This window comes from Kogia breviceps, chromosome 8, assembly GCF_026419965.1.
Source record: "Kogia breviceps isolate mKogBre1 chromosome 8, mKogBre1 haplotype 1, whole genome shotgun sequence".
NCBI classification, from domain to species: Eukaryota; Metazoa; Chordata; class Mammalia; order Artiodactyla; family Physeteridae; genus Kogia; species Kogia breviceps.
Window position 1 is genome coordinate 112,668,941 of NC_081317.1, and position 576,716 is coordinate 113,245,656.

Here is a 576,716-nt window from a genome sequence, read left to right on the forward strand (position 1 = left end):
ACAGGCTCCGGACGCGCAGGCGCAGCGGCCACGGCTCACGGGCCCAGCCGCTCCGCGGCACGTGGGATCCTCCCGGACCGGGGCACGAACCCGCGTCCCCTGCATCGGCAGGCGGACTCTCAACCACCGCGCCACCAGGGAAGCCCCCTTTTTTTAATGGAAAAAAAAAAAAAAAATCGTGCTTCAGACGAGTTAATCAGTTTCACTGGTAAATAACGCATGTGTACATAGACATATGTAAGTGCTGTTTCCTAATCAAATAAGTATAAAGCAATTTGTATATGGTATTTAATAGTTTCTTCTGACTCAACCAAATGTATTTTAGTCTAGTTAAAGGCAAAATCCCACAATATGCTAAGTTCTATTTTTAAATTTTACTACATCAACATGTTATTGAATACTTTGACCATTTTCATTTATTTTTTTCTCTTGTTTTTATCATTAGGCATTTTTTGAAGAATGTAGCATTGCATGGAACTAGCAAATGATTAATAAGACTTCAATTTGGGGAAATTAAAGAAATTAGTCAACATGCAAACTCTCACGGCCTCATCTGGTCTCTGTCATGCTTGCCTAAATTATCTATGCATCATTTTATCTGGATTTATATCCCTCACTATGGAAAAAATTGAAAGGTGAAAAAATAAAAAAATATTCAGAAAGATTGTGTATGTCAAGAAATATCCTGAAAAAGAATTCTCCGTCGATTATTGATATCACAGATTGATGCATTTCTTCTTTAGGGCTGAAGAATTAGTCTTCTGTTAATGAAAAGGAAATAGGCAGCTGGCTTGTACTCAAACCTGGAAGAGCTGAAAATACACTGATTAAAGATGGCTTTGAAGGAGGAAAAGGCCAGAATCCTGTTACAACTAATCATTTTATGTATTGCTCTCTCAATCTTTGCCCATGTGCAGCACATTTTCTACATTATTCATTAATACACTCAGCAATCATTTACTGAGTCTCCTATATGCTGGCATTGTTATAAACAAAGCACATGCACCGTTTTGTATTTACTTTTTCAACTGAATATGATAATATACATTTTTTTCATATTCTTACCGGTCAACGTCAACTTCTCAAGCATCATTTTACTAAAACACAAATGTTATGGAGCTGTAGGTTTTTCAGTTTTCACCTTCATAGACAACTCCTCATTACAAGGCCATATAACATAGTGACTAAGGTTTGGGTTCTGGGGCTAGAGGGATCCAAGTCCAAATTCTGGGTCCCCACATACCATGAGACCCACTAGCCACTCTAAGCTTCCTCACTTGGGAGTAGTGATCACAGGAGCACAATTCCTGTGGTTGTTTGAGGATTAAATGACACGGTAACATATGAAATGCTTAAGACAGTGCCTAGCACAAAATCAACACTGCTTGTGTTTTTTTACATATCTCTGTTATAAACCAGTGGAAGTTCTTTTTATTCTTCATGGTTCATCTCACATATTCTCTCCTTCATTAAGCTTTTTCTCATCTTTCCAGCTGGAGATCCTCTTTCCTTCCACCATGCGTCCACCCCTTGTGTTGGTATCGTTCTTACAGCATTTGACACTTTACCCTTTGCTCTCAAAATGTGTACACCTTTCTCTTACTCACGTTGCCAGGTTACAAACTCCTTAACAGTATCTTTCTACCTTTCGCCCCTACTGGGATGCCTAACGATCTTGCACATTAAATAGATGCTCAATAAATATTTACTAAGTTGGAAAAATTGTGGATTGTGACTATATTCTACAAGTAGAAAAACAATGATACAGGCACGTGATGAGTTTTCAATTAAAATTATTTTAATGTTCAATTGATTTTAGCTTCCAGTTAAAAATGATCCATTCTTTTGCAAATCAGTAACACCTGAATTAGAGACTGTTGTCCTATAGCAAGGCCTACCTTGTTCTTGGATGATTTCAGTACTTTTAAAATTCTATTGACCACTTGCAACTTTTTATTCTGCATAAGTTTATGTTTGTCTTAGAAACTAAGTACGTCATCTGGCCCAGTTACAACTATTTTGGTTCTCCAAACCAATAAATGTTTCCCCAAATCTTTTCCTAATGTTCTGACTTACCAATTAGCACATACTTCTTTGCTATATTTTGTTATGCTATTTTTTGCATAAAGCATCAGAATTATTTTCTTCTTTTTGCAGATTATTCTCAGTTTACAAGTATTTGCAGTATCTATAATGGTGTTAATTAAACTCACGAAATAATTTTAATGTACCTTTTCTGAATCTACATGAGAGAACAAAAATGAAAAATGACTTACAGCTCTTTGAGTGTTGCTCGAATCCCAAAAGCTTTGCTTTACATCCACATGTTACCATAAGTAACATCATCATAAAATAATTTAAGAGAATGAAGCAATCTGATTGGCCTCCAGCCATTAGTTTATAAACTTATCAACATAATTCCATTCTTATCTCTTAACTGATGACCATGAATAATGAGTTTAAAATGAAGCTATAATTGCATTAGTCATGGTTATCCTTGATGAAGGAACAAATGCAAAAATTGTTGCACTACAGAGATATACATTAATATGATCAGCCATGTAATTATAGTACAGTAATTCAGTGCCCTTATGTAGTCAGTGTATAACATATAGACACATCACTAGAAAAAAATTTGATTCTGATTTTTGTAAGGATCCACAAAACTGTGTAAGTTACTACAGAAAAGCTAATTACAATGTGTGTCCTTTGGAAAGCTTGCAACTCACCTAACTTCCAAAGTAAAATAAAATCAGCTCATTTAGAGAGAAGTAATAACAAACGATTATTTCTGTTTCTAAAGCTGCTAGACATCTTTCACAATTTATCTTGTGATTACCTTGGACTTTATATACTTTGTTTTATTATCACTCATTACAGTTAAGTATGAAATTATCACGCCAACAATAACTAACACACTAATCTTGTGTATCTGCTGGGCACTTTCTAATTCTCAACCATTTCACCTGCAATATCTTATTCGAAATCAATTTTTGCCTAATGTGTCAGCCCCTGTTGGGCAATGCAAACGACCTTGTGCTACAGGGTCATTTGGGTCCTCGTAAATTCTCCCCATGCTAAGGAAACTCTTGGTCCCAATTTTCCCAGCGATATCAACTACTAAGGTATTGTCCTCCCCCCCAAAACCTCCCTCTGCTTTGTGATGCTGAGTCTGGGACCCTGCAGATTAAATTTCTGCTTTGCCACAGGCTTCTTAAGGCTCTGCCAATAGGGAGAGACACAAGGACAGAGAGGGAGAGAGAGAGAACAGAGGAGTTGTTTCTGTTTACATCCTGTCTCTCCCACACTTCCTTGGTGGCCCAGTGCTTAAGAATCCCGCTTCCAAGGAAAGGGACTTGGGTTCAATCCCTAGTCAGGGAACTAAGATCCCACATGCTGTGGGGCAACTAAGCCCGTGTGCCACAACTACTGAGCCCATGTGCTCTGGAGCCCGCACGCCACAACTAGAGAGAAGCCCACGAGCCACAGCAGAAGATCCCACATGCCACAACAAAGATCTAGCATGCCACAACTGAAGACCTGACACAGGCAAATAAATAAACACGTAAATAAATAAATAAGTATTTAAAGAAAAAAAGCAAACATCCTGTCAGCCCTCTGTGGCCTCAGGACACCCACCTCCACGCTGGCACTTGGTTCCAGCCTTTCCCCAGCGCTCCCAGAACCAGCCTCATTGCACCCTCAGAGGTACAGCCCAGCCAGGACTGCAAACTCCTCAGAACAGTCTCCACTCTACAGCACCCTTTCTTCAAGACAACAGGTTCCTTTACCTTCATGAGTTCATTTGGATTTTTCAATTATGTAAAATATTTACACGGCTCCAAAGTTGCCTCCACCCTATTCCCTTTCCTCACTCTATGGGTAACCACTTTTACTGGCTTTGAGTTTATTCTTGTATTACTTCTTTTGAAAATATGGGAAAATGGTATGTAGTCTTTTTTAAGTTTGAGTTTATTTCTGAAAATTAGAGGCACACTTATTCCATGTTGTGGCCAAATGCTCAATGACTGAATGTTGAATTTTTAGAATCTTATCAAAAATCCTCAGCCATGGCCTTCCCTGGTGGCGCAGTGGTTGAGAGTCCGCCTGCGGATGCAGGGGACACGGGTTCATGCCCCGGTCTGGGAGGATCCCATGTGCCGCGGAGCGGCTGGGCCCGTGAGCCGTGGCCGCTGAGTCTGAGCGCCCAGAGTCTGTGCTCCTCAACGGGAGAGGCCACAACAGTAAGAGGCCCGCGTACCGCAAAAAAAAAAAAAAAAAAAAAAAAAATCCTCAGCCATGAAAATTTCCAGATAGGGCATTTTCTTGATAGATTCCTGGCATAAGTAGAATTAAATAAATAATGAAATATAGCTCTTAAAGATGGTTCTATGTGATGCTAAACTAGTACATCAAATAATACTCCAGATTACAATTATAGTATTACCTAATCGCTTATTCTGTGTTGAATTAAAAACCTTTAAAAAATATTTGTTGGCTTAAAGAATGCCATGTTCAAAACACTAACTTGAAAAGATACATGTATATAGTCTTATCACCCGTTCAGCCTTTCTTAAACAAAGGATAGTCACTCTACATGCTGTTCTGCACCTTATTTATTTCCAATTTGGAATCAAATAGCAATGGAGATGGCTTAACCTCTTCATATCCAACTCTTATGCCTCCAGTTTCTCATCTCTCATGACACTGGCTGATACTCCCAAAGTTAAGTAGTAGTAGAGGTACTCAGTGTCTTTTCTTCATCTTGACTTTAGTAGGAATTCCTCCATTTATGTTCTTCATTAGGTAAGATGGTCACTTCATTAGTTAAGATGAGTATTATATACATTATCATATTAGAGCAGCTGTCAATTTCTAATTTATTACTTTTTAACCTGAATGGGTGTTGAATTTTTCAAATGTCATTTAAGCATCACTGTAGATGATCATATGATTTTGATCCTTAGTTCTAATAATATGGTGAATTCTATAGGGAGGCACCCCTAGGGCAGGTCCCTTGTGATCACTGAAGATCTCGTGTGGTTGAAACGTCTCATCATTCAACAGTAGGATAAAAAACTGGAAACTTAGTAATGGGTCCTCTTTTTTAAATGGCATCATATTATTTGTGTAAAAAATTTGGACTTCATCCTAAAAGCAATGAGAAACCATCCATTGAGTCCTGAGTTTTAGAACCATGTCTCTGCAAGCAGAGAAAATCCAGTTTGAAGCAGAAGAGTTATTGTAATGAGCCAGGTGAGAAATGATAAGGCCTGAACTAAATATGGGAGAATTCGGAGATATTGAGGAAATGTCATTGTCATGAGTAATTGAGTGAAGAGGGTGAACAGGAAGGAGGGGCCTAAGATAACTTCCGGGTTCCGGCTGGAGGACGAGACAGGTGGTCGGGCGTTAACTGGGACAGGAAGATGAGGGCGTCTGGCAAGAAGGATGATAAGTCTACAGTGAGTTTTAGATATTTGTGGAACTTCCAAATATAGACCTTTTTTTCCCTAGAGGTTGGGAGAAATGTAAGGGACATAAATAGAAATTTTGAAAGCATCCACGTAGAGATGGTAATTGAATCTATAGAGTGCATGAAATTTCGAAAAGAGTGGAGACAGCAGGAGAAGAAGAGGGCAAGGGCTCAAGGTCACCTCACTCACCCCACGGAGTTGTGGGGAAGATTAAATGGTACAGTGTGTATGAAAATATTCTCTATGTTTTCTTCCTAACATCCTTTTCATGGTTTACACGGTTTAAATCAACATGGCTTACGGCAAACATAGTTTATGACTCACATTCATATATGTATATATAAATATCAAATAAAGACTGCGTACAATTTCCAATCCTACCTCTGTCTCTTCTGGGAAGAATGCTGCAAAATTCCATAGCAGCCCATTTGATGCTTCCTGAGTTTGTTTCTACCTGTAAATGCAAATAATAATATTTGTTTTTTACAAGTGCTTTTAAACCCCTTTGGGAAAAAAAGGTCACTTATATTTGATAAATAATATATGATAGTAGTAACTTTCCAAACATACAGATACAAATTGGATCTTATTTACCAAAACTTATTCTACTATCCAGAAGTATTTTTATAAGCATATAGCCTCTCCATTCAGTTTCTTTGCACCAATTAAAATGCAAGTCTGAAGTACTACAAAATGTATTTTATGTACAGAACCGATTTATAACTTTAGAAACATCACCACAATCCTCATGCTTAACCCTTACAACCTGCAAAATGTGTAGTATATTGGATGCCAAACAGAAATGCTAGAGGAATAAACAAAGTAGATGCTTGGGAAGTTTAGTACAAGGGCTACAACATAACAATAGGTGGTGCTGCTGGGATGGATACTGAACGTGTACACTTGATTCAACGCAATGTCATGGAAATTCTTCCTGAATGAAAGGACTATGCCTATTAAACTAAAGGTTGGTTTGGGAACAGAATGAAAATCTGATCAGGAGGAGCATGTGAGAGAGACAAAAGCTTCCAGCAACTTCGTGTACTGAACAGAAATATACTTCCACCAGTGGGAGCTAGTTTATGTAAGCAGATTTTCATGTAAAGCCATCAAATTCTACGTTGATTTCTCAAACCCAGAGGCAGCCTGAGTCTTCTGTGCTTCTATCTGTCAAACAAAACCAAGTTATAACTGCCAGGTTCTAAATTTAGATAGGTGCGAAATATACTCATAAATGCTCTTTTTCTCATATTAGTAAAATGACTTTTTAAAAATTTATTTATTTTTTATTTTATTTTATTTTTTTTTTGGTTTTTGTGGTACACGGACCTCTCACTGTTGTGGTCTCTCCCGTTGCGGAGCACAGGCTCCGGACGCTCAGGCTCAGCGGCCACGGCTCACGGGCCCAGCCGCTCCGCGCATGTGGGATCCTCCCGGACCGGGGCACAAACCCACGTCCCCTGCATCGGCAGACGGACTCTCAACCACTGCGCCACCAGGGAAGCCCTATTTTTTATTGAAGTATAGTTGCTTCACAATGTCATGTTAGTTTCAGGGGTACAGCAAAGTGATTCATTTATACACAAATGTGTATCTATTCTTTTTCAAATTCTTTTCCCATATAGGTTATTACAAGATATTGAGTAGAGTTCCCTGTGCTGTACAGTAGGTCCTGGTTGGTTATCTATTTTATATATAGTCGTGTGTATATGTTATCCCCACATTCCTAATTTATCCCTCCCCCCTCATAAATGCCCTTTAGCAACTATGCTATTATGATTTCTCTCTTTCTTATACCGTAATTAAAGTGGAAGAAGGTTTAAAATCTGGATTTCCACCCCCTGCCTCAGCAGGTGTGGTAGCTCAAGAGCCTTGACCTTGAGCAATGTCATCAGTTAAGATACAGGCCTTTGGCCTTCGGGCTGTAGGATTTGGAGAGGTTCTACACACCTGCTCTCCACTGTGGCCAGATGATTTGAAGTATCGTGATAGATTGGAGTTAGATGAAGAAAACTTTCCAAGGAAGAGAACAGACCTGCATATCCCGTTTTTCTAAAGCCATTTCTAACCTTGCAATCAAAATGATGTTTTTCCTCTTCTTATATGTCTTTTTAAAGTATGGACGTTTGGGGCTTCCCTGGTGGCGCAGTGGTTGGGAGCCCGCCTGCAGATGCAGAGGACACGGGTTCGTGCCCCGGTCCGGGAAGATCCCACGTGCCGCGGAGCGGCTGGGCCCGTGAGCCATGGCCGCTGAGCCTGCGCGTCCGGAGCCTGCGCTCCGCAACGGGAGAGGCCACAGCGGTGAGAGGCCCGTGTACCGCAAAAAAAAAAAAAAAAAGTATGGACGTTTGTGGCAGCAATGTAACCTCCACACCTCTTTGTGGTAGAGTCCCAGCTGCAGGGTAGGTGTCCCCACCGTGTGTACTCCGTGACACACTTTGCTTGGCACCCCGTCTCCAGAGTGACAGATGTAAATAACTACTTAATTCTCTAGCTTCAGGCTTGTTCCCAGACCCGATCACAGCGCCTACCACATAGCAGGTCCTCAGTAAATGTTTGTTAACTGAAAGCATGCGCTCCCAGTACTTATGCGCGGGTATTCTCCAAAGAACCTACACATTAACCGTTGATCTCAACCACTATTTCTTTTTGAGAGCTGGTCGATTCAACGTAATAGCAAGTTTGCATTCCCTCTTTTTTGTTCGAAATTGAGTTAAATGTTCTCCCAGTGGATTACTAGAGACAGCAAACTCTGAACTCATGACTAGTGCTTTTGTACTCTTTGTGGGGAAAAAAAAGAGAAGCTGAAAAAAGAAATCCAGAACCTGCCAGCTTTGGGAACTACGGGCGTATTGGGAATTATCTGTCCAGCCTACTATGGAATTACACCGATCTTAATTATAGCACAGAGGTACTCCCTCAGATGGATTATTTTAAGGTAGTAAGTAATTAACCAATAAATTTTATCCCATGCTTATTTCATATGCATGTAGCATCTTGAGTTTGGAATAAGGTAAAGGCACATCTGGTTTTCTCAATTCACCCCAAAGTATAATGTTTGGACACTTTTCTCTATGAGTTTCATGAGACGGCATACGTGGCATAGATGTATTTTATGGCTATGAGATAGGTTATGAAGTCTCTGGTAAAGGCAATCTCTCTCTCTCTATGGGTCTCTTTTTTAGCAAATCCGTTTATGTGAAATAATTGGGGTAGATTAGTCAAAAATGCTTTCATCATTGTTTCTTGACTACATTGCATTTTAAAATAATTAAACTCCAGATTGTTTCTGTTTTTCACCTAAGTTTACTGGCACCCAGCAAAGAAGACTCCACTTTGATTTTAATCATGGCCAGACCATGGAAGCCCTCTGTCTCAGAAGCAGCAAGAGCAGCAAGTAGAAACCCTGCTGGGTAATTTCAAAGCAATGCACTTCCTGCTGGTAGCCCTACGGTATGATTTCTGTTCTGCCAAAAGCACCAATAGATGGCAACTGCCAATTTGCACCTCACACATAAATTCACATTATGCCAATAGGCTTCAAGGAAACCACAAGCTACCCGGCTCAGCCATCAGCGGTCTGTTAACAGACCTTTAACTATGATCTATTGTGCAGCAGGGCCTGAAAGACGCAAGCAGAGCCCACTTTATAGAGACTGCATTGGCCTGACACCGTTTTTCTTGAGATAATTATAAGTGTTTATTTTGGCTTTTAACAACTTTAACCACATTATTTAGCATGTTGCTGTTTTGCCTTCAAGTTAAATAAATACAGAGTTCTCCCAGGAATGTTCCAAAAGCTCACACATAGGGTGCTTTCATCAAGGACAGAAGCCAGCGTATGAGATGGAGGTGGATAATTATACCGGAGCTTCAAGGATTGGAAGATGTTTCCCTCCACAAACTAGTAGGCAAGCAAGTTATACCAAGAGACAGAGAATTCCTAAAAGAATGAGGTGTGATCTTCCGAATTAAAATGGCATGGATCTCCCTTTGCTTTGAGGTTCTGTTCTCAGTGGTTTTTAAATGGGGAAAGAGGTTTACAAGCAATCCTGCATAGTGGCCTGCAACGTCTTCGAAGACAACTTCTGCTGCCATTGCCATGTGGAATACGGAATTGCACTTCTGAGTTATCTAGAATTAGGTTTAAAAATAACCTTAGCTGATCACAAAGGAGTCACTGTTAACTTTGAGCAACTATTGAAACATCATATTGTGCCTAATGGCACTTGGTCACCCAGTAAGAGCAGAACTATAATGTACTTCAATGGATCCTGAAAATATCTGCCTCCATTGGCAAAAGGTTTTTACCAAACTAAAAATGATGATTCACCTTATTCCTAAGTCACCTCATTCAGTGTGTATGCGAGTCAACCGGTGTATAGCTCTAGATGACTCAACAAATAGATTTAGTGCATAACGAAACTGATCTGCCATTTTTCTGGGTTAATATTTTTATCTGATGCTGTACCCTCTGTTATTCATGACACTAAAGTTTCAAAGTCAGGTCTTTTCTTCCACATTATGTATTTCTTTTTTTTTTTTTTGCGGTATGCGGGCCTCTCACTGTTGTGGCCTCTCCCGTTGTGGAGCACAGGCTCCGGACACGCAGGCTCAGCGGCCATGGCTCACGGGCTCAGTTGCTCCGCGGCATGTGGGATCTTCCCGGACCGGGGCACGAACCCGTGTCTCCTGCATCGGCAGGCGGATTCTCAACCACTGCGCCACCAGGGAAGCCCCCACATTATGTCTTTCAATCCTTTAAAGTAGTCACTTTAACTTCCTTACAGAAATAATGATGAACACTCTCTATTTTACTTGGAATTGTTCGTTTCTTCCCAAGACTCTCACAGGGACATGCAGGATTATTTAACACGATAATAACTGAAACAGGATGGCCAATGAGAGATATGGTTTCAAAATGACCAATTTCATCAAACAGGTGTTATCTCTTTAAACTGTCATGTTTCTTTTTCATGAAAACCTGCAGGGCAACTTGTAATAAGACCATCAGATGCATGTTCTGTTTCACAAATCCAGGAGCCAATTATTCATAAATAAAAATTCTCTGGGCATAATCTCTACCTCAAGGTTCGTAGATTCATGTCCAACAGATAACTCCCAGATTGATAAAATGAATACAGGAAACCAATACGGGAAAACTGAGTTTTCTAGTGTAAATCAGGACTTTAAATATCCCCAGGAAATAATAGAGATTCCAGAGTCTTATGTATACATATCCTGTTTAAACATATGTAGACAATGATTTAAAAGGGGGTAAATATTTTTAAAGGTTGAAAGTTCCAAATCTAACCAAGCCATAGTCAGAACGAGCAAAGGTCAAAGCACCTGTGCATTTCAGGTTGGCTTTTCCTCTAGCGATTAGCGTTGCCAGGGCCCTTTTATCACTTGAGTAAAAGTTCCCATTTTTCTTTGCTCCAGCAAACCTCCTAACAGGAATCTCATACAGCTCATAATTAAGAGACCTGGATTCTGGCCTCACTTCTGCCTTGACAGAGCGGTACAATCTTTAATCTGCTTCCTATTCACTAGTAAGAACTTCTTATTCTTTCCGAGATTCGTGCTCTTTCATTAGACTATGCTAATTGAGGAAACGACGAAACATTAATTTTCTCACTTCATCCTACCTAGCAGGGATGTATTACAGTGAAAACTATATAGGGTATAAAAGTAAGGCACAACAAAATAGTTCATATAACATCTAAAAGTTTCCACACTAATCCATTTTTGCTGTGATTCACATCAGATTGTGAGTTTTTTCTAGTCTGAGAGGATTAGACTGGCCTCTAATTCCTTTTCTACAATACTGAATACCACAATATACTGGACCAATGTCTTCAAAGTTATTTTGAGCCTAGAATTCTATATCAAACTAAATTATTATTCACATCTACGGTAATTTTAATGAATTTTATGAGCTCTGCCTTAGCATTTCCAACTACTTCTAAAACCCCAGTTTTTCCCCTTTGAGTATATTACACTAATTTTCTAAGAAGGTCATGAACGTATTGCTTACTAAGAAGAAATGAAGTATTAGTTGATTAAATTAAGGCAACTAGTAAACTTAAAAGAACTTTACTGATAATAAATAAATAAATATTCACATCTATTAATCTAGGCAAATTAATCTTCAGTCCTACAATGACTTGGAAAGTTTATCCATACACACATTTTCTGAAAACTTCATGAGTAAAATATTAATAATTCAAATCTACCAGTTAATTAAAAGAAGAATGCTCAATAAACACACAGGCTTATTCTTAGAATTTAAAGATGGTTTAAATTTATAAATCTATTCATTCAATTCACCATATTAACGTATAAAAGGAGAAAACCCATAGGTTTATTTTGCAAATTTCTGGTAAACATGTCCTGTAATTACTTTTGTTGATAAAGGGAGAGAATAAGACGCCTAGAAAGTTATAACTTAAACATTATATAAAAACCTGTGATAAATACAATAATTAAGGATTGCCAAATGAAATCAGGTGCTAGACAAGGACACTCACTATCATCACTATTATTCAAGCTTATTTTGAAACATTCCAGCCAATGCAACAAAATAAGAAAAGTGAACTGTACACATTGGAAATCAAGAATCAAAACAAAGCTGCTGTTATTTGCATAGTATATGTTTGTCTGCCTTAAGACACAAGGACAACTGAAAAATTACTAAAACTAATAAAAGAGTCCAGTAAGGTAGCCAGGTAAAATATAAATATATAACAATTAATAATCAATTAGAAATATAATGGAAGAAATATCCAATTTTCTAGAGTAACAGAAAGCAATAAAATGAATAGGGACAAGACTAACAAAAAAGTTCATGTAGTCTTGAAAAAAACATGTATATCTAATGGAAGAATCTTTAAAAGGACTGAATAAATGAAAAGTAATAACACCCCACTAGATGAGAAGACAATAAATTATGACATGATTATGTGAATGAACAAAGTCCTGCAGACTGGGCAGCTAAACAACAGAAATTTATTTTCTCACCGTTATGAGGCTAGAAATCCAAAATCAAGGTGTCAGCAAGGTGAGTTTCTTCTGAGGTCTCTCTGCTTGGTCTTCATGTGTTCTTCCCTCTAAATTTGCTTGTTTCAAATTTCCTCACCAGTTATGTTAGATCAGTGCCCCCATAATGATCTCATTTAACTTAATCACCTCTTTAAAGGTTCTGTCTCCAAATACAGCCACATTGTGAGGTACTAGGGGTTGGACTTCAGGATATGATTTGGTGGGGAGTGGGAGACACAACTCAGCCCATAACAATGACATTTCTTTCTCAAGGTAATCTAAACTTTCCAAAAAATTATTATTGAAAACTCAACAGAACTTTTTATGGAAACTAACAAGGTAATTATAAAATTTACCCATTAGAGTAAACTCATAAGAAAATTGTAAAATACAACAGCATTGAGGGACAACTTGCTATACCAATTGTCAACGCATTCTATTTACCTATGAAAGTGCTCATGGTATAGTGTTTAAAAACAATGACCGGGACTTCCCTGGTGGTGCAGTGGTTAAGAATCCACCTGCCAATGCAGGGGACAGGGGTTCGAGCCCTGGTCTGGGAAGATCCCACATGCCGCGGAGCAACTAAGCCCATGCTCCACAATTACTGAGCCTGCGCTCTAGAGCCCACAAGCCACAACTGCTGAAGCCCGCATGCCCAGAGCCCGTGCTCTGCAACAAGAGAAGCCACCACAATGAGAAGCCCGTACACTGCAATGAAGAGTAACCCCTGTTCACTGCAACTAGAGAAAGCCCGCGAACACCAATGAAGACCCAACGCAGACCAAAAAAAAAAAAAAAAAATTGACTATGGATAGGCAATACTCAGCTGTTTACTAGCTCGTAACCCTGGGCAAGTTACTTAACCTACTTGGACCTCAGTTTCCTAATATGAAAAACGGTGATAATAATGTCAATTACCACATATGGTAGCTGTGAAGATTAGTACAATGATGCCAGGTGCTTATTAAAGTTTCAATAAATATTAGGGATTATTGTTATTAAGGACCGGTGCTATAGAATTAAAACAGTATGAAGAATAGATAAATAGATCAGTGGAACAAAATAGAAATTCCCAAAAGAGAGTGAAGATTCTATAAGAATTTAGTCTATGAAAATGTTGGCAATAAAATCTGTGAGTAAAAGGTTAACTATAATGCAAAGTGAAGAGAAAGCCACTTATGTAAGGAAATATTTGCAACATATTTAGCAGAAACAGAATTAAAATTCATAATATATGAAAAAGTTAAACTAAAGAAAAATAGACAAAAATCATGAACTGGCAGAAGAGGAAGTACTAAAGACTAATAACCATTAAAAATCATGTACAACTTCATAGATAATAAAGGAAATGGAATTAAAATGATGTTTTACCGGGCTTCCCTGATGGCGCAGTGGTTGAGAGTCCGCCTGCCGATGCGGGGGACGCGGGTTCGTGCCCCGGTCCGGGAAGATCCCACGTGCCGCGGAGCGGCTGGGCCCGTGAGCCATGGCCGCTGAGCCTGCGCGTCCGGAGCCTGTGCTCCGCAACCGGAGAGGCCACAACATTGAGAAAATGATGTTTTACCTGCTCAACTGGTAAAAACTCCAAGGATTGATAATATCCAGGGTCCATACAGTTTAGGAAATGGAAACTTAATATATTGTTAGTATAGACTTTTAAAGCACAATGTGGAAATGTCTGTCGAAATTATAATGCACAAGTTACTTGACTCAACAAGTTTACTTATAGGAATCTCTCTTCCAGAAGCAATAAGGCAGATGGGTGTATAGAAACTTTATTCTTTGTAGTAGTAAAAAAATTGGAAACAACCTAACTATCCAGAAAGAGGGGAACACTGAAATAAATTATGAAACATTCATTCATAGAATGTTAAAAAGAAGTACGTAAACAGAATATGACGTAAGAAAATGTTCATCCGTTATTATTATTTGTGGTTTTTAAAAACCTTTATGTCTAAGCATGAATAAATGCCTAGAAAAATGTCTGGAGATACATATATGAATAATAGTTATCCCCAGACAGGGAAAAAGGCTGGAAGATTAAGATACTTTTAAGGAGGCTTAATTTTATATATCTAAATCAGTTGTAATTTTCAAAGTAATCAGTTATTTCTTTTATATTTACAAAATTAAAAGATACCAGCAATTAATTATAGGACAGAGACTATAGTCTGGAGTATCATCGTCAATTGCTCTTTGGGGCATGTGAGCTATAGACTAGAATAGGGTCTCTACTTATATGTGAATCGCCGGGGAAGAGTAATGCCATTGACAGAGTAAGGACATGCGGAAAGACAGCCTTAGTAGCATTAGGAGAAGGTAAATAAGGGAAGCTTACTTTCCCCTGATTTCACGTTCCCATGTAGAAGGACATTCATTCAAGCAATACTTTGGGCTGCTCTGCCCCTTCTCCCTCTTTCCCAAGGGAGAGGGGTTGACTTAACCCATTGATGGCTTTGGAACAAAAAGTAGGCAGGTCTGCATCAGCTCTCCGCCTCTTCCTCTTTGAGATCTGACCATATGCATGTGTTCTGTTCTACTGTTGGTCGTGCGCTAAGGTTGGTGGTCAATACAAAGGTGGTCAGTGGTTGTCCAGAGCTGCCTTGACTGAGAAAGTATTGTGTCTAATCTTGAGTTCTACTAGGAAAACCAGTATTCCCACATACCTAAACCACGGGAACCCAGCCTTTGTCAGCAACAAAGCCATCACTTTTATCTTCAAGTGCCTGATTCTCAGCTCCATCTTTCAATCCATCTCTCAACTGATTCCAACCCTTAGAAGAGTGGAGTGGTTTGATTTATTATGAGTCCCTAACTTCAGATGCTTCCAGAGTGACACTGCATAATCCATACCAAGGTTTCATCCTTTTATTTATTTGTTCAATCGGCAACACTGAGCTAGGCTCTAGAGACACAAAGGTCTATAGAACAGGGAATCTATACTTCAGGAGCCCACAGTATGTGGGAGACAGACATACAACAAATATGGCCTTCTTTCAGGCAGTAGGGAGGTCAGGAATAAGTACAAGGAGGAAGGGATATAAGCTGAGCTTTGAAAGGTGAAAAGAAGTCCACGTGGCTGGTGATGGATGGAGGGGAGGGTACGGCAGAGGAAACGACATATGCGAAGACAGGAAAGCTTGGGAGAACTTGGTGCTTTCAGGGATCTCTATGAAGCTTGGTATAAGTGAAGCACAGGGTACATAATGGGATGATGGTAACCAAAGCTGAAAAAGGACAATCAAAACTGCATCATGTAATACTATGTTTGTCTTTAATATGATGGAGAGAGAAATCATCAAGATTTCTCCATCATATTAAGATTCAAGAATTTTTTTTTTTTTTTTTTTTTTGCGGTACGCGGGCCTCTCACTGTTGTGGCCTCTCCCGTTGTGGAGCACAGGCTCCGGACGCGCAGGCGCAGCGGCCACGGCTCACGGGCCCAGCCGCTCCGCGGCATGTGGGATCCTCCTGGACCGGGGCACGAACCCTTGTTTCCTGCATCGGCAGGCGGACTCTCAACCACTGCGCCACCAGGGAAGTCCTAAACTTTGCATTTTAGACAGAACACTGACGGCATGTGAAGGATGTTTCTTCATCCTTTTGAAGGTTATTCTTCTAACCCATTTCAATATAATTTCAATATATACCAGGATGTGACAAGTCCAGGGGTATCACTGAAAATCAGCTACTGCTTTCTGAAGAATTGGGGCTGCAGCTAGATACAATGTTGGTATCACATTGTTCTGCCAGCCTCTCAAAACAAATATTAACCAAGATTGATTTTGCTACTTTTTATTTTATTAATTTTTACAAAAGCTCCAAAAGACAAGTTGAAATGATTGCTTTTTCCGTTTTATACGTGAAGATAGTCATAAAAGAATTAAAGAGTTTGAACCAAGTACAAGAACAGAGTCTAGATTTGGGTATCTGTTAAATCAGAATAAGACTATTACGATAGCATGTGATTTTCTTCCATATCAGAAATTCTTCCCATCACAGTAATTCTCCTGTAGCCATAAAAAGTGATTATATTTCGAAGTATAAAATCTGACTATTTGCCCCCAAGTCTGAATTCAAGTTCAAAGTTAGATGAAATAATTAGTGTAAAAAACAGGGTTTTGCAGAGAAATTAATGTTTACTGCATATTTTAATCCTTTTCTAAAATTTCCCTAAGCTTCTCTCTCTTGATGTAAATAGTTCCTTTGGGGTATCCTCTAAGGAATTCATACTGTTCTGTAAATGCCCTGGAAGACTGGATACCAGGCTAAATAAAACAGTACAAACGTTTTGGTAAACTTCCTGGGTCATGTCATGACTTCTGCATATTGAAAGAGTCACACCAGGCCAAACTGTTTGAAAGTCTAGAGATTCATGGAGAACAGCTTTGAAAGAATGGTACTCTCATTATTTAACCCTATCTAGCACTTGACCCCTGTGCATTAATCGTGTGAATGTAAAAGCTGGACCAAAAGGAAACAATGCTAGGACACATTTCTGATCTTTTCCCTCTGACCTCACGTTTGTACAACTTTACTGGTCACCACTGGCTGTCATGCTTCATACTTGGAAATATGTAATAGCATTATATATACATTTTAGTGGTTAAAAAAAACTTTATTTGCTAATTCCCTTCTCATATAATGAAGGGGAGGGCGAGGATTCCCTTTTATCCCCACTTGTAAAACATTTCAAGGACATGTTCATATCTTCTTCCAGAAGTCAGACCTGTTGGTGCATTGTGGATAGTTCTGCAACCATCATCATATCTATAATAGCCTATTAATTTGAATTGTAGTATAATTTTGGAACCTGACCACATGTTTCAGTTCATAAATCCAACCAAAATTTTTATGATACATGCAATAAATATCTAACTGTGTAAGTAGTAACCTTACTGAAAATAGCTGATAAAATTAAATATAAACAGACTGTTGCAGATTTCTTCAGAGGAAATATTCATCATAGTGTTCATGTAACTATAAATGTGCACCTCACATGTCTGTGCAAGGCTATGGAATATTTAATTTCCCTAGACAGAGGTTAAGCAGTTATCTTTCAGTAAAATGTAAGCAAAATTCACACAGTATCCTGATGGTTTTGCTTTCCCTTTTATCCACTCCTGATGCCAAGGAACTGTAAAAGGACAAGGGCTTAACCACACAGGGGCTTAACCACGCACCGTCTGTGCTCCCTGCGTGTGGGAAGTGACGACTGGGTGGCAAAAGTTTTGATTCTACAAACGTCAGAGCTGCAGGAACCATCCAGGGAGGAGACGCTCTGTGAGATAAAACAAAAAACTGGTATGAGCTACTTCCCCCAGATTCCTAACAACCCTTTATGAGATTCTAACGTGTTCAGTTAACTTGACTTTTCCTTTGTGTTGTTTTCCCATCTTTAAGCCACTCCACACTTAATAACTTTGGCTAGATCACTGGTAGTGAAATACAGTCATAAAGCCAGTTCTAGAAGCCATGCCAACCCAAAGTCTAGACCTAGAAGTTCCAGATAAGGGTAATACAAGCCCTCATTCAAAAGTCTACTAGACTGTAAGCTGCTTGAAAATTAACACCATATTTTTGCTATAAAATTATACGTAAAAAGTGTTAAGTACCTCCTACAAATGCCATGGACTTCACTTCAAACAGATGGCAACTAATAATTTGACTATCGTTAAATGAGTAAAGGGAACATACCTTTTTATTAATGTTACTGTCACTTTCTTGGCAATCATCTCCTCATTTATCATCAAAGTACTACCTGGAATGGCAAATTCAAAACTTGTTACAAGCAGTTTTCTTTGCTAAATTAATTGTTGGAGTCATATATGACCATATGGCTGCCAGCCATGTTCTATTGAAGTGGTTTGCCTGTAAAATGGAAGAAAACATATTTCTATTCCCAGAAGGAAAAGCAAAAAAACCTTTAAGTCACAAAACAAAACAAAATTTTAAAAGCCCAGAGAAATCTAGCTATCCTGTTGGCATGTGGGTTGGACCAAATTAGAGGCAATGTCCCAATATGAGCCCTTGTCGATTGTGGGGAGAGGCTCTGAATCTTCAGCCCTATTGTACGTTTTTTTCTCTCCTCATTTTTTACAGCTGGGAGCAATCATAATGACAGTATTGCTTGCCATTGCATAGCAACAAATGTAATGCATCAGTGAAGCTTCTTCTAAAATAAGTAAAAGATCAGTAGAAACTTAAGTGTAATTAGAATATTTATTTGAGGAAAAATGATAACCCAGGGCCAGACATGAAATCCTCTGAATACTTTAAAGGGAAAGCATCCAAATCAGAGAAGCCAGAGTTGCCTTGGGCATTCCCCTACCATGTCCACAGGGCTCCAGAGAGAGACACCAGGTCAAAGGGACTCCTCAGATGGAGGTCAAGGAGCATCTCAGAGAGAAGGGAGCCCCGTAGACACACACAGATGCAAAAAGCACCCACACCTCAACCTATAGCTCCACCCCCTTGACTTCATACCTTGTGTGTCATTCATCTCCGGAGCCTCAACTGCACTTTCCCTGGTGTACACGAAATAAATAAAAGTTCAAGGATTAAATGAATGAGTGAATAACATCAATGACCTGATCATTGACCAAAATGAGCAAAAAAACTAACAACAACAACAAAAACCACATCAGACTAAAATGCTCAGATCTATTAAAACATAAAAGTTTTAATCTGTTGGTAATAGTCTCTCATTAGAATACTGTATGTATGGGAAATTAAATACCTGTAAAACATCATTATGCCTGGATGGATGCAATGTGTCTTCCATATGACTGATACCTCTTTTCCTCCTTAGAGCTAGAGGGTTATGGAAGAACAGAACACTTCTAAGTGTGTTATATTTGTGGTTAAGGCTGATACAATAATACAGCTCATCAATACTGACCACGTTGATTTTACTGTTGATTTCCTTCCTACCGTATTATAAAGAAAACTAAAATTATGAGCACATGACTATTGGTTATTTTAGACCATCCCATAATTCTTTGCCACTTTAATCAGTGTAACTTGGCAAACAAATCCAGCCAACCAAGACTAGTTAAATGAGCCAAATGTTTATAACGTGGTTTAATGACTAATTGTGCATAACTTTATTTTAATGATTTTGTTTTTCCACTACATAAGAGTACAGTGTACAAAAGCCACGCCAGAAGGGCACACTGACCCCTTCTAATCTCTAATGGATCTGTTATTAGCCTAATAAGGATCTGATACTGGACATTTGGTGATGGCATGGTGTAATTTTAGTACTGACCATTTGAATGTTCATGATAAAGAGGCCGGAGAGAATGGGCAATTACAATTTAATAATACAAAATAATGAAAGGCAGGCAAAATGACTTAGCACAGATGAAACCCATCAATTTTGTATTTAGTTGGGATGCTGAGGTCTTTGCATCATAGATTCTCAAGCAAATATCCATAACTCTATGCTTGAAATCCTCTCAGTGAAAGAAAAATATAATAATAAAATATACAGAAAATTGAGAGAAAACTCAATGGACATTTAATTGTTCTTCATAATCTACCCAACACAGCACCAACACTTATTAACAAAAAAGTTACATTTCACTTTTTAATAAAATAGAGGAAAAAAAATCTGTAAGAGCATAGGTTCTGATACTGGCATATGTAATCACAGATAAAGGATATTAACTATACAAGTATTCATTGAATGTCTACCAGTCTTACTTTATACTACACTATTTTTGTCATATATTTTCCCAGGTACTTAAGAATTCCAGAATCCTTCCTGCCTGACCATAGATTGTCAAAAAGAAGGCACCACAATCGTATCTACAAGGACAAACATTATATCACAGCCTAGTAGGGAAGATACACAAGTAAGAAATTACAGTTCAGACAATAAAATGTAATGAGAGTCTCAGCAGGGACACTGATCCATTGGAGGCAAAGACAGAAAGGCAGCATGAGGAAGATCAGGGAAGTCCTGACAGAGAAATAACCATGAGACTATAGGTCTAAAGAATGAATAGGGATGATCTAATAAAATGTGGAGAGCATCGGACATAAGGGTGCAAAGGGAAAAAGTTAGGAAAAATATCCTAGACAGAGGAACAGCATCCTTGAAGGCCTAGAAGAAAGAGCAAGCATGAAACTGAGGGGACAGGGAGAAGTCCATCATGGGTAGAACAGGAAGTTAACAGCAGAACAGGAGGAGACAGAAAGGTCCTTGGGATAAGTAGGGTCCCAATCATGAAGGATCTTATAATCCATGTGGAAGACACTGGAATTAAACCCAAGAACAGAGCAGAGCTAGTGAAAGTTTATAAACAGGATGTGACCTTAGCCTTTTGGAAATATCCCCCTGACTGCCTAGTGAAAGTGGATGTGTAGGACAGACTTTGTGGGAGCCAGCAGAAGTAAGTTAGGAAGAAGCTATTATATAATCTACCCAGGAAATGTTGGTGACCCGCTCTGGGACAGTAGCAGCAGAAAGGGAGAAAAATGTGTGCATTTGAGGGAGTTTTAGGTGGATTTAGTATTAAGTGATTGATAATAATAAGCAATAAGCAGGATTTCATGATTGATTAGATGTGTGAGTGAGGGAGAGGGAAGATACCCAAGATTTTGATATATGGGCAGCTGAGTGGGTAGTGGCACCATTCGTTGGTTTAGGTTTAGGAGAAGAAAAAGGAAGAGTGGGGAGGGGGGAGGAAGAAAGGGGGAGGGGGAAGGAGTTAATTTGCTACCTTTCGAAACTTTTGATTTTTAGGGGTTTGTGAAATACTGAACTGTAGATGTCCTGAAAGCACTTAAACATGAAATTCTGGGGCTCAAGAAAGAGGTCTAGGATGGGATACAAATCTAAGATATATCATTAAAGATCAGGGAATTTTAATCCGAAGTTCATGATAGGACTCAAAAAAACCACCTGAAATTGTATGCAAAATGTGTGGGTTTAATTTTCTCTTCTCTGGCTTAGTTTCTCAAAGTAAAACTTATATTATTGATTTACAGCTGTATTCTTTTCTAGCACAAGCATTTAATGCTATAAATTTCCCTCTAAACACCATTTTAGCTGCATCCCACTAATTTGATAAAGGATGTTTTCATTGTCATTCAAATCAAAAATTTTTCTGATTCCTTTTGAGATCACCTCTTTGCCCCATGAATTATTTAAAGTATGTTGTTGAATTTCCATGTAGTTTTGTATTTTCCAGATATCTTTTTGTAACTGATTTCTAGTTTAGTTCTATTATGATCATAAACTCTATAAAATTTCAGTCTTTCAAAGTTTATTGAGATTTGTTTTTTGACCCAATATATGCCTAACTTCATGAATGTTCTACACTTACCTGAAAGGAATGTATGTTCTGTCATCATTAGGTGTAATCTTTTATAAATGTGAACCAGGTCAAGTGGGTTAATTGGTTGTGTTTCTCTGGAGAATCTTGACTAATACATTGAGTGTCTGAATTCTGTTGTTTTCCTTTAAAAAGTATTGGGAATTCCCTGGCAGTCCAGTGATTAGGACTCCACGATTCCACTGCAGGGGGCACGAGTTCGATCCCTGGTTGGGGAATTAAGATCCCGCATGCCATGAGGAGTGGCCAAAATTTTTTTAATTTAAAAAATTTTAAAAATAAAAAGTAATGTATGCTTCCCTTGTGGTCCAGTGGTTAAAACTCTGTGCTTCCAATGCAGGGGGCACGGGTTCAATCCCTGGTGGGAAACTTTCACATGCCTTACAGCCAAAAAAATGTATTGTACTTTGTTTTGGCAGGTAGTTAAATTCCTTGAGGATCAATTTGATCTTGTTAAATGTTCTTTTTAAGATTTGTTAGGATGGGTCTAGAGTAGCTTTTTTACTTTAGATTTAATACAGCCTTTCTTAGGTCCCAAGTGAATGCCTTGGGGAGCAAAGCATCTCTATATTAATTCTAAATTACTTATTAAGCATGCATTTCTCTACTAATTCTTGTAGCTTCTTGCCCCTCAATTATATTCCAAATACAAAAGATAATGTGTTTTTAAAGTTAAGGGGGGAAAAAGAAAATAATCAGTATACAAGTTGTCTTTTTATTTCTTTTTTTTTTTTTGTATTATAGTCTTCACTTAAATTCAGCAGCCGTTAATACCCTCCCATATATCTCCCATACAACTACCTTTGCTCAGATACATAAGCCAGCAAGCTGGGAATAGAAGTGTCAACACAACGAGTATTTTGCCAACCAAAGCAAAAAATAAACCAGAGTTAATTGTTACTGCAGTTATGTCTTGAGTGCAAGGGTGCCACTGATTCTCTTGAAATAATGACTAATGAAAAGTTCAGACAGCGGTAAGTTTTTGACATGAATCTGCAGATGTTAATTAACCATATTACCCAGCATAACACACTTAACTCATAGGAAAGGTAACATTTGTATCAACTAGGTGAAAGGCTCTTTCAAGTATTAGCTTCATTTTTAAATGTCTGTCATAGGTCTTGGCATTAATCCAAATACTAAAAGAAGTGTTTTGATGATGGTATGCAGACACATGTATCCCCCCCAAATTGTTATAATAAAAATGATAAAGTCAGAAAGTGAGAAATGATCTGCTGGTAGGAAAAGCCAAAAGAAAATAAGCTTCCAAGTAAAACAAAGCATGCAATGGCTATGAAGCAACATAAATAAAAAACACTGGCTACAGAGCCATTTGCTGGAAAAGACAGAAACCAACCACTGTGGCCAGACAAATTAAGGCACTAAGGCATCAGCCAAAGCAACTTTCATTAAGCACTAGAATAGTTCCAGCCAAACAAAAGATGTATGGGGCTCAACTCAGTTTGATTTATTGCAAGTTTTAGTGCAGAATTATAATTTCTGATTAAAAAAAATGCCAAATGTGCAGTTTTGTGATGGAAATGATACATTAGGGAAATGAGGAGATATGGCGGAAATAAGGAATACTTGAAACTGTTGGAATTTAAGCATTTAAAGGTTGAATCAAGGCAGGTAAGCTTTCACGAACCTCACAAATTGTATTTTTCTCTAAGTTGGAGCCACCTGAAAAATTCCAATTAGCCAGTGCGATTAAGAAGTAAAGTTCTATCTGTAGTTTGCTTTGTCTGTTTGTTTCTGGAGATGGGGTGGCATCGCAAATCACTGCTCTCCAAAGTGTATCTTCAAGGAAGCCGCAAATAAATAAGGGTCACTGGTGATTACGAGAAGTTTATTTTTAGCAGCGGTTATACTTTTCTTTAGCTGAATTATCATACAGTTCATTCTTTAGTCTAGATTGTTCTATAATTTAAACAAAGTGCAATACCTACATTTGAGGGCCTCTGTATCAGTTGCACTTTAGGCTCCCTAGCCCAAGGGCTCCCAAGACTTTGAAGGGAGATTTATGTGTCTTAAGTACAATTGGAGTGTGCTGCACCCTCAAGAGAGGACTGTAAACAATCAGAGACCAGATAGGGGTAATTCAAGTATTCAATTCTGACAACAGCCAAAAAAGGCCCATGTGTTTCCTGGAAGACACAACATGAGTAACAACCTTTGTTAGGTACACGGCACCAAGCCCACCTCCAAGGTCTGAAGCTGCAGTATCCACGTTCTCTTTAAAGAGTTCATAACTCTTCCTTAGCCTCAGTCACTAAAACATTCTGAAATCACGCCAACAGTGTGGTTCAAATTCTTTTTTTACACTTGAGAAGTAATTTCTGAAATATCAAAGTGACCGGGCAATGCAACTTCTAAAAACAGGTTAAGTGTGAAAACTAATTTATAATCTTGTAAAGATATTTTGCTTTTTGTTTAATTAACAATAATGCTTCCCTTAGATGACCCTCACCAAATGGATGAAAATAGTGTGGCAGTAAATAGAGAAAAAGTAAAACCTGCCTTCAATGTAGTTAAATGTTCTTTCAGAGGCCCAACAGAAATTAAGGTCTTTGCTTTACGCTACAACTTTTGGGTGAGTTACTTCCTTTGCAATTTCATTGGGAAATTCCATAAAGGGAGGTGCATATGCTTTTTTTCCCCCTCTGTGTTCTACATAGAAGACAAAATGTAAAACTCAGGTCTCCGTGGTCCAAATGAAATGTAATATGATGGCAATTATCTGGGTCATTCAAGGGAAACCAGTACATTAGTGGTGATTTGGGAAAAGTTGCTTTCTTTTTGCTTGAATTATACATAGAGTAGCTTCTATTACTTTACCACTTTGACATTTTTTTTTCTGAGTCTCTGTACAGTTATTCTAAGGCCAGAAATATCCTGTCTTAAAAAGCATACTTAATGTCCTTTTACATACATGCCATTTATAAACCTAAAAAAAAAAATCATCTTAGCCAGTTAACTACTTTAAACAAACACGCATACACTGATACATATTTTTATCATAGAAGTTTGAGCTTTTCTATATAGATCATCACCCTCGTCACTATCCATAATGAATTTTACAATATTTTTCACATTACTTCCTCAAATGGTTTCTATTCGTTAATTCAAGGAAAGGAACTTTACTCCATCGAAATTCCTAGCTTAGGAATTAGGGTCCTCCCTACCACAACAATTTCCAGATTAAAGTTGAGAGTTTGCAGAATTGAAATTTCGGGCCTAAGACATCCTCTGGCATTATAATGCACTGTCAGATTAGAACCTACATAGAAAAAAGAAAATAATTGATTCAAGATAGTTATTCAGTCCCATACTGTTTAGCATGTATACAATGGCAAGAATCCAGAATCACCTAATTCAGCTCTGCTCACTGAACTTATTTCCATTTTGCACTTTCTTCTTATGGTCTAAAGTGTGACTACGATGTAATGTAGTAATGATAGATTACTATCATCAAGTAGCGGGCAGGGTCAATGTCACGACATCCAGTTGAAAGACGAAAAGAGAACCCCGTGTAAATGACTCACAGAAGTCTCTCACTTATGAAAATCATTTGGTTTAAACTACAAATGCCCAATAACAGTAAATAGGAGAACTAATTTTACAGTAATATGTTACTAAAAGGAAAACAAAAGTGTCTGAGCATCTTTCCCTCAGAAATATTCATAAATTTTAAAGTTCTAAATATAAGAGTAATATATGAATATTGTAGAAATTTTATAAAATGTAAAAGTTATTTGGAGAATTTAAAAATCACCTCTATTTCATCACTCAGAGAAAATCACTATAAATGTCTTGGTAGAAGTTTTTTCAGGTTTTTCCTGTGTATATGCATGTGCATACACATATAATTAATATCATAATGTGTGCAATATTCTATAACCTGCTCTTTTCTTGCAGCAGACGATTTATATTTATCCATGTCATGAAGTAGTCTTCCAAAACATATAGAGAAATCACATCATATGAACATACTATAATTTATTTAACCAATCCCTAACCACTGTAATCTTAGGCTATTTCTAATTTTTCATCGTTACAAATATTGCTGCAATAAATATTTTTAGTACCTAGCTCAAAATACTTTCTTAAGATAAATTCCTGGAAGCAGAATTACTCTCAAAAAGAATACAAGTATTTTAACGCTTTTAATAGACTGCTGAATTTCAATCTAGAAAAGTTGTTCTACGTTACATTCCCACCAATAATGTATGTGAGAGCACATATACTTACCTTTTTAAACCATTGTCACTCCAAAATATTAAAATTGGTTTCTCATTTTAATTGGTCTTTACTTGATTACTACTGAAGTTTATTACTCCTTTTGTGCTCCCTTGTGATTGGTCTGGATATATCCTTTGCTATGTTTCTACTGGGGTAAAGAATATTTTTCTAAGTAAATTTCTTTTTAATGTCTCCTAAAATATGGGAACAAAACACATTTCAAGAGGGACTTCCCTGGTGGTGCAGTAGCTAAGAATCTGCCTGCCAATGCAGGGGACATGGGTTCGATCCCTGGCCCGGGAGGATCCCACATGCCGCAGAGCAACTAAGCCCGTGTGCCACAACTACTGAGCCTGTGCTCTAGAGTCTGTGAGTCACAACTACTGAGCCCACGTGCCACAACTACTGAAGCCTGCAAGCCTACAGTCCGTGCTCCACAACAAGAGAAGCCACCTCAATGAGAAGTCCTTGCACCGCAACAAAGAGTAGCCCCCATTCGCCACAGCTAGAGAAAGCCCACGCGCAGCAAGCAAAGACCCAATGCAGCCAAAAATAAATTAATTATTTTTAAAAATATATGCTTAAAAATAAAAATAATTAAAAAAAACACAATTCAAGAGATCTTAACTCACCTGGCTAAGGAGGGAAATTGTGGATCCTAACTTTATTACTTGCATGTATACATTAATCTTTTAATATTCACATAAAAAGTGCTTTTAGTGTCATCTTGATGTTATCCTGCAACTCTGCAGACTACTGCTAAGTTCTTTCCAACTCTGAGATAGCTCTATGTCATATCATGCTAGGTCAGTGGACCACTTGGGATTTGTTTTTAATGAGGTTATCATTTGATTGATATATTTGAAAAGGAATCCCTGTAAAGGGCTTCTGAGATTGTGAATTCACTACCGCTAATGTAATTCTCACGATTAAATCCCAGCTATTTCCCCTGGATTATACAGACCTACTACCTGAAAGCAGGCCATTCACCTGTGTCTTCTCTGCACACATTTGTCTCTCTGCCTCCAGATGTGGGGTCCCCTGGGGACCCAGTCTTGGACTCTCCCCCATTTGCTTTCTGCCTTGCTCCCAACAAATCATCTAATCCTGTGGCTTGCAGTATGATCTCCACATTAGCGATGCCCTAATTTTTATCTCCAGCTTCAGCCTTTCCCCCAGATACCAGACTCAGATTTCCAGCGGCCTACTCAACACCTTCCCTTGGATGCCTAAGGGGTCTCTCAGACGTCAGATGTTAACAGCAGAACTCCTGATTCCCTGATCCTGCCCTGCCCTGCTCCTCTTCCAGCCTCTCCCAGATCAGTCAAGGGTTCCACTCCCCCAGCCCAGCAGGGTTTCTCAGGGGTTTTGTACATCTCAGTTCTCCAGCCTGGGACATCCTTCTCCTAGAACTTGATGGTCTCTCCCTCCCCTTCATCTAAGTCTCTGCTCAAATGTCACCTCCTGAGAGAGACCCCCCCACACACACACACACACACTGTATCTGAAATATCCCTCCTGCCATCACTCTCTATTCCTTTATTTCAATTTATTTATCTCTGGAGCATTTAATGTGTGTGTGTGTGATGTACACTCCATAAAAGCGAGGTTTCTGTGTTTTGTTCACCATATCTCCAACCCCTAGAACACAATAAAAAAATGGGTTCTCCCCTCCACCTGCACTGACCCTGCAACCTACATTGCTTCATACCCTTAAGTATTAAGAGGAATGTACTACTTTCTAGGACCTTTCTTGTTTAAGTTTCTTCCAAAAGAGTTAATCACAGCATTTGAAAAAAACAGATGCTGACCTTTGGTACCAAAAGGGGTCATGGGTGATGGTACAGTCCGGTCACCTGGCTTCAGTTAGATAATATGTTATTAAATCCCTTTTACAAAGTAATCGTTAGAATCCCAGAAGCTTGTGGTTAATGTTCAACCGAGGTTGAGCTCACAGGTTACCATGATTCAGTGATAAAGAGAAGCGTTGGGGAAATCTATCTGTTGTCGCTTTTAACTAGTGTGTCGTGTCACACTATTTCACTGCAAAACAATAATATCATGATGAGGAAAGATGCAGGCGATCCCAAGCTGTGGGGAGAAAACACCGATTTGTCTGCTCTATTAGCTACGGTTAATTCACAGGGATAATACGCCAGCTCCTCAGAGGTGGATTTTTTTTTTTCCTTTTACTCCTTTCTTCACTCTTTTCCCCACTTATGATTGATATCTACCTAGAACTCTTCGTGGAGCCCTGAACTCTGAGAGTTGTTTGAATTCGGCACAGTTTCGTTTAGAAAAGATTTGACCGGTAAAGGCAGCCCTCCATCCTCCACGCTCTGTAGAAGCATCTGCCAACAGCACACCCAGAGAGAGTCAGGACAGAGACGTAAACCTAAGTCCATTCACTGCTGGCAAACAAACAAAAGCCCCTGAGCACCAGTATTGCTGGAGCTGGTCCTTAACCAAAATAAAGTTTAAGAAACCCTTAGGAGAACTTCGGGCTGGCTGTGACGTGAATGTCTGTCTCAACTCAGAGAAGAAAACTTTAGCCTTTCGAAGACTCAACATTTTATTTTGAAACAGAGAGGTTTAACTCCATGCTTTGGTTCTTTCATATTCGTCTTCTTCATGGAAATGTGGCTGAGAACGTTTTGTCCCACGGAGCTGACAGTGAACCTGGGTCTTTGCCCATCACAGCCTTCTCAATGCTTGACTGGCTCCAGGCCTCCACCTTCCCTCTATAAGTACTCACCCTGGGAAGGCATTTTCCTCTTCTATCTTAGCACGAAAAGACTTACGAAATAGACCTGGTTGGTTCTTTTTCAGAAAGCCATCTACTTGCTACAGAATGATGGGACACAAGTAATCACTATTTCTCGGTAGTTCCGAGCCTTCTGAAGGCAATGGGTCTCATTGTTTTCTCTGTGCCTTTGAAACCAGAGGTTCCAGGCTTCCTAATGAGCTGCTTCTCTCTCTCATCCACACGTTAAGTGCTGGCTGGTTTCTATTTATTACATAAACCTCACTTTCTTAGGTTTACCTCTGCCTACAAGTCTCAGAAGCCATAGAACTTCCTCACTGTCTTAGGCAAACTCTCTGGAATGTGGACTCTTCACATTATTTTTAGCAGCAAGTCTGATCATCCTTTGCTAGAGAACAACCTGGTTTTAAGATAAAGGCAATCAAGTCAGAGTAAGGCCTTAATTATTTTTAAAGTGTCCCGTTCTCCTCATTTATATTTCCCTTTCACTGTGATTTTGAAGGCAAGTGAATATTATATCTGGGTGTTCTGAAATCAGGAATACTTTTAATTTCTTCATTGATATCATCTCATTTCAACTCTGTACTAAAAATCAGGAGGTATAATTTTCTTCTAAAAGCTTGCTTTTTTATATAACTGCAAGAGTAAATAAAGTAACTTTCATTATAATAGAAGATTCGCCTACAGCTTGCAGCAAAGATGTTTCATGGAGAGGAGAGAAAATAAAAGGTTACATGAAAAGAGTACCTCTCTTTTATCTTTGGAAGCTAAGAATGATCTTGGTTTTCATATCATTTCTAAAATGAGTCTCATGGTTTAGTAATTCTCTTCCTGACTAACGTGGCCATTCTTTCATGTGTTTGATGTCATATTTCACCACGTTCCTCCCAACGCTATTGCCACATGTAACCTGGACTGGACTGGGGTTTTCTTGGGATCGCTGCCATATCTCTGTCTGAAATGCGCTAGAGCACCCGGGATGCATAACGCAACACGTAGCATCTTTCTAGATGCATCCTTTTTGCTTCAAGATTGTAGGCATGTGTAATTTTTTACTGAAAGTGTCCTGAAGCATTTTTACATTGAGTATGTACGTTTTATGAATGTTTTATGACTATAGAATATTTAAGATAAAACCCTGGCCTCTAAGACCATCACAATTTTTGCAAGCTGTTCAGCTCAAGGCTTGCGATTCAATTAGTTCTTTTCTCTGGGTGGATGTTTCTTGTTCTCTATGCCCACCCACACCTCATCCGTCCTTTCCTCAGGAACCCAGGGCATTGTGTGCTCGTGACTATGGTGGGAGGCCTCGCAGGACTGAAAGCAGAAGCAGAGGAGTCTTCATGGCTTTGGCGTGTGAGCTGAAGTGCTGCTGGGACAGAAAGACAAGTACTGGGGGAGTTTCCACAGCAAACATTTCAGTTTAAAGCAACAGTGCTTCTCCCTTAAACAAGATTTTAATGATTTTTTGTTTGTTCTTTTGGTTTCTTTCTCTTTTTTTTTTTTTTTTTTTTTTTTTTTTTTTGCCATACCACGCAGCTTTGGGGATCTCAGTTCCCGGACCAGGGAGCAAACCCGCACCCCCTGCAGTGGAAGCACGAGTCTTAACCACTGGACCGCCAGGAAGTCCACCTAAAACCTGATTTTAAAAGCCTGGCCTGGGCTTCCCTGGTGGCGCAGTGGTTGAGAGTCCGCCTGCCGATGCAGGAAACACGGGTTCGTGCCCCGGTCCAGGAGGATCCCACATGCCGCGGAGCGGCTGGGCCCGTGAGGCGTGGCCGCTGAGCCTGCGCGTCCGGAGCCTGTGCTCCGCGACGGGAAAGGCCGCAACAGTGAGAGGCCCGCGTACCGCCAAAAAAAAAAAAAAAAAAAGTTACCTGTGAGGGCTTCCCTGGTGGCTGGTGGCGCAGTGGTTGAGTCCGCCTGCCGATGCAGGGAACACGGGTTCGTGCCCCGGTCCGGGAGGATCCCACATGCCGTGGAGCGGCTGGGCCCGTGAGCCATGGCCGCTGCGCCTGCGCGTCTGGAGCCTGTGCTCCGCAGCGGGAGAGGCCGCAATGATCTCTGGAGGTTGGGCGGGGGGGGAGGGGGCGGGCGGGCGGGGCGTACAGAGGTGAATACGACCAGAGAAAGAGGAGCCCATGTGACAGGATCACGTGGGTGGGAACTGGGGTTGTCTCTGCAACAACCTGAAACCTGTACAGGGGCTACAGCGCTCTCACCTCCGCACGGTCAGCACTAAGTAAACTCGAGGAACTCAGATGCGACCCTGGGTGGGGAGGAACCCCAGAAGGACTAAGGCTAAATTCCTCTCACCGTGGCTAGAAGCGGGGACTCCGAATAGAAATGTATATGCATTCGAGGAAAATAAAATTTTCTCTTGCCTACCTGGGTGTGTAGGCTAATAATAATAATACCAATCTGTTCATTGATTAAACTATAAAAATAGATCTTAATGCAGCAACGAGTATGAGTCTATTGTGTGCTTTAGGACCTTTTGGGTCGTGTAAACGGAATTCCTGCTCTCAAGGAACTAAGTGTATTTAAGACACGAGGCATGTTTACCAAACGTTCAAAATGAATAGGGATTGGCCGGTCAACCAAAGGGGAGGTGAGCATTCCTGGAGGGGATGTGGCATAAAAACAGGGCCCAGGAAGATGGGAGCACGGCAGTTCCGTGAGGAGGGAAGAGGACTTCTTGAATTGTTCTGAAAGGGTTATTGCCAATTGCGGTTTTCAAACTGTATGCAGCATAAACTTTAATTCAGATGGAAGCAGAGTTGCTCCCGATGAAGTGGCAGAGGTGATGCCGCCCTTCCCCGGCTCCTCTGAGGCAGCTGGTAGAAACCCTGCGGTTCCCCAGAGCACAGTGGGAAAATCACTGATTTTGCCCGTCCGTCCCATTCATTTTCTAGGCCTAGAGATGCGAGGCGATTTATCAAGGAGGCCACTGGCTGGCTCTTCCATGCTCTAACCCTTGACTTAGCTCTCACTGATGGCTGGTGTTTATCCTTCTCCTATAAAAGACTGACATTTTTTCCTCTCAAGGCAAAACACCAAAAATCCTGGGTGTTTTGGAAAGAGAAGAAACGCAAATCCTAGTTAGCCCCAGCTACTTCAGTGAAAGCAGGATTGGCAGGAAAATGTACAAATGAAAAATGCCAAAACCCTAACTTCCAATTAAGGCTTCGCTTCCAAGAGCCTCTCAGTCTAACTCCTAAAAGAATTGCTAGTAAAACCACATCCTACCGTCCCATCGGCCGGGCTTACAAGTGGCAGGGGCACCAGCAATAACATGGATAAGCAAAGGAGAGGAGAATTAATATGAAAATCCAGCAGCCTGCTCCTAGATAACTGGGAGTGGCTCCTAAACACCTCCGCTGTCATATGGTAACTTTGGTCCTTGGATAAAAACATTTGAACGGCAAACTGTTTCACTTTAGGAAAATTATCTCTGCTTTCAACAACCGGAGGTTTGTTTCCCAAAACGATTTTCAGGCTAGTAAAAGAATGTGAATAATGATAAGGCACAGCACAGAGAATACAGTCTCTGTTTGGTACCAGAACACATACTTGTGGCATGGAATTCATACTTTCTCAAGTCCCTTTGAGTTTTCCTGTGAGAAGCGTCCTGTCCCAAGAATGAAAGTCCGTAGTACATTTCTTTTCCTTCGTTACAATAAAGCTGCTGTAAAGGTCAGGCACAGATTTAAACTAAACTCTTTTAAATGTTGAACTGTGAGCACTTGACATTCATAAAAGCGAGGTTTCCGGGCTTCCCTGGCGGCGCAGTGGTTGAGAGCCCGCCTGCCGATGCAGGGGACGCGGGTTCGTGCCCCGGTCCGGGAGGATCCCACGTGCCGCGGAGCCTGCGCTCTGCGACGGGAGAGGCCACAACGGTGAGAGGCCCGCGTACCGCCAAAAAAAAAAAAAAAAAAAAAAAAAAGCTAGGTTTCCAAACTCTTCAGTATTGCCCAAATGGTGGGGTATTTTTGGATGGTAAAAGTAAATTTAGAGTTGGCTTACAAATGTGTTTTACTGGGCCTTCTAGAGGCTGACATGAAAAGGCAGGGAGAGATTTCATGTAAAGATCCGGATTTCAAAGCAGGTCCAACTTCCTACCTGGCATCCGTCAGCTAGGGCTCTGGAAGGTTCTGTCCTTGGATGGACACAAACCCATCAGGTCACCACATTCCCCACCCGGCTTTCTCCACTTACGTGCAACCGCTTCCCTGAATCCTTCAGGCATTTGAGTTTGCGACCCCAGCATGCAAGTATGTAATTATTCACTTAAAGGGTACAATAGCCTTGAGTAGCACACAAGGATGGTTTGAGTTTTGACACTGACCTTTGAGGAATCACTCACCAGCTCCTGACTGCCAGCTCATACACACAGTGGTTATTTAACATGAAACATAATTTTGTGTTTTGGCAAAATTAAGAATTCTTTTATTGGGGCTGCTCTCAGATTTTCAAAACCGCACATCTTAAAGTCTGTGAATGGCCAGAAACTTTTGGACACTATAAATATTCTTAAAGACAGAGGGATAGATGTCTTAAACGATGGATTCTAGAAATGTATTGAAGACAAGTGGGGAATTACATAAAATCCTGTTGGAAATCCCGTACTCTAGAGCAGTAGTTCACAAAGTATGGTTCCCCACCATCAGTGTCAACATCACCCAGACGCATCTTAGAAATGCAGATTCTTGGGACTTCCCTGGCAGTCCAGTGGTTACGACTTTGCGCTGTCACTGAGGAGGACGCAAGTTCAATCCCCGGTCAGGGAACGAAGATCCCACGGTCTGCCTGGCATGGCCAAAATAAAATAAAAGCGAAAACAATGTCCCATTAGATTTAGAATCCATGCACATTAGCCTTAGATATTTTCAATGGGGAAAAAAAAAAAAGAGCAAAATCTATTAGACACTTTAAAATATAATTTCAGCTCGTAAATTTTTGATTAGGACAAATCATTTCAAAAGTTATTTTGAAATAAGCTTCTCATCCATGAGAAATACTAAAAATTGAAGAGATCGTCATCTACAGGTCTTGATCAATTTCACATAGTCATTTCAAGCATTAAGCCTAATGAATAAAAGCAAGCTCAATTTTCTCATTAAAATTTTTTGAAAATATTTTATTTGGAAGTGTTTTAAAATTTAATATTTAATATCTGCTCTTTTAATTCTTTATATTTTGTTTCCCCTATCATAATTATGCAAAGAAAATGGAATTAATTTTTCACCAAGATCCACGTAACACACCCAAATTCCATGCAAATATTACTGTTGTGACACTTTATGCCATGACATGCAATTAATGCGTTATCTGAAATTGCAAGTCAAATCTAAAGTGAATCGGTTAACTTAAGGCATGCAGCCCTGATGGACCAGATTCTGGTGAAGGATCAATGTTCTAAACAGAGCTACATCCCTTTGGTACTTAGTCTGTGCTCCATCAACTCTAATTGATGAAATTTCCGTAAAGAAACTGTTTCTTCTACTCTCAGATCATTTGGAAAAGTATACAGAAAATACCTTCTCCCAGACTGTGGTTCTTAACACGTTGGGGTGGGGGAGGATTGAAAATCTGGATAAGCATTTGGACCCACTGCATGGAAAAAGGCAGGTCCCCACTGCAACGAAGCGACTTTCCAACACAGCCCACACTTTGTGCACTTAAACACGCTGTCTTCTGACACATGAACATTGGTGATGAGGACATGAAACCTCTGTCTCCCCACCCACCTTTTCTGAGCAAACTTGCCATGATGACATCTCAGCCGTGATAGCTTAGAAGGCCCGGCACATACAACCTCCTTTGATTCTCACAATAACCCCAACACGTGTACAAAAGGTACCATTAGCCTACATTTTTCACAAAAGAGGAAACTCAAGGTCTCAGCTATCAGTCTCGTGATTTCTCACCACCTCTTGAAAAACCCAAAAGGCCAATACAAAAATACAGACTTTTTTGCATTATTCATAAGTACTCAGGGCCTTATATTTTTATGATACATTATTTTTATCCAGGCCATGAATCTCTTATAATTATTTTCTTTGCACATCATAATCAATTATCCCAGAATATGCACTACTAACACGTTGGGTGTGATTTGTTTATACTTATTTGTGCTGTCGGATCTTAACTGTGATTTTTTTTTCTTAATTGTAACTTGACAATCAGAGTAATAGAAAATAATGAATTTGGTGATCCCTCGAATGTTGCTGAAAATTCAGCACCTATCAGACATCAACTGTCTTCACGGTGGACCTACAAACACAACCGTCACATCGAAAGGGATGTTTGATTGTTTCAAAGACAGACACTTTACTTTATGGTGTTTTACTGTATCCTCCATGGTAATCTAACGTGCTGTCTGATAAGTGTTAAAGTAAGCTCTCTTTTCACCATTATCTGGGACACAGGACAGTTTCAGAAAAGTATGAATATGCTAACGATTGTGAACAATGTTTTTATTTATTTATTTATTGTAGTACGCGGGCCTCTCACTGTTGTGGCCTCTCCCATTGTTGCGGAGCACAGGCTCCGGACGCGCAGGCTCAGCGGCCACGGCTCACGGGCCCAGCCGCTCCGCGGCACGTGGGATCTTCCCGGACCGGGGCACGAACCCGTGTCCCCTGCATCGGCAGGCGGACTCTCAACCACTGCGCCACCAGGGAAGCCCGTGAACAATGTTTTTAAATAATTAACTTTTCTTGAAATAGCCAGTCAACATCCTAAGAAATGAATCATTTGGAGTAAAAGAACCCACCCAGTAAAACTTACTCACATTACTGATCACAATTCTATGAGAATGTGTCATCAGGCTACCGCATATAAATTCGGGGACTTGGAGAAGCAATTTTTCACTGACACCCTCTTAGGGAAACACTTTGCTGTATTTCTCTTCCCTTTCCTGCTTTCCTTAACCTTCCATACTCTGGAAACATTCTTCAGGATATAGTGACATGTATTTGCCATCCCTTCAAGGGATTTAAATGTATCCTTCAAAAGGGACGTGTATACTTTAAGAGAGCGTCGTGTAAAATAAAAACTCTTCAACATTCAAAGGAATGAGTATCTAATATTGGAATTTCAGGCACTGTCAGGTAGGGGTAGAAACCTCTGGAGGCAAGAAAACCCTCACATCAGACCTTGCACATGATTCCCACTGACAAAGTCAGCCTTAAATCCAAAACTACTCGGGATGCATTCTGAGATCCACACAGCCCAAATTATATGATAAAAGGAAAATCTTGGGCTTTCACAAAGAAAGCCCCTTCTCCGTTCTTTTGTTTCCTTGAAACGATAAAATTCTTAGCCTTATGCCATAGGTGTATTCCCAATGGCCAGACAAGACGGTCCAATCAAAATGTGATCTTCAGTCATTTCTCTTACGTTCATCCCTTTAGCCAACCGTACAAAGGATGATGTCCCCAGAGTGACTTTTTGCATAAAGCCACTGGGCGCTTAGGTGTTCAAAGCCCAGCTCTGCTGTATATTTGCTTTGTGACTTTGAATGAGTTGAACATCTTTTAGCCTCAGTTTCCATATCTGGGATGTGATGATAATAACAGAACTATTATTCTGAGGCTTGGTGCAAGGATTGAGTTCATAATGCCTGTTGAAGCCGGCTTGCGAAAGCTCTCAGCAGATGCTGTTTTTGTTATCAATCCCCTCCTCTGTCCTGCCCGCAGAAGCTTCTGGCAAGCTCCTTGAGAGAAAGGCCTGGAGGTCACGATGGACGAGATAACGCAGCCTCTCCTTGCTGGGCTACAGTCACCAGCAGCTGTCCCCAGGGAGCCTGGCCATTCTTTTCTGTCACGGTGTCTCCAATGGCACTGCCCTAAGTGATATGCCCACCGTGGACGCCAGAGCACTGCCATCGCGGCTACCACCTCGGGGGCTTTTGACAAGAGTGGCGATGACCTCTCTCCTTTTCTGCTCTTAAAAGAAAGAGGAGCCAGCTCGCCCAAGTTCATGTTCCCTTCCCCAGCGGTCTGCATCGGATGCCAGGATGTGAGGGTCCAGCATCATAGGACAACCTCGGTGGGGCATTACAGCTCCAGGGCTCCCCGTGGGATCAGCTGAGGCCTTTTATTTGAACTTCACTGCAGCCTAGCTTCGTCCTCTCTCATTTCTGCTTCCTTCCCCTCCTCCTACAGGCGCTGGTCTGAAGGACACACTTTAACAAATACCCTGCAGGACTACTCTCTGCTCTATAGAGTCAGCTTCCCTGGAAATCCATCCTTCAGGTATCCCCGAGCTGCAGTGTATCAAGTTGCTGATATCGTATTCATTTTGAGTCATTTAACTTAAAAGGAAAAATAGAAGCTGTAAAATTTCATTTCTGATTCCTGCCATCATACTGTACATTTTTAAATTTTTTTTCCAGTTTCACTGAGATATAATTGACATATAACATTGTCTTAGTTTCAGGTGTACAACATAATGATTTGCTATATGTATATCTTGCAAAATGATGGCCAAAATGTCTAGTTAACATCCATCACCTGACATAGTTACAAATGTTTTTTCTTGTGATGAGAGATTTTAAGACCTACGCTTTAGCAACTTTCCAATCTACGATACAGTATTATTAACCACAGTCACAAAGCTGTATGTGAAATCCCCGGGACTAATTTATCTTATAACTGGAAGCTTGTACTTTTTGACCCATTTCCCCCGCTCCCTGGCCTCCAACCCCACCTCTGGCAACCACCAATCTACCCTCGGTCTGCCGGATACCCCACAAGGGAGGGAATAAGTCCTTCAGTTCTGAAGGGGACATCTGGGCCCATCACAGTAACCAGCACAGAACTACCTGGCCATAGAAAGGAACAAGTTCGAGGGCTTCCCTGGTGGTGCAGTGGTTGAGAGTCCGCCTGCCGATGCAGGGGACGCGGGTTCGTGCCCCAGTCTGGGAAGATCCCACATGCCGCAGAGCGGCTGGGCCCGTGAGCCATGGCCGCTGAGCCTGCGCGTCCGGAGCCTGTGCTCCGCAACAGGAGAGGCCACAACAGTGAGAGGCCCGCGTACTGCAAAAAAAAAAAAAAAAAAAAAATCAGAAAGGAACAAGTTCGAGAAGTATATACACAAAAAAATTGTTAATGGTGGTACCTATAGGAAGAAAGATGGGGAACATTTAGAAGAACATGGTTTTTTGTTTTCTGTTTATAGTTTTCTGTGCTGTTTAAACTTGGGAAGCATTTGCTTTTATCACTGTTATTTTTTATTGAGGTATAATAAACATATAACATTATATCAGTTTCAGGTGTACAACAAAATGATTCATTATTTGTACACATTGTGAAATGGTCACCACAGTAAGTCCAGTTAACCATCACAATTCAGAGTTACAAATATTTTTTCTTGTGATGAGAACCTTAAAAAGAAATTAATGTCAACAGGGGACATCTGGTAAAAATGATCACAGGTGGGCTTCCCTGGTGGCACAGTGGTTGAGAGTCCGCCTGTCGATGCAGGGGACGCGGGTTCGCGCCCCGGTCCGGGAGGATCCCACGTGCCGCGGAGCGGGTGGGCCCGTGAGCCGTGGCCGCTGAGCCTGTGCTCCACAACGGGAGAGGCCACGGCAGTGAGAGGCCCATGTACCGAAAAAAAAAAAAAAAAAAAGATCACAGGTCATTTTTTAAATTTAATTTCTATTTTATATTGGGGTAGAGTTGATTTACAATGTTGTGTTAGTTTCAGGTGTATAACAAAGTGATTCAGTTATACATATTCATATATCAATTCTTTTTCAGATTCTTTCCCATATAGGTTATTACAGGATACTGAATAGTGTTCCCTGTGCTATACAGTAGGTTCTTGTTGATTATCTATTTTATATATAGTCGTGTGTATCTATTTTTTTTTTAATTTTTTTACGGTATGCGGGCCTCTCACTGTTGTGGCCTCTCCCATTGCGGAGCACAGGCTGCGGACGCGCAGGCTCAGCGGCCACGGCTCACGGGCCCAGCCGCTCCGCGGCACGTGGGATCTTCCCGGACCAGGGCACGAACCCGTGTCTCCTGCATCGGCAGGCGGATTCTCAACCACTGCGCCACCAGGGAAGCCCGTGTGTATCTATTAATCCCTACCTCCTAATTTATCCCTCCCCTCCCTTTCCCCTTTGATAACCATAAGTTTGTTTTTGAAGTCTGTTTCTGTTTTGTAAATAAGTTCATTTATATCATCTTTTTAGATCACAGGTCATTTTTGAAAGAAAAAAGGCTTATAATAATAATAGCTAACTTTGAAAAAAATAATGAATAATTACAAGAAAGGGGAAAAAATAAAACCTGCACACAGGGACACACATGGATTCTATTCTCTGTCTCACTGCTTCCTGGGGATGAAGGAAGCCCCGAATCTCTGGGTGACCCCCTTCCCCTCCTCACTACGGAAGCCACGGGTAGGAGCCCTCTCACATGGCAGGAGGGACTGAGGCCACCAGAGAGCACAGGGCAGTGCTTGAGCTCCCGGGCTGGAGGCGAACACACATTCTGCGGCAGGCTCTCCGCGCTATTACCCTGAAGGCGCCTTTTCCGCTTCCAAATGTGTGTCCAGGCCAGCATAGCCCCAAGAAGACTCAATAGTACAACCTTTAGCAGGATAAACTCCTCTTGGCACCCAGATTATCAATTGGAAACCGTGGAAAAATCTCTTCTTGCCCTTAACAAGTCTAAATTTCAGGCCTGGCAAGGTTGCCTACGCAATCAATGTGTACGTGTGAGATGCAGTTAAATTCGAAATCTATAATTGGCTTATCAGATGTACCTTTTCACGGTGGTTTACTTTAGCTCCCCGTCGAGGTCGTTTGCTCTGCCTGAAACATGCTGAGAAGAGACAGACAACCTGGCCTCGTGTTTGCCCCTTTCCCCCTCACACCCGGCCTCAAACGGTTGGTTCCTTGAACATTCTCTCCCGCCTCTGAGCCTTTGCAAGTGCTGTTCCCTCTGTCTGAGACTCTTCCCAACCATCAACCCTCCCCGTCCCTTAGCTTGTCCCTACCATCCTTCAGGTGTCAGATTCAACACCACCCACCACACCCATGCCCCCATAAAGGAGGTCAGATGGCCCTGCTCTCTGTCCCCATAGCAACCTGTCCCTCTGCTGATGTCAACCCTCTTCAGGTTTTATTGCAAGCCCCTGTTGGCTGTCCAAATGCTCAGGCAAATGAGACCCGTGTCACTCTGCTGCCTTGGGTCTAGCGTAGCACATAGGAGGCACCCAAAACATGTTTTCAAATGAATGAGTGCTTTGGGGTTAACATCAGCTTAAAACAAACCACAAAATAATAGAGCAACAGAGGACAGGTTATCTCTGCGCAAATTTCGCTGTCTATATAAATATATACACATATACTGTAGTGTATGTATATAATGTTACTAGAAACTTCAAAGGGCTCTGAGGATGTAGAAAAACAGCTTCGTCGTCTAACGGACTCATTTGCTAAGCTGAAAAATAACAGATATTGATAAATCGTACCATAGCAACGCAAATCAGTTATCATTTTGTAAACGGAGGCTTTGCCTGTATAATGCAATATGGAAACACATGGAGGGGTAAAGTCGCCCTCCAGAAGGGAGGGCGGGGGTCACTTTTTTTTTTTTTACGAACAAGAGTTTCTGGTGATCAGATCATTTCCAAACATTCCATGAGTTGCAGAGAACAGCATATAGGCAACACATTTCCCTGGAAAGAAATGGAAGATGTGACAAGCTTTATCAGAAGCAAAGGATGTGCTCAAGGACCTCCAACCCAGGAATGTCAACTGTCTCCTGCTGCTTCCTGTTAATAGAATTAAAGGCAAACCGTGGTGCTTTCTTCCCCATTATATATTGACTGAATCTGTGAAGAGCTATGAAATGCTAACCAAAAGTACAACCCCAAATAAGTTTAACAACAAGCACAGACTCTACAGGGAAAGCCCTCTGTAATGTTTTCCAGAGGCTGGCCCTTTTTGAACATTACGTACAGGAAAATATTATATAGAGGAAACGTCATTTTACGAGGCTTTAGATGAGGCCTTTTCTATTTTCATGAACGTCATATAGAAGGAAATGTTCAATATAACACAGTTTCACCAAACTGTATTTTTGGAATAAACTGCAGTTACTCTGGATTTTCAGCTTTAATCTTGTGAGAAATACACTTCTATATATCTTTGGCAAGGCATTCAAGGTTTATTCCTTCCCAATGCGGATTCCAACTCCCACGGTCCAGCCAAGCTCACATTTGTGATATTCTTCAGGTTAATTAAAGGCAAACAAATGGACAAAATGTCAAATGAGCCATAAGGACGTTTCCATTCAATAATTCTCAAGTCCTGAAAAACGGGGGTGTGTGACTTTGCTCAGTTTTAAATTACCCTCAGCATTTAAAAACCACCTGGATGGGTTCAAGAAGTAATGTGAGGCTGAGAAAAATATGAATTAATGAAGAACACATTTTGGTGATAGGCCTATAAATAAATCGTTTCTATAGTGGCACCACAGATTGAATAATGCTAATGCAAGCAGACACAGATTGCTAAAGTCTTTTTATGTAAAATGTGGTTAGTTCCTGCTTCCTTTGCTATGCTAATGAATGCCCGGGAGAGTGTAAGCTGTATTTTAACTTTTTGTTTACGTCGTTGGACACATGCAGAGAAAGTTCCCATGGAATACTGCTTACCACATGGACTTAAAAGGTCCAAGCTCATGGAATTAATCACATTTTAAAACATGATTTGATTTGTCACATTCAAGATAATAGTCCTTTGTTATTTTTAACAACTTTGGCATATAAGATATGGAATAGCTGCTTAAATATAACAGTGTAGCCTTCTTTTCAATAAATTGTTAAATTTAATCGGTCTGGATGGTGACAGGGAGCTGATTCTCCTAGATGGTCAGGCATTTATCCTCCCTGGAGGAATGGAGGAAAAATCCACATGCAAATTTCTTTCGATTTTCTACAGAGGTGGGTTCATTCAAAACCAAAACCCTTACCTTGGGCTTCCCTGGTGGCACAGTGGTTGAGAATCCGCCTGCCAATGCAGGGGACACGGGTTCGTGCCCCGGTCCGGGAAGATCCCACGTGCCGCGGAGCGTCTGGGCCCGTGAGCCATGGCCGCTGAGCCTGCGCGTCCGGAGCCTGTGCTCCGCGACGGGAGAGGCCACAGCAGTGAGAGGCCCACGTACAACAAAAACAAACAAACAAACAAAAACCCTTACCTTACAGGGGTAAGCGAGGGAGGGATACATTGGGATATTGGGATTGACATCTACACACTACTATACGTAAAATAGGTAACTACTAAGGACCTACCGTATAGCACAGGCAACTCTACTCAGTACTCTGTAATGGCCTATATAAGAATCTAAAAAGAGTGGATAGATGTGTATGTATAACTGAATCACTTAACTGTACACCTGAAACTAACACAAGATTGTAAATCCACTACACTCCAATAAAAATCAGAAAAAAAAAAAAAAAAAACACGCTTTTTCAGTCAAGAAGGCAGACAGCATTAAAGTAGAAAGGAAATAGTGAGACGCTCCAGTGTGGAGAAGTAACCCCACTTCCTAGGGACAGCAGAAGGCACATCACTTCCTCTGTCATCCACAAGCTGCCACGTTCCCTCTCATCCAAGTTCCTCATAATAAGCCTTGAAGATGAGGCCGGCGGTGCCAACCCAACCCTGAGAGCTGAGGGGACCCTTGGGGGCCCACACATCACATGTCTAAATATTTAAGTTTGACAGCAAGCTAACAAGCTGTTAAATAAAATATTTAATATATTCTATTCCCCTACTTTAACAAGTATATCTTCAGTTTTTTAAAATGTTTATTGGAGTATAGTTGATTTACAGTGTTGTGTTAGTTTCAGGTGTACAGTATATGTGGAACCTAAAAAATGGTACAAATGAGCTTACTTACAAAACAGAAATGAGTCACAAATGTAGAAAAGTATATCTTCTTAACAACAACATTGAAAAATACATGTAAAACTGTGGTTTGTAATAAGACTGGGCAAAATCTCAAAGAAAACTGAATTTAAATTTTATTGTGCGATATGTTTACCTATAGCTGATTCACTTCCCTGTACAGCAGAAACTAACACAACATTGTAAAGCAACTAGACTCCAATAAAATATATATATATACTAATTTTTAAAGATAAATTAAAATAAATAAATAAATTTTATGGTGCATATCTGGGTGTTCGGTGGGTGGGCCAGCAATGTTTAGGTGGGTCATAAGACCCAAATATATCAGCATTTATTATTTTTTAAATTTTTTTAAAAGAGGACTCTTTTTTAAAAAATTTATTTTCTTTATTTATTTTTGGCTGCGTTGGGTCTTCGTTGCGGTGCGCAGGCTTCTTATTGCACTGGCTTCTCTTGTTGTGGAGCACAGGTTCTAGGCACGCAGGCTTCAGTAGTTGTGGCACATGGGCTCAGTAGTTGTAGCTCGCGGGCTCTAGAGCGCAAGCTAAGTAGTTGTGGTGCACGGGCTTAGTTGCTCCTCGGCATGTGGGATCTTCCCGGACCAGGGCTCAAACCCATGTCCCCTGCATTGGCTGGCGGATTCTTAACCACTGTGCCACCAGGGAAGCCCCAGCATTTATTTTTTAAATTACATATTTAAGACATAAATTTTCTACAGATTCACTCATTATGTTGTTCTACTCATGGTTTCCACGTGGTGGGCCTCTATTAACAGCCAAATCACATGAGCTTTCTTGAGTCCCTGTAGTTGTTAAATCGTTTTTTATTCATTAGCATTTGCTCTGAGACAGTAGCAAATGGAATTTTTCATCAAAATTTAAAGCAATACTTAGATTGAGAGGTGAGCATGAAAATTAATAAATCGTGTTCAAACATTAGAATGCTGGTTGATAAACTATTATCACACAAACATGACAAAAGAGTTTAGTTACAAGATATACATGTCCATCACTCTTAGTGGATTTTCAGAGTAGTTTAAAGTAGTATCAAGAGTCATAGAATATCTCTTAGACTCTTCTCTTTAAAATCATCAATGCTGGGATATGATCCAGAAGACTGAAAATAGCAGCGTGTGACTCTATTTATTCCAATCTCTCTTCAACTGAGACCGTAACTTGCTTTCTAATGGCCAGAAAATATTTTTTATAACAATTAGTTTTGCAAGTATTTGCACATGAATCTTTTTCTGCATGGTCATGAAATATTTTCATTTCTTGTTGTAATTTCCTTCTATTTTAATGAAATGTCACATTTGTTGCATCCTTAACATTAGTTGCTTGCAATTTGGAAAAATCATTTTCTCCAAGGTTTTTTTTTTTTTAAGTTTTTAAATCCTTTTTAAAGAGAAGCAGCCAAGCACATCTTGTTTGTGTTGTTGGTCATTATCTTTTACTAACATTATTAACATACAAAATTTTTAACATGAAAATTAAATTCACAATTTACTTTCCACTAAAATCACAATTTGATTTTTATTTGAGGAGCTTCTCAACATAATTTTTGAAATCCTGCTAAACTGAGTAACATTTGCTTTTTTAATGGGCTTTCTTCTTACTTTTTTATCCAATAAGTTTGTGATCTAATTTTATTCTCCATCCAAAAGAGAAATCATATTTTTCATTTTTATTCACATGACTTGCTTAGTCATTCTAGTAACAAATTTGGAAATCATTTCTGCTAAGTTCAAAAATTTTCCATGTTTTCATGTTTTGCAGAAATATTAGGGAGAAGTTGATAAAAACGGTACAAACTTTCAGCTATAAAATGAAAAAAGTCCAAGGATCCAATGTATAACCTGTGACAATAGTTGATAACACTGTATTGTATAATTAAAATTTGTTAACAGAGTAGAACTGAGATGTTTAAAAATATGTATAGGGACTTCCCTGGTGGCACAGTGGTTAAGAATCCGCCTGCCAACGCAGGGGATGTGGGTTAGAGCCCTGGTCTGGGAAGATCCCACATGCCGCAGAGCAACTAAGCCTGTGCACCACAACTACTGAGCCTGCGCTCTAGAGCCTGCGAGCCACAGCTACTGAACCCGTGGGTCACAACTACCGAAGCCCGCAAGCCTAGAGCCTGAGCTCCGCAACAAGAGAAGCCACCGCAATGAGAAGCCTGTGCACCGCAATGAAGAGTAACCCCCGCTCGCAGCAGCTAGAGAAAGCCCACGCGCAGCAACGAAGACCAAGGCAGCCAAAAATAAATAAAATTTTTAAAAATAATTAAAAAATAAAAATAAGTTAGAGCTTCAATAAGCATCATGTGCTTATGTTGGACACATGATATCATCTTTTAATATTCTTTTAAGAAGATTATAACAGTGCTGTGTATTCTGTTCTATATTTACTTCTTTGTTGAAAAATATGAACTATTTGTCATTTATTCCATCTTTTTTGCTGTTGTTCTCATATTTGCTAATTTTATGTGCACAAGACATTTCAAGTTCTTTTAATTAAGAATGCGTGTCCAGTCACAAGTGTCTTCATTGGCCAAAACCAATTATGAACATTGGTTGAGAAGCACGTAACAGTAGTAACAAGATACTTTGAATTTAGAATAACAGCTTCTTTCCCAGTTTGAAAGAATTTGGGTTCAAAGTGAAATAAATGGAGCACAGAGGATTTTTAGAGCAGTGCAGCTACTCTGTACAATACAATGATAATGGATACATGTCGTTATACATTAGTTCAAACCCACAGAATGTACAGCACCAAGAGTGAACCCTGACGTAAACTCTGGACTCGGGGCCATAATGATGTGTCAGTGTAGATTCATCTTTTATAACAAAGGTAGCGCTCAGGTGAGGTATGTGAACGATGGGGGAAGCTGTGTATGTGTGAGGGCAAGGGGCTTTATGGGAAATCTCTGTGCTTCAATTTTGCTGTGAACCTAGAGCCGCTCTAAAAAAATAAAGCCTATTAAAAAAAGAAATATAAATTTTCTGCCATGTTTATCCAATGGAAAACTTTAATCATTGATTTGAATCAGATTGTGCTTTGCTAGAAACATTCTCATTCGTGTCAGGATATGACAGCCATTTTCCAGAATCGTCATCCAATAAACAGAGTCAAGTTCCAGAGGTTTTGACTTTCTTACCCAATTTGCAGATTTTATGAATGTAGTTTTCTTCAACTTCTAACAAGCACGCCAGAGTTATATTTGCTGTCTCTGAATTATGAATTTGATAGGAATAATTTTCTCTTTCATTTTCATTGTTTGGATCAGTGGTTACAGCTTTGTTTGATGAGAATCTGACACAGCAGCCATTGTATCTGAACAGTTCCAGTTGTGGATTTGATGAGAAAAATTTCCTTGCTCATTTTCATTAAATCTTCTCTAAGTAAAGAATTTCCTGCTTGCCAGAGCATGTGGGCCATGCTCTAGAGAAGTCTGCTCACTTTCCTGTCTTCCAGTTATTCAAATTTGAAGCACTAATTGGAAAATTTTCTCTCTCTTACTGCTTTTTAGTTTTTATCCTATTTTAAGATCTACTTTTGTATTTTACATTTTTATCATGATGCAAATTGTACACACTCTAAGTAATCTAAAGCAAGTGTCAGCAAACTTGATTTTTAAAGGGCCAGATAGTAATTCTTTTTTTTTGCCTTGTGGCCATACAGTATCTGTAGCAATTACTCAGGTCTGATGTTGTGGCATGAAAATAGCCATAGACAATACATAAAAATATGGACATGGATGTAGCCCAGCAAAACTTTGTATTAAACAAAGACAGATCAGATTCGACCCATAGGTCATAGTTTGCTGACCCCTGATCTAAAGGATTCAAAAACAAAACATTGTTTTCAAAGTGTAAAAATTTTCTAAATGTAAATAATGGAAAACTATTTCTCATGTTTCTTATTTTTCCTCTAAAATACTTAATATGTTAAAACTAAATAGCAAGATGAAAATTATAATCAATAGCAAAATTTCAATCAGAAGATAGAAATAAAACTGAAATTTTAATTAAATTTTTGAAAATATAATTAGATCTCATTAAATGTTTTTATAAAAATAAAACCATTCACAATCAAAATGTTCAACGTCCATCAGTTGCCAAGGTAAAGAATCAATGTCATGAGAAAGACAAGCACTGTATGGTATCACTTCTGTGTGGAATCAGAAAACAAGAAGTCAAATTCATAGAAACAGAGAATGGAATAGGGGTTGCCAGGGGCTGGGGGTTCGGGGAAATTGGCGGACACAGGTCAAAGGGGACAAAATTTCAGTTATAAGATAAATAAGTTCTGAGGATCTAATGTACGGCATGGTGATTATAGTTAATAGTACCGTATTATATTTTTTTGAAATTTGCTAAGAGAGTAAATGTCAAGCATGCTCATCAAATAAGTAAATAAATAAGGAAACTATGTGAGGTGATGGATGTGTGAGTTACCTTGGCTGTAGTCATCATTTCTCAATGTAAACGTATATCAAATCATCACATTGTACACTATTATTTTTTAACATCTTTATTGGAGGATAATTGCTTTACAATGGTGTGTTAGTTTCTACTGTATGACAAAGTGAATCAGCTATACATATACATATATCCCCATATCTCTTCCCTCTTGCGTCTCCCTCCCTCCCACCCTCCCTACCCCACCCCTCTAGGTGGTCACAAAGCACTGAGCTGATCTCCCTGTGCTATGCGGCTGCTTCCCACTAGCTATCTATTTTACACTCGGTAGTGTACACTTTAAACATATACAATTTTATTTATCCATTACACCTCAATAAAATAGGAAGAAAAAAGAAGCGGTGTCAGGCTTCACGTTTCATCTAGACTTATGCAAATGTACATAGTTTTAAGCACTATGAATTAGTTAACGCTGCAAAATGCTACTCAGCCACTGTGTATAATTGTCCTGCACACCTCACTGATCTATGACCAGATCCAGATCCAGGGATTAGAACACACACATTATCAGTCTGCTCAGGCTGCCGTAACAAAGCACAAGCTGGGAGGCTTAAACCATAGAAATCTACTTCTCACGCTTCTGGATGCTGGAAGTTCCAGATCAACGTGCAGCAGGGTTCGATTTCTGGAAAGGACTCTTCCCTGCTGCCAACTGATGTCTTTTTTTTTTTTTTTTCACTTTTTTTTTCCTAGCTTTATCGAGGTATGACTGACAAAAATTGTACGTGTTAAAGATGTACAATGTGATTTTTTTAAAGCATACAACATTATGATTTGCTATACATATATATTGTCAAATGATTACTACCATCAAAATACAATCAAGGTAATTAATACATCTTCCACCCCACATAGTTATTTTTAAATTTTTTGTGGTGAGAACACAAGATCTACTTTTCTTAGAAACTTTCAAGTATATGATAGTGTATTATTAACTATAATTACCAGGCTCTACAGTAGATCCCCAGAATGTATTTACCTTATAACTGAAAGTCTGTAACCTTTGACCAGCATCTTGCAGTTTTCTCAACCCCTGCCAACCCCCAGCCCCTGGCAACCCATCCGGTTCTATGAGTTTGACATTTTTAGATTCCAAATTCAAGTGAGATCATACAAGTGTTTGTCTTCTTGCTGCAGTTCTCACATGGTCTTTCCCCTGAGCCCACACGAGAGGGCTTGAGGGAGAGCTAAAGAGAGGGACCACTGTGGTATCTCTTCTTATAAGGATGCTAGTTCTACTGAATCAGAGCCCACCCATAGGACCTCTTTTAACCTTAGTTACCTCCTTAAATGCCCCATCTCCAAATACAGTCACATTGCAGGGTAGGGCTCCAACACATGAACTTGGAGGGACGCAGTTGAGTCCTTAGAAACAAAGGAAAGGAAGATAGACACTCAACACTCCTGGGAAACGAATACTTTATAACTCAAGAAAATGTTGTATTAAGAAAGAAATTTGCAAATTTCTGGATTTGCAAATTCATTTATTTTGCCCCACCTAAGTATTCTTTCCCCATGCTTCCAAAGCAGTGTCTGTCTCTGACATTGGCAGTGATAAAATCCACAAGCCTTCATGGCATTACGACAATGGAGCCTTTTGTTTCATGCATACAGGGCAAGAAAAGTGGGAAAGCATTTCATTGGAACTGAGTGGTGTTTACGACGTACAGGATCCTCTAAAGGGTGAACCCAGGTCAAGGGCCCCTCTGGCCTTGTCTAAGGTAACCTTTTCTACAGGCATTTCCAAGATACAGGGAAAGAGATCAAGCAACTTGCTTTAACCTTGAAAAATGTCTGAGTCAGGACTAGGGATCGGTGGCATTTTAAAAACCGTATTTACCATTCATGACTGGAGACCAGTTCTTTTTTTAAATTTATTTTCTTTTGTGGTGCACGGGCCTCTCGGTGTTGTGGCCTCTCCCGTTGCGGAGCACAGGCTCCGGACGCGCAGGCTCAGCGGCCATGGCTCACGGGCCCAGCCACTCCGCAGCATGTGGGATCTTCCCGGACCGGGACGCGAACCCGTGTCCCCTGCATCGGCAGGCGGACTCTCAACCGCTGCGCCACCAGGGAAGCCCGAGACCAATTCTTTATATAGATCAATATTAAATACTTTGGGGCAAGAATGGAGGTTTGAATCTCATTGAGTGGTAATACCTAGCACAGATTAAGGATCAATGAATATAGGTTAAAAAACAGCTGAATGAATGCTTATATAGCCTTACAACTTTTCAATATGAAAATACTGCAGAGTTGAAAGCCATTTTAGAGTCAAAGAACAGAAAGGTCAATGACGGGCTGATAGGACTTCATAGTTATTGATTCAGTACAAATGTCACATAACTACAGTTTTAATATAGTGGTCCTTGGTTATTTTGTCATAAATGTCAAAAATGTTAATGCAAGGAATATTCATCTCTTTACATGAGGGACTGAAAACCTCCTGAGAAAGACTTCATCTTGTCAGTTATTCCCTATCAAATCTACTGAAAAACTTGGCTTTCCAGGGAAAGGGAGAATTCTGAACAAAGCGTGAGTGCTGGAACACAGCAAAGCTTTGGTCATTGAGAATTCCATGTATCCAGTGCTACCACTGCCCTGGGGCCCAATGGTGGCAGCTACAGGGACATTGGGAGGGACAGATGTGGACAGCAGTGGTGCCATGGGGAGGCATCTTAACCTGGGAACACCAGAAGCAGTTTTCAGTCCATATTGTCACTTACCTAGCTTCCTACCACTAACAAAAAAGTCATGAAATTGTCCTAAATCCCTGATGAGCTCCTCATTTCTTTTCTGGAACTACATGAAATAAAAATTCACTTGAGGATAACTTCTTCAATTCACTTAAAAATTTTAAAGTAAGGACTCTCAAGATACACCTTTAACAAAAGATACAGCTTTAACAAAATTTTAATGGTTATAAAGGGAATAGCCCGTTAAAAAATCATGATAGAAGGGAGTTGCTTTGTGGTCCTAGCGTGGACAGCAATTTTATGGGAAATTATAACCCTTTGGAGGCTGAGTCATAAAAAAACAGCGCTCCAAATCACCAGGCAGTAATCATCATTTTCATTTGTAAAAGAAAAATAAAAGAAAGAATCAAAGATGTTGGCAATAATGAGTTGCTGTGAATTTTGATTTCTCCATAGGAGCTCAGACTGAGACAGGTAACCGCAGCAAATAAAATTATCAGTGGCTTGAACTGTGATTGCAAGAACAGGGGACTTAATGATATTTGCTATATAATGGTTTGTTGTTTCAGGTTCTGAAAATTTAGGTCAAACTCAGATGGATCCCCTACTTAACATCAATTTAATTGAATTTGCCTTATAAATGAAGGGACTCATGTCACTAATTGAAAGAGTTTGTTTTGCTACATCTGCCCAGTCACAGAAAACACACATGCACACACTCAGACAAAATAGGAAAACGTATGCCTGCTTCACTGATTTGATTTTACTGGACTTTTATCTAGACAGACTTAACGTATGTGTTAATATTATTTTGACTTGTTCTGTCAATGTTTTTGAATTTTAAGAGTATAATGTATAGCACTTAGATTACCATATCCTGGTGAGAAATCTTGAGAAAGAGTTTTATCTTAAGCAAAAGTTTTATTAGATGATGTCCATTTTTAAGTTACTAGCCACATAATGTGTTAACTTTTAAAGTACCCTCAAATTCTCTATTGGGAATAGGTTTTGAATTGAGTTTGTTAAAACCTATCAATTGTAGAACCTAAATTGAAATATTGTTTCTGCTACTTGAACTATGCCCAGAAGAAAACTTTTAGAGGATATGATGACTTTTCCGTCTTATTTTGAGGTTACAGTGTAATGTAGCGCAAGACATCTAGACTGGTATAGAAATACCAAGGTTCTAGCTACTGTTCTCTCACTAAAGGGGTGTCTTTTACACGTTACCATGTACCCATTTCCTCTTCTAGAAAATGAGGCAGTTAGATTGTCAGTGAATTCTCATGCCCTGTGGTGCCTTAAGGACTCAGAGAAGAGGGGTCAGGGATTCTTACACCTACCACCCTTTAACCGGAGCAGCTTCAGTTTTATCTGTTTTACATAGTGGATGCTCATCTGCTTGTAAAATTTCACTTGAAAACGTACTTCTATGCAAAACAGATTGCAAGCCCCTTGATGGATGAACACTGAGGTCTACCCAAAGAGTATTCTAGCTTATAAACTGATAACTTGCTTTTTAAAACTGTAGGCTTCTGGATGTGTTATCCAGATTCAAACCGGCCGTGAATCAGCTAGGATTCTCAGTTGCAGACAACAGAACTCAAACTCGAGTTTAAACAGAAAAAAGGAATTTGTTTTTAAAAGTAACTGTAAGCTCACAAACTCTGTTGCAGGGGAAAGAGTAAAACCTGGAGGCTATGCAGTGAGGTATGACCTCCAAACACAAACAAATTATTCTGTAGAAAAATCCACTGCCCAAGACCCCTAAGCAGAGAAGCTGCGTCTCGCAGCACTGACATTGGATTTTGGCTGCTAGAACCTCCACCACTGTTGCTTTTGTCCGACACACACACATGCACGCACGCACACACCACACACACACACACACACACACACACACACACACACGTGTTTCTCCTGGTACGTACTCCAAAAGTTGCTGTTTTCTGATTCAGAGCATCGTGTGGGTACATCTGATCGGTGCCCCAGCTACAAGGGAGGACAAAATCCAGTACTGTATCTGACTAGCGTTTTTGAGGAGATAAGATTTCCAAGACAGGAAGTTCCCCCAAATGTAGGAAGCATGTCCAAAAGGTGACGACCAGCACAAGTATTTCTTCATTTCTCTTTTTATTCAAGAAATTTTTGTTACTGTCGACAATGCACCCGGCACTCCTCTGTGTGCTGGGATAAAACAATGAACAAAATAGACAAAGTCCTTCTTTCATAAAATTTTATGTTCTAAAGGAGCAGACAACAGGAGGCATCACTAAGGAGTTTGCACTTAAGCAAAACGTAAGATGGTGCTGAGAAGGACACAGGTCCCGCAGACAGATCTGGGAGGAGTGTTCCAGGCAGAGACACTGACACACGCAAAAGCCCCCAGGCGAGGCAAATATGTTCCACACACTAATAGTACTCTCACAGACCCTTTAGGAGGAAGTGCAAAGCCCAGAGTCAAATAATACATTCTCTAGTCTTCCTAAGAGCTTGAATGTTCTCCACACTTAAGGTTCCCAAGTGACAACTGTGGGACCACACAAGGAACTTGTATGTATCCAGGGCAACAGGAGAAGTTCAGCAAGAGCAACAACCAGAGTTGAGTTGCTGGTTCCAACTCTGTTGTAGCTGCGGCAGGAGCATCTTATAAAGAGAGAGCTGTTTTTACTGCCAGAGACCTGCTTCAGAGCATGGAAGGAACCATCTGACCATGGGCAGACCAACTCTCCCCAAACATTGACACCTGCCCATTCTGAAGAGTAACAAGATGGGTATTTGTCCAAGGCAAAGAAAGCACCTTCTAAGCAGCACGTAGTAAGTGAAAATAAATCTCACCCCTGGCTCAATGTCATTTAATTATAAATGTTCACCTGCTCACTCCACCCATAGATGCTCAGTTAGTGGTCTGAGAAACTCTTCTAGAGTTGGATGAAGTCAGAAGAAGGAAAGGGTATTTGGTAAAGATAATGTGACATGTCCCAGAAAGCAAGGACAGGAAAGAGTTGGAAAAGGGGCTCCGATCTCTAAGGGCTCACTCTCTCCCCCATTCCTCTCTTCTCCTCTCTGTGCATCTTCTTCCTTTCTCCTTTTTACTCTACACATTGGCTTCTGTTTTTCTAGTGGGAAACATGGCGGTCAACATGCTTTATGTATCACGGTACTGAAATCTAAAAAAAATGAGTTCTCTTACTCAGTTCTAGAAAAAGAATTTCCAACGATGGACTTGGTGATAGAATAAAGAATATATCTGGTCTTTGTCTCTGGTTCCAGAGATTCAAAAGCCATTGGAATTTTCTGAGTGGTAAGTGCCTTTGTTATGTTAATGACGTGACTGGGGGCTGGTACCCAGGTAGCTTCAGGATGGAAGCTGGTCATCAGAAAGACCAGGCATGTGGCTAGAGGGTTGGAACCTTCAGCCTCTGGACCTCCAGGGAGAGGGTAGGGGCTGCAGATGGAGTACAGTCACACGGCCAACCTATCGTGTCTACTCAATGATATGCCAACAAAAACTCTGCATACCAAGGCTCTTCCTGATTGGTGAACTCATCACTGGGCCAGGAGAGTGAGGTACCCTGAAGCTCCTCAGAGGTAGAGCTCTGCGTCTGAGACCATCCCAGACCTTGCCCTGTGCAACATTTCATTCGGCTCTTCCTGAGTTGTGTCCTTTATAATAGAACTGTAATCGTGAGTATAGCACTTCCTTGAGTTCTGAGAGATTTTCTGTCAAATTATGGAAACTGATGGGGTCATAGGAAGCCCCAAATTTATAGCAGGTCAGTCAGAAGTGTGGGTGACCTGGGTAGCCCACCTGCAGCTGGTGTCTGAGGTGGGAGCCCTTAACCTGGGGAGTCTGATGTTAACTCCAGGGTAGTTAATGCCAGGACTGACTTGCAATCCACCCATCTGGGGTGAAAACAGAATAGACTCTGACTAACCAAACCTAATCCATGAGACCAAATAGTAGGATAATATGATTAGCCCAGCTGGACTCTTCTTCCCACCCTAAACCAATCAATGGTCACATTTATAAACATGGTGGCACCCGTAGCAACGAGGCCACTTGGGGGAAGAGGAAGTTCCTAGAAAAGAGATGCTGGGCAGACAATATCCTGGTTTTTACTCCCACTGCTAGAGCTTCAATGAATGACCGAGAAAGTCATGCATCTCATTCATAAATCTGGTCATATCTACAGATGGCTCTGCCGATGCTATAAATTCATGTGATCATACTCCATGTGACGGGAAAGTACATGTAATGCTGACCTGCTAAATGTTGAAACACTTCTAGATGACAAAACACTTTCCAGCAGCTAAAATGTCTTATATGAAAGCTGAGGGTGTATAAATGGTAACCTGATCTTATAAACAACTGGCTATGGCAGAACTATTCAGTGCTTTTCTCAAGTATATATTTTCTTTGGCACGATGGAGACATACCCTCCTAAACACAGCCCTGAAAGTGAATGTAAGGTGGATTCTGGCAGTGCCTTTGCAGAGAGAGCAGTAGTTTCCCATGTCGTATCATGCTCTGTTACTTTCTGCCTGCAGAAGTCTCCCTGGCCCCTAGGAAAAATGTGTTCTGTATCTCACGGCACACCATTGCAGCACTGCACGCATTAGCTCTTAGCTCTCTACTCTGTAGTTGCCTGGAGTTCATCTGTTTCCCCCAGGAGACTAGACAGGAATTGAGAACACAGGCTGCCTTTTCTTCTGTTCTGTCCTCAAGACCAGTGCCTAGAACGTGGCAGGAGCACAATAAATATCAGTGATATTTGCCTTGCTTGATGGTCTTTGGCAAGTGACCTCAACTCTCTGAGGTTGGTTTGCTTGTGGGTAAAATGAAGGTAATTATAATCCTTACTTCACTGGGTTGTTATGAGGATTAAAGCCCCATAAATGCTACTGTTGTTGCTGTTGCTAACTGTGGCCTGGTCAGCAATCATTATTCACTGATTAGAGGCCATCAGACCCAAAGCAAGCTATTTATAGCTGGAGGAATCACAAGAGAGTATTTCACAAGAGTTCCAAGTCCGTGTTCTCAAAACAAGCAGCAGATGAGACCTCGCTACTCAGCCTCCCCTCTCCTGGCATCTCCGCGGTCACTACACCCTGGACATTATTAGAATTTTTGGACTACGTGTCAACATATTTATACATTCAGATTTACTCCTCACTATTCATTTGTCTGTAACAAGTCATCGACATAGTTTATTAGGAGTCAAATAGTATAGTTTTAGTTTACTCTATGCTACACATTTAGAGACTTTATTACACTTTATAATATGCAATGAGGAAAAACGATTCTGGTCCGTTTTCTATTTATTGTATTAAACCACTCTGCTCCAGAGTGTAGGCATTTTTCCTTTCTCTTTTTAATATGCCAGCTCTACCCCTTACTAATTCGTGTCCTCTATCCTGAGATGTTAGTCAACAAAGTAAACATATCATTAGAAGTAATTTATAATGTATATGTAGGTTAAATTGTATCATTAAAAATCATTCTTAGGCTTAGGCTTTTTATGGAAATCAAGAATCGTAACATCCCATTCATACCATAGTTGTAAAGACATAATTTCAAAACACACATACACACTTGGGAAAGAGCAAGTATACATAAAGTTCCAACAGGCAAATAAAACCTCTTTCTAACCAAAAAGAAAAAAAATTCTTTGGAAAGAACCCCTGAGGTGCCAGAAGAATTCCGGAAAATAATACTATTAAGAGGATAGTAGCTATAAGCTGAGAATTATAACTGTAGTTGTACATAATACCAAAGCAACCCCTGAAGAAAGAAAAAGCTTTTTTTTTTTAAGTCACACTCTTCAAAGATATATTATTTAATTAGTAAAGGAAACGCCATTCTTTTGATTTTTTATATTTTGGTAGAGAAGAGAAGAAAGCAGATCAGCTGGAATTTAAGTGTATTGCACTGAATAAAGGTATCTGACACTTGCCAACTACCAAATTAATTTGACATAAAAATTGAAGTTGTTTGAGCTATTAATTACATAATTAGAACTTACATTGGTTTGAAGCCATTTTTAGAAGCTTATTAATTCAAGGTGATTTTTTAAAAAATCTTCAATCAAAAACATTATTCCAGGGCTTCCCTGGTGGCGCAGTGGTTGGGAGTCCGCCTGCCGATGCAGGGGTCGCGGGTTCGTGCCCTGGTCCGGGAGGATCCCACGTGCCGCGGAGCGGCTGGGCCCGTGAGCCATGGCCGCTGGGCCTGCGCGTCCGGAGCCTGTGCTCCGCAACGGGAGAGGCCGCGGCGGTGAGAGGCCCGCATACCGCAAAAAAAAAAAAAAAAAAAAAAAAAAAAAAAAAAAAAAAAACATTATTCCAGAATGCCCAGGGTGGATTTAAATGTGGAGTAAATTCTCTGCTGCCAGGAAGACACTGAAATATGTTGATAATGCCTGTACCCTCTCAAATATACAAAGGTGAGCTTGTTACCTAAGTCGCACATTCCATCCTTATTTGAGATTATAATCCTAAATCTTTGTTTTCAACAAGTTCTTAGGAAATTATAAACAAGGGTCTGCTTAATTGAACACAAAGTAAAATGTCACAATGTACCGTGAGTGATCACACGTGGGCATCTCAACAGTGGTACGTTAAACGTGTCGCTTCTTGAATTGTTGCCAGCTAACATTCATTTTGTGACATATGAATATTGCCGGGGAAATTCAGAATCCTTCAGTCACTTACATCTCACGTTAATACGCCCAAGTTTTATTAAAGGCACCGGCGTTGTCCCCCATTAGGAGTTGTCATGCGATGTTTTATTTTGATATTTTACTTCACTGATTTTCATCACAGTTTCCTACCTCGGTTCCAGACACTATGACTGCATTCATAAACTTGAATATAATATGCATGTGAAATCATAGTTCCTTCTTGGACACATTAGCAAAATTCCATCTGTCTGCTCCTTTTTAAACTGTTAAGTTTTCCACATTGAAAAGAGAATTGGGTTACAATTACCTACTGAGACTTTTCATCAGAATAACATTCTAAGTTGTATATAATGTTGTTCCATATCCTCCCTTGCCTGAGGAGTTTAAAATAGTTCACACACCCAGATATGTCTGCAGTAAACCTAAAGGCATATTAAAGCGTTTCAAGGTTGAAAGGAATTCTCAGAGATGTTTCTAGCCTAATCCCTTCATTTTTCAGATAAGAAAGCTCAGCTAAAAACGATGAGAGGGGCAGGATGGGTGAGAAGTCTAGGACCAAACTGCCAGCGTTCAGGTCTGCTTCCATCATTGCAGGCACTGTGAGATGTCTGCCAATTTACTTCACCTCTCTGTGCCTTTGTTTCTGTGTAGTAAAATTATGATAATACCCACTCTGTAGGGTTTCTGTGAGAATTAAACGAGCTAATACATTCATTACCAGGAAGAAGAACAGTTCTTGTCCATTTCTGTAATTTCAGTGAAGAGAGGATTTCCTCAAATACCCCTGAGTATTCCTTTGGAAGAGGAGGTAGAACAGATCGTTTCTCTCCCTTTATCCTGGGATCGGCTGCCCACGGAACACTCAGCTTCTGCTCTGTCCTAAATACTCATCTTAGGTTACCCTTCCATGGAAAATCTGGGTGCAGAAATCCATCTAATTCCAGGGTTTGCTGCTTGAAGCCTGTTGTCAGCTCATTGTCTGGTAACAGCTTCATTTGTTGTAAAGGTGATGTTTGGCTCTCCCTGTGACCAGTTTTGCTTTCTCTCTCATTTGGTTCAGAACTCTGGCAAGAAAACACCCACACAAAGCACATAGCTCACAGAGTTCCCGGACAAAGAGAGCACTCAATAAGCATTGGCTGTTTCCTCCATTATTCCTTCTTGCTCCAAGTAGCCTATCACATCAGTGTCCAAATTAATATCACAGCCCAGATCCCTTAATGACAGTGCTAAGATCTCATCTGTGGACAGAAACAAAAATAGTTTTGATTTTGTTTCTATTTCACAGCCCCTCAGATCCACTTAACTAATCACTATGCCCTTATTCGAGGCAAACGAGTGCTGCAAATATTTATTAATATTCCTTGGGTCCCACGACTCAAATAATAGAAATTTATATTATTACATCGAGTATTTAAATCATACCTGGATATTTTGAGATGTACAAATATAGAAGTAAAAAAAAAAAATCACCACACTTTCATTTCTCCAATGAATACATTGCATTTCTTGGACTGGAGTTTTCAGTTTGTAAATGCTACATTCCTCACCTTTATAACTTTGGAGGCTATAATTTTCTACTTAAATTTACTATTTGCCACTTCCCACAATTACCCACTTATATGTACACCCTCCTTAATACCATACACATAGCTAGAATTGTTTAATTTTTAGCAAATTTCCTTTTTTTATTTCATAGTTTATGTTTGCATAGGAGAACTCTGAATAATAGATTTTCAGTTTCTTTAGAACAGTTCCGGGATCTTTCTCATTCGTCTCATTCATCATAAATCAGACTATGTCAGTGGTCTCAAAACCTCCCACCATCTTCCCTTCCCGTGTGGAATTAAATCCTTTAAAGCCCACCATAAGCTGGCCCTGCCTGCACCCTGACCTCAGCTCCAGGGAGTCCCCCACCCCCCACCCCCTGTAAAGCATGGTCTCCTAGCCACTGTGACCTTCTCACTGTGTCAAGACATGCCACGGGCACCCCCATCGCGGGCACTTGAACCTGCCCTTCCCGCTGCCAGGAACTCTCTCCAGGCAGATGCTTCCTTGTCCCGGCCCCTCACTTCACTGAGTCCGCTGCTCAAATGCCATCTGCCGAGAGACACCCTTCCTCACCATCTTCCCCCAGACACCCCAACACTCACCCTCCATCCCTCCCTATCACCCCATCGTCTTTCATTTTCTTATCACTATTCTCAGGTAGTGATACAGCCCTTCTCACTACCTGAGAATGTGTACATATCAGTTATTCTTTATGCTCTGCCCCCACTTCTAAGATGTAAGGTCCACAAAAACTAGAAATTTAATTTTCTTTAATCCTGTATCTCAATTACCTGGCAGCTGTTAGACAGTCAAAAATGTGTTGAATTAATAAATAACAGATAAAGCTTGGTGTATGCCAATACTCAGCACAGCTCCTAGCTTTTAGTGAGCTTGAATAAATGATGATTGAATAAATGAATAAATGATTTCGTTCAACAAAAAATACATTGCACCCAGAACAAAACGGCACGACCTATCTACTGTCAGACACCTTAGAAACTTACTGGAGAGAGAAGAATTACACGCACAGAAAAATTGTTAAAGCTATGTAACACTGTGCTAAGCTGCATGTAATCAGTTCCACAATAATTGTGTCCAAATCAATGATACAGCTATTAAGTGCATGGCTGCCCAGGAAGTAGACTTTGATGAGAGTGGAAGTTCTCAGGCTGGCTTCACTGAGTAGCAATGTGAGATGGATCTTAAAAGACTTGTTTTAGATAGGGAAGTTAGGGAGGAGGCCATCACAAATAGGAAGAAAAAAGCCAGTCCATAATGAAGTTGTATTTCCTTTTTTTTTCTTTTTTTAAAATTGAAGTATAATTGTTGTACAATATTATATAAGTTACAAGTGTACAATATAGTGATTCACAGTTTTTTTAAGTTATATTCCATTTATAATTATTATAAAATATGGGCTATATTCCCCATGTTACATACTATATTCATGTAGCTTATTGATTTTATACATAGTAGTTTGTACCTCTTAACCTCCTCCCCTTTTTTTGCCCCTCCCCCCTTCTCTCTCCCCACTGTAACTACCGGATTGTTCTCTGTACCTGTGAGTCTGCTTCTTTTCTGTTATATTCACTAGTTTGTTGGAGTTGTACTTTCTTAACAATGCATTTTTTCAAGTGGAGGTTTTCCAATTTAAGCACATAATGAACATTAAGTTGTATATCCCTGGCAATGCTGAGATTCTCATGATTTGAAGTTTAAAATTATAAAATAAAAATTAGTAGAAATTAATTACAATATTAATTATAATATTATCAATAACTGAAATCTCTACTCATGTGCTAAGATGCAGTTATGTTTGCTTCAACTAATTTAATCAAACATTAGTATGAGCGTTACTGAATTATACCTGTTTTGAAAACAAAAATGCTTTTAGAAAAAAGGGTTTTAAAATATATTGAAGGGGCTTCCCTGGTGGCACAGTGGTTGAGAGTCCGCCTGCCGATGCAGGGGACACGGGTTCGTGCCCCGGTCCGGGAAGATCCCACATGCCAGCGGAGCGGCTGGGCCCGTGAGCCGTGGCCGCTGAGCCTGCGCGTCCGGAGCCTGTGCTCCGCAACGGGAGAGGCCACAACAGTGAGAGGCCCGCGTACCGCAAAAAAAAAAAAAAAATTATATAAATATACATATATATATAGAAGATACAGGAAGGTCCTGGAGTGTCTTAACATGGCCATATCTATAAAGCATGCTTTTTATGATTATAAGTTATTGAAGATATTTTCAGAAATATTCACTGTCTCAGACATGCTCATTGTCTTATCCTGTACTTGAAGAGTAAGTGGCTTAAAATAGATTCACACTCGGGGCTTCTCTGGTGGTGCAGTGGTTAAGAATCCGCCTGCCGATGCAGGGTTCGAGCCCTGGTCCGGGAAGATCCCACGTGTCGTGGAGCAACGAAGCCCGTGCGCCACAACCACTGAGCCTGCGCTCTAGAGCCCGCGAGCCGCAACTACTGAAGCCTGCACGCCTTGAGCCCGTGCTCCGCAACAAGAGAAGCCACAGCAATGAGAAGCCTGCACAGCGCAACGAAGAGTAGACCCCGCTCGCCACAACTAGAGACAGCCCGCGCTCAGCAACGAAGACCCAACGCAGCCAAAAATAAATAAATTTTTAAAAAATAGTAAGAGTACTTGTTTCTGATTTCTTTTTTCCCCTCTTGCAGGTGACTATTTTGAAGCTAGAAAAGTGAAATAAACTATATTAAATAGAAACTCGATGTGTCTTGCCTTAATGTGACATTATAAAAGAACAAATGGAGCAAATGAAGAAAGAAAAAAAAGAAGGAAGGAAGAAGGGAGGGACGGAGGGACGGAGGAAGAAAACTAACGAATACAAATGCGTAACAGGCGCGTCGAGTTCCACATTTCCAGAACTGGACTCTAGACCATCCAACCACATTGGCTTCTCCTCCCACCTCCCTATCTTCACTGGTGGCCCCGCCTTCCCTTCAGACCCTCAGGCCAAAACACTTGTCTTGATTCTTGACGCCTCTCTTTTCTCACAACCCACATCTAAACCGTCAGGAAGTCCTGCTGGCTGTGCTTTCAAAATACGAAAATATATCCAAGTCCTAATACTTCTTACCAGCCCCTCTGCTACCCTTCGGTCCAAACACCATCCTCTCTCACTGAGATGAGGGCACCAGCCTTCCGGGTGACGCCTCCTGCCTTCATCTCATCCAATGTCTCTTCTCCATCTAGCAGCCAAAGGAGCCTTTTTGAAACTGTTCAAAACACTGGAATGGGTCTCCACTGCACCGAGAATAAACACTTGTGACAGCCAGAGAGAAAACGGCCTGAGACTGTCCTCAAACAGCTTCCAGGCCAGTTGCTGGTATTCTCAAGAGGGAAGCAGCCAGGAAGAAGCTATGAGGACAGCCGTTCAAACAGTGGAATTTTCCTTTCAACCACAGTTCTCTTTTCATTGGACACATTTATAAACAAAAGAAAAGCTCCTGACTATCCCAACACTCTCGAATTTTCCGAGAACAGTACGAGTCCTAGATGTTCTCTGCTTTGAAATCTTCCACAGGAAACTATTGTGATTTTTTTTTTTTTTTAAATTGGAATTCGTTTCCAGCACCTCTGCCACTTCTCAGCTGCATGACGCTGACCGGTCAGCCGGCCTCTGAGGTGCAATTTCTCATCCGAGATGGGACTTAGCAGGACCCGCCCAGCCTGACCCGCAGGACCACGGCAAGAATTAACTGAGATTCTCATGTCTGGGGAAAATTTTATAACGAAAGTGTATCCTGTACACACGTATATCCTTATTTAACACAACCGCTTAGCATCCTTCCCGGTGAAGGAGTAAACAGCATCCCGTCACTCTACCTGCCGCCAGTGGTGACCCACCCTATAAAACCACAGATTTCCAGACCCACCGGTGACCCCGTAGGCTTGGGTGCTCGCTGCTTCCCGTGTGACCATGCAATGAAGACCAAGTGATGGCTTGTCAATTTTCAGAGCTGTCTTTTTCCTGCAGGGTTTGAAACCAAAGTGGCAAAGGGAATTGGGGCTGCTTGGAAAATGCAGCCTTTCCTTCCTCTTCCAGGAATCTCCGTGTACAGAGTCAGCTGCTATTGTCAGCACGTTTCAGTTCCTGCCTCCTTGCTCTGCCACATCCCTAGCCTTGCTGAGAAACAAACAAACAAACAAACTGCAAAGCCTCCCCAAGAAAGAACAGAAAAGGTGACCTTGTAAGAATGCATTGTAGGACTTCCCTGGTCGTCCAGTGGTTAAGACTCCGAGCTTCCAATGCAGGGTTCGATTCCTGGTTGGGGAACTGAGATCCCACATGGTGCGGCCAAAACAGAAAAATAAATAATGATAATTTTTTAAAAAGAAAAGAAAGAATGTGCTATAAGTGCCTGCGTGACCCCGGTTACAAGGGGACTGGGTTATGAGACTCCCTGGGACATTGTGTCACATGCAGCGTAACTTTCCAACATGGTTCGGATAATATTATGATAGACACTATGGAGGAAACGCAGCCCCTGGGAGGGAAGTCTGAATTTCCACACAGGAGAAATTGTACAAGAAAGGTCTACTGTAATGGTATCTAGACAGCAGTGTTTTTGATTCTGATAAATCACACCACACCCTCCCACAAATGAATTCACAACAGAGCAAATCTTCATAAATCCTTTCACAGGGCTTCTGTTTCTTCTGCGTCCCCACCTCTGAGCTTTGCCCACAGGAGGTTCTTTGTGTAGACTTGCCTTGTGAGCTACCTTCTGTCTGCCTGCCCCCCCCACCACCACCACCACCGTACCAGATCCAGGCTCCACCTTCTGGACCTTGATCTCTATACTGGGAGGCCGACCTGTGTGGAAGTCATAGTCCTCTGACTTCTAGTTGAGGCCAGTGGAAGGGGACCTACCAGGAGAACAGGAGGAAAAGGATTGGGCACTGGGGGTGGGGGTGGGGGTCACCTCAGGCTGCTGTGTCCCTCAACCGAGGTCACTGCCCCTCCCCCTACCACTTTCTCCCTGAAGATCTTAGTAACCATGCCACCCACCTGCCCCTTCGGGTCTAGGGATCGTGATGGCTCGGCTATGAATGGTCCTGGGAGTACCTCATTATCCCTCCCCACAGCTTTGTACAATGTATCAAACCCTCTTAAAGTTCTCCGTGTTACACATAGCATCTGTTTCTTGCTGGGCCCCTGACTGATACACTTGCCGAATTAAATGAGCATGCCTCAAACATGTCTTCATTTCATCTATCACACACATGATTATATAAGAACAATTCAGTAGAGAATTCTATCTAATTCTAGCAAATCTCATGGAAGAAGTGTGTCTTTACATTTTACTAAATAGATCCTCCAAATCTCAGCCTAAGTGCCTCTTCTTCAGACCTTCATTCCCCAACCCACAATCTTTCTCACAGCGTCTTGCTTTTCTGAACTATTGTTCACCCCGGTTTGCCGTTAGATGCGTTTGCTTGTTTCCACATGTCTGCCACATGTGGCCGCCAGACCCTAAACTTTCTGGAGGTAACAACCGCACCCGCTGTCCTCAGCGCTCTGCTCCCTTCCAAGGCACCTGGCCCACTCTCCAGGCCCAATACACATTTTGAATGAGCAACTGAGTTAAACAAATAGATAAGAGGGAGAAGGCCTTCCAGTTCCCCGTGCCAGATACATCTCAACCTCAACACTTAGCCAGCTTGCCCCACCATCCCGTGTAGGCCTGGATTATCACCCTCCCTGTTCACTGCCATCCAAGTGCAATCACTCCATAGCACCTCAACCCTCCCTGGTCTTCTCCCTCTTTCTACTCTTACGAGTGAGAGCTGCTTTCCCAATATAGTCTGTAAGTTTCCAGAATATAGTCTATAATTTAGATTTCTTTTGTATCCCTCATAATGCATTTTACTTTTTTTTAAGATTTTTTTTTTGATGTGGACCGTTCCTTTTATTGATTATTATTTTTTAAAGTTATTTATTTATTTATTCTGGCTGTGTTGGGTGTTCGCTGCTGTGAGCAGGCTTCCTCTAGTTGCGGCAAGCGGGGTCTACTCTTCGTTGTGGTGCACGGGCTTCTCATTGCGGTGGCTCCTCTTGTTGCACAGCACGGTCTCTAGGCACACGGACTTCAGTAGTTGCGGCACGTGGGCTCAGTAGCTGTGGCTCATGGGCTCTAGAGCACAGGCTCCATAGTTATGGTGCACGGGCTTATTTGCTCCGTGGCATGTGGGATCTTTCTGGACCAGGGATTGAACCTGTGTCCACTGCGTTGGCAGGCAGATTCTTAACCACTGTACCACCAGGGAGGCCCCTGATGTGGACCACTTTTAAAGTCTTTATTGAATTCATTACTATATTGCTTCTGTTTTATGTTTTGGATTTTTGGCCTCGAGGCATGTGGGATCTTAGCTCCGACCAGGGATCAAATCCGTACCCCCTGCACTGGAAGGCAAAGTCTTAACCACTGGACCACCAGTGAAGTCCCTCATAATGAATTTTAAACAAGATAATCTAAGACTGAGTCTGCCCTCAACCAAGGGCTCTCTAAAATGGCATGAGAAGTATAGGGCTGACAAAAGGGTTCAAAATAACTTAGAAATAATTCACATAACTTTTGAATACATAGTGTCTGTGACTCATACCTCATTTCAATTATTAGCCCTCAATAGTGCATAATCCATTACCTTTCAGGCCCCAAATCGCCCTCCCAGTAATTCAGCCTCATAATTCTTTGCTGAAACAGAAATGTCCCTCACCCAAAAAAATATTCCAACACAGCAAAAAGATAAAATGCTTTAGTAGTATTCTAGACCTACTTCAGTATTCGAGAATGTTTGCTGTAGATGCAACTGCCACTTGGGACTTCTACTGCCCATGTGGCCATTTCTCCTTCTTTAATTCACATCTGATATTCTCCTTCTGTCCTCCAGTTAGGAAAATATAGATGCGCTTTTCAGGTGAACCCAGTCTTCAGTAAAACAGAGAGGAAAAACAGCACAAAAGTCTGACAGCGCTGTATTCCTAGCCAAAACTTCGGATTCAGCATAATTTAAATTATGTGTTTAATTATCGAATTCTTCCAATGTAACTATATTTTGTGTTGACTTTTTGGAAACCCTTCGTTATTTGCATATCTTCTGAACCCCACTGAGGAAAATATGAGCAATTAATAATATTTTAGCAGTCAAGCTAAGTTTGGAGTGGATGCCAATGCGTGAACTAAGATACCTACCTAAATACGAAGAAACTCTTCTAAAATAGAAATTGGGAGCTTTGCGAATTTATTGAGAACTTTATTACATTCCTTTGTGGTTTATCTCCTTTCAGTTTCTCACAAATGTATACACCTTTGGAGGTAGAGATGATACTGCTTAATCTGCCCTGACTCATGTGGCTTCTTGGAGAAGCTTTTAGAAGGGAATGAAGAGGCTTAAGCACACTTTGGGTTGATGTGGCTTGATCTGTAACATCCACAAAAAGCATTTAACTTCTTGCATCTTTATCTAAGTTAGATGCTGTTGAAATACTCAAAGACCAAAAAGTGAAATTGCTCAACCTAAGAAGAAATAAGCTCTAAAAGTCTTTTTGTTTTCCAAAAAGGTGAAAATCTCAAGTTCAACGTGTGATCATACACGGAGGAACAGAACACAAATGTGTGTAGACATGGTGACAAAGAATCTCCAAGGTTGTTCCATCGTGAGCCTGATTAAAATTTGACATGTTTGAACTCTCAACACACTCGCTGAACTTCCGGAAAGCTCTACCCTTCATAATCAACTACTAATGAAATTTTACTAGGAAAAAAAAGTACAAGCTCTAGTCAGAATCTCTTTAAGTCTGAGGGAGCAAATTCCATGAGAATGATCACCTTCCTATATGAGAGACTGCCACAGAAAGGCTCTGAAACAAATCTGTCCCCAACAGCTAATAATTCACCTATTATCAAACCCTCTAGAATCATAATACCCCAGTCCCAACTGTATGCCTGCAAATTTGTGACAAAACAATTGATGAATTGCAGTGACCAGCCCAATTGGTGATGTGCCTTGGGATTTGGGAACTCCACCCACCCTACGTGTGAGAAGAATTTATGAAGATAACATGACACGCTAATATATTTTTACAGCTTAAACAAGATATTCCATGCCATTTTTGAGCACCACACATAGTTTATCAATATAAATCCTAAGGCCTTTATCCCCTTTTGTTTCTTTGCTGCTACACATAATATAATTATCAGAAAGACTAAGACTGACTAGTGGAAGAATTTCAATCCTGGACAGAAGCTCTCTTTCCCCTTTCTTTTTCTATTTTCGTTCATTGGTTCATTTCGACTTTTGTTGTTTTTGATACAGTTGTCTTTTTTTTTTTTTTTTTTTTTTTTTTTTGTGGTACGCGGGCCTCTCACCGTTGTGGCCTCTCCCGATGCGGAGCACAGGCTCCGGACGCACAGGCCCAGCGGCCACGGCTCACGGGCCCAGCCGCTCCGCGGCACGTGGGATCTTCCCAGACCGGGGCACGAACCCGTGTCCCCTGCATTGGCAGGCGGACTCTCAACCACTGCGCCACCAGGGAAGCCCGATACAGTTGTCTTAATACAATCTTCAGCCATAGCAAAAACACGTAAAACACTTTGAATGGCTTCAATGTGACCTTTGAAAAACCTTATTCCTCTATCTGCATTTAGATGGGTCAGGTGGTATGTCAGATCCTAAAGCAGCATTTGGCCGGCATTCAGGTATCTTTCAGAGAGAAATCAGGGTCACCACCTCTGTCGGATAAAACTCTTAGTTCGTAGGTAGAAGGACATCAGCACTGTCCTCTGCCCCAGCTGTTGGTGAATGTCAGGTCTGCGTCAGACGGCTGTTCTCATTCTCTAAGATGGTTTGAGCAGTTAATTATGGAAAAGTACTCCAGGCATCTCTGCTTAATCAAATTTTGTATATAAATATATAATGTATATGAATAGTCGAGAAAATTCCTGTAAATTGAAAGAGTTAACATGTACCAGGCCTGTCACTGCTTATGATAAAGAAAAGAACAAGCAGCTAACATTTGGTGAGTCATTAGCCCATGCCTGGCACGGTGTACTTTCCCTGCATTAGCTCACTCAACCCTAATACAACCCTACGTACGAGATAGGAACTATTACAATGTCCATTTTCTAAAAGAGGAAACAGGCTTCTGGGGTTTAAATAAGGTTTAAAAAATATAAAACTTCTAAGTGGAAGAGCAGGAACTTGAACTTGAGTCCAGCCTACTTCAAAATCTGTGCCCTTGAGAGCTAGGCTTAATGGTTTCTGTAAAATTCATACACACGTCACGTTACTTTGAAATTTCTCAAATAGAAACCGTGCACTGGAATAAGATTTAACCATCTCACGAATCTTTTAAAATCAAATATGGATGAGTGTCATCACCAGTTGTGAACAAAGTGATCTTGGAAAATTTACTTAAAACCTCCAAGCTTCAGCTGACTCATTTGTATAAAGCTCCCAAGATTATGAAGGTATATATGAAATTGTGTATGAGACAACAGAGGCAAAAAACCACAGGTGGAAGCATTTTCCCCTTTAATCCATTTACAGAGTTTCAATATTTAAGATAACTCAACTTGAAAACTAACGAGTTTTCTCTCTTACACATATTTTCTCTCTTAATACCTTGCTTGTAGTGGGCAATTTCATAAATATCTATTGAAGAGAATGGAATGTTTCCAGTAACCCCTCCTAGGAAAACATAGCCTGATTGGAACTTTGGTGATCGCTTCCTCCTATTGCATTTTGTCCGTAGGAATCTGTACACCGAACTCCAAGTGTACGCTCTCACGTAAGAGCACATCGCATTCTGAAATTGAAATTGAAAAAAAAAACAACATACAGCAGGTAACCTCAGGCATCTGCAGAAGCACTGCCTTAAAAAGATGTGCGAATATAATACACCGCTTTCGGAGAAAGGTGTCTCTGAAATTCTTAGCAGTAGGTCTAGAGCTGTCCCCTCCACTAGCCACACTGACTACTGAGCATCTGAAATGTGGTCCCAAATGAGATCTGCTCTTGACACTGAGCCCAAGCTCACTTTGCTCATCAAATGCAGGCCAATAATCGGGAGAGGAGGTGTTGGGGCCAGGAAGAACGACTTTAATCGGAAAGCCCACAGACTGCTGGGAAGATGGCAGAATAGTGTGTCAAAGAACCATCTGCCCTCACTCTGAATTCGGGCTCCTTTTATACAGAGGAAGGGGAGGGGGAGGGGCCCAGTGTGATGCCAGACCAATGGCTGAGCAAGACCACTAAAGGCTGCTCGCTGACAGCCTACCCTATTACACTCTGAGAGTAAAATCTGAAGAGTTTTTTTTTTTTTTTCTTTTTTTGTCCGTGTGAGGGAATGCTGGGTGAGGGAGCTCCCTGAGTGTGAAGACTTAGGATGGAAAAAAAACGAATGTAAAATGTCTCAATAATTTTATTAATGGTGGTGGTGGTGGGATGAATTGGGAGATTGGGATTAACATATATACACTAATATGTATAAAATGGACAACTAATAATAAAATAAAATCAAATAAGCACACATTTCTAAAGTTAAAAAAAAAATTGACCTTAGATGTAACAGGCAGAAAACAGAAATATTGTGTAGAGATTTGCTGAACATATTTTTGTGATGATTTGAAAAAGTTCTGAATAAATTTGAACATTGTATTACTGTTTAAAAAATAATAATAATTTTATGCTGGCTGCATGCTGAATGGATTCTATTTGGACTATATCATATATAATATGAATATATATATGATATAACATATGACTATACAGTCATATAAAAATTAACTTCACCTGCCTCTTTTTACTTTTTAATGTGGCTACTAGAAACTTTAATACTGTGAGTGTTAATGGTTCACATTATATTTTAACTGTTCGTGCTGGCCTAGAGTGTTTACCAAATCTAATCACTATAATTAAGCAATAAATTAATTTAGTACTGGCGAAAATGTAAAAGACAAGCAATTACAGAATCTAGGAAGTAGATTGAAAGTAATTCAGGGGACTTCCCTGGTGGTGCAATGGATAAGAATCCGCCTGCCTGGTCCTGCCTTCCCTGGTCCGGGAAGATCCCACATGCCACGGAGCAACTAAGCCCGTGAGCCACAACTACTGAGCCCACATGCCGCAACTACTGAAGCCTGTGCTCTGCAACAAGAGAAGCCACTGCAACGAGAAGCCCGTGCACCGCAACAAAGAGCAGCCCCCACTAGCCACAACTAGAGAAAGCCCGTGCGCAGCAACGAAGACCCAATGCAGCCAAAAATAAATTAATTAATTAAATTAAAATCTTAAAAATAAAAGTAATCCGTATTCCTCGCTCCCATCCCTGGTATCATTGCTGTCATTCATCTCACTCGTGTATATAAGCTAGCTATACCTATGGTATACACACAAGCATAAATAATTGAATAAATTAAACTTAAAAAAAAATAGTCATTCAGTACATCGTCAGGGCTGTTGAGAGACAGTTAAACTCTAACTTTTCAATATTGTTTAGTAAAATGGAAATCATTCTACAATAAAAATTTAATCATATTAGCTGTCATAACAAAACACCACAGACTGAGTGGCTTAAACAACAGAACTTTCTTTCTCATAGGTCTGGAGGCTGCAAGTGCCAGATCAAGTTATGTGCAATTTGACTCTCTCTCCTTGGCTTACAGGTGGCCACCTTCTCCCTGTGTCCTCACATCATCTTTTCCACGTGTGTCTGTGTCCTAATCTCTTCTTCTTATAAGGAGGCCAGTCCTATTGGATTACTGCCCACCATATGACCTCATTCACCTTCATTACCTCTTTAAAGGGCCTATCTCCAAATACAGTCACATTCTGAGGTACTGGGGGATTAGGCTTCTACACAGGAATCTGGGTGGGGGGGGGTACACGAGTCAGCCCATAACAATCATTCAGCTGCAGTATTTAAAGAAAACTCCATTATGAACATTGTTTCTTTTTTCTGATTATAGAAGCTTTGTCATATATTAATGGATTTCCTGAGTGAATCCTTGCTAAAGAAAAAACTCTCTCCGAATGATGAATATTTATAATCCTATAGACATATATTTCTCTTTACAGAAGTAACTTGAACTTCCACTTTATAAATCAATGTCTTGCAAGTCTTTTTATTGGTTTCCCAGAGCTTAACTCCAAGGAGATCATACTTTTCTCTCCGGGCACAATGGAGGCGTTTGGGGCATTGATGAACAGCACTGTATGAGGTAGGAGAATTCACCCAACATTCACATAAGCCGAGCTTTGACTTTTCGCATCACACAAGTTCTTTTTATGGTCTGTCGAAAAGGTTTCTCCATGCTGGTTGGCTTGATGCACGTGGTAGTTAAGAGCACAGACAGCCCTCAAAAGGGCAACGAGCAAAGGTCAAATCCTTGATCTGCTAGTTCCTCACTGTGTGATTTGAGGAATATTGTTTAATCTTTTACACCTCAGTTTCCTCATCTACAGTGTGAGAAAAATAAGGGTACCCTTAATCACAGGGCTGTGAGGAGGATGAAATAAGTAAATTCCTCCTCCAACAGATAAACAGCTAGTTTCTTTCATTGTTCTCTATGTCACCACCTAACACCTAGGGAGACAACAGGTGATGGGTCTCTTAATACAGCAGCTCACTTTAGGAACTTTGTCTCCAGACACTGTGTTTGGTTTGTGGCTCAGCCACCTGTAGCCATTAAGAAATATTATTTTGAGCTATGATTGGGAGAACAGTAGCAAAAAAGATTATTCTTTGGAAAGACATCTTTGAAAATGGCACAAAAATACATTATAATAGAAGTCGAGGGGACAGAAAACAATGTTTGGGAATATCATCAACAGGTGTAGGAAAAAGGAAAGACTTGTTGAAGAGGTAGATTATTAGAAATTTGCAGTCAGCAAAAACAAAAGTGAAGTCAAAGCTTGGTTTTGATTCAAATAAGAATCCAGGAGCAGACATGGGAAAAATTGACCCTAAAATAACTCACTTAGGGGTGAAACCAGAGCCATGAGGTGAGTCCAGCTTTCCTGACACATTAGGAAAACGTATATGAACTAAATCTGAAAAAGCAAAAGCAAATTGTCTAACTTAATAGCAGGAAGTAACGGATTTTATGTCACCCCCCCCAATCCCTTTTTTGTTTCTTAGGATCCAAGAAGAATTCGGAAAAGTCTTGTCAACAAGACAAGCAATCAGGAATGAAAAAAATTGTTACTGACTATTCTTTCAGAGGGATTACAGTAACATCTGGTTGGGATTGCATACTTATTTAAATCTTTCTTGAAAAGTCTTTAACTTGGAAAAAGGAAACATTCAGTTGTTTCAGAAATCGAGACTATTAATTGACACATAATTATTTTACTTTGTGACATTTTATAAAAAACATATCCCACTATGTAAATGTTGATTTTTTAAATTTTTATTGGAGTACAGTTGATTTACAATGTTGTGTTATTTTCAGGTGTACGGCAAAGTGAATCTGTTATACATATGTATAGATCCACTCTTTTTTAGATTCTTTTCCCATATAGGTCATTACAGAGTATTGTGTAGAGTTCCCTGTGCTATACAGTAGGTCCTTATTAGTTATGTATTTTATACATAGCAGTGTGTATATGTCAATCCCAATCTTCCAATTTATCCCTCCCACCACCCTTTCCCTCATGGTAACCATAAGTTTGTTTTCTACATCTCTGATTTTATTTCTGTTTTGTAAATAAGTGCATTTGTACATGTAAATGTTGATTCTTAAGCCAATGGTGAAAACAGCTAATTAAATTGCTACAGGCTTATATTTCTTCTCCATGAGACTATTCCTTCTGGGTACTGTTTATAAGTGTAAAGTGATCTAAACTGCATTTGATGAAATTTTCGAAAAACCAACACTGATGTTTTGAGCCAGATTTCAAAGAAACAATGTATCGTGGTTTGTCACACAGGGTATTGTCTCATCACTAAGTCTGTGCCAGAAATCTTGAAATTGCTATAGAACAGTAATACATCAAGCCTCTTACCTTACTAGGGTTTTAAAATCTGTGGTCAAAAAAAGATTGAAGATGCTATTATTAGCATGTGGCTAATTGTGATGGCCATTGAATATAGAAATATTTTCAGCTGGGATCACAATTAAATCAGCTGATGTTCTTCCACATCCTCATGGTCCCTTTCTGTGTTAAGTGGAGTTTTATAAACATTTATGAGACATCTAGGGACTGGATACCTCAAACTTCTCTAGATGATAGATAAATAGATGATAGACAATGAGCTCTCAGCAAACAGTAAAAATAAAGAAGGTCACTTTGGTCCAAGACAAGAAGAGCAGCACCCCCTAAAATTGAGAACAGAGCAGAGAATCTTAAAGACTATGGCACAGGATCCAGCCAAACTTTCTAACAAGTTCTGACATTTGCTTGTGCCCCTGAAAGGAACTAGCCATTCCAGTTGCCAGTACACAAGTATTCCTGTAATTAAAATGACTTTTCCACCTTTTTTTAAATGGCAAAAACTTTTCCATCCTCTGTCAGTCAAACGACCCCCCAGGCACGTTCATTTACCCAAACCACACTTGAGCTCTCTGAGTAATTATTCAATGATTTTGACTGGTATGGAGCTTGTCAAGGAAAAAAAAAAAAGATAAAAATAAACTGGGGTTTCAACCTTCCACTTTTGTGAGGTAGACAAGCTTTGCATCAATGGGTATAACATTTTCAGAAGAGTTCTCAGTAAACTTCTAAATGTCTGCAAGCATCCTAGACCTCTCATAGGATCCATACAATGTACAGAGATATTCCACTCCTACTGAAATCATTCCATCAGAGTCAGAATCGTGTGATAAATACTTTCAACAAGGTGCAGAAGCCATATTTCAAAGGCATATTTTCAGGAAATAAAACATATTTTTTGGTCAGAACTAAGAAAAGTAAATGGACTCTGTGTAAATATATAATAGTTCCACAGATGCAGGTTTACAGAAATAACAACAAAGCAATGTCCAAAATTCTACCATCAAGGCAGGATGCCCTTTTATAATCAACTGATTGCAAATATTTACTAGGCACCTACTGTGTGCTATATTGATCCTTTGGGAGAAAGTCAAATATGGAAGACAATGATAAAAAAGAACAGTCAGTTGCTCAAAACCTACTTAGTTCATGAAGTCTTCCTGAGTATCTCTGTCTACGTGAGAAAATAAACATTACTGAATCCTTAGGACGTGTCAGACACTGATAAGCACTGGCAGTTCAGAAATAAATAAGAGGGCTTCCCTGGTGGCGCAGTGGTTGAGAGTCCGCCTGCCGATGCAGGGGACACAGGTTCGTGCCCCGGTCCGGGAAGATCCCACGTGCCGCGGAGCAACTAGGCCCGTGAGCCACAACTACTGAGCCTGCGCGTCTGGAGCTTGTGCTCCGCAACGAGAGGCCGTGACAGTGAGAGGCCCGCGCACCGCAACTAGAGAAAGCCCTTGCACAGAAACGAAGACCCAACACAGCCAAAAATAAATAAAATTATTTTTTTAAAAAAAGAAAGAAATAAGATGCAGTCACTGCCAGAGATGAAATTATAGTCTAATGGGACAGACACTACAGTGCTTACCGTACAATGTGCTAAACTCTGTCACAGCACGGTCATGAGTGACAAGAGGCCAAAGCAACCATTTCACATAATCATGTTAGTTTGGTGGGGTTTTTTTAATTAATTTTTTTTATTGAAGTATAGTTGGGTTACAATGTTGTGTTAGTTTCAGGTGTACAGCAAAGTGATTCAGCTATACATATATATATCTATTCTCTTCAAGATTCTTTTCCCTTATAGATTATTACAAGATACTGAGTAGAGTTCCCTGTGCTATACAATAGGTTCTCGTTGGTTATCTCTTTTATATACAGTGGTGTGTATATGTTAACCCCAACCTCCTTATTTATCCCTCTCCCACTCTTTCCCCTTTGGTACCGTAAGTTTGTTTTCTATATGTGTGAGTCTATTTCTGTTTCGTAAATAAGTTCATTGGCGTCATTTTTTCAGATTCCACGTATAAGCCATGTCTTATGATATTTGTCTTTCTTTGCCTAGTTTACTTCACTTGGTATGATAATCGGTAGAGTAGCAGGATGCAAAAAACAAATTCACTCTAGTTTGAAAGTCAAGACGAGTTGATTTTCAGATTAGCTGCAGTAGATTTGGAATGACAGGGTTTCATTCCATCTCCATCACCTCAAATGGAGCTCCAGCTCTCGAACTCCAGAAGGGCTGTTCTCTGTAGACTTGATAGCTGGGGAGAAGGCGGTTGTCTTCACTGTACAGACATGTGATTCTACCACAGCTGCTGTGTTTGCAATCTCGAGCCCACAATGGAATTCCCAGTTACCGTGTTCCCCTCATGAAAAAATACACACATTGCTTCCGGCTGTTTTAAATTTCTCATTTCCACTGGAAGTAATCCATGTCTTAACATCTAGAGCACCACATCCCAGTCACAACGTTTCTCTTTACAGATTCCCCGCTCTCCTACTTTTATCAATACCTGTCATCAATCTCAGAGAACCTGCCTTTTCTTCCTCCCCTTCTCTCCCCGTGTAGCCCGGGTCTCACAGTCCGTTCAAATATTCTTTGGTTAACGTCTACTGGCTCTTGAACTTGTCAATCTCTCTTCCGACGCATAAGGACTGGAAACCCTTGGATCAATGTAACCATTGATCTACTCCGCTTCTGCATCTAAGTTCTGTGAAGACAATCACACAGCCACGAAATCTGGCATCAGGAAGACATGGTTTCCAACTCTGATCAAGCCTTTGGGGACAGGCAGCAGTCCCTTCTATATCCCTGGTCTGCTCCCTTTCCCATTATCACATACAATTGTTTTTTACCACTTACATTTACTCCTTCTCAAACTTTTTCAAACCCCATCTTTCTCATTTACAGTAGATTATCTTATCCTTCTCTTAACACAGAAAACAGAAGCTATTTAGGAAAAACTTTCTTAAAGCACTATTTTCCTGGAAGATATGGTATATCTTCCAGCCTACACCCTTTCTGTCACAGAGAATGAGATGTCCTACCTCCTGCCCAAAGCTAGTGGAGCAATCCACATCTTCCACCATGAATCAGCTCTGCTTTCCCCTATACTTGAACCTCTTCCTCTGTGTTGGATTATACCCTCCCCATATGATTCAAGCCTCTCTCATGTGAAAAAACAAACCCTCTCTCCACCCCGTGTATCTCTTGAGCAGTCTCTCTAGCGCCCCCTGTCTTTTGCAACCAACTTTCTTAACAGTGGTCTTTGCGGCCCATTTAGTTCTTCACTCACTGTAATGTGGTTTCTTTCTCCACCACTTTACAGAGACAGTTCTCGATGAGACCAAATTGACGTCCACGATGTTCCCAAATTGCTATAGCCCTGGGTAATTATCCACCCTATCCTACTCGATTGTTCTGCGACGTTTGATGCTATGGATAACGTGTTCAAACTCTTTTCTCAACTGGCTTTTATAATGTCATATCTCTTTGATTTTCTTCTACATAAAGAATGGATGGAGATGGAGAGTCATCTCCTATATCTCCCACTCCTTCACTATTTGACTCCTTCAAAGGCTGTATCCTCAACCCTCATCAATTCTACCTGCTAACCCAGGGTTACCTCTTCAGGGTTTCAACTTCCCCCTCTGTGATAACATCCAAGCCCTGATCTCACTGTGGATCCAAGACCACAAATGCATCTGACTGAAGGACAATTCCGTATGGACATCCCCCAAACACCTCAAATTTAGCACATTAAAAACTGAACTTGAATCTTTAGGCTGCTGTTTAGATATATAGTGTGCAGTCACCAAACCAGAATCACTCTTGACATGTATCAGAATCTTTTGTCTTAACTTTAGAGGGAGATTTTAGGAATTAATATCGCTTATAGGAAAGAATCATCCATCTAATGTTGAGTAAATCCTGTAATTTATCTATCTAGTAATGAATATTTCTGAGTTCCAAGATTTGGCGTATCATCTTTCTTTTTTTTTTTTTTTTTTTGCCTTCTTGTACTGCTCTAATTTTTAGAATAAGCTTGTATGATTTTTCAATACAGTTTTTTAAACTAATCTCACCCCCTCCTCTCTTTGTATTTCTTATCCCCCCAATGGCACCAAATGACACCATCTCCTAACTGGCTTCTCAAGTTAGACCTCTGGATGTCATCCTTGCCTTATTCTTGCACCCACGCCCTCTGGAATATGCGTTGAATCCATCCACCTCTTTTCCATTCTCACTGCCATGTCTTAAGTTAGGACTTCATCCTCTCCCACTTTAACTTCTGCAATGGCTTTTTACCTCCAGTCTCATCCCCATTCTCCATCCTTGTCAGAAGTTTCTCTCTAAAGCCCAAACCCTGGCATGGCATAGGCTGTTTAAAATCAGCAGTGTTCAGTAGCCTTCAGAATAAAATATAAATTACTTGGAATGTCCTAAATGACCTACATGATCTGACCCCTGTATTTTCAACACGGTGACCTTAGACGTTGGGATCTGAACACGGTTCCAATCCAAATTCTCTATCCGCTCTCTGTGATTCAGACAAGTTAATTAACCACTTCGGGGCTGTTTCTTTGTTGACAAATTGGAGCAAATGATGCTTTGCAGAATCAGTGTTAGGGATAACTGCGTTTAAGTAGTGAGCATATTTTAGGTGTCCAATAAATGATGATTATTATTTTGACTACTTCTACTATTATTATTTCCATATAGCCCCATTCTAGAGGGGAGACTGTCTTATTTATCTTTCTATCTCCATCACCTGTGAATGATGGTGAAGGGACTCAAGAAATGCTTGCTGAACAAAGAGTAAGTATAGGTGACATTTTGGTCTTCTTGGCAGGCAGTGGGCTATTGTAGACTGGCTATGGACCTTCTAAAAGTCATCAGTGAAGTCATCTTGCCTTTTCCATACGAATCCAATCATAAAGTTTCATGTCACTGGCAGTCAGAGATTACACAAAATTCTTCTCGATGCACCCTCCATTGCTTACTTATAAATATCAGCGCCACAGAGGCTGTCTCAATTTTTACAATTCACACAGTTCTCATTCTGGGTCACAGCCGATAAATCTAAGTATGTTTCTGTGTATACTTGACTATCTAACGTCATATCCTCTTATTTTGCACTTTAACATTTGTTTTCTCAGGTTCCTGAAATTAAATTGAAAATGCCCATTTCTAACATCAGTCAAGAGTTATCAATCCATTTGTATATCGACCAGCAGCACTTAAGCTAAAAACCACTAACAAATACCAAAGTGCTTCAAAGGGCAAACCAATTACAACTTCAAGCAGTCATTAAAGTCAATGAAATGCATTGTTTTGACTAAAGAAAAAAACACTGTTTCTGTAAATTTTTATGGAGTACCCCAAAGGCAGGGTTTTCTCATCATCCTCTGAATAAACAAAGTCTTAAATTCCACATGCCACAGAGTAAAAGAAAAACAAAATTAAAAATTGACCACCCACACCTGCCTGCTTAATTGAAACATACGTGATTAATATCATGCTTTAAGCCTAGGCAATAACGAGGTACACAAGGAAGATGTGGTAAAAGTTAGTAATCCTAAATTTGCAGCAGTTTGATTTTTTTAACTGAAATATTGTTCTAAGTAATAAATAATTCTCCAAATGATCATTTAAGTGCCCCATATAGGCATGATTTTCCTGCTTTAATAGTATAAGTTCAATATTCACTAAGGCTAATTGAATAATGAGCTAGTCACACCAATGAGACATACCGTATATCTACGAATACAACTTCTAGAATTATTGAAATGAGGTGATCAGAGATCATGATCCTTTCACAGTAGATCTTGAAATTGCTGGCTGGCCTCCCCAAGGCTCTACCAAACCCCACTGAAACACACTGAATTGCAGTAACCTTGTGGGGAGGGTAAACTTCTACATGTTCAACGTTTGATTCTAGTGGACATGATGTTATAGTCTGAGGGCTTGTGTCCCCCCAATATTCATATGTTGAAATCCTAACCCCCAAAGATGATGGTATTAGGATGACTTAAGCATCACTCTGCTTAAGTCATGAGGGTGGAGCCCTCATGAATGGGATGAATGCCCTTAAGAAAAAGATTCCAGTGAACGCCCTTGACCCTTCCATCATGTGAGGACACGGCAGGAAGATGGCCAGCTATGCACAAGCAACAGTGTTCCCAATAGGACACAACCATGTTGGCACCTTGATCTTGGAATTCCCAGCCTTCAGAACTGTGAGAAATAAACTTCTGTTGTGTATAAGCCACGCAGTCTGCGGTATTTTGCAGCCTGAACAGATTAAGACACACAGAGTGATGGGAAAATCTGTTTGGGTAATTTGAGATCATTATAATAGCAAAGAGTGAGAAATTACACGTAGAATACATGAGAATCTGAATGGAAAAAGTGAAATGATTGGGAATAAAAATATTACATTTGCTATGACCAATGCCATCATATAATTGAATATTTGTTGGCAACTTTGCCTTGAAAATTTGAAGGAATAATTCACTTAGGAAAATCTACTTAAATCAACAGTAAATCATGCAACAACCGGTCTTTTAATTTTGTATAGAGGTTGTCTTTCAAATGATCCAGATCAGTTCACACTTGGCCTGGATTGGTCATCAAAATGAAGGAAATTATGTAGCTGTTTAAGGTAAAGAAGGTGACCCCCCAAAAATGACACTCACTACTCTGAAATGTACTCAGAGTAATAACCTGCTCAAGTTAACATCACCAAAAGCAATATGACCAACTCATAATGCAGACACCTCAACAAGGCAGTCAGCAAGTATCTTAACTTCTTTCTGTTTCATGAAACAAAGGCTCCATAGTAAGTTGCCTGCTCAAATTCACAGAATCAATATAGAGAGGAACAAAGCCCAGAAACTACGTAGTATCATTTAATACTTCTTGACCACATTTGGTCATAGAAAATATTCCTTTTTGATAATGTGCAATAGTCCTGGTTTGATACAGTAAAAAGAACTAATTTGGACACCAATATAGTCTGATTAAATTATAATTGGTTTGGGAATAATGAATTAGGCAACAATGGAGACAGATTCCTTAACAGAGCAGAGAGTTCCCAAAGAATGCAGGATGTGATGAAGTGTGAGATGGGGTGACCAGAGCAGGCTGAAAGGTGGTGATATATGATGAGGTGCAGCTGAGCAGACCAAGGAACAATCGAGTGAGATGGGCAGTGATCTTAAGGTGGTGGACATCCGTCCATAATGTAAGACACTTTATCTGCAAGCTTATTCAAACGACCAGTAGGAAACTTGAAAAATCACTGCTGAGTTTTGATGCATGGATTATAGATTATAGATTAGGAAGAGCAGCGGTTGGTGACTAATTCTTTGAACATAATATAGAGGATGTCCTGTCTTCAGATTACCCCCCACCTTCATGTGACTGTAGTGATATGTTGTCAGGAAGCAGTCCTCAAAGACTGTCATCTTCCATAATTTAACTTTCATGTGTGGATTATTTTGAGACTCAATAATGCCATAATTCAATTTTAATGACTCCTGGAGCTCAAGGATTACTAATGCATCCTTACAGCTCGGTGTTGGTTTGTTCTAAAGACAAGAGGGTAACTCCCATGGACATCTGAAACACTTAGCACAATATCTAGCTTATAGTATGTGATCCAAAAATATTGAGTGAGTGAATGGATGGATGGAGTCAATATGAATCTATGACCAAGCAAAGTGATGACCATACCATAGGTTTTCCACATTGCAGTGGAATCAATCAAAGAGCACGAGGCACTTCTTGGGTTTTCCTGCACCATTTTTGGTTCTGCTCATAAAGTCACCAGAGGCTGCTTAAGCCGGAGACCACATCTTAGTAACCGCAGTACTTTAACACCCAGCACTGGGCCTCTGTGTAGCACAAATGAAGACAATCCAATCAATCCACTGATCGATGCATCCAAGTTCTTATTTGTAACAATGTTAAACGAGAAGACTTCATCTAATACACAGCTCATCATAGACATGGGACTATTCTTAACTGTATTTTTCTTTCCTGAATCATCTTGATCACCTGCTGAACTAAACTGGCCATATTCAGTGTAGACTCAAAGTCAAGTTCTAAACTGTATGAGTGCATCTATTTCACTTTGAATTGTGTAAGTACGGCCTATAAAAGTATAATTCCTGGTCCATCCCTAGTCTTCCTTTTTCTCACCTTAGCCTTTCACATCATTTTCTATGCCAAAGTACCTAAGGAATTTTTGGTACAAGTAAACATTGATTTAATGTTCATAGGGATTAGAAGTTAATAAGGTGAAAATGATTCAAACATACATTCTTTAAAATCCGACATTCAACTTGAAGTATTGATAGGGCCTTCTATTAAAAATAAAAACTTTTTTTTTTTTTTTTTTTTGCGGCACGCGGGCCTCTCACTGCTGTGGCCTCTCCCGTCGCAGAGCACAGGCTCCGGACGCACAGGCGCAGCGGCCACGGCTCACGGGCCCAGCCGCTCTGCGGCATGTGGGATCTTCCCGGACCGGGGCACGAACCCGCGTCCCCTGCATCTGCAGGCGGACTCTCAACCACTGTGCCACCAGGGAAGCCCAAAGAATAAAAACTTTTGATTAAAATATAAATTTGCTTCTCTTTAAGTGTCTCTGGCTTTAGGTAAGCATAATCCTTCTATCTTATCAACTCTGTATTTAATGATTTCAGATCCTTCACCATCCACTTTTGCTGCTATAAATGTAATCATAATGTCTCTCCTTTGCACTTATTCACTTTATTTCTCTTTCCTCAAGAAAATTTTACCTTAAAAATGCTTCTGGGGCTTCCCTGGTGGCGCAGTGGTTGAGAGTCCGCCTGCCGACGGGTTCGTGCCGCGGTCCGGGAAGATCCCACATGCGCAGAGCGGCTGCGCCCGTGAGGCGTGGCCGCTGCGCCCGTGAGGCGTGGCCGCTGCGCCTGCGCGTCCGGAGCCTGTGCTCCGCAACGGGAGGGGCCACAGCAGTGAGAGGCCCGCGTACCGCAAAAAAAAAAAAAAAAAATGCTTCTGGTCACCCCTCTTCCTTTTCCACTTACACCATAAGTAGTAAAGATGTTGTACTTTTCAAAAAGAGGATCCAATAGAGGGAATGTTAGTAAAGCATATCCATGCTTCCTGCTAATGAAAGAAAGCCACAGTGAGGGCGTTATCGGGGGAAAAGTTTAACTACTTCTTAAAGAGTTTTAATAAAAATTAAAAAAAATATTTTTTGGAATAGCTTATTCTAGCTCCATAAAGCAGAGGTGCTTTGGAAGAAAAGTCAGCAGATGGGCCAGAGTTGCAGAGGGCAGTAAGAAAATCTGTAATGGACTAGACGAGGAGTAAAAGTTATCAAGGATTTGGAGTTCAAAGAGACCGTATCCTTCTCCTTCATCACAGTCCTACACTTCACAACAGAAAAGAGAAAGTGAGCTGTCATAGAGACAGTCTTTGACATGTCACAGGCTGGTATGGGGGAGGAGGTGGAGGACACACAGTGTCCCTTCTGGCTTATTTTCTTGTGTCATGTGTCACAGCACACGGGGCACAGCAAACAGTGTGACCTGGGTGGAAATGTCACACCACTTCTCAGAATGCTCTTTGGTTAGCAAGCATTCAGATGGCCAAGGAGCTCTGATTTCTGCCCTTTGGCCGAAAACAAAAGAGGAGAAAAAGTCCCCGCCATAATCAAAGGACAGGTGGCCGGCTCTGCTTATAGAAAGCAAGGATTTGAGTTTACAACAGCCTAGGCCGGTGGCCTTCATTATTGACAAAAGGCTGCTTTTGAACTTAAGAAGGTGCCATCTTTTGAGACTCTAGCAAGCAGGTTGTTTATTTGGGAGGGAGTCCTGAGAAGTACGAGGAGAAAAGTCGGGCTGAAACAGAAAAGGATGGAGGCCAATCAAGGTTATGTCTTGGAGCAGGTTGCAGCTGTTAGCAACGGGGCCTCCCATCGCCCTGAGGAACCAGAGGGGCAATGCAGACCATCCCTCGGGGACAACCCACACCGAGGATACTTACCCTCCGACTCTCTCAGTCATTGGCCAAGGGACCTGAATGCCTCAGCACTTCCAGCACAGCCTCCCCACGGGCCAAAGGCACCTCACAGAAGCCAAAGAAAACCTCACCCAGAGGCCCGGGCCTGCTGCACCAAGCAGCAGAGAGGATGGGTGTGGGGGTGGCGAGGAGGGAGCAGATACGGACCGGGCAGCACCCGCCCTTTGCTACACCCCATTCTCACAGGCTTAGATTCCAAACGCCACCATATTTACCATCTGACCCGAAAATGAGGGAAGGGAGGGAAACGATTCTTGTATGTAAGAGATGACTAGAGCAGCTCTATTTTAAAAGGGAAACCTCCCTACTCTAAATGTCTTGGGCCTTTTAGAAATTCATATTATATTAGCTCAGAGCAGGCATGGCGTGCTAGGGCCCTCAAGCCAAATCCAGCCTGCCAACTCTTTTTGTATGGCCCCCAAGCTAAGGATGGTATTGATGTTTTTAAATGGTTGGAAGAAAGTCAGAAGAAGACTGTTTCACGACACGTGCAATTTATATGATATTCAGATTTCATTGTCCGTAAATATTTATTGGAACACAGCTACACGTATCCGTTGACACAATGCTGAAGGTTGTGCTGTGGATGGCGGAGCTGAGTAGCTGTGACAGAGACCATCTGGGCTTTGAGGCTGAACATTTTCCCTCTCTGGCCCTTTACAGAAAATCTGCCAGCCCGTCATTTAGAACCAGACTCATTCTCATCGAATCTTCACCGTAGTAGTGATCCCCTGGGGTGGGGTCAGGGGGTGGTCTCTTCCTTTCTTTAAGGAGAATCGAAAGCCCTGGTTAGGCTCCATCAGGCGTAACCAATCTGAGCTGAGCTCAGATTTTTTTTTTTTTTTTTTTTTTAACCATGCAACAAAACCTTTATTAACATTTTGAACAAGTTCAGCTATTACTGAAACTACCTTAAATTGGGGCAAATAGCTAGAGTGCAGAGTGGCCATCACTGGGCATTATGAATGCAAGACTGAATAATTAACAGCCACCCCTCAGACGCGGGACCAGGTGCAGGGTCGACTCTTTCTGGATGTTGTAATCAGAAAGAGTGCGGCCATCTTCCAGCTGCTTGCCCGCAAAGGTGAGCCTCTGCTGGTCAGGGGGGATGCCTTCCTTATCCTGGATCTTGGCCTTCACGTTCTCGGTGGTATCACTGGGCTCCACCTCCAGGGTGATGGTCTTGCCGGTCAGGGTCTTCACGAAGATCTGCATTTTGACCTGTGAGCGAATCTGTCAATCTGTCTGAGCTTCTTGGATAAGGACGACTGTTAGGCTTCCCACCCCATGCGGATCTCAGCAGAGCAAATACTGACTGTCTGCCATTAGTGGCAACACAAAACGTGTGGCTTCTTGCTGGTAAAGCAGGCCACACGGAACGAGATTGTTACAAGTAGTGGTGAAAGTGGCATAAACTTTAAGATTTAGAATCCCCGTCTTCTCCAACACGAAACGTAACACTTTGCAAACACCTGCCCCATGGAGAATTTCTCCAGACGTAAATTCACACTGGAAACTCATGTTGGAACCCTTGAAAAGGAGGTAATCTTGAGAAAGGGGATGAAAAGATCCCAGACCAAGAGGTAACTCTGGAAAAAATAGGACAGGTGGGTGGTAGCAGGTGAGAGAGAGCTTCATGAATATTATGTAATCATCGGGCATCAAGCTAATAAATTTTAACGGAGGAATAAAGATTCATATAAAAACCACTGGACGCAGAGCAAAAGAACTGGTAACTTTAATCAGATCCTAAGGGAATCCAGGGTGCCAAGTTTAACCCGGCCCCTAGCCACGCGGTTGCTGGTTCAATCGTGGAAGCACGGACTAGATATGTAAACGAGGTCTTTTCCAGACAGTGCTACATTGATCTATGCTGTGCTATAAATCATCATTTTGTTCCTGAGAAGGCAGCAGTCCGTTCTGGAGGCCTTGTTTACAGGAGAACATCAGTATTCTCTGGGCAGGCACGTCACTGTGAAGAGAACTTTAAATAGCACAAGAGAAAAGTGTTCTTGGTAGTCACACGGCCTGTGATAAACTTTGAAGTACAAATGAGAAGTGGAAGTGAACGTGAAACGTATGCCTCGTCCGCAAACTTGGTGAAAAATGAAATGTACAAGAAAAGTTGGATCCCTGCCATGACACCCATTACAGTGTAGACGAAGGCTCTGACCTTTCGTGTTATACTTACTGTGTTTTTGACACATTTAGTCAATTAAAACGGGTGAAGTGTAATTTGTTTTTCTTAAGTTTAATACAGCATGTCAATAGAAGTTAACCAAAATTTATAGTTGGAACACTAAAGCTGCCACATGCACTTAAACAAATGAACACAATTCATCATGGTTGAAATAAAGAGAACATCACGGGCATTTGACTTTATACTTCATGGAAGCGCGTAGCCAAATATAGGAAAGCAAGCTCCTTCTCACACTTCCAATGGAAAAGACGTTTTAGTTCACATTAAATATTGGTGTGAAAAACCTGGCAGGTATCCAGTCCTAAGGAGTGTTAGGGTTGGCACTTCCACTGTGTACTCTTAGTATAAATTGTTGTAGCGTTTATTTGACACGGAATACCCGAAGGATTGATGAGCAAAGAGAGAAAGATTTTTTTTATTGTGCTGTATTACCTTTTTCAGACATCTATACTAAGCCTTCACGTCTTCAAAGTCCAAACAAGCAGCCACCTGTATTCAATCGGTGCAAGATATTTTTCATGAAACGATAGCTTGCCTTTTTATAAACCTATAAAAGCACACATTTTCCATTTTTATTAGTCAGCAAAGCAGTGGTGGATTTAATAATAAAACTTACAAATGCAGTTTCTTTATAGACAGTTTAACTTTTTTGCTTGTTTAAAACGTCACAGGAACAACCAACTGATTTCACAGTTTCTGTCTCGATCACATAGTAACAAGTAGCTACAATCTTGTACAGCTTTATATTTTAAAAACTGACCTAGCACTCAGACCATTTAGATTGCAACCCACAGACTCCTAAAGATTTAAGAGAAACATGATACCACGAGGGGGATATGATCTACTACAACCTAATACATGTATTAGATTTTGGCATCCATAACATGTATGTCATTTACATACAGCTACAGTAATCGTGCACTCTGAATTTCTAAGAGCGATCGCAGTGCCTATGTAAAAATATGAGTGGGACGTTTGAATAGGCTTTTTTTTAAATTTTTTTATTTTTTTGGCCACACGGCACGGCTTGAGGGATCTTAGTTCCCTGACCAGGGGTCGAACCTGGGCCCTGGCAATGAAAGTGTAGAGTCCTAACCACTGGACCGCCAGGAATTCCCTTGAATAGGTTTTAAAAGTTAGGACTGGCATAAGTCAATCAAGCTGTAATATTTGGGGACGGGCATAATGGCATAAAGAAACAGTTTTGTAAGATTTTAGATTTTAAATAGATAGAACACGTATGTAATAAATCCACAAATAATCATATTTGAAAAATACGTAGGCTGACCCCACTGTTCTCTTTAAACACCTAACCCAAGACTTTTACACCGGAGACGACTGGTTTTAATGTTTAGCAAAATCAATTATGTTAAACATAATCAATGGTTTCAATGCTTAACTTAAAGTTTATGTCTTCGTACTAAGAGACTACCATTAGTCTTAATGATGACAAAATTATTTCTCTTAGTCTTTAGGTAAGTTCACCTATGTCAAACTTACAGAACTAGAATCTTAGCCTCCTGAGATGGGCAATTACATTTACCCTGAAAAGACCTAGCCAGATAGGTCTGGAAGAGCTTGCAGTCGACCCTTTTCTAAATTGACTGCCAAAAAGTTTAAGATTAAAGTAACCCAAGTATTTTTAAACATTGTAAAAATCGACAAATGTTTACTTTTGGAGTAATAGGATGCATAGCAAATATTTACCTGGCAGTAGACGCTTACTAGTTATTTAGTTATCTGTTGGATTTAAATAATAATGAAACAACCAGTTAATTAGGCAATTTAAATTTTGAAACTGCTTCTGAAAAGAAAAAGAGCAGTGAAATGGTTATTTCATATCACAAAAAAAGTTGTACGCAGAATTTTTTATCTTTTGAACAGCTGAAATGGCCTTCCGCAGACAAATTTAGAGTGTACTGTGTGTCACTGAAGTACTAAAATTCATGGGTTTTGTTTTACAATATTTTTCAAATAGCCTAAAAAATACCACACACACATACACGCACACAGAACACAGACACACACACAATCTCAAAATGACTGTAAAATGAAAAAGTAGCAATGAGATATCACTTCACATATGATATTGGTAAGATTTAAAAGAGTGATAACACCTATTGCTGATGGAGATGTGGGAAAGGATATAGTCATACGTTGCCGAAGGAAGTATGAATTGTTACAGCCTTTTGGAAAAGCAAAATATAAAGTACACACACTCTGCATCAGCATCCCTGTTACTGGCGATCTATTCTGTAGAAATAAAGTACTGGTATATAAGAATGGTTAATGCTGTTTTTCAGGGCTGGGACAAAAAATGTGGGAAAAAAATGCATGTCCATTAATGAGTAAAAATTTGAATAAGTTGTGATAAAACCACATATATACCATGAGATCACATGCAGCAATTACAGAGAATAATTTTATTCTAAAATCAGTGATTGAAAAGATTTCTACAACATGCTGTTAAGTAAGACAGTTAAGAGGCAGAGGAATACATGTAATAATATACTGCATTATAATTCAATATGTAATAATATATAACATTGTCCCACTTTTCTAAACCAAACAATACCCAAATATTTGAATATACATACAATTATACATGTATATAAATATATGTAAACATATGTATAAATATAATTATATGACCATCAATTAAAGTAAGCCAAGAAACATACCAAAGTGGTAACATTGATTCCTAGGGCTATTTACTTAGAGGAAAGAGAAAAGACAATGAACGAAAAGAAAACTGCATTTTTTTTAAAGTTTATACAGTAAAGGCGGCATTATTGTAAGATCACCTTTTGAAAAAATCTTTAGAAAATGGAGTGTATGTTTCTAAAAAGGTGTAGGAAAGAATAGTCATCAAAATGTTAATGACATTTTTTTCTCAATGTGCAGAAATCTGGGATACATCCCTTCTCTCTCATTGGTTGATTTTTTTTTAAACCATGATCATTATTAGCTATAAAATACATGATGAAAGGGCTGTTTTCATTGGAGGGAAAAAAATGTAACAACTATAGAAAGAATAAACTAAATTTCTTTCAATGTAAATAGTACTTAGCGTAGGGGAAATTTTTAAGCATTTAAGTGCAAAGAAACATCCTTAGTTTTAATGGGGAAAAAAATAAGAAAACAATCATGAGATAAAGGACATGGCATATGCCAACAGTTGGCCTCCGTATACATTCTCCTCTTCTGCCATTATGAGATTATGGCTGTGTTTTAGCTGAACAAATGGGTACTGAGAATAAACACTACATCCAGGCCTCCCTTCCCAGTGGGAGAACAGGAATGTAGGATTTGTCTAAGTTCTGCCCAGCTGGACGTGAGCAGAGGTGACGTGTGTAAGCCTCAGGCCTGGAGCACGTAAGGAGCAGAGTAAGCCATATGCAACCACGCAGACAGAGCAAACCCGCCATAGGGTCCAAATCACATGCAGATAGAGACCGTGAGTGAGACTAACTGGGGAAAACATCAGAATATTTGTGAGACTTGGCTTTTCCTTGCCAAGTTTAGCATTCCGGCAAGAGAAATTATAAGGGTGGCGGGAGGGATAAATTGGGGGACTGAGATTGACATATACACACTACTATATATAAAATAAATAACTACTAAGGACCTTCTGTAGAGCACACGAAACTCTACTCAATATTCTGTAATGGCCTATATGGGAAAAGAATCTAAAGAAGAGTGGAATACGTATATGTATAATTGATTCACTTTGTTGTACACCTGAAAATAACACAACATTGTAAATCAACTATACTCCAATTAAAAAATTTTTATTTTTTTTAAAAAGAGAATTATAAGAGGCAGATTTAGCAGGAGGTAAGATTGGCCCTGTCTTCTCAAAACCATCACGGAGCTAATGGGGCCAGTCTAGTGGCAAAGATCAGGTAAGATACGGCCTTAGCCTTCTCATCCAAGACTGCTGATTCAGATTACCTGAAAGTAGCCGTAAACAAAAATTAGCTATATCTTCATTGATGAAAAAGAGAGTAAGTACAAATACACAAAATAATAAATGACCAAGGGGAAACAAATAGATAAAACTTTGAAAATCATAACTCCATGTTATATAATTCTATGAAAATAAATTTGAAAACCTAGCTAAAATAGTCCCTTTCCTATAAAATACATTTATCAAATTTGACCCTGTTTTCTATTGCTGCCTTTAAAAGTCACCACAAACTTAGTGTCTTAACACAATATTTTTAAAGCAATAATCTATTTATTTATTTACTCCTTTGGCAAACTTAGTGGCTTGACACAAATTTATTATTTTATATTTCTGAAGGTCAGAAATCCAATTTCGGTCTCCCTGAACAAAAATCAAGATGTCAGCAGTCTGCTTCCTTTTCTGGAGGTTCTAGAGAATTTGTTTCCTGCTCATTCGTGTGTTGCCAGGATTTGTTTCCTTGTGGCTATTTTCTTACCAGCTGTCAGTTGAGGGTCATTCCCTGCTCCTAGAAACCACCACAGGCCTTGGCTGATGGTGCCTCACTCAATCTTCAAAGCCAGCAACAGTGGGTGCAGGTCAAGTCCCTCTCACAATGTATCTCTCTGATCTAGCATTAAAAAAAAAAAAAAAAAAAGTTATGCATTTTTAATTTCTCAAAAGATTAAATAGTCTAGGGTAATCTTCCCATCTCAAGTCCTTACCTTTAATCAGACTGGCACCCTCCCTTTTCCCATGCAACATAACATAGTCACCAGTCCCGGGGAATTGGGACATGGAGACATTTAAGGGCCATTATTCTTTCATTGTAGACCCGTATAAAGATTTCTTAAAAAAAAAAAAAACAAACTTGGATCAATTTTCATAGAAGAAATGGGGAACTAGCCCTTAAAAATTACCATGTACAGATGGTTTCACAGAGGAATTCAGACAAACCTTCAAAGAGTAGATAATCCAATGTTACTTTAATTTTTCCAAGCATAGACAAGATACTTTAAAAAATTTTATTACAAAGGAAATATGGTATAGATACATAAGCCTGATAAAATAGCATAGTAAAGAAAAAACACAGACCAATCTCACTTTGAAATATTGGGGCAAAAAAAATCTTAAATGAGATATTAGAAAATAGACTCCAATAGCATATTAAAAAAATAATATATCTTGACCGAGTAAGGCTTACTACATGCAAGCAAGAGTGATTCAATATTAAGAAATCCATTAGTATGACCACCATTTAAAAAAAATCTTTAGAAAATTTGACTATTCACATAGATACTGAAAAAAATTCAACAAAATTCAAAACTCATTTCTGATAAAACACTTTATAAAATAGAAAACCATGGATTTTTCCTCACATTGATAAAAATAAATTTACCTCATTTCTAAAACCAGTCAGTGACTTACTAGCTAAACACCAGAAGCATTCCCACCAAGATCCAGAACAAGGCAAGAATTCCTGCTATTCTATTGAACTATTCAACACAGAATTGGATTTATTAGCTAATGCAATGAAACAAGAGAAAATAATTGAAGAGAGTATTTTCACATGGTATAATACTTTTCTTGGAATATTGGTATCAGTGATAAAAACTATCATAAATAAAATAATTCAGTAAGTTAGAAAGATACAAAATTATACAAAAATCTATAGCCATAATGTATATAAATAATAACCAGTCAGAAGATGTAAGGACAGGAAAAACATCAACAAAAACTAAAAAACATTTTGTGCATTAACAGTAATGTACAAAACCTACATGAGGAACATTACAAACACTCCTGAAAGACAAAAGTGAGGTCGAACAAATAGACAGCCCTTGCTTTTCATCAGGATGACTCAACAAAAAGATATCAAGTATCCTTCTAAGTAATAGAAACGTAATGTGATTTTTCCAAAAAAACACATATATAAATGAGATTTTTTTTTTCCTGGAATTAAGCAAGTTGGCTCTAAAACCCATGTATAAATATAAAATAGATGCAAAATTACTGATAAGCCCCTTAGAAAGAATAACCAAGAGAGAAGTGATTAGCAGTTCTCCGTATCAAAACATGGCAGATGAATAAACAGCCAGACTGATACAACAGAAAGGAAAGTGTCAACCTAAATCCAACTGCCTATGGAAACATCAATTCTAGTTGAGGCAGCATATCACATATGTGAGGACAAGATGGACTTTTTAATAAATAGTGTCATGACACCTGGATAATCATTTAGAAAAAGAGCTGATCCCCCAAATATAAGAAGAACTCTCACAGCAAGAAAGAGCATTTTTTAAAAATTTACTTTTCCCCAGTTTTATTAAGGTATAACTGACAAAATTGTGAGATATTTAAAGTGTACAAGTTCTACACCTGGATTTGGGATTTGGGACGCTGTTATGCACGCACATCTCCATTCAACGTAAGAGGATCCCCTCCGAGGTCTTTCCCCCTCAGTAGCAACCCCTTCAGCAGCCCAGGCAACTGCAATCCTAATTTCCTGCACGTGTTTTTCATTTTACTATTTGCCTTCTTGAAGATCCTGGAATGCAAAATAAGCCCATGAAAAGACCATAAAAATCCTTTGATATTTTAAGATAAGAAAACTATCCCTATACATCATAATATCTATCTGAAAACTTATCAAACGCAGTTACATAAGATATTTTTACGAGAATATAAGGTCCTAATTTTAAAAGTAAATTTCAGTACCGTCTTTTGTTTGCAACCATTAAAGCAGTCGATTATGTGTCTAATGTAACCCTGATTTTAACTTGAAATATCTAATACGACAGTAATTGCATTATTCTCAATTCAATATTTGGCTCTCCTTAGCTGTAACTATAGCTGTCGAAGAATTCTGAGCATGGAGTTTTCCATTATTTCTCACTCCAACATACAGAGTTCAAGTTTATTTCATATTATGTTTAATAATTTTGTTTAAACAAGACTATTTATTTGCATTGGTAGCAAAATTGTTGCATTTTTCCCCTAATACCTTATTCTTATTGTCATAAAGGGAATCCAGGAGAGAATATGTGTTGAATATGTTTCCCATCTGACCAGAGAACTATACCCACTTTTGTATTATTTACATAATAATGATCAAGGCCTGGGGCATTTCCTGGGGATGGAGGGCTGACTGGGAGATTGCCTCAAGGCCATTAACCCCCGGCAGTCATTCATTTTCTTAGAACACCTGGGTTGAAGTCATTATTTCTATTACAAGATCAATAACACACATTCCTCAGCATCACCACCACAACCAAAAACCTCTTTGGCAATGAGTTTTCTTCTGCAATTTTTCTTAAGTACATTCAATCTGTAGGTTAGATTTTAAAAGAAATGTCACTGAAATCCTGAACAACTCAGTAACATGACAGACCTCATCACCTAGACATCAATGTCATGAACGTTGGTGACTATTTCCTCTCTGCCCTGACTTAGGAGTCAAGCTAAAAATAGTCTGTCTCGGGCTTCCCTGGTGGCGCAGTGGTTGAGAATCCGCCTGCCGATGCAGGAGACACGGGTTCGTGCCCTGGTCCGGGAGGATCCCACGTGCCGCGGAGCAGCTGAGCCCGTGAGCCATGGCCGCTGGGCCTGCGCGTCCGGAGCCTGTGCTCCGCAATGGGTGAGGCCACAACAGTGAGAGGCCCGCATACCGCAAAAAAAAAAAAAAAAAAAAAAGTCTGTCTCTCTCCCTCCTTCGCTCCCCCTCCCCTGCCTCTCTCTCTCCCTCTTTCTCTCTCTCTCTCTCTCTCTCTCTCTCTCTCCCCCTCCCCTTCTCTCCTTCCCTCCCTCTTTCCTAAGGGCTTCAGCTAGCAAGTTTTCAATGGAGGTGTAAATCTACAAAAGCATCAGAGTGGGCTTCTCTGGTGGCACAGGGGTTAAGAGTCCGCCTGCCAATGCAGGGGACACAGGTTCGAGCCCTGGTCCGGGAAGACGCCACAGAGCAAGTAAGCCCGTGTGCCACAACCACTGAGCCTGCGCTATAGAGCCTGTGTTCCGCAACAAGAAAAGCCACTGCAATGAGAAGCTTGCACACCGTAATGAAGAGTAGCCCTGGCTCACCGCAACTAGAGAAAGCCCACACACAGCAATGAAGACCTAATGCAGCCAAAAATAAATAAATAAAAATAAATTAATTTTTTTTAAAAAGCACCAGAGGGTGGGTCACACGAATTATTAGAGAGTCAGTGGAAGTATGACTCTATAGTGTTTTCATTAGTGGCATTTTCGCAGAAATAAATGTGTGAGAGAACTGTTCCTTCTTAGCAACGTAACTGATATGGATCTTAGAAAACTAGAATTCACACGATTAAACAAGGCATCATTTGTCTGTCACGGTTTTTCTGCTCTAAACATTGAGAGCTGACCCAAACAGTAGCCCAGGAAGCCAGTGGCATTTGGAGCCCCTGAAAGAAGCAAGAGGACATCTTACATGAGAAGTGTTAAGGAATCTTAGGAAACGCATGTTAGCGTCTAATAGTGTGTGGTTAATGCAGCACCACACCAAACAAGGTGGTTCCCTCTGCTGATTCTCCAGTTCAGACATAGTATTTAAAACTATGGGCTTCCCTGGTGGTGCAGTGGGGAAGAATCCGCCTGCCAATGCAGGGGACACGGGTTTGAGCCCCGGTCCGGGAGGATCCCACGTGCCGTGGAGCAACTGGGCCCGTGCACCACAGCTACTGAGCCTGCGCTCTAGAGCCCGCGAGCCACACCTACTGAGCCCACGTGCCACAACTACTGACGCCCACATGCCTAGAGCCTGTGCTCCACAACAAGAGAAGCCACGGCGGCGAGAAGCCCATGCACCGCGACAAACAGTAGCCCCCGCTCGCCACAGCTAGAGGAAAGCCCGCGCTCAGCAACAAAGACCCAACGCAGCCAAAAATAAATAAATAGATAGAAATTTTAAAAGATAAATAAATAAATAAAAATTTAAAACAATAAAGATATCGACACTGTTCTCTCTCCCAGAAGTTCCTACATTGTTTTAGGCTAAGAGTGATGTACTATGAACTTCCTAAACAGTAAATAAAGGAATTAAAGAAATTTCATCAATCTATTTTCCTAATCTTCAAAATAGGGGTACCGTGAATTATAATATGCTCTTCATGGGCAAGGTGTGATTTTGCAACGTAGTAAGGCTGATTAATCACCTAGGACGCACCAGAAGGAGAGGAGGAAGCCGGGAGTGAAAATGAAGCCCCCATCCACCTCCTTTTCCTTGATCTAACGTCCATTCCAGTCACTCCTTACCCTTGAAACAAGCAGCAGTGATACTGTCATAGTCTCTCCTGTCGATGTGTTGACATCACTTCCCTGGAGACAAGTGACATAGCCCCAGTCACTGGGTACTGCCTTTCCTCCCTCCCTCGTCTCCTCTGCTCCTACCCCACTAAACTGTCCCCACCACCCATGTAGTCGATGCACAGATAGGAGAAAACCATGAGTCATGGAAAACAAGGGAAGAACAACTTTGAGAAGGAAGGGCGCAAGGAACACCTGAGGTTAATGGACACCCATCCTTTCCTCACACAAGGGCAAAGAAAAGGAAACGACTACGCTGGTGAGATATACAGAAATTAAACGTAAAATATTCTTATCTCTAAGAAGCTTACAATCTATTAAGGGAAATAAAACAAGAAGATAAAGTACTGTAACATGAGTTGGTAGGTGATAAGAGCCATGGGATATACACTAATATATGAGTGATTTGTGGAGTGCAGAGTTTCTTCTGTTGGGAGAATCAAGGAAAACCTCATGAAAGAGGTGACCGAATGGTCAGAGATTGGAGGAGAACACTTACAAGCAAAGAGAATGGCTTGCAGTGCTAAGGACCGTCTGAGAAGCATGAACACTTAGGTTGATCTAGACTGTGAGATATAACTAGAGTGGGGGATGAGGTAACATCCTAGAGGTCTCCAAAGGCCAGCGTAGAATTACAGGGGGGGGAGAGGGAGAGATTCTGAACAAGATAATGATGGGAAGAGAGTTGTATTTTAATAAGATCAATCTGGAGACTTCCCTGGTGGTCCAGTGGTTAAGACTCCACATTCGCAGTGCAGGGGGTCCCGGGTTCAATCCCTGATCAGGCAACTAGATCCCACATGCCACAACTAAGAGCCCGCATGCCACAACTAAAAGATCCCACCTGCCAAAACCAAGACCGGGCCTGCATGCCACAACTAAAAGATCCCATGTGCCAAAACTAAGACCTGGTGCAGCCAAATAAATAAATAAATAAAATAATATCAGTCTGTAAGAGATATTCAGAGAGTGGACTGGAGAAAAGAACATTGGATAGAAGGCAATTATGAGGAATTTAAAGAGCCCAAAAGTGAGATATTTAGACTTTTAAGTTGCAGAGGGAATTGAAAGAAGATTGATATGACAGCTATTGAATAGGTGTAAGTTATTCTCAAGGTCCTCTCTCTCAGGTTGGGTAGGAGTTCACATTATTATTATTAATTATTATTACATCAAAACAGAAACACCAAACAAAAAGAAGATGGCCATGAATGAAGCAGCAATGAAAGTGTCTTGAACCAATGATTATGATTAATCTAAATCTGTGTCCCTGATCCTTAAACATAATCATAGCATTTAGGAGGTAAACTCCATAGACAGTACCAGTATTCCTTGAGAGAGAGAGTTTCCATCACTGGAAAAAATAGGTTTGGGCAACAAATAAACCAGGCCCTGAAATCTGGCTCTTTTGCTTATACACAGAGTCCCTCATTTAACTCGCTTGAGCTTCTGTTTTCTCATTGGGAAAGTGGGAATAATAATGATTACTTGACAGGATATTGTGAGACTTAGATCATATAGGGTTTTTGGCAGATATTAGATGCTCAATAAGACGCAGCTAGATTGCGTGATTGGTTAAAAATATTAGAGGGAAAAGAATAACAGATTATTCCAAGACTTTGGGTGTAGGGAGGTGGCGACAAAAATAATCAGGTTTTTAATGGAAATGTAAAAGTCAGACAGTATGAGACAGATTTAAGGAATGAGATTTTTCTGTTTCAGCAGTTCTCATTCTGTATTGCCTGTTTGTAAATCCCACACCATCAGTAGAGCAAATCTATAAGATACTCTCTCCTCGATGTCCGTAAATAAATTTCAAGCTACATTTTGCTTTGTGATGACTTTTTTTTCTTGTCATTGCTTCTGTTGTTTATTTTTACCTGTTTTTGCTGTTTATTTCACAACAATATGCTATGGGTAAAATGAAATATAGAAACAGATTTAGCCTCAATAAGGCCCAGAATAAGGGTGTCTCAGGTGCTTATCACCATCCACAATCCTAGCCGAAAAGTATGACTGCTTGTCACCTACATGTACACTAAGGTATACAAGAATTTCTTAAAGATGGTCGTTTCTCGGGAATAAAACACAGACCTACTAGAGCATGGACTTGAGGATATGGGGAGGGGGAAGGGTAAGCTGTGACGAACTGAGAGAGCGGCATGGACATATACACACTACCAAACGTAGGGTGGATAGCTAGTGGGAAGCAGCCACATGGTACAGGGAGGTCAGCTCGGTGCTCTGTGACCACCTAGAGGGGTGGGATAGCGAGGGTGGGAGGGAGGGAGGCACAAGAGGGAAGAGACATGGGAACATATGTATATGTATAACTGATTCACTTTGTTGTAAAGCAGAAACTAACACACCATTGTAAAGCAATTATACTCCAATAAAGATGTTAAAATTTTTAAAAAAGATGGTCATCTCTGAAACTCATATATATTTCACCTGCTTTACCCAATTAGCAACCTATCGGCCAATTGAACTGGATATTTTTAGAAATCCTCTAAGAAAATGCATGATGCCTTGCTGAGTCAAACTTGTTATTAGGTTGATTTTCAGCATCAAGTTACAATTATTATTGTACCATTCTGAAATAAATTGAAGTCAAGATTCAATGAATAAAGTTTTTAAATGTATGGCCCTGCAGTCTTTTCTAAGGGTGCAAAACGTCAAGTTAGAATTTAAATATGAAATTAAATTGATACCTATTTTCTTTCCCATTTAAAATATACGAAATGTGATTTGGTGACGTGACCTTGTGTGACCCATGAAATATGTATAAGCTCGTGTAGAGAAAAATAAGATTATTCATCAACTGTATTATATCCAGTACCATGTAGAACAATGTGTATATATTAAAAATGTGTGTGTAAATTATTTCTGAAGAATATACAGGTAACAGTTTCATCCAGAGAGGAGAGGTGGCAGACTCTGAGACACAGAGAAAAAGGAGACTTCATTTATGCTGCACACACTTCTGTGCCCTTTAAATTGCATTCCTTATACACGTATTACCCAAATTTAAAATCACGTAAGAAATTTAAAATCAGACTTGCCCTCAGCATTAGACCTGAGTACAGAGCCAGACTAACAAGATGAAACAAAGTTTGTGTAAGGTTTTGCTTTTGACACGGGAAAAAGTAAGCAACAAAAAATAGGAAATATATGATTTGTCAGCAACCCTCATAAAAAAAGACATGAAGATTTGGGCCATCAGTTTAATATTTGTAAAGAGAGTCATGTGGCTGCCACAAAAAAAGACCCATGTTTGGTTTAGTTCAACATTTAATAAGACTCTACGGTGTGACGGGAACATACAAATGAAAGCTAAAGACCCCGTTCTGAAGGAGGCACAGACCAGAAGAAAGAGGCATATTAGTACATAATTAAATAGAATGTAGTAGGAGCAAAGGGAGGTGTATGCAGAGTCCAAGAGAAGCAGGGCAGACAACATCCAGGAAGGACATCGCAAGGTCTTTAGAGCTTTACTAGCAGTACAATGTGCCAAGCAAGGAGTTGGGTACCACACTTCTCCATGTGCTCCCCAGAGCATCTCTGGGTCTCAGCAATTAAATTTCTTTGCTTTTCTCAAGGGCCATCACAGAGAAGAAAAGAAGCATTTCTATGGGACTTCCCTGGCGATGCAGTGGTTAAGGCTCTGTGCTTCCACTGCAGAGGGCACGTGTTCGATCCCTGGTTGGGGAACTAAGATCCCCGCAAGCCGCAAGGCACGGCCAAAAAGAAAAAAAAAATTTCTTTCTTCAAGGAGCCAGTAGCAGTAGGAGGGCGCTTCAGGAAAAGGTCTAAGCGCGCTCGGTTAAAACCTCTACATCCTTTACCCATTGGAGACTAGAGAAGGCGTTGCATGCTCAGTGGAAAAACCAGGTGATTCCTCATTTGATTCCTGATGCTGAGCCTAACCAGAGGGTTCCAGCACCTCATTATCATCTGCTATAAATTTGCAATAAAACAACCTCACTTTCATTGTGCTTTATGGCCGCCAAAACACTTTTGCATACATTGTTCCACGTGAATTTCACAATAACCTTGAGAGAAAGGCCAGACCAGGGTTCCCGTCCCCTCTTCCCAGAGGAGCCTCAGAGAAACCTAATAGCTGACCCAGAGTTGGTATCTCACCCCAACCCAGGTCCCCTGATGCCAAGACAAAGGCATTTCCAAAACTGTCAGTGATTCTCAACACTCTCCTGCTAGATGTCAATCCATGGCAAAGTTGTGACCCAAATGAGAAAAAATAAGAAACGACTTCTGTGTAAATTAAATTTGCTCAATTTGCAGTGCTGTTCTTCCTTCATGCATTATACCTTTCTCAATTTGGGGTGTTAAAATGTACTCTCAGGGCTTCCCTGGTGGCGCAGTGGTTGGGAGTCCGCCTGCCGATGCAGGGGACGCGGGTTCGTGCCCGGGTCCGGGAGGATCCCACATGCCGCGGAGCGGCTGGGCCCGTGAGCCATGGCCGCTGCGCCTGCGCGTCCGGAGCCTGTGCTCCGCAACGGGAGAGGCCACGACAGTGGGAGGCCCGCGTACCGCAAAAAAAAAAAAAAGGTCCTCTCATTTTTTTAGATGATAAGAGTATTTTTCACGCCCATAATGGGCAAAATCAGAAGTTGACTATCAACATAGGTCTCCCCCAAAAAATTCTGGAGATTTTTCTGGTCCATGCAAACCACCAAAGAAGGATATGGATAAGGTAGAGTTTACCGGACTGGCTACAGCAATCGGGAGAAGTGCTAGTATGTGTTCAGCGAAGAAAACACAGTAGATGGCTGTTCCAACCCCAGAAAAGTGCAGACTGTTCCAGAAGCCATCAGACAAAACTCGTATTACAATCCCACATAACACATGCCCGGCCTCAGCTGATGGAGTCAGTTACCTGAAGCCATGAGGTATCTGAAATCTGCTTCAACCGAAACTTCCTGGGTGAATTTCCAAAGTGGCCTGAAATAACCTTGATTCAGGAACTATCTAGAAGTCAAAAAGCAGAGTCATTGTGGTGAACAAGCCACATGGCAGATAGTAACATCAAAAACTAATTGCTATTTATACACAAAACATTAATTTCTGACTGGCTCTCCACATACCCTAAAGACATTTAAAGCACTTAAAAAGTAATTAAGCCAAAGTGAGCCATCATGTGCTATCATAGCCACGTGTGGTTTTTCTAAAGTAGAAATCATTCATAATTCTGCTTTTACCCGGTTTTCATGAGCTCGGGGGATAATCTGGCAATGTGCAAAATCAACGGATTCCCCTGTTTTCTTTCTAATTTTAAGCCACAAATCCCTGGAGAAACGCTGCATTTACTCCCCCCCCACCCCCACCCCAAGTTATGTACAAAACAAACGACCAGAGCACAGCTTATTTTAACAACGTGGATTAGGGAATGGTTGTGTCAGTATCCACAATGAGAGGGGATCCTCGGGTTTGCTGGATGGAATCCACCCTGAGCGCCCTCACCTGTGGGTACAGGGACACTTAAACAGCAGCACAGTTAAGCCGCAAGGCAATGAACGCACTGAAACCAGAGTCCTACTACCTCTGCACTCCATTCACAAAAGCGAACTGATGGTAACTAATTCATGATTAGTTCATTTCAGCTAATATACGAGCCTAAGCTTTTGCTGAATGATGTAATATTTCAAAAGCAGGACTTTGCCGTGAAATTTATTGGACTTCCTGAAATCACCAATGTAATTGTTTTTGCTGTTCACATATTAGGCACAGTCTCCAGGGGAAAAGCTGATTCTTCTCATACAAGACTCTTTCCCCTGAGTTTGAAAGTCTGTCATCTTTCTCAATGTACTCACTTCGTTAAATAGTTTACAGCTTGCAAGAGGGTCACAAAGTCTGGGTAACAAAATGACTGTCCTGACAGATTTAGACAATAAAACCACCAGATTGTTATATAAATGTTTTTCTCAGAGGCCGTTTCTGAAACACATACTAAATGCAAATATTGAAACACCTGCATGCCAAGCACAATTCTTTTAACAGATGTTAATCCCTGTGCATTTAACCAATGGATTTAGATCACATAAATATAACTCACCCCCTTCAGACCATCTTGGAAAACTACCAATTACCTTATTTCACTTTGACAAAGAAACTATTACTCTCTACATCATAATTTTGATTTTATGGTGTATAGTGGGACTATCTAAAAAAGCAAGTAAAAAATACAAAAAGTCAACCTGAAACTCAGGCAAAGCCTCTATATGTAAGTTGTCCATTTTTAGCGTGGAAAATTTACAAAGATTGATAGGGTCACGAAATTTAATGCTTTTTCTTCGTGGCCCTGAAAATTGAGATTCTTCATTTAATCCGTCAGTAATCGGGACAATCCACTGAGAGGCAGTCATCTTTTTTCCTCCATTTCTGAGTCCTGGTGGGTAAACTGGCTCATAGTTAAAATAGTCCCATATCCCTTGGGTCACTCCCTACTTGGGGGATGCTTCTAAGGGCTGTTTTTTTAAACAGATTTTATTTTTTAGAGCACTTTTAGGTTCACAGCAAAATTGAGTGGAAGGTACAGAGATTTTCCATCCAACCCCCTCCCCCCTGCCACACACAGCCTCCCACATCATCATCCCCCACCCAAGGGCTACATTTGTTACCACTGATGAACCTACAACACACATCATAACCACCCAGAGTCCATCGTTTACATTAGGGTCCACTCTTGGCCTTGTATTATACATTCTATGGGTTCGGATAAACGTACAATGACATGTATCCACCATTACAGTACATACAGAATTGTTCCATCGCCCTAAACATCTGCTGTTCTCTGCCGATTCATCCCTCGGCCGACTCTGCTCTTTTTAATTCTTCTTCAATCACCTCCTCCCCACTTTTCCAGCCTCGAATCTCCCTTATGACTCAATTGTTGAATAATAATGAAAATTACCCTTTGGGGGCCCAACTGTATGTACCAGATGTACAGCCACTGGGTGCTTGACATCCATTACGTCATTTAATTCTCAAATATTCCAAGAAGTGGGCTTTATTTTCCACATTTACTGGTAACTCTGCAAACTCATGTAATTTAACCTGACTCATTGTTTAAGTGGTGCAGTCCAGATTCTAACCAAGCCCCAAAGCCTATGGTGCCCACTAGGCTAAAGTGCCTCTCACGCATCTATAAAATCGTGTCCTATAGGTGAGCCTTCTAATTCCATTTTAAAACATATTTTGCCCTTTTATAGATATGCAGAAAAAAGGAAAAATATTGACTTAGGTTCCTGACTTATTTCAAGTACACATGGCTGCTCTCATTCTCTGCTTCTGTACCAGAAGCCAGGTTGACAAGACTCGCCCAGTGCAGATACCTAGCTAATTTTCAGTAAACATGGACTTGTTGCTTGATTGATTAGTATCGACACTGATTGTGCTCACCCACCATTTTGCCTGCCACTATGGGGCCACCTGTCTTCTTCACACTGCTGGCCCTATTTAGGCAAAAAGCTTCTGGATAAAAGTAGAGCCACCCTTTTCTCATAAGAGTCCCTTCCATCCCTAATGTTTAATCAGAGATAAATCAACACGAGTCACCAACACACTGTGATTAAATTCCAGTCAAGCCAAGCCAAGATTTGGCTGTAGAATCTTGGCATGCTACAGCTATGAAATCATAAAAACTTTCAGATTCTTAGTTAGGAATTCTGTTTCTTTGCTCATTGTAGCATGGCAAATTGGAAAGTATATAGGCAATTATTTTTCATTTTGTTACCATGGACAATCTTTCCAACTGTGGCCCTTTCATATATATGATAGGGCCACATATTTCATATATATATATATATATATAGACCATCTACAATATTGAGTGCTATAGTAGTACAAAATAAGCTCCAAAAGTGGTTTCTGCCCTCAAATACCCTAGACCCTCCTTGAGAAAAAAATGTTGACTCATATGAAACCATTAGAAACAGGGAAGTATATATTAGAAGTCTAATAACAAAATCTTGGTAGAGGTTACAATGAAAATCCAGAGAGAGATAAGATTTCTCTAAAATGCAAGGGTACAAATGAACTTATCTACAAAACAGAAATAGAGTCACAGATGTAGAAAACAAACTTACGGTTACCAGGGGATAAGGGGCGGGGAGGGATAAATTGGGAGATTGGGATTGACATACACACACTGCTATATATAAAATAGATCACTAATATAAGGACCTACTGTAGAGCCCAGGGAACTCCAGTCAGGACTCTGTACTGGCCTATATGGGAAAAGAATCTAAAAAAGAGTGCATAGATGGATATGCATAACCGATTCACTCTGCTGTACAGCAGAAAGTAACACAATAGTGTAAATCAACTCTACTCCAATAAAAATTTTAAAAAATAAAATATAGGCACCAAGAAGGCTGAACAAAAAAAGTAGCTCTGAAAATTTTTATTTTCAGGGAAGGATAGTATTTGAGTAGATATAAAGGTGTGACAGCACTGTTCTGAGACAGTGGGTCTGTCACATTTCTGCGTTCCTTAGAAGCAGAGGCACTAATCGCCACTGTTCCAAACTGAAGGTGTTTGCATAACTAACCACGTGGGAAGACAGGGATAAATGTCCTTCTCTGGGGCGAAGGAGCAGCGTGCTTGCTGCCCACGATAAAATATTGAAATAGCCGGGCTCCTGACGCTCAGGGTTCCTCTCCTGCGACGCAGCCCGTGAACCGTGCGGGCGTCCGTAGCCCTCTTTATGTGGCCGGGTGGGGACTGGAGCCGGGATACTCTGGCTGCTGCTGTCGCTGTGAGTCATGAACTAAGTCAGGCTCACTTGTCTGCTTGCCAGTAGGGTAAAATATCAGACCCTTCACAATTCCTAACAGGGAGGTGTGAGACAGTGGCCACAGTCCTGGGAACAGGAATACTCAGGAGGAAAGAGAAAAAGATGGGAGTCTGGCTCCCTGGAGTTCGAAACAGCATCACTGGAGTTGGCCCTTATAACTGAACTAAGAGTGAACCAGCCAGATTCTAGAAGTGCATTCATTCCAGCCCAGATCTAAACTGACTACACTGTGAGAGGAATTTTTTTCCAGGTTCCATTTAATGGGATGGAATAATCCATTTAGTTATGTTTTCTGTGGCAGGAAACAATCAATTGACTTCCCTAAAATTGACTGCCAGGACAAGACGGGACTTACAAAAGCTTTGACCCTCTGTGACTTCTACTGCTCAAAATAATGGGGAAAAAGGCACCGAAATGTTTGTCTAGTTTCTTCTTGGTGAATTAAATTTAGACTTTACTAGTCATGATTCCAAGTCAGTCACAGGAAGTTCAGAGCCAAGCACAACTCGGCTTTATTCACTTTGGCCTGAGTTTTCTGCTCTGATTCTCCCCAGCCTTGAGCTCCATGTTATATTTCCTCTGTCTGGACTTCGTATTCATGCATACTTTTCACCTTACTTTACACATTCATGTGCATCACCTCAAATCTTTTCTGGAACGGGGTAGACTATGAACTAGTCAATAATCGTTTATTAATGATTGAAATAATTACGCAAGCTTTGCTGAATCTATTAACTGCTTGTGAAAAATTTCACCTCCTTTTCTCCATATTCTTCCAAAGGAAGAAGTAGAAATTCAGTCAGATGCAGTCAACATGACTGCACACTTTGACTTATAGATGCTGCAAAATAATTTTCTGCTTATTCCGCAGACAGTCCAGGAGCCAGGAGAGGGAAAAAGGAGGTCAGTGTGAAACAACCTCCGTTCTTCCCCAGTTTCCCATGATTGTGGAGGGACAGCGTGCCCTCCGGACCATGTCTAGATGCCGTAGACATCTAGACATCAACGATTGTCTGTACATAAAAGTGTACAGGCTTCCCTGGTGGTGCAGTGGTTGGGAGTACGCCTGCCGACGCGGGGGACGCGGGTTTGCGCCCCGGTCCGGGAGGATCCCACGTGCCGCGGAGCGGCTGGGCCCGTGAGCCGTGGCCGCTGCGCCTGCGCGTCCGGAGCCTGTGCTCCACAGCGGGAGAGGCCGCGGCAGTGAGAGGCCCGTGTGCCGCAAAAAAAAAAAAAAAAAAAAAAAAAGTTATCTGTGAGGGCTTCCCTGGTGGCGCAGTGGTTGAGAGTCTGCCTGCCGATGCAGGGCACACGGGTTCGTGCCCCGGTCCGGGAAGATCCCACATGCCCCGGAGCGGCTGGGCTCGTGAGCCGTGGCCGCTGCGCCTGCGCGTCCGGAGCCTGTGCTCCGCGATGGGAGAGGCCATAGCAGTGAGAGGCCCGCGTACCGCAAAAAAAAAAAAAAAAAAAGTTACCTGTGAGGGCTTCCCTGGTGGCGCAGTGGTTGAGAGTCCTTCTGCCGATGCATGGGACACGGGTTCGTGCCCCGGTCCGGGAAGATCCCACGTGCCGCGGAGCGGCTGGGCCCGTGGGCCTGTGAGCCATGGCCGCTGCGCCTGCGCGTCCGGAGCCTGTGCTCCTCAACGGGAGAGGCCACAGCGGTGAGTAGGCCCGCATACAGCAAAAAAACAAACAAATGTTTACATTTTATTCTCTTATTTAAAACCCTTAATAGGGCTTCCCTGCTGGCACAGTGGTTGAGAGTCCGCCTGCCGATGCAGGGGACACGGGTTCGTGCCCCGGTCCGGGAGGATCCCACATGCCGCGGGGCGGCTGGGCCTGTGAGCCATGGCCGCTGCGCCTGCGCGTCCGGAGCCTGTGCTCCGCAACGGGAGAGGCCACAGCAGTGAGAGGCCTGCGTAACGCAAAAAAAAAAAAAAAAAAAAGAAAAGCGTACAGAGAAGGGGCTTCTCAATTACTTGTCATTATCCGGGCTGATGGCATCACATCAGTAACGTGTCCCGCTAAATTTTCACCTTCAAGTCCCTTTACAGGCATTATCTAAAATTTGTTGACACAAAGTACCACCTGGTTTAATTAAATGGAAGTAATTCAGGGCAGGGAACGGTGCCTGGACGATTGGAAGATGCTTTCCAAATGTCGTTCTTCCAATGGAAGTATATGGAGTCCGTAAAATAACACTAATTATTTCAGCACCATAAATCAAGCTAAAATATTTGTTTCCAGAAATGTCCAGTAGGACGAACACCTTCCAGACCTAAGTCATCTCAACAAAGTCCAGCTGTCTCTGCCATAACACTGGAATTTCTGTATTTCTCTTTTTTTTTTTTTTCTTAATGAGAAAGCACCTTTGGAGGCAGGAATGATAGGTGAGATTTACAACATCATATTTAAGAACCTAGGAAATGGATAAAGCAGAGAAGGATGACTGTAATGCTTTGAAAAAAATCATTTTTAAATTTTACTTAGAATGATCTCTAAAATGTAATGGAGTATGCAAATATAAGGGATGCAGGGTTGAGGGTGAGGGATGTGATAGAAGGTAGGAAAGAACTCTGTTTTTAACCATTTTGTACAAGACATAAAAACAGATGTGAAGAGAGAATCCATTTAAGTTTTTTCCCATAATCAGTAAGCTAAGATTACACCTGTCGAGGGTAGTAGCACACTGTAGAGGGTCCAGTCCCATAGACTGGATCAGCCAAAACTGGGTGCCATACTTCCTCTCTGTGTTCCTGACATGTTACTTAAGCTCTCTAAGCCTCAGTTTCCTCATCAGCAAAATAGAGCTGGAAGGATCTTGTAAAGCACACATGACATGATACCCAGAAAGCACACAGAACCGGCCTGGCACACGTGAGACTCCACAAGTGGTAAATTTTGTTATTAATACTTTATGATTTAAGGATAAAATGTACTGCAACAATGCAGTGCCAGATACAGTCTCTATTTGTGATTTAATAGCTGTACAGTTAAGCCTATGTTATAGGCAGAAGTCTCCTCTGTCTTCCACGGTGCCTACATAAATCTGACTGTGATACGCTTACAGAGACCTAACTTTTTTAGACCGCTAAAGTTGCATTGAGTGCTAAAAATGTGACATGGCCTTGTATTTCCCAATAAATATTGGAAGGCTGGGTTTGTCACTTTGTCTCTATTATACCAACTTCACTAACTTAAACAGATGACAAATCTAAGTAGAGCCTTCCTGGAGATTCCCAAATGCAGATAACACATTCTGAAAGTTTCTCAAATGTTCAACACAGTGCTTAATTTTGATTATTTATCACATATCTCAATAGACATTTCAATATAGCCTATGTTGATAGTCTACAAATAAGACACATTAAAGCTATAGGTGCTATGTTTTAAGAAAATCCAAGAAGCAAGTTGTTTTCTTAAAACCTGACTGGATGACCAAATTAACTACAGCATTAATGCTACCTATTTTTCCACTGTGAAGTAGTTATGTTTAAAGAGATATGATTTCATCAAAGCTAATCACTGCAACAAATTTCAATCATATATTAAAAGATACATATAAAAACAGGTAAATTATAGTGTAATGTGTGTTATAAAAATGCAGTGGTGCTTATTATACAATAGCACTTGATCTAAAAAGCTGCAAAGGAACTGCAAATTAGTGGCAGAAGTCACCATTACTTGAAAACCAATCCATAATTAAAACGAAATAGCTCTGAATTTCAATATGTCAATGAGAATAACTGGTTCTGTTTAGAAAATTTCTATTTACAAATAGTGTAGCTGGAGCAAGCAATTATACAAACTGAGAAAATATGTAATTGCCTATTAATTAATTAAAGACTGTGGCCACTCTGGATTATCAAACCTTTGTTTTCTCCTCTTCCATGTGGCTAACTGCCTTTGGCTGGCCTCCCCAACATGAATTGGTTGTAGCCTGATGTCAGGGATCCACACATTTTCTATCCAGGGCCAGAAGTAAATAAGTTAAGCTTCACAAGCCATACAGCCACTGTTATAAGTACTCAGTTCTGCTATCGTAGCATGAATGCAGGTGTAGACAATATTCATAGACAACACATAACCAAAAGGATGCAGCTGTGTTCCACTAAAATGTTATAAAAACAGGTATCTGACAGATCAATTGACACCCCATCTTCCTTCTGCAGAGAAGATGCTGTTCTTACTCTCTGATTAAGTCGAGGAAGGAAAAGGAAATACATATGCAGCATAGACCTGACCCAGATGTTCTCTCAAATATCTGAAGAACAAGATGAAGAACTGGCTTGGACCAACTGAGTTCTCACTGAGGTGACCACCCACCTCAAACGTAAAAGTAGTCCTAATCTCATGGTAAGTCTTGCTATTGAAAGATTTCTTTGCTCTTTGGATGTGTAGATCCCACAAAGATATATTTAAAAGCTATTTCTGAGGCCTTTCCTCAAAGAGAATATTTCTCGAAAGCATGAAGATTTTTCACTTTCTAACTCAAGGGGCTCCTTTCTACAAGGGACAGTCAGAAATCAATAAACTTGCGCTCAATCTGTTATTCTTTTAAGCTTGGAAAAGACAAAATTCAAACAGTGGCACATAGAAAGGAAACACCACGGGCAAACGTTTTTGCTTAATGAGAACTAAGTGTCGCTCTAACTAAAATTTGGATTGGAACTACAGTATTCTCATAAAAGCAATATAAGGTAGGAGTATGCCCGTGTTTTCACACACCCGTTCATTTATTTTCTCCACAAACATGTACATCAAGTGCTTACTCTGTGCCAGCACCATTCAGGCACTGGGAACACAGTCACGTGAAAACAGACCTTACATTCCAGTGGGAGGAGACAGAAGAAAGACGACGTGAAAATGTGAAATGTATGATGTATGAGATGATGATAAGTACCTAGAAAAAAACAAAGTAGGGAAGGAGAGTAGGAATACAGTGTCTGGGAGCTACAATTTCACAGAAAACGGCCAGGGAAATCCTCACAGAGAGTGTAATATTGGAGTCCAGACCTGAAGACAGTGAGGGAATAAGCCAGAAGAAGAGTGGTGCAGGCAGAGCGAACAGCAAGTACAAACACCCTGAGGTGAGAGGGTCCCCGATCTGTTGGAGAAACAGCAAGGAGGCCAGCGCAGGGAACGTATAATGAGAAGGGAGGGTGGAGGGAGACTCAGGGAGAGAGATGATGGGGCAGGACGGGGAAGGGGAGTAGGCAGGCTGCCTTACAGGGTTTTAACAGAGGAATGACCTTTTCATGGATCATCCTGGCCACTGTGTTGAGGACAGACTGAAAGAGAGTCAAGGACACAAGTGGGAAAACCCGTTAGGAGAATACTGCAGTAACCAGGTGAACTACGTGGCGGCTTGGACCAAGATGCTAGCAGTAGAGATATTCCTATGTATGTCCCAGAATAAATACATCCTAGAGGGGACCTGGAAAGAAACAGGGAGACGGTCTAAAACACAATCGTGGTGCAATTCAGCATCCTTCATTTAGTGAGGGATCCGAGAGGGGCTTTAGGGATGGCGCAGGGTGCGGGTCTGAGAGCCACATGCAGTATCTCGTAGGGTTTTCCTCTGCACTGTCCGAAATTCTATGCTGATAACATTCAACCTGAGCATGCGAGGAAGAGGCCCCTTACGTCCACTATCCGTTTCTGGAGTGAAGTGCAGACTCCAGCATTTATAATTCAATCTGCCTGGGTCCGTCACCACTTCACTTCTTCACCACCTGCTCTGGATTAATCACAGGGCTGATGAGGTTTACGTGGATTTCGTCTTCAGCAGAGTCAAATTACAGAAAGCTTGCCTTTGGAAGTTGGCGGTAAGGAAAGGGGTGGGAAGCTCTCCATTCTCTGATTCTTCAGTAGACTTGACAGAGTCGTGCTACCCTAGAGCTGTCAAGGGCAGAGGGCGTCGCTTCGTGGAACGATCATGATCACCACCATGGTGACAGTGTCCTCCACGATGCCTAGAAGAGGGGCCCGTAATTACTCGCTAAATCAGATTTGAGTTGCACAGCATGTTCTATTCATTTCTAGATAACAGATCTATTTGCTTCTTACAGTTTCGATGCTTTCTTATTTATGGTTGATGGTTCCCAAATTTAACATTTTTTTTAAAAACTATGATACATATGTTTGCTTTGGTAAGATATGATTCTTGTACCATATTTATACTTTATCCAAACACGAAAAAGCAGCAAAGTACAATAAAGTCATACCTTGTATATGGCCCTTGAATAGGTGGCTTCTAAACACTTACGATAGAAGTATAAAATTTAAGATAAAAATAAACAAATATGTATATTATAGGTGCACTATACAAGCAAGATCAAATTATTTTCCAGTAGATTAGTAATATGACATGTTGGTCATACAGTATCCTGATCACAATAACTGTTCAAACATTTGACAAGTGATCGATTGGTGTTCTGTTCTCATAGACTTCTACATTTGGACTTTCAGGGATAGTCCATCCACATTCATAGGAACCTGGAGGTTTCTGGAACTGTGTAATTCCACTGCAATAGTAAAGAGAAATCTGTTTCGGAGATGAAATACTCATTCCCCAGTTAGCAGGTGCTGGGGGTCGCTGTCAGGCTCTCGGTAGAAAAAGGCAGAAAATTGAGTTAAGGGGGCCTGATGCAGCTCTCTATTTTTATACACGAGAAAAGTATGATGCAGAGGGTCATTTAAGGAAAATAAAGTGAAAAGCATGGTAGGGGGGAGTGGGCTTAGGCCAAGAGCAAAGATGCTACGTGCCAGTCTGGAGAGGCAGGGGCCGATTTCAAATAGGTGGCTGACATTGTCGGATTTTAGAGCCATCGCTAGGTGATGTAGGACAGATCCCACACGCAGGCCATGAGTATCAGCTGTTCCCTGGAGTCCTCGCTCTCATGTCCCGGTGCCTCGGTCAACGTCCTTCCCGCGGATGGAACGGCCTCCCTTCCTTGTCCCGCAGACCCATCCTTCTTTCAAGTCTCCGCATAGGCACGGCCTCTTCACGGAAGCCCCTCGGCGGTCAGTCCCCGTCCCTTGGCTCTCTCAGTAGCCTTCGAGAACACGGTACAAAGATTGTTAGTGTATCCGATTCCTCTGTTAGACGGAGGGTCCTCTCAAAGCAGGGGCTGAGTCTTAGTTATGTTTGGAATTGAGGATGCCTCGTTCAGACACTGGTCGTCAGAAGGTGCTTGTCACGACAATCGGCAAATGTAGAAAGGGAGCAAATTTTTACCTACCTCCTCTCTCTCTGCCTCCACACCTGGTGTTGCATCCTCACCCCGTCCTCTGTCTTCGGGAGGCCCAGAGCTCTTCATTTAAATGTCCCACTGAAGCCCGCCCCCAGACATCTCAAGGTCTAGAACTGTCCCTTTCCTCCACCTCCCAAGACCTGCTCATTGCTTTCCAAGGATCAATACTAAAGCTGATCACTGGCTAAACTAATTCACGTTGGACTGTAAATGACACAATTTTCCTTTGGGGAGCTAGTGCCTAAAATCCCAAGGAAAGAATAGCTAATGGCTGAATCTCAGACACAGCGGCTGCCCAACAAGGGGAAGAAAGGCAGGTATTTCTCTGCTCTGGTGTCCAACCAGGGATCCCCCAAATCACGTTCTGTAGGCAGCTATCAACAGCGTCAACATGTGGACATATAAGAACTGGGAAAAAAAAATGTTTTTATTTCACAAACTCATGGTTATTTCAGGACTTCCCTGGTGGTCCAGTGGTTAGGACTCCAAGCTTCCACTGCAGGGGGCACGGGTTCGATCCCTGGTCAGGAAACTAAGATCCCACATGCTGCACGGAGCAGCCAAAGAATAAAAAAGAAAGAAAAGGAAAAAAAAGTATGTATCTGATGATATCCTGGGATCAAATCTCCCAGGCAAAAAAACCCAAAAAACACAGTTACTTCCGCATTCCTCCAGCACATATATTTCTTAAAAATAAATATGAGGTTTTCCTTTTCAAAATAACTATAACTTCCTTGATGTTTTGGTGAGGAAATGATATTTTCCACTCACAAAGGAAAAATTAACTGCACACATCAACATGAATGAATCTCAAAAACGTAAAGAGCTGAAAAAGAGGAAAGTCTCAGAAGAATATACCCGGTATGATCTCATTTATTTGAAGTTCAAAACAATCAAAAATAAAACCAAGTTTTGGCTTCAGGAGGCATTCATAGGTGGCTAAACCATACAGAAAAACAAAGAAATGATCAGCGTAAGATTCAGGCAAGCAATGACCTCCATGAAAGAGGCGGGGACAGAAGGAAGGCTTGGCTTCTAAGATGAAGCAATATTCTGTTTTCTCAGCCAGGCACTGGCTATTCATTACACTATTATTCTTTACACTGGACATATGTCCTCCCTCAAATGTATGGCACGTTTCATAATAACAAAAGAAAATGGAGCACTCTAAAAACTGTACAAAGAAAACAATAATCACCCAACACCCACCACCCAGGGTTCAGTATTAACAACCTTCAAGTCATCTTTCTTTTTATACACAAGCACCCACGTGCACATGCATAAAACTTTATGTGTATGTAAAATCATATGCCATAAATACAGTTTGCAGCTGGCTCTTTATCCCACAACACCCATAGGCATTGTTGCAGAATGAACTCCATGATGCATAATTGAGTGAGAAGAAACACTGTGAGCTTACTAAGAACTCACAAAAAAGGGGACATTGTCACCCAATGTGATTAAACACATTTCCCTCAGATCTCCAGCATTCCCAGGACAAGAGAATTTTCTAAGTTCCAAACAAATTTCCAGAGATGCCACACAAAACCGATCTTCCCTAAAACAGTGAATTTAGCTCTACAACATCTCCTTAAATCCACAGACAAAGCCAGACTTTTTTAGCTTCTAAACTAAATCGGTTTTTACTATGGAACAAACGTGCGGAAAACGATATTCATCACTTACAACACAGAAAAAAATAACCGTATTACATCAGAGCCCATAAAATATGGAAAATGGAGGAGTGATTTTCTCACTTCTGACATACACATCACGTGTAAGACACAGACATTCGGCATTTCAATTCTGTTCCGTTAATGACAGAACTGTTTCTATCTAAGACCCCAAACTACGTCTCAATCATGGCAACGTTTATGAGTGTTAATTGCCTGCTACTAGCATGTTAGTAAACGATTGTTTTAAACTGACATGCCTTCTGGACCAAATTATTCCCATGATCGAACTTTTTGCTGGCCAGAGCCTCAGTAAATATTTCCTAGGAGCTTGAATTTTTCAATACGGCAATCCACAACTGGTAACCATACACTTCACACTCATGCCTTTCTATAAATGTTTTAGTTTGAAATAATAAATGCTTTTAAAAATACCTCCACTTTGATAGGAAAACCCTATTCACCTCACAGCTCATTCCCACTTTTTAGTAATTTTTCTCTCATCAAGTTGACTCAAATAGAAAACATATCACCAAGAACTGAGCCACAGAACAGCCTGACACAGGTTCCAGAATTGGGAGTGTGGGGCTGACAAGTGGGCCCTGAGAACTTTCAGAGAAAGAGATTTTTCTTATCAAAACATGATCGTGTGTTTGGAAATGTGCTCACAAAAATAATTTTGGCTGCAGCAATTCCATGCTCTCCCAACCATCCCCCAAAGCATGCTTTTACCCGTCAGAACAATTGTAAGACTCCACACCTACGATGCAAGTTTCTCATTTCCTCCTAAATAAACTAAATTGAACTTCTATAGCTGGAGCTGTTTGAAAAGATTTTCCCTTTTTAAGTGAATGCAGTGTGCACAGATAGTCCCAATGCACTAAACCTGGTAGTTCACAAAGCAGGAGACTTTCAGAGCAGCAAGAACACGCTGGGCTTTATGAGATTTGAGGCAAACGCTGTGATCAGGGTAAGAAAAATACCTCCGTGCAATTAAGAAAACCCGGTTGAGGCATTAGAAATGGAACAGATTCACGTCTGGATTCAGGTGAGGACTGTAAAGTTTAGAAGGCCTTCTCAGCTCTGTGCTGTTCACCAAGAGTCTCTGCATCTGCCCTCAATAAACCCATCAATCCAAGGACACATCACCTGGGAAAATGCAAGACAGCTCATTGAATCCATTTTTTTAAATGGTCATACCTATAGATGGCCTAGAGGCACATGAAAAGATGCTCAACATCACTAATTATTAGAAAAGTGTAAATCAAAACTACGATCACCTCACACCAGTCAGAATGGCCATGATTAAAAACTCTACAAACAGTAAATGCTGGAGAGGGTGTGGAGAAAAGGGAACCCTCTTGCACTGTTGGTGGGAATGTAAATTGGTGCAGCCACTATGGAGAACAGCATGGAGGTTCCTTAAAAAACTAAAAGTGGAGCTACCATATGATCCAGCAATCCCACTCCTGGGCATATATCCAGACAAAACTATAATTTGAAAAGATACATGCACCCGTATGTTCATAGCAGCACTATTTACAGTAGCCAAGATATGGAAACAACCTAAACACCCATCGACAGATGAATGGATAAAGAAGATGTAAGAGGGCTTCCCTGGTGGTGCAGTGGTTGAGAATCTGCCTGCCAATGCAGGGGATACGGGTTCGAGCCCTGGTCTGGGAAGATCCCACATGACGCGGAGCTACTAGGCCCATGAGCCACAACTACTGAGCCTGTGCATCTGGAGCCTGTGCTCCTCAACAAGAGAGGCTGCCATAGTGAGAGGCCCGCGCGCCACGATGAAGAGTGGCCCCTGCTTGCCGCAACTAGAGAAAGCCCTCGTGCAGAAATGAAGACCCAACACAGCCAAAAAAAATTTTTTAAAACGATGTAAGATAGATAGATACACACACACACACACACACACACACACACACACACACACACACACAATGGAATATTACTCAGCCATAAAAAAGAATGAAATAATGCCATTTTCAGCAACATGGATGCACCTAGAGATTATCATACTAAGTGAAGTAAGTCAGAAAGAGAAAGACAAATATCATATGATATCACTTATATGTGGAATCTAAAAAATAGTACAAATGAACTTATTTACAAAACAGAAACAAGCTCACAGACACAGAAAACAAACTTATGGTTACCAAGGGGGAAAGTGGTGGGGGGACAAATTAGGAGTTTGGGATTAACAGATACACACTACTATATATAACACAAGTAAACAACAAGAACCTACTTATAGCATAGGGAACTATATTCAATACCTTGTAATAACCTATAATGGAAAAGAATTTGAAAAAGAATGTATGTATATATATAAATGAAGCACTTTGCTGTACACTTGAAACTAACACAACATTGTAAATTAACTATACTTCAATTTTTAAAAAATTGTCCTGCTTAGAAATGAAAGATACTCATGGGTGGACCCAAAGCAGGTGAATTATAGCGCAAACTAAAGAGCAGGTAAACGTCATATTTCTGTTGAGTGACAGATAGCCACCCTTACGTCAACCTGCATCCCAGTTCCTGTGTGTGGTCAAAGCCCCTCATGCTGAAGTTGTATAGATTTACACATAACGATGGCAGATTACAAGAAGTCTATGAGTTTTCTGTGTCTTAGCTACTCCTCCTCTACTCCCTGACTTCGCAGGATACACACCACAGTGAGCTGAACGACAGTTATGGGTCTGCAGACAAAGGAACAGGCTGCAAGTAAGTCAGAATATATGTACAAAGAGAAGGGACAAAGAAGGACATCCACAAGTCATGGCAGGTGGCTCTGTTTCCCTGGCCAAGGAAAACATTTGTGTTATCCTTGTCATATCAATTGCTTTTACCTTTACGTTGTTTTGCTGTTCGATTTTTCTCTTTGCACTCTCGTACGTGGAGATATGAACTCCACCCTCTTCCAAAGAAATGATTGTTTTTTTCTTTGAAACATTTTTAAAGCACATGCTTGAGAACATGCTGCTTCTAACTGGTTTCTTTCCCACTTTCCACTTCATCCTGACACTGCTGTTGGACAAATATCCCTAAATTTCTCCCTTTTTTTCCTGTGCCCCTGAACTCCAAATCTTCAGGGCTTTTCCACAGCCTGTAGAAGAAGGTCAATGATCTTAATCTGCTATTCAAGGCTTCCAAAGTATGGCCCACCTCTTTTTTAAAATTTTGCTCCTACACAAATCCTTGGACTAAACCAAATGAGATTTTTTCACGGCCCCTCACACATGGAGCTTTCTTTCCCCGCATGGTTGCTCCAGTTGAATTCCTTCCCTATACTGGTCAGCTGTGCTGCAGTAACAAACAGTCCCCAAACTCCTAATGGATTACAACAACAAATATTTATTTCTCATTCACATGACCTGTAGGTTTTTAGTGAGCTTCAGCCAGGATCCTGCTCCAGGATCCAACTATGTGTCACTTCGTTCCGGAACCCACACCCAAGAAGCTACCACTCTCTGGGACACACCGTGCTCCCGGAAGAGGACAGAGGGAAATATGCAGTCCCATCTAAAGCTGTGGCTCTGATGGGGCATATGTCAGGATTCACTCCTATTTCATTGGCCAAAGCAAGTCACTAAGGCAAGCCCAGCCTAAAGGGGCCAAGAAATTATATTTCCCCTGCAAGTAGACATTACAAATCACACTGCAACTAGCAGGACTGTAAAATCCTATTTCAGGGAAGAAATGAGGTTAATAGTTGCAAAGAGAAATAAAATCTACCCCACTCCGTAAATCCTCCACCCCACCTCTCTGACACGTCCGCCATCCATTCCAGCCTTGGTTCAAGTCCCATTGTTTATCCACCTGTCTACCCTGAACCCCACCTGGTCTTCCTGGAGCACTGCTGATCAGTAACGCACATCTGGCCCTTAGCTTCTGCTACCATATCTAATGCCATCATATGATCTACCTGTCTTGTACTCCTGACTAGACCATAACCTACCTGAGGATAAGATTCAATCTTACACCTCTTGGTAACTCCACTGATTGTATAAGGTCCATTCCTGCAAAATGGTTTGTTGTTGAAGGAGATATTGGTGATGACATTTTTCTGTTATGGGAAACAAGTGACATCTTCAAAGAACAGACTTAGTCCAAAGGACTATTATTGCCAAATTTTAATGTTTTCTCTCCATTAGTTACATTACCAAAGTAAATCAATGGAGAGAGGGCCTGTTTGCACACACATCTGGGGCCTGATCATTTACCAAATAAAGTATGCGGTGTGAAATAGGGCCGTGCCGTGGGTACACAGTGGTTTCACCCTCGTCCTAGCCCCCTGTACAAAAGCAGTAACCTGGACAACTGCAATGTAAATGACCTATGTTAATGAGTTGTTAATAGTGAGCTAACAAATGATAATTTCTAAAGACATCTTGGTATTTTACAATAGTTCCCTTTCGATTCTTATTACATTTACAGACCTAGAACCAGATTCACAAGTCACGTAATTCAATGGGATTTTCCCCAAAGAAAATGCCTTGCAACAAGCCAGCAGGAGGCATAGTCCCACTTACTCAGGGCTATTCCTACAATTTTTACTTCTAATGTTTTACTGCCTTTCTCCCAGCTCGTCAGTACGCAGTCATTCACCCTGAACATTCCATGGTCACTTCACCATATTGCAAAGCAAGGTCTTTCACATTTCTTCATCAGCTATATTATTTTTTAAATCCCCACTCAAACACAACTCTCCTGTCAGGAGGTGACCTCTGTCACGTGAGATACAGTATCTCCATTCAACAGGTGATCAGAATCTCCCCACACCTCCTCAAGCACACCTTCCCTGGGATCTCAGCTCTTCTCACATTCCTGCTGGGTTCTTTTCCCTTATTTGAAGTTACACTTGAGACTCTGAGCAACGCAATCATCGCCTCTCCTACCCACAAATAGAATCCATTAAGAGAAAATTCATTCCAAACTCATCTTAGGGTAGTAAGGAAGACTCAGTAAACCCCAAAAGGTCTAGAGGTTGAATTTCATTTGGAAAACTACCCAGAAGTTCAACTGCTTATCCAGTGCTTATCCTAACTCTGAGAGTGGCCTAGAGATGTGCTGACAGGAAGGAATTAGGGTTCCACCAGGCGCCAGGGAAACCAGTTCTGCAGCCCTTCGCTGCACCCTGCTTCTGAGGAGGAGAAGGGAGAGTGGACGAAGATGCTGAGGGAGGGGTAAGTCAGGAAACCCCACCCCAGCCTTTCCAGAACCTCGGCGAAGGATTCTTCGTGCCGTGTTTCCAAGGGGGAAGACCTACTCTACCTACTGCAAAAACATTGCTCCTGACAAATAAAGAGCTCATCTATGAGCAAAGCGGTGTTGGGACCTCTTTCCTAAAGTTAATCTACTTTCCAACTTGAAGACCAAAAGGCTTTGGAAGGTAGCGAGGCACCATGATTGCCTTGGGTTTAAAGGGTGATGTTTGGAAATGAAAGAAAAGTACATTTGGAGAAAGAAATAGACAAGGGGGGCTTAATTTCAAAGCCCCGAGGATGCCTATCAGATACTTAGCCTCTGAGGGTATGGAGCTGAAAATTCATCCATTTCATTACTCGGTTGAAAACAGAAATTTATTTGATTTTTTTTAATCAATGTGCCTGGAAATCTGAGCTTTAGTGAACATAAAATTACTCAGATCACTACTTGAGTGAACAGTGAGGATAAGACAGGGAACTGAGGAATTAAGCCTTAGAATAGAGCATAGAAATAGAAAAGTCCACTAAGACGTTTGCCAAACCACCTTTTCCTCCCCAGAGCTTCATTTTAATCATTCAAGAAAAAAGATAACTGTTATATTTTTAAACACATCCATAGCTGGCGGGGGGGGGGGGCACTATATCCTATCTTATTGTTAATCACACTCATCAATGCCAGTAAATTGTTTCTTCCATGTGACCCAAAGGGACAACTTAGATGACGCCCTAGCTCACCCCTCATGATGACTGACAAGCTATCTCTAGGGCCGAATCCCATTCCCTGACCTCCCCGTGGAGTCCAGACCGGGCGCACGAGACACTACAGAAAAGCTAAGGCCTTGCACGTGTCCTTCCTCCTAGAAGGGAAAAAAAGCTCTAATTCAACAGGCACATATCTTCCCAAACCTCCCAAAATCTGGATAAGAAGATGTTTTTAAAACCAACGTTGAGCCAATGCAGGGGACAAGGGTTCGATCCCTGGTCCGGGAAGATCCCACATGCCGTGGAGCAACTAAGCCCGTGCATCACAACTACTGAGCCCACGCGCTGCAACTACTGAGCCCGCATGCCTAGAGCCCGTGCTCCACAACAAAGAGAAGCCACCACAATGAGAAGCCCGTGAACCTCAACAAGGAGTAGCCCCTGCTCGCTGCAACTAGAGGAAGCCTTTATGCAGCAACAAAGACCCAACGCAGCTAAAAATAAATTAAATAACTAAATTTATTTTTTAAAAAAAACCAACGTTGGCCATTTTGCTGATTAACAGCACTAAGAAAGAAAAAAAGAGAGGAAGTTTGATGATAAGAAAAAGACACTTATGTTTTCATATGTGGTTTTCTTGGATTTAAGTACACTAAATACATCCATGAATCCCCAGATCTCTCAGGAGAAAAGGAAAACATTCCAAAAGAGGAAAAATTCTGAACTTCCTTTGAATGTAATGTAGCAAATAATATAATGCCTACTTAGATTGTATAATTGTCCACGGGAAGTGGGCTAACTGAAAAAGAAAGCTATTACATCTCCAGCGTTTTTGTGGTGTGTTGAATAAATGGGGTCTACCTTGCTAAGATAATACTTCCAAGGCATTGGATCTAATTCTGATAAAAAAAACAGGTGTCTGGGAAGACGCAATTTCTCCCAGAGCTCCTAGGAAGCAACTTTATGTAGGTGATGCAAAGTTAGTTTTCTTCTGAAACTCACATCAAGATTCTTGTCATCCTTTCTCCCCAGAGATGTGATACTGTAATTTGTGAATTACAGAATCACAAGGACCCAGGATGTTATCTGGAAGGGGAGGAGAGAAGAACAAGTGGGAACATTACAGAATGACATTTAACACGGAGGGAAATAAGATAACAATACATGTTTCAGGAACAGGAGCAGCTTCAGTGCAAGTTGTGCCACGTAAACCACTCCAAGGAAGGACCAGGATCCTCTCCCATCAGCAGCGGCAACTAAGCAACCACTAAGCCAAGACCCCCTGGTGCATTGCCTCAATCTGACTGACGGTTCAAGAGCACGGGCTATAGAGTCGCATAGCCTGTGTTCATATACTGGCTCCATCATTTTTCTTCCATGACCCTGAGCAAATTTCTTGACTCCTATGCCTCAGTTTCCCCATCTATAAAGTGAAGATGAACATAATAGCAACCTCCTAAAATTGTTGGGAAGATTAAATTGTATAAAGCGTATAAAATGTTTCTCATAGTGCGTGGAGGATGGTGAGCACCCGATCAACGTATGCCAGTGCTGCATTTTGTTTCCTCTCTACAACGGCCCTATTAAGGTCATCGGCATCTCGTTCATTTATCGGGAAGGATACAGAGTTAAGGAGGAGATGCTACCTGGCCCGTTTCACACTGTTAGTTAGCATTCCAGACAGTACCTGTGCCCCAGAAGCATCTGGCTCCACATTAACACCCTTTTCTCCGAGCCAAACTCTTTCTCCACTCTCCCAGGACGCCCTGGGAAAATGCTGACTTCATTTAATGCAAACAGTCAATCAATGGCATTTGACTGAATAGCTAGCATTCTAGAGCTCTGGAAGAATGAATAATCTTCCCAGGCTACACAACTTTTAATACTAGAAACAAACATTCTTGAGCTATCTATAGTCAATCCCAGGCATTCAAAGACTCCTTAAAAGACACATGTCTTTACAGTGTGTGTATGATCCCACTCAACTAGTAGTTCTTAAGTTTTATTGAGTCTTGGAACTCCTTGAAGGATCAGATCAAAGAAAAGGACACTTTCCCCGGGAAAAAAAAAAAAACGCACATACACATACTCACAAAATATGCCTACAATTTCAGTGGGTTCAGAGACTTAGGGAAGCCTGTGAGATCCAGGCTAGGAATCCCAGTTCTAAAGTGCCTGGAGGTCTGGAAGGAGAATCCATTTACAAAGATTTTTTTTTTTTTTTTTTTTTCTATCTAGATATCCTCTCCCTGCTTGCTTTGCTTTGTTTCTGCTGGATTCCTTCCCCCTCTCTCCCTGCTTTCCTTCCTATCTTATTCTTCCTCTCTTACTCTTCCTTTCTCAATACGCCACCCCCTTCCTACCTTGGCGATCAGACAAAGCCACTATCACAATTCCCTCACCACCACCCGCTGCTGTCCCCCGTATCCTTCCTGACAAACTGATTCCGGAGAGGAATCCGATAACTTATCAATAGGCATAGGTTGCTCCATAGGAATATTGGCCAGCCTAGGAAACAGCCTTTCTTTGAAGGAGAGCAGATCAGTACTTCTGACTCCATCGGGGAGTGTTTTCTCTTAATTCTCCAGTAAATGTGGCCACTTTCCATTAAATATACACAGATTCACTGTATCCTGTTTTCAAGGAAACAGATTCACTAACAAGTTAACAATGCTGGCATAGGTATCTGGGTTCTCATTTGTCCTTCCACGTTTGTGACTTTTTTTATGGTGCCCATCAACTTATCAGTTAACCAATCAGAAAAAGATATATTGGAAACAGAAATAGTCCTCATTTAAGCAACCCTTGCATTAAAACGTGTCCATCTGCACTGGGTCTCTTGTTTCCCTTCAGTGTGTGAGTGAATTCCATTTATACCAGTTTTTTTTTAATTAATCTTTTAAAATTCACAATGCAATCCTTTGGAATCCTTGGTCAACTTTTATAATTTTATATTTAAGTTTTTATATACATTCTGCCCATAGAGTTGCCTAATATGAAAATCTGCTTCAGTAATTATAAGAATGGAAAACCTCAAATTGAAACAAAGTGTAAAATACTGGACTAAAATATTTAAATGAAATATTGTTCAAAGGATTTGTCTTACAGCTTGCCTTTTGGTGCATTTTATACCTCTATAATATTCCATCATCAAAAAAAGCTAAAAAGTCGGTATTTCCACTCCTAAACAAATAAAAATGCTTTGCGTACACCCAAGAATTTTCCTGAAGGATGCTTTTCAAGAGAATAGTCCTCTGTATTTTCCATGTGGAAGTTTCCACAAAAACCAACTAAGATATGATGACATTTTTTTTCATAAGTCAGATTTACCACCATAAATGTGCCTTAAATTATAAATGGGACATTTTGTGAACTGCTGGGTATGCAAAATTCAAGGGGAGAGATAAATGCTTTATACAAATATTACACATTTAGTTCAGTGTTTTCTAAATATTTCATAGTAACTTCACTGGCCTTTCTGCTTACGATGATCGTTTAAGGTACAATTACTGTGAAGTCATTCACTGGACGGAAACACTTTTTTTAATTTGGAAAGGGAAAAAAAAAAAAACATATAAAATGAATAGCATTGGCAAATGTTTCTAATCATTTCCTTAAAATACCAAACCACCAAACAATCTTTTTATTTACTACATTTTGCTTTGGTACATAAATCAAAGGACAATAACAAGCCTAATGTCAAAGAAACTTTTTGACACTTCATACATTTGAGCAAGCTTAGCCGATAAACAGTTTAGATGAAGTTATGGTTTGAAATATGTTTCCCAAGGGGACTGTGGTTCGTAAATTGCTATCAGGCTACCTCTGTCATTACTGATTTGAGACGTACTCAAGGTACCCACAGCTATTACTAAGTCTAATGTTACTTGACCTGCTTTTTCAGAAAATGATATCTAGTTATACAAGGACAACTAACCATCCATCCTAGAAGAAACAAGGAGTTTGCTTGTCATCATGTATAAAAACAAATTGCATTCTATCTGAAATTTTGATGAACAATTAAAAGAGGAGGAAATGTAATCCTTTTTCACAGATTAAATAATTTTCATAATCCTGAGCTGGTGTTAAATGAGTTGGGTTTTTTTTGGGTTTTTTTTGTTTTTTAACATCTTTATTTGAGTATAACTGTTTTACAATAGTGTGTTAGTTTCTCCTTTACAACAAAGTGAATCAGTTATACACATACATATGTTCCCATATCTCCTCCCTCTTGCGTCACCCTCCCTCCCACCCGCCCTATCCCACCCCTCTAGGTGGTCACAAAGCACCGAGCTGATCTCCCTGTGCTATGCTGCAGCTTCCCACTAGCTATCTAAATTACATTTGGTAGTGTGTATATGTCCCTGCCACTCTCTCACATCGTCACAGCTTACCCTTCCCCCTCCCCATTAAATGAGTTGTTTTATAACAACTGTACCGCAAGAGGTTAGAAAAATGATTTTTTTAAAAAATATGTCAAACAAAAGAAATTTACATCTCAGCATTTTGTGATTATATAATTTATTACATCTGTGTCTTCTGGGCCGTTAAGTGTTTCTGATAAGCTTATTAAAATTAAATCCACAGTCACATCAAATATTAGTCGCATCATATGTGCTGATTCCTTTCCCTGCCCACAGAAACCAACTTGCCTGTGAGCGTGCAGCGAGGGCCACGAGTATGGAACAGTTTATGTGCTCCAACCTATATCGTGTCCCCGGCCTTGGGGATTTGGGAAATGTCAAAAAAAGATCAGAGCAAGGATCCTGCTACTTTTTATTCAGATCCTCTGGTCTTAACCTTCAGGAAAACACTTAAAGGTTAGTTATGACTTGACCGCTCTGCATTACATTTATCATCGGTGACCCGGCTTCATGAAAGCACAGAACCAAAGAGTTTGAGAAACGGACCTGATGAGTGTCATCCACCTCAAGAGATGTGACAAATTTATGAATTTTATCAGCCTTGCTTTTAGATGTGCTGGTAAGTTAAACAGTCAGAGGTGGAAGTTCCCTGTGAGCCCTCTTAATCACCTGAGAAGCTGCCTGACTGCACGTCAGAGGAGAGGGGAACAAATAAAAAGCTGGACCACGTCACTGCCCCACGAAGAAACCTGCCAAATGTAGAGGAAAATGTTTGGCTTTCTTATTTAAAAAACAAAACAAAACAAAACATTTATATCTCCCTGGAACTGAGTGATCTGAAGCACTTTGGATAACTCAATTCAAGGAAACACCACTTGCCCTGGTCTCCTACACTTGCAGGAAACTTTCCAGAGGATTCCATAGTAACCTTTGCTAATTTTACACAATCACCTATTCGGCTATCTGAAGGAGAAAGTAGGTTTTGCCAAAGCAAACTTGAATTTACCTTGGTTTTGACCTTTGGCTGGTACCGCTTAGGAACCAGGATGCCTACGGAGAGAAAAGATCCCTCCTTCTCATCCATAATTTACCCGTGACATGGCACTGAACCTGTAGAGACGGTGAAGATGCTGCGAAGCAATTAAAAGGCTCTGGAAATCACTGTCAGCGGCTTCGCTCACCCACCCTTTTCACCCCAAATAAAAATCGAACCAGTTTGTTTTGGATCATTTTAAATAGGAAACACCAGGCCTTTCCTAGTGCATCGTTATTTCCAGTTAAAACGGAGCCTCTAGTTGCAGAATATCTTCCTTTTAGGTTTTAAACGCAGAACTCCTGCTTTCACAAAACCTTGGGAAACTTCCCCGGAACTGGTTCACTTCTCTAAAAAGTATCTAAAAACGCACAGGGCATTTCACTCTGATGAAGCACTCCTGACACATAACTATTAACCTTTGAACAAAGGGTCTCCATCTCCTTCTCTCTCGACCTCTGGTCCCACAGTCCTGTCCTGTGGTTCTGGCCTCACTTCAAAGACCCGCAGCCCGAGAGGGGCTGCACTTATTCTGTGTATTTCCTTTTTCCTCCCCCACTCCTTTCCCGGGGCTCACTCCCTCTCTCTCTCCCTCTCTCTCTCTCTCTTTCACTTTCTTCTTACAACTTTCTTGCCTTTGATAGAAAAACGTCTAATCTCTCCATCTTCCCACAACTTTACAGCTCTCCTGAGGGTGTGCCCTGCTCTTTTATTCCCTTGGTTCCAGGAAAAGTCCAAAAATCTTCCTGTTGTAATTGAAAGGCCAAGTTAGTCTCGATTTGGGAGTTATCTCTACCTTGCAGCTTGGAATGATACTATTTTAGGCAAAATAAAGAAAACTTGACCTCAAATTAGTAGACAGATCAGATCATTACTTGATACCCAAGACAATGCTTTCTTGGAATCAAAGGATATAAGAGCTGGAAAGAATGCTGAGGCCCTGTCCTAGCGCCTCTTTTGAAGATAAGAGACCCACAGAGGCTACATAATTTGTCCAAAGCCACGGGGCCCTTGGTGACAGAGGCAGAAACCGCCCCTGCACTCCAGCACTGTGGTGACACCAGCACCTTCCTGCGGTGTAAAGAGACGTGGTCTTTGCCCTGGGCGCTGGTCGTTAGTGGAACGGTGCCAGGCCCACCTCTCTTTTTTGGCTGGGGGGACACAAACTAGGGGGGCCTGCATCCCGAATCCACTCAGAGGCTCGGCATTTAGGGTTAGAACTGTCTGCTTTGACACTGCATTTCTATTTCTTTTCCCCCCTCGTTCTGAGAGAAGAGAAACGTAGTCAAACAACTAAAGAAAGAATAATAACAAGATTAAACATATGCTCTTAGGACAGTGGTATTTCAGAGCTGATAGGAAGCTTGTGGTGTCAGAGCCCATGCCCTTTACCTCACATTGGAGGTAACTTGGCCTCAGGTTAGTTAGCTGGTGAGCTGGGAGCAGAGGGCCAGGTTTACGACTTGACTACCACCTCTCTGCTCACGTGTCATCGGGAATACGCGTGTTACTGGACATTACTAGCAATGCCTTGAATTCATTGTGGGTATCACCTAATTACTTTTGTACCTCAAGGATCTATGATACGTCTCATAAATTCACTCTCAATCATTTAATTACTCAAAATCTTTTATAAATACAACTCTTTATGCCGTTCCTACAACGGTCTCACATATCAAATATCACATTTATCACTCTTCTGGACAATGGCCTAGATGGATAAGATTTCTTTAGGGCTGGACTTTTAAGGAAAATGTCCGCTTTGGCTATTTCACTTTCTTTTTTTTTTTTTTTTCCTGTGATAACCATAAGGCAATATACTGATTTTATTTTAAGAAATGTTCTGATAAATGGTTTCAACCAAAGGTTTAAGGATTTTTAAGGAAAACAACTTGTCGCCTATTCACGTTTGTTTTCACCTCTAAGAACAAAGTCCCGTGAGTCAAAGTTTATATAGTCGATCAAAAAAAGGCACATTACTCTCCCATTTTAATGGTAGAACAGGGACCTTTAACTTTCCTGGAGGCTTTGCTTTGGGGGTTATGTGGAGCAGAGCTTCCTGAATGCTGGTAATCAGACCTGCAGGATGCAGGTTAATCGTTCCCGACATGTAAAACTATCTACAGTATCTCAGCTAATAACACGGCGGCCGACCCTTGGCTTCTGGAAAGCACGGTATTGAAACCAACTATGTGTCTGTTGACTGACCCTCCCCAAAGACCTCAGTGTAGCTCATCCCAATAATGTCAAAAGTTTATCTCCAAAATAGCAGCAAAGAGGCTGAACTACAGAACCAAGTTAAAACGTATACTCTCACTGGCTGGTTAGAGATCATACATTTGGGCAAAATCTCATTGTGCAATCGGACAAAAGCGTATAACTGTTGCAGTTTCACAACGGCTCATTGCTTCGAAGGAAACATTACTGAAAGGTAAGTTCCCATCAGCTGCATTGATAATTCAGTGTAAAACGTTGACACTTATTTCTACGCAGGCTTTGAATATTGTTGAACCCACGAAAGTTCTTGTTTGCAAGAAACAGAAACCTACTCTGATTATCTTAAGGGAAGACAAAAAAAGGTGAGGAAGGGGGCGGAACGGAAGCACACAGAGGCTTGCAGAATCGGTGGAAAAGCTGGAGGGCCAGGCTGGGAAAACGGTCAGGAGCCCAGAAGCCCGACAGAGCTGGGCATCCAGAACCAGAGCAGGGGGCTGGCTAAGCAGTCCGCTCCAGTTCCACGGCCAGGATGCCCTACGTCCGCCCCCTGCCTGCACGCGGCTTGCTCAAGGACCAAAGTCCCAGAAGACAATGTGTGATTCCCGATTCTAAATCACCTGGCTACTCCAGTGTTCATCACACTATTTACAGCAGCCAAAACGGGGAAGCAACCTAAGAGTCCATCAACGGAGGAGTGGATAAAGAAGATGTGTGTGTGTGTGTGTGTGTGTGTGTGTATAATACACAATGTAATATTACTCAGCCATAAAAAAGAATGAAATATTGCCATTTGCAGCAGCATGGATGGACCTAGAGATGATCATACTAAGTGAAGTACGTCAGACAGAGAGAGACAAATATATACCACGTATATGTGAAATCTAAAAAATATTACAAATGAATATACAAAACAGAAACAGACTCACAGACATAGAAAACAAGCTTATGGTTACCAAAGTTGGGGGAGGGATAAATTAGGAGTATAGGATTAACAAACTCCTATACAGAAAATAGATAAGCAACAAGAATTTACTGTAGAGAACAGGAAACTCTGTTCAACATCTTGTAGTAACCTCTAATGGAAAATAATCTGAAATATATATATATAACTGAATCAGTTTGCTGTACACCTGAAACTAACACGATATTGTAAATCAGCTATACTTCAATACAAAGAATACAGGCTTCACTTTATGACTAGCAAAAAAATTTTTTACTAGGACAACTGGAAGAATCTGAATAAAGTCTATGGATTAGAAAAAAATTTTAAATAAAATAAAATAAATCACATGGCTACATCCGGGAGAAGAGAGAGTCTGGCCCCCTTAGCCAGCTGTGCAGCTACCTGGGACTCCACACAGAGAGACTTCATGGAAAGTGGACACGGGACTAATAAAAGGGAAGTTGGAAGACAGACTCACACATACACACACACGACAAAGCTTTACTATAAATGTGCTAGTCTCATTTGTTTTCTTTTTAAAGCCTTTGAACCGGGGGAATAATTTTCTATTTCTGGCAAATTCCACTTTGAGCTTTGGAACTTAAATGCTTCGAACGGGAAACAAAAGAGATGTGTCCTCACACCGATGTCTGTGCTGCAGGCAGTACGGTTATCAAATGGTTCCCGGTTCTGCCTGACTCCGATCAGAAAAACATGGCTCTATCAGGGAGCAAAATAATCTGCCCTAAGTTCTTTGACCCTTATGCTAGAACACAAGATTCAGTCATTTCTCAACTAAAAAGGGTATTTTCAAATTGGGTTCCCATGTTTGGTGAGTGGAAGTCTGATCTTTCTCGGTCTTTTACTTTAGATGATTCTCTCAGCTTACAGTCTAATTTCCTTGGTACAAAATATGAAATGTACAAGCCTTGTTTGCACATACATATTTCACTACATGACGGCCAAGATGCAATTCAACATGGAACTTTACTCTTCAGGATATTTTTACCATTTGAAGAAAATAAAGGTCAAAAGAACATTTTATTGCATATTTGCTTACTAAAGTCCAGATGCTGCCCTTTAAATGTTTCTTTTAAAAGTGTTCGTACTAAGAATTTTGCCAGATATGAGCACACTTTCATCAGATTTTAACTCTTCAAAACCTGACCCTCTCTGCAGGGAATGAAGCAGTGAGAATTTGAAATCAGGTTTATTCCCTTAAAGAATTGTTTCCCTGAGAGGCCGGGGAAATAGGGAGGTGTTGGTCCAAGGGTACAAACTTTCAGTTGTAAGAGGACTAAGTTCTAGGAACCTAATGTACAGCGTGGTGATTACAGTTAACGGTACTGTATTATATAGTTAGAAGTTGCTAAGAGATTAGTAGATCTTAAATTTTCTTACCACACACACACAAAAGTGTGTGAGATCCTAGATATGCTAATTAACTCAATTGTGCTCATCATTTTACAATGTATATGCATATTAAATCATCACGTTGTACATCTTTTTAGAAATCACATTGTACAACCTAAATATATATAATTTTTTTCAATCATACCTCAATCAAGCTGGGAAAAAAAATAATAAAATAAATCAGTAAAAAAAAGTTTCCCAGGACTTCCCCAGTGGTCCAGTGGGTAAGACCCCGTGCTACTTAACACACCATTGTAAAGCAATTATACTCCAATAAAGATGTTAAAAAAAAAGACTCCACGCTACCAATGTAGGGGGCGCAGGTTCAATCCCTGGTCAGGGAACTAAGATCCTGCATGTCCCGCAGGGTGGGCAAATTAAAAAAAAAAAAAAAAAAGTTTCCCATAAAAGGTAATAATAATATAGAAAGTTAATGCAGATGAATAAATGCTAAATAATAAAAGCTCTTAATGCATATTTACTAATGAACTGAATAATAAGTACATTTATATAGCACTAACTGTGCCAGGCACTATTCTATTTACTTGTCATATGTTACCTCGTTTAATCCTTACCGTGGTCCAATGAACTAAGTATTATTTTTATACCTGTTTTACAGATGAGAACCCAGAACAGTTAAGTAACTTGCTGGGGGTTCCTAGCTAATCCAATAAGCCCAGCTCTAGAGTCTGTGCTCTTAATAATTGTTATAACACCTCTTTGGATCAGTTTTTCAACAAAGGTAATGGAAGTTCTCCAATCAATGTAATTTAAAGATAAATATGCAATCGGTTGGGATCATTGAAATAATCTTCCACCTCTACTAAATTTTAGATCAAAGGTGTTACAATTTCATCCTCACATATTAAAGCCTATAAACCTGGAATAGAGGACCCCTCTTCCAAAAAGTAGATATATTTAGACAACTCTCCCCAAGGTAATCGTATATTCCCTATCCCGTAACCAAGTATGTATGCGTCCTCCAATATTACTCTTGTCAAGATACGACCTGGGAAGGTTTTGCTTGGGGTGCAAAGGTAGTGTCTGTTGATGGACACTTAGCTTGCTTCCAGGTCTTGGCAATTGTAAATAGTGCTGCTAGGAAAAATGGGGTGAATGTATCTTTTTGAATTAGTGTTCTGGGGTTTTTTGGGAAAAAAAAAAAAAAGAATGAGTGTGTTTTGAAAGGTGGACTGAACAGCCTTGAAGAATACAGTGACTACAGAAAAGATCTGCAGACACACTAGACCTAGCGGACCCTGTCACAAACTCTAACTTCCACCCTCAGTTCCTGCGTTCATTGCTTCCACTGAAGCCTCTGCTCAGAGCAACTTGGAGCAAAATAATGTTTACATTTTACCAGTGTTTTATTTTCAATTAAACATCTCAGCTGCTATTTACATAGTTAAATGGCATGGCATTTATTCCATGCAATTTGATGTTATTTCTTTGTAAATATTTCTCCAACGAGGGACCTAAGTTCAAATTAGTTGTGAAAATGTCACCAAAAGTAAAACAAACTCTAATTTAACCTTGATCACAAATTATTGTTAAACTAAAGCTGAAAACCTGTAAAAATTAAAAATGGAAGAGGCCAAAGGAATTAACTGAGATGCACATGGCTCAGAAAGCCACTTGTTTCTGCACTGCCTGGGCCTTTGAGGACTTAGGTCAAGTTCCTTCAACTAAGGGCACGTTACAGTGGAGAGTGAAGGGTTAGAGGGCTCCGGGCAGTGATGGGGTGCGGTCCGCTCCGCTCTCACCTCACCCCTCCTGCCTGCAGGTCCATCCTGGGATAAGTCACCACCGGAATGCTTCACGTTTCTCACTAACAGTTCCTGTTACCCAACCAGCGCCTCTGTCCAAGATCATTCATCATGGCTGGAAATCTCCACTCTATCTGTGTCTGAAACTCCCAGCGCCAGGCAGGTCGGCATCAAATTCAGAATGGGAACAGAAATGTAAGAGGGTCTGCCTAGCTCTCTTTGTGCTGCTACCCCAGAACCTTCTCTTCCTGTTCTCTCTTTAATGCAGAGAGAAGCCTAAGGAAACAGGCAATGTTTCAGACTTGCTTTTTAACATTTACTGGTTGATTTCTTCCAGTTTTCTAGATTCTGACATAGAAATCTGAATATAGAAATATAGGCTTCGGGGTAGGACCTGCCTTATATGCTATGCACACAGTGTAAAAGCTAATCATCACAACTATATAACGTGACTTGAGAGATTCCAAACATGCCATTAGCCACCACCACCGCCCCCCAAGAAAAAAAATTCCACTGGCAGATACCAGAGACGAGGGTGGCGTTCTCTTTTAAACTCCCAGCAGCTGTAGAGGGATAAACCATCGTACTGGGGCCAGCCATTCCCAATTCCGTGTGGATTCCTTTATTAGATTACTTTCCTCTGAGAATGCTAAATGAAATAAATGCATAAGAATTTGACAGAGAAAAGGGAGAGATCATTTTTGGGCAGGGGTGAGAAGACATCAAACAAATTCAACCATTTACCAATTCTGCCAATTTACCAAAGTTGCCTTGGTTTGGAGAAATAATCCTTCCCCCTCTATTTCGTCAGCAAACTCAAAAGCCTTCAGCAGTTAGGCAGGTAACATAAATTACACAAAATCAGCTGTGTCAAGCAGCGGAGGGTGCCTGTGATGACTGAAGAAGTACCAAGCTCGTCACAAGAATTGCAAATCCAAAAAGAAAATTATGAAACAACGTGGCCGGCCAATTAAGGTTAGCTATAGGCAGCTGCTAGTTTTTGATCTGTAATGTAGCCCAACCTGAATGAAGTTCTTACTCAAGAAGGATATCATTCAGGAATTAAATTAAAACGCCATTCAGTACCTCGTGAATGCTCGTTAAATCAAGAGGACCTAGAGAGATTCTAATCAAGGGGTAGTTCCAAATCGTGCTCTCCCTGATTTGTGTACATTTTTCCCATGACGATGATGGCCATTAGTGTGATGGCTCAAAGGAGTCTCACATTGTGTGGAATGAATTGGCAGCAACTGCCAGAGATGTCAGGGAAAGGCACCAGCTTGGATATTTGGGAGCTCAGTACCAAAACGCAAAGCGCTCAACAGCGGCATCAAATAAATACCACCCTCAATTCTTTTCTTTTGTTTCCATATCTGAGAAAAGAAGAGCACTTCCAGCGCCTACCTCAGAGTGGTATGATGAATATTAATCATGTAAATGCCTTGCAGGTACTTTGAAGATGAAAAGGACAAGTTAGTATCAAGCCTCAGAGTGGCAGACAAGACATCCATACTTATTAGAGCAAAACAGGAAGGAGGCACCCCTGAGAAACTTGGAAGCAAGACAGCAATGTATTTGTTTCTGTGCAAACCTTTTAATAACAAAAGCCTCTGAACTCCTCTTCACATGAAAAGAGGCTCCACTGTGTCTTTAATTAGATCATTCTATTGGAGCACAATATAGTGATAAAGAAGATTTAATAAAGCATTTTGTCTTTTTATTACTGTGATTTGATGCAACATATCTGCTCATCCAGGCAAGATGTTTAACTTCAAAAGAAGTTCTGTCCACCCTCCCCTCTGGCCAATAAATAACTCCAAGGGGGAAAAAAAGCACAATATATTTGGAGCATCCCGTGATGCTGAGTGATGAAAAGATTCATCATTTTTTTCTACTGTGGGTAGAAAAGACGTGGGTCTTTAGTCCTTTAATTTTCTTCCATAACTAGTAGAATGTGTAAGACTTTAAATCTTACTAGTTATTGATTAAAACACATGGTAATTTGGGGAAAAAAAAGCTAACTTGTCAACAACCATGGTCTTCCTTATTTAAGGAAGGAATATAAATAAGGAATATAAATAAGGAATAAATAAGGAAACTTCCTTATTTAAATGATCTTGGATGTGTCCATTAGACTGGATATTTTAGGAATAACCAGAATTAAGTCATAAAATGGTTGGCGTAGAATCATCTGTACTATGACAAACTTATTCTAAACATCTTTTTTATACATAGATCTATATATAATTAGGTTCAATTCTTGAATTTAAAATTATGGTCAGGCTAAGACTGAAAACATAAACAGAATGTATAAGGGGTTAAGAAATTGACTTTTGGAATTAGTTTGCTTTTTTTTTTAAGGCATCTTAATTACATTAGTATAGATGATCAGGTTAACCAGACAGCCATCCTGAGGCTATACGTAAGAAAACTTTGTTAACACAACATTGTAAATCAACTATACTTCAATAAAAAAGAAAGAAAACTTTAGACAAAACCATATAAACTGATAGACATTGATTGAGCAGCCTGGATAAAAATGAGAAGGAAAAGGACAAACAACAGAGGGGAAACTAGAAAAATATCAGCAAAGACAGGAGGGAGAGGAAGCGACCCAGTCAATCGTCTTTACTACACTACGTCTCAAAGCCACTTGGACTTTTTTGCACAAAAATTTGGCTGTATTAATGAATCAACTGAATCTCTTGGAAGTAGGCTTAAATCCTCAGGTGAACAAACAGAGAGAAAAAAAAAAGAAACGTCTCAGGTGAGTCTGCAGGTCACAATAGTTAAGCAACGTAAAAATTTCTAAGTGGCTTCTTGGAACCTAATTTTTTACATGACGCAAACAGATAAAAACAGACATTCCCAACATTTATCTTCTATAAGAAAACTACTGGGGACTTCCCTGACGGTCCAGCGGTTAAGACTCCGTGCTTCCCATGGAGGGGTCACAGGTTTGCTCCCTGGTTGGGGAGCTAGGATCCCACATGCCATGCGGAGAGGCCAAAAAAATAAATAAATGAATATAAGAAAACCACTGGTTTCCATAGCTCCCAACTAGAGTTCCTTACTACTACCCTCATACCTGAATTCAAACGACCTTCACCATTAACAGGGCCTCCGGTTTTGTTATTTGTAAAAATGGAAATAACAAGACCTACTACATGTGGTTGTGATGAGGAGTCAATGAGAAAACACACAGAAAGGTCTTGGAAAGTAGCAGGTTCACACACTTACACCCACCCACACTCACGCACACACACTTGGATTCACAACCCCACCCGTGTCCTCTGAGCTAGGCTGCCGTACCAGCAGCATCTGAATACTCGTTTATATATTCTCCTGTAGTTATATATATATATAATATATATATAATATATATGTATTCTCCTGTCAGTTTTTCTGCAGTGATATGTATTCAAGATTACATCTAATAAACTGTACATGTCCAGGTGAAAATTTGTTTCCTCCTCTGCGCTACAAAAATTTCCCAAATGCCATTATCTAGTTATTTGGGGGAGTTTTGTCTGTATCTCTAGAAGCAGGTAGACACAGTTGTAAACTGCAGATTTCTAGAGAAAAAGCACACGACACTGAAGGACAAGGCCTGAATGGTCCTGCTTCTTGCATCTCAAAGGAGACGGGTCCAACACCAAACCTACCCACTGATGCGGGACGGTTCCTAGGAGTTGATCCCAGCTGCGAGTGATCAGGAAGGGTCCTGCTGATGGGCAAAGTGTGACACCTAGCAGCAGGCTCCGTGCACGACACAGCCAGCGAGTGCACTGGTGAGAACGAGGACAGCTCTGACAAAACTAGAATTCAAAAAGATACATGCACCCCAGTGTTCACTGCAGCACTATTTACAATAGCCAGGACATGGAAGCAACCTAAACGTCCATCGACACGGATAAAGAAGGTGTGGTATATATATATACAATGGAATATTACTCAACCACAAAAAAGAATGAAAAGATGCCAGTTGCAGCAACATGGATGGACCTAGAGATGATCATACTAAGTGAAGTAAATCAAAAAGAGAAAGACAAACACCATATGATATCACTAATGTGTGGAATCTAAAATATGACACCAATGAAATTATCTACAAAGCAGAACAGACTCACAGACATAGAGAACAGACTTGTGGTTGCCAAAGGGGAGGGGGTTGGGGAAGGGGTGGACTGGAAGGCTGTGGATATTAGACGTAAGCTTTTATATAGGATGGATAAACAGCAAGGTCCTACTGTATAGCACAGCTATATTCAATATCCCATGATATACCACAATGGAAAAGAATATGTAAAAAACAGAATGTACGTATATGTATAACTGAATCACTTTTCTGGACAGCAGTAATGAACACAACATTGTCAATCAGCTATACTTCAACTTTTAAAAATATTTTTAAATAAAGAATTTGAAAAAGAAGAGCTCTGAGGCTTGAGGCAAGGTACAGAAAGAGGGGCTTGAAAGATGGGGTCTTATTGTGGTTACGTGTTACGTGTATAACAGAGACTAACTCAATCCAGCTTAAGCAATCAAAAGAATTTCTTGGAAGGAACTGAGGTATCTAATGGATCCCAGAGACAGTTGCAGGGCTGGAGAGCCATCGAGAACCCAGGTAGGTCTCTGTCTCACTCTTGCTTTCTCTCCTTCCGCCTCTCTTCCTGGTCAAAGATGGCTGTCCCCTGGCAGCTCTCGCGTTCACAGCACTGACACTGTACAGAAAGTGATTCCCTGGAAGAGACTCTGAAGGCCTTGCTTGCATCAGATGTACTAAAACCATGACTGCTAGGGGCCCAGGCCTGAGCTGAAGTGAAGCCCTTAGGCAAAGAGGTCACCGTGCGGATGGCCACCATAAATATTTCAACTACAGAAAAGATCACCAGTTCTGGAACAAAGTAGCAACCGAAACAGGCCACGGCAACCGAGCCACCGCTCACCATCTGCCTCAAGCACAGGGAAGCTCTTAGAACCAATTCTGAAGGGGGAAGCAAGGAAGCGCGGCCATGCGGAGGGAAGGGCACAGACCCTTAGAAATCAAACTGGCTGGCCCGTCCCTACCTTTCGTGGGACCCAGAGCAAGAAAGCAAACAGAGGTCCCCATGTCATATGTCTAAATATTTAAAGGTATTCATCAAGCTTACAAACTGTCGAATAAAATATATTTTATCACCTGACCTCGACAGATGCTCCTTCGTAACAACTTGCAAGGCCGTAATGGAGGATCCTCAGCCTCCTGGGAGATCCACATTGGAACGTGAGAGAGCTGGCCCGAAAGAGCCACTGCCTTCTCGTCCACCCCAGGCATCTGGGGGCGGGTGGGGGGGCCTCACAGAAGCACGTGGACACCCCATTCCACACGCCTAAGGTTTTCCCACATCTCTCTCAAATAGCCACTCGCATGTGACCAGGTGATGAGAAGAACAGACCCTGGAAATGGGCTGTTTGGGAGAGAACGTCAGGGTCCCAGGGACCCAGAGCAGAGCAGGGTTTCTCAACCTCAGGACCACTGCTCTGGATGGGTCTTTGCTGGGGGGAAGGGAGAGGATTTCCTGTGCATTATAGGGTGTCTAGCAGCATGTCTGGGCCTCCCCCAACTAGATGCAAGTAGCATTTCCCCCTAAAATCGTAACAACAAAAACAGTCTCGTGACATTTAGTGTGTCTTCTGGACGGAATTGTTCCTGGTTGAGAACCACTGGCCTGGAAGGGAAAGGCTGAGCTGTGACCAGAGGCAGAGCTAGAGCAGGAATGAAGTGGGGCAGGGACAGTGTAAATCATGGGGACCAGAACAGGGGCCACTGTGTGCCAGGTTCTATGTTGTCTATCTTCCCAGAATTATTTTCTCTGATCCCCCCAACAACTCAGCAAGGGAAGTACAATTAGCCCATTTTATGGATGAGGAAACCGAGGCCCGTGGAGTGAAGCATCTTGCTGTATTTCGCACATCTAGAAACTGGCAGGACCAGTCATCCAGATTGGGTCTCTCAGGTGCCAGCCAGGCTGGGACTAGCTTTACACAAAGCCAAACTAGAATCTCAGGCTTCCAAGTGACCCTAACAGCAAAGTGACCCTGATTTTCCATGCGATGTGGAGCAGATTTGTCACCGCTCAGGAAATGGTGTGTGATGAGAAAGAACAAAGCAGAAAGCGTTTTCTCTTGTCTAGAAAAATATCCAAGAATGAAGAGAAGGTTATTCCTGATTTTTAAGACCAACACTATCTTTTTAAAAATATCATATCTAAGTGAAAAAGATCCATATCCCCCGGTGTCTAATTCATTTGTTAACATGCTTTTAACTAAATGAGAATCTGCTTTTTGGAAACCAGTCGAGATTTTGTCAGTGCAATTAAGCAAAGGCTTAGGTAAGATGCGTACAAGTTAACGTGAAGGACTCCTTGAGCAGGGTCAGAAATCACGTAGCTACAGTTCTTTAAAGGCAAGAGGTACATCTTCTTCCTACGAGATCTAACACTGTATGTGATACATAAAAAGCACTTGGGAAATTTTGTTGAATGAAAGGATGCCTTTAGGTTCCTCTAGTTTTAGTTCCAGAAATAGACTTTCTTCCACCCACAGGAAGATTTCTGGATAATTGCCTCAACTTTTATTTAGCTTTAAACGCTATAAAAATGATCTAAGAGAGAGCCTTGGAATGTATCACATTTAAAAGTCTGAAAATAAATTTTGCATTTGGTGTAGCACAGTTCACAGAAGCAATGTAGCCAGCAAAATGAAATAAGCATGTGTCATCGGAAAGCTGAAATGCATTAATAAATACATTTGCATGCACTGGACCAAGGGTAATAGTACACAAGGGCAAAGGTTAAACAGTTGGAGGCCCTGGTTTAATAGCAGACCTGAACTGTTATTTAAATGTCACAAATGTCAGTGTTGGTCTTCAAATGGTATTACAGTAGGATTAGTGTCCTAAGCCTTGTTCCAATTTATGGAGAATCAGGAAGAATGATTCTCATCAACTTGGTCCAAAGCAGGAGAAGATTGATTTTCCTTTACCACTCGGTCAGCTTTTATGAGATTTCCAGACCCTACCTTTTCCAGCCTGCCCCGTGGATGGAAACTGCCAGGCCTGCTTGGAAGCCATATGTGAGCAGTGAATCTGAAAGAGTTATGGCTCCTTGAGAAACCATCGGAGAAAATCCTGCCCCTCTCTACCACTCCCACCGGCCAGGCTCCCTGCACTGGTTCAAACCAGGAGCGGTTTAAACCCACGGAGCAAGGGTAGGACCCCACGAGCCCAAAGCAGAGCCACCGGAACCAGGATGGAGGGGTTCAGCCTGCATCTCCACCAGCACCGAGGCACCTGTGTGCCGCCAGGAGAAGGTGAATGATTGTGAAGCTCTTCACATCTGAGTCAGGACTTATTTTTGTGACTCTCTGAAGTAAAACACATGTATTGGAGCGCCTGCTGATGTGCCAAAGGCAATAGACACAGCATCTCAGTTCCCTTAACAGTTAGGTACGATTGTTATGCCTACTTTAAATAACAAAGATAAGACTAAAGGTCACAGAACATGGCAATGGTTACCTGAGTCCAGGCACCTCCCTCTTTTTTAAAAAACTTTTTATTGGAGTCTAGTTGATTTACAATGTTGTGTTAGTTTCAGGTGTACAGCAAAGTGAATCAGTTATGCATGTACATCTATCCACTCTTTTTAGATTCTTTTCCCGTACAGGCCATTACAGAGTATTGAGTAGAGGTGCCTGTGCTCTACAGTAGGTCCTTATTAGTTATCTAGTTTGTATATAGTAGTGTGTATGTGTCAATCCCAATCTCCCAATTCCTCCCTCCCCTGACCCCTGTTTTCCCTCTGGTAACCATAGGTTTATCTTCTAACCTCTGTGACTCTGTTTCTGTTTTGTAAATAAGTCCCTCTTAGCAACTATGTAAGTGGCGTGGCTTGCGAAGAGGGCAGAGGCAAAAAGATCTCCAGGCCTCAAAGCTACATCCCTTAAAGTATCATCCGCCACGGACAGAAGGGAGACCCAGCTGCAGGGGCTGTAGGCTGTGAGGCCTCAGCCTCCACTAGGACACCCAGATTGGAGGGCGAGGGAGCCATTCAGGATTGACCAATCCCCAAGAGAGGACAGTGCCCGCCCTTGACAGCTCTCTCCTCTTCAGAGATTGGACGTACTGCAGGACCACTTTTCAAATAAAAGCTGGAGCCTCTCCTGTGACAGAGAGGACACGGGATGTCAGAGGAGGCCATGGAGCCCATGCTACGGGCCTCTTCAAGCTCTCTGCGGAGACTGGCAGAAAATGCAGGCCAGCTGAACAAAAAGGCAGGAGCCATATCTCCACCCCCCCAGCCCTTCCCCCCCCGCGGGTCTTGGAGGGTTACTGTGATTTTAGCAAAGAAATGAGCTTTCTGATTGTGCTGAGGCGTGTGGCTGTGTAGTGGGGGAGGAAGGCTGCGTGAGGCCCCAGAGGGCACACAGTAAAAATATCTGAGCACATAACCAGTGCAAGGCAAGGAATTCAACGCGCGTTAAGCTCTCCAGAAAGAAAACCGCTCAGGGCAGCCAGGCGTCTCTCCATCAAGTTTGCAAAGAGGTGCCCTGTCTCTTACTCCTTTCCTCATTTGAGGATGATCAGATATCACAAATATAGAATAACATGGATGCCTGTTGTTGGGATACATCGACTATTAATGAGGTAACCCCCAAGTACTTTGACTGATGCCACCTTGCAAAAAAAAAAATAGCTAAATGTTTAATCAGTAATAAGTAATCCTTCATGTTGTGGGAACATAAAATGTACTGAGCAGGGACTGTGGATAAGGGACATTATTAGGTACTTTCACATATCTAATTCTTTTCCTCACAACAGCCCTGTAAGGTAGGTGCTATTGTGGACCCCTTTTATAGAGGAAACAATTGTGTCTCAGGGAAGCTTCATGATTTTTTGCAAAGTCCTGCAGCTATCAGATTCGGAAGTGGGGTCTTTTGATCCTAAAACTGGTGCTATTTTCCATTCGCCGTACTGACAGCTCAGCAAAGCAAACAGTCCCACATGGCCAGTTGCAAAGGAGGAACTTATGGAAAGGTCATTATTAAATACAGATTTTTACTCTGACAAAACCTTGCCGAGGCAGGTTCAGGTTGCTAATACTGCAGTGCCCCGTGCCCAAACGCTTTAAGTTGGATCTACATGAATGAAGTGAAGACTTACCTTCATACTGTAAAAATTATTATTGAAGGAATTGGAATTTGGTACTGAGATCCACCATCATGTCATTCTTTATAGTCCAAATTCACCTGTTAATTATTGAATAACCCTCTATTTTGCTTGTATAGACAGTCTTATTCACTATGGTAATTTCTTCCTTTAATTACAGTCTTGTTTTTAATTGTTCATGCCTATACACAAACCCTACACGCGCGCACACACACACACTGACGAACTGGATTTGAGTAAGAACAAAGGGCAACAGAATTTAAAACAACTCTTTTGTGTTTTTCAGGTAGGAATTAGTCCATACTACTTTTGTTTTAAGTCCACCTTTTTGAAAAATTCATCTCCAAGTTTAAACAAACTCTGAACCTACTCTGCTAAAGAATTTTACACAGGAGAAGAAATAAATGCAACCCCAGACATGACTGGGAAAAAATTTTTTCGTAAGCTTTTGTGCTAAATTAGAAAAAAACTTACTACATGTTTTATCATCTCAAGTGATTTTTCAGAAAAAATAATATAAAAGTCTTTTCGAGCTAGAGTTCAAATTTACATTGTAAAGTAATCAGACTTTTACCCTGGTATCTATGCCAGACAAGTTTACGCTCTCGTCATTTTTCCTCCTTTCCTATCATATTAAACATCTGCATCCCCCCTAGTTTGGGAACCAGCTGGTCCTGAAAAGTGAATATATACTATCTGACAGAGGAATCACTTTACTGAGGAGAAGTAGAAATTAAGCAATGGGGGAGCCTCATTTGAGGGCAGAAGGGTGCCGAGGGAGTGGTGGTAGGGAGAATCAGAGCCCAGGAAAAAAATGTTCTTGGGTTACAAAAAGGCTTTTCAGATTGTAACAAAAATCCAATTCAACTTACAAATTAACCTTCTCGTAGTTCACTAATAATCTGAAAATAATGTCTACATTAAGCTAGGAAGGAAAACCATTCAATTAAGGAATCAAAAATATCAATATGAACTAAGAACTTTCTGATGGTAAACGTATAATAGCTCTTTTGTTAGTTTGTAAAATGAGTCCAGGAAATATTTTGATAGATTAGTACTCAAATGAGCAGCAAGTTAAATTATTCCAGCACAGCAATACAGTCTGCTTTATTGAGCACCAAACAGAAAGTTGCAAATGTACCCAGTGGATAACAATCTCCACACTGTTACATTTTAGCAGGTGGAATTCCAGCTCGCCAAAGACTCAAAATTAGGAAACTGCTCTTCCAGCCATCTCCAGACTGCCAACTCTTTATTTGGTGAACTGAAAACTGTAGGAAGATTGTCCTTAAGTGTGGGATCAGATCTTGAACCAATCTTTTGTTTTCTATTACATTCCAAAGAGGTCTTTATGCCTTGCAAATAACTCCACAGTACATTTTAAAGTGGGTAAAGAAGGACGACAGAACATCAGTAAATGCTGATCATGAGAGTTGGGAAGACGGCATCTTACTTCTGCATATTCATCTACTTTATCCGGAAGGCAATAATGAGAATGACCAGACACATCAAAGAAAGGAGGCCCCCTTATTGGACAGAATAAAATTACTAAGCTACATATGGAGATTTACCTCACTATAGCATTATCTTCTTCTAATATGTCTTAAAATGTTTCCATTTAAACATCATATGCCATTTTATAAGGAGCTGTTTTATCCCTCCTGGACACAAAGATACTCCTAAGTGTTATACTAACTCAGTGAGCCATGAAGAGATGAGCTGTAAAACATTTAATACAGGACCACGGTTGGTTATTCACAACTGAGTAATGAACTGCATGTCACACGATGCTTGATAGTTATCTGTGTTGCTGAAGTTACAGCTGAGGAATTATTGGGCTCCCTTATCTGAAAGACCAAATGTAGTGCGAGATCAAAGGAGGCAATAATTGGGCAGGAAACAACATCTTTTTAAAAAAATTCCTCTGAGGATGAGAAACTGATTTATAAAGTTCAAGGTTAGTAAAGTACCGAGTATCATTTTAGGTTCCCCAAGTTGGACCAAACGTTTTTAGCAATATTTCTAATAGATCATTTGCAGCAAGAACAGACACTAAAAAATTAACACATTGCCAAATCAGGGATCCCTTCCAAGGCCTGAAGAAAACAGCATGTGAAGTCATTTACATGGCATAGAAAAAGTCCGCATTATAAATGTAACATGATTACATAAATGTGTTTCATTGGAAAAAGAAGAGGGCTCTCAAAAGTCCGCTTTTGAAACCCCTAGACCAAATCGGATCTCTATACGCCAAGGAGACAATTGGGACTTTCTGGCCCCCCCCAACTGATGACAGTGCTTTCTGAATTGGCCGCTCTGGTGACCCAAGTACTTGGTACAGATTGATGGATGGTTCATATCAGCAGCTAGTCAGTGAATAAGGTACCAAGCCAGATTATTTTACCCCCTTACCAAGGCATGCCAACAAAGAAAACTTTTGGAAGTCATTAACTACTGATTACTAGACATAATTTATTAACATCCTTAAAGACCTGCAGAAGTGGAAAACACTGCGAGGCTTTCCCAACTGGCCTGGGCTCCCCTAACAAAAGTTCTTCGCTCAAAAAAATTCCCCAGTCAAAACTTAATTAAGGTTAAGTGAAAAATTATGATACAAAACTCTCTGAAATATTAAGTAACTAAATATTTAAAGCTAGGTTTCACAAAGAAGGGAAAAAAGAAATTAACACGGGCTCTCTCTGAGTGAGATTGAGTGAGTTTTAGTTGCTTTTTTTGGTCTTTTGTTTATTTCCCTAGCTGAATACATTAAGCACACATTACCTTTATGAAATCAGAGAAACAAAAAATGTTAAGAAACATCCACAACGTGGATTTCTACTTTAGATAATAGACGATTTTTCATTCCCCATTTTACTTACATTTGTGTCTCCTTTTCCAAAGACAATCATGTTTCTAATACTTTCCATTTCTCTCTGTTGACTCTTTGGAATGTTCTGTGAGCAGTTGGGTCTCATTTGTTTTGCCTACCAATGGAAAAAAAAAAAAAATCTCTGGAAATGGTGTCATGCAATACTAGGTTCAGACTTTAGTAAGCCAAGTGAGGATTTGATTTCCAAGCTATGCCTAAAAGAAAATAGCCAATAATTTTCTCCTGATTTTAATAGACAGCCTTCCATGACTATTTACTCCTCTGTGATCTAACAACATAGCTTTAATACTAATTAATTTGATATCATCACCATTCTACAGGAAAACAATCCTGAAGCACACCACTTTCCTTTCACATGTTAAAACTTCAGAAATAGTACAGCTGGTTGTGGTGATAAATGAGCATGTGTAATTAATACAGGATGCAAGAATGCAAAGTCAACCATGGGGCAGAAGTTTGCTTCATATCAACCCGTTATGTTTGAAGGACATTAATGTCATCTTTTACCTCCTGTGTTAGAGACTTTAATACAGGTCAAGTCCATGGAAATATACATTATACTAGAATATATTCTACTCTATCTATTTCAGAAAATGTCCTGTTTCCCCAACTTGATCGTGGGTTCTTTATGCCGTTTTGCACCTCTCTCCTCCAACAAATGCCCTCCTGATCTAAGTACCTGGCACCAAGTCCAGCACGCATCTCTTGGCTGGTTGATTTGAAGGACTAAGCTTGACTTCACGTTTTTAATCTTCCAATCAACCATCTTGAGCTGGCTGTGGCTACAGCCCTGGGGACGCCACCTGGTAGGGTCAAGAGTCCACCAAAATGGGAGTCAGGGCATCAGAAGGCCAGCTTCCAAGTCCACTCATCAATACTCACGTTCAAAACCCTTGGATGAGGCATTCCACTATCTGGGCTTCAGTTTCCCCATTTGTAAAACAAGCCCCCTCATTTGTAAAATCAAAATGCCAGACCAGGTAAACCTTTGGTACGCGGGCCTCTCACTGTTGTGGCCCCTCCCGTTGCGGAGCACAGGCTCCGGACGCGCAGGCGCAGCGGCCACGGCTCACGGGCGCAGCCGCTCTGCGGCACGTGGGATCTTCCCGGACCGGGGCACGAACCCGTGTTCCCTGCATCGGCAGGCGGACTCTCAACCACTGCGCCACCAGGGAAGCCCTAGACCAGGTAAACTTTAAGGTCTATCCTAGCTCTTAAATGCTATGGTTCTACATGCTCAGAAGTCCCAAGAATTGCTTAGAGCTGGGCTGCCCAATACCGTAGCCACTAGTTAATATGTGGCCATTTAAATTCAAATTTAAATTAGCGGAAATGAAACACAATAAAAAATTTCAGCTCCTCATCTGCAGCAGCCCCATTCAAGTGCTCAGTGGGCTACATGCTGACTAGCGGCTGCTGCATTAGCACAGATATGGAATAATTTATTGCCACCATTTGTCCTGTTTCTTCCACTCAACACGATTTCCCTTTCCTCCCATGTCCCATCCTAGGTCCAAATTCCTCAAGATCCTTTCCATAGTTATTCTGTGGCAAAGCTGGGAAAAACTGCTCCAGATGCAGCCAGGGTGGCTTAGCAACTGGGGTAAAGGATGGGTAAAGAAGTTGCATAAGGGTAATGCCTAGGAAGCCATGCTGCTTACCTCCACTTGTTTCTATCAAATACGCCACAGATACATGGTGAATCTGCTAAGGCTGGGACTTCCTGAGAAGATGGTAGCTAAGCTCACACCAAAATACATGCTAAAAATGACGGGATACAATCAACCATAAAAGAAAGAGACTTTGGGTCTTTGAGCAACTCATGTGGGTCTGAAGAAATGCCAAGATCCTCTGCCCAACAGCCCACCCAGACCCAGTAGACCCCACGGAACCAGGTTATGCAAGTGTGTGAAGCGTCAGGAAAGGTGGGCAGCTGGGAAGTAATCCATTCATCAGCTTCCAACAATTTCTCCAGTCAATGCAGACTTTGCATAAATCACTGCACTGTCAGTAAAACCTACTACATTGTGTTTTTGTTACTCCAATTGTCATGTACTCCAGGGCAAATGCCACCATCTCCCATTGAAAGTAATGTCTTCCTCTTTGGAACCACCATAGCACTTTATTTTTTATTATTTATTTATTTGTTTCTTTCTTTGTTTTTGGTTGTGTTGGGTCTTCGTTGCTGTGCGTGGGCTTCAGTAGTTGCGGCACGTGGGCTCAGTAGTTGTGGCTCACGGGCTTAGCTGCTCTGCGGCATGCGGGATCTTCCTGGGCCAGGGCTTGAACCCATGTCCCCTGCATTGGCAGGCAGGTTCTTAACCACTGTGCCACCAGGGAAGCCCCACCATAGCACTTTATATCATTGTTTTGTTTTGTTTTCTTTTCTTTTGTTTTTTTCTTTACCACACCACCACCACTCGGCACATGGGATCTTAGTTCCCCGACCAGAGATTTAACCTGCACCCCTGCACTGGAAGCGTGAAGTCCCTACCACTGGATTGCCAGGGAAGTCCCTATATCATTCTTGAGGTATTTACCATGAATCCTTTTATTGTATCCTGTGCATTCCTTAATTCCCTTACAGGACTGTAAGGTATGACCTATACTTTGTACTTCCTATATATTCCAGAGTTTTAGCACAATGCTTAGCACACCAGGAGTGAAGTAAATATGGAATCTGACAAGGAATGAATCAATCAATGCATTGAATGAATGGATTTATGAATGAATGAATGCTCTATCGTGAATCCCGTTGCTATGGTCACAAAATAACCCAGGTCTTAATGTGTCCCACCTTAAACCAGTCTTCCATCCATGACTTACTTAAATTCCCTTTCATTAAAGGGAAGAGTCATATTGATGACAGATAGCAAGAAATGTCCAAGAACAATATTAACTACAAGGGTATGTAGGTTGACAACTACTGAGGAAAGTGTTCTTTAGCCACATTCTCTAAATTCTACCTTCTTTTCTGCTTCTTGTTTCTTAATCTTAAATAATTGTTAGAATCCATCATATCACACTTAATTAGGCATCAAGTAAAATTACCTAAATGTAGAAAATTTTAAAAATTGTACATGCCAACATTAATCATTACTAGCACTAACTTTTTTTCTCATAAAATTTTGGACTCAGTGACAGAAGGGTTTTACCGCACCTTCCTCAGCTAACAGTATCTGAAAAGTATCCATAACAGAAAAATATTATTCACAATCAAATATTTCACTCATGCAGTTATCATGGGCTCACACTTCTCATGATAAGTCATTTTCTGTACCCTTAAGTAGGCTACACAGACTTCTCTAATTTCAGACACTGTATGGCTCTAACACTGCCTAAAGGACAATAAGTGAAAATATTTAATTGTATAATGCGATGATACATTTTTCATGACTTTTACTCTATTAAAATTTCCATGTTTACTAAAAATCTGACTTCTAGGCATTAATTCTACACATTTGCTTGCCCATATATAAGATAATGCACATACAAGGTTATTTATTACAATATGGTCTATAAAAATAAAAGATTAGAAACTTAATGTCCACCAAAAGAGGACTAGATAAATTATGATATATCCTTTCAATGGAATGATATGCAAATATTTTAAAAAGGAATGAGAATGATTTCTAGGTAATGCATCCCCAAGTAATTTATTATATTGCTGTTTGTAATAGAAAATATTAGAAATTCTATCAAGATCCATCAATAGGTGACTGGATAAGTAAATTAGAGTACATCCATTCAGTGGAATAGTACACACCTGTAAAAAAAAAAATGAGGCTACTCTGCACATCTAGAAAGATATCTGAAATACATTATTAAGTGACAAAAACAAGATTAAGAACAATGTTTCTAGTGTGTTAACTTTTGCACTCAAGGAGCGGAGCATTTCAGATATACCTGCATAAAGAAATTCCAGACAAGACACAAGAAACTAATAAACATGGCTCTATGAGGGAGGTAGCCTTGGGTCCACGCAGCGCAGGAGAGGGAGCAAAATTTTTCACAATCTATCATTTTATATTCTTCATTCTTAATCTTGTGCATGTATTATCTATTCAAAAAACTTTAATATGTATCTCCATTATCATTGGTCTAATGTTTGTTTAATAAATGGATTTTAAAAGAATTCCCAATATGTCACTCTCCATCCTCTATTGCCAAATTTCCCTTTTATAAACTGTGCTCTCCTCTCTTTTACATCAAATGTCTTTTCAGTGCTCACAAAGACCCAACTGAGGGAAAGAGCTAAGGCAGAACACTTTGGAATGGAGTTGATTTGGATCCAGTTTGAAATCTAACAAGACATGATGCTAAATAATGAAGTAATTTGGAGAACATATTTGCATAGAAATGAAAGATGGACTGTGTGGTCTGGGTGATGGCCAAAAAGTTGAATAACACAGAATTAATTGTGCTTCCTTCTTGCTAACATTTAATGGTCTAATTATGAGAATGTTTAATTAAAATGTTTTCATTCGTAAATGAGGGTAATGATTATCAACAACTCTCTGAAGAACTGATTTTTTATTTCACCAGCTTAAACAGATTTTAAGAAAAAAGGAAGATAACTGAACAGCCATACTGAAATCTCTCTTTTCATACTAAAGCAACTTTTCAAATATTCAAGTCATTAATCTATATTTGGAAATCTGTAATCATCTGAGGTCTTATACAGCCAGGCTTCCATTTATTAGAAAGATGAATTCACACAAAAAAGCAACCATGTTTAAACGTGGTGTTCGAAAGTCCCTCTCAGCGAGAGGTATTAAAATGTCAGCGTCATTTGAATGAGACATTATTGACCCCCATTAGTAGGACACGTGCTCGCCGTGGCTTTCTCTAATGGTGGTGATGGATTTTCTCTTGTCCATCCACACACTCCTGCCATGTCCTCTTATGACCTGGGGCAGACATATGCTAGGCAGCTGGCTGGACCAGGTCTGTGGCCCCCGAAGAAAACAAACCTTGCTGGCCCACACAAAGGTTGAACCTGTGACCTTGTTCTCATTAGCTCAATGCCCTAACCACCTGAGTTAAACAGCCACAAAAAAACGTGTAGATTGAATGCTGGGTTGATAGATGTCTGTGCAGAGGGGTGTCAAAGCCGGGTATAAAATAATACACCATACTGGACATAATGCTTGTGTTTAGGTATTGAAAGAGGGTGTCTTGTCCTCCTATAAACTGTGTGCCTTGTAACCCACACCCCAGTGGCATTTTCCAAGCTGAGAACAAAAACATGATCATCTTAAAAAGAAGTATATTTCAGTTCTATACCACGACTCAATATGGTACCAACCCTGAAATAAAGACAATGGCCATTGAAATCGTAGTTAACTAGGATGGATTAGGAGATCCCAGAAAGTAATGGATTCTACATCTCATTTGATCTGTGTTCTCCTGAGCCTTGGGCTTTAAAAACGGAAGGAGAGATAAAAATGGTAGTTGACAGAAGCAGAGGTAAGAACAAGAGCCAAGAATTCGTGAGTAGAAGACATAGAAGCTGTTCATCCAGGCAAAGCTTCATGAAGAAATGTCTGTGCTCAGTCTACAACTTTTGGTTGAGTATCGTGTGTTTGGCGTGTCATGGGGCCTCTGGTTACAGAGATCTACCAACCGGGAGGGGAGTTCTGCTCACAGAACGCAGGATCATGGAGAAAGTCACCGACGTCTGCGTTCTTACATTGTCCTTCGCCCTCAATAGACAGTGACTCGGGTGCCAACCTCTAAGGGTCATCATGACTGCAGGCCCAACGCATTATCACCGAGTGTGGAAAATCCCAGATTAGGTGAGACACTTCACCACAAGTGCGATATGAGTAGTTTCAGTGCCAAGATTATATTTCAAGGGATGAGATGAAGTTCCACCCTTTGGCCCTTCCTCCCCATTCATCTGCATGGACTCTCCATCACAGGACCCTTGGTCAACGGGATTGCAGGCTCATTAACCCCCAACCACTAGGAGACAACAATTGAACTTGTTATCTTGGGGCTTGAGAAATATATTCCAGTTAACCATCCAAAACTACCACCTTCAAGCTCCTCCCCTCTTGAAAGTTCCCCTCGAGATAAAGTTCCAATTGCTTGGTCTTCCCTGGTGGCGCAGTGGTTGAGAATCTGCCTGCCAATGCAGGGGACACGGGTTCGAGCCCTGGTCTGGGAAGATCCCACATGCCGCGGAGCGGCTGGGCCCGTGAACCACAACTACTGAGCCTGAGCGTCTGGAGCCTGTGCTCCGCAACAAGAGAGGCCGCGATAGTGAGGAGCCCGCGCACCGCGATCAAGAGTGGCCCCCGCTCGCCGCAACTAGAGAAAGCCCGCACGCAGCAATGAAGACCCAACACAGCCAAAAATAAATAAATAAATTCAGGGGTTTTTTGTTTGTTTGTTTGTTTGTTTTTTTTTTTTTTTGCGGTATGCGGGCCTCTCACTGTTGTGGCCTCTCCCGTTGCGGAGCACAGGCTCCGGACGCGCAGGCTCAGCGGCCATGGCTCACGGGCTTAGTCGCTCCGCGGCATGTGGGATCTTCCCGGACCAGGGCACGAACCCGTGTCTCCTGCATCGGCAGGCGGATTCTCAACCACTGCGCCACCAGGGAAGCCCTAAATTCAGGTTTTTTTAAAAAAGTTCCAATTGCTTGGGTTGATGCCCAGTAGAAATGCATCGCTCAGTCTTTTCTTCTTTGCATCCGCGTGTTTAACAGAAGGCTTCCCGCATAAAAGGAGTTCAATCCATGTTGAATGAGGAGACAAGTGAACATCTCTGATCCTATTTTATCTTTCCACTTTGTCTCACTTTGCTGCTCTTACTTAACCCTCCCCTCCATTTTCACCGTCCATGGGGCAGTGAGAATCCTACTCATTTCTTCTCATTGCCCCGTGGACACGGCCAGCTCTCTCCTCACTCCATGCTTGTTCAGGATGTTCCCTCCAACTAAGGATATTAGCATGTGTTGAGTGCTTACTATGTATCACTCTGTATATGTTATCTCCTTTAATTCTAAAACAAAATTAAGCAGTCGCTACTATACCCATTTTCTACAAGGTACTCAAAAAAGTAGAGTAACTTCCCAAGACTCTACAGCTGGAGAGCAATGGAACCAACACTTGTTTTGTTTTGGTTTGGTTTGTTTACTTATTTTGGCTGCACTGGGTCTTAATTGTGGCACACAGGATCCTCGTTGCCCTGTGTGGGCTCTTAGTTGCAGCATGCGGGATCTAGTTCCCTGACCAGGGATCAAACCTGGGCCCGCTGCATTGGGAGCAGAGAGTCTTAACCACTGGACCCCCAGGGAAGCCCCTGGAACCAAGATTTGTACTCAGATCTCTCTGTCTCCAAAATGAAACTCTTCTCCCTTCTAGAGTATTCTCTCAACCCCACCCCCATGTACCCAAATTCTGCTTTTCCAAACTAGGTCTGACTCTCAAGGCGGAGAGCAAGCCGTAAGCAGAGGAGCTCTTTCCACTCCACTCCATCATCCCATAATGGTCTCATTCTTTTAACTGAGTGTTATTAACAAAATGTCTCAGACAACAATCATGGACTACCTCAGCTCTCCACTTATTATTCTTTCCTATTTGTCCTTTTAACTTTTCTCTAATCCATTTCTTCTCGGCCTCACTAAATTGTAGGCTCAAAGAGCATCTTCTACATGCTATAATGTGCTGAATCCCTTCACAAGCAAGGAAGACACTTCCACGTGTGGTAAGTACCCCGAAAAATGTAACTGACTAAAACCAATGAATGTCAGCAGTGCCAATTTCTATTGTTATGCACTCCTTGCAGTATTGATATTTACCTCTTAAGGTTATTGTAATACAGAGGAAAACTTGGAAAATGAAACAATGTTTGTAAACTATTTTAAAGTCTTTAATTATTAACTTTCTGGAGCATCTCTGGGATGGCTTCCATACCAGTGTTTGTGAGATCCTCTTGTTAAGATTTTTCTTATTTCCTTCAAATACCCTCATATTGAAAGGTTAATTACTTGGTTGTAAAAGTGCACTCCAGAATGAAATTTAACCTATGAGTTCTCCATCTTGAGGTGAATATTTTTAGCAGGTTTTTTTTTTTTTTTTTCAAAAACAGAAAGCCATCTGTTTAACAAATTTGAATACATTCTTACAGAAGAATAAAAAAAATAGAAATACAGAGGTTCCTGGATTTTAAGCTCTTTTGAGTATGTGTAAAACACATTATGACTTTTGTGCTTAGAAGAAATAGGAAGTGGTGCTTTCAGCTGTAAACCAGCACCAGCAAATAAAGATGGGCTGGAAGTGGAGATATCTTGGGGACAAAAGTTTTTGTATCATCCAAAATGTTGATCATTTGTGGGCCGTAGAAGAGGAGGATTTATTATTTTTGAGTGGTTCAATTTTTAGTAAGATAAAGCACATACAATTTGAGAGAACATCAAACAGAATGTGGTTCTTATTAATATCACATAACCTTCCCTACAAAGCTTTTCCTTTCTCCAGCCTCGCTCCCATTAGAAGCAAACTAAACATGTTGACAGCTCCAGCTTAGGAAGGTGTTAGGCCAATAGTCTCTCCTTTTGAGAAGCTGGATCATTAATTCAATATCACATCACTAGTTTTCTTCATAAGCCATGCATGGGGACAGACTCTATTCTGTAGGGTTTAATCACACACAAGTGGCAAAACCCACAGAACACAGCTCTAATCAGTTGGGCCTTCAACCAAAGACTTACTCCGTGCACATACGTCACTCCCATTTTCATTAGTGTGACTAAAACTCTAACTTATTTTACACATTCAGAAGAGGCTGGGTCTCAGTGGTCGTGATTATATTATAAAATTATATTGTCTCACTACCAAATGTGTGTATAGGTGTCAGTATGTTTTATAATTGAAGATTCTCCTCCAGAGAAGATGAACCATTGTTTTCGGAACGATCTGCAACTTATTTCCTTTTCATCCTAAATACTCATGTGAATCTAAAGATAGCATTTATGTTTTTAGAATCTTTAAGAAAACCAATGAAGTCTAGGACCTCAAGCTTGATTTATTTTAGGTCTTGTATAAAATAGGCACTCAATTAAACATCGTCTGAAGAATGAAGGAATAAATTCCAGCCACCTGAACTTGGGAACCCAACCCATAATCACAAAGGCCTATATCCTGGAGCAGATTCCAGATGGAATTCAAAATAAAAGTCTCAAAAACTAGGCTCAGATCTACCTCCTGTAATTGATTCTGCTTAATTCAGAGTTTGAATCATCTCAAGGTTTCCAAAAGATCCAGACAGAATTGTGTAGGCAGAGGTCCAAGAAAATAAATGTGACTATACTTCAGAAGAAGTAGCTTGGACCTTCCTTTGTAGAAAAGAGAGCCCTTGGAGTTTCTGGAAACCCCCTCAAGGGGCGATCTCTGAGTGGGTTATCCCAGAGTCACATTCCAGAGCTGTATGGCTATACATCAAAACAAAGTTTTGAGGTAAGAGCCGTGCGTTCAGGGAATTTCCTGGCTGTCCAGTGGTTAGGACCCGGTGCTCTCACTACTGTGGCCCGGGTTAGATCCCTGGTCGGGGAACTGAGATCCCACAAGCCGCGTGGCATGGCCAAAAAAAAAGAAAAAGGCAATGCATTCAAAGATCACCCCTCCGCCACCTCCTACTCCCACTGCCACTGTTACCGGTGCAGTCATACCCAAGCGGGGGGCCGGCCCACCTAGCCTGAGACACACATTGTCGTCCAGGGAAAGGACCCACTGTGGCGGCGGGTAGGAGAAAGAAGACAGCCATGGCTGTGTGGGAAGGAGTTGGGCTCCCTGTGTTTATTAAGGAGCTTAGATCAAAATCACCATGCCATACAAACACGGACTAGTAACTTCTCACAACACAGTAAGTCATTAGCCTGTATGCCCAATAGGTGATTAGCTCAAAGAAGGCAGAGACATCCATCTGGATTCACTAGTTTGCCTGCAGAGAACCCAATACCTGTCATACATTAGCTGCTCTTTATTGAGCGCCTGAGGCCACGGCAGTGGATAAGAGTGGGTTTCCCTCCTGCCTGTAGCTCACTAGCTGTGAGGCGTGGAACACTTCAGTGCTGCGGTTTCTCAGCTGTAAAATAGGGATAATGACTGTACCTTAGTAGGTAACTATGAAAAATAAATGAGTTAATATGGGAAACGCACTTAGAACAGGACCTGGCACATAGCATTATTATATTTTCTATCATTATCATTATTATTATTAATTATTCTGACCTCTGATTCCTGGTGTAGGGTGGCCCTGCCCAACTTCTAGGATTTCATGCTGTCCTGGAGGAACAGCCACACCTACAGTAAATCATCCTCCTTTTGTGAAGAGGAAGACAAAGCTTGCCCCTCAATAATATGAACTCTGCAAAAGGCCTCCTGTCTTGCAGTGTTTAAAAAGATCCTCTGCTCGGGCTTCCCTGGTGGCGCAGTGGTTGAGAATCCGCCTGCCAATGCAGGAGACACAGGTTCGTGCCCTGGTCCGGGAAGATCCCACATGCCGCGGAGCAACTAAGCTCGTGAGCCGTGGCCGCTGCGCCTGCGCATCCGGAGCCTGTGCTCCGCAATGGGAGAGGACACAACAGTGAGAGGCCCGAATACCGCAAAAAAAAAAAAAAAAAAAAAAAAAGATCCTCTGCTCAATATTCTGTAACAACCTAATTGGGAAAAGAATTTGAGAAAGAATAGATACATGTACATGTATAACTGAATCACTTTGCTGTACACCTGAAACGAACACAACGTTGTTAATCAACTAGACTCCAATATAAAATTAAAAGTTAAATAAATAAATAAATACATTTTAAAAATAAAGAGATCCTCCAGAGTGAGACGCTGACAACCACTTCTGTCCTTAAGTACTTTTTTTTAACGTTGTATCCAAGTTACTACCCAAGGCCCATTGATATCAAACAGAAAAAATAACTTCCTCACACGGGCATAAGTTGCACAAAATACCATCAGTGCAATTTTGACAGGTACCAGGAGGTCCCCAGTACTGCTAACTGTTCACTGGGCTTGGCCTCAGATGTGATTCAGTAAACCGCTATATTGGGCTTCCTTGCTTCCTCTCACACTGCCCCTGCAGTCATCCTCCGGGGGGTTTCGGTCATCTAGGACGGCCTGGGTGCCTGGGTGTGTGCGCCCAGGTCACTGTGGAGGGCTGTGTGAGTGAGATCAGGAACCGGAGCATCTTAAAATGAAACAGCTGCAGCAGGAGTGGTCCAGGCTTGGGCGCAATACGATAGCTGCTATTAAACTCCACTTTGAGATTCTCTTGGCTTTGATGATTTCTTTCTTCCTCTCCAAAGTTTATCCTTCTTTTCCTGACCTCAAGCCAACCTCATAAAAGCCCAATTTTTGTTTTGGCTCGAATTAAAGTTTTCGTTGTGTTGTTGTTGCTTTCAGGATTTTGTTTTCGGTTGTTTTGTTTGTTTTTCCTTTGTCTATTTGGTCTGGGAAAACTATGAAGGGAGGCAGCCCAGCCATTCTAGAGTGTCTTGAATAGATGTGGAACTAGGAATTTTTGTTCCCTGGTATTCACCTGTCTCACAGCCTCTTCCCCTTCCACCGTGCCGTTTCCTCCTAGTAAGCAGCTGGAAATGCCCCTTTTTTTTTTTTCAGACTGTGCGCTACTGGTCGCCTTCCTTGGCATCTCTCATTCCACGGCGAGCTAGTTGAGGTAAAAGGCTTCATTTCAACATCCAACAGTGGCATCCTTGAGTAAAGTTTATTATTCACCATTGAAGAGAATAAATGTTTAAATGCATTGTCAGAATGAAAAACTCTTTTTCATTCTGACAGTTAAAAATTGAACGCACGTTTAAGTTCCTCGGAAAAGATGTGTCATAGTAACACAAACAGAATTGGATAGAATTGGAATTATTATAAAGAGGCAGTTCTGGGGCCTTTTACCTCTCCCGTGAGGGAAATCATTTAAATGAACTACGAATATCATTCCCTCGATTAACATACCTTAACCCCACCACTGTAGACGCATCATCTTTTCTTAAGGTGATAATTAATAAGGCATCACTTAAAGACTATTTAATGTTGCTGAGACGAAGACAAGACCTAAGTCACCCAACTCATTGGGACTTTATCCAGCTCCCCACGACCACCTGGGATTCATCTCAATTCTCTGATTCTGTGTTTCAAATCAGCCTCTCAAAGATACTATTTGCTGTCAGCAAGTCCCCTGATTTACTTAATCCTTCCCCAAAATGTGTCCTGAAATTCTCACAATTTAACCCCTATTTGTCATTGAAGGCAGCTCCTCTGCAGTGACTAAATCACTCTCCGCCATTGTCAGGTGTTAGCAGAGGCCCTGGGGCTGCTCTGGTGGCCTGGGAAAGCGAGACCAGCCCCCTGAAATATTGCTGTTACTTTATAGTCTCAACAAATCATCAATAGATTTTTTTTTTTTTTTTTTTTAGTTACACTTAAAATCTCCACTACTCTTTTCCAAAAGAAAGAACATCCAGGCATAGTGCAAATGGTAAGTTGCTCTCGGAGATTCAGTATATATTTCCCATTTTAGGAAGGACATTACTAATTCCATCTGTAATATGCACACGTTGTGTTTCAGATTACATAGTACGATATGGGGAAATATGGATTCGAATAGAAGAAGGGAAAAAGAAGAAAAATAAGTAGAAAAGGGGAAAAAGGGTAATAAAAACTCTTCTCTGATTCACTTAAAACTAGATTGAGACAATCAGATCCGATGTGGTCTCGTTTCTTCTTCTAACGTGTAAATCCTGATGGATTAAAAAAAAACACCACGGTTTATAAAGCAGAAGTCCTATGACAAGAGAGGTGGCATTTTTATGCTTCCCTAAAAGAGCAGTAAGAATGCACTACAATCAGTCATAAAAATCATCGGAGGGAATAGATTTGGAAGAGTTTGTGTGGTATCACGTCATCATCCTTAAAGTTCACGCCTCCGACTCATAATCTCAACCTTCCTCAATCCGCAGGTGATATGGAAGGCATGGGATTGAATTCACTGAAGGGCAGCCCACTTTTTTATTAAGCTTTCTATGTTGAGGTACTTGTAGATTCTCACGCAGTTGTGAGAAATGATAGAGATCCCATGCATGCTTTACCCAGTTTTTCCTAATCTTGCAAAATTATAGTGCAATGCCCCAATCATGATGCTGACATCAATACAGTCAAGACACAGGACTTTTCCATCACCGGGATCCCTCTTGTTGCCCTTTTATAGCCACACCCACTTCCCCTCCACCCTCTCGGCTCCTTAACCCCTAGTTGCCACTAATCTTTTTCCTATTTCTATAATTTTGCCATTTTAAAATGTTACATAAATGGAACCAGACGGTGTACAACAATTTGGGGTTGGCTTTCCCACCCAGAGATTCATTTGGGTTGTTGAGCTTATCAATAATTTGTTCCTTTTCATTGCTGAGTAGTATTCCAGGGTATGGCTGTACTATAATTAACAGTACATGCTTAACTGTTAACAAAATGGTGAACAGTTTGTGTGTCCTTTGAAGGACATCTGTGTTGTGTCCAGTTTGGAGCTATTGTGAATAAGGCTGCTATAAACATTCATGCACAGGTTTCTGTGTGAACTTAAGTCTTCACTGAGCTGGAATAAATTCTCTGGAGTGCAGCTGCTGAGTCATACGGTAGTTACACGTTTACTTTTTAAGAAGTTGCGGAACTGTTTTCCAGACCGGCTGTCTAATTTTTCTCCCCACCAGCAGTCTATGAGTGATCCATTTTTTCTGCAGCTTCATTAGCACATGGTGTTGTCATGGTTTATTTTTAGCCAAAGCCAGAAATCCAGTTTAGGACAAAAACTGCTAGCAAGGCTTCCAAATTTAACATATTTTGTTATTTTTAACACTACACAGCAATTAAATATTAATATAACTTATATATATAAAAACCTTAGCTTGCTTTGGTTTAAACTCTGCAACTTAAAAGCTCTGCACTTTAGACAAATTACTTAACATCTCTGAACCTCAGTTTCCTGATATGTGAAAACTACTCCTTCCAGGTAAAGAACTATATTAAAGTAATGATGTGTATATAGAGCATAGGATAAAATAAGTGTTCAATGAATGTTAATTCCTTTCCTCTACGTCACTCCGTTTGATCCTCATATATTCTAACCTACATGCTTCCTCTCAATCCGTTCCAAGAACCACTTAGAACCACTGCTTCTGTTCAGTTGTATAGTTCTGTCTCACCTCAATTCAGGCGAAAATGAATATAGTTTAAAACTCAGTTAAGGGCTTCCCTGGTGGCGCGGTGGTTGAGGGTCTGCCTGCCAATGCAGGGGACACGGGTTCGAGCCCCGGTCTGGGAGGGTCCCACATGCCGCGGAGCGGCTGGGCCCGTGAGCCACAACTACTGAGCACGCGTGCCACGAAGACCGTGCTCCGCAACGAGAGGCCGCGACAGCGAGGGGCCCGCGCACCGCGATGAAGAGCGGCCCCGCTCGCCGCAACTGGAGAGAGCCCTCGCTCAGCAACGGAGACCCAACACAGCCATAAATAAATAAATAATTAAAAAAAAAAAAAAAAAAAAAACCCTCAGTTAAGAGGATGGAACAGAAGCAGCACGATATTGCTTTCAGGAAACAAGTTCAAACCCAGATCAACCGCCTACTGACTGTGTGAACTTGGGCCATTATTTGACATCTCCAGTCAATGCCGCTGATGTTCATCTCTTCATCTTTAGAATGGACAGAATCAGACCTGCTTTACCTGCCCTCCAGAGGTGCTGAGTTCAAATGAAAGAATTACGTGAAGGCAACTTGTAAACAGTGAAGAGCTACTCGACTACCCGGCTAGCAGAATAAGGCAAGTTATAGAAAACACTGAAGTCCAGGGCACCAAAGGGTCTCATTCATTCTGCCGTAGACTGTCAAGGTAGAAACATGGCGGGAACCACAATGACTTCTGGAGAATGGGGTGCAGGAAGACCAGAGTACAAGTTCTCGTTTGTTTTTATGTAAACAATTAGAAATGAGTTCACCAACACCCTTACTTGGTCTTCATCAGCAGTTGCCCCCGGCACCCAGGGGTGGAGGAGATCTGAAGGGCAGAGAGGCTAACAGTGCCCCCAACTGTAAGAGGGAAGAACAAATCTGACTCCATACTGGATCTGTTTCTTTTACTTCAACCTTTGTATTCTGTTGCTTTTGCTACAAGTTAATCACAAAAGAATGTTACCTGTTTCCTGAAATATACAGGAGAGCCCATTCTCAAGGCCCTGACCTTTAAAGGTATAACATTTTCCTATTCATAGAGAGATAAAAAGTTGCAGAACAGAGAATAACATTTGTCTTGTTGGAGGTTTATTGGAACATAAACCTCCAGACCTAACTGGACAGCTGCAAGAACAAAGGATTCTGGCACCAAGAAGTCTGCAACAGCCAGCCACACCCGCCTTCCCTTTTAGTAAAAGAAGCCTGAATTCTAACTCGGGTAAGATGGCTCTTTGGGACACTAGTCCACCATCTTCTTGGGCTGCTGGCTTTCCAAATAAAGTCACTATTCTTTGCCCCAACACCTCGTCTCTTGATTTATGGGCCTGTTGTGCACTGAGCAGCACCAGCTTGGACTCAGTACCACCACCACAAGCTCACAGAGATGAGCTTGACTGAGATGTGTTATGGGCGGGCTCAGTTAGATGGAAGCAGTATATAATCCAGTTGCAACTAGACTAACCTTCACCAAATGGACAAAGGCCTTTAAAAGATTCCTGCAAAGAACCTTATACTGAAGATAATTGAAAGAATACAGGCAGAAACCATCAAAAAGAAAATGACAGAATTGATTCTGTTCTTGCCCCACGTTAAGCACTTTAGTCCTAAAGCCATGAAACAATGCAGAAACACAGACAACATGAATCCAACAGTAAGTCAACTAAAGTATTTTTAAGTGACCGAGGCTATTTAAAGTGTAGATTTGCATCCACAACTGATAAGGCTGAATCTCACCTTTAAATATTTAAACCTATTATTCGATTTTTCTTTATCTTGACCTTTTGTAGTTTTGCTTTTGCATAGGTATATAATGTACATAATACATCAGTAAAGTAGTGCAGATATATAATTTGCCAATAAATATACTTTAAATGTTTTACTCTTGGGGTGAACAATGAAAACAATGAGGGGACCATTGACCGAGGGTATCCTATTTCTTTCAGATGTCATTTCTCCTAGTTTAGACCTTTGTGTTAGACACCAACAGACCACCGCACATGGCCAAGATGGCATGCAGGTAGATCTCCTCTGCCAGTTTAGCAGGTTGCTCTCACTGAGACCACCTCCCCATACCTTTCTAGAGCCTCTAAAGACAGACAGAAGACTTTTCCTTCACCCTGCCAACCTTGAGATCTGGAAGTCAATCTCCTCATACAAATCTCTATGAAGTCCATGGGCTGTCAACATCCCACACTCCTCAGCTTTCAGGGATGTACCTGGCATACCAGTCTTTAACATTGTACAGCTACGCCAAAGAGAAGAACTAGTGTTTATTAAGCACTTACTGTATGCCAGACCCTCAACTAAGAGCCTCATGTAAATCATCTCACCACATGTTCATCATGACATTGTGATAGACAATTATTATCCACCCTGTACAGAAGTGTAACTGAAGCGAAGGATGGTTAAGCAATTTTCCCAAGATCCCATGCTGATAGCTGCTCCAGTCAAGATTCAAAATTGTGCCTCCGACTCCAGAGACTTGCTCTTAATCACTGTGTTATGCTACTCTCCATGCGTAATAATAGCTTTATTTGTATGCACTAAGATTTCTTTACAATGTACTCAAGATTAATTTCTCCAATTTGTCTCATTCCAAATGTGATGTTGCTTCATCTTGGGATCAAATATTTACCAGAGCACATCACTGGTCTTGTAATAAACAAAATAAATTACAATTGTGTTTACAGGAAGTAGTCTTACAAACAGATTTTGAAAAATTTATCTTACCAATCCTTGAAAAAAAAACTGCTGTAAATTATTTCTAACGTGAAGCAGGGTATAAACAATAATACAATAAAATGTATCTGGCTTACTATTTGTTCAGATGTGTCTGAGGTTATAATTTAGAACTCCTAGCATCCAAGGCAATGAGAAAAATTCAGTGTGTGATCTAGTTATTTCCTCATAGTCAGATGTTCTTGCCTGTGTACACTGAGGACACTTGAGTTCTCAGATGTTCTCGTTACAAATACCTAGGTTGTGATTTTAAAAGCACTATAATTTACAAAGCACAGCCCACACCAAGTGGACTCAAATGCCACTTTTTTGACATAGCTATTTTATCCTTGATGAACCATCATATGTATCCTTATGAACACTTCATTAAACATCACTGTATCTGAAAAAGGAAAAGTTCACCTTTCAAAGAAAAAGCACTTCAACAGTCCACATATAATTCATATTTGTAATAAAGCAAAAAAACTTGATTAGATTCTGTCATTTTATTGCTAACATCATCTTGACTTGACTGGCACAAGATTCAGAGAACTTAACAATGTTTGGAAAAGCAGAAAGAATTACTAGGAATGTAAGGACGCAGTTCCTCACTTCATTTATCCCAGATTAATAACAGTTAAAGTTGCCTGGTTTCTTCCTGAAAAAGTTTTTTCACCGTTTTCTCCACAAGTTGGAGTTTATGGAAATCCTCTCATGGATATACTTTATTACTCCAGTTTAACACCAATTTGAAAAAAAACAATGCTTTTTGACACCAGTTATGACAACATGCAATCATTTAGAAAGAACAGTGGTATAGTAGGTTAAAGGTCCTTATATTTCAACCCAGTAATGAAAAATCAAGGGAGCTAGTATTTTCTATATACAAGAGTTTGTATATGTTTCCTTGATGGGTCTTCTTCACGCAGTGAAAAATCTATTTTAAAAATCACTGAATTGAAACAAACAAACTCAATCTATTTGGTTTTGCGGATCCAACTCATGCCTCTCCTGTTATACACAAAGAGCCAGATGCTGCCTAAGGAAACTTTCTTTTGTAGATTTTATGTTTCTGCATTCCTCCTGGGTCATATTTTGCAACCCTCTTTAAGCCATCATTTCATAACTATCATGAGAAAAAGCACTCACTCATTTTCTCTGATTTTACATCTTCACAGAATTTTTTTTAGATGGATCACAGCAATCTTATAGGAAAACTCCATTTTCTGGTAGATTCTACAAAGGATAGAATCTGAATGTCCAGTGCACTGTCTGTTTGTCACCCAGCACAAGTAGGGACTCCCATTACCTACAAAGGTATTAGGAAAGTGCTCCCAGCTGAAAGTATTTATCCAATTCCAATTGTCGTTTGAAAGTCTAAAATACTAAGGGTGGTACTGTTCCAGGAGCTACTGTTTAAAACAATGCAATGCCTGTTTAGAGGGAAAAAATCAGTACTTGAAAATCTGAGTTGGTTTAAAAAATAATAACTATTCATCCAAAAAAGAATTCTTAGAGAAACATTTATATGCCAGGCACATGTTTTTAATTTTAATAACATTAGCTTACTGAAATAAATATGTAGAGTCTAATCATTGTTTTCTATATTTTGATATTTTTATATTATTCTATTATAGTGAGTTTTCAAAGAAGCTAATGAATAACAATGAAGGAAAAGTATGTATCTGTCAGGACAAAGTTGCTGTGGTTTGTAGGCATTGCAAAATGGTGTGTTGAAAAGAAATCTGTTAAAAAGTAATTGAAAACTGCTCTGATTTAAAAAGAAATGAATGTATATCCCTATAGGATAATGTCAGATAAAAAGTAATCGTGTTCCCTGTACAGTTGTGTTTGTTGGCATTTATATAAGCATAATAATGCTTTCAGGGTATTTTCATAGTTGTTCACTTAACGTGGGATTAACATCAAAACCTTTATAATTATTTGAGATCACGAATTTGAAAGTGGTGTGGTAAAACATGTTAATGTTTAAAACACTCTAGCAGTTTTAATACCAAACAGATTAACACACATGAAAGTAATATAATTTGTGCACTGAATAAAATGTCAAGCCAATTCTTTTGGTCAAGAGAGAATTCTTTCTAGCCACTGCTTTGTATTTCTTATAGACACACTAAAGCGATCAGCTAGAAAACTGCATGAGAGATACACATAGGTGTGCATGACTCGTGAACTTGAAAAATTATTGTGTCTTTGTCATCGCACAATTTCATGAAACCAGCATTTCTGAAGTTTGCATTAAATAAAATTGAGAACCAAAACATGACAATCTAGAAGAATGAAGGTGGGATTATTAAGAAAAATAAAAATAAAGCCTAAAAGAGATTGCTAATTGGCAAGAACAGCTATGGATTTCTTTTATAACCACCAGCAAAGAAATGTAGGTCCTTAATGCATTAGAAGCATATTTTAATATGCACCCCAGAGTCTCATAAAAATATTTCTTTGCCTCAACTTTCCCATCTGGACAGGAGAGGAAAATGGGTAGTCATTTAGAAAATAATATGAAACTGTGGATTAATTACCCATTTTGCCCAGCTTTCTTGAATTCGTGTGAAAATGGACCTCACATCTCAGACCTAATTATATTATAATCCTCGTTGCACTCAGCTACACGGATCAGGGTGGAGTGGGAAACCTTGGAGACTATACTGAACGTGACAAATGCAGGTGCCTCCCCCCAGACACAGAGACTGTGTATTAAAAGCCGGTGTCTGTATAACTTCAGCTCCGCCTGAAGGGGCGGTGGTCGAGGAGTTAAATCATGTAGTTTCCACGTACACAGAGAAAATGCATAAAAAGAGATTTATTATCATATTTTCTTTTTGAAATGTAGTATTTGTTTTCGACTTTAAAAATGCTCCTCGGTATAAAGCAAATAGTTCAGTTTTGTGAAACAGCAGCCGAGATATAATTGTCTGTGAAATATAAGGCTTAGGACCTGGTTCGAGTTAACTACTGTTCTGCTGAGACCAGCTAGGCTAGCCCGCAGTGGCCGGCCGAACGAGCAGGTTCCAGGAGGACTGGGCGGCCGCAGGAGCCGGGCCAGAGGCCTTGGAGCTTTATCCTCCTGCAACCGAGTTAAAGTGACTTTGCACAAAAAGTCAAACAAGAATGAGCAGCCATGGAAAACGGCACGGAGCCGGCCAGTAGGTTTAACAGCGAGAGAGAGCGGGAAATCCAGGAACCGCCTGGAAGTTCTGGAGGAAAATGGGATGGGATGGACGAGAGGGGAACGGAAGAGGGGAGAAAGGAAGCAGGGCAAGGGCACACCCTGGGCTCCACGTGCGCGCTGCACGGTGCGTTACCGCTAGGTGCGCCCCAGCCGCTCGGCCGGGAAGGAGAAGCCCTTCAACTCGGCTCCGCGAGCCTCCGCACCGGGTGCAGGAAAAGCCCCCGGCCCGGCCCCCTCCCCGCCTCCTCTCCGCCGCCCCCCCCCCGCCCCTCCCCGCGCCGGCTCCGCGGGTCCTTCCTCCGCCGCCCGGTGCAGAGAGAAAGCGGGCGGCGGCAGATTTGCCCCGGTGGCACCGAAGCCACAAGCCTGCCCGTAATTGCAAAGCAAACAAGGCTGAAATATTGGATTGGTCTCAATCGTGACAAGATCTACGCTTTTGCCGCCAATTTGTTTGTGCAGCTCTATTTAAAGGCCCTTGATTGAGGAAATGTTGAAAATAGCGGGGAGGGTTCCCTAATGAGACCTCGGGAGGGAAGTTGGGGGGGGGAGGGCCGCCGTTAACCCCTTCCTGCCCGCCTCGGGCGAAAAGCCCCCGAGCCGCGCGGGGGTAGAAGGGGGCGCGGGGGTCCGTCCCGTCCCGCCCCGCGCTGTGACCTCCCGCCGGCAGCGGCCTAAACTCCGCCCGCGCTCGCATCTCCCCCCGCGCCCCCCGCGCCCGCGGCCCGCGCGGTTGGGACCCCGAGGCCTGGTGGCGCCCTCCGGCTCGTCCCGGCCCTGGTTGTCGGGCTGGGGGTCCCGGCGGCTGGAAGGCAAGGCGAGACACGCAAGAGGAAGGAAGAGAAAACACGCACACGTTTAATTGCGCGCGGCCTGTGCGCCCGGCGTCCAGCCCCGCACGCGCCTTGATCTCATTCATTCGTCCCGCGCGTCCTCGCGGCCGGCGTGGCTACCCCATTGCTCAGATGCGGAAACCAAGGCTTAGAGAGACCAGTCCGCGGCGTCCGCCCGGCCAGCTCTGGCTCCACAGCTCAGGAGGCGGAGGGGCCAGGGGAGACCAGGCCGGACTGGGTCCCCGCTCTCCGTCCCACGCCGGCGATGCGGGGCCCTTGGACGCACGGTCCAGCCGAGGAGCCTTCCCTGCTTCTCCCGAGGGCTTGGCGACGAAGGTCTGTGCCCTTCAGGACGACGTCTGCCTCCACCGCTAGCTTTCATTGGTCGCTTTCAAAACAAAGAAAATTGCAATCCGATTGCAACTGGGATACGCGGAACTCACCAGATTTCTCTGTCATCCTTTACACAGGTTGTTTAAGCACCTACTGGGTACAGTGCCTCGATTGGGCTCTCAGGGAACCCACGGTCACAGGAGGGGAAAGATGTGTGCCCAGAGATCTACCGGAGAGAAGATGGGGGTTCGGGGGGTGGGCATCAGAACGGAGTTCAGAAGAAGGGAGACCTGATTTGCGGGAGCAGAGAGAAGGAAAGCCGTACCTGGAAAGGCTTCCTGGAGGAGGTGACATTTACGCTGGGCCTAGAAGAAACCAAGAAGTGTGGGTTCTTAAACATGGGAGAGACATGGGTTGTTCGCCAGCTCCGCTGGCAAGTCGAGGGGTGGCAGACACACAGCTGAGGACAATATAGGGGTCACACTTTCATCACCTGCTGAACCCCCAGCTGCCCCTCTGACTTGGAGAACTTGAGTTGATCGAGTCCTGAGCAATAAGTTCCAGTCTCTCTTAGGACTGAAAACCTAGGGCTTGCAGACGACACCAGCCGCTAGACTTTGACCTTTCAGGAGCCCTGGACTTGGGCCAAAAGGGACTGTTAAGGGCAGGCAGGGGCAGGAAGGTGGCACTGGGGCACTGTCCCTGGGGCTCTTATTAGAGCTACACGTTCCCGGGCTTTTCCCAGAGGGATGTGGTCAGAAATGTACCTTGGCCAATCAGAAGTTTGTCTTTCTGGAGTCACAGCCAAAGGTAGACTGGGCAAATGGAGACCCCGGGGTGGGGGGGTGGGGGGCGGAGGGGGGGCAGGGAGAACTGGCTTTGGTGGTCCTTCCCCAAGAACGACCTGTGCCTTCTGTCAGCAAAACAAAAAAAGCATAAGTCATCCGCGTCTAGCGGAGTCTCTCAATGTGTTCTGAATGGAATTCTGCTTTTTCTGTATGCAACCAATTCCTTCGTTTGAAGTTGGATGCTTTGCAAGAAGCAGAATGCAATTCCATTTTTTGTTCCTCGAGGTTTTGGCCTGTGTTAACTTAAGTGGGCACTCACACAAGTATTAAAAAGAAATCCATTCTCTCCTGGAAAATGAAACAAAGTCGCGCCTCTCCAATCACACTGCAGATATATAATCTGTAACAACAAACTCCACTCCGGGTGCTGCGCATTTCCAGCAAGCATCCTGCCTTCTCTGTTTATGTTATAACTTTTCTGCCTGCAATTATTTTTATTTTTATTTTCTGTCACTTTAACAGAATCCAGAGCCTTTTCCTTTAATGTTTTGTACACAACATGTTCATTTGGATAAGATGTCCTTTCTTATCCTCTTTTAGCTTGCCTTTCCTCGTGTAGCATTCTGTATCGGGAGTTTCTAATATTTCTCTCTCTCTCTCTTTTAAGAACTTGTCCCTGTCTTGCTTTATTTGTTTGTGTGAAATATAGTTTGAAAGGAGATCAGAGAGAGCAGGAGGGGTTTGTAATAAGAGAATGACCGAATGACCCAAAGGCTGATTATCTGTCATTAACTGGAGACTCGGTGTACCCAAATTACCAGGGAGACCTCAGTCTGCCGGATCCAGAAAGGCAAGCATGGAATGCAGGGCTGAACAGGCTCGTGGCGTTGCAAACGAAGACACTTTGCCAACACATTTTCTTAAGGAGGTTTCCTTCAAAACTCAGCTCAGCTTCAGTGGACAAATGTTTTAGATTCTGACAGGTTGTACACAGGTTAAAAAGAAAAATCTCTGCTGAGGGACTCCCTTCGGCGTTTCTGGAACGAACTTCTCTGTGTTGTTTCGTTAGGAGCAAAATTGCAGTTAATTGTCTAAGCTCCAGAGAATATTGAGAAGTCAAGCCAAGCTGCTTTTGATCTGCTGAACCCAAGCCTTGTAAACATCGAGGTTTGCCATTAATATCGACAATAAAACGGTTTCTTTTTGTTAACCTGAAACCTAGCCATCGTGGCGAGCCCTCGTCTAGAAGCAAAGGCCCCGGAAGAAACTAGCAAGGGTTTGGAAGCAACTACCAGGGCTAGAGAAATCTATCTCTGTGAATTTGCAAAGGAGGCTTCAGAACAGGAATGCGAGCCACACTGCAGTTAGAACTGGGAAGGCACGGGGGCTTCCAGACACAAACAGACCCTTCAGTCACTTGAGTGGTTTGTCCAGAGCCCTGCATTTTAAGCTGCCATTTGCTTTCATATTTTATTGTGAACCGCAGACTGTATTGCAGACTAGTTGAAGTCTATTCCTTACCATTTCCTCAGAGAGTGTATGCAAAATTACAATTACTTCCTCTTCTGCATGTTGAATGCTTTCCTCCCGGCTTCGAAGAAAATATTGCTTGTGTGTGTAGGTGATTTGATTGAAACAAGAATGTGAATGAGTAGTTGACATAAATCCTGTGAGGTGTATTTTCTTACACCACTTTTGCTCTAAACTCCATCTATATTTTACTACAAAGTAGCAAAGATCAGATTTATCATACCTCTTAGGACCACCATAATTACATTAGTAACACTTCCCATGCATATATATGTCATGCCCCCCGGAGTGAGGCCCCTTCATGTGCATTATCTTTTGTTCCCTTCCGTCTGAGTAAGGATTTTAGCTTTACAGACACATGTGGATACCTGGCAAAGGTTCCCCCTTATCAATAAAGACCCTCCAGAGCAGCAGCACATTTGCCAGTTACTATGAAGATCTAGTCATTGATTATTTGGAGAAAATGCAAATTCCCACCACTAATCATAGTGGACGTTAAGATGTTTCTTGTACAGTGTACACCTTAATTATTGTACACAATGTTATATGTCAGTCATATTTCAATTTTTAAAAATATTTTTCTAAAGGACTTTATTTAAGGATGAGCCAGTGTCTTATTCTTCACCACTTTCAGGTCCTATGACACCCAAAACCCTGTTAATCCAAACATTGCTGGAAGAGGCCAGTTAGAAGCGAGGGAAGGAGGCAAGGGAGAAGGAGGTAGAGAGGGAGAGGACGGTAGAAAGGGAGGAGAGGAGAGAGAAGGGCTAAATGCAGGGGGGGTTACAAGCACCCAGCAAGTTCCAATTTTCTCCACTGACTTAACTGTTTCCTGATCAACACGGAGCAGTCAGCCCCTCCAGAGTCATCACTGCAACTGGATCAGCCCCTCCCCACCCTGTCACCACAGGTCTGTTCGGATGGGAAAGAGGAGGCACAAGGGCTCACTCACCAAATACCCCAGGCCCACCCCAAAATCCAACAAGCAAATGCTCACGAGACATGAAACCTCCGAAGAGCCAAGGGCAGCTCTTCCTGCCCTTCGTTTCTGAAACAAACGTGAGTCTGATCAAACTTGATTCTGCTTCGTAGATGTGTACTTCAAGCACCACCACGTTTCTGGGGCCACTGTCACTCGCCAAACGGTACACAAGAAAGGCAGGGACTACAAAACCCCAGTGAGAGGGAGACTCTTGCTGCCACTCAGGCAATATGCCTGGTTCTAGATTGTCCTAGAACAATCTGGGGCTAAGTGGCCAGCAGGTACAAGGACTCAACGCCACCCTTGGACAGACAGAAACGCAGAGCAATTAGGGTGTCACAAGAAACACATCCTTGGAGCAGGTGAGGCTGGGGTGACATCTTCAAGAACACACTGCTTTTGCTGCCACTTTCTGGGTTTGATGTTCTTTCTGGGTTTCTTAGCACGTTCTGGGGTTCACCTCACAGAAGAGCATGATAGATATTTAAAGCAATGCCCAGACTCACTTCTACTACGTTGCTTAAGAAAATAAGGGAGAACGAGATTTGAAAGACACTGAAGGGAATTGAGCCATAATTCCCGTAAACATAAAATGTGTGTTTATGGCCCTCTGGCCTGGTTATTTTCAGGTCCAGTTTATTTTGAGTTCTCATGAGCAAAACACAAGATACAAACTGCCCTCGCCTTTGAAATAATAAATACCTCGAAAAGATCTGTATTTTCCCTAAAAACAGACTGAAGTTTTAAAGAAAATATTTAGTTCAAACCAGATTTATTTTAAAAGTAATATCTCACAAGACCAGAACGTTTGCAAGGGAGTATGCAACCATTCCCGTGCCCTTTGACTCACTTCCAGGGGAAGGGGTAGGAGTGAGGAAAAAGAGACAGGAGACACGGGCCCAGAATAAACGTTGGACCCCAGTTCTGTCTGCTTAGCTGAAGGAGGCAGATGTAACGTGCAGTACAGTGGGTACACCACCAGCTACAAGGATTGCAAACGTCATCCCCAGCCGCCCTCCTTGTGAAGCAGTCTCCCCGCCTAGGTAAGACTGGTTGCAGCTCAGCTCAGGGCCTCAGAAAAGGGGGAGATGTTAGCACGCCCTTACCCTTGCAGGATTCCTCCTGCAGGCACCCCAGGCGGCCCCCAGCCCGCATCTTCTCAGCTGCTCAGTGGTCCTCAGCCTGTCAGTCTCACCTCCCCTGCAGTACTCGGACTTGCGTGCCCTTCGGGGAGCAGCGCACCAGAGGCCACACTAGTACAGACCGGGATGGGGTCCCTGGGGCTGATAACTAAGCCAGGAACCTCCCCCCCTCCTCCTTTTCTTTCCCCACTTTCCCCTCCATCACCACCACTACCACCAGCTCCATCAGTAGCCCACCAGAAGGCACAGGCCACCTAAACTGGGGGCAAACCTGAGACGCGTCTTTGCCTCACAGCTTTCCAAAGCGGCAGACTAATCGAGCATCCCACTAGACCCGGAGCAAAATGTCCCAAAGAGAGCACCAACAGGAAAAAAGTGAACTCCGACGTGCATTCAGAGTGGAACTCGGCCCGTCAGGGACCCTAGAGTTCTCTCATTTGTCCCCTGCCTCCAAGCCCCCTTTCTAGGGCTGTAGCCTCTGCATTTTGGCTTTCGGAGATTCATGAAGCCCTAGACCCTCGGATCACATTCATTAACTGATAATGACACTGTCAGTGAGGACGGATGTTCAGATTAGCATCTTTTATGACTTTTTTCTGTCTCATGTGGTCCATATCTCTTCTATCACTTGCCAGGCTCTCTGGGACCATGAAGGGGTTCGTCCATTTTTTGTTTCCATGAAAAGAGCATGGGAAAGGCTGAGAGTGGCAAGTTCTGATGCCTTCACCATGGAGGCCCCTCGCCTCTGGTGGACACTGCCTCCCAGGCCCCTACTCAGCCCTCTGCCTGGCTTCTTCCTCCTCCTTTCAATCCCCCAAACTCCCCCTGGCCTGAAAGCAGCTTGCATCTACTCTCCCTGCGTTTTTATCCGGTCCCAGCCAGGGTGCAATCATCTTACTTCGTCTACCTGCTCCCAAGGCCTAGATGTGTTTTTATAAACAGACTTTTAAAAAAATGTATCAAATGTCAGAGGCTTGAGCTACCAGTATTTACGCATTCAGGGTTGGCCTGCCCCCGTGAAAATGTAAACAGAGCCCTGACCACACTACCTATGTTCTTTCCTTGAAGGACAAGGTCTTTAATAAAAGACTCTCCTTGTTCTCAGAACTGCAGACCTACCCAAGGTGAGGGTTCGAAGCCCTAGGTGGCTATTTTGTTCTGAGCCCAAAGGGCACTTACCCACCAGTCTGGTTTCAGCTACTCCCCACATCCTGTCCTCTGCCTTAACACCTCTGCTGGGGGCATCCAGGGAAACTGACCCCTTGCTGAAGGGACTGAACGGGCCGTCCTGAGGACTCCCAGACTGGATTTCTATGACCCTCTCTGGGTTCCTTTCACTCTCCTGCAGCCCGGCCACCTAAAACCTAAAACACGTTTCCCAAAGCTGTTGCCCAGGGCTCTGGGGTTAGTGGCTGGCGGCCGCCCCAATCCCTGGCAGCTCAGGAGTTGGGTGGCCCCCCGACCCCGCCCTCTATTCTTGCTGGCCTGGCCTTCCATCCCCAACCGTGTACCCCGCAAAACGCACGCAGCAGGCAAGAAAAGGACTGTGCTCGCTGAGCCCTTTGGATGGGACTCCCTTTGCGGCCTGGGGCCTGACTCTGCCTGCCTGCCAGAGACGACGCCCAAGGTAGTGTAGTTGGTCTCCCCTGGGCGACCCTCGCCAGGCCCCGCGGCAAGTCCCAGGCTCAGCGCGAGCTCCTGCACACTCCACGTGGGCTCCCTCTAATTTACGGCCCGCGGGCTCCTGTAGACACCCTTTTCCACACCGACCCTTTGGGCAGAATCCTCAGCTACACATCAGCCTCCCCTTGCGGCTCCCGGCCAAGCCCCGGGGATCATTTCAGCTCCTGCCACCGTCCACCACCTCCTCCCAACCTCCTGCGAGCTTTCTGGAGACGCTCAGGCCGCTCGGGGCACCGCGGCCCCGGTGCCCCGTGGCCGGGTGACTTACAAGTGGAGATCCATTTTCCGTTATAACGCGTTCAACGTCACCAAGGCCAGCAGTCTAAACATCCGCGAGCCGTCCTCCCGGCCCGCCTCTTAAACTGGTGTTTAATGGTTCCCCTCCGATAACTAAACCTGCTTTCCACAGATGCCCGCTTTTATGGGAGAGGCAGGAATGCAGAGATGTATTTATACGTTTGTTCATAAAAACTGGAAAAATAAGCTCAGAACACGCTGTAAAAAATATTCAGTTACTTACCAGACAGGCTAGTTAAACCAGGGCAACACCGATACCGGCCACACAACGCATTCGGGGAATCGAGGTGCCTGCGCTTTGAAATCGCTTAAGGTCTTGCTTCGCTGGGGCTGGTGTCCCTGAAGAACATGGAAGTAAGAGTATTATTTATAATCGGCTTGGCCGTCGGTCCCGGGGTCTCCACCGTGATCTTCAAAAGCAGCCACAATAACATGAGCTACCCAAGACGTCCCTGGCCTGGGTAGCGTGATGGTGGGTAAGTCCAGCGACGCTGAGGCGGGCGTTTCCAGCCCGTGCCCAGGTCAAAGCCGCAGCCGTGCCCCCCGCGCCCCGCGCCCGTCTGGGCTGGAGACGCGCGTCCGTGGGGACCGCCCGCCGCCTCTGCTCCCGGCCCCGCACGGAACTGCGCCCGCTGCCTTCTGGTTTTCTTGCCTCGGTTACCTACAAAACACTTCGAAAAGCAATATCTGCTTCCTTTTTTTTTTTTTTTTAACCAGAAAAGAAAGCGGAGTGATACCGTACCTGGTTTAAGATTCTTCGATATTTGAGACTTGGGGGGAAAATATTTTAATAGTGAAGCATCTGTTAAACACTTGCCTTAACCTCCGGCTGATAAAAAAGTTTTTTTAACCCTCCCCCCCTCGTTTTAATTATCTTCTGGTTATGAAGGGGCAGCCAATCCTGGATGAGGACCTCGGCAATTAGCAAGGAGAACATCAAAAAGTTTTATTGCAGAGAGCGCGAGGCGCCGCCCCCGCCGCCCCGGGATTGGCGTGAGGAGTCTCTGACGACATATATTAACCCGAGCGGCCCTAAAGATGTAGCTGTACATGGAGATCTTGCTGGGAAAATCCTCTCGATCCCCTCACGGTGTCCAGTTCCGGAGAACCACCGCCGCCGCCGCCGCCGCCGCCCGGGAACTCCCAAGGCCGCCGCGCAGACCCCTCCGAGCCCCAGCCGCCGCCTTCGCGCTCCAGGGCGCCTGCAGGGCCCAGATCCTTCCCCCCGAAAGAAGGAGAGGATCTGAGAAAATGGATGCACTGAGACCTCTCTGAAAACCCTCCGAGGGAGCCCGAGAGGAGCGCGGGACACGTTACTCGCAGCTCAAATCACGTTCAAGGACCAAAACAACAACAACCAAAAATTTCATTAAAACAATAAGCGCCCAAGAACCCAGATCAGGCCGGTGGGGGGAGGGGAAAGGGCGGGAAGGGGAGGGTCGCATGGAGGTAGCTTCACAGTGAGCAGTCGACCCCCGGCGGCTCCTGCAGCCGCGGCTTGGACTCGCCCCGGGACTCCGAGTAGCAGCGGCGCCGGGCGCGCGGCCGGGGCGCGGAGCCCGGCGACTCCGCCGAGCAGCCCCGCCGGAGCCCGGGCACTTTGCATGAGCGCGAGAGGACTGTGCCTGCCCGCGGACGCCCGGGAAGCAGAAGCCTGCGAGCGGGCCGTGGAGCGAGGCGGGAGCCGGCGGCGGCGGCGGCGGCGGCGGCCAGGGGCGCACGGTGCCGGGACCACCTCGCCGCGCCCTATGGGGAGCCGGCGGCCGCGGCGCTGCTGAGGCGGGCCCCGCGGGCCAGGCGTGGGGCCGGGGCCCGGGCTGCAGCGGCCCCCTCTGCGGCTGCCGGGCCGGCCGGGGCGCCCGGGGGCTGGGGGCTGGGGGGTGGGGGAGGCCGCCGAGCGCCGGAGCGGGGGCCCGGGCCGAGGGCGCGGCGGGACCGCGCGCACGCTGGGGCGCGTGGAGGGGCGCGGAGGGCGAGATGAGTCTGGTGGGGGGCTTCCCCCACCACCCGGTGGTGCACCATGAGGGCTATCCGTTCGCCGCCGCCGCCGCCGCCGCCGCCGCCGCCGCCAGCCGCTGCAGCCACGAGGAGAACCCCTACTTCCATGGCTGGCTCATCGGCCACCCCGAGATGTCGCCCCCCGACTACAGCATGGCCCTGTCCTACAGCCCCGAGTACGCCAGCGGCGCCGCCGGCCTGGACCACTCCCATTACGGGGGGGTGCCGCCGGGCGCCGGGCCCCCGGGCTTGGGGGGGCCGCGCCCGGTGAAGCGCCGGGGCACCGCCAACCGCAAGGAGCGGCGCAGGACTCAGAGCATCAACAGCGCCTTCGCTGAACTGCGCGAGTGCATTCCCAATGTGCCCGCCGACACCAAGCTCTCCAAGATCAAGACGCTGCGCCTGGCCACCAGCTACATCGCCTACCTCATGGACCTGCTGGCCAAGGACGACCAGAACGGCGAAGCGGAGGCCTTCAAGGCGGAGATCAAGAAGACAGATGTGAAAGAAGAGAAGAGGAAGAAGGAACTGGTCAGTACCATGGGGCAGCGGGCAGTGGGGTACGGGGGTACCGGGAATTCCGGTCTCTTTGCACTTGGGCCGAGCAACGGCACTCCGCGTTCTTTGGCTGCGTCTTGAGCCGAGCTTGCTTGCACCGGGTTCCGGTCGGGATGGCTTCCCGCAGAAGCGGAGGGGGTGGGGGAGGGTGTCAGCACGCGGAGGAGGTTAAGAGGGATGCTTCGCGCCGGTGATCTTACCCTCGGGTTATCGCCGCTCCCCCCCCCGGCGCTCAGGGCGGGCCTCGCGGACTGAGGGTCCGGCCGGATCTCCCGATCGCACTGGCCCGGACGCCTCGTTCCTTGTCCTGTAGAGCCTTCACATTTGGCCTCCAATCAGATCTTGCTTTCAGATAGTTCTAAAATAAGTAGTTCAGAAGCGCTTGATCCCAATTATTTCACTAGTGATTACACTTCCCCCTCCTGAGAATGAGGCAGCCACTGATCCTAAGAATTTTATGCTTGTTCTGATTTCTGTGCCGGGAAGACGTCAAGGTAAACATAAAATAAGTACTTTTAACTTCAAAATGCAGTTTCTCTTTGGCAGTGAGACTGAAATGTGACTTCCCAGATGAGTATACTTCACGGTATTTCTTGTTTTGTTTGCATGAGCCTGTACGTTTTAAGACAAGTAGTAAATACTACCTTGGTCACTGTAACTGTTGTAAACAGTAACACGAAATTATAACTGAAAATTAGTTTCCTCAAGTTCCTACCAACTGCCCAGACGGTAGTGGTGTTCAGAGCAGGGCTATTGCCACGAAGGGCCTGGAAAATTATCCCGTTTGTCGAGGTTTTCTTCTTTGGGGCCTATGGCGATTTAGTCGCTACACAGTCGAGTGATCCCGAGTAACCGGGGATTTCAGAGGCCTCGGAAGGAGAGGCACCGCCGAACCGAGCCGGAGGCCGAGCTGCATGCGGACAGGCCCAGGCCAGGGCGGGGGCACCTCACCCCATCTTCCCTAGAGCGCGGAGCTGGGGCTGCGATGACCCCCGCTCGCGCCCCTACATCTGGAGTTAGAGAGAAGGCCCCCCCGGTCCCTCCGTAAACGACATGAAAACGGGGTGGTTGTTTATAAACCTGCCGATCGGGAGTTGAGCGCAGGCCGGCGTCTGGAGGCCCGGGCAGGAGCTAGGACAGCGGCCAGCCTCCGTAGCTCTTCTGCCGGGGCTGGGACTTGAAAGCATCCCACACGTCATTTCTGGCTGGCCCTCTTACTCTCTCCTCTGGCCGGGAAAAGCGCGGGGGTGGCCTGGAACCGGGTCTCCTCTCTGAGTCTCTTTTTCTCCTTTTCTCCCCCTTGCCTCCCCTCTGCCCAGAACGAAATCTTGAAAAGTACAGTAAGCAGCAACGACAAGAAAACCAAAGGCCGGACGGGCTGGCCGCAGCACGTCTGGGCCCTGGAGCTCAAGCAGTGAGAAGGAGGAGGAGGAGGAGGAGGAGGAAGAAGAAGGAGAAGAGGAGGAGGAGGAAGAGGAAGGAGAAGAGGAGGAGGAGAGCGCGAGCCGGGCCCAGGAGCCGGATGCAGACCCAGGACTCCGGGCAAGCCCTGCGCGCTCCGCGCTCCGAGGACTTCCTGCATTTGGATCATCTGGTCTATTTATGTGCAATGTGCCTCCCTCTCCTTGCCCCCCTTCGAGGCATCCGCTCCCCACCTTCCCCTCCGAAAACAAAGTGGATATTTGAAGAAAAGCATTCCATATTTTAATATGAAGAGGACACTCCCGCGTGGTAAGGGATCCCGGCGTCTCGTAGATTCTCTGTTTGTGAATGTTTCCTCCTGGCTGTGTAGACACCAGCGGTGCCCTCTCCCCAACCCCTTCCAGATAAAGACAGCGGACAATTGTGTGTATGTGAAGTGTATCTTTAATACTTGGCCTTTGGATATAAATATTCCTGGGGATTATAAAGTTTTATTTCAAAGCAGAAAACGGGGCCGCTAACATTTCCGTTGGGGTTGGTATCTAGTGCTGCCGTTTCATCTGTGGTGGTTCCCTATGTGAAGATGTTTCCAACAGCTACTTGTTTTGTGCACTTCCGTCCTCTAAAACTAAGTGGAATTTAATTAATATTGAAGGTGTAAACGTTGTAAGTATTCAATAAACCACTGTGTGTTTTTTTTTTTTTACAAAACCCCAATCTTTTCATGGTGGATACCTCAAAAGAGTTTTGAAAACAAAACTGTTATACTTGTTTTCATTATATTTAAAATATTCAGAAGTAAACTAAATTATCGTGATTGCCTCTAACTTTGTTTGATAGAGTCAGTGGTTCGGACCAGTCATCCACGTGAGCTCCCGGCCTCGCAGGGCTGGCGAGGAGGCCCTTTAAAGAGAAGTGTCCTTGGTGAAAATCCTGCCCCAGGGCCTGGGCGCCATCGAGTCCTGCCTCCCTTTCCTCTGCCCCTGGCCCCCAGGAGAGCGCTGAGCGGGCTGTGGAAGGAGGGTCTGGCCAGAGAGAGGCCTGGGCGGTTTGCTCAGAAGGTGGAAAGGTGTCCTTCTTTTCCTGAAATCAACCAGATGCCATTGGGGGGGGGGGGGGCTTCGGGTTTTGTTTGAGGAGCCATTTTCGGTTGAAGGCGTTTTGGGGAGAAACCCACGCGTTATTGCAGGCGCAGGAACTAGTCTAGAGTTTTAAATTCAAAATATAGGGCTTCATCCAAGAAAGGGGAGAAAAGACCAGGAGAAAGGAGGTTTGGGCTGGTCGTCTCGATGGGGGCGTAGGTGGGGAGGGGGGGACTGGTCTGAGCAGGCCGGGGGAGGGGGAGGGGGAGGCCCTTGGTGGGGGGGGGGGAGTCCGTGATTAGGTAACCAGGAATTCTACGTCAAGTAAGAAATCGCGAACGCGACCGAGGATTTAAAGGGGGAGGGGGGCGTGGAGCGGGCGCTAGATTTACAAGGAGCTATAGGGAACTCAATATTAACTGTGCGGTGTCTGAAAGTCCTCCCGGCCGCAGGCCAGGCCAGCCCGGGGCTCCGTCTCCAGCTCTCAGCCGCCGGGACTCCCCCCCCCCCGACCCCCGTCGGAGGTTCGGGCTCCGGGAGCCCAGGCACATCCCGGAAGGAAGTCCCCGAGGCTTCCTTGGCCCGTGGGCTTGGCCAGGGCGGAATCTCTGCTCCAGGAGTCGGAGAAGCTGGAGCGCCGGAAAGGGCTCGGCAGGCCGGGGAGGGGGAGCGGAGGGAGGGATGGGGGGTGCGGAGGGGGCAGGGAGAAGGGCGAAACTTATTAAAAAGCGGTTTGCTTCAGGAAACGCCGCGTGTCTAGATCTGGGGCTAGGGAGGCTGGCCGGAGGGCTTCCAGCTTGGAAACCCATCCTCGGGGTGATGTTCGCACCTCGGCCTCGGGCACGGGCCCTCCCCCGCCGTCCCAGGGGTCGCACCCCGTCGGGTGCCGCCTCTGAGCCCACCGCCGGCAGTCGGCGAATTCGCCAGCGCCGGGCGGGAGGCGGGCGAGCGGCGCTGCGGGGTTCTGCTGCGGGCGGCCGCCGACTCGAGGGCGCGGGGTTAGAACAACTCGGCCAAAGCGATCTGAACTTTCTCCCCTCGGGTCAGCCGGCGCTGGGCCGACCTGGTGGGCGCGGGGCTGTGTTTACAGACACTTGCCTTTGTTTATAACGCTGGGGGGCGGAGGGAGGCGCGCCCTGATTCTCTGTGACTCCCGGGATCCCTGTCCGTTTGACCGAGGAGCTCCCTCCCTCTCCCGCCTCCAGCCGCCTTTTACTTTAATCCGTTCGAGAGAAAGATGCCAGACCCTAGGGGTGGAGGGATAGAGTTTACCGAGGTAGTGGCGCGCACGGTGGTGGAGGCGGTGAGGTTTTCAAAAGAGGAACCTCAGAGCAGTTATCTTCACGTGCCTGTGTTGGCTGGTGCGGGCCTGGCTTGGCTGTGGTCTTCCTTGCCACCTGGGCCTTAACGCATTGCCGCCGCTTTAACACTTTTTCTGGTTTGTTAAACACCAGCAGCAGAAGGGAGCCAGAAGACCCTGGCAGCACCGTCGCTACGAGGCCGCCGGCCGCCGCACATGCTTTTAAACCCGCGCTCCAGAAACGCGGGTCTGGCCTCTTTGTCTGGCCTGGGCCCGGCGCTGCCCGCCCGCTCTCCTGCCCGCCCGCCGCGCCGCTTCCTCGGGCTCCGCAGCACCCGGCCCCGACACCTCCACCACCTGGACGTTCCAACCCAGCGGCCACCTCAACGGGCCAGACATCCAGCAGACCCGACACGCCAGGGGGCCGAACCCCCTAACCGGGCGAGCGCACTACCTGGCCGAACACTTCAACGGCAAGACACCCCACACTGTCGGTCACTCGCGCCGCCGCACGTCCCTAGCCTCCCGGTGCGCAGTGCCACCCCACCTCCCGCCCCACGCCGTCAAGTCCCGGGGCACTGAGGGGTGGGCGAGGCAGGCGTTTCCTCCGCGCTTCCATGCTTTTCTCTTCTACACGTTTCTTTCTCTTTTAACTCCCTTTCTTCTTTGCTTAAAAAAAAAAAAAAAAAAAAAAGTTTCCAAGCTCCTGCCTGGTGGGACTGGCTAAAAGGCCTCTGTTTTAATTGCTCGGATAATGTGGTTGCTGCCATTTTGTTAAAAGCAATCACTCCTGCAGCGAAATCACAAGCTCTCTAGACAGGCCGGAGCCGACAAAAATGCAGGATTTGACGTTAAAAGCTAAATGGGAAGCTGGGGCGGCGGAAGGTAAATTGATGGTGGATCTGGTTGTCAGGGCCCGGCCCCAGACCGCCGCGCAGGCCGAGAGCCTGATAACCCTGGAGCACCCGGCGGGGCGAGGGCTCGCCGCCCTGTGTGTGTGTGTGTGTGTGTGTGTGTGTGTGTGTGTGTGTGTATGTTGTGTGTATGTTGTGTGTGTGTGTTGTGTGTATGTGTGTGTGTGTGTGGTGTGTGTGTGTATGTGTGTGTGTATGTTGTGTGTGTGTATGTGTATGTTGTGTGTGTGTGTTGTGTGTATGTGTGTATGTTGTGTGTGTGTATGTGTATGTTGTGTGTGTGTGTGTATGTGTATGTTGTGTGTTTGTGTGTGTGTGTGTGTTCCAACAGACCCATTCTCACCTTCTTGGGAAGTAATTTGGGAAACTCGACAGAGGGAGACCCAAACACTCCCTGCTCCCAGCCCCAATTTTTCAGGACTTTTCGCCCCCCAGGCTGGACACTTACTGCGGCTTTCAGAGTTGTTTTGGTTTTTTTTTTTCTTTTTTTTTTTTTCAGGTCGACATGCCAAGGAGATGACAGCAAGATCTCTTGGAGTTCTTCTTGCCTTCTAAATCCCGGGGCCACGCTCTGGGGGCACGGTGGGAAGCTCCATCCTCCCAATCGGTTAGCCAGTAGGTGCGGGCATCTAGGAAAGGTGGGCCTCTCACCTAGGCCGACCTCCTCAGGGGCGGCAGGACCAGGCGTCCCTGTCGTCTCCGCGGTGAGGTGAGTGCAGCAGTGGCGCCAGGGACGACAACCTACGGGGCCCTTGGAAACCAAGTGTGCAAGAGTCGGGACAGGAGGGCCGCTGCATCCCTGCCCCCTCACCTGGGCCGCTGCTGGCCGCCGTCCGGGGCTGGTATCCCACACCCCGTTGTTAAGGTGGCAAGAGGAGTGAGTTGCGTGCACGCGGATTTCGCAGGAAGGGGGCCCGCGGGTGAGAGTGATCTCGAGGCAAAGCCACAGGCAGCCGGAGGAGGCCTGCGAGCTGCTTCCGAGACTAGTTTTGCAGCGAGAGCCCGAGCCGGCTGCGAGGGCCTCAGGTGTGTGTGCGGGGGCCGTAAGCTGGGCACAGGATGCCACAACAGCCGGCACTGCATTTGTACAGCGGCTCTACGGAGCGCAGGAAACGGCTTAGCTCTTCCTGTAGCTTTAAGGAAACTGAGCGTCTCCCGCTGCGCGTGTGGCCGGCGGTTTTCTCCCCCGCGGCTGCCCTGCGTGCTCCCTGCCCGCGAGTCCCACCCACGCGCTTGGATTTGGAGACCAGACTGGTGGTAGGTGCCAAGCGGAGACGATGAGGAAAGGAGACTTGGGGCGTGTGCCCGGGGTGGGGGGGCTGCATCTGGACCCTAGGCGCCGCCTGTCTCTTTCGGATCTGTTGACCTGAGGGGACCCTTTCGTTCGACCAGGCCTGACTCCTCGGGCCTGTGGGAGCCCGCGCATCCCTCGGAGTCAGAGACTCTGGAGCGGCCCCGAGGCCCCGGTAGCCCTCTTCCCCGGAAGCCCAGTTGTGCTGTCAGGTTTACGTCCACGGTGGGGGTGGGGGACCAAGTGTTGTTTAACGGTTTGGCAAGAGAGGAGGGGAGAGGGGCAACTCCAGGAGAGGAACTCATCCCACGTTTGGGGGCGGAGGGCTGGGAGCAGGCACTGCCCGCAGCGGGTCCGCGGGTGCCGCCCGGCCAGACTCAGCTCCCCGGCGGCGGCCGGTCGTCTGGTGGCGGTCCAGGGGCGCAGGGCACCGACTCACAGGCGCACCGACGAGCCTCCTCTCCTGTCCCCGTCACCCTGCCCAAGCCAGCTCCCTGCTGGAGCGCGCCCCCCGCCTCTCCCCAGGACCGACCCCCCTACACACGCATTCCCTTCCAATTCTCCCGGCAGTTGGGCCGCTTTGATGATCAGATGGTAGAGCCCTGATTACAAATTTATTCCCGGCCGCTCCGTCCGTCTTTATCTCCGCTATTAGGGCCATCTGGGAGTGATTAGCGCCGCGCCCGCGCCCGGCCGCGCTGCCTATCTCGCCGCGGCGGGGCCGGAGCCTGGCTGACGTCAGGGCAGACGGCTCGGAGCCATCCCAGCAGAGCTGGGTGTAATCGGCGACCGCGCGGCCAAGTCCTCCCGGGCCAGGCCGGCAGCTGGAACGCGCAGCCCGCCTGAGCGCGGGGACTTTCTCAATATGTATTTTTAGTCCAGAAGACGTTTTATTTTCCTCGTTGGAGGTGAGGTGTGGCCGGGGAACGTCTCTACGGGCCCCTCCCCACTTTAAGTTTTCCAGCTCATTGCATCTGGTGCATCCGGCCTGGAAAAGGCTCCCGCGTCTGGCCCTGACCGACGGCGGTCCTCTGCTACCCTTGGGCCGGGGTGCTGCTCTCCTACACCAACAGCTGCGGCCCCTGCAGCCATGCCCATGCAGGCCGGGCTGCCAGGAGGAGGTGGCTCTTTTAGGGCAGCTCTCCCGGTACTGGCACGCGCTTGGCCCCTACAGCCCTCGAGCCAAAATAGTGGGAGTTTCTGCCTAGTGGGGCGGCCAGGCAGACGCTGGTTATGGAACAGGATGTCTCTCCACGCCTCCGTCTTTGCACCTGCTATTACAGCCCAAAGGATCTGAGAAGCAGGGGCTCTGGACCTTCTCCTGCCTCCCCCTCCCGCTCAGGAGTTGTCCTTGACACAAACCCTGACAACTTGCAAGGGCAAGGTTGCCAGGTGGCAGCTTTGTCCCCTACTATGTCTCAGTGCCCAGAGCAGAGGCTGGGTATATTTGTACAATTCCTGGGCGGGAGGACGACACCCCTGACCTCCTACCCTGGTGCCCTGGGGCGCTGGCCTGGTCTTTGGGATGAATCCAATTCCAGAACCGTTTAGGTTGGAGCTTCCCACACTTACCTAGTGATCCAAAATCCCCGAAGAACCTGATAAAGATATAAATTCAGCCCCCACCTCCACCAGAAATTCTGATTCAGCCAGTCGGGGTGAGACCTGAAGTCTGCAGTTTTCAAAACTCCCCCAGGGGATTCCGGAACCACTTCCTGAGCCCACACACACCCACTGCAGCCAGCCCCTCGACCTTGGCACTCTCTCAAAGGCCCATGTGGAACAAGGGATGGGTTCGCATGGAGATGGCTTTCTCTGGGGAGGGTGAGGCCTGCATTATTTATAGTCTCTACTGGGAGAGAATTGGCCATATCGTGGATCAGTCCCACACCTTGATAACTGGGCAACGGCAAGGATTCAAAGGAAAGCCAGAAGCTGCTATTTATTTCAGCACAGGCTGCAAAGGCCGAGCTGAATGTTTACTCAGAAGCTACAGATAATTTAGCTAGAGGGAAAAGAAGTCATAGCCCATGATTTGAGTGTAGTGATGAGAAGATCTATTTGGGCAGCCAAGAGTATCTAAAATAAATAGGGGATCCAGTCGAGAATATGTCCCAAATGTTCACCCCTCCTCGATTCTTTGAGGCCACTCAGTACGGCAACCTCCAAAGTGTCTTCTTGTAATCTAGAAGGGAAGAGAACCATCTCCTCCTAAGTCGGTGAAAGCATCACACTGAGAGAGCTTAGCGCCCCCTATCCCCTTCCACACACCCCCTATCCCCAGCAGAGGGGAGAGGAAACATGGGGGTGGGGTGGGGATAGAGAATGAGGCTTTTAGAGATTGAATCCATAATAACTGGAGGAGGAGGGGCCTATCTGAGCTCCTAGAGGGGGGAGGGGCAGGATCGCTGCAAGAAGTAGTTTCCCACAGCGCTGGTAAGTGGCTTCTCCAGGTTCTGCCTTAATGGTGGAGTCCGCTCAGGCCAATAGGCAGTTTTCTGAGTCATTCAGACCACTCACAAACAAACAAAACTAACAACAGCAACAACAAAACCACATTGCTTCTTCCCATGCACTTGCACTTAGCATAAATGAGCTTTTACTGGAATTAAATGGAATAAATCAAGGTGGTCCACAGGCCCAGAGAATCCCTGTGTGTATTTCTAAGCAAAGGAGGCAGGCTTGCAGGCAGCTAAATCATTTATACAAAGGATCACAGGGTACTCACTAGACCCCCCCCCACCCCAACTTACAACCCCGTTTTCTCAAATAGTATATTTAATGCACAACTAATCCTGAACAACCAGACTCAACCTGACATTTCCCTGTGAGCCGATGGTTTCAAAATGTCATTCCTTGTAGCACCAAATCATCTTTCAGTTCAATGGTGAGCAAGGACTAAAGAGTCAGGGAGACCTGCAGATTTTTCTGTAGGACGCGGGGTCATTTGCTGCTTGCTTGTTTGCTGGCTCCCCCCGCTGAAAGGACTTAGAACAAACAGTGCACTTACTCGGGCAGAGAGAGTTTTCAACCTTCCTTAAGTACATTGCCTAGAGAAGAGGCCAAAAAAGGTATCATTCTAAATTAAGATGGCAGTAAATACCTCCTTCTGGAAAGATGGAAGCCAGTGACCACTAGGCCAGTGCATGACTGCCTTCTACTTAAAGTGAGTTGTTGTTGCCTTGAGCTGACATTTTGTCTTTAGGATAAGGAAGAAACTCAGGAAACAAAAACCGTGTGTTTGTTGCTTTTATTTTTGAAGAAGAAAACGCAGGCAAAGGCTGTAAGTAGAACTTGGAGAGGAAGGAAAACTGGTGCGGTTTTACTGGGAGAAAGTGTCCGCCAAGCCGCCTGCCATCGCCCTCCCTTTGCAAATCTGGTTTTCATATTCTCCCTCAGTAATCACCCAAAGCCATAACTGTCTCTGAAATTATTCATTAAAGTCATCTTCAGGGATTCTCACAGGATGACTCTTTTACGTTTATGATCTTCTGAGAGCAATGACATCAGCCTCTGTCTATTTTCCGCTTTTAATTAATGTGCTGGGAAGACAGAGGGGCCGGGGCTCTGTCCGTGGGGAGGGGACGGGCGGGCGGTGGCGGGGGTGGGGGGGGGAGTGGAATTCGCCGGCCGCGCTGCTCCCGGCGCGGTCAGCTGAGCCCCGGCGCGCAGACATCCTTTGATTAAGGAGGGTATTTCGGGGAGTGCAGGCTGTGCAGAAGATCACGGCTGTGCCCTGTGGTGCTGTCAGCAGTGACAGATCCCAGATGGGGCCGCTACTGTATGGCAGATTGAGTTTCTCAGCAGAAAACTCACCCTCCCACCTAAACGTCTTCAAAAACCTTCTCCAGATACTCCAGGTCGCTTCGTGTGAAACTGAAAAAGTCCAACCCCAAAGTTGGTTTCGCGTGCGTGCTTGTAGGTTAGGCTCCCCCCCCCCCGCCCCCGGCTTCTTTTTTCTCTGTACTTCCTTCTGCTCTGAGCATCTTCGACCCGAAGGGCTACCCGGCTGCTAAGAGCGCAGACCTGGCAGGCCCGGTGGTTCCCGTTCGCCCGGCCCAGCGCCGCGCCGTCGACTCGGCACCAAGGGGCCCCGAAGGCAATCCGGTGGGTAGGGGCGCGGCGTCTGAAACTTGGGGGCAACTCGGAGCGCCCCGGGCAGCCGGGGTGGACGGCACGGGGAAAGCTGGGGGGCGGGGGCCGCGAGGATTGAACCTTAGGAGGAAGCGGAGAGCACCCGACCTGGCCCCCTGCTTCCCTTGCCCGTTTTCCCCGGCGGAGCGCCGTCCCGCCAGCCCCGGCAATCTCGGGGGCCGCGCCAAGCCCGGGAAGGGGGCGGGGGCTGCCTCCGGGACCGGGAAGGGCGTGCAGGCCGCCTTGCGAGCCTCCGGGGCTCCGCGTGGTCCGGCGTGGGGAGATGCGGCGGCAGAAGCTGGACTGGGGCATCTCCCAGGTGAGAGGGGGCGCAGCGGGTCCCAGCTTTCCGCGCAATCTACATCCGCCCACTTGAGAGCGGCCGGCTGAGGGTCCGGGCCCCAAGTTTCGCATTCCTGGACACACATCAGGTTGGAAACTCCGTTGCAGAAACATTGGGACTTACGTTAAACCTGTATTTAAAAATTAAACAGCCCCGTCGCTACCTCCTCGGAGGCGATGGAGATTCCTAGCCCGGTGCCGGCCCCTCCCGAGGGTGCCTAGGCCTGGAGAAGGGGGTGAACGGCGGAGCGGAGCGCGCGCGGCACCCCGATTCTGCTCGGATTTCTAGACCCCCCCCCCATCCCTACCCCACGATCCTCTTAACTGGGGCACTCGGCGTGTTCCCACGGGCCTGGGCCGGGGGCGAAAGAGAGAAAAGGAAGGAAGAACAGAGACCTGGAGAGAGCGAGTTTTGCTTTAATTGAAAGATAAGACACTGGTCTCTCCATCAAAATACCCATGCAGCCGCCTCCACGCACTCCCACACCACCCCTCCCAGCTTGGAGAGCCTCCGTTTGGCTTTCAAAAGAGTCTCTATGGAACCGAGAGAGGAGCTAAAAATACCTCAGACGCGAGGCCCAAGGTGCTGGGGGTGGGGGAGAGCTGGCGGCCACCCCCAGCCCCGGCCTGCCCTGGAGGGACCGCCCTCTGCACCTCGAGGGCCCGGCTCGGGCTTAGCTGGGCTCCCGCCCGGCAGCCTCTGGGCGACTTTCGCCTTGTCTTTGCGCCCTGACCCGGGCCTTCTGTAGCCAAGGCTTCGGGTCCAATCTCTGGTAAAATCAGATGGCACGCTTTTCAAGCTCTCCATTCTGCCCTCTCTGCAGACTCGATCTGAGAAAGCAAAGAGGTAGGACCACTAGATCCTATTGTATGTCAACAATAACCCGTTCTCGCAGGGTCCCGCCACACTGTGTATAATGATCCATATGGATGTATGCAGTTGTTTGCAGTCCGGGGACACAAGATGATTTGGGAGAAACCTGTGAACCCCTATTACAGCCCTCTCCCGGAAAAAACAAAAACAAAAAATCTCTCAGTTATTTCCCCTACCATTCCCCCTGGTTATCAGGTAAAATCACAAAACTCTTTATACCAGAGCAAAACACACACTGAATTTCAAAACTCCCGCTCGCCCCCTTCAGAAGGCAGCTTTTATTTCCACGGCCCACGCTAGATGAAAGTGGTTTATTTGTGTTTTTTTTTTTTTTCTTGTACCCACATGCCCTGTAAAAGTTTTCAGTGCACGGGCCCGGCCCCCCACCCCCACCCCCGATGACCGCAGGGCCTTGTTTCCAGACTGCAGCCCCAGCCACTTGGTTTTTAAGTCCTCGCCTGGAGCCGAGGTGTAATTGCGACCCCGCCCGATCCGCGAGCCTCCCGGGGGGACGTTTGGCCGGGCCTGCGCTGGGGCCGGGACCTCCCAAGTGGCGGACCTGGGAGCCGGGAGCCGCGCGGCCCTCTCCCTCCCGCCTCCTCCCTCCCTCCCTCCCCTACGGACTCTGCTCCTTTTCTCCGGGTCTCCATCCAGCTTGCCCGTGCCACGGGCGCACAGCATTTTCTCTTCCCCTCCACTTTTTGGGTTTCCTCTTGCCCTCTCTAGCATCTTTTTACCGCTCTCTCCATCGCCTTCACGTTGAAATCCCAGGCCCAGAGAAGCAGAGCAGGGCTCTGTCTGAGTCTGGAGAAACCAACTGAGAGCCTCTGGCCCGGCGGGCGCCGCGGCGGAGGCGCAACCGGGCGCGCTTCTGCGTAACGTCAGCGCGCGGGGTAATTTACCTTCCCCGGGCGTCTGTCAATATGACTAATTTCCACAGGGGTCAAAAAGCCTTTCTCCGGCAGTCCATCTTGGAACGCTCTCTTACGCAGCAGACCGGGTTAGTTGTTTTGTTTCCAGCCCTAGAAATAAATACTCTTGGGGGCGTCCCTGCCTGGGGAGACCGAGAGTAGCAGAGGAATATATACACGGTGTCAATTAAAGGCAGTTTTCCTTGAACTACGAACTGTGATTGGGCTTAAACGACAGCGACCTGCTAGCCTTTTAGTTCACATTACCTAACTCGTCCTTGATACCAATGCTTTCTTTAGAAACAGGAAATCAAAAAAGAGGGAAATAATTATTGCTCCAGTTTCCCTCTGTGGCGTGTAGATCCCTATTGAAACATTTTCTCCGCGTTTCGGGGTGTGATTTAAACATAGAGTACGCGCTCGTGGCTTGCTAATCTGGCCTAGACAGAGGATATATCATCCAGGTGGCATTTTACAATAATTTCGAAACTGGTACCAACTTCTCAGTGTGAAACCAGTGCTGCGGATTCAATTCTCCGGGACTCGATATAGGCGGTGAACTGATGCTGGTTGCGTATAACTCCGACTCACGTGGAGAAACAGGCTGAAAGAAGCCGAAGTGGCTGTAGGCGACGGGCGATTCCCGTCTGCAGAGCCCTCTCCTGTCTAGAGCAGGGCACCTAGTCGCAGTCCTTGGGTGCTGGGGGAGGTAAACCTCTCCAACCCGGTCCAGTGGGAAGTGAAAGTCGCCAGAAAACCCCTTTTCCTCCCTCCTAGGCTCTGGCGCTGAGGCCCCAACAAGTAAACTTCACCGAGTGAAAATTTTAACCAACTCTCTAGAAAAGGCACGTCATTTCCCCCACCCCTCTGTGGCCTGTGGTGAGTAAATGCTTGGACCTTGGGCAGTTAGAAGATTCGGTGGACCCACCGGAAACGTAAGAACTAAGAAATCGAAGCAGCAGAGAGGAAGCGTCTCCAACGGCTGCTTCCACTCGCGGCCCCTGACCTCCGCCCGCAGGAGTGGGTGGCACGGAGCCCCACGCGGGGACGCCGCCTCCCGCCAAGACCCTGCTGATCCCCGCGCGCGCGCACACACACCTGCTGGTGCATTTATGACCTAATGAAAGAATATCCTTTAGGGAAAAGACTGTCTATAAAACGTAAAATATAAAGAACCCGTCTGGATATTCCCACTACCGGCCAGACCTGAGATTGAAGGTTTTTTTTTTTTTTTTTTTTTTTAGCACAAATACCTTGACTCCTTTTGTGGCTTCCATAATCACTCTATTTTTTAACTAAATGTTGAGACTTTGTTCCAAGTGACCTCGGCTCATTGCCTGTGGAAGGAGGAAAAGTCTCCAGCCTGAAGATATATCTTCATTTGGGGGAAGGCCTTCCTGGGAGGGGGGAGGGGGGAGAATTGTATTTTCTATCCCTTGTCATCTTTGGAAAACCCTGGCTCCATACATTCCAACGGCCGCAAACAGCTGGGGAAACCAAGGACTCTTTCAACTCCCTGCCCTTCCTTCCTGCCCTGCCGTTTCTCCCAAATACCACCTTTGGGAGTCTCAAAAACATTGCCCTGCACTTTCTCCTCGTCCCTCTTCAGAAATCTCTCCCATTTTTCGATATAACCGACTTCCTCCTTAGGAATCACATAGTTAACCACCTGTTTCCGTGGGGAGAAGAGGGTCCGATTTTGTGTTTGGGGGAGGATTTTTTATTAACACGAGTGGGTAGAACGAAGATAGTCCCCCTTGTGATTTTCTGTATACCATACCTTTGCATAAAAGTTTTCTAAAGTCCCTTTCATTTTGCAATTGACCTTTGCCACAGGAATGGTTCAAGGTGTTTACTAGCGGGAGCTAATGCCACCAGAAAAACTGCAGCTGGCGTAAACTCTAGTGTGAGCCGATGGTGTGGGTCCCCAGTGGCTGTGGAGTTATTTGCATATTTAAAATGTTTTATTGAAGCATAGTTGACTTACAATGTGTTAATTTCTGCTGTGTAGCAAAGTGAGTAAGTTATACATATATATTCTTTTTCATATTCTTTTCCATTATGGTTTATCACAGGATATTGAACAGCATTCCCTGTGCTATACAGTAGGATCTTGTTGTTTCTCCGTATTTGCATATTTTTTAAAGAGCAAGGCAGTCTAACTTCAAGGTTTTTTTGGCATCCAGGGACCATTCAATGATCTGGGGGTGGAGAGGGTTGATTGTTCAACTCACGGCTTAGTTGATCCGTTAGTTTCTGAGTTAACAGCACTAAGGGAATTTTTACTCTCTTTTTGATTTAGGCTTCCTGAGTAGAATTTGACTAACAAGAACTTTTGCAGCTGGTTAAAGCCTAGGGAAATGGGCAGATGTCCTAGGGTGAAGTGTTCAGCCCACCCTGAGAGGGGTAAGGCGGGAGTAGGCTGACAGACAGCCATTTCTAGGGAAGGGTCTTGTCCTCCCTTTACAAGAAATTGTCCATTTTCGAGCATCTATTAGGAAGCATCAATCTTTCTTCTTCAGTTGTGTTCTCGCTCAGCCTTTCCACTTAGGGTTGAGGGCTTGGCCAGTCCTGCAAGTCAGTGTTTCTACTAACCTGGCTTAACTGGAGGGGCAAATGGCTTTCAATTGGCAAATATTCCCATCTGAGAACAGGAGAGGAGTAGTGTACATTCTGCCTCACCTAAAGTTTTATACTTCTGCATTAACATATTATTTTCTAGTCAGATTTCCAACTTATGACCCATTGAGCAAAACAGAAAGTTTTATTACATGTTTTCAATCCCATGTTCTCCGTAGATGGCCTCTAGATCCTCCTCCTCAAGGTGTGATATCATGGCTAAGTGTACTCAACACCTAATGTCTCTCATATATGCCCTGATCAGTTAACTTCTCATGAATTCGCAGTACATTCTTATGGTTCAAAAATATATAAAATGTCTGTGTGAATAGCCTTTCTCTATCTGTCCAGTTTCTTTCTCATTGTTATTAATTTCTTGCATATTCCTCCAGAGCTTCCTAATGCATAGAAAGCAAATAGGAATAGAATTGCTATGGATCTGGAAGGCTGCAAGTTACTCCATTTGTATCTGTTCTGCTGATCAGGAGGGATTGGGGGATGGGGGCAGATCCCTGGAAGCTTTGAAGAACTTGAAGAGGCTCAAATCTGGTTAGGGTGTGAGATGCCTCCCAATTGCAATTTTAAAATATCTGGGAAAGGGAAGACAGGGCACATGCAGAACAAATTATCCCTAAGGCTTCAAACTGGATTGTCTTTTCTCTGTTGCTGAATCCAAAGAGTAAGACAAAGGGGAAGAAGGAAAGGAAGAAAAGCAAGCAGAAAGAGTGAGGTTATCAAATTTAGAACTGTAGGAATGTGGCTTCTCCTTTTTTGGTATGTCCCCAAATTTGACACACACACACACACCCAGTCAAATTTAAAAGGACTGAATTGTTATGCACCAAGGAAATCACAAATAAACTTCCTCCTACTTTCAGAGAGGTTTTGCCATGTTCTAGTCTGTAGATATTTTGTATGGTCTATAAATGCAGTGGAGGGTGACGGGGGAGTGACTGGGAAATGCACCTGTATTTTAAAACAGCTGAGATAAATCCTGCAGTGTAATAAGTTAGTATATGTAGACTTGATAGACCTCAGGCGTTTTGTCCTATACAACTCAACTAGACAAAAATAAAGCCAGGGTTAATTGCTCCCTATACACAGCAGATGGCACCTCCAGTTACATCAGTTTTATCAGGGCAGTTCTCAGAGAGGCCAAGTGGTCTTGCTGTGCAACAGTGACTGACCCTGACCATCGTCTATCTAGGAGTCAGATGCAGATGGAGAAGAAGACATGCCTTGTAGGAAAAGAGCCATGCACAGGGGCCCCTGCCAGAGATGGGGCCAGTTCTGCTATCTGGGGTGTTCTGTGACTTCTTGGTACCTGGCCAGAATTGCAGTAGCTAAATTGGCTCAAGCCCACACTCCTCCTCGCCATGCCTTCCCTTATCCTTGTCAGTGGAATTGAAAGCATCTATAGCTATTACTGTGAGTGTGTGTGTGTGCGTGTGTGTGTGTGTTCAGGGACAGGATTGCTAAGTATCCACGCTTTCCATTAATGCCAAAAATCTCTCTTCTTTCACTTTGGGATTCTCCCTGCCCCTCTCTCATAGTAATACTAGATGCAATAATAACAATAAAAGCTCACTGCTGATTCTCTTTTCCTCCTCTGAACAGATTCCTGCCTGTCCCTCTTAGGGACCCACTGCCAGGTTTTAGCCTTAGTTACTGTGGTTAAGCCACCTTCTGAAGGGGGTAGCTTTCAGATCACCCACTGAGTTCAAATGATGTCCTGGTAGGACCAAAGGGCATTGGTAGGCGAAAAGGACCCCAAGCCCCTGCCCTCTACAGCTCTGGAGCTGTTCAGCAGACTGGAATCCTAAGGCTCACATAACTCTAATTAACGTGTGCATATGTTGGCCAGCCTCTTGACCAGTTTTATGAGGTTTCACTGGCGGTGCTTGAATTGGCAGGTCAGATGAAGATTAAGGGTCCTAATGAGTCATGTGACCATAAGTGGTCTTGGATGGTGGCTGTGATCAGGAGACCTACCCCTCGTGTTCTCCACCCTGAGGGTCTTTTCATGGCTGCAGGGAAGGCTGGTCTGGGAGGGCCAAAGAGGGCACTGGCAGAAGTTTAAAATGTCCTCCTCTTCTTGACACAGGACATTATTGGAATACGTGTGTGTATGTATTTTATATATATAATCTTCAATCGTTCAGAAATACAGAAGAAAAATTTTGTCTTAACAGTATAGCATTTAAGAGTGGAAATGGGTTTGGGCGTTCTAACCCCTTCTTTACAGATGAGAAGACTCAGACTCAAAGATGCTGCTGGTTCCTGGCCAGCATGTGCCACTAATGAGTGAAACTGGGGGTGGTGGGTTCCTCTGCTCTCCTTAGATAGTTATTTCCAGGGATCTCTCCTTTAAGAAAGATGAAGGCATAAATAAGGAGGAGGTGGTGGTAGGAAAAGTTTTGAAGAAAAAAAAATGATGTAGAGGACCAGGCAGGAAGAAAGGTTGCCAGAGAAATGATAATCTGGGGATGGGTTACTGGAGGCCTATCTTCATATTTCTTGAAAGTCTTTACTGGACTCCAAGACAGCTGTTAGAGGCTGATGTTTTCACAACACAGATACTTTGTCGTGTGTGTGTGTGTCTCTGTGTGTGTGTGTGTGTGTCTGTGTTTAAGCCAGTCCAGGAGAAGAAATTATTCTCTCTTGGGAAAAAAGAGGGAGTGATGTTTCCAAAAGCGAAGCCGCTCTCACCAAAAGCGCTGGTGGATCTGGTGACAACACGGACACGCGATTCCCTTAGAGCTTGGAAGTTGTCCGGCGGGTATCGGGCTCCGGGCGGCTGCATCCCTGGGCCGGGGACGGGCTGTGGTCGGGCCAGGGGACTAGTAACGGTTCGTAGGGAATCGCAGAGGAAGGGAAGCTGGTCGATCACTGTGACAGAGAAAGGCGAGGTGGGGGAGAGGAGACCGCGGGAGGAGAGACATGGCGCGGTCACTAAACGCGAAACCGGGCTGCTGGATTCTACGGGGAAACACAGTCCACCCGCACCGCCGCCAGATGCCGTCAGCTGTCCCGGCTGAAGATTCTGTCCGGGCTCCTCTCTGCGTGGCGGAACCAACAGGTGGCTCTTGGTTCTGACCACATTCACGCTTTTAAAAATATTCTTTCATTCTCTGGGCGTGGGTCTCGGTGGGGGTCTGAGGCTGGAGGCGGTCCGGTCGGATACTGAGGGTCCCTTGGGAGCCATGGGAGGTCCCTTCTGAAGTCTCAGAAACAGCACCGGACAAAATGAAAAATCAGCAGGGAAACTAAACAGCGCCCACAAGCCATCCTTCCAGGGCTGGGGAGCAGTGTTCAGGCCTCAGAGCTCAGGTTCGAAATCCGAATAAATGGAGCCCGGTCTTGGATTAGGCCCCGGGGACAGCATTTTAATGTCAAGGTAAAATATTCTTGTCGTAGTCACTTGTGGGCCCTGAAGCACCACTAGAATCTCCGTTTAATTAAGGGGGCAAGAGAGGAGAATTACCAGCTAATTAAATCCAAGTCTACCTGTAATTCTCCCTCCGCTGCTGCCGACTTTAACATGCAAAATTACTTTTTTAACGTGCCTGCATATGAGTTTTTAAAACACAGGTGAAAACTAAAGGAGAAACTAGGGGACCAGGGGCGGAGGAGAAAGAAGAAAAGAATAAAAAGAAAGAAGGACGGAGAGAGACGCAGGCCTCCGGGCCGAGTGAGGGGCAGCGGGCGGCCTCGGCCCGCGCTCTGAGTTGGGCCACGAATAAAGCCGTTTCCTCTCTTTCCAGAAGTTTCGACTTCTCCTCTCCTCCCGGCCGACCCCCTCGCAGCTCGCGCACTTCGGCCCGAGCAGAGATCAGGAGCTCAGAGCAGGCCCAGCGCCCCAGGCCCGCGAGCCGGCCGGGAGCGGTTCCGGGGGCCGCCGGGGAGGAAGTGAGCTCACGGGGGAGGCAGGCTCGCAGCGCGGCGCCGGGAGGCTTGGGGAGACCGGGAAGGAGGCCGGGGCCGCGGGACTCGACTCGCTCACGGCCGCACACTCGCCGCTTCACGGCCGCAGGAAGGAGCGCGCGGCGCAGGACTCGCGAGGCTCGGGCTTCCCGGACGGAACCCGGAGGCTGGCGCCCGGCGAGCTCCGGGTTTCCGGGGGCGCTGCCCCGGCCCAGCTGCCCCACCCTCCTGCCGCGTGAGCGCGCCCCCGGCCCTCCAGCGCGCGCCCGTCCGCGCCCGCGTCCACCCGCCCCCCTCCGCCTGCGTCCGCGCCCCTGCCGGCGCCGGGTCCTGGAGCTCGGGTTTACCCTCCGAACGTGGAGTTGTTTGCAGGAGCTAACCAGGGCGACCCCGGCCACCCCCTCGTGAATACGCTCAGTCCTCGTGCTTCAGAATCGTGAGCTGCGGGTCCGTCTCCAAACCTGTACCGTCTGCCACCGCCCGCGCCGTCACCGCGCGGCTCCGCTGCAGTTCTGTCTGGGAAAGATTGACAGAGCGAGGCTGGCTGTCTCGCCCGGCACGAGGCCCCGAATGCAGAAAACGGGAGCGAGCGGTACGAGCGTTTCCAAACTGACGAGGCGGCTGACGACACAGGGGCAGCTGCCCAAAGGGAGCCTTCGCACCTCGGCCTCCCGGGCCGCGATGCTGCTCCAGCCAGACCGGTCGCGTTGCGTTGGTCCGGAGCCCGGCTCGGGTCAGTGTGTGTGGGGGGGGTGTAGCTCTAGGCCCTGCGGGCAGACCCTGGCCCCGGGCTTTCTCCAGGCCTTGCTGGAGGGCCCTGCCCTCGACCGAGGAGAAGGTGCCTGGGCGCCGACGCCGCGCGGGGGCTCGGCCCGTGGCCTGGCTCCCGGTGAGGCTGGCCCGTGGTTCGGGCGCCAGACAGTTTGGGATTGGGGAGGCCTGGGAGCTGGGAGAGTCCGAAGGCCTCTGTGGGTCGGGCGTAGGGGTTATGGTCAGACCGCGAGGACGGGTCCTTGTCTGCAGGGCACCGTGTGGGAACGCTGGTCGGGTTTATGTGCTCTTGATCTGGAATCGATTGGAGAAATTTGTATCAAGTAAGACTTCGCCTTATCCACCTCCTGCAGAAAGCACCCGCGTACCTCCTGGCATCTCTACCCAGTGGATGGATAGGTTGTCTCATAAAATCAGTAAAATCTTGTTTACTAACCTAACGTACGGTTATCTATTTTAAAACTCCGGGTCTTCCTCCGTACATTTAGGGCGGAGGTAGTGAAGCTGTCCTGTGTCAGCCTGGGCAGTCAGGAGCGGGAGCTTTACCCACGTTTCGGGGGTTGCTGTCAGCTGCCCTCCCCGGGGCCCCTCCCGACGTCTCGATGCGCACCCCACCCCCGCTCCGGTCCCTACTCCCTCCCCCCAAGTCCCCTTTGCGGTCCCTGCCCGCAGCAGTGCCTCCTGGTGCCACGTGTGGGATTAGCTTAGGCTCTGGGCCTTGCAGGCCAGGCCACAGAGGGGCCTTGCTGCCTGCTTTGGAAACTCTCCGTTTTCCCACAGTATTTCACATTCATATTACTTTTCACACCCTGTTAGGCAGTGATAGCACTGGACCTGCTAAATACTTCCTTGTAGCAAGGCAGCCCTCCCAGGACCACGGCCTTCACCGGCCTTCTCCTGGTGATGGGAACGGCCTTCTCCTGGTGATGGGAACGGCCTTCTCCTGGTGATGGGAACCATGCCGGCTCTCTCAGCGTGAGGCTTCTTCTCTCCTCCCCTGGGATCTATCTGCAGACCCCAGGAAGGCAGTGCTGGTGGTGGCCCCTGGGTTGGGGCGCACAGGTGTGGAGGAGGTCTTAACCCTGGCCTTCACCCTGGGTGGAGGCAGCGGTTGTGGGAACAAAAAGCCTGCGGGGACTGTCCCGACTTTTGGTAAATTATGTGTGACTAGACGGGCGATTTTTCAATGAACAAGGCCTTGCTCCGGGACTCCAGCAAGACAAGAAGTAGGATCTGGCCTGCATTGTAAGTCCTGCCTTCCCTTCAGGAGCACCGGGCCCAAGGCGTAGCATCTGGGCACTGAGGGGCCCGGGGTAGAGGAGTTAGAGCCAAGTGCCCAGGCAGGAGAGCTTCAGAGCAGAGGAGAAAGCAAGTCAGGCTGGTGTGGAAGCCACAGCTCCCTGCACCAAGAGTCGCTAGCTCTTTGGCTGTTGAGTGGACTCTGTAGAGTGGCACTCGCTCCCAGACAAAGGGCTGCAGGGGTCTCAGAGTCCAGGTACAGAGCACTGGACTCTGATTGGCGCGGTGGAGACCGTGGTCCTGGCCCTCTCCTGAGCCTGCGTTCCTAGAGGGTGCCGCGGGGCCGGGAGGGTCCCGGGTTTGCCACCTGAGCAGGACTGAGGCCAGTGGCCCCGGGGCTTCAATCTGAAAAGTTAGGGGAAGGTAAGAGTGATTGTCTGCTGCTCCTCCAGGACCCCACCTCAGTTCTTCCATCATGGGGGGTAATGAAATCCGCCTGCCCTCTACCTGGGGAGACGGGGTGGGTGGGGTGAGGGGTGGAACTAACTTCTAAGGAGAGCCTGTTATGTGTGGAGCGTTTTGCAGGCTGCTTATTGTTTAATCTTCACAAACTGCAAGAGGAGTATTTCCAAACCCTGTGTGACTGCAAGGAAGCTGAGGTGCAGAGAGGAGGGACCTGGCCAGAGCCACAGATCTGTGCCTGCAAACAAACTCCAGGCCCCCTCACTACCATTCTGTGCTTCTAGCAATGTCCTGGGAGCTGATGACACACTGAGGGGTCCTGCAGCCTGGGCCAGGTCTCCTGGTGACCTTGAGAGGGAGTTGAGCTGCCTTCCATGAGCCTCAAACATGCACTCCTAGAGGGTGATTGAGGCCATGGGAACTTCGCAAGCAGGGACTCGAACTGTACAAGCTGTAGTGCCTGTATACCTATTCCTCCAAAATACCCATGAGGGCCAAAGTTATCAGACTCTCTTACTCAGCCAGGGGAGCCCAGAGTCCACCACACGTGTCCTTCAGTGTCTCTTTTCTTGCCCCACCACGCCGGCATTGAGAAGATTTAAACTCAAATTCACTGGACTTGTTTCTGCTCTACCGCTAATATCTCAGCTCAATCCAGAGCTCTCCCCTTCAGCCTGGGGAGGCCTGGGAAGGGATTAACACGGTTCTTAACTTCCAAGGGCCACCTCTGCCCTTTCTCCACTTGTCAGGGCCAGAGGTTAGAGTCTGTCCAGCGAGCAAAAGGGGCCACCCACCCCTAAGCCGGGGGGGGGGAGGACTGAGTGTGGGGCTCTGGAAACCCACGTGTCAACTTTTGGCAGGAAACCCCAGGAGCCCCACCTCCCAAACGTTGTTATTTGCGTCCCTCCACCTCCCAGCACTGGTTCAGTAGTTGCCTCGTGGTGTCCTGGACTCCCCTTTCATCTACAGAGAGGCGGTCTGGTCACTGCTTGAGAAAATGCCTAGATTTTGGATTTGAGGCATTTGTGCGGAAGGTAGGATGAAAGAGTGAGAGAGAACAGGCAAGGCCAGAAGGCAAGGAAGGAGAGTGTGCAGGCCTGTGGCAGGAGGCAACTGTGGATTGGGAGTTGCTTAGGGAAGCGTTTTTTTTTCTGTTTCCTCTTCTCCTACAAAGACAGTCCCAGCCCAGATCCTCTCCATCCTCTATTTACTCTCTCCTTTCCCTCTTTCTTTACTCTCCCGATGCAGAGCCTGGGCAAGAAGAATACTGGGGCAGGAGCCCACATCCTTCTCTTCAGGGCAGTCTGCCGCACAGAGTAGCGACTCCAGGTGGACACTGAGGACAGATTGTTTTAAAGAGTCTCTGCAGCCATACTCATCCCTGTTGAGCCGTCTCCTCCCTTTGGGCATGGCGGGCAAGTTCTGGGGCAGTTCCTGAATTGCTGGTTAACCTAAGAGCTCTGGGCCCTCATTTCCCCTGGAGCACTGTTCCACGCTTGGAGGCAGCTAAATGAGTGGTCCTGATTTTGTAACACTGCAGGGTATATTAATTCATTTTACAGTCATGGGGGGAGTGGGGGAGAGGGAGTGACTATGAGGATTTCCTAGACGCCAAGTAGTAAGTAGTCCCTCTATCCCACCATTTTGTTTAATAAACAATGATTGGTGATCTGACTCTGGTGACAAACAAGGCTGATAGACAAGTACAAACCAAGTTAGAAAGCCACAGCGCGCTGGTGTATTTCTCCTCTATCATCCTCTGCTATAGTTTCTGCCCCTACCTCCACACTCAACTTTAGGAACCCCAAGCCCAAGAGGCTGAGCAGAGACTGGGACTAGGTTGTCAATTTGAGTTGAACTTGGTCTTCCGCCTCCAAGCAGGATGCTGCGACCCGGAAGTGATATCTCCTCACCTGTCAGGGACTCTGGCAGTCTGGAAACTCTAAAAATCAAGAAATTCAAGAAGGAGATGAAAAGAACCAGCAACTGTAGTAAGAGAGGGAAAGCAAAAGGAAAACAATTGTGCACAAAAATCGAAGGGCTTTCGGAATTCTGCCTGCGTTTCCAACAACCCGAGTTAAAGCTTGTTTGTCTCCACTTCGCTGGGTTTCTCCACGCGGTTTCTAGCACGCAGTTCCCTGGCTCAGTATCTCTGGGGTTCTTTGCGTAGGAAGAGCGCTTTCCAGCGGGACTGGCCCCCTGGAGGGCTCTGCCCACGGGCGGTGGTAGGAAAGCTGGGGTCGCGGCCTGGTGGTGGGGGAAGCCCCGGGGGATGCGGGCAGGTCCCGGCAAGGCCCTTCCCGACCAGGTACCGGAGGGGTGCCGCGCCGGCCATCCCAGGGGAGCCTCTGGGCTGCTCACCGTTCCGGACAGCTGGGGCCAGGTTGATCTTATTACAGTTGTTCATGATCAGGATGATTTCTTAAGCCAAGACCATAAAGAAATGGCTGCAAGCGAGCACGCCAGTGCAGCTGCGCTCTGCGCGGTGGCTGTGAGTGGGGCTGGCACGTCCCCAGCTGCTGCATCGGCTGCCGTGCCGGCAGAGAGGCGCACGACGGCGGCGGTCTGTGAGCTGCTGAGTGTGCAGTGGTGCGGGGCTGGAAGGCAGTTACGTGAAACAGTTCGACCACACCGTGCTTATGGTCGACGGAAATAGAAGACATCCCTGGCATACTTAAGAAGACTTATTACCCCACCCACTTCCTCCGAGAGGCAGGTTTAAAGTAAATCTCTCCTTTGCTAAGGATGACACCGTCCCCCGCCCCCAAAAGCATTCAAGAGTTCGGACAGATCTGCGACTCTTGTAGAATCAGGAATGTAGCAACGATCCAGATTGAGCCCCTTGCCCGACGCTGAGTAGCAAGTTCCTTAATGCATTTCGGGGCCAGGTGCACCTGGGCTGGGTCCTGGCTCCTGGACTTTCTGGCTTTATGATCTTGAGGCAGCATCTTGGCCTCGCGGAGTTTGTTTTTGCGTTTGAAAAATGGGGACATACGCCCAATAAGGCTTTGAAAGTTCCTAGCCCCTAGCCCTGGTGAGCCTCATCGCTGTGTATTTATCCATCTTCGGGGAAATCACCGCACTTTCTTCCTAGAAACGCGGGAAACGTGACGAAACTGCCATCCCCTCTTCCCACCGCGAAGTGTGGCTTCTCAAGCGACGGCCTCCCTCCCCCGACCCGCGACTCTGGGGTCTCCAAGTCCTTCCCTTGGGTCTCACAAGCGCCTTACCCCGTAATTTACATTCTCCGAGCGGCGGGCGAGGTCTGATCCTTGATTTCTTAAGACTGCTCTCCAGCCTGTTCTATAACCCTCTCGGTGAACGTCTGGAAAGCGCACGTTAGACCACCCCGGAGGATGATCCCTCCAAGCCGGCCGGAACCTGCGCAAAAACCCGGACTCGCGATGCCAGTGGAGCAAGAGCTCCTATCCACCTGCCGGGCGGGCCAGGCCCCACGTGCGTGACTAGGGGGCCTGGGAGTGGGAAAGATGCGAGCGCCAGCTGGCCTCAGGGACCAAGAGGCGACACTGCACTGGCCCTGGAAGAACCCAGGGATTTGGGCTGTAGGGAGCCGCGTGGGCCTGGGCTCCTCAGCCCCTCCTCCGCCTTCGCCCATGCGGAGAAGGGTTCAGGATTGGCGGGTGCTGCGCCCCGCTAACTAAGCGCTGCTTCCCAGGGAATCCTGCATTGCGGGCCAGGATCCTTTTAAAATTTTTTCACTAAGGAAAGTTAAACACCTTGCATATATTTCCATACTGGTCAGGCCCTAATTATGGAAAATCGCGTTCCTCCTGCTGATGGGGCAGGAGGGCGCCGGGGTAGTGGAAGACACTTGGAACTATACATAGAGAAAAAAGTGTTCAGTTTGGACCGTTTGTGGAGTGTCCAGAACCGATAGGTTGGCGGCTGGAAACGGGGGCGCCTGGATCCCCCATTCAGAAATGGGGGCTTCTATGTCACCTTGCAGTTGAGAGCTGGGGAGGCAACAGGTGAGTGAGATTGCGGCTGCCCCTGTAGGAGGTCAGGACTCCTTCCTGGGCCTGTATTTGGCCAGCACCACCATTCAACTGGGACCCAGTAAAATCTCTTAAGCTTGCAGACTTGGAAAGAGAGGAAGGTAGCCAGGCAACGGAATTGCGGAAACATCCTCTGGGTCACGTGAACTTTACTGCAGACCAGGAAGTTATCTAACAGCTGCCAAAAATCTTTTGACTCCAGAGCTCCAAATGTTGACTGTTTCTCACACCTCACCACCGGAGTCTGCTGCCTTGGGGGTTATTCACATTTCCTATTCCCTTTCTGCTTCAATCTACCCCCACCTGCCTGGTTGCATTTGGCGATGATTTCCTTTTGTCCATTCCCGAGAGCATGTGGTTCCCATACTTACCTGGGCTGGCTCTTTCCCCACCCACCCTCCGTAGGGGGAATTCCAAACCTCCTGAGGAGGGAAAGCCGGGTTGAGGAAGGGTCAGAAAAAGGAAGCCGAGCCCAAGGCCAGGCGTGCAATATTATATTCTTCTCCGGGTAACTTTGAGTCATTCCAGAAAAAAAGTGCAGCAGAATAAGTAATTTTAATGTGCCCCCTCCTTTTCTTCCACTAACGCGCTAATTTCCAAGTCCTGAGCCAGGTTCACGGGCAGGAACCTGGCCTTCTGTGGCCTGGTACCCCAGAAGGGGCTGGTAAAGATCTGAGCGCACAGTAGGCCCTGAGACCATTGATCCTGGTTGACAGACGGATGCTCTAAGGAAAAAGAGCAATTGTTTGAGAGCAACTGTAAGTAAACGCACCAGGTGTGTCCAGTTAATTTCAGGCTCACAAAGGAGATCACTTCAGGAGGATCTGCTCCCACTTTCAACACAGCGCCCAAACACGAGGGAGCCCGCTTCAGCTGACCCATTGAACAGACAGGGCATCATTATGACTTCTGCCGATAGTGTTCCTCTCCGGACCCTCGAGGCTCGAGGTGAGCTGAGCCCGCCCGATCGAATTCACACTCAGGCCAGACTCACTCCAGACAACCAGGAGCAGAGAACTTCCCGGAGGCGAGAGTGCAGAAAAGCCGTGTCTTCTGCGCCCAGTGAATTTACGCTAGCTAATGGGACGCCCGGGCCGTGCCCGAGTACTCGCGACCACGGGTAGGGGCGGGGATGCTGAGGTCGCGCCCTGGTTCCCCGCTTCCCGGATCCCCCTTCTCTGGGCGGGCGGAGAGCAGACGCTCACTTGCTTGAGCACTGGAGCGTGATCGTGACTAACTGGAGGGGCCCTGGTGTCGCCCACCCGGACGTTACTGTCGGCTAAGGTTGTTACAGCTCTTTTTCGGTGCTAACCTTCCCCTACGCATTTGTTGCTATCCACAGGCGCCCGACTCCGTCCGCGTGGCGCGCACCCCGGAAGAGCTCGTGGAGACCCGGAAGCGGCGGGACCTCCGACGTCGCTGCTCTCGCGGGCGAAACCTTCCCGCCCCGCCCACTTGCGAGGCGCCCGGGTTGTCGAAGCCTCGCGTCGCGCGAGACCTGCGAACGCGTCCGCACCGCCCTCCCGCCCGGCAGCTGGGACTTTCCCGCCTCTGGGTCCCGGCCGGTGGCTGCCCGGGCCTCACCGTCCCCGGGAGGAGCCCAAGCGGATTTAGAGTCTTCGGAAGTCTGCCGTGCCGTCCGGCCACGGGTAGAGGGAGGCAAAGGAAAGGACGACTTGACAGTGGGCCCGTGGGGGGCCATTCGGTAAACTCCAAAGAGACGAGGGTCCTGAGGTGACTCCTAACTCCTAACCGCCGTGGGCAGGACGCCTCGGCGCCAGCCCGGCCGGTGTCTGCGACGGGAGAGCCTGGGGCCGCGGGCGTCGGGGCAGCGCCTCGGTCCACGTGGCCGGCCTACCGGGGGCCCGCGCCCTGGCCTCGCTGTTTTCCTGTCTGGGGCTCAGGCGCGGTTGGAGAAAGAATAATGTCTACTTCAGGAAAAACATCAAAGACCGGGGCTGCGCAATATGGAGCGCACATGGCGGTCTCCGAATGCCGGACCTGCCAAAACACGTTTCGCAGGATTTTCCTCCTTCCCTCTTTGTCCATCCCCGCTCCGCCCTCACCCCAGGCTTTTCTCGTTTTCTCCCCCAGTGGGAGGGAGCCACGGGCTCGCGAGGAGGCTGCGAGGCGATCCACGACCTTTCGGGATGTGATGCTCGCCCGGGAAGGGGCTGTGGCGACCGCAGAGCCGTGACTCGCCCGGGACCCAGAGCAGAAGCGCCAGGTGGCTTCTGGCGTTTTACCTGCAAAAGCAGGTAAGGTAAGTTTCCTGCTGGTAAGCGCGCCCTTACTGTCAAGTTACGCCAGCTGAGTCGTCAGGCCTCAGCGCCTCGCTCTCCTTAGGTCAGGGCTCTTCAATAGTTAGTGAATATTGAAGTGAGGGAAGGCAAAAGTCTGCAAACCTGGCTTCAGTTTACTTTTTACTTCAGTCTAAACAAGATTTAGGTGCAAAGCTCCTCTTCCTCATTAACAGCTATGTTAAAATTATTATTACTGCTAAACAATAGGAGACCACTATCGCAGTTCTTTAAATAACCTAGCAGAGAGAGGCAGGGGACAGTTGGCTCAAAGTTCAGGCCATTTGCTTCAGGAATTTCTCAAGGTGAAATCTTGAGAAATGTGAGGGGTCATTAAAATGATCTAGTTTCAACTTCTGAATTTCCCGGAAGATGAGCTGGGCCCTAACTAGGTAGTTAACTAGCCCAGGGCACGGACTAGGATGGAACTGGGGAAGTGCTGTTTCTCCCAGGCTGATGCCTGAGAGCTCACTGCCCCTCACCGCCCTCAGTGGAAGGACAAGCCGGATCATTTCGTCTCTTCTCGCTGCTTTTGTTAAGTGGATTGCTGTCGCCTCTGAAAAATTATCTCAGGCTATTCTCCTTCAGCACATTTACACGTAGGGTTAGTATTAAAGGTAGGGGCAAATTCTTGAGGGCTCCCATTTAACAGGAGATCCATGCCTTCGCCAGAACATGCAGCTTTTTCTAATGTGCTACTGATGATAGTGGGGGAAGGAAACACACCGCCGCACATGGAGCTGGTTAAACATGAATCTCATCAAATCTTCCAGTGTCTGGTGACTTATGTGCCTTATATACCCAGACCAGTGGGCAAATTACCTGACAAGCAGTTAGAAAATCTGGACTTCACACACACCTGGCTTTGCCATCAACCTGCTGCATGTCCTGACCAGTCAGTTTCTCTGGATTTATTTCTCTCACTATATATATACATATATATACATATATATATACATATACATATGTTTTAAATTTTTATTATATGTGTGTATTATATATTTGTGTGTATGCATATACTTATGTTATTAATTTTTACTCTTGGTAATCTGTTGGTTCACAAACCCAATTTCTGTTTTTATATTCTTTGATGCTGTTGTGTGTATCAACATACAGTGAGTCCCTTACCCCTACCAGATGAAGAAGCAACAGAGCCAACACCGACACCCTGCTTATTCTTGTATTAAGTTAATCAATGAATGTTAAACCTACATAGTTTTTTAGAGCTGCTTCTGCCCCTTCTTCTTGCAGATGAGCACACGAGCCCAGAGAGCTGATTTCCACCCCCCCAGTGCACAGCCAGAGAGTCCAGGATGGCTTCTTGCTCAGTGCCATACTCCGTGAAAATTATTGCAGAGACGGGCCAGGTGAGCATGGGTCAAGTCTCTAGGCTATTTCCTTCTACCACCCAGCCATCCACACTCCTCACGCCACTTTCTCATTCAGAACAGCAATACCCAGACCAGAATATAATAGTCTTGGGTTCAGGAGTACAAATTTAAAGCAAAACTCGAAGTCAGCACCGTGACACTTGTGCTGCGCTTCTTTAAACACTCCTGCTCTATTGTGTGGGCTGTGAGCCCACAAGGAGCTTTGGGACAAGGTTACGGGTCCTCTAATGAGGAGGATACAGCCGCCAAGTCCCACATGTCTTTAGAGTCTCTTTAGAGGTAGAAATCCATGATCAAACTTAATAAAGAGGCAAAGCAATAATTAACAAATTTATAAAGTAAAGCCAATGTTTAGACTAATATTTCACTGATCCTTTTCCCTCACACAACACACTCCTAAATTATCAACACTGGGGGCTGGTGGAAGAGCTAACAAAGGAATTATCCAGCATTAATAGTAAGATGGTAAAGCTGCTCTTGCTTGCTTTGGGGAAGCACCTTCTCAATGTGAGATAAGGATGTGGGGAACTGTCTGCCATGTTGGAAATTAAGTGTGGGTGCTTTCTCCTGCCTTGGTTGACCTTCATGAGCCTGTTGATGCTGCCTGGCTGGAATCCAGAGTGTTTCAGAGGAACAGTGGTAATGTGTTTCCCGTGGGTGTGTAGTGCAACAGGCAGTTTCTCTGCACTGAAGCAGTCTCTTCCTCTCTCACCTGCAGGCTGGGGGACCTTGACAACTTAGAGGCTAAAAGAACCCCATATAGCACCAGGGCTGAGGGGGGTCTCCCTCAGCAGGGACCTTAGGCCTCTGGCAATGGGCCACCCAGCCCAGACAGCCACTCCAGGCTGTTGTCCTAGGTAGGACCGGAGCAAGGATACCCACCTTCCACCTTTGAATCTGGGCGATTATGTAAGGTGTTCGTTGCAACTCTAGCTGTGCAGTAGAGTACAAAGAGCTCTCCACCCATTCCTCCTAAACCTCATTCTCAGGGTCCTGTTCTGGACCTTTTCTCTTCCTATATGAAAACCTCTCCCTGGGCTATAGTCAGTCTAAATACTTCCTGAGATGGTTATGAGGATTAAATGAGAAAATCTACTAAAAGTGGTTTTCACGGTGCTACGTATGTAGTAAGTACTAGATGCATGTTAGCAATGATTATTATTATTGTTATTGTTTTTATTAGCCATTCTGTGGTTTCACGTGACGTTGATGGCATATTTTTCTGCAATTCAGACCTCTTCTAGGAGTGTTAGACCCAAATATCCCACCCCCTGTTGGAGGACATTTTCACATCCTAAGTAGGTGTACCTAGATTTTTAAAACTTGTCAAGCTCAGAACGGAATGTGTTTCTAGTTCCTGTTGCACACTCATAGTCTGTTCTCCTAGGCTCTATGAATGGTACCGCCATCAGTCAGGAGCTAGGCCATGACCTGGCAACTGCCCCCAGGTCCTCCAGTTATCTTTCAAATCCACTCTCTCTGCCTCATGCCTCAGTGATGACAGGTACTGAGATTGCATCATTCCATTATTTCTCCTACTGCCAGTGTGCTCTCCACTGTGTGCTCGCAGCAGCCGGTGTCATCTTTGTATAATGCAACTTGATCATGTCATGTCCCTGCTCTAAATCTTTCATTCACTCTGCGTAGACTTCAGGAAAACCCAAATGCGAGCGTGTGATGCTCCTCACACAGCATCTCCTTTCTCGCCACTTTCCCCTCACACACGCTGAGCCCTGGCTCTGCTGAACTGTATTGAACAGCCCAGATTCTTTTGCCTTCATGTCTCTGCACTTGTTCCTCTGCCTGCTGCACACCTCCCTCCTTTTCCATAAGGTAGAAGGATGTCATTCTCCTTGTCCTTCAAGATTCCACCTGGGTGTCTGCTCTTTTTGGAAGCCTTCACTAAGCCTCAGGCTGACTACAGAGTTTATATTCTATAGAAGTGTCATTTCTTTTCCACTAAGTGTGAGTTCCTGAGGGCAGTAGAATAGATCTTTAATCTTTGTGGCCACAATGCTTTACTGGCATACGGTGGGTGTCCATCACGTGTTTGCTGAATATGAGAATGGCCCCGAATTAGAATAAATATCTTTGGTTTTATAGCTTCTCATCATCAAGATTTGGGGCAAGTAATTTTTTTCTGAGCTGCAGTTTTTTCACCTGTAAAGTGGAGATTAATGATGTCCCCTAATGTTGTGCGGGTTAAATGAAAAGTGAATGCCAAAGTCTCCAGTAAACTGTGTGGCACTGTACCTGAGTCATTATTATAATAAATGCAAACCCACATTTCCCGTGCATGTACACATTTCCATTCATGCACGTAATGTGTGCCTGTCACACGCATCCATGTGTCTGTTGGTGCACCTTCACGGTTACATGGAAAAGCAGCTTTCAAACATACCTTTCTCTAGATCCTCCCCCCTTTAAAAGGCCAGCTGAAATAGGTGGATAGGTAATTACTTTAGATAACTAGTCCAGGTTTAGTAGTAGTGTCCTCCATTGTTCTTCTGTGAGTTCGTCACATCCATGCACACAAACAGTGCAGATTTATAGAGCACTGATTGGGTATTAGAGTCCATTACCATTTTTATTACGACGATAATTGTACTTTTCTACTAACGTCGAAAGCACTTCCCGGTGGACTTTTGTTTTATTTTCACATAAGTCACTTGTAGCAGTTACTGAATGTGTGGTTTTCCCCGTTTTGCATGCGAACAAACCCAGACACAGGGGGTTCCTTTAACAAGCTGCCCCCTTTCCAGTGCTGCAGCTGCGTGGAGATCAGAGCCCCTTCTCCTGTCTCCTTTCTTTTCCCGCAGGTCGGTGTAGGAAGTTTGTGCAGAATAGCTGATCGGTAAAACCAACCAGAGCCCATCAAGGCATAAACTGACCAGTGCTGATATATAATGCTTTGAGTTGCCACAGTTATTTCTGTGCTTTGGGCCTGCCCTAAATGTGGAATCCGCTCTTCTAACATCAGTAGTGAGGGAAATTCCTGGTTTTTCTGTTCCCTGGAGGGTAATTGCCTGTTCTTCCGCTGTGGGCGGTTGCCAGCTGCCCGGCGCCCCAGGATTTTGAAAGGGGGGCGGTCTGGGGCACCTTCCCTCCGCAGTGCCCGCAGCCCCTCACCCACCTCCTCGACCTCCCGCCTCTCCTTCTGCTTGAGAAAGCCAGGTGGCACCAACCCTCAAGCCAGGCCCGAGCCCAGGGCGCAGAGCCGGGAGGAAGGGTGGGCCGGGCTGGCGCTCCCTCTCTGCACCCTCCGCCCTCCTCTGCTCACCCCTAGAGGGATACGAGGTGTCCTGTGTGCCACATGCAGCTTGGGGAATGGAAGCAATTAACGCCATGAGGTTTCCTGGCTCTTTGTGGTGTTTTCGGTGGGTTTTGATTTGGGGAATGAGGGCGCGGAGCGGGGCAAGCCCGTTCCAATCTGCCAGCATCCTGTGTCTGCTTGTCTGCACTGCAGATGACGCTCGGGCCCGCACTGCGGGGACAGGAGAGGCACTGGTGTCGTGTGCTGGGCCTACCTGAGATGAGGGACAGAGTGGGTGCAGGTCCTAAAGAGGCAGAACCGGCCCAGCTGTGAAAGGAGGGCTTCCAGCTGCCCTCATATGACAGCTGAGGGTCTGAATCTATTAGGAAAGGCACACGTTTCAGCTTTCAAACCCCATTTTTTATCCTTGAAATGTTTCCAGTCTTTGAACTGCTTTTATTTAACAGGGAGAAGAGAGAAACCCGATTATGTGATTATATCCATTTACTTGATTTAAACCAAACTACACTGAACAAAAATGTTTGTTGAAACTTAGAAAATAACTGCTTATCTGGTAATGAGAATTTAGCCATCCACACGTGCTGCTGTTTGAAATCATCACCAAATTTGAAGTTAAGATGAATCCAGTAAAAGTAATTTTTTTGTATTTATTGGAATACTAGGAGCATAGAGTTGGAATTATGGCCTGTAGCAATTTTAGGATTTTAATTGAAATGACAGTAACACACATACAAACACATAGAGCTCTCAGCAATGCTGGTCACAATGAGAGTGTGCTATTAATGCTACCTTCTCTGGGGTGCCAGTGGTGTGTTTATTACAGTGTGGACTTCAGTGTTTTTGATACCACAGGTTGCCAACCGTTAGTAACTCAGTAATGTGGAATTTGACTAACATTTTTTAAGTGGAATAGAAAAGAATAGAAAATATTAGAAGTATGTTAAGGATATTCTTTCGTAAGTCTTTTTTCTCGTGCATATATACGTGTGTACTGAGTCGCAACGCAAAATGTATTTCTTATCATGGGTTACAGTAAAAAGAAGTTTGAAAGCTATGGTTGTAGAACAATCCAACAAGGTCCCCATCCATGTAACGCTCCTGAGGTTTGGGGTGCAGGGTTGGGGCTCCTGCCGCCTCCTGGTGCTCTGCAGTGAACTAGAGGGTATATGCCCCCTTGTAGACCTGACACTGAGCACGACCCTCAGGGAAATGAGATTGGGAGGTGGGTATTCAGTTTTTAAAATCTCAGCACAGTGGGTTCTTTCTTGGTTACAAAAGTAATGCTTGATAAGAGATCACATCAGGCCTCAGACCCCGGGAAAAAGATTGGCATGGAAGAATGAGATGGAGCCCCAGGCCCCAGAGAGGAAGGTGGCAGCAGGAAGGTGGGAACAGGGAGTCTGCGGCAAAGTCCAAAGTAGAATTCTTATTCAGCCTGGGTGTGGAGCGGGGAGGAGCAGCTGGAGTCAGAAGTTGGGGGCGGGGAGTCTTTGTCTCGTCTTACCTCAGCAGGGGCAGGTAGAATGGTCTTAGACCAATGTAGGAGCTCTGGGATTGACATGGGGCTTGAGCAATGCTTCTGTCCCTCATCTTCCTCTCCACCCCAGCCTCTAAGGGGAGCAGATACTACAAGACTTTGATTAAACCGTGTTTACTAGAGGGGCAGGTCTTTTGTTTTAAGAGTTGATGGCTCCCTTTGCCTGTTTCTCCTATTTCCTGGTATAGGAGCCTGTCCTCAGGAATGTCAACCAGGCCTGTCTTTTTTCCACTCCAGATACTGGGATTGGTTACCTGAGCCAGATCCAGATTGGGTATGGCCTCCCATACCCAATACCCATACTCTCTTCCCCTGCAAACATGCTGGTCATGGCTTTGACCCTGTCCCATGTGGTCAACCAGAGGAAAAGGAGACGTAGATTTGGAGTTTGGGGCAATGGACCTAACCCAGGCTCCATCTTAGCCTAACCAGACCTCTGCTGAGATGTATGCTATCTTCACCCCTAGTAATCAGGTGGGCATTGTTTCCACGTTCTCTTGTTCCAGAAATGTCTAATTCCCAACTGCAGGGGTTCTCAAACTTTGGGGTGCAGCAGAATCAGCCGGAGGGCTTGTTAAGCTACAGATTGCTTGGCTCTACCACCCACCAGCTCTGATGCGCCCAGGCTGGGGTGCGTTTCTAACACATTCCCAAGTGACACCGATGCTGCTGGCCCAGGACCAGGCCTTGAGCAGCAGTGGTCTGCTTTGAGAAGGGTGTCGGGGGCGAAGGTGACTGGCAGGGCAAGAGGAGAGCCCTCCTGAGATCTTGGCCTTAATACCACCTGAATTCCATGAACCCTGCCCGCCCCTGCCCCCAAGCCAGTCCCCTGACACTCAAGGCTGCCAGGGGATCCCATCTGGAGGAGGGTGACTCACTCAGTAACAGCGGCTCTGACTGGTTAGTCTGGGGACTCTCCATCTTGAGGGGACTCGGGAGGAGGGGTCCAGGGCACCTTCCTCTTGGCAGCCACTGAGGCCTGTGGTTGCCTGTCCCTGGAGGAGAGCCACGCTCTTGCCGATGGAACTCCTTGTGCTGCGGGGCCTGGGGTACACAAACTAGAATTCCCAGTCACTTCTGCAGCCAGAGGCAGGATGCAGGGCAGGTTCTGATAATGAAATGCAGTCACATAGGATTTGAAAGGCAGAAAAGAGGGGGACGCTGTCTTTCCTTCACTGTGTAGGTGCCCAAGAGGGCTCTGGAAGGCATGAGTGTGGGCAGGGGCCGCATCATATGGCCCGACGCCTGGTCCCCAGCTTAGAGGGTATGGGGGCTCTCACAGCTGCTCCTCCAGCCCTTCCGTGTGATAGCTTGTATTAAATCCCTCTGAGCTTGAAAGATACAGAGTGTTTTCCGTGTCCTGTATTGAGCCCTGACTGACACAGGAAGAGGACAGTGTGGGCACAGAGTGTGGTGTAGACCCTGCAGCTGGTGAGGTGACCGTCCTGGGTGGGGGGACCTTTGGGGGTGATGAGCCAGGACCAGGAGAGCTTGCCTGCTGTCCTGAAACCCACAGCTTGTTCTGCCTCTCTCACCGCAAAGCCTCCCTTCTCCCAGCTTCCCTCTCTGGATTTTGCAGCAAAGGAGGAAAACCAGCAGTTTTTTGGAGAGTGTAGGCACACATTTCCGCTAGGGCTCCGTGACTGTCTGCTCTGCCCATTTTGTTGCTTGATTGAATATTGTCCTGCCCTGTGCTCTGATTTCTGGACGTTCACTCCCCAGTGAGCCTTTACCCTAGTTAAGGGAAGAGAGCGAGTTTTCGGTTTCCAGCCCGAGGCTGAACAGCAGGTGACTTGAGCAAGTCAGCCTGGCTCAGTGTGAACGCAGTGCTGTGAACGCAGTGCTGCGAACGCAGTGCTGGACGGGTGCTGCTGATCCTGGCCACAGCGGTGGGTTCCGGGGCCACTTCCTCCGTCTGCCTTGCTGCCTGGCCCCACCTTAATGCCCTGAGCACTGAAGCTCTTATTCCGGAGCTGATTCTCTGGCTCAGCAGTTCTTCCTGAGCAGAGACAAGACTGAATATATGTCCCTTACCGATCGTTGTCCAGAAGGACTTCGTTGCTCTGGGAACCGTCAACCGTCTCGCTGCTCTCGGGCGTGGTACCACTCCCTGCAGGAGGAGATGTCTGCTGCCCTTGGGTGTGATCATGTGAACTTGCTCTGGCCAGTGAAGTGGGAGTGGAAGTGACTGCCCTTGGTCTGCACTAGGTCTTCAGTCCCTCTTGCTACACGCCAGCAATGATGCAGATAGAGGCAGCGCCGCAGTGATGACAGCGTGGAGCCTGGCTGCAGGAACCCAGGAGGGACATGGTGCTAAAACTTTCAAAAACTATTAATTCTGTATTAGTTTATTGATTTCTGTGAAGTGGTTGGGACTTTAGAGGCCTAATACATTGCACCTCTCACCCCAGCCAGGGTTTAGTCCAAAAAGGCTGGTGGTTCTTCCAAATGCACCAAAGATCAGGAGGGGGTGCAGGGAGTTACTCCACAGGCGGTCCCGTCCCCTGAAAATTTCAGGGGAGGGAGATAGGACAGGTTTCAGAAGGGATTTCATCACTGTAGAATTGTATCACTCTCCGTATCTGACAGAATTTGCCAGAAATAGAAATATTAGGAGAGGCCATAAAAACGTTAATTCTTGTCTCATTTTCATTCTTGCATATTTGAAAGCCTAAGGAGGCCATTCAAGTGATGGATGAGGCATTAAATAAAACTTTAAGCAACGGTAATCCTTCCGATAGAGCAGCAGCTCCATAGTAGGTGAACTGTGGCCTGAACCTTAACAGGGCAGACTTTCTGCCAAGACTCCGAGGGCCTGGCTCCTCGGTAACTGATCGCCGGCGCTCCCAGCACTGTGCTCTGCTCTGGCTGCTGAGCCTGGGGAAATGGCGTTGTTTGGAAACCCAGTGCTCTTAATGAAGCAGCTCCTGGCCCTGCAATGTGCGGAAAAATACCTAAAAGTGCGATGAAAAACTGGTCTGTTGAAAAGCCAATGACCTTTCCAGGGTTGATTTTTAAATAATAGATTTGTTTTATTTGACACTTTGGTAAATGCTTTAATAAAACGTAACAAGGTTGAAGAAATTGTACAGTGTGTTTTATGTCCCACAGCCTGGAATATCTGAACTCTGCTTGCAAATGAGCATCATTAGTAGTGAAAATATTGTTGCAAAATTTTTCATGGACTGTTTTGGAGTGTCAGACTTCAAGGCGCTATCACAGAATTGGCAAGGTTCAAGGGATTTTTACTGACTTAATAACATTTTTCTTTATTGTCTCCATAATCACCTGCTTCATGAACTGTGGCTAGAGCAGATGTTGCAACTGGTAATTTTCTTAGAACCCAGTGCCATTATGTTTTTCCATCTTTTGATTTCCATCATTTCTGGGAATTGTTAGTAGATGGAATAAAAAGAGAATACATTATAAACAATTCAAAACACTGAAAACAAAATTCCTTGGACCTTTTACAGCTACCACACATGCAAATAAATGTGGCTTTGCATTCCAATGGCATTTGAGTGGGGATTACATTTTCCTCATTAACCTCTTTCTTAACCAAACAGTATTGTTTTTCAAGTCTCTTTTATCGAAATCAAGTTTGACATTTTAAGTTAATTCACACTGACTCAGTTCAAGTGAAGAAGCAGAATGTCTTCTTTTGATCCCAGTCATTTGTGCAGTCCTGTCTGAACTGTGCCAAAGGAGGAAGGCCTCCTGGTTTACCATGAAACCAGGAGGTTGGTTGTATTGCTTGCAAAATCAAAACATTAGGGTACTAAATATGTTTTTTCCAGTCCTACTAAGGAAGGAGGTGGAAAAAGTAATCACGGATGCACACCTGAGATCTGAAGTGCTTGCTTTCCAATGGCAAACTATAAAGTGAATGTACGTCCTTCCAATTGAAGGAACAGCCAATCTGTCTTCCATTGGTCATAAGCAGTAATTCCTCTGCTAATATGTGGACCTTAATTTGAAGCAGTGGGAATCTTCTCTTTTCTCCAGGAAAGTCAACAGAGTTGTTTAGGAAGACTGCACAATTTCGGTAGGAGGAGAAGTATAACTTAAGATTTTTAAAAACTTCTGTAAACACTTATGCATGTATCTGCAGTTCTTGCCCTGATACAGAACAAAAGTGTACGTCGTGGGGGTTTTTTTTGTTTTTTTTTTTGTTTGTTTTTTGTGGTACGCGGGCCTCTCACTGCCGTGGCCTCTCTCGTTGCGGAGCACAGGCTCCGGATGCGCAGGCTCAGCGGCCACGGCTCACGGGCCCAGCCGCTCCGCGACATGTGGGCTCTTCCCGGACCAGGGCACGAACCCGCGTCCCCTGCATCGGCAGGCGGACTCGCGACCACTGCGCCACCAGGGAAGCCCGATACATCGTTTTCTTTGTTGATATTTGGCAGTAGCTGGTGAAGTATTTGTGTGTATTTGGGTATGTCTAAGTATAACGAAAGAGATGTTAAAATAACTCTCGGTCTGAGTTACATGCACCAGTTTCAGGAAACCGTGCAGCAGTTGCCTTCACTCTGCTGTTAGCTCTGTCTTGTTTTGTCAAGATTTCTTTTTCATTCCACCATCTTCTCATGGATTATTTTCAACTCCTGGAATCCTAGCTCAATGTGGCATGAGTTAGAGTTGGAAAGAGAAGCAACACTAGTTTTCTTAGTGTCCACAGTTTCAAAACACACCCTTTCATGTTATTTGACACTGGTTTCGACATGTGCTTTCTTTAGAAAGTGGAAATATACATTATTGAGAGTTTGTCAGATGATACCATATTGCAAAATGTTTGCAAAACTGAATTATTGACGAAATACATGTGATTCCAGAAGGGCCTGCTTGATTGAAAGCAGTTGCAGTGTTTCATCCTTTCTGTTGCCTTTCTGTTTTTAGATTCTACAGAGCATAGCTCTGGACTTCTGTCCGCAGAAAGCAGTTTCTACACAGCTAACTTGGAACAGGTTAGAGCTAGACTCTACAGCTTCTATTCTTGGAGTAAGCATTCAGGAAAACTGCTCTCCCCTGGTCATCTCTAGTTCATAGGAGGCTGAATTCCCCTGCATGCCTCTAGTGTCTAACACCACATACCTGGCGTAATCATGCTTGTGCAATCCCAGCACGTGCTGTGGTCGCCAAGATGCAGCTGTGCCCTCAGTAGGTCCTTTGAAAAGGTGCTCCTTCAGAATTGACTTGCTGTTCACGCCTCAGCATCCCAGCTTGGCTGACACTTAGCCTACTTCTGCGAATTGACACCAAAATCAGTTCTGCCACTAACTAGAAACAAGGCCGTTTCCATTGTGAAAGAGTAATAGCCTCATGAAAAGTTGCATTTGCATACCTGGTGATAATAATTAACAATTAGAATTTTTAAAAAAATTTTAGAGCCTAAGTATGTAATGTATGCGATGTATGGTGAGAGGGAATTTTTCAAAAATATAATGTATTTGGCATCTCAATTGCCTTTTGCCTAACACAGATTTAGCATCCTGAAAATTGATCAAAGGAGAAAAAAATTTTGCTTTATTTTTTCATTTGCAATACACTTCCTTTGTCAAACTACTCTCTTAACTAATAAGGAAAACCATCCACAGCAGTGTAGCTCATCTTTATTTGGAATTTCAGAAAAGCTACTGTCCCCAGCTATTTTCTGAACTTTTCAAAGGACTTTTTGCTGTCTAGCTTCATCTTGTTTAAAGATGTTAGAGCTGTGTTGAGATTAATATCAACAATCAGAAAGTAATATCATGGTCTGGTTGTCATTGTCCTATGTAGACATGCTAGAACTAGATTGCCTGTGTTAAAAATTAATGGATTAGGGAAGAGAAGCATTCGGACTCTCAATGATGGGGACTTCAGCTACCCCGGCCTCTGCCAGATGTCTCATTTTCTAAACTCAGAACCTCTGATAAATTCATGATTTACCTCAGTTAGTGCTCTCAGCCTCGGCTGCATGTTAGAATAATCCCAGACGTTTTTTTTTTTTGTTAAAAATGGATAGGCAGGCTCCACCCATTCTAATTGGAGCAGAATCTCTCAGGGTAGGGCCCCAGACATTGGTTTGTTTGTTTGTTTTTAAGTGCCCCCGCCCCCTAGTGGTTCCAGCGTGCAGCCAGGTTGAGAATCGCTAACCCACATGATAATTTCATCTTTCAGAAGAGAGAGGACGTGATGAAGAGGATTAACACTGCTTCTAATTCTGGCCAACTCAGAGGCTCTGCACGGAAAATCAGAAGTGACAGGAATCCTGGAAGAGGGCCACCTGGCCATCAGAAGATTCCAGAGAGATGTGGTCACTGCCAGACATACATTCGGTTAGTTTAAGTTTTAAAATATCTCAGGAAATTATAAAAGCTTGACTTTGACCCCCTGGTCTGAGATTCCAAAAAGAAGCAGGGGAGAGTCCTCAAAATGAACTTCTGATGCTACAATTGTAAATGGTCCAAAGTGAGGGTGGATGGGGGTGGGAAGGAGAAGAAGAAAAGGGAAGGAGGTAGCCAAAAAGATTTACTATCTTTGTGCAGGAAGCTGTTTGTTGAGATCAGATATATTTTTAAATGGTGTATGTAAAGTGTGAAAGATGATCTGGAAAAACGAGCCTGGTTACAAAAAAACTGCCAAGAACATGTGAGAAAAGAGTCAGAAAGACTAAATCCAGAAGGAGCCTAACATTCCCAATGATGAAGAGGGCTGTTTGAAACAAAAGCAAGTGTAGAATCCATGCATGGCTGGGATGGCGTTTCATCCATGTTAGTCAGCAGTAAAGATACAAGGTGACCACTCCCTCAGACTCCGTGTTACACTTTAGACTAGAAAGGATGGGACAGAGTTTGGTAAGAGGGATTGAAGAATAAGATCACTTAGGAGCAAATGCTCACTGTCCTAAATAAGTTCAAACGTTGGTCTGGAAATAACAGACTGAAATATGAATAGAATTTTCAGATGAAATTGCTTTAATCATTAAAAATATGAAGACTGTAAGATGTGCCTGAGGACTGTTCCACATTTTTTTTTAAGAGGAAAGTAGAAAATGTCTTTGAACTGTAGACTCAACGACCTGCTGATTCTTCAGTTCAAAAATTCTAGAATTTACTTTAAAATACAGTTTGAATGCAGGACTGCCACGTTAAATTATACCTATGGCATAGTTAACAAAGAGAGCAGAGACAAGGAATCATAACCTTTGAAATAATCTAATTCAAATTCTGAAAGTCATAACCCTTGAGAATTTGATAAAAGCTAAATACACTCTTGGAATAGTTAAATAATACAGTGTAACTGACCACTCCAGAACTTAGTGGCTTAAAGCAGCTATTATTATTATTATTATTATTATTATTTTTGTGTGTGTGTGGTACGCGGGCCTCTCACTGCTGTGGCCTTTCCCGTGGCAGAGCACAGGCTCCGGACGCGCAGGCCCAGCGGCCACGGCTCACGGGCCCAGCCGCTCTGCGGCACGAACCCGCGTCCCCTGCATCGGCAGGCGGACTCTCAACCACTGCGCCACCAGGGAAGCCCAGCAGCTATTATTAATTGGCTCACAGTTCTGCTGTTTTCCTGGGCCCGGCTGACTGGTTTTGTCTGGGATCCCTCAGGCAGCTTTAGTTATCCTTAGCTTAACTGAGACTGCATGGTCCAGGGCAGCCTCAGCCACATGCCCAACGGTTGTTGCTGGCTGCCAGCTGGGCTGCAGCTCTCCAGCAGGGGTGCCAGGGCTTGTTTACATGGTGGGCAGCCTTCCAGGAGAATGGGGGCAGAAGTGGCAAGGTCAAAGCTTAGAAGTCACATAACATCACTTCTGCCTCATCCTGTTGGTCAGGGCAAGTTGCAAGGCCACCCCATACCCAGGGACAGGGAATCACATAATACCTTTATTTTTATTTATTTATTTATTTATTTATTTATTTGCGGTACGCGGGCTTCTCACTGTTGTGGCCTCTCCCGTTGCGGAGCGCAGGCTCAGCAGCCATGGCTCACGAGCCCAGCCACTCCGCAGCGTGTGGGATCTTCCTGGACTGGGGCACGAACCCATGTCCCCTGCATTGGCAGGCGGACTCTCAACCACTGCGCCACCAGGGAAGCCCGCACATAATACCTTTAGATGAGAGTTTTTGCTGCTTGTGTGTCTAATCTTCCACACCTGTCAGAGAAAGGCCTCTACACTAATACACATGAAAGTTTAATTTCAGGGGATTCATGGACCCTTCCAACCCAAGTTAAGAGTCTTTATTCTAACCATTGGCATGTTTAAGCAAGGAAATTGAGGTCCAAAGACACTAAGGACTGTTTGTTGAGTATACAAGCATACGAGAGTGGGCTGTCACATAGGTGTTATAGCTCCCAATCCTGTGCTGTTTTCATCATGCCCAATTGATAATCACCTCATTATTACCGGAAGTGGATTTTAGCAATTTCCAAAGTCAACTTTTTAAAAAAAATTAATTAATTTATTTTTGGCTGTGTTGGGTCTTCGTTGCTGTGCAAGGGCTTTCTCCAGTTGCGGCGAGCGGGGGCCACTCTTCATCGCCGTTCGTGGGCCTCTCACTATCATGGACTCTCTTGTTGCGGAGCACAGGCTCCAGACGCGCAGGCTCAGGAATTGTGGCAACACGGGCTTAGTTGCTCCGCAGCATGTGGGATCTTCCCAGACCAGGGCTCGAACTCGTGTCCCCTGCATTGGTAGGCAGATTCTTAACCACTGCGCCACCAGGGAAGCCCCAAAGTCAACTTTTGACAACCAGATCTGGACAACAATTTAACTCAGATGTATACAGTAAAATATAAGTATTTTATTTGATTTGCATATTCTACACATCCAGATAGGAAAGTAGACTGGTTAAAATAAGTAGACTAGTTGCAGCCCCAGCTTTCTGAACTCGCAAGATGCATTTTCCCTTTGTCAATTAGCAAGTCATCAGTGGAGCCATGAAAATGTCTAGTTCCCTAAAGTTAGTCTTTTTTAAAGGCATAACTCACTGTGCTTTTTATTTTAATAAAGAATTATACTCGGTTTTTCAAAGCTTTCATCAAGCTGGTATATTCAACCTAAAATTATGAAAACAAATCAGTGTCTGCAGTCAGCCATTAGGTAATTATTCATTTTCTTGCTCCTGTCTTTGTCATTTGGGGTACTATTCTAGCTTACAGTGGTCGTGCCTACCTGGGCGAGTTAATTGGCCATCATAGCCAATTTGATGGCTATGGGTTCCCAGAGCTATTTGTTGTAGTCCCCTTATCCACTCCTTTTATTTTATGGTTACTCCATGCCCATGTTCAGACCTGGAGCAACGTAGAGTGCTGTGGACATGAATGTCGTATTGTCCTGAATAATGAAATGAGATCCAGGCAGCACTACTGTAGGTGTGTGATGGCTGCTGGACTCTGGCCGTAAATGTATTGAGCCACACACCAGAACTGAAATGGGGGGGGGGGGGGGTCGCTTGAAGTGACTTCTTCATTTCTTTTTTTAAGAAGGTCAAAAGACGTGAATGAAGACATACCAGTAACCAAACATGGTGGTATCAAGCCTAATTAGGAAGAGAAAATCATTTCTAAAATCTGTGTCTGTTCATTTTCCTTACTTCATTTGTTTTTGTTTCGCCCTCATCTGTGATTCATTTGCCTTTCGTCATCTTCCACAATGGCTTCTGCAAGAATATCCGTCTCGAAACCTACAGCGTGGCTTGCACCCACTTCAAACATTGTTTAAAATCTCATTTATTATTTTGTACTGTGGTCTCACTTAAAAGCCAGGTTACTGAGACTGCAGCGCACATACCTTCAGTTCCCAGGGTGAGAGAGAGAAGGAGAGGGAGAGAGAGCAAGCCCGAGAGTGTGCGGGTGGTGGGTGAGCTAGAGCTGTGAGGCGCCCCAAGCAGACGTGCCAGGAAAACAGTTCAGAAGCCTGACAGGCAACTGAAGTCTCTAGGCACAGAAAACTGGAAACTGCCCAAACCTGGGCTCCACAGAGTATCGAAATGTGATGAAGACCAGGACTGGTTTTTTTTTTTTTTCCAACCAGGGGTTAGTTACTTAAGGACCACATTCCCAGGATTACAAGGATTTGCCTGAATAGCCAAGGGAACACTTATCTGCAGTAGAATTAGTGAAATGAAGAGATGGGATTCTATGTGAGCCGCCTGTTACAGGAGACTGTATTTAGAACTTGAAATTAACACTGGGAATAATCATATTAAATTGATATGAGCAGATGAAAGCTATATTAAGTAGGAATTATGTTTTGCTAAGTATCTTAAATTTTCAGATACTAAAATCCAGGTGTTTGGGGGAGCCACTAGGGTTTTAGCATCATTCCTTTAAAGAGAAACAAAAACAAGACCCTGTGGGGGGCATCGCAGGCCGGGAGCTTAATCATATTCATTCAGCTCACTTCCTTGCTCCATGCCCAAATAGAAAATAGGCACCTGCAGTGGAAAACTGCTTCCGGGCGGGCCGTGCTGCCTCGGATGAGGGCTGGGGGGCGCAGCGTTCCGTAGGCAGGTGGGTGCTCTGCTGAAGCACCTCCACCCAACACGGCGCAGAAACATTTTGTGAACACAGGAAAAGCACAGTGATAGCCATTGAACTCACTAACGGTGGAGGTCCTCATACGAGTGGAAAATTAGACAGGATGTTCTGCCGAAGGCCCCCAGTGGCTCCGTAACCTTTAGAGAGCTGGAGGGAGTGAGGATGGCTTTGCATGTCGGGCTGGCGGTTCAGCTGCAATAGATGTAACCTTGTGGTGCAACTAAGGTTCTGTTTCAAACCCTCGTTCAGTCACTTCAAGACCTTTCTCGGTTTCTGGTGTCACATGCAGATCCCCGGGAGGCTTACACAGAGCCGAGGCATTGGTGGACTCATCTGACCCTCCGTAGTGTCTGTGTGCTCGGGGGACCCCGAGCTGCCCATGAGCCTGGGCTGCCCCTGGTCATAAATTCAATCCTGTGAGGTCCCTTTGGCTCCTCTGCCTGCCCTCAGCTCCCGTGCCTCTTTCTGCCACTTCCCCCGCACCCTTGGGCGCTCAGCAATTGTTCTGCTCATACACTCACTGGGGCCTGGGGAGTTTGTGAGGCTAAGAAGACCTGGGGTGGCCGAGACACGGCACAGAGCCACATGTGTCCCTCTTCCAAATTCTTGCCATTCTCAGGGCCGTACTAGGAAGCGCGGTCCAAGTTTCCCCGTCTGAGATCTGTGAAGGTTTTGACCATTCCCCAAGGGCAGCGAGCAGGGCCTCTCTCAGAAACCCATCACTGCCTGCCCCTCCTGCTGGCCTCCCTTGCTGCTTCTCCCAGCCTGAGGAATCTTTTTATGGGCCTAAGGGCAGAAAAGACTTGCTTTCAAGGTCTCCTCTGCCACTGAGTGACTTTTGTTTTGTTTTAATTGTGGTAAAATACACATAACATAAAATGTATCATTTTAACCAGTTTTAAGTGGCATTAAGTACATTCTGATTGTTGCGTGACCATCACTGCTCTCCATTTCCAGAACTTTTTCATCTTCCCAAACTGAAACTGTGTCCCCGTGAAACACTTAACTCCCCATTCCCCACCCCCAGCCCCCGGGAATCGCCATTCTGCTTCCTGTCGCTGTGAATTTGACTAAGTACGTCATACAAGTGGAACCGTGCAATATGTGTCCTTTTGTGTCTGGCTTATTTCACTCAGCATAATGTCTTCAGTGTTCATCCGTGTCGTAGCCTGTGTCAGAAAGTCCTTCCTTTTTAAGGCTGAATAATATTCCATTTTATGGATGGACCGCATTTGCGCAACGATGGACATTTTGGTTGTTTCCACCTTTTGGCTATCATGAATAATTCTGCTATGAATACTGTTGTACAAGTATCTATTTGGGTCCCTGCTTTCAATTTTTGGAGGGGTCTATACCCAGAGGTAGAATTGCTGGGTCATGTGGTAATTCTAAGTTTAATTTTTGAGGAACTGCTTTATTGTTTTCCAGAGTGGCTGAATGCGCAGGGTTCCAATTTCTCCATATCCTTGCCTGTCAGCGAGTTCTAACAGAGGTTGGCACTTGGGGTCAGCCCTTCCTTGTCCTGCAGGATTTTCCCCACTCTTTAGCATCCCTGGCCTCACCCACTGTTTTCAGATGATGGAATAATGTCCCCCGTTGTTGTGAAAAACACCTATCCCCCAACTAGTATACAACGCCTTTCAAATATCCCCTAAGGGGTGAGAAGAAGCTGCATAGTTAGAACCCCTGGTGTGATGCCTGAAAGCTTTGTCTCTGGAAACTCAGAAACCTGGAAGAGGCTCTTTTTTCTCTGTCTTTTTGTCACATCCCTTTCTTGATTCAATTAGTAGAGAATGACCTAATTTAATTGAAAGGAAGGGACAGGAGGAGGAGGGAGGAAAGGGAGAGATTACTATTTCAAAATATTAACTCACTACAGAAGGATTTCTCATCTTGTTTACTTTCTTCTCTTGAATAACTACAAATGTTTGTGATCTTTATTTTCTTGTCTAACAAATTTAGATTTTCCAAAAGGCCCTAGACTTGGCATACAACATGTCCTTGAAAAAAGCATGTGAACTGTATTAATGCAATGAATGCAGTGATAAGTATCACTCCTGTGTGTCTCTCCTTACTTTAACATGCTCTGTTATACTACTTCACTTTGATACCAAGCAGGTGGGTTTTCCACCCATCAAGCAATTCTGCAACAGCAGCTGGCTTCCTACACTCTTTAACTCACTTCTGATACCGCCTAGCTGCAGAGAGCTTCAGATCCCACAGGTTGACGGCTCAGTCCTGCAAGGTTGTCAGCTGTGCTTTTGACAAACCAGCCATAAATCGGAGGTGCCCATGACCCCCTCCTTGAGTTCAGTTAATTTGCTGGAGTGGCTCACAGGACTCAGAGAAGGAGTTTACTTAACTAGATTCGGTAATCTAGCATAACAGGATATAACTCAGGAGCAGCCAGATGGAAGAGGTGTGTAGGGCAAGGCCTGGGGAGGGTGAGGAGCTTCTGTCCCTCTCAGAGGGAACCCCCTCCCAGCACGTCCAAGTGTCCCTCAACTCAACAGCTCTCACAACACCCTCCTTGGGGTTTTTTGGAGGCCCCACTACATAGGCACAATTGATTAAATCACTGACCGCTGGCGATTGATTCGACCCCCAGCCCCTCTCTTTTTATAAATCACAATATCACACCGCTCTGTCCTGGGACGTGATACTGGTCTAGTGACTCGTCTCTAGCTGTAGCTTACCCACAGACGAGTGATCTGCAGGCAGCTGTGAACTGTCAAGTCTGTTGACATCTCATGACCACGGGTAATTCCAGGGACTTTCAATTAAATGATTTTTAAGTGTCATCCCTTAAAAACTGTAATTGTAGACCGTGACCAGTAAATAATCATAAGAATTCACATATCGTCATGTGGAGGAGCTACTCGATATTCTAAAATGTAAAGAATTTCTGACTCTTGTTCCTCTTCATATAAACTTTATGTTTTTATCTTAAACTTTATGTTTTTATTTTCCTACTTTCTGATGTTCAAGTGACTTGCTTCCTTAAGTGGTTAAGGGCTTTGAAGTCAGAGACCTGGCTGCCTTCAGACCAAGGGATTTACTCTCTGAGTCTGCCTCCTCATCCACAAATCTCTGGATTTACGCAGTGGTTCAGTTCCTTAAAACTGGTAACTTTTGTTTTTTTAATTAAAAAATATTTTGGGGCTTCCCTGGTGGCACAGTGGTTGAGAATCCGCCTGCCGATGCAGGGAACACGGGTTCGTGCCCCAGTCCGGGAAGATCCCACATGCCGCGGAGTGGCTGGGCACGTGAGCCACGGCCGCTGAGCCCTGCGCTTCCGGAGCCTGTGCTCCGCAACGGGAGAGGCCACAACAGTGAGAGGCTCGCGTACCGCAAAAAAAAAAAAAAAAAAAAAAAAAAATTTGTCCTTTATTTTTTAAATTGAGGTATAATTCATATATAGCATTATATTAGTTTCATGTAGTGATTCAATATTTGTATATATTGCAAAACGATCACCACAATAAGTTTAGTTAACATTCATCACCACCATACATAGTTACACATTTTTTTATATTTAACTATAGTTTTGGGGGGTTTTTTTGTTATTTTGCGGTACACGGGCCTCTCACTGTTGTGGCCTCTCCCTTTGTGGAGCACAGGCTCCGGACACAAAGGCTCAGCGGCCGTGGCTCACGGGCCCAGCCGCTCCGCGGCATGTGGGATCTTCCCGGACCGGGGCACGAACCCGTGTCCCCTGCATCGGCAGGCAGACTCCCAACCACTGCGCCACCAGGGAAGCCCTGTATATATGTACCACGTCTTCTTTATCCATTCATCTGTTGATGGACGTTTAGGTCATTTCCATGTCTTGGCTATTGTGAATAGTACTGCTGTGAACACTAGGGTGCATGTATCTTTTTGAGTTATAGTTTTGTCCGGATATATGCCCAGGAGTGGGATTGCTGGATCATATGGTAATTCTGTTTTTAGCTTTCTGAGGAACCTGCATACTGTTCTCCATAGTGGCTGTATCAGCTTACATTCCCACCAACAGTGCAGGAGGGTTCCCTTTTCTCCACACCCTCTCCAGCATTTATTGTTTGTAGACTTTTTAATAATGGCCGTCCTGACCAGTGTGAGGTGATACCTCATTGTAGTTTTGATTTGCATTTCTGATAATTAGTGATTTTGAGCATCTTTTCATGTGTCTATTGGCCATCTGAATGTCTGTAATTAAATAATGCTTAGATTAAAATAATTTTCTTCTAAGGAAAAAAGACAAAGCAAAAGATGCATTCCAGTCGAGAGGAAAAATATTAGCTATGCCTCCCTACCTTGGGTTGTTACATGAACATGAACAGTTAGGCAACAGTCTAAGTGAAAATACGTAACAGCTGAGTTTATAAATTTTTTTAAATTTATAAAATAAAAAATTTTGAAGTCACTAACAATGCCAGGTGGAGTCACAGGTGACATTAGCCCAGCCCCATTATTCTAGCGCTTCCTTACAAGAGTCCTTGCCTGCAAAGTCCCCGCACCAAGACATTCTTTAACTTGGGGGCCTTGCTCTGTATTGTTTACGGGCAGTTACTGAGAGAGGAGCTGGGCATCCCTGTCCAATTGAACCTCCATTTGGCTCCTTTATTCTTTGGATAAACTTTCACTTCTTTATCTGTGGGATCCTGAGTTATTTATTAAACAATGTTTCTTACTCCTGGTTTCATCTAAAATTAGAGAGTAAGTAGTTCCTGAGGAAGCACAGGAATCCATAGAGCCTACTCGCAGGCTATCAGGATAACCTTGGTGTCAACAGACAGGTGGCAACTGTCAGAGAAAACCCTGACTCCTGGCAGGGCTTCGGAAGGACCAGCGAGAAAATCAAAACATTTCTGCAAACGTTATTAAATGTGCTAACCTGAAATTACTGCTTATTTATTTTCAAAGGTTGAACATTTCTTGGTGATTCCCTCACTCAGAATTTCGCGTGCATGGGAATCAGATCTAAGGCTAACTTCAGAAGGCTGTTGTGAGGATTAATTGAGGCAGTGTATGTAACCTGCCTTGCCTTATGCCCAGAACTAAATAACCATCCAATAAAAAGCTCTAAAATTGTGATGGTGAAGATAATGGTGCCAATAATTCTAACACTGATGTAATTTTTAAAAAGTTGGTTCAAATCGGTAAATACTCAGAAATTCAGGCTTTAACAGACATGTTTGTTTTTCTAAATCACAAATCTAACCTAAACTATCTGCTGTGACGTCGTCATTGCCAGCAGGATGTGTTCAGACTCCCCAGCCCAACACACAGAAGCCTTTAGGATTCAGCTACTGTGAACCCCCCTGATTGAGTCAGGAACCCCCTGACCGCCTCCTCCAACCCTCACCCCTCCCCTGCTGCCCAGACATATCAGAGTCGTCCGTGGTCCGGTGCCACTGCTGATGCCTGCCCCTTGGCCATCACGCACTGAGCGCCCTTTCCCTTTCTCTCTGCCCAGTGAACACTCTGCCTCATTCTCAGGATCAATCCCAGGATCGGTTGAGAGCTCTCCTGTCCCTGCCTGCAGGTAGCTCAGCCTCTTCCTCATGGGCATCCCTCCTGTATCTTATAGAAACTTCTCTCTCATCTCTTCTAGCTAGGTGGCTGCAAAATTTATTGCCCAAACAAGGACACTTTTGCAAACAATAGGGAGCTTTTAATTAGTTCACTGGGACTACAGGTGTAAAGGGAGCTAGCTGCTCTAGGCTAGTAGCATGTGTGGTCATCTTACCATTAACACTATTTCATGCATGCGTGCATTGAATCATTATGCTGCACACCTGAAACTAGTACAGTGCTCTTTTAAATTAAATTTTTATTTTATATTGGAGTATAGTTGATTTATAATGTTGTGTTAGTTTCAGGTGTACAGCAAAGTGACTCAGTTATGCATATACATATATCCATTCTTTTTCAGATTCTTTTCCCATATAGGTTATTACAGAATATTGAGTAGAGTTCCCTGTGTTATACAGTAGGTCCTTGTTGTTATCTATTTTATATATAGTAGTGTGATATGTTAATCCTGAAATCCTAATTTATCCCTCCCCACCCCCCAGCCTTTCCCCTTTGGTAACCATAAGTTCTGTTTGTGAAGTTTGTGAGTCAATTTCTGTTTTGTAAATAAGCTCATTTGTATTATTTTTTTTAGATTCCATATATAAGTGATACTGTATTTGTTTTTCTCCATCTGACTTCACTTAGTATGACAATCTCTAGGTCCATCCATGTTGCTGCAAATGGCATTTTTTCATTCTTTTTTTATGGCTGAGTAATATTCCACTGTATATGTGTACCACATCTTCTTTATCCATTCCTCTGTTGATGGACATTTAGGTTGCTTCCATGTCTTGGCTGTTGTAAGTAGAGCTGCTGTGAACATAGGGCTGCACGTATCCTTTCAAATTCTGGGTTTTGCCAGATGTATGCCCAGGAGTGTGATTGTTGGATCATATGGTAGTTTTCTAAGGAACCTCCATACTGTTCTCCATAGTGGCTGTACCAATTTACATTCCCACCAACAGTGCAAGAGGGTTCACTTTTCTCCACACCCTCTCCAGCATTTATTGTTTGTAGACTTTTTTTTTAACATCTTTATTGGACTATAATTGCTTTACAATGGTGTATTGGTTTCTGCTGTATAACATAGTGAATCAGCTATATATAAACTTACATTCCCATATCTCCTCTCTCTTGCGTCTCCCTCTCACCCTCCCTATCCCACCCCTCTAGGTGGTCACAAAGCACCGAGCTGATCTCCCTGTGCTATGCGGCTGCTTCCCACTAGCTATCTATTTTACATTTGGTAGTGTGTATATGTCAATGCCACTCTCTCACTTCGTCCCAGCTTACCCTTCCCCCTCCCTGTGTCCTCAAGTCCATTCTCTACGTCTGCGTCTTTATTCCTGTCTTGCCCCTAGATTCTTCAGAACCTTTTTTTTTTTTTTTAGATTCCATATATATATATGTTAGCATACAGTGTTTGTTCTTCTCTTTCTGACTGACTTCACTCTGTATGACAGACTCTAGGTCCATCCACCTCACTACAAATAACCCAATTTCATTTCTTTTTATAGCCGAGTAATATTCCATTGTATATATACGCCACATCTTCTTTATCCATTCATCTGTCGATAGACAGGTTGCTTCCATGTCTTGGCTATTGTAAATAGAGCTGCATTGAACATTGTGGTACATGACTCTTTGTAAATTACAGTTTTCTCAGGGCATATGCCCAGTAGTGAGATTGCTGGGTCGTATGGTAGTTCTACTTTTAGTTTTTTAAGGAACTTCCATACTGTTCTCCATAGTGGCTGTATCAATTTACATTCCCACCAACAGTGCAAGAGGGTTCCCTTTTCTCCACACCCTTTCCAGCATTTACTGTTTGTAGATTTATTGATGATGGCCATTCTGACTGGTGTGAGGTGAATGCTGTACATTCTCTGATGGTAAGTGATGTTGAGCCTCTTTTCATATGTTTGTTGGCAATCTGTATATCTTCTTTGGAAAAATGTCTGTTTAGGTCTTCCGCCTATTTTTGGATTGCATTGTTTGTTTTTTTTGATATTGAGCTGCTTGTATATAATGGAGATTAATCCTTTGTCAGTTGCTTCATTTACAAATATTTTCTCCCATTCTGAGGGTTGTCTTTTCATCTTGTTTATGGTTTCCTTTGCTGTGCAAAAGCTTTTAAGTTTCATTAGGTCCCATTTGTTTATTTTTGTTTTTATTTCCATTCTCTAGGAGGTGGGTCAAAAGGATCTTGCTGTGATGTATGTCATAGAGTGTTCTGCCTCTGTTTTCCTCTAAGAGTTTTATAGTGTATGGCCTTACATTTAGGTCTTTAATCCATTTTGAGTTTATTTTTGTGTATGGTGTTAGGAAGTGTTCTAATTTCATTCTTTTACATGTACCGTTCCAGTTTTCCCAGCACCACTTATTGAAGAGGCTGTCTTTTCTCCATTGTATACTGTTGCCTCCTTTATCAAAGCTAAGGTGACGATATGTGCATGGGTTTATCTCTGGGCTTTCTATCCTGTTCCTTTGATCTGTATTTCTGTTTTTGTGCCAGTACCATACTGTCTTCATTACTGTAGCTTTGTAGTATAGACTGAAGTCAGGGAGCATGATTCCTCCAGCTCCATGTTTCTTTCTCAAGATTGCTTTGGCTATTCGGGGTCTTTTGTGTTTCCATAGAAATTGTGAAATTTTTTGTTCCCGTTCTGTGAAAAATGCCAGTGGTAGTTTGATAGGGATTGCATTGAATCTGTAGATTGCTTTGGGTAATAGTGTCATTTCCACAGTGTTGATTCTTCCAGTCCAAGAACATGGTATATCTCTCCATCTGTTTGTATCATCTTTAATTTCTTTCATCAGTGTCTTAATAGTTTTCTGCATACAGGTCTTTTGTCTCCTTAGGTAGGTTTATTCCTAGGTATTTGATTATTTTTGTTGCAATGGTAAATGGGGGTGTTTCCTTAATTTCTCTTTCAGATTTTTCATCATTGGTGTATAGCAATGCAAGAGATTTCTGTACATTTATTTTGTATCCTGCTTGCTACTCTACCACATTCATTGATTAGCTCTAGTAGTTTTCTGGTAGCATCTTTAGGATTCTCTGTGTATAGTGTCATGTCATCTGCAAACAGTGACAGTTTTACTTCTTTTCCTATTTGGATTCCTTTTACTTCTTTTTCTTCTCTGATTGCTGTGGCTAAAACTTCAAAACTATGTTGAATAAGAGTGGTGAGAGTGGGCAACCTTGTCTTGTTCCTGATCTTAGTGGAAATGGTTTCGGTTTTTCGCCATTGAGAATGATGTTTGTCATATATGGCCTTACTGTGTTGAGGTAGCTTTCCTCTATGCCTACTTTCTGGAGGGTTTTTTAAAATCATAAATGGGTGTTGAATTTTGTCAAAAGCTTTTTCTGCATCTGTTGAGATGATCATATATTTTTTCTCCTTCAATTTGTTAATATGGTGCATCACTTTGTTTGATTTGCATATATTGATGAAACCTTGCATTCCTGGGATATACCCCACTTGATCATCAGGTATGATCCTTTTAATGTGCTGTTGGATTCTGTTTGCTAGTATTTTGTTGAGGATTTTTGCATCTATGGTCATCAGTGATATTGGCCTATAGTTTTCTTTCTTTGTGACGTCTTTGTCTGGTTTTGGTATCAGGGTGATGGTGGCCTCATAGAATGAGCTTGGGAGTGTTCCTTCCTCTTCAATTTTTTGGAAGAGTTTTGGAAGGGTAGGTGTTAACTCTTCTCTAAGTGTTTGATACAATTCACCTGTGAAGCCATCTGGTCCTGGACTTTCATTTGTTGGGAGTTTCTAATCACAGTTTCAATTTCAGTACTTGTGATTGGTCTGTTCATATATTCCACCTCTTCCTGGTTCAGTCTTGGAAGGTTGTACCTTTCTAAGAATTTGTCCTTTTCTTCCAGGTTGTCCATTTTATTGGAGTATAGGTACTTGTAGTAGTCTCTTATGATCCTTTGTATTGCTGTAGTGTCTGTTGTAACTTCTTTTTCATTTCTAATTTTTTTTTTGATATACTTTTTTTTTAACATCTTTATTTGAGTATAACTGTTTTACAATAGTGTGTTAGTTTCTCCTTTACAACAAAGTGAATCAGTTATACATATACATATGTTCCCATAACTCTTCCCTCTTGTGTCACCCTCCCTCCCACACTCCCTATCCCACCCCTCTAGGTGGTCACAAAGCACAGAAGTGAACTCCCTGTGCTATGCTGCAGCTTCCCACTAGCTATCTAAATTACATTTGGTAGTGTGTATATGTCCCTGCCACTCTCTCACATCGTCACAGCTTACCCTTCCCCCTCCCCATATCCTCAAGTCCATGCTCTAGTAGGTCTGTGTTTTATTCCCATCCTACCACTAATCTCTTCATGACATTTTTTTTTTTTTAGATGCCATATATATGTGTTAGCATACGGTATTTGTTTTTATCCTTCTGACTTACTTCACTCTGTATGACAGACTCCAGGTCTATCCACCTAGTTTCATTTCTTTTTATGGCTGAGTAATATTCCATTGTATATATGTGCCACATCTTCCTTATCCACTCATCTGTTGATGGACACTTAGGTTGCTTCCATGTCCTGGCTATTGTAAATAGAGCTGCAATGAACATTTTGGTACATTACTCTTTTTGAATTATGGTTTTCTCAGGGTATATGCCCAGTAGTGTGATTGCTGGGTCGTATGGTAGTTCTATTTGTAGTTTTTTAAGGAACCTCCATACTGTTCTCCATAGTGGCTGTATCAACTTACATTCCCACCAGCAGTGCAAGAGTGTTCCCTTTTCTCCACACCCTCTCCAGCATTTATTGTTTCTAGAGTTTTTGATGATGGCCAATCTGACCGGTGTGAGATGATATCTCATTGTAGTTTTGATTTGCATTTCTCTAATGATTAATGATGTTGAGCATTCTTTCATGTGTTTGTTAGCAATCTGTATATCTTCTTTGGAGAAATATCTATTTAGTTCTTCTGCCCATTTTTGGATTGGGTTGTTTGTTTTTTTGTTATTGAGCTGCCTGAGTTGCTTATAAATTTTGGATATTAATCCTTTGTCAGTTGCTTCATTTGCAAATATTTTCTCCCATTCTGAGGGTTGTCTTTTGGTCTTGTTTATGGTATCCTTTGCTGTGCAAAAGCTTTTGAGCTTCATTAGATCCCATTTGTTTATTTTTGTTTTGATTTCCATTTCTCTAGGAGATGGGTCAAAAAGGATCTTGCTGTGATTGATGTCATAGAGTGTTCTGCCTATGTTTTCCTCTAAGAGTTTGATAGTGTCTGGCCTTACATTTAGGTCTTTAACCCATTTTGAGTTTATTTTTGTGTATGGTGTTAGGGAGTGTTCTAATTTCATACTTCTACAGGTAGGTGTCCAGTTTTCCCAGCACCACTTATTGAAGAGGCTGTCTTTTCTCCACTGTGTTTCCTTCCCTCCTTTATCAAAGATAAGGTGACCATATGTGTGTGGGTTTATCTCTGGGCTTTCTATCCTGTTCCATTGATCTATATTTCTGTTTTTGTGCCAGTACCATACTGTCTTGATTACTGTGGCCTTGTAGTATAGTCTGAAGTCAGGGAGCCTAATTCCTCCAGCTCCATTTTTCGTTCTCAAGATTGCTTTGGCTATTCAGGGTCTTTTGTGTTTCCATACAAATTGTGAAATGTTTTGTTCTAGTTCTGTCAAAAATGCCAGTGGTAATTTGATAGGGATTGCATTGAATCTGTAGATTGCTTTGGGTAGTAGAGTCATTTTCACTATGTTGATTCTTCCAATCCAAGAACATGGTATATTTCTCCACCTATTTGTATCATCTTTAATTTCTTTCATCAGTGTCTTATAGTTTTCTGCATACAAGTCTTTTGTCTCCTTAGGTAGGTTTATTCCTAGATATTTTATTCTTTTTGTTGCAGTGGTAAATGGGAGTGTTTTCTTAATTTCCCTCTCAGATTTTTCATCATTAGTGTATAAGAATGCCAGAGATTTCTGTGCATTAATTTTGTATCCTGCAGCTTTACCAAATTCATTGATTAGTTCTAGTAGTTTTCTGGTAGTATCTTTAGGATTCTCTATGTATAGTATCATGTCATCTGCAAACAGTGACAGCTTTACTTCTTCTTTTCCTATTTGGATTCCTTTTATTTCTTTATTTTCTCTGATTGCTGTGGCTAGAACTTCCAAAACTATGTTGAATAAGAGTGGTGAGAGTGGGCAACCTTGTCTTGTTCCTGATCTTAGTGGAAATGGTTTCAGTTTTTCGCCATTGAGAACGATGCTAGCTGTGGGTTTGTCATATATGGCCTTTATTATGTTGAGGAAAGTTCCCTCTATGCCTACTTTCTGCAGGGTTTTTATCATAAATGGGTGTTGAATTTTGTCAAAAGCTTTCTCTGCATCTATTGAGATGATCATATGGTTTTTCTCCTTCAGTTTGTTGATATGGTGTATCACGTTGATTGATTTGCATATATTGAAGAATCCTTGCATTCCTGGAATAAACCCCACTTGATCATGGTGTATGATCCTTTTAATGTGCTGTTGGATTCTGTTTGCTAGTATTTTGTTGAGGATTTTTGCATCTATGTTCATCAGTGATATTGGCCTATAGTTTTCTTTCTTTGTGACGTCTTTGTCTGGTTTTGGTATCAGGGTGATGGTGGCCTCATAGAATGAGTTTGGGAGTGTTCCTCCCTCTGCTATCTTTTGGAAGAGTTTGAGAAGGATAGGTGTTAGCTCTTCTCTAAATGTTTGATAGAATTCGCCTGTGAAGCCATCTGGTCCTGGGCTTTTGTTTGTTGGAAGATTTTGAATCACAGTTTCAATTTCAGTGCTTGTGATTGGTCTGTTCATATTTTCTATTTCTTCCTGGTTCAGTCTCGGCAGGTTGTGCATTTCTAAGAATTTGTCCATTTCTTCCAAGTTGTCCATTTTATTGGCATACAGTTGCTTGTAGTAATCTCTAATAATCTTTTGTATTTCTGCAGAGTCAGTTGTTACATCTCCTTTTTCATTTCTAATTCTATTCATTTGAGTCTTCTCCCTTTTTTTCTTGATGAGCCTGGCTAATGGTTTATCAATTTTATTTATCTTCTCAAAGAACCAGCTTTTACTTTTATTGATCTTTGCTATTGTTTCCTTCATTTCTTTTTCATTTATTTCTGATCTGATCTTTATGATTTCTTTCCTTCTGCTAAATTTGGGGTTTTTTTGTTCTTCCTTCTCTAATTGCTTTAGGTGCAAAGTTAAGTTGTTTATTCGAGATGCTTCCTGTTTCTTAAGGTATGATTGTATTGCTATAAACTTCCCTCTTAGAACTGCTTTTGCTGTATCCCATAGGTTTTGGGTCGTCGTGTCTCCATTGTCATTTGTTTCTAAGTACTTTTTGATTTCCTCTTTGATTTCTTCAGTGATCACTTCGTTATTAAGTAGTGTATTGTTTAGCCTCCATGTGTTTGTATTTTTTACAGATCTTTTCCTGTAGTTGATATCTAGTCTCATAGCATTGTGGTCAGAAAAGATACTTGATACAATTTCAATTTTCTTAAATTTGCCAAGGCTAGATTTGTGACCCAAGATATGATCTATCCTGGAGAATGTTCCATGGGCACTTGAGAAAAATGTGTATTCTGTTGTTTTTGGATGGAAGGTCCTACAAATATCAAGTAAATCCATCTTGTATAATGTATCATTTAAAGCTTGTGTTTCCTTATTTATTTTCATTTTGGATGATCTGTCCATTGGTGACAGTGGGGTGTTAAAGTCCCCTACTATGATTGTGTTACTGTCGATTTCCCCTTTTATGGCTGTTAGTATTTGCCTTATGTATTGAGGAGCTCCTATGTTGGGTGCATAAATATTTACAATTGTTATATCTTCTTCATGGATCGATCCCTTGATCATTATGTAGTGTCCTTCTTTGTCCCTTGTAATAGTTTTTATTTTAAAGTGTATTTTGTCTGATATGAGAATTGCTACTCCAGCTTTCTTCTGATTTCCATTTGCATGGAATATCTTTTTCCATCCCCTCACTTTCAGCCTGTAAGTGTCCCTAGGTCTGAAGTGGGTCTCTTGTAGACAGCATATATATGGGTCCTGTTTTTGTATCCATTCAGCCAGTCTGTGTCTTTTGGTGGGAGCATTTAATCCATTTACATTTAAGGTAATTATTGATATGTGCGCTCCTATTACCATTTACTTAATTGTTTTGGGTTGTTCTTGTAGGTCTTTTCCTTCTCTTATGTTTCTTGCTTAGAGAAGTTCCTTTAGCATTTGTTGTAGAGCTGGTTTGGTGGTGCTGAACTCTCTCAGCTTTTGCTTGTCTGTAAAAGTTTTAATTTCTCCATCAAATCTGAATGAGATCCTTGCTGGGTAGAGTAATCTTGGTTGTAGGTTTTTCCCTTTCATCACTCTAAATATGTCCTGCCACTCCCTTCTGGCTTGTAGAGTTTCTGCTGAAAGATCAGATGTTAGCCATATGGGGATTCCGTTGTGTGTTATTTGTTGTTTTTCCCTTGCTGCTTTAAATATGTTTTCTTTGTATTTAATTTTTGACAGTTTGACTATTATGTGTCTCGGCGTGTTTATCCTTGGGTTTATCCTGTATGGGACTCTCTGTGCTTCCTGGACTTGATTGACTATTTCCTTTCCTATATTAGGGAAGTTTTCAACTATAATCTCTTCAAATATTTTCTCAGTCCCTTTCTTTTTCTCTTCTTCTTCTGGGCCCCCTATGATTTGAATATTGGTGTGTTTAATGTTGTCCCAGAGATCTCTGAGAGTGTCCTCAGTTCTTTTCATTCTTTTTTCTTTCTTCTGCTCTGCAGTAGTTATTTCCACTATTTTATCTTCCAGGTCACTTATCCGTCCTTCTGCTTCAGTTATTCTGCTACTGATCCCATCTAGAGTATTTTTCATTTCATTTATTGTGTTGCTCATCGTTGCTTGCTTCCTCTTTATTTCTTCTAGGTCCTTGTTAACTGTTTCTTGCAATTTGTCTATTCTATTTCCAAGATTTTGAATCATCTTCACCATCATTATTCTGAATTCTCTTTCAGGTAGACTGGCTATTACCTCTTCATTTGTTAGGTCTGATTTGTTTTTATCTTGCTCCTTCATCTGCTGTGTGTTTTTCTGTCTTCTCATTTTGCTTATCTTACTGTGTTTGGGGTCTCCCTTTTGCAGGCTGCAGGTTCGTATTTCTATCTATTTTTGGTGGCTGTCCCCAGTGGCTGAGGTTGGTTCAGTGGGTTGAGCAGGTTTCCTGGTTGGGAGGACCAGTGCCCCTGTTCTGGTGGATGAGGGTGGATCCTGTCTCCCTGGCGGGAGACATGTCTGGTGGCGTGTATGGGGATGTCGTTAGCCTTACTATGATTCTAGGCAGCCTCTCTGCTAATGGATGGGGCTGTAGACCTGTCTCGCTCTTTGTCGGGTATAGGGTGTCCAGCACTGTTTGTTGCTGGTCCTTGAGTGAAGCTGGGTCTTGGTGTTGAGATGGAGATCTCTGGGAGATTTTCGCCGTTTGATATTACGTGGAGCTGAGAGGTCTCTTGTGGACCAGTGTCCTGAGGTTAGTTCTCCCACCTCAGAGACACAGCCTTGACACCTGGCTGGAGTGCCAAGAGCCTTTAATCCACACGGCTCAAAACAAAAGGGAGAAAAATATAGAAAGGCAAGAAAGGAAGGAAGGAAGGAGGAAGGGAGGGAAGGAAGGAAGAAAGGAAGGGAGGAAGGAAGGAGGGAATAAAGGAAGGAAGGAGGGAAATAGGAAAGAAAGGGAAGAAAGAAAGGGGAGAAGACAAATTAAAGTAGGGTAAAATACAGTTATTAAAATAAAAAAATAATTATTAAGAAGAAAAATTGCTATTAAAGTAAAAAAAAGGGGCTCCTTCTAACCCCAGGACAAATGGTGAAAACAAAGCTACACAGACAAAATCTCACACAGAAGCACCCACATACACACTCACAAAAAGAAAAAAGGGGAAAATAATAGTATATCTTGCTCCCAAAGTCCACCTCCTCAACCTGGGATATTTCGCTGTCTATTCAGGTTTTCCACAGATGCAGGGCGCTTCAAGCTGACTGTGGAGCTTTAACCCGCTGCTTCTGAGGCTGCTGGGAGGGACCTCCCCCTCTCTTTGTTCGCACAGCTCCTGTGGTTCAGCTTTGGACTTGGCCCCGCCTCTGCGAGTAGGTCGTCCGAGGACGTCTGCCCTTCCCTCAGACAGGACGGGGTTAAAGGAGCAGCTGATTCGGGGCCTCTGGCTCACTCAGGCCAGGGGGAGGGAGTGGCACGGATGCGGGGCGAGCCTGCGACGTCAGAGGCCGGCGTGACGCTGCACCGGCCCGAGGCGCACCGTGCGTTTTCCCGGGAAACTGTCCCTGGATCCCGGGACCCCGGCAGTGGCGGGCTGCACGGGCTCCCGGGAGGGGCGGTGTGGAGAGTGACGTGTGCTCGCACACAGGCCTCTTGGTGGCGGCAGCAGCAACCCTAGCGTCCCACACCCGTCTCTGTTTTCCGTGCCGACAGCCGCAGCTCACGCTGGTTTCTGGAGCTCCTTTATGTGGTGCTCTTAATTCCCTTTCCTCGCGCCCCAGGAAGCAAAGAGGCAAGAAAAAGTCTCTTGTCTCTTCGGCAGCTCTGCGCCCGTGTCTGGAGCTCCTTTAAGCGACACACTTAAACCCCTCTCCTCGCGCAGCAGGAGGTAAAGAGGGAAGAAAAGGTCTCTTGCCTCTTCGGCAGCTCCAGACTTCTCCCGAACTCCCTCCCGGCCAGCTGTGGTGCACTAACCCCTTCAAGCTGTTTGCACTCTGCCAACTCCAGACCTTTCCCTGGGATCCGCCCGAGGCTCAGTTCCCAGCCCCGCCCACCCCGGCGGGTGAGCAGACAAGCCTCTTGGGCTGGTGAGTGCTGATCGGCACCAATCCTCTGTGCGGGAATCTCTCCGCTTTGCCCTCCGCACCCTGTGGCTGCGCTCTCCTCCGTGGCTCTGAAGCTTCCCCCTCCGGCACCCGCAGTCTCCGCCCGCGAAGGGGCCTCTAGTGTGTGGGAACCTTTCCTCCTTCACGGCTCCCTCCCACTGGTGCAGGTCTCATCCCTATTCTTTTGTCTCTGTTTATTCTTTTTTCTTTTGCCCTACCCAGGTACGTGGGGAGTTTCTTGCCTTTTGGGAGGTCTGAGGTCTTCTGCCAGTGCTCGGTGGGTGTTCTATAGGAGAAGTTCCATGTGTAGATGTATTTCTGATGTATCTGTGAGGAGGAAGGTGATCCCGCGTCTTTCTCTTCCGCCATCTTTTCCCAGGATCTCCATTTCTAATTTTATTGATTTGAGCCCTCTCCCTCTTTTTCTTGATGGGTCTGGCTCAAGGTTTATCAATTTTGTTTATCTTTTCAAAGAACGAGCTTTTAGTTTCATTGATCTTTTGTATTTCATCTCGATTTCATTTATTTCTGCTCGGATCTTTATGATTTCTTTCCTTCTAACTTTGGGCTTTGTTTGTTCTTTTTTCTCTAGTGGCTTTAGGTGTAAGTTTAGGTTGTTTATTTGAGATTTTTTCTTGTTTCCTAAGGTAAGATTGTATTGCTATAAACTTCCCTCTTAGAACAGCTTTTGCTGCATACCGTAGGTTTCAGATCATCTTTTTTACATTTTCATTTGTCTCTGGATATTGTTTGATTTCCTCTTTGATTTCTTCAGTGATCCGTGTGTTGTTTAGTAACATATTGTTTAGCCTCCACGGGTTTGTGTTTTTTTAGTTTTATTCTTGCAGTTGATTTCGAATCTCATAGTGTTGTGGTCGGAAAAGATGCTTGATATGATTTCAGTTTTCTTAAATTTACTGAGGCTTGCTCTGTGGCCCAGCATGTGATCTATTCTGGAGAACGTTCCATGTGCACTTGAGAAGAATGTGTATTCTGTTGCTTTCGAATGGAATGCTCCATAATTAAGTCCATCTGGTCTAATGTGTCATTTAAGGTCCGTGTTTCCTTATTGATTTTCTGTCTGGATGATCTGTCCATTGATGTAAGTGGGCTGTTAAAGTCCCCCAGTATTACTGTGTTACTGTCAATTTCTTTTTCTTTTCTTTTTTTTTTTTTTTTTTTTGCGGTACACGGGCCTCTCGCTGCTGTGGCCTCTCCCGTTGCGGAACACAGGCTCCAGACGCACAGGCTCGGCGGCCATGGCTCACCGGCCCAGCCACTCTGCGGCATGCGGGATTCTACCGGACCGGGGCATGAACCCGCGTCCCCTGCATCGGCAGGCGGACTCTCAACCACTGTGCCACCAGGGAAGCCCCAATTTCTCCTTTTATGGATGTTAGTATTTGCTTTATATTATTGAGGTGCTCCTATGTCGGATGCATATATATTGACAATTGTTATGTCTTTTTGGATTGATCCCTTGATCATTATGCAGTGTCCTTCTTTGTCTCTTGTAACAGTCTTTATTTTAAAGTATATATTGTCTTATATGAATATTGCTCTCCCAGATTTCTTTTGATTTCCATTTGCAGGGAATACCTTTCCATACTTTCACTTTCACTGTGTATGTGTCCCTAGATATGAAGTGGGTCTCTTGTAGACAGCATATATATACGGGTCTTGTTTTTGTATCCATTCAGCCAGTCTGTGTTTTTTAGTTGGAGCATTTAATATGTTTACATTTAAGATAATTACTGATATATATGTTCTTATCGCTATTCTGTTGTTTTGGATTTGTTTTGTAGGTCTCTTTTCTTTCCTTCCTCTTTTCTTCTCTTCACTTGTGGTTTGATGACTATCTTTAGTGTTTGGATTGCTTTTTCTTTTTCGTGTGGGTATCGTAGATTTTTGGTTTGTAGTTACTATGAGGTTTGATATAGCAGTCTTTATATATACAAGATTGTTTTAAGTTACTGGTCTCTTAATTTCAAATGCATTTCCAATATCCTGCATTTGTACGGCCCTCACAATTGCTGCTTTTGAGATCATTTTTGTGTGTGGATGATTTCCTATCTTTACGGTGTGTTTGCCTTTACTGGTGAGCTTTCCCATTCGTAATTTTCTTGTTTCTTTCTTTCTTTTTTTTTTTTTTAAACATCTTTATTGGAGTATAACTGTTTTACAATAGTGTGTTAGTTTCTCCTTTACAACAAAGTGAATCAGTTATACATATACATATGTTCCCATATCTCTTCCCTCTTGCATCACCCTCTTTCCCACCCTCCCTATCCCACCCCTCTAGGTGGTCACAAAGCACAGAGGTGATCTCCCTGTGCTATGTGGCAGCTTCCCACTAGCTATCTAATTTACATTTGGTAGTGTATATATGTCCCTGCCATTCTCCCACTTCATCACAGCCCACCCTTCCCCCTCCCCATATCCTCAAGTCCATGCTCTAGTAAGTCTGTGTTTTATTCCTGTCCTACCACTAATCTCTTCATGACATTTTTTTCCCTTAGAGTCCATATATATGTGTTAGCATACGGTATTTGTTTTTATCCTTCTGACTTACTTCACTCTGTATGACAGATTCCAGGTCTATCCACCTCATTATAAATAACTCAGTTTCATTTCTTTTTATGGCTGAGTAATATTCCATTGTATATATGTGCCACATCTTCTTTATCCATTCATCTGTTGATGGACACTTAGGTTGCTTCCATGTCCTGGCTATCGTAAATAGAGCTGCAATGAACATTTTGGTACATGACTCTTTTTGAATTATGGTTTTCTCAGGGTATATGCCCAGTAGTGTGATTGCTGGGTCGTATGGTAGTTCTATTTGTAGTTTTTTAAGGAACCTCCATACTGTTCTCCATAGTGGCTGTATCAACTTACATTCCCACCAGCAGTGCAAGAGTGTTCCCTTTTCTCCACACCCTCTCCAGCATTTATTGTTTCTAGAGTTTTTGATGATGGCCAATCTGACCGGTGTGAGATGATATCTCATTGTAGTTTTGATTTGCATTTCTCTAATGATTAATGATGTTGAGCATTCTTTCATGTGTTTGTTAGCAATCTGTATATCTTCTTTGGAGAAATATCTATTTAGTTCTTCTGCCCATTTTTGGATTGGGTTGTTTGTTTTTTTGTTATTGAGCTGCCTGAGTTGCTTATAAATTTTGGATATTAATCCTTTGACAGTTGCTTCATTTGCAAATATTTTCTCCCATTCTGAGGGTTGTCTTTTGGTCTTGTTTATAGTATCTTTTGCTGTGCAAAAGCTTTTAAGTTTTATTAGGTCCCATTTGTTTATTTTTGTTTTGATTTCCATTTCTCTAGGAGATGGGTCAAAAAGGATCTTGCTGTGTGATTTATGTCGTATAGTGTTCTGCCTATGTTTTCCTCTAAGAGTTTGATAGTGTCTGGCCTTACATTTAGGTCTTTAACCCATTTTGAGTTTATTTTTGTGTGTGGTGTTAGGGAGTGTTCTAAGTTCATACTTTTACAGGTAGCTGTCCAGTTTTCCCAGCACCACTTATTGAAGAGGCTGTCTTTTCTCCACTGTATATCCTGCCCTCTTTTATCAAAGATAAGGTGACCATATGTGTGTGGGTTTATCTCTGGGCTTTCTATCCTGTTCCATTGATCTATATTTCTGTTTTTGTGCCAGTACCATACTGTCTTGATTACTGTAGCCTTGTAGTAGAGTCTGAAGTCAGGGAGCCTAATTCCTCCAGCTCCATTTCTCGTTCTCAAGATTGCTTTGGCTATTCAGGGTCTTTTGTGTTTCCATACAAATTGTGAAATTCTTTGTTCTAGTTCTGTCAAAAATGCCAGTGGTAATTTGATAGGGATTGCATTGAATCTGTAGATTGCTTTGGGTAGTAGAGTCATTTTCACTATGTTGATTCTTCCAATCCAAGAACATGGTATATTTCTCCACCTATTTGTATCATCTTTAATTTCTTTCATCAGTGTCTTATAGTTTTCTGCATACAAGTCTTTTGTCTCCTTAGGTAGGTTTATTCCTAGATATTTTATTCTTTTTGTTGCAGTGGTAAATGGGAGTGTTTTCTTAATTTCCCTCTCAGATTTTTCATCATTAGTGTATAAGAATGCCAGAGATTTCTGTGCATTAATTTTGTATCCTGCAGCTTTACCAAATTCATTGATTAGCTCTAGTAGTTTTCTAGTAGCATCTTTAGGATTCTCTATGTATAGTATCATGTCATCTGCAAACAGTGACAGCTTTACTTCTTCTTTTCCTATTTGGATTCCTTTTATTTCTTTATTTTCTCTGATTGCTGTGGCTAGAACTTCCAAAACTATGTTGAATAAGAGTGGTGAGAGTGGGCAACCTTGTCTTGTTCCTGATCTTAGTGGAAATGGTTTCAGTTTTTCGCCATTGAGAACGATGCTAGCTGTGGGTTTGTCATATATGGCCTTTATTATGTTGAGGAAAGTTCCCTCTATGCCTACTTTCTGCAGGGTTTTTATCATAAATGGGTGTTGAATTTTGTCAAAAGCTTTCTCTGCATCTATTGAGATGATCATATGGTTTTTCTCCTTCAGTTTGTTGATATGGTGTATCACGTTGATTGATTTGCATATATTGAAGAATCCTTGCATTCCTGGAATAAACCCCACTTGATCATGGTGTATGATCCTTTTAATGTGCTGTTGGATTCTGTTTGCTAGTATTTTGTTGAGGATTTTTGCATCTATGTTCATCAGTGATATTGGCCTATAGTTTTCTTTCTTTGTGACGTCTTTGTCTGGTTTTGGTATCAGGGTGATGGTGGCCTCATAGAATGAGTTTGGGAGTGTTCCTCCCTCTGCTATCTTTTGGAAGAGTTTGAGAAGGATAGGTGTTAGCTCTTCTCTAAATGTTTGATAGAATTCGCCTGTGAAGCCATCTGGTCCTGGGCTTTTGTTTGTTGGAAGATTTTGAATCACAGTTTCAATTTCAGTGCTTGTGATTGGTCTGTTCATATTTTCTATTTCTTCCTGGTTCAGTCTCGGCAGGTTGTGCATTTCTAAGAATTTGTCCATTTCTTCCAAGTTGTCCATTTTATTGGCATACAGTTGCTTGTAGTAATCTCTAATAATCTTTTGTATTTCTGCAGAGTCAGTTGTTACATCTCCTTTTTCATTTCTAATTCTATTCATTTGAGTCTTCTCCCTTTTTTTCTTGATGAGCCTGGCTAATGGTTTATCAATTTTATTTATCTTCTCAAAGAACCAGCTTTTACTTTTATTGATCTTTGCTATTGTTTCCTTCATTTCTTTTTCATTTATTTCTGATCTGATCTTTATGATTTCTTTCCTTCTGCTAAATTTGGGGTTTTTTTGTTCTTCCTTCTCTAATTGCTTTAGGTGCAAAGTTAAGTTGTTTATTCGAGATGCTTCCTGTTTCTTAAGGTATGATTGTATTGCTATAAACTTCCCTCTTAGAACTGCTTTTGCTGTATCCCATAGGTTTTGGGTCGTCGTGTCTCCATTGTCATTTGTTTCTAAGTACTTTTTGATTTCCTCTTTGATTTCTTCAGTGATCACTTCGTTATTAAGTAGTGTATTGTTTAGCCTCCATGTGTTTGTATTTTTTACAGATCTTTTCCTGTAGTTGATATCTAGTCTCATAGCATTGTGGTCAGAAAAGATACTTGATACAATTTCAATTTTCTTAAATTTGCCAAGGCTAGATTTGTGACCCAAGATATGATCTATCCTGGAGAATGTTCCATGGGCACTTGAGAAAAATGTGTATTCTGTTGTTTTTGGATGGAAGGTCCTACAAATATCAAGTAAATCCATCTTGTATAATGTATCATTTAAAGCTTGTGTTTCCTTATTTATTTTCATTTTGGATGATCTGTCTATTGGTGACAGTGGGGTGTTAAAGTCCCCTACTATGATTGTGTTACTGTCGATTTCCCCTTTTATGGCTGTTAGTATTTGCCTTATGTATTGAGGAGCTCCTATGTTGGGTGCATAAATATTTACAATTGTTATATGTTCTTCATGGATCGATCCCTTGATGATTATGTAGTGTCCTTCTTTGTCTCTTGTAATAGACTTTATTTTAAAGTGTATTTTGTCTGATATGAGAATTGCTACTCCAGCTTTCTTCTGATTTCCATTTGCATGGAATATCTTCTTCCATCCCCTTACTTTCAGTCTGTATGTGTCCCTAGGTCTGAAGTGGGTCTCTTGTAGACAGCATATATATGGGTCTTGTTTTTGTATCCATTCAGCCAGTCTGTGTCTTTTGGTGGGAGCATTTAGTCCATTTACATTCAAGGTAATTATCGATATGTATGTTCCTATTACCATTTACTTAATTGTTTCAGGTTGTTCTTGTAGGTCTTTTCCTTCTCTTGTGTTTCTTGTCTAGAGAAGTTCCTTTAGGATTTGTTGTAGAGCTGGTTTGGTGGTGCTGAACTCTCTCAGCTTTTGCTTGTCTGTAAAGGTTTTAATTTCTCCATCAAATCTGAATGAGATCCTTGCTGGGTAGAGTAATCTTGGTTGTAGGTTTTTTTCCTTCATCACTTTAAATATGTCCTGCCACTCCCTTCTGGCTTGTAGAGTTTCTGCTGAAAGATCAGATGTTAACCTTATGGGGATTCCCTTGTGTGTTATTTGTTGTTTTTCCCTTGCTGCTTTTAATATGTTTTCTTTGTATTTAATTTTTGACAGTTTGATTATTATGTGTCTTGGCGTGTTTCTCTTTGGGTTTATCCTGTATGGGACTCTCTGTGCTTCCTGGACTTGATTGACTATTTTCTTTCCTATATTAGGGAAGTTTTCAACTATAATCTCTTCAAATATTTTCTCAGTCCCTTTCTTTTTCTCTTCTTCTTCTGGGACCCCTATAATTAGAATGTTGGTGCATTTAATGTTGTCCCAGAGGTCTCTGAGACTGTCCTCAGTTCTTTTCATTCTTTTTTCTTTCTTCTGCTCTGCAGTAGTTATTTCCACTATTTTATCTTCCAGGTCACTTATCTGTCCTTCTGCCTCAGTTATTCTGCTATTGATCCCATCTAGAGTATTTTTCATTTCATTTATTGTGTTGCTCATCGTTGCTTGCTTCCTCTTTATTTCTTCTAGGTCCTTGTTAACTGTTTCTTGCAATTTGTCTATTCTATTTCCAAGATTTTGAATCATCTCTACTATTATTATTCTGAATTCTTTTTCAGGTAGACTGCCTATTTCCTCTTCATTTGTTAGGTCTGGTGTCTTTTCATCTTGCTCCTTCATCTGCTGTGTGTTTTTCTGTCTTCTCATTTCGCTTATCTTACTGTGTTTGGGGTCTCCTTTTTGCACGCTGCAGGTTCGTAGTTCCCGTTGTTTTTGGTGGCTGTCCCCAGTGGCTAAGGTTGGTTCAGTGGGTTGAGTAGGTTCCCTGGTTGGGGGTCTAGTGCCTCTGTTCTGGTGGATGAGGCTGGATCTTGTCTTTCTGGTGGGCAGGTCCACGTCTGGTGGTGTGTTTGGGGATGTTGGTAGCCTTATTATGATTTTAGGCAGCCTCTCTGCTAATGGACGGGGCTGTAGACCTGTCTTGCTCTTTGTTGGGAATAGGGTGTCCAGCACTGTTCGTTGCTGGTCCTTGAGTGAAGCTGGGTCTTGGTGTTGAGATGGAGATCTCTGGGAGATTTTCGCCGTCTGATATTACGTGGAGCTGGGAGGTCTCTTGTGGACTAGTGTCTTGAGGTTGGTTCTCCCACATCAGAGACACAGGCCTGGTGCCTGGCTGGGGCGCCAAGAGCCTTTAATCCACACGGCTCAAAGTAAAAGGGAGAAAAAATTGAAAGGAAAGAAAAGGGAGGAAGGAAGGAAGGATGGAGGGAGGGAAGGAAGGAAGAAATGAAGGAAGGATGAAAGCAAGAAAGGAAGGAAGGAAGGTGGAGAGGAGGAAAGGGAGGAAGGAAGAGAGGAAGGGAGGAAAGAAGGGGGGAAGGAAGGAAGAAGGGAGGGAAGGAGGGAAGAAAGGAAGGAAGAAAGGAAGAAAGAAAGGGAGAAGACAAAATAGAATAAAGTATAGTTATTAAAATAAAAAATAATTATTAAGGAGAAAAATTTATATTAAAAAAAACAGAAAAACGGGTCGGTCTAACCCTAGGACAAATGGTGAAAGCAAAGCTATACAGACAAAATCTCACACAGCAGCACACACATACACACTCACAAAAAGAAAAAAAAGGGGAAAATAATAGTATATCTTGCTCCCAAAGTCCACCTCCTCAACTTGGGATGATTAGTTGTCTATTCAGGTTTTCCACAGATGCAGGGCACTTCAAGTTGATTGTGGAGCTTTAATCTGCCGCTTTTGAGGCTGCTGGGAGAGACCTCCCCCTCTCCTCTCTGTTCGCACAGCTCCTGGGGTTCAGCTTTGGACTTGGTCCCGCCTCTGTGTGTAGGTCGTCTGAGGGCCTCTGCCCTTTGCTCAGACAGGACGGGGTTAAAGGAGCAGCTGATTGGAGGGCTCCGGTTCACTCAGGCCAGGGAGAGGGAGTGGCACGGATGTGGGGCGAGTCTGCTGTGGCAGAGGCCGGCGTGACGCTGCACCGGCCCGAGGCACACCGCGCGTTCTCCCGGGGAAGCTGTCCCTGGATCCTGGGACCCCGGCAGTGGCGGACTGCACGGGCTCTCGGGAGGGCCGGTGTGGAGAGTGACATGTGCTCACACACAGGCTTCTTGGTGGTGGCAGCAGCAACCTTAGCGTCCCACACCCGTCTCTACTGTCTGTGCCGACAGCCCGCGGCTCTCGCGCCCGTTTCTGGAGCTCCTTTAAGGGGCACGCTTAATCCCCTCTCCTCGCGCCCGAGGAAGCAAAGAGGCAAGAAAAAGTCTCATCTCTTCGGCAGCTCCGCGCCCATTTCTGGGGCTCCTTTAAGCGGCGCGCTTAATCCCCTCTCCTCCTGCCCAGGAATCAAAGAGGGAAGAAAAGGTCTCTTGCCTCTTCGGCAGCTCCAGACTTCTCCCAAACTCCCTCCCGGCCAGCCGTGGCGCACTAACACCTTCAGGCTGTTTTCACTCTGCCAACTCCAGACCTTTCCCTGGGATCCGCCCGAGGCTCAGTTCCCAGCCCCGCCCGCCGCAGCAGGTGAGCAGACAAGCCTCTCGGGCTGGTGAGTGCTGATCAGCACCGATCCTCTGCGGGAATCTCTCCACTTTGCCCTCCGCACCCTGTGGCCGAGCTGTCCTCCGCAGCTCCGAAGCTTCCCCCCTCCGCCACCCGCAGTCTCCGCCCACGAAGGGGCTTCTAGTGTGTGGGAACCTTTCCTCCTTCACAGCTCCCTCCCACTGGTGCGGGTCCCGTCCCTTTTCTTTGTCTCTGTTTATTCTTTTTTCTTTTGCCCTACCCAGGTACGTGGGGGAGTTTCTTGCCTTTTGGGAGGTCTGAGGTCTTCTGCCAGTGTTCGGTGGGTGTTCTATAGGAGAAGTTCCACGTGTAGATGTATTTCTGATGTCTCTGTGAGGAGGAAGGTGATCTCCGTGTCTTACTCTTCCGCCATCTTTAAGCCGTCTCTAATTTTCTTGTTTCTACTTGTAACCTTTTCTTTTTCACCTAGAGAAGTTCCTGTAGCATTTGTTGTAAAGCTGCTTTGGTGGTGCTGAATTCTCTTAGCTTTTGCTTTTTGTAAAACTTTTGATTTCTCCATGGAATCTGAATGAGAGCCTTGCTGAGTATACTTGGTTGTAGGTTTTTCTCTTTCATCACTTTAAATACATCCTGCCACTCCCTTCTTGCCTGCAGAGTTTCTGGTGAAAAATCAGCTGATCACCTTATGGGGATTCCCTTGTATATTATTTGTTGCTTTTCCCTTGTTGATTTTAATATTTTCTCTTTGTAGTTCACTTTGTTATTTTTGATTAATATGTGTGTTGGCATGTTCCTCCTTGGGTTTATCCTGTATGGGACTCTCTGTGCTTCCTGGACTTGAGTGTTTCCTTTCTCATGTTAGGGAAGTGTTTGGCTATAATCTCTTCAAATATTTTCTCATGCCCTTTCTCTCTCTTTCCTCCTTCTGGGACCCCTATAATGCGAATGTTGGTGCATTTAATGTTGTCCCAGAGGTCTCTTAGACTGTCCTCATTTCTTTTCATTCTTTTTTCTTTATTCTGTTCCACAGTAGTGATTTCCACCAATCTGTCTTACAGCTCAGTTATTCATTCTTCTGCCTCATTAATTCTGCTATTGATTCCTTCTAGTATATTTTTCATTTCAATTATCGTATTGTTCATCTCTGTTCTTTAAATCTTCTTGCTCTTTGTTAAACATTTCTTGTATCTTCTTGGTCTGTTCCTTCATTCTTTTTCTGAGATCTTGGATCACGTTTACCATCATTATTCTGAACTCTTTTTCAGACAGATTGCCTATCTCCACTTCACTTTGTTGTTCTTCTGGCATTTTATCTTTTTCCTTCATGTGGAACATATTTCTCTGCAGTCTCATTTTGTCTTACTTTCTGTGTTTGTGGTCTCCAGTCTGCAGGTTTCAGGATTGTAGTTCCTCTTGCTTCTGGTGTATGTCCCCTGGTGGGTGAGGTTGGTCCAGGGGCTTTTGTAGGCTTCCTGGTATGAGGGACAGATGCCTGCCCACTAGTGGGTAGAACTAGGTCTTATCCCTCTGGTGGGCAGGGCCTTGTCAAGGGTATGCTTAGAGGTGGCTCTGGGCTCAGGACATGACTTTAGGCATCATGTCTGTTGATGGGTGGCGCTGTGTCCCCCCACGCCCCGTTGGTTGTCTGGCCTGAGGCGTTCCTGCATGGGAGCCTGCGGGCTGTTGGGTGGGGCCAGGTCTCGGTGCAAAAATGGCGACCTCCAGGAGAGTTCACGCCTATGAATATTCCCTGGGGCCTCCACCAGTGTCTTCCCCACCCCCACCCCCGCCACAGTGAGCCACAGCCAATCCCTGCCTCCAGGACCCACAGGTAGGTCTGGCCTAGGCTCTTATGGAGTCACTGCTTTGCCCTGGATCCCAGTGCATGTGAAACCTTGTGTGCACCCTCCAAGAGTGGAGTCTCTGTTTCCCCCAGTCCTGTGGAGCTGCTGCACTCAAGCCCTGTTGGCCTTCAAAGCCAAATGCTCTAGGGGCTCTTCGCAGGCTGGGGAGCCTGACATGGGGCTCAGAACTCTCACTCCTGTGGGAGAACCTCTGCAATATAATTATTTTCCAGTTTGTGAGTTGCCCACCCAGTGGGTATGGGATTTTTGATTATACCGGGAAAGTGCCCCTCCTACCATCTTGTGGCTTCTTCTTTGTCTTTAGGTGTAGAATATCTTTTGGGGTAGGTTGCAGTCTTTGTTTTCACTGGTTGTGAGCAGTTAGTTGTGATTTTGGTGTTTTCATGAAAGGAGGTGAGCTCAAGTCCTTCCACTCCACTATCTTGTCTCTGCCTCCAATCTGAAACTAATATAATGTTATATGTCACTTTACTTCCTAATTTATTTGTCTGTCTCACCTACTAGACAGTAAGTTCCTGGCTGACAGGAATGGGTTTCTCTCCTTTGGCATCTGAACACCCTGTGTCTGGCACAGTGCCTGGCACAAAATACATACTCAGCTGAGGTCTGCTGAACACATGCATGATTGATAGATGAATTAATGAACTAATTAAATAATGGCTAATATTTGTAGAATTGTCTTTGGTTAAACAATAGTTTTTCAGGTAACACTGCAAAGGCTAACTAATTTCCCCTTAAAATGGTTCATTAAATCTTCAAATGTTCTGTAACCAAAAGCTTGAACTTATGATATAAGCATAATTTTTTGCATGTAAATTTATCAGCACTCCTTTAATCGTACAATTGAGTCTCACTGGGTGTGATGGTTAATTTTTATATGTTAACTTTATTGGACCAAGGGGTGCCCAGACATTTGGTGCAACATAATTCTGGGTGTGTGTGTCTGTGAGGGGGGTTGTGAGTGAGATTCCTGTTTGAATCAGTAGACGAGTAAAGGGGGGGTGGCCCTGCCTAATGTGCGTGTGCCTCATCCAGCCGACTGAAGGCCTGAGTGCAACGAAAAAGGCTGACTCTCCTGTCTGAGAGGACAGGAGTTCCTGCCCAACTGCCCCTGAGCTGGGACATCAGGTTTTTCTTGCCTTTGGACTAAAACCGAAACATCAGCTCTTCTTGGGTGTCAGACCTGCTGGTTTTCAGACTAAAATCCTACCTTCGGTGCTTCTGGTTCTCAGGCCTTCAGATTTAGTCTGGACCTACATCAGTTCCCCTGCATCTCCAGCTTGCTGACTACAGATCTTGTAGTCTCAGCCTCCATAATCACCTGAACCAGTTCTTTACAATAAACTCGTGTACACACACACATACACACACACACACACACCCTCTACTGGTTCTGTTTCTCTAGAGAACCTAACTAGTATACCTGGCAAAAGGAAATCTAATTTTGTCAGGTTCAGCCATGAAGTATCACAAAGCTTCACATAAAAGTAACACTTCTAAAGCTGACATACTGGAGCTGTAACTTGTAGAGGAAGTCATACATGATAAAGATAAAATATCTGTGAACATGTCTTTTATTAGCTAGCCAAGTGTTAGACATTGAATTTTATTTTCCTCCTTAAAAGAAAGATTCTTTCATGGTAAATTCACCATATAACAAATGAAACCTCTTGCTGAAATTAAGGGAGAAAGAGGTAAGCAAAGGAAGAAGCAGAGGTAGTAAGAAGTCAGTATGATTCTCACTTTCAAAGTCATTCCCCTCCCCGACTCCCCCAGAAGTTAGTACCTCTCATGTGTCGGGGCTGCACAGGCTACTAGGGTGACCATTGTACTATATGGACCAGGCAATCCATTCCAAAAACTGTTTTGCCTGATTTTTTAAATTCTGAAATGGCCATTAAAATTTTAAAATTGAATTAAATACTCATTTGAGTATAAAACAGTGTGCGTGGGGGGTGAGGATTGGTAGAAGCTTAAGAGGAGACTGTTTCAGTTTTCCTGCTGAGCTGCCCCATGGATAGGGTGATTCTCATCCAGAATCCAGGTCGGTATGCTTAACCACAGTCAAGAAGCCAGGAAGGGTCTAAAAGACTTTTCTAAACCTCCAAGCCAAAATGCACTGTATTCCCCCCGTGCACCCAGTATTTATTAAGAACTGACTATGTGTTGGACATTGTAGAGGGTGATTTTAATTCTTTGCCTTCATATAAACCTGGAATTTATTCCCATAAGTCAATCAGATGATTTTATCCTAACTCGGTCTATACTGCATTTCTAATCTCAGTATCCAGGACTAGTGGACTTTAAAAACTTGGTGCATAGTCAATATTATTTCATTACATGAACTGAGCTGCTGTTTTTCTTTTAATTTTCAAAATATATATAATATTTTCAGCTTTTCTTTCTTTGTAAATACCTAACCTTCAAAGGTTAAAAATCATCACACTTTTGAAATTTTAATCTTACCCTTTGATCTTTGGGGGAAAATATGTTCAAAGTCTGTTGCTCACAGAGGTTTCTTTTAATGCTTTGTTTCCTAGAGACCACTGATAGTTTCATGAGATTTGTTCATTTTAGTCACTTTTTGGTACTAAACTATGAACACATCTCACTTTTTAAAACTATTAAATAAAACTTGTATTACATGGCTATTAGGATGATTGTTTCTAAAAGTTCACATAATGCTAAAAAGTAACAAATCAAGGTACCAAATCCAGATAATTTCAATGAACTGTATTAAAAGGAAGTAAAGACAAAAGTCATAGGGCTTCTCTAAGGTTGTATAAAACAAAAACTTGTCTTAGTAAGCAAATGTTCTTAAGTACATTTAAAACAAAATGTTAAGTGATCCAATTTGGATCTCTGTTATTTAGTTTGCTTTGGAGGAAAGGCGATTTGGTTTTTTGTTGGTTTTGTTTGTTTCTTTTTTCGTACAGTCTTTATGACCACTTGCTCAGCAACCAGGGTCTACCTGACAAATCAATACACCTGTGAGCTGATCGCAGTCATTTACACAGTGAATGCCAAGAGGGAGGGAGGGGCTGGGTCCCACTCCTCTCTCATCTCCCTGTGCCTGGCTTGGTGGAATGCTTATAAGAGATGCCCAGTGCAGGCTTCTGCACCAATTAAAAGCCTTGTTACCTTCTGCTGTAACAGCTTATACCACCTGGTAAACACATTATGGTGCGTACCAACGATAAACGGGTGAGAGAGAGAGAGAGAGAGAGAGAGAGAGAGGGAAGGAAAAAAGAGATAGGAAAGGGCCAGAACTGTAGCCCTTGTTCCTAACTCTGTCTGGGTTCTCTGCCTGGGGTGGGCCAGATGTTGGGCCTCCCAGCAAAGGTAAGACCCCTGGAAAGGCTGTCGTTGGTGTACTAGAGAGTCGGGCACACAGGCAGAGAGCCTGGGCAGCTACAAAGCAGGATAAGCCACAGCGTAGGCCTCTAACAGAGTCAGTGGCCTCGTGTAGACAATGAGGCGGCAGGAACAAGCCTCCCTCGATGCAGCAGGAACTCCGAAGGAGCTGAAGGTCAACTGTTCCCTGTCTAAACCTGGAAGGGGGGATCCACGAGCCCAGGCCAGTTCCTTCCTCCTTCCTGCAGGCTGCTTTGTTGGTGTCTGACTCTGAGAGAGGACTCCACAGGCAAGTATTTATTATTCACATTTATACAGCATTCTCCTTCCAGTTTGAAGAAAACTGCTGCTCACATCCAGAAATACCTAATTCCAATAGGGAGTGTATAGCATTTGCTTCCCATCAAAGCAAAATCCTCAATACATGAAATCTGAGATCTTGGCAATTTAACAGATTTCTTATAATTTTTAAACAGCATATATTAGTGCTTTACCCAGTTGGAAGGTTGCTGAGGGATAAATTGGCAGCGTCTCTGTTTTCTTTTGAAAAAACAAATTAGTAAAAATGAAGTGTTCTACATTATTTTATGTTGTTATTTTGGCAGCTTTCTTTTTATGACCAAATTCTGAGTCTGTTATATTATCTGAATTCTAAAAAGATTTGATTGATTACAGAAAAGTTTATTTTAAAATGGGCTTTGCCATCTTTTTCTCTGGCTAACTCCTGGGTTGTTTTATATACAGTACTTACTATTTAAAGGACCCAATTTATTTTTCATGGCCCATCACCAATATCCAAGGTAGCATCCAGTTTCTTAATTCTGAACTCCACCTTGAGTGACTTCCAAACTAAATGAAATGACAATACCTTGGGCAGTCCTTGTTTACACACGGTGGCAAAATTAACTTGAAGTTACATGGATCCCACAATGGGGATACTTCTGAGCTTCTGCTCTGTATACCCACCAGAAGCCTTCTCCTCCCTTCACTTTAGGTAAAACAAGATTTTTTGAGCACCTACTCTGAGCAAAACAGTGCTGAAAATACAAAGGTGGATCAGGCTCAGTTTCCAGTTTGATGGACATGGTTGGAATGGGGTCTTGAACTGTGCTGTCACTGCACACTCTGTCTCTGGGGGCAGAAAATTCTTGCTCTGGCTGTTTGTTAGGAGACAGAGTTTTATTCTTGTCCAATACATCTATTAAACATTTGTCTTCATATTAACATGTCTCCTAATCTTTTAAAGTCAAGACAAATGGGAGTATACAGTTTAAATTATATTGAGGAGTTTTAACCTGGAAAGTGCTGTATATTTCCAATGGGTTATTTTATGGTCTCTGTTTCCACACTCGACTAAAGATAGTGTTATGTATATAATTTTTGAGTTCACTTTAAAAAAAAACTTTTTATTGAAGTATAGTTGACTTACAATGTTTTATTAGTTTCTGTTGTACAGCATAGTGATTCAGATATGTGCGTGTTTATATTCTTTTTCACATTCTTTTCCATTAGGGTTTACTACAAGATATTAAATATAGTTTCCTGTTCTATACAGTAGGACCTTGTTGTTATCTATTTTATATACAGTAGTGTGTACCTGCTAATCCCAAACCCGTAATTTATCCCTCCCCACACCCTTTTCCCATCGATAACTTGTTTTCTATGTCTGTGAGTCTATTTCTGTTTTGTAAATAAGTTCATTTGTGTCATATTTTAGATTATACATATAAGTGATATGGTATTTGTCTTTCTCTGTCTGGCTTATTTCACTTAGTATGATCATCTCTAGGTTCATGTTGCTGCACATGGCATTATTTCATTCCTTTTGATGGCTGAGTAATATTCCATTGTGTATATATACCACATCTTCTTTATCCATTTCTCTGTTGATGGACATTAGGTTGCTTCCATGTCTTGGCTTGTGTAAATAGTGCTGCCGTGAACATTGGGGTGCATGTCTCTTTTCGAATTATGGTTTTCTCCAGGTATATGTTCAGGAGTGGGGTTGTTGGATCATGTGGTGATTGTATTTTGAGTTTTCTGAGGCACCTCCATACTGTTCTCCATAGTGGCTGCACCAATTTACATTCCCACCAACAGTGCATGAGGGTCCCCTTTTCTTCAAGTCTACTGTGACTGGGCATACAGTACAGTTCACTTTTTGTGTATGTACCTTTCTGTAAACTTTGAAAAATGCACAGGCATAGATGTACCGCAATCAGGGCACAGAACCGACCCCTCCCTCCCACAGAAAGCTCCCTCTGCTGCCCTCGGGAGTCAGCTCCCTCCTCCCCCACCGACCCCTGGCAGCCACCTTCTGTTCTCTGCCTCTGTTGTTTTATCTGCAAAAAGTCTGTGTTTATCAGTGGGTTTCAGAACAGGGATGAATTCACTTAAACAAGCCATGCTTTGTGTCATTAGTGTGCTCGGCTATCCCTTGTCAGGATCTTCTTCTGACGCCTGTCAGTTGAAAAGGGTGGAGCCATGAAATACTTCTAAGGACCTTTTGAGTCACAGACTCCTCCTTTTGGGTGATGTGAGGAAATGTCAGTGGTAGAGAGACTAAGGGCATCAGGCAGCTCTCCTTGTCCGTCTGGAGCTCTGAGGATGGCTCTCCCATCAGGGCCATCTCCCTTACACACGAGTGTTGTCTAGCACCCACCCATGTGCTTGGCAGTGTTTCTCAGAGGAAACACTGAGCAAAGGTCTTCATCAGGGAATGGATAAATTGGTGGATTTTGTAGGGAGCCACTGTTTGACTTACCATCTAAACATATCATTGTTACTGATATTTTTCAATAATTCCATTTTTGCAAAGCCTTATTTCCATTTGGGTCCAATTATCTGGGGAGAAGTCTCCTCACTCCCCACCCTCTTGGAATTAAAAAGCATGTTTTTTGTTTTTTGGTTTTTTTTGCGGTACGCGGGCCTCTCACTGCCGTGGCCTCTCCCGTTGCGGAGCACAGGCTCCGGACGCGCAGGCTCAGCGGCCACGGCTCACGGGCCCAGCCGCTCCGCGGCATGTGGGATCCTCCCGGACGGGGGCATGAACCCGTGTCCCCTGCATCGGCAGGCGGACTCTCAGCCACTGCGCCACCAGGGAAGCCCCTAAAGCATGTTCTTTTTAGATGATTTCAAAATGTTCTCTCCTCCACCAACTCCCAAAGCGTGCTGGCTCGGCCAGCTTGATGCAACTCAGCATCACTGGGATAGAAGAACACATGGAGCTTTTAGAATTGAGGTGAAATGGAACGGGGAGCAGATTAAGGCAGCTTAGAGATGCTGAACCTTGGAGGCCCATTTTAACATGAGTGTTTTAATGCTAATACTTAGCCCCAGCTGGGAGGGGTTACAAGAATTATAGGCAAACGTCCAAGTTATCATCTTTCCTAAATGTTGGCAGGGTTCTCCTAAAACAATCCAGGGCAAAAAATCTGGTCTTGGGTGACAAGCAAATTTTGTCAACAAATTCGCTCTTTTCCACCCACCCCACATTCACATGAACCCAAAAGGCAACAGCTGGCATTCCAGGGGTCAACTGCTGTGCACCTGTGCTGGCTTGTCTCCTGGGTGGATTCACTGACTTTCAATCTAGTGCCTTGAGTAGTCAATTAGGTTAAATTCTAGTGATTTTTTTTTTTTGCAAAATATTGATATAAAAATGTCTAGACTCTAGACCAGTGCCAAAAACTGGATAATGTGATTCTTTAGTACAATAGGAAAATAGCTTTTGTCAGTAGACTATTTACTCACATCCAAATAAGGAAGAATAGAAGAGATTAACTTGATAAATTATAATTAAGTAAATTTTCTTTAAAAAATATTGCTTCAATTCATTGTGTATTCCATGAGAAATTTTTTGTTAGCCCACGTGATCCAGAAAATTCCCAGCTTCCTCCTTTTCATGTATAGATACATATGTCCTTTGTAGTATTAATATCAGGCCCAAACTTGGAAGAGGGAGAGAACTCATGGCTGACAGTAATTCATAAACTAGAGAAACTAGTTTATAGCCCAATTCATTTTTTTTTTCTGTGGACATTCATGGTTAAGATGGCTACATCAGGTCTGTGAGTCAAATAGAATATTGGCATTTTTTATTTCAAATGAAGTAAATGAACATAATAATACTTCAGAATTATAAAAATTTACATTTTAAATCTGTTGTATCCCTCAAATTGATAATTCATTTTTACACTTCACATTGTACAATTCACTACATTTTTATAGTTTTGCTTATTCCGTTATTCTGTCAAACATTACATAGCTGAATGCTAAAATATCATTAGGCCAACCACTTATTTCAGGTACTTGTGAAAGGAACTGAGTTAAGCATTTGTACTAAGTTTGTGCCAAGTATGTACCAGGCCCACCTTATTATTTTTTCCACCCTCCATAAATGAGTATCTTGTACCAAACCTCACCTTGCCTTCTGATTGGAATCTTGGTCTCTCTTAACACCAACACCATGTTGGTTCCAAAACTGTATAATGTATGTTCCAATCCTTATTTTCCCATTTGACTATATCTCCCCAATTGGATGATGATGGAAAAATATTGTGAACAGTAATGAAAGGACTTGGAGGTTTTCACTCTGCAGACTGAACAGCTGCATGCTGGGAATTGTTCCCTTGGATTCCCTTCCTGGGATGGAATGTAACATATTCCAGCTGAGGCTATTCAGGGCAAGAAAATAGATCATGATTAACTTGATAAATGACTCTGAACCTAGCACTGCAGCTTGGGAATTTTCCCTTCGAGCACATTACTTAGGACAAGTTTATGTACCGAGTAAAAAGAAATTTGTTCTGTTTGACCGCAAGTGTAGCATACTGAAGTTCACAAGTTTTTCTCCTTCTCCTCCTGCTTCCTTCTTTTTAACCTGTCTCCCTCCCCACAACCTCTTTTTTTTTTACTTCAGATTGGCCATTTCATCCATAAATGTTCTTTGAACTAACCGGAAGTGGGCCTGGCTCTAAGCTACTGCCAAGTCTCCCCTGTCGTTGGTTTTCCTGTGTGTGTAAAGGAAGGTGTGAGGAAAAGGACACCCCTGTCACACCTGGGAAGACGGTACACTCATCCCATACACAGAGGACAATATCAGGACATTACGTGTACTGTGTACAAACACCACTGACACCACACACACCACATACACTACACACATGGCACAAACCACACACAGATATCACACACACCAAAAACACACCACACACCATGCAAAGCAGACACGCACACAAAACACACCACACAGACCACACACACACACATTACACATACAACACAAACCACAGACACACAACATACCAGAGACCACAAACACACGATACACCACAGAAACACATACCACACACACAAATACAAGACATACACAAATACCCACACAGCACATTCACAGCTCACACACATACACCACACATATACCACATGCCTCACCCTCACACCACACATACACATAAACATACACCACACAAACTACACACACACAGACCACACACCCCACACATTCCCAACACAGATCACACACCACACACATATATCACACATACACCAGACACACACACCAGAGACACCACACAAACCAGATATACACACCACAGACACACAGACCATGTATACTTATACACACAGACCACACGCATACACTATGTACTCCACACACATACCACACACAAAACACACCCCTAAACACAGCACAGATGGTAGAAACACCACATACACATATACCATACACACACATACACCAAACACATGACACACACACCCCCACACACCACACAAATTACAGACACATATACCACACACAGATCACACACATACACGCACCCCACAGACACAGACCACACACAGACACACCACAGACAGCACACACTGGACATACACACAGACCACACATGTACATATACATGCACAACTATCACACACACCCCTCACATACCACACACCACACAAAACACAGAGACACACCATATACACCACACACACCACAAATACCCATACCACACAAACACATCATGCATACCACACACACATTCTACACATAACAACATACAGCACACACACACTGTGTGCTCAATGCACAGTGAGGCCAAACAATACTGGAACATTGGAGTTTGGAGCAGAGAAATGTTTATTGCAGGGCCAGGCAAGGAGATGGGTGGCTTATGCCTTAAAAAGCCGGAACTCCCCAAAGACTTTTAGCAAAGCCCTTTGAAGGCAAGATGAGGGAGGGGCATGGTTAGTTGTTGCAAACTTCTTTGTGTTGGATGTAGCTGTCTACGTAGGCCAGGTCACAGTCATGTCCTGATGTTCCTGTTATTCTCTGTTCAGGTCAGGTCAAGGTTGGGTTATCCTGTAGGCTCTCCTGTATATTTCAGGCTGTAGGCAGCATTCTCTTACAAAAGATGCAGAGCCAGCCTGACTAAGCACAGGTAACAGAACACAAAGGTTAAATAAGGTTAAAGTAAAAGGAGCAGATCTAACATGGAGTCAGGTTTGTTCCTCCGTATTACAATTCTTCCCTTTTCTTTGATACTCCTCAATCTTGAGGAGAAGGTGTTGGACAACGAGAGGGGAACAGTGTTTGGGATAGAGAGGTTAATCATAAACTCAGCAGAGGAACTCCGTTTCACAGTGATTTGGTTTCAAACTCCAATCCTGTTTCATCCTTCCCCAATTCTTTCAGGGAATGGGGTGATTACCACTCTGGCTACTTCCTGCTGAAATGGGATGTAGTCCTACCTTGATTTGGGGAATGGACACAGAGCTGGAAATATTCTCGAGTTCCAAGTCCTGGATCTGAGTCTTGTATAATAAAAATCTCATTCCCTGAGGAATTCAGGAGGATAAGCCTGAAAACCAGTCTGGACTGGCACTTTGGGGGAGACTTGTAGCCAGGTAGCCAGTTGTGTACTTTTATCTAAGTAGGTTTTAACTTATTTTTTTTTTTAACATCTTTATTTGAGTATAACTGTTTTACAATAGTGTTAGTTTCTCCTTTACAACAAAGTAAATCAGTTATACATATACATATGTTCCCATAACTCTTCCCTCTTGTGTCACCCTCCCTCCCACCCTCCCTATCCCACCCCTCTAGGTGAACTCCCTGTGCTATGCTGCAGCTTCCCACTAGCTATCTAATTTACATTTGGTAGTGTGTATATGTCCCTGCTACTCTCTCACATCGTCACAGCTTACCCTTCCCCCTCCCCATATCCTCAAGTCCATGCTCTAGTAGGTCTGTGTTTTATTCCCATCCTACCACTAATCTCTTCATGACATTTTTTTTTAGCATACGGTATTTGTTTTTATCCTTCTGACTTACTTCACTCTGTATGACAGACTCCAGGTCCATCCACCTCATTATAAATAACTCAGTTTCATTTCTTTTTATGGCTGAGTAATATTCCATTGTATATATGTGCCACATCTTCTTTATCCATTCATCTGTTGATGGACACTTAGGTTGCTTCCATGTTCTGGCTATTGTAAATAGAGCTGCAATGAACATTTTGGTACATGAGTCTTTTTGAATTATGGTTTTCTCAGGGTATATGCCCAGTAGTGGGATTGCTGGGTCGTATGATAGTTCTATTTGTAGTATTTTAAGGAACCTCCATACTGTTCTCCATAGTGGCTGTATCAGTTTACATTCCCACCAGCAGTGCAAGAGTGTTCCCTTTTCTCCACACCCTCTCCAGCATTTATTGTTTCTAGAGTTTTTGATGATGGCCAATCTGACCGGTGTGAGATGATATCTCATTGTAGTTTTGATTTGCATTTCTCTAATGATTAATGATGTTGAGCATTCTTTCATGTGCTTGTTGGCAATCTGTATATCTTCTTTGGAGAAATGTCTATTTAGTTCCTCTGCCCATTTTTGGATTGGGTTGTTTGTTTTTTTGTTATTGAGCTGCCTGAGTTGCTTATAAATTTTGGATATTAATCCTTTGACAGTTGCTTCATTTGCAAATATTTTCTCCCATTCTGAGGGTTGTCTTTTCCTCTTGTTTATGGTTTTCTTTGCTGTGCAAAAGCTTTTAAGTTTTATTAGATCCCATTTGTTTATTTTTGTTTTTATTTCCATTTCTCTAGGAGATGGGTCAAAAAGGATCTTGCTGTGATTGATGTCATAGAGTGTTCTGCCTATGTTTTCCTCTAAGAGTTTGATAGTGTCTGGCCTTACATTTAGGTCTTTAACCCATTTTGAGTTTATTTTTGTGTATGGTGTTAGGGAGTGTTCTAATTTCATACTTCTACAGGTAGGTGTCCAGTTTTCCCAGCACCACTTATTGAAGAGGCTGTCTTTTCTCCACTGTGTTTCCTTCCCTCCTTTATCAAAGATAAGGTGACCATATGTGTGTGGGTTTATCTCTGGGCTTTCTATCCTGTTCCATTGATCTATATTTCTGTTTTTGTGCCAGTACCATACTGTCTTGATTACTGTGGCCTTGTAGTAGAGTCTGAAGTCAGGGAGCCTGATTCCTCCAGCTCCATTTTTCGTTCTCAAGATTGCTTTGGCTATTCAGGGTCTTTTGTGTTTCCATACAAATTGTGAAATTCTTTGTTCTAGTTCTGTCAAAAATGCCAGTGGTAATTTGATAGGGATTGCATTGAATCTGTAGATTGCTTTGGGTAGTACAGTCATTTTCACTATGTTGATTCTTCCAATCCAAGAACATGGTATATTTCTCCATCTATTTGTATCATCTTTAATTTCTTTCATCAGTGTCTTATAGTTTTCTGCATACAAGTCTTTTGTCTCCTTAGGTAGGTTTATTCCTAGATATTTTATTCTTTTTGTTGCAATGGTAAATGGGAGTGTTTTCTTAATTTCATTCTCAGATTTTTCATCATTAGTGTATAAGAATGCCAGAGATTTCTGTGCATTAATTTTGTATCCTGCTACTTTACCAAATTCATTGATTAGTTCTAGTAGTTTTCTGGTAGCATCCTTAGGATTCTCTATGTATAGTATCATGTCATCTGCAAACAGTGACAGCTTTACTTCTTCTTTTCCTATTTGGATTCCTTTTATTTCTTTATTTTCTCTGATTGCTGTGGCTAGAACTTCCAAAACTAGGTTGAATTAAGAGTGGTGAGAGTGGGCAACCTTGTCTTGTTCCTGATCTTAGTGGAAATGGTTTCAGTTTTTCACCATTGAGAACAATGCTGGCTGTGGGTTTGTCATATATGGCCTTTATTATATTGAGGAAAGTTCCCTCTATGCCTACTTTCTGCAGGGTTTTTATCATAAATGGGTGTTGAATTTTGTCAAAAGCTTTCTCTGCATCTATTGAGATGATCATATGGATTTTCTCCTTCAGTTTGTTGATATGGTGTATCACGTTGATTGATTTGCATATATTGAAGAATCCTTGCATTCCTGGAATAAACCCCACTTGATCATGGTGTATGATCCTTTTAATGTGCTGTTGGATTCTCTTTGCTAGTATTTTGTTGAGGATTTTTGCATCTATGTTCATCAGTGATATTGGCCTATAGTTTTCTTTCTTTGTGACGTCTTTGTCTGGTTTTGGTATCAGGGTGATGGTGGCCTCATAGAATGAGTTTGGGAGTGTTCCTCCCTCTGCTATCTTTTGGAAGAGTTTGAGAAGGATAGGTGTTAGCTCTTCTCTAAATGTTTGATAGAATTCGCCTGTGAAGCCTGGTCCTGGGCTTTTGTTTGTTGGAAGATTTTGAATCACAGTTTCAATTTCAGTGCTTGTGATTGGTCTGTTCATATTTTCTATTTCTTCCTGGTTCAGTCTCGGCAGGTTGTGCATTTCTAAGAATTTGTCCATTTCTTCCAGGTTGTCCATTTTATTGGCATACAGTTGCTTGTAGTAATCTCTAATAATCTTTTGTATTTCTGCAGAGTCAGTTGTTACATTTCCTTTTTCATTTCTAATTCTATTGATTTGAGTCTTCTCCCTTTTTTTCTTGATGAGCCTGGCTAATGGTTTATCAATTTTATTTATCTTCTCGAAGAACCAGCTTTTTATTGATCTTTGCTATTGTTTCCTTCATTTCTTTTTCATTTATTTCTGATCTGATCTTTATGATTTCTTTCCTTCTGCTAAATTTGGGGTTTTTTTGTTCTTCCTTCTCTAATTGCTTTAGGTGCAAAGTTAAGTTGTTTATTCGAGATGCTTCCTGTTTCTCAAGGTATGATTGTATTGCTATAAACTTCCCTCTTAGAACTGCTTTTGCTGTATCCCATAGGTTTTGGGTCGTCGTGTCTCCATTGTCATTTGTTTCTAAGTACTTTTTGATTTCCTCTTTGATTTCTTCAGTGATCACTTCGTTATTAAGTAGTGTATTGTTTAGCCTCCATGTGTTTGTATTTTTTACAGATCTTTTCCTGTAGTTGATATCTAGTCTCATAGCATTGTGGTCAGAAAAGATACTTGATACAATTTCAATTTTCTTAAATTTGCCAAGGCTAGATTTGTGACCCAAGATATGATCTATCCTGGAGAATGTTCCATGGGCACTTGAGAAAAATGTGTATTCTGTTGTTTTTGGATGGAAGGTCCTACAAATATCAAGTAAATCCATCTTGTATAATGTATCATTTAAAGCTTGTGTTTCCTTATTTATTTTCATTTTGGATGATCTGTCCATTGGTGACAGTGGGGTGTTAAAGTCCCCTACTATGATTGTGTTACTGTCGATTTCCCCTTTTATGGCTGTTAGTATTTGCCTTATGTATTGAGGAGCTCCTATGTTGGGTGCATAAATATTTACAATTGTTATATCTTCTTCATGGATCGATCCCTTGATCATTATGTAGTGTCCTTCTTTGTCTCTTGTAATAGTTTTTATTTTAAAGTGTATTTTGTCTGATATGAGAATTGCTACTCCAGCTTTCTTCTGATTTCCATTTGCATGGAATATCTTTTTCCATCCCCTCACTTTCAGCCTGTAAGTGTCCCTAGGTCTGAAGTGGGTCTCTTGTAGACAGCATATATATGGGTCTTGTTTTTGTATCCATTCAGCCAGTCTGTGTCTTTTGGTGGGAGCATTTAATCCATTTACATTTAAGGTAATTATTGATATGTGCGCTCCTATTACCATTTACTTAATTGTTTTGGGTTGTTCTTGTAGGTCTTTTCCTTCTCTTATGTTTCTTGCTTAGAGAAGTTCCTTTAGCATTTGCTGTAAAGCTGGTTTGGTGGTGCTGAACTCTCTCAGCTTTTGCTTGTCTGTAAAGGTTTTAATTTCTCCATCAAATCTGAATGAGATCCTTGCTGGGTAGAGTAATCTTGGTTGTAGGTTTTTCCCTTCATCACTCTAAATATGTCCTGCCACTCCCTTCTGGCTTGTAGAGTTTCTGCTGGAAGATCAGATGTTAGCCTTATGGGGATTCCCTTGTGTGTTATTTGCTGTTTTTCCCTTGCTGCTTTTAATATGTTTTCTTTGTATTTAATTTTTGACAGTTTGATTATTATGTGTCTCGGGGTGTTTATCCTTGGGTTTATCCTGTATGGGACTCTCTGTGCTTCCTGGACTTGATTGACTATTTCCTTTCCTATATTAGGGAAGTTTTCAACTATAATCTCTTCAAATATTTTCTCAGTCCCTTTCTTTTTCTCTTCTTCTTCTGGGACCCCTATGATTCGAATGTTGGTGCGTTTAATATTGTCCCAGAGATCTCTGAAACTGTCCTCAGTTCTTTTCATTCTTTTTTCTTTCTTCTGCTCTGCAGTAGTTATTTCCACTATTTTATCTTCCAGGTCACTTACCCGTCCTTCTGCCTCAGTTATTCTGCTACTGATCCCATCTAGAGTATTTTTCATTTCATTTATTGTGTTGCTCATCGTTGCTTGCTTCCTCTTTATTTATTCTAGGTCCTTGTTAACTGTTTCTTGCAATTTGTCTATTCTATTTCCAAGACTTTGAATCATCTTCACCATCATTATTCTGAATTCTCTTTCAGGTAGACTGGCTATTACCTCTTCATCTGTTAGGTCTGGTGTGTTTTTATCTTGTTCCTTCATCTGCTGTGTGTTTTTCTGTCTTCTCATTTTGCTTATCTTACTGTGTTTGGGGTCTCCCTTTTGCAGGCTGCAGGTTCGTATTTCTATCTATTTTTGGTGGCTGTCCCGAGTGGCTGAGGTTGGTTCAGTGGGTTGAGCAGGTTTCCTGGTTGGGGGGACCAGTGCCCCTGTTCTGGTGGATGAGGCTGGATCCCGTCTCCCTGGTGGGCAGGTCCACGTCTGGTGGCGTGTATTGGGACGTCGGTAGCCTTGCTGTGATTCTAGGCAGCCTCTCTGCTAATGGATGGGACTGTAGACCTGTCTTGCTCTTTGTTGGGGATAGGGTGTCCAGCACTGTTTGTTGCTGGTCCTTGAGTGAATCTGGGTCTTGGTGTTGAGATGGAGATCTCTGGGAGATTTTCGCCGTTTGATATTACGTGGAGCTGAGAGGTCTCTTGTGGACCCGTGTCCTGAGGTTAGTTCTCCCACCTCAGAGACACAGCCTTGACACCTGGCTAGAGTGCCAAGAGCCTTTAATCCACACGGCTCAAAGCAAAAGGGAGAAAAATATAGAAAGGCAAGAAAGGAAGGAAGAAAGGAGGAAGGGAGGGAAGGAAGAAAGGAAGGAAGGGAGGAAGGAGGGAATAAAGGAAGGGAGGAAGGAAGGAGGGAATAAAGGAGGGAAGGGAGAAGGGAGGAAGGAGGGAAATAGGAAAGAAAGGAGGGAAGAAAGGAAGAAAGAAAGGGGAGAAGACAAAATAAACTAGGGTAAAATACAGTTATTAAAATAACAAGATAATTATTAAGAAGAAAAATTTCTATTAAAGAAAAAAAAAGGGGCTCGGTCTAACCCCAGGACAAATGGTGAAAACAAAGCTACACAGACAAAATCTCACACAGAAGCACCCACATACACACTCACAAAAGAAAAAAGGGGAAAATAATAGTATATCTTGCTCCCAAAGTCCACCTCCTCAACCTGCGATATTTCGCTGTCTATTCAGGCTTTCTACAGATGCAGGGCACTTCAAGCTGACTGTGGAGCTTTAACCCGCTGTTTCTGAGGCTGCTGGGAGGGACCTCCCGCTCTCTTTGTTTGCACAGCTCCTGGGGCTCAGCCCTGGACCTGGCCCCGCCTCTGCGCGTAGGTCGTCTGAGGGCTTCTGCCCTTCGCTCAGAGAGGGCGGGGTCAAAGGAGCAGTGTTAACGGAGCAGCTGATTCGTGGTCTCTGGCTCACTCAGGAGGGGGGCGGGGACGGGGGGGGCACAGATGTGGGGCGAGTCCGCGGCGGCAGAGGCCGGCATGATGCTGCACCGGCCCGAGGCGCACCGCGCATTCTCCCGTAAAGCAGTCCCAGGATTCCGGGACCCCGGCTGTGGCGGGCTGCACAGGCTCCCGGGAGGGGCGGTGTGGAGAGTGACCTGCGCTCGCACACAGGCCTCTTGGTGGCGGCAGCAGCAACCCTAGCGTCCCACACCCGTCTCTGTTGTCCGTGCTGACAGCCGACAGCCGCAGCTCGCGCCCGTCCCTGGAGCTCCTCCAAGAGGCGCGCTTAAACCCCTCTCCTCTCGCACCCAGAGGCAAAGAGGAAAGAAAAGGTCTCTTGCCTCTTCGGCTGCTCCAGACTTCTCCCGGGACTCCCTCCCGGCCAGCCGCGGTGCGCTAACCCCTTCAGGCTGTTTTCGCTCTGCCAACTCCAGACCTTTCCCTGGGATCCGCCCGAGGCTCAGTTCCCAGCCCCGCCCGCCGCAGCGGGTGAGCAGACAAGCCTCTCGGGCTGGTGAGTGCCGATTGGCACCGATCCTCTGCGGGAATCTCTCCGCTTTGCCCTCCGCCCCCCTGTGGCTACGCTCTCCTCCGCGGCTTCGAAGCTTCCCCCTCCGGCACCCGCAGTCTCCGCCCGCGAAGGGGCTTCTAGTGTGTGGGAACCTTTCCTCCTCCACGGCTCCCTCCCACTGGTGCAGGTCCCGTCCCTATTCTTTTGTCTCTGTTTGTTCTTTTTTCTTTTGCCCTACCCAGGTACGTGGGGAGTTTCTTGCCTTTTGGGAGGTCTGAGGTCTTCTGCCAGCGTTCGGTGGGTGTTCTATAGGAGAAGTTCCACGTGTAGATGTATTTCTGATGTCTCTGTGAGGAGGAAGGTGATCCCCGCGTCTTACTCTTCCGCCATCTTCTCGGTTTTAACTTCTGATGTGGTATTAACATATATATAATGGGCAATTGACCACTGCACGTCTCCTTTTTCTGCTGACATCTGACTAAAACAATTTTATTGTCTAAAAATTTAATAGTTGCAAGAGGAGATCTTGAGGTCATATGGTTGCAGCTGCTATCTGCCAGCAGACACTGCTTTGAGAATGGCTGGTGGCATCCCAAGTATGACATAGCTCAGAAAATTCAAGTTTTTAGCAATATAGGAATGTGCCTGAAATCACATGCACCTAGTTTTGCCTTGAACGTCTGAACCACATCTACTCCAGTTTTGACTTTTCAAATGTATTCTACTCCTCAGTGGCCAAGGCAGATGTACAATGCATGTCCGAAAGGCCACAAAACAGGCTGCTCTGGTCAGTAAAGTTTAAGCTAAATCATGTATCAGCTAGAATGACTTCCCCAGACCTCAAAATATGTATAGATTTCCCATCATCTCCCTTGTTAATTGCAAATTCTTCAACAGACCAAAACATGTCCCTTGATGCCAGGGTGATTTAGCTTCTTGCCCCAGGTCTAGATCATGTCCCTTGGTGCTACGCCTCCTTTATATTTGCCTAGATACTCATGATGGGGGAAAACTGATCAAATATTGTAAACAGGCTCAGAGGTATATTAATGGGTATACACATTATAGGCCATACATTTTATCACTTATACCCAGTTGCCACACAAGCATTGTACGTGTGCTTTTAGCAGTAGACTTATAAAGCAGGCAGTGTTGTCCACAAACATGTAAATTAAGTCTGGTAAATTGACTACATAGGCTTTCCCAAACTGGCTGTGGTGGAACTCCTCAGGAGTCTTAGACTGAATTCCCAAAGGCCTCTCAAGGCCAGGAAATCCATGCCAAAGGCCTGCCCTCAGATTCTGCCTGTGGCATTCTCAGTCCCCAAAATATCAAGATTCCTGTACGTGCCAGGAGACAGTCTTTCCCATTCACCTGATAAGGCTGCTCAGAACCCAAGGATCTCCAGTGTCTGGAGGGACCAGCCAGAGAGAAAAGAAAACTATTTCAGTTTTACTCAGCAAGGTATAATTTACCAAATTGCTGTCAGTCATGAGTAACTTGAGGGGAAGTGCTTCCCTATATCTGGAAAACACAAATCAAAATCAGTAATATTCCAGACAAAACCCATAAACATTATAACCGTATTCACCAGTTCACTTAGTAACCAATCCTTTTGTTAACTTTTTATGAAGCCATCAGGATTTCCATTAGGGTTTTTAATTTCTTACCCAGTTCAGCAGTATAATCTGAGGGACTTCCCAGGCGATCCAGTGGTTAAGACTCTGCACTTCCAGTGCAAGGGGCGCGGGTTCAATCCCTGGTCGGGGAATTAAGATCGTGACTTAATATTGCCATGTTGTGCAGCAAAAAAAAAAAAGGTAGTATATAATCTGAAATTTATTAGTCCTTCCTATGAATCTTCTTAAAGATGAAGCAGTCCTGCAAAGCATCAGCTTAACTGTCTATTAAAGACTTTAAAAGGCAAGGTTAAAGATCTGATTACAGTGTGTTAACAAAAAAGCTTAGTCAAGTTGCTGCGATATACAACATTTTAAGATAAACAGAATTATGACTGATAGCATTATGCCAGGACATACCTACATTTCAGAAACTTTACATAATTTCTAGAATATCTATATTAATAATATTTATCTGTACTGTATAATCTGAGGAGGCTTATCACCCACTTGACAATGCTTCCCGTGTAATTCAACATACCAAATAATACAAGTTAAATACTTCTCTCTAAGATGCGTCAAGGGCCCTCTAAAGCATCCCAAAGTTAGCTGGAGGGCAAAAGAATTTTAATTAAAATTTGATATTTGGGAAGTTCGTCAAAAACTTTCAAAACACTTGGTCAAGTAAGATTATAGGTCACTGTAAGACAATACTTGTTTCTTAACCAAAGTGAGAAAAGATCTCAGAAGCAAATATAGATCACTTAAAAGGCAAGGAAGTTCACATAATCTGTTACCAAAAGCAGCATTCTAAGTAAACTTGTTCCCTTAGTGGAGAGGGACCAAATCTAGTCTTGCACCAGCCTATTTTTAATAATAAAATCCATTTACTTAATTAAGTTTAACCTAATCTCAGCCCAACCATGTGTAAAAAAACTCCCTTTAAAAAAAACATATCCTACTTTCCTGCTGTATACTGAAATGTTTCCTTTATTATTTTAGTAGCTTTAATTACATATTTAAATTTGAATCCAAAGCTCTTAAAAAAAACCCTTAATTTCTAGTGAAAACCAAGAAGCACTCAATTATTAACTGTCCTTTAGCATTCTGTAGGTTGGCAAACAACAATAATAATTTTTAAAAACATCTGCTTTTTATAGAAAATATCTCAGTGTGGCACCAAATATAGTCCCAAACACCTTTACCTTTAGCTTCTATGTTCAGTACTTAATGTTTCAGTACCCTGCCTGGGAATGACCTAGCTATTCAGTAATCCCCCATCATCCAACCCAAACTAGCACTACTCTAAAATTTAAGTAAATTTAAGTTACCAAATATCTGGAGGGACCACCCTTAAGTAGACATTCCCAAATCATAGCCATTTCTAAAGAGGTCACCCCAAAGCTCTCACCCTATTTGCATCTAATTTACTTATAAGAATTTCATCATACCAGTTTTTTTCTGTTGACAAACTGTGCAATAGAAACAACATAAACCCAGTCACCCTCAGTAAACCCAGGCACAATAAAAGACATGTCTGTATTGACCACACCAACAATTCCCTTCATACCTCCTTGCCAAGAGAGCCCCAATACTGTGTAGTTATTAGGCCCGTGATTTTCATTGGTCCCTCCTTAGCCCCAGTCGGTGAATGAGGATTAGGTTAAGGCAATCCTGGTGTAATTCCTTTTCTTCTTGGCAGTATTTGATTTAATACAGGTGCAACCTTGCTTAGGAGCTGTGAAGGCAAATAAGGGAACTTTTGGGTTTCCTTTGCTCTTGAAAGGGACAAAAGGTTCATACTTTCCTGAATCTGGTCATTGTTGGATGAGAACTGGTGCCGTGGAAGCTGTCTTAAGATCATGAGGGAACAAATCTGAGGACAAAACTGACATGTAAGAATGGCCGAGGAAAATATGGCAAGAACCTGGATCCTTGATGTCACTGATTCACTGACTGAATCTGTGCTGGAACCATTAGGAATTAGTCCTAATTGTTTAAGATACTGTTAGTTGTGTTTTCTATTACAAGCATTTAAAAGCATCCTAAGTAAGTAATGTTAAAGGCATCTCTCACAATTTATACTTACTTTTTGGAAACGCTTACTAGAAATTTCTATTGCTGGTTATAAGATTTATCCTAAATAGTCTGAATTTTCTAAAAGACATGTCTGCATTAGGCAAACCAACAAGCTTAAGCTAGCTTCAATACCAGATATCAATTCCATACTGAATATTTCCCAGATCATGAGGACCTGAAGTTCATTTTAGCCTGTTTTCTAAACAGTAGTATTTAATTTGTAAGCGTTTACTTTTAAGTCTATTAAATAGAGCTCATTTACAAGTTAACCTCAGCAATACTATCCAAAGACAAAGACACCTAATCATAATGAAACATACATACATCCAGACAGAGATCTCACAGCCGGCATACTTATATGCAAGACAAATGTAAACATACACACAAAGAACAAAATAATTCCTGCAGAACAAAAACAAAAGGGTGAAGTCCAACAATTTCCTCACCTTTTTCAAACAAGGATCCTACTTTTTTAACAACAAACAATATGCAAATGTAAAGATAAGGAATCATTACTGCACGTGTCATGGCAATTCACCTGGCAAATGCAAACCAAAAATAACAGTTGGAATAGGTTGAATTTACTTAGTTACCTTCAAGCTTGCTCCTCAGAATATTTTCATTCTCTTGGGGTCAGAATTCTGAAAAAAAGGAATTTTATCAAGCCAGCTTTCTCTTAACTGCATACGCAAAAAGAACCAGTTTTGGAATTTTAAGACAGTTTCATCTTAATTAATTTAGTCCAGAGTCTAAAGAATGTAGTGGTGGTGACGTGTTAAAAAAATATCTTCTTTCTCTCTCTTTCTAGGAGCATACTGAAGATCTCCCAGTTTTGCAAAATACACACAAGGGGGATTATAAGATGGAACAGAGCTCTGATTATCCATACTTAATTATTTATGGCCGGTGTTATCTAATATTAATAAAGCAAACAAATGCAATGCAGAGTGGTCTTTCAGGATCACAGTTCCCTAGCGCCAAAAAGGGAGCTACCCATTCATTGCAAAAGGAAAATCCCAACCAATGCTCAACCACAGGCAAAACCCAACACAATAGGGAAGGATACCCTGGTGCCGTCACATGTGAGCCCTGTTACCAAAGACATCTCAACTGACCAGTGCATACCGATACACATACAAACAACAAAGGCATGGTCCCACTAACAAAGGCACAAGCTGGAGTGGCTCACCGCAAAACAATACACACACAAAACCACAAATAACAAGCTACGGTCACACAGAAAATCAGTGGAGGTGTAGTCTAAAATTCCATTTCTACTCCCAGACGGAGGTCTCCAAACGGACTGGCTTAGCTCTCAAAAGAGAACAGACCCAGAGTGTCTCACTTCCCACAAGGGAAGTAACCCAAATGGAGTGGAGAGAATTTCCAGCCTGTGCAAGATGGAGTGACTTACCCCCAAGAGATGCCAAATGTGGACCATAGCTCTGGACCAAATGGCCTCATGCACTGGGGCAGCTGACGCCTCTCAGGGAGAGTCCCTCGCAATTCCCTGGAGCAAAATGAGCTCCAGAAGCTGCTGGGAACTTGGGAAGGGGCTGTCCCTGGCCGGGGTCCACCTGCCACAGGCACAGGTTCCTGGCTAGCTCGCCATAACTGTTACCAAACGCAAGTCTGAGTGCCTAATACACAGTGAGGCCAAACGATACTAAAACATCAGAGTTTGGAGCAGAAAGGCTTATTGTGGGGCCAGGAAAGAATACATGTGGCTCATACCTTAAAAAGGCCAAAACTCCAGAAAAGCTTTCAGCAAAGCCCTTTTAAAGGCAAGGTGAGGGAGGGGTGGGTGAGGTTAGTTGTTGCAAACTTTTTAGTGTCAGATCCTTTGCTCTTGTAGCTGTCCACAGCAGGCCAGGTCACGTTCCTGTTATTCTCTGTTCAGGTCAAGGTCAGGCTATCCTGTATATTTCAAGCCATTGGCAACATTCTTTTACAGAAGGTGCAGAGCCAGCATGACTAAGCAGAGGCAACAGGGCACAAAGGTTGGAGCTAAAGAAATAGATCCAATATGGAGTCAGATTTATTCTTCCCTATTACGAGACCACACACGCATACCACACCACACACACACCCCAACTTCAGATTCTAGTCCCCCATGCATGGCATCACAGGGTCCTGCAGGGGAAACAACTTAGTCCCTTCCTTCAGTGATCCGACGCTGGAGTTTTTCTGCAGTGTTCTTCCAGCACAGCCTTGCAGCCAAGGCTTGGGCATCTCCAGTGACAGAGAGCTCAGCCCTTTCTCAAGAGCTCTGTTAGGAAGTACTCCCCCCACACCCCCAGGATTTTTAGGGTAAATCTGTTCTCATGGTAACCACCCTTTACCATTGGTTTCCTCCCCCACCCTGGGAAAACCTTCCTCTCCACGACCTCCAGAGCATTCGGACAGCAAGCGTGCCCCCGTCTTCTATCCATGTGAATCCTGTTCCTTTGTCCGAGCGTCGCATGGTTTGTGTCCCCTTCTGGTCTGGACGCATCTGCCCTGCATGTGTCACGTTTGGGGCTAATGTTGCCCCTGAGGCGTGGTGCCCACAGTCAGACACAGCACACCAGGTGTGGTGATTGTCCATCAGTAGTTTGGCACTTTGATGGCTTTTCTCACTTGAGACAGATTGCCTTTCTCAACATGAGCCCTTGAAGGCTGACATGGGTCACTTCTGGGGACAGTGTAATGATGGGTCTGAGTAAGGCCAGAGGGTCTTGCTCCTTTGCCACGTGCAGTGGTTCCCAGACACTGGCCCACAGGACACAGGTCACCAACGGTCAGGGGACTTCCCGTGCAAAGGCTGCCGACGGTGACACTGCGTCCATGCTGGAAGCTGGGTGCCCTGGATGCCCTTGAAGTGTTCTTCATCCGTCTCTGGAGGGCCTGCTACACGTGTACGTTCCGTGACCAGTGCAATGTGTTTATGAGCGGGTGCATAATTAATTACTGGAAACAGCTGAGGTTTTAATCCTCTCTTAATACAGAAAGTTTGACTCCTGTCAGCCATGGTCTCTGTTGAAAATATGTAGGAGTTTGTTTCCACAGCGGTCTGCCAAAGCCTTCCACGATGGATGGCGGGAGCCAAGCCGAGCTGGGGGCACTTCGCTCACTGTGGAGGTGCGGGGGCTGGGGGACGAGCTCCTGCTTCTCACACCAGGTCAAGGAGCCAAGACTGTTCTGTGAGAAGAGTAGGAAGCCACTCGAGGACATGTAGAATTTCCGTCTCCAGTCTGAGGGTTAAGGACAGGGATGTCCAGCATCTTCTTTGTCAGGGGCTCCTCTGTTGAAGCCATCTGCCTGTTAGTATCCGGGTTTCCCTGGGGATGCGTCCTTTACACTGGTTTTCTCGCTTTAGAGCTGCTATTGTGACTGGTCACCCAGGTACGACACAGGTATTTAGAACCTGACACTGATACCTGCAGGGCAGGGAAGGGCCTGACCCTAAAATACCTGAGAGGATCCAGCACCGAACACCAGGATGACGCCCTTGTGAGAGATTCGGGAAATGCCACTTGAGGTAACGCGTCTATCGGTGGTGCCACCCCTTCATCCTTACAGACACGAAGTTCCCTGCAAGCTTGCCTGCCTGCTTCACAGTAAAGGAAGCTAAACTATCAATACGGGTGTGCTGCCCTGCCATGTGGGAAGCGCTCGCGTACCCAGCACCCGATGCCCAGACCGGTCCCTGCCTCGCCTCCCCTCTCCTCCGCTCCGGCCATCCCGAGCTGTGTCGCCGCCGGCCGCACCATCACCGACCCTCCTCCTCACTGTGGGAAGTTCCTCAGGCATCCCAGGCCCTCCCGGGACGTCCAGACCCCACAGCTTTCCTATAACACTCTCGCTTCCACCAAACTGCTCTTCGGTAGGTCTGCGCACGCCTCGTACCGCGTCTGCGCACCTGCACGGGGGGTGGAGCCCTCTCCCCGCTCTTGGTCCAGCCTCGCCCTCCCTTCCAGGCCCCCGAGTGCGCGGCCCCCAGCGTGCTCTGCTCACTCACAGGGGACCGGGGTGCTTCTGTCCTGGTGCCGTGCTTGGCGTGCGGTGTGTCACGTCGGGCGGGAGACGGTTCTCCAAGGGCCTCTCCTGTATCTGGCATCTTGCAGGCGGAGACGCTGACACCTCTGTTCTGGTTGGACCGTCTTTACAAGGATGCTTACACGGTGGACAGCCTGGAACCTCGGAGACAGAGGTTCCCTCTGGAGAAGGGGCAGCAGCCTTACTTTCCACCGCACAAGCCTTGCCTGCCTTGGGCTCCAGGTTCCTCTCCTGTAATGCCACCCGCTGCCGTGCAGTCGCCATGTGGCCACCTGAGTCACCCTGTGGGAACTGGGAACTAGCACAAGAAAAGACTGGCACCCAGACCACTGCTATAATTAAGTCCTTTATCTCTGACCCAGGGTCCTGTGTCTCCTGCCAGCACCCAGGACACTGGTGGGCTAGCTCCTCACTTACAAGTGGGGGAAAATCTCAGCCCTTTCACAGCTCTTGACAGGACCTTACTCTGGGAGTCTCATCTTCCCCCAAATGAGAAAGTCAAGGGTAGAGACAGGAATCCTGTATTATATTTCCTAACACCTCTGATATTTTCCCCTACACATTCTAGTACACAGTAAGGTTTTTTGATGATGAAATAAATGATATTGATAATAAAGACAAATAATCATAGCAAGAAGCTCTCTAGTTTGACTCAGTTTCCACCCATAATGATCTTTTCTGTTCTGCATGGCTCTGGGTCTCTCAAGCAATAGGGTCCTTTTAAAATTGCACATGTGCAAGAGGGGATGGGCAAGGAGCAAGTGTGGGGAGCCTAGGGAACAAGACGAAGGGAATAGGTTCCATAACCAAGCTGTGGCAGAGATTCCTAACTGCCACTCAATATTCATTCTCCCTTTTTTTTCCTTGTAAAAATAATCCTAATTATCGTTTCAGCTGAGAACATCATGGCTAGCTAAAATCATACATTTCTCAGTCTGCTTTGTAGCCAGATCTGGCGTATCACAGAGTTCTAGCTGAGGAGACATAGTGGAAGTGGAAGAGAGCGTTCCCTCATTTTCACTCCTTTTTTCTTCCTACTGCCTGGATTACAGATATAATTGTTGGCACTCCAGCAGCCATGTTGGCCCATGAGGTGAATTTGGAAATAGAATTCATGCATAGAGAGTAATAAGACAGGAGGAGCATGAGCCCCTGATACCACGAAGCCACCAAACCATCTGTGAACTGACTCCTGACTTCGTTTCATGAGAGAGAAAGAAACTTCTATTTTCTTTAACCACTGTTATTTTGGATCTTCTAGCAACCTAATCCTAACTACTACACAAACTCAATTTTCACTGAGTGTGGAGTATATTATAAATCACACTTCCTAAGAAAGATGCCATCCTATGTCCTTTTGACACTCAAAACATTGAAAAATGTGGGCTATGATCAAACCACATACATGTCTCCATGCAACCCAACAGCAAACCCATTTTAAACAACTGAATTCAATTCTATTTTATGAACAACTTAGTCTGACTCACACATGTGTGTAGTGTGTCTTAGGAATACTTACATAAACATATTTAGGAATGGCTTGTTTCAAATATTTTCTAACAGTTTGAATGTAAAGATTTTATTACCTAAAAAAAAAAAATGTCATAGGTACTTTGAAAATGCTTCGTAACTTCGCATGCCGCCAGCACAGCCCAATTCAGGCTGGGCCTGGCTTCCAACCTTGGCATCCTTCCTCTTGTACCCCAGTGATTTTAATCCCTTGGGCCAACCCCAAGCCAAGGCAAGAGACACCCCAGCCCTACCAGCTCCACAGCCTGGCACCTTGGCTTCAGGTGACCATTGCTACCATCAGCTGCCTTATGCAAAATGTGATCCTTAATAAACGCTTCTGTGGAATGTGGAGAGGGAGCACGGCAGGGCAATGCTAAAAGCACTCGTGTTCTAGATTCTAGCCCCAGCTCCATGGTGTACTAGTTGTGCTGCCATCAGGAATGCACGGGCGTTCTGTCTCCGTGTCCTCACCTGACAGAAAAGGAATGGAGCACAGTCTTTGAGATTTCACAGAGCAATTCCTGAGGAAGAGCTCTGTAACTAGAAGGGCCCCATCACGTCACAGACCATGAAGATGGGGACTTCTGGCATTTGGAAATCCAATGGAAAAGGAAGGAAACCACGGACTTAGCCTACTGGGCATATATTAATTTTAGAAGGGTGTCAACCCCTATCATCTGTAACTTCTTGGATGTCTATCAACCCAAACCTATTAGGATCTTCCGTGGAGAGTTATCTCAGAGGAACTGTTTCCTTCTGACCTCTTGTCCAACATACACAGTGGAGGCTAAGGGTATTGCTTTAACTCATCAAACCAAATAAGGTTTATTAATACTGACCAGAGACTTATTAATACGTCTTTTGTTACCCAAATGTTATTGACCAGAGACGTTTCAATACTGATTTACATAACAAATCACCAGCCACAGGCGTTCGATTCTGAAAAAAATCCCCTGGTCAATAAACGAGTTAATGAAAAGAATTTAGATATCGGTCTCAGAACAGCAAGATTTGCCTGGTACCTTCCGAAAGACCTAGGGCAGATGGTGGCATTTCAATGTTCACCATTATAGCAGTGCTACTATTTACTATTTTAAAAGATCATCCGGGATACCGGCGAGGCTCATTCTTTAGTCAGTGGTTTCTCAAACACCATGAGGAGAACCTGCTATCTTCCTGGTGAAGTTCTCCGTCAGGACTGTAGAGAGAAACCCACAGTTCTGAGATGGAGCACAGAAGTCAGATGCAGGGGCCTCTCTGAGTTGAGCTAACTTGTCAACCTGCTCACCCCGGTAGGTGGCCTACGTTTAGATCCCAGCTTTGCTTTCACGTAATCCTGGTCCCATAACTGAACTTCAGTTTCCTCATCTATAAAATGGGAATGACAGAACATACTAGATGCTTGTTACTTTCAATCCCATTCCTCCTAGTTTCTCAAAAAACAAACAAACAAACAAAAAACCAATATCTACAGGATCAGAGACCGTTGTTGCTACATGGGCCGGAGCCTTGGGGACTCTAGGCCTCCCTCCCAGCATCCTTAGAGGGTCAAGAAGAAATGAAAGCTGATTCAGAGATGTTCCTTGGAGAAACAACTTCAAGACTTGTGTGGGATGGAACTCCACTGCATGACCTCAAACCAAAGGGGCAGAATTGTGAAGCGGACAAAGTCTGTGCTCAGTTCCCCTGCCTCCCAACTCCAGACCCCCTCTCCCTCCCGAGAAGATGTCCGTTCTTGGACACCAGTGTCCCTTAGCTGCTCATGGAGGCTCAGGTCGTCTTCCCCTCCCCGGGAAGTCCATTGCCCAGGGTGGGTCTCGGGCACCACACTCTCATCTCTCAGTCATCCTCATCACACCTTCCTTATGCACCACTCTTCTAGAAGAAGGTCTGATAAGGCGATTCACTCAGTGGTTAAAGAGCTCGTAAGATTCTTGGTGTTTCCCTGTTCAAGACAGTTAGCAGTTCCTCCCATAGGAGATTTTACGGCTAAGGCATCACCAAGAAGCCCTTTTATTCTCTTTCCTAAGCCCCATCTGGAACCCACGGGTAAAAATATTTTTATTTGCCAAAGAGGCAAAGTAATGAGCAGTCACGCAGCGCTGGCCATGGGCTGAGGCCACCAGCGCCGCCCAGGCCTGACCTTAACTGCTGCCCCCAGCAAGACACCCAAGCAGGAAGGCTTTCTGAGCCCTGTCGCTGGCTTGTGAACCCATTATTAGACTTCCAAGATGAGCCTTTAGGAATTTCTAGCCTTAAAAAAGGATTTTGAGAATAGTCTGGTGAGGTACCATTTTTTAAGGCAGCAAACTGTGTACGTGTCCACCTAGTCCACCGACGGAGAGGCACACCTGAGCCCGAAGCACTGCCTCTGCCTTTCCCTATCCTAAGACAGGTGACACTGAGAAAGGGGGGAAAGTCCTTTCAGCCTCAAAGGTCTTTCCAATTGAAAACACTCAGTGCTGAAGTGGCAAAATAAAATCACCCACAGACAAAAGTGTCAAGGGACCCAGCCCACCTCAAAGGCCTTCTCTCCCGAGCCGGGGTGTCGGAAGGAGTCTGGCACCAGCCTACCTGCCCTGTGCGGACAGGGGAGACAGCAAGAAGACCCAGGGAAAGTCGCTCAAGAATGGAGACACTTGCAGGCCGCTGGAGCCGAGGAGCCGAGGCCAGAGCGGCCAGGTCGCTGTAGATGGAGACAAGATGCTCTGTGACACGCCAAGCTGTGCGCTGGGAGGCCCGCACACAAACCCCAGCCAGGCTCTCATGTCCGCCCTGTCCCCCTCCACAGAAAGGCCTTATCATCTGTCACACACGGGTATTTTCAGCCACACTCGGCTGCAGGGATAAACACGGTGTCCGCAGTAGCACCCTTGACTACAAAGGACAACTGTGACAAATGTCAGGGCCCTTTGAATTTGAAGATAGCCTTGTTAACTACTGCGGAGGCCGGACTTTCTGCTGTCAACAGAGCTTCTCAAGTTATTTACGCCCGCGGCAACTTGCATTAAATCACCCCGCCCCCCACTTTTAGCTGCCCCCCTGCGACACGTCAGAATGAAAGCCAGCCTGCTGTCAGCAGTCACATGTCCCACATCGCCTGGACGGGACGACCACTGAAACGGGAGTTCCCTCCGTGGGCTTGAGGCCTCTCCACATTAGCCCAACTCTAATTCCCCGGGGAACTTAATCGATGGCACAAAATGCTATCTCATCCTTCATTCTGGAAACTCTGAAAGACTTCCAACAGAATAAATCACTCTGTGAGACTCCTTAAACGCCCAGTCTCAACCATGCCTGCAAGGATTCTTGAAGAACCTGCACAAGGAGGCTATTGTACGCGTGTACAAATAGATGACACAATTCCAGGGTTTAATACTATCCGCCAAGTTAAACTACTGTGGAGCAGCTGTGCACATGTGAAATGATGCCTGGCACCACTGGAGACCCATAAATCAGCCCTGGCATACTTTCCTCCTATTAAGAGAGTCAAATAAGAAAAAAATCCACAAATTAAGATGTGTCTAGGACATGGAAGACATCGCCATTCCTCTCTGAATGCAAAAATAAATAAAAATTAGGCTTCATTTTGCTGGGGTTTCTTTCCGAGGGACACACGTTTTCCAGCATGTGAAAACCTGGCAGAAAACCTTGTTCTGAGCAGGGTCACGCTGGGCTGGTTGGTTTGCCTTTCTGTATGTCGCAGCCAAAACAGAAGTGACGAGCCAAGCTGAGAGGCAGTTGTTCTTTACAAAGAGTGGACAGGGGCTTCCATGGTGGCGCAGTGGTTGAGAATCCGCCTGCCAATGCCGGGGACACGAATTCCAGCCCCGGTTGGGGAAGATCCCACATGCTGTGGAGCAACTAAGCCCGTGTGCCACAACTACTGAGCGTGGGCTCTAGAGCCCACAAGCCACAACTACTGAGCCCGTGTGCCACAGCTACTGAAGCCTGCATGCCTAGAGCCCATGCTCCACAACAAGAGAAGCCACCGCAATGAGAAGCCCACGCACTGCAATGATGAGTAGCCCCCGCTCACCACAGCTAGAGAAAGCCCACGCGCAGCAACGAAGTCCCAAGGCAGCCAAAAATAAATAAATACATAAACAAACAAATAAATGAATAAATAAGCAGTGGACAGATAAGCCAGGAACCCAACGCAGCCATTAATATATACATACATACACAACTAAGGAACGGATGGATAAACCAGGAACCCAAACTCTCCCAGGAAAATTATAACCAGGTTATACATGTAGGGCCCTGTCTCTGCACAGTTCATCCCTTTGTTCTGGCTTGTTTGTCTGCAAGACAATGACACACAGCAGAGGTCAGATGGCTGGGCCACTGGATGCCCCCATCCAGCCTTGGGTGAATGGCTTGGCTGGAGAAGCCAGGTCAGACTAAAAGGAAGGGAAGTTGCATCATTATAAAGTTGGGTCACCAGTGGAAAGAGTGACCAACCACCTCAGTCAGCCTGCATCCGAGGGGCTTCCTGAGATGCATGAGTTTTGGTGCTAAAATGAGAAATATCCTTGGCAAACTGGGCAGTTTGTCACCCCAGTAAGAGACCGAGTTTTAGGCTATTTGGGAAAACTGACTCATCTATGAGTCTAAACAAGCTGATAACTCCCAGCTTCTCTTTAGCTGAGTGATGTCAACACAGACAATCCAGTCCCCAGCTAGAGTGACTCCGTAGAGTGTCACCGATGTCCCAGTTAACATCAATTAATTGAGCCTTTGCTTTGTGCTCAGCATGGCGCTGTGTACTGAGTAGGGATAAAAAGGCAAGTGCAAAGAATGAAATTAGAACACTCCCTAACGCCATACACAAAAATAAACTCAAAATGGATGAAAGACCTAAATGTAAGGCCAGACACTATGAAACTCTTAGAGGAAAACATAGGCAGAACACTCTATGATATAAATCACAGCAAGATCCTTTTTGACCGACCTCCTAGAGAAATGGAAATAAAAACAAAAACAGACAAATGGGACCTAATGAAACTTAAAAGCTTTTGCACAGCAAAGAAAACCATAAACAAGAGGAAAAGACAACCCTCAGAATGGGAGAAAATATTTGCAAATGAAGAAACTGACAAAGGACTAATCTCCAAAATTTATAAGCAGCTGATGCAGCTCAATATCAAAAAAACAAACAACCCAATCCAAAAATGGGCAGAAGACCTAAATAGATATTTCTCCAAAGAAGATATACAGATTGCCAACAAACACATGAAAGGATGCTCAGAATCACTAATCATTAGAGAAATGCAAATCAAAACTACAATGAGGTATCACCTCACACCAGTCAGAATGGCCATCATCAAAAAATCTACAAACAATAAATGCTGGAGAGGGTGTGGAGAAAAGGGAACCCTCTTGCACTGTTGGTGGGAATGTAAACTGATACAGCCACTATGGAGAACAGTATGGAGGTTCCTTAAAAAACTACAAATAGAACTATCATACGACCCAGTAATCCCACTACTGGGCATATACCATGAGGAAACCATAATTCAAAAAGACACATGTACCACAATGTTCATTGCAGCTCTATTTACAATAGCCAGGACATGGAAGCAACCTAAGTATCCATCGACAGATGAATGGATAAAGAAGATGTGGCACATATATACAATGGAATATTACTCAGCCATAAAAAGAAACGAAATTGAGTTATTTGTAGTGAGGTGGATAGTCCTAGAGTCATACAGAGTGAAGTAAGTCAGAAACAGAAAAACAAATACCATATGCTAACACATATATATGGAATCTAAAGAAAAAAAATGGTTCTGAAGAACCTAGGGGCAGGACAGGAATAAAGACGCAGATGTAGAGAATGGACTTGAGGACACGGGGAGGGGGAAGGGTAAGCTGGGACGAAGTGAGAGAGTGGCATGGACTTATATACACTACCAAAATACATAGCTAGTGGGAAGCAGCCGCATAGCACAGGAAGATCAGCTCGGTGCTTTGCGACCACCTAGAGGGGTGGGATAGGGAGGGTGGGAGGGAGACGCAAGAGGGAAGAGATATGGGGATATATGTATATGTATAGCTGATTCACTTTGTTATAAAGCAGAAACTAACACACCATTGTAAGGCAATTATACTCCATTAAAGATGTTAAAAAATTGAAATTAAAAATTAAAAATTAATAAAAATAAAAAGGAAAGTGCAACTAATTCCTCACTTTCTTTTAATTCACCTTTATAGGGTACAGCCAAGTAAACCTATGCTAACTCCTAAAGGATCTCAGAATCCACAGAGACCTGCTTTTACATGGAGACTGAGGGCGCTTCTGGGCTCCACCCCTGCACATGACCCCACAGCCCTTCACAATGGCACTGAAGGTCAGTGTCAACAAGCACACAAACCATTAGCTGAAGCTGGCTGAGGAGGGAGGAGAGAGGATGCTATGCCTCGATAGAGATAGGAGATCCATTTCTTCCGTGGCTGACTCTTCACAGACAGTTCTTCCATAGGAGCTCCAAAAAATGTCATTTGAATAAGCATATCGTCTCCTAAAGGAACTACCAGGAAGAAATACATTCATTTGATTCTGGAGTTTCTTTATTTAAAAATCTCACTGTCTTGTAGTCAGGCATATTAAATCTTTATACACAACTTATAAAAGGAATGATGTTCTTTTGGTGGCAGCCACTGTCATAAGGCAAACATGTGCTCTGTGGTTGGTACTGAAATTTTATTCTTCCCGATTATAGAAGCAAAACATTTTTTATTGTAGAAAACTTGGAAATTTTATGAAAATAAAACTTGAATTACCTAAATTATTATTATTTAAGTTTCATCCTATTCCTTTTCTGTGCACATATATTTTATACATAGTTGGAGTCCCTGCGTGTCCACTTCATTCTGCTTTTTACCCCCTGACATCGTATTTCCCATATTTTCATGTTTCATGAAGTATACTTCCAAGTCAGTGGTTCTGGACCCCTTTACACTCTTTAAATTTATCATGTGGACCCAAATATCCTTACAATTCTCCTCAAAGAGTCTTGTGAAATGTTCCCTAAAAATCCCAGTCGATTCTGTGACCTGAGTGAGTGTTTACTGTATTTCCTGCACTAAGACGTAGGAATTATGAAGATGTAAGACGAGAACTTCATCTCATGCGAATTTGAAGCGACTCACTGTATCCTGTCCTAGTCGTCAGTTATATGCACTGTAAAAACAACTTTCTAGAAACACGCCATGTATGTTTGACTCAACATGGCATTTTTTATCATTTTTGTAAAAAGTTGGACACTGGGCTCTTTATCAGAAATGTAGTATGAAGTATATAATTTTTCCCCAAAGAGAAGCCAGATTCGATTTACATCAATTTAACATAATTTTAAACATTTCAGGGGTAGAGCTGTATCAATTAATATGCTTTCTTGCAAACAAAAAGGCTAACTGGCTTATCCAAGAAGGACATCTATTAATCTGCATAGTTTGGAGACCAGAGCAGAGTGGGCTTGGGTGAGAATGTCAGGGTCTCTCTCCTCTTTGTGCTCCTCTCAGCCTTGTCCTCCTTCCAGTGTTGAGCCATCCTCAGCCAGGGAGTATGATGGCTGCTCCCAACACAGCAAGGTCCAGAGGGAAATAAGGGACAAGGTCTTAGAATCAAGGAAGCCTTTTCCAGAGGCCCGCACCAGATGTCCCCTCCTGTTTCCTGACCAGGATAAGGTCACACATACACATGCCTGCCTGGTCTGATCACTAATAAGGGAAATGGGATGACTGGCATTGACTTAGACCAGCAATCATCAAACTATTACCAAGGACTGCTTCTGGCCCTCAGCCTGTTTTGTCAATAAAGTTTTATTGTAACACAGCCTTGCTCATTTACATATGATTGTGTCTGGCTGCTTTCTCGCAGAGCAGAGCTGTTACAACACAGACCATGTGGTTCACAAAGCCTAAATGTGTCCTGTCTGGCTGTCTTAGTTTGTTTGGGCTGCTTTTTTTTTTTTAATTTATTTTAGCCTGCATTGGGTCTTTGTTGCTGCACGCAGGCTTTCTCTAGCTGTGGCGAGCGGGGGCTACACTTTGTTGCGGTGCGTGGGCTTCTCATTGTGGTGGCTTCTCTTGTTGTAGAGCACAGGCTCTAGGTGTGTGGGCTTCAGTAGTTGTGGCACGCAGGCTCAGTAGTTGCTGCACGCAGGCTCTAGAGCGCAGGCTCAGTAGTTGTGGCGCATGGGCTTAGTTGCTCCGTGGCATGTGGGATCTTCCCAGACCCGGGATCGAGCCCGTGTGCCCTGCATTGGCAGGTGGATTCTTAACCACTGCGCCACCAGGGAAGTCCCTGGGCTGCTTTAATACGATACCATAAACTGGGAGGCTTGTAAACAACAGACATCTCTTTCTCACAGTTCTAGAGGCTGCGGAGTCTGAGGTCAAGGCGCTGGCAGATTCAGTGTCTAGAGACAGCCCATATCCTGGTTCAGAGATGGCCACCTTTTGGCTGTGTGTCCCATGGAGAAGGGGCAAGGGAGCCCTCTGAGGGGGCCCCAATGCCCCTTCTGAGGGCTCTGCCCTCATGACCCAGTCACCTCCCAGAGTTTTCATCTCCAAATACCATCACTTGGACATCAAGTTTCAACATCTGAATTTTGGGGAGACACAAACATTCAAACCAAACACACTGGCCTTTTACAGAAAATATTTGCTGACCTCTCATGTAGAGAACGCTTAGGGTGGGATAGATGGGAGACAGATCACCCACAATGACTGCTGCAAGTCAGTGTGGCCCTAAAAACAAACTCTGTCCTCGAAATGCAGAGAGAAAGCTAACGGCGTATCATCACACTGCATGGATCATATAAACTATGCATGAAGATTAAAGCAGAAACAGAGACACAGACGTAGAGAACAAATGTATGGACACCAAGGGGGGAGGGGAGGGGGGAGGAATTGGGAGATTGGGACTGACACATACACACTACTGTGTATAAAATAGATAACTAATGAGAACCTGCTGTATAGCACAGGGAACTCTACTCAGTGCTCCGTGGTGACCTACATGGTAAGGAAATCTAAAATGGAGGGGGTATATGTATACATATAGTTCATTCACTTTGCTGTACAGCAGAAACTAACATAACATTGTAAAGCAACTATACACCAATAAAAATTAATTTTTAAAAAAAGTAATGTGAGAATTCAGAGGAGAAAGTCATCAATAAAGGCAAGGCTTTTGGCGGCACCCCAGGACACGAATTCTCCCCTAGATGTCTGGAGACGAGACACAGATGCTGCTCTCTCCAGCCTCCCTGCATCTGGGGGCTCACTCTCCAAAGACAGGTGACCAGCACATGCAGGTTGTTCTGGACGCTGGCACCACAGGCTGTAACGGGATGGTCCCCTGGCCTTCCTCATGTCTTCTCAGCCTTAATCATTCCAGGATGATTCTAGATAAAAATGTGGAATTTTGTCCAACCCTGTTGATACAAGACCTGTATCATTTCCCTCCTGTTCTGTGGTAATTCTCTCTTGTTCTCGACTATAGGATGCCTTCTAAGAGGTCTGAAAAGCACTCATCGTAAGAGGTAATATTAGAAGCCTCACTCCAGTCAAGAGGATTTACACTGAAAGAGATCAGAAAATCCTCGAGCTGAATGAGAAAGGAATCTGCAGGTACCTCTCGTTAGCTTCAAAACTACCACTCTTGGTACTTTTCTAACCTGACACTTCAAATGTGCACCGCGATGCACCAAGCACTGGACTATAAGAGATGCATACTGAAAGGATCCAAGGAGATGGAGAGACAGCCTTCAAATTCCTGTCCCATCTGCCCTCTAGGACTCCTCAGAACAGTCTGAAGCTGAGGTGATGGCTTCAGATTTCTCATGAGTTTCACAAGGTGAAACCTAGATGGGAAGCAGCCGTTGATTAAAAACAAGGAGAGGATGCCAAACTGTTTGGTTTTGACACACACTGTGTGTTTGTTGCTCCAGGTATCTTACATAGTAAACCACTGGAAGGTTATTCAAGAACAGGACTGCATGGTCTGGGGAGCTTGGGTAACAAGTAAGTGGGCAGAGGGCCTACAAGTAGAAAGAAGACGGGGAGGAGAGCTGGAGTTGATGTTAACACAAAAGACAGCTGCCTTTCCTATCTTTCTGGACTCGCGGAAGGAATCCCTTATGGTTTACTGAGCGATCAACGCTCCCGGCGAATCTGGGTGTGGGAGCACACGAGGGGGAGGAGAGAGCCAGCAGCAGCTGGGACACCAACTCATCACAGTCTGTGGAGATGCCAAGATGAGTGAGGCAGTTAAAACCAACACATGGGATGTGCCCGCTACTATATACAGAACAGATAACCAACAAGGACCTCCTGTATAGCACAGGGAAGTACAGTCAGTATCTTGCAATAAGCAATAATGGAAAAGAACCTGAAAAATTATATATATGTAATATATTCATATTATACATATATATCACCGAACCACTTTGCTGTACACCTGAAACTAACACAACATTGTGAATTAACTACACTTCAGTTTTTAAAAAATGGTTATTAAAAGGAGAAAGACAGACAAAGAAAAAACCAACACATGGCACGCTGGGGAGGAAAGTGCCAAAGATTGATTCCTGAGGATCCAAGCCTAGGAGCAGCTCGGCCTCCATGTGCAGCCTGTGAAGGAGGCGGTCCCACCCGGCACCAGGTGTCCTGTGCGCCCTGGCACGCGGCCGGGTGCGCACATGCACCACTGCACAGATGCGCGCAGGGCCTCAAGTGCTCCCAGCACACACCCACGAATATTTCATGCGCGTCTGTGGGCTGCATAGAGGTTGAGGAAAAAAAGAATGCATAGTGGAAGATTGTTTTGCTTCGGTGTGTACGTGAACTTTGATGGAACTTAGTAAAATACAGAGCGTTTACGAGCGTGATGGACGGCTGTCGGGGGACTGTTTCCCGCCCTCCCGGCTGGGCTGCAGCGCCGGGCTGCGGTGACAGCACCGGGTAGGGAAGGGACGAACAATAGGTCCTGTGAGTTGGCGGGGCTGGGACTGCCCCGCCTGAGTGGGAGGTCCGAGCATCTGTCTCCAGCGGCACATAATTCAGAGGCGAGTGAGGGATTCCTGTGGCGTGTGGAAACAGCAAGGGGGTAAAATGAGAGGGAATCATGAAAGTGCACTCGAATCACCCAACGTGCTGAGGATTGTTCATGCCGACAGACTCCACTACTGCGAAGCCACACGCCTGGTGAGTTTCCGGATCACGTCCAGGACCCGCTCTTCCGCACTAAGTCCCCACCAACATCGGCCACGCTGGGCGGCACAGGTGACCGGCCGGCTCAGCTGGAACACAAGCAGCCTCTTCATCCCTTTAAAAATTAGTTTGTGTGAATTTTTGAAATTCTAACATACTTAAATCAGAGGGACTGGTGGCTTCAGCTGCAACCCCAGGTCAGGGCTGCCTCTTTTCTCTGCCTTCCCTTGGTCCGTGACACCCACTGTGTAAAGGGCACCGCTGCACCCAACTCCCATCTCCTCCTGATCCTGATTTTTCTTGATCTTAACAGACCTGTGTCCTTTCCTCTGGCTGTGAGCAGAAAGTTCCTGACTTCCTCAATGCTGCAACAGGTGGCCAGGAGGCAGCAGGAAGAGGGGACACCCTCCTGCACTCTTTTCATAAACGGTGGTTTGTTCGTTTGCTTGTTGGTTTGTTTTTCATACTGCGGCTCTCCTCTGCTCTGTATTTCATTTCAAAGTCACCAAGCAAGAAAACTGACCCGGCTACAGGTAAATGAGACTCCTTCTTGCTGCTGACCCTGGCTATGTTCTTTCCTTTATTTCCTTTTCCAGGGACTTGATAAGCTCCTGGCAGGATCTATGGACACTTGGGGCTGTTTCTTGAAGGAGCCAGAGGCCTGGTCATTCTTAGGATCCCACAATGGGGACAAGCTCAGCGCTGATGCGAGAAAGGCCCAGGGATCAGGGAATCCCAGCTTCCTGACAGAGGCAGTGTTGCCATGGAAACTGAGCTGCCTGGGCTCTGACATCCGTGATTGGCTCTGGCAGGGGGTGGAGACGATCAAAAGCCCTTCAAAAGCCAGTCTCAGAGGGGAGCTCCACTGCTTTCTGTCTCCTCCAACTGCCCCCGCCAGGATAGAGAATGTCAGCTCTGCTCCTCGCTCAGACCTTTAATGGAAAAAAACCCAAAAGACTGAATTCTGAATCTAAGTGTTAAAAAAAAAAAGAAAATTTAAAATTCTATATAATAATGGATCCTAAACCTGTTGATTATCATCAGAACCCCTTGTTCACATGAGGTTTCAAAAAATACCAGTGCCGGGGCACCAAACTGGGAGAGTCTGAATCCTGGTCATAGGGTCAGTTTCTGCACTCTGAATCCTCCCCCAGATGATTCTAATGATCATCCATATTTGAGAACTAGAACTTAGTTTAGCGTTTTTTGTTTTGTTTTTTATTTATTTACTTTTGGTTGCATTGGGTCTTCGTTGCTGCACGCGGGCTTTCTCTAGTTGCGGCGAGCGGGGGCTACTCTTCGTTGCGGTGCGCGGGCTTCTCATTGTGGTGGCTTCTCTTGTTGCGGAACACGGGCTCTAGAGCGCAAGCTCAGTAGTTGTGGAGCACGGGCTTAGGTGCTCCATGGCATGTGGGATCTTCCTGGACCAGGGCTCGAACCTGTGTCCCTGGCATTGGGAGGTGGATTCTTAACCACTGTGCCACCAGGGAAGCCGTAGTTTAGTTATTTTTTAAAACCAAATATTTAAAAATGTATCTTTGGAGGTTCCATTTGGAAGGTACTGCTTGTGTTTTACTCCCAGTTCCAACCCTCTACTAAGTGTCTTCTTCCACTGTCTCGGAATGACTAATCCGTGGTTTATAGGTGGGGCAGATACAGTCGTGCAGAGACATTTCATTCAACTTTTACTAAAATTGCTGAGTAACTTAAGAGATGAGAAAGCAATTCATAATTCTATTTTAATAGCACCACAGAATGTCTCCTACTATCTCAAGGCATGCTGTGAAATTTCCTAGATTAAATTCATTTGAGTTCACTTAAACTTGTAAGGTTTGGAAAACACTGCTTTAGATCCAAGGAAAGAATTCCAGGAGTTTCCTCCCTGCCCCCTCTACCCACTCTCTCACCCTCCTTCTGTCTCCAAAGACACTCCTCTGCAGAGGAAGCTCTCATGTGCATTCTTTTTCCATCAAGGTCCAGTCAGGAAGACAGACACCACACTAGGTATTGCAACAGAGGGGATTTGATACAGGAAGTCTGTTACAGACCTTAGAAGACGAAAAAAGCAAAACAGGACACTAGGATACAGAGATAGGTAGGAAGCAGCTTCCACTCCTGGGGAAGAGTTGGAGTCACCAGACCTGGAAGTTGATTGAGGGCCACATAGGGATGGGACCCAGGTCCCAGGGTAGGGCCCGGCTGAGCCACTGCTGGTGGAATGCAGCGAAGCCCGCAGCCCTGTCCCCACAAGTACAAACGCCCCCTGTGTCCACTGCCTCTTGTTTGTGGAAAAGCTTGTCTCCCAGGCCTCCCTGAGTCACAAAAGTGTAGTCTCAAGTAGTTAATGATTAGGACAACAGAGTCACAGACTCACTGTCTGATGGGCATTCCTGAGCTGTTTTAGATACTGTAACAGCCACCGGAGGGCACGACACAAGCTGCTCCATCCTGAGCAGCACTGAATCTGTGGCTAGCACAATGCCAAGAACTGGCCTCAAGAGAATGGGATTAATATTATTGCTCATAATAATCTGTACCTTTGTGGCATCAAAATAATTATAGCTTGCTCTGCCCGTACACGTAAACAGGCAACTAGAATTGTCAGCAAAGAGATGCTACAGACCCACGTTGACATCTTCCACTCTGAGAAGGCGCCCAATGTCAGCATGAATCAGTTACAGAAGATGGACATTTGCCCCTAATCCCACAGAAATGGGATGATGTTTAACAGTGGGGAATTGAAAGCAGCTCTTTTGCCCCTTTCCTGTTTACTCATTTCTGTCCCTCTTTAACCTTAAAAACCGAATTATAGGAATGAGATCACTAACCAATAGAAACTACATCCTGACTTATGCTCTCCTGAATGCACACCATGATTTGCCTGACCTGTTGATTCTTTTCCTAGATAAAAAGAAGACTGAAGAATGAAGTAGTTAAAGAATGACTAGCTCTCTACCCCCAGTAGCCCCCTTAGCAATCCTGCTGGCAGATCACTCGGACAAGATGACATGTGATGAGAGAGTCAGCCAGTGCACGCAATGGAGATGCAGAACCCAACCTCCTGCCTTGACGATTCCCTGAGATTCTCCTCCTCCCCACATTTTTCCCTTTAAAGACTGTCATGGCTGAGTAGAATCTTCAGAGCTGGTCCCTGGACACAAGTCCACCTTCTCCCCAGATTGCCAGCTTTTCTGATTAAAGCACCTTTCCCCTCTGCTGACACTTGCCTCTCCAATGATTGGCTTTTGAGCAGCAAGCAGCTGAACCTGAGTTCAGTAACAGTGGTACCTCAGGAGGTGGGAGGAGAGGCCTCTTGGATCTGGGGCTCTGACTCCCTGGGACCACTGCTACCTCAGATGGATTGCAGTGAGGTTCTGGGACCATGGAGAGAGGCTGAAGACAGCAACCAGCCACTGCTGCCTGGTGAAGAGCCATTGACAGGCTGACACCCAGAAGCAGCAAACTAAAGAGAAGAAGGAAAACCCCTCTCCCTTCCGCTGCCCAGTCTCCCTCTTGGGTGCATCAGTAGGAAGCCAGCTGACCAGCACAGGGGACGGTCTCCAGAGTCTTGGCCCCTGTGTCACAAAACAGAACAGAGAAGGGAAGGTCTGGAGCGGGGTGTGGGGGGGGGCAGTGTCTTGGTCAAGCACAGCATGAGATGAACCTTTGGGTCAAGAGAGTAGGGAAAATTGCATTGGCAGAAACAAAGTTAAAAGCTTTTGTTCCTGCAGCTGCTTTTTTTTTTTTTTTTTTTTTTTTTTACTTTTTTTTGGCCACACCCTACAGCATGTGGGCTCTTAGTGCCCTGACCAGGGATTGAACCTGCACCCCCTGCATTGGAAGCGTGGAGTCTTAACCACTAGACCGCCAGGGAAGTCCCTGTGGCTGCTTTTCTGATGGTCAGAAAATTTGGGAAAACCAATGCCATTAGCATATTGAAGGATCTGAGAAGCCCTACAGTAAAGGATCCTGCTTTACTTTGTTAATTATTTCTCAAATTTATTTAGTATGAATTCCTTATTTTTTTGGATATAATATTCCTCAGAGCACGCAAACTGTGTTGTAAACGCCATTCTAAAAAAAGGCACTACCTAAAGCCCAAACTGCTTTTTTATCTGTTAGCTTCTGGAGCTGGAAAAAGATAACATATAAAGTGAAATAGGAAGAAAAACAGAATTCTATCTGCAAAGTATTGAGTCTAACTTTCACTTTCATGGTTCCTCTTATCGGTAAAGGGGACATCCCCCCTGCCCTTCACCATACTGTGAGGAAAAGAATTCCTCACTCAACCTCCAGAAGAATCACTAACCATGAGCCATAACAAAGACCACCAGCCTCGACATAATCTGAGAGAAACAGGGAAGTGTTCCATGGAACTGCACAGAGCATCACAGAGAGACCTGGGTGCCCAATGCCCTTAAACACACAGAGTAACTTGACAATTACCCCATGCGGCAAAGGGCAGCTCCACTTTTATTCAAGGAGGTAAAAGGCAACTCCACTCTCTACCTTTCCATCACTTTTAGGACTGATTATTTCGACCTCCTTCATCCCTGCCTCAGGCTGGAAGAAGCATCTGATTTAACACCCAACACAGGCTGACCCGGAAACAGAGGGTGCAGGGCAGCAAAACTCTCTGTGACAGATGCAGACGTGGGGATTGAGAGGTTGTCTGCAAAGGCAGATGCTGAGAGAAAAGGAGCAACCAGGACGGAAAGAGGGGGAGGACACGGGGAAGACGGAGAGGGGAGAAAGGGGAGGAGGGGGAGGGTCGAGGAGGGTGGAAGGAAGCGAGAAAAAACAGCTGCTTGATGATTTTCTAGACCCCCTGGAAACTGGCTCTAAATTATCCCTGTTCAACTAGAATGTTTCCAACTCATAGACATATCCCACACACACATCAAGTTATACTAATCTGGCTTTTACCTTTGAGCTGGATTTCATTCATGAAGACAGCTCTTTCGTCTCTGGAAATCTGGAAATTTCTTACTCAAAAGCAGTTTGAACTGATTTTATTTATTTAACTGTATCCTATTTATTCCATTCTGTACCCTAAAAACAGGTACCAAAAATTCCAGGCACTTAAATGTGGATGCAAGTAGCTATCACATGACCTCAGCCTATTTCTTTTCATTATGACTTGCTACCTACAGACCTGACATGGCACTAGATTCATATTAAAACATTCCGGCCCGATTCTATTTCTGAGAAACATTTCTGTCCCATTCATCTGGAAGCTGATCAGCTGAGACAGAGTCTCTGGTAGCATTGTGTCCAACACCCACATAACAAAGGACAGAAGTTCCTGGGGCAGAGGCAGGAGAAACCAAGCCCAGTTAAATATATATAGCTCCAGGGATTAGAATCTCCTATTAACACCCTAGCAGACACAGTCTCTTTCTGAAATTAGATTTCTTTCAGCGGATCTGGCCTTACTTCACAGTCAAAACAACACTTCTGAATATCCCCCAAGCTAGTTCCCAACCACAGCCTCCTGTGCAGGTGACCTATGAAGGTTGCTTCCACTTGTATGCTTTGTCGGAAGGAACAGCACCTTGTCCACCTCCTAAATTCACTGGCTTTCGTCTTGCTTCTCGTTCACTTGATTCTCACTCTTTCTACCCTTTTGGAATTAATCCGTTTGCTTTCCAAACTTGACTTCAGCTGGAATACAGATTTAAATTTCCCTTTGCTCAGTGGCCCATGACTGAAGGCCAGCAGTGGCTCCCGTTCCCAAGTTTAGTTCTGTTCACTGAACCCTAGCATGTGCAGAGGGTGGCCTGAAAATAACAGAGTGCCCTCCTGCCCATAAGTGGAACTCTGGCCCTGAGTTACTTCATAAGTAAAATGACCTATGGGAGAGCCTACAAGTTAACCCCTTTTGTAGGCTTGAAAAACTACTCCTTGTAAATATTTCAGCAATGTTTGCTTTTTCTCTTTAACAATTTTAAATGTACTTAAAATATTTTTCCTGAAGTTCTTAAGGTCTAATTATACAGGTTGTTATTGCTGATGATTCTGGATGTTTCTTTCATGTATTTTGTAATTTAGAATAGCAAGTTCATTTTAGTGAGACTATCTATAGGAATTCTGTGTAGGGCTGAAAATACACCTTTCTAGAGAAGGCTTTTAATAATTTTTATTGAAGACTCCAGGATTGTTATCGGCCTGAGACTGCACTTCAAACTATTTTGTTAGGGAATCTAGGCCCTCCAGACAGTCCGAATTCAAACCTTAAACCCAAGCGAGGGCAACCTGAAGCTGACTTGCACAAATCTTTTCACTTTGCCTAAGAAGGTATTTTCAGTGTAAGTCTATACAGGATCAGAAGTGGTTATCAAGCAAGTTCATATTCAGAAGTGACTACATACACAAAGGAATCTTGACCAAAAATAACGAAATGTTCAAAGTATAAATACGTGAAAAACAACACAGGACTTTCACTGCTAGTAATAGTGCTGATTAGATAATCTGAAAACCCTCTTACTACAAATCACTTAGACGTACTGGACAAAAATATACAAGTATGCTTTTAAGTGCTAATAGGAAAGTAAGGGAAATACTCCAGAAACTGATATTTTGACTATTCTGGGTTTAACAATGGGTTTGAGTTTTAATGTCTATGAAAGTACAGGAGGTGAATTTTGGGGTCCATGAGGGGCAGAAATTTGGACCTAACACCCTCAAATAAAGAACCCTTGAACTACTATACATCTGTGAAAGGGGAGAAATGAAAACATTTATCCCCTCCCAAAGCAAGACTTAAAGGAAACTCTTCTGTTTAGCCTGACCTATGGTAGAAAGGAGATGGGAAGTAAAACCCTGAGAATCTGCAAACACATGAGAGCCTCAGGCTGCATTACACTATGCAAATCTCATATGCTGGATAGAAGATTCACAAGGCCTTACGATTTTCAAATACTATTAACAATACAATTTCTATCATAATTTTATAGATCTCCTTAGGAGTGGTATTACTTAGCCTCTCTTGGGCATCTATTTTACTGATTACCAGTATAGAGAGTATTTGGATCCAGCCTAAACCCTTTCTTCTGCAAATCAAACATATTTCCTCTTGTTCTTCTTCTTTTTTAAAAAATTTATTTATTTAATTTATTTATTTTTGGCTGCATTGGGTCTTCATTGCTACATGTGGGCTTTCTCTAGTTGTGGCGAGCAGGGGCTACTCTTCGTTGCGGTGCGCGGGTTTCTCATTGCGATGGCTTCTCTTGTTGTGGAGCACGGGCTCTCAGGCACATGGGCTTCAGTAGTTGTGGCACGTGGGCTCAGTAGTTGTGGCTTGCAGGGTCTAGAGCACAGGCTCAGTAGTTGTGGTGCACGGGCTTAGCTGTTCCGTGGCATGTGGGATCTTCCTGGCCCAGGGATCGAACCCATGTCCCCTGAATAGGCAGGCGGATTCTTAACCACTGTGCCACCAGGGAAGTCCCCTCTTGTTCTATTCTTAATGGAGGCCAGACTCCTTAAATAATCACCCTTCTTCATGGTACTGAAGACCCAACCTCCCTGCCACACATTCCACTGCGTTGTCTCAGTAACCCAGCCGCACAGAGGGTATCCTGGAGGGAAATGTGCAAGATCAAACGGGGTGTTTCTCTTCACGAACTAACAAATGCAATTTTCTCCTTTCTAGCTTTATTAGCAGTGAGAATCTCTCTTCAAATAATACATTGAAATAAAAGGTGCCACAGAAAATGCACCACTTTTAAATTCCACAGAGGCTTGAAACTGTTGCTTTAGTAAACATTTTCCAAGTAATGCTATTTGTAGAATAATTACAGTCTGACTTTTTCTGTCATCAGAATCGAGTGACTGGTTCTCTGATGACCTTTTTTTTGCCCTAAAAAACACAATGATTCTGTTTCTGGCAGATTGTATTGTTCAAGGGTAAACTTTGATTCTGTCTCTCTGACTCTGTTTTCAAAGTGAAGTAAAATGGAGTGTTAATTCAACATGTGTCAGTCTGGATAGTTAAATCCTATCACCTCTATTCACCATCTATCTTATGTCCCTGCTCTTTCTCCCCCCTCTACTGCAAACATGTACAGAAACATAAAGTCCTTTATTCTCAATATTTGATTCTTTTTTTAAAATAAATTTATTTATTTATTTTTGGCCGCGTTGGGTCTTTGTTGCTGCGTGCAGGCTTTCTCTAGTTGTGGTGAGCAGGAGCTACTCTTCGTGCGGCGTGCTGGCTTCTCACTGCAGAGGCTTCTCTTGTTGTGGAGCATGGGCTCTATGTGCGTGGGCTCAGTAGTTGTGGTTCGCAGGCTCTAGAGCACAGGCTCAGTAGTTGTGGCTCACAAGCTTAGCTGCTCCATGGTATGTGGGATCTTCCCGGACCAAGGCTCGAACCTGGGTCTTCTGCATTGGCAGGTGCATTCTTAACCACTGCACTACCAGGGAAGTCCTCAATATTTGATTCTTATGTCTAACATTTTCCAGATACTTACACATTTTCCCCACGTAGACCTTCTATATATGTGTCCATTAGTGTCCATTAATCCCAGAGAGTAACTGTGTATTCATAAGATCATTACAAAACAACAGAACACAGAACTGTTAATAATAATTATAAAAGCTGCTATTTATTAAGTATTTCTTATAATCCAGAGTTTCTGTTAGGTGCCTCATGTAAGTTACCATATTCCATTCTTTTGGCAACCTGTTATGAGTCGAATTTTGCTCCCCCCAAAAGATACACTGGAGCCCAGACTCACAGTACCTCAAAGTGGGACCTTATTTGGAGATAAAGTCCTTAGAAAGGTAATTAGGTCAAGATGATGTATCAGGGAAGACCCTCATCCAAAATGACTGGTATCCTTACTAAAAAAAGGGAAAATTTGGACACAGAGTCACAAACAGGAAGAATGCCATGTGAATATAAAGACAGCTGTCTACTATATGAGGACAGAGACCTGGAGCAAACCCTTCCCGCACAGCCTCAGGAGGAACCAGCCCTGCCAACACCTTGATCCCAAACTTCCAGCCTCCAGACTCTGAGACAACTCATTTCTGTTGTTTAAGGCACCCAGTTTGTGGTACTTTGTTACAGCAGCCCTAGAAAACTAATGCACAACCTTACAGTTTAAGTCTTATTCTCTTTTTACTATAAAGGAGGACACTGCATCATAGGAGGATTAAAGCCCTTACCCAGAGTCCTACAGGCAGTAGTGGTAGGGCTGTCAGGCAACACAGACCTGTTTTGTTCCAAAGACCGCGTGCTTGCTGCTATAACGTGCTGCCTCCAAACCTACGTTTGCACATGGGCTTCCTGGACACACCTAGAATTGTACAATCAAGGAATTTTTATAATGTTTTTTCCGAGGAGAAGCTTTTTGAAGACTCATTTCCCCATGTTTTGGGAGTGAGTTATCACAGAAAGCTCGAAAGTGAGGTAGAGCCAGTGACCTGGTTTGGGAGAAGCAAGGATATATAAACAATACATCATTTTCAAATATAAGTACCTCTCATGCAATATTTGGGACATGCTTACACTAAACTTTTTCCCATTGTTTATCTGAAATTCAAGTTTCACTGGGATTTCTGTAATTCTATTTGCTAAGTCTGGCAATTAAAAGTTCTTCCCCAGGAGAACTTTTGGTTTGGGGTCTCAGCCCCTGACGGCATGGGAGCGATAGCATAGAAGTGGCAGCAGAGGTGTCAATACCTAGGCCTGCTCTACATGTAAAGTCCTTGAATTGTCTGGGAAATGCTTAAGAATGCTCAATAAATACTGTCTATTATTATTATAGCCACTGGGAAACACCCTCTTAGGTCCCAGGAGAAGATGCAGGGGTGGGGAGGGGAAGGCAGAAGGCAACAAGAGAAGAGATATTCTTATCATTCCAGGGGTGGATTGGCACTGGAGGGCTTACATAGTAAGATAAAAGATTGGTGAGACATGTTGGTTTAAGGAATGAATGCTGCAGATCCAGCCTTTTTGTGCATCTCATTGGTCTTGGCCAATGGAATTAAAGAGCACAGAGAGCTAAGGGTACAAAGGACTAAGGCCTGGAGACACAGTGGCCACCTTACTTACTCCTTAGGGGAAGTAGGAGAGATTCAGTAGATGTGTGAGAGACACAGAAATGGATGTCTTTTAAATTAAGTGAAGTAGTATGACTGCATTGGAAAACTACTGGGAAGCCAGCTACCAATTAAAACAACCAGAAAATTCCTTGCTGCTGAATGAAACTCAAGAAAAACATACTGTGACCTTTTTGAACAGCTTATGCCTTCTGAGTTTCTGGCTAAACACTCCTAATAAGTAATGAGAAAGCTTTTGGAAAATGGAAGGAATGCCCCAGGACCAAAAAAGTTAAGTCAAAGTGGTGGTCATGAAATTGGCAACTCACTGATAACTCCTTTTTTTTTTTTTTTCTTTAAAATATACTTCTACTTCTGGGTTTACTCATTGTTACAGAACCATGCAAGTATTTCCACAGCAGCAAATTTTTGTCAGTTCAGGAGTCATAAAGTGTATATGTAATTTTATTTCTGATGATTGGCACAGGAATGTGGAAAATGGGCAGAAACAGATGATGACTGACAATTTCTACAGCAGCTTGTCTGCTTTGTGAAATCGAAGTGAGGAGCTGCACACATTTCTTAGGCTCAGTGTGTACAGAAAATGACCTTCGGTATGATGGTCCAGAAGCCTGGCTCTGTATCAGCTGCTCTTTAGGGCGCTCTGTGCCCGTCGTGTACATCCTGATCTCCTGACATATCCCAAGTTTATGTTACTTAAGGAGGCGACTGTGGGTTAGTAGAAGCAGCAGCTAAGAATATTTGTCATTTTTAAGAGACATGTTGACACAAAATGGAGATATCTATTTGTAGTAGAGTGAACTGTTACCCTGTCAACTCTTTATATCACTGTTTTGCCTTCCTGAGAAAAAGATACAATTTTTATCTTGTTAAGAAATGAGACATACAACCAAATAGCTAAATGATTACAGTATGAAACACCACCAAGCACAGCTAAATAAGCCATTCATGGTGTCCTCCAATTCCTAAAGTTTTGGTGATCTGCTCAATTTACCCTAAAGCCTCCCCTAATTTGAACTAATTGTGTGTGAAGTTCCCATCAGCGTGATTATAGCCACAGCAAAATATTATATGGAAAATATTACCAAAAGAAAAATAAAGAGAATTACACTATGTGAAAGCATTTATTCACATTAAAGGGGAATACAAATATAAGGTTTTCTTGTTAATAATTTGAATTAAATTTCAAATTTATATAATTTCCCCAGATTGCCTAAAATTTAACTTTTTCAGCAAAATTTTTTTCATCAACTATACAAGTTAATGTGCTAAATTGATCAGGGAACTGAAACGGTTAAGCAACTCTTCTTGGGAACTTTATTTCAATTTAAAAAGTATGCATAGGGCTTCCCTGGTGGCGCAGTGATTGAGAATCTGCCTGCCAATGCAGGGGACACGGGTTCGAGCCCTGGTCTGGGAAGATCCCACATGCCACGGAGCAACTGGGCCCGTGACACACAACTACTGAGCCTGCGCGTCTGGAGCCCGTGAGCCACAACAAGAGAGGCCGCGACAGTGAGAGGCCTGCGCACTGCGATGAAGAGTAGCCCCTGCTCGCCGCAACTAGAGAGAGCCCTCGCACAGAAACGAAGACCCAACACACCCAAAAATAAATACATAAATAAATAAATTTATAAAAAAAAAAAAAAAAAAAAAAAAAAAAAAAAAAGTATGCATAGGTCCAACTGGATTACTGATCTCCAAGAAAATAGTGATTTGGACATCTAGACCATATAGGAACTTAGATTTGCAAGTTCTGGATCAAGTCTTATCTTTGTATACATCTTCAAAGGACTGTTACCAGGCAACAGTGTTGAGTAAATCAAGTTTGTGACTATCAAGTATATTATTAAAAATATTTAAAATTAATGAAATCAATTTTGAAGTGCACAATTAGTACTTTAATAACTCAGATTATTTTTTCTTTCCAACCAACCTAATGTCATGAGGTTCATGGTAGTTTCCCCTTACTTTTTTGTGAAGTAAACCATGATCACTCAGGGCTTCTTGAAGGTAGCTAAAACCAACACCGGCACAAAGGTGAAATGTGACCCTTTGAGCCTGCTCTTTATAAAAGAGGGTAAATTCTGACCCTACACAGAAAATCTGGACTTCAGATAATCTCTGACAGGTAATTTTTAATTGATTGTACAGAGTTGCAATTGTGATAAGTGGATTTAACTTTCAAAATAGAAAATGAAAAGCCAAGATATTGATAAATAATGATCTGTGTTATATACGGTGATATTTATGATGAAACCTTATCAATTCGAGTCATTAGGTAAAGCAAAATGTCAATTTTCTTGTCACTTTTCAAATGGTTTTCAACATCAGATACTTTGAACCATAATACAGAACCCTCCTATATAGAAGTCAACTGTTTAACAATTTAGAATTGCTGTTTTCCTTCATTATCCCTACGACAACTTCTCCTTCCTTTTGACCTTTTTATTTCTAAAGATGTGTCCTTTGATGGTGATAAATGGAATGGGATGAAATTCAAATGAACACTTATACTCATGGCAATTCTGGCAAAAGTATGGATGGGGAGGAGTGGGAAGTGATTCGCTACAATTAGCACCAAGTATATGTCCATGAACAGAGATTTCTCTCAATGAATCCTTAATTAATTAATTAATGAGAGACTCAATCAATTTCTGCCTTCTGGCTATTATAACATGTAATCAGAACTTGATTGTGACTATAAAACCACGTGAAACTACCAGTAACCGCAAACTATATTTTAAAAAATTAATGGGAACGTAAATGCCCACTCTAACGCACATGTGCTTTATTTTTCCAGTCTCACAAAGTATTTGAAAACCACAGCTGTTGATAATGCTTTAGATTTGCCAGATCCTGTAACAGTGCACTTGTTTTGCCTTGAACATGGCATTTGTACCGCATTAAAGTTTGGCAAGCTTAATCTTTGCTAACCACGGGCAAATGGGAACACGCTACAAAATATAAAAATACATTTCAGCCAAAGCCATTATCAAGTATATGTTTGTTTGGATTTGACTAAGGACCTCTAATTTGTTCACACACACTTGGCATTTCTACATTCTGTGTACCGATTATGCTTGCGATGAATATATCGCATGCCTAATACTCAAAGAAAGCTCTAAGCAAGGGAGAGGAGGAAAAGAGAGGGGAGAGGAAAGAAGTCCTCTTTCACTTCTGTTGGAGTGAGGATGCACCTCCATACACTCTTGGGGGGAACTCTTCCTGTGGCTCCTTGTCCCCCTCCCCCGCCTGATGCCCCACACTAAAACTATTCTTGAGTAGTCGGAGAAATCTCTTTCATATCATCACATAAGAGAATCTACCCTTGCGTTTATCTGCCTACAAGCCTCATAATAGAATAAAACTATGTTATCTGGCTGTTTACCAACACAGAGCTCAAGAAAACCATCATCTCTGATATTCAAACATAATGAAGTTCTTCAGTCTGGCAATCCACCCCAACCATAGAGGCAGAAGAGGTATAAGTGGTACACGATATTGGTATTACTGTCCTGTTTTGTTCATCCACTGATGGAGACAAAGCCAGAGCAACATGTGCTGCAGGACGGAGTTTGTGACTTAGTCCCAAGCCCTCCCCAAGGGCCATCACAAAATACTTTCATTAAACTCCCACTATTGGCTACCTTTCCCTTTGATTCACCACAAAACCTTTCAAATAGGGCATCTCACATTTGTCTCATGACATGTGTCAAGTAGAATCAGTAGAAGTTATGTGATTACAATTTTCATCACACAGACACTAAAGGAAAGGTCAGCTTCACAGCAGGACCAAAATTAACGCCCATTCCCCTAAGCTTGCCATCCACACCTACCTTTCAGTGTCTCGTGACAGGAACCACCTTCTAGGCATCCTTTTTCAGTGCCCAGTAAGTGGACACGTGATATGAATAAACACCAAACACAAATGTACCCACATTCTGCGTTTCAATTGGATTTAGCTCTACAGAGGCAATAAAACAGATCAACCCCCTGGAACAACCCCCCAAAACAAAGCAAAGATACAGATCCTTTTCCTAACTGTCATCGACTCCCTCACTCATTCATTCAGTAATTTTTGAGCTTTCACTAAGTGCTAGGTGCTATCTTTGACACTGTTCACTTCAGGCACAGTGAATGAGATGACCTGTAAAAGTATTTAGCTCAGTGCCTGGTGTGTGAGAGGCAAGCAACAAATTAGACCTCCTTCCTTCTCAAATTTTTATCCTTGAACTCATCAATCATACGCAACCTGAAGAAAATGATTTGCTTCCAATCCAGTCTCATCATCCCTTTAAATCTACCCCCTGTGCAAGTTACACACTGTGAAGTTTAGCATGAGCTATTGAACCAGGGAGAATAAACCACCTGCAGGCAGAATCACAGCTTGTGATACCATTTTTTGTTGTAATAGAGGAGAGGAAAAGGTCAGTGAAGTGTTCCAGTATTACTGGCTGTATCTGTAAACACACATACAGAGACACTTTTGGAAGGTTCCATTGTTAATCTAGGCAAATAGCTTTGCAGTTGCCAATAAGCATTTACTATCCTCTCTGATTGTTTGACTGAATTTAACTTTTATTTACAAGCAACTTATATAAACAGACACAACCTTAAAGCCAACACTTTCTGCGCCATCTTGCATGCTATTTGCCATTTTTTTTTCCCTTGGCTCCCAAGACTAGGTCATAGATGGAGGAGAAACCAATCTGAGACACCATCAACTTTTCACTTTCAGCAGTTTTTATGATATATGCCAAATGCCACCATCAGACTGATCATTGCCACGTGGCAACCCACACTAATCCCCGAGGCATCCACAGTGAACAGACCCTGACATAAAACACACATAAAAGTAGTTGCAGGTCCGAGATATTTAAAGAACTCATCTATGACCTCTACTGGTCAAGCTACTAAAACACAACAGCTACCGTGATTTCAGAAGTGTCCTCCTATTTTCATTCATTCATTTAACAGATACATTTTAGCACCTACTACGTGCCAGGCACTGTTTAAGGAAGGACAACGACAATAAACAAAACAGACAAAAGAAAAAAACCCTTCCCTCCTAACATTCAGCTGGGCAGCATTTAAACTGTATGCATTATAAATAAGTTAACTGTATTTTGGAAGGTAATAACTGCTTTTAAAAAGAAGAAAAAGTAAATCAAAGTAAAGGGAATCAAAAGCACTGAGGAGGTGGAGCTGGAGAAGCAGGTTGCAGAATTAAATTGGATCCTCAAGATAAGTGTCAGTGAAAGGGTAGAATTAAGCAAAGACTCCAAGGAGGCAAGAACCTTAGCAACTTAAGACCTAACACACAGGTTCTTAAATTCGTTAAATTAGACATCACCCTGGGAGCAGGGTTCTTTTTCACAGTTTCCAGAGAGATTTTGGAGTCAGTCAGACTTGTGTTCAATCCTGTATGGGTCAGCTTTGCTGCAGCAACAAACAACCCCAAATTCTCATTGGCTTAAAGCAGGGGTCCCCAACCCCGGGGCCACCGACAGGTACTGGTCCGCGGCCTGTTAGGAACCGGGTGCACAGCAGGAGGTGAGCGGCAGGAGAGCGAGTGAAGCTTCATCTGTATTTACAGCCGCTCCCCATCACTCGCATTACCACCTGAGCTCCACCTCCCGAGAGATCAGCGGCATTAGATTCTCATAGGAGCGTGAACCCTACCGTGAACCGCGCAGGCGAGGGATCTAGGCTGCGCGCTCCTTATGAGAATCTAATGCCTGATGATCTGAGGTGGAGCCGAGGTGTTGACGCTAGCGCTGGGGAGCGGCTGCAAATACAGATGATCATCAGCAGAGAGATCTGACCACACAGCGACCATCATAAGTCAACTGCTTGCACACTCACATCAAAACCCTATCAGTGAGCGGCAAGTGAAAGGAGGCTCGGGGCTCCCACTGATTCTGCGTTATGGTGAGACGTATAATTATTTCATTATATAGTACAATGTAATAATAACAGAAATAAACTGCACAGTAAATGTAACAGGCTGGAATCATCCTGAAACCAACCCCCGCCCCAGGTCTGTGGAAAAATTGTCTTCCACGAAACTGGTCCCTGGTGCCAATAAAGTTGGGGAATGCTGGCTTAAAGGACAAATATTTTTTTTTGCTCACGTTTCACAAGGGCTGCAGGCTAACTGTGGGTCAGTTGTGACTGACAGGCTTGGCCCTGCTCCACATGTGTCCTATTCCAAGGGCAGGGCTGGAGGGACTGCTACCCTCTCAGTTATGTTGTCCCCACAGAGGAGGTCAGGGCTGAAGTGCATCTAATAGCATCACGGAACTTAAAACTTCTGTTCTCATGGGGTACCGATCAATTTCATTCACGTTCCATTGACCAAAGAAAGTCGAAGTGGCCGAGCCCGAAATCAGTGAGGGCAGGGGAGTGGGCGTATATGTGGCCCAGACACAGAAGTATGGCAAAGGCAAGGAGGGAGTGAATAACTGTGAACAAATAATACAACGTAACTGTAATGAGTCACTCAATCTCTCTGAACCTTACCTTGTCCGTCGGTGAAACAGGAATAAGAACAGGCTACCTGTGAAGAATAAATGAGACGTTATAAATGGACCCAGTACAGTAACTGACTTATAATAAGGGATCAATAAAAGTTAATATCCTTTTGTTGTCTTCTTCCAAAGGTGGCATCGTCACTCTGGCCCAATTCCTTTCGAGGCTTAAGAAGGTATGGGGGCTGAGGTAGGAGGGGGTCTGGGGGATGTGTTGGAAAATTGAGGAGCCTGGGACTGAAATGTGGATTCAGTTCTTGCTCTAAATCCTGGATAAATTACTGATCTATAAAACACAGCATCTGTCTAAATGATCTCTAAGGTTCCTTTCTGGTGCTAAAGATCCTCAGTTTGGGATAAAACATTTACAGTGGGTTCTTTCTTTTTCTCTAGAGCCACTGCTGCTTAGTTCTAACACCAGGTGGCGCTAGAAAACAACAATGGAAAAGGACAGAGGCTTTTCTGGGGTGAAGGTGTGAGAGTCTAGAAAGCTACTATTTTTTTCTTATAGACTGTTATAAAGCAGAACTTCTGCATCTGATAGTTGCTCAGAAAGCACCACGTTGAGGGAACAGCACCCAGAAACAAAATGCTCACTCTAGTCCTATGACCTCAGGCTTTGGGAAAGGACCCCAGGAAACTGGGGACTGCCCAGACAGTTTCTCGGCTTTGATGTTGGAATAGGGGAGTTTCTCTGTTTTCGAGCAGAAGCATGAGGTAATTGGAGCTGTGCTCTAGGGTGATGCATCTAGTTGCCATGTGAGAGGAGTGTCTGGCACGGGGGAGAACTGTTTAGGAGACTCAGGACAGAAAAGAATCCACGTACACGGGTCTGAAATAGAAGAGTGGGAACTTCCCTGGTGGTCCAGTGGTTAGGACTCCGTGCTCCCAATGCTGAGGGCACGGGTTCAATCCCTGGTCAGGGAACTAAGATCCCACATGCCGCATGGCGTGGCCAAAGGAAAGAAAAAGAAATAGAAGAGTGGGAGTGAGCATAGCAATGGGTGAGATGTTACAGCAACAGAACCTCTAGAACTTGGCAACTATTTAAATAAAGAGGCTTCAAGTAGGATAAGTCATTATGAAAGATGACTCCTGGATAAGTAGGAAAATGTTGGGACCACTGACAGAAAACACATGACTTTGGGTGGCAGTATTACTGTTACTCCTGCACTTCACGTGTACACCCAGAAAAAGGAACCATGAGGGCTTCTCCCTCATAGGTACTGAGGAATACCTGGTGCACAAGCTTTCGTCCTAAAAGGGACAGAACTTGGCCTTTTCTCAAGAAATGTTTTCTTACACATGATTTTATTTTACTTACAAAATCCAGAGGCATTTCTCTGTTGATAATGGGGATGGGGGAATGTATGGGAAATCTCTGTACCTTTCACTCAGTTTTGCTGTGAGCCTAAAACTGCTCTTAAAAAAAAAAAGAAAATCTTTTAAACTCTTGGCAGATTCTGGGAAGATGGTACAGTAGGAAGCACTAAGAATCTGTCTCCCCCACTCCCAGACAAAAATTGTGCTGGCAGAAATCTGTCTGATGTAACTATTGTGGAACTCTGGACAGCTTACTTAAGGCTTGCAATGTCCAGGGAAGACTTGGACTGTTCATTTTGGACAGTTTCAGCTCTCAGCACAGCAGCAGCTACCCATCCCCAACCCCATGGCAGGCAGCTGTGCATGGTTCCCGGAGCAGCTTTGCACAGCTTGCAGGAGTCTGGGTGGGCAAAAAGGACATCAGTGATCTGTGCTCTGGTCACTGGTCACTGCTTCTGATCACAGAGGGGCAGACAAAGAGGCAGTGCCCATTGTTGTAGCCCCTCCCCCACTAATACAAGTCCCTCCTCATCTGGCTGAAGTGACAGCTAGGAGATTTAAAGGGACAGTGTCCTTTTTTTACCCCATTTATTTTTCTTTTCCCCGTTTTGGTAGTCAGATATTAAAGATTAGACTATTTTAAAATGACTGCATATATGGGGAAAATTAGAAAGTGACTGGGCATGCCCAGGGAAAGTCTCAGAAGAGACTTAAGAATACCTTAAGTTTACACCTGAGACACCCTCAGCTGAGAGACAGTCTATGGAATCAAAAAACAAAAATAATAAACAAACACAGTAACAAAAAACAGCAAACCCTGGGAGAAGGCAGAGAATATAATTTCCAGAGTTACCACATTACTAGGTTCAAATGTCCAGTTTTCAACCCCCAAAAATCACAAGGCATACAAAGAAGCAGCGAAGTATGGTGCATTCAAAGAAATAAAATAGATTGATAGAAACTGTCCCTGAAAAAGATCCAATAGAAGAGGGCTTCCCTGGTGGCGCAGTGGTTGGGAGTCTGCCTGCCGATGCAGGGGACATGGGTTCGTGACCCGGTCCGGGAGGATCCCACATACCGCGGAGTGGCTGGGCCCGTGAGCCATGGCCTCTGAGCCTGCGCGTCTGGAGCCTGTGCTCCGCGGCGGGAGAGGCCACAACAGTGAGAGGCCCGCATACCGCAAAAAAAAAAAAAAAAGATCCAACAGAAGAAATATTAGACAAAGACTTTAAAACAGCTGCATAAAAATGTTCAAAGAACTGAAGGAACATGTGGAGAAAGTCAAGAAAACAATGTATGATCAAAATGAAAATATCAGTAAAGAGACAGAAAATCTTAAAAGAGGTCAAAAGGAAATTCTGGAGCTGAAAAGTAAAATAACTGAAATTAAAAATTCACTAGAGGAATTCAAATGCAGATTTGAGCAGGCAGAGAAAGAATGAGCAACCTTAAAGAAAGGACAAAGGGAATGATCAAGTATGAGGAACAGAAAGTAAAGAGACTGAAGAAAAGTGAATAGAACCTAAGGGACCTGAGGTACCAAAAAGCAGACCAACACCACACAGTGGGAGTCCCAGAAAGAGAAGAGAGAGAAAAACGGCAGAGAGGATATCTTTAGAAATAATGGCTGAAAACTTCCCAAACTCGGTGAAAAACATGAATATAAATATCCAACAGGGGACTTCCCTGGCAGTCCAGTGGTTAAAAGACTCCACACTTCCACTGCAGGGGGCATGGGTTCAATCCCTGGTCAGGGAACTAAGATCCCACATGATGTGTGGGGTGGCCAAAAAAAAAAAATTAAGAAAAAAATATCCAACAGCCTCAATAAGCTCCAAGTAAGATGAACTGAAAGCCGAAGAAAAAGAAAATCTAGAAACCAGCAAGAGAGAAGCAAATAATCACATACAAGAGATCCTCAATAGGATTATCAGCAGATTTCTCATCAGAATTGTTGGAGACCATAAGGCTGTGGGATGATATAGTCAAAATGCTAAAAGAAAAGAAATCGTCAACCAAAAATTCTATGTCTAGCAAAACTGCCCTTCGAAAGTAAGGGAGAAATTAAGACATCAAGATAAAAGTGAGAGAGTTTGTTACCAGTGGACCTGTCCTGCAAGAAATGCTCAAGAGTCCTGCAAGAAATAAAAAGACACTAGAAGCCATAACAGTAACTCAAATCTATATGGAGAAATCAAGATCTCAATAAAGGTAAATACATGGATAATTATCAAAGCTAGTTATTATTTTAACAATGGTGTGTAACTCCACTTTTTGTTTTCTACATGATTTAGGACACTACTGGATTTTAAAAATATATTAGTTTATGTTTTGGGGCACACAATGTAGAAAGATGTAATTTTATGACATCAACAGCTGAAAGGGTTGGGGATGGAGCTGTAAAGGAGCAGAGTTTGGGTATGTTATTAAAGTTAGGCTGGTATAAATTCAAACTATACTGTTATAACTTTAGGATGTTAAACGTAATCCTTGTGGTAACCACAAAGAAAACAGCTATAGAATATGCACAAAAGGAAATGAGAAAGGAATTTAAACATCTCATTATAAAAAATCAACTGAACACAAAAGAAGACTAACACAGGAAAGGAGCAATAAAAAAGCTACAAGGCATTTAGGAAACAAACAGCAAAATCACAGAAGTAAATCTCTCCTTATCAGTAATTACTTTAAGTATAAACAGTTTAAACTCTTCAATCAAAAGACAAAGATTGGCAGAATTGATAAAAACACATGATACCACTATATCTAGGAGACCCACTTTAGATCCAAAGACACAAATAGAGTGAAAACAAAGGATGGAAAAAGTTACTCCATGCAAATAGCAACCAAAAGAGAGCATGGGTGGATATAAAAATATCAGACAAAATACGTAAAATTGAAAAAGTTTACAACAAAGAAAGACACTGTATATTAATAAAAGTTTCAATAAAGCAAGAAGATAAAACAATTATAAACATTTGTGCATCAAAATATGTGAAATTAAAACTGACAGAATTGAAGGGAGAAATAAAACAATTTTACAATAGTTGGATGCTTCATGATCCATTATCATAATAATGGATAAAACAACCAGACAGCACCTTACTGTACAGCAGAAGCTAACACAACATTTTAAGTCAACTATACTCCAATAAAAATTTTTTTAAAAAACCAAAAGACCAGACAGAAGAAAAGAAAGGAAATAGACACTTAACAATACAATAGATCAAATAGATCTAACAAACACAACAATAGCATGCATATTCTTCTCAGGTGTTCATGGGCTATCCCCCAGGATAGAATATAGGTTAGGCCACAAATGAAGTCTCAAATTTTTAAAGATTTATATCATACAAAGTATCTTCTCCAACCACAATGCATAGAAGTTAGAAATCAACAACAGAAGGAAAATTAAAAAGTTCACAAAATTGTGGAAATTAAACAATATACTTCAACAAGCAATGGATCAAAGAAGAAAATACAAAAGATATTATTGTTGGATTTTTTTTTGCGCTCCGCAGGCCTCTCACTGTTGTGGCCTCTCGGGTTGCGGGTCGTGCAGGCTCAGCGGCCACGGCTCACGGGCCTAGCCGACAAAAGATATTAGAAAATACTTACAGACTAAGGAAAACAGAAACACAACATGCCAAAACTTATGGGATGAAGTGTAAGTGTTGCTAATTGGGAAACTTATAGCCATAAACACTTACTTTAAAAATAAGAAAGAACAACTCAACAAAAAAAAAACAAAAAAAAACCCCAACCCAATAGAAAAATGGTCAGCAGACTTAAACAGACATTTCTCCAAAGAAGCTCAACATCACTAATTATTAGAGAAATGCAAATCAAAACTACAGTGAGATATCACACCAGTCAGAAAGGCCATCATTAAAAGTCTACAAATAACAAATGCTGGAGAGGGTATGGAGAAAAGGGAACCCCCCTACACTGTCGGTGGGAATGTAAATTGGTGCAGCCACTATGGAGCACAGTAGGCAGGTTCCTTAAAAAACTAGAAGTAGAGCTACCATATGATCCAGCAATCCCACTACTGGGCATATACCCAGACAAAACTCTAATTTGAAAAGATACATGCACCCCTATGTTCACAGCAGCACTATTTATGATAGCCAAGACATGGAAACAACCTAAATGTCCACTGACAGCTGAATGGATAAAAAAGATGTGGTATATATATATATACAATGGAATACTACTCAGCCTTAAAAAAGAAAGAAATAATGCTATTTTCAGCAACATGGATGAACCCAGAGATTATCATACTAAGTGAAGTAACTCAGAAAGAGAAAGACAAATACCATGTGATACCATTTATATGTGGAATCTAAAATATAACACAAATTAACTTATCTACAAAACAGAAACAGACTCACAGACATAGAGAACAGACTTGTAGTTGCCAAGGGGGAGGTGTTGGGGGAGGGATGGACTGGGAGTTTGGGGTTAGCAGATGCAAACTATTACATATAGAATGGATAAATGACAAGGTCCTACTGTATAGCACAGGGAACCATATTCAATATCCTGAGATAAACCATAGTGGAAAAGAAAAGAAAAAAGAATGTATATATATATAACTGAATCACTTTGCTGTACAGCAGAAATTAACACAACATTGTAAATCAACTATATTCAATAAAAAAAACAAGAAAGATGGGACTTCCCTGGTGGTCCATTGGTTAAGACTCCGTGCTTGCAATGCAGGGGGCATGGGTTCAAACTGTGGTCGGGGAAATAAGATCCCACATGACACATGGTACAGCAAAAAAAAAAAAAAAAAAGATATCAAATCAAAAACCTAACTTTATAACTTAAGGAACTAGAAAAAGAAGAACAAACTGAACCCAAAGCTAGCAGGAGGAAGGAAATAATAAAGATTAGAATAGAGATAAACAAAACAGAGAAGAGAAAAACAATAAAGAAAATCAATGAAACCAAAAGTTGGCTCTTCAAAATAATCAACAAAATTGACAAGCCTTTAGCTACTGGACTAAGAATAAAGGACAAAAGGATCAAATTACAAAAATCAGAAATAAAAGGGGGGACATAACTATTGATTCTAAAGAAAGAAAAAGGATGTAAGAGAATACTATGAACAATTATATACCAATATGTTGCACAACATAGATAAAATGGATAAATTCCTACAAACACAAAACCAACCAAGACTAAATCATGAAGAAATAGAAAACGTGTATAGACCTACAATTAGTAAGGAGACTGAATTTAAAAAATCTCCAGACAGAGAAAAGCCCTGGACCCAGTTGCTTCACCGGCAAATACTACCAAACATCTGAAGAACTAATATCAATCCTTCTTTTAAACTTTTCCAAAAAATCCAAGAGGATGGAACACCTCTTAATTCATTCAATGAGGCCAGAATTACCCTTACACCAAAGGCCAGATAAAGACACAACAATAAAACTACAAACAAATGTCCCTCATACACACTGATGCAAAAATTCTCAACAAAATGCCAGCAAATCAAATTCAACAACATATTGAAAGGATTATGCCCCATGCCCAAGTGGGATTAATTCCCAGAATGCAAGGATGGTTCAACATACAAACATCACTGTAATACACTACATTAACAGAAAGAAAGAAAAAACATCACACATGATCATCTCAATTGATGTAGAAAACGCTTCTGACAAAATTCAACATCCTTTCATGGTAAAAACATCGAAAAAACTAGGAATAGAAGAAGAAAACTACCTCAACACAGTAAAAGCCTTATACAAAAAACCCAGAGCAAACATCATACTCAATGGTGACAGACTGAAAACTTTTTCTTTAATATCAGGAACAAGACAAGGATGCCTGCTTTCACCACTTCCACTGTACATAGTACTGGTGTTCTACCCAGAGCAATTAGGTAAGAAAAAGAAATAAGAGGCATCCAAACTGAAAAAGAAGAAGTAACATTATCTCTGTAGATGACATTATCTCACATATAGAAAACCCTAAAAGATTCCACACAAAGAAAACTATTAGAACTAATAAATGAATTCCGCAAAGTATCAGGATACAAAGTCAATACATAAAAATTAGTTGCATTTGTATATACTAATAATGACCAATCTAAAAAGGAAATTACAAAAAAAATTCCATTTATAATATGGAAAAGAGTAAAATACTTAGGAATTAACTTTACCAAGGATGTGAAACACCTGCTCAGTGAAAAATATAAAACATTGCTGAAAGAAATTAAAGAGATAAATAAATGAAAATAGATCCCACATTCACTGATTGCAAGACCTGATATTGTTAAAATGTTAATATTACCCAAAACAATCTACAAATTAAATGGAATCCCTATCAAAATCCCAGTGACATTTTTTTTTGCAGAAATAGAAAAATCCCATCCTAAAATTCATAGAGAATCTCATGGGACCTTGAATAATTAAAACAGTCTTGAAAAAAAAGAGCAAAACTTGAGTACTCACACTTCCTGATTTCAAAACTTACCACAAAGCTCCAGAAATCAAAACAGTGCTATACTGGCATAAGGACAGACAAAACAATAATGGAATAGAAAACCCGGAAAAAGACCCTTGCATATATAGTCAGCTGATTTTTGACAAGGATGCCAAGACGATTCAATGGGGAAAGAAGTCTTTTCAACAAATGGTGCTGGGAAAACTGGATATCCACATGCAAAAGAATGAAGCTGCCTCCTTAACTAACACCATATATAAAAATTAACTCTACATGGATAAAAGACCTAAATGTAAGGCCTAAGAGGGGAAAAAAAAACTCTGAAGAAAACTTGAGTCAAAGCTTCACAACACTGGATCTGGCAATGATTTGTTGGATGTGACACCATATGGCACTTCATGAAAATTTTAAAATTCTGTTCATCAAAGACACTATCAACAGAGTAAAAAGGCAACCCACAGAAGGGGAGAAAATATTTGTAAATCATATATCTGATTAATATCGGAATTAATATCCAGAACATATAGAACATATAGGGAACTCTTAAAACTCAACAACACAAAAAACAAACAACCCAATCAAAAATGGGCAAAGGATTTGATATACAAATTTCAAAGATATCCAAATGGCCAATAAGCACATGAAAAGATGCTCAACATCACTAATTATTAGAGAAATTCAAATCAAAACTACAGTAAGATACTACCTCACACCCATTAAGATGGCTACTATCAAAAAAACAAAACGTGTTGGCGAGGATGCAGAGAAATTGGAACCCTTGTGCACTGTTAGTGTGAATACGAAATGGTACACCTGCTGTGGAAAATAGTATGGAGGCACCTCAAAAAATTAAGAATAGAATTACCATATGATCCAGCGATTCTACTTCTGGGGTATATATCCCAAAGGAAGCAAGGTCTCAAATTTGTACACCTATGTGCACAGCAGCATTATTGACAATAAATAAAATGTGGAAATAAGACAAGGGTCCATTGACAGATGAATGGAGAAGCAAAATGTAATACATACATACATACATGAACTATTACTCAGCCTTAAAAGCAAAGGAAATTCTACAATATACTACAATGTGCATGAAACTTGAGGACAATATGCTAAAATAAGGCAATCACAAAAAGACAAATACTGTGATTCCACTTACATGAGGTACTAAAAATAGGCAAATTTGTAGAGACAGAAAGTACAATGGTGGTTCCCAGGGGCTAGAGGAAGAGGGATGAGGGAGTTATTGTTCAGTAGGAACAGAGTTTCAGGTGGTTTTTTTTTAAGATTTTTTTCTTATTTTATTTATTTTTGGCTGCATTTTGGGTCTTTGTTGCTGCGCGTGGGCTTTCTCTAGTTGTGGCGAGCGGGGGCTACTCCTCCTTTTGGTGCGCAGGCTTCTCATTGAGGTGGCTTCTCTTGGTGCAGAGCACGGGCTCTAGGTGCACAGGCTTCAGTAGTTGTGGAGCACAGGCTCTAGGTGCACGGGTTTCAGTAGTTGTGGCGCATGGGCTCTAGAGTGTAGGCTCAGTAGTTGTGGCGCATGGGCTCAGTTGCTCCATGGCATGTAGGATCTTCCCAAACCAGGGATCGAACCTATGCCCCCTGCATTGGCAGGTGGATTCTTAACCACTGTGCCACCAGGGAAGTCCCAGAGCTTCAGTTTTATGAAAAAAGTTACGGAGATGTGATGGTTGCACAGTATTATGAATGTATTTATACCACTGAACTGTGCTCTTAAAAATGGGTAAGGCGGTAAATTATATATTATGTGCATTTTGCCAGATACACACACAATTGAAAAACACAATTCAGAGTAGCAAAACTAAAAGAAAAGGAGAAAACCCTTAGGCATTTATCGAGCCTCTTGTATGTCAATATGGCAACACAGCACAGCAGAAGGAGCAGTGGCTTCGGGGTCAGATAGGCCTGGTTTTAAATCCAGAAATCCAGCTCGACTGTATTATCACCTCACTTCTCCTGTATAAAACTGAGCAGAAGAGAGCGTGTTTGTCTTCAGCTTCGAAGGTTTTCTATTACCTGGAGCAAGTTACTTAATCTCTCTGGTCTCAATCCCACCTATAACATAGGGAAAATAATACCAATCTCATAGATTAGCCATGAGAAATAAAGATAGTATGCCTACAGAGTAAGTAATCGGTAAATGTCAGTTCTCTTTCCCTTTAAAGAAAAGGCTGTTAGGATGCCCTTAGGTGAATCTGTCAGACAAGTTCAACATCAGCACAGAGACAGATACAAGGCCTTGGTTATCTGTGGGCACTTCTTGCAAGAACTGCTGAGCTCTCATGATGCGAGACCCTCAAAAATCAAATCTATTAAGCTGGCCTGCAGCTTGAGACTGAGGGTATTCACTGGTTCACAATAAATAAAGAGGAAGAAGGAGTTACACAATGCATCTCTGTTCTACTTACTTAACCTCTACCCAACTGAAAACTTACTTCATGAGAGATTAGCCACAGCCTCTGGAAGCAGTAAACATCCTGCGTTGCAAACCCCATCTTGCCATCTCACAGAACCTTCATAAATCTCAGTTGCAGTAAATGCATCTCTTATCTTTGAAACGACTATTTTAAGAACATTTTTACAACAGTCATCATTATTAGTCCTTTGGCCAACTCTCCCAATTAGGGGAAGAAGAAATTAATATGCAATACTGATATTCCTATTTTGCATTTAAAGGGAAGATAGCTTGCTGTTTTCAAGGGATACAGGGCAATTTCTGGGATGTAAGGCTAATAGGTAATTTCCAGAGTTGGGTCATTCCTGCTTCCATCTCATTCTGGAAATGAGCAAAAACTATTGGTCACCAAAGTGGACAAATGGCCTCCAGCAAACAACCAGTGTGGAGTGTCCACCAAGGGGTGCATGGTGCCACCAACTTACTCCGTAGGAAGGTGAAGACTCAGCAAAAGTGCTTAAAGTGATGGTGCCTTTGTGAGAGTTGGGGATGAGGATGCCAGGGCAGGTCACTGAAGGACCGTCTCTCTGATGGGGGAAGGGCCAAACTCACAGCTATTGAGGGCACAGCTGACAGACAGAAGTGCCATTCTAGTTCTGCTCCTGTGGATGAGAACATGCACTCCTTTCAAGTTACTTGCTCAAGGGGTACAGGGGGAGACTCAGTACATCTTCATGTGGCCTCACCATGGCCCAGCTCTCCAAGTGAAGAGGGCAGGAAGGACCACAGGAAGCTGAAAGTTTGCAGCTGGGTAAAACTACATGGTCACAGTGTGATCACAGGTAATGCAACTTGTTTCCTAAGGTTCAAGGCTACAAGACACGAGAAGTCACTGCAGAGAAGAATTACCCTGTTAATTTTAAAGAAGCAGGTAGGGAGGTGACTATGGGGGATGGTTTATGCTGAATTTAAAGAGGCACAGGGCTTCCCTGGTGGCACAGTGGTTGAGAGTCCACCTGCCGATGCAGGGGACACGGGTTCGTGCCCCAGTCCGGGAAGATCCCACGTGCCGCGGAGCGGCTGGGCCCATGAGCCATGGCCGCTGAGCCTGCGCGTCCGGAGCCTGTGCTCCACAACAGGAGAGGCTGCAACAGTGAGAGGCCCACGTACTACAAAAAAAAAAAAAAAAAAAAAAAAAAGAGAGGCACAGACCCTGGGCTGTGTGGGTGGAGCCTCACAAGACTGCATATGGAGCAATGGCCAGAGATTCCAGGTTCTGACACTCAGCTGTGCAGGTCCAAAGAGTGGATTTTGCCTGTACTGGAGGGCATGTAGGTTGCAGGACTAACCTGTGCTAACCACACCTTCAAAAGATTGACATAGCAAACAAAACACAAATTCACTTATTTGTAACAAGGATATAATAAGCCTTTCCAGTGACCTCCAAACTTGTTTCCTCCATCCCGCCCGTTATCAAGGTAACTGGGAGACCAAATTCATAATCAGAATGTTACTTGTTGAACGCAGACTCAGAACAAAAGAGAGGAAACACTTAAGGGGTGTTTCATCAGGTATTGGAAAAGCCTTCTGAGTGGGATGTACTTTCCAGGTGATCTGAACACAAGTAACCACCAGGAAAAGTATTAGATAATCAGCAACAAATTCTGAGGCTGTATGGCCCTTTTTCTAAACAAATGCGGATTACCTGTCTACCTCATTAACCCCAGACAGGGTTTCTTCAGATGGAGCACAATACAATTCTCACTGCTTTGTGTATAGCCAGTCATTCTTCTGAGCCTATAACCTGTACCTGATCTTCTCAGTGTGTCATTATGGGCTCTCAGAGAGGGTTACGATGGGTCTCTTCACTTATGTCCTGGTTCTTATTACCTCCCCGATGGAGTTATTTTCCAGTTCTGGGGGCACTTTCATGCGTGTGTGACAAGTTCCCTGAGCCTGCCCGGACGCAGGAGGATACCTCCCACTGCCTGGTTCAGCACCAATTATTCTGTTCATCTGTGGAATGTGCTTGTAACATGTTGTATTTATTTTGCCTGCACACATTCCTGCCTTCCTAGAGGAAGAGGTGAATAAATCACCCTGGCTTGCCTGCCAAGAAAGTAATTTTTTTCACCTTAGGTGGGCCGTCTGTTACTCCGGACATAGCTCTGCTTTGACTAGAAGTGAATACATCTAGTCCCAGGCGTTTTGCCAGCTGTACCAAAAAAAAAAAAAAAAAGCTGTAGGCTCCAGAAAATGAAGCAACTAAAAGTGGTTTTCTTGTGATGTCAAGTCTATTTTTCTTTTTGAAATGCAACTTATGGAATTAACCTAAAGGAAATTGTGCATCACTGTCCATAGGGGTGGTTTGCAGAGTGGCAGGAGGCCCAGATAACAACCAACCACGAATTTCCAAAGCATCAATCCGATTGAGGCATGTCGGTACATCCAGCACTGGGCGTACAAATGGAGGGGAAAACTGAGTATGTGCTTTGGACCCAAACAGACGGCCCCTAAGCTAAGGGTTCTTCTCCACCCTGGATGAACATCCAGGTCACCCATGGAGTTTTCAGTATTCGTGCCTTGGTCCCACTCAAATGGCTGCTTCTGATGCCCACGTGTGTTGAGTAAAATGTCCTTAACCCATTGGGGATTAAGGATGTCTTCTTAAGCTACCAAGCTATTGGGGGAAGAGATAACCCAGAGTAGAAAGAGTGTCAAAATATTTAGGCTGCACAGCAAAATTAATAATCAAGAAAATGAAATGACAACCCACAGAATGGGAAAAAACATTTGCAAGTCATGTATCTGATAGGGGGTTAATATCTAAAATATATAAAGAACTCATACAACTCAATAGCAAAAAACCCCCAAATAATCCAATTTTAAAATGGGCAAATTCTACTCATAGTGCCTTAAAAATGGAACTACCATACGATCCAGCAATTCCACTTCTGGGTATATATCCGAACGGAACGAAAACACTGTTGAAGAAATATCTGTACCCTTATGTTCACAGCATCATTATTTACAACAGCCAAAATGTGCAAACAACTGAGGTGACCACTGAAAGATGACGGAATAAAGAAGTTTTGGTATGTACGTACAATGGAATAATCAGCCATAAGAAAGAAGAAAATCCTGCTGTTTGCAAGATGTGGATAGAACTTGAAGGCATTGTGCTAAGTGAAATAAGTCAGACAGGGAAGGACAAGTACTGTATAATCTCACTTACATGTGGAATCTTGAAAAGAAAAACAGCATAGAAAAAGAGATCAGATTTGTGGTTACCAAAGTACCAAAGGCAGCAGGAGCGGGGGGTGGAATAAGATTGGTCAAAGGTGCAAACTTCCAGTTATAAGATAAATAAGCCCTGGGGATGTGATGTACATCAGGGTGATGACAATTAACACTGCTGTGTGGTGTATTTGAAAGTTAAGAAGGTAGATCCTAAGAGTTCTCATCACAAGAAGAAAAACTTCTCTTCTTTATCTATATGAGGTGCAATGTTTACTAAACTTATTGTGGTAAGCTTTTCACAATATATGTATGTCAAACCATTAAGCTGAACACCTTAACTTTATACAGTGCTGTAAGTCAATTATTTCTCATTAAAACTGGGGGGAAATGTACAGGCTTAATCCAGAAGATGGTGAGCTGTGTGGGCAACAGTCAGCCGCTGGGGGTAGTTGCTGGGGTTGCTGTCTGGTATGGTTACACAGACTCGGGGTGTAGTGAGGAGCAAGTCACGAAGAGAATAAGGCAGCTTAGCCTGGCGACTGTGGGCCCATCAGGCCAGTGGAGGGGTCCTTCTCCTGCTTCAGCTCAGAGACAGAGCATCCGAAGGGCAACACTACCTGAGGGATGGTTCCAGGAACCAACACACCAACGAGGGAGCCACTGTGCGGAGGTGAGAGACAGAGGAGGAAATGGCAGGTACCATGAGATAGAAGGGGAGGATTCGCGGCCTAGCCCTAACACATGCATAAAACTTCGGGATTCTGTGAACCACTCAGAAGGGATGGGGCCAGGGTTGATATTCCGCCTGCATGCACTGGCATGGTGTTCCTGCAGGTTATCACACAGAACTACAGTCCTGAAGGCTGGTAAACAGCTGAGGTTAGACCACGCATCACCAAATGACATCATCCAGTGGCCACCGAGCAGGTGGCAATGGGACTCGGGAAGGGTGCACCTGGACGCTAGTGCATGAGCCGAGCAGGCCAAGGTGGGAGCCGAGCGGATGCAGTCCCTGCCTGCCCTCAGGAGGGGCCCAGGGCGGCAGAACTGGAGGGATATGCTGGCTGGGGCAGTGCTGCAGGTGAGGGTGGAAGCAAAGGCCCTCCAGGTACGGGCTCCGTGAGATGCGCCAGCATCCAGAACACGAGGGACAGCCCGCCTGGTCACTCTCCCACTGCAGCCCGTGCCTGGCCCCAGGTCTAATGACCATTAAGTTCACAGGGAAGGCATCAGAAGAGCCCATTTCCTCTGCAGAATCATAGCTTAGAGACGGGCAGCGTCCAGCTTCATGAAAGCTTATCAAACATAAGACCACCCAGTAATTTCTAAACATCAATAATGATTTAGAAATAATTAGAATGATTGGATGACCATTTTAATTTATACCACAGAGTTAGTAGCTTCAAGATGAGTTTAGTTTAGTTGAGAGAATCCTTTTTTAAGAATTTTTGATGTGGACCATTTTAAAAATCTTTATTGAACTTGTTACAATACTGCTTGTTTTAGGTTTTGGTTTTCGGGCCCCGAGGCATGTGGGATCTTAGCTCCCCAACCAAGGATCGAACCGCACCCCCCTGCATTGAAAGGTGAAGTCTTAACCACTGGACCGCCAGGAAAGTCCCAAAAAGGGAATATTCTAGGTTTTTACTTACAGAATAATTTATTTATATACATTCGTTTATAAAACTTACATTGCCATACAGCTTGTTAAACACACTGCCCGTCATCCTTAGACGGGGCAGCGCAGGGTTGGGGGGATAGTGATTCAGCTGGTGGAAACTGAAATGGCTTCACTGCACCCCTGCCCCCGCCACGCCAAGTTGGTCTGACTTGGGCAGATATGGGTTTCATCTGACTGACAAATCAAACGTTATTTTCCATGTGTTGCTGAGGACTGGGCCCACCAAACCCAGTCAGGATTTCCCAGTCACTGCTGCTCTCACACTTCCTGAACCCTCACAAGGATCTGACCTGCAGTGCAAGGCACAAACTATGCAAAGGAAACAATGTGTTAGGTTTCTAGTAACTTTGCCAGGACAGAGAAGGCCAGAAGTTCAATGTTTAACACACAGTTATTGAACATTTCAACTGGGCCAGGCAGAGTCTAGGTAGGCACTGAGGATACACAGTAAAATGGATGAAAATCCCTACACCCGGTGCCAACGAGTGATTGCAGGGGGTTATTATTCAAAGACCAAGGATGGATGGACAGAGCCAAGCAGAAGGCTGTGATCTCTGCCCTCCTTGGGTTGGACTTATTAGAACATTGTGATTAGTGCCGCAGACCTGTGGGGCTAGTCTACCCTGAGACAGTCAAGCAATCATAAGGGCAGGTACCAGGAAAGAGCCCCTGCCCCAAATTGACTGCTCCTTTGTCATGATTTAGTATCTAAAATTCTGCCATTCGAGAAGCATTTTCCAACCAGTGTTCCTTGGAATCTAGTCCTTCAGGATTCTTAGTTTAAAAGAAATTTTTTTCAGTAGTTAAACAAGTTTGGCAAACACCTGAGCTCTTGGTGAGTCCCAATGAATGGCGTATTAATCTGTATGACCTTCATTGGTTTTGGATTCAAAACTTGGGCATCTCTCTTTATTTTTCTAAGTATTTGCTTAAGCCTCTATCCCTCTAAATCGTAGGTAATTCAGTATCTCTCTCTTAAGGACTCTTCATTCCCCAAATTGTCCAGGAACCTGGGAACTTAGTCTAAAGAGAGTAGTCTTGTTTCAAAGTTGCAGGGGGAAGGAACTGATCAGTCTATTAAAAGTCCTGATTTTACAAAACACCATGGTATTGGCACAAAAACATACATATGGATCAATGGAACAGAGTAGAGAGCCCAGAATTAAACCCACACACCTATGGTCAGTTAATCTTAACAAAGGAGGCAAGAATATACACTGGAGAAAAGACAGTCTCTTCAGCAAGTGCCATTGGGAAAGCTGGACAGCCTCATGTAAATCAATGAAGTTACCCCCCCAAACCAGGCATAAAAATAAACTGACAATGGCTTAAAGACTTAAATATAAGACAGGATACCATAAAACTCCTAGAAAAGAACATAGGCAAAATATTCTCTGACATAAATCATACCAATGTTTTCTAAGCTCAATCTCCTAAGGCAATAGAAATAAGCAAAAAAAACAAATGGGACCTAATGAAGCTTATAAGCTTTTTCACAGTAAAGAAAACCATAAACAAAATGAAAAGACAACCTACGGACTGGGAGAAAATATTTGCAAACAGTGCAACCGACAAAGGATTAATTTCCAAAATATACGAAGAGCTCAAATAACTTAATAAAAAAACAAACAGCCCAATCAAAAAATGGGCAGAAGACCTAAACAGATGTTTCTCCAAAGAAGACATACAGATGGCCAACAGGCAAATGAAAAGATGCTCAATATCTCGCAAATCAAAACTACAATGAGGTATCATCTCACACCAATCAGAATGGCTATCATAAAAAGTCTACAAATAATAAATGCTGGAGAGGGTGTAGTGAAAAGGGAACGCTCCCACACTGTTGGTGGGAATGTAAATTGGTGCAGCCACTATGGAGAACAGTAGGGAGGTTCCTCAAAATACTAAAAATAGAGTTACCATATGTTCCAGCAATCCCACTCCTGGGCATATATCCAAACAAAACTATAATTCAAAAAGATATATGCATCCCAATGTTCACTGCAGCACTATTTACAATAGCCAAGACATGGAAACAACCTAAATGTCCATTGACAGATGAATGGATAAAGATGTAGTGTATGTACAATGGAATACCACTCAGCCATAAAAAAGAATGAAATAATGCCATTTGTAGCAACATGGATGGATCTGGAGATTATCACACTAAATGAAGTAAGTCAGACAGAGGAAAACAAATATCATATGATATCACTTACATGTGGAATCTAAAATATGATACAAGTGAACTTATTTACGAAACAGAAACAGACTCACAAACATAGAAAAGAAACTTATGGTTACCAAAGTGTGGGGAGGGATCAATTAGGACTTTGGGATTAGCAGATGCAAACTGGTACATATAGGATGGATAAACAACAAGGTCCTACTGTACAGCACAGGGAACTCTATTCAATATCCTGTGATAAACCATAATGGAAAAGAATATGAAAAAGAATGCATAAATATGTATAACTGAATCACTTTGCTGCACAGCAGAAATGAACACAACATTGTAAATCAACCATACTTCAATAAAATAGATTAAAAAAAAAGAAAACAAACTTATGGTTACCAAGGTGGGGTATAAATTAGGGGTTTGGGACTAGCATATACAAACTACTCTATATAAAATAAACAACAAGGTCCTACTGTATAGCACAGGGAACTATATTCAGTATCTTGTAATAAACCATAATGGAAAAGGATACGAAAAAGAATATATATATGTGTATATATATATATATATATATATATATATATATATATGTATCTGAATCACTTTGCTATACACCAGAAACTAACACAGCATTGTAAATCAACTGTACTTCAATTTTTAAAAAAGTTCTGATTTTAATCACTTCTACAAAGTGTCCCTGTTGAAAACTGATTCTGACAGTCTCCAGTGAGTCCCTGTCCTGCCGTGAGGATGTCCTTTCTGCTTCAGAACCCTGTGCAGGCAGCAGGGTGGCCCTGAGGACACAGACTCCTAAGGCTTATTGGATTTATACTCACACAGTCAGCCACTGTTCCACAAACACGACCACTTTGCCAAGGTGCCCGGGTATAATTGGGTTTCTAAACACAGCTGCACACTGTATCTAGAACACGCTGTTCCCCTACAAACCTCTAGGCTCTGGTGTTGAGCCTAAGCTCCTGACTCAGACTCCCTCTTTTCCTGGGGGAAGTTTAATGTTTCTTCGCTACCAGGTACCCTCCATCAGGGGTATCTCAGCCCTTAGAAAGCTGAATCTCAGAAGGGAAGGGGACAGGGTGTCTGTCGATCCCTCTCCTCCTGAAGGATCCTTGATAAGTTTAGTTTGGCACATTAGGGGGATATGGGGAAGAACAATCTCTGTAAATGTCCTTTCTCCAGAGACCTGTATATCAACTCACCTGTACTGGCATAATTGAGAGTATTCGGGGAACAAGGCAAGAAGATTTAGGGGGTCAATGTCTTGTTCCGTCTTGCTGCTTCTCCAGCTAAAAAACAAAATAAAAGAAACAAATATATTTTTTTTGTGAAAGAGAGGTAGAAGAAGACTTTTCCCTGTTACAATTTTGTATATTAAAGGGGCATAGTCTGTAAAAGCCCCCGTCAAATGGATCATAAGGTATGTTCTGCTTTGGAGAGAATCAAACTCCCAAGAATCCTCTTGTGAATTTCTTCCACTGAATTAAAGCCCTAACCACCACACCTCTGAGCTTCCTGGGAAGCCAGTCCTCACCTCTGAGCGAGTCACGCTCCTAGTGGAGAAATCTCTGAAACTTTTAGGTCAGGGAAGAAAATCCCAGCATTTGCCAACATAGTTTGGACTCATTAATTTTCTGACACTAAAAAGGCTCTAATTTCTATGGAGAAGAGAAACACACTGAACAAGTGTGATAGTCTTAAGCCCCTCATTCTGATACTCGGCCTTCCCCATTTTCTGAAATATTTTACATCGAGTAACTTAAGACACAAAATAAAACATAGCACATACACTGTTTCTTTTTAAAATTAATTAATCTATTTTTGGCCATGTTGGGTCTTTGTTGCTGCATGTGGGCTTTTCTCTAGTTGCGGCGAGTGGGGGTTACTCTTCATTGCGGTGCACGGGCTTCTCATTGCGGTGGCTCCTCTTGTTGTGGAGCACGGGCTCTAGGCACACAGGCTTCAGTAGCTGTGGCACGTGGGCTCAGTAGTTGTGGCTCACGGGCTCGAGAGTGCAGGCTCAGTAGTTGTGGCGCACGGCCTTAGATGCTCCGCGGCATGTGGGATCTTCCTGGACCAGAGCTTGAACCTGTGTCCCCTGCATTGGCAGGCGGGTTCTTAACCACTGAGCCACCAGGGAAGCCCAGCATACACTGCTGAAGCTTTCCTGATGCAGGATATTTTACACTTCAGCCTTGCTGGTCCAATCAGCACAAGTCACTCAGATTCTGTGGGAAAACGCAGTGAAAGTTCTGTAAGGTGGTAACAATGTGGGGACAATTTTTGCTACTTCATCCTCAAAGGAGCCCTGTTTGGAATATCAGTGATAAAAGCAAAGACTAACTTGCCAAGGACAGAAGACAGTGTTATAGAAAGGCTTTCTTTTGGTAGAATTGTTATTATATTTTAGGCTAATTTTAGTGGACATATTTGCCTCCCACTCTAATGCATGCCCACATCCTATGAAACAGTAAGTGATGTTTTAATAGGATTATAATATATGTAAAAACATATCATGTATTTAGAGATGAAATATCCAGGGAAAATATTTCCATAGCTTACTATTTCTTGGCATTTCCTGTGTCCTATCTGATATGTATATACACAAAGGGAGCTGGTTTTAGTTATCTAATACTGTGCTGTATTTATTACTTCAACTTGCAAATGCTTCTATTTGGATTTCCAAATATGCAATTTTTAACATGTTTTATTAGTGACAGAGCAATAAAGGAACAACTTTGCAGCTAATTTAACACCTATAAATTTCCCTGCAGTGTAAAAGAAATGGCCTCGGCAGACCACATGTCTGCTCATATTTCAAAGAATATTAAATGTAAATACTTCTAAAATGCCCTATAGTTAGAGTTCTCTTATTCCATAAAACACTTACAGGTTCATTGCTTATACTTTTATAAAAAATGGTACCTGATTCTGAACAGACTTATTATGTGAAAATTATTTTTAAAATAGCTATATTTGAGAAGTCATATAAAAGCTAGATAATTACAAATCAGCAATTACAATCAACCTGAAAAATGTTAAAAAGACTTGATCATAAAAGTTGAAAACGTATGTCAACATAAAACCTGCACATAAACCTTTATAGCACCTTTATTTATAACTGTAAAAACTGTAAGTAACAAAGATGTCCTTCAACAGGTGAAAGGATGAACAAACTGTGGTATATCAGTATCATGGAAAATTATTCAGTGATAAAAAGAAATAAACTACTGAACTCTAAAAACACGTGAATGACTCAAACACATATTGCTAAGTGAAAGAAGCCAGTCTATACAGGCTACATACTATATGCTTCCAATTATATTATAGTCTGAAAAAGGTAAAACTATAGAAATGGTGAAAAGATCAATAACTGCCAGTTCCAGGACAGATTAGGTGAAGTCCAGGAGATATTTTAGGGCAGTGAGACTGTTCTGTATCATAATGTAATAGTGGATAGTTAACAGTACGTATTTGTCAAAACCCATAGACCTTTACAGCACGAAGGCTGATCCTTAATGCATGCATGTTAAAAGAGTATATTTAAGAGGTTGGGGTATCGCAGGATGGAATGCAGAATGTGATAGAACAATCTAACTGTATTACAAACGTACAAAACCACCTCACTGGAGCCTGGGGTAGAGGGAAAGGTGCTGACCTGAGCAACTTTGTAAATGGAGCCTATAAAACTGAGGGCAAAAGACACTGCACATAAGCACTGTGTCCTAGTTGATAAAATTATTTATTGCAGGATACGGGTTAACAATTCTGACACTGCTGTACACAAATGCTGGAACAGAACAACTAAATGAGCGGCAGGTGGTGGGGACAGGACAGGGAGGTTACCCATCAGCAAGGGGAGAAGGTCAGAACAGTTCATGTAGAAACAGATTAGAGTTAGAGACGTCAGCATAAACTCATGTGTAGCTTGATATAAATACAATGGTTACATAGAGAAATACCTACAGATGTGTGCACACTGATTAGTATATGTACCTATATTTCCCAGCTCCATCAGCAGAGAGGGCCCAGAAGTTAGGACACTCCAGTGGCAATGAGTCCATCTAGTGCCTGGGTCTGTGTTTCCAATCCATTCTCCAATAAAAGGAACCAGCATTCCTTGAGGACATGGCTGATTCTAGGACTGGGACAAGAAATACACAAGATGAGCTTGGAGCTTCTTGTAGTGTCAGAAAGTAAGAAAATGTTGGGGGAAAAAACTTAACACCTGATGACGGTTTATATCAAAAGGACACAGGAGAAAACTAAAAGGACTCCCAAGGGCCAAGGCTGGAACAATCTGAGCAACAAAATAACATTTTTAAAGTACTATTGGAGGGAATTTCCTGACAGTCCAGTGGTTACAACTCCGCTCTTTCACTGCCGAGGGCATGGGTTCAATCCCTGGTCGGGGAACTAAGATCCTGCAAGCCAAACAGCCAGCCAAAAAAAAAATTTAAAAAATAAAAGAAGGTACTATTGGATTATAATCCAAAGTATAAAATAAAATATCCATGAGTTAATACTGATATGAATAAATGAGGGAGAATAGACACATCTCAAGTGCAGAAGAATTCTAAAAACTGTATGCAGGTACTCGGCCCTCAAGGAGGTGAAACATAACCTGACTCCTTGGGTGTGGGCTGTACAGACTGACTTCCTTGCAAAGGATGTGGCATGTGGTGGGGAGAAGACAACCAGCTTTGCAGTGGAGAAACCTGACACACACTGCCACAGCCAGGATCAAGGTCAACATCCACTGTGATGAGTCTGTTCCCAGTAAATGCCCGTGATATAATGTGATGAAGATGCAACTTCACCTCTGTGGCCTTCTTCCCCAAAACACACAGCCCAAGTCTAATCACAAGATAAATACTAGACAAATCTCAATTGAGGGACGTTCTACAAAACACCTAACCAGTACTCCTCAAAACTTGTCAAGGTCATCTAAAACAAGGAAAGTCTAAGAAATGGTCACAGCCCAGAGGACCCTATGGAGACTTGACAGTAAATGTAATATGGTGTCCAGAGCAAGGACATTAGAAAAAAAAACAAGAAAAAATGAATAAAGTATGGGTTTTAGTTAATAACAATTTATCAATATCAATTCATTAATTGTAACAAATATATCACATGAATGTAAGATGTTAAATAATAGAGATATAGGTATATCAAAGTTTCTGTATTGTTAGCAACTATAAATCTAAAAGTATTCTGAAATTTTAAAGTTTATTTTTAAAAATATATTGAGAATCATATGCTCACAGAAAGTGGGAAATGGAAGGTACCATAAACACCATCAGTTAAACCTTTTATTTTACAAGGGAGGAAACTGAGGATTTATAGTACGGTTTTGCAGCCTGCACTCTGAGAAAACAGTGGTGGCTTGCTGCTGAGCTGGTCCTCACTGACACTAATCATCAATCACAGTACACAGTAGACACTCAATAAATTATTACTGAATGCTGAATAACTCCCAACAACCTACCGTCTACCCAAGTACCTTATCCTCTCACTCATTCACTAACTCATTCATTCATTCAACAAATATTTACTGAGTGTCTGGCACTATCATTTTACTCCAAGAATTATAACCACTTAGAAACTCTATCCAAAGGATGGACATTTTGGCAATTTTCCATACCTGACTTTGTAGGAAACTGTTTAGCTGATTCAAGTTTATAAGCGTCCAAGGAAGGATGGTCTCAAGCCAGGTCAAGAGAACATAGGCTGAGGGGGTACAAGAAGGAAGGCTGTGAGTTCCAGAGGGGAACTCTGTGAGTTCCAGCGGTTCGTTTATGCTCAGGTAGTGGGCCGCAGCCTTTCTGAGTACTACTGTTACTCTAGACTCTCCCATCTCCCATTCCACTCCTACTACTCACTGAGGCAACGGGCTAACAGCCTAGTGTTGTCTTCTTTCCAGTTTCAGCTCCACTACTTACCAGCTGGGTGATCTTGGCCAAGCTGCCTCATCTTTTGCGGCCTCAGTTCCCCCATCTGAAAAATTACCTCATGAAACAATGTTGCTTAGGTCAAATAAGCCCACATTTCTAAAATGTTTGGCACACTTGGCAATGACATTATTATTACTACTGTCAATATTGTTATTGTTATCATTACCAACCAAGCAGAGGCTTGTACCTGGGAAGCTTCGACAGTCACTCGGGATCTACAAAGAACACATGTTGGCACATTTAATCAATCTTTCCACCTTTCTTGGTTTGATAAGTAGATTGTTTCCAACAAATCACAAAATTATCGTTGTGATCTGGGCTATGATTCCATTTACTGTCATTCCAATGCCTCTTTTAGACTGCCAGGAAACCAAAGGCCTTATTTTCAAGTTCCCTTCCTTCTTGGCCTCTTTTCCTGCCAAAATTTATTTTCATGTTAACATTTATTCTAAATAGTCCATGGGCTCCTAAAACTGGACAGTTCTCCTAGATTCAGTTCTCTCTGGAGGTCCATTTTTTCTGACTTTATGATATTTAAAGATGAGGTTCATCACAAGATAAAGATTGTAGTGTCTAGAAATGTAATTAACTATTTACCAGTAGGTTTAGCTCCAAGCCTCAGGATTTACTGACCTCTTTAAATTTGCTAAAAGTCACCAAACAATTCAAAGAAATTTCTCCGTTCTGCTTTCTTCTCACTCTCCAGGAGGAGTCAGGTTGTTGGGCACTGACTGCATTTGGTATTTAAAATGCCAAGTCTTGGGACTTCCTGGTGGTCCAGTGGTTAAGAATCCACTTTCCAATGCAGAGGACGCAGGTTTGATCCCTGGTCGGGGAACTAAGATCCCACATGCCCGGGGGCAACTAAGCCCGTGTGCTGCAACTACTGAGCCCGTGCACCACAACTAGGGAACCCAAGTGCCACAACTACAGAGTCCACGTGCTCTGGAGCCGTGTGCCACAACAAAAGATCCCACGTGCCACAGCTAAGACCCGACATAGACAATTAATAAATAAATATTTTTAAAAATAAAAATAATAAAAGGCCAAGCCTTATACTAGAAGATCAATACATCTAAAATAAAAACATAGGTTTGGGGATAACTTTTATTGTTAGGGGGTGGAGGAGGTCAAGCTAACAAAAGTTTGTTTCTGGCATTCCATGTCTTAGCTAGGGATTATGTAGAGGTTAATATCAGTAGCAGATTCCTGTTGAAATGAGTTATCTGTTCTTTTAAAGTCTCTCAACAGCCACCAAAGAAAAGGAAGGTTAAACCTTTATCTATCTATTAGACTTTTGTTCATAGGTGTCAATGATGCCAACAGAAAAATACTGTCTTGTCATGTCTAAGTGCATTTAAGCAATGGGTGTTCCTTGAGCCATACTTTAAAACATAAAATACTTTAAATGTTGATTGCTATTGTATCAAACTATTTCACTGTTAGATTACTATCATTATTGTGAAACAAATTGAATAAAAAGTTAGTATGTTCAAAACAAAAAACAAAAAACAAAACAAAAAAGATCAGGCTCGTCAGGGTGCTCACGACCTCTACATGCCAATGCTGTGAACAAGTCCCAGGCCCCCAGTGTGACTTACTGTCCGTGCCCAGGTAAAGGAGGTCATGTGTTTGCTCTTCTGATGAAAAGTTTCTAAGCAACAAGATCCTCGCCATGAGCCCCGTTACAGCCACAGCTGCCTCTCTGGCATCCTGCCAGTTCCCAAGTGCATCCTAATTCCAGTACGAGAGCCTCTGGAAAGCAGGTCCCTTCCTACAGCTGCAGCAGCATCAGCTTGACATCGTAGGTGACAGCCCCTTGGTGATTAATAATGCTGTCTCCTCAAGGGCTTCACTGGAGGCTCCTTGGTGGAGTAAGTTTTCCTAAGTGTCACTGCAATGGCAGAAAGCTAACTAAGTTTGGGGTAATAGAGGTTACTTTCTTCAGCCCAGTTGCAAAAACCATTCTCAGCACAAATGTTCCAGGTTCAGAGGAAGTCTTAAGGGAAACTTTAAATAGTTTTAATCAAAAAGAATATCCTTGTACTGAGTTCAAAAATAATTAAGTTAATAAAACAGGTTAACTGTTTCTTTTTAACGGATGGAAGATTTTAAAGACATTCTAAAAGGCAATTTTGTCTGTAGCTCATTATTATTGCAACAAACATACTGTGAATTAGTTTTCCATTAGCATCATTATTTTGAAACTCTTTTTGTTAAGAATACTCACATAAAACAGGTCCTCCTTCTCTCCTAGGAGGAGCCTGCAAAGGTTGAAACTGGCTGCTGCTTCTCTCCACACCCTACCCTCAGCAACTCCAGAAGGATTTAAGCCTGAAAGAAACAGGAGAAAGGGGTCAGTTAGGGAACAGAGAAGCAGCAAATTCTAAATCAGGGCACATGCATGAGCTCTCAGGTGGAAATCGGGGGAAGAGTTTATGTGTGTTCTCATTTTTTTCACAAGTTTAAGATGTCCAATGTGTACAATTATTTATACCTAAGACATCTCCTGAGACTTCTGATTGGAAGGATTTTGTTGTTATCATTTGTTTGCTTGTTTTTTGGGAAATACTAATCAGCTTGCTTTTCAAATTTAATGCCCATACTTTTAACATAGTTGCTTAAGTTCTATATCATGAATTGGCTCTGTCGTTATATTTGTAACAAACATGACTGGACGTAAGGGTGATAACATATACCTATATAAATAAGACACACACATATATAGTAAGTATCATATAAAAACACAGCAGGAAGTATTTCCTGGAAATCTGGACAGTATATTTGACCAGCCTTACCCACCTCACATGAGAAGTTTACTTTGGGAAAGCTCCAGAGCTTGTCTCAAAGAGACAGATGGTCTCCAGAGCAACATAAAGCAGGGCTCAACAAGAGGTCTCAGTAACAGGCCATCAGGAAAAAACAAAATAAACAAAATGCCTTAAGTTTCCATATACAAGGAAACAAATACTGGTTTTTGATTTTTAAAAATTTGAGCCCCAAATTAAAAGTCTCAAGGGTGGGACTTCCCTGGTGGTCCAGTGGTTAAGACTCTGCGTTCCCAACGCAGGGGGCCTGGGCTCGATCCCTGGTCAGGGAACCAGTTCCACGCATGCCCCAACTAAAGATCCCACATGCTGCAACTAAAAGATCCCACATGCCGCAAATGAAAGATCCTACATGCCGCAACAAAGATCCCGCACGCGGCAACTAAGACCCAGTGCAGTCAAATAAATAAATATTGCAATATTAGGAAAAAAAAGTCTCACGGGCAACCTCTCTAATTGCAGGCCTTGGTTTGCAACTCAACTGCTTCCCAAATGGGCAACTCTGTGCCATGGACATCAGGTTGAATAGTTACAGACGTTTCTAGTTTAACAGCGTTCAATAATTCTCCCTAGAAATGATGGGAGTCCAGCCAGTGATAAGTAAATGTTTGAAACATAACAAAGGACTAGAAAGCCCAGATGCAAATGTGCTTTTGAGGGGAAATCTTTCCTGAGTGACTAGGAACATGATCCGGAGGCAATGGACAGTTACACCCTGAAGCAGGCCTGCAAGAAACACAAAGCCAGGCCTACTGTATGGATTTGGATATTGCTGACTATAAAAGGGAACCAACTATTTTGAACAACTATGGATTAAATACAAGGAAACAAAATGAGCAATGTAACCAGGGAAATAAAGAAGCGTTAGATGAACAGGGAAATAAGAGGAAGAGGAAAGTCAGTATGTGTTGGCACTGCACTTCTGGGCTAGGTCAGCACTGGGTAATCGAGATGGACAGCTCTTCAGATGGACTGAGGCCTGAACAGTTTCCACTTTCTTCCTCATACTTATTTCTACACATTTAAGTCGTACAAATAAATTAACCATCTCTGTGGCATAAGCTTTCTGTAGTAAGCATCACAGGGGATGTATTTATAAATATGCCAAGGGAATGTGCAGTCAACTGCACACACGTCTCGCATGTTTCTTGGATCCCATGCCACTTGCCCCAGCCTCAGTGAAGTGGAGCTTGGAGATTCAAGCTCTCTCAGGCTGCTGACCGTGTCTGGTTTTGCAGGTCTTCACTTGGCTGTGTGTTCCTCCATCCCGGGGTGTGTACACATGGCTTCCCTAGAACAGCTGTCAGCAGGTCCTTCCACTCACCTCCCTTCTGGAAACACCTTCCTTTGACTTCCACGCCAATCCTCCGAATTCTTCCACCACTCCCATTCTCTGCTCATCCCTTAACACCAGCGGCCCCTGTGATTCTGACCTCAGCCCAGTTCTCTTCTCTCGCGGAGTCCATTCCCGGCACGTGGGGAAGCGCATGGGCACTAGACCCAGAACCTGCAGGCTGCGTGTGTGTGATGCTGGGCAGGTTCCCTGACATCTCTGACATGTCTTCTCCTATAAAGTGGGGCCAATACGTGGACCGACTTCATGGGGTCATAAGGAAGAGCGAATGAGTTCAGACGTGTGAATTGTCTGGCACCCAGAGTACAGGCTCAGCTTCTTGAACTGGGACAGCCATGGCTTCAACTATCATTTAGTTGAATAACTCGATCACTTACTTAGTTGACGGTTAGTTGACTAGCGGATAAACTCTGATTTTCTAGCTCATATTTCTTTTCTGAGCTCCAAGTCCATTTAGCCAACCGCCTACTAAACATCCCCAGTTACACCCAGGACTCCTTCAATTAATTCCACATTTACAGACTAACCATTCTCCTCTCCCCACTCCTGCTCCACCCCAAACTGCTCTTTTTTATTATTTTTCCGAGATGAGTAATGGCATCATCCATCCAAAGGTCCAAACCTTCAAAAGTTAATAGAATCTCCCCTTTTCTCAACTACCTGTACCCTAAACATAAAAATCCAACGGCGGAGACTTCCCTGGTGGTCCAGTGGTTAAGACTCTGTGCTTCCAATACAGGGGGCACAGGTTTAATCCCTGGTCGGGGAACAAAGATCCCACATGCTGTGTGGCACACACAAAAAAAAAAAAAAGAAAAGAAAAGAAAAGAAAATCCAACTGGTCACCACATCTTCTCAGTTTTGCTTCCGGACCACATCTTCTCTTCTGGGTTGCCCTCCTTCCTGCCTCTAGACTCTTCTCTCCCACACCGTCCTCCTTCGACACTGCAGTCAGCGGGTTCATCCTTTCTAATGGTTTTCGTCATCTTTCTGCTGACCTTTAGGATAAATCCACAGTTTTTAGCACAGCATGTGAGGTACTTCATCAACTTGCCTCTTTCTCTTCCTCTGTTTTATCTCCTCCCACCCCCAGTTCCAGCCGCAGGAAACCACTGTAATCCCCAAAGTTATCACCTCTCCTTCACCGCCGCGCCCTTGTTAATACAACCAGGATTACCCCCTGTTCTCCATCTAGATAATCTTGCACTGTTATAATCTTTCTAACTCCTGGGACTCTGCTCCAGATGGAATTAAAACAACAACTAAAGGATAGTTAACAGATGCTACAACTCCAGTTCAGTTTGCTCAAAACAGAGTGAAATTCCTTTTGTGCCTCTATTTCTGAGGCATGGAATAGATTTCTTTCTTAGTCGTTTTATTTTTTGCTTTCCAGTGACAGATAATGACTCTTTGCGTGAGGAGCTGGTGAGATGGGATAGACCTTCTACCAAAATGTCAAAATAAGAGATCTAGATGGTGAGGAAAACTTGGTGAAAACTCACAAAGAAACTGTGAAAGGGCTTCAGAGGTGCAAAGCCAGCTGCTTTCCTGAATCACAGTAGCCGTTCTTCCTGCTCCTCCTCCCCCTCCCTCCCTCTCCTCTGCTTTCTCTGTCCTTATCTCTCTGCTTTCTTTGTCCTAATCTGTCTATCTGTCTGTCTGTCTCTGTCTCTCTCTCTCTCACACACACACACAAACACTCTCTCTCTCTCTCTCTCTCTCTCTCTCTCTCTTATGGGAAGAAGAGCTCTGTGTTCTCTTTAAATCCCTCAGGTCCTACATTTTATTGCTCTAACAGTCCGCCTCCCTGAGGTTCCTGTCCAGACCAGCTATTTCCTTCGGTAGAGAAGCTGTTGGTTCACTCTCTCCTGGTTTGGAAGCGTCTGGGGGGCAGGTCTCGCAGCCCTGTCTCCCGCCCCCACCCCCTCCCCGGTCCTGGCGGGCGGGTGACAAGGCAGACAAAGGTCCGTTTGTAACCTCCTTCCAGCACCTCCTCTTCTCCTTTTGCCCAAACTCACCCAGTGAGTTGGAGCATTGCAGAAGATTCCTCTGTCAAGAAGCCCAAAGGAAAGGAGAAGAAAAAGGGTATGGACTTTTTTTCCTTAAGAATCATTTTATGTCATTGAGTTTACTGCAAACTACTGCTATAGATTAGAGCAGAAGTGTATTTGTGTCTTGAGTCAGAAGAGAAGGACAGAGAGGCAGAGAGAGTCTCTGAGGAGGTGATGTGCGCACTTTGAGAAAGATGATGCTTTCCCAGGTTAGAGGAAAAGAATCAGATTAAAAGAGAATAGAAAATGTACATTCCTTAACGGGAAAGGCATTTAATTGGGGACTTAAAAGGAAGCAGCTCCTTCACTGCTGCTCCTTGTTAAAGCCCCCGTCTGCGCTGAATCTGGCTCCACCATTCCACCTCTCAGGGCTACGCGAGGGTGATGAAGTATACAAGTTCCTTTTCAATGCAGTAGCTGTTATCTCTGTATTCCTACTTTACGTAAAGTTTAATGGCAATGTCTAAGAAAGTGAATGTTTTCTGCTTTTAAAAATCCTGATTCCTTCTAGAAAAATGGTATTGATGACCTTAACTGCCAGGAAGAAATAGACACAGATGTAGAGGACAAAGATATGGATACCAAGGGGGAAAGGGGTGGGGTGGGAGGCGTTGGGAGATTGGGAGTGACACATATACAACTATTGATACTATGTATAAAATAGACAACTGATAAGAATATACCGCATAGCACAGGGAACTCTACTTAATGCACTGTAATGTCCTAGATAGGAGGGAAACCCAAAAGGGAGGGGATATATGTATGTGTATGGCTGATTCATTTTGCTGTGTAGTAGAAGCTAATACAAGATTGTAAAGCAACTATACTCCAATAAAATTTTTTTTAAATCCTGATTCCTAAAAAGAAACTGGTATAAATGTGTGAGACAAAGAGGGAATTCACGGAATTCATCCTTGGTGTCCCCACTGTGGACCACAACACAGTGTCTGTACTGCTGCGATACAGGGAACTCTTTTTCCCTTTGGGGCTTATAAAAATTCCTCTTTAAAACTCCTTGACTTAGTTACATAGACTGTGTAAAGCTCTCCCAAACGCTCGTCCTTTTATCGTGATGATGATTTCTCATGGCCAGGGAAATAGTTAAAATGATGCAAGCCTGCATATTCGTATCATTCTCTGAGGTGCTTGAAGGCAGACCCCCTTCAGGGAGGACGTGGACTTTGTTTTTCCACTGATGAAGGTCTCTTGGGTACTGGGGCTGATAGTGTCTATTTTAAAGATGTTTGGAAGGCTTATCCACCTTCTACTACCACTTCTTTGCCCTTAACCTACACTTTGAGAAGTTTCACTCCAGCCCTCAGTCATTCTAATACAAAACTCTTCTGGTACAGAGAGTGGGAATTTTAAAAATAATAGTGATTTTCATCCACCAGGAAAGATGAATGGAAAAACACCACGACCGGACGGCAGTTTTAATCTCTTCCAACTATAATTTTGATATTTTAAATGTCAAGTTCTGAGCTGGAATTTTCATTTGTTTGTGCAGCCTTTGCTTCTTCTGGCTGTTATGAAAGGAGTCTGAAAATGGGCTGCCCTTTCTAACTCATCAACTCTGTTTCATCCCACTGCTCTTAACACCAGTTTCCAGAACTGGCATCAGCTGTCGGCATGAGCATTGCTGCATAAAAGCCTCAACGCTTTCACGACATAGCTCTGTTTTGGCCATTAAATGAGATACTTTTTCTTTTTAAGTCTTCACTTAGCTCCAACCATTCAAAAGCCTGCTGGTGCCAAATACCCTCACACAACCAAAATTTGCAATGCCCTACCCATATGATGGTGACAATGATTTGTTGCTTAATTGGAAACATCTTGTTCATAGTTCTGTATCCTCTACAGTGATCTTTTAAAACTAATGCCACTATTGGGATATGAATGGTATCTTACAATATTAATTATATAAAATTGAATCCAAAAAAACCAATTGGAAACTATCTAAAGATCTCTAGTTATTCCTTCAGATATTCAGTTTTTAGCCTTGTTTTCTGTTGTAATTTGGATGTACCTCAGGAGGAATTTTAAATGCATGTACTTCAACAGAAAGAGGGGAAAAAAATAGAGCAATTTGCTTCGAATTGGTCAAAGTCATTTCACTCTTGTTGGCGCTTGAAAAATATATGGTCTTGATGGATTGCCAAGGATGAAGGTCGGTGTCTTTTAATGAAAAAACAAACCAATGTATCATGGTAACATACTGGTTCAGGCATTTCCCCACTTGCCAAATAATAGTTAAAGCTATTTATCTGCACTGAAGTAAAGGAAGAAGAGAAGACTTCAGTTCAGTTCAAACATGTAATTTATAAAGTATTAAAAAAATAATAATAATAACTACTAGGGAGTGCTTGCCAGGTGTGGAACTTTCCATCCCAGTACGTGACTAAGGTGGACAAGAGACATCATTCTGTGCTCTGGCCTGGACACAACCAGGAAAGGCGCATGGTGTGGCAACATACCCAGTTACTTCTCCAGCAATTTACTTGTTCCTTCCTTCAGCAAATGTTTTCTGAATGCTTCCTGTGGGCCCAGCCTGGAAACAGGCCCCTGAGAGATGCAGGAGGAGAGGAAGGTAACCTGCTTGCCTTCTCAGTGCTGGCATCTTCCTCTAGTCCCCGTACATGGGCTGGCCCTGGTCTCCATCCCTCCCCTCTTCTCTTCCCACTCTGCACTCACTACCCTGCAGTCCCACAGCTATAAATAATATTGATAAATATCCTGATGACTCTCAAATTCGTACTTCTGGCCCTGATTTCCAGACTCACATTCAACTGCCTACTCAGAATCTTCATTTCATGTCTGATAGGCATCTCAGATTAACTTGTCCAAATTCCTTCTTGTTTGTTTAAATTTTTATTGGAGTATAGTTGCTTTACAATGTTGTGTTAGTTTCTACTGTACAGCAAAGTGAATCAGCTATACATATACATACGTCCACTCTTTTTTGGATTTCCTTCCCATTTAGGTCACCACAGAGCACTGAGTAGAGTTCCCTGTGCTATACAGTAGGTTCTCATTAGTTATCTGATTTATACATATTATCAACACACATCAGCCAAGAATGTTAAGGCCAAAAGGAAAAAAGTAAAATATATACGTAGTGATATATATATTTATTTTATTTTATACTTGTATGAGATGATATATGTACACTAAACTTATTGTGACAATAACTTCATGATGTATGTAAATCAAATCATTATGCTATATACCTTAAACTTATACCGTGCTATTTGTCAATTATATCTCAATAAAACTGAAAGGTAAAAAAAATTAACTTGCCCAAAAGTTTACCCTTAGATCCCCCCCAGCTAGATGGACTCCTTGCAACTCATCCTCAGCTCATGTCAGTAAATGTCAGTACCATTCAGGTCAGAAACCTAAGAGTCATCCTGGATTCTTTCCCTCTCCTCAATCTTCAGTCAACTTCAACTTCTTTCTCCGACGTACCTCTCCCCTGCCAGCGGCCCCAAACATAAATGTTAGAGTTTCCCACTGTCCCTGGCCATCTCAATTTCTCCTTCTTAACACCCTCGCCAATGCACATCAAAAAGAAGCACATAAAATGTTAACAACAGCCCTCTCCATGTTGACACTCCAGTTGAATTTTATTCTATCTGTGCTTTTCTGTATTTTCCATGTTTAAACTATTACTTTTTTAAGAAAAATTATTGGTATTTTTCTAAAAAAAAAAATATCCAACTAGGATTACAGCTCTCATTAGAACTACCCGATAGAAAGAAAGCATAAGACATTAATAGTCATGAAGTGAGCTTAAGAACAAACAACACTTAAATGCAGGAAATATATGGTAATATGAGGCCAAACTGTCTAAATGCATGACTTTGTCCAAAGGCCACAAGGAATAGACAAAATTATGATAGATTACCAAAAATAAGAACATGATTACATAATAAAAAACCCTCTGAAGATCAAAGCTCTAAAAGATAAGAAATATGCCAAAGACCTAAAATAACAGAAAAATTCTACTGCATTCGGGCAAAAAGATTAAAAGGAGCTTACAGCTCCCTTCCCAACTCCTCCCCATACACCCCACCTTCTGATAGAGAGGAATCTGGTGAGAGGGGTTAGAGAAAAGCCAGGTGATGTGTGTTGTTGAATCTTCTGATACAGGTACACAAACATAGAAACATATATTTTTAAGTCAGGTATGAGCTAGTAGGCCAGAATAAATGCTAGTTTTGACAAAAAGCAAGCAAACAAACAAAAGAAATCGGGAAGTACATTTTAAAGTCAAACTATTTAGAAAAAATTAAATACAATTAAATTAAAACAGTAGTACCTGATGACATGCAAATTTAAGGATTTGCTAGCTCACTAACCTCTTCTAGGCATAAATAGTTCTCTGCAACTAGATATTGAGTTTAGTAATCTGAGAAACTCCTTCCCTGGCTGTAAGCATCTAAAGATTAGGATATATTATTTATTCTTTCACTAACATGCCAGACACTGTTTAGGGTACTTGGATACATATCAGACAAAATCCTGCCTTCCTGGAGCTTACATTCAAGTTTGGGGAGACACAATAAGAATATTTTATAATAATTTAGAGGTTTATAAATGCCATGGAAGACTAGAGCAAGTAAGGCAGATTGAGAATCTGAAAGAGGAGACAGAATTTTATTTTTTTAATTAAAAAAATTTTTAAATTGATGTATAGTTGATTTACAATGTTGTGTTAGTTTCTGGTGTACAGCACATATATATTCTTTTTCAGAGTCTTTTCCAATATAGGTTATTATAAGATATTGAATATAATTTCCTGTGCTATATGGTAAGTCTTTGTTGTTTATCTATTTTATATATTGTAGTATATATCTGTTAATTCCAAACTCCTAATTTGCCCCTCTCCCCGACCTTTCCCTTTTGAAAATCATTAGTTTGCTTTCTGTGTCTGTAAGTCTGTTTCTGTATTGTAAATAAGTTCATTTGTATCATTTTTTCAGATTCCACATATAAGTGATATCCTATGATATTTGGCTTTCTCTGTCTAACTTACCTCACTTAGCATGATAATCCCTAGGTCTATCCATGTTGCTGCAAATGGCTTTATTTCATTCTTTTTTATGGCTGAGTAATATTCCATTGTATATCTGTGCCACACCTTCTTTATCCATTCCTCTGTGGATGGACACTTAGGTTGCTCCCATGTCTTGGCTGTCGTGAACAGTGCTGCAGTGAACATAGGGGTGCAGGTAAGGGGAGACAGAATTTTATAGGACAGTGGGGTAGGTGTTATTGAGGAGCAAAGGCTTGAAGAAGGTGAGGTAGTTAGATACGCAGATATTTGGAGGAAGAGCTTTCCAAGCAGAGGAAATAACCAGTGCAAAGGCCCTGAGGCAAGAATGCATCTGGCATTTTTGAGGAACAGCTGGAACAGAACAAACAAGGGGAAGAGTAGATGATTTCAGAAAGGTGATGGGGAGCCAGATTGCATATGGAGGTCACTGCATTGACTTTAGCTTTGACTCAAAGAAAGTGGAGTTGTCGGAAGAGGATGGGTTTAGTTACTGATATTTTCCTTAATTCCTTTGGTATGCCTGGCACTCTGGACAGTGCCTGGCATAAATGAAACACTAAGAAACATTTGTTAAGTGAAACTAAGTAAAAGCAGCTTGCTCCTGTTCTCCTCTCTCTCATGTGATTGCTGAATAGCTTGATCAGTGACCCGCACATTAGCACTATTCTCTCACTTCCCCACCTTCCCAGCAATGGCTGCTCTTCTCCTGAAAATCCTTGCTGGGTTGATGTGGTCTGTGCAGAGGAAGTACAAGAAGATTTGGGCCTGAAGAGTAGAAAGCGACTCCAGGCTACATTTCAGCAGCCTATTTCATCGAGGACAAAGTTTACAAGCACCACTGTAGAAGTAGAAGGGCAGCCTAAATGAATGGCTCTTGTGCAACCATACTGGGTCTTATTGGTTGAATTCTGGGACAAATAGCTACTTACCCTATCTAAGAGATGCACATCAGAGGAATCATATTTCAATTTGGGGAAGGGAGAGTAGAAGAAGGGAGAAACATAATTCTGAGCATTCGGCTTGTGTTAAAATCAACAGAGTACCACACAGCTCATTTTCAGAATCTGTAAGATTTGGCTATCTGTCCTTCATATTCCTCCCAAAATAGCTAAAAATAGTGAGTGATATAGAAAGCTTTACTTCTGCCCAAGATGCAGTAACAAGAACCAGATCTGCCCACTCCCTTGAAACAACAACAAAAAACAGCCAAAATATATGCAACAACCTGTGTCAAATCACTGGATTTCAAGCAAGGAAGAACACTGATTCTTGGGAGATGGGAAGTAAGTGAGGTGAGCCCTACAATTTCCCCCAGTCTACTGCCTTGAGGGAACCCAGATAGAGTCCAGCCAACTCCCTGAGTTGTAGAAATGGGGCTGAGAGTCAGGGAGACCAAGGCAGCTGGAGACCACAGAACAGAGTGCCTGAGAGAAGAGAGATACACAGAGACAGAACCCTGGAGTCTTCAGAGGGCCCCACTCAAATATTTGGCAGACAATTGATTAGTGTACGCAAATGAGGGAACTATGGAAGTGGGGAGGGGAGGAGGAATATCTGAAAGGATTAGAGAACAGAGTGCCTGGTACTCAAAAGGCCAGGAATACACACAGAGAAGGAATGGCCTCAGTAGTGAGGAATAATTAGCCCTAGACTGAGAACAGATCTGGAACCACCTAACAAATCATAAAAGCAAGACTTGCAAGGATCAAACTGCTTCTGACTAACTTAGCTGCATCCCAAAACAAAGCACAAGAATACTTATAAGAATATAAAAACACCCAGCATCCAATAAGGCAAAATTATAAATTTCTGACATCCAATCAAAGATTACCAGGCATACAAAGAAGCAGGAAAACATAACTCATAATTAGAATAATCAATCAATCGAGACCAACCCAGAACTGATACATGTTAGAATTAAAAAGCAACATTAAAGGGCTTCCCTGGTGGCGCAGTGGTTGAGAGTCCGCCTGCCGATGCAGGGGACACGGGTTCGTGTCCCGGTCCGGGAAGATCCCACATGCCTTAGAGCAGCTGGGCCCGTGAGCCATGGCCGCTGAGCCTGCGCGTCCGGAGCCTGTGCTCCGCAAAGGGAGAGACTACGACAGTGAGAGGCCCTCATACCAAAAAAAAAAAAGCAACATTAAAACAGATATATCCTTAAGGTGCTGAAAGAAAAAAACTGCCAACCTATCATACTATAACCTGTTATACTATAATCTTTGTTCAAAAACAAACGTGAAATAAAGACATTTTCAGACATACAAAAGCTGAAAGAATTCATCACCAGCCAACCTACATGATAAGAATATTAAAGGATATTCTTCAGGTATAGGGAAAATGATATCAAATGGAAATATGGATTTACACAAAGGAACAAAAAGCACTGGAAATAGAAACTGCATGGATAAACGTGTAATATTTTTTCTTGTTATTTAAATCCCTAAAGTTTAATTGACTATTTAAACAAAATAATATAATTGGGGTTTATAGCATATACATAAGAAATGTATAACAATAATTGCATAAAGGATGGGAGGAGAGAAATGTTAATATATTATTGTAAAGTTCTTATACTAATGTAAAGCATCATAATATTGTTTGAAGAAAGACAATGATAAGTAAAAATAGATAATATAAACCCTAAATCAATCATCAAAATAGCACAATGAAGAATTACAGCTTAGTTAATCCAAAAGAGCACACAAAAAGAGGGAAAAAGAAACAAAAAATAGATGGACCAAATTGAGAACAAATTATGACAGATTTAAATCTAACCATATCAATAATCACATTAAATGTGAATGGTCTAAACACTCCCCTTAAAACGCAGTTTAGATTAAAAAAAGCAATACCAACTTATAGACTGCCTGTCTATAAGAAACACATTTGAAATATAAAGCCACAAAAAGTAAAAATAAAAGCATGGAAAAATATGTTCAGAGGTCAGAAGATCCAATATTATTAAGATGCTAATCCTCTCCAAATTTATCTATAGATTTAATGCAATCTCAACCAAAGTTCCAGCAGGCTTTTTCTGTAGAAATTGACAAGCTGATAACAAAATTCATAATAAACTGCAAAAAACCTAGAATTGCCAAAACAACTTTGTAAAAGAAGAACAAAGGTTCAAGGATAATTCTACCCAATTCCAAGAATTACTATAAAGCATCAGTAATCAAAACTGTAGTACTGGCATAAAAATAAACAAATATATCAATGGAAAAGAACAGAGTCCAGAAACAGCCCCACACCTATATTAAAAAGTAATATTTGACAAAGATGCAAAGGCAATTCAGTGGAGAAACAACAGTCTTCTCAACTTATAGTGCTAAAACTATTGGACAACCATAGGTGAAAAAACAACCTAAAAAAGAATTTCAATACATATGTACTATATACAAAAAAAAAAAAAAAAAAAAAAAAACCTAATATGGACCAAGGCACTAAATGTGAAACATAAAACTACAAAACTTTAGAAGAAAACATAGAAGAAACACTTTGTGACCTTGGGTAAGGCAATAATTTCTTAGCTATGACACCAAAAGCACATTCCATTAAAAAAAATTGAGGAATTAGACTTCATTAAAGAACTTTTGCTTCTTTTAAAATCACTGTTAAAGTGAAAAGAAAAGCCATGCATGAAGAGTAAATGTTTGCAAAACCTATTTATTAGGGCTGGTCTTACTAAAAGACCAAGCCCTAATAAATAATATCTCTATTAGATATTATCATATCTAATAAAGAACTTGTGTCTGGAATATATAAAGAGCCCTCACAACTCAAGAACACAAGCCCAGTTTTTTAAAATGGGAAAAGATTCGAACAGACAGTTCACCAAAGAAGATACACAGATGAACATAAGCATATGAAAGGGGCTCAATACCATTAATCATTAAGGAAATACAACATAAAACAGCCATGAGACAGCTATTAGAATGGTAAAAAATAAAAAAGACTGACCATACCAAGTGTTGGAGAGGATGTGGACAAACTGGACTGCTGGTGGAAATTTTAAATAGTACAACCACTTTGGGAAAACAATTTAGCAATTCCTTAAAATGTAAAACATACACCTACCAGCTATTCTACTCCTACGTGAGTACTGAGAAAAATCTCCACAAGGTTCTGGTAGGTGATGGGAAAGGAACCCTCTTGAAATATGTCAGAGCATTCTGTTCTTCTTAACAAGGCCTGCTCTTGGGAGAAACTAGTGAACCAGAGCCTAATCACCTGGAGTATTATCAGACCCCGATTGATCTGGGGGAAGGGAAATACCCAACTCCAGCCCACCTAGCCATCCTGTCCCACCTAAGGGGAGAGGAAAGAACTGAGACACATTTGTGAAGTTCGCAGCCTGGAAGCACAGTCTCACTAAAAGACCAAGCCCTAATTACAGGACCACGAAATGCTTCCTCTCCCTTCATATCTCACCAGCACATTACCAAAGGCCTAGTTACAGCAGTTCCTTTTACCTGGTACATAGTATCTGGCTGATGTACCATAAGCCATTTTTCTTGATACATAATATCAAGAAAAATTTACAAGTCATACCAAAAACAAATAGATAAAGCAAGCATGAGAACCAGACATGGAAGTGATGTTGGAATTATGAGACCAGGAACTTAAAACAACTGCAATTAAAGATGATGGATTGGAGTGGGGGGGATGCCCAATGCCACTTAAAATGCATACCATTACCAACAAGGTAGAACAAACTTACAAGCATTTTCCTGATACTAGATGGGGATTAGAAAGGGATATCCTATTTAAATGTATGTAGCATACAAAATATTACATGTAAATTAATGATACTATACCTATTACAGTAAAATTTTAAAATGTATTAAAAAACCCTGTGATTAATATGTTAAGAGGTCTAATGGATAAAGTGGACAGCATGAAAGAACAGATGGGCAATGCCAGCAGAGAGATGGAAATCCTAAGAAAGAACCAAAAATAAATAGTAGAGATAAAAAGAACATTGTAACAGAAATGAAGAATGCCTTTGGTGGGCTTATTAGTAGACTGGACACAGCTGAGGGAAGAATCTCTGAGCTTGAGGATTGGTCAACAGAATCCTTAAAAACTGAAAGTCTAAGAGAACAAACATTGAAAAAAAGAAACAGAAACAGAACCTCCAAGGGCTGTGGGACAACTACAGAGGTGTAACACACACATAACAAGAACACCAGAAGGAGAAGAAAGAGAGGAAGGAACAGAAAAAATACTTGAAAAAATAATGACTGATAATTTACTTAAATTAATGTCAGAAACCAAACCACAGACGCAGGAAATTCAGAGAACATCAAGTAGACCGTATGTCAAAAATCTACACATGGGCATATAATTTTCAAACTACAGAAAAACAAAGATAAAGAAAAGGTCCTTAGAAGATGCCAGAGGGGGAAAAATCACCTTACCTACAGAGGAACAAAGAAAAGAATTACATCCAACTTCCCAGAAACCGTGCAAACAAGAAGAGAGTGGAGTGAAATAAACTGTTGAAAAAAAAAAATTACCAACCTGGAATTCTGTACTCTGCAAAATTATCCTTCAAAAGTAAAGGAGAAATAAAGACTTTCTCAGACAAACAAAAATTGAGAGAATTCATAGCCAGTAAACCAGCCTTGTGTAAAATGTTAAGAGTTCTTTCAAGAGAAGGAAAATAATATAGGTTAGGAACTTGGATCTACATAAAGTGTAAAAACACTGAATTAGAATAAGAGAAGGTAAAATAAACTTTTATTCTTCTTATTCTTAATTGATCTAAGAGGTAGCGGTTTGTTCAAAATAATAGCAACAATGTATTCAACTATCTATGTTATGTATGTATATAGATATATATGCTTATGAATGGCAGCAATGATACAAGGAATGAGAGGAAGGAATTAAAATTATTTTATTATAAGGTACTCACATTACTGTGAAGTGTTATAATATTATTTGAAAGCAGAGTTGGGTTAGTTATAAATGAATACTGCAAACACTACGGCAACCATTGAAAAAGTAAAAAAGAAAAAGTATAACTAATACGTTAAGAAAGGGGAGAAAATGGAATCATAGGAAATGCTCAATTGAAACCATAAAAGGAGGCAGAAAAAGAGTGGAAGAGAAAAATAGGAACAAAAGCAATAAACAGAAAACAATAATAAGCATAGTAGATCCTAATCTAACTATATCAATGTCAATGTTGAATGTCAATGATCTAAATGCACCAATTACAAGACAGAGGTTGTCAGAATGGATCAAAAAGCATGACCCAACGATATGTTGCCTCACTTTAAATATAAATACACATATAGATCAACTGTAAATGGATGGAGAAAAATACATCATGCTAACAATAACCGAAAGAAAGCAGGAGGAGCTGTATTAACTTCAGACAGTGCAAACATCAAAGTAAGAAAAGGTATCAGGGATAAAGAAGGGTATTACATAATGATAAAGGGGTCAATTCTCCAAGAATACATAACAATTCTTAATGGATACTTGCCTAACAACAGTGTATCAGACTACATGAGCTAAAAACAAATACAACTGCAAGGAAAAGTAGATGAATCCACTATCATAGTTGGAGGTTTCAACACCCCTCCCTCAGAAATGGAGAGATCCAGCAGGCAGAAAATCAGAAAGGACACAGTTGGACTCAACAACACCACCAATCAACTTGATATAATAGATATCTGTACATCACTTCACCCAACAACAGTAGAATACACATCTTTCTGAAGCTCACATGAAACATTCACCTAGATAGACAACATTCTGGGCCATAAAATACATCTTACCTAATTTAAAAGAAGTCACACAAGGTCTGCTCTCAGACCACAGTGGAATTAAACTAGAAATCAATAACAGAAAGATAACTGGAAAATAGAAAAACATGTGGAGATTAAACACATTTCTAAATAACACATGGGTCAAATAAGAAATCTTGAGAAATTTTAAAATATTTTGAATTTAATGAAAATGAAAACATAACTTACCAAATTTGCAGGATGCAGCAAAAGCAGTGCACAGAGGGAAATTTATGAAGGCAATGAACGCATATATTAGAAAAGAAGAGAGATCTAAAATCAATCATCTAAGTTTCTACCTTAGGAAACTAGAAAAAGAGCAAATTAAATTTGCTCCAAAGTAAGCAGAAGAAATAGTAAGAATTAGAGCAGAAATCAATAAAATTGAAAACAGGAAATCAACACAGAAAATCAATGAAACCATAAGATGGTTCTTTGAAAAGATCTATAAAACTAATAAGCCTCTAGGCAGGATAACTAAGAAAAAAAAAGGAGAGGACACAAAATTACTAATATCTGAAATGAAAGAGGGGGTATCACTACAGATCACATGGAAAGTTAAAGCATAAAAAGGAAAAGCCCACAAATTTGATAACCTAGATGAAATGAACCAATTCCTTGAAAGACACAATCTACCAAAATTCACACAAGAAGAAACAGATGATGTGAGTAGACCTGTATCTACTAAAGAAATTGAATCAGTAATTAATAACCTCCCAAAACAGAAATCAGCAGGCCCAGATGGGTTCCCTAGTGAACTCTATCAAACATTTAGGGAACAAAGTATATCAAATCTCTACAATCTCTTTCAAAGGATAGAAGCATAAGGAATACTTCCTAACTCATTCTATGAGGCCAGCATTACCCTAATACCCAAACCAGCCAAAGACATCACAAGAAAAGAAAACTACAGACCAATATCTGTCATGAACATAGATGCAAAAATCCTCAACAAATTATTAGCAAATTGAATCCAAACAAGTATAAAAAGAATGATACATCAAAATCAAGTGGGATTTATCCCAGGTATGGAAGGCTGGTTCAACATTTGAAAGCCAATTAATGTAATCCATCACACTGACAGACTAAAAAAGAAAAAAATCACATGATCATATCAATAGATACAGGAGAAGCATTTGATAAAATTTAAACTCAAGTATGATAAAAACTCTCAGTAAACTAAAAATAGAGGAGAATGTTCTCAACTTGATAAAGACTGTCTAAAGAAACCTTCAGGTAACATTATACTTAATGGTGAGAAACTTGAAGCTTTCCTGCTAACATCAGGTACAAGGTAAGGATGTTGACTCTCACAACTCCTTTTCAACATCAAACTGGAAGTCCTTGCTAATGGGAAGAAAAGGAAAAAAAAGTATACAGAGTGGGAAGGAAGACATAATATTGTCTTTGTTTGCAGATGACAGGTTGTCTATGTAGAAAATACAAAAGAATCAACAAAAAACTACTGGAACTAAATCATAGCAAAGTTGTAGGGTAGAAGGTTAATATAGAAAAGTCAACTGCTTTCCTATCTACTAAAAATGAATAAATGGAGTTTGAAATTAAAAACACAAACACAATATCATTTACATTAGCACCCTCCCAAAATGAAATACTTAGGTATAAATCTAACAAAATATATACAATGAGATCTATATGAGGAAAAACTACAAAACTGTTGAACATAACCAAAAAACTAAATAAGTGGAAAGATATTCCATATTCCATGTTCATGGAGAAAGGAAGACTCAATATTGTCAAGATGTCAGTTCTTCTCAACTTGATGTACAGATTCAATACAATCCCAATAAAAATCCCAGAAAGTTATTTTGTGGACATCGATAAACTGATTCTAAAATTTATATGGAAAGGTAAAAGACCCAGAATAGCCAACACAATATTGAAAGAAAAGAACAAAGTTGGCAGGGCTTCCCTGGTGGCGCAGTGGTTGAGAGTCCGCCTGCCGATGCAGGGGACACGGGTTCATGCCCCGGTCCGGGAAGATCCCACATGCCGCCGAGTGGCTAGGCCCGTGAGCCATGGCCGCTGAGCCTGTGCGTCCGGAGCCTGTGCTCTGCAACGGGAGAGGCCACAACAGTGAGAGGCCCGCATACCACAAAAAAAAACAAAAAAAACAAAGAACAAAGTTGGAGGACTGACGCTACCTGATTTTAAGACTAACAATAAAGCTACAGTAATCAACACAGTGTGGTATTGGTGAAAGAACAGACAAATAGGTCAATGGAACACAATAGAGAGCTCAGAAATAGAATTCTATAAATATAGTTAACTGATCTTTGACAAAAGAGCAAAAGCAATACAATGTGAAAGACAGTCTCTTCAACACATGGTGCTGGAACGACCAGATATCCACATGCCCCAATATGAATATAAACACAGGCTTTACACCCTTCACAAGAAATTAACTCAAAATGGATCACAGACCTAAAAGTAAAGTACAAAACTCTAAAATTCCTAGAAGATAACACAGGATAAAATCTAGATGACCTTGGGTTTGGTGATGCCTTTTCCGACACAATACCAAAGACATGATATATGAAAAAATAATTAATAAGCTGGACTTCATTAAAATTAAAAACACCTGCTCTTCGAAAGAAAATATTAAGAGAATTAGAAGATAAGCCACAGACTTGGAGAAAATATGTGCAAAAGGCACATCTGCTGAAGGACTGTTATCCAAACTGTACAAAGAACACTTAAAATTCAACAATAAGAAAACAAACAACCTGACTTTTAAAATGGGCCAAAGACTGTAACAGACACTTCACCAAAGAAGATATACAGATAGCAAATAAGCATATGAAAAGATGTTCCACATCATATGTCATCAGGAAATGCAAATTAAAATAATGAGAGACCACTACACACCTAGCAGAATGGCCAAAATCCACAACACTGACAACACCAAAAGCTGGTGAGAATATGGCATAACAAGAACTCTCATTCATTGCCGGTGGGAATGCAAAATAATCCAGCTACTCTGGAAGACAGTGTGATAGTTTCTTACAAGAGTAAACATAATCTTAGCATATAATCCAGCAATCATGCTCCTTTGTATTTATCCACAGAAGTTAAAAACATGTCCGCATAAAAACCTGCATGAGGATGTTTATAGCAGCTTTATCCATAATTGCCAAAACCTGGAAGCCACCAAGATGTCCTTCAGTAGGTGAGTGGATAAATAAACCGTGGTACATCCAGACAATGGAATATTATCCAGTGCTAAAAAAGATAGCTGCCAAGCCATGAAAAGACATGGAGGAACTTTAAAAGCATATTACTAAATGAAAGAAGCCAATATGAAAAGCTGACATACTGTGTGATTCCATCTATAGGACATTATGGAAAAGGTGAAACTATGAAAACAATAAAAAGGACCAGTGGTTGCTGTGGGGCTGGGGGTTGGTGGGGAGAGATGAATAGGCAGAGCACAGAGGATTTTTAGGGCAGTGAAAATACCATGTGTGATATTTAAATGATGAGTATAAGTCATTACACATTTGTCCAACCCATAGAATGTACAACACAAGGCATGAAACTGAATGCCAACTATGGACTTAGGGTGATTCAGATGTGTCAATGTAGGGTCATCCTTGGTAGAATGTACCATGTGGTGACAGATGTTGATAACATGGGAGACTGTGCATGTGTGGGGCAGGGGGTACATGGGAATCTGCAGCTTCCTTTTTCCATTTTATTGTAAGCCAAACTGCTCTAAAGTAACTAAGTTTTTTTTTTAAACCCATTATCTTACCTAAAATAACTGACCTTTGAGGTGCATCTAATCACTGAAAACTTCATAGTAAAATTTCCTTTCAACAATATTGTTTTCTTTCATCGTACAATATACATATCTGTCTTCCTCCCTTTTTAATACTCCAGAGGTAGGAAAGACACTTCAGCACCTGCCAACAAGATGAAATCTGAATGGCTGTGGAGTCTGATTCTGGTTCCTCCAACTACTTTGCTACTCTTCCTTTACTACAAGAGCCTCCATTTTCTTCATGTTTAATATGGAAGCCGGAAAAACGTAATTCAATAGATAATGCATATTCCATAGTTGTATGCAGATACGATGCTTAAAGTGTTACCTCCTGAAAGAGGAATTAGACTTGCGGTATGACCCCAAGAGTTCAAACTAGAACTGGTGGGTGGAAGCCACAGAAAAATATTTTCCAGTAAGGGAAACGTTAGCACTGTATCAGTGGAATATGGATTTAGTCAACAATGAGTTTCCCATCATGGTAGGTGTTTGAGAACAGGGTAAATGCCTCTTATGGGGAATTCAAGCCTCCGTTTTCAACTGAGGCTAAGATGTAACCCATGTGGGAGAAGAGTTCACAATTACTAAAAATATGCAACAAAAATGGGTCCCCAAAATAATTCTGAAAGTTTTAAAAACTTAACTATATTTATAGAATATAATCTGTCAATGTCAGGATAACTGGGCTTTTTGTTTCTGTCAGGGTTGGACCCACATTCTTGGACAATGTTGTTAGATATGCAAGGTCAAGAATCATTGTACACAATGATGCTATTTGTTCCAGAAATTTACTTGAGTTTTATCACCTTAAAAAGCAGTTTTTCTCTACTGAATATACTGGAAAAAAATGACTGGGTCCTTAAAAACACAGATTCTGGCTCTTCCCACTATTTCCCTTCCCCCTCCCTCACATAACTCTCATTCAACATTTCTTTGTGGAGCCCAGGCATGTCATTTTAAACAAAACTCTAAGTGATTTTTATTGTAGGTGGTCATAAAACTAAACTTTGAGAGACATTCAAAGAGAGTAGAAAAAAATCAACGCCCACTTTTTCTATTCAAGAGTTTATGAGAATGCTGCAGAACTTTATGTTCAGATGAATTCCATCTTTAAACCAAACAAAAAAACATACAAACACTGACACATTTTGGTTTTTCTTCTATCTCAGGGCCAAAAGCCAAAATGAAATTTATAGTACTTGCTGTCACCATTGGACTAACTTTGCTGCTAGGAGTCCAAGCCATGCCTGCAAATCGCCTCTCTTGCTACAGAAAGATACTGAAAGATCGCAACTGTCACAATCTTCCAGAAGGAGTAGCTGACCTGACAAAGATTGATGTAAACGTCCAGGATCACTTCTGGGATGGGAAGGGATGTGAGATGATCTGTTACTGCAACTTCAGTGAATTGCTCTGCTGCCCAAAGTAAGGAAATGCAATCACAAAACATATCACTGTGAAGTGTATGTACAACAACTCTTTCTTAAGACAACTTCATAATGAGTGTGCTAAAATTAATCACCCTTTTCAGTAAAAACCCTGTTCAAATCTCAGCTATTTTTTAGGATCATCACCATTATGTACCAAAATGAAAATTTTCATTTAAGAGACAGAGTTTGGCAGATTTTAGTAAAACTAAATGAGATACAGGAAATTAGTAACACTCCAATCTATTAAATTCTGAATTTCCTATCTGATTTTTAACCACACACACAAAAAAAATCTTCTGGTAGCTGAAGTCACCTTCAAGGCTGACTGACATCTTAAACTAATTTGAAAACTAATAAAAGGCTTTAGATAAAAGATCCCAGTGAACAGATCAAGTAACTGGATGGAAAAGTTTGGTAATGGTGGAAGAAAAACTTTCTAGCTCTGTGTATGAGTTAACCAGAAATTAGCTGAATAGAGATTGTCCACTGACTTGGAAAGTAGATGTATTTTAAGTATAATAGAAAGGTAGAAAATTAAATAAATATTTATAGCTCTTGATTTTAAAATAATCTTCTCCTGATTATTGAGGAAGCTCAAATACTATGATCTTGGCTACTTCATATTGAAATCAGCTTTTTCAAATTACTTTCAACATATCATCATATTTTTCATTTTTCTAAGAAATCTGTGAGCTAGAAAGGGCAGATATAACCATCTTATCAAAGAAAGTTATAGAGAGGTAAAATGACCACCATCCCACAAACTAGCTAATATCAACACTGAGACTAGAACACAGGTCTTCTGATTTGGTCTGGGTATTTCTTCTACCAAGCCAGTTGGTTCTTAAGTATGGTTCCCAGAACAGCAGCTTCAACATTACCTGAGAGTTCTTGTTAAAACCGTAGTTCATCCCTGGGCCCCAGATCAAACCAACTGAATCAGAAACAATGGAGAGGAAGCACAGCAATTATGGCTTAAACCCTCCAAGTGATTCTGATGCATAATAAAATCTGAGAATCACTTGATTAAACAATGATATCAAAAACTCAAGTTAACTGATTCCATAAAATGATTTAACTTTTCCTACATAAATGAAACGCCATCTAATATTAAAATATCATGTTTACTTTTTTGTAAGACTTGAAACTAATTTATTGAAATGTACTTACTTTATGATATAATTTTTGATTATCCATTGTTAATGGATGAGCTAGAAGTATGGATATATGAAAATAATTTCTATCTGATTTTGGGTTACAGTTTTCCCAGTAGCAACAAATATCTAAGTATATTTCTTTTTTTTTTTTACCTATAAACACAAATTTTATTTTGCCATTCTATTTTTTCAGTTGCACTGAATATAATTAAATACAACATTGTGTAAGTTTAAGGTGTACAGCACAATGAGTTGACATACACATACAGCTGACCTGTGAACAACACACGTTTGAATTGCATGGGTCCACTTATCCGCAAATTTCTTTCACTAAACATAATACATACCACAGTACTATCCCATCTATGGTTGGTTGAGTCCTCGGATGTTGAACCACAAATATAGAAGACTGACTGTAAAGTTATGCACGGATTTTCCATTGCACAGAGACTCAGCACCCCTTACCGCTGCATTGTTCAAGGGTCAACTGTATTGTGAAATGATTACCATAATAAGTTTAGTTAATACGAATCACCTCATATAATTACAATTTTTTTTCCTTGTGATAACCTGTAGGATCTATTCTCTTAGCAACTTTCAAATATATCATACAACAGTGTTAGCCACAGTCATCATGTTGTACATTGCATGCTAATTATATTTCTAATGAGCCATAATCATAACACTACCTTGCACATATACACATATTATACTGTTCATTTTTATTATACATCACCTTATGTGATCTTTCCAACAAGAGTGGATAGAGTTGAGTAGCTCAAAATTTCACCTTTCCCTATAAAACCTAGAGATTTACTTATTGACTTCCCAACAAATTTTTAATCTTCTGTTTCTTAGTTGTAGATTTAAACTTCATGGCCTATCCCCACCCATATCAGAGAAATGAATATTTTGGTATGCTTGTAAGGTTTTGAAATCACCCAATCTTTCCTATTCTTTATAGACAAATGACAGCATAATGTCCATGGCAGATGGGGGAAAGTAGAAGAATTGATTACCTTCTTGGTCTTTGCTGCTCTTGTGGCAAAAGTCCTCCCACTCTTTGTACTTTATTCACCTAAAAAGAATAGTCATATCTGAAATCCTGGAAATCAGCGTCCATTTCTTGCTCAGAAAAGTCTAACATATATCTTAACTTTCAGCTGGATTTAATTCATGTTCTGCTCTCTTTCAGAGATGTCTTCTTTGGACCAAAGATCTCTTTCGTGATTCCTTGCAACAATCACTGAGAATCATCCTGTATTCCAGACAACACCATTCTTAATTCCCCACAAACCACACTATAACAGTGTAGCTGTATTTCTGGTTTCTATGAAGTGCAATAAAGCACAGATTCTATAAATTCTTACTTGCCTAAGTAAACTTGTATTAAATTAGCAGTAATAAAAATTCCATTTAATTTTTCTCTGTGGAAATTGTTTAAAATTTTTGACTAGAAAATTTTCATCTACGAGTTGTTCACTGTGCTCAGTAAAAGAATTCTGTCCCTCAGAGGAAGAGCCATAACCCTGGCTCAAAGATGGAGAATACTTTCAGTTCTTGACAGTTCTGTTCTTGACAGATCATGTATACTTAATGAAAAGAACCAGAGATAAACTGAGGTTCTTGGAAGGGAAATTAGAAGTTTTCTAGTAAGAGGGGGAAAAGGGAGCCAATATTTGAGTATATATTATGTATGCCAAGTACTTTAAGCACATTTGCATTTTGCTCTCTTAAAAAAACCATAAAACCATCAAGATAAATATTCTTAAACCCACTTTTCAGATGCTAACTCAAGTTAAGGTATTTGCTAAAAATCAAGACAGACTTTGAAGAGAGTTCCAGTTCCAAAACACTCACATAGTTGTATCCTTAAACTATGCTACATACCCCTGACATGTCCACTTTTCTTGGGAATAACAAAACACATTAAAAGAAACATGTAATGGATGAGAATTTAAAGTCACGTGAATTTTAAAGGTAAATAAAACGGATGCCTTCAAAGATATTTTCTGAGTGTTAGAGACAGTTTTGGACTATGTTCCACACCTTTGGAGGTGTGCACTGATGAGTAGCCAGCAGAATTAATTTCAGAAAGTCCTTCATGCTATAAAAATTTATTAGATACTTGCTAAGTGCCAGCTGTTAAGATTTGGGGATGTAGTAATGAATAAGATGGACTTCTCTTGGAACTTGTATTCTAACAAAACTGTAATCATTACAAATATTTATAAATGCGAAGCCTGCTGCTACAAAGGAGAAGTGTAGGGTGCTATACAAAGTACTGCTGTGGGGAAACGTTTGAGAAGCACCACAGGTGTAGTAAATCTAGGAGATAACCATTTTGAGTTAAAGTGACATTGTTTCACTGAAATACATCCTTGGAGGTCCCTGATCTGTTTCTCAAGACCACACCCAGAACAGTTTCAGTGTTCAATAGGTGTTACTGGGCTGAATAAAAGAATTTTGAGGTAATCAGAATTCAGTTCCTCTTAAAAGCTGCAAAAACATTAAGTCAGAACATGTTTTCAAATAGTATGACTTCTACAAAAATGCATGAAGTGGAATTGTTTTAAAAAACCTCAAATATATTGTTTTATCAACATAGTATATGATTTGATTGAGCTTTTTTTTCCTTCACTGAATTGACAGGTATTAAAGTCAAATTAACACAATAACAAAAGTCTTATATCCTTTCTGGAACAGTGCATAGAATAGGTAAATAAAGAAAATCATCAGTACATTTTCTACTTGGTATACTCTCTCTGAGGGAGGAAAAAAACAAGGCAATTCAACAATGGCTTTTTACTAAATATGCCCTTATTACTGCACTTAAAACCTGATGAGAAAAATAGTATTTGGAAAAAAGCTAAATATTTAATAAATGGAATTTTATAGATTATTATGACTATCCTTCATATTCTCTCCTTTCTGGAAATAACTTGTAATATCAAATTGCATTACATTATTTTAGAAATGAATGCATTATAGAAGCACACTCTTTTTTATGTAAATTACCAAATAAATGTAAAACGTGAATGTTCACACAACATACCTTATACAACTTTTTCTGACTTGGTCAATGTGTTTTACCAAATAAATGTAAAAACATGAATGTTCACACAACTTACCTATGCAACCTTTTCTGACTTGGTCAATATGTTTTTAAAAGCAAATATTTCATTCAGTCATTTAATGAATATATCCTTTATTTTTTCAATAGCTTTTACCTACAACAAAAGACAACTAAACTTTTATTAAAAATGTACTACTGTGGTAAACACTGTCTTTCAACTGAATGAGGTAGGTACTATCACAATCCCTGCTCTATGGACAAAAATGCCAAGGCTTAGAAATTAAGTAGCTCATATTAAGTTACACTATCAGAGCAGTAAAGCCAGGTTTTGAATCTGACCAGTTTTCCTCTAGCATCTAGAACCTTAACCACTGCTTTATTTAATAGCATCAGATAATCTATTTCCCTTTTAGGAAAGCAAACTTTTACTTGTATGTGACAAGTACATTTCAGATAGCTCATATATGTTAAATGCTTAAATGAATAACAATTTCTGTATTTTTATCTTTGACTTTCTATATTATTGTTCTTACTACGAATTCCATGGTGTTGAGCACAAAGTTGACAGTAATACTTACTAATAGTTCATCTCTTCTTGATAAAATTTTTCTTTTCCTCATCATAATCCATACGGACTCCTTGAATATTTTTGTTTGCTGGGATTAGGTACTAATCCTAAAGGATTATTAGAGAATTGGAAGCAACATGGAGAAACAAAACAATGAGCAACAACTCTTAGAGGGACAGGACAGGTAAGAACATTCACAGCTCATTCTACAACCTTAACTTCCTTATAACCGCCCAGAGATACACATGAATTCTTTCAATAATAAATTGTCTTAGCAAAGTATTATGACAGGTACTTTTAAAATGTAAATAATCTTACCAGTAAAATACTATGGGCTTTAAAATAATTTTCCCAAAAGGAAAAAATTATCAAATTCATGTATTTCTAAATCATACTGCATTAACCACCTAAACCTAAACTTTTCTGTCAAAGAATTAAAGAGAAACTGATATTAGAAAAGTATAGTAAATTGACATTGAATTAGCTTCCTCAATTTACTTCTATAGAACGGTATCACCAAAATGTGCTCAACTTTGTATAGTGGTATACCTGGAGAGAAATGCATGGCATACATGTAGCCAATATACTCTCAGAATTTCACAAATAAAAACCTATAGTAAATTTTCAACAAAAGAAGTATACGTGATCTCCATTTCCAGAGTTTTAGAAGTCAAAACGTAAGTCTGTTGGGTATTATGGGTATAAGACTGACTTGATGTCTACTTTAAATACACATTAAAGGGAATACACACACATACAATACACACGCACAAACACGTATATGATAATCTAGTAGCAATTAATATGATTATTATTTAAGAACTATAGTTGACTATGTAGACTATAAATGCAACTGGGACATGATGCATATAGTAAACTAAAGTTTGTAGTATCAGCTTTTAGCTACAAAGAAATATAAGAAATATCCTAATCCCCAAAGAATAAATTCTATAGTAAACAGTTCACACTCTTAAATATATATATATGCATACATAAGACATTTCTTGACACTTTTAAACTAACTCCAGTTAAATAAATAAGCAATAACATGACAAAAATTTATTTTTGAACCACCTTCACTTGCCTAGATCATAATCTGAATTTTGTTACCAAGACTAAGTAAATCCATACAAATAGCAGCTAAAAGAGAGCTGGCTGGCATGGCTATACAAATATCAGACAATATAGATTTTAAATTAAAAAAAATTGTACAAGAGACAAGGAAAGACATTTTATAGTTAAAAGGGTCAATCCACACAAGATATAAAAATTATAGATATATATGCACCAAACAACAGAGCCAGAAAATATATGAAGGAAACATTGACAGAACTGAAAGGAGAAACAGTTCTACAATAATAGTTGGAGGTCTCAATACTTTACTTTAAATAATGGATAGACATCTAGACAGAAGATTAAAAAGGAAACAGAGGACTTGAACAATACTCTAAACCATCTAGACCTAACAGACATATACAGAACACTTCACCCAACGACAGCAGAATATACATTCTTCTCAAGTGCACATGGAACATTCTTCAGGATAGTCTGTTAGCCCATAAAACAATTTTCCATAAATTATAAAAATTGAAATCATACAATCTTCTCTAACCATAATGGAATGAAGCTAGAAATCAGTAACAGAAGAAAAACAGGAAAATCCACAAATATGTGGAAATTAAACAATGCATCCTTAACGACCAATGAGTCAAAGAAGAACTAGGAAAGTCAGAAAACACTCTGAGATGAATGAAAACAAAAAACATACCAAATTTATGGGATGCAGCAAAAGAAGTACTCAGAGAGAAACTTATAGCTGCAAACATATACATTAATAAATAGGAAAGATCTCAAATCAACTGAACTTTGCACCTTAAGAAACTAGAAAAAGAAGAGCAAACTTAATCCAAAGCCAGTGTTAGAAAGAAAATAATAAAGATTAGAGCAGAAATAAATGAAACGGAGAATAGAAAAATAATAATCAATGAAACCAAATAAAATATCAACAAAATTGACAAACCCTCAGCTAGACTACTAAAAAAAAAGAGAGAGAGAGAAAGCACATATAACTAAAATTACAAATAAACACAGGGACATTACAACCAACCTTATAGAAATTAAAAGTATTATAAGAGAATGCTACAAACAACTGTATGACAACAAACTGAATAAACTAGATGAAATGGACAAATTCCTAGAAACACAAAATTACCAAAGGTGACTCAAGAATAAATAGAAAACCTCAAATGCCCTATAATAAGAGATTGAATCAATAATCAAATATTTTCCATCAAAGAAATGTCCCGGACCAGATGGTTTCGCTAGTGAATTCAATCAAACTTTTAAAAGATAAATTAACGTCACCCCTATTCAAATGTTTCCAAAAAACAGCAAAGGAAAGAACACATTCAATGAGGCCAGCATTATCCTGATAGCAAAGTCAGATAAAAGACAGCAGAAGAAACTACAGAACAATATCCCTTATGAATATAGATGTAAAAATCTTCAACAAAATACTAACAAACCAAACCTAACAGCACACTAAAAGGATTATACAACATGACCAAGTGATATTTATCCCAGGAATGCAAGGGAGGTTCAACCAAAGAAAACAATTCAATGTAATACACTAAATTAACAGAACAAAGGGGGGGAAAACATGATTACTTCAATAGTTATAGAAAAAGTATTTGACGAAATTCAACACCCTTTCATGATTAAAAAACTCAGCAAACTAAGAATAGAAAAAACTTCCTTAATAAAATAAAGAGCATTTACGATATATCCACAATTAACATACTCAATGGTGAAAATAAAGAACAAAACAAGGATGCCTGTTTTCATCGCTACTACTCAACATTGTACTATAAGTCCTAGTCAGCAATTCAGCAACAAAAATAAATAAAAGGCATCCAAATTCAAAAGGAAGAAGTAAAATTATCTATATTTAAAGATAACATGATTCCATATACAGAAAATATCATAAAATCCACAAAAATACTACTAGAGCTAATAAATGAATTCAGCACAGGTGCAGAGTCAACACACACTAATCAGTGTTTTATACACCAGTAAGGAACAATCAAAAAAAAGATATTAACAAAACAGTTCCATTTATAATAACATCAAAAAGGATAAAATATCATGAATAAATTTAACCAAGGAGGTGAAAGACCTATACACTGGAAACTACAAAACATTACAGAAAGAAATTAAGGAAGACCTAAAAGTAATGGAAAGATAATCCATGTTCACAGATTGAAATATTTAATATTTTTAAGATGGCAACTGTCAAGGCGATCTACAAATTCAGTACAATCCCCATCAAAATTCTAATGGTCTTTTTTTTTTTTTCCAGAAATAGAAAAGCCAATCCTCAAATTCATATGGAACTGCAAAGGGCCCCAAATATTCTAAACATTACTGAAAAAGAAAAACAAAGTGGGAGGGCTCACACCTTCTGATTTTAAAACCTACTACAAGGCTACAGTAGTCAAATATGTATGGTACTGGCTTAATAGAAATATAGGTCAAAGGAACAGAATTGAGAATATAGAAATAAACCAAAACATCTATGGCAAATTGATTTTTGACAAAGGTGCCAAGACCATTCAGTGGGGAAAGAAGTCTCTTCAACAAATACTGCTGGAACAACTGGATAACCTCATTCAAAAGAATGAAGCTGGAACTCTACCCCACTCCATATACAAAAATTGACTCAAAATGGGTCAATGCCCTAAATTTAAGAGCTAAAACTATAAAATTCCTAGAAAAAACATACGGGCTAATCTTTATAACCTTAGATTTGGCAATGGATTCTTAGGCTTGACACCAAAAGTATAAGCAACAAAAGAAAAAAATTAATTGTACTAAATAAAAATTTTAAACTTTTATGCATCAAAGAACATTAATAAGAATGTGAAAAGGCAATCTACAGAATGGGAGAAAATATTTGTAAATCATATATTGAATGTAGAGTCAATACCTAGAATAAATAACTCCTACAACTCAGCAACAACAAAAACAACCCAATTTAAAAATGAACAAAGGAACTGAAAAGAAATGGAAATCAAAACCACAGTGAGATACCACTTTGCACCTAGTAAGATGGCTTTAATTAAAAAAAAAAAAAAAAAAAAAAAGGAAATACAAGTATTAGCAATTTTGGAGAAATAGCTGTTAAGAATGTATAATGATACAGCCACTATGGAAAAGTTTGGAGGTTCCTCAAAATGTTATAGAATTACCATGTGACTCAGCAACTCCACTCCTAGATATATATCCAAGAAAAATGAAGACATGTCCACACAGAAACTTGTACACGAATGTTTATAGCAGCATTATTCATAATAGCCAAAGGTGGAAATCCAAATATCTAAATGTCCATCAATGGATGATTGGAAAAACAAACTGTGATTTTCCAATTGTGATTGGAAAAACACATTTTCCAATCAATGGATGATTGGAAAAATAAATTCACACAATGGAATGTTATTCAGCCATGAAAAGCAAAAAGTACTAATATATGCTGCAATTTAGATAAACCTTGAAAATATTAAAGCAAAAATATCCAGAAACAAAGGGACATGTATTGTATGATTCCCTTTACATGATATATCCATGATAGGCAAGTCCATAGAGACAGAAAGATTAGAGGTTATCAGGGGATGGGAAGAGGTGGAATTGGGAGTAGTTACTTATCAGTGTTTCTATGGGGTAAGGAAAAGTTTTTAAAATAGAGCTGGTGGTTGCACAACATTGTGAATACACTAAATACTACCAAATTGTACACTTTAAGGTGGCTAACTTCAATTTAAAAAAACCTTTATGTAGAAATAATAGAGCTTACTTTCTTAAAGAAATTTATTTCAGACATTAATTTTTAGCCTTTCGCTAAATCATTCAGTAAAAGGTAGTTACCGAATAACTTATTTCTTGAGCTGCTGCTATACATTCTACCCCAATGGTAGTCAAATTTGGATTCTTCTCCTGGTGCTCTAATATTAAAAGTAAACTATATACTTACAGAGATTTACTTTTTCTTGTTCAGATATAAATAAGTAAAAATATTTCCACTAAACTCATAATTTTTAAAACCCAACGGCAAAGAATTAAAATTTTTATGTAAAACTTTTACACTGCAGCTTCTTGAGTCTCTCATCTTTGGGGAGGCTCTTAAGTTCTCAATTTTTCATGTTTTAAACTGCTCTAACGAGATTTAATTTCTGGATAATCAACACTCAACTCTTTTTCACTTTTTCATACAACTACATTTTATGCACATAATTGTATGAAACTAACATTGATTCACTGTATTCATAAACATACATTTTAATGTCAGCAAATAATTTCAAGCTTTTTTCATAAGAATGGAGTGTGATTTTATAGGAAAAAATAAGCCTACAGACAAGTTTCTATACTAAGTCTTTATAGATTTAGGTAAAAATATAAAATATAGAGGTAATACTTTCTTCAAATAAACCACTACATCTTGTAGCTATGTGGTTCATCTTCATACAGCTAAGAAAAAAACTTCTCATGGTGATTTCTAGAGTACTGGAAACCAGAGGTTTCTGTAATACCAATTATTACAAGCTCTGGCTCATCAATAAAGTAGCAAGTAAATCTTTAAATGGTCACAGCAAGAACAAAGACCAGTAGCGTTAGAGTTCACCATTATTTTCTAGCTTCAATACACTCAGAACACTTAAAAATACACAGACTCACCTTCTATTGAACCAGTATGTCCCCCCCCCCTTTTTTTTGAACCAGTATGTTCTTTAAATTTGGCTACATAGCAGTTCCCAGTCAGGGGTGATTCTGTCCCCACCAGGGACATTTGACAATGTCTAGAGATATTTTTGGTTATCACTTTTGGAGCTCTACTGGCTCTAGTGTGTGGACTCTGGTGAGTCTGCCAAACCTACAACACACAGGACAGCCTCCCACAATAAAGAATTATCAGGCCCAAATGTCAACCTTGAGATATCCTGAGCTACATTAATGGTTACAGCCATTTCAATCCTGAAATTTGTACCACAATCTCAGAACACTTCACTGAAACTGTTGTTCTGTTCACAAGCTATAAATTTGATTTGTAACTCTAAGACCCTGGTTAAATAATACAATCTCAGGAAAAGCAGAGGTTAAAATATTTAAGAGAAAACCGATAGATAATGAAATATAAATATAAAAAGGAAATAAAATAGAACTCAAGTCAGAGCTATGTATGACCAAAATTTTAAGATCTTGTTAGATTTCTCGATCTCTCCAATTTATTAGCTTTAATTTGCAGTGTAAACAGTACAGAACATGACTGAAGACTAAGGGGCAGTGCAGAGGTTCTTTCTATGTGTGCCATATAAATACCTTTTCACTAAAACAAAATTTAAAGAAACAACAAACTATTTAATTCTATGTTCAAGTTTCAATTTTCAGCACTGTGTTTACCTTTGCTGACACATTACGTCTTCTTTGGAAGGAGGCAGGCATTAAACTATTTGTTCTTCCTGATATTTCAAACCTGTTAAGTACTGAAAAGCACTTTAAAAAATAATACTATTTAGGATATCCTTAATTCCAAATCAGACTGCCCCAGAGAAAGCAAATGTGCTACATCTGTTACTTCTGTTAGTTCCTCAGAATTTAAAAAAAGAAAAGAGAAAAAAGGTAACAAAATGATCTTCACATTAAAATCTCAATTAATACTGGTCCCTAAAAGTCAGTTTAAAATAAAAATCAAGTTTCACAAAATAAATACACTGAAGCAACTATAATAGTAATAACCTTTATTTAAAATATTTTTTAATCTAGGAAAGCTCATTTTACATGAGTTTCCAACTAATTATTAGACTCAGAAACAAAGAAAATAAAACCAGAGAAAATCTTCTGTAGAAAAAATACACAAGGAACATTTCTACATGTGAAAAAGCAGTAAGCAGTCTTAACATGAACATCCAAGTCTTACTCTCAATTCCATCTCTCCTAGTGAACACCACTATCAACCTTGAGATCTGACTTGTTCTTGTCATTCTTCACTGAGTAGATGAAATATGTTAAGGTGTCTTTTTCATTCACTGGAATTGACCTAAAGTGGCAACCAACTATCTATAAAGAAAAAAAAAATTGAGGAAATTAAATTATAGATATTAACAGATTTTATAAACTAGGTAAAAAATACTGTCATCAAAAGAAAAAGTGTGATAAGAGCTATTTCCTTTTAAAAATAAATTTAACGAAGAACCAACAGGATGAAAAGCATATAAGAATACGATATTATGAACAAGAGGTAGTGTGATTTCAAAGGATCCCTTGACCCACCCAATTAACTATATATTAATTAGAATGTGTATTTCCTTTTACTTATTTTGAATTTTATAACTGAGATCTATATTAGGAATTAAGTAGTTTTACTTTTAAACTTCAAATATCAATGAAATAGAACAGAATGTAGGAGTCCACATGCATCATATAATGGTTTAGTCTCTACTTATGGAAAAAGGATAAACATTAAGTTGAAAAAGTTTTGGTACTATAGAAACAAATCGTGAATTATCTTACAAATATGTCTGCTACAACTTACATTCATTCATTCATTCATTGGCAATATTTTTTGTTAAGGTTCCCTGAAAATTATTCTGAATAAAAATTATTGATGGAAAATGAGAAGGGAAAAAGGGATGTCCACTGAAGAATGTTTACCTGCTTTCTTGACTTTTCATTCTGTGCTCTGCAACTACCAATAGAAGTATAATAGACTAAACTGGGGCGCTGATATGCATATTTAGATTCTAGAAGATAAAACTTCTTAAAGAGAAAGATAATTAAGAGACTTAAGGAGGATAGTCATTCAACTCTGGAATCATTTGTAAATATCTGCATTTCTGAGTAAGTTATAACACTCATGACTACTTGGATTTCTCATTTCTAAAAAAGAAAATAGCTCTAGAAATAATTTAACTTTTTAAAAAGAAGACCAGATTATCAAAAACTTCAAGTTTGATTTCGGCATTTAAAAAATATATAAATTTAAATGTAACATTTAAAATAATCATTTCTTCGGTTCTCATTTGTCCCAAAACAAAAGTACCTTCACTTGATTAGTAACTGTATATATATCAACATAGTTTCATCATGGCAGGCAATATCTATATTTATGTTATATTAATGTACTATACAATCCAAAAAGGATGTGATCTTTTAAATCAAATTTAAAGAAAAATTAGATTTTTGTTGCCTAGACAAGAAGGAAAGATGCAGCTCTGGCTAAAGCATTAATATACTGGATCTTAATGTTAAAAATCATTCTACTCATCTTCTATCTTACTCAATATGCACATTTTAGAAAATGTTGGATTACTAAATTCAAGCTGAAGAATATGAGAAAACTGATTTATATATTTACTTATATCCTGTCGAATAGGTTAAGCATTTTTATTTTAAATATGATTGAAGTACAAACATATAAATCTATAAATATCTTAATATGATGTACAGATTTCTTGGCTCTATTATTTCCTGAGAACACAAACACACTCAATTTTTCAAAATTCACTGAAGGACTGCAAGTCCTATATCAAGAAACTATAAGTAAAAGCTTGGATACAAGTCTTTGCATCTTTTAGAAGTAAAAACATGGGTGCTTCAAATAAAACTAACATCAACCAGGACAAATTCTGAAATAGTTAAATCAGCCAGGTATGGGAATACTGTTTAGGGGCTTATCTGTAAAACCTACTCCATCAAAAACTTCAAAAAATAAATTCTAACAAAAACATCAAAGCTTATTAATTTATTTTATTATGCCTCAATTAGGTGTTCAATAAATGTTTACTCAACAAATAGAATTTTAAAATAAACAGGTTTCTAGAATGTGAATTAAAAAAACTTTCACTCACTATTCCTGAAAGTCATTATTGGAAGATGCTTAGAAAACTGCACACAATCCATCGAGTAGTCATTACACAAAGGAATTTCCTAAGTGGTAGACAAACACTTCTAGGCAACTAGATTCTTCCACAATAGATTTTTTACTAACTTTGATTTTTCTAACTACTGATAAAAGGTACTGTTATATATGCTACACTAACAATGTCATTAGCATTTAATGACCCTTTTTTGTATGAACAGGCTCATTTAAACGTTAAATAGCTTAAAACTCATATATACCTCCACAAGCTGGGCTTTATTAAGTCCTGGTCTGGTTGGGAGTTTGAAGTGTCTTTTGTATCTCCTAAGTGTATTCACCTGTAATTGGTATAAATCAACCTGAAAATAATTAACATATCATTTGTTAGACTTAGCTTTGTTATATATAACAATGCAATTTCAACACAATGAAAACTTAACTCCATTATTTAAAATGCCTTTTATATAATCAAAACTACAAATGTATTAAACACTTCAATATTTTGAGCATAATTATTAAAGACCAGGAACCAAAAAAAAAGAACTTATAAGACAACAGAGCTCTAAGAGTTGTCAACTGAAACCGTAACAAGTCCAATTGTGTAACTTCATGTTAACTGGCCATATTTAATTTTGCTTTCATTTTCAGATTTTTCAAATGCTTTAAGTATTTTTAAAATTTGTTCATATTTTTTAAATAAAACTTTCAGAATGGAGGATTTAAGATTTACATTTAACATACGAAAACTTTCACCTACCTCTGGAGTATCAATATCTTGAACAGGTGAATCTCCTCCATCATCATCACTCCCTTTTCTCTTTCTTCTGTTTCGAACGCTCTGAATTAAGTTTTTATGATAATCACAAATATAAAGATGCCTTGCCTGAAACAGAAAAGTTTCACAGACTACTTATGATTGCCGTAAAATGTGTCTAAGTATTAAAAATACATAATTCACAGTGAATTATTAAAAATAAAAACAACAGTCCAAACAGACCATTGTTAAGACAACGAATGTTTCTTTCTACTTTAACTGAACCCAGTTAAAACCTACCATGTCTGGCAATATTGTTAAGAGGATTGGGGGTGGGGCGGGGAGAGGTGCCAGTAAGGGAAGCGAGACGCAGAGAAGAACGAGAAATTTCTACCGTCTGGATTCTGTCATCAAATTGCAGCGATGGTGAACTAGATTAGTTCAGTCATGCTGTTTTTTTTTAACAAGGGAAAAATGATGCTGTTCACAATTTTACTATTTGATAGCATTTTCTCTACTTAAAGAGCATTTTAAAATACCGTGATGTATGCTTCCTAACCTTGCTAACTTAATACTCAAATGAAATCGAGCACAACACTACCCATTTTTACAAATAAGTTGCTGATTTCACATCCTAAATTTAAATTTGAATTATGAACTCTGCGTATTAAATAAATGCATTTATCAGTAATACGTTTTTCCAACCACAGCAATGTGAAATTATTCACTATACCTGAAAAGTTTCTCATGAACACGACGGAGTAACTAACTGAATGGGCAGAAAGTATCCCAAATAAACTTTTCAAAAACTTTAATTACATAGTTCTGAGAGCTGTACGGTAACATCTGAAATACCAGGTTTCGTACGTTAGCAGTTACTCCTTAAAAAAAAAAAAAAAACAGTTGAAGACTAAGCCAATAGGCTTTTAAATTAACCTCTAAGCTAAAAGCAAGCTAAAAAGATGCACGATGTGTGCCGGTTCTGGCATCTTGTTATTTATTACCGCCGTCTAGAGCTTCGAAAAGTGGAAATGGCCGTTTCTAAAAACCTCAGCGACGGTCAAAAGAACAGACGTGCGAAAGGACGAAGAAAGAAACCCTGATGGCTGCCAACCGGAGGGCAAAACCGCAGAGGCTGCGCGCTCCCCACGTTGGGAGCGGCTGCCCAGGATGCTGACACGGCCGCTCGGCTCGCAGCCAGGCGTCCCCTGCACCCGCGCCCGCGGGACGGGGAACAGGATCCTCGTCGCCCCCGGCGTCAGGCCCTACCAGGACTCCACTGTCCCCAGACCGGGGGAGCTACTCCCCGGGGCCGAGCGCTGGCTCGGGCAGCAAAACAAAGAAGGCGCCTCCGTTCCACAAGGAGCCGCCGGGCTGCAGGACAGCTACTCCGGGCCCTCTGCTCCGCCGCCCCCTTTGTTTCGCGCCCCGGCCCCCGCGGAGGAGGAGGGGGAGGCAGGGCGCGGGTGGGGTCGCGCGCGGGCGCGGGTCCGCGGCGCGCGAGCCTGTCGGCTGCGGGCGGAGGGCCGAGTTGCAGCACTTTGTTGTTTGCTTCCTACTAGAGACGCCGGAACGGGCTCGCGCTGCGCCCAGGTCTGGGGGCCCCGCACCCCACCGACGTCGCGTCTGCTCCGCTCCCCGAGCGCCCACAGGGCGCGCAGGGCAGGCCCGTCCCGCCGTCACTTACGCTTTTATCCAGCTCGATCTTCACCTTCTTCTGGGAGATGCTCTTCTGGATCCTCTTGCTAAAGCTGGCGTTGCCCGCCGCCCGGCCGCACCGCTCGCCGTCCTCGCGCAGACAGCACAGCTGCCCCGGGCCCGGCCCGGCCGCTCCCGGGGGCCCCGCCGCCGAGACCCCACCGGCGCCCGGCACCTCGGCCCCGGCGCCCGCTCCGGCCCCGTTCCCGGCTGAGGCGGCGGCGGCGGCAGCGGCGACCACGGCGGCCACGGCGGCGGCCGCGTCCCCGCCGCGGCTCATGTCCTCGGGCGTGAAGCCGTTCATGTCCCCGCGCTCGCGGCGCCGCGCTGACAGAAGCCCCGCTCGCCGCGCCGCTCGCCTCTCGGGAGACGTCGGGGTCTAGACGGTCCCTCAGGCACCTGACTGGCGGTGGCTACTCACTCTGCGCCTGAGGCCTCCGGACAACACCGCGGGCCCCCGACCTGCCGGTGTCTGCTGGCGCCGGGACAGTGGACGGGGCTTGGAGTCGGGAACCAGAATGTGGCGTCGCCAGGAGCCGGGACGCCGCTCTCTGTCACATGGAGACTCCTCAGCAGTTGGACCACGGCGCCGGCGCCTCCGCCTCCCTCCGGCCCTCGACCTGCGCAAGCGCGTTGCGCCCTTGCCGTCCCGCCCCTTCCACTCCGTCGCATGGCACAACGGGAATTGTAGTTTTCTTCCGGGGAGCCAACCTGAGCTCCAATCTGACCCAGCGCTTCGCGGTTTAGGGGAACTACTTATCCCAGCATTCATGGCGCGGAAGCTCGTGGGGCCTTTTTTTTTTTTTTTTTTTTTTTGGTGAAACTGGAAAAACAGGGGCGTGTGGTTGGGGTTGCGAGGTTTTCTGGCTTCTGGTCTCTCCCGGGAAGTTGGGCTGTGTTTAGCTCCTGAATTTTGCAGAGCTGGCATTCCACACGAAGAGGTCACTCAACTCCTGAGGCGAAGCACAAAACGCCGGGGGCGGGAGTAGGAGGGAAGGGGAGGGAGCTTGTGGGAAAAAAGTTTCGGGCTGTTTTCATATCTGTGGAAAAAGTTTTTGGTGTGACTACGTTTTTGTGGGACATCCAGACCGAGGAGAACGGGCGCCCTGGCGTTTTTCTGGACCCGGAGGTCCCGCAGCTAACACCATGGGAATCTGATAGCAGTTCCGCCGACTGACGCCCCAGACTGTGAGGGCGCCTGCCAGGGGGAAACGCGCGTCCCGACCTCCGCGCCGGGATGGGGCCGATGTCGGGTTGAAGGCCGCCTCCAGATCCTCGCATTGTCCCTGCGAGGAACGCGCTGGCTTGCGGGGCGCCCACTGCCGCTTCTTGAGGTGGAGCTGCTGACAAGTGGACTTAACGGGGCTGCTTTTCGCTTCCACCCCCTGCCTCTCCTCTTTCTCCTCGAGGGAACTGGGAGCCGGTCTAATAGCATTTAAAAGGGACGTGTAGCCCCTCCGAGTCTCCGTCAGCCTGGGGCTCCCGGAGCCCGAAGGCGCGCGCCCGGCCGAGAGCGCAGGGAAAGCGCAGCCCCGGCGTTGTCGTTGGCGCGCGCGTGTCTGTGTACGTGTCTGTGTGCGCGCGCGTGTGTATGTGTCCGTGTGGGTGCGTGCGTGTGGAGGGCGGGGTGGAAGGTTGGGAGTGGCTAGTACGAAAGCTGCGCCTTTGCTAATTGCAGCGCGTCATTATTTATCAGTACGTATACCTTGTTTAACAATCTCATTGTTTAAACAAAGATAGAAAGCAGTAGGGTTTTTTGAAAGTTCTTTTATACTTACTGAGTAAACTTCTTGATAAGATGATTTTTTTAAAAATGAAAACTGTCATCTGCCCTGAAATTCAAAGCCATTCAGTCCATATGTGCACTTATGTTTTAGGATATAGCAAAGGAAGAAAATAAATGTAGTGGGGAAAAGAAAGATGCTGAATGGTGAGTATTTGTGTTATCTTTTCAAGCTGCACTGCCCAACAGTGTGTCTGCTAGCCTTGTGTGGATATTGAGCACTCGAAATATGGTTATTGTGCCTGAAAAACTGAATTGTTAATTTTAATTCATTTAAATTTTTAAAACTGATTTAAGTTATTGGAAAACCTAAATATGTTTGGAACAACTTGGATAGGAATCTATTTTTTTCAACTTAAATTCTATGAAATCTAAATTTAGCATCTGAACTGTGATGTGCTGGTATGTATAAACTACCAGCAGGATTTCAGAGACTTAGTACCAGACTTTTTTTAAAAGAATATTGATTAGCTTAGTAACAATTTTTATATTGATTACATGTTCACATGATTATATTTTGGCTATATTGGGTTAAATAAAACATTAAAATTTACCTGTTTCCATTTTTCAAAATGTGCCTACTATAACATTTAAAACTACACATGTGGCTCACATTATATGTGTATTTAGATATTGTTGGCTTAAAGTATTAAAACGCAGAATAATACTGTCTATTGTTTATAGATATATTTTCTTAAATAGTAAAAATGAGACTATATGGATAGAATGGACACACACCAGCTTCAAGGTGGTGGTCATCTCTTAGAGAGGCCAATGGATGGTATCTGGGAATGGCTAAAAGGTGGTTTCCATTTGTAAGTTTTTATTTGTTAGAAACAGTCTAAAGCAAACATGATATTGAGATGTTGGATTTTCATATTTTTTGTAATTTTATATAATTTAAAATAATTTATAATATTGTTTGGTTCTTGCCCTTAAAAGTTTATAGTCTACTTTCTGCAAATGTGATCAAATCAGTTCATGTATGGTATAGTTATATATCAATTTCATATGAATTTTACTAAAGTGACGAATTGTAGCTATGCTTCCTTTACAGATAATACAGTGTTTTTAGAAGTTTCAGTCATTCGTTTATTGCATGCTAGGATCTTTTCTAGGCTCTGGGGATACAAAAATAATTGGGAGAGGGTCCTAGCCATTTTGGAGCTCACAGTCTAATAAGGGAGACAGGTAGCTTAACAAGCACATGATACATGCTATAGACTGAATGTTTGTGTCTCCACAAAATTCATATGTTGAAACCTAATCCTCATGTGATAATATTTGAAAGTAGGGTCTTTGGGAGGTGATTAGGCCATGAGGGTGGAGCCCTCAGGAATGGGATTAGTGCCCTCAGAAAAGAGGCTGTAGAGAGCAACCTCACTCCTCCTGTCATCCATGGGAGAAGATGCCCATCTATCAACCAGAAAGTGGACACTCACCAGCCATGAACCTGTCAGCACCTTGATCTTGAACTTCCCACCCTCCAGAACTGTTAAGAAATAAATTCCTTTTGTTTATAAGCCACCTACTCTATGGTATTTATTTTTTATAGTAGCCTAGACAGACTAAGACACATACCTCAATAAAATTAGAGGAAAAGTACAGACTTAGCACACAGAAGGAAATGATTCACTTCTGACAAGTAGAAAACATTCCTGGAGTAGGTGACATGTAAATTTGAGCTTTAAAGTATCTCTTCAGTGAATCTGTCCTCCCTACAAAGAAATTTTCTTAACAACCATGGATCATTGTTTATGTCCAAAACTCCTCATATTCAGGGAAGATAATAATTTCTTGCTCTAAGTATAATTCACAGTCAAGGTTGGAACCAGGTTTTGGGGATCGTCAAGTTTATATAATCTGAGAGGTCTTTAAGAAAAATATACAGCATTATGAATGTAAAATTAGATACAAGACTTTTAAGGGACTCTGAACCTTACACCCATTAGCTTCATGGTAAATTTACCTCACAATAGGCAATATGGAAAATGATTTATGAAACCTAAATTATAAGAGTGCCTTTTTTTTTTTTTTTTTTGCGGTACGCGGGCCTCTCACTGCTGTGGCCTCTCCCGTTGCGGAGCACAGGCTCCGGACGCGCAGGCCCAGCGGCCACAGCTCACGGGCCAAGTCGCTCCGCAGCATGTGGGATCTTCCCGGACCGGGGCACGAACCCGTGTCCCCTGCATCGGCAGGCGGACTCTCAACCACTGCGCCACCAGGGAAGCCCTATAAGAGTGTTTTTGACATCAAAATATTCTTTACTTTCTGAAAGGGTTCAAAATATTCTTTAAAAAGCATTTTCCCCCGCCTTTCTTCCCTCTAAGGCTTTTAATATGATTGAACTTTTCTGGTTTTATTGCAAAATAAGCAGTTAAATAAATTAATTTCAAAATATGCAAATTTGCACATAATCTTCACATGAACATGATGGTAAATTCAAATAATACAAAAAGTTTCAATATGAAAAATAAAAGCCTATTTCCTCTCATCTCCCCAAATCCATGTCCCTAAAAGCAACCAGTGTTAACAAGTTCTGTGTTTCCTTCTAGAAAAACAATTATATGCATATACCAATATATACATGTCTATACATGAATAATTCTATTTTACTGCAGCTAAGGATCACGCTGTTTTATACCATGCTTTCTTTAACCTAGTTTAAAATACAGCAAGCACACCAAAAAAGTGCACAAAACATAAATGTCCAATTTAAGCAGTTTTGGTAAAACAAGCATCTATATAACTACTACCCAGGTCAAGAAATAGAACATTGTCAACAGGGCCAGCTTTCTGGGCATGCAAACAGCGCAGAGGCACAGGGCAGAGGCTCAGAAGCCCACCCCTTCCGACCCCTTACTCTCTCCACTCTGCTTGTGGTTCAGTGATCATCATCATCATGAAATTCTTAACCTTTCATCTTTGAAATTTGAATTTCTGTGTTCTGGCGGATCTCTCCTTGCCCATCTCTGCACTGTCCTGATCACTCCGCGCTGACGCAGGGAGTGACCGCTGTGGTGCGCAGCCCCTCCCTCTCCCCGCCCCACGCTGAGTTGGGGGTCAGACCGCGGGTGCCTGTGAGGATCTGCCTTTGACCAATAAGAATCGCTATACCCAAGGGAGAGCGACGTTAAATAGCAAATTAGAAAACACCATGACAGGTCGAGAGAGAGAGAGAGAGAGAGAGAGAGAGAGACGACGGAAGAAAGAAAAAAGATTTTTGCATTGGGTCCCACCAGTTGTGCCGCTGGCCTTGATTGACAGCCCTGAGTGACCGCATGTGCTCCTCCTCCATCTAACCCCTCAACCGGCCAGCAGCAGCTATCCTGATTTCTGGTATTCGCTACCTGCCTTTTCTTTCTTTCTTTTTTTGCGGTACGCGGGCCTCTCACTGCTGCGGCCTCTCCCGTTGCGGAGCACAGGCTCCGGACGCGCAGGCTCAGCGGCCACGGCTCACGGGCCCAGCCGCTCCGCGGCACGTGGGATCCTCCCGGACCGGGGCACGAACCCGCGTCCCCCGCATCGGCAGGCGGACTCTCAACCACTGCGCCACCAGGGAAGCCAATTCTCAGAAATTTTCAGCCATTATCTCTTCACATATCGTCTGGGTCCTTATTCTCTCATTCATTTCTGTGACTCCAGTTTGATATATATATTAGGCCATCCCAGTGTATCCTCCCTGTCTCTTGCTCTATCTTCAATATTTTTTATTTTTTATTTTGTCTCTCCTTCCCTCATTTGGGATGTTTCTTTTAACCTATCTTCCAGTCAGTCATTCTCTCTTAGGTTGCCTAATCTGCTCTAAAATTTACCCATAGTTTTTATACCTTTAACTATTCTATTTTCTAGTTTTATAATTCCCATTTGGTTATTTTTCAAATCTTAAATGTCATTTTATGGTTTCCAGTTCCTTGACAAAATTTATAAGCTTGACTTATTTCCATGAACATAACAAGCATAGTGGTATAAAGACTAGGTTTGTTATCAAGTCTTTTTTCTGTTGTTTCTGTTGGTGCTGGCGAATTCTTGACTCTTCTTTCATCCCATTATCTTTGATTGTTTGCTATTCGTTTTATTTGAAAACTTAATTATGGAAATAATTTGAGGCATTGGATCATGTTCTGTTCTTCCAAAGAGGAGTTTCATTGCCTTCTTCAGGTCATTAAGGGTTCCAATAGTCCTGAACCCATGCTTGAGGATTTCTGAGTCAAACAAATGATTATAGTCCATATCCCCACTTTTGGCCTATGCTTCTTGGGGGTCCTGTCACAGAGTGGGGGATGTTTCACTAGGGTTACCCTCCTTAATGTGTATTGGACTCATGCCTAGATCCAAGTGACTGCTCAGCTTTTTTCCCACCTTTCTTAAGTTGCTTGTTTATGATTAGTACTGTTTATGTTAAAACAACATCTGCAACCTAATAGTGTTCGGAGTCTAACATCTTGGTCAGCCCCTCTCTGCTGCTTCCACCATGATTTTCTTCTCACCAGAATGTGAGGCATACAAAATGCAGAGGTAGTTCCCAGGTAATGCTGGAGCTTGCTCTACACATACAAAACTATCTGTGGCTGACTACCAATTTGGAATGGTATTAATCTTCAAAAATAAGTTGAACATAGCTTTAAATCCCCAGGATCAAAACAAGAATTCTTGGGACATCTCATCCATAATCCAACTGGATTATGATAAGATCCAGTAAGACCTTCTTAAACATTCCCGTACAATGCTCTAGTTTCCTGGGTTCAGGAGAAACATTTTACTAACGGTTTTCTTTTTAGCATATCAAAACAAAATGCTGCTTCTCTCTGAGCCTCTTGCATTAAAGTTTTTTTTTAATCTACACTGTAGGCCTTATATGATTTTCCATTAAACTACTTTGTCACATTATCTTCTAGACATAGCCTTAATGTCATACATAGTAGGTGTGAACATCTATATAATTGGCTCTAATTAGGCTGGTGATAACCAGAACATTCTTGTTCATTATCTAAAGCCAATAATCATAGTACTTTCAGAGATTTCTTCATTTCTTTTAAGAACATGGGAGAAAAATTAATTATATCATCATTCTGTAAGAACATGGGGTCTGCTTAGTTCTTAAACTTCTTATTCCTTTTCTTGAAATCTATCCACAGCAACAAGGAGAATGAAAATAAGTTCATGGAAACTGAATTTTCAGCAAACAGCTGACTAACAAAACCCCAAGCCTCCAAAATTACATGTGAACACTGTAGTAAGCAACTGAGACCAGAAGCACAGTGCAGCAAGTGTACGTAGGAATTCAAGAAAACATTTTGGGAAAGATATGAGATTGAATAGGGTCCAAATACCCAAGAGGGAAAGAGAGAGAAGGATAGAAAGTGCCTAATCAGAGATAGCAGATCTTAGAAAGCACCAGTAAAATAACTTTCTAAAAGTGATAATATTATTTTGGAAGGCAAAGCCTCGATCCCTGCAGCCTGTGAATGAATCAGGAAATTGAGAACTGTGTGCAGAAGCTTTTCAGAGCCAGGTTAGGTACTGAGAGGCAGAGGAAATGTGATTTCACAGAGTGGCCATATTTTAAGGAAGTAAGTCTTTTGTTATAGCAATGGAGGAGAGAGCCCAGGAGAGATTAGTTCTGTAAAGCTATCCTAGCCCTTCTTTCCACCTCCTGATAATAGTCTAGGAAAATTCAACTCATCCAAATATGAGGATTATGAAAATCATATGCACAATAGCTACTCAAAAATACAGTAAGAAAACTGTGAAACAGAATAAAACAATTTTCTTACAGAAGATGAACATTTACTGGGAAATTGTTACCATAAAACAAATGAAATTTATAACTCAACATTTCAACATGAATTTGAAAAACTGAATGAAATAATCCTAGCTATGAAGTAAAATCACAAAGAAGTAATAAACATAAGACTCAGGTAGCTGGGAGCCAGACAATAGGTTATTAATGCCTACTTTTTATAAGAATATAATCAGAAAAAAAAAAAAAAGAATATAATCAGAGAATTGAGCATTTTGACCTTTTGGGGATGCGTAGTAAAGAATTAACCTGAAAAAAAAAAAAAAAAGAAGCTCAACATGGGCTTCCCTGGTGGCGCAGTGGTTGAGAATCCGCCTGCCGATGCAGGGGATACGGGTTCATGCCCCGGTCCGGGAAGATCCCACATGCCGCGGAGCGGCTGGGCCCGTGAGCCATGGCCGCTGAGCCTGCGCGTCCGGAGCCTGTGCCCCGCAACGGGAAAGGCCACAACAGTGAGAGGCCCACGTACCACAAAAAAAAAAAAAAAAAAAAAAAAAAAAAAAGAATTAACCTGGACTTCCCTGGTAGTGCAGTGGTTAAGAATCTGCCTGCCAATGCAGGGGACACGGGTTCGATCCCTGGTCCGGGAAGATCCCACATTTCGCGGAGCAACTATGAGCCAGCGCTCTAGAGCCTGCGAGCCACAACTACTGAGCCCACGTGCTGCAACTACTGAAGCCTGCGTGCCTAGAGCCCATGCTCTGCAACAAGAGAAGCCACTGCAATGAGAAGCCCGCACACCGCAACAAAGAGTAGCCTACCTGCTCACTGCAACTAGAGAAGGCCTGCGCACAGCAACGAAGACCCAATGCCACCAAAAAGAAATAAGTAAGTAAATAAATTTATTTTTTTTAAAAAAGAATTAACCTTACTGGCCTGGTCTTTGCCCTCATGTGCTGGGAGGTAATCTCTAGGAAGAGTAGGTTTGTTTACCTGGGGGCCTTGGGCCACATGGTATCCTCTCTACATCCAGAGGGGATGGAGACTAAAAATCATCCATGAGGCCTGTCAACCATGTCTACATAACTGAGTCCCAATAAAAGCTCTGGAAACCAAGACTCAGATAAGCTTCCCTAGTTGGCAATATTCTGTGTGTGTCATTGCACATTGTTTCTGGGAAAGTAATGCTGTCCGTGACTCCACTGGGACAGGACAACTGGAAGCTGCACATTTGGACTTTTTCTGGACTCTGCCCTGTGTGCCAATTCCTTTGGTTGATTTTAATTCGTATCCCTTTGCTGTAATAAACCATAAGTGTGAATATAACCACTTACAGTGAGTTCACTGCATCCTTCAAATACATTATCAAACCTAACAGGGGTCTTGGAAACTGTGAACTCTGAAGCTGGTGTCAGATGTGAGGGTGGTCTATTATGGACCACTTCCCTAACTGTGCAGGAAATTTTTGAAGTTTTGCCACAAAGTATATAATCAGATTTTTAAGTCAGGCCTACTGATAGGATATATTTTATGTTTGTTCACAACAGACTCCTATGAGAGGTTGTGTGGACTATTTGTGTGTTTCTGTGAATTTTTGATTATAATACCAATAGTTCTTGCTACATTTGTTTTAATGCTGTGTTACCTTTAATGTGGGTGCTATATCTGATTCATAAAAGGCCTCTTTCTGTTTTTTTTTTTAAAAAGAATGAGGGTGAATTAGATACTGTTCTGATAAGCAAACATAAATAAATAAATAGTCTTTTTTTTTTTTTTTTTTTGGCCATTGGCACCTTCTCAGTCCCACTAGAGAAAGTGTCACTCCTATATCCAGCAACAGTGCCTTCAGGGTGTGGCTCCAATGAGGAATTAACATTCTTCAGTTACTCTTCTATTCATATCCTATGTTCTGTCACTTTAGCCACTTTCAATATTTTCAATTCTCTTGAAAACCTTCCCTCTCATCTGCTTGGCAAAACTCAGCTCTTGTTCAGTCCAGGCCTAGTGACAACTCTTCCTCCACAGTGTTTCACTGCAGGTCCTTCTGGCCGTCTCTAGCGAGTACTGAATTGTTAGTACTCAAGAGTATTGAAATGTCTCTGGCCTCCCATTCCACCATCTATCTCCTCATTCTCACCCAAAGACCAACCTGCTATTTAACAAGAAAAGTGATACGAATAGTCAGAAATTTGTTACCTGTGCTGACCGACAAATCTGTATTCTAACGAAACTTGCCTGCTTTGGTGGAAGAGAGAAGAATCCTTTTATTTGTATCCTAGATGTTATTACCTCTCACCTCCCTAAGTGTTTTGTCCCATTAGTTATCTTCCCCTCCACTCTACATCTTCAGTCTTTTCTTACAACCTGCAAGTTGCTCAAGTTTCTTACATGTTAAAACAACACCCCAGTCTAGACATTTATCTAAGCTCTCTCACTGCCTTAACAGTCAAGCTCCTTAGAAGGGTAGTGAGCATTTATCTCCGGTTCTACACCTCCCAGTATGTCCTATGCTTGAAACACTTCTCCCATTCTCTCCCCACCCCACCGTTTCCCATCACCGACAGGATAAAGTCTGAGCCCTTCCAAAGTTGGCCCCTGCCTAGCTCTATAGCCTCCTTCTACCACTTCTCACCTTGCACTCCACGCTTCGGCATTACTGAGCCACCCAGAACACGCCACGCTGTCAAAAGCATCTGTGCTTTTGCGTGTGCGCTATTTCCTTCTTTGGCAAGTTGCTTTTATGCCGTCCGTCTGTTCATCCTTCAAGCACTACACTGGAGTCATCTAATCTCTGAAACCAGCCTCTTAGGAATTCGATGGACCCAAGCAGATAGTACCGGTACTCCTCATCTGAATCTTGAATCTATTTATAAAGAAGACAAAAAAATAGGGCTGGTAGAGAACCATAGGATCTCCTTTATTACTGATAAAGCTAATATTGGGGAATGCAGTCTCCCTCTGTAGGCAATGACAATGGACTGTGTCAAGTCACAGGTGAGCTGGAAAAGCACAGACTGCCTTTCCTTTGCCGCGTGGCAGAGAACAGAGCAGCATGTGTGCAGTCGACGGACGGAGGAGGGGCTGGAAGAGGACTCCCCAGTTTCTTTCCGACCCCCCAGATATGTCACCCTACCTCCTCGGGGCAGGAGTGAGTGAGGGAACTGAGTGAGGTAAGCAATCATTTCCCCTCCCCTACTGGCCATCCTGTGGGTTTCCTTCTGTTGGTCCTCGGTGCTTAGACCTTAAGCCCCGAGTCCTCTGGGCATGGGGTTGTCCTCTTCGGGAGGAGCTCAGCATTCAACCAAGGTAGTTTTGCTCCCACTTGCAGAAGTCTGTCCCCCTCTCCTAGACCACAAAGTGTGTGATGTAGGTCTGTTCCCACAGAAGGCTCTGAAATGGATCAAAACATGACATTAATCCAATCCCTTCCAAGGTCTATTCTGTGGCCAAGGCTGAAAATTCACTCTCTTCTATTTCCTACCTAGAATTCTATCTAGGCACGTTGTGACCATAGTAAGAAGAGACTCTTTACTGACTTCAAATTAAAACATAAAGATACTTCAATAATAAAACCACATTTGAATATAAACAACCTCCCATTTTCAAGTTCCCAGAGAAAAATTAAATTCCCTGCAAGTCAAGCCCCAGTCTTTAAGAAGTGCTTCCCTAATTGCCCTTACAAAGTCAATCTACGCCCTTAGAAACTGCATCTCAGTTCTTTAGATCCTGATTCCTTTTGGGGAGTCATTCCAGTCTGCCCTTTGAGATCTTGCCTTTCTTCCTGTCAGATTTCTTTGGGCCACAGTCATTTTCTGATCTAATAACAGTGAAGGTGTTTCCCCATTTTATAAAGTTTTAAGAACACTTAGATCCAACTGCATCTCCATTTCTCTCTTATACTTGTCTATCCTGGAATTCAAGATCTCATTTTTCCACTTTGCATCTTCCTAGTCTCTTCCCCCAGAAGCTGTCTCTCCAAGAGGTCAGATAGTCTCCTAAGGAAACCTCTCTCTTCCTCCACTGCAATCAGCCCATCTTCCTTATTTTAAAAACAAATTTATTTATTTTTGGCTGCGTTGGGTCTACGTCATGCACAGGCTTCTTCCAGTTGCGGCGAGCGGGGGCTACTCTTCGTTGTGGTGCGCAGGCTTCTCATTGAGGTGGCTTCTCCTGTTGTGGAGCACAGGCTCTAGGTGCACGTGCTTCAGTAGTGGCACGTGGGCTTCAGTAGTTGTGGCTTGTGGGCTCTAGAGAACAGGCTCGGTAGTTGTGGTGCACGGGCTTAGTTGCTCCGCGGCATGTGGGATCTTCACGGACCAGGGCTCGAACCCGTGTCCTCTGCATTGGCAGGCGGATTCTTAACCACTGCACCACCAGGGAAGTCCCTCATCTTCCTTATTTTGTCTCTATACTATTATTACTGTTCAGAAGACAAGATTGAAGCATACTTTTCAAGCCGCCCTAGCTTCTCCTTGACTTTCTAAGCACATCTGATTCCTAGAGACAATATTCTAAGCACAGTGTTTTAAATTGCCTTTTTAACCTTTGGATTTGTAATCATTTCATTGAGTTATTTCTTTAACTCCAACTCAAAAAGATGGTAGAATCTTTATAATAAGAACTCCCATTATTTATTAATATAAGTCCTCTCCCTTCCTATAAATGAAGCTACAATTTGACTGTAGCATGGCAGATAAAGCCATGGTCAGAACAAATGGAATCAAAGAATTAAAGTCAACCTAATAGGTAATGAGTGACTCTCAAGAGCCTGTGGACAAGCCACATGAATCCAGGAGGTTAGTTCTGAATAGTTTCCTCCTTTGGCCCTGTAGGTAGATAAAAATAAAATACAAACGGGTAGGATTTAGATATGCCTATCCACACTGTCTAACTAGGCCTGGCAGTGACAATTTGAAGCTAGAAGTTCAAACATAAGTCGTTTATAACACACATGAAACTTGGGTGCAGGATATGTCCTTGACTGTAGACCCAGCTGAAAAAATACAGTATAAGCAGCAAATAATTGACTGCCTCTCATGTCTGATGGGTCGGTATGGGGGAAGACTCTTTCGCCTACAATCATGTCCTTGTTTATTAGGGTTTCCACAGGCTGTAGAAATCAGCTGATTTGTTGGGGGCTGCACATCCACAAGTGGGCAAAGGTGCTGCTGTCTGCTAAGACTCCTGTCTGCTAAGGTCCTCTTGGCCTTCCCTTTACTGAGGCCTCTGAAGGTCTTGTAAGTTTGCTGAGCCTAGCTTGACCTGTGAAGCTGAGGTTTCACTTGCTTAGGCCAGCCAGCAAGGCCCACCTGTCTTTGCTGGAGGTTACTTGTTAGAGGCATTTTCTTTGCTGGGACTCATGCATGCTTGCTATGGCTAGCAGGGCTCTTATAAAAACAGCTATTTTTCTATTACCATAAATTTCAGTAGCCCACCAAAGTGAAAGACCCACATGACCTAAGAGTTAAAGACACGCTCAGAGAGCACGGCAGTTAAAAGCAAACTGTGTGACTGTAAACATCTACCACATTACAGAGAATGAGCCTCAAAGGCCAAGGTCAAGAATTCATATGGTTTGGGCTCAAAAACTTCAAGCTACATTCCAAGCTCACTCCAAAAGTCTCAGTCTCCGCGTGTTTGGTCTCCAACCACCGCACTTCTTGTCTTATTTCTTGATGATTTTGGCCAATGCACCAGATTTGGGGACCTTGAAGGGGCCCATTAAATAATATGAAGCAATAGGGAAACAAAAGACATCACACATATGGAGACTGAATAGTCCCTTATTTCTGATATATAGAGAATTGACTTGTACAGCAGGCAATTGAACTTAATTCGAAAACCCCAGAATCAGAGAGCTAACCTTTCAACCAAAGGCCACACCCACACTGGACTTTGAAAAAGAAGGCATGGATGCAGAGAACAGAATGCATGTTTCCTGAAAGCAGCTTGCTCCTAGGAGAAAAGGGAAAAGAAGTGGCTGGGCTGCCCACACCCAAGTTCCTTTTCTAAACTCTCCACTTAGACAATTCACTCCAACTCTCTATGAGTGATTTCTTAGCTATTACCAAAAAATGCCATTATAAACATTCCAATGTATGTTTATGGGACTATGTTTACATATACATAAGCATTTCTGAGGGCATAGACCTAGGAGTAGAATTTCTGGGACATAATTATGTCTACATTGTGCGTTCGGTGTTAAGTCTAAGAAGTCTTTCCTTAGCTCTAGATCCCAAAGATTTTCTCCTGTGTTGTTGTTATTTTTCTAAAAAATTTATAGTTTTCCATTTTACGTTGAAGTCCATTATACATTTTAAGTTAATTTTTGTGTAAGGTGTGAGGCTTAGGTTGAGGGGTTTTTGTTTTTATTTATTTTTATTTATTTATTGGTAAGGCACAACTGCTTTTATTTTATTTATTCATTATTTATTTATTTGGCTGTGCCCCATGGCATGCGGGACTTTAGTTACCTGACCAGGGATCCAACCCTCAAAACCATGCCCCCCCCAGTGGAAGCGCAGAGCCCTAGCCACTGGACCGCCAGGGAATTCCCTGTGTGTTTTTAAATCTATGGGTATCTTTTATCAGTTGTGCAAAATTCTTGGCTATTATGTCTTCAATTATCTTTCCTCCATTTTCTCTCTTCATCTTCTGGAACTCAAGGTACGTGAAGCTAGACTTTTTCATTTTGTCACATTTACCTCTGATGCTCTTTTCTATATTTTTCATGTTTCTCTCTGTGTTCTAACTGGTTATTTTCTATTTCCTGTCTTTCTTTTCTCATACTGGCAACTCTTTTTTTTTTTTTCTTTAATGCTAACTAGTCCTTCTTGTATTCATACTGTACTTCTAGGGTTATTTTCCTTCTTCAGTAGTACTTACTTTAGAAGTCCTGTTAGGGCTAGTCTGTTGAGTCTCACAACTTTCTTTAATCTTAAAATATTTTTATTTGCACTTATATTGCAAGATCATTTTGCTGGGTGCACACAGTTCTAGGATGACAGTCATTTTCCTTCAACACTTGACAGGTATTATTTCACTGTCTTTGGGCTCCCATTGTTGCTATTGAGAAGTCTGTCTTCCTTCATAGGGAAACTGTCTTTTCTCTCTAGCTTCTTTTTAAATCATTTATCTTTGATATTCTGCAAATTCAACTTGCAGTATTTGTTGTTGGTTTATTTTTATTAAACTACTTGAGTTATTTTGCGCTTAACTTTGAATTCATATTTTTCATTATAAAAAAATTCACCTACAATATTAAAATAGTACCATTCCTTATTTTTCTCTGTCCCTTTTTTCTAGAACTCATTAAACATATTGGAATAGTGATAAATATTCTTCTATTTCCAACATTTCTCGACTTCATTTTTCAATATTTTTCATGTCCTTCTGTGCTTCATTCTAGGTAATTTCTTAATAACATCTTCCAGTTTAATTTTGTTTTCAGCTCTATCTAATCTGTTTAGCCCATTCATTAATATGTCAACAATTATGTTTTTTATGTCTGGAAGATCCAGTTGGTTAATTTTCAAATCTGTCTTGCCGTTCCTAATAGACACCTGTTACTTCCTCATCTTTATAATTTTGTCCTTTTTCCTATTAAGGATTTTTATATTCCAAATCTAATGACTACAATATCTGAATTCCTTGGGTTTGTTCAACAGTGGCTTGCTTCTTCATTTATTTGGTCATCTTTGATTTTGTACTTAATTTGATCTGTAATTTTTCTGCAACATTAAACTGGGATGTTTTCCCAACTGAGGATTCTCATACGTTTCTGTGAAGAAACAAAATGTGCTACCAATATGCTTTTTAGTTTCTTCAAAAGGCCTGAGCTAATGTTGGCTCCAGTTAGTTTCCCTTCCTTGTTGTGGGCCTACAGGTTAGGGTCACACATTAAACTGCTGCCCTGGGCATTTGTTCTCAGGGCTGTCCTGGGCCTCAGGTTTACTTAGCCCTCAAAGCTACCACTCCTGAGTTTTAGCTCACGGTTGGGGTCTCCCCCTACCTTGGCCCTTATTTTGGAAGAGGGGAATTCCTTAGATATTTCCCCCATTTTCTGCCATCCTAGTAATGCATTAAAAAGAATAATTTACTCAGGAAATAATTCTTAGAAGAACACAAAAATACCCAAGTACTTAGTTTATCATAATGCTGAAAGCTGCAATCACACATCCCTCTTTTACATGGAAGGACAAAAAAAATCCAGTTTGGATTCTGGGGATTGCTTTCAAGTCAAATCAGTATGATTACTTCATTGATTAATTCATTTAATTGAAATTTACAAGCACTCATGTACCAAGTGCTGTGTTAAAGGAGAAGAAAAGAAACCATCTCTGCCCAATTGGGGTCTAGCTGAGGATAGACCCCCTAAACTAATAAGCAAATAGATACACATATTATTAGTTAGTGATGAGTGTGATAACTGTTATGAGAGAAATTTGGGCAGCAACTTTATATTTAAGCTTAAACCTGAAGTGAAGGAGCCAGCTATGATGAGAAAGAAGGTAAAAGTCTTCTGGCAGAAGGAATAGCTTGTGCAAAGGCCTTGAGGCACAAGATTTGGTGTTTAAGGAGCTGAAAGATAGTCTATATAACTATGGCATGAGGGACAGGGAGCCATGGGGGCTGATGTTAGAGACAGGTAGAGGGCAGACGACGCAGGGCATTGTGTGCAATGGTAAGGTGTTGGATTTTTTTCTTTTAAAGATTATTTATTTATTTATTTCTGGCTGTGTTGTGTCTTTGTTGTGGCACATGGGCTTTCTCTAGATGCGGTGAGCGGGGGCTAGTCTTCGTTGCAGTGCGTGGGCTTCTCATTGCAGTGGCTTCTCTTATTGCAGAGCATAGGCTCTAGGCACGTGGGCTTCAGTAGTTGTGGCACACGGGCTCAGTAGTTGTGGCTTGCGGGCTCTAGAGCACAGGCTCAGTAGTTGTGGCTCACGGGCTTAGTTGCTCTGTGGTATGGGGGATCTTCCTGGACCAGGGCTCGAACCCATGTCCCCTGCACTGGCAGGTGGATTCTTAACCACAGCGCCACCAGGGAAGTCCAAGGTGTTGGATTTTATTTTGTGTGAAACGGTAGGCCACTGAAAAGTTTTATGCTGAGAAGCAATTGATCTGACTTATGTTTTGAGAAGATCATTCTCGCTATTCCATGGAGGAAGGATTGTTAAGGCCAAGAGTTCCTGGAATTAGGGAGACCAGAGTCTACTGCTGTATTCTGGGTAAGAAATTATTGCAGCTTGAACTTGTGTGATTATTGCAGAGACGGAGATAAGTAGAGATTCAAAATATATCCTGGCGGGAGAACAGAGAATGTATGTTTTGAATGTGGCTGAGCCAAGGCAAGAAGCTGGGCGGAGGAGACCATGGTGACTAATTATGCTACATTAACTGGTAACTGAAAGGTCATCATCTCGCTACCACTTTCTGTGACAAAGCCCTGCTGAGCTTCTTGAGATGTAAGTTTTAAAATATCAAAGTGAATACTGCAGTGAGAGCACAGGAAGAGAGTTGCGGGGAATCCCGTGAGCTTGCCTTAGAGGGGAACGCAGAAGGATTACGACTAGTGTGGCTACGCTTACTGCTTGCTCATCTGTGTGTCCTGATAAGTTACTATCTTAAATAATTTACTCCAGAAATAAAATGACTTGGGCTTCCCTGGTGGCGCAGTGGTTGAGAGTCCGCCTGCCGATGCAGGGGACGTGGGTTCGTGCCCCGGTCCGGGAAGATCCCACGTGACGCGGAGCGGCTGGGCCCGTGAGCCATGGCCGCTGCGCCTGCGCGTCCGGAGCCTGTGCTCTGCAACGGGAGAGGCCACAACGGTGAGAGGCCCGCGTACCGCAAAAAAAAAAAAAAAAAAAAAAAAAAAAAAAAAAAAGACTTGTCCTGGGATTGCTATGCAAAAAGAGGGGAAATAAGTTATTTAAAAAGTTATGAATCACTGCCTGCATAAAACAGAATACCTGCTTAACAGTATTGTTGGGCGTTTATTTTTCTGAAGTAATAGAAGACTGGTGATGCCTCAGGAGTTCATCAGTGTCAGGGTTGGTACCTGTGATTTTCCTGACTTTCCCCCATGCTGTTCAGAGTAGCATTCTCATGATTGACTTGAACCAGCAACAATCTATGAATACCCTATTTATTATAATCAAGGTATTTTTTAAAAGAAGGAACGGGAGAATGATTATTGGGTAGGTGATTAATAGAGTTATCTACCACTGTCTAGATTTAAGAAGAATAATAGAAGGACTAGAACAAGACCACGTTACTTAAAACTCTTGAAACATGAAAAATTCTTTCAGAAGTTATTGATCTTAATGACAGTTTAAAATTAAGTCCACCTTTTGTAAACCTAAAAGGAATATGTTCAGTTATTAATTGACAAATTCACTCGGTGAATATTTGAGCCTATGACATATATACAGCACTGTGCAAGGTCCTAGGAGAGATATAAAACATGATACACATTCCTTACCTTCAAGAAACTTCCAAACAATAATTGTTTGTATTAGACTTTCTACTTCATAAAACTCTTTCTAGGCATTATTTCCTTTGAAATCCTAACAACTCTGTGTAGAGGAAATTTTTATCTGATGAAGAAATTAAGTGCAGTAGACCCTTCAGATCCTCGAGGGTAACTCTCTGGCCTTCACCACTTCAATTCCTCAGGCTGCTTTCCTGCTACCAGTATCAGTATCTTTGCCCGAGGGCTTTCTCCCAAGACTGGAAGGCAGACCTGTCCCTGGGGTCAGGGCAATTCGGAAGTGCAGGGAATTATCAGGCTCTTGTCTCAGCAGCTCTCACCTAATGACTGACAGGGTCTGACAGGTTGTACAGATACCCCAGCTCTCTTGCCCCTCAGGTAGGTAACTTTGAGGCATGTGTTTCATACCATTTCCCAGTTTTCCCGTGGGATTATGCTCCAGGCATTACCAATGGCAGCTGGCTTAATAAGGCGCCCTTTATTTACTGCCTTCCCTTCTTTGTCTCACTTCCCCACATCCTACTGGTGTTTCCTGAATCCTCCAGATTAACTACCTGCACTCAAATCCTTGTCTCAGGATTATAAAGGGCATTTCCACTAGGTTATTTCCCCAATACCCACCCAGCAGCTAAAGTGCTTGGTCCAGTGGGTGGGCCCATGATTCAAGCCAAGCCAGCTGGAATCTTTCCCAGAGAATTTTGTTCAATCTGAAATAGGGAGAAAGGAGCTCTCTTCCCTCTTTTCTGTTCTTTTTTTCCCCCTCCCTTTCAATGTATTTCTAGTAGAACAGTGCCTGGCACATTCTAGTAGAACAGTGCCTGGCACAAAGTAGGAACTTGCTAAATAGTTGTGGAATATTTAATGTATACAAGTCCTACAATTTCTTTGCTGCTGATTGACATTTATGATCAGATGTTAATTTAAAATGTATGAAATACTCTTGTTACAGTACATCCTAGTGCCATAGCACAGCATAGTAGCTGAGAGCAGGGACTCGGGAACCAGACTGCTTGAGATTCAAGCTTGGCCACTTGCCAGTTGTTTGACTGTGCAGGTTGTCTGTTGTCTCTCAGTTCCTTTCTCTCTACTCTCTCCTCTAGATTCTAGAACCCTAAAGGACATGTCCCAGACTCACCTGCCAGGAGGTCACCAGTTCGGTTCTGCTGACAGGAGATCAGTGGGCAGGAAGAGGGTGGAAGGCACTCCTCCTTTCTTCGGGCTCCAGCAGCCTCGGCAGCACTGTGCTCCTCTATGATGGCTCCAGGAACGGGGGTCCCCCAAGGCTGCTGGCTTCCTGCAAAGCAGCTAGCAGAGATAGTTCTAGTAACGCCAAAACCTCAGAAGCACATATTTGTGGGTTTTGGATGACACGGCTTTCTGTTTTGTGTCCCAAGGGCAGGGATGCTGGCTTTTATCCTGGCTTTTATCGCAGTACCCTCTGGATAGTGACTCTCTCTCTCTCCCTTTTGCTCCTCCAGTCCTGTAGGGATTCCGTCAAAAATAGAGGTAATAACATTCCTTCTGAAATACCCAAAGTGGCTTTTCTTTTCCTGACTGGATACTGGCTGATACTGTGACCTCAGGCAAGTAACTAATTCTCTTTGCCTCAGTGACTTCCTCTGTAAAAGTGAAGATAACACTAGTATTTCTATCTCATTGGCTTTAAGAGGATTAGATATTTTTAGAGCACTTAGAACAGTGGCTGGCACACAGCAGACACTATGTTTGTTAAATAAATGGTATCGTGTATCACATTCTATCGTTGAATACATATGGCATTAGCCATAAATTTTATAAAACCTAATGTCCCTCTGTATATACAGCTACCACTTTGAGCAACCTGGCCCAGGATCCGCCCTTATCATTACTGCTTGTCACAATCACCCCCTGCGTCTTCTATCTTCTCCTTGGCTCATCTCTTGTGTCATAAATCAGCACGTGTGTTTTTACAGTGTCTTTTTCTCTCACTTGCTTTAGACGTAATACAGACATTTTGGAGGCACGCAGGTTTAAGGTTTTTATGAAGCGACTGTATTTTAGGAAGCTGCAGTGGTGAGAGGGGTGTGCAGGTTGGGAAGAAGCACTGGCACTGGAAGATTGGCGTTAGAACCTGAAAATGAATCCAGACTCATGAAAGTAGGATGCCAGGGATCTTGTGCAGGAGAAAAGATTGAGAAATACAGATTTTTGGTTAAATCTTATCCACATTAAGAGTATTTCACATTTGTGTGGAGTTACCTCACTGACTTCTGTTTTTGATTTTTGAGAATAGACTTTCTTTTGATTTCCTACTCAGCAGGGAAAGCAGACTCAGGTTCTATGTTACATTCACTCCATTCCTAAGATCCTTCAGACCAACCCTCATCCTGCCAGCCCCCACTCAAAAAAAAAAACCCCAAAAAACTGTGGGAATGAGACAGGCTTAGAGGTTATTGAATAGACAGAGTACTGCTGTGTCTGTACAAAGGTGGGATCATTGTCCAGAGAACTGGTTACAGAAACTCCTAGAATGACAGTTTTCCACAAAGTAAGATCAGTTCAATTTTTATTGTCCTTTTAACTTTCAGCTTGTCCTACTAGGCACAGAGTAAATACTCTTTCTTCTTTGCTAATCAGTCCAATCTTCAACTCTGCATGAGTGCATTGTTTTAGTCTAATTAGAATTCTAGACTTTGAATTTAGATGGATATTTTTTAAAGTACGTCTGAAAAATCTCATATTGTTTGCAAACATATTTTTAAATACCATCAAACTACTAAGCATAGAATCAAAATTATTTAGGGGGCAAAGTTGTAAATATTTCACCCTTATGAGTATTTACACCAGAATTTACAATTTTTAGTCATTACCAAACTTAAAACTGTCATTGGCTAGATATAAGATCAGCACAGCATTAATGTATCACAAATTTACTTTAACTGGAAACACCTACAAAAAAGTAGACAAAAAATTATTTTCAAAAAAAATTACAGGAGAATTATTTTCCTCCTGTATGAAATAGATATTCAGCTAAATATGGGCCAAATTAACAATGCTATTCTACAATTCAATAGCTGCTGACTCTCTTAACTACTGTTTCCTAAAATAGAAGAGTAGTATTCACTGCCTCTCAAATGATGCCTCTATTTTCATACTGTATTCTGCGGCTCTTATTGTTAAAGTTTAAATTGTTCTTGACTATCTTGGATTAAGCACTCTGCAAGCGGAAAAATAAGTCATTGGCCTTAAAAAAAAAAAAGCTTTACTGAGGCATATTTTACATATCACAAACTTACCCATTATAAGTGTACAGTTCCGTGATTTTCAGTTAATCTATACAGTTGTGCAACATCATCACAAGCCAGTTCCAGAATATTTCCATCACCTGAAAAAAGTTCTGCTGTGCCTCTGTGCTGTCAGCCAGGCTCCCACCTCCAGCCCTAGGGCATCACTCTTTAGTTTTCTGTCTATACATATGTTTGCCTTTTCTAGAAATTTCATATAGATGGAATCATACAATATGTTGTCTTTTGTGTCTTGCTTGACTTAGCACAATGATTTTAAGGGTTCATCTATGTTATAGCTTTTATCAGTGTTTGTCCCTTTTCCCCCTTGATTCTTTTTTACTGATGAATAGTATTCCACTGTATGGATACACCACTTTTGTTTGTTTATTCATCAGTTAAAGGACATCGGGATTGTTTATAGCTTTGGGCTATTACAAGTAAGGCTGCTATAAACATTCATATGCAAGTTATTTTTGTGGACATAGGTTTTCCTTCCTCTTGGGAAGATCCTAGGAGTGGAATTGCTGGGTAAATATGTTTAAATCTTGAGAAACTGCCAAACTGTTTTCCATAGTGACTGTACTATTTTATATTCCCATCAGTGATGCATGAGTGTTCCCCAATTTTTCCACATCTTCACCAACACTTGCTATTTTCTTTTTGATTATAGCCATCCCAGTGGGGGCGAGATGCTATCTTGCTGTGGGTTTAATTTGCATTTTCCTAATGATTAATGATGTTAAACATATTTTCATATGCTTAGTAGCCAATAGTCATTGGCTTTTTAAGCATAGACTTATTCAAGACCTGGTATCCTACATACAGGAGGATGAATTTTTGCACATGCACATACCTACATGTGTATGTATATAAGTGTATATATACACATACCTGGGTAACTAGGACCCCAATCAAAGTACATACATCATGCTAGGCATATTACGGCTTAATACCATTGATTACTTTTATCATTTTCTGAACAACAAAAGATGCTTACAATTTAACTCCATTTATTTGTCCTATCTCTTCTTAGAATCTACTTCTACATGTTATAAAAATGCACAAGACATTATTATACTGTTTTAAACAAATAATTTACATAATTACCCTTGCCTGTGTTCTTTTTCTCCTCCTGAGGATTTAGGATCATTTTCCTTAAGCAGGACTGAGGGAATGAATGCTCGGCTTTACTTGTCTGAAAACATCTTTATTTTGCCTTAACTCTTTTTTTTTTTTTTTCCCGGTACGTGAGCCTCTCACTGTTGTGGCCTCTCCCGTTGCGGAGCACAGGCTCCGGACGCGCAGGCTCAGCGGCCATGGCTCACGGGCCCAGCCGCTCTGCGGCATGTGGGATCTTCCCGGACCGGGGCACGAACCCTTGTTTCCTGCATCGGCAGGCGGACTCTCAACCACTGCGCCACCAGGGAAGCCCTTGCCTGAATTCTTGAAAGCTTTTTCCCTGGGTATAGAATTTGAGGTTAGCAGTTTGGTTTTTTTCTTTAGGAATTTAAGGATGTCCTTCTATGGTCTTCTGGATTTCACAGTTCTGTTGAAGAGTCAGCATTCAGGCTTATTGTTGCTTTTTATTTATTTATTTATTTATTTATTTATTTTTTCCGGTATGCGGGCCTCTCACTGTTGTGACCTCTCCCATTGCAGAGCACAGGCTCCGGACGCGTAGGCTCAGCGGCCACGGCTCACGGGCCCAGCCGCTCTGCGGCATGTGGGATCTTCCCGGACCGGGGCACGAACCCGTGTCCCCTGCATCGGCAGGCGGATTCTCAACCACTGCGCCACCAGGGAAGCCCTATTGTTGCTTTTAAAAATTTACTGTCTTTTTCCTCTGGTTCCTAAGATGTTTTCTGTCTTTAGTTTTCACATTTTTTATTATGATTTGCTCCAGATGACATCTTCTACTAGAGAGGATTTGACCTTTCCTCTGTAGGGCAGAACCAACCCCTCTAATAGGTAGAAGGATAAGGGACTGATTATCTCAATCCAATGAGGGACTGAGCTGTATGTATCCAGGCTGTGTTGTGAAGTCTTAGTAAGACCCAGTTCACATCTGGCTCATTCCTGATCCTTAGACATTGTCACATGCGCTTTTGCTTTAGGTCTTGGTGGTCTCTGATTCATTTCTACTCTTTCGGTGGACATTTAGTTCACACTGATTCACAAAAATAATAGTTGTGGGTTTTTTTTGAAGAAAAACAAAATACCTTCGTTTTCTTATCATTTTTTGTTGAAAATGCCAGCAGAAGAACAAGAGGCTTTTGTTTTTTCTTTACCTTCATTTTCATTTCTTCAAAAATTTACTGTTGAGCTGCATCACTAATGTGACTCTTAACAGTTAGGCCTCATAACCAGTGGTCTACTCACAAATGGCTGTGCCCATGTGATAACGGCTTGAGTATGCTTTTCCTTCTCCTCTGCCTTTCAAACAACTTGAAAATATTAAACTCCAATGTAAGATTCATCTTTCAGAAACTAATATGTGTGCAGAGCAATTAACAGCTTTCCATTTTTTACACTAACTATGCAGCTCGAGAGAATAATAATAATTTTATATGCAACTTACCTTACAGAAAGTATACTTAATTTTGACTAACTATATGAGTTAATCAATCAATAGTAATAATTATTGAGAACTTATCATTTACTGCTTTGTGTGTATGAGGGGAGGTTACAAAAAAATGTATATATTTTCTTCCCCTCATGGTTTTCCAGTATGATTTGATGATCATGAAAAGTACAAATATTTAGGATAACTGACTGAATAAATGATATGAATTTCAATAGGTAGCACAACCCAGATTATTTCTACACAATCCTGCCAGGTTGACATTTCTGTAGATAAATTCCAGTTTATCTACAGAACAGCTATTTATACTTATAGGATAGGGGAACTACTTTGGAAACAGCTTTGATCTTAGCTCATAATTAATTTATTGCTAAATATCTATGCTGTTACAGTTTGTGAGATGCTGAACTCAGGCAAAGTTTGGCAAATAAAGCGATATATTGGTATCACCTAGGGGGGAAAAAACCCTGCCTGGTAAGATCATTTTACTAGAAGACGAAGATGACTGAGCAATAGTGTGTAATCTAAAGTTTGTTCTATATAGTTTATTACATTTGAGTAGCTATAAAACTCTTACTGCATTAAATACTGTTTTGAAGTAACTGGGCTCACACTTATTGGTACTTATAACCAAAGGATTTCTTTGAAACAAATTATTTATCTTTTAAATTTTAATTATAATCTCTTGACCTCCTAACAACTGCTAAAATTAAAATATTTCCTCACATTATGATCACATATTTGCAGAATTATAGAATCATAAAACTTAGAGATTATCCCCCCAATGTCATTTTACAGTTTGTCAATCAAAAATCTAGAAATGTTAAGTGTACTGTTCAAAATCACAGCCCTTGTTGGATTTTAATTTATACATTTTTTATGAGAAACATAAACACTTTCCCCTTTATCATCTTTTAGGAAAATGTAGTATTCTAATAAAAATAAATTTGGAAAATTAGTTTTAGAATATATGAAATTGATATGTTTCTGAAAAGAAATGGCTTTAAAGTTGAGTACAACCTTTTTTTTTTTTTCTTTAGAAATACAGTCTTATTTTCCCATTTAGAACCGTTAACAGGATTAGTGGCACAATGAGAAACACCTTTAGTACTACCTCTTCATAGGACATTTCAGTTTTCTGATAAAGTCATATTAGTCATGACATAATGAATATACCAAGTAATTCATAATAGAGAACTAGGCCTCTTGTATATTTAATCCATTTTTTCTGAACAACCTTTGGGATTAGATTTCTGTAATATAGTTTCCATTTAAAAAAAAAGTTCTGTAACCAACCACTGTCTAGATCTCACTTAAGCCTTATTTCATTTATGATTTCACTGTGCATCTCAATGTTACTTTTAGATCAGGAAGTACAGCAGAGTGAAGTCTTGGCATGGAGGGTAAATGCAGATTAAATATAGAAATGTTTCCCTGTTCTCTGCTGTGATGGAATAAAGAATGGAAATTGGTGTCAGTGGGGTTGGCTCCTACTGATGGTTGTACGGGAAAAATCTACTCCAGGCCCTTCTCCTTAGCCTGTAGATGGCCTGCTCTCCCCGTGTCTTTTCACATCATCTTACCTCCATGCTTGTCTCTATGGCCAAACAAACCCTTTTAACAAGGACACCGATCGTATGAGATTAGGGGCCTACCCAGCTCCAGTATGACCTCATCTTAACTAATTACATCTGCAATGACCCTATTCTCAAATAAGATCACAGTTACAATCGTGCTATAAAAGTACACAAAAATTCAAATGGAAAAAACAAATCATACATTATTCAAATAGCAATGAACAGATCACTGATGCCTTACTTTTCAAGTTTATTTTAAAATTCAGTGGTAGTGAGGACATGCACAATATTGTGCAACTAACATCCATTTCCGTTTGCAAAAACCTAGTTTTTGATTAGTATATCTAGAAAAAGTGCTGCTGGAACTGAGATTCTAGCGAGTATGATCACCGTATCCAAACCAAATAGGAGCACACAGTCTAACAAATGCCAGCGAACTTACTGAGAAAAGAAAGAATATTTAAAATCTGTTGAAACCAACTGTCACTGTTAACATATGGGCCAAGAGGAAAAAATAACCCTCAAAACTAAACACAACACAGAAATAGCAATGTCAGTCAACGTCCTCCTACCCCGGGAAAGGCGGCTGGTGACGCCTGGAAGCAGTAAGCTAAGGTCGCTCGGCTGCGCTGTCACCAGACACTAAAGCGAAGATTCTGAACCTGGGCTCGGAGGAACCTGGAAACGCCGCGGCGCGCAGTTTGGCGCATAAATGCAACGGGGGGTGCGGAGCTTTCACGCCAGTCTCGAAGGGAATCTTTGATAGGGGAAAAGGTTTAAAAAAAAAAAAGCATTCATACACCAAAAGAAATTCTGTTGCACTCTTACTTGCTTACAGCTAAATAAAAGAATTTAGAGTCTTCTCTGATTCACCCCCCCAAAAAAAAACCCCAAAAAACAAAATACAAAAACGATCTCGTTGCGGGGACCAGACAGTGACCACTGGGTGACAGCGGGCTGGCCTCGGGCGGGGGAGGGGCGTCGCAGCGCTCAGGTGGAGGGGCTGAGGGGGGAGGGGTGGAGGGAGAGGTGGAGGATGGGGTGTGGGCCGTGGCCCGGGATCGGAGCCCGGATGCAGGGGCGGGACCGGGAAGACGCCGCCCGCCCCGCCCCGCCGACAGCGGGCGGCCCTGTTTACCCCCGGAATTGACGCCGGGACAAAGGGGGAGGGAGGGGTGGCCCCTCGGGGACTCCGTGGGCGGAAGGCGCCCTGCTTCGCGGGCGTGCGATACCCCGCTGGGGACGGGAATGACTCCCTCCGCCCCTCCCCGGTCCCCGCCACCTGTCTTCCTCGGGTCCTACCCCAGCCTCAGCGACACCCGGCGGCGCCGGCCGGCGGCCGCAGCGCAGGCTCCTCAGCCTCCGTATTTGTTATTCTCCGGACGGGGCGGCGATCACCGCTCCGGGAGCCGTGGCTGTGGGCCGCGCTGGGGCAGGGGACAAACAGGACCTGGGCCGCCGTCGGAATCGGCGGGGCGAGCCGCTTCTGCCCCCTCAGCGCCCGCACACCGAGCGCCGTCGATCCCGGAGAGCAGCCCGCGGACTCGCGACACGGTATTTTTAAATCTGGCGGGGCTTCGCCACGGGCCAGCCACGCCCCCCGCCGCCCTCCCCAGCCAGTCAGCGCCAGGCCCGCCATTTTTCAAACCCTCTTCCGGCCGCCAATCAGGATCGAGCAGCACATTCCTCTCCTGACCGGTTCTAACGGGTCTAGGAGTTAACTACCCGGGCGACCCACCGAACCTGCTAGGCTGCGGCTGGGGGGACGAGCCTGGAGACACACCGGCCATTCGGAAGCCGCCGTGGCGAGGGGGCGGGGCCTCTCCGAGTTTGAATAATCCCCAGGGCCAATCGGAGCGGCGGAGGGTGTGGCCTGTGGCCCGGCTCGTCAAGTTGCCGTGGCGCGGAGAAGTCTGCAAAACAAGAGACGGAGGATTGCGTTAGCGACAGACCAGTTAACGCCGGAGCCGCGGCTAACAGCGTCGCTGTCGGACTCGGCCGCTGCGCGGTACTCTGAGGAAAAGCTACCGCCAGGCAAGAGCCGGCTCCGGGCCTGTGGTGCGTGGCCGGCCGGCCCCCTTCCCTCACGGCCGGCCCGGGCGCCTGCGGCTCTCGGGCCTCGCCCCGCGGGCGGGATCCGGGTGCGGGCCGGCGGGGCCGGACTGCGGAGGCGGGAAGCTCGGCCGGGCCCGTCTCGGGAGTGTTTTGAACGCGGGGTGCGAGGCGGCAGCTCGGAGCAGGGCTCGCGGCGTGGAAGCCGGGGGCTTTCCTGTCAGGAAGGGCCGGGCGGGGGCGGCGGGCCCGGGGGGTGGGGGGCGGCGGCGTTTGGGCGGGAAGCCGCCCCGCCCGCCAGCGCCCGCCGCGCTCTCCCGCCAGGTGGACGTGCCGCCGCCGCCGCCGCAGCAGCATCATGGGGAAGGGCGACCCCAACAAGCCGCGGGGCAAGATGTCCTCGTACGCCTTCTTCGTGCAGACCTGCCGGGAGGAGCACAAGAAGAAACACCCCGACTCCTCGGTCAACTTCGCCGAGTTCTCCAAGAAATGTTCCGAGAGATGGAAGGTGAGCGCGAGGGTCCTCACGCGGGCAGCTGGCCGTGACGTTGAACTTGCCTCCGCCGCCGACTGGCCCCAGTGTCTTAGTCAGAGTCTGAGGCACAGGACTTCGGGGTGCTGGTGTAGTTTAAGACGACGGAGGCAAATGTGGCCCTGAAGAGAACGCTGCCCTTTCGGGGACGGATGTCAGTTTACGGTATTGCATTTTCACTGCTGCTTTCATGCCCACAGACCATGTCTGCCAAGGAAAAATCCAAGTTTGAAGATATGGCCAAAAGTGACAAGGCTCGCTATGACAGGGAGATGAAGAATTATGTTCCTCCCAAAGGTGACAAGAAGGGAAAGAAAAAAGATCCCAATGCGCCTAAAAGGCCTCCGTACGTTTTTTTTTGGTTTGTTTTGTTTTTCCAGTCAGCTGAATTGCCCGCATGATGTTTCATTCAGGTCATTACGGCTCTGCTCCTTCCTTTCAGATCTGCCTTCTTCCTGTTTTGCTCCGAACATCGCCCAAAGATCAAGAGCGAACACCCTGGCTTATCCATTGGCGATACTGCCAAAAAACTGGGTGAAATGTGGTCTGAGCAGTCAGCCAAAGACAAACAACCCTATGAACAGAAGGCAGCGAAGCTAAAGGAGAAATACGAAAAGGTGTGTTGTCTGATTTTTTTTGAGGCAAGGTTGAAATCTGGTAGCCGCTTTCTCAATGAGCGCGTTAGAAGTCGGTAGAAGCTGTATGTTAACAGGTATAAGCTGTGGTCAGTTTCCCCTCACTAGCAAGTGGGGAAACTTCCTAGTGCTGTGTTAACGCTTGCCAGCTTTGCTTTGCAAAGGTCTAACGAGAGGTGTACACTTAAGGAGTATAAGCTAATTGCAACCTGCTTTCTTTGGACCGCAACCGGTGTTTGTAGCCCTCTGGCAGGTTTGCTGCATTCAGATGTACTTGTGGTAAAATGCATCTGTTAGAGGAGAAGAATGGAGGGCTGAATGTTTTACGTAGGTGTAGCTAAAATGTGAAGTCAGGGCACAGGCTACGTGCCGCTAACAGATAACTGCAGTAAAAGGACCGACAGACGTCAATGTGATACACCCCTATTATTTTACATCATTCGCTTTCTAAGGCCTGGAGAGAACAAATGGTCTCAAAACCAAGTTTTAGACGGTCATCGGGGTTGTTGGCCAATTTACAGCTTGGTGGTTTTCATGGTTGAGTAATGACACCGGATGACGAGTTTATTTTTTTGACCATATTTCAGGATATTGCCGCATACCGTGCCAAGGGCAAGAGTGAAGCGGGAAAGAAGGGCCCTGGCAGGCCAACAGGCTCCAAGAAGAAGAATGAACCAGAAGATGAGGAGGAGGAGGAAGAGGAAGAAGAAGATGAGGATGAGGAGGAAGAGGAGGAAGACGAGGAATAAATGGCCGGCCATCCTGTAATGATGCGTGTGGGGTGTGCGTGTGTGCTCAGGCAGTGGTTTTGCTAAGAATGTGAATTCAAGTGCAGCTCAATATTAGCTTCAGTATAAAAACTGTACAGATTTTTGTATAGCTGATAAAATTCTTTGTAGAGAAAATACTTTTTTAAAAATGCAGGTTGTAGCTTTTTGAGGGGCTACTACATACAGTTAGATATTAAAGCTTCTGATGTTGAATGTTTCTGAATATTTAATGGTTTGTTTAACGTCTTGACTTGTGTATGGTAGCACAGCAAACTCATAGAAATTAGTATCCATAGTGAATTTTGGGTTTTCTAGAATGAGAATGTTGCATTCTGTTTTTTTAAAAAAAATTTTGTAATAAAATTATGTATATTATTTTTATTGTCTTTGTCGTATATGCTCAATTAGCTTTTGCTTTAAAAGTCGTGGTCTGGAACCATGTCAACTTTTTTTTGTTTTTCTGCCTAATAGTTCTCAGACATGGTTGATTTAGTATAATGTTTGTTTAAAAGTCAAACATGCCCATATTATTCATATTTACAAAGTGTTCTTTAAAAACCAGCGGTGGAATTTAATGAACTTAAAAAACTTATGCAGTTTTATAAAATGAGCAAGGTTTGTTCTTGACATTTATGTTCATTTGTTAGCTAACTTGTCCCATGTTTTTTAGCTGACATTTTATTTTGAGAGAAACTTTCTTTTTAGAATGAGGTAGAGGAGCTCATACAGTGAATCCATACCTAAAAACACATAAACTTTTAAAAACAATAGGAACAGGGTTACATTTTCTGTTGATAATGATCTAGTTTGGGGTAGAATACCAGAGTGAATTTTGAGTTAAATCTTAAAAATCAGTGTGGTCTTAAGCCTAGAATTCTCGGTAACTAACCCAAGAAAGCTTTTTTGAGATTGTTGTGATTTTCCATGACTGTAGTTAGGCGAGATTTTACCAGGATATTTATTTACAGGTGAAAGCAGTTACTAGGAAATGCTCATTTGAGGAAGCAGTTGCTTGCATTGGAATTTAGATAACTATTGTAAATAGTTATCGAGTTATTAGTGAAAGTTAGCCATCTGTTGTCTAAGATTATAGAAGAAACCTATTTGTTGATAGTTTCATCGTGAAACCTGACAATCCTGGTTACCTGTCAAGTATTAAAAATCGCCAAAATTCTTATTACCCAACCATGGGAGCCTTGGTTGTCTATCTTATGCCATACTTGGAATTATTTCTGACACAGGAAAACCTAACCAAACTTGTTAAATGGAAGGTAAGGTATTAGCATAATTCCCAGAGCAGATGGGCTCGAGCAGAATCTTCAGGCCTCTTAGAGATTTTGCCCTCCATTAATATCACAATTGTTTTGGGGCTTTTGCTGATCATAAAGTGAAAACTAGTTTTATGTATTTAAAACATATTTCCTGGTGTTAGGTGACTTAATGCTAAAAAATTGGGGGTAAGGTGTTTTAGAGACACACCTAGGTCTGGATCCCAGTTCCACAGCTCTACCAAATGCTAACTGTATGGACTTTACCTCTGGGCTTATTTCTCTTTATCTGTGTAGGGTGTCAGTACCTACTTCGCAGTGTTTTGATGATTAAATGAGAATGTTAAGTATTTACAACAGTACTTAATGCATAGAAAAGATATTAAATAGGAGGTTTAAAAATTGAAATAGAGTCTGTTTCTTAAGGATTTCTATATCTATAAATTAGACCCATGAAGGAGACCTATCTGGTTCCTTGTCACCTTGCTTTTTGGGAGTTTTCGTGTTTGCTTTCATTCTGTTCTTTAAATGAAATATAGTTTAAATGTCTTAAGAGTGACTCATTTTTAAAAATCAAGAGTTGTTCCATAATCTCAGCATTTGAGAGGAGTCCTCATATTTGATATTTTCTCTAAGTGTGGATCAAAATTTAAAATACCCTTGTTTTCAGGACTAAATGACCTCAAGGAGTGGTTATGTTGGAAAGCTGAAATAGGGGTAAGAATCAGGTTCTATCCCAGGCCAGCCAGTACTTGGGGGTGTGTTTATGAAAACCACCTGCCCCACCCTCTTCTTTTTAAAAATAAGTCATATCTTGATGGTATAAAATGTAAAAGGGCTATATAGTGGGTAGTTTACAACCTTGATTTCCAACTACCAGGTTCTCACAGGAGGCAACTCCAGTAATGTAATAATTTACCCTTCAAGAGAGACTGAAGCACAACAGTCACATGTGCATATATATCAATGTTGCACAAAAGGAGGCTTATATATGTTGTTCTGCCCCTTAATTCTCATCATTTTAGATTCTTAGCACAACAGAGCTGCCACATTTCTCTTAAATAGCCATCGCATAGTAGCCCATTGAATAGATCACAATTTAACCAGTTCCTTAAAGATAGTTAAGGTTGTGGGTTTTTTTGCTTTAAGAGCATTGCCATGAATATCCTTGTATGATTTCAAAAAATTCTATAAGTTTGTGCATTTAAAGTTGTGCTAATTATAATAGCTAAAACCTGTACTTGGTATATGCCAGAACCTGCTCTCGTGCTGTTAACTTGCTGAAACCTGCCAAAATTGCTCTCAGAAGTTTTACTAATGTATACTGCACAGCAATGAATGTCTATTTCCTCATCTCAGCAACATTATCATTCTCAAACTTTGCTATTCTGAGATATAAAAAATGGTCCCTCCTATTATGAATTCAGGATATTTTTATGTTAAAGAGCCATTAGTGTTTCCCGTGGTTTTCTGTCTCATTGGTCTTATTAGTAATTTGTGGGAAATAAGGAAAATAACCCTTTGTGACCTGCATTGTAAATATTTTTTTCTATGTTGTCTTTTGACTTTATGATGCTTGTTTTCATGCAAAGATTTGTTTTTATATAAGCAAATTTATCCTCTAGTGGCCTTGGGAGGCCTTTCCCACTCAAAGATTATAAAAATTCTCTTTGCTTTCTTACTTTTTATTATTATTTAATTAAATCTTTGATCCTTCTGGAATTTATTCTGGTGCAAGAACTGAAGTAGGGTCTCAAATTTCTTTCCAGATGGTAGCCACTACTTTTGGTCTTTTAATCTGTAAAAGCTGTGTTAGAAGATCCTGAGGTCCCTGATGTAACTTGCAGACTTGCTCAGTATGGGACAGTATGCCTTTTTATGTTTTGCTCTTTACTAAACAGCATCATTTACTGTTAAGTACTAAACCATAAGTTTGTCTTAGCCAAACAGCATTATCTTAAAGCTGACTTTCTATTACTACATATGCCACTAAAAATGTTTACAAAGCAGTAATGATTTTATTTCTTGGGGAATAGCAAGAAGAAAGCTAAAGGGCCTGTTTTGCCGATGCACAAGATCCAGTCCTTTTAAAAATAAAACCTCTCTCTCTAGAAATAAGTAAGCCATTTTTTTTTTTTTTTTTTTTTTTGCGGTAGGTGGGCCTCTCACTGCTGCGGCCTCTCCCGCTGCGGAGCACAGGCTCCGGACGCGCAGACTCAGCAGCCATGGCTCACGGGCCCAGCCGCTCCGCGGCATGTGGGATCTTCCCGGACCGGGGCACGAACCCGTGTCCCCTGCATCGGCAGGCGGATTCTCAACCACTGCGCCACCAGGGAAGCCCCAAGTAAGCCATTTTTGTACACCTTGTGCCAGAAAGAGTAGCTGTTCTATAAACATTTGTAAACATAAATGCCCAGGATAAAGGGGACAGCATTGTTTAGCTCAGTCCTGTTGCTGGATGGAAATGTGGGACTAGGATTCCCAAATCTCCCAAATTTTCAAGTGGAACCAGAATTCTAGATACTTTAAAAATGTGAAATCTGAATTGTAAATATTGGCAGTGAATTCAAACGTCAGGCTCAAAGAAAACATGTCTGTAGGTAAGATTCTGTCAAGGGTCACCAGTTTGCCACTTCTATAAATTAGTGTAGGTAAATGTAGGATTATTAATAACACTTACTTGAGTTAGGGCTGTTGGTAAAAGTTTAAGTACAGGCCTCCCCGCTAAGCATTATTTTCCTAGTTGTCTAGAAACCCTTCTCGCCCTGATTGGAAACTCATCTAACTTCTTATCCTGTTGTAAAGGTAAATATAGACATTGTCTCTGAGGTCTTAGTGGAATATTGGGCTCCTGAGCCTTTGTTCTTCAGGACTTAGCGCAGACCTCTCTTAGCCTCATCCTGGGAGTTAACATGGCTATAGAATAGTGGCTCAGGAGCACGATTAGTGTCACATTAAAAGGAAATAAAAAAACTTTTAAGCAGTATGTAGCATCAAATTTCAGAACTGGTCCAGTCTCCTTTCTTCAGGAAGACAGCAGTCAACTAGGACAGTGCCCTAGGGCAGTAGGTAAGATAAAGCAAAATTGTAATTCATACATATTCATGTGTTATTCTTTGATTCTCTACATTTTTGCAATAAAGGTGAGATGGCTTATACAAAGAACAAACTATATAAAATACAGACATACAAAAGGAAGAACAAGTTATGAAAGAAGAGTGAGCTGATGAGCTTACACTGGGAATCAGATCAGTTTGAATAGGGCTGTTTCTTATCAGTTTGCTAACATCAGACCTCGTGTGTAACCTTTCAGTTTCCTCAGGTGTTAAAATCAGAATTTTTTTTTTTTGAGCATTAAATGAGAATACATCTAAGACATCCTAGTGGCAAGAAATAGTGAATAATAAATATTAGCTAAAAGTATGCATAACAATATGTATGTGTTAATAATATACTCGCTATGATAAGAGTACCAGATTCACTTCTGAGATTCTTAACAGTTTAGGTGGAGAGGAAAACTAGTTATGTGGAAAGTACAATAGACATTCCTCCCATGGGGCTCTGGGGATATTGAGTACTGGAGTTATGTCTTTGACTCCAATACTAAATTTGGGAATTTGGACAAGTTATTTAACCTTTTTTTAATTGAAGTATAGTTGATTTACAATATTGTGTCAATTTCAGGTGTATAGCATAGTGATTCAGTTTTTTTGCAGATCATACTCCATTATAGGTTATTTCAAGATATTGGGTATAATTTGTGCTGTACGGTAAATCCTTGTTGCTTATCTATTTTTACGTCTAGTAGTTTGTTAATCCCATACCCCTAATTTGTCTCTCCCCTCTTCCCTTTCTTGTGTGATAACTATAAGTTAACCTTATTCAATCACATTTTATACACGTATATTTGATCACATGTGTGACATACTGTATGTTTTAGTTGCTTTTGATTTTACAAAACGTATTTGTTGAATGAAGTCCTCTGGGAATTGTGCTTTTCACTCAACACTACCCTACTGGCTTGTTTTTAACTAGTTCATTCACGTTCACTGCCTTGTAACATTCCGTTGTGTGATTATACCACAAATGATCCACTCTCCTGTTGATGGGTCATTAGGTTGTTCCTGGAGCTTTTGCTCTTATCAATGGCAATGCTATAAAAATTGCTGTACACGTCTCCTGGTTTTCAAGTGCAGCCCCCTCCGGTGACCTGCCCTGTCAATTCCAGCTGTTTCTGCAGGCTCTTCAGCTTGGCCACATCACCAGGGTTTGAGCTCCACTTTCCTGTACCGTGGTGGGAAAAGTTCTCCAGGCAGACAGACATGCTGAACCGGGGTTCACCCTGTGTGCTTCCTTTCTCTCAAGTTATCACAGTCTGCTTTGCCTGTTACCCAATTCCTGAAAACAGCTGCTGCATATATTTTGTCCTGTTTTATAGCTGTTTGGGACAGCAGCAACAAGTACTATGCTATGGCCAGGTGAGGAAATCTATTCATCTCTATTTTGTACTGAAAGTTTTAGTTTTGTTTTGGGCATTTAATCATTAAGATAGCTGGAGTTTATTTCCTCATATCAAAAGCCCAAGAGAAATTTTGTTTAAAGATAATTTAAAGAATGTTCTATCTTAGACATTCTTCCAGATGCACTTAGTTCTATCCAAGGGTTAAATTATAAGTTTGACCACTGAAAACTACGTTCTACACATGAACGGTGTGAGGTAGAGATAACAAATGGATAACCATTTCACCCCCAGTGTTTATGCTTAACTTATGAGCTTAAATTCTTCACTTGGAAAGTGGAGGTAATGATATCTCACATATGAAACACAGGTACACACACACATAGCCTTTATAGAGGGTCTGCAGTGTAGCTGTCTTAGTTCTGCTGATTGAAGACTGATTTTAAGACTTCGAAACCAGTAACAATAGCTACCATTTATTTTACCCTGATTATATGCTGGGAACTATTCTAAACACTTCATGTATGTTAACCCATACAAGGCTAATAAAAATCCTATAAAACAGGACTATTATTTCCCCCCTTTTATGAATGGGGAAACTGAGGCATAGAGAAGCATCGATAACTTGCCAGGGTCACACAGGTAATTTGTAATGGAACAGGGATTCGAATGCAGACAAGTGCACCACACTATACTATGCAGATGAGCAGACTGTAATATTCTATTATGAAAATTAAGGCGCCCTTATGCCACCTCTGCTCAGACACGGGCCCGAGGCCTGATCCACTTACAAAACCAAAACCCACCGACCACAATTATGGGCATTTCAAACTTTTTTTTTTTTTTAATTAAAGTTTTTTTTTTTGGCCGCACTGCACAGCATGTGGGATCTTAGCTCCCCAACCAGGGATCGAACCCACGGCCCCGCATTGGAAGCACAGAGCCTTAACCACTGGACCGCTGGGAAAGTCCTCAAAATCTTAAAAAGGAGATTGGCAAAGCAATGATCGAATTTAGTTTAGAAACAGCCCTTCTGTTAATCTACACTCCCAGGGACAGTGGTCTCCCCCAAATCATTCTGACTTTAGTCCATTTTTTGGCAAGATTCTTATGAATAATATGCATTCTTATAGTGCTCGGTACTTCTAAAAGTGCTTTCACGTGGGTTAATATTCACATACCCAATTACTGGCCTATTAGCCCTCTGGCTCAGGTCACGTACTTGTCATGTTCTCCACTGAATTTTAAGTGGCTTTCCCCCCCACAATTACAGTCTGTCCAGAAATGATGAAACATATTCCCAGATCCCCGTGAAAGGCTATCTCTTAGGAGATAAATGAACCCCCATTCACTTCAGTCTGGTGCTGTCACTTTTCCACGTTTCTCAGGCACAGCAGCTGAGAAATGAAGCCATGACAACAGCCGAGCTTCCCAGACCAACACAGCCCCCTCACTGGAAAGCTGGCAAGCCGTACCTTCTCCTGAGATGTCGTGGGTGGTGCTACAAGGTCCTACGACCCAGTTCTCACTTCATGTTGGTAGGCTTCCCTTCTTTCTACTTACTTGATCTATCAGGTTGTAAAGAATTTTGACTTAAATTTTTGCTTTCAACGGGCAATGATATAGTAGAAAACAATGCCAAGGAAGATATACGTTGCTGGGTTGTGTTTTGTAATTGATAAGTGATTTTTTAAAATTTTCTATACATAGGCAACCAGGGGCAAAAATAAGCCTTTTATGTTTCCTTCTTAGATAGGTAAGCTCTGAGTATTCTAAACACATTCTAAGCAGAATTCTAATCAACACTCAAGCACATAATCAACATATAACTGTGGTCTATGATATTTAACTATTATGTTAGTGTATCTTGTAAACAAGAAAACCAAGTAATTATTTCAAACATGCGGTGTTTAGATATAGAAATGATTGCAAACACTAAAAAAACCCATGGATTAAAATACAGTATTTTATTTTTTTCTCACCTAAAAAACAAGCAACCCAGAATTAAGATATACATAAACTTCTCAAATTTATCCCTAATAAAATTTTGAATATTTATACAATTTCTACAGAAACATACAGTGTATCAAAATCTGCATAAATCAAATTTATAAAATGTGTAGAAATGCATAGTGATATTATCAACTTACAAAGCAAGGATACGGGAATTATTTCCAAAGCAGCCTACAGTAGAAAATAGTCATTATGGCAGCAGCTTCTGATGTGTTTTCGTGTTTGGTAAGGTTTCTGATTTCAATATATAGAATCATTTTTTATAGTGTATCTTAACGAATTGCACAAAATACCCATTTAAAATTTACACGCACAGTTTATGTGCCACCTTTCTTAGGCCTATGCATAGTTGACAAGATTATAATCTATTCAACAAAGAAAATGGAGCCTTTTTGCAAACACACAAGTAATTAAAGTACCAATTCTCTTAGTTTCGTATTTATAGTTGATTTATTTTGCAGTTACGTAATCATATAAATGTATTCCTTTTTAAACATCCCTAGGGATGAATGAAAGTTCAAATGGTTGATCAGAGATCAGTAGCAAAATACAAATTGGCAATTCAAAAATTATAAATAAAACTCTGTTTAGGATGTTGAACTTTGACTCTCTGAATTTAAGAGCTAAGCTTCGAAGAAACAAATCTGTAGGCTTTTCTTTTAAACAAATGTAGGGTTTTTTCCCCTTTTCTTTTTTAGGCTTTAATTAAATATATTTCCCTCTGGTAGTAGTTCGTGAATTCCTTTCATTGGTAGGATTACAGGATCAAAAATGCTTAATTTACTTGCCATTCCCTACCTCATCACTTAAAACAAAATTTGTTTTGCCTTCGACATAGCATTTTAACCTTGTAGGTAATAAAAGACTATTTAGCAATTAAAATCAATTGACCACTTGCAGTATTTGGTTTTCTTCTAGTAGGTACTATCTTAATAAATGTGTAAATTCAAACAAGTCTTCTTTTCACTGGAAAAATACTAATAGAAATATGCTTTCAAAAAAAAAAAAAACCCAAACACTAGGGAACTAACATAATCTAACAGAATTCATATGTGTTAATGAACTATATGTTTAAATAGCCTTTTTTAAAATTTAAAAACTGTGCAGAGAATTTCATGAAGATATAAATGAAACGTCTATTCACCCTTGGCTTCATAAATTGCACAGCTTAGGTTGTAACAACACACAGTAGTCTAGTAAGGCTTAATCCAACAAGGGTTTGGAAATCCTCACCTCGGTCAGAACAAACCTTTGATGTGTTTACAGTGGTGTTTTGTTGTTTTTGTTACCCCCTCTTCAAGATTTCAAAACTGAGAGTTATTTATAGTTTTCTGTGGTGACAGGGAATGGGGAAAAGTCAATCCCCCATGGCAGGGGACATTTTTCTCTAGCTAGTGGACACCCTGCTGCCTTAGGAGTTGGTACTGACAGAGGACACTGAGAATGCCAGCAAATAGGGGAGTTAATGCCATACAATCTTAAAACCCTGCGGAACAGCTCTGGATGTTCCATCTTGTCATTTCTTTTTTCAAGCAATACAACGTTCAATTGCAGAGCAAATGGTAGCACATGAATTCAGTTCTGAGTGGTACAAGTATTCCTCGGACAGGTGACAATTCCATCATGAACATCCTACAAATTGCATCAAAAGCTCTTGAAATATACCAAGAAATGAAAAGAGGCACTAAATGTGTTGAAATTCACCTTTCGAAAAAGCAGCATGACTGTGAAGGAAGGCCACCTTGGCTAATAACCTGTGGCAGTGCTTCAAAAAGATGTAAAATTAAATAAAGATACAACAGGTTGATCATCACCAAGTTACATATGACGATCTGGTTACTCCAACCTTTTTTCAAGTGTGTTAAAAAACAAAACAAGACAATCAAACTGCCTTTCAGACCCCTGAGTGTAATCCCAAAGACAACAATGCTTTTTTACTCTGTTCTAAATAAAACAGAGCTAAATGCACAGATTACCAACATCATCTTAAAACAAAACAAAACAAAAGATGTAAACATCTACAAAGTTTAAGGTAAAAGCAGTTTTGTAAACAGTAACTGCCGATGATAATGTTATCGTAAAATCACAGTTTATCAACGTCCTCAGACTCCTCAAGAGCCTCTGGGTTTGGAGCTGTACAATAGCTGCAGCAGGTTTCAGGAGGTTTTTAGTCCTGTATAAATTTACGTGTCAGTAGGTAGGTTACTGGTTTCTTTTATTCCTTCTAAACACTATGGATGTTATTGATTTCCCACTTTTGAGTCATTTTGCTGGAGTCACAGTCAGAGATGAACACTTGATGGAGGACCTCTGAGCGATCCAAGCACTTTCTGGAAGGAATGTGAGTGAGTCTGTGCAGGTTCTGGAAAACACGGGGAAACACAGTGTTACATGTGCATCGTGTGATATCACTGACATTAGACAAAGTCACAGTCTGGCTTTCGTAAGACTACTCAGGCGAATTGGGCAGGCGTGAACCAGGCACACCCCAGAGTCTGTGTTTCTCTTCATCGCCAGTCTTCTACATCCTGTTATTGTTCAGTCATGATGTACTGCTGGTACCTCCAATTCAATACATACAAACTTAAATTCATCATCTTCCCCTCCAAACCTGCTCCTCTAGCTCCTATCCTACTAATGACGACACCAGCTTTTCCGTGCTCAGGACGGCACAGCTCAGGCTGCATTTCCCTCCTTCTTCCCTCCAAGCCGCTGGCTGAGGACGGACATCTGCAGCGGCTTGGGCTTGCATCCTTTCCCCTCCCCACCGCCCTTGCCTTGGTCGAGCCCTGGTCACCTGCTGGAGGTTCCTTCAGTACAGCTCAGGGCTGTTCAGAGTGTGGTCGTCAGACTAGCTAAGATTGGGTCTGTAAGGTTGAAACGATTTCATAATAATACATAGAGCCCCATCTGCCTTCTTCATTGTATGGACCTTTATACTGATGGCTCAAAAGCCATGCTGGGTGAACGTGCTGGGGCCGTAGCATCAATCACACAGTCAGGTTCTCTATGGACGAACACTCACAATTAAGAAAGAAAAGAAAGCCAGTTTCACTTGAGAATGCCCTTGACAAAGCAGTAAAAACGTATTAGTTTTTTTTTTTTTTTTTAATGATACTAACATTTAACATTTATTGAGCACTTGCTCTATGCCGGGTAGATGCATACCGGACGCTCTACGTGTATTAATTCATTTAATGCTCATAATGAATGGCCCTGGGATGTAGACTGTCTCCTATTTTTAATTTTTTTAATTAGTTAATTTTAAAAATATTTATTATTTCTTTAGTTGGGGTAGTTGTGCTTCACAGTGTTGTACCAGCTCCTACTGCACAGCGAACTGAATCAGCCATATGTATACACATATCCCCCCTCCCTTCTGGATTTCCCTCCCATCCATCCAGGTCACCACGGAGCACTGAGCAGAGTTCCCTGCGCTATACGGCAGGCTCTCACTAGATATCTACTCCATACTCAGGGGTGTATATATGTCAATCCTAATCTCCCAGTTCACCCCCCACCCTTTCCCCCCTGGTGTCCCACATATTAGTTTTATTAAATCTTGACCCTGTGAGATAGTATGGGAAGAGTGGACAGCATATGAGCAGTTGTCGGGACCCGAGGGTTGAACGAGCTCCTTCTCTCATGGGATGTCATTCTGACTTGAAAGGACAACCTGCGGGCAGATTATAATTATGCAGACTTGGGACTGGGTAGACATTTTCCAGAAAATAAAGTGAGCCCATCACTTCGAGGAGAAAACAACAATATAAAGCTGACAGTATCTGTTGCCATTGATAAAATTGGGGTTTTCAAGCAAAAATTCGAGTTTTAGAAAACTTGTATCCGTTACCATGAACTTGACAGCTGCACAAGATTTAAAGACTTTTCTGATGAAATCAGTGGTTATATTTGTGACTTATTTGGCATTGTATGATGAAATGTGCCATCATTTGGAAGATCTACATGACTTAGTGAGCCAATGTTTTCCAGATGAGCAGCGCATGTGTGATGTTACAAAAGATCCACCCCAGTGTAAGACAGACCAGTGGGTTTAGTGCAACAAAGAACAAAATGTTCCCTGATAGGATTCCAGATTCTACATTGCAAAGCTTTTAAGAAACTACCACTTACACACTTGTGTAGCACTGAAGAAGAACAGCCTCAATTATCTGAAAAGGCTATTAAATTACCCCTCATTTTCCAACTGCACGTCTGTGTGAGGCCAGATTTTCCTCAAATACGCAACTAAAACAACATACCGCATCAAACTAAACGCAGAAGCAGAATAAGAATCTATTAATCCAGACATTAAAGGCATTTGTGAAACTATAAAACAATGACACTCTTCTCACTTTTGGGGGGATTATAAAAGTGTTATTTCTATTAACGTGTAAAATGGTGATGATTGTCACATTTACGTGAATACATACATAAATACAACGATTCTCAGGTTTAACTCCCAACTTAAGAAATACCGTTGGCTGTAACCTCTATAACAAATCTGTCTGGGGAGCGTGTCGCTGGTTTGCAAGGTTGTAAAGGGGGTCCAGAGACAGGGCAGAGTGAGAGCCACCGACCGGGCTGGCCTCCTGCTCACCAGTCCATACTTGACAATAGTTCCGGAATTATTTTCCTAAAAGTACCCACTGTTTCCTATCACTGTGATCCTTACCTAATGTCAGTCACTCCCTAAAGGCCACAGAACAAAGTTCCATGCTCTTTCCCGTGGAGAACAACTTAGGGAACCAGACCAAACGCAGTTCCTAGAATTTACTCTACACTTTGATGCCACGCCTCTGCTCACCGTTTTCTCATTTATTCTCCATGAAAAGCCTTTTTATACCTCAAGACCTGGTGCAGTGATACTTCCTACATGAAACTCATCAGAAATAACTCCTCCTATTATGCTTATTTTTACTTCTGCATTTTTTTCTTTCTCTGCCATTATAGTATGAGGGGCTTTAGATATTTTTTGAAGGGCCCCAGTGAATATTTAGTAATGTCTGATGCACTAACGGATATTCAGTGCTTTTCCCTTTAAAATATCTAAAATATGTACATTCCATTCTTATCCACTTCTTGTGTCGTTTTGCATCTGCTAACCTCCTTTTGCTAGGTTACTAATATTGTCCTTACTCACCCCTAGCTTTTATTGCTATTATTCATCTTTCTTTGTGTAAATAAATGCTCTCTTCTCTGGGGTTTATGTGAATCTTCTCCTTCCGAACTTGTTATAAGAAAAATATCAGCAACTGACACATACTTACCACTTCATAGTAATTATCTATGCACAGTGATAACTGGGAATATTCAGCTGGGTCATAACATCATCACCATGTGGCAAATAAGTGTTTGCTGACAGGGAGGACATGACAAAGAATACAAGATGCGTAAAGAAAGTTCAGGGCTGCCAGTTTCTTTCAATCTGGGGCAGCTTCCCCAACTTTTTGTTTCAAATTAAATTGATTTATTTTAGCCAAGTCTAGACTTTGAAAATTATTCAGAAAACCATTATTATGTTGGAGTCCTCAACCTGGCACAGAACTCTGAATATTCACAGCTGAAACAGAAAAACGGCTCCCACAGAGTCAAGTGAAAAACTAAACATGACCTTTAAAACAAGCAACAGGCGACACGTATCCTGTTGCGTTTAGCAAGCAGCCATGATGAGAAGCTTTGAAGGCCTAGAGGCCAACACGTTATTTGTTCGTCTCTATCCCCACCTGCTGGACAACAGGCAGCAATGTTTTAAAAGTTACTAAAATAAAATGCAAAAATAAATGCAGTATTTTCTTTTTTTTTTTTTTGCGGTACGCGGGCCTCTCACTGCCATGGCCCCTCCCGTTGCGGAGCACAGGCTCCGGACGCGCAGGCGCAGCGGCCACGGCTCACGGGCCCAGCCGCTCCGCGGCATGTGGGATCTTCCCGGACCGGGGCACGAACCTGCGTCCCCTGCATCGGCAGGCGGACTCCCAACCACTGCGCCACCAGGGAAGCCCTGCAGTATTTTCTATGTGTCATACGTAGGTATACTTACACATTATATGTGTAATTTTCATGAATGACTCTTTTGGATTAAAAAGATCGGATTTTGATATTAGAACAATGGTGATGACTGCCTGGGGAAACACTGGTTTTCCTGTGTTGATACATTAGCAGTGGGTCTGCACGGACTCCAGGTGGCCTCCTTCCATGACAATACTACACCAGAGGATACCAGCGATGCTTCAGTATATGCAACAATGAGTCACTAGTGCTCAGGAAAACAAATGAGTGAGTGAGACGGACATGCAAGTCAGTGTGAGTGCAGGTTTTAAGGTTTATCCGTCTAAATTCCACACAGTAGGTGTTACTAGAGTGAAATAGCATGTATTTCAGAACTGAAACACAGAATACCTTGAAGTACTGCCATTCCTTAAATTCATTCAGATTACAGTGTGTAATCATAACTTTGGATCCATCAGGGCCCTTCGTCAAACACTGGTCGTACTGCATGAGTTGATTGGCTTCGTTGATTCGGAAGAGCTATTAAATGAAAAGAAAGAGAAAAGAAAACTTAACTCCTATAATTAAACTCAATGACTAGCCTATTTCTCTACCATGTTTCTGTATGTTCAGAACTGTAAGTCCAAAGACAGGAATTATTCATCTCGATGGTAGTAAAGACCCCTTCTAACTCTTAAAGGATTATGTTCTTTAGCCTCTTAGATACAGAATGGGTCACTAACATGAATTTCGTACCAACAATGTAAGAAAATGAAAATGTGGAAACAGACCTGATGATGTTTCACAATGTAAACCAGAGACAAGAAAAATACTCACATGAGGAAGGAAGAGAATATACTAGTGAAATATACATGATTGACAACAGCATCCCAGGCCACTGGGGGGAAGATGTGGGTACTGAACAATATCTGCAAATAATACTGTTAGGGAGCTAGGCTTACATCGTTACACCCTAATGCAAGAATATATTCTAATCTCCTACATTAGACACAAATTCTAGATTCTGGTTGCTCACATGAAAACCAGTACTGCTCTTATCCCCTCATTGAAGTAAACGTTTTAGCACTGTCAGTTTTTCACAGAATGTTTTACTTAACCAAACAACCACAAGCACCAAATGGAGAACCGGGCTGAACCCGGGCTCAGTCAGCCCAGCTGCTTCCAGTGCACACGGAATTAATGGCAAAGCCCGGCTGTTTACCTGATTCCCGCCCATCCTGTGGCAGGGGCCCAGCTCGACAAAGCCTCCGTTTGTCTTTCCCATGCTGTCAATGCAGTACACAGTTTCAAAGCCTCTGATCTAAAAAAAATGAACAAAGAACCACAGGGAAGGCGACAGTTTAGACTCTAATAAGCTCTCACGTGGCATCAGAGCGCTTCGAGTGAACCGGGTCCCTACTGTCCTGTCGGGCCTTGAGGAGCTCGGAGCTACAGTCTGAGGGTCTTGGCCCCTAGATTTTGATAAAATACCAGAGAAGAAAAAAATAAAAAGATACCATTAGTACCATTTCAGATTCATGATCGTTCACGTGAATGAGAAGGAAACAGAGCAAAGGGAGCTGCCCGTGGCGGTCACAGACACTGGGCCCCGTGTCTAGGCCGGAGTGAACTTGGGAGGTAAGGCTCCCACTCCTGGCAGCAGCCTCCAGGGGCCTGGGCAGTGAGGCTCCTCTCGGACTATGGATGTCGCAGGTGGGCAGCAAACGTGTGTTTCCATGTTTGAGATGCACATTTTGTAAAAAAACAAAAACAAAAACACCACAACTTTTTCCTTATTGGAAATATTACAGATTTCTATCTGAATTATAAATTACTACTGTATTTGGACAAAATGCTTTATTCATTCCTTCAGTCGGCGGACACTGACTGAGCAGCCAGGACGCTAAGAGCCTCAGAGGAGAAGCAAGTCGGGGTCGGAGGCCCTGCCGTCTGTAGAAAGGATGCGGGCGCCGCTGGAGACGGCCCGCAGGAGAGGACAGGGCAGGGGTTCAGCCTGGAAGCTGCAGGGAGGGGGCGGAAGTGGCTTGTGAGGTGCAGGGGCCAGAGTGGGGAGCGTTAAACCGAACACGTGTTCAGGGTGAGACTGTAAAGGGAGGACGGGACATTCCGTCTGTTCACTGGCTCACGCGTTTGTTTATTCGTCAACTATTACGTGAGTGCTGGGTCAGGCACGCTGAAGGCTCTGATGCGCCAGTGCACGAAATGGATCGGATCCTCGCTCTAGGAGCGCAAGACCGAATAGAAGCAAAACCGTAACAGACACGTTAGAAAGTGACACGTGAGAGCCGAGGAGAAGAGGCAGATGAGCAGGCTGGGGGCGGGAGTGTCGGGGGTCAGGAGGCGCACGGAAGGCCTGGCCGTGCCTGCACACGCTCCCCTGCTTCCCCAGGGAAAGCATCCCGGGGGCGGGGAGCAAGGCCGGCGCAGGCCTGCGGGAGGAGGACGAGGGGGAGGCCGGCCGGGCTGCAGTACCGCGGGGGGTAGCAGCGGGGGGGGCCCCCAGCAAGGGCTCTGCCCCCACCTCGGGGTGCCTGGGGCCGCCTCGCGGGGCGCCGAGCGAGGAGTGACGCGGCCCGGCGGCCGTGGTGACAGCAAACCCGGGGCAGGCAGGGTTCGTCGCAGTGGGAGACATGGTGGCTTCGAGCAGAGCGAGGAAGGTCGGTTTCTGGAACTGGGTGTGCAGTGTGAGAGGAGAGGAGTCAAAGAAGGCGCCGGAGTTTGGGGCCTGAGGCATCAGCACGCGGGGCGGTGGGCGCGGGTGGCGCGGGTCCAGCCTCACACACTCTAGTTTGGGTTTGGGGACAGAGGTTTGGGTTGAAGGGGGGCCGTTTGAGAGCCCTCAGCATGTGCAGGGTGGACTCTGAAGCCTCTACTGGGCAAGCTCCCGGAGAGAATTCCTCCCTTCCTCCCTTCCACGGAGGAGGCAGCGTGCTAATTAGGTGCTGCTCTCCAGAGCAAAAGAGAACCCAACGCGGTCCCCACTCCCCTCCCAGGGGCTTCGGTCTAGTTGGGAGTTAAGACCAGAGGTGCAGAGAGAGGGAGAGCGAGCGAGTGAGAGCGAGCGAGAGAGAGCAAGAGAGAGAGCGAGAGCGAGTGCGAGTGAGACAGAGCAAGAGAGAGAGAGAGCGAGCGAGAGCGAGAGAGACAGACCGAGAGAGAGCGAGAGAGACCGAGAGGGCGAGAGAGACCGAGAGGGCGAGAGAGAGAACGAGAGACCGAGATAGACCGAGAGAGAGATAAAGCGAGACAGTGAGAGAGAGCGAGCGAGAGCGAGCGAGAGAGCAAGACAGACCGAGAGCGAGACGGCGAGAGAACGAGACCGAGAGAGGCAGACCGAGAGAGAGAGAGAGAGAGAGAGAGAGAGAGAAAGAGAGCAAGAGACCGAGAGAGAGAGCGAGCGAGAGCAAGAGACAGAGAGAGAGAGAGCGAGAGAGAGAGTGCGAGGGAGAGAGACAGCACAAGTGCGAGCGTCCTTCTACCCAAACGCTAAGTGCTGGGGCTCCTTAGGGACAGATCCGGCCTCTTTCCTCTGTATTTTTCTCATTCCGTCCCATGAAACAATCTACCTTCTGTTGGATCCAAATAAACGTCTTTAGGTGCACATGTGGCCTCCCTTCTGGGCCTGAGATCGGGACGGGCCAGCGGGCTGTCTGCTGGGCCCCTTCGTGCCCCCCGTCCCTCCGGGCCCCTCCCCAGCCGCCCCTCTGCCGACCTCCCCACCCTGGTGGCCACCCCACCCGATACTGCAGTGAAAGCAAAGCAGCTGTCCTGCTGGCCCCCCCCTTCCCCTGCCCGCCCGTCAGGCGCTGCCTCCAGATGCACGAAGCGCCCTGCGCCCCGCCCCAGCCACCACCACTTCTCCCTGGAACTACCCCACTGCTTCCTAACCCGCATCCTTGCTTCCACTCTTGGGCCCCACTGTAGGGTGACTGAAAACTCAGCATACATGGAATCCCATCACCTTTCTGTTTAAAGCCCTCCTGTGGCCTCCCACTCTCAGGAGGACGGCTGCCCTCTCCACCTGCCCCTGCGCCTCAGTGCACCTCCTCTTTTCTGCTTCTCAAACGCGCAGAGCCTTTCCCGGCCCTCTGAGTCGCTGGCTCCTCATCATCCAGATCTCAGACCCACCGTCACCTCCTCCGAGAAGCCTCCCTTACCGGGTCCCTGAGTCCCCTCAAACCACAGCTGTCTTATCTCCTTCATAGCCTTTTCCACCATCTCTCACTACACCCTTTGTTTTCTGTTTCTCTCTCTGCCCCACTAGCACGCACGCTCCCTGAGGAGAAGGCCCTTGCTTGTCACATTTTCTGTCTAGAAGAGTGACTGGCACCTCGTAGGCCCTCAACCACTATTTGCTGAAAACATAACTAACCAAGGTCTCGTGGGCTTCAAAGTGCATGGCGTGTTGAACGCACCTACAGGGCAGCAGGCAAGGCACGGGGTGGGTGTGTTCAGAAAGGGAGGCTACAGAGGCAAGTTTGAAGAAACAAAGACAAAGCAACACAGATCAAGGCCTTTGGTTTTCACTGTTTTCAGTTACCCTCACTGTCTGGGTGCCTGTTGCACGCGGGGCCTCCGCGTAGGTCACCGGGACACGGCGGTGAGCAGGGCCCCGGGGCCCTTACAGACGGTGATTCCGAGTTAGGAGAGGATGGCAGGCTGAGTCTCGGGACGGAGTGGGGAAGCACAGAAAGGCTTTTCACTGTGGTCAGTCTCCACATGGACAGCGCAGGGTGGGTAGGAGTTCGCCGAGGAAGGGAGTCGGGCGAGGGGTGGGGAACGGAGCTGAAGGGAGAGGACAGCGTCCCGAGCGGAGCACACAGGAGGGACTTGGGGCGGGAGGTCGGTGCAGGGGAACTGTCCGGTGGAAAGGCTGGGAGGTTAACAGCTTTTCAGCAAACCTCCCCCCAAGAATTCTTCTCTCTCCTCCAACATTCCCATCTCGCTCTGCTTTCTCCCAAGCTCACTTCGAGATCTGACCCCCGGCTGATACTCACTTCTCCCCAGTCGACATTTTTGGGCGGCAGAGGGTAGTGTGCCGTGATATCATAAGCTATTTCTTCCATGAACCATTTGAAACTTTTGCAGTTGTGATCTTCTCGAAATTTCTTCAGCTCCGATATGTCCCCATACGGCAATGCCTTTGATTCAGGGCGACTGGCATAGAAGTAGTCTTTATACTCATCCCACCAGACCTCTACAACTCTGACGTAATTCTGGGAAAAAGAAAATTAACGTCATTATGAAAACCAAAAATATTTGCACTGTCATCAACGGCCTCTCTTCGACATACGAAATATGACCAACATACGACAAGTTCGTTTCAATAGGACCCGATACTTAATTACACAAATGCAAGCGAGCTCGTGACTCTGACATGTCACTGTCACGTGTGTTCAACCAGAGTGATGGACACAGAATCTGGTGTCACTGTGCCAAAGGTCCCATCCTCTAAGATAATACATTCTTTCCTGCTGATGGAGCTGAGCGCAGAGGGTGGGTGAGAGAGGCTGGCTGGCCGGCACCGGGCACCCCCCTGCCCCGACCCCTGAACAATCTCCTCTCTGAGGACCACGCTGCCGGCACGTGCGGGGGGAGGGGTCTCGCATCAGAAACCACTGGGAAAAACAACAAGCACATTTCTGCAAGTGGCTCTGCCCATCTTGTAACAGCTATAGCTGAACCACTGCACTGTAGCCCAGAATTAAGTGGATATTTTCCCCATGGGGTGCATTCTGAAAAGCAACTAAAGAACAGTCATGTAAGTTGACGTGTGAGAGAACTCACAAAGATCTAACTTCTACTGTTTCACTGAATGAGCGCTCGTAGGCGTGAATCGATGCGATGGGCGCAGCACAGATCCAGCGAGGCCCTTTGCGCTTGGACATCACGGGGCAGCAAACTTTATAAAGGGCCCGGGAGTCAGTCTTCTCAGCTGGGTGGCCAGCCGGTTTCCGTCGCAACTACTCACCTCTGCTGCTTCAGTGAGAAAGCAGCACAGGGAACGTGCGAACAAACGGCAGATCTGGGTTCCGACACAACTTTATTTACTGAAAGAGGTTGGGTTTGGCCCGCTGGCCGCGGAGCGGGAACGTCTAGTGTTCCGATTCAATTTTCTCTTGGCTACAAGATAACTATCAAAAGGGTGTGCGCCTGGCCGTGGGCATGTTTCTGCAAAAGCCCGTGGGCTCAAAACGTTTTTGGCAGCAGCCTCCTAAAAGAACACAACAGTATTGCTAAATATTTTGAATTCTTACAAATCCACCCAAAGTTAGACACAGTCCGTGCCTTCCAGGCAGTCGTGGGGACGTGAAGAATTAAGTGCACACGCATAAGGCTACGGCAACAAAGAGGAGGAGCATTTAATTATTTGGGATGGAGAGGGCGGGGACGGCTCAGTCCCGAAGGAGGGGTCAGTCAGGCGGGACTGGGACCTGGGGCGAAGAGCAGTGCATCTATATGACAAATCATGGTGCATGTGGAGTCCTGAAAGAGGTCTAGCACCACAGCTGGAATGCAGGATTCACTGAGAGAAAAGCTGCCTCGGTTTCCTCACTTTAAGATGAGGCTAATTAAGAGGTTGATCGGTGCAAAGTGTTTAGACTTGTACACGCTAAGCACTCACGAAGTGTGAGCTATTAGTGATACTACTGATCGTTTCCAAGGGCTTTGCACGTCACCCATCAGCTGATGGCCATCCGAAGGGTCCTCGCAAGCAGCAGACATCGGATTCAGCTTTGAGGGGAAGAGCCGGGGCAGGGAGTGGAGGTGGCCTGAGGGGTGGGACGGAGGGTAGAGAGCTGCCTCTGAGGGAAAGTTAAAAGCTCTGCTCTGGGGCTTCCCTGGTGGCGCAGTGGTTGAGAGTCCGCCTGCCGATGCAGGGGACGCGGGTTCGTGCCCCGGTCCGGGAGGATCCCGCATGCCGCGGAGCGGCTGGGCCCGTGAGCCGTGGCCGCTGAGCCTGCGCGTCCGGAGCCTGTGCTCCGCAGTGGGAGAGGCCGCAGCAGTGAGAGGCCCGCATACCGCAAAAAAAAAAAAAAAAAAAAAAAAAAAAAAAAAAAAAAAAAAAAAAAAGCTCTGCTCTGAAGAGGCCAAGTCTGAAGCATCTGAGGGCCATCTAAGAGGAGGGTTCTAGGCACTTCCCTGGAGGTCCAGTGGTTAGGACTCCGCACTTTCGCTGCCAAGGGCTCGGGTTCGATCCCTGGTCAGGGAACTAAGATCCTGCATGCCACGCGGTGCCACCAAAAAAAAAAAAAAGAGAGAGAGAGAGAGGTGTTCTAGAAGACAGCTGACCGTAAAGGCCTGCAGCTCAGAGAAGACCACCGGCTAGAGGAACAGCCCTGGAGGGTGGAGGGGACGTGCAGAAGCAGAGGACAGAAGGCGCCGGTGAAGGCTGCGTTTGCTGGTTCATCTGACAGTGATGAGTGTTTCCCTCTTGTCTCTTTTCCTTTTCCCTGTAGCACCGGCCTTCCTGAACCGACCTGACTTTCCATCAGTTCTTCGTGATTGTGGGGCGGATTCCAAGGGCGGCTGTCTTCCTGCAACGCCGTCGGGCCCGGTGTTAACTGGCTGCCATCTCTGTTTTACTGCGGAGATTTAAATCTCATCCCCTGTCCTAGTGGGGCTCCGTTTGGCCACTTCTAAGAAAATTTTGTCGGTTAGAGGGCTGTGTTGGTTCTTAAAGCCTAGTCCCTGCTTCTGTTACCTATTCGCTTTGGGGAACGGTCCTGAGTTGCATCCGTAGCCAAAAATAGACTTCCTTCTGCTTTTGACTTGGTTAAGGACTCCAGAAAATGAAAGGCACCACAGTCATATGCTCTTAGAGTCTATGAAAGCCGCCCAAACAAAGGGCTTCTAAGTTGTTCCATCAAAGAGGGAGGCCATTGTCCTGCCAGCACTGGGGCTGTGGCCTCTGTGTGAAGCTCTCCTGGTTTGTCCCTGGTTTGAGGGACAAAAGTTATTCATTCACCTTTTGCAAGCACTGTTGAAAAATGTGATTTTGTTTACTACACAAACTTCTATTATAATTACTTTACTTTTCAAAAACCAAACAAAAATAGTGTTTCACTCACGTGTGAATAACAGACGTTGGTATTTCCCTTTCAACGACTTTCTTACATGGTGTCAGGTTCTAAAAATTTGAGTTACCATTAAAAAAAAATTTTTACTTAAGTATAGTTGATTTACAATGTTGTGCTACTTTCAGGTATACAGCAAAGTGAATCAGTTATACATATATTTCCACTCTTTTAGGTACTTTTCCCATATAGGCCATTACAGAATATTGAGTGGAGTTCTAAAATCCGAGATATCTTGACGGAGAACATTCAATACCATTCAATAATGGAATTCTAATCAGTGGGATACAAGGAATAATCCTAGAAAACAATAAGAAGTTTCATGAATAAGTCTAGTCTAAGTGAAAAGTCAGAACCAGCGTGACTGCTTCAAAGATGTTGCCTGGGGCTTCCCTGGTGGCGCAGTGGTTGAGAATCCGCCTGCCAATGCAGGAGACACGGGTTCGTGCCCCGGTCCGGGAAGATCCCACATGCCGCGGAGCGGCTGGGCTCGTGAGCCATGGCCGCTGAGCCTGCACGTCCGGAGCCTGTGCTCCGCAGCGGGAGAGGCCACAGCAGTGAGAGGCCCACATACCACAAAAAAAAAAAAAAAAAAAAAAAAGCGGCATTCAGGCTTTCCGGGTGGCGCAGTGGTTGAGAGTCCGCCCGCCGATGCAGGGGACGCGGGTTCGTGCCCCGGTCCGGGAGGATCCCACATGCCGCGGAGCGGCTGGGCCCGTGAGCCGTGGCCGCTGAGCCTGCGCGTCCGGGGCCTGTGCTCCGCAGCGGGAGAGGCCAGAACAGTGGGAGGCCCGCGTACCGCAAAAAAAAATATGTCACCTGGCCAGCGAGCTGACATTACGTGGCCACGTGGCACATACGTGTTAGCTCCCTAGCCTCCCCACTTTTAAATGAAAGACTTACCTTTAGGGTAGGAGAAGACCCGACATAGACGGGCGGAGGGTTCCCCTGCCAGCCCTCAAGACGGTAGATGTGCCCGACACGGGAACAAGGGACAAACAGTAACTTGCCACCGCACTGCCAGATCTGTCAGGAAAGACACACGTGGCAGCTGTCTCAAACGCCCAATCTGTCCTGTAAACGTAAACCTGAAATCTAAATTAGACACAGGGTCTACGGGGAATTCACCAGCTACACAGATCCTGCGATAACTTCTTGTTTCTCAAGCTCACATACTAACACAAAGAGGCCGCTGGGGAGCGCAGGCGCACAGGGCACCCAGGGGCCCATCCTGAGCCCCTGCAGAGCCACGCAGACTCCTGCGCCCTAACGCTCTTCACCTCTCCCAGCGCTGACACGCTTCCTCCCACCTGGGGGACTGTTACCATAACCGCCTAACCGGCCGTCCTTCGCCTCTGCCTGCCTCTACTCAGGCTCCCTTGTTTATAGCAGGAGATAAGCCTGGCTGCAGGGCAGCTCTGGGTCATGCTCTCCCCGGCTTAGTCTCTCCGATGGGTCTCCACTGCCTGTCAGATTAAGCAACAGTCTCTCAGCTCAGCACTGAAGGCTCTCCTCACTGGGGACCTGGCGCCCCTAACCCACGCCATCTTCCTGGACGCCCGTCGGATTCACGCTGTCAGCTCCTGCCAGACGGTGGGCCCCGTGCCCGCCCTGTGCCTTTCCCCGTTCTACTCCACCTTAGCTCGGCCCGTCTTCCTCGTTCTGCCTCGAAAACCTCCTCCAGCAGGATGCTGCCTCCGAATCACACCACCTGAATGCCGGTCTACCTTCTGATCGTACTACGAATTGAAGTGTAATTCTCATCTCTCATCGGCTGTAAGTTCCTTAACAGCGAGGGCCGAGCTCCTCCTCTTCTATCCCTCACAGTGCTGAGCACCGGACACTTAAGCCAAGAGGTGACGCCTACGTGTTCAACTCAAACTGGAAAATACTTCTTTCTTTTGGGAAGCGGCGGGGGGCACGGGTGGGTGGGCACTGCAGGAAGGCAGCTCCAGGTCAACGAGCCCTGTCCTGAAGCATCCTGTCCTGCGGTGATGCAGGGGGGCTTCAGCAGTGGATGGTCAAATGGACCCCCACACCTGCTGATTTCCACAAGGGCTCCTATCACAAAAGGCTCCGAGGTACAGAAAGCCTTTGGGGGTGGGGTGGGAGGGGAAGGAGAGGAGGTATTTTTACTTCTGAAGCTCGCTGGCTTCCGTTTTTAGCTGAGCCACGTACGTATGTAGTTAAGTTTGGAGCTTGCGTTTTTGCCTTATTCTTCCCTAAAGGCAAATATTTTTGTTAAGTCTTTCCTTATAATTTAGGGAAATGCATTAAACAGGTTTTTTGTTCTTCTTTTTTCCCAAAGAAACCAGCCTTATCTGAAAGTCACAAGGATCCATAACTGCTTAGAAAACTGCATTTGTTTCAATGAAATGTTACCTTGTATGAGATCTCAAAGTTTTCACCACCCCAAATCTGGAGGCCTGGATCGTAGAGACCCAGCTCAAAGAAGAAGTCTCGTTCAATGGCGAATAATCCTCCAGCCATGGCTGGGGACCTAAGAAAAAGAAACGCTGAAATAACTTTTAAAGACAAACCCCCAATACCCCTTCAACAACAGATAACAAGCCTTTATGGAATACTGTATAAGCAGTGCATAGAAGAGACAAAACTGATGGCCAAACATTAAGAAATTATAAAGCCTTCATGAAACAATCTGTTCATAATTCCTTATGAATTTACTATAATTTCTAACTGAAATCCTGTTATAGTTCGTTACAAATTAGAGCATTACATCATTTCGCCATTAGAGGGCGCCTTGGTTCCTTTGTTTATTTAAAAATTAAGCCTTGAGAGTTAGTTAAAATAGAATTTTCTCTTTCACTCCTAAAAATGCTAAGCCATACAGCCGTGGTCTGCTAAATGTTCCTGAAATGATTTATGAGTCATTCTGGGATGAGTGAAACCATACACCATGCAAGTAGTCTCTCATTTTTTAATTTTATAGCTCAGTGGTTTGCCAAATAAGGGTGTAAATCACGGTGGAACAGCCACGGTTCATTCAGAGTTTGCAAATATAGCACATATACAGAAATGACAAATATAGAAACGACACAGGAGCATTAGACACAGCTATTTACTGTGTCGGGAGGCAGGGCTGCCAAAGGGTGATCTGTGGTCCTTCTTGAATGGGAGCTTGAATTGGGTTCTTTTTAGGGACAAGAGAAAAGAAGACTTGATAGCTTTTTAGGGCAAGCCACTCCCACCGTTAGGAATAATTTTCACCTTGTTCCCCCTCCCCTGGGAACAATGAATTATCATTGCATTCGACTCTTAGGGAGATCCCTCCATTCGAGCCTCTTCATCAGCACACCTGATATTCAGTCTATCACCAATTCCTACTGATTCTACCATCAACACACATCTTGAACCCACTTCTTCCCAGCGTCACTGCTGCCATCCTAGACCAGGCACAGGGACCCCGACTGTGTCCTCCGCTCTCTTCTGCCCCAGCCAAGCCCCAGCAGGCAGCAGGCAACGCCTCCGTGCTCCGCCCGACAGCCCCCCACCCCGCCCCGTCCCAGGGCCCCGGCTATGCCCCAGTCTCCTGAACGGTCCTCCCTCTTCCTCCACAGGGCTGACTCCTCATCCCTCAGGGCTTGGCCTCAGCATCACTTTCAAGACACTTTCTGTGAGCTTTTCTTCTCAGTTATTCGTGCAGTTAACTGTTTAATTTCTGTCTCACCCACTACATGTTAAGTGCCACGAGGGGACACACCTCTTTAAAATTTATCCTCAGAAAATAGCGCCTGGCACGTAGTAAGTATTCATTAAATATTAAATAAATAATGAAGCAAGGGGCTTCCCTGGTGGCGAAGTGGTTGAGAATCCACCTGCCAATGCAGGGGACACGGGTTCGAGCCCTGGTCCGGGAAGATCCCACATGCCTCGGAGCAACTAAGCCCGTGTGCCACAACTACTGAGCCTGCACTCTAGAGCCCGCGAGCCACAACTACTGAGCCCACATGCCACAACTACTGAAGCCCTCGTGCCACAACTACTGAGCCCACGTGCTACAACTACTGAGCCCACACGCCTAGAGCCCGTGCTCTGCAACAAGACAAGCTACCACAATGAGAAGTCTGCGCACCGCAACGAGGAGTAGCCCCCGCTCGCCGCAACTAGAGAAAGCCCGCGTGCAGCAACGAAGACCCAGCAGAGCCAAAAATAAATATATTAATTAAAAAGATAATGAAGAAATATTTTCAATATTAAAGGGAAGTCACATCAGGGGAAGTCATTCTTTCATAAGGCTTTTCTTCTTAAAGGAGAAACAGCCTTATTGCGTTTTCAGTTATACTTCCATGCCAAATTTAACTGTCATTTAACATTATTCTATTATAACTATGCCTTTTTGATCTTTAAATATATTCCCACTTATCTCAGTACATATTTGAAAACGTATCTTAACGTGAAAACCAGTGAGTAACTTAAAGAGAAACCTTCCTTACATTTTTCTACCACATTAAAAAATTTTTCTTTACCAGCCCATGGGATGGGTAGAAATAGAACTGTAGTTATTACCCCTTATGTTTTTTTCTCCCAGAATTATTTGTGAGTCAGGGTAAGTGGGTAAGCAGTAGATTCCTGGACAATTTTTGAAAAAGAACTTCAAAGAGAAATTTGGAAAATGTCAAATAAAGCTGAAAGTTGTATAATTTCCTTATGTTGGCCATTTCAGTATCCTGGTATCATGACATGCCCACATCCCACCAGCTTTTTGCGTGACTTTGGAGACACCTTCCCCAAATTGAGTCGGAACACCATCAGTAGCGTAACAGTAAGAGAGAGACCAAAAGCAGAACCATAAGATCAGAAAAATAAAATCAGACACATTTAGAAGCCTACACTAGCATTTACGCAAACATTTCATTTGGGGCCACTCTTTTGAAAGATGGTAAAATGTTCCAGTGAAAAGACCAAAGAGAGGGTAGCACAAGTTGTTCTATCTGAAGGGCCACAAGAAGGGAGAAAAAGGAAGACTTTGGAATGAAGTTTCCTTTTAATCAAGTGCTCTTCTGAAAATGAAGTAATAAAGGATTCTATGTAACATTTCCCAAAGTCATGTATTTTTTTTTCATCAGATTTAACTGGGATGAAATTAGTATTTAAGAGTTAGCATATAAAACAAAAGGAAGAAAAAAAAAAAAACCTCTTGTTACTGTCTTTCCTTGTCAACACTACCCGCAAGGCATCAAAGTGGATATAAAACTTGGATCGTAAGCAATGCGAGCATTTTAAACTTATAGAATGACATAATCATCAAAAGAACGAAGTTTCATGTCTAGTCTACTAGGACATGATGGCAAAGATTTTCTTTTTCTCACCTGTATTTGGAACTAATGCCGTAAAGCATGCTCACCCCTAAACGGAGCTTGCTTTTAAGGAAAAAGCAACCACAAAGAAGCAAGTGTGGGCTTCCCTGGTGGCGCAGCGGTTGAGAATCCGCCTGCCGATGCGGGAGACGCGGGTTCGTGCCCCGGTCCGGGAAGATCCCACATGCCGCGGAGCAACTGAGCCCGTGAGCCGTGGCCGCTGGGCCTGCGCGTCCGGAGCCTGTGCTCCGCAACGGGAGAGGCCACAACAGTGAGAGGCCCGCGTACCGCAAAAAAAAAAAAAAAAAAAAAAAAAAAAAGAAGCAAGTGTGAGTTTAAACCTCTGAAACAGCACGAAGAAAGAAACCCTTTCAGAATCTGAGACGGCATCTACAGGTTTAATAACAAGTTTCTTTTGTTTTTTTAGCTTGGCAAGAGGTTAATAGGTTAGCAGCAACTGGAGAAAAGAGAAACAGGTAAGTGATTCAGTGATTACCGATATGGTTCAGTTTTTGTCTTTCTCATTCTCTTCTCTTGAGGGGTCAGAGGCACCCGTTTCCAGAGCATACTCCAATCCCATGCTCCTCGGGCATACCCATCTTCGTCACCACCCCCTTGGGGTACAATTTCATAAGTGTTGCCATTTATGACATCTATAATCGGCACAGTGCAAGTGGCTCTGTATTGTGTTCATGATGGCGGCGAAGATGAAATGCAAGGGCGCGTAGGGACCCACATGTTTACACGAGTACATGGGGAAGGAAAAAAAAAGAAAAGTACGTAGGTAAACGTTCCACGTAAGAAAAGGAAGTAGTAATCTTTACCGATAAGGTTCAGTTTTATGTTTTCTTTTGGCCTTTTCCTTGTGGCTTAGAGGAATACGCTTCCATAGCAAACTCCAGTCCCAGGCCCCTCGCGCAAAACCATCTTCATCCCCACCTTGCTGTGGCTCAATGGAATAATCATTCCCATCTATGTAATCTATCAGAGGCACAGTGCATGTGGTTCTGAAACATTTACAGAAAATGAAAAAGCATGTAAGAACCCCAAACTGACTAGTTGAGCATGCCTAACTAGATGATCTCCTGTCACTGTGGGTTTGCCTTTTTCTCTCCCCCACTGGGGGATTTTCATATCTAATGGGAAGTGAATGAATGCTCTGAAAAGTTAAGGAGGCTGTTTTCTTAAGGGAAGGAGAGAGGAGCTGTCCCTGGGCTCACAGACACACGCCACGGACAAAGAGCCATGAACCTGAACTTCATAGGATTTCCTCATTTTCACTGTGGTCCTACAGGCAACACTCTCTTGGTAAGTTCCCATTATTTACCAGATCTCCCTGCCTGCTATTTTCCCTCCTTACCCCTCCATTAAGAATGAGTGTGTGTGTAGAAAGGTAACACCTGCGACACGTTCAGCAATGCTCCCAGCGCTTTGCTGCTTTCCACTTCTTTGGAAGCAATGACTGGGAAAATCTGTTTCTGTACATTTACTTGATCTTCTTTTCCTACTTCTTTTCTTGGGAAAAAACAACTTTTCTTTTATTGCACACACACACACACAAAAGTACTGTATTGTATTCCTGCTTTTTAAAAAAAACAAGGAAAAAAATCCCTCAGAACCTGCTGAAGGACACATAAATAGTGGCCTGAGAATCTGGAGCAAAAAAATATCATAGGTTTTATGTGGGCTTCATGAAAATGCTAGAACTATATGACCAATCGGGTGGAGAGCCGGCTCTACAAAGATAATCGGTAACCTGCTTGTTCCATCGTTCATTTTATCAGAAAGAATTTTAGAATGCATATCCTAAAATGGAGATTACAGGTTTTTACAGTCATGTTAAGGTGCTTTTTAGATGTTTAGAGACCAATGAGAAGGGGAAAATCAATGGGGCTTAGAATTTTGATACAGGGGAAAGGTACTTCATTCCCCCCAGACAGTGGACTCCCACGGCCGAGTGGAGGGTCCCTGTGGTATGACCTCCCTCACCACCCCGAGGACTGCCAGCTTTCAGCAGGAGAGGTGAAGGCTGGTTCTCTCTCCTTATGATTCTCAGATTTCTAAGTATGCGGTGGAAGGTGTCCCAGAGAGATCTCAGTTGGGTAGTTTATAAGCTGCCTGATTTGGGGCAAACTAATTAATTTCTCTTAGCCTCAGCAGCCTCTTTCGTACAAAGGAGGTAATAGTATCTACCTTGCAGGGCTGCTGCGAGGGTTAAATCAGACAGCACGTGGAAATCGTGTCTGATAGATGCTCTGATGATAAAATCCTCCCAAAGTTCTTCCTCTGACTCAGGCCATTGCCACAGGGACATGTCTTATTTCTTCTAGATTCTGAAATAGTCAGGATTCTGGACTAAAAGCAAGGAAGGCTTTGGGAACTAGAAAACTGGTGCTGCCCACCTACTGTTTCAGACCTGCTGTAAATTGGTGATCACCACATTTCCGTAGGATAGTTGTCTGCTTCTACACTTTAAAGGTCCTATGGGAAGCCAAGGTCTTGCCACAGGTAAGAGCTGGCCCTTACTGTGTAAAATAATCACTTCAAAGGGCATAAAACAACCCATAGGCAGATCTCCAAAGCATGCTCCTTCAAGCCTTTAGAATGTTACCACAGTGTGCGGGAACAATTAATATTACTCTTAGAGCAAAGCTTTTGTAGCCAGAGGAAGAAGATTCTGAGTGGGATGCCCTAGGCTTATCCCAAACGTCTAACTGCCCGCATGTGAATCAGCCCCAAGTAGCCACCTAGATCCACCCAGGGGAAACAACTAGCTCAGAAATAATGCTCAACATACAACTTGATGCACTGAATGGAACAGGAATCAGAAGAATGGGAACATTATTTGTCCTAGGATGAGGTTTACTTTTCAACCAGGAGAGAAAAAAAGCAAGGTAATGTTACCTGTCCTTAGATATGGGAGCTACGAGTGGTGCATACCAGTTAACTGCCACCTCACAGTGGGCATCGAGGTATATCAAAACCTGAAAAAAAAAAAAAAGAGGCAGGGTGAAAGAAAAGTCACATACAGCATGACATGTATCACGTACAATTTAAAATTAGATGCTAATGTAAACTGGCTATTAGAGTCAATTTTGATATACAAGTTATCTGTTTAAGGTAGCATTTTCAATTTAAAAAAATTAAAGATTAAATGGGTACTTAAAAATGTAGATGGAACTTTTAGTTACCGAATCCAAAATGTTGACATAATAGGTATCAAATGTGTCCTACCTGTCCAAGTTTAGCCTTCTGGGCACCGATACTTCGTGCCTGAATTAAACCTTCTCTTCTCTCATTTCGAAATACCTTGACTAGGCCATTCCACAGCTTAATATAGTCATCCAGTTTTTCCTTTAAGTGTTCTATGAATAAAAAATTCATTCAACATTGTAAATTATATTTATGGCTAATAAAGCACTTAAACTATTTTTTTTAATTAACTAATTTAATTTGGGCTGTGTTGGGTCTTCATTGCTGTGTGCGGGCTTTCTCTAGGTGTGTTGGAACGGGGGCTACTCTTCATTGTGGTGCGCGGGCTTCTCACTGCGGTGGCTTCTCTTGTTGCGGAGCACGGGCTCTAGGCGCGAGGGCTTCAGTAGTTGTGGTGCACGGGCTTCAGCAGTTGTGGTTCGTGGGCTCTGGAGCGCAGGCTCAGTAGTTGTGGCGCACGGGCTTAGTTGCCCCGCGGCACGTGGGATCTTCCCAGACCAGGGCTTGAACCCGTGTCCCCTGCATTGGCAGGCGGATTCTTAACCATGCGCCACCACGGAAGTCCCCACTTAAACTATTATTTTTCTCAAGAAATGAGGATAGGCAACAGGTCCTTTGAATACTCAGTAATTTTACACAGACCATATTGAATGTTAAATGTATAGGGAAGTAGGGTGAAGTGTATCACTCGAGTTAAATTTTGAGCTTAATATACCTACAGAGAACTAGCTAGCCTGAGAATTATCAAACCTCTCTCTAAACATTAAATAAATGATGACTATGCCGACTGACATGAAAACTGAAAAAAATCAAATGTTAATATCATATCTAGAAGCTTTCAGGCACAATACTTTTTTTGCTTTTGGAAGAAGCAGTGGTTCGGGATTTCTGAAGATGTACTGCCTATAAATAACATTACATGGCCTTCGGGATCCACACAGGGTATAGGTTAATATTTGTTTCTGAGCCATCTTTCTACTACAATCAGTGTTGAAGGGAGTAGTCTTGGTGTGGTGATGAATATAGTTCCCATCCAGTTGGCAAGTAACAATAAAAGATCCCATTTTCTCTGTATTTTAAGCATCAAGTGTCTGTATATATGTGTGTATGTATATATTTATAAATAAATCTTTACATATTTATGTAATAAATACATATATAATTTCCACACATATGCATGTGTATATATGTACACACACACACACATATATGTTTTCAGTTTGGTAGAGAAAATTTTGTGTTATAAAAACAAGATACATTTGCCAAACTTTCCATCTTGGCTTCCTAGTTTGCAAGAGAACAGTTTTTGTTTGTATCACTCTGAGCCAATGAAACTGACTCATCACAGCCACAACTAATTCCTGGATCCTTAAAGATGTTTCTTGAAGACACAAAAATTATTTTTAAGTTGTTTAAAATTTTGGCCCATGAATACGAAAACAATCCCCAAAACAGCTGTATTTAGTGATGAGCCAGTGGTTAAATGGGCAAATCAGGCTGTACACTTAATACTTTACTCATTTTTAAGGAGCTTATAATTGGCAAGATACCCACACATGGGTATTCAAAATTGAGAAGAAAAAATTTTCCATTCTCTACTTTGGTGTCCAGTTTTAATGAGAATTATAAATAAAATTCTCATGCTGAATTACAATGTTTCCCCAGAAAGTCTTGGTAATTTTCCCTTCAATATAAGGTTTTTTTGTTGCTGTTTTTTTTTTTTTTTTTTAAAAAAGCTCTTACCTTCCTATTTTTTTTAGTTCTGTACAGTCCTAAGTTTTTTTTTCTAAAGCCCCGTCTGACTTGCATTAGGTACTTTTTTGGATATGTGATCTAAATATGGCTAAAATAAATTGTTGCAGCCAGAAACGAGTTGATGGTGTGCTCTTTAAATTTAGATTCTAGTTAAGATGACTTTGGCTGCCCTTGGGTCTCACTACGGTGGACAGATCAGTGCCCCGAAAGAGCACGGCCCCTGCTGGGGAATGATCAATCCTCCCCAGCCCCAGCCGGGACTGCACGCTGGGCCACCTGACTTGCTGTGGCCAATGAGAAGCCGGCGGAAATGATGTGCACTTGTGAGCGGAAGTGCTCCCGCAGCTTCCTTCCCTGAGTGCTGCGAGGAGGACACGTGGTCCCTGTAGCCCTTTGCCCAGTGCACAGGTGGAGAGGAGTGTTCTCTGTTCAAAGGCCCCAGCCCCTTACATTTTGAGGACATCGTAACTTCCAGAAACCCGAGAGTTCTGAGCAGCCAGCTCTTTTGTGAGGTTTTATATAAATTAGTTAAGTATTTTGTCTTTAAAAGAAAAATTATAACCTAGAGTTTTAATTACTGAATATATTGGGGAAAGAAAACAATCCAAGTTTTCACTTAAGTCAGATTTACCAAATGCTGTATAGTTTGAGGATAGGACTGAGAGATGTTCAAGGGTGTTTTGAAATTGGGAAGAGTAATTAAAGACCTTCTGTACTTCTGTCCAAGAGTAGCCCCAGTCAATGACCCTCCCCACGCTGTAAGCTAAGCAGACCCTATATGTAATTGCTTTTAAAATGTGTTACAAGAGGCTGTTAGAGATTTGTAACAACAGAAGCACTGATCACAAAAAAATTAAACTGTACAAAACACTTAAGCCCCCAATTTTGTTCTTTCCTCGGGCCAAGCAAGAAAGCAAGATTTTAGAATGGGAAACACCTTTTGGTGTATCTTCACTTTTTTTTTTTTTTTTTAAAGACTATTCTGAGTTTTTTAACTTGTATTAATAACATAATGGTTCTTAAATTCAGTACAATCATAGACACGGGATTTCTCCAAGTTGTTTTTGTAGACTTAAGTTTTGCTAAATCTAAGACATTGTTGGCACCAACAATATCACTTAAAAACATATTTTCAAATATTTATTTGAGACAGGAATAGTATTCTTTTTTTTTTTTTTTTTTGGTGGTACGTGGGCCTCTCACTGTTGTGGCCTCTCCCGTTGCGGAGCACAGGCTCCGGACGCACAGGCTCAGGGGCCATGGCTCACGGGCCCAGCCGCTCCGCGGCACGTGGGATCTTCCCGGACCGGGGCACGAACCCGTGTCCCCTGCATCGGCAGGCGGATTCTCAACCACTGCGCCACCAGGGAAGCCCAGGAATAGTATTCTTAATGAAAATGATCCCATTGTAGAAAATTGCAACCAAGATGTCTAAGCTAAAGGCATTTGATGACTGAAAATTTAAAGTTATACATTCCCTGCTGTAATTAAAAATGATTAGTTGAAGCAAGTGGTAGGTCATATTTCTGTTTCTCTCCATGCTAATATATGTATACAAGATCAAGATTCTGGTTGTGTCCTTGCAAAAACAGCAGAGGTTTATCCAGACTGCAAGAGTTCTAAATTAAGTTTGGAGGAAGCTTTTGTAAAGCCATTTTGAATGGTATTTTCATGCTGCCCATGTTCTGACTTCTTTTCTAACATTATATCCAGTGGTATCACTACTTATACACAAAAACTCTCTGCAAAACTCATTTGCCAAAAAGCAGATATCCTGTTGTTATTGAGTTGTCTGTGCTCTTTGGTCAGTTTTCAAAGGTTTCAACTCAGTTTTATGACAAGCAAAGAAGAAGAAATAACTGCCCAGACTTGGGTTTTAGCAGCATAATTACATGCTGCTTTGGGGTCTGAGCTATAGCATTATCTATCTTTTGATATTTATGTCAATAAGAAGATATATTCAGCTTACAACAACGGATCTATTTGAAGAAAAAAATTTAACTTAAAAACCCCCACTTATCTGGAAAATCACTGCTCCATCTCTCTCTAGCCAAGCTGAACCAAGACTAACCGATGTCTCCCTAAATGTGTTAGAGCTTGCTCCATAAAGAGAGTAAAACATAAAACACAATTTCCTTGTATGCAATATCCTAAATCAAATCTAGAACAAAATAAGCTTTAGTAGGTACTTTCTTTTATAAATAAAAATAGCCCATGGTTTCTGGTCAAATTCAAAATACACTGAAATGCAAAATACAAGCTATTAAACAGGTATATAGGTTTCAGTATATAGATTTGGACGGAGCTTTGGGTGGCATTACAATATACATGCCATTGCGTTTTTTTCAGTCATTCAATAAATTACCTCCACGATTAAATTTTTATAAAACCCAATGCCCAAAGAACTGGTATAGTATAAGACCGTGGTTAAATACACAGACTTATGAGCCTATAGATTTGGATGCAGCTGTTAATTACTATCTCTGTCACCGCTGGCAATTGACTTAACATCTCTGAGCCTCAAGTGCAAAATGAAGATGAATAATATGTATCACAAGGCTTACTGTCAGAACAAAATAATTCACATACAATGTTCAGCACAGTGCCAACTTGTTGATAATAGATGCTATCGATAGATGCTAATTACTAATTTCTGAAGACTATTTTGAGATCACCTTTTTGCAATTGCTAATGATTATTTTATAGACAAAATGTCGATTTCCATAGCCATTACCTTTGTTACTGAAATCGTCAATTAACACGATTTCTGCTAAGTATTTCCTTGGAGTCCTTTTAATTACGCTGTGAACTGTTCTCATGAGGGTGGACCACCCTTCGTTATGGAAGACGATGACGATGCTGGCCGTGAGCAGGTTCTCGTCATAATGCCAATACTTGCATCTACAAAAGGAACATTTCATCGTATTTATTCAGAGGTAATCGGCAATGTTTGGTTCCAAACTCACTGTGGCTACGTCTTCTGATTGGATTAAATATTAGTGCCTTAACTAAGGTAAGTGAATGAAATACACTTTATATTTTAACAGAAACCCAAGGCAGAAGAGAGAAGCTCCTATGAGATGAAGTTACTCATATTCAAGCTACTTCTTCACCAACCAGCACTTACTGCGACAAAGAGAACTAATTTATGAGTTTATGCTTCTCAGCTGGGGATGGTATTAAGGTTTGTTTTCCATGACTTCAACCTCAGTTTATTTTCTGCTTTAAAACTTGAGCTTCTGGTGCAAGGGATTTATTTCACTTGCTGTGAATAAACCACTGTATAACTGTGTTTGAAAGCTGTCCTGTTCTAATATGGCTAAAACATTCAGAAAAAACATGAAATGGGCTGAAGTGCAGCATACGAGAGACATTCCAAAATTAACTGTTGGATGAATAAACAAAGTTCTAATAGTGTTTCGAGTTATTAGACTGACTAAAGAAGGGTCTTTAACCGTTTTATGCAAAATTACTTCAAATAACTGTAGCAGGAATAAAGTTGCCGGAAACCTTTTTCTAGGTGGAAAGAACCCCCCTGGCTCCCCACACGGTCGGCCCTCCATATCTGCTGGCTCTGCATCTTAAGATTCAGCCAACTGTGGATCAAAAATATTGGGGAAAAATTCCAGAAAGTTCCAAAAAGCAAAATTTGAATTTTCCATGGCAACTATTTACATAGTGCTTACTTTGTATTAGCTATAATAAATAATCGATTGAAAGTATACAGGAGGGTGGTGTGTATAGGTTATATGTAAATACCATGCCATTTTATATAAGGGACTTGAGTATCCACGGATGGATTTTGGTATCCAAAGGGGTCCTGGAACCTATCTCCCAAGAACGAGGTACAGTTGTGTGTATATTATGCATATACAAGCATACGTGTATACACATGTATGTGCGTATGTACACACAGACACCCACTTTCTTCTGTGTGGTTATGGGAGAAGAACAAGACAGTAAGAACACGACAGATGAATGAGAACAATCTGAGACCCATGTTCTTTCTGCAGGAGTTAGCTTTCAGAACTAGCATCTGGTGCCTATTACCTTCTCCTTGGTAAGTGGAAGGGAAAGATTTTTTTTTTTTTTTAATCCCAAAGCTTTTCATGGAGGAGTAAAAGAGCTTGTTCCCAAGATTAAATTTAAAACCATGAATGCAGCAATTAACATTATCAGCTTGATAACCTATACCACCATTATCTGAAACAGGACCTGGCCCAAGAGAGATGCAAACAATGTTTTCTCCGGGTGTTTACTTCCCTTTCAACTGTCTGTGTTCTTAGAGGTGGTTTTTATACAGACTGAGTCTGGAGTCCATTAAATCTTATTTCTTACATCTGCATTTTCTTGTTAAAGGAGTAGTAAGTACCTGCTACGTTCTGAGCGAGGCACTAGCTCAGCATCAAGGAGCAGACACAGTCTCTGCCCTTATGAAGCCCACCGCGAGACACGGAGCAAATATCTGCACTTTCTCTGCGTGTGACAGTGGGGAAACCATGGTGCTTTGACAGGTGGCCCTCGTTCAACCTCAAGACAGGTGGGCAGGAAGGCGTCCTGGAGCCATGAGGTGAGGGTGAGACCAGAAGGATGATTTTTAAGAAGTACTGACACCGAAGAAGTGGGGAGGAAAAGATAAAAGCACACAGTGAATTGTGTGCATGTGATTCCGATAAAAAATGAGTAGACAGAAGATCCATATCTTTGGAAGGTAGAATTACAATATGAAAAAAACTGAAGAGGAAAAGTTACAAAAAAGGGCACTTGCGGTATAACTGCAAATACCAGCATATACTTATTATGTGTCAGGCACTGTTCTCTGTGCTTTACTTTTATTAACTTATCTAACCGCCAACATCACTAGGAGGCTAGTGCTATTAATGTCCCCATTTTACAGATGAGGGGACTGAGGTCAGGGATAAATGACTGCCTAAGATCACTCAGCTAGAAAGTAATGAAGCCAGGACATAAACCTAGGCTATCTTGGGTTTGTAAGAAATCTTGTTAAAAGTAAAATGAAAGAAGAAGAAAAAACACTAGCTATACCTGTCTATGAATGGCTAAGAATTGATCTAAGGTCTAAGAACTGATACTGACATTGAATATAATGTCAATACAAGGCACACATCGAGCTTATCATTATGTGATGGGAGCTCTGTCCCCTCCCCCTTTCCCCTGCCCTTTGTGGCCTGGAGATACCCCAGGAATGGGGAAGGGGGTCGGGGCATGGTAGCCTTCGGCAACAAAGAGGGCTTTTCAAGGTTGGGAGGGGCCACATGCTCTCTCAGGGTACCAAGTTAAAAAATACAGTAACGGAGGGATGCAGATTTTGAAAGAAGATGCGATGAGTGTTTCTGGAGAGAAACTAACCTGGGCAGGTGTGTCTAATTTTGAAAGGGTAGGGACAAATGATCTAAATGATCTCCCTCCCCGAAACTGCAAAAACAAGCAAACGCTCTGATGGAGATTCAGGCAACAGTTTTCTTCCCTGAGTCTAACCACTGGGCCTAAAGAAGCAGAACTGGATGGGACAGACACAGATCTTGATTTACAACAGACACCAGAATTGGTGAAAATATTTAAGTCATGGAAGGAGATTTGGAACTTGCTGATTCCTAAGGCAAAAGATGACAGCTTGGGGAAAGGAGCCAGATGAGGACTTTGAATGGGAAACTGCAAGGAGTTGGGAACAGAGGGAATGAAGGCGGGGAGGAAGGGGGAAAGTGAAGACGAGAGGGGGCCCACAGGGGACCCCTTCCTGTCCCAGGGACTGCTTGGGCAGGCCGTCCATCGGAAGGAAGGTTTGGACGTGCTACCTTGCATTCCTACAGGACAAGGGGACAAGAGGTGGTAGAGAGTGTGTTCCCAATTTCTCCATCTTCCCTCACCTCTGTACGGTTTGGAAATAACTCCAAAGGTGTAAACTAGGTTATGTGCCAGTAACGACCACTCTTGGTATATATGCTTGCTCTGGCACGCTCCACATGGTGCCACATTTGGGAGGCAAGAAACCAGAACGGTATGAAGGCAGGGACGATGGGTGGCTTTAGCTCTTCTCGCCTGTAATCTCTACCGGGTCCGCACTCCCGATCAGCACAATCTAAACTAAAAACCACATGCTGGCCACGTGTGCAAGCTTTTAAGCAAGTGCCCTGGTTCCAACCGGGTAGCTGCATCTCAACTTCTTCCTCTGGGGCAGAGAGTTGAGGGGCTCAGGTTTATTTCATGTCCAAGTGACCAATGTGTTGGAGAAAAGGGGGAAATTCTTAGCAAAGCAGAATGACTTGGACCAGAAATTCTCTAGCTCATCATGGCTGATTCCTAAGGCAGGAAGCTACAAAAACCACTGCTTTGTGTATTTCACAGAACAAGCCGCAGGACCGCTATCTGCCCAGGTCGCTGGTGGCCTCCTGTGGCCCCGGGCTCTCTGAAAAGCTTGTATCTGTCCTATTTCCATTTCCCCTAGCCTCCTCTGGTAGGCAGTTTCCTGGCATCCCCACAAGCAGTGGGGGTCAGCTGTCCAGTCCTTACCCATGACAGCTCAGCTGTCCGTGACCATCAGACAGTCACAGCGCAGTTGGAATTCACAGTTCCAAACGGCCAGCGGCTTCCTAAGGTTACACGGTTGCTGGCCTCCGCAGCAACCGTGGATAGTGTACAAAAACCCTGGGGCGGGAACCTTGGACGACGGCTTCGAGAACAGCTCCATCTCTGCCGCCCCACTGATGCGCTGGCTTATCTTGTGTACTCACAAGCCAAGCAAGTGTGAAGGGCATGCTCTCCACGAAGACGGGTACTTCACAGGTGGCAGGTGCCAGAGTGGCTCCACGGGTGAGACTCTGTCCCTGTGGTGGGGACGAGAGTGGCACCAGGGGCCTCGGGCCAAGGGTTTGGGGAGCACTGGCTGATCGGCAGCAACAGGAAGCCCCCCTGCGTGCAGGAGTCTGGGGAGATTCGATCCCAGGGTGTCCAACAGCTGACTCCAGAGCTGGCTGGGAAGAATTTGAGGGACCTAAAATTCTAGCACAGTGGGTTTGAGCCAAACAACTGGTATTTTTCGTATTAGTTACTGTGATCCCATTTCATCCCAGGCTGAGGAAATGCAGTTCTACTGGCTCGTATGGTACGTACACGATTCATACCTGAATCGTCCTGCGGGGGCCCCGCCAGACCACATGATTTGCTCAAAGTCACAGCTAGTGACAGAGGCAAGATTTAGAAATGAAGCCTTTAAGATTCTTTCCCCTACACCACAGATTTACCGAGAATTACTCACCAATATAGACTTAAAAACAAACAGGAGAATGAATTCTTTATTTTTGCTCGACACCCAGGGGATATACAGCCATGGACAGACGGCTGCTCTCCGCTCTGTGGGGTGACTTGTGCCTGATCCCAGGGCTGAGAATACCAACTGCATCAGGGCACACTGGGAATGCTGCCTCTGTTGCCGGGGAGCTGTCTGCAAATGATCTTTCTTTTCTTTTCTTTTTTTTGAAAAGGAAAACGTACTCGGACAGATGTGTCCACTTAATGATCTGAAATGTCAAACCACAACTTAGGGAAAAAATCTGGCAGGGAATCCTAGTACTGGACATATGTTCCTGTACATTTCTCCAAAACTCCCTGGGAAAAGAGAAAGAATATTTCACAGTGGAAGCCATATGCTTCTAGCTATATTGGACTCTCATTTCACACACGCGCTTTCATGCCATATTCTGACTTTACAGAAGCACCAGCTTAAACACCAATATATCTAATCTGAGACAACCACCACTTCCAGGAGTGGAGATCTGGGTGCTACGGCATGGGTGTAAACGACGCCAGGGGCATCAACCAATACAGGTTTGCATCTGTAACTTATTTTTATTTTATTTTATTTTTTAATAGAACTCCATATTGGAGTATAATTGCTTCACAATACCCTGTTAGTTTCGGTTGCACAACAAAGTGAATCGGCCATATGCATACACATGTCCCCATATCCCCTCCCTCTTGCGTCTCCCTCCCACCCTCCGTGTCCCACCCCTCTAGGTGGTCACAGAGCACCGAGCTGCTCTCCCCGTGCTATGCGGCTGCTTCCCACTAGCCAACTATTTAACGTTCGGTAGTGTGCATATATGTCGATGCTACTCTCACTTCGCTCCAGCTTCGCCCTCCCACCCCGCGTCCTCAAGTCCATTCTCTACGTCTGTGTCTTTATTCCTGACCTGCCCCTAGGTTCGTCAGTACCATTGTTTTTTTTTTAGATTCCATATATATGTGTTGGCATATGGTATTTGTTTTTCTCTCTCTGACATTAGTTTATGCTGCCCCTTATTCCACAAAGGACTTCAAGCAGCTCACAAAGACACACAGAACACAACACTATTACAAAACTCTCAGACAGGAGGGGGCAAGGATGGATAAAGAAAGAATGAGAAGAAAAAAGAGGAAGCAAGAACGAGATCTTAAAAGTGGGTATGCCCTGTGTGCATGGTCCTGGGGCATCATTCGCAGAGAAGACACTCAGGAGGCACCCCCTGAGCTGGGCGGCAACGTGGCCTTGCACCCCGCCCCCGCCCCATACTTCGAAGGGATGGGCCACAATTTGGCTTGAATTTTCTAGCAGGGAAACCTGGTCAGGACTGTGTTGAACAAACCAGTTGTTACTCTTGGCGTGAAGACCCGCTGGGATTTTGTTTCCAGGGGGCCTCCTTATGGTAAAACGCAGTGATGAGCCTCCCTGGGCTGTCTTCCTGGAGGCTGTCAGTGGAGACCAACGGCACTGCACCAAAACACAAGTCAGTGTAACAGTTGCGCGGAGACCAAGTTTGGAATTTAAGTTCAACACTGATTTGAAGATCACACTTTGCAAACATTCCTTAAAATGTTGACTGAGTATTTGTAGTGAGGTGGATGGACCTAGAATCTGTCATACAGAGTGAAGTAAGTCAGAGAGAGAAAAACAAATACCATATGCTAACACATATATACGGAATCTAAAAAAGCAGTACTGATGAACCTAGGGGCAGGACAGGAATTAAGACGCAGACGTAGAGAATGGACTTGAGGACACGGGGAGGGGGAAGGGTAAGCTGGGACGAACTGAGAGAGTGGCATGGACATATACACACTACCAAAGGTAAAATAGCTAGCTAGTGGGAAGCAGCCTCATAGCACAGGGAGATCAGCTCGGTGCTCTGTGACCACCTAGAGGGGTGGGATAGGGAGGGTGGGAGGGAGGGAGACGCAAGAGGGAGGAGATATGGGAACATATGTATATGTGTAACTGATTCACTTTGTTATACAGCAGAACCTAACACACCATTGTAAAGCAATTATACTCCAATAAAGACGTGGACAAAACTGTTTACTGAATCATCTCCTATTCCGTGTCAAGGAAGTCGCCTTGACCACGTGGAGGGCCCGAATTTCCAAAGGCAGATTCTGACCCTGGTATTGATGGAAAAAAAGATATAAACTTACAGGGCAGCGTGGTGACTTTAGGCTGGACTGAGCAAATAATTTCCCCACCAGAGAACTGTTAGGTGTTAAGGGAGTTATCGATATAGGCCAAAGAACGTTTATTTATGGAAGGTCTTAAACACTGGCTGATACTAATGTTCCTACAGCAAAATGAGGATATAAATACACTAGATCATTTTTTGAAGACCCAGCTATAAAACTCTGAATACAGATGTGGAAAAGAGTACATAATGTACAACAGTTAGCAGAACAAGCAATTTCTGGGGCTATAAGAATATATGCAGTATGTTCAGCGATTTAGCTTCATAAAGGTATTAAAAAGACATGTTGCCGGTTTAGCACGTAGTATAACTGATACATATGTGATGTTTAATAAATACTGTGGAAGAGGAAGTGGGTAATGCTGTTCCTAGAAATCATTAAAGTAGTCTCCTTCTTTTCCTATATTAACTGAATTATCTTCTCTCTTACATCTTTGCTTCACTGTAATCTTCCGGAAAATCAAATCCTCCAGAACTTAATAAATCGCCAAAAGTAAGCTGAAGTTAGTTATCACAAAGGTTATGCTCAGAGATGGGATGTTATTGTAAAGGTAAGTTAGTGACAGGGAGTGTTCATTCTCACCCTGAAGAAGGCAGACAGATGCCAGGAAACCACCACTTTGGAAAACGCGGTAGCTCATTAAACTCTGGCAAAGGAACTCAAGGACTGAACAGCTGTGAGATCACAAGTGAGGTGACTTATCAATTTGTTAACTTTTCTCCTCAGAGGCCCTGGGTTTCTAATAGGCGTACAGATGGGCCACACACAAGGGGGGACGGTTACCAAAAAAGAAAAGAAAAAGGAAAACGGCAGCACGAATCTGATCTGTGTGGGGTGGCAGCTGATAGAGCAGCGGGGGACCAAGGGGTGTGCTGGACGGTGAGAAGAATCCAGGAAACGCCACCAGGCACGAGGAAAGGGTTGCTAATCCTTTGTTCTGGCTGGTCCACGGGGATCCGTCCTGCTGAATAATCCTCCTGCGGCGCAAAGGCAGGGCCAGTAGCTCGGTCATCACAGCAGTGTCACAGCAAGCAGGGGGCCGGTGAGGGAACCTGGTCCTCCCTGCACGGCGCGTCTGCGTGAAAACTCCTGCCTGGCTGCGAGGTGATTTTTATTTTCTTCTTCTAAGCTTTCTATTCTATATATATATATATATATATATATATACTTTCCTCTTTCAGAATATTTAGGAATAAAATTGATACTTAAGACAAGTACAAGTGAACAGAACATCACTTGCTAGCTTCGAAAGCTTCACAAGCATCTAACCCCTGGGCAAGAGGTCCGTCCTGGTACCTCTTTTCTAACTAAAACCATCCCATGAAGGCTTCCCAGACCTGGAGTTCCCTGTTTCCCACGGCATTCACCCAGTGGGCAGCTTTGCCCCACTGCATCTCTTCTAAGCAGCGGGGGGCACATTTTATAAAAACATTACTATTTATACCCATTTGCATTTTGATTCAATAGTAGGATATTGGACAGATTTGCAAATTAGACTGCAGGTGCCTGTGTTTCCCTGCTGCCATTTTTCCCCCCTGATACCAGCTGGTTAATTGTGCCATCGAATCCCATCACCCTGTTACACTGGTAGAGCAGGGGGTGACACAGAACGGGGTGCAGGAGCACGGCTGTCCCCAGAGCAGACACCCTGCCCGGGGGGGGAACGGGAACGGGACACACACACAGAGATGTGAGAGCTCGGGGGGGAAGAAATCTTGTGTGAGGCCGGCTGCCAGCTCGTGGAGGTTTATAAATCGGAACAGGAAAGCCAGCTCTTCCAAGTGCCAGGACAGTGTTTCCAGCATTCCTGAATAAGTATGTTTAATTATCAGCATTTTAGACATGAAGTATTTCATGTGGTAGAAAAATTATACTTCTTCAAAGTCCACCCAAAGTCTCAGAAATCAATCCTAAATATTCTGAAGCAGTTTTTAAAAATTGTATACATTTTGCAGCAGTTGAGATGTGCTCAGTTATGTTGCTCAGGGGTAAAAAGGTTTGCCTTTTAAATTCCTCTCAATACCCTAAGTGGACATCACTGGTTTAACACATACACCAACCCCCAGTTCCCGCACTCTGAGCCCCTCAGACAGGCCTGGCCCTGTGCCCACCGTGCTTGCCCGGTGTCTGCCGCCCGGAGATGAGCTTCATAGCACCGAACCCCACGATGACCTTTTATAGGCCTTCGTGAGCAAGGAAGCCGTTTCTGCAGCTTCCTCATTTCCTAAGACAGTAGGATGCAGAAACCATTTTCCCCCTGCAATTTCTATTCACAAAACACTGTCATTTAAAAAAAGGGCATTTTTTTCCCCCTAAGCTGCTAAACTCAAGACCTCAGAGGAGCAATTTAATCGAACCCTGTGGCTATGTAACGTCTTGTTTTCCGAAGCTGATGCCAGTCTGTTAAGCCTTTCTTCTGAGGAGCACAGACAACCATAAGGGTTACCGTCAGAGTTGAAAGGGAACAAGGTTGACTGTATTTACCTCCAAAGCATTCCCACTTTAACTTTAAAGATTTCTCCATGAAAGGAGCCATAGCCATTCGTACTGTCAATAGCAGTACTTTCCTGTACCTCTGCAGAATTGTTAAAAACTAGTGGCTAGGGGGCTTCCCTGGTGGCGCAGTGGTTGAGAATCCGCCTGCCGATGCAGGAGACACGGGTTCGTGCCCCGGTCCGGGAGGATCCCACGTGCCGCGGAGCGGCTGGGCCCGTGAGCCATGGCCGCTGCGCCTGCGCGTCCGGAGCCTGTGCTCCGCAAAGGGAGTGGCCACAGCAGTGAGAGGCCCGCGTACCACCAAAAAAAAAAAAAAAAAAACAAACTAGTGGCTATACTTCAAAGCACATTTCATTAACATTTTGTATTTTCCGGTTCTAGAAATAGGCACACATGTAGGTTTATTTTGCTCTTTTCTGCACAGGACTTTTGTAAATAATTTGCCCACGGGACTTCCCCTGTGGTCCAGTGGGTAAGAGTTCTCACTCCCAACGCAGGGGGCCCGGGTTCGATCCCTGGTTGGGGACCTAGATCCCGCATGCCGCAACTAAGACCCGGCGTGGCCAAAGTGAATAAATAAATCAATATATTTTTAAATTATTTGAAAAAAAAAAAATAATAACCTGCCCACAATCAGCTGGGGGCGATATCTGCAGTTTTATTGGATCCCGCTGGTATGTGAAACCTTCCCGGCACCATGCCTGCAACTCTCCCTTCTCAAAAGCTGTCCGTCCCTTTTCCTGCGTTATGACAGCTGACTCCGCGGCCACGGCCCGTTAGACTGTTGTGCTCCTCTGGAATGAGCCTGAAGTTAGGAGTCAGGTGGGATGGCCTTTGTTTATGTGCTACTGGAAAGAATTTCAACCACCCCTCTTGAGGAGGAGCTGGAGATGAAATCTGAAATTAACAGGTGTTCCTGATGAAAAGTCTAGGCTAGTTACTAGGAAATTAAACAGACTCAGTACAGCATCTGACCACGTGGGTGAGCGATGCTTTGGGGCCTGAGAGTAAGATGCTACCACTTTTATACACGGTCGCTGCTGCCTGAGAAACTCAGCTCAGGTCTGTTCATCAACAGGGCCTATTTCAGCACTAAATCTAATAAATATCCCGAACAGTGCAGGGTACCTCCTGGTTCATGGCCCCCCTGCGCTGACTGCAGCAGCCTCTGTGAGCCCGTCCTGGCATGATTCCAGCTCCTTCCTAAGCCCCTTTAGCAAGAAGACGGTAAAGGAGGTATGGGGGGAGGGGCGGGGAAGGAGGGGTGGGAGGGAGGAAAGAAAGATGAATGATGGGGGGGGTACACTGAATCACAGCGAGGCCAGTTTATTTCTGTTCTTTGAATGGAAAATCTTAATAGTCTATGCTCTTTGGTCTTGACATTTCTAAAAGCCATTGTCAGATTTTCCTTCCGGTGTAAATTAACAAGTAAAAATATTTGCTCTATTAGAATTACCATTTTTCAGTGTTACAAAGATTTGCACTTACTATAATGGGATACTGGGCACTTTGTCCATTAACTCTGTACTAAATATTTCTGTGATTAACCCGCACTCTATACTCAAATATACAAAAACACAGTGGCTCCTTACTATTCGTGGGTTCTGTCTTAATTTGCTTACTCTCTGAAACGTATTTGTAACTCAAAATCAGTACTTGGGACGTTTTTGCGGCCATTTGAGAACACGCGCTGGGCAGGGAAATGCGAACAGGTGGGCACAGGACGTTGTTCTTACTCTGGTGCTGTAAACGTGTCCTTTACAGCGTCTGTTTAGTCTACTTATTTCTTATTTTGTGCTTTTGGTTGCCGATTTCCCTGTGGAACGTGGGCCCCGAGGTTGGGCTGCAGGGCCGCGTGGGGCTCCTATGTGTGTGAGGCTGTGCTGAGCCTGGTAGAGAAAGCGTGTGTGTCAGACAGGCTTCCTGCAGGCAGGAGTCCTAGGGCTGCCGGCCGTGGAGCCAATGTTACGATGCAAGAGCACACTAAACAAGGTGCCTATAAATAGAAACACACATAAAACAAGGTGATGCAAAGGCGCTAGAGGCGTGTGAGCACCTATCCCTGTGTGTCCTCCGGCAGGGATGCTTCTGTATCCCTGACCCTGCGTCCACGGGGACTTTATGAGCGTCACCACCATGAATGATGAGAACTGACTGCCCATCAAAACGCACACGCACAGAAGCTACGTGTCAGCGGCCGGCTGTGAAGCCTGTCACTCTGGACTGCCCACTACAAAGGGGAAGCATGGGGGGGGGGTGGATTTCTATTTACGGGCAAACACTTCTGGCTGTCAAAACAACCTGCAGGGGTATAAGAGGTAGAGACTGAACTACATCCTCTCCATCAAAATTAAATTTACGCTTCGAAAACATTTATTAGACCAGAGAATAAAACTTTAACCAGTAGGGTCATAAAAAGTCACGGTAAGCTGGGAACATTCTGTAAGACATTCAGGGATGCTTTGTATAAAAACGTGCCCTGAAAACTGCAGGAATCTGCCAAAAGAAGAGAAAAAGAGATTGAGAGATCAGGAAAAGAGAGAGAGACAGAGATTTTCAGCACTTAGCAGCGGTAGGAACAGAGAAATGAGCCTGTTTCACTGGCCACGTGGTCTCTTGCTTAGATGACAGTATAGGCTCCAAAGAAGCTTACAGTCAGAAGAAATACAGGGTTAACTTGGAAAACAGATTTGTGTTTTTAGAAAGGACAAAGGTGTTTATTATTAGGAAGTGTTTGTTCACATACTACACCCCAGAGCCCTGATATATCTTAATTCTTTCTTCCCTTCTCCTAACGATGAAATTACAGATTCAGTCGCTCCACACCTCCCAGTAAGTAGTTCTTCATCTGATGTTGACATTAAGGACATCTTCCTCTTCTGTGGCAGTGTGACTGCTACCTCTTATGTGACGGTGAGGGTGACGCGCCCTAAGGGTGAGGCTGAACACACACCTCGTGCAATGCGAGACCCCCGCAGAGCAAGAGCTTTTGTGGGGTCTCTGCCACACCAGGCGGAGAAGACCTCCGACAAGTGGGGCTCACGTTACTGACGGTGTCACATGCCTTTGACGTTCTTTATCACGTTTAATGCTCACAATAACTTTATGAGCCAAGTACTATCACCCACATTTGCCAGAAGAGGCTCTACTGACCCCTCTCGGCTCTGTGTGAGGTCCCCGCCTCTCTGCATCCGTGGGCCTGGGGCTCCCAGGCACCCGCGGCCCCTTCTCCTGGGGCTCAGGCCCAGCCTTGCTGCCCCAGCCACTCCAGGGCAGGGCCACTGCAGAGCCCACTGGGTGGGGGGGCTGCCAGCTTCGACACCCCTCAGCTGTGGAGATTTGCCATCCGGGAGGTCGACGGGGAATTTAGGGAAAAGCTCCTTCACAGCATCTCCTCGGCACTGAGGTGACAGGGCTGCACATCATTGGTGGGTCTGCCGGACCCTTTAACACTGACCCTCTGCTCGGGGACCACACCCACCTGGCCCTCCCCTCTCCCTACAACGGCTCCTTCCAACTTAGATACAAGCAGAGGCCCTTGCCACAATGAGTCGGGATTTTCAGCGCCTACAGTCAAAGAGAGTCACTTTGCAATGGATAAGATACTCCCCTTTTACGCAGACATAGAGGATAGACTTGAGGACACGGGGAGAGGGAAGGGGAAGCTGGGACAAAGTGAGAGAGTAGCATGGACTTATACACACTACCAAAGGTAAAACAGATAGCTAGTGGGAAGCAGCCGCATAGCACAGGGAGATCAGCTCGGTGCTTTGTGTCCACCTAGAGGGGTGGGATAGGGAGGGAGGGAGACGCAAGAGGGAAGAGATATGGGGACATATGTATATGTGTAGCTGATTCACTTTGTTGTAAAGCAGAAACTAACACACCATTGTAAAGCAATGATACTCCAATAAAGATGTGAACTAAATAAATACATAAAAAGATACCCCCCTTTTGTTCCCAAGTAGAACATTTTATTACTGCAAAGACGTTTCATAAACACAGAGCACAGATAACATGCTTACACGACTCTGATGAGCAGACCTCCCTGGCCTTCCAAGCGTGTGGAGAGGGGCCCGGGGAGACGGCACGCCTCCCGTGGCCGGGTCTTCCTGGAGACATGCCTGCTCTGGATTTCCGGTTCCCTGTCCACGAAATGAAGGAACAGTGACCTCTCTGGCCCCCTTTGGCTCTAGAATTCTGAATCAATGGAATATTCAACAGATGACGAGCACGCCTCCTGACGTTCCCTGTGAAAACTGCCGTGTGGTCGCGGAAGTGGGACCTCGGGCCCTGGCTTCCCGTCCACTGCGACTGGTGGTCTGCTAACCGTGTCACATCACGGGGACGAGGCTGGTGAGGCTCAAGCAACAGCCACACGGGGAAGGGCAGGGAGTGAAGAGCTTCTAGAACATAAAGCAAGTCTTCCGTGCTCTAAGAACCATGAATATAGGTATACACTTTCTGTGCGGAAAGAACATGGCAGATATTCGCCAAACAGCAGCTGCCTCTGGAAGGGGAGAGGGGGGACCCCTTTCTTGGTCGATGTGGCAAAACGGGCTTCCTCCACCCCCGGGGCTGGCACGCAGGCAGGGTAACAGGGGCAGCTCTCCCAATAGGAGCCCGTCCTGGAGATGCTGGCAGGGTTGGTCCTGGTGACACAGAGTGGCCGATTGGCTCCTGGTTCATCCGTCCTGGTCCCCTTCCTCCTTTCGTGGAAACCAAAGAAGGGTGAGCCTGGGGTCCTATAGCCGCTGACCTGAGGTCCCCCCGCCAGGGCAGGACCGTGTCACGTTGCTGCAGAACTGGAATCGATGCAGCACGTGCCTCCGCCTGGATTCTGCGTCTACTGTGACTTTCCAAGAAGAGCTGTCACACCTGCTAGGGCCTCAGGGCTCCCGGGGGCAGAAAGAGGCGGTGCCCGCAATTCGGCTCAGCTGCAGTGAGAACAGCTGCACACCAGCTGCTTGCTGGCTGGTTCTACTTGGCTTTGCAGCTAGAGAAACGCTAGGAAGACCCAGGGGAGGATGTAGAAACGTAGAAAAAAGTACTTTGAAAACGGAAAAGACCTCGGTGGACGCCTCGTCGAGTGGTTTCCAAACCAGACAGAGGAGCCGGGGGGTGGGGGGGGTTCCAAGGAGATGCGAGAACCAGAGCGCAGAGGTGCTCCCTAGGAAGCCGTTGGCAGAGAGGATTCTGCCGATTCTGTGCAGGAAACGAGCTAAAAACACTGGCGACGCCCTCTCTTTACAGATGAGGAAACGAGACTCAGAGAGGGCTGCGGGGCGGTGTGTCCTCAGAGAACTCCCGCCCTGTCCGGACAGAGCTGTGCCTTCCAAACGTTACGCTTTATGGTGGACACTGACGGGACACAGACGACAATTCGGTCGTCCCGCAGGGTCGGCTTTGTCTGATCAATGACAGTTTGTCCCGCAGCATAACCACTCACCCCTTAGTCTTAATTACTTTGGCTTTGAGTGCATTCTCCTGATTCCATTGTATATCTGCTCAAAGTTTTGCAATCATTCAATAGAAATAATAAGTGCCGTCTCAGGTATTACATAGAATATGTAATATTCTATTATTATAATATTAATATAATATTATTATAATATAATATTCTTCTATTACATAGAAACCTTTTTTTAATGGAAGAGGGGGTGAAAATAATCAATGCATGGCATGTCCTCAGGATGCTATAGTTCCCTCATTAAAAACTTGGTCCTAAGACTAATTTTAACTCCAAAACTTAATTTTCTGTCTATATAAAAGCTGCAGCTGATAAAGTACCATTTTTTGGTCTGGTAATTTGCTTAGGGGGAAGGTGTTGCATGGACTAGCTTTATAGATACCCCCAACCAATGAGGGAGCAGTTTAGAAACTAACTTAGGTCACCTGAATCATGTCTGACCAAACATTTTCATCTTGCTAATACTACTGACCTCATTTGATGATACATTTATATGATAATTTATATATTATCTCTAGAATTTAGAAAATATAGACAACGCGTGTACACTGTGCTATGAATTCCTGAAATTGTGGTCAATACAAAATATTGATTTAATAAAGTATCCAACTAATAAACTGTTGAACTTTGAACCTTGGGGTCTGAATCCCTGTTTTCTCCCACGAGTTCCTTTTCTGAATCATTCGAATTATTACAATGACAGTAAGCTACTCCAAATTTGGAGGCTGATTGCATCATACCGTTTAAAAACACTGCTGTCCCAAGAATAGTAAAGCTGGTCTTTTTTCTTTCTTTCTTTCTTTCTTTTTTTTTTTTTTTTTTTTGGCTATTACTTTACCCCTTAGTCCTATGTAATTAGTGTAGAGATAGGATCTCATTCATACTATCAGGTCACCTACCGTTTTGTAGATGTTCTAGCACTTTTGTAATATAAAATCAAGTTCTTATTTATCAGTTAATTAGAACAGAGTTCAATTAAATTTTGGATTAAGTAAGCATTTACTTATCTAAATCATTGGTAACCCTAGAATCTGGTGAAATTACCAATGAATCAGGTATAAAAGATCTCCTTGAACTTTATAAAATGTCACTGTATTTGTCAATGATCAAACTAGAAGACTGAAGATGACAATTAGCTTGAAGTTTCATTATTTTTATTATTCATCTAGTTTATTCTAAAAACCTGTAACAGTGGTTCACCAAGGACGGTCCACAGATCCCTGGGGCCCCCAAGACACTTTTGGGTTAGGTCAAAATGTTTTCATGATAATATTAAGACCTTAGTACCTTTTTACCATGTCGATCTTGAATCTGATGGCACAAAAGCAAAGGTGGGTGAAATCGCTGGTGCCTTAGGGCAAACCAAGGTAACGGTCCCGTCACAGTGAAGCTCTTCACGCTGGCACACCCAGCGTACGGCCAACGCTGCTTACACTGCACGTCCTGGATGGAGGAGTGAGTCTTCCTTGGGGCGGGGATTTACAATTTTTACTACATCTCACCCCTGAGAACGTGCTTTAGTGCCCTGTGAGACACATGGGAAGTGCGCAGAAAGGATTTCTGCCCCTACTGAGGACGGCGGTCGTCTCGAGGAGGGACATCACGCGACCGAACTCCTGGTGAGCCCGCCGAGTCCCTCAGAGAACGCCGCTGCGCTTGAAAGGACCTGCAGACAAACCGAGGCCAGTCAGGCTTGGTGATGCGGCATCTTCTCAAACACAGATGAAGGGAGCCTGTCACTTCAAGGAAAACAACTGACATCATTCGTTGCCCATGATAAAACTTGAACGTTCAAGCAAAACGTAGACTCTTGGAATTATGACAGCATCCCAGGAGTTGAAGACCTTTCTGATGAGATTGGTGATGACATTAACATGTGAGGCTTTGCTGTGCTGGCCGTACAATGAAATGGTCAGTATTTGGAAGCTCTGCATTGCTCAGGAAACCGGTATTTTCCAGATGACCAATCCATGATGCTACACGTAAGAATAGGAGGCCCGTCTAAGGGCGAGACCGACTGTCAGCAGGGTAGGGGTAAAACAGATAGCTAGTGGGAAGCAGCCGCATAGCACGGGGAGACCAGCTTGGTGCTCTGTGACCACCCAGAGGGGTGGGATATGGAGGGTGGGAGGGAGGGAGACCCAAGAGGGAGGAGATATGGGGATATATGTATACGTATAACTGATTCACTTTGTTATAAAGCAGAAACTAACACGCCATTGTAAAGCAATGATACTCCAATAAAGATGTTTAAAAAAAGTCCATTTTATCTGAAAAAAAAAAAAAAACCAAACAGGGTAGGGAAGGGTCTTCTGAGGGATTCAGATTCTATGTGGCATTTACTTTTAAAAAACTACCACTTGCTGTGCTTTGGTGTAGTATCAACGAAGAATATCTACAACTATCTGAAAAGGAGACTGAAAGCACTTCTCCTTTTTCCAATTACAAGTCTGTGCAAGGCCAGATTTTCTTCATCCAAGACGGCATATGGGCACATACTGAACGCAGAATTCAGCGATCTTCTATAAACCAGACATTCAAGGCACTGGAAAAAATCCAGGGCAATTCTACTCTTATCGGACATTTTTTTGGAAAAGTTAGTTACTTTTCATAAAATATGTTAACATGTAATAGGCTTTTCTTCTTCTTCTGATTTGTATCTAAAACTTCTGTTTTAATTTCAGTATGGTAAATTGTGATAGATATAGCCCATATTAAAAAACTTTAATAATTTGGGGCTATCGATAATTTTTAAGCATGTAAAGGGGGCCTGCCCAAGAAGGTGAAGAATTGCTGTTCTATAGGCTGTGAACAGGCCAAGCTGTTAAACAGGTGGACTCTTACATGTTCTACTTTCACATAATTCATTCTTTTTTTTTTTTTTTTTTTTTTGTGGTACGCGGGCCTCTCACTGTTGTGGCCTCTCCCTTTGCAGAGCGCAGGCTCCGGACGCACAGGCTCAGCGGCCATGGCTCACGGGCCCAGCCGCTCCGCGGCATGTGGGATCTTCCCGGACCGGGGCACGAACCCGTATCCCCTGCATTGGCAGGCGGATTCTCAACCACTGCGCCACCAGGGAAGCCCTCACATAATTCATTCTGATATTTGCTGATATGTAACTAAAATATCAATTTCTACAATGACCCAGATAAGTACGGTACAAAATTATCTTCAGAGGTCAAGAATATAAGCATTATCAATACTTTTCTTGTTACTTAGAATAATTTCTCTCGCAAGTATTAGTAATTCCCCCGATTAGAAGGGAAGGGAATGGAAATAAGGGATAATTCAAGGGAATGGGTTGAATAACTGAGAATAAAGCTCAGTTAAATATGCACCAAATTCTGAAAGTGTCATCAGAGGCCCCCACTGACTGAAAGGTGGAGGAGGTAAAGGGCAGGATAGAGCCTTTTTACAGTGGGATGACGGACGGCTCTCCCCATTCCACCCCCAGTGTTTATTAAGAGAGAGAGAGAGAGAGAGAGAGAGAGAGAGAGAGAGACCCACCCATGTATCCATGAATGATTACTGAACCACCACGGATAATGTTCAGATGTTTTGCCATGATGTAGCCTGAGACCCATGACAAAACCCTCGCTGCTAATACCTAACTTCATTTTACCTTTATTTATTTGGCGGTTCAACCGATCTGTCCCCACAATGTTCTAAGTCCCATCGCTGTTCTTCTCATTGTGTTACACACCCTTCACCCCTGCTCGGCACCTCCGGCCAACGTCACCTTGACTGGCCCCTTAGAGCTTTGGGGATTATTAACCAGGGGGGATTCTGCCCTACAGGGCCGTGTGGCACAGTCTGGAGACATTCTGGGCTGTCACGGTTAAGGACAGGGAGGGGCGGTGTGTGCCACAGGCATCGGTTGGGTGGGCACAGTCCAGAGACGAGGCTGAACATCCTCCAAGGCACAGGACAGCCGCCTGACAGAGGCTGTCTGTAGTGCCGAGACGGAGAAAACCCAGCTTAGAAGCAGGAAAGGATTCTGCAGTAATGACATATAAAAGCCTTTGCCTTTCACCTTTTTCTAACTTCCTGTTCTTCTCTTTCAAACAGCTAATGTGATGTATATACTGTAATATCCACCTCCACCCCCGACCCTGCCGCCCCGGGCCGCTGGTTTAGCGTCCCTAACAAGGCGATGCGGTGTGGAAGCCCGAACTGGGATTCCGCCGCCCCAATCTTCTAGTTAATGGGACCTTCAAGTTATCTGCTTCTGAGCCTCAGTTCCATGCTCTACAAATACAGAGAAAATAATAATAATAATAACGCTGTTTCCGCACAGTTATGAGGATGGGAGACAGCGTGTCAGAGACCGGAGCACACTGCCAGCCACGCAGCAGGTGCTCAGCGAGCGGACAAGGATGCTGTTCACCCTCACGGGCGCTAACTGAGCACCCCCGTCTTCACCAGCCGCTGCAACTGGAGAAGTGCGGAACGAAGAAGCGGCACCGCGGCGACAGCTCATCACCGGGGAGTAAAAGACAGGCTTGGACCTCAGGTAAGGCGACTGAGAAACATGCCCACCGCTTGAAGAAGTGTAAATGAGCGCCCCGGGGCTGGAGCCTGGAGTCCTGCGGTCTCGGCCCCAGCCGAGGCGGCGCCACGGTGACAGAGGCAGCCGGAGCCCAACCGAGGTGGCTTCATCCTCGGCTCAGGACAGACCCTTCGCGGTGTGCCTTGAATAAGAACTCCCGATGCTACTTCCCCAGTCAGCCGGCGTTCACACGGCCTGGAAGGACGGCTGGCAGGAAGGCGTTGGCGGGCTTCCTGGAGCGCCCTCCCGCCTCCCGCTCCCCGCTCTCCGAGAAGCCCCAGCAGGCCTGCACCGAGCGCGTCCGCCGCTGGGGGGAGCGCCTGCCTCGCGAAACTCCACGCAAGCGCGGGGGCCCGTCCCGTCTTTCGCGGGAGAACCCCCAGCTCTGCGTCTGCGGGGACCGTGGCGCATCCCCAGGGGCTCAGGAACCTGGAGCTCAGGGGCTCAGATCTGTCTCCAGAGCCCTTTGTCCCGGCTCTGGTTTGCTCGCGGGGACTTGCCTTTCTGCAGAAGGTGCGGGTGTTTTGCTTCTGATTCAAACGGCAGTGCTCATTCTACAGTGAGTTACTGCGTTATTAAAAAATGAGTCTCGGGCTTCCCTGGTGGCGCAGTGGTTGAGAGTCCGCCTGCCGATGCAGGGGACACGGGTTCGGGCCCCGGTCCGGGAGGATCCCACGTGCCGCGGAGCGGCTGGGCCCGTGAGCCATGGCCGCTGAGCCTGCGCGTCCGGAGCCTGTGCTCCGCAACGGAAGAGGCCACAGCAGTGAGAGGCCCGCGTAACGCAAAAAAAAAAAAAAGTCTCCTCCACATTGGCTACGTTTGGGCCATTGGACGCTCCCCTCGGATTCCATGATGAGGAACGCAAAACCGTGGCCATTTCCCAGTGGTGAACTAAAAGATTACTGAATGTGAACTGTGTTTTTATATCATTTTAACTCATGTAATTAGCTTGTTCCTCTTGTATGCTGCAAGGATGACAAAAGAGCAATTCTATTTGTGATACTAAGTGCATTTTTAACATATTTGGCTTAAAGTGAGCAAAGTGCTGGACTTACTGAGAAGTGAACCCAGGGAGTCGTACAGGTTATTCCTATTGCCTCTCCCCCGGGCCCTGCTTGAGAGGAGACAGTGCTGCTGACCGCCTCACAGCTCTCCCCAGGGACCTGACCGCCCCGAGAGGGCGCTGTCAGAACTGCCCCGCTGCACGGCAGGCCCCCACGACGGCTGTTCTCTGGCTCTCTGGACAGCCCCTGCCTGACTGGTCCCACCTCACCTACACCCACTCGCATGGCTGGCCTTCTCTCCCGGGGCCTGGTCAGTAAAAATGCCTATGTACTCGCCCCGGGCCCAGCTGGTGGCTGCTGCTACTGTGCTTCCAGAACAAACAGGGCTTCTCTTCCTTAACTGTTGGTTTATGCGTGGCCTAAAAATAGCCAGCTTCAGGTGGATGATGTCTCTGAAGTGTGGGCAGCACCTCACTGGGTGTTTGGCTTTGACTCCCTGCAATAGGGGCACTTCTGCTCCAATGCCATACACATTTTTTCCCCTGGAAGGCCTTCTGTTTTGTAAAATCATGCAGAAAGAAAGAGAAAGAAAAAGAGAAAAAAGAAAAAGAAAAAAAAGAAAAGAAGGAAGGAAGGAAGGGAGGAAGAGGACTTAAAGGAACAACAAACAGGGCTAGGACCAGACCACTGGAAACCCAGGGCGCGTGGGGACCAGGGCCCTAAGGAAACCAAAGTCAATCGGTTAAAATCGCTACCAACGAGCAGTTTCATCACAGCCCATCCCTTGCATCCGCACAGCCGTGAAGCCCGGGGGCTCATCTTCTCCTTGTGCAGGTCCTGGGAGATATTCTCTTCTAGCGCAGGGTAGCGATACCAGAACTAAAAGGTGGTCCAGGGCAGCTTTTCTCCTCCATCATTTTCCGCTTGGCTTCCCGGGGACCCCTCGGGTCCATGCCACCCAGCACCGTGCAGCGCCGGCGTCCTGAGGCCCTCACCCCGTTCCTGGCGCTAAAGAGAAAGACTTCTTCTCCGGATCTTCATAAATACACTGTCCTGGCGGTCACTTTAACTGTGGGACACCTTGCCGGCCCACCTCCAAACATCACCACGCAGGAGGAGATGGAGGACCCCCAGGACCACTTCCCTGTTTAGCAAACACCCGAGGGCCCTACGCACAGGGGCCACAGCGAGGGACCAGGCTGAATCTGGCGGTCCGGCGGCCAAAGCACCGGGGGTCGTGCCAGCCTCCGGGTGGAAGGGCCCGGGCCTGACGCCCACCGGGCACTGTGGCAGTTCAGACGCTCCCTGCTGAGGGATTGTTGACTTTTTAGCAGAGGACAATGACCAAACACTCTGAAATGACCGTCAGCTCCAAATCTCAGATGCTCTAGTATAGGAAAGGGTACCAAAACTCCCCCTTCACCTCCGTGTCAGAGCTCTGGATGGGTGGGAAACTCACCATGGAGAGAAAGAAAGAGTCAAGGTCTCCCTGACACTGTCTGTCATTGGGGTGGGATGTAACAAGGTACCTCGAGGTGCCTCCACGCAAATAGCTAGCCTCCAGGGACTTACTGTAAACTCCCAGTTGGGGCTGGAGAGCTGTGCGAAAACAAATCAAGCACCCGGGGTTATACTTTTACCAGGCAAAACCTGTCCTTTTGTAACGTGGTGGGTGGGGGTGTGTGGGGAGATGAAGCTATGTTCGCGGGAGGGACCTCAGTAGCCACACGGGGTCTCAGCAGTACAGGAACGTCCCCCCCGGGGACGGGAGCCACCCCCACAGGCTACTGAGGAGGGGGGTTCGAGGTTGCTGCTACCCTGCTAACGGTGGCCCGGAGCAGCAGGTGACCTCCATGTCCAGTTTCTGGAGGCACCCCTCTAAACCGCTGTGCGAACTGGGGTGACCTAAATTACCCCGATAGCTCCAGTAATTCCCATTTGGCTAAGTACGTCTTCTGTGGTCCGCCAAGACCTTGAACAAAAATCGGCTGTGCCCCCATCATTGTGTGTGTGTGTGTGTGTGTGTGTGTGTGTGTGTGTGTTTTCAGACGTGTATGTTTAGAAGAGAAAGAAGAAAAGAAACTAAGTTATCAGAACACGATTTAGTTTTTTTTTTTTTTTTTTTTTTTGCGGTATGCGGGCCTCTCACTGTTGTGGCCTCTCCCGTTGCGGAGCACAGGCTCCGGACGCGCAGGCCTAGCGGCCATGGCTCACGGGCTTAGTTGCTCCGCGGCATGTGGGATCTTCCCGGACCAGGGCACGAATCCGTGTCTCCTGCATCGGCAGGCGGACTCTCAACCACTGCGCCACCAGGGAAGCCCCACGATTTAGTTTTAAAGTTCATGTGGAAAACCTCTGAACTCACAAAAAGTGGCTCCCAAGAGTAAAAACTTTCGGGCCAGTTAGAAAGCAATACTTTTTGGATGTAAAAGCAGCAGCCATGTCCACTGTGGGTCACCTGAAACCAATTTCAAATGTGCTTCCTGCAGATTGGCTCTACCGCTGCCAAGCTGCAGTCTGATAAACGAGACGTGCTTTGGGTGATCCAGGAGAGGAAAGAAGTGCACGTCAACGGTCGTGGCCCGTGTCGTTTGGATGGCGTCGTACAGAACCAGCGCTCACTGTGCTAACAGAAACTAGGACGCAGCACTGAAGTTCACGTGCACATACGTGACTCACATACACACGTGTGTACATGATTTATAGGCAATTCTAATGATTTGTTTTAACCTCTTACGAGCGGCTCCTTACCTTTGGTCAGTGTTAATTGAAACCCATGGGTCACAATGTATAGAAACTGAAATTAGAAAAGAACCCTATAGCCTATTTTGAAAATAGCAACTATTTGATAAATTATATTCTTGTATTCTACACAAAGGTATCAAAGAGAACCCTTAACACAGACGGAGAAGGAAAAAAGCTCACGACCAGAACTACCTGAAATAAAATTAAACATCAGTATTCTCGTATCAGCTAAGAAGAGAATTGCCTAGTGTATAAGGCAGGAATGTCAGTGTATAGTATCTTTAAAAACACACCTCAGTTTCTCACAGACAAGCTTTAACAAAGTTATTAACAATCATATTAACATCTGCATAGCTCTTAGAGTTTTTGAGGCACTTTAACATCTATTATTTCGCTCTGTCAATGCAACGGAGATAGCTTTCTACAAAACAGAAATGCAACAGGAGTGTAGGCAGGAGGAAACGTTAGACAGTAGAAGCAGATGAATTTGTTCAGCAAGTCAAAATATTTAATGCATTTGTTTGAAACAAAATAGCTTGGATTATATACCCCTGATTGTCTGCCTTCTTGGGCAGAAAAAGGGCGAGAATAATTTCCATATATTTGCATCGGCCGCTAGTTCACAGTAAAGGAAATAAAACCCTAAGCTTTATTAGAAGAAAATCTAACGTAACCACAAACAGCACTTCCCACAAATGGGCTCGGCCCCTGCGGGGCTCAGCACGGGGGAGGGGGACCCGCCCGAGGCCGAGGCCGAGGTCTAGGGCACAGGTGCTCTGGGCAGAGCAGCTTGCTCTCATCCTCCCCCCTCCTTGGTCACTGGTGGCCTTCTCCCCGTTTCTGAGCTTCAAAAAGCCTCGTACTGATGTCTGATTCCTCCTTCCCCACCAACAGCTGCCAGCGCCTCCTGTTCTAACTCTTGTTCTCCCCACCCCGAGTCTCCTTCGTCTGGTTCTGGGGCCTTCACTCAAGTTCCTACTGTGATGCTACGGACCCTCTACCAGGTCAGGCCCCCACCCCCCGCCCGCTCCGGACACCCCAGCAGCCCGACACTCCTCAGGTTCTCTCGGTACCCCTTCAGGGGGGGGTCTTCCCTGCACCGCATGCCGTGCAGACTATGAAGAGCAGCGCTGGGGGCCTGCCAACGCCACCCTCTCTGTCCTACCAGCTGTGTCTGTGTGTCTCTGCACTCACCGCCCCATCCACGTAAGCCACGGCACCGGATTTCCTCCCGGTCCAGGCCTACCGTCCTGCCCTCCACACCTGTAACCTCCTCCTGGGAAACCGCCTCATCGCCAGGCCCGTCCCTAAGTGCTCCCCCCCGTAAATCCCTTCCTGACTTCCCTGTAACTCAACACGGCCCCCCCCTCTCCTTCCTCAGGCTCTTAGGTCACGGTAACCTTTGCCTTCTCCCCAGGGGCAGATGGCGGGCCCCTCGAAGGCAGGGGCTGTCCTTTCTTATTGCTGCATCCCTGATGGGCTAGCACAGTGCCAAGTTTATTGGAGATACTCCCTCTCCGTTGAACTGTGCAGAAAATCATGTATGTTTTTTTTTTTTGTAGAAAACAAGTGTGAAGGCAGGTGAGGTCATTGTTGGCTCAAGCCTTTAGAAAAGAAGGCGGCCTCCAGTTCCCTCCAAACACTGTTACTCACCCTCCTAATGAGAGATCAACAACCAGTAAATGACTCAGCCAGGGGATGTGATTCAAAGCTGCAACAGACGTGAGCCTGAGTCACACTGGCAGCAGGGCCGTTCTGTCCCGCTTTTCAACTGAAAAGACGGAGGGAACGGCCACAAGAATGAGCGAGTGGACCGGGGGCACATGTTGTAACTGGACAAACAGCTCAAAGCTGGGTTTCCGAGCATGGCAGGTGCCTCATTCTGCGTGACACAGGCCAGAGAGCAGGCTAACCAGGCCTAGATTCCACAGCTGCGGAGAGTCAAGCCCGGTGCAGTACGTTCTCCATGGGGACCGAGTGAGAGGGAGGGCGTGTGTGTGTGTGTGTGTGTGTGGGGGGGGCCTGGGATGCTTTCACTCTGCTGGTAGAGCAGAAAAGCCCTAATGTGCACGTCAGATACTACGTGAAACTCAGCAGTGCTTTATTTGCTGCCGAGCTTTTTATTTCGGAGAAAATTCTTAAGATTGACCACATTCTAAATTATGAAAAACTCAACTTAGAAATTATTTACGAGTCTACACTGAATTTTACAGTGTTCAAACGGGAAAGAAGCCTATCCCATTTTTTTTTTTTTTAAAGGGTGAGAAAGAATCAAATTTTAAAAATAATCTGGATTCAGTTAAAAAATCTTCTGGGAGTATGTTTGCATATTTTGAGTATAAACAAAAGTTTTCTCACTAGCATAGAATTTTAGAAAGGGGTTTAGGATCATTTGCTAAGATAGCCTCGGTCCTTTTATCTGACTGGGGACACGATCCTCGCAGGAACACGCAATAATCTTATTTCTATGCGCTGCTCCAGTTACGCCAGAGAAAAGAACAAAGAAATGATCAGCCTATGGAAAGGCACGGCAGGAGGAAGGAAGGAAGGGAGATTAGAGGGAAGAAGAAAAGAAGGAAGGCGACGGGTTGGGGGGAACGCAGGCAGGAAAGACAGCGAAAGGCAGGAAGAAAGACGACTGTAGGAGAGCGAGACCCAGAGAGACGGGAGCTTCAGAGGCGCCTGGCGTGTCTGAAATCATCAAAGGGGACGAAGGCTTTGTCATCAAGGGAGGTGCGGGGAGGTGCAAGAGGATGCAGACACAGCGGTGTGGGGGGGAACCCACATTTTCCGAAAAGCAACAGAGGACCCCAAAGCTGCATAGTTACAGACCCATTCGAGGTTAGACAATCTGTGACCTGAAGAAAGTGCCACAGCAATTAAAAAAGAAACAGCCACGAACACTTAAGTTTCTAACCCGAGAGGCGTGCGGTACGACTTTTAGTCTATTATGTCCTTTAATCCCAACGTCGTCCGGGGGTAGGCGTCGGCAGACCCACGTGATGGATCAGGTACCTGAGGGTCAGGGAGGGCAGGGGGCTGGCCTGAGATCTCGCATCTGGTAACGGAGCCAAGGTCTGATCCCAGCAGATCATTCACTCCTTCATTCACTCACTCATTCATTCACTCTCTCAACGGATGTTCACCACCGGGCACGGCCAAGCTCCTGGGTGTCACTTACTGGAAGTAGCTGGTGAAGAAAACAAGACAAATTCCTTGCTCTCGGGACCTTATCATCTAGTAAGAAAGACAGTCAACAGACAGCTAAATTGACCAATGTCTAATCATAAAGTTTGAGAGATAACTAGGAATGAAACGGCCAGAGAGGAGTAATGGAAAATAAAGCAGGCCAGAGAGTCTGATGGAGCCCGAGGGTTGGGAAGGGGCCACAGAGGTGAGGGAGCGGTGGGGGGCGGGGGACGGACGGACGGATGTGCAAATGCCCCGGGAGAAGGCGCGCAGCCAGAGCCAGGTGGGCAGGCCCGGAAGGTTTTAGTCTAGGTGCTCTGGGAAGGGCAAAGAATGATGGCACCCGGGCTAGGTGTGAACAGGCAGGAGGCGCTGGCGGGGCTCTAGGAGAGACGACAGTGGCGTGGCCGTGGCTGGTGACAGGGGAGGTGGAAGGGTGGACTGGAGACGGAGCGTGGTGGCAGGAAGAAGAGGCCTGGAGGACAGAAGGGATGTGAGGGGCGCAGGAGGGGGCGGCACCGAGGACCACGCCAGTCCTGGGCGCCGCTCTGCCGTGTATGCACGCATGCCTTTGGTTTTCTTGGCATGTTTCTTTCTCCCTCTTTTAAAAATTACAGTTGATTTACAATGTTTCAGGTGTACAGCAAAGTGAGTCACTCACATATGTACATATATATATATACATATGAATATATCTATTCTCTTCCAGATCCTCTTCCATTATAGGTTATTTCAAGATACTGAGTATAGTTCCCTGGGCTATACAGTAGGTCCTTGTTGGTTTTCTATTGATATTTTATATCTTAGCACGTTCCTTATACCAAAGAGTGAGCTAGATTTTAAACTGATTTTAAAGCTGGTGTTTTACATGTGTATCTTTTATAAGTAATTCACGTGCTAAAATCTCCACTTCCACACAGAGGTCACCCTGGGATGGCCACCCTGCCCTGGTCCACACTGTCCAGGAAGGGGTGGGGCAGAGGAGGGAGAAGGCCTTTCTAACCGGGCCACCTGGGGTAGGGCCACAGCTCTGCCATCTCGCCGGGCAGATACAGAGGAGTCACAGCGCCAAGCCTCAGACTTCACATTCACACGTGGCAACTCTCTCACAGGTTGCTCGTGAGAATCAAGTAAGATCACTTGCAGGAAGTCCTGGCCTGTAGCAGAAGAGTCAGTGTTAGACTCTCCTCCGCCATCACGGCGAGGAGAAGCCCCCTGTGGCAGACGCACGGGCTGAGACTGCCCCGGGGAACTGGGGCGCACCCCCGGGAGGACCGCGGCGCCCGCCTGGGGGCCTCAAGTGTCCACGCACGGCAATTCTCGCTCTGTAACCACCGCCTCAGCCCCCGCCTAGGGGGGCGGCCAGATGAAATACAGGATGCACAGTTAAATTCGGATTTCAGATAAACCACAAGTATTTTTAATGTATAAGTATATCCCAAACACTATTTGGGACACACGTATACTAAACATTTTCCATTGTTTAAGTGAAAGTAAATTCGACTGAGCGTCTTCTATTTTTTTTTTTTTTTCTTTCTAAATATGGCAAATCTGCGATCAGGCGAATCTCTACATTGATCAGGAATAACTGCTCCACACTCTCCCTTCACAGCCCCCCGAGATGCTCCAATTCTTCCCTGTACTAGAGGTTATGTCCCTCAGCAGCCTGCTTCTCTTTCTTTCTTCCCTGCACATTTCATGCACCCCCCCTCACTCCTATCAAATCAATACAGGAAGGTCCAAAGTCTCTGGAGTAGCCCTCCGGTAGGTCCAGAATTTGACTGCAGGGTCATAAAGGATGCTGCTGTGGGGAGCGTGTGTGTGTGTGTGTGTGTGTGTGTGTGTGTGTGTGTGTGTGTGTGTGTGTGTGTGTGTGTGTGTGTGTGTGTGTGTGTGTCTGGTGTGTTCACTTCTTAAAGCACCGTGTTAACCACACATCACAGAGGAAACATCTGGAAAGTTTTCTAGTAGCAGTGAGTTCAACTTGCATCCACACAATGGAAGCGAATGGAAGCTACTTAGACCCTCTGAGCAGAGTCAGTCACTGAATAAACTGAAAGAGAAAAAGCTTTGAGTTCATTCAGTAATCACCATTATCAAAAGTCAAGAGTTGGAAACCCTTTGTTTTAAATCACACTACATGAAAAGGACTTGAACGTGAGGGCTACGCTTTCATCTGTCTGAAGGCGCCTTTGACACAGTGCATACGTACTCGGGGGCTTCCGTTCCCAGTTTCAGTGCTGAGGGTAAAAAACGGAAGAAGGCAAAGGACCAGTTAGTCCCAGAAGCATCCCGAGCAGCATTCCTGTTCACCGTCCCACGGCAAGACAAGGAGCTCGGTCCAGAGGGGAAAGCAACGCACCAAGAGGGAAAGCTCTGTTATTCAAGCACTGTCAGGTGAACTTAAAGCACTTCCTATCAATAGTTACTTCACAGCCTGGTACAAGCTCGTTTTCTCTCTGTGGACTGGGAACACAAAGTTCAGACCTTGTGCTTGTCCGGGGACACCACTTTGAGCAGCACTGGTAGAGGAGACCCCAGAATTTTATACGCCACACCCTCAGTAAAATAACACAAATGGGGAGATCTCCCCCTGCTGGCCACTTCGTGGACCAGAGACCCTCTCCTTCCCTTGCAGTGAAGGCACAAATATGTTTTGCACTCTAAGCATCTAAGTAAGTCTAGGTATCTATGGAAACGCGCGCCCAGGTCAGAAAGAGGAGGGGTTGTGCTTACTCTTCTTGTCGTAAGTCACTGACGCTGCGGTCCAGGGAGATCATGTCACTCGCCACCATGTTAAATCCAAACTCTTTAATGCTGGCTTGAACTGCATGTTTGAATTCTGGTCCCAAAACCAATGGCTTGGCTTTCTCTCCAGGGCCACCAACCACTCCGTGAGGCTCGGGCTCTTTGGGTTCAAAGTTACCGAGGACCCCTGGGCGGAGCACAGGATCATGGTACGTGAAAGTCTGAGGCTTAAACGTGAGATACTGCCTCTGCATTATGTCTTTCTGGTTATCTCCTCCAGCGTGGCGCTCTTGTTCGTGTTTGGCCTTGTTTTTTCTTCTAATAGACTCTAAGTCCACTTCTACTCCTTCAACATGAGGCCAGGGCACCACGGGTTTGAATCTGTCATCCCCAGGAGCTAGTTCATTGCCCCCTCGGTCAGGCATGGGGTTATTAACAGCTCTGTCTTCCTACACAAAAGGGAGGGGGATATACAGTGAGTACATGAAGGCAACCACAGCAGAGTTTATGACACCAATTTTCATGTTTTCAAAACAGCTGAGGCAACAATCAAATGGTTTGAAATATGAAATGGAAGCAGGCCACGAATCAGGGCTCCCATTAGAAGGTACCTTTCCCAGGGGGAACCAAGAAGAGACTCTTTTTCCTTGCCTAACCGTTCCAAAACGAAGGGGTGGATGCATTTTTTTTTACTTCTCCCCTTACAAACCCGACTCTCTATCAAAGGCCCCTTAATAAAGCATATTGTTGTTTTCTTTCTTTTTCCCTAATTTCTTGGCTGCGCTGTGCAGCATGTGGGATCTTAGTTCCCCCACCAGGGATCGAACCCACGGCCCTTGCAATGGAACCACGGAGTCTTAACCACTGGACCGCCAGGGACGTCCCAAAGCACATGGTCACAGGTCAGAGCAATGAGGTTCTAGGACCTGTGACTAAAGCAGGCGCTTAACAGGCCCTGTTGTACACTGTGGTTTCGCCAGGTATCTGGTGTATGAGGAATATGATGTTTTGTCGGCCACACAGCCACATGGTGGCAGTGGTGCTAGGCATCGACCCACCCCGAGGCTGGTTTCGTGCTCCAAATGCCAGAGGACCTGGGTAGGTACATGCACTCAACAGCCCCCATTACATATTTCCTGCTCAGTGAAAGTTTAGCTGAGTTCCAAACTATAAAAAAAAAAAGCTCTAGTGACTGTAACCGAGTCAGCTGGGGCTTTTAAACCACACCCAGTACCTAAGTTGGCCACGTTCCAGAGGCGTCCCAAGGAAACACAGACTCTGTGTGTACAGGTATTCTGGGAGGGGTGTCTCCCTTTCCTCACTCCCTGCACAGATCTTCCCGTCAGAAGCCGAGTGCAGGGCTTCCCTGGTGGCGCAGTGGTTAAGAATCCTCCTTCCCATGCAGCGGACACGGGTTCGAGCCCTGGTCCGGGAAGATCCCACATGCCAGGGAGCAACGAAGCCTGTGTGCCACAACTACTGAGCCTGCACTCCAGAGCCTGCGAGCCACAGCTACTGAAGCCGTGTGCCACCACTACTGAGCCTGTGCTCTAGAGCCCGTGGGCCACGACTACTGAAGCCTGTGCACTGCAACTACTGAGCCCGCGTGCCACAACTACTGAGCCTGCGCTCCAGAGCCTGCGAGCCACAACTACTGAAGCCCGTGCGCCTAGAGCCCGTGCTCCGCAACAAGAGAAGCCACCGCAATGAGAAGCCTGCACACCGCAACGAAGAGTAGCCCCCGCTCGCCGCAACTAGAGACAGCCCGCATGCAGCAACAAAGACCCAACGCAGCCAAAAATAAATAAATACACAAACAAACATTAAAAAAAAAAAAAAGAAATCCTGAGTGCTTTTGTTTCTGGGGTGTCACATGTGAAGTTTTTCCTGAATCCGTGCACAGAGCCTTGTTTCTCAACAACAGCATCACCTCCGTGGCTTTAAGTATTCTGATGTCCGCGTCCCACCCCTCAGACACTGTGATTTAATTGGTTGGGACATCAGAATTTTAAAAGCTCCCCGGGTGATTTCAATATGCATCAGGCTTGCGCTCCTCTGGCTTACAGGGAGCCCCTCCGGCTATACACAGCGCAGGGGGCGCCAGAGAGCGTGTGCAGCGGGGCGGGCGCGAGGTGAGGAGGTCAGAACCGGAACCATAGACGGCCTGCTGGTCTGCCACCCCCCCTCACGCCAAGATCCCCTGGTTCCTTAAGAGATTCATAAAAGAATTAGTACCCTCCCACTGACATGTTTCTACAGTGTTAGAGCTGTCTTGAAAAACAGAGTTAAAAACTTTAAAGAGTACAGAAGTAAGGCTCCAGGTGTGATGCTGGTCTACCAGTAGTCAGTCTATCTAGAGACAAAGGTCTCTTTGGAAAGTCAGCTAATTCAAATGTGAATTTAGTCGATGCTGAAGTTTTGGTAACGGCTAGCTAAGGATTAACTTGAGAGAGTTCAAAAAGGAATTTAACAAGTTTATCTCTTTGTTTAGGTAACACTATAAGCACGTGATACAAAATTCAAAAGATCGCAAAGGGCATACAGTGAAAGGCAAGTAGCTTCCCTTCCTCAGAGGTGCTCACAGCCAGCACTTCCTTGTGAATCTTCCTAGAGGTAGTACATGCAGGGATGAACAGACATGTGTCTGTATGACAAGAATTTTTTTCTGAACGTGGGACACAGATTTCAATTAACTGATTAATTTTAAAACGAACTGTAAGACGTTACAACCAGTTCAAAGGTGAATCCAAAGAACAGACAAATATATAAACATAAAGAATAGTGCAAAGAATTTACAAACAGAGGCAAAATTGGTAAAACTGGTCAATATCCAGACAGCAGTAAGCAACTGCGTTCCACGGTACATGATTGCCATTTCAATGGACAAGACGCCTCTGCATTACTAGCAGTTTCCTATCATGTACAGGATGGTAAAACAGCTCAGAGATAAGGAAAGGGTGAGATAACATAGAAAGCCGAGTCCGACAATGCACCCCATAACCTTTTTGGTCCATTTCAAAGTTTCTCCACAATTTTCCTCCTGTAGCACAAAACCAAACATAAGATGCAGCACTTCGCCTAACCATCTAACGTGAGGCCTTTGTCCAGGTACAGGTGGATAAGCCTTCTGGATCAGGCTTCCGACCACCGCACCCCTGAGTCGAGGAGCAGGGACGTAGCTGAAGCCTAGCCTGTGAGCTCTAAGGGTCAGAGTAGGGCTAGTCTGGAGGCAGGAAGCAGCCTTGCCCCAGATCCATGTCCCGAAGCACTGAGGGCTCTGGTGGGAATTAACCCATCCAGAGGAGAGGAAGCCAAGCACGCCTCTGTCACAGAGGTAGGCGCGGAAGCTGGGGGTGATTCCAGTGATGGGCAAGCATCCTTTTCTCCACTTACCTCCTGGCTCTTTCCAAAGTTATACTATACAACCGCAGTGTCGTATAAACCAATTAAAATAGAGAGGTCATTATAAAACTCTCAGATACTGGACTCAGGTTGTTGACGTGGAACAAAGTACCCCACAAAAAAGGAGGACGGCATGGTCCCCCCACTTCAACTTTTCACATCAAGGCTCCAGTGAACCAGTAACAGGGTAGGTAAGGAATGAGGGGAGGGAGAAAGGGACAGAAAAGTAAACTGAACAGGTCACCGAAGGTCAACAGAGCATCCTCTGTAGTGCCTAATATTCCACTGGGGGAAAACGGCTTCCTGGAAGAAGGCGCAACAAAAGAGGACGTGAAATCAGGCACCCGAATCGTGAGAGACGAGACGTGCTGTGGTTTAGGTGGGTGGGGCCTGACGTGAGACTCGCAAACTTGAACGGTTCTCAAACCCCCCCACCTCAACGAGAGAGCGTTTAAGGGATTCGAACTTCGCGCTCACCTTCCTCCAAAAATTGTTTTGATCTTCCCTTTGCCTAACCTTTGACTCTTTTTGGCCGCGAGGCTCGTGGGATCTTAGTTTCCAGACCAGGGATGGAACCCAGGCCCTCGGCAGTGAGAGCACGGAGCCCTAACCACCGGACCTCTCGGCCTTCCCCTAACCTTTGCTCCTTGGTGTTCTCTGTGGATCTGTCAGGGGCCCGCCTGTCACTCCTCCTCACTCTCGCGTCTCCTCTCCCGAGCGAGGTGCAGGTTCATTTGCTCTTTCCTACCCCCGCTTCCTCAGCCCACATCTCACTTCTCATCTCCGGGCCCACAGGCAACTGCTTCCTCAACACTTCTGCTTGGATCAACCTGACACCTCAACTGAAAAGTCCCCAGAATGAACTTACCATCTACCCCACGCCACACAGCCGTTTCCACCACTGTCCTCCCCACCTCGGGGACGGGAAACGCTGCGCACTCGAGCCATCAAACACCAGCCCTACGCTTCACCTGCGGCCTCTCGCTCGGACAGACTGTCAATCCCTGACCCCTGTCAACCCTGCCGCCTGCGTAGCTCCCGAATCCGGTGGCTTTCGCTATACCCTCACTGCTGTGAAATAAGATTCGTATTCTACGGCAAGACGAGAAAAATTTCAACACAGAAGTTCTTCTCGGCCCCTTGGCCTCCTCTCTCCCCCACCGTGCACGGCGTGTCTGCATTATACATCAACCAAACCCCCCATCGGCAGAAATACCTGCTCAGCCATCAAGAGCAGCGTTCTCCCAGCATCAACGAGACAACTCCTTAAAAGATGACATTCCTTCTTGAGCTTGTAAGGGCTCACGTGACCCACACGATGCCGCGTGGATCTGGATCACGTCAACTGTCAATCATACGGCATTGGATGTACAGCCCTCTGTCTCAAAAAACTTTATATATCTGTGCCTTGGCTTCTAACAGGCAGAACAGTTCTCGGAGCCTTCTGAGATGGTTCTAATCCTCAAACTTGGCTCAAAAAAAATTTCCCGTTTCTTTCTTAGATTGATTAATTTTTTGCCAACACCGCCAAGGCCACTCTGCCCTCTTAACAGGATGACTAGAATAGGAGTAACAGTGACGACTGCTAACGCTGTGTCCTAAGCGCTCCACGCACACTCACCTCCTCAACGCCAAGAGAGAGGTTCTGGGATCACCACCCCCGCTGCACAGACAGAAGAGCCAACAGAGGAGTGACCTAACGTGAGGATCTGCACAAGGCGAGGCTGAAACGTGCATCCAGGCAGAGCCCGTGCGCCTGAGCCCCGGGCGTTAGGGCCTCTCCTTCCAACGCCTGCACTCACTGTCTCTCGTCATTGCGGTTCTGCACAGCAGCCGGTGTGACTCCCCTGAAATTCAAGTGTGAACACGTCCCTTCCCCTGCTTCCAGGCTCCACGCCGGCCCTCGTCCCTCAGGAGAGCAGACACTCTTCCCAGAGCTTTTCCGCCTCCAGCCTGCACTCAGCTCTCCACCTCTCACCCCCTGGGGTGGGAGCAGGAAACACTCCAGGCCTTTTAGACCTCAGGGTCTCTGCTGCAGCTACTCAAGGTGCCATTACAGTGCCCGGAGCAGCCAGACAGTACGCAACCGAATGGGTACAGCTGTGTTGCCATAAAACCTTGTTTACAAAGACAGGCTAATGGGGCTGGCTTTGCCCGCAGTCCCAGCACTGGACTGGAAGTTCCGCGGAAGGGGAGGGACCACAGCCGTGCGGTGCACCCCTGCGCCCCACCGCACGCAATCCTAAGCGTTTACCGAATAAATGCATGAATCCTACAATATCTGCCCGACTTACGAGAGTCTGAGAGGGAAAGGGAGAACACGGACAGGGAAAGAGGGGCTTGGTCAGACAGAAGCTTCCTAGCGGTATTTTATATTCTCTGGAGAGAGGAGGACCTAACTTTACATTCTGTGCACAGTGCTGTATTGTTAATAATGCTGTATAATAGACACCAGAAAAACTGAATTTGCTCACTTCTCAAAGCCTCCATGTCATTAAATCCGAAGGCAAAAGCAAATACGAGAATTGTCTGTCTCACCCCAAGTCAATTAAGAATAATCACGTCGAATCGTCATGTTATATGATTCAAAGGATGACTGTAAAGTAGCACAACACACAACTCCCCGGAGAGGGAGCACGACACGACACGCTCCTTCTTCCTGGGAGGGAATGAGCCTCGGCAGTTGCCTTTGTGATTTGCTGGTGTTAAGATACCTTCAAAAGCACGAGCTGATTTCCTTAACAGTCAGAGTCAATGGATCACTATTGATTAGAAACGGAAAACAGAATCGGGAGATAATCTTCTAAGATCAGCATGTTTGTAAAGGTGGAAGTGTGCTGAAAACCAGAATCGCTAATAATCACCAGATGGAAATACGGGATTAACAGGAATCAGGTCAGACTACTCACTCTCCATCTGACAACTTACCAAGCTCCGCCTTGACCCCAAATCACCCTTACCCACGATATCTTTCCAAGATGGTCGCGCCTCGGTAGAAATGATACGAATACAAAGGAATTTAGAGCAAAGGAAACTAACACAGGCTTGGATCTGAAATTCGAGGTGAGCCTAGAAAGCTAAGCTCATAATGAAGAGCTTCTGCAGCCACCAGATCTCTCGAGAGATCAGCTTTGCTTTGGGACGTGGCCGCCACTAACAGCTGCTCGCGATTTGGCCGTCATCCCGCCTGAGCCACAGAGTTTCCAACGTAACAGGTCACATTTAATTCTGTAGTTTAAAGACCCTCTTGATAAATTAGAAAACTCCCATCTGCAGCCCTTCTCCAGCTGCACTCAATCACTCAGTCACCCAGGAGGGTCAGAAGACAGCAGGGAGGGAGGGGACAGAAGAGCCAACGAAGTTCAGTTCAGAAGAAACGGGGCGAGCCTGCGGGCGGGGTGTCCCCGGAATCTCCCCAGCACGCGGCAGGATGCAGGCACGGGTGGGGTGCTCCAGCCTCGGCACCCGGTTTCTCTCTGGTTACTACAGCTGGATTCTGAGCTGGCCCGGCCCCTGCTGACATCCTGTGCTCAGGGAGACCACCCACTCTGGCTCCTTTCTGAGGCCTGAGAGTTGACCGCACTGCCCTGGGCGTCAGTGGCCCTTCTGGGGCATGGTGGGTGGGGGTAGGGGGGTGTCAAGTAATCTGTCTGCTTCAGCGGGGCTTGAAATGGATACACTCAAGATGAAACAGAGGACTCGCCAATCCTTGGAGACGTAGGATGTCCTCCTCCCTTATGGAAAAGGACCCTCCTTCAAGTACATTTTAAGGCCAATGGCAATGCCTCTGTTAGCAGTTACGGCAGAACTGGAAATGGAGGAGTGTCTGGCTTATCAGTGAGAAAAAGCGTTACATTCCGAGAGAATGATTTTCTGCCCAAAGCAACGGACTGACTCAGTAGGGATGCAGGGCACCTGGCCAGGATATAGACCAAAAGGGAACAGCACGGAGAAAGCAGCACAGGTGACATCACAGTAATTGCTCCACCAAGAGGAACTCAGGTCAGCAACCCTAACACCACAGGCTAGAGCTGGGCAGGTAACCACCAGTCAGTCACAGGCTACTACACAGCAAGCCAGCGGGACCGAGACTTACTCTACGGACAGTGCATCCCTGGACAGCCTGGAGCTCCTGCTACATCAGAGCTGCTGATACTGGCAGCCAGTCACCAATGGGAAAGGCAGCGCTGCACTTCAACCACCTACCAGGCTCAGAGTCAATTAAATGCCACTCCTCCTTAATCAAATGAGCAATATATGATATGCAGTACATAATACAGATCTGTCCTGTATTCTGCAATACTGAAGTGAATAGGTGTCCTCTGGACTTCCTGGTGGTCCAGTGGTGAAGAATCCATCTTCCAGTGCAGGGGGACGTGGGTTGGATCCCTGGTCGGGGAACTAAGATCCCACATGCCACAGGGAAACTAAGCCCGCGCGCCACAAATGCCGAGCCTGCGCACCAAAACTAGAGAGCCCGCGCGACACAACTACAGAGAGAGAACCCGCAGGCCACAGCTGGAGAGAAGCCCACGCACCTCAATGAAGAGCCCGTGCGCTGCAATTAAAGATCCTGCATGCTGCAACGAAGACCACCCCCCCCCGCCTGTCATGACTAAGACCCCATGCAGCCCCCAAAATAATAAACAAATAAATAAAATAAATATTTAAAAATATAGGTGTCCTCCTAAAAAGTGGCTATATCACATTTTTGAACATTTACTCATGTTAATAAAGGGAGATTTCCATTATAAAAGAGCCTCCTGATAAATGTCGTAGTTGCGCGGCTAGTCGAGATTTGTAGATTTGTATTTTTGTGCGTATCGCATGGTGTTCTTAAAAGAAGTGTCCATCTGCACTGGCACAACGATTTTCTGAAGATAAATTTGCGATCTGCCTGACTTACATAATGAGAAACTTTCAGCTTGTATGTAAAATACTACATAGTCAGTCGAAGAGTCTCAACTATTTTGGGGCAGCCAACTGTGTGAGTTATTGAAGACAGCTTCGTGAAGGTTCTCTAAAATTAGCGACATTTTCTGATGCCTGGAAACGGGCTCTCGGTTGACGCTGTCTAGCATCCTTTAGTCCACTCCTTCTGGAGGCTGCAAGTTCCCTTTTTAAGCAGAAGGCAAAGGCTAGCAGTTCACCCCAGCTGTCTCTAATCCACTCAAGGCTTTTCCTCCAGGTCGGTGGTGAGATCTGGATGCTGAGAGTGGGAAACGCTGACCCCTCCCAGCGTTTAACATCATCCAGGAAACAGAACAAGAGTTAAGCAGCTTCCTCCCCACCACTATTTACAGAAACACTGCAACGTCAGTTTCATTATGTTCCACCCTTTGGATAATAATTATGCACTGACAGTATCCCAAGTCATAAATTAGCCAGTGTCCAATTTCCACCGTTTTCTCTGGTTCAAGTAAATACTTGAGTACGTCTCTAATATTTAACATCACTCGTACCGTTGGACACTGTATGTTGGGTACACTTTTCTTCTTGTGTTTGTGGGCGCGCCTCTTCATTCAGGGTTTAGGAAAATCACTCTTTAACTGGCAAGAAATATTACCTTTATCTCACCAGAACCCAAACTTAATGGACAAGTAAGGATTTTGTTACAGGATACACATTTATTTAAACTGTTTCACAGATGAGAGGCAATACTAAAAAGAAAGACTTCTGAAACTTTAAAAAAATTCTAATTTTTAAGTTTGATCTCTTTCAACTCTAGATTACTCCAGTGATTAGGTATAGTTTAAAAGTGGCTCAGAGTGACATTAGGAAGCGTGGGTAATAAAATCCATCACGTTTCCTCAGCAGCATATGGTACACTTTAAAACAAAACTTAGTTTAACCAAACTAAAATAAGCGATCAAATTGGTTAAAATCATGATAAAATTTACTTTTTAATAACCATGTCAACGCATTGCATTTTTAAAAAAGGTTATCAGGGTAAACTGCAAATTCCTCAGTAATAAAAACTTTCCATTTTCAACATATAAATTCAAATTACAACTGGAAAAAGGGAGATTTCACACAAGATCCTTCTATGCGTTAACACTATAATCTCTAATGTTCTAGTTTGTAAATGTGAAATTATCCCAAAGCACCAGCTGTGCAAAGCCAGCAGGTCTGAACGCCCCCCGCCCCCATTCTCCCAGGTCCCGAATATTTCTAACACTGTTCTTCCCAAATTGCCTTAGGATCTCTTCACATGTATCTCCCGAGTCTGACGAGGGCTCTCAGAGGACGGTTATCTGTGTGTAGACAGTAGGTACTCAATGCGTGCTTCTTCATGGACTGAGCAAATGGGAAACATCTAGCTGGGGGGGGGGGTCACATCACCTATTTATTTGCTGGAATATAAACTGGCTTTGCATCCACTGTCTTATGCTACTGCTGGACTTGGTGTAAAAGTTAGCATTTTGAGAATCCAAATGAGATAACTGAAAACATTACTTTCCCTACAAATCTAAAATTTGAATAATCCTTTTTTTAGTTTCTCTTCTTCAGATCTGAATAAATCATGCCTGCAAGTGAAATTTGTTATTTCATGGAAAATGAGTACTTCATTTAAACACAAGAAAGTAAACCTGCTGTGTTAGCCTGAGCCTCTAGTCCAATTTATCTTGCCAACGGTCTCCTGCTAAATTTGGTCCTTGTTTTTACAACAGAAATAAGCTAGAGATTCTAAATCAGGTCAGAAAATGACCAGATAGTACTCAAGAGGGAATACATTAAAAGAAGAAATGGGCAGATAAAGGACCAAAATATAGGTTAATGTCTACAAATAGGAAAATAACAAACTGGTTATCCTTTTACAAAAAACTTTTATTTCTGAGACTGTTTGATGGCCCAGATCAAAGTTACTAGCATAGACAACTAACCAAGAGGTCTATGAAACACGCAATATGTGAACATCTTGATGAAATCCAAATAACTTTTATTTTTCATGCCTTAGCTCCTTAACGGAGTCATATATATACTTTACAGGTTTAAAACAGTATTTATTATTGTGAATACTTAGTATTAAATCTCTAGCTGATTCAAACTGAATTTTAAGAATCAAACATAGGTACTAAACAATTGATCAATAAATTGGGACTTCCTGCGTGGTCCAGTGGTTAAGACTCCGTGCTCCCAATGCAGGGGGCACGGGTTTGATCCCTGGTCGGGGAACTAAGATCCTGCACGGCGGGCGCGGCCAAAACAAACAAAAACCCCAAATCAATAAATCATTTTGTAGTCGATTTCAAAAGGTGACGAAGCTATATTTGCCAAAGTTTATGCCATCATTTCAGTGGTAACAGCACAGATGTCGAGACAGGGCTGTAAGAACAAGGCACACCAATGCCACTTAAAAGCCCCATCTCCCACAGGTAATGAAAGGTGGGTTATAATACCTCTTAGAAATCATAAAAGGATATAGTGGGTAAAAACTCTCTGTGTTTGGGAGCTAAGCAATTACTGAATTTTAAAAAGAAAGTTCCTAACTGGGATTTTCATTCTAAAAATGTTTTTTAAACTGTCAACATTTCATAATAAATATCCTACCACATTATTCCTACAAAATGACCTGTCTAAAGATAAGAAAAGTATTGGGGAAAGAGTGAGGAGAAAAAGATGAAAGCAAAGCAAAGAGAGAAAGATGGTAAATTAAAATCTGCGAAGATTTTTAAACACATGAATAATTTATGTATGCACATATATTATGTATGTGATGATGGAGAGTGGAATATACATTTAAAAGCCCAACAGCTTAGTAGGATAAGATGCAAGAAATTAACCCTGTTCAACAGACCCTCTGAAGGAACAATCGCAGCATTCTGTCCGGTGGAGACGGGAGGACCCGCTGAGAGCTGAACTGGCGGAAGAGGAGGCCCCGCCTGGCCCTCCTCCGCCCACCTGCCCATCCACAAACTTTGGGACCTTCTCTCGGCCTGGGCCAATCAACTCCACTTTCTTACCTAGAAGAGCTGACACGTGCTCTACTCTCTTTTCCAGATCACCTTTAAAATATCTTAAAAGAGCGAGCCCTACCTCCATCCCTGGGGACCATGCTGTTAAAACTTCTTTTTTCTTTTGTAAATGCAGGCACATGCTTACTTAATCCTATCCTTTGACTCTTGTTCCCAATATAACAATACACTTCATAATCTAATACCAGTCAAAGCCAAACAGTTTAACTCTGACTTCTCCTTCACATCTGGTGATCCCAGCGAAAGCACTAATGATTTCCAAATCTTCCTGAAAACTTTCTTGGAAATTATGTCACCAAGAGGATCATCAATAATTCTTAGGACGTTAAGGAAAACATTTTACTAAGGGAGAGCGGAACGAGGTCAAACGTGGTATCTGTGTCAGGAGAGAACGTCTGTAATACCCTTTTGAAAGCTGAGAAAGCAATGTCCTATTACCTCTCCAGGGGAGAAGTTCTAGAATGAACACAGCACTCCCACGTGAAGTGCTGCTACTTTGCAGAGGGAAATGCATCAAACAGCCTTTCCTCCAGTGCTTCCTTACTTTGCCCCCCGAAGTAACAGCTCATAAAACAGCACGGCAATGTGGGGCTTTACCACACATACACTGTGATTGGTGTACGATAATCTTCTCTTGCAAATCTGAAAAAAGTCACCTCAGGAAAGAAAATACCTCAAGATTTTCAAGGCAGATGTATCATTTTAAAGCGTGGAGTAACATTTACTACATTTACTACCCTTATGGACAAGAAATCCATTCTGGGAGGGGTGACAAGGAATTGTAACTATGTGAGAAAGAAAAATACCCTCAGAGCAGAACAGGGTTATTCACGTAGTAAACTTTCTGACCTTTAACTTTTCAGCTACAACAGGCCTGCTCTCAAGAGGGAATGCTTATCCAGGGATCCTCTAGTTTATCATGAGTGGTATTTGGCATTCAGGTTAATATTTATATGCGTCATTAAAAGGTAAAAGAACTAAAAGAAAAAAAAAAAGAAAAAGAAAAAGAAAGGTAAAAGAACTGTCCTTCTAGTTATCCAAGTATTTATTATAGGTCTGCTACCCGCCAGGCGCTCTCTGACATGTTAGAAGGCGGCCCAGGCTTCTTCGCAGGGGAAGGGAGGCCGGAAGCAGCATGGCCTGGGTTTGCAAACACTCCCCGTCCCAGGAGCCGTGGGAAGGATTGTGAGATGGGGGAAGAGTGGGGCCTGGCAGCCTTTCTAGACCGAGGCCAAGGCACCAAAGCATAAAAAACACAAGGACTCTTCAGGGAAGGCCAACGGCTTGGTGTAAGGAGTGGAGAGGACCAGTGGGGAGGTGGCAGGAGAAGAGATGCTGGTGGTGCCTCTTAAAGGCCAGCAGGTTCTGACGGCACCGGGTGAAGCGCGGGCGCCTTGCGGGGCGCGGAGCAGGCCGGCGCGGAGCCGACATCTGGAGCGAGGACCCTGATGGAGCAGATGAATGAGAGGGGCCCAGACGCTGTCAGAGCCGCAAGAACCCAGTTTAGAGAGAACATGCTGGGAAAAGCAATGCAGGGGCGAATTTCAGGAGAGGAGTCATCGACAGGGCCCAAAACTAGGCGTGTTGTTAAACTAGCGAGAACCCCGAGGCCTGAGGGGTGGGGCTCGGCTCTGCAGCAGGACCCGCTCACCGGCTTCAGGACACACGATGACACCGGCTGAGGCCCAGGAGCCTGGGTCCCGGGGCCTCGGGGCTCCCCGTGGTTCCCTCTCCCCCACCCGCAGATGGAGAGAGCCCAGTTCTGTGACCCCAGTGCTTAGGGGCACCCTGCGGTCCTCGTGTCCTGCCCTGGACATTCCTCTGAAGCCTCCGGCTGATGGGCTGTCGAGTACGTGCGGAGCCCCTTCTCTGCCGGCCTCGGGGACACGGCGGTACAAACGCACCCCTGCTACTGAGGAGCCCTCCGTCCGGGGGGAGACGGGCAATCAAGTCCGCACACAGGTGAGGTGCCATGTGAGGGCTGGTCTAGCCTGGGAAGTTAGGGGAGGCTCCCCGAGAAGGAGGGCTGATGCGGGACGAGGCCGAGAGGAGGGGAGAGTCCTGCAGGGCGCCCCAGGGACTCACGTGGCTCCAGCACAGAGAGCGGGGGGGGGAGGGGGGGGATGGTTACCTGTGTGTAGACGGCAGGTACTCAGTGCACCTTTCTAGAACACCGCACAGGTGATTCGAGCCACTTCTCGGCGCCGTGGGAAGCAGGGCCACAGCTGCCGGTGAGGAAGGGGAAGCACCTCGCCACCAAGGGGAAAAGCCGGTCCGGCGGGGACGCGGCTCTGACACACCCCGGCCAAGCTCGGCGGCCACACTCAAGCGCCACCAAGTCTGACAGCCCTTCGCGACCTACCCTTAGAATGCTGGCAAATAATCTGCGTGGTACTCGGGACAGGCAAGCCTCCCCAGATACTTTGGTTTTATTTGCCATAATCTCCTGATGGCCCTAAGTCATTCAGGTTAAAAGAAGGGAATTTCCTTCCTTTACTCGGTACTTCAAAGGTGAGCAAGGCATTTACCGTGGTATCTACGAATGAAGGAAAGGAGGTACAAGAGGAAGACAGCAGCCGAGGGTCAGACAAAGCACAGCCCAAGGCAGCAAAGTTCACACAGAGCCTCCAAAGGCTTAGAGTGAAAAAAGGAATTAAAAAGAACCCACAATGGTAAACCAATTTCTCACCCAAGTGTTTTACTGAAAGCTGAGTTCCAAGGGTGAGGAGGGGGCAGGACCCTGACACGGAACGAGCCCCTGTCTCCTGCCGTCCTCGCCATCACCCTCGGAGCTGGGTAATACCACCGTCCCATTCTGCAGATGAGAAAACCAAGGCACAGGGTCTGAGGGGCCTGCTGAAAGCCACACCCTCTGGGGGTGGCAGGGGTGGGACATAAACCTAGGGTCTCTGACACCAGAGCCCACGTTCTGGACCCCTTTACTCTCTCCCGGGAGGGAGGCATCCACAAGTTTTTCATACCTTTTAACTACACAAATGGATAAATATCAAGATTTTTGAAATGCAAAAAGCCCTTAGAAGCGCTGTCAATTTCAGTAACTTCATTTCAGTAAAAATGTCCGGACTTCCCAAGCAGCCCAGGGGTCAGGACTCCACGCTTTCACTGCTAAGGGTGAGAGTCCAATTCCTGGTCGGGGAACTAAGATCCAGCGGGCCGCGCAGCACGGCCACACAAAAAAAGTTTCCTTTCGTTTCAAACCAATACAATGCTATTAACTAGAATTAGTAATAAATAGTTCAGACAGGGCTATTTTCATAGAAATCATCTTCTAGAAATCCAGTTAGTACTTCAAAGAGTAGTGGCATCTCGCTATGGGGCCCACTAGCCTAGGTGGCTATCCGGCTGTAAGAAGACGGAATATACACTCAGCTCATGTGACTTTATTTCTACAGAGAAAAATATAAATTATTTTCAGTTGCTCACTTCGGCACACAGGACCTAGGATTTCACAGAAACACAGAACGGTTTCCAGAAATCTTCTATTTGTCTGCCACTGACAAATACGAAGTAAATACAATAAGGTTTTCAAATTGACACTGAGGAAGAGTTACAGCATTTCCACTGCCCCAGTCACCTTACTCCTGTTTTCCTGAAACAGAGCCTCGGTTTCGATCACATGGAGGTCTCACCAAGACCCTATTTTCACCAAGTTTCTTGCACATCTACTTTGGGCAATGTGTGTTGCTAGCCTTCTAGAAAGCTAAAAGGCAGTGATGAACCGGAGAAACATAAAATCTCTTTTGATAAACATACATCAGTGGTTCTTAAACTTTTGAGGGTCACAAAGATCTCGCACCCTCTCCTCAGGAGAGGAAAAAAAAGTACAAACATTGTGACTTTGGTAGACTTTTGTGTAGAACCATCTAAGCTGTATGTGGGATGTATTCTAGGGGCATAACTCTAATTACAGAAAGGATATTAATGCATAAATGTTCAGTGCAACACAGACCAACAAATATACTAGAAACAAACAGAATGTCTATAATGAAGCCTAGTCAAGAAAATTAATGCTGCACTTACACAACTGAATAGTACTTAACTATAAAAATGTTTAAGAAAAATAATTCTTGTGTAAAAGCCTTAGGACATAATGTTAGTTTTTTAAAAGTAGGAGACATACATTGATTATGCATACTGCTTACACCGTATGATCTCTTTTTACAAAAAGAAAAGCATAGAAATGACTAGAAGGAAAGAAAGTTGATAGTAGTTGCCTCTGGTGGTGAGATTGTAGAAGATATATTTCTTATGTCTTGGTTTTCCTTAGTTCCTATATTGAACATATGGTAGTATAAAGTTTTTAAAAATTGTTAAGCTTCCTTTTAAACTTGTTTTAAAAATTATTTACTGACATAAACTGCCTCACTAGAAAACAGGTCACATAATAGCTTGAGATTTTTTTTCTATAAGGAGGCTGTGTAAGCTCTAAAGTTTGTTGACTGCCAAAGAGGTTGGCATACATGATTTAGTGATAAAACAGAGAGAGAACACACAACAAGCAGAGCTGAGAGAAGGTTCAGAGAAATAATACTTATAACCACAGAAGGATTAAGCTAAAAGTTCACACACAGGGCATAGCTAGGAATATTCTTCATCTGAGGACACAACCAAACTTTAGGCAGCATTAAAACAACAAAAAACCCCAGCTTTGGCAAATGTTTTAAAAAAGCATAAAAACCAGAATGTGGTGAATTCAATTATTAATCAGTCAATCATCAATTATCAATCACTTAAAAGCAAAGGAGAGAATCATGCCATATCTTCTAAAATGAGACAGTCAAGCAGCCCATGTCCTGCACTGCACAGCACTTAATGTGAAGATGCTTCTTTTTAAAATAAGAACAAATAAATACTTCACTACACTTTGCTCTCTACTGATCTCTCCTACTTATACCTGCTCCCAGTAACATCATCTTAAAGATACTTCCTTAAAGGGGAGTTAAATTTAAAAATTTAAATTAAAAAAATTAAAGAAGTTAAAAGTCTTTATCTTACTTTCTCTCCAAAGCAGTAGACACACATGGTAAATTCGAAATAAGGAATTAAAAGGAGTAGTTGGATTTTACCATTAAGTTTGATGTCATTTTTTATTATATTGTCTTTTAACCACATACTAAAGTATATGACATACATATAATTTTAAGACGCTTCATTTCCAGTTTAGAGAATATTATAAAGCAAACAAATTATGTTGCTGGGTGTCAACATTTTGTGTACTGAGCAATAAGATTAAGTTTTTAAAACTCTAGAACAAACATACTGTAAGTATGTTTTTCAAAATCCTCCAATAGAAAAGGGAGCCCTCCTGCACTGTTGGTGGGAATGTAAATGGATACAGCCACTCTGGAGAACAGTATGGAGGTTCCTTAAAAAACTAAAAATAGAACTACCATACGACCCAGCAATCCCACTACTGGGCACATACCCTGAGAAAACCATAATTCAAAAAGAGTCATGTACCACAATGTTCACTGCAGCTCTATTTACAATAGCCAGGACATGGAAGCAACCTAAGTGTCCATCAACAGATGAATGGATAAAGAAGATGTAGCACATATATACAATGGAATATTACTCAGCCATAAAAAGATATGAAATTGAGTTATTTGTAGTGAGATGGATGGAGCCAGAGTCTGTCATACAGAGTGAAGTCAGTCAGAGAGAGAGAGAAAAACAAATATCGTATGCTAACACATATATATGGAATCTACAAAACTGGTACTGATGAACCTAGGGGCAGGGCAGGAATAAAGATGCAGATGTAGAGAATGGACTTGAGGACACGGGGAGGGGGAAGGGTAAGCTGGGACAAAGTGAGAGAGTGACATGGACATATATACACTACCGAATGTAAAACAGAGAGCTAGTGGGAAGCAGCCACATAGCACAGGGAGATCAGCTCGGTGCTTTGTGACCACCTAGAGGGGTGGGAGGAAGGGAGACGCAAGAGAGAGGGGGTATGGGGATACATGTATACGTACGTATAACTGATTCACATTGTTGTACAGCAGAAACTAACACACCATTGTAAAGCAATTATACTCCAATAAAAATGTTTAAAAATTCATAAAAGAAGATCCTCCAATAAAAACGAAGACAGACATAGCCTCAAAGCAAGTGAACTTACAACATGCAGCCTGACCTAATTCAAAGGAAACCATCAGGACCGTCCTTTGCTGAGAGCACTGAGTCCCCCGAACCAGGGAGGTCAGCGACACCCTATTTCAGCCCAAGTGAAAAGCTGGAAGGGGGCCTCTGTGAAGCGAAAGCGAGTCACTTTCTTCATCAGAAGACACAGGACGAAGGATGAGAGAGGGGTCTGGAATTCCGGGGTCCCTAGCTTGCATCAGCATAAGGCTGTCTCTGGCACTGACTTCTTCGAGAAACTTTTTTTTTTTTTTTTTTTTTTTTGCGGTACGCAGGCCTCTCACTGCTGTGGCCTCTCCCGTTGCGGAGCACAGGCTCCGGACGCGCAGGCTCAGCGGCCATGGCTCACGGGCCCAGCCGCTCCGCGGCACGCGGGATCCTCCCGGACCAGGGCGCGAACCCGCGTCCCCCGCATCGGCAGGCGGACTCTCAACCACTGCGCCACCAGGGAAGCCCATGAGAAACTTTCAAGCGTGGTTATAGAGGGAACAAACTTCTGCGGACTGGATTAGAGAAGCTAATAAACACCTGAAGTTTGCAAACAACAGTAACAGGCTGTCTGCACGTAAACACTTGGCCTGGCCAGTATCCTACAAGGCAAGGGTTCAAGGCTGATAAAATTGGGTTAAAAGAAAGCCTTTAGGGTTACGATGAGTGGCACAAGAGCAATCTTTTTTGACTTCTTTTAACATCCATCTTCAATAGGAAAAATAAGAACTGGATAGTCACAGAAAAAAAAAAAACAAACAAAACAGCCTTTGTCCAGAATGGTTTGTTTTGGAGAAACCACAGCAAATTTACTAGCGATGTGGTAGGCGCTGTGAGAACCCCCAGGACCCCTGACCTCAGCTGCGGGTGGCCAGGTGCAGGATGGTCCCAGGGGACCCCTGCTGCTGCGGCCACCACGAGACTGCCTCACCCAAGGCCAAGGCTCCTTGCGGGACGGGGAGTCCCAGAGTGACCGTCCAGGCAGAGGTCCCAGGCCCAGCCTCCCTCTCTCCGTGGGATGGACACCTGTGATCTGGGTCTGCGTGTGTGTGAGGGCCAGGACTGCTAGAACCCCCGTCACAGCTCAGCCTGGCGCAGTGGGCCAGCCCCTCCCTCCCAAAGCTGCTGCCCCCAGAGCCCTGGGAACAGAGCCCCGCACCGACCCCAGCTCAGAGCCTGCTTCCTGGAGAACCCAACCTCCAAGAAGATAAACCTGGTATTTTCCTGAAGAAGCCATTCAGTAAGCAGAGACCACAGTATTTAAGTCAGTTTCCTCCCCCAATAAAGTTGGAATAATAGCAAGCAAGTACAGGGTCACTGCAAGGAGGGGATGAGGTAATGCACAGAAACACTGAGGGCCGGGCAACACCGCATATGCAATAAATGTTAGGCTGTTATTAAGTAGATATTAAAATGTTCCTCAAGGTGGATTACTGCTTAAAGGCCTCTAAAGAACTGTAGGGAAGAGGCTGTAGGGAACAGGTTCTGAAAATATGGAAAGTTACTGTTCAAGGCAGTTGCTCCTAAGCTCCCTACACAAACAACTCCCACCAAATTCCTGACCTTTCTTATGTTTCCCAGGCAATCCCTTTCCCGTGTCTTTACATTCTTCTCTCTGTGCCAATCATCCAGCAATTACATTATACAGTAATCAAGTTATAAAAATGTCTCAGGAGGAATAAAAAGCGGGGAAATATTACCCAAAGCAAACAGATCTCCCACATTCCAGAAATCCCAAGACTGACCAGGGCAGGGGAGCACGGGTTTATCTGTAAAATACAAACCTACCAGCTGACATTAATATCCCCCCAAGACTCTGATTCAAAAGATCTGAGGGTACAGAAACTTGTATTTTCTAAAACTCCTCGGGTACAGAAAGAACTGCAAAGAAATCTTCAACCTCAGGGTTGCTTTCTTAGTAGTAATATTGACATTGTAATTTTAAACATGTATATATGAAGTAAGCAAATAAATTAGTAAGAAGCAAGGTTTTCAAAATAAGACGTAAAAATGTTCAAAAAGTTTGTTAAATTTAAACTGGAGGTATCAGTGTGAACTCACGATGAAAAGAAATCCACATGTTTCCTTGCTCTGAATGCTGAAAGGGCCTAGAAGAAATGACCTAAAAGTAGAAAGAGGGCACCTAACGTTAGCTCTTGACTTCTAAATACCATCCTTCACGACAAGGAACTGGGGCTGTTGGGAGAAATGGCCGATTCTGGGTCTGAGGCAGGAAATCAGAAGGTGAGTCAGTTTGGCTGTGTCAGAGAGAAGAGTGGAACTGAAAAAAATGAGGGGAGAGTTTGATTTAGTGCCACCTACTCCAAACACAGCAGTTAAAGAGAAAGCATTAAGCATTTACCGCTGCTTTTTAGAAGGCGCTGCAGCCCAGCCACAGTGGATGAGGGAATGGTCCCCTTTACAGGAAGAATGCCGGCTGGGTCTGTGGAGGGAACGGTGGATTCTGGCGGGGACCAAAGGGTTCTGAAACCTTCCGGTGAGGACAGGCTGCTGGGGAGCGTTCACGTGGCACCGAAGTATTGCTCTGGCTCACCTGCTGTGTACGAAAAAGAGACCCTGTCCGGCGGTCACCGCCATGAACAAGTGATCACCCGGCACCGCTCACGATGGGGGGGACCTAGCATCCTCTGCCTCCTAATGCGCTTTACCATGAAGTACACATGGCGAGGAAGAAGTATGCTTGCCGAAAAGGTCTCACCTAAATCAGATCAAGCCGAGACCCACAGAGAGAGGTCTGTGTATACAGTGGGGAGGGGAGGGGAGGGGAGGGGAGGGGAGGGGAGGGGAGGGGAGGGGAGGGGGAGGAAGCAAGTTTGTCAGAATATTATTAACTGTTGAGTCTAAGAGGCGTTCATATGGCTGGATGTTCATTGTACTGTTCTTTCAACTTCTTGTATATTTGAAGACAGTTTTCATCATAAAAAATTTAAGGGTAAGTAACATTTTAACGTTTTTGAAATGATTCTGATAATCATTTAGTTTGACAAATTTTGGACTGGGCGTCTCCTTTAAGGGAGTTAGCTTGCCTCCAAAAGTGAAGTAAAGGAATTCCTAAAGAAAGCATATACAACGGAATGCACTGTGCAATTTTTAAATTTAATAGCAATGTGTTTACCGTTGGATACCTTACTCCAGATCACAGAATTGTTTTATATGAGAACACTAGTATCATCTGCTTTTCTTAGATCAAAGTTAAACTACTAACGTAATTCAAGCTTAGAAATCTTACTGTACTAATTTTAAAAAAACGACTACTTAATTTAGTCACCAAATTTACTGAACACTTAACATGGGTTAGAACAGGGCAGGATACAGATTTAAAAGGAGTGGAAGGACATTTGAAACACCGGTGCAGAACACAGACACTGCCTGACCTGACTTTTTGAGTACGGTCAGTATCAAAGCTCAAAAACTCTCCAACTCGCTCCTTAGGCAGCTTTCAAATCGCTCATCTTGTTAAAACCAGAGGACTGCTTATCCTTAGGAAGCTCTGTCTAAGTACAAGTGGTTCCTGGAACTGATTTAGAGAAATGCTGAGACCAGGATGGGGGTTTTTTTTTGGTTTGTTTTGGGGGTTTTTTTTGAGGAAGTTTCTCACTGTGAAGAAAATGACACCTACTACGGCCCAAAAAGATGCAGAGCCAGAAACTAGCGGTCTGGTGCTTTGACCTTAGTGGCGATTTTATTTAAAACATTGGAGGTCAGGGATAGAAGGGGGTTAGTCTCAGCTCTAAAATAGGAGATGGGAATTTCAGTTTCTAGCCCATGTCTTCCCCTAATTGGCTATATTATCCCAGGTAAATCGAGTTAGCTCACTTTTAAAATGGGGGAAGTAATGTGTCTAACCTCACAGAGCGGTCCAAAGGATCAAATGAGGGGAGTTCACAGAAAAGTCCTGCTTCAATGTGATAGGTTATGAGGGGGAGGGGAAGTTCACAATTTCTAAGGAGGTGCTCTGAACGTTAGGTTTTCACTGTTTCATACCCCCAACTTTAAAAATTCGCTGGTTTAAAAACAAATCAATACCAAACGGAGGTACGGTGTACAGATCGCTAAGAAGATGCTGAATTCTCTGTGAAACACACGCCATCTCGTGCGGATGTTGACGTGACCGCTGAGCGTGTGCTGAGGAGCCGTGTTCTGGACCCACAAGGAGGCGGGTAAAGAAGGTAAAAGGCAGCATCTAGAAACTTTAAAGCAATCCGACAGCTTAACTGTATGTCTTCTGACTCTAACTCGGGTTTGTATTGCGTATGTTTTTCAAATTTCCATTTTTCTGTTAATTCCCTTTCATCGTATGGCACAGAGGTAGTGGTTTGTGACTGGATAAAAATAAAAAACAAAAAAGCATGTTCTGTCACCACTGACAGTTTGAAGGGCGGCTCTACAGAGCATGGAGTGCTCTATAGAGCACTGTTCTAAAATAGCATGCTATTTTAGAATCTGGTTTTGTTATCTCCATTGGTAGTACCACAACTCCAATCAGTCCCTTAAAAAAATAACCCTCTCCAATTAAAAAAAAAAAAAAAAAAAAAAACGGGCTAAGGACCTTAACAGGCATCCCACCAAAGAAGATACACAGGTGGCAAACAAGCACATAACATCTTATGTCATTAGGGAAATGCAAATTAAGACAATGAGATACCAGGACACGGCTATTAGAATGACCAGAGTCCAGAACACTGACAATATCAAATGCCGGTGAGGATGTGGAGCAACGGGAACTCTCATTCTCTGCTGGTGGGGACGCAAAGCCAGTGTGGCATTTTCTTACAAATCTAAACATACTCTTACCGTACGATCCAGCAATCATACTCCTTGGTATTTACCCAGGAGCTGAAAACTTATGTTCACACAAAAACCTGCACGCGGATGTTTAGAGCAGCTTGATTCCTAATTTTGCCAAAACTTGGAAGCAGCCAAGGTGTCCTTCAGTAGGTGAGTGGGTAAATCTACTGTGACACGTCTGAACTAGGAACTGTTACTCAACGCCACAAAGAAATGAGCTCTCCAGCCATGAAAAGACATGCAAGAACCTTACATGCGTAGCACTAAGTGAAAGAAGCCAGTCTGAAAAGGCTGTGATTCCAACTATGTGACATTCTAGAAAAGGCAAAACTATGAAGACAGTAAAAATATCAGTGGTTTAAAGGGGATGGAGGGACCACTCAGTGGAGCACAGAGGAATGTTTAGGACCTGAAAATATTCTGTATGTGATACAATAACGGTAGTCACTACACATGTGTCCAAACCCACAGAAGGTACAACACCAAGAGGGAACCCTAATATAAATTATGGATTTTCACTGATCAGTGTATGTCACTATAGGTTCATCAGTTATGACAGGTGTACCACTCTGGTGAGGGATGCTGATAATGCGAGAGCCTATGCATGTGTGGGGCAGGGGTTATGTGAGAAATCTCTGTACCTTCCCCTCAGTTTTGCTGTGAACCTACAACTGCTCTAAAAAATAGCCTGTTTTAAAAAAACCTTCTACTTTCATCTATTAATTAGCTTCCCACCGAAGGATCATGTCTGTGTACTAATCTGACTGATAGTTCTACTCTGTTTGAAAAGTTCAGCTCAATATTTGTTGCTTCTCTATTTCATTCACGTTGACTTCTATGACTGGGCTGGAGATTAACTTCATAAAATAAGAGATTATTCCTGTCTTTTTACTGCTATATCCCTAGTACCTAGCAGATCTCCAGGAAGACAGATGTTGATGAAAAGAAATAAAACCACCGAAACGACCAAGCATCTGGAAGCTGGTGGCTCCTTAAGGGGAGGGGGGCGGGGACACCAGGACTCATTCATCTTTGCACACGGAGCATGTACCACAGGGCTGGAAACAGCAGGGGTCAGTAAGTGCTTGTAGAATTAAATGAATGAATGAGTGGAGGGATGGATGGATCAGGGCACTGGGCCACTGCCAAAATTTAGAACACATACGCTTTTCACTCTCTACTAAAACCATTTTAATATTTACAATTTACACACACACACACGCACGCGCACACACACACACACGCACACCCTCCACAACGGCTATTGCTGGGTGTTGTTTCTATAGCAAAGGAAACAAAATATTCACAGAGAATTTTAGGTAAATGTGATACTATAATTCTATAATTATAGTTCTCCATAACTTAAAAAATCCTCTCAAATTTACTTTAAGATAAAGCTTTTTAGCTTTCAGAAAAACTTCTCATATTTATTCAATTAGAAAAGTACTTGGAATAAAACTACTCACCCAACCCCAAATTCCAACAATCTCTTCTAAGCCTGGAGCAGCTGAATAAGATTCATTCTTTAAAAAAACATCAGAAGCCATTTTTCATTCACAAATGAAATGACTTCTACAGAAAACATCTATGCTAAGATTTGAGGATAAACCATCTATCTTTACTATCGTTTAAACTTTTTAAGAAACTCCGCCAAGCCCAACGGATAGCATAAGGGATAGGAATTTAATCTGTTTTCCTACCTTGTCTCCAGAAGCCAGGAGAAAATTTAATGAATGACTCAGTCAGAGAACTTAAGGTTATTATGAAATTTAATCAGCCAGCTCTCTGGAGCCTGATGGCTTTACGATGGTATGTTATAAACAAGTGTTGGCACCCTTGGTATTTTTTCCCTTAAGATGGAGCGCCTATTAGTAGGGACTGTCTTCCATAAGCAAGGTGGCAAGCTGATGAGCCCAGTCCTTAAAGAGGGTCCGAGTGAAGTCAGGCTGCAGAACAGCCATGCCTCCCCAGATCTACACAGAAGTATGACGCATACTAAATGCCACCCTCACTGTGTGTCATTAAGTACAACATATGAATAAATATGGGTATGAAGATTTTAGGAAAAATACAAACAGCTAAGTCACCACCTCCTATCACTTAAGGCGAAGAAATGTAGACAACTCTGACCCTCAAGTCTCCGGGTGAAGCAGATATTAAATCCAATTCAAATAAGAAGGCTGCACAGAGAAATTCCGATTTGCTTTTTCTTTTGTGGAAAACTGTTTTAAAATGCACAAAGCAAAACGTGCTTTTCACTTCAACCTTACATTCTTAACGACGTCAGATATTTACTAGTGATAAGTGGGGCAAATTAATGGACTATTGCCACATGAAATAAAAATGATATATTTTGACTAAAAGAGGACGTATAAGACATTTCGTGCGTTTAGATGGTACTGACTTGGAATTGTCGATCAGCTACAAGATTTAGGTTTGCCCTGGCACTTTGTATGAAGAAAGTGTTTGCTAACGTAAATCAGTGGCTGAAAAAATATTAATGGAGGGAATAGCTAACCTACTGAACCATCTGGCATGGAAACATACGGACATCATTCTCAGTCATCATTAAAGCCAGTTTCAAGGATCTGAATGTTTGTGAAGATGCAGTCGAAATAACAGTTTCAAAAATAACCGACAAAGAGAATTGTGGTTTTTATATGGTTCTATAATTCTAACATTTCATGTACCAGAAATAAGCTCCTTAGTTAATTCAAAACGGTAGTTTTACAGTATCCCATGCCTGGAGAAGTCTTGAGACCCTATCAACGATAACTAAACCTAAAGGACCATTAAATATTCTATAATTAAAGGACCTTACTTACTGAATTTTTCGTATCAACTTCATTTTCATGTACTTTTATCCTTCTCATACAACGAAGACTCTGGCATGTTTTAATTTTACGCCTTTGTAAGATCGTCCAGAGAAACAGATTCACACACAGGTTTTATTTTATTTTATTTTTGGGGGGTTGGTTTGTTTTGCTTGTCGCTTGTCGTTTTAAATATAAAATGACAGTTTTTACAGCTAGAGAAAAACACCAGTATCACTGATGCTGGAGCTGTAATCCCAGCCCTTGGACCAGCTCTAGAACTTTCTCTAGGGGCCCAGGGGTCGAGTACCCCAGGGACTGTTAGAATGCTCCTGGAAGGGACGCCCCATGCCCAGGATGTCCTCAGGTGTTGGGGTGAGCAATGGGCCCCCGCCCAGCTCGCAGCTCTGATCCTTACCTAACCAGTCCCCCTAGGGCTAAAGTGGATTAAAAAGAGAGAAACAGAAATTTGAGGGGGCTAACTCAGAACCTCTCGGACGGCTGGATTTGCAACTTCAACTAACTTTCTTTGTGGGCCCACCGTGTGCCCAGCAGAGAACAGAGACCAGGGTCACAGCATCTGCCTTCAAGGAGCTGAGTCTGGGGGTGAGGAGAAGCCGGCAGGCAGTGACGATCCCGTTACAGAGGGAACAGGTGCAGCGTCCAAACCACAGCTTGGCTCCGGGCACTGGCACGCGGCCACGACTCAGGCAGTGAGTGTTCCCCAAGTACGGCCTCAGGCTGGGGGCCAGGATGGGCCAGCGTGGCTCTGGTATGGCAGAGGTGTGGAGTTAACGGTCTGTAAAATGCTGGACAACTCCCGGGGCTGGAAGAACAGAATGAAAAAAGTCCACAGAGCTGCGAGCTTGGGAGCAAGGAAACGCTCTACGGAGAGCACACAAAACGTGTGCACCTAACCCGGCGTTTTCCTCTGCCTCAGGGAGCGTCTGGGTCTCCCCGTTCCTTTTCCCTTTGAAGGTTTCTTACAATCTGGTTGTTTTCTCAGGGCCCTCAGGCCCCTGCAGACTCCTCTCCCTCAAGCTGAGATCCTGCTCTCTCCCCTGGAGCACACTCTGTGTCCCGGGGGCAAGATGCTTAGAGATAAGAAGCCTGAAGCCACTCTGCCCCCTTTACACAGTGATCTGGGTCAAAACACAAGTTAATGACTTCTCAGCATAAAGCTTCTCAGCTTATCAAAATCCAAAGGCTGTGATACTTACCATGACGTGGACTCTTCTGGAGTTTTCAAGAGCTTTGTACTTATCCTGTCTTGTGAACTGAACTTTTATAAACAATGTTGGGCTGTGTTATTTTCAGAGGCATCCTGATCTTTTCTGCGAACCAGAGATTGTTTGAGGTTTACCAAATTTGCCTGGAGCAGTAGAAAAGCCCCTGTATTAACTTTATGAAGTGAAATACAGAACATTAGCAAAGCACAGGGGTCAACATCTCAGAAATGCATAGTGGAAGAATCCGTTTAAGCTGATCTAAAAACCTTAGTGTAAAATCAAACTTGCTATAAAGAATTATGAAGACTTCTTCTTAGTTATAATAGGAAAGGCTGTTCGTGTAATTCATTCAAGGAGACGAAAGACTTTTAAAAACTAAAGTTGATAAAAACAACTAGATTTGGTGTGCTGCATGCACGTCAGTGCTTTAATATTTATCGGGACAGTTGTATTTTTTAATTTAATCTTTAATATCATAAGACTGAGTTTTATTACAAGTTTTTTGGTTGGCAGACCTTCAAAAATTACTAAGAAGTAATGACCATACAGCTATCAGATTACAGTTTTAAGGATATGTGCAAAGAGACTCCTTTATTTGATTGCGAAGTATAGTGTGTAATAAAAATATCAAGCCGAGGGCTTCCCTGGTGGCGCAGTGGTTGAGAGTCCACCTGCCGATGCAGGGGACGCAGGTTTGTGCCCCGGTCCGGGTAGATCCCACGTGCCACGTCCCACGTGCCACGGAGCGGCTGGGCCCGTGAGCCGTGGCCGCTGAGCCTGCGCGTCCGGAGCCTGTGCTCCGCGACGGGAGAGGCCACAACACTGAGAGGCACGTGTACCGCAAAAAAAAAAAAAAAAAAAAAAAAAAAATCAAGCCAAGACTCTTCCCAGACAATTGGTGATTATTCCTATTTTTGTCCATCACAGCTCAATTGTAACACTGTCTCACCAGTTTTGCAAACATCGCCATAGCTTTTTCTTGCTGGCTTTCAGCCCACTTCTCCTTAACGTTCTTAAATGGCATTGGCTAGCAAACCCCTAGTTTACGCGGGGAGCAGCTCCTCACTCGGGGCACCTGAACAGCACACGGAGTTTAGGATCAGGTGTATCAGTTTTAATTGTGCAATAAAAACACTGTCCAGCATAAAAAGAAAAATGCCGCCAGATAGGTGGAGAATGTAAAAAGAGAAATCACATTTCTACTTATTTAGATTAAGCATCTTGAATACTAAAAACACATCAGAGCATTCCAAATAAGGAGTCTTCTGTTTATCGTTTGGTCAACTTAAAATTGTTAATAAATATATACATTTTTCTCAGATATTTAATGTATTAGAAGTCAATTGAGAGCAACCCATACTCTACCCATACATAACCCAGTGCATTATTTATTATACTACATTCACCTTCCAAAGTGGAATTTTCCCTGAAGTGATCAAGTACGTTAAAAGGGAAAACAGCGTTGTGGTCCCAGGTCTTAGTATTTTCCATAAAAGGTATTTTAGGTTTTTTTGCAGTACGTGGGCCTCTCATTGCTGTGGCCTCTCCCGCTGCAGAGCACAGGCTCCGGACGCGCAGGCTCAGCGGCCATGGCTCACTGGCGCAGCTGCTCCACTGCACTGCATGTGGTATCTTCCTGGACTGGGGCACGAACCCGTGTCCCCTGCATCTGCAGGCGGACTCTCAACCACTGTGCCACCAGGGAAGTCCCATAAAAGGTATTTTAAAAATTTGGATATTGTACTCAGTCATAAGAAATGTACTCCTGAAGAAATAATCACTCTCTAATGCCCAGTAGTAGACAGACGGAAGGACAGGCAGACAGAAGGACATACAGACGGAACTCTGAAACACTGAAGCCACGCTGCTCATCTTTACTCTATTGTGTGTTGAGTCCAGTAGTCAGATCTCACAATGTTTTAAGTCATTTTGTTAGAGCAAATCAGCACATCTTCACAGACTAGGGCATTCCAACAACAGAAGGCCATCATAGCCCATGAGAAAGGGAGGTGAGTCAGCAGACGGGGGCAGACGAGGAGTCCCTGGGCGACACGGAGTTGATCCCTTGATGTCTTCGGGTCTCAGTCTGAATTTTTCACTTGTAAAGAGTTACAGGCGGGGCTTCCCTGGTGGCGCAGTGATTAAGAACCCGCCTGCCAACGCAGGGGACACGGGCTCGATCCCCACATAGCCCCGGAGCAACTAAGCCCGTGCGCCACAACTACTGAGCCTGTGCTCTAGAGCCCGCGAGCCACAGCTACTGAGCCCACGCGCCACAACAACTGAAGCCCGCGCGCCTAGAGCCCGTGCTCCGCAACAAGAGAAGCCGCCGCAACGAGAGGCCCGCGCACCGCAACTAAGAGCAGCCCCCGCTCGCCGCAACTAGAGAAAAGCCCGCGCGCAGCAACGAAGAGCCAACGCAGCCAAAAATAGAATAAATAATTAAAAAAAAAAAAAGAGTTACAGGCAAAACTATGGAGACAGTAAAATGATCAGTGGTTGCCAGGCAGGGGGCTGAGGGGATGAACAAGTGGAGCGAGAGGACTCTCAGGGCGGTGAAAACAGCCCCGTGATGCCGTAACGATGGAGACGTGTCATTATGCATTTGCGCAAACCTGCAGAACGTACGACACCAAGCGTGAACCCCACGGGGAACTACGGACTCGGGGGGGTGATGACCTGTCGCGGTAGGTTCATCGGATACAGCAGAGGTTCCGCCTGGTGGGGGTGCCGACGGCGGGGGCGGCTGTGCGTGGGGCGGTGCTGGGGGGTCTACTAGAAAACTCTGTGCCTTCCTCTCAATTTTACTGCGAACCCAAAAGCTCTCTTTAAAAAGTCCTTTTTTACAAAGATAGTCTGGATAATCTAGACTCAAGACTCTTTCAACTGGAAGCCATATAACCATCCTGATTACTGTTAAAAAGGCTGCCGAAACACTCTGGAAGCTGCAGGGCACTAAGAATACCATTATTTTATTTCATAGGCCTTCTTAATTACTTGCAATTTCTGTAGAAAGACATACTGATTTTTAATAAGGATGTCAATTAAAGAGCTAGAAAAATAGTTAATTATTAAACTCGCTTGCCTTAAATAAAACTGTCAGATAATCCTTTACGTTTAGTTACGTCATACAGAATTAGTGTCATTTTAACACTGATGTTGCTTTTTAGCAAACAGTTTGCTCCCGAATCTTCAACTCATCTAAAATAACCCTGGCATTACCTCTGGATGACCTGAGATTTATTATCTTTCCGTGGAGTACACGGGCTGCCCTTGTCAGTTCTATGTGAAAGAAAGAGAAGAAGGCCAGTGACTGCTACCTGGTAGAGAATTCCATAAAATCACAGAGCAGGCAACCATACGGTCTGCTGCTATCTGGCAGTTCTGTCACTCATTTCAAGATACGGAAATTTAACCTGGAAAACTCGAGCTGAATGTGTTTTTCACGCTTTGAAAACTGAGAGGCGGAAGAACTTTTATATTAGGCCATGATGACTAGAAATGCATTAAGATAATTTCGATAGACTGACGGCAATCTTGATACAGATTTTTAAAAGCAGTTTCAAACCAGCAATCCGTGATGCTATAGACTAATGCTAATGCCTAAAAGACATCAAGAGAATGGAAGGTCATATAAAATCCACCCAGTCATGTCCATCACAATGAAACTTCCATCAAAAAGAGCACATAGACAGTGTGTGTGCGTGTGTGTGCGCGCGCACGCACTGGAACACATGCCACTGTGGTATCGTACATTTAATTTCCTGGCAACCGAAAGAATCATCTGAAGATCCCCTTTGCTGCTGGTCCTTCTGTTGTTACTAAAGATCTACGTGCGGTATTAGTACCCTTCCTTACATGTATGCTGGCAATAACAAGAAGCATGGTACAGCAAGGATGCCAGGTTTGTTACTGGAAGACTCAGGTGTTACCCTTACTCTCCCTGGGAAAGCTGGTCATCCTGGATGTCTTTAGCCAAAGGTAAAATGAGGACTAGCTCAGTGGTTTTTAATTAAAGGTACTTGTCAGAATCGCCTATGTACCTTTTTTCAAAACACACGTGCCCAGGCTCACACACAGTTTTTTACCATATCAGATCCTAAGGAGAGTACAGACAGGAATGCACATTTTGAAAAAGTTTGCAGGTGGTTCTAGAGGCACCCCTAGTTAAGAACTCCTAGAAACAGTTACTTTCAAAAGAAGGACAGGGCTTCTCTGGTGGCGCAGTGGTTGGGAGTCCGCCTGCTGATGCGGGGGATGCGGGTTCGAGCCCCGGTCCGGGAGGATCCCACGTGCCGCAGAGCGGCTGAGCCCGTGAGCCATGGCCGCTGAGCCTGCGTGTCCGGAGCCTGTGCTCCGCAACGGGAGAGGCCGCAACAGTGAGAGGCCCGCGTACCGCAAAAAAAAAAAAAAAAAAAAAAAAAAGGACAAAGTAAGATAATTCAAAATTTAGAAGATGATCTCACATGTGGCTACTGAGCATATGAAACGCGGCTGGTCCAAAGTGAGACGTGCTCTAAGTATAAAATACACACCAGATTTCAAAGGCAATGAAGAAATTAAAGAAGCTCATTTTTTTTTAATGTTGACTACATGCTGAGACATGACTTTGGATATACTGAGTTAATTATGTTAAAATTAATTTCACCTGGGTTAAAACTTTTTCCTGTGGCTGCTAGAAATTCTACATTATACGTGAGACCTGCGTTTATTTTTCTGGTGGATAGTACCAGAATAGAGTTTCGGTCAAGTATCTTCCATAGAAACCAGTTCATTTTTAACATTTTAGCTTTCTGAAGAATCAAAAAGAAGGATGGGACTAGTACAGCAGACGTAAGAGGAAAAAGAAAGTAAAAGTGATTTTCTGCTCTCCTTGTCTTCTGATAGATTTGTGCAGGGGTGACCATGTTTCACTTTGCTCTAAGTGTGTTCATGAAACCGTCAATGAACGTGAGCTCTGGATGCTGAAATTCCATCTCCTCGTACACAGGTGCTAAGCCCATTGAGATGCCAAAGCAGAGGTTTCCTGGCATCCTTCCTGCCAGGAAGCAAGCACTCATTCCTCTGGCTTGAATGAGGCATGTTTATGCTGTGGTGTTTCTGTGTAAGTGTAATTAAATAAGTACTTCTTGAATCACTCGGTGCCTGGCTCTGCCTGAGCACAGAGGCACGCAAGGTCAGGAACTTTCTGTGCTGGGCCCAGGAGGGAAGCCAAGGATGGGCTGTTGGGTTGGGGTGGGAAAGGCACCCAACCCGAGGGGCTTGAGGCCGCCTGCACCCTCCCGGGGGCACAGTGGCGAAGGAGGGCGAGGCGGCCAGAGATGGGACGGCGGTGGGAACGCCCGCGGTGCCGAGTCCGCCCAAGGGACCATTTTCCTTTTGGCTCCAAGTAACTACGCAAAAACGCTCACAGAATCGGAGAGGATTCGGGTTTTTCAATCCTAGTCCTGGGAGTGAGTGAGAACAAAAACCTGGGTGGAGAGGGGACGCGTGTGACACGGAAGTCCCGCTCTCCCTCCTGCCCCTGGGAAGGTGCCCAGAAGAGCTGAGAGCTGAGCTGGCCCGTGGCAACCCCGCTCAAAAGGCGCGACGCCGCCAACCTTTCTTCTACAGAAGAGAAGAGGGAAGGGGGCCGCAGCTCGGAGTGCTGTTAAGAACAATGGTGCTGCAGGGTGGGGAGAGGCTTGCCCCGTAGACATGAACTCTGAAACCACAACGATTAAAGGTTTGGCGCCAGCGTAGACAAGAGACAGATCAATGAAACGAAGTTCAGACACAGACTCAAATGTATGTAAGAATTTCGTATTTAATAAAGGTGGTACGTCAAAACTTTGGAGTATTTAGTAAATGATACTGGAGCAGTCGGTGAACCATTTGGACAAAGAGTAGATCTCTAAACTATTCCCCCCACAAAAATAAGTTCTTAATAACTTATTTTTAATAAGTTAATAAATAAGGAAATTAATAACTAAGATTTAAATGTAAGAAAGAATTCACGGAAGCACTGAAAGAAAGCATGATCTTAAACGGAAGAAGTTTCGAAACGTGGTACCAGAGGGGTAGCACTCAAAAGGAATCATCTGTAGGTCTGATTACAGAAAAAAAATGTGAAATCCTATCCACCCACAGCCACAGTAAGGTTTGGCTTGAGATGGCAAGGCTGAACCCATTCGCCTTTCCACCTCCTGAGAACCCACTTACACCAAAGACAAGGTACAAGGAAGAAACCCGTAACCGGAAAGAGAAACGCAGAGGGCAGGGCATCTCTCTCTGGAAGGCAGGGGGCCGACGCGAGAGGGCTGCACGGGCCGTGGGGAGATGGACGCCAGTCCGTGCAGACCACAGAGGAGAGGAGGCTCAGTCCCCTGGCGCAGAAGGGCAGGAAAGAAGGGGACACAAAGCAGGCGGCCCAGCCCCTCGGGAAGTGCAGGCCCACACTAGGCTCTCCTTCCTCGGCGGCCCACCAAGCTCGGGGAGAAGTAGGTGCGGTGGGTGTGCCTTGTGCAATGTCTGGCACAGGGCTGCGCCCACCCACCTGTGCTTGCCTTTCGGAGAACGTCTGCAAGGCCCGCTAGGCGCCAGCCCCACGCCTCACACTGGGGGCAGACCAGGAAAAAGCCTTAAAGAGCGTCTGCTTCTCAGGTTCTCAGAAACACGGGAGAGTTGTTGCCTTTTGGCAAAATAAAGACAGCTGGTATCATACAATTATCAAGGTTGCTATGGAACAGCGATAATCATCAGAAAGAAGAAAAATCAATGGATATTATGAACTTGAAAATTAGACTTCCTAACACTTCACGAAGATAGGATCTGCTGTGTTTCCTCTTAGAAAGGCTCTTTCCTCTCTTTAGACGTATAAACTCAGGCAGGCTGTCATTTTTCTCAAAACTCAAGAAAATAGGGCATATATGTATACATATAGCTGATTCGCTTTGCGGTACAGTCGAACTAACACAACATTATAAAGCAACTATGCTCCAATAAAAATTAAAAAAAAAAAAAACACCAAACAACAACAACAACTTGGAAATAAAATACTTCAATAAAGAAAGAAAAAAAAAACGCTAAGAGATAGAGATCTGACAATTCTCTGCCTTCCTATTAGGTAAAGCAGCAAAATGGCATCAGAGTGGGAGTTGATGAAAAGATGTTTGTGGGGTCTGGACAGCCTGGCTGGAGCCTTCCTAGGCCCTGCAGGACAATTAACATGGAAGGCTGCAGCACACAGTCTGCAGTTACCAGGAAAAGGGTGCTCTTCCTAAGATTTCCTCTCTGATACCACCGGTTGGCCGTCTCCTCTGAATGGGAGCAGGCATTTCCATTAACTTAGTGCAACGTTGAACTGAATCCCATAGACTGAAAATGACTTCCCAGTTTGGCTCAATATAGAGATAGAATTTAACCCAGTTCTCTTTGCTCAAAATAGATTGTATCCTAGTCCTACAATAGCTGTGAATGCATTCAAAGCACTTAAGGATTTTTCTTTATTTTTATTTGGATTCCACAAGGCAGCAAAGTGCATTGAGAATGGAAAGCATTTTGCAATTAATCATATTAATATCAGGTTCTTCTATATCCTACCTATGTGACTTTGGCCAAATTTGTAATTAGTGAATAAGTTAATTGAATAATCCTACTTTTTACTGAAAAGGATATGAGGCGGTCTACCTAAAGACATACCAGAAAAATACAATTTTTGAAATATCAGGCAGGGCTTCCCTGGTGGCGCAGTGGTTGAGGGTCCGCCTGCCGATGCAGGGGACACGGGTTCGTGCCCCGGTCCGGGAGGATCCCATGTGCCGCGGAGCGGCTGGGCCCGTGAGCCATGGCCGCTGGGCCTCCGCATCCGGAGCCTGTGCTCCGCAGTGGGAGAGGCCACAGCGGTGAGAGGCCCGCATAATGCAAAAACAAAAAAAAAAGAAAAAAGAAAAAATCAGGCCGTGGGTGTTCCCTGGCAGTCCAGTGGTTAGGACTCGGCGCTTTCACTGCCAGGGCCTGGGTTCAATCCTTGGTTGGGGAACTAAGATCCCGCATGCCGTGCAGTGCGGCCAAATGAAAAATAAATAAAATAAAAAGCTTTAAAATATCAGGCAGAAAAGAGAAACGAAGGCAGTAAAATCAAGGGGAAAAAAAGGTAAGCACAAACTTCATTCTAAAAGGTATGACACAGCTGCTAAAAGTTAGTAAAATAATTTGGCTCTGAACTTTAAAGACATTAAAACAAAGTCAAAACAATAATTTACAAAGCCATTAGGCAACATACTTAATCTGAACAAATTTATTTGCGATGGATAATATCACAGATCTTGAAGGTTTACTGTGAGAATTAAATGCTCTATGAAAACACCTAGTGTAATCCTAGCACACTGTGGCTGTCCCATAAATATTCTCTCTTCCTCTTAAGCTTTTGTGATACATCTCTCTATTTTAAGCTGAGGTTCAAAAGCGATATTTGAGAAATGCTATTCTCATCCCTTTCTCATTGAGAACATTACTTTTGTCTCACTGAAATAGAGCCACATTCCACACTCTATAATAATTTCAGAATTATAGAAGCTCTGTACTAAAAAAATGGAAATAACTATATCCTACAAAATAAATTTGCTGCAAGATCCTTAATGAGGCCACACGCACCTCTCACCCCTTAGCATCCTGTACAGACCAGACAGCATTAATTTAAAAAGGACTAAAACTGCTGTTAGTGAGCAGAAGAGAATATACGCTATTCAGATAACTAGGTCTTGCACTTGGAACCTTAAAATATGTAGGAGGTTGTCAGCTCTCTGATATTAGTGTAGTAATTAGGATTCCCCAGGAAAAAACAATGGTACGTTAAGCGAGATACTCATATTTTCCCTTTCTTAAAGTGTAGAAACCTACAGATTTTAGAAAGCGCATCCAAGAACAAAGTGGTTTAGAACAGGGCAGCGCGGATGACACATGCAGATAACTGAAAATGGTGTGAAAACAATTAATCTGAGTGGCTTTCTTTCTGCCTTAAATAATCAAGGAGAAATGTGGCTCTCTGTAAGGGAAAGGCCCGACTTTCTTGCTCTTGCCATAAAATTGTCATGTTGCAAAAGGTTGCCTTTCAGTGGAACGTGATATGATTAATTCCAAAGGGCTGTGACAGAAGTTAGAAATATAACTGGTTAGCTAAATGACTTCCTCCATGTACAAATAAAATTTGAATAATTTCCTTAGCTTCATAAAAACCCCTCATTTATCTAAATCGTTAGGGAAAGAGTTCTTTGGGGTACGAATGTTTGCAGCAACAGAGACTTTTGTATTCTGCACCTGGACTGCCAAATCTTCCAAGAATTTGAAATCGATAACATGCCAAAACTATTCCAGATAAATTTTAACTTCTGTTGATTCAGAAGGAACAAGGTGCCTCTTGCAGCACCTTACTGTCACTTGTGATGATTCGCTATTATTACGGAGCCAGGATTCTCATCCCCCTTCAGCAAGGGGCTCATTGCAGATTCCGATCTGTCCCATCCTACCCTCCACCCTATCATCTGGGCAGCCGGCTGAGGGTGGTAGGATCCCCGTCTCACAGATCAGGAGGGTGAGGCTCTGAAAGGTTATGTAATTTGCCCCAATTACCTGGCAACCGGGAGGGTGGCTGAGGGCTCCCAGGCAGGACCTGCGACTCCAAAGCCCTGCCCCTCCCTCCGTCTCCCGTCCTCCCTCCACTCGGCCCGCACGTCCCCGCGCTCCTGGGTCTGGGCGCAGGGTGCCTGGTGAGGTGTGGTGGCCAGGATGCCCCAGAGGTGGGGGACAGCCCAGCTCCCACCACCCCCACCTGTGTGTGGACACTGTGATGGCACAATTAATCCCCGGACGAGAAGGAACGGTGGCGAGACTCTTTTTTTTTTTTTTAATATTCGATCACATTAGGTACTATGGCATCTAAGAGCGAAACAAAATAGGAATATCTCTGATGACAAGTAGTACCATTTTCTATCCCTTTACAGGATAAGGTTTCAGAAAGAAGAGAAAGGTCTTTTTCACATTTTGGAATTAAGTTGATTAGGAAATGAATTACTTTTTTCATAGAAGCTGGTCCAGCGTTTATCAAAGCCATCCCTGTGCCTTCTCTAGCTTTATAAGCATGAAATTTCTTTCCTGTTCTAAGAGAGCATGTTATGATAGGCTCCAGATGCAGTATAAATTTATAAAAGCTCAGGTTACAGAAATCCTGCATAGCAGAACTGTTGTGTTTAAGACAGGAATATGATTTCAGTGATAAGAATCTGAGACTCTGGGGTTACTTTACAGAACTTATAAAAAGAAGGAAGTCATGAAATCAGATCCCTACCACCCGTATCTTGACAATCTCAAATGATATAGTTCCTTCTGTTTCCCTGCAAAAAAATAAATAAAAGAGAGTCTAAAAATTTCACTTTCTCTGAAATACACATACCTCTCAAATTTACCTCTACCTCTGGATGTTGCGCAGAGAACCCAACTTGGATATGCATCAATCTGATATTTAAACAACAGAAATGAAGATAATGTTCAAAAATCAAAGTCCAAATATGGAAACAGCTCTGAGGTTAGGTTTATTGCACTACAGCACCCTAACTGCTAAACTAATTTGTTTTCATGACAACCAAACAACAATCCTCATAATGCCTTAGTTAAATACATTCCAACTCCAGACTCCTTCCATTATTAAAATATGAACTAGGAAACTGCAATGTGATTATATATAACTTAATGCCATGCATTGTGCAAAGGTTAATTTTTTTCTTATTAATTAGGTAGCTATCAAATAACTCTATGTATCTCATTCATATCTGAAAGCAAGTAAAGTGAGCAGTTAGAGTTATTATTAATTTCCATATAACTTGAATAAGAGGCAGGCACATTTTAGTTTTCAGGTTTAAAATGTCAATAGAAGCCACATGGTGACGTGTATTTTTTCCATATGACATTATTAAATACCACATGACATTTTCGAAAGCTTCTTTGAACTCCAAGCCAGATCTCACGTCTGCCTACTGTCTAAGAAACCACACATCTGCGCACATCAAGCCGAAGTCCCCTTGCCCATCTCACTGACCACGTTCACAGTCAGCATGGCATGGAACCAAGTTCGTAACGGTGCTCAGGCTGTCCAGAGATTCATCAGGGTAAGAACAACTCTGCTCCTACACTGGAAAGTCATTTACCTTCAGATCCAGTGTCCCTAGAGAAGAGACTATGTCTCTGGCTTACACTCATAGATGCTGGAGGCCCTGGGAAGTGAGGGGCCTTCTATGCTACTGTTGCTCCTCTGCAGAATGATCCTAGGGAGAACCGACTCAAGCATGTAAGTTTAAATTCTGGAATGAATGGAATTGCATTAGATCCAGAGAACTGGTCCAAATACAAAACTCACTGCAAGGTTAGCCTAGAACTTAAGCTGGTCACTCAGACCCCCTTCAATCCTTGGAAGACTCTTCTGCTTACCCGTCTGACAGACGATTTAAAGCCCTTTAAGAAATAACTAAAGTTGGTCACAAATACTTAGGGAACGGGCTGAACAAGTACAAATAAAGTATAAGAGGTACGGCAGGCTTGTTTAATGACAGTTCATCAAGCCCAACACATAATTCCAAATCCCAGAGGCACACTTTATATTTTGGTCTTGAAATTAAACGAAAGAAATGGCTTTATAAATACGTCATGTGTATGTGAAACCAAATCTTATGAATGAATGGAGTTTTTAGTATTAAATGGGCACTGAAAATTAGCACCTGCAACTTAACCACTGATTCTGGGCTGAAATTTAGCTGAGGGAATCTAAGCCGGAAGTTCTCAGTTTCACACAACCTTTCACTGGTCTCTTCAGCGGCAACAAAAGATAGAGAGAACATTGTCAAGATCCGGTCTGGATGCACCCACGGCTAAAAGCCAGATTACATTTATCTTTTATAAGATAAAATCCCAATCAAAGGCTCACATGAAACGACCTCCAAAAAAGGGCTTAGATTCAAAACCTAGTATTAGTTTCATTTTACTGTCAGCAAACATCATCTCTCCCTTGTTTCTAACCATAATGAATCCTTAAATTTACACTCAAAGCCACAGACTATTACTGCAATTATGAAAGTACTGAGAAAAAAAAGTTCCCCAAACTTTCCAAATATTTTCTAAAAGTTGCAATATGGTATTTACCAACCCTGGGTGGTAAGACAGACTTTCCAACTGGATAAGTGAACTAAACTCAAAGCATGTACAAAACATGCCTCTATAAATACTGTGTATTAAAAGGTTATATTAAATCTGACAATAAGGACTCCAATTAGTTTACATCATTAGCTCCCTTAACCTTCTATCAGCTCTTAAGACTTTTAAATACTCTGTACCCTAAGCAGATACAGTAAAATAAATAATAAAACCACGAAGCAATTAGTTGAACCGTTAAAAAAATATTTAATTGGTTCCTAGACTATCAAAAAGACCTTAAATCCATTTATACAAATAAGAAAGCTGAAAACTAAGTCTAACTGCTTTCACTATAAAATTCCGTAACTACATAGCCTGTGAACAAAATTTATATATTAGCCAAAAACTCAGAGTAAATACAGCAATAAATCATGAATACTGTTAACAACTGAATATGTTTAGCCTCGCCTTTAAAACTTAAAGCGTCTACAGCTTTGGTACAATCATCTGATTTTATAAGCCACTCCGACACCTCCCCAGTAAATGACAGATTTATTCCCAATTCATTAAGTGCATATTCTTTAGAAACCAAGTAAATATGATACTTTTTCTTAACCAGAAAAAAATTTAATTTTTGAGATTATAGTTAAAGCAAATGCACTACTCATCAGCACTATTAACTAACTGCCAACAATTTGGGAGGTTCATTCCTTTTTTCTACTTTGTTGCCTTCTGGGTTATCATTCATTTAAACAGAAATCTCTACAAATTTCATATTATATATAGTCATACTATATATCACAGTTAATGATTCTTTGTCAAAAAAGATCAACAGAAAGCCAGACAGACATCTTAAAAAATTGCAGAAAAACAGATTACACTCTCTTGTACAAAAACACGCTTCATCTTCCTTGATGGCCACACCTCAGACCCAAAGGTCAGGTCTGGGGAGAGAAAAAGACAGAGGCAGTGACAGAAGACATGGGGGCTGAGGGGCAACTTCCTGCCTGGGATTTGAGAGTGCTGCCCAGAAACCTTCTCTGGTTTACATATATCATTGCCATGACAGTAATTCATTTGGCTTGAGGCAGGAGATTACTTCTGTATGGGGCGCAGGTTACTCTTTGTGTGTAAGTTACAGAAGCCCATTTAAGTTAGCTTAAGCAAAATGGCATTTATTACAAGGATGCAGGCAAATGTCACAGAACCTAATCTGCAGGAAGAACAGGTAGGTGGTGGGGAAATCAGAAGGTTCTCAGGCAGAAGGAGAATGGCCTCCTGTGCCTGTCCTTCTCGGTAACCTCTTTCGCCTCTGCTTCTGGGCAGAAGGTCCACCCCATTCCTTTCTCTGATGACTGGTTTCCTCCAAAAGACTTCCAGGTTTTCCTCCCCAGACTCTGCCCTGTATGTCTGATGTCTGAGGAGCTGACCATGGTGCTGTGTCTACAGACCACCTCCAGAGGACAATGCCACGTGACTCAAAGGTCCCAGGACCAAGACTGCAAGTGATCTAGCTTAGATACCTGTCTGCGGGACAGGGCTATGCCTTCCAAACCATGGACAGGGACAGAGACCAGGATGTGGTTCCAGGTCCCTTTGAAACAGAATGTTATGCAGAGTATAACGTTAAACACTGTCACAAAGAGGAACACGGAGGGAGAAAGGTTTAGGCAGATGCCCTTTGATCCCCTCCCCCCACCCACACACACACAATTGAATTCTGCTGCCCTTCGAGGCAATGAGGACAAATCGGGAGCTCACCTGCACATAGAGAAGTGCCCCCTCCCCCCGAGGCACGGCAGCCCGGGGCAGCTCTCAGTGTCTGGTGATTCTGATACCCCTCAAGACAGGTCCCACATACGGAAACTAGAAACTGTTCTGGGGGCGGGGGGAAACTAATATGAAAAACGGGATGTGACAGCTACAGCTTGAAGATAAGGAAAAAAATAATAGGACTCCTTTGCTTATAAAAGTGAACATCTCAGCAAGAAATACGGCTGAAGGACAGAAAATCTTAACGGACAGGGTGGGACGGAGGCCCGAGGCCTGTCAAATTCAAAATTCTGAAACACGAAGACCCCCTAAAAGCTGAAACAAGGATGTTTTTAGGACAACCGAGTAACGCTTCTCCGCTCCATAAAGCACGTACAGGGCACACGCCGCCTTCTTAACTACTCCCTTCTCCCCCGGAGTCCGAGTCTCTGCCTGCCGCCCTTCCCCACCCTCACCCGCCCGAGCCCCACCTCTGCGGAGGAGCCCCCAAGTCCACGCTCCTCCACGAGCCTCTCGTTTCCACTTTGCAGGCACAGTTCATTCTGTTTCGATACTGAGCGTGTAATATGCATTTCTTCACATTCACCTTGTTCCACAAACTAGGCTGTTGCCTCCCTGGGGATGGAGCCTGCAGCCTCATCATCTTTGTTTCAAGGCCCAGCAAAATGCAAGACACCGACAAAGTTTAGGTCGTTTTTAAACGAGCCACAGGCCCTGGAAAATAAACTCAAAGACAGACTCAAGGAGATGTATAAATAGTAGCTTCGTAACAGGTTTCGAAAGGAAAGAGAGGAAAATCCAAGCTGCGTCCCTGACTCCAAGGCTGTGAGGATGGAGGTGAGCTCTACTCGCGTAAACACACCGGGGTCCAGGTGTGAGACAGCGCGAGACTTGTGCTCGCAGGTAGGGCGCCTGGAAAAGGAAGCCTATTCTTGTCTCACTGGGAAGTCAGGTCCACCTCGGGGCCAGTCCAGACCTACTCCCTGATTTCTCTCTCAGCGCTGCTGGGCCCAAGCCCTTGCAGTTAGGAAGGTCCCAGAGGAAGACTTCATACCCAGGCAGTACCGTGCTGGTCATTAAACCACTGTCTTCTCGGCTCCAACCCTCCCTTCTCTATTCCACCCTGGCGTCAGGACCTCTACAAACTCTTCTCCCTTTCGGCCTTGCCAAGAGGAAGCGCTCGAGGGCGGCGGGCAGGCTTGCAGCAGACGTCCCTCCTTGGCTTGCCCTCCAGGTAAAAGCCCTTCACCACAGCAGCTGGTGTGGTTCCCGATTCCAGCATTTATCCCACCCAGCCCTGACCCCCAAACAGCCTCATGGCGTTCTAGAGATACAACGGGCCAGGGCCCTCACCAGGTCACCCCTGAGATCTGAACCCCAACTAGCTGGGCCCTCCCCTCCTGTGAGCTGCTCAATTCTGATACTCCCACCTCTCCCCTTCACCCTCCCCACGTTTCTGACAGTGGGTAAAGTGTCCCTCCCGATGCAGGGAGGGGGGACCGCTCCAGTGAGCAGAGAAAAAGACCAGGAAACCATTTAATGTATTGACAATCGAACAAACCAAAGAACAGGATTTTAATATGATAAAATTAATCACCACAGTAACTCAAGGTGATAACACTACGTTACAAGTGGCCGCTTGGGGGTTACAGGTGCGTAAGAGGAACTCAAAACTTTCTCCTGTTGACGTGAGCTTAGCAGGCAAGCCTGAGAGGCTCGGAACCAACAGTTAATCAAGTGATACAAAAAGTCACAGATTTCAAGTTTGGGTAAGAAGAGCAAACGTACACCAGATACCAAAACCACGGTGATCTCTCCAGGCAAGGGGAAGTTAGGGAGAGCCAAAGGTTGAGTGACAAGGGGCTTCTGACCCCTCCCTGATTTACAACTTTATCATTAAAAAACTTACATGCTAGTCCTCCGTGACAAAGACCACTATTTCCAATCTCCTTTCTCTTCTTCCCTCTCGGAATTAACTACCTCCTAACCGCGGAGTTCTGTCCGTGCTTGTGGCCACCCAGAATGAAGATACCTTTCCAGCATCCCTCGCAGTGAGGATACGTGGCAGCTGAAGGTGACACCACAGATGGGACAGCAAACCCCCCTTTCTGTTTGCATCCTTCCCACTGCAGGGATGCATCCTAGACCACGAGGGAATGACAGAGCAACAAGGCAGAAGAGGCTCAGATCCCAGCGATGTCACGCAGGACCGCGAAGCATGGCCGGTCCGTCTGGGTGTTTACGCAGGAGGAAAACCCCTAAATTTTTAGATTTCTGTCATAGGAGTCAAATCTGTATTTTGATATAGACCCCAAATATCTAATCACCGTGCCTTCACATTCACATGGAACCAGGGGGGCCCAGTGACACCCGAACCCCTGATCTGTCCTCCCCCATTTTCCCAGGCAAGGCTGGGATGGTGGCAGGAATCCTCTGTCTCAAAGACATCCAGGGGCATTATGCACACGGAATACGCAGTGAAAATGCTCCAAACAGATGATGTTAATTTTGTACACAGAAGTTCCCCGGAGCAAAGGAGGACTATCCATGATCACTGCAGGGAGTTTCCAAAAGAAAAGGTAGCACTTTCAGTGTGAACCTTATTAGACTCATATTTTAAAATTAGAAGCTTCACTCAACCTTGCCTGTGCAGAAAAATTTATCCACAAAACAAATACGATGCATCTTTGATTTTCTGTGCCTGTAAAATGTCTGTAAAAGCAGTTTATTTGGTTTAGGGGGCCTACTTTGATATTTTCATGATATGCAATGAGTTTCCAGTAGCTGAAACATAATTTATACACTGGACATCTAATTCCACATGAATAGCAATCTAGTATGGGTTACACTTAAAACCATTTGTCTCACAACCCAAGTCAAAGAACCACTTATGCTGGGATTCCCTGGATAAAAGAAATTCTTAAATATAAATACTTAGACTCATTGGGCTGCTCAGGCAATGGGGCAAGACGTCGGTGACGGCCAAGCATGGCTGTTCTAAGAAACCTCTTTGAACTGATCGGTAGGATTTTTCTGTAATTGTGAAATACGTGCTGTGTATGAGAATTTACAGCAGAACTGAAATCATGTTGGATGAATAATGCAGCAAGATCAGGCAGTCGAGCCCCGCCGGAAAGCAACACAGGGGCAAGCCCAGGTGACGAGGGCTCCCTGGGGGAGGGGTCCTCCCTGGAGGAAGGGCACCGGCCCTCTGGTCCCCTGGGAGCTCTGTCACTTTGATCCGGCTCCAGCAGCCTGTACTCTCCCGATGCCAGCATTCTCTAGAGACTGAGCCAGTGACCAGGTCCCTTTGAGAAAGACGAGATGAAATCTTTAAGTTTACTTCCTATGGGACTTTTCAGAGCTTTTAACCATCCAGTGTACACCGTGAGCCTCTAAGGGGGTGATATAACATGAAACGGTTCTCAGCCTTACTGGCCCAAGAAATCTTGGAAGTAACTCCTGCTAGTACATCTTGGTTCACAGTACACAGTTCAGGAAGTGCCACTGGGTGGTACTGGATCCCACCGGAGAGGGTGGGCTGGGTTTGAACTCTGGTTCCACTACTTACAAGGCCAGGGACCTCGGGCAAGGCGTTTAATTTCTCTAAGCCACAAATTTCCTCATCTGTAAAATCTCAGAAGATTAAATTGAGAATGTGGACAAGCCCAGAGGGGGGCATAGTAAGAATTCAATAAAAGTTCCTGATTAGTATTTGATGCTCAGCAATCCATTTTCAGACTAGAATTCTGGGTGAGGAGAGACAGTGCTGAGCTCTTATTTTACATACACACACACACACACACAGATAAACAAAATGTACGTGTGTGCTTAAAATAAGATTCAAGGTCATAGAAAAGAAGAGCCTTATCGCTGCACAGTGAAAGGTGTAGTCCAACTATGCAAGGATTAAAAGGGCATAATTCTCATTTTTAAATGTTCCTAATATAGAGAAGAGTATTTGAGAAAAATCCAGAAGTGGCAGAGCTGAATCAGTAAAAAGAAAAATTAGTCTTCACAGCTCAGAGACAATAGGATCAGGGTTAGTAAAGCTAACCATGTCTTTCCTAAGCCTCATAATTAACCCCAGGGCAATGACGTAGATTTCTTACTACTCACTCACTAAGCAGAGGTTTAAAAGCTCAGTGTTTAGCAGCCACAACTCAAAACTAGTGTGCACGGTGCTGGGGAAGAGTACGTGAGACGGCAGCATGAGCGTCCTGCACAGACCAGCTGCTCCTCCGGCTCCATTTAACCGCTGGGCTCGCCAGGACGCACCCGAAATTAGCTCAAACAGCAACTTTTATAAACCATCCAACACAACTCAGAATCGTATCGATGCATTTTTTTTTTTTGGAAGGGGCAGGTGGGAAAATAACTTTGCAAATGTGATGCACACGACATGTAGGGTCTGCAATGCCCAGCATACTGGGACTTCTTTTTCCCTAATGTCCTCTTTCCTGAAGTCACCTCCACACTAAAATGACCAAGTGCTAAAAGATTACCTTACGAAACGTATATGTCCTAGAAACAATATATAAGTTAAAATATTTCTACAGTAAAATAAAAAAGGCAATCCACAAAGTAGTACATATAAGGTCTTTGTCTATAAATGCTTAAATCTGAGCAAGGAATACACCAGAAAGATCATAATAATTAGCTTTTTGTTTTGTTTTCGGCGGTACCCGGGCCTCTCACTGTTGTGGCTTCTCCCGCGCGGAGCACAGGCTCCGGACGCGCAGGCCCAGCGGCCACGGCTCACGGGCCCAGCCGCTCCGCGGCACGTGGGATCTTCCCGGACTGGAGCACGAACCCGTGTCCCCTACATCGGCAGGCGGACTCTCAACCACTGCACCACCAGGGAAGCCCAATAATTAGCTTTGAGTAAGAAGGATTACAGGTGATTTTTAGTTTCCTATTTTCTTTCACATTTTTGTATTTTCTACAGTGAACGTATGGTTCTAGGTACTTTTGCCACAAACATTTTTGCCTCATAACTAACTAGCCATTTTGCAGTAGAACATAAAATAACAAAAAACAAAAATAGCAAAAAAACCAAGAGGGGCATGAAAAAAGACAGTGAAACGTGACAAATGCATAACTAAATTAAAAAGACTTTATTGTGAAATACAAAATACTTGAGTATATTGAAAATGTGTGTAGACCATGGCAATACTGCTCAAATAACTGGTTCTATCTCATGTCAACCGTGGTCTGCATCAAACTAAGAAACCATCTCTCAGGGCGAATCGTCGGCATCTGTCGGCTTAAGGCCACCAACGTGGTCCTAATGGGAAGAAGTGCTACCACATTTCGACCAGTTGAAACCAAACCATCAAACCAAAAACTGCCAACCAGTTATTGTATCATTCACGGTAAAACTGCCTGACGGCCAATTGTTATGTGACCAAGAAGTCTACAGCGAAGCTGCTTACGGCGAAAACGTGGGTACGTGAACGTGCATTTACTTCAGGAGAAAAGTGTGACTCAGAAGTAAATAAAGGAGAGCGTTTTCCTCTCGCCCCATTTTAGAATATGAATTCACCAAAGGGCATAACTTTTAAGGCAGAAGTCTAAAGTCTAGGATACTCATCCCCTTTTCGCTGATAATTCAAAATAAGGAATTCATAACAAATTTGCATAATGTAAGTATTATCATTCTTTTAAGCACTCTCGCAACGACACAGGAATTATGCTCTTCCAAGGGGGAGGAAGGGAAGGAAGAAAGAAAACAAGATGTGCGACACTGCAGGTTAACCCGGCCCCGGGGCGGTGGGGGGAGGCCTGACGGAAGCCCAAGGGCAGCGCTGGGGCAGATCCTGGGTCTACTTCCCGGACAAGCGAAAGGAGGCTGGGAGAAGCCGTCCCCAGGCCAAGGCCACCAGTGCTGCTGACAGTGTTTGCACCGGCTTTCGACCCACGTCAGGGTCCACGTGCCACGTTTACCATGTGACTGACGGATTGATGTCAGCGTTCGCTTTTACTCGCCAGCTTGTCTTGCGGAGCTTGCTGCTCTGCGAGCCAGGCGGTAAATTCAGCATCAGGAGAATTCCCCCGGGATACTCAGTATTCGCGGGGATTCACATCCAGTTATCAACACGGACGTGGGGTGGGGGCCCCGTCCTTCCCCTCCCCCCAGGACCCTGGGCCGCAGCAGAACGCTTCCCCTTTCCGTGCTGCGTCTCCTTCCCACATCTCCCGGTTCACACTCTCTGCCCTGCCCCAGGCCCTGGAAGGAATGCTGTAATCCACGTCAGTGCACCTTCCCTAGGAATCTTTTCTCGTTAATTCTGCACTGATTTGGGTTTTTCACAATCTCAGTGACAGAGTCAGAAGAAACCACCAGGGAAGTATCAGATTATTTCAAAACCACGGGGGCTAATGAATGTCTGGACCCTAAACAGAGCTTGTCCTTACTTGCCTGGCACACAGTTTACACGACAGAAACGTTACGATCAGGAGTCAGGTAGGCTCTGAGGCTGCACCAGGAAATAAGCTTCCTCGCAGCACAGACGTAGTGACCTCCACTACCTCCTGGTGACTGGCCTACAGGGCGAAATTCTGAGTGAGTATTCCTGGGCTTCAGGGCTCTCCTGCTTGGGCCACATATCCAATACGTTTTAATTCCTTACGCCGCCCAGGACAGGGAGCATTTACGCAGGCTTACAAATCATACAGATGTAGTAGGCCCAGTATCCTTAGAACCTCAGGGAAGTCTCTCAGAGAAGTAACTGTAGTCGTATAAATCCCAAATGACACTAGCTTTCCCTCCCCAAACTGAGTTTTCCCACCTTTCCTCCTGAGACTCACTAACCTTCGCTGCAGCAGTTAAGTCTGGCATCTGGGAGATGGGTCCTTTCAACACCCCAGGGGCCCCCGATGGACCCGCCGTCCACTCCCTGAACACACGGACGTTCTCTGGGCGGGCAAGGGGCATTCCGAGTGGTGGTGAGCAGATCGGAAGGCAGATTTCTCTGGCTTTCTGCTTCACCACAGACCGGTCAAAGCCTGCTGGTTTTGTTTGTTGTTTTACTTTTCTGGGTGTCAGTCACTGTTACAAATATGTTTTTAAACGTATACCTGTGATATCCTAAATAAAAACAGCTATGAGCAGTAGCACTGGCCCATGGATTTAGGAAGTAAGTAAATCAAATATATATCTAAATGGAAGGCATGAGAAATAAATCAGGGACCTGACTTAATATGGCACTGCACATTTTCTGATCTTTTTTTTTTTTTCTTTTAACCACCTAAAGACTCTGACAAGTGGATGGATACTCTGTCACCTGATGGTGGGACTGGAGAGAAGTCGATTGAAACTTCCACTTGCAGGGTATTAACATGTCAAAGTACCAATAGCATGGTTTAAAAATTTTTTTCAAAAACGTTATCAAGTAATGTTGCATGCTCCACTTAGTAATTTAAATTTGATTCCAATTTCGTCACTGCATATATGAGGCAATTTAAAATTTTAAGCTCGTGCCAACCAAGGAAAATCTGCAGTCCTTTGGCAGAAAGGAATCTCCTACAAGAAAACCAAATCTCTAATGTTACTTCCATTCCAAGTCAATAGTTCACAAGATGAAACAGGTTCTTAGAGCATCTTGTTAAAAAAAAAGTGAGGCATGTAAGAGTTGTGGGGAGAGGGTGCACAGCAGTAACAGAAAGAGCAAAAAGGTTAAAAGAAAGAGAAAGGTTCATTTCATTGTCTCTAATTTTTTTTTTTTTTTTTGCGGTACACAGGCCTCTCACTGTTGTGGCCTCTCCCGTTGCGGAGCACAGGCTCCGGATGCACAGGCTCAGCGGCCATGGCTCACGGGACCAGCCGCTCCACGGTATGTGGGATCTTCCCAGAGCAGGGCTCGAACCCATGTCCCCTGCATCGGCAGGCGGACTCTCAACCACTGCACCACCAGGGAAGCCCCATTGTCTCTAATTTTTAAAATGAAATTTTATTTTTTCATTAGCACTGACTCATCACAAGAGTTACAGGTAGAAAAGAGGACTGTGAAGGTTCAGTTATCTTTTTTTTTTTTTTTTTTTTTGCGATATGCGGGCCTCTCACTGCTGTGGCCTCTCCCGTTGCGGAGCACAGGCTCCGGACGCGCAGGCTCAGCGGCCATGGCTCACGGGCTTAGTTGCTCCGCGGCATGTGGGATCTTCCCGGACCAGGGCACGAACCCGTGTCTCCTGCATCGGCAGGCGGATTCTCAACCACTGCGCCACCAGGGAAGCCCCAGTTATCTTTAATTTAAAAGAATTGGGTATTTTCAGAAAATGCAACCTCTGCGTGTTAAAAAAAATTCTGAGTAAGCTGCTGGCCTCACTATTCAGAGGCAACATGCTGGGTGCCCGAATGGCAGGCTGGATTTTTCTAGCTACTCTGTGGTCAATAAAATATATGACTGACATTTTTAACCTTGAAGGAATTATTCTCACATTTGGCACCCACTGGGACCCAAAGACACAGACCAACCACTCCATAAATGTCTCATAACCAGAGAAGGAAATCCCCTGTCCCAAGGGAGGAAAAAGTAGTTGAACAGATTTCAGTTTTCATGAGGAACTGAAAAAACCGTAGAAAAGGTATGACAATTCATTAGGAAACAAAAACACTGAATACAAATATATTACCTTTGCTATTACCTTAAGTTTGCTTTTCTGTAATATTAAAAATCATCTATTCCTTAACTGTCACGACAATTTCCTTTTGGCTACTCTTTCTGCATTGTATCTATCCTTCTAAGCCATAAATCACTACACAAGAGATGTTTGCTTTCAAACACAAGTACCTGTTATTTAAGTTAAAGAAGGAGATGCAAATCAGAACACAGGTTATAAGCCATTCACTTTATCTTCAGGAAGTGATTTTTGCCAACATAGAACAAAGATTTTAGCACTTACTTTTCTCTTAGTGTTACCAGTTAACTGAGCAGAGATCAAGGATGACAACTGCCTCTTAGGAAACAGGACTGTACACTGTGAAACTATTTATTAGACTCTGGCTGCAATTTTCTTCCATTCAGTCACAGGTACAGGCTGGCACTCTTCCTGCGGCAGTAACTCGTGGAAAGGAAAATGAAACCACATTCATTAAAGCCTTCCTCAGATTTCAAAGGGGACGCTGGAGAGAGAATCTGAGAATACCTGTGTAGAACACACGTCCTCTGACCCACACTTCAGGCCACGCCAGCGCTTCTTTTCTCAAGCTGGGAAGCAAGCAGGACCTGGGGAAAGCCCGGCATTTGGGGCTCTATCATCTTTGCAGGTTTGATGTCGCTCTTCAAAGTTTTCGAGGTTAACAACTGTGCTTACGTGTGCTCTACATTTATTTTAAAATAGAAGTTATATGTGCCATGGTTTGGAGTCTAAATGCTAATTACGAAAAGAAGAATAAGAGTTATCTCAATTTCACACAGAAAATGTATTCCTTTAAAATACCAAGGTACTTGGAAATCATCCTGTTTTAGCACATTTTTAGAATAGAGAATTTTCGAAAACTATTTGCTAAAGGTATTCTTCTCTTGACTACCCACCAAGATCTCCCTGGACTGTAAGCAAATTTATTTTAATTGGCCACCACAATGGAAACACTCTCCTGCAACCCCTTTTTTTTTAAATTTAACTTTTAATTTCTTTGGCTGCACTGGGTCTTCGTTGCTGCGCGCGGGCTTTCTCTAGTTGGCGGCGAGTGGGGGCTACTCTTCGTTGTGGTGCGTGGGTTTCTCATCGCGGTGGCTTCTCTCGTTGTGGAGCACGGGCTCTAGGTGTGCAGGCTTCAGGAGTTGCAACACGTGGGCTCAGTAGTTGCAGCACGCGGGCTCAGTAGTTACGGCACGTGCCCTAGAGCACATGGGTTTTAGTAGTTGCAGTGCATGGATGGGCTCAGCAGTTGTGGCTCGCAGGCTCTAGAGCACAGGCTCAATAGTTGTGGCACACGGGCTTAGTTGCTCCGCGGCATGTGGGATCTTCCCGGACCAGGGCTCGAACCCGTGTCCCCTGCATTAGCAGGTGGATTCTTAACCACTGCGCCACCAGGGAAGTCCCCCGCAGGCTCCTTTTATAAATACTGGAATTCGAATTTCCCCGAGTCCATCACACAAAGCAAGTTAATGAAACTGCATGCCTATATTTCCCCATTCTATCAATCCTTTGCTTAAATGCTAAAATGTAATTATATATTTTAAGTGATCAAAACTTCCAATCTTGACAGTGATCTTTTAGCTTAAAAAACTAAACCCTCTACCAGAGTAGAAAAATCTGCATGAGTAAATTAATGAGATTTCAGTCATTTCCATTCCATTACTCTAAAAAGCACTTTGTAGCCATTTGTTCTGTATAATTGAGAGCTTATTTGCCAAAAAACCTAATGGATTTTTTTATTCATTTTAAACACCCTGGCAAGAGTTAGCAGATTTTTGAATAGGGGGTTTTAAACACTTTCTTCTAAAAGAAAAGATGTAAAATCCTACACATTGTCAAGGTAACAAATACTAAGACTTACATGGGACACCTTGCTATACCAGAGACTAAAGGCTAATTCTGTCAGATTAGTTAAATTTTAAGAAGTATGATGATAAAATTGTCTAATAAGAATTGCATGGGGGCTTCCCTGGTGGCGCAGTGGTTGAGAGTCCGCCTGCCGATGCGGGTGACACGGGTTCGTGCCCCGGTCTGGGAAGATCCCACATACCGTGGAGAGGCTGGGCCTGTGAGCCATGGCCGCTGGGCCTGGGCGTCTGGAGCCTGTGCTCCTCAACGGGAAAGGCCATAACACAGAGAGGCCTGCATACCACAAAAAAAAAAAAAAAAAAAAAAAGAATTGCCTGGTAAAATATTAAATTGCGAGATGAAATACTGGGAGAAAGGGGTTGGATTTAAATCACCCCAAGTAAGCAGAATTAAAAACTATACCTAAGAAGCCAAGAATTGTAGAAAATGTCTAAGACAAGTTTTCAAATGGCTGTATAAAGTCAACCTTTGATTTCTCAGGTACACGGGCCATTACTGACCAACAACTCCAGTCCAGTATATTTCAGGATAAATTTTTCTAGGCAAATATTTCCCATCACAAACATATTTTTCTTAGCAGTATTAAACAATCAAGCAAACAAAAATATCTTAATTGACTTAACCCCTCTTTCCTAAGTCATTTTTGAAACGTTTATACAAGTGCCTAATGAACCATAAATCTAAGGAGCAGTGGAATATCCCTTCTGATTTTCTGTTTCTGGACATCTTTATCCAGGTATCTTTGATATATTCTGGCAAAATGAGGCCCACATGACTCACTTAAGTACATGGATCACTTTGGTTTCTGCTGGGGTTACAAGGGAACTATTTCTCCAATAAGAGATGTTAATAATATGTATATGAAATATTCACTTTAAATTCAGCAGAATAAAATTATTTGAAGTACTATAGTAAATGCTGACAAATAAAGAACCTCTAGAGCACATTCAGAGAGCATGACCAGGGACTTTGTTAACATACTATTGTAACTTATTCTATTTTTTTTTTCCTGTTTAGCCTTTCTAAAGAATTTATCAAAAAAGTTCCCACAGAAGCATAAAGACATTGCGTTCATGTTACAATTTCACTCCTCAACAAGTGTCATTCTTCAAATTCTGTACAACTGTTCAGAAGTGTCTCTTATCCTGCAATAAGAACCTGAGTCTACTGTTTCACTTCAGTAGCTAGACTCAGGAGCTGGGCTGGTTCGAAAGGAAGGGTTCCAGCTGCGAGAGTCAGACATTCACACCCCTGTGAAGCTACTTGCAAGCCTTGCTCACGCTCACCAGAGCACCTTCTCACGGGGCTTTCTTCTTCTTCTGGTATTTTTACCAAAAGGGAAAATCAACAGTCAAAGGGTAATTACAGACAATCTCATAAATAAAAATGCTGCCACACCCACCACCTCTTAAGAGTGACAAACAAGCTTTGGCAATTTCTCACTTAATGTTTCTTTAAGACACACTTACTCTTTAAGTACCAGCTCTTTTTATAAGGTGTACACATTACCAGCGAATACCTCAATCCTAGAGCACCTTATACAATAGTTTATAAAGCTAAGCACTACAGATGCTAAAATTATGTGTCAGCCGGATAATCAATGGGCATGTCGTTTACTACTGAGGACAGCGGCACCCCTCCTGAGGCCCGATGTCTTTTTTTTTTTTTTTTTTTTTTTTTTTTTTGCGGTACGCGGGCCTCTCACTGTTGTGGCCTCTCCCGTTGCGGAGCACAGGCTCCGGACGCGCAGGCCTAGCGGCCATGGCTCACGGGCTTAGTTGCTCCGCGGCATGTGGGATCTTCCCGGACCAGGGCATGAACCCGTGTCTCCTGCATCGGCAGGCGGATTCTCAACCACTGCACCACCAGGGAAGCCCCCGATGTCTTCTTAAACCCAGGAACTCAGTACAAGATTGAAGGTGGGAACAAAGAGATGAGCTCATCTCTGCTAGTCTGTTCTCATACAGAACTGCTCCCCGTAGTATGTGATTTAATTTTAACTCACCCAGTCTGAAACATCCTTGGTAATAATAACATATTCCAACTGCTTGGCATGGAAGCCTCTTAGCGGGCTCGTTGGTATTGACATAAGACTGCAGCTAACTGTACCTTCTAAACTTCGGAAACCAGGCTGTTCTACAGCAATTCTACGGTCCTAATTAGATAATGCAAAGTTAAGGTTTTCCTCAAGTTTCAGTGCAGCCGCCCTTACACTCTGTGCGCTGGATCAGGCATCCCTACTGGCATGTTTAAACGCTTCTCGGGAGCCACACTTTAAAACACTACGAAGGCAAGGCCAGGGAGCCCAGAAGGGAATTTACGATGGAGCAAAAATGAGAACACTTCTCATTTTGAAATAGTCAGGATTCTTACCAAATGAAGCAACTGCAAGTTACTCCTCCCCTCTCCAGAAAAACACCGAAGCCCTGGGTAAGTGCAGTTCAACCTGTCTCAGGGGTGCTTTTGGGATCACAGCACTGAACCAGAATTAAAACGTAGGCCTCATTTCAAAAAACTAACATCACTGAAATGCTGAGCCTACAGTTTTGCTACTGTTTCTTCCTTTAGTTACACATCAGCCAAATTAATGTATTATTACAAACTGAAAGTTGCCTAATAGTCTCAGGATAAAATTCCTTTCCCAACTTCATATATTAAAATGTTGCTCTAATCACAGCTTTCCAAGTTAACTGGATTTCAGACTAAAAGAATGCCCCAAATGCCTAATACGTATTATCATATTTTAATACAATGTGTATATATAGTCTACATTATCAAAATTACACGACTGTGGTTCAGCTTAAAACATATGGACACATGTGTGTCTGTACACGCACGGGGTGGGGGTGAGAGGCCTAATTCAGGCAGAACAGAGATAACCCCAAATGTGGGAAGTCCTCTTCGGTACTCACGGCTCTCTGATAAAACCCCTTCTCGATCTGTAGTTTTCCCCTAGGGAAGATGAGTGTTCACCACTTGAACTTCTCTTTTGACCTGAGCCAAGGTTCCTGGGCATCGCATTTACCGAGGTGCGCTGCAGGCCCTCCTCTACCCTGGAGGTGCCAGGGGTGGCGCAGCGGCAGGCGTTCCCGCTTCCACGGCCACTGGCTACATCCTTCCTTCTGTCGGTTCTTTGCTCAAATGCTGCAGCACTTGGAATTGCTGGTGGTCGGGCAAGACTCCCCAAGCCGTCTGACTTCTGCCTGAGCCCTCCTTCACCTTTCCTGCTCCCGGCATTTCCCCCGTTCCTCTTTCATGCCCACGCTTTCCTCCTCCGTCCACACCCTAAGCTACCACTCCAGTACCCAGGCCCCAGACAGGAGCTGGGCTCCTGCCCAGGAGCTCACCCTTTGCATCCAGCTCTGGGGCCCGTTCTGGGCTCCATCTACCCAGCAGACACCTCCACTCCTGTAAGCACTTTCTGCCCCAACCGCACAAATGTCCTGTCTTACGGACCCCGACTCTACTCGTGCTCGAGACCAGCGCTTCGCAAAGTCTGGTCCCTGGACCAGCGGCGGCATCACCTGGGAACAGTTAGCAGCGCAAATTCTCTGCCCCACTCCAGACCTCCTGAATCAGAAAGTGCGGGCAGGAGGCCAGATGACCCGGGTTTTAAGACACTCTCTGGGCGACTCTGATTCCGGCTCAAGGTTGGGAACTGCCGCTTCAGACGGTTCTGTTCCTTCTGAGGCCTCAGCGCCCTCCCTGCCCATTGCAGCCAGCACAGCTCCTCCTCCCACCAGCCACACCGGCAATTCTACCGTCAGCCCCTCTCTCCCCCCACATATTCATTTGCTTGGCCCCCCTCCTGGTTTAGGCTCAGCACGAGCTACAGGGACATCCCTCTCCTCACGGAAGTCTGGCCTGGGCGCTGCTCCCAGATGCCTCCTCGGAGCCGGCCTCAACCACCCACAGTATTCAGTGTTGCGGGGCTCGGACTCGGTCGGTCTCTCTCTCGCCGAGCCCTCTTCCACCCCTCCGGGGCCCGACCCGCTCTTCTAGCCGCCACTCCCCGGGGTCTGCCGCCATCCTTCCTGCCTCCGCGCACCCGGGCCCTGTCCCCGCGCTCACCCTGCGACCTGCCCTCCCGGGGGCCGCTCTGACTGCTCCCCACCCCGTGGCCGGACGCCGCGCCGCCCTCTCTGCGACCTGGGGACCCGGTAGCTAGCGCGACCCTCCTCTCAGCCCCTGCGACTGTTAATCGTGCGTCTGGCAAAAGGGTAATTGCTCGTGTTGTTTATCCAGGACAATGCCTGGTGCGATGACCACGTAATTTATCACCCACCCAACCCAGAGCCTGCCCTGCCTACACCTGCCAGCCCTCCCTCCAGACGCACCCAGCTCCCCCCCCCCCCACCACCACCACCACCACGTCGGCCCTCTTTCTACCTCTCATGCATCCCGGCCTCCTCCACCCTCAGGGCAGCCCTGCTTATCCCCTCGGCCAGCCGGCAAGGCTCTTCCCTGAGAGCTACACCCGGGACCCAGCTCAGCCATCACCTTCCCCGCGGGGTCCCGGGCCCCCTCCCCTCCACTCATCCTGCACCGCCCCACATGCTTCTCTCTGTGTGAAATGACCTCGCCAGCGTCTCTGCGGGCCCCTTCAACGGTGTCCACACGAGCTCATCTGTGTTGTTAAAATCTGCGGGAGGTCAGAGGGCACGGCAGAAGTCAGGACACCTGAGACTGACTGTGTAAACGACCTTGGGCAGGGTTCAAGGCTCCGTAACTCGGTGAGGATTACATCAGACTGCATGAGAGGGTTATTGCTACCATTAACACCACACACGGCAGAATGCTGACCTGGCACAAAGGACTCACAGATGTTATCTGTTATCACAGCGTTCTTCACTACTTTATAGTACCTCCAATGTCTACAGCAGTAGATGGTGCTTCATAGACAACAGGTGTGTGAAATCTCTGAATCAGGGAATCAGCAGTCGAACGTCACCACTCCCTAACTCCATTTCAAACGCTTCCAAAAAGCTGCTCTTACTGCTGAATCAGTAAAACCCCAACCCAGTTCCTCAGCCTGCCATTCAATACCTTCAAAACAGGGCCCCAACTTACTTTTCCAACCTCCAGTTCCACCACGTGTCACCAGTAAAACCGGCCTCCCCTCTGGTCTCACCATATTCCTACCATCTGGAACCCTGCTGGAACCCCACCGACACTCCAGGGGGAGCCGAACGCCGGGCTCTGGCTTCCAAGCATCCACCTCCTGCAGCTGGGGAGGAACCTCTGGGTGGCGGTGACACCCTCACGTGCGAGAGGAGACAGAGCCTAGGTCCTCGACACCCCTGCATCCCCGGCGCCAGCCCGGTACCTCCAGTTTCCTCGATTCACTGTTTAGAGCAGGTGGAAGGCTGGAGGCTGGGAGGTGTGGTAAAAAGGCCTGATTCCTGAATGAAAGACAGTGACTGTTCTTATGGACCGACACCTTCTGTGTGGTTGGTAGGTCATGACCTGAGTAGCATCTTCCTTACGCCAAAGCTTTCTACTTCCTCTACTGCATAGCCTCTGCAACGCCTAGAGCCATGGATGGTGCTTAGTAAACACTCCACTATTCGAAATGTCTGTTGAGTGAACAGACTGCCATGTTTACAGTACAAATACATCTCCCAATTCTCACAGAATTCTGTCCGCATTGTTAACACATATTCTACCTTCTCATCCTTCCCTCTTCCGCCACACAAACTCCAACCATAAGATCATTCTTTTCAGAGCCTCAGGCTGTGTCCGTTCTACTCTAGAAGTAATTCTAAATTCTTGATTTCACTGCTTTTCTCCTTCTGTCAGATTGTACATTCATTCTTCAGGGATGAAAATGAGAATCTAAAATACGAACAAAGGCAACCGTCGAGGTTGGAGCTGAACAGTCACAACCATGTTCCAATGTCCAACAGCCGTTCAAATCTTCCTGACCAACCTTTTTTTAACAAATCAAGTTAGAAGTTACAAATATTCCGTTGACAAATGGCCCAAGCTCAGAATTGTGATGTTCATTCACGATGCATTCCCTTCTTTCTCCCTGCCCCCAATTCACTATTAACAAATCGAAGCCCATACCTTACTTATCTCCCATTCCATGAAGCCGGCCCCATCACAAAAGTTACCCAGATTCAACAGCTCGACAGTTTCCATTCTTTCCTTACTAATAATCGTGCACTCCCGAATGGCTACTCTAAGCCTTCCCCACCCGCTAAGGAAACATCCTGTGACAGCGAGGTTTCCTTACCCAGCTACCAGAGTAAGGATGAGGAAGGAGCCCGGGCCATGTCGGTGCTGCATCCTTTTTTTCAACTAGGATATGGTCCCTTCAGAACAGGGACTTTTCCTTGAGACCGTCTTGTATTCTCAGTGGGGAAAGGGGGGTGGTAGTTACAGGATCGATGTCTGACCTTCCAACACTGGACGGGAAACACTTGCACAGAATCGACAGAGACAGCAATTCCTAGGAACGTTTGCATTTCCAGGGTGTAATGAGTGCTTCAGCACCATGGAAGATGAGGGAGAAATTCCACGGGCAGGAAACAGGCATTCCGCCTCCCAAGGGACACAGTGCTTCGCAGGTACCTTTAAGAAACGTGAAAGCTTCTGATTCTCAGCCACCCAGGAGAACGCACGTGTATGCAAAACTCAGCATTAATTTCAGGAGGCGTATGGAGCCCACATTTCTTAGACTTGGTAATAAGGGAGTTTTTAACTGCAAGGGTGGGGGAGGACAGCAAAATGGAATGAAAACTAATCTCAGGGATTTCACTTGCGGAACTGAAACAACAGTGACCTCTTAAGACACTACATTTCTTCTAAGTGATAGCTCCATCCCTAATAAACAAGCTTCCGTTTGAAACAGAAATCTCATGGTCAAGGGCAGAGCTTTTCCGGTTGCAGCGGATCATCGCTGAGATAAAAGGCTTTGTTAAGGTAGAACCTGACTGACTGGGTGATCAATTCAGTCACAGCCTCATTAAGCAATGCTCCTTCCCACTGGTCTTAGCTTGTCACATAAAACCTCTCCATCTAGCAATGGCTCTTGAATTAGTCCTACTATGGATGCTCTGAGCCTAAGTGGCATTAATAGCTTGAGTCAAGTAACATTTGCACATACAGAGAGCTGCCGGTTTACATGCAGCTTCTCACGAGGACTGAATTTGCTATTAAAGAGCCACTGAAGGTCTTTCAGCATCTCCATTCCAGACCTTTATTTTCAGAGGCTAATGATTCAACGTTAAAACACTCAGCGCCGAAACCCGGGAGAAATGGTCTGGGAGATACTATAATTTATTAATTAAAGGAACTGTCTACGCTTTGCAAGTGCTAAACAGATGGTTTTAATAAATGCTGACCTTAAAATATTCAGAGGACAAAGCCTAAGATGATAAGCCTTCCCATTATAACCATAAAACATAACATCAGAATGTATGGACTTTGTCTTCAGAACCTTCCATGTAATAAACAATCTGTCATCCTTCTACCGCCTATCGGGTGCCTCCGGACACCTTCCTTCTCCTTCACTCCCCATGCAGACACCTAGTCCTGGTGCCTCTGCATCTTCGTTTAACAGCTCTTGAATCAACTGACTTTTCTCTCCTTCCACCATCACCCTGCCAATGCCATCAACATCACGTTCCACCCGGGCTATCATAACCTCCAACAGTATTCCTATCTGCTCCTGCTCTAACCAATTCAGCTAGAGTGTTCTTCTCAAGGCACAAATCTCAGCCCACCTCTCCCCTATTTAAAAATCCTCCGAAGAGCTCCATCCTTGGAGTTAATGGCTTCTCTAAAGACCTGATTCCTGGCATGGTCTCTCTGAACCCTTGACCTCCATCTTCTAATTACGCTGCCCTTCCTCCACTTCCTCAGCTCACCATGCTACCTCCTACCTCAGGACCTTTGCACATACTTCTCCCTCTCAGGGGAGTCCCCCTCCCATACCCAGATCAACAATGACTCTTCATTTCTTCAGGTAAAGCTTTTATGACCAAGTTCCTCCATTTTCTTACCCCCTGTGGGTTTTTTTTTCATAGCATGTGGTAGCACAACTTTTATTTACAGATTTGTGAAATCTTGATTAATGTGATTTTTGACCCACTAGCCTACAAGATCCATGAGTTTAGGAGCAAGGAGTACTTCCTTAACAACTAGCACCAGGACATGGGAGGTACTCAAAAATGTTTGTTGAATAAATCAAATCGTATCCAACGGAGTACAAACGGTAAGATCACTTTTCACATCATTCACATCAGAGAAACAGCAAGAGGCCCGGAGACGGGAAAGCGAAAAGAAATATGTTCCTCTTGTCTTGACCACAGGTGACGCATTTTGCTGGGCAGATCTAAAGGAGGAAGTAGTCCAGGGGAAAAAAAGCACCAGGCCACAGCAGACTTTTGTGCCTGGAACACTGAAAGTATGAGGCAAAAGGCTGCACAGGGTGGACCCACCAGGACCAGCTTGCTAGAGTAGAAGCATAACCTGTATTTGGTAAATGGGATTGTCCTAGACTATCTCAGGCCATTTATCAGAATCCAAAAAAGCCCTATACATGGATTAGTGTTAAGGAGAGGCAGGTGTTTCACAGTGGGTGGAGTGTGTGTAATCATAATCAGAGTCAGAATTTTCCCGAAAGGAGATGTCCTTCTACTGCTTACTTCAGAAACATTTAGGTTAGCTTTTATTAAAGGGAGGCAACAGTCCCTTATTTATGCTCTTATGATTTATAAGCTATACCTTAACTTGCTTAGTTAATATTTACCCGCAAACTTAATAAAAAGTTTTGGCTCTCCACATACATAAAGCATTCTTCTTAATATTAATTGTTTGAAAGTCTTAAAAAGCTAGCTTCAGTCTTTGGCAAATGACTGAAATTACCCTGGACCCACCGACAAACTTTATCCAATAAGCTGGACCAAAAATCAAGTTATAACCACCTCCTACAGCTATGAAATGAGCTCGTGGCTCAGTACTTGTACCAGCACTAATATAATATTTCAGAGGAAACAGGCATTGGGGCTGACGCTCCATCAACCCTTTAGAAGACTTGCTATCTGAACTGCAGCACATTCTGAAAAAGGCTAGTTCTGTCACTCCTCAATTTCTTCCCCCAGGAAATGGCATCTTTACGTCTTTATTAGCTCTCGGTAAAAGGCCATTTGATCACAAATGCTTTCAAACAACTGCAATATTCAGTCGTCCTTTCTCAATAAGTCATTTTGAAGCAAAATCATAAAGAGGTCACCATCACTCCGTGAGAGCTGAGGGACTTAAAACCACGAACACATTCAAAAGGAAAACTGGGTACTTTTTATTACCATTAACTTAGATGACTTAGAGAGGAATCCACCTCAGACGTTATAAAGAGATTCCAGTGCCGTTATGTCTTCAAATACACACTAAAACTTCAGAGTAAATCTCAAGAGTAAACCTTCCCCCATCACAGGGGCAGGAGCAGATAAAGAAATCTCTTTCTATGATTCTTAGTGTTGAAAGGACGCCTTCTCCCTCTACTTCCAGACGCTAACTTACCAAAAGGAAAGTTAATAAAGGCGACCCCTCGGATGCAATGCATACGCTGTTTGCACAAGGCGCTGGAAGCGGCACAGCTCCCCAGCCCCCGAGGCCCCGGCTCCCGCGTCCCAGGGGAAGGAGGGGCGCGGCCATAACGGCGGGCAGGTCGGGCAGGGGGCGCGGCCGGGTCAGCGGGGCCGCAGCCCGGGGTCCGGTCACCCACGTCCCGGGGCGCCAACGGAGCCCCACCAACCGGGAGAGTCGGGCGGCGGACAGCGCGTCCGGAGGAGCCCTCGGCGCGGGCGGCGACCGCACAAGTTAGTTTGGCGGCCCCGCGGCCCGGCCGCAACCGGGGCAGGGGAGAGGAGAGGAAAGGAGAGGCGGGCTCCGGCCCGACGGGGCGGCCAGTGGACGGGGCTCCGGGGCGGGGGTCCGCAGGCGGACGAGGGCGGCCGCCGGGAAGGGGAGGTGGGGAGCGGTAGGAGGAGGGAAGCCGGTCCTGGGCGAGGCCTCGGCCGCGCGCAACGCCTGTCTTGGCGCCGAAGCCGAGGGGGCGGCGCTCTCCGCGGAGCCGGGGGCGGGGCCGCGCGTTCCCACCCGGGCGGGCAGCCGGGGGCGCCGGAGACCCGGCGGAGGGGGGCGCCCCGGACGCACGGGGGCTGCCGGACCCAAGGGCCTGGTCCGCACCGGCGGTGGCGGCGGCCACGGCCCCTCGCCTCCGTCAGGCATGCGCGCGCCACAGGCCGCAGCCCGGACCAGCCCCGCGTCCCCAGCCGCCGCCGCGGCGGTCCTGGCCCGGCCCTTCTCTTCTCCAGCCCGCGTTCCAGGTGCGGAGGGCGGCCGCCGAGCCCCCGCCGCAGCGCGGGGCGGAGAGGTGCGGTGGGGGCTGGGACCGGACGCTGGGTTCGGGGCCCCCACCCGCCCGCCGCGCCACCTGCGGAGCCCGCGCCCGACCCGCCGACCCCGCTCCCGCCAGACGCGCGAACAAAACAAGTTGCAGGTCGCCGCCGCCGGAGGGGGCGGGCGGGTCACTCACCCTCATCCTGCTCAGCGGGCTCGGCTCGTCCGGCCGCGGGGATAGGGAGGACCAGAGGACCACCAGCACCAGGAAGCTGCCCACCACCAGCAGACTGCGTAAGAGGAGCCCAATCTTCAGCCTCATCTTCCTCCGGCGGCGAGAGGCGCACAGCCGGGCGCAGCCGCCGCCACCGCTCTCCCCTCCCTCCTTCCCCCTCCGCGCTCGCCGCCTCCTCCTCCCGCCCCCGCCGCCCGGCGGCCGCCCTCCCCGCCTCCGATCCGGAACTCCCCTCGCCTGCCGGGCCGCCCCACCCCCGCTCTCCCCTCCCTCCCCCGGCCGCTCCCGCCCCCACGCCCTCGCTGGGCGGCCCCCGGCCGGTCCGCAGCCCCTTCCTCGCCGCTGCCCACCCGACCCTTCCAGGTCCTGCTACCATGCGACTAACTTACACTCTCCCCAGGTTTGTCCTCAGCCTCGGCCCCACCGCTCAGCCCTTAAAGCTGCCCGGGTCCCCAACTTTTATTGTCCTTTGGGGCCGTAACGCCGGCCCCCCGGCCCCTGCCGCGGGGCGGGCGGGAAGGAAACCAGGAAGTCGCGGCGGCCGTTGCCGCAGCTCCACGTGGCTGATTTATAGCTGGGAGGATTTTTTCCTTATTGATTGTGCTGGCTTCTTCACACGGCTCCTTAAGGAGCCGGATTTGTATCCGAAAGGCCCAGGTGTGATGTGCAAATATCACCGGACCCCAGGAGCTCTACTTGGAAAGCGGGTAGTAACGTCGCTGTCTCTTGAGCTAATTAGAAGAAAGCCAACCTAGTGCGAATAAGCAGTACCAACCTTGTTCAAGGGCTAAGTTTCAATTCCTAGGACCGAGGATTTCGGGGTTTGTAAAACAATACTCAAAAAAAAAAAAAAAAAAAAAAAAGCTCCACCCTCGTCGCCTCCTTCAGACCCGATTTTTGCCGCTTGATGGAGGTTCCTTGATTTCTGTTTTTCAAAAGCCTTTCTGCCTGAGACCTACATTACACAGGAAAGGGTATTGACCACTGTTTAGCCAGATGCCCCGGCCGGAGGAAATAATTTTTGTGCGCGTATCTCCCAACAAAGATGTCAGTCGCCTCTATTGCCAGGTGCACGTGATTACGTTATCAGTGTGACCTCCTCTCTGCCTAATTCAAGTTGAACAGAATGTTTAATATCTTCTCCTGAGTTTTAGGATGGTAAAAGTTGATCCTTCTTCCTTAATATTGTCTCCTATCTGCAGGTACTTTAAAACAAGTGAAACCCGGTTATTTAAATTTCTAGAATGAAATAGAGAATTTGCATCATCAGGATAGATAAAGAATTGGACCAGACCAACTCCATGTGTTTCATGGTTTGGGTTACATTACGTTAGTATATTGGGGATTTCTTCAGAATTCCCACGAAATATTTGCAGTGAACAATAGGGGGAAATGTAGAATGGCTGACAATATGGTCAGGTCTGTTCTTGGCTGGATAAATTGTGCAGAGTAATGAATGTAAGCCCAATACATACAGCACCTGGAGGGCTGTCATGGGTTGACTACAAGTCACTGTCTGACTCAGCATTTTTATCAACTACTTAAATCAAGACCAGTTGCTTTTCATATAGGACGAGGGAGACTGCTGAAGACCTTTTTTTTTTTTTTTTTTTTTGATGAAAAAGACCTGGACTTTTAATTTAATTGATAAAGTATGAACCGGCTGGGTAATGTGGAAAGCTACTGGCCCACTCCTGGGTCAATTCAGGTCCACGTGGGGACCCAGGCATCACCTGTACCCAGGTGATTCTGACCCAGCTCATCTGTGCACCAGCTTCAGAGAAACAGTGAAAGGGAGGGGTGCTTGGGGAAAGGTTTATTTAGATAACTCTGGAAAGCAGGAACAAGATCAGTTGTGGCCCCAACTTGAGCTGTTCACAGTGGGAAGGGCTCCTTTGCAAAGCAGACGTCCTCAGACAGAGACTGGGCTTGGAGGAGGTGACCTTCAAGGGATCTCACTCCGATCACATGAGGGAATAATTCCATTAGAAGTCAGCAACTGAAGTCCACAAGAAGTAATGGAACCTTCTGTTTGAGCTCTCATTTGCACAGTCAGAGGAGACCGTTTTTGATTATTAAGAAAATAGGAAGCTTTATTTTTACTCTTATGAGCATAGTGGGGCAGGTGTGCAAATTGAAAGTGGTCCTAATCACTCCCTAAGGCAATCAAGGATTCTTGGGCAGAAATGGTATTCAGAGATGATGCTACCACCCCCTTTAAGTTTTGCACAGAGAACTTAAAATACCTGCTAAAAGGACACAAAATTAGAAATTGACCAGTGGGTATATGGTTGTAAAAGCCCGCGCTCCTGTGAGTCCTAACAGTGTTTAAAAGAAACTCAAAGTATAAAATACAAGCCTGTTGCAGCATTTGCAAGGAGGCAGCCTCAGCAGAGTTGACCCAACACTTTAGAAAATGAGGAGCTACAGGCATCCAAAGCTTAGTTCACGGTCAGTCACTTAACCTCTCTGAACCTTGGGCTCTTGTCTGCCCGACACTGATTGCAATACTCACTCCACAATATCATCAAAAGGAATAATGGAGATCAAGTACATATGCAAATATAAAGTACAGATGGAGTAATGGGGCGAGTCTCAGTGTTTCTGGGTGTAATTCGTTTTTTCTTAATAAATACTACAGTTACCATATGACAGGGATTGTTGTAGGGGGATACTTCTGGTTTGTCTAACCTGGGGTTCTCTGGGAAAGAGGGTTGAGACCAGAACTTAATTGGAGGGACATGGGACGGCCAAGAGAGCCTTGTCCTCTGTCAGGTTATGGCTTCTCATGTGGCAGATGGTGACGTGGTGTCTTCAGCTGGGGGCTCCAAAGTAATGGGGGAAAGATAATTCTTTGGAAGGCCTGGTGTTTGCAGGATGCTTCACACGTGCTACTGCATTTAATCTCTACGTCACGTGAGTGGGGCTGGCGTTACCATCGTTCTCAAGCTGGGATTCAAAGCAGACTAGATTTCTAGAGAAATCAGATTTTTAGAGATTAGATTTCTAGTCTCAGGATTCGTGTCGCTGCGTCCATACCCCTTGCCAAGCTGGGCTAGCCTTCTGGGCCCGGAATATAAATGTGTTCTTACGATACAAAAGGTCAGGGCCTTAAGATTTGTTGGTTTTAAATTCTTCCCCTGCCTGCTCTGTCCCAGGGGAACCCACCATGAGGATCTGCGCCCTTGCCGGAGCTGCTGTTTAGAGGTGAGATGCCCGCTCTGGGGGTCTAACCACTCCTTCCTTCCTTCTTTATCCTGCAGCCAAGCTGAACATCTGAGTTTCTAAGTGTGCCTTGAACTCCCTTTGCTTCTGGGCGGGGGGGATTCTTTTTGCCTGAAGTGACACAAAAGCTTTCCCATGCTTCCTCCCGAATCCCGCCCCCCGCTCCCCCAGGGCCCTCCCCACCAACACACTGGGACCGGTACCCTGCTGGGTGCTCTACCTCTCCCTCCCTGATAATTACATAAGGTATGTGAGGACGGAGCCTTGTCTGTCCAGTTCATCCTTGTATCCTGTTTGTAGAAAGGGTTCAATAAATATTTTTTGGTGAAATAATGAATAATTGGATTGAGAATGTAAACAGAAGATGAAACTTAGAAGAAAGGCCAGGACTATATCAACTGCTGGTCCTCCTTACCTGGAGCTTCTCCGGAGTTCCAAGGATAAAACTTTGTGGGTTTTATTTAATTAGAAAGGTGATTATTTTAGCTCTTGCGGTTATCACCATCGGCTGGTAAACTGTTACTTCCCCTCACTTGGAATCCTACTAGGGTTACTCAGGACTAAGAAGGAAGTGATGATTTTAATTTAAATTCAGATTATTGTGTCTACTGAGATTTCCAAAAAAGGAAGAAAGAAAGGAAGGAAGGAATTAAATTGTATTGAAATGGGAACACATAGCCTTGGGCAAGTACTATCAGCAACCAAAGTTCAATTGTAACTGTATGTGATTGTTAAGAGCTCAGGTTAAATGAGTCTCAGTGACCTATAAATTATTGGTTAAGTATCCTAGTGCCTATGCTGCAAACCATTTGATCACCTCTTTTCAAAGAAGAACATCTGTGACAGTATTTTTAAGTTAAGAATGTATTATAGGGAACTCCCTGGTGGGCCAGTGGTTAGGACTCTGTGCCTTCACTGCCTGGGGCCCAGGTTCGATCCCTGGTCAGGGAACTAAGATTCCAAAAGCCACGTGGCCAAAAACAAAAAAGAAATGTATTATATTGTTTAGAAAATAATTGCTATTTAAATTTTTTTTTAAGTATAGCTTAAGTTTGTAAAGAATATATTAATTTTGGACAGTGTTTATTAGTTATCTCTTACTGCATAACAAATTACCCCCAAATGTAGCATTTTAAAGCAACAAACTTTTACTGTTTCATGTAGTTCTGAGGGTCAGGAATCCAAGAGGGGCTCAGCTGGGTGGCTCTGGCTCAGGGTCTCTCCTGAGGTTGTTGCCAGGCTGTCAGGTGGGCCTGGAGGAACCTGCTTCCAAGTTCACTCCCAAGGCCAACAGGCAGGCCTTAGGGACTGCTGAGGGACACGTCAGTTCTTTGTCACAGAGCTGCTCCGGACAAGGCAGCTGGCTTCCTGCCGGGAAAGATCTGGGAGAGGGAGGGAGGGAGAGAGAGAAAGAGAGAGAGAGACAGGGGTCCAGAAGCTGTGGTCTGGTGCCGTGTGGAAGGGGACCACACAAGGCTGTGAATCCTAGGAGGTCAGGGTCTTTGGAGGCTTAAGAACAACACTGGAAATCAGAATACTCGTTATTCCATTTATTATTTGTAGTATTTTGGTTACCATTATGATATGCTGAAGTCTTTCAAAAAGAATCCAGATCTTAAATAATTGCTCATTTCTGATTATCTTGCAAAGAAATACTCTGTATACTGTCTTCAACTCTAAAACGAAGGTGTTGGGCCAAAGAATCTTGAACACCCCTTCCAATTCTGAAATTCTGATTGTCCTGTGATGTTAATAGATGGTTGAGACTTTTAAATTTACACTCTGGTGTAGAATACAACCAAGTCAAATTCTGCCTCTATACTTTTTTTTTTCTGGCATGGATTACTATTTCTGTAATAAACTTAAAGAGATGGATAATTCCTGCATTGTGCTCATCTGGAATAAAGACTGTTGTCACCAGGGCTTCCATTTGATGAGGTTAATGGTCTCCTACACTGTTGTGAAGGCAGAAATGCTTATTTTTTTATTTTTATTTTCTTCTTATTATTATTTTTTTGTATGGTACGCGGGCCTCTCACTGTTGTGGCCTCTCCCGTTGCGGAGCACAGGCTCCGGACGCGCAGGCTCAGCGGCCATGGCTCACGGGCTCAGCCGCTCCGCGGCACGTGGGATCGTCCCAGACCGGCGCACGAACCCGCGTCCCCTGCGTTGGCAGGTGGACTCTCAACCACTGTGCCACCAGGGAAGCCCAGAAATGCTTATTTTAAAACCCTTTTAACAACTACTGAGTCTGCGCTCTAGAGCCTATGAGCCACAACTACTGAGGCCTGTGTGCCACAACTACTGAAGCCCTCGTGCCATAACTACTGAAGCCTGCACGCCTAGAGCCCGCTCTCCACAGCAAGAGAAGCCACAGCAGTGAGAAGACCGCTCACCACAATGAAGAGTAACCCCCGCTCGCTGCAACTAGAGAAAGCCCGCGAGCAACGAAGACCCAACGCAGCCCAAAATAAATAAATACATTTATTTTTTTTTAAAAAAAAGAGCTCTTTTAGATTGAACGCTGTAGAACACTACCTCTCTAGAGTCTGTTCTGTTTTCAGACTCCCATAGTTCAGAAGTGCTCTTCTGACTTGACCATTTATTTAAGTGGCGACTGAAACACATTCGTTCTCCTAACAGTCTTGTTTGGAACCCCTTCAGTAACTTCCCATTGCTCTCAGAATTAAGCCCAAAACTCTCAATTTATTCCAAAGACCTTTGCGCGCCAGCCTCTGCTACCTCCACAGGCTCAGCTGGGCCACGAGTCCTCTTTTCCAACCTAAACTGCAGCTATGTTGACCTTCCCTCCGTTTCTGGAATGGGCCAATTTCTCTCTCCCTTCTAGGCCTTCACACAGGTTACTCCCTTACCCAGAACACTCTCTTAGTTTCAGCACCAACTACCTCCCACCAAACTCCCAAGCATCCTTCAGAATCAGTTTGTACATCAGTTCCTCCGGATTCCTCCATCCTCTTCAGACCCCAGCCCTGCCCTATTCTGTCCGAACCCCCTGTTCACACTTGGTCATGGCATGTAGGGCTTAGCTTTGTCATTGCTTACTCAGTGGTCTGTCACCCCCATCAGGCCATGTCCTCATTTGGTGTCATCTTCCCAGACGTTCACAGTACCTAGCGCACAGGGCCTGCTGTGTTGGGGGAGGAGGAGTGAAAGCATAGTTGACGTGCTGTGTTTCACATGCTCACTGTATGTTTTAAGCAAGTTTGGAAGCATTGTGTGATAGAAGATATACTGCATATATGTACAGGAAGAGAAAATGTTCTTGTTCTTTGCTCCGTTGTTAGAAGCTAACTGAAGAAAAGATGAACTTTCTGGTGTGGAATCTAGAAAAATGATACAGGTGAACTTATTTGCAAAGCAGAAATAGAGACACAGGTGTAGAGAACAGACAATACCGGGGGGTGGGGCATGAATTGGGAGATTGGGACTGACATATACACACTACTATGTATAAAGTACATAACTAATGAGAACCTACTATATAGCACAGGGAACTCTACTCAGTGCTCTGTGGTGACCTAAATGGGAAGGAAATCCAAAAAAGAGGGGATAGATGTATACATATGGCTGATTCACTTTGTTGTACAGCAGAAACTAACACAACATTGTAAAGCAACTACACTCCAATAAAAATTAATTTTAAAAATGCACATTAAAAAACTGGTGAACTTTCCAGGCATTAGCAAGATGCAGTATGGCATAGTTGGAAAATAAAAGGTTTGGAATTACCAGGTATCTACTTCCTGTTCAGCCTCTGATTCTCAGATCATTTAGGGTAATCTCTCTGCATCAGCTCTCTGCAGTCTATACTTCAGTTTCTTTGTTTGTATGCAGTTCTGTTATTTCTCTTTTGAGTTGTCCGAAAAGGTTTCTAGGCATAGTCCGTTACTAAAAATAACCCAATCATTTTTATAGCTAATAAAAATTATATCAGGTACTTCGGTCAGTAAAAAATAAAAATCTTAGAAACCGAAGCTAGTCACTGTCCCCACTTCACCTCAGCTATGAAATTCTTTATCTCAGTTTTCCCTAATCTTTATGAGTTTCAATGTCTCTGTATGACTTGATAATGTGTATGGAGGTTGAGGTACTTTTCTTCCCCATGCTTTAATCATTTTGAATCAATAGGTCTTAAAAGGCGATAATATCTAAATGTTTTGCAAAAGTATTTTAGAAGTAGGTGGCTTTGCCCTCATTTGGGGGCTGGGGAAGGAGGGTGCACCGTTCTACATTTTCATCTGACCAAAATGAGTGCTGTAATTCCTAGATAATAGACTGAAACTACCTATCTGCCCACTGATGTGGAAGTTTATATGCACAAACTGTCTTAGGACTTACAGTAACACCTTGACAAATTTCAGTTCTGAAGACTTTTTTCATGTCATTTAAACCACACTCTGCTGAGAACTTGAGTCTTCAGTGAATTTCATGAAATTTTAATACTTGAAGGGAAATTAGAAATGAGAGTCTAGCCAACTCTCATTTTACGTATGAGAGGTGGGTTCTTGGCGCCTCTTACTGACAGAGCTTCCACCTCTGTTGCATCAAAATTATGCTCTGAGAGATTATCAGTACATTTGTCCCTCGTTATCTGAGGGGGATTGGTTCCAGGACCCCTCGGACCCAAATCCGAGGATGCTCAAGTCCCTTGTGTAAAATGATATATATTCACATATAACCTATGCGCCTCTTTCTTTATACTTTAAATCAGCTCTAGGTTGCTTATAATACCTAATACAATGTAAATACTATGTAAATAGTTGTTAAGTACAATGTAAGTGCTATTTAAATAGTTCCCATTAGTGTGACAAATTCAAGTTTTGCTTTTTGCAACTTTCTGGAATTTTCTCTTTTCCAAATATTTTCAGGACATAGAACCCACTGTCAGCAGACTGCCAACTGTATTAGCAAAACAGAGGCTGGTTTCTCTTGAAGGTATCAGGTTCCCATTGTAAAGAATGTGAGATTCTAGGTGGTGCATTTTGCCAAATCTCTCTGGCCGCACTACAATAGGTGTAGCTAGATGGGCAGGGTCTCTGCAGGGAGGTGAAGAGGTGTGGAGCGGGAGAAAGGGGCCAAGGAGGAAGGAACATTCTCTGGTTTGTCCGAGGCAAACTGCAGCCCCAAAGGCACATGATGGGAAGGACAAAGAAGCGCTTTGCACCATCTTCTTAATGGTTTTGACTAGTGATAATAAAATTGGGTTATTTTTAGTAATTGACTATGCCTAGAAGCCTTTTCTGACACTTCAGAGGAGATAAGCATAGCTGCATACGAATGAAACTGAGGTGTATGGCTGAGTATATGCAGGGAGATTATCCTAAATGATCCAGGAATTAGAGGCTGGCCTGGGAGTAGATATCTGGTAATGCTAAGCCTTATGTTTTCCAACGATGTCATTCTCCACCTTGCTGATGCCCAGAAATTTCATCTTTTTAGACTGACCAATGAGCAGTACATTTTCTCTTTATTTGAACGTGTGGCTCTATGTTCATGCCTACTTGGAGGGCCACACCTGGGAGATGTGGGCCCCGAGTGCCGATCTTCACAGGAGCTCCAAATACTGTCATTTAAAGCTTTGGTTTGTGACTTTTCGCTCGTGAGGGGATATGATATGCATGGGGGTTATTGTGGTACCTGTATGCAAATCGAGAGTTAGTGAAGTATGGTATTCTTGGAGCTATTGGTCAAGGCAATGCGAAATCTTTTTGCATAAAAAAATACTGTCGTTTAGATAAATGTACCTTTTGGCATATTACAAAGAGTTTTGAAATTTGAATTTTAATTCCTTTTTTTTTTTTTTTGGAGAATGGTCTTGGAGGTCTTGGTCTTATGGGACGGCTTCTATTTCTCAAACTATGTAAAAAGATTTTTTAACAATCCCTTTTTATGATCTTTTATTGTGTATTTATAGATATTTCTATATATTCAACAGTGTTTGGAGCATGTATCGTGTGCTAGCCATTGTTGTAAATGATGGGAAACAGCAGTAAACTAGAGGAGCAGAGATCCTTGTGGTCATGGAGTCAGACAATAGACAAGGTATGTAAATGATCATGTATCGTTATCGATGCTGGTATATCACTTATGTGCCAAGAATTATCCTAAGAGAGCTTACGAGAATAACTCAGTTACTTAGGTGGTGTCGTAGAAGACAAATACTGTGGAAAGAAATCAAGGAGGGAAGGAATGTGGGTGGGAGTGAGGGACGGTTTCAAGTTTAAAGAGTCTGAGACGGTCTCGTTGAGGGGACAATATCTGGACAAGACCTGAAGGGCTTGAGGAAACAGGGCGAATGGCTTCCTGAGCTGAGGTGGCTTCAGGTTGAAAGGGCAGCAGATGCAAAGGCCCTGAGGCAAGAACATTCCTGTTTGTATTAGGAAAAGCAGGGAAGGGAGGAGAGCTTTGCCTGAGAAGGTGTGGGTGGGGTGGCCTGATGTAACTCACATCCAAGTAGGACCACAGCCTCCGGCTTCTGGGTTTGGTAAGGAAAGGAGCAAGGATAACAGCAAGGACCAGTTAGGAGGCTATTTTCGTAATCCGGACAGGGGCTCATGGTCGCCTGGACGAGGATTCTGACCGTGGAGGTGGTCAGCATAGGTCAGAATATGGGTATATTTTGATCATTCTTCAACTATTATGGTTCCAAATCATTGAAGTTGTTGGGCTGCTTCCAGGCTCTTTGTAAGTAGTTAAATTAATAACCTGTAAAACAAACTCTTTAAAGGCTCTGGCAGCACACGTTATTTAAAGAAACTGTGTTAAGTGATTACTCGGCAATCTGGTTTAGATTTTCATGCCTACAGTGTATTCTCAAGTGGAACTACCTGTACTTGGAGATAGAAGCTCCCAAGTAACAGTGGCAGTTTAGGTGCGGGGCCCACTGAGCGGATGAAAGCAACTGGAAGTGCCAGGCGAAATACCTCTGCAACCTTTCTAAATGCATCCATGGGTAACAAGAAAATAAATACTAAGGTCAAAGACTGAACAGACAGGGTAAGCTGAGTATGGAAGCTGGCTTTTGCCTTCGGGCTTTGTCCAAACCTAGGGTGCCTGAGTATCTTTTACATCCTGAGTTCAAGGATTTAGGAACAGAAAACAAATTCAGGGTCCACCCCAAAGTGGAAAGCCTAATAGGACCTCAAAAACTAGGATCCCTGAAGGGTTCCATCCCCAAGGTGAGAGAGAACTGAGTGAACCCATTCCCCTCACCCTGAAGAGAAACGTCCCTCTATACATACCCCACACCATCCAACTAGGAAACTAGTCATCATAATGTGGCCCTGACCCTGGTTTGCAGTCAGAATTCACACAACCTGGACGCCTAGAAAAACCTCAGACCAAGAACTTAAAGTGATCCCAGACGAATGGTGTCACAAGGCATCTGAACTGCAAATGTGAATCCTTTTTGAAAGAACTCTCTTCACCTCAGGCTTTGAAAAATGTCCTGTTCCTGGGTCCCGAAGAAGATGAGTCACTCACAGTTGACAATCACTAAACTCCCAAAGCCCTGGGTGGGAGATAATATTCTACATCATAGGCTGCCTGAAAAACTTAGCAGTTAGAATTACCAGACACACAAAATAATCACATTTAATACACTTCAAGAAGTGCAAAGAGAGCTCTGAAAATGTGAGTAAAATTGAGGAAAGACCTAATTTCCAGAAATAAAAAAATGCCAAGTTAATGGACGGGTTAAACAGTACAGTAGAACCGTTACTGAAATTTTCTCACCCCTTGGCTTCTGGACGCTTGGTTGTTTTCCTGTCTCTCGGGTCACTCACTGTCAGTCTCATCACACATTCTGCTATCTAAAAAGACAGCATTGGGGCTTCCCTGGTGGCGCAGTGGTTGAGAATCCGCCTGTCGATGCAGGGGACACGGGTTCGTGCCCCGGTCCGGGAAGATCCCACGTGCCGCGGAGCGGCTGGGCCCGTGAGCCGTGGCCGCTGAGCCTGCGCGTCCGGAGCCTGTGCTCCGCAACGGGAGAGGCCGCAGCAGTGAGAGGCCCGCGTACCGCAAAAAAATAAATAAATAAATAAAAAGACAGCATTGTTTAGAATTCAGTTCTAGTTCTTTTCCTTTTCCTCACTTTTGAACCTTTGTGTGTGTGGATTGACCCATTCACAAGGTTTCAGATCCTTTAAGTGGAATTCATTTATTTTCCCACCAAATCATCTATTCTTCCTAGGCTCCCGCTTTAGCCATTGACACTTAAAAAAGAAATTTCTAAGACATCTTTCATAGTTTCTTCCACTTTTCCTTCCAGATTTCATCATTCACAAGTCAGGACCACCCCATCACTGATGTTTCCTTTTGCCTCTGTTCCCACTGCTATGATTCACACTTCTTTGCAGTTTCTTTACCATGTTCCCATCGTTTAATCTCCTGTTTCTTAAAGCCATTCTACCTACCACTGCTATTATTTTTCTAAAATATAAGTTCAGTGATATCACCCCTGGAGCAAAAACCTCTAGTGGTTCACCTTACATCGTGTCCTGGAAGTATACTGGCCTCAAATGAGATACTGAAGCATACTGATGCTAAGTACATCCTAAAGATTGTAGGTTCCGTGGACTTTTTGGTACAGAGTGTTAGAAAACGAGATGGATGGTGGGGAAGGAGAAGATCCTGCAGGACCTTCTTCAATAAGTCCTCGGTAGAACATTCGTCTCCTAGGGCAAAATCACGCGCGGCAACCTGTTCTGCTTAGGTTTGAGAAGTGGCAGTAAGTGAAATAAAGTACATTCGCGCATCCCGTTGACGACCAGATAAATGACTTCAGCTGAGATTAAGCAAACTGAAAAAGTCAGAATAAGGCCCATAGAAAAAGGTGCTGCCAAACCAGGGAACAGGAGTTTGGAAGATTTTAAGACTTTGAGGAAGAACATCAATGAATGAGGGCAGACTGATTGCTATGACAAACAACCCCACACCTTCAGGGGCTTCATACAATGAAAATGTATCACATCACAGTCCCATCCTCTTTGCAGGTTGGGGGGAGGGAAGGGACTCCGCCCCGCCCAGCCCATTAGGGATCCAGGCTTTTCCCATTCAGTGGAGCTCCCATGCCCTGAGGAACCCAAGCCCTCCACTGGATTCTTTGCATCTAGCTGGCAATTCAGGGAAAAAAAGAGCAGGTACAGGATCCCCTAGGATGTGTTTTAAGAGCCAGGCCTGGAGCGGTGAACATTCCTTCTGACCACTTTTATTGGCTAGAACTCAGCCACATGTATGGGTAGGTGAATAGTTAAATGGTGTATTTGGTCCTTCAAATCATGTTTTAGAAAATATTTTAGTAGCATGGGAAAATGGAAACAGTAAGTGGGGGAAAATATGATACAAAAGTAAGTGCATTCTGGTTCTAACTCGTTAATAAAATAAATAATATATTTTTATTTTAAAAAGCCTGTAAGGAAATAACCCACTCACATTTTGATCTCTGTTTAAATAGTGGGATTGTTGGGAAGCTTCTCAATATTCCTCTTTCTTATCTAAATTATTGATTATGAAAGTGTTACTTTTCAAAATAAACCTTATCAAAAAAATTTTAAAGAAAGAAAGTGGTGTGTCTTTAAAAGATTTCTATATTCCTGGAAATTACCCATCAGAGGCCTTGTACACAGCAGACGCTTAACATGTATTCAAAGATTCACCATATTCATTGACTGAATAGAGTAATTAAATGGAAAAAGCCTAAGAACAAAATGTTAAGGGAGTGTTATTTCCCTAATGATGCTATGTCAATGTGGTAACAGGTGAGCCAAATCACCACACTTTCTGTGATAATTTTTTTGTTGTTGTTTGTTTTGCGGTACGCAGGCCTCTCCCCCTGCAGAGCACAGGCTCCGGACGCGCAGGCGCAGCGGCCACGGCTCACGGGCCCAGCCGCTCCGCGTCACGTGGGATCTTCCCGGACCGGGGCACGAACCCGCGTCCCCTGCATCGGCAGGCGGACTCCCAGCCACTGCGCCACCAGGGAAGCCAGGGAACATTTTTTTTAAAGACCAGAATTCTTTGGTTTGCACGTAGCTCACATGAGTACAATAGAGAGGTAGCTACTGTTTCTCCGAGAGATGATAGCTGACAACAACAGCAAAAGCTGGCCATTAGTTTCACACTCTGGGTGCAGGTTTCTTTTTTGAATGACCAAGAATCCAAACTTTGGGTTTTGTGACTCTTGAACTAAAACTACAGAGGGAATTGTAGAATCTACATCTGGGGAAATCCTTAGGATAGAGACCTTTTTCAGGATGATTTATGTGTTGTCTAAAAATAAGGGTGTGGTTCCTTGGTTGTTCCTGGCTTTGTGGTTAAGTTTTTCACTTTTTAAAAACCAAGTGTTAAGAAAGAGGTGGGAACCAGGAAGACAGGGTGAAGTCAGCAAAGTAAAACGGAGATCCATAGCCAAGGGGATGACTTAATAGGTCACATTAGGTAGGTTATGGTAAAAAAAAAAAAAAAAAAACAACAAAAAACTACAAGATCTTCTTTTCCTGCGTTTTAAAAAGAAAACAAAAATCTTCAGCCCAAATGCCATCTACAGAGACTGGAGGGTCTCGGAGGACAGGAGGTGACTGATGAACTTTCACGCTCATCGCGGGGCACAGACTTTGAGAACAAGCCTTTTCCTGAGTACCGAGGACCACAGACACGTTGGCTGAGCTGTTTGTTATTCTTACCAACTGGATGTGGCTGAGTTTCCATTATATCTATTGTCCCACCAGGTGATTCATGCAGCAGGTGTTTTTTCCTTATTGAACGAAGATGTGAGTAATTGGAAAGGAGGAAACCTAAGAAGAAACACCAGTTCTTCTGCATCGACCTATAGGTCAGGAACTAGGAGGTGCTTTTGTTTTATCCTTTGACGTCTAGAAGGAAATATTCTTACATCTCCAAGAGAAAGAGCAAGAAAACAGAGGGATGAAACACTCCCGATCAAGGGCCTGTAGTCAATGTCCCGTTTACCCCATGTGTCACCTGCCTGAGCCCTAACCCCTACTATCCAGCACTCCTGTTACCCTGATCTTCCCTGTTCTCAGGGTATGATTTAAACAGCCTCTTCTCCCCTTTTTGGAAGTTGGGTACAAATGATACATAATGAGTGGTGAATCTGGCCTCGCTTTTGACTGACCTCATTAGGCTTTACATGGGAATCACAGAGACCCACAAATGTACCTTTCGCTTGTCCTGGCACCGAGCAATAATGGGTAGAGTTCACAAATAACGTAATAGAAATGATTGTGTCTCGTGTGGACTCTGGGGAAACAGCAGACAGACACCCACTCCGGTCGGCAGCTGGGGGAGTCCGGGCTGTGCGGCCCCAGCGGCGGAGCTGCAGGACGGTCCCTGCTGTGCCTCGAGGACAGCCCTTGCCCTGCCCCGATGGAAGGAGCGCCGTTTGATTGCTGGCCTTTACAGCCACGTTGCATGCGTAACGGTCATCTTCAGGGGACCAGAGTACCTCTGCGGAGCTTATCATAGTGCAAGGGTGGCTCAGCTTCACAAACTGTGATGGCGCAGCCTAAGTTAAGCTAGTTTACTTGCTTTGTTGGAAGAGGGGGACCAGGCTCAAAGAAACTGGCCTTAGAACACACCATGCGGCGAACAAGATTTGAACCCACTTCTACAAGCTCCCGGTCCAAGGTTTCCTTTACTCGGTGGAGGCTCCTGCGTCAAGTAGAAGACGTGAATCATTTGTTCAATTTCATTAAGTCATCGTAAACTGATCATGGGCACTGGAGACACAGTGCTGGATGAACCAGGAAAACCCCCTGCTTTCGCGGAGCTTAGAGGCCCAGGAGGAAGGTGGACGGTAAGTTAGGTGAGGTGTGTCATGATGAGGCCCACTTCGGATTCAGCACACGATGCAACGGAGGCGCCTCGTGCTACCTAATCCGGTGGAGCGCAGAGGGCCTCCTTGAAGAGCAGACTGATGGCAGGAGTAGGTGTTACCCAGCCAAGGAGGTGGCTGGGGGAGATAAAAGAACAGAAAGAAGTCCTGCGGCTGGCGTGAGTGATCCACAGTGCGCGGTGGCTAAACCAAGGATTTTTTTTTTTTTTTTTTTTTTTTTTTTTTTTTTTTGCGGTACGCGGGCCTCTCACTGTTGTGGCCTCTCCCGTTGCGGAGCACAGGCTCCGGACGCGCAGGCTCAGTGGCCATGGCTCACGGGCCCAGCAGCTCCGTGGCATGTGGGATATTCCCGGACTGGGGCACGAACCCGTGTCCCCCGCATCGGCAGGCGGACTCTCAACCACTGCGCCACCAGGGAAGCCCCAAACCAAGGATTTTAGAAAGAATCTTAAGGACAACAGGAAAGGGAGGAAAACAGACCACAGTGGGTGTGGACTGAGAGCAACAGAGAACCTGGAGTCCACACGGTTCGGCTGGGAGTCCCTCGCCTCCCGTTACCAGATAATGTTAAGAATGCACAGATATTTATGTTCCTGAAAGCAGGCTGAAGGAGGAGAAGCCAGCGCTCTTCTTCAGTCCAGACAATTTCTGTCTGCTGAATAGCTGCTGCATTCAAGGGCATGTAATGCCTGTACTAGGCGCTCTTCAGACTCAAGGAGCAAGTAAGTACGTCCTGGTGTCCGCTTACCCATTACATTCAGAGCGGTGCTTTTGAGCACCTCACTGACAGCAATCGGATGGGAAGACAGGACAAAACAAGATGCAACAGCTGGGCCCGTCTGCAAACAGCTATTAGGTAGACGGCTTAACATTTTAACAAAGAACCAAGTTGATCTCAGGATTACCTCCGAGAGTAAGAGAATTTGGAGGTTTTATTTTTTTTAAAAGCTGAAGAACAAATTTCAATTTTATGCCACCAAATTACTTTTGGCTTAAAAATATGAGTGCATACCGTATGCCAGGCATTATACCCGGGACTCGAATTGAGGACCTTGCTCCTGGCCTCTGGGGGGCTTACAGACGGGCGGGAGCTACAGACGTCGGGACAACGCATCACTGTGGGCTGTGCTCGAGAGAAGGAGCTGCAGTGGCGAGGATGGCTTCAGGAAGCCGTGGGAGGTGAACGCAGAGCAGCGCTGTTCCTGCGTTGTGCTTCTGTTGACACGATCTTTAATAAGATGGTTGAAATCCAACACATTTTTGTTTTCTTTTAAAATTTTCTAAATCAAAAAAGGAGCAGGTAGCAGCAAACTGACTCCAGAAATGAAACAGTTTTCATCACAAGGAGACATTTTCAACGTGATTTGACAGTTTTCCATCAGCACGGACCAAAGAACATCAACCAATGGACCGGGCCCTGGAAATATTTATGACTGACCAGTTTGCTTTCTTTCTTAAAAAAGACAATCTGTTCGCAGTATTAAAAGCATTTGTAGGGCTTCCCTGGTGGCGCAGTGGTTGGGAGTCTGATGCAAGGGACACGGGTTCGTGCCCCGGTCCGGGAAGATCCCACGTGCCGCGGAGCGGCTGGGCCCGTGAGCCGTGGCCGCTGGGCCTGCGCGTCCGGAGCCTGTGCTCCGCAACGGGAGAGGCCACGGCAGTGAGAGGCCCACGTACAGCAAAAACAAACAAACAAAAAACAAGAAAGCATTTGTATAACTTTCTTCTTACACACTATGCACAAATTTTCATATCTCAACATGGAAAGAATTGTGGTTGTATTTGAAACGTTCGAGGGTGTATAATAAGCCTCACCATTCACATGTGATTTCATTGATACATTCATGCAACACATGTTGAGTGACTGTGCCACACTGAGGACACAAAGTCCTGCTCTTACGGAGCTTACAGCCTGGGAAATCCAAATGGAATGATTAATGGTTATAGAAAGTGTTTCTTTTGCTTGACTGTTCTTCTCACTACTACCTTTAATTAAAAATTTAACGTTCTATTTTATAGCTATTTCCAAATATCCCTTTTTACTATTAGAATTGTGTGAAAACACTCTTTTTCTGGGTACCTGTCATTCAGCGTTATGGCATAATGGCTGACATCATTAACTTATCAAGAGTTTCACTGCCATGATTCACTCTAGTTGATGCCTTATGTTCAAAAGGAAAGAAAGGAAAGGAAAGGGAAGGGAAGGAAAGGAGGGAGAGAGAGAGGGAAGGAAGGAGGGAGGAAGGAAGGAAGGAAGGAAGGGGATGCTAATGAGCATAGCTACCCATGAAGCTCTTTACGGACAATGTATGATAAGAAAAGAAAAAAATTGAAACAAAAAATTGGGAGAGCAGCAATCTGGGAGCACAGAAAAGAGAAAACGTAAACTAGAGCTAGAATTGTGCAACAAATTAGAATTATTTTTAACCAAAGCTGAGAAAACAGGAGGTTAATAATCTATCAATGCAATCAATTGCTTAAGCTAAGGATTGAGAAAATCTTAAATCAGATGTGTTAGCAAGAGGAAATAATTTATTACAATTCCTTAATTCAACATTAAATAAAATTTCAATCACCAGTTCCTCTTGTGAAGTCTACCAAGCGACTTGAACTGTGTCTCTTGCCTAGAAATAGGTCAGTTAAATAAACGATTGCAAAGGAGTATATGATGTCTGATTTCATCAGTCATTTAATGCTTAATAGCAAAAGCAAATCAATCAAGGGGGAAAATATCAATAGTTCAACTCTGTTGCATCTGAGGTTTTAAATTTTATTTTGCTTCTTTAATTTTGAAATCTCAGCATTAGAAATCAGAATTTTTCATTACCTTCCTCTTTTCTTCAGTCTCAAGTGACCGTTTATTGAATTCATTGTATTATATATGGAAATTTTAAAGTGCAGATTGTTTTACTTCAAAGGTTTTTTAAAATGTTGATTGCACGGAGAGAAGGTGCTGGGAGTAAGAATTCACACCTGCATACAAGCAGGCATTTAAAACAACTGTCCATCATTTAAAATCTGCATTCTCGTACTTTAGCATCCGTGAGTTAAAAGAGGAACTTTACCACTTAGAGATTCCAGCAACCTGCATTTACGGATCCCCTGCAGTATGGGCCCTGTGGTTTCAGAGCAGCACAGCCTCACCCAACCACTCGCAGCAGCTCCAGACCAGTCCCCCGCCTTCATTTAGACCTACCGTCTACCACCCAGCTCAAACCAAGGGGGGAGGAGGGGGTGTGAGGAATTGGGAGATTGGGAATGACATATACACACTAGTATGTATAAAACAGACAACTACTGAGAACCTACTGTACAGCACAGGGAACTCTACTCAGTGCTCTGTGGTGACCTAAATGGGAAGGAAATCCAAAAAAGAGGGGATAGATGTCTACATAGAGCTGATTCACTTTGCTGCGCAGCAGAAACTAACACAACACTGTACAGCAACTCTACTCCAATAAGAATTTTAAAAAACTCCTTGGTTAGTAAAGTTCCTTCTTATTTCTACAAATTCGAAGAATAGCTGTTTCAAAGCATAAAGTACAAGAAAATGAAAGATTGAAGGACTGAACGCTAGAGTTTTGCAGGCGGGGTTTCAGCGGGGCACACGTCCTCATCCGCCAGGAGGGCGGTGGGGGAGCTACGCAGGGACCACTGTGTGTTCACCAGACTCCGCGCGGCTCTTCCGGAAGCACAGCTTTAGCGCATTTCCCAGACCCTCGTACAGGGGTCACGGGACTGCGCTCTGGCCGACGGAAATTACGTACACCGCTTGCGGGCCTGGCCCCCGATCATCAGCGTACACAGTCCTCCAAGCTCTCTTTTCCTCTGCCTGTCGTCCGATGCACAGAATTCGGGGGAAGACAAGGTCCATGGGCTGGAAGAGTCCCCGTCTTCTTCCTACTGCGCTCGTACTGGACTGTGACCAAGCAAGAGCTGAGCCTCCGCTGCGTTACACCCCTGGGGCTTGGGGCTGTCACAGAAGTTACTGCACGATGGCCACTCACGCCACGTGACTGTGTGCACGTGAAAATGGCAAAATCAGAACCACAGACAGGGGACTTCCCTGGTGGTCCTGTGGTTAAGACTCCGCGCTCCCAAAGCAGGGGGGGGTCCAGGTTGGATCCCTGGTCAGGGAACTCGATCCCGCGTGCCACAGCTAAGACCCGGCATAGCCAGATATATGAATATTTTTTTAAAAAAAACAAAAACACCTCACACAACATAAACAAAAAGTCACTAAGCCAATATATTAAGGTTCAGCTACAGCTGAATACCTTGGCGATCATCTGTTTTTTTCTTCCAAGTTCTACATGTCTGTGTCACCTTTCCCCAGACACGTAGCTGCTGCCTTCCCCTTGGGAACCGATTGTTCACGTGTCCCCTCCACATTTCCCCTGTGATTATGCAGCTTCATTATCCTGCGTTCCTTTCCCAAGTTGTTAAAATTATTTTCTGTTTTTCATCAATTGTTGATAGCCACTTCTTTGACATTAATGAATCTGCAAGGGGAGGTAGATAACCTCAATTATTTCAGCATAAAAATAAAAGCCAGTTTTTAAACAATTGTAATTTTGTTCTTCTTTAATATTTTCTTTTGTGTTTTTTTTTCCCCTACCAGATATTGCAATATGTTATAATGGTCTGGTAATCAAAACCAGAATAATGATGATGCCACAATAGACCAGTGAGTGGATTGAAATAGAAGACCCCAAAGTACGTAAGAAGCATAATAGAATACCCAGAAGTATATATAAAATGCCACTCTTTTCCTTGGAGATTTTTTTTTTTTTTTTTTGGCCGTACCACGTGCCTTGCAGCATGTTTCCCGACTAGGGATTGAACCTGGGCCACCGCAGTGAAAGCCCAGAATCCTAACCACTAGCCCAGGGAAGACCCTATAAATGCCACTCTTGTGTGTACTATGTTTTTGTATATATATAGGGATATTTCTGAGCCTTCTATTTGAATGGACATCTCCTGCTCCCTATATCTGTGTTTTTTCCCCCTTTTTTTCTATTTTCTTTTTAAAAATAACACAATGTAACAGCAAAGCCACCAGAATGCCTTCCAATCTTTCCCGCCTCCTAGTTCACCCCCCCACCATGTAATCCCCTCTTACTTTGTAGCAGGGTTGGTCTGTGTGGCCCTAGAACAGCAGGGGTGATGGCATGTCCTCGGGTTTTAGCTCACCCTCCTCTTGTGGCCCCCTCGTTCTGGGGAAATAGGTCGTCTCGCGAGAGGACACTCAGGCAGCTCTGGGGGGGGGGGGCCTGTGACGAGGAACTGAGACCCACAGCCAGCGAGAACCCAGGCCTGCCAACAAACAGGTAAGTGAGCTTGGAAGGGGATCTTCCCACAGCTGAGCCTTCCCTGACGGCAGTTCAAGTGGCAGCTGAGCCAGTACCCAAGGGTGCCATCCAGGGTCCTAAATCTCAGGAACCGTGCGAGACAGAGGATGTGTGTTGCTTTGTGCTACTCTGCCAAGTTTTGGGGTAATTTGTTACACATTAGACAATTCAACCACGTAGCACATAAAATACAATCAATAAAACCACATTAGATAATTCAACCACACGGCACATAAAATAAAATCGATAAAACTAATATGGGTCAATGATTAGTAAAGTACACGATTTGACAAGTTTGGACACTTCTGTTTCATCTTAATTGTCTTCCTCAAAATTAATTCCTTAGAGTAAAGCATGTGATTACCAGTGTAACTAAAGGATTATTTTCCATTTTATTAAACTCATTAAACAGTATTGCAGTGTATTTGCTTCTATTTATAAAAACATGATATGACTCTGGGAAAAAAGCTACTTCAAGTTAGTCTAAAAACTATTATTTCTTTCTATCAATGTGTAAAACCATGATGATTGCTTAGTAGAAGTTCCTAAGAGGTGGACAGATTTAAACACATATTTAAGCATAACATTGTAAACAAACAAGTTCTTTTGAAGCCTTGAAAATAGTGTTCTTTCTTGTGAACATCCTCCTTTATACTCCTAAGATTGTTTGCAGTCTCTGTCATTATTCTTGGTAGAGTTAAACTTCAGCAGGGTAACTGAATGCTAACAGTTCTGAATTACTGAAGCTCCAAATAAAGAAGCTTTATTATGTGTGAGCGTGATGGAGAGGCTAAAACCCCAAGTTCCGAGTCAAGGCCGTCCTCCCAAGCAGCCTGCGTCTCCGCCAGGCTTACCGCGCCAGTGTTCTCCGCGCTTCACTGAGCTTGGAATCCCGACATTGGTACCGAGTGGTCTCAGTCTGGCTACAGTGGTCATTTTACTTTCCCACGCATTTCCCCTCAGCTCTAATGACTAGGGATAATTGATTTTTCCATGTAGAAAAAGAATGAAAGTGAATCTCTGTTTCAAAACATTAAAAACAAAAAGCAAAACCCAAGTGAATCCAGGGCTTATGTGTGAAAGGCAGAACTTTAAGCGTTTTGGAAGCAGGTGGAGAGATTATCCTTATGACCTCGGAAGAATTGCTTCATTAAAATACAAAAATCGCAATTTGCAAAGGAAAAGATTAGAAAATTCGACTACATTGTGAACTTCTCTCTCTCTCTCTCTTTCTCTTAAGTATTACATTATGAAGAAGAATTTTTAGGGAGAGTAATGTGACTTAATAAGCTTCATTATTTTGGCAATTTTGGTGCAAATCTTAGTAACGCAGAGTCAGAGATCTGGCTCCAAGATCACTTTTTGTGTGTGTGTGATTCTTGGTTTTCATGGCTGTCATAGCCTTAATTTTCTCATTCATAGTTTTCTTATACCCTGAATTTTCTCAATTATTGTTTTCTTTTTGTATTTTAGTGTCTTTGTAAATTACATCAAAACTAAGGGGGTAGGTAATAAATAAATAAGTTGAAAAAAACATTAGATTCAGTTTATGCCGCCAACAGATAAGTATTTCTAACCCGAGCCTTCAAAACATTATAAAAATTTTATAGTAAACAATGGAGGGACTTCCCTGGTGGTGCAGCAGGTAAGAATCCGCCTGCCAATGCAGGGCGCATGGGTTCGAGCCCTGGTCCGGGAAGATCCCACATGCCACGGAGCAACTGAGCCCGTGCGCCACAACTACTGAGCCTGTGCTCTGGGGCCTCTGTGCCACAACTACTGAGCCTCTGTGCCACAACTATTGAAGCCTGCATGCCTAGCATCCCTGCTTCGCAACAAGAGAAGCCACCGCAGTGAGAAGCCCGTGCACCACAACGAAGAGTAGCCCTGCTCGCCACAACTAGAGAAAGCCCGTGCGCAGCAACGGACACCCAAAGCAGCCAAAAATAAACAAACAAATAAATAAATATTTAGAAAATGGATAATTTATGGAGACTTTCTGGCAACACTGAATGCAAATACAGGTAAATCTTCTCCAACTAACTCAGTTTTGGAACATCTAAACACCCTATAATCTCAGAGACACAACACCAGACCTATCAGTAATACATAATACTTCCTAGTTGTCTAAAGATTCAATTTGTCAAATGATCTCGTTAATTTTTATCAGGCTGGGTCTTGCATTGCATTTGCTAAATTGGGAGAATAACAGACTCAGACTCTACCTGTAGTTCCTGTAGGCTCTCTCAGGATACAAAGGAGCATGGGACCCCACTTTTGTTCCTCCCAATTCAATCCTGTTATGCGATGCAGAAGTTACAAAGGTTTCATCAACAATTACTGACTACTCTTTTTAAATTAATTTTTATTGGAGTATGGTTGCTTTACAATGTTGTGTCAGCCTCCACTGCACAACAAAATGTATCAGATATCATACATATACAGATATCCGCTCCCTTTTGGACTTCCCTCCCATATTAGGTTACCACAGTGCACTAGGTGAGTTCCCTGTGCTATACAGCATGTTCCCATCAGTTGTCCATTTTGTACATAGTATCAATAATGTATATGTGTCAATCCCAGTCTCCCAATTCCTTCCACCCCAGCCCTTTCCCCCTTGGTATCCATACATTTCTTCTCTGCATCTGTGTCTCTATTTCTGCTTTGCAACTAAGATCATCTGTACCATTTTTCTAGATTCCACATGTATGCATTAATATATGATATTTGCGATATTTGCTTTTCTCTTTCTGACTTCACTCTATATGACACTCTCTAGGTCCATCCATGTCTCTACAAATGACCCAATTTCATTCCTTTTTGTGGCTGAGTAATATTCCATTGTATATATGTACCACATCTTCTTTATCCATTCCTCTGTCGATGGCCATTTAGGTTGCTTCCATGTCCTGGCTATTGTAAATAGTGCTGCTATGAACATTGGGGTGCATGTGTTTTTCTGAACTATGGTTTTCTCTGGGTATATGCCCATTAGTGGGATTGCTGTGTCATATGATAGTTCTATCTTTAGTTTTTGAAGGAACATCCATACTGTTTTCCATAGTAGCTGCATCAATTTACATTCCCACCAACAGTGCAGGAGGGTTCCCTTTTCTCCACACCCTCTCCAGCATTTATTGTTTGTAGATTTTTTGATAATGGCCATTCTAACCCTTGTGAGGTGTTACCTCATTGCAGTTTTGATTTATATTTCTCTGATTAGTGATGCTGGGCATATTTTCATGTGTTTGTTGGCCATCTCTATGTCTTCTTTGGAGAAATGTCTATTTAGGTCTTCTGCCCATTTTTTGATTGGGTTGTGGGTTTTTTTGATATTGAGTTGAATGAGCTGCTTGTATATTTTGGAGATAATCCTTCTTCAGTTGCTTTGTTTGCAAATATTTTCTCCCATTCTGAGGGTTGTCTTTTCATCTTGTTTGTGGTCTCCTTTGCTGTGCAAAAGCTTTTACGTTTAATTAGGTCCCATTGGTTTATTTTTGTTTTAATTTTCATTACTCTAGGAGGTGGGTCAGAAAAGATGTTGCTGTGGTTTATGTCAAAGGGTGTTCTGCCTATGCTTTCCTCTAAGAGTTTCATAGTGTCTGGCCTTACATTTAGGTCTCTAATCCATTTTGAGTTTATTTTTGTGTATGGTGTTAGGGAGTGTTCTAATTTCATTCTTTTACATGTAGCTGTCCAGATTTCCCAGCACCACTTATTGAAGAGGCTGTCTTTTCTCCATTGTATGTTCTTGCCTCCTTTGTTGTAAATTAGGTGACCATATGTGCGTGGGTTTATCTCTGGGCTTTCTATCCTGTTCCATTGATCTATATTTCTGTTTTTGTGCCAGTACCATACTGTCTTGATTATGTAGCTTTGTAGTATAGTCTGAAGTCCAGGCGCCTGATTCCTCCAGCTCCGCTTTTCTTTCTCAAGATTGCTTTGGCTATTCAGGGTCTTTTGTGTTTCCATACAAATTGTAAAAATTTTTGTTCTAATTCTGTGAAAACTGCCATTGGTAATTTGAGAGGGACTGCATCGAATCTGTAGATTGCTTTGGGTAGTATAGTCATTTTCACAATATTGATTCCTCCAATCCAAGAATGTGGTATATCTCTCCATCCATTTATGTCATCTTTGATTCCTTTCGTCAGTGTTTTATAGTTTTCTGAGTACAGGTCTTTTACCTCCTTAGGTAGGTTTACTCCTAGATATTTTATTCTTTTTGTTGCAATGGTAAAAGGGAGTGTTTCCTTACTTTCTCTTTCTGCCCTTTCATTGTTAGTATATAGGAATGCAAGAGATGTCTGTGTATTAATTTTGTATCCTGCAACTTTACCAAATTCATTAATTAGCTCTAGTAGTTTTCTGGTGGCATTTTTAGGATTTTCTGTGTATAACATCATGTCATCTGCAAACAGTGACAGTTTTACTTCTTCTTTTCCAATTTGGATTCCTTTTCTTTCTCTGATTGCCGTGGCTAGGACTTCCAAAACTATGTTGAATAATAGTGGTGAGTGGACACCCTTGTCCTATTCCTTATGTTAGAGGAAATGGTTTCAGTTTTTCACCATTGAGGACGATGTTGGCTGTGAGTTTGTCATATATGGCCTTTATTATGCTGAGTTAGGTTCCCTCTGTGCCCACTTTCTGGAGAGTTTTTTTTTTTTTTTTTTTGGTACATGGGCCTCTCACTGTTGTGGCCTCTCCCTTTGCGGAGCGCAGGCTCGGGACGCACAGGCTCAGCGGCTCCGCGGCATGTGGGATCTTCCCAGACCGGGGCACGAACCCGTGTCCCCTGCATCGGCAGGCGGACTCTCAACCACTGCGCCACCAGGGAAGCCCTCTGGAGAGTTTTTATCACAAATCGGTGTTGAATTTTGTCGAAAGCTTTTTCTGCATTTATTGAGATGATCATATGGTTTATATTGTTTAATTTATTAATATGGCATATCACATTGACTGATTTGCCTATATTGAAGAATCCTTGCATCCCTGGAATAAATCTCACTTGATCACGGTGTATGATACTTTTAATGTGTTGTTGGATTCTGTTTGCTAGTATTTTGTTGAGGATTTTTGCGTCTATGTTCACCAGTGATATTGGCCTGTAATTTTCTCTTGTTGTGATATCTTTGTCTGGTTTTGGTATCAGGGTGATGGTAGCCTCGTAGAATGAGTTTGGGAGTGTTCCACCCTCTGCGATAGTTTGGAAGAGTTTGAGAAGGATAGGTGTTAGCTCTTCTCTAAATGTTTGATAGAATTCATCTGTGAAGCCATCAGGTCTTGGACTTTTGTTTGTTGGAAGATTTTTAATCACAATTTCACTTTCATTACTTGTGATTGGTCTGTTCATATTTTCTATTTCTTCTTGGTTCAGTCTTGGAAGGTTGTACTTTTCTCAGAATTTGTCCATTTCCTCCAGGATGTCCATTTTATTGGCATATCGTTGCTTGTAGTACTCTCTTATGATCCTTTGTATTTCTGTGGTGTCATTTGTAACTTCTCCTTTTTCATTTCTAATTTTACTGATTTGTAGCCTCTCCTTTTTTTCTTGATGAGTCTGGCTAAAGCTTTATCAATTTTGTTTATCTTCTCAAAGAACCAGCTTTTAGTTTTATTGATCTTTGCTATTGTTTTCTTTGTTTCTATTTCATTTATTTCTGCTCTGATCTTTATGATTTCTTTCCATCTACTAACTTTGGGTTTTGTTTGTTCTTTCTCTAGATGCTTTAGGAGTAAGGTTAGGTTGTTTATTTGAGATCTTTCTTGTTTCCTGAGGTAGGATTGTATTGCTATAATCTTCCCTCTTAGAACTGCTATTGCTGCATCCCATAGGTTTGGGGTCATCATGTTTTCATTGTCATTTGTTTCTAGGTACTTTGTGATTTCCTCTTTAATTTCTTCAGTGATCTCTTGGTTATTTAGTAGCATATTATTTAGCCTCCATGTGTTTGTATAATTACTACTTTTATTGTCATCCCCATGTGGGAGTACTGAAAACTTTGAAATTCATTCAAGTAACAGAGGATAGTACACAGTGCAGCCTTCTGTATTAAAGAGTAAGAGAAAAATATTCACTCCTATCAAAGGTGCAAAGCAATAGAGAATCAACACAAATTAAACAGGTGCCAGCCAGAAAGCCTGTAGGAAACCATGGAAGGAAGATCAAAATCAGGTTCTTTAGAGGTGAATGGTATCAAGAAAATACAATGTTATTTGCAGTAGAATTTTTTTTAAAGAAAGATAAGCTGGAATAGCCTATTAGCCAGACACTTCTTCACAAACTAAGTTCCGGATGATGGTTCCATTTGTAAGGACTCCAACAGTACCATATACAGCACTGAGCAGGAGAGGTCCACAGAAATGTTTGCCACTGTCACATTCAGGCCAACCCAAATCATCCACAGTCAAGTAATCCCTACAACCTCATTCACTGAAAAACCACGAATATCTCATATTTGTTTCTCATAAAAATATAGATGAGATGGATTATAGCTGAAGGTATATCAGAAAAATTCCAGATTGCTTTTTTTTTAGCTTTTGATTTTTATTGTTCTCCTTGGTTCTTCAATTTTAGTGTTAATTTATTGAATTATGGTCAGAAAATCTGTACCTTTTATTTTTTATTTATTTTTTAAACATCTTTATTGGTGTATAATTGCTTTACAATGGTATGTTAGTTTCTGCTTTATAACAAAGTGAATCAGGTATACAGATTGCTTAATACATTTTTTAAAATCACAGTTAATTAATGTCATTTTAGCATTTGAGAAAATTTCAACCCTAGGTGAGAAGCCCATATCACTCTCAGAAACCTAAGTATTTTACATGAATATCACTCTATTACAAAAGTATAAAATGATGTACTACTTTGACACTGAAAAAGTGAAATGTCTAATTAAAGAATATATTCAAGATGTATGATGACACCTGCCAGAAAACGTAAGAATTTCCTAAATTTAATGCATTCTTATAGATTGTACCAATTGATCGTATTAGCATAAATGTCAAAGTAGGATTCTGAACACCCGGAAGTCATATTGCTTTGGGAGAGAAGTAACTAATTAGTGACTTGTGCTCCTGTGGTGATCATTATCGTGGTTTGCAAATTCCACGCTGTCTCTTTTTCAACACATGGTAGGGTTTTATTTGCTGTGCACTTGGAATTAGGTTTGGCAGGTCATTCCTGTGCTACAGAAAGTGAAAGCTCCACAGGGCAGTGTCTACTCCACCACATCCGGTTTTCCTCTTGCTTGGAAATTCACAATATTTGAGATGGCAGCCTCTTAGCCCCTGGGACTCCTGAGGGATTATCAAAGGCAGAGTCCTGCTTCCAACCTGCAGTAGAAATAGAGCATGAACAAGAAATAAGTAAAATGTGTGCTTTAAGCCACTGAGATTTTGCAGTTTGTCACTGTGTCACAACCTACCTACCTGTCACAATACCACATACAACGGTATGCAAGAATCATATCATCAAGACTGAAATCAAGACAGGTTGTCAGCCTCAATTCTGTTTTGTTCTATCAAAAGAACCGCTACCAGTTGCCAGGAGAAAGCTATCCCCAATTGTGTCTATTATATGAAGATTATAAAGATGTGGCTGGTGAAGTAGGGGTAGATGGTGAATATTATAACACATAGTAGCCCGGAGAATAGCAGCCATGTCAGGCAGCCTAGTGTGCATTTCTCTGCATTTATTTATATTAAATGAAGAGGAAAAATACTAGGTGATTATTTTTTAAAGTAATTTATTCCCATTCCATTTGGGCTCTGATATTTATCTGCCTGACCAGAAATGAGCCAGGGCAGCAATTTGGGAGTCCTTTTATTTCTTTATTTTTTAAATTCAGTTTATATTACAGATACCATTGACTTCAGTTAAAAGTTTTATTATTTTTCTAATTTTAAGAGGGAAAGAATCTTATTGATCTTGTTCAAAGCCTTGTTCCTTGTACTTAGAATACTGTACAGAATAAGTAGACCAAAAATAGTTTTTGAATGAATGAACGAATCTATGTTTTTGCTAGAAGTTTTTATTATCTGCAAGGTCAATATTAGCTAACAGTCTGATGTGGCTCTCCCCAAACTCAGGTATCATTTTGAATTTCAATAATAGAAGTATCAGGTCTAGGACAAATGGAAAATATAATTCATTCTACTCTTCTTAGCCTTCTGGAGTATAATATTCAGTTAATTCTATTATCACACACCAAGACAGGTATTGATAAGTTCTACTGCAGAGCTTCCTTAACTTTTTTTTTTTTGACACCATGCTGACCCCAGAACATGATAATATTTGTAGAATACAAGTGGGTAAGTAAAAGCCTTCCTGGGCCAAAGGACTAAAACGCTGTGAGGAACCAACATATTCCTCTTAGAGGATCCTTTATTACTAACAGAAGTTGTTTAAATGCTGATAATGAAAGAGTATTTATATGACAAGGGAGAGAGAGTTTCTTTAATTCTAAAAACCACCACAGTACACAGGAGAGAACATAAAATGAATATGGTGCTTTCTTTCTCACATACACCACGGCCAGGACACCCAGAGAAAATGATGGTGTTTTGGCACATTTGAAATGCAGCTCAGCTCCGTTGTGTCGGGAGAACCACTGGAACGGAAGGAGAAGCTTGAAGGCACGGTATAATGGTTATTCTAGTCACGGTGAATTCAGGACCTCCCGTGTCAGGCACTTGGCATACACTGAACGTACGGAATCCATCTGGGATGGCTATTATTCTTTGTACCTTTTCATTAAGGAAACTGAAGCTTAGAGACATGTAATGTTACATCCAGGTCCGAGTAAGTGGGAAACGGCACAGCCAGGTTTGAATCTAGGACTGAGCCCAAATCCCATGTTCTTTTCTCTGCAAACAGGGAGACAGAAAGGGCTTATGTGTCCATAACTGTCTTCAGATATTAAAGGATTCTTGTGTGGCAGAGAGAGTAGAAGTTGCTGATGTTCCAAGAGGTCAATCTAGTACTTACGAGTGGAATCGTGAAGGAAGACAGACTCGATTTCAGAATAAGGAAGAAATGGTTATCTATGAAGGTAGAATTTCCCATCCAGATGGTGTTTAGCAAGTGATTACTTCTTAGTGAGTTTTAGAGGAGACTCCTGCTTGGACGACCTCTGCTTTACCTCCAACTTCAAGAGTATGACGGTATAGTATGTAAAAAGCACGAGAAGATTCTGTTAGAGATATTGTTTTTCTTACATGAATTTTCTTTGGAGGGATTTGCATTTTGGACTAACTATTAATACATGTGGATGAGAGCCCATTTCCATGAGAGAAGGTTCAGTCGTCTTCCTAAGAGTTTATAAGTGCCTTTCTTAGAAAACTGCCCTGTTATTTTGAAGTTTCCAGAACCTGGTCAGAAATACATTCATTCTGAGAAAGCAAAATATAATCTCAAGCATTCACCATCAACAGGACTGGAATAGAACAAAGAGAATCTATTACTTTCCTCGATCCTTCCCAAAGAAGTGAATGGACATCGGTTAACAAGAAATCTTAGAATCCATAGATTGTCCTACTTTGGGGAATGGTTTAAGCCATTTTTAATGTGGTCTTGTTGGTGTGTGTGTGTGTGTGTGTGTGTGTGTGTGTGTGTGTAAGATGTATTTATTTTCAGATTTCCTCCAATGCCTTACTGCTTTTTTTTAAGGAGAATAATACCCCTTTCCTTTTCCCACCCCTTCCTTCCCAAATACACTTCCAGTTTCTGCTTTAGAATAGCAACTACTCTTATAAAGCAAGGAATTCTCTAGGAAGAATATTTTCATCCTTGAGAGAGCACAGGAAGACCAACATAAAGCATTTGCCCCTGAACAGGATAGAGAGATTGCAGAGCTGGGCCACACCCCGGCTGCCTTTGCCCCTTCTCTCTCTTTCTACCTACTCTTCACTTCCTTTAGGCCAGGCAAGTCGGTGCACCATTGATCCTCCAGTCCTGTGGGGAGTCTGGGGTGATTTTGGAACTGCCACTGTATCGCCTTGATTTTTTATTCCCCAAACCAAATGTGATTCAGAGACAAACCAAAGCCATCACAGGGAAGGAAATTCTAGATAAGAAGGTCAACCTTCAGTCACTTGCAAACCATCTCCCTTTTCCTTGGTTAAAGGCACCTTTCATCATGAGGAAGGAAGAAAGGTTGAAGGCAGAGGGAAAGTCTGGTGGATCTGGATTCCAGATAATTCTGTCATTAATAGCATTGATTATTTGGTAAATGAAGGCAAGCCCATACATATCAATACAATTTGTTGAAAGATGTCTACCTAGATGAAATATCTGTATAATTATCTCCTGTCCCATCCTTCCTACTATTTTTAAAAAGCCTATTATGTACCCAATAGGTGATCGACAAATTCTTGTTGAATAAAAACAAATGATATTGTATGTTTGGGAGATAATGATGGTACAGGTCATTGTAGTTTCATAATCTTTGATATCCATATCTTGAGACAATTGCTTGAGAGGTGAAACCATCTGAAAACTGAAGTTCTTTCCGTTCAGTAGATCCATCAGTAAGGAGCTAAGACAGACCCAACGCATACCTCATTTTGCTTCATAACAATAGGGCCAGTGACAGTTTCTTCTTTGATGAGCCCAGAAAATAACATAACGTTTAAGAGAATATTTTCAGGATTCACACTGCTGGACTACAGCTCCATCACTTACCTGCTTTGTCACCTTGAACAAGTTTCTTACCTAGGTTCCCTCATCTGTAAATTGGAGGTAACTCCTAGGGCTACTGGGAGGATAAATGGGATAAATCTTTTAAGATTACTTAATCTTTTACTTAGCATAGGGCCTGACACACAATAAGTAGTAAATGAATGTTAATCATTACCATTATCGTCATTAATCTATCATTATATAGAATAAAAGGACATGTACACAGGGAAGTGTAACACTAATAAATAAGAAGGTCATTTGGCTTTCATGTCTGTGCACTTAAATTTTCTGAGGTTTTAGATGACTGTGTACTGCTTTTGTTTTCTAGTTTTGTACATGTTTCAGTAGTTACAGGACAGTAAACTACTCAATACTACCACTCTATAGAAATATATGCAACATGGTTACATGCTTTGTTAAGCATCGCCAAGCTAAGCCTATTCAATTATTTTCTCCCTCAAAGTACTTTTATGTTTTAAACAAGTGCTTCGGTGAAGGCTGAGCAGAGTTCACAATATTCTCCTAGAAGGTAAAGAAGAATCCTATGTAAATAGAGTTGGAAACCTCTTTGAATTGAGCTGACAGTTCAGTACCTTAACAATCTTCCAAAGTTACTCAAGTTCAAGGCAATCCCTGATTAACTAGTTCTATTACTATTATGTGGGTCAAAGAGTGAGGTTGCATGCATCCTCATGGAGCGAACAGTGTCATTTGTTATTAGTTTTCAGACTCCTTCAGTCAGCTTTCCACCAGAATTTTTTTTTTTTAACAGCATTTAAATTTAACTTCTTGTTCACCTTTCTTTCTACTTGTTTTTCTCTAGCATGATATTTAGGCCTTCAGGTGCATATGAATTATTTACACACCCATATGATTTTCTTTCTACATCTCCTCACTGTGTATTAAGGGCAAAGTTATGAAGGAATATTAAGTAAGATGAGAGCAAAACCAAGGGAAATGCAATATAGTTGCGTGTGTGTACTGATAACGCCAGTTAGCAAGTGCTACTGTGCTCAACCGGAAAAAAAAAAAAAAAAATAAACCACCCAACAAACAAATATGAGACATTCTGTAGCTGCCTTCTCTGGTTGTTCGTTTTATATCACCCTAAGGCAAGATTATTTCCTAGAAGACACCATTCTGTAATAGAACCCGTTCTCACCTCGAATCTCCATAGCCCCCTGCTCCAAATACCAGATAATTTTACTAAATCATAATACATTTTGTTAGCAGTGTGGGGAAAGGAGCTAAATGAATGTTGGATCATCTATTACGCCGATGGATAAATTACCAAGTGCCATTTCTCCAGATCAAATGCATTTGCAAAGCAAACCCTGGCAGTAGCTTGCAAAAAAGCAGACATTGCTAGACTCATATTTTACGTTCATTTTAAGTCATAAATCTTTAGAGTGCCCTTTAAGTCCACAGATACGATTAAGTATGTCTTTCTGTGCTGTTCACAGAGAGTAGAAGAATTTGCTATACTTGCACTCTTCTATCTGAACAATTCATATCCTTCGCAGGCCTTTCTCAAAGACCCATCCCTCTTCATCTTCTCCAAAAGCCATAAAACGCATGCATTTTTCTGTGATGGAGAGACAGTTTTAGTCTGAAATCTTCAACTTTGCATTCGCCTCTTCAAAATCTCTCTGTAGGAAAAAAAAAAAAGAAAAAAAAATCTCTCTGCAGGGAGCAGGCTTCTTTCTTGGCTTTTAAGTCAGAAAAAAAAATGGAAATGGTGTTTCATGTCTAACTTGATCGTCTGTGTCTTTCTATCACCCCAACACCTGTTTCTTTCTTCTATCCTCATAGTCGGCCATACAATTTTTGTGTTAAAAATTATACCTCATCCATCACAGAGTTAGAGATCAGAAAAAGAGCCGATCAAGGTTGTTGGGAAAGAAACCTTCTGCTGGCTTTCAACTGGATTCAGAGAAGGTGCAAAGTAATACATTTTAGTGGCGTGTAGCACTGAGAAAAAAGACCACAGGGCATTAAGTCAACTACAGCAAAACAATCAATGAGTGATTATTTTTTTCCTCTAATACCTAAACCTGCTCCAATATATCTAGCAGAATCTTTTATTTCTTTGGCAACGAAAGAAAACATGCTCGCGTGTAGAATGACCTCTAAAGCAACTGTGCAGTAATATGGTTAGGGTGGTGTATTTGCAGTCGAGAAATCGAGAACAGCCTTGCTGTGTAACCTTTCACAATTCTCAACTCTCTTGGTGTCCTGTGCATTGATTTCTCTCTTGTAAGACATACACTGCCTTTTATCTACTCCAGTAAGAACAGAAAAAAATCTTTGAGACCTCTCACCGTAGTGTTTTCTTGTGTGAGAATTTTAATTTTATTTTTTTTTTATTTTTTTATTTTTTTGTGGTACGCGGGCCTCTCTCACTGTTGTGGCCTCTCCCGTTGCGGAGCACAGGCTCCGGATGCACAGGCTCAGCGGCCATGGCTCACGGGCCCAGCTGCTCCGCGGTATGTGGGATCTTCCCGGACCGGGGCACGAACCCGTGTCCCCTGCATCGGCAGGCGGATTCTCAACCACTGCGCCACCAGGGAAGCCCCTTTAATTTTATTTTTAAGGAACACACGTCCATTTACTTTCAGATATCAGCTGTGTTATGGCTTCCTTTCTCAGTTACGGTGTATCCTCTATTTTAGCTACTGACATCATTCTCTATTATCTTTGGTCACCCATATAAAAAATATTAGATCCTGAATAGCCACTGCAGGCCTTCATGTTTTTCTTGAACGTCATGCCCCTGTTAAGTGGTTAATTTTAACTCCCTTCTTTGCTAGATTGTTCATGTTGGAAAGTATACTTTCTAAACTCTTCTCCAGTGACGATGAAACGGACTAGAGTTGATAAATCTTGCCATGTACAGATTTTCAAAACTCCCGTTGATCCACTGGGCTTTCATGTTAGAGAAAGAATTGAAACATCAGGGCTAAAACAAGATAACTTCAGCTCCAGGCCTGGGGAGGCCAGCCGGCCGCTGGGGAGTTTCGGTTTTAGAGGGTTTCAGAGACGTTACCCACCTACACCTGGGCGTCCTCACCAAGGACGTCGCTGGCACGGGGCTAACGGACCTGTGGGTCGTCAGGTCAGCCTGGCTGAAGCATAACTCAGTTATCCTTGCAGAAGTGCTGTCAACAGCCCCGCAGGTCCGTGCCTCTACCCAGCGGGCAGACTGAAGGCATTTTCTTGTCCCTCCAGAGACGGATGAGAGAGGAGAGCTCAAAGTGTCCTGTACGTGGATCTCATAGCTACATCCTGACCCATCTATCGATACTTTAATACTGTGATGGGAATGACCTGCTCTGAGCAACAACACAGGAGATCCCGGCTTTGACGGCAGAGGCTCTGTGGTTTCATAAACCTCCACTCCAATCAGCAGAGATCAAAGTGTTCCTGTGGATTCTCTGCATACGCTCAGGGTAAACCCGTTCACGTAAGGACTAATGTCATTTTTATTTATTATTATTATTATTTTGGCGGTACGCGGGCCTCTCACCGCTGTGGCCTCTCCCGTTGCGGAGCACAGGCTCCGGACGCGCAGGCGCAGCGGCCACGGCTCACGGGCCCAGCCGCTCCGCGGCACGTGGGATCCTCCCGGACCGGGGCACGAACCCGCGTCCCCTGCATTGGCAGGCGGACTCTCAACCACTGCGCCACCAGGGAAGCCCTAATGTCATTTTTAGAGAAAACGCAGGAATGTGAAAAGGTGGCTGTCCAGAGCTTTCCCAGCACAAGCAGCCTGCCTGGGCCCGAGGTTAGGATGAGATGAGCAGGAAAGTGGCTCCCGGCTGCTTCCAGGCCCCCGGCTTCCCTGTTGCAGCCTTTACGTGAGCTGTGAGGTCGGGCGGCAGCTGGTCTGGTTACCTAAGTAACGTTGGGGTGCAGGCTTTTCAGGAGGTGTAGGGGTGTACAGTGGTCATGGAGACAAGTCCTCTTCCCCAGCAGAGAAGTGCCCGTGGGAAAAATGGTGCTTTCTTCTCTTTTCAAGGCTCTTATGAAATTGCTCACGGACCGATGCATGAGTTTCTTTGTAGCTGTTCCTGTTTTGTTTTTACCATTTTTGATCTTCCCAACTCAAAGAGCTGGTCTCATCTATACAGCATTAAGAGATCACTCCCCTTGTGTGTGTGGTTAGAAATGTTTGATGACAAATGTATACATGCAGCTTTCAGAAGTAGCAGTCTCATTTTACATTTGTGTTGTCTCTTAATACTAACAGTAAATGCAAAACAGGTGCTGAAAAGAGCCTACAGAGCAATTCTAGCAGGGATGACACAGCAGCTGTAACGCCTTAACAATTAAGGGTTAGCTGAAGATCACGTGGAACTCAGAAGAGTCCTCCGAACCCTCATCGTGTACGGGTGCCACAACCAAGCAGGCGTGGCTGCTGTGCCCTGTCGTCATTCAGAACTGGAACCGCCCTGTGGCCTCCTGTTTCCTCACCTCCCGGCCTCTTCGTTTTACCAAAGGACACAACTGTGGGACTCTAGTAAGTTTTGACTTGCCTTCTGTTAAGAGGCTTCTTTCTTTTTTTGTTTTGCGGTACGCGGGCCTCTTACTGTCGCGGCCTCTCCCGTTGCGGAGCACAGGCTCCGGACGCGCAGGCGCAGCGGCCACGGCTCACGGGCCCAGCCGCTCCGCGGCACGTGGGATCCTCCCGGACCGGGGCACGAACCCGCGTCCCCTGCATCGGCAGGCGGACCCTCAACCACTGCGCCACCAGGGAAGCCCGAGGCTTATTTCTATTGAGAGCCCTTTACTCCCAGCTTAAGTCAAAAGTGAAATTACACAGTTTTGTAAACTGTGCTCAAGTCACATTTATCTTTATTTCATACAGTTATATTGATGATAGCTAGCGTAATCCTTTTATTATCAGCACTGAAATACTGTTTTGGGGGGAAGTTAACAAACTCAAAATCGGTGGAAAATCCTTTGAAAGACTCAAAGTGCCAATCAATTTTTTTTTACCAGTGTCAATTTACAGGAGGTTAGACGTGAAGTTTGAGTTCTTCTTCCAAAAGCTAAAATTGCAGTTCACTTCTTTAATTCCCTCCTCCCCACCTTTTAAATAATTTGCCTTGGGTAAGATTTCGGTTCCACGTGTGCTATTCCTGCCTTCACGTCAAGGCTATAATTAAGTCTTTTGTTTGTTCTGACTTGCAATTCCTTCCTGGTACTGGATAAGAGCTAAGATTTTGCTTCTGCAGGTCCTTCCCACAATAAAAGTGGAGATAACAGCAGAATGATTACTGGCTTTTGTAATGGGAATTATAATAACACACGACAAAACAAATTCGCCTTAATATAAATTGGGATGTAGAATTTTATTTCATCAGCCACCTGTCAAGTTAACCCACTTATAAATTCCAAAATAATTTTTAGTCTTTGCATTAATGTATCTTTCCATTTTCATTCTCAGAAAAACATCAGATTTTGAATGACATGCTATTTCTTGGGTTTATGTGTACTTTCACTTTTCAAAAGCAAGTAATAGACTATGTTAAAGCATTGCTTCATTTCTTCCAGTCTGGTTTTTTTTTTAAGGTCAGAGCGACCACTCAATTCAGAACTCGGTGCTGGGGAGACCCCTTTCTTTCTGGTTACTGTTACACAACATCGAGTCACTTTCTTCACTATTGAAGGAGTACATTTGGCATTGGAAAAAAATAAATCTGACCTTGTAATCTTAGGTTTAGCACAAGGTTAGGTGCAGAGTAAGTATTGGAGAAATACTTTGCCATCCTAAAAACAACAGAAATCTTAATTTTTGGATGACTCTTACATCTTATTGACTCCTCTGCAATTAGGCAACTGAGACCTAAAATCTGAGATTTCAAGGTTATACAGTGGGTCAGGAAGTGGGAATAAAAGCCAGCTTCCGGAATCTTTGTTCTGTGTTCCATTAGCTAGATGAAAAAGGGGCTCCAGCCTTGATCAAAAGGACACCGTCTCTGTGTCAGTTTTCCTGGGCCGGACCCCTCAGACCCCGCAGCGCTCGGCTGCTATTGAAGCCCCTCTGCACCGTGTGACCTTTCCTTGCTTATTTGAACCAATTTACCCGTCAGTGCCTCTGGCCACGAACACGCCGTGCTCATTCCTGCTTCTTGGCAGTGCTCCATCCTTTCCCCGGCACGACACTGTCCGTGGCTCTGCATCCACCACCCTGCGGTCCATCCTCTCTCTGGAGGGCAGCCCTGGTCTCCCCGCCTCCACTCAGCCTTCTCTTGATGCTGCGATTCCCACCCCTCGCTCCCTCCTTTGAACTCTGAAACTTAGGTCTTTGCCACTTCACAGTTTTATCTTGTTGGTGTATGCCTTTACATTTCGTGCTCTTTATGAACTATATTGTATATCCATCATCAGCAATGCAACGGTTTTTTACGTCTTATGTAACTGAAGTCAAAAATTGCCCATGGGCTCCTTTTGTTCCCCCCCATTCGCACCCCAGTTCTGGTGATTTGAATCGGAGACTAAGGGCTATGGATGGAATGTTGCTGCCCCAAATTCACATAATGAAGCCCTGATCCCTAGGGTGATGGCATTTGGAAGTGGGGCCTTTGGAGGTGAATAGGCCAGGAGGGTGGGGCCCCCATTAATGGGATTAGTGGTCTTATAAGAAACACAAGAGAGACAGGATGTCTCTCTCCACCAGGTGAGGGCACAGCAAGAAGGCAAGCTGCCTGTAAACCAGGAGGAGGGCCCTTGCCAGGAACCTGACCATGTGGCACTTTGATCTTAGACTTACAGCCTCCAGAAAGTGCAAGAAATAAATATTTGTTGTTTAAGCTACTCAGCCTATGGTATTTTTGTTGTAGCAGCCTGAACTGACTAAAATACTAGGCAGTGAAGGGTCAGGGAACAGTCAGGAAAAAAGAACCCAAACCAGGCAGTTTAATAGAAAGGATTTAACACGGGGTACTCGTTACAAGGTTGTCGGAAGAGTTAAAGGGCAAACGGCAAATGGTGAGGCCAGAGATTAGTAACGGCGAGAAGTCGCCAGCAGCTCCAGGGCTGGAGGGACAAAGAGAGGGGGGTGGCTTGGCAAGAATGGGGGCCACCAAGGTCGAGCTGCCTGGGGGGAGCCTGGGCTGTGGAAGAGGCACAGCCACTTCCAGAAATACTGGCCAAAGCAGGGAAAGAAGGGGAGGTGAACTCTGGCTTCTCCCCACCTGCCATACCCCACACTCCTGCCAATGACTCTTACTGGTCAAACTGACCAGAAGCCAACTGGCAAAGAACCTGGGCAGTGTGTTTTGCAGAAATCAATCCTCTGTGGTACAAACAGAGCAAGGGAAGCGGAGGAAAGAGACCTAAGAGCAAATAGGCGAATGATTACCACACTGATAGGCCAGAATCAAACAAACTCAAAGCTAATCTTCATGTGGTGAAACTACAAATAGTTCAAAATAACTCACAGATTACTTGTTTCCAATATTTTTACTAGGATTATTATTTCTGAATGACCACCATTTAATAATTTAGACTTCTTAAATAGTAACTCAAATTCCTTTTATTTTATTATAAATTATAAAATAAATGCCAAGTCTTATTTCTTTTCTTTGGCCTATTTCAAAAGGATCATAACCATTCTGGCATCTAACTGTCACCTGTAAAGAAATAATTTCCAGAATATAGCTCCTAACCTAACCTAGTCCTTTAAATTCTAGCTGCTCCCCCACTTATAACCTAATTAATGAATTTTCCATCTGTTAACACATTGAAAATTAATCTCATCCTTTTGTTATTAGCTGTTTTCTATTTGATGTAATAAGAATCCGACTCAAACTAGCTTAAGCCAAATAGGAAATGTATTGGCTTAATCTAACTGGGAAATCTAAATCTCGTATTTCAGGCACACTCAGATCCAGGAGCTTGAATGATATCATCTAAATTCTGCTTTTGTCTCTGTGTCTTATCTCTCTCCTTGCTCTGCTCTGCTTGCCTTTGTTTAATTTAATTCTGGCTTCAAGTGTGATGTGTAGAATTCCGGGAAGAGCTCTGATTGGTCTGCTTGGGTCACATGCCCACCTGGAGAACCATTGGGAAGACCAAGTCTATGGTGGATTCTGATTGGCTAGATTTAGGTCAGGAAAGTACCACTTGGACTGGGTTGAGGGTGTGCTCTTCCCCACCCAAATCACATTACAGTTTGAGAAGGAGGTTGTTTCCAAAGAAAGGAATACTGAGATGAAAACATATTCAATACACGCTTCCTTTCTCCTATGAATTTCTTTTTTTTAGTTATTTCTGAGGTATACATTTTAAAGTAATAACTAGAATTATGACTTATAACATTATATCAGAACGTATAAGATTTTCAGAAATTTCAGGTAATGTCTAAAATGTTTATATTAACATATTTCCATACAAATAACCCCAAAAAAGTTTAGTATTAGTTTTTTTTTGGTTTGGTTTTTTATACTGCAGGTTCTTATTAGTCATCAGTTTTATACACATCAGTGTATACATGTCAATCCCAATCACCCAATTCAGCACAGCACCATCCCCACTCCACCACGGTTTTCCCCCCTTGGTGTCCATACGTTTGTTCTCTAATCTGTGTCTCAACTTCTGCCCTGCAAACTGGTTCATCTGTACCATTTTTCTAGGTTCCACATACATGCGTTAATATACGATATTTGTTTTTCTCTTTCTGACTTACTTCACTCTGCATGACAGTCTCTAGATCCATCCACATCTCAACAAATGACTCAATTTCGTTCCTTTTTATGGCTGAGTAATATTCCATTGTATATATGTACCACATCTTCTTTATCCACTCGTCTGTCGATGGGTATTTAGGTTGCTTCCATGACCCGTCTATTGTAAACAGTGCTGCAATGAACATTGGGGTGCATGTGTCTTTTTGAATTATGGTTTTCTCTGGGTATATGCCCAGTAGTGGAATTGCTGGATCACATGGTAATTCTATTTTTAGTTTTTTAAGGAACCTCCATACTGTTCTCCATAGTGGCTGTATCCATTTACATTCCCACCAACAGTGCAAGAGGGTTCCCTTCTCTCCACACCCTCTCCAGCATTTGTTGTTTGTATTTTCTGATGATGCCCATTCTAACTGGTGTGAGGTGACACCTCATGGTAGTTTTAATTTGTATTTTTCTATTAATTAGTGAGGTTGAGCAGCTTTTCATGTGCTCCTTGGCCATCTGTATGTTTACTTTGGAGAAATATCTATTTAGGTCTTCTGCCCATTTTTGGATTGGGTTGTTTGTTTCTTTAATATTGAGCTGCATGAGCTGTTTATATATTTTGGAGATTAATCCTTTGTCGGTTGATTCGTTTACAAATATTTTCTCCCTCTCTTTGTCTTGTTTATGGTTTCCTTTGCTGTGCAAAAGCTTTGAAATTTCATTAGGTCCCATTTGTTTATTTTTCCATTACTCTAGGAGGTGGATCAAAAAATATCTTGCTGTGATTTATGTCAAAGAGTGTTCTTCCTATGTTTTCCTCTAAGAGTTTTATAGTGTCTGGTCTTACATTTCTCCTATGAATTTCTTAAAACATTTTTTTTTTTTTTATTTTGGCCACGTGGCTTGTGGGATCTTAGTTCCCCAGCCAGGGATGGAACCTGGGCCCTCCACAATGAAAGCATGGAGTCCTGACCACTGGACTGCCACGGAATTCCCTCTTAAAACATTTTTGATTTTGCTATTATAATTCTGTCAGTCATAAAGTTACAAACCACCTGCTCCCTCTCTGTTGCTTCCAGACTCAGTTCATCATCAAATCCTATAACGTCTTCCATGAAAACAATTCTGTTATCTGTCATTTGCTTCTATTTTCTCAGCCTTGTCACCACTGGCATTGTGGGAGAGATGGCTCTTTGTTGTAGGGTGTTCTGTGCATTGTAGGATGTTCAGCTGCACCCGTGGTCCCCACCCAGTGGAAGCCAGGAGTGCTCCTCCCTGTGTGACAACCAAAAATGTCCCCAGACATTGCAGATATCTCCTGGGGGACAAAACACCTCCTGGTTGAGAACCTCTGATATAGACATTCGTTATCTTCCACTTGGTCTGTTTCGATCATCTTTTAACTAGCTTTTCTACCCCCATTACCAATCCTTTCGCTTTTTTCCCCATACGGTACTGCCATAATAGTGTCGTTAAAGCACCACACCGATGACGAAAATCCTTTAAGAAAAATTTGCTGATTTTTCTCAGCCGCCTACTGAATAGGGACCAGATTCTTTTACTGATACCTATATTCAAACCCATCGCCCATTCCTGCTCAACTAAACATGAGGGAATATTTTCCACTCCAACTGGACTACCCACTGTTCCCTGACTCTGCTTTTATTTTCCAAGTTGTGAATCTTGCTGCTATGTAAGCCGGCAGGGTCTTCAATCAACCTCAACCCATTCAAACTCCTATGTGTCCTCCAAGGCCCAGTCAGTACCACCTCCTCTTCTCCTCCAGGAAATCTTCCTTGTACCTTCCTCCTTTTTCCCCAATACACTTCCAACTGCTCTCACTTTTTACAAACTCTTATTACATTTTGGCTCTTGTCACCCGTTTGACTGGTAGCACATACACCTTGCATTGTTATGATTTATGTTAATATCATCTTTCCTACTGGAGGGAAGAGATTGAAATATGTGATACTATCCCTGACATCATCACTGAAATGTGTCTTAGGGCAGGTTATAAATGTTCCCCGCTTTTTATTTCCTGATTAGTTTAGTGGAGATAGTCACGCCCTTCCTGCCTATCTCATTTTTTTAAAAAATAAATTTATTTGTTTATTTTATTTTTGGCTGCATTGGGTCTTCGTTGCTGCATGTGGGATTTCTCTAGTTGCGGTGAGCAGGGGCTACGCCTTGTTGCAGTGTGCAGGCTTCTCATTGTGGTGGCTTCTCTTGTTGCGGAACACGGGCTCTAGGTGCGCAGGCTTCAGTAGTTGTGGCCTGTGGGCTCTAGAGCGCAGGCTCAGTAGTTGTGGCTCATGGGCTTAGTTGCTCCGTGGCATGTGGGATCTTCCCAGACCAGGGCTCGAACCTGTGTGCCCTTCATTGGCAGGCGGATTCTTAACCATTGTGCCACCAGGGAAGCCCCCTCACTTGTTTTTTGAAAATAAAATAAGTAAGATGAATTCATCTCACAGAGATACTACAAAGGACTACACAGTTCTTATTTGAATCTTCATAAGATTCACAGTGACTCGCTGGTCAATGGGAATGGGTGGGGAAGTGAAAATAGAATCTTCGTTCCAGAGAAGAATTGTCTGTGGATGTGATTAGCATAGACACCAGCCCAGTATTCTGTACTTTCACTTAGCTGTTGGGTTGATTACCATTGTAACCATTCTAAGAGTGGTGGAAAAAAACGAAGGAGTCATAGAAATGTAAAATGGTGCAGCCACTTTGGAAAACAGTCTGGTTGTTTCTCAAATTGCTAAGCATAGAGTTACCATGTGACCCAGCAATTCCACTCCTAGAAATCTACCCAAAAGAAATGAAGACATATATCCATAATAAAACTCATACATGAATGTTTATAGCAGCACTATTCATCTCAGCCAAAATGTGGAAACAACCCAAATGTCCATTAACTGATGAATGGGTAAACACAATGTGGTATATCCATTTAATGGAATATTTTTCTGCCATAGAAAGGAGTGAAGCACTGATACATGCCACAAAATAGATAAACTTGAAAACCTTATGCTAAGTGAAAGAAGACAGTCACAATAGAGCTCATGTTATATTATTCCATTTATATGAAATGGCCAGAACAGGTAAATCCATATAGACAGAATATAGACCAGTGGTTGTCTATGGCTGGGGAAAGGCGTAGTTGCGGAGGCAAAGCAGTGATATTTAAAGGGGATGGGATTTTTTTTTTTTTTTTGAGGTGATGACAATGTAATTGACAACGGGGATGGTTGCACATACCTGTGAAAATACTAAAAAACCACTGAATTGTACACTTTAAATGGCTGAATTGTATGCTTTGTGAATTACATTTCAACGAAGCTGCTTTTAAAGAAACCAAAACTCCAAAACCAACCATCCAAAAAAAAAAAAAAAAAAAAGCATACAACTTACCAATGTCCGCTTAAGTTTCTGGAATCAAAACAGTTAAGATATCAAAGACTAAAATGTTAAGCGCAGGGCTCGCGTCACGCATGTCCTTGGTGTTAGTCCTTTGTGTGCTCCCAGTTCATTCTTAACCTCCTGGCAGAAATTCTGTTCTGCTTTCTCTTCATTTGCATTCTTCTCCGACGCTGGATGGAGTGATCTGTGGACCCCACAGAATGCTAGCAGCTGGCCAGTACTCATGCTCTGCTTTTAACTTAGCTACGTCAGTTTGTCAAAACAGGAAGTTTTACTATAAAAGATTATACTTAAAAAAAAATTCTGATTGGAGTATAGTTGATTTACAATGTTGTGTTAGTTTCAGGTGTACAGCAAAGTGAATCCATTATACATGTACATATATCCACACTTTTTTAGAGTCGTTTCCTGCATAGGTCATTACAGAGTATTGAGTAGAGTTCCCTGTGCTATACAGTAGGTCCTAAAAGATTATACTTAAGGTGGGATATAGAGGAGAAAATCCTATGCTTCCAAACTATAGGGAAGAGTTAAATGACATTTCTCCCAGGTGGTTACATAAAAGAAAGTTTGTGCAGACGGTGACTTTTTGTTGTCAGAAGCTTCCTGTCTTCTTTGCTCTCCCAGACGTGTGTTAAGATCACCACTGAATTGCTATAGAGTTTTCATGTCATTGTGTAATGCATAGATTGTTGTACATAAATTCAATTTCATTTCTCTGGTCTGTTTCCCTTTTTAAGTATAACAGGGATGTGTGAGCCTCCCAGCCCTTTCCTGGGGGTAGATGCTTGAACCTGCGAGAGTCAGTTGGAAAGCTGGGCCTTACAATGCCTCTGCAAATATCCCCTCTGGTGCCTGACGTTCTGGGCCTCTCGCCTGCCTCGATGGCCTCTGTGTCTTAGCGCAGCCGGTGACCCAGCCACTCCTCTTTCTCTTGGTGCCAGAGAGAACGGGACAGAGAAGCCTCTGTTACTCTCCTCCTTGTTCCCTGGGCCCTTTAGCCTTTTCAATAGGAAAACATCAGATGACACAGCATATGGAATATTTATCAAAACACAGTCACAGCGATAGCCGGAAAATTAGTGTTAACATTGATTAAGCACCGTTCGCTATGGGGGATGCTTTGCTGAATCTCAACCAGTCTCGAATAAGTAGTATTATTGTGCCTATTGATAGGTGGGTGAGCTAGGCCTTAGACAGGGGGAGAACTTGCCATGGGTGACACGGTTAGTTTCCGGTAGAGCCAGGATATTCACCTTGGCGGTCTCTCTGATGCTTTTAAACAGAGATTAAAAGTACCAAGATTCTGGACTGCCCTGGTGGTCCAGTGGTTAAGACTCCACGCTCCCAGTGCAGGGGGCACGGGTTCGATCCCTGGCTGGGGAACTGGGATGTCCCGCGTGCCCCATGGGAAACAGAAATAAATAAGATGTTAAGAAAAGGACCAAGATTCAAGTTCTAAGTAGTCTGCAACTTTCTCTGTACCTTTGAAGGAAAGGACCACAGACCCAGGCTTTCACCTTGTGTGTCCACGTGTCGGACACCTTCGGTTTGCCCCGCAGACCCCCGCTGCATTTCTCCGCTCTGCTTTGTGCGACCAGGTGTCTGGTGTCACCCCCCTGTCGCGTGGCTGTCTCCCTTCACTCAGCACTCTGTCTCTGGGTTCTGGTAACCGCACCCTCCCTTCACCCAAGGGTGGTAACACCTGCCTGGCCAGCCCCCCAGTCGGGAGTCACACTCATCTCTGGTGCCCACGGCTTTGTAAACAGACCTTTTATTAAACTCTCCTGAATTTCCCTGCTCTGCAGTGGGCCATTTGTTTCCTGCTGGGACCCTAACTGATCCGGTCCCTGTGGACCTTCCCCCAACCCTGACCTGGTTCTATCTTCAGGTCACACCCGCACCTTCTTCCTGTGGCTACAGGAACATCTGCGTCTGCACCCTTCCCCGGAAGGACAGTGTTCACCTCTGCTTCTTCCCCGGGGCCTGCAGACTCTAGTTGGCCTCGGGAGGGCGGGGCCACCAAGTCCTTCCAGGTCTGGCTCAGCCCCCCGACCCGGGAGGGCTCTGGTCACTGGAGCCTTCATAACTGACTGCATCTCTCAAGGACGTATGCCAATTGTTTGCTCAGAGACAACGTGACCTAATCTAATCTGAACGACAACGATTTTTCTTAGGAGCAGAGCTGCAGCCCAGACCTGCAGAAACAGCGGGTCTTCATTATGGGTCCTCAAATCATCAGGTTCAGATGCTTTTCCACCCTGCCTCAGGCCCTGGCAGCAGGAACAGGAGCCCATAATAGCTTTTAGTGGCTCCCTGGAGAATGTTACCGACTGTGATGAAGAGATTTTGATTCAGAATTTGGGGAGTGGGCATTTGGAGAGAGGTTCAGCGATGCTTCCTCGTTGATGAGTGACTTGAGAGAAGCAACCTTGCTTCCGTGGAATTCTTTCTGCTTCCCCCCTTTTCCCTCACATTCTGAATATAGGAGAAAGTCTAGAGTCCTAGGGAAAATCTTCAGAGATGGACCCATTCCATTTTTGAAGGGTGACGAAGTCTTCTTGCAGGAAGTTACAGGGATTTTCTAGGTGGAGGCAGGAGAAAGCATGAGAAATCTGGGGAGCTGAATACCGGACTGCACGTTGCGCAGAGCTCAGACCCTCAGATCCTAAGGAAGAGAGGTCAGGTCTGGCACCAGTAAGGCCACATGGGCTGTGTAGAGTAGAGCATCTGTTCCGGGTGTTTAGCGCCCTGACACACTGCGATCTAACCCCCCGTGGCCGGTCCCAGTTTTAGCACTGAAGGGCCCATGTCCCAGGAAACCCCTTTCGTTCCAGACAAATCAGGAGGCGTGGTCATCCTACGCCGTGATAGCCGTGAACTATTTTGGATATCACCCCTGCACTAACATACATACACACGCATGGAACGAGTACTGTGTGTGGATGTGTGTTCTTGGGTTCTTGCTGTGCAAGATGATGTCTTTAATGGTCCTCTTCCTCTTTGAGGTTTTTTGTTTGTTTGTTTTCGCGGTACGCGGGCCTCTCACTGTTGTGGCCTCTCCTGTTGCGGAGCACAGGCTCCGGACGCGCAGGCGCAGCGGCCACGGCTCACGGGCCCAGCCGCTCCGCGGCACGTGGGATCCTCCCGGACCGGGGCACGAACCCGGGTCCCCTGCATCGGCAGGCGGACTCTCAGCCACTGCGCCACCAGGGAAGCCCGCTCTTTGAGTTTTCAGCAGGAGTTCTAACTCAAACTGCGACCCAAGATGACCTCCCCTTGCCCTGACAGGTGAGAGTATTTTTTCATCAGTGTGGTCTCTGAGGCATCTTGAACTTTCCTTTCCTGCTAGCAAACAGAGTTTTCCCCGAGGATCTTTGAAGAACTCCCTTTCAGACTTTTCCTGCTCGGAGGAAATTCCTTTTGAGCCTCAGGAGATGGCTGGCTGTATTAAAAGAAGCACGGCTACGATTGGAATGTTTGAAGACTGTTCCAAAAAAATTGTGGGTTCGTTTCAGTTTTCATTTTAGCCCTTCAATTACATATTTAATAGACACCTGATATCTGCAAGGACAGCAGATATCCCAGCTGACTTTGGCGGCAGGCAGGGGGTTCTTCCTATCTGCTGCTCTCTGAGCCAAACAGCTGTGCTCTGAATCTGTTCTCCAGGCAGCTGCTGTCTGCTGCAGCCCTGCCAGGACAGCTCCCAGCTCTGAGGCCATACCTGGAGGCCGAGAATGTCACTGGACGAGCCCAACTAGGTGATGCATCTCAGAGGAGACTGACATCACCTTCCTAGGCACACCCCCGACTCGCAGACATCTGCAAATGATTTGCTGTAATGTGGACTGTAGGTTGAGTTCAAGGTCTGAATCTGCCTGCTTAATGGAAAGACATATTTGTGTTTGGAAAACTCCTTCTTTGCTAGGGGCCCAGCATTCACGTATAACTCTGTGAGGACGGGTAGTACTCTCCAAACTTGAGGAGTTATCGTCGTCACTATTCTTATTGTTATTATTATTTTCATTTTGCTAGAAAATCAGCGTTGGAAACACAGGAGGATAAACCGCCCAGGTTTATATCCCCAGAAGTTCCTTTCATGCTTCATTCTCTCCCCTAGTCACATGTTCTATGTCTTAGGCTTTGCCAAATCCAGACCAATGACAAAAGCTGGAAGGTTCCCTCTGTTCTGACCTGTTCATCAAGTGATATTAGCCTGCATTTTAATTTGTATTGTGTTTTCTAGCTTTGGTGTCAAAGTTAGCTGCCAACTTTTTCATATATATATATTTTTTTACACTCTAGACTGGTTTATCTGGTGTAGAAATGAACTATTCTTTTCTTGATCTATTCTTTTCTTGCCTTAAAATCATCCTAGTCCTGGTATACCTTAGGGTTTTTTTTTTTTAATCTTAAAATTGCCTTACGGTTTTTGATATTTTAAGGTTTTCAGTGTAGTTTTGAGTCAGTTTTTCCCCTTGGAAATCATCTATGAGATCTATATTTTTAGGTTTATTGGAGCAAAATTATACTTTATCTCCTCATAATAAAAAAAATCTTGTCTATATGCAAGGCATGCTACATTCTAATTTCTAATGCTGTTTATTTTGTGTCTTTTATTTTCTTCTCCAAAGTTTGCTTATTTTATTGGCCTTTCCAGTGTATTAGCTTTTATTTATATTGAGAGAGTAAGAGAGAGAAATGGAGTGAGAATGAGAGAGAGAGAGAGAACTAATATAAAGTAGATCAACTTTATTACCTTCTTTTGGGTCTACTTGGTCTATTTCTTAGACAGATATATCAAAATCTCACATTTCTGATTTTACTATCAGCTTTTTCTTTATAGGTTTCACAGTTGTGTTTATAAGTACACAACAGTTTACTACTATTATATATTCCTTGTGGTTTGTATCTTTTACAAATATAAAAATGTGTTCCTTTTTAAAGCCAGCAAATGCTTCTTTCTTGACATTTTATTATTTCTAATATTAATATTGCAATATCTAATTTCTTTTAGTCTGTTACAAATCTGTTACATCTTTTTATTGCCATTATTTCCCCCACCACGTTGTGTACTTTTGTTTGCTTTAATGTCTGCTAAACATAGAGCTACCCACATCTCCCTGGTTCATGTCATAATTTTATGTTTTTGACTCAGTAAAGAAAAGACCACATGATAGAGATCAGTGAAAGGGTTCACTTGCTCTTTGTTTCCTATCCTATGCAAAGCTCACGTCGTATCTCAGTATTAACCGTACTGATGCAGCCATCTGCTTGAAGGTGGAAATCTTTAATCAACCCATGTAGTCCTGGATTCAGGGGCTGTGTTGCTAACTTGTGATTGCAGAGCACAGAGACAGACAATGGAGGGGACTTATTCTCAGCTAACGTGAATAAGCAACCTGCTTTGTATCTTTAGAAGCTTTTCTGATTTTTTTTCATTTGACCTTTGGTGTTCTGAAATTCCTCCAAGAATAGTTTTCAATTTTCCTGCTTGAAATTCAGAGTCTTTCTAAAGACTTCAGCTCTGGGAATTTTTCTAACATTCTTCCCTTTGATTTCCTAACTCACTAATTTACTCCTTGGCTCTGTCCATTCTGCTATTCAGTCCATTGACTGAGTTTTTAATTTTGTCAATTACATATAAAATTTTCACAGATGCAATATCTTCTTAAATCTTTCCGAATATGATAATTATACTCATATGGCAGGTACTCTGTAGGTTTACAACCTTGCCTCTCTCTATTCTAGGTGCTGTAATTTATAAAACCTTGCACCTGGCTGAGGTTATAAAATATAATTCTGACCAAGTTTGTTGGTGCTGTCTTCTTTACTTCCTTCTTTTTCATTCATTGGATGCAGCTATGTGGTCTGGGGGGTCTCAGCAGCTGTCTTGTGACCATTAGGACTAAAGCCACTCTTTAAGGTGGCAAAGCAGAAAGACGGAAAGATCACACGTCCTTGAAGGCATCACCAAATAGCTACATTAGCCTCAGGCTACCCCCTCCATCCTACTCTCTGTATGACAAAAAAAGAAACCTCTAAGATGCAGTTGGATTTGCTATTAAGCAAAGCCGTTTGCCATCCCTGATAAACACAACTGAGTCTGAAATTCTCTTCTGATTGCTCTATTAGCTCATTTCTACTATTTTTATTAGGTCCTCTGCTTATTGAGTTTGGTTGTCCTCTCATGGTGTTGGTTTTCTTCAAGTGATTCTAATTCTTGTTCTTTAAGAATCCCTGCTTGCCTACCTGTAGAGATGACCTTGTCTTGTCAATGATGATTGTTGGGGAGAGGCAGCCGCCTGTCCTTGGTGTGGGACGCTTATCTTTCCCATTAGTAATCAGCTGGGGCCCAGTGCTGCTTTACTGGTACAACCCCAACCCTCCGCTATAGCTGGTGAAGGCCACCACTGCCTGCTGCTTGACAGCAGCGGGTTGAGGGAGGGACAAGGAGAGTGGCCAGCCCGGCCCGGGTGCGCCAAGGCAGCCACCAGATCAATCACCACAGCCTCCCCACGCTCCTCCCCCACCCCCAAACCCCACTCCCACCACTTTCCTTTGATAAGATAATCCTTTCCCTGAACTGCTGCCGCCCTAGCAGACTTTTTCTCCTGCATGTGATAAGATGGGCAGTTTTCTCTTGTTATTATTGCTTTCAGAGTCCATCCAGTCTGTCTTCTGTATCAGAAACGTCTCAAACACATTTTTCTGCTGATGGTACTCTCTCTTATGTTTCAGGGCTACTCTGGATTTATTTGTTTTTTGAAATCAGGAGTTCTCACACTTTAGCCTGCATCAGCATCACCTGGAGGTCTAGTTAAAACAGAGATTTCTGGGCCCTGCCCTCCAGTATTTCAGTAGATGTGCAGTATTTCAGTAGATGCAGGAAGAGGCTGGAGACATTTGCGTTTCTAATACGCTCCAAGGAGATGCTGAAGATGCTGTTCTGGGAACCACACTTTGAGGACCACTGCTTTAAAATATGTCTTTCATCTAATGAACCTTTGGAAAACAGGTGTGCGCATGTGATTAGTTTACCGTATGGATCCAATCTCAGAAGTCTGGTTCATTTTAAACAACCTTTTATTTTCTGAAGCCCAAGATTTTGATAATTGGGTGTTCACAGCTGAAGGGAAGACCAATTAAAATGCTAGTTTTAAGTTACCCCCTCCATGCTTCCTGTCCATTTAAAATATTCCAGATCTTTCTATCACTCCTGAGTGATCTCTTCTCGTTCCCTTCCAGAGCTCAGTGTTTCCACACAGTTCAAATGCTGAGTGAAGAAAAAAAACCCCTGCTATGTCTGTGTGTGAGCCTAGTTTGATATCTTTGCATGTATGATCATGTAGTATTTATGGACAAAGAAGGATTTGGATATCCAAACACTGTTTCAGAAATTTGCATTTCTACAAGGAAAAAAAGCCCCAAAGTGTTGTGTCTTGGGCACATTCTACAGCACTGTCTGCGATGGACTCAGATAATTTAATCATCCACTGAAGGCAAGTCATGTGCCATTTTCCCCAAGTAGCCACTGGTACCTGAGAAATCCAAACAGAAGGGGAAGGCTAAATATATAAGGCTTCCTTTTGTCTTGTATCCTGTTCCTTCTTCCAAATTTATTTTCAGGCCCAGGCATACGATGATATGCTAGTTTTCAAGATTAAATGTTCATGTCCACTTTATTGTTTTTCAAGAATGACTATAAATGTGTGAATATATTTAGAGGAAGACTTGTATGCGTGTACCTGGATCATTAGGACACAAAGTATAATGTGCGTATTCTATGTGTATCATTTAATATGTGTGGTTTATTTTAACCTTGAGGCTTCTTCCTACCATATAAACAAGACTAGCCTTTCTCCCTGAGTCTCCTTAACTTAAATATTTCAATGTGCTCTGAGGTTACCTTATTCCCACTATCTGTCATTGAGTGCTGAGCTCAGACACTGCCTGTTTTAAGCTCTAACTAATTTAAATTTGCAAGTCATTATGACCCCCTTGAATTTGAAACGCACATTTCTTTAAGTGCCCAAATCACACTGCAGTGAATCAGCTTACATGTAAAGATAAACAACTTTAGAGTAAAGGAAATCTCCATTAACCAGTCTTGTATTATCTGTAATCTGAACATATCACACATATATTTTGGCTGCAGCATTCCCACTATAACCTAACAACTAAAAATACTACCTGTGTGCTTGAGGGTAAGTTATGACTGTCATGGGAACCATAATTTTGAATTTGATATTTGTGGGCATAAATCTCAGCTCTGTTTCTGCCTAAGCATTAACTTAGACAGAAAAACTGTTTTGGAGGCTTTTTTGCATATTGTAACGATAGCGGTTGGCCCGACCCTGAGCTGGTGCTAGTTTTCTCCAGATAGAGTTGTGTCTGAAGATTTCCCCTGACACAGGGCACCTAGTAGATATCACTCCGCTTCAGCAAGAGCATTGCCTGATTGCAGTGATATGCGGAGAAGGACAGATTGAATCGTCATTGATGCATGAGGATTTTCTAGGTGAAAGAAATGAAGAAAGAAGAGAAATTGCATCTTGGAGGTTTTTGCGCACTCTCTGTATGCACATTGTATTTATCTTGAGAACGGCTATGAGCATAAACCTTGGTGGCTTTTCCTTTTGTTTCTTTTTTGGAGAATTTAGAGCATCTATTTATAGCCCTGGAAAAGGGGATTACTCTTCCAGAAGACCAGAGTCCTGACCTGTGGCATGGAGGTGATGACACTTACCTTTCAGGGTTTTTGTGAAAACTGATGAGGTACTATGGGTAATGCCGCATGTAGGTACTCCCTGAGGAATTGTTAGTATTGTTGAAGAAGCTGAATCAAAGCAAGAGAGTAACAGTTACCACAAGAGATATAAGCCAACTTGGAACAGTGTGTTATAATCAACAATGCTTTAAAGAATGATTTCCATGTGGAAATCACATTTAAAAATATACACATAACTATAACTGAGAAGGGAGAGAGAATGCATATTTATCTGAGCAATCACTTTGTGTTTTGCACTATTGAGGTATATGAGCTATCCACTGCTGCAAAACAAACTACCACAAAATGCAGTGGCTTAAAACAATCCACACTTCTTAATGCAGTTTCTTTGGGCTCGGAACCTGGGCACAGCTTAGGTGGAGCCTCTGCTTCAGGGTCTCTGACAGGCTGAAGTCAAGGTGTTGACCAGGGCTGGGGTCTCATCTGAATGCTCTACTGGGGAAGGATTTGCTCCTGAGCTCACAGGGTTGTGGGACTGGGGACATGGTTTCCCACTTGGTTGTTGGCTAGAACTGCCCTCAACTCCTTGCCATGTGCACCTTTCCAATGTGGAAGTTTGCATCATTAATGCAAGCCAACAAGGCTGTAGAGAAAGTCTGCCAGCAACATAGGGGGCTCAGTTTTATTAATCTGATCGTAGGAGTGACATCCATCACCTTTGCTGTATTTCATTGGTTAGAAGCAACGCCCAGGTCCCACCTATACTCAAAGGGAAGGTTTATTCAGGGTGTGAATACGGGAAGTGGGGATGGTGCAGACCCTCTCAGAGTCTGCCTGCTATAGTAGCTAACATGGAAGTAATGGAAATTGAAATGAGAGCAAAATGAACATAGCACTATGTGCCATACATTCTCCAAGCATTTACATTTGTTCATTATTCCTCCCAATAATCCTATGAAGTAGACCTTACTGTTATCCCTGTTTTGATAATGAACACTGAAGCACAGAGAGCTTAAGTGATGTGTCTGAGGTCACACAGCCAGGAAGTGGTAGAGCTGGGGTTTGGACCTTGACATTTTTGCTCCTGAGCCCTTATTCCCAACCACGACTCTACACTTCATGTACTGTAGAGCTCTAGACCATAAAAGTTATAAATAGTAATTTATTGACATATATGTTAGATTTTAGTCATTTCTTATTTTCTGTATTTGAAGGAGTTGTCTGACTAGTAGTAGCTTTACATGAAATGAGAGTGTCCTGAGTAGGTAAGATGATGTATTGCTGCTGCACAGCAGGTGTTCAGTCTGTGTTAGTTTTCTTCCCTTGTTTTGTTAGAGAACGGGCACAGCTGAGTCAGGGTAGCACTCCGCAGGGCAGGCTCTGAATGACTCAAGATTTAACTGTGTTTCCAGATTACTAGCTTCCTGAGGACCGAAAGTTCATAGAAGTGTTTCCTGGGAGCAGAACAGTATCCCTAAGCTCCGGAGACGATATTAGGATGTTTGCTTTCAGAGCGGCACCCAGGTGGTATCTGGATAAGTCTCTGACTTTGGGTGAATGGATTTCAGAGTCAGAGCGGAGCAGCACTTGTTTAGAGGGGGATAGTTTGGGCCCCATTAAAGCTCAGATACAATCCTCTGAGTGGTATGATAAGTATGATGTGTGTAAATTGACCTCTGCATCCCATAAAGAGTCCTCTTCATTTTCTGCCAGGTCTACTCACTTCTGTCATTTTTTTTTTTTAATCAGTTTACTGTTTTTATTTTTTAAATATTTATTTATTTATTTATTTATTGGCTGTGTTGGGTCTCTGTTGCTGCTTGCAGGCTTTCTCTAGTTATGGCGAGTGGGGACTACTTTTCATTTCGGTGCATGGGTTTCTCATTGTGGTGGCTTCTCTTGTTGCAGAGCATGGGCTTCTAGGCGGGTGGGATTCAGTAGTTGCAGTACGTGGGCTCAGTAGTTGTGGCTCGCGGGCTCTAGACCACGTGGGCTTCAGTAGTTATGGCTCACAGGCTCTAGAGCGCAGGCTCAGTAGCTGTGATGCACGGGCTTAGTTGCTCTGCAGCATGTGGGATCTTCCCTGACCAGGGCTCAAATCCATGTCCCCTTTATTGGCAGATGGATTCTTAACCACTGTGCCACCAGGGAAGTCCCACTTCTGTCATTCTGAGACCCAGTTTCATGCTTTCTGTGCTACCCTCCCCCTTACTCAATAAAACAGGATGGAGAGAGCTAGGTGACTCCAGTAGGACAGCTCTTCCTACTCAATTAAGAAAAGAAAGGCACAGCAAAGTTATGCCCTATGTTCTCCAAATGGTACTTTTCCTTCCTGTAGGACATTTGATTACTAGAATAGAGCAGTTGCAACAGTACTTTTCATTTCTCAGGCATCTGAATATACACTCTACATCTTCATTAGTATGGATAATTGAGAATTGAATATACGTGACCACATATTCTCCATACATATAAATGAGGTTATTGGTCATGTAGAAGGAAACATAATTCATGAATTATTCTTTAACATGACTTTAACAATTCTAGTCCATTAGTGGCCATTGCATTACACTTGGAAATTAAATCTGATATCATTTTCGATGGCATAGTGGGTACCTTTTGGGATGCTGTAACGTACTGAATTGTGTCTTTCTGAAATTCGTATGTTGAAGCCCTAACCCCCATATTTGGAGATAGGGCCTTTAAGGAAATAATTAAAGTTAACTGAGGTCTTAAGGGTGGGGCCCTAATCCAGTAGGACTGGTATCCTTATAAGAAGAAGAAGAGGCAACACAGGTTTCTCTTCGAGGGCACACAGAGGAAAGCCCAAGTGATTAGCAAGAAGGCAGCTGTCTGCAAGCCAGGAAGAGAGGTCTCACCTGAAACCGCCCTGCTGGCATCTTGATCTTGGATTTCTACCTTCTGAAACTGTGAGAAAATAAATTTCTGTTGTTTAAGCCACCCAGTCAGTGGTATTCTGTGATGGCAGCCCTAACAGACAAATAAAGGTGTCGATCCAGTTAAACTCCCGTCACCTGCAGCCCTGTCCTCACTGCCCATTTCCTTCCAGTGAGCCAGCTCCCACAGTCGTGGCTGAGTTGCTAGCAAGTGAGCCACATGACCCTGCCCCCGAGCACAGCCACGTAGCCAAGTGGTTCACCCTCGATCCAGGCTTGTCCCACAGATTCACTCTCGTAGGAATTCAAAACAGGGACTCAGCAACTCTGGTTAGTTTTGTTGAGATGCTTTAACAGAGTATTTGAAGCTTCGGCTCTGGTGACCTTGTGCGTGCTGCCCTAGAACAAAGTAGGTCTTTTGGGAGAAAGAAAAGAATAAAGCAGATGTGCAGATGTGCAGAGAAGAGAAACGAGAATCCGAGAGCATGGTCTCAGAGAGGGAAGAGTGACCTTGGCTGTGGACCTTCTAGTTCTGACTTTGTCTCCTCAGGGGCCCTGGTCAAGTTGTTCATTTGGTTTCTGTGAAATACCTCTGATTCTTTACAAAAATTCCTCATTCCTTCAGCCACCTCTAGGCAGCTTCTGTTTCTTGCAACCTAAGGATTTCTTAATAATACATATGGAAACGTGTACAATTAAGGCCTAAAGCATGAATTAAGTAGAAATCCAATAATAAACGGAAGGTTAATGCATGAATTTGCTAATCCTTCTCCCTTGCTATGGAAATAACGGGAATTTTATTCCTAACCCATGGCAGTATAGGTCTCTATTTAGTTCACTTATTTTTTATTTCTTGTTTATATCCTACATGATAAGTTTTTCTGAGGAAGAGCCTGTCTATGATCTATAACAGAGGTCCCCAACCCCCGGGCCACGGACTGGTACCGGTCTGTGGTCTGTTAGGAACCTGGCCTCACAGCAGGAGGTGAGCAGCTGGTGAGCGAGAGAAGCTTCATCTGTATTTACAGCTGCTCCCCATCGCTCACGTTACCGCCTGAGCTCCGCCTCCTGTCAGCATTGTGGTGAGTTGTATAATCATTTCATTATATATTCCAATATTATAATAATAGTAGAAATAAAGTGCACGATAAATGTAATGCGCTTGAATCATCCCGAAAACCATCTCCCCCCGCCCCCCCAGTCTGTGGAAAAATTGTCTTCCACATAAATGTCTTCATTCATTCATTAAAAAATGATTAAGTATGTACTTTAGAGAAGTTCTGGATTTAATCTTAGGTGAACAACTTTGAACTAGACCTTACTTCTGTCTTAAGAGTTTCATGTTAGCTGGTGTAGATGGACGCAAGGCACCCAGGTGTGGCCACGTGAATGGTCCACTGTGTAACTCCTTGGGCGACTTCGAGATGTCTGTAAGCCCTGCGCCCTGGGCACATGGGTCATAGCATCCAGAACTGAATGTGCAGTGGAACAGCTCTGCTCAAGGCTGCGTGGTGACTGCTATAAAATGCATGAACAAGTCATATGGGGCATAAGTAATCCTGCCCGGGAGGGAGGAAGAAAAGGAGGTCAGTGAAGGCTACACTGAGTGTGAGACATTTGACATCCAAATGACAAATTTCCAAGCAGCATAAACAGAAGACAAGGGCATTCCTAGCATGGGGAGCAACAAGAATAAAGGCACAGTGGCATCCAAAAAATGCATTCAGAGAATGGTGGCATCAGGACATCTGGAGATCTGCTCATCCATGAAAGCAATAGGAACACTGGCCACAACTGTCAAAAATCCACTTTTTCAGAACTCTGGAAATTAGCCACAGGCTTGTAACTAACCAAGGAGTGTTTATTCAAGAAAAATGGCAGAACCTCAAAAAACCAGGAAGACTTGTGACATTTTAATTTGCCCTCATCCCGCCCCCTCTCCAAGGTCTGCTGTAGCCCTGAAAACCAACAGCTCACAACCAGGGAAGCTGTGAACTCCAGGAGACTTGCCACCACTGGAGGGGCCAGAACTGCTTTGGAGCCCCGTCCCCAGAGAACTGTCACTTCCTAACTTGTCCAGCACCCCACCGAACAGCCCCGTCTCAAGCTGGCCTTTATTTGACCTGACTCAGAGCTCTCTCTGTGTGAAGGTCCCCACCTGTGAGCCAAGCTTAGCTCACAGGATAAAAAACAGTCAGTAGAAACTGTCCCAGAGGAGTCCAGAGGACTTACTAGACAAAGACTTTAAATCACCATTGAAAATATGTTCGAAGAGTACCCCTCGTTTAAAATATTACAAATTGTGATGACAAACAAAGTTCTCATATTTTGAGTTCTCATACTTTTGAGTTCTGTGATCAAACATTGATGAAATAATGAGTTGAAACGTTTCTGTATTGCTGGATACGTCAGCGCCTTTCCCGTGCAGATATACAATGTGATTATCCAGCAGTGGCATATTATAGGCTTTTCCCAAAGTTCTTCGACTACAGAAACAAAATGTCAGAAAATATTTATTTGTAGCTTATGGAAACCGTAACGATGCTTTCACATAGTTTAGGAAATGGAGGCCTAGACAGTGATCTCCTATAACAGGGTAATTAGTAAGGTAGGAATATCTGATTTGCATGTTGCCTGGTACAAAGTCTCGGGCACCCTACATGCTCTGTGATTGTTTGCTGAGGGAGTAACTGTAGGAAGGAGAGCTAGAGGGAAAGAAATTAGTGAGAGGAATAGTAGCAGCAACAAAACAGGATGAAGATTCCCGCCTGCCAGCCTCCCTCCCCCATACCTGCTCTGGTTGCCTCCAGAGCCCTGCCTCTGTGTCATTTACCACATCCTTCCTGCCTCGAGACCCCACCTGATCTTATCCCAACCCAGACCTCACAAAGGCACTTGAATTTCGTCATCACCCTTCACTATTTCCTCTCTTTTGCTGGTCCCTAAGCCAAGTCCAGGTGAACTTGGAGATGTATTTATTTAACTCTCAGCTAGGACCTGATGCCCTGACATCCCAATTCAGGTTTCCAGTACTTTGCCAATCCCAATCCTGGACCATAACCTCCAAGATGCCTGTTTCCCTCCACTTCTCTCCCGTCTGTGGTACGTTGGAGAAGGGGAAATTGTTGCGAATGGGCAGCTCAAGGTGTGCCTCAGAAAACCCTGTCTCAGCCTAATTCGAATAGATATTTCAAAGGAAGTTCCCTGAATTATCTTGATGTAGATAACATCTCTTGCACACACCTGTGCTTCCAAGACAGGTTTCTTTGCTGCCTTCAGGGACTCACCTGTCCTCTCCATTCCTCTTCCTTGCTCTACTGTGCAGCAGAGGGTTAAACTAGGTAGCAGAAAAAAAGAGGGCACACTTTGTTTTAGAATATTTAGCGTGGGTAGGGTGAGACTCAGACGTGGAAGACATTCCTGCTAGACAAGAGCACCCACCCTCGTCCTACAGACAAGGCGATATTATCTCCTGAAGACTCCACCCAAGTCTTAGCACTGACACAGGGAAGAGTGCTGAGTTCTTAAAGAATGCAGGGAAGAGAAGAGGTTAAGAAACTAACAGTAAGAAAGAAAAAGAAAGGCATTCAAAGTGCAGTAATTGTGATGCAAATGAATCTTATGTAAATGTAGGCACTTACTAGGCGTTCTTAAAAGCTCTCGGTAAGTGTGCATTTAAGCAACAATAGTCCATTTTCCCGGAAACATCTTTAGAGCGTATTTTGATGTGGACCTTTTGAATAAAGCAATCAAAAATGTTTGTTCTGATCATGAACAATAAGACTGCAAATTGAAAAACTAGCAATTGAGAGGGAGCAGCTTGACCAAACGTGAAGGAGGTAAAGAGAATTCAGCTGTTTGCTTTCACTGCCAGGGTATCTGGAACCTTTTCAGAGCACTGTCAGGAGAGCTATTCTTGACGTTTAATTCAAGTCCCAATATATGCCCCTATCTCGTGGGGCACCTGAGAGAAATCTGAAGGCCCAGGGAGTCTTTGGAACGAGGTCATTGGAGAGGAATGAAAGGGGGTGGCTGCCTGGTGGACAGACAGACAGCCCTGCCTCCCTTCAGTCAGTGGTGGCTCTTGGCTGTTATTTGCCCTTCTGAGAAACAGGGCAAACCTGATAAAACTTTAGGGATGAAAAAACACGCCTCGCAGACAAATAAAGCCTAGGAACGTCTCAAAACGCAGAGCAAGGGAAGGTGCCAAAAACGTTGAGGCAACATTCACAACACGGTGAAAAGATGGTGGGCAAAAGCACTGGGAAGGAAGGGTGGGGACAAAGTAAGATAAACCACAACCAGTGAGAGCAGACAGGAAGGCCAAAGAGAAGCACAACGTTCCTATGAATATAGACGCATAAATCTACAATTTGTATTCCTGCACGAACGGGTCAGATCTGACAGCTGTTTATTGAGCAGGAACTCGGTAAGGGATGTATCCCATCTGAACGATGTAAAGCTACCAACGTCCATCATATTTGAGTTTAAGATTTTGAGTCACTGAACTTGTGCCCTGAAATCTGCACAGGGTCTTCAACTATCAGGGCTCCCATTTGATTATCAGAGTGTTATTAAATTCAAAATATTTACGGTTCTTTTCCCAACACCAGAGGAAATAACATAATTTACACTTGGGTCTAAGATTTTACTCTTCTTGAAAGACGACAAGTTGGCCTGTCCCAGCTTTATATCTATAGTGTCCTGACATCAGGATACAAGACCCCCAAGTCAGAGACACAGACCATTTATTACTCACAGCAAATCAGCAGTCAGAGAGGCATTACGTACTAGTTCCTGCATCCCTGTCCCCACAGTGATGTGACGTGATGAGGGCCCAATGGTACCTATGCAATCAGTGAGAGTACATCCCAGGAGCAGATCCCCAACGAGGAGATTCTGAGCTAAATGGGGTTGCTGGGACGTCTGCCCGTTCTCCCCTCTGGAGAGAGGGAGATTTCTCATTATCCTGGACTGTTAGCCAAAGTCTCTGGGTGGAAGAACTGGGCTTTATCTTTGCTTCCCCAGGATGTCTCTGTTGAGATCCGTTTCTAAACCTCTCTGGAGAAATAGCTTTCAGGCTGTTCCCTCTCCAAATCTGGCCTTCACTCAGAAGGCTTAGGCCATGCAGGAGTGCAAGCATTCCATGGAGAAGTGTCTCCCAACAGTTTCAGTTTCTCAAACATTTAATTTTTTTTCCCATTTAAAAATGTTGCGATTTTCTTAATTTCTGTCCTTTTATGTTTTACCATGTTTCACAAATTCTTCTTTTCTGCACTTATGGTTTTCATGTTTCTATTATACAAGAAAGTCTTTGGCCCAAGGCTGATTCTTTTTTGTCATCTTTGATTTCATCATTTATTCGGTATTAAGCATTGTATGGATTGTGTATGATGTCATAGAAAATTCAACCAGTACAAAAGTATATAAAATATCCTTCAACGTTCCATTATCCAGTGATAACTGGGTACATAAATGCACACATGGAGACACAGTATTTCATGTTAGTGAGGTCACTAGCATGCAGTTTTGAAATTTTCTTTCATTATATCACTGACTACTTTTCATGCTAATTAATACAATATTATAGCATGCTTTAATTTGCCACTGATATGACACACTCTTTTAATAGTAGCCAGAACCAACCCTGGAAGAGAAAGTTTGCCCCAGAAATTGCTTCTTCAGTGTGAAACTGTTTTCTAATTATAAGTTACCCACCCCTTCTTTGAGAGTCTTCAAATGAAAGCTCTTTTGCAAAACCTACTGTTTCTCCCGAGCCAACATTGGAGATCCTTCTTCTTTGCAGGGCTTATAAATAAGACTAAGGACCTAAACTTCGCCAGGACTTTCCCTTCATCTCTCTCTTTACTCCTCTTGTGGCTCATGGCTGCTCACTGTTGTGGGTTTAATACATCCCCCTGGCATATAACATAGACCCTTCTCTATCCTGCTTCTTTATTTCTCTTAAGTCACTAGGCAGCTGTCGTCTCTTTATGGCACAATATTGTGCCTTGCCCATCATATTTCTGCCAAACACACCAGGCTTTACAATAAGGCTCATATAAGGAATTTATCAACAGTGTTAGTGGCCTCAAGTGAGAATTGCCTTTCCTTTCTCTCTTTAGCTCTTTGTTTATAATATACTTGTTTCTTTAAACTATTGACTTTTCTTGCATACGACATTAACAACCAGGCTTTCCCAGACAATCCTTGGAGTTTCAAAGAACAAAGCAGGAGTTCTTCCCCTGCTGAGCACCTTTTCCATACTACTTGCTGGAGATTGAACGTTTGTGTTCCCCAAATTTCACGCTTTGAAAACCTACTCCCCAGTGTGACAGTACTTTGAGGTGGGGCCCTTGGGAGGTCATTAGGTCACGAGGCTGGAGCCCTCATGAATGAATTAGTGCCCTTATAAATGAGGCCCCTTCCACCACGTGAGGACACAGCGAGAAGATGCTGTCTATGAGGAAACTGTGTCTCACCAAGACACCCAGTCTGTGGCACCTGGGTTTTGGACTTCCCAGGCTCCAGAACTATGAAGAATGAATTTCTGTGGTCCATAAGCTACCTAGTTTATGGTATTTTGTTTATAGCAGTCCAAACAGACTATGACATCATTCATTTTCAAGGTCTCATATAAATTCATCTGAATAAGCAAATGAATTTCTAAGAATAGAGATCTTGGATGACAAGTTGGATTCCCAGGAAAGCAGACTCTGAGATGGAGTTTCGTGGGCAGGGTATTCAATTAAGGAATGCTTTTAGTACCAACACATAGAAAAGGAGAGGAGAAAGCAGGACAGGGCAGGGGAGGAGCCGTGAGGACCTAGGGCCTGGGGCCTTCAGGGGGCTGTGGAACTAGCAGGG

General features: G+C 43.4%; 7 protein-coding genes, 3 long non-coding RNA genes and 1 other non-coding gene across 38 annotated transcripts; 5 read left to right on the forward strand and 6 right to left on the reverse strand.

Annotated features, from left to right (window-relative positions):
- Window positions 1–83,226: 83,226 nt before the first annotated feature.
- LOC131760924 (ubiquitin-like) lies at window positions 83,227–83,559 on the reverse strand. Its single transcript, XM_059071060.2, has one exon. The coding sequence runs from the start codon at window positions 83,544–83,546 to the stop codon at window positions 83,313–83,315; it is 234 nt and encodes a 77-aa protein (XP_058927043.1). The 5' UTR covers window positions 83,547–83,559; the 3' UTR covers window positions 83,227–83,312.
- Window positions 83,560–84,045: 486 nt separating this feature from the next.
- LOC136794682 (uncharacterized) lies at window positions 84,046–86,277 on the reverse strand. The gene is made up of 3 exons (XR_010841761.1): window positions 86,239–86,277; window positions 84,964–85,078; window positions 84,046–84,303 (listed from the first exon to the last, which is right to left on the reverse strand). It is a non-coding gene; the product is annotated as an uncharacterized lncRNA (long non-coding RNA).
- A 2,474-nt stretch (window positions 86,278–88,751) lies between these two features.
- Window positions 88,752–170,465, reverse strand: LOC131760926 (uncharacterized). Of its 3 annotated transcripts, XR_010841677.1 has the most exons (7): window positions 169,796–170,465; window positions 169,277–169,392; window positions 162,957–162,996; window positions 162,742–162,857; window positions 141,294–141,398; window positions 98,697–98,788; window positions 88,752–89,108 (listed from the first exon to the last, which is right to left on the reverse strand). It is a non-coding gene; the product is annotated as an uncharacterized lncRNA (long non-coding RNA). The 3 variants fall into 3 exon arrangements; XR_009336854.2 differs by lacking the exons at window positions 162,742–162,857; window positions 162,957–162,996 and having other exon boundaries at window positions 169,796–170,448; XR_010841678.1 differs by lacking the exons at window positions 141,294–141,398; window positions 162,742–162,857; window positions 162,957–162,996 and having other exon boundaries at window positions 169,796–169,988.
- Window positions 170,466–170,962: 497 nt separating this feature from the next.
- HAND2 (heart and neural crest derivatives expressed 2) lies at window positions 170,963–173,848 on the forward strand. The gene is made up of 2 exons (XM_059071058.2): window positions 170,963–171,582; window positions 172,929–173,848. The coding sequence occupies exons 1-2, from the start codon at window positions 171,031–171,033 to the stop codon at window positions 173,025–173,027; spliced, it is 651 nt and encodes a 216-aa protein (XP_058927041.1). The 5' UTR covers window positions 170,963–171,030; the 3' UTR covers window positions 173,028–173,848.
- Window positions 173,849–181,611: 7,763 nt separating this feature from the next.
- On the forward strand, window positions 181,612–268,868 carry LOC136794626 (uncharacterized). 12 transcript variants are annotated; one of them, XM_067040050.1, is made up of 10 exons: window positions 185,958–191,155; window positions 194,143–196,883; window positions 197,696–198,030; window positions 198,253–198,615; window positions 199,005–199,173; window positions 200,462–200,577; window positions 210,309–210,410; window positions 211,569–211,726; window positions 267,755–268,058; window positions 268,300–268,868. In XM_067040050.1, exons 3-5 carry the CDS (start codon window positions 197,813–197,815, stop codon window positions 199,105–199,107), a joined length of 684 nt encoding a protein of 227 aa, XP_066896151.1. In that variant the 5' UTR covers window positions 185,958–191,155; window positions 194,143–196,883; window positions 197,696–197,812; the 3' UTR covers window positions 199,108–199,173; window positions 200,462–200,577; window positions 210,309–210,410; window positions 211,569–211,726; window positions 267,755–268,058; window positions 268,300–268,868. The 12 variants fall into 12 exon arrangements, 11 of the variants coding, with proteins under 11 accessions (XP_066896147.1, XP_066896151.1, XP_066896149.1 ...); XM_067040048.1 differs by lacking the exon at window positions 210,309–210,410; XM_067040047.1 differs by lacking the exons at window positions 267,755–268,058; window positions 268,300–268,868 and adding an exon at window positions 265,002–265,134.
- Window positions 252,849–349,053, reverse strand: LOC131760922 (uncharacterized). 10 transcript variants are annotated; one of them, XR_010841687.1, is made up of 14 exons: window positions 348,961–349,053; window positions 346,326–346,384; window positions 323,077–323,180; window positions 322,448–322,740; window positions 320,835–320,889; window positions 318,889–319,036; window positions 316,682–317,120; window positions 316,095–316,181; window positions 297,563–297,599; window positions 272,262–272,429; window positions 264,787–264,834; window positions 263,685–263,990; window positions 262,166–262,254; window positions 261,160–262,019 (listed from the first exon to the last, which is right to left on the reverse strand). It is a non-coding gene; the product is annotated as an uncharacterized protein (transcript). The 10 variants fall into 10 exon arrangements; XR_010841683.1 differs by lacking the exons at window positions 261,160–262,019; window positions 272,262–272,429 and adding an exon at window positions 252,849–253,157 and having other exon boundaries at window positions 263,685–263,852; XR_010841685.1 differs by lacking the exon at window positions 272,262–272,429 and having other exon boundaries at window positions 261,160–261,906; window positions 263,685–263,852.
- On the forward strand, window positions 319,563–348,352 carry SCRG1 (stimulator of chondrogenesis 1). 2 transcript variants are annotated; one of them, XM_059071061.2, is made up of 3 exons: window positions 319,563–319,671; window positions 343,889–344,144; window positions 346,502–346,705. In XM_059071061.2, the coding sequence occupies exons 1-3, from the start codon at window positions 319,563–319,565 to the stop codon at window positions 346,554–346,556; spliced, it is 420 nt and encodes a 139-aa protein (XP_058927044.1). In that variant the 3' UTR covers window positions 346,557–346,705. The 2 variants fall into 2 exon arrangements, with proteins under 2 accessions (XP_058927044.1, XP_066896155.1); XM_067040054.1 differs by lacking the exon at window positions 319,563–319,671 and adding an exon at window positions 326,858–327,113 and having other exon boundaries at window positions 346,502–348,352.
- Window positions 349,054–355,723: 6,670 nt separating the features above from the next.
- SAP30 (Sin3A associated protein 30) lies at window positions 355,724–360,941 on the reverse strand. Its single transcript, XM_059071057.2, has 4 exons — window positions 360,300–360,941; window positions 358,616–358,741; window positions 358,119–358,217; window positions 355,724–356,057 (listed from the first exon to the last, which is right to left on the reverse strand). The coding sequence occupies exons 1-4, from the start codon at window positions 360,612–360,614 to the stop codon at window positions 355,935–355,937; spliced, it is 663 nt and encodes a 220-aa protein (XP_058927040.1). The 5' UTR covers window positions 360,615–360,941; the 3' UTR covers window positions 355,724–355,934.
- A 25,999-nt stretch (window positions 360,942–386,940) lies between these two features.
- On the forward strand, window positions 386,941–392,687 carry HMGB2 (high mobility group box 2). 2 transcript variants are annotated; one of them, XM_059071081.2, is made up of 5 exons: window positions 386,941–387,786; window positions 388,129–388,312; window positions 388,537–388,682; window positions 388,779–388,953; window positions 389,559–392,687. In XM_059071081.2, the coding sequence occupies exons 2-5, from the start codon at window positions 388,163–388,165 to the stop codon at window positions 389,718–389,720; spliced, it is 633 nt and encodes a 210-aa protein (XP_058927064.1). In that variant the 5' UTR covers window positions 386,941–387,786; window positions 388,129–388,162; the 3' UTR covers window positions 389,721–392,687. The 2 variants fall into 2 exon arrangements, with proteins under 2 accessions (XP_058927064.1, XP_058927063.1); XM_059071080.2 differs by having other exon boundaries at window positions 387,664–387,810; window positions 389,559–392,686.
- Window positions 392,688–397,416: 4,729 nt separating this feature from the next.
- Window positions 397,417–515,533, reverse strand: GALNT7 (polypeptide N-acetylgalactosaminyltransferase 7). 4 transcript variants are annotated; one of them, XM_059071075.2, is made up of 12 exons: window positions 514,941–515,133; window positions 453,554–454,014; window positions 424,589–424,755; window positions 420,121–420,251; window positions 419,791–419,870; window positions 417,711–417,893; window positions 413,951–414,068; window positions 412,472–412,594; window positions 408,488–408,706; window positions 404,692–404,790; window positions 403,881–404,009; window positions 397,417–399,843 (listed from the first exon to the last, which is right to left on the reverse strand). In XM_059071075.2, the coding sequence occupies exons 1-12, from the start codon at window positions 515,064–515,066 to the stop codon at window positions 399,706–399,708; spliced, it is 1,974 nt and encodes a 657-aa protein (XP_058927058.1). In that variant the 5' UTR covers window positions 515,067–515,133; the 3' UTR covers window positions 397,417–399,705. The 4 variants fall into 4 exon arrangements, with proteins under 4 accessions (XP_058927058.1, XP_066896157.1, XP_066896158.1 ...); XM_067040056.1 differs by lacking the exons at window positions 417,711–417,893; window positions 514,941–515,133 and adding exons at window positions 417,383–417,565; window positions 515,369–515,533 and having other exon boundaries at window positions 397,418–399,843; XM_067040057.1 differs by lacking the exon at window positions 514,941–515,133 and adding an exon at window positions 515,369–515,533 and having other exon boundaries at window positions 397,418–399,843.
- Window positions 449,354–454,172, forward strand: LOC136794628 (uncharacterized). The gene is made up of 3 exons (XR_010841690.1): window positions 449,354–449,583; window positions 453,696–453,774; window positions 454,103–454,172. It is a non-coding gene; the product is annotated as an uncharacterized lncRNA (long non-coding RNA).
- Window positions 515,534–576,716: the final 61,183 nt, after the last annotated feature.

Coding starts and splice junctions, on each gene's coding strand:
- LOC131760924 (XM_059071060.2), bottom strand. CDS start 83,546: ATGCAGATCTTCGTGAAGACCCTGACCGGCAAGACCATCACCCTGGAG.
- HAND2 (XM_059071058.2), top strand. CDS start 171,031: ATGAGTCTGGTGGGGGGCTTCCCCCACCACCCGGTGGTGCACCATGAG. Junction 171,583..172,928: donor AGAAGAGGAAGAAGGAACTG/GTCAGTACCATG, acceptor CCCTCTGCCCAG/AACGAAATCTTGAAAAGTAC.
- LOC136794626 (XM_067040046.1), top strand. CDS start 197,813: ATGACTTCTGCCGATAGTGTTCCTCTCCGGACCCTCGAGGCTCGAGGT. Junction 198,031..198,252: donor CCGAGTACTCGCGACCACGG/GTAGGGGCGGGG, acceptor TGCTATCCACAG/GCGCCCGACTCCGTCCGCGT. Junction 198,616..199,004: donor GGCCCGTGGGGGGCCATTCG/GTAAACTCCAAA, acceptor TTTCTCCCCCAG/TGGGAGGGAGCCACGGGCTC.
- SCRG1 (XM_059071061.2), top strand. CDS start 319,563: ATGTGGCATGTGGTGGGGAGAAGACAACCAGCTTTGCAGTGGAGAAAC. Junction 319,672..343,888: donor CTGTGATGAGTCTGTTCCCA/GTAAATGCCCGT, acceptor CTTCTATCTCAG/GGCCAAAAGCCAAAATGAAA. Junction 344,145..346,501: donor GAATTGCTCTGCTGCCCAAA/GTAAGGAAATGC, acceptor GCTCTCTTTCAG/AGATGTCTTCTTTGGACCAA.
- SAP30 (XM_059071057.2), bottom strand. CDS start 360,614: ATGAACGGCTTCACGCCCGAGGACATGAGCCGCGGCGGGGACGCGGCC. Junction 358,742..360,299: donor AGATCGAGCTGGATAAAAGC/GTAAGTGACGGC, acceptor TTTCTGTTTCAG/GCAAGGCATCTTTATATTTG. Junction 358,218..358,615: donor AAGATATTGATACTCCAGAG/GTAGGTGAAAGT, acceptor AATTATTTTCAG/GTTGATTTATACCAATTACA.
- HMGB2 (XM_059071081.2), top strand. CDS start 388,163: ATGGGGAAGGGCGACCCCAACAAGCCGCGGGGCAAGATGTCCTCGTAC. Junction 388,313..388,536: donor AATGTTCCGAGAGATGGAAG/GTGAGCGCGAGG, acceptor TCATGCCCACAG/ACCATGTCTGCCAAGGAAAA. Junction 388,954..389,558: donor TAAAGGAGAAATACGAAAAG/GTGTGTTGTCTG, acceptor ACCATATTTCAG/GATATTGCCGCATACCGTGC.
- GALNT7 (XM_059071075.2), bottom strand. CDS start 515,066: ATGAGGCTGAAGATTGGGCTCCTCTTACGCAGTCTGCTGGTGGTGGGC. Junction 414,069..417,710: donor CATAAAACTGAACCTTATCG/GTAAAGATTACT, acceptor TCTTTTTCTTAG/GTCCCCAGCCATGGCTGGAG. Junction 404,791..408,487: donor AAAATGTCGACTGGGGAGAA/GTGAGTATCAGC, acceptor CATTTTTTTTAG/ATCAGAGGCTTTGAAACTGT.